The sequence below is a fragment of the Micropterus salmoides genome, unplaced genomic scaffold (assembly GCF_014851395.1).
Source record: "Micropterus salmoides isolate LMB-PRFRI ecotype aquatic unplaced genomic scaffold, ASM1485139v1 Ms_hic_scaffold_3, whole genome shotgun sequence".
In the NCBI taxonomy this organism is placed as follows: Eukaryota; Metazoa; Chordata; class Actinopteri; order Centrarchiformes; family Centrarchidae; genus Micropterus; species Micropterus salmoides.
Window position 1 is genome coordinate 20233174 of NW_024042261.1, and position 576716 is coordinate 20809889.

At 40.0% G+C, this 576716-nt stretch overlaps 19 protein-coding genes, 3 long non-coding RNA genes, 5 other non-coding genes and 1 pseudogene across 44 annotated transcripts; 17 read left to right on the forward strand and 11 right to left on the reverse strand.

Moving 5' to 3' along the window:
- Positions 1-3998: 3998 nt before the first annotated feature.
- Positions 3999-29643, reverse strand: cwf19l2 (CWF19 like cell cycle control factor 2). Its single transcript, XM_038693157.1, has 19 exons — positions 29489-29643; positions 27528-27638; positions 27169-27288; positions 25944-26060; positions 23928-24047; positions 23002-23095; positions 20489-20604; positions 17418-18009; positions 16938-17181; positions 15158-15266; positions 13393-13494; positions 10647-10775; positions 8981-9118; positions 5744-5956; positions 5426-5542; positions 5093-5248; positions 4919-4999; positions 4653-4754; positions 3999-4305 (listed from the first exon to the last, which is right to left on the reverse strand). Exons 1-19 carry the CDS (start codon positions 29579-29581, stop codon positions 4165-4167), a joined length of 2895 nt encoding a protein of 964 aa, XP_038549085.1. The 5' UTR covers positions 29582-29643; the 3' UTR covers positions 3999-4164.
- Positions 29644-32499: 2856 nt separating this feature from the next.
- Positions 32500-44134, reverse strand: alkbh8 (alkB homolog 8, tRNA methyltransferase). Of its 3 annotated transcripts, none has more exons than XM_038693159.1 (12): positions 43970-44134; positions 43071-43204; positions 42878-42978; positions 42549-42680; positions 42086-42181; positions 41319-41423; positions 40472-40542; positions 38088-38194; positions 37575-37735; positions 36123-36403; positions 33857-34006; positions 32500-33397 (listed from the first exon to the last, which is right to left on the reverse strand). In XM_038693159.1, the coding sequence occupies exons 1-12, from the start codon at positions 44105-44107 to the stop codon at positions 32648-32650; spliced, it is 2226 nt and encodes a 741-aa protein (XP_038549087.1). In that variant the 5' UTR covers positions 44108-44134; the 3' UTR covers positions 32500-32647. The 3 variants fall into 3 exon arrangements, with proteins under 3 accessions (XP_038549087.1, XP_038549086.1, XP_038549088.1); XM_038693158.1 differs by having other exon boundaries at positions 43071-43228; XM_038693160.1 differs by lacking the exon at positions 43970-44134 and adding an exon at positions 43775-43794.
- A 6953-nt stretch (positions 44135-51087) lies between these two features.
- LOC119882385 (sarcolipin) lies at positions 51088-52621 on the forward strand. 2 transcript variants are annotated; one of them, XM_038692404.1, is made up of 2 exons: positions 51088-51251; positions 51805-52621. In XM_038692404.1, the coding sequence occupies exon 2, from the start codon at positions 51921-51923 to the stop codon at positions 52014-52016; it is 96 nt and encodes a 31-aa protein (XP_038548332.1). In that variant the 5' UTR covers positions 51088-51251; positions 51805-51920; the 3' UTR covers positions 52017-52621. The 2 variants fall into 2 exon arrangements, with proteins under 2 accessions (XP_038548332.1, XP_038548331.1); XM_038692403.1 differs by having other exon boundaries at positions 51088-51247.
- Positions 52622-52817: 196 nt separating this feature from the next.
- On the reverse strand, positions 52818-59195 carry kbtbd3 (kelch repeat and BTB (POZ) domain containing 3). The gene is made up of 10 exons (XM_038692401.1): positions 59048-59195; positions 58475-58763; positions 58244-58409; positions 57334-57516; positions 56502-56675; positions 56123-56413; positions 55337-55579; positions 54938-55228; positions 54648-54797; positions 52818-53954 (listed from the first exon to the last, which is right to left on the reverse strand). The coding sequence occupies exons 2-10, from the start codon at positions 58750-58752 to the stop codon at positions 53832-53834; spliced, it is 1899 nt and encodes a 632-aa protein (XP_038548329.1). The 5' UTR covers positions 58753-58763; positions 59048-59195; the 3' UTR covers positions 52818-53831.
- A 1212-nt stretch (positions 59196-60407) lies between these two features.
- Positions 60408-90020, forward strand: fam168a (family with sequence similarity 168 member A). The gene is given in 10 exon segments (XM_038692402.1): positions 60408-60800; positions 74268-74375; positions 75036-75066; positions 75068-75128; positions 76417-76452; positions 79185-79265; positions 82434-82579; positions 83382-83568; positions 84404-84530; positions 84642-90020. Coding segments are annotated over 8 exon segments (717 nt in total). The 5' UTR covers positions 60408-60800; positions 74268-74313; the 3' UTR covers positions 84517-84530; positions 84642-90020.
- Positions 90021-94667: 4647 nt separating this feature from the next.
- On the forward strand, positions 94668-110330 carry LOC119883360 (P2Y purinoceptor 3). The gene is made up of 3 exons (XM_038693970.1): positions 94668-94939; positions 106265-106710; positions 107157-110330. Exons 1-3 carry the CDS (start codon positions 94895-94897, stop codon positions 107827-107829), a joined length of 1164 nt encoding a protein of 387 aa, XP_038549898.1. The 5' UTR covers positions 94668-94894; the 3' UTR covers positions 107830-110330.
- Positions 101247-101319, forward strand: trnaa-agc. The gene has a single exon. It is a non-coding gene; the product is annotated as a tRNA-Ala (tRNA).
- A 1329-nt stretch (positions 110331-111659) lies between the features above and the next one.
- On the forward strand, positions 111660-179382 carry LOC119882618 (rho guanine nucleotide exchange factor 17-like). Of its 2 annotated transcripts, XM_038692735.1 has the most exons (25): positions 111660-111939; positions 112077-117471; positions 158853-158930; positions 163977-164159; positions 167001-167117; positions 168176-168268; positions 168385-168561; positions 168731-168781; positions 169013-169122; positions 169309-169394; positions 169672-169790; positions 170041-170248; positions 170449-170522; positions 170702-170785; positions 170985-171088; positions 171678-171793; positions 171989-172108; positions 172222-172489; positions 172699-172785; positions 172894-172961; positions 173311-173459; positions 173563-173737; positions 174065-174160; positions 174619-174801; positions 174895-175103. In XM_038692735.1, the coding sequence occupies exons 2-25, from the start codon at positions 112180-112182 to the stop codon at positions 175101-175103; spliced, it is 8247 nt and encodes a 2748-aa protein (XP_038548663.1). In that variant the 5' UTR covers positions 111660-111939; positions 112077-112179. The 2 variants fall into 2 exon arrangements, with proteins under 2 accessions (XP_038548663.1, XP_038548664.1); XM_038692736.1 differs by lacking the exon at positions 111660-111939 and having other exon boundaries at positions 112180-117471; positions 174895-179382.
- On the forward strand, positions 165294-165366 carry trnam-cau. The gene has a single exon. It is a non-coding gene; the product is annotated as a tRNA-Met (tRNA).
- A 3210-nt stretch (positions 179383-182592) lies between the features above and the next one.
- On the forward strand, positions 182593-211391 carry relt (RELT TNF receptor). 2 transcript variants are annotated; one of them, XM_038694090.1, is made up of 11 exons: positions 182593-182812; positions 197459-197533; positions 197748-197840; positions 198386-198570; positions 198988-199040; positions 199175-199429; positions 203937-204017; positions 204910-204988; positions 207315-207698; positions 208678-208806; positions 209338-211391. In XM_038694090.1, exons 2-11 carry the CDS (start codon positions 197492-197494, stop codon positions 209339-209341), a joined length of 1305 nt encoding a protein of 434 aa, XP_038550018.1. In that variant the 5' UTR covers positions 182593-182812; positions 197459-197491; the 3' UTR covers positions 209342-211391. The 2 variants fall into 2 exon arrangements, with proteins under 2 accessions (XP_038550018.1, XP_038550019.1); XM_038694091.1 differs by lacking the exon at positions 182593-182812 and adding an exon at positions 195532-195861.
- Positions 211392-212103: 712 nt separating this feature from the next.
- Positions 212104-217629, reverse strand: LOC119883570 (P2Y purinoceptor 2-like). 3 transcript variants are annotated; one of them, XM_038694287.1, is made up of 5 exons: positions 217463-217629; positions 214130-214480; positions 213228-213396; positions 212729-213044; positions 212104-212648 (listed from the first exon to the last, which is right to left on the reverse strand). In XM_038694287.1, exons 2-5 carry the CDS (start codon positions 214461-214463, stop codon positions 212454-212456), a joined length of 1014 nt encoding a protein of 337 aa, XP_038550215.1. In that variant the 5' UTR covers positions 214464-214480; positions 217463-217629; the 3' UTR covers positions 212104-212453. The 3 variants fall into 3 exon arrangements, with proteins under 3 accessions (XP_038550215.1, XP_038550214.1, XP_038550213.1); XM_038694286.1 differs by lacking the exon at positions 217463-217629 and adding an exon at positions 215276-215669; XM_038694285.1 differs by lacking the exon at positions 217463-217629 and having other exon boundaries at positions 214130-215224.
- Positions 217630-219883: 2254 nt separating this feature from the next.
- On the reverse strand, positions 219884-230351 carry LOC119882700 (P2Y purinoceptor 2-like). 4 transcript variants are annotated; one of them, XM_038692886.1, is made up of 5 exons: positions 228682-230351; positions 222548-222898; positions 221644-221812; positions 221118-221460; positions 219884-221038 (listed from the first exon to the last, which is right to left on the reverse strand). In XM_038692886.1, the coding sequence occupies exons 1-5, from the start codon at positions 228902-228904 to the stop codon at positions 220844-220846; spliced, it is 1281 nt and encodes a 426-aa protein (XP_038548814.1). In that variant the 5' UTR covers positions 228905-230351; the 3' UTR covers positions 219884-220843. The 4 variants fall into 4 exon arrangements, with proteins under 4 accessions (XP_038548814.1, XP_038548817.1, XP_038548816.1 ...); XM_038692889.1 differs by lacking the exon at positions 228682-230351 and adding an exon at positions 224286-225404; XM_038692888.1 differs by lacking the exon at positions 228682-230351 and adding an exon at positions 223729-224256.
- On the forward strand, positions 227577-305184 carry LOC119882699 (F-BAR and double SH3 domains protein 2-like). Of its 2 annotated transcripts, none has more exons than XM_038692885.1 (21): positions 227577-227943; positions 233500-233597; positions 252984-253029; positions 267587-267666; positions 268073-268217; positions 268354-268487; positions 270695-270749; positions 270974-271102; positions 275980-276102; positions 276645-276740; positions 282858-282965; positions 283105-283209; positions 288891-288980; positions 289212-289274; positions 295143-295277; positions 295635-295718; positions 297205-297382; positions 298256-298473; positions 300114-300306; positions 300414-300502; positions 300909-305184. In XM_038692885.1, the coding sequence occupies exons 1-21, from the start codon at positions 227923-227925 to the stop codon at positions 300999-301001; spliced, it is 2283 nt and encodes a 760-aa protein (XP_038548813.1). In that variant the 5' UTR covers positions 227577-227922; the 3' UTR covers positions 301002-305184. The 2 variants fall into 2 exon arrangements, with proteins under 2 accessions (XP_038548813.1, XP_038548812.1); XM_038692884.1 differs by having other exon boundaries at positions 227579-227943; positions 282849-282965; positions 300909-304097.
- trnat-agu lies at positions 243115-243188 on the forward strand. Its single transcript has one exon. It is a non-coding gene; the product is annotated as a tRNA-Thr (tRNA).
- On the forward strand, positions 243873-243946 carry trnat-agu. The gene has a single exon. It is a non-coding gene; the product is annotated as a tRNA-Thr (tRNA).
- Positions 248980-249052, reverse strand: trnam-cau. Its single transcript has one exon. It is a non-coding gene; the product is annotated as a tRNA-Met (tRNA).
- A 194-nt stretch (positions 305185-305378) lies between the features above and the next one.
- LOC119882584 (NACHT and WD repeat domain-containing protein 2) lies at positions 305379-317062 on the forward strand. 2 transcript variants are annotated; one of them, XM_038692678.1, is made up of 10 exons: positions 305379-305647; positions 305778-305866; positions 307440-307547; positions 308453-308650; positions 309129-309267; positions 309377-309525; positions 309818-310168; positions 310473-310574; positions 310926-311706; positions 313116-317062. In XM_038692678.1, the coding sequence occupies exons 1-10, from the start codon at positions 305554-305556 to the stop codon at positions 316289-316291; spliced, it is 5187 nt and encodes a 1728-aa protein (XP_038548606.1). In that variant the 5' UTR covers positions 305379-305553; the 3' UTR covers positions 316292-317062. The 2 variants fall into 2 exon arrangements, with proteins under 2 accessions (XP_038548606.1, XP_038548605.1); XM_038692677.1 differs by having other exon boundaries at positions 309126-309267; positions 313116-317061.
- A 21-nt stretch (positions 317063-317083) lies between these two features.
- LOC119882585 (probable E3 ubiquitin-protein ligase HERC6) lies at positions 317084-328869 on the forward strand. Of its 2 annotated transcripts, none has more exons than XM_038692679.1 (23): positions 317084-317330; positions 318339-318495; positions 318598-318677; positions 319330-319557; positions 320215-320306; positions 320439-320566; positions 320782-320936; positions 321168-321223; positions 321364-321455; positions 321566-321625; positions 321779-321875; positions 322061-322241; positions 322624-322784; positions 323170-323289; positions 323430-323528; positions 323835-324014; positions 324238-324378; positions 324582-324748; positions 324947-325013; positions 325667-325737; positions 326138-326321; positions 327536-327638; positions 327833-328869. In XM_038692679.1, exons 1-23 carry the CDS (start codon positions 317111-317113, stop codon positions 328063-328065), a joined length of 3072 nt encoding a protein of 1023 aa, XP_038548607.1. In that variant the 5' UTR covers positions 317084-317110; the 3' UTR covers positions 328066-328869. The 2 variants fall into 2 exon arrangements, with proteins under 2 accessions (XP_038548607.1, XP_038548608.1); XM_038692680.1 differs by having other exon boundaries at positions 317085-317330; positions 322624-322775.
- Positions 328870-329219: 350 nt separating this feature from the next.
- On the reverse strand, positions 329220-335651 carry yif1b (Yip1 interacting factor homolog B (S. cerevisiae)). 2 transcript variants are annotated; one of them, XM_038692681.1, is made up of 8 exons: positions 335484-335651; positions 333826-333928; positions 333415-333544; positions 333132-333236; positions 332579-332715; positions 331987-332142; positions 331671-331764; positions 329220-330779 (listed from the first exon to the last, which is right to left on the reverse strand). In XM_038692681.1, exons 1-8 carry the CDS (start codon positions 335527-335529, stop codon positions 330624-330626), a joined length of 927 nt encoding a protein of 308 aa, XP_038548609.1. In that variant the 5' UTR covers positions 335530-335651; the 3' UTR covers positions 329220-330623. The 2 variants fall into 2 exon arrangements, with proteins under 2 accessions (XP_038548609.1, XP_038548610.1); XM_038692682.1 differs by having other exon boundaries at positions 335493-335650.
- Positions 335652-336967: 1316 nt separating this feature from the next.
- On the forward strand, positions 336968-363629 carry LOC119883263 (annotated as a pseudogene).
- Positions 363630-381572: 17943 nt separating this feature from the next.
- si:ch211-136a13.1 (HHIP-like protein 1) lies at positions 381573-408263 on the forward strand. Its single transcript, XM_038693865.1, has 14 exons — positions 381573-382808; positions 391960-392224; positions 395237-395516; positions 395599-395724; positions 396915-397058; positions 399932-400044; positions 400366-400506; positions 400943-401017; positions 401154-401280; positions 401594-401739; positions 402535-402616; positions 403725-403807; positions 403982-404419; positions 406305-408263. The coding sequence occupies exons 1-14, from the start codon at positions 382515-382517 to the stop codon at positions 407060-407062; spliced, it is 3072 nt and encodes a 1023-aa protein (XP_038549793.1). The 5' UTR covers positions 381573-382514; the 3' UTR covers positions 407063-408263.
- A 10702-nt stretch (positions 408264-418965) lies between these two features.
- On the forward strand, positions 418966-434285 carry LOC119882320. Its single transcript, XR_005440493.1, has 2 exons — positions 418966-420540; positions 429537-434285. It is a non-coding gene; the product is annotated as an uncharacterized LOC119882320 (long non-coding RNA).
- A 4566-nt stretch (positions 434286-438851) lies between these two features.
- bloc1s3 (biogenesis of lysosomal organelles complex-1, subunit 3) lies at positions 438852-442090 on the reverse strand. 2 transcript variants are annotated; one of them, XM_038693201.1, is made up of 4 exons: positions 441692-442090; positions 441417-441603; positions 440211-440311; positions 438852-439785 (listed from the first exon to the last, which is right to left on the reverse strand). In XM_038693201.1, the coding sequence occupies exons 1-4, from the start codon at positions 441845-441847 to the stop codon at positions 439600-439602; spliced, it is 630 nt and encodes a 209-aa protein (XP_038549129.1). In that variant the 5' UTR covers positions 441848-442090; the 3' UTR covers positions 438852-439599. The 2 variants fall into 2 exon arrangements, with proteins under 2 accessions (XP_038549129.1, XP_038549130.1); XM_038693202.1 differs by having other exon boundaries at positions 441734-442088.
- A 144-nt stretch (positions 442091-442234) lies between these two features.
- Positions 442235-446862, forward strand: trappc6bl (trafficking protein particle complex 6b-like). Of its 2 annotated transcripts, none has more exons than XM_038693205.1 (7): positions 442235-442462; positions 442807-442904; positions 443105-443172; positions 443272-443389; positions 444143-444226; positions 444403-444496; positions 444699-446862. In XM_038693205.1, exons 2-7 carry the CDS (start codon positions 442809-442811, stop codon positions 444728-444730), a joined length of 492 nt encoding a protein of 163 aa, XP_038549133.1. In that variant the 5' UTR covers positions 442235-442462; positions 442807-442808; the 3' UTR covers positions 444731-446862. The 2 variants fall into 2 exon arrangements, with proteins under 2 accessions (XP_038549133.1, XP_038549132.1); XM_038693204.1 differs by having other exon boundaries at positions 442459-442527.
- Positions 446863-458176: 11314 nt separating this feature from the next.
- On the reverse strand, positions 458177-462994 carry zgc:114130 (uncharacterized protein LOC570332 homolog). 2 transcript variants are annotated; one of them, XM_038693594.1, is made up of 2 exons: positions 462771-462994; positions 458177-461299 (listed from the first exon to the last, which is right to left on the reverse strand). In XM_038693594.1, exons 1-2 carry the CDS (start codon positions 462822-462824, stop codon positions 460043-460045), a joined length of 1311 nt encoding a protein of 436 aa, XP_038549522.1. In that variant the 5' UTR covers positions 462825-462994; the 3' UTR covers positions 458177-460042. The 2 variants fall into 2 exon arrangements, with proteins under 2 accessions (XP_038549522.1, XP_038549521.1); XM_038693593.1 differs by having other exon boundaries at positions 458177-461302; positions 462771-462989.
- Positions 462995-485935: 22941 nt separating this feature from the next.
- Positions 485936-489069, reverse strand: zgc:162730 (uncharacterized protein LOC564559 homolog). The gene is made up of 2 exons (XM_038692822.1): positions 488929-489069; positions 485936-488302 (listed from the first exon to the last, which is right to left on the reverse strand). The coding sequence occupies exons 1-2, from the start codon at positions 488959-488961 to the stop codon at positions 487079-487081; spliced, it is 1257 nt and encodes a 418-aa protein (XP_038548750.1). The 5' UTR covers positions 488962-489069; the 3' UTR covers positions 485936-487078.
- Positions 489070-491716: 2647 nt separating this feature from the next.
- LOC119882667 lies at positions 491717-494855 on the forward strand. The gene is made up of 3 exons (XR_005440533.1): positions 491717-491923; positions 493484-493704; positions 493861-494855. It is a non-coding gene; the product is annotated as an uncharacterized LOC119882667 (long non-coding RNA).
- Positions 494856-498566: 3711 nt separating this feature from the next.
- Positions 498567-517626, reverse strand: LOC119882668. The gene is made up of 2 exons (XR_005440534.1): positions 517393-517626; positions 498567-498620 (listed from the first exon to the last, which is right to left on the reverse strand). It is a non-coding gene; the product is annotated as an uncharacterized LOC119882668 (long non-coding RNA).
- Positions 517627-576716: the final 59090 nt, after the last annotated feature.

A 576716-nucleotide genomic window follows, 5' to 3' on the forward strand; every position in this document is an offset into this window, starting at 1 on the left:
ATGATCGGCCCCAGTGAGATGGTGTGAATTGAGAAGAGAAGGGGCCCAAGCACTGAGCCTTGGGGCACCCCTGTGGAGAGGCAGTGGGAGGAGGATAATTGTCCTTGCCACAAAACATTGTAGGAACGCCCCCGAGAGGTAGGATTCGAACCACAGGAGTGCTTTACTCGAGATGCCCATTGCTGAGAGAGCGGAGAGCAGGATCCTGTGGTTGATAGGTCAAGCAGGATAAGAACTGAGGATTGGGCTGCAGCTTTAGCTGACCTTAGGGCTAAGAGCTGTTTCAGTAGAGTGGGCACTCTTAAAACCAGACTGATATGGATCTAGGAGGTCATTCCCTGAGAGGAATTCTGAGACCTGTTTGAATACTGCCCGTTCAATAGTTTTGGATAAAAAAAGGTAGAAGAGACACTGGTCGATAGTTCTCAACTTGAGTTGGGTCAAGTGAGGGCTTTTTGAGCAAGGGTGTAACCCGAGCCCTTTTGAAAGTGGCCGAGAAGGTTCCTGAAGCCAGAGAAGTATTTATCACATGAGTGATTGTCAGGACCACAGTAGGAGATATGGCTTGGAGGAGATTCGTAGGAATCGGGTCCAGTGGGCATGTAGTCGGACGGCTACGGGTCAAGAGTTCTGATACTTCACTCTCTGTGAGAGGAGTAAACGAGGAGAGTGAACAACCACTGACCTGGAAGGGCAGAGGAAAAGATGTAGTAGGACTGCTACAATGGTTGAGTTTGAGTGTTTCAAAGAATTGGCTAGTTATAGCCTCCACTTTGCCTGTGAAGAAGGCGGCAAAGGTATCAGCAGACAAGTTTGAGGGTGGTGGAGGTGGAGGAGGATTTAGTAGCGCTTTAAAAGTGGAAAATAATTTCCTTTAGTCAGTGGCACTGCTTATTCTGTCATTATAGAACGCAGTTTTGGCAGCACTGATGCTTGTTGAGAAGGAGGATAGGAGTAATAGTAGCCCCTAAGGTCGGTGGGGTCTTTGGTTTTTTCGCCATTTTCTTTCAGCCGCTCTGAGATCAGTACGGAGCCCACAGATGGTATCAGTTAGCCAAGGGTGGGGCTGGTTTGGGCGAGCAGGCTTGGTGGATAGAGGACACAGGCTATCCAGGCACGAGCTTAGTGTAGAGCACAGAGATTGTGCGGCATCATTGACCTCAAGTGAGGAAAATGTGTTGAGGTTGGGTAGAGCGGAAGCTACCACTGAGGCAAAGTGAGCGGGAGACAGGTTGCAGAGGTTGTGGCGGTGTGAAACCAATGGTGTTGGAAGAATGGGCTTTTCCTGTAGGCATACCGTGAACTGAATGAAATAGTGGTCAGACACATGTAGAGGTGTGACTGTTAGGCACTCTGTGGCACAGTTTCGAACAAGAACGAGGTCAAGCACTTTGCCAGCTTTGTGGGTTGGGGGGCTGAGAACCCGTGTTAGATCAAAGGACTGAATCAGAGACAGGAAGTCTGCTGAGTTTGAATTGTCTAAGTGAATGTTCATGTCACCGAGGACAAGTAGGGGATAGTCATGCTCTGGGATTGAAGACAGCAGTGTGTCTAGCTCCTCCACAAAGTTACCCATTTGTCCTGGTGAACGGTATATGACAATCACCTTTACCAGAGCGGACACAAAGACAGCATGGGATTCGAAGGAGGCATATTGATTCGGGGGTAGCAGCTGTGTGAATGATGTGCTGTAGTAAGTTTTTGTGGTTGACCACGGCGCCTACGGTCCTCAACGTTGACCATTTCTTTGTGCTTCTTCAAAAGAGCTTGGACAGAACATCTGGAACCCCCTGCCTGCCTTGAAATTTATGCCTGAGAGATACCTTGCTGATGCAGTAACCTCACTTTGTTAGTGGAGTTCTCACCCAGTTTTTATATTCCTCCTACACAGCTGATTCTGTGTCAGATGAATTGATGCTGTTTTGAAGGCAAAGAGCAGTCACACCAAATATTAACTTGATTTAGATTTTTCTTCTGTTCGCTCACTTTGCATTTTGTTAATTGATAAATATAATCTATTAACATGTCTATTTTAAGCCTTCTTACTTTACAGCAATTTATCCATACTTGCCTAAAACTCTTAGTACTGTAAGCTGACAGTAACACAGACACAAACAACACTCAATACATTCACGTATTGCCAACTACACAAACACAGAGAGACGCTTAGATATTTTAGTTCTTCTGTGTGTGTGTGTCTGTGGCAAGTCCATGTGTGCTTTTGCTTATATCTTTCTGTCTAATCTGTGTCTCTTGCATGCCATTGACACAGAATGACTTTGTTAAAAAAGAGAACATGAGATGATTAGAAATAGCATATATTAACAGAACCCAAGGAGGAGTGAGTGAATGACTGAATGAAACACAGCTACAGCGGACAAAACTGCATGGTGTGAAGGTTTGCAAAATAACTCTAGAAAGGGCATGTGTGTGTGTGTATGTGTGAGGCAGAGACAGGGAGAGAGAAATGGCTGTATCGGTCATAAATCTGCCCTCAGCCAATCTAATTGGCCATAACCATACATCACTCCACCCCACTCTACTGCTATTAACCATGAACCTGGGCCTCTCTGTCACTTGGGAAATATAAATAGCATGCTGTACTGTCCCAAGAGTAGGTTTTAAAGGTAAAAAATCAGGTTAAAGAGTAGCAAATTGCATGTTGTGGTGTTACGCTAAAAACCACATTACAAATTCAGCTGGATTATCTTTGAACCTTTGAATACATATTTTGATTGTGGGGATTTCTTTTTTGGCAGTTACATAATTTTCAAGTGGTGAGCAGAGATGGCTGACAAATTGAATTACTGCGGGTTTACAGTGGAACTGGCCCTGATAATCCAGTCCATTGACCACCTATACCTGCAGAGACACTATGGTCGGCACTGCTCTCTGATCTTTACAATGAAACAGGTCTTACCAAGGTGATGCTAATAATACTAATGATAAACAGCGCATCCTCGACAGAGAAATTCATTTTCTCCATTCCCCTGTGTTCTTGCTGACATGGACTGCTGCCTGGATACTAAAATTTATACAAATATACACAAATATACATACATGTATAAATTAAAATCTGACTGACTACAGAATCTACCTGTGAAATCAATTCCTATGACTACCAGATAGTGTCTCCCTTATGTTTCTGATAAGAGGGAATGACTCATTAAGGAGAGCACTGTCTATTTTACTGACACTAGAGAGCCCCTAAGAGGGAGAAAATCCTGATTCTGAAGCTTTCCCCTCTAGTGACCACTGCTAGATACAAATAGTGCAATAAAGAGCCAATGAGAATCTTCATATTTAGTGATTCACACAAATTCAGCACTAACCAACTGCACCCATGCACCACATGGTGTCTGAGATGACACCTGGTAATAAGGTGGGTCTCTGAAGTGATCTAGCTAATCAAAGAGCCAATAGCTTGGCTGAAGAAAATGATGAGATCGCATGCCGGTGCAGGGTGGCTCATGTACGTTTGTGTATGCTCTCACACCTTTGGCTGTGATGACACCAAAACCTCTTAGAATTAAGTGAGTGCTGCGAAGGGCTGTGAGGCTACACGGTAAGATATGAAATATCAGGGCTGGAGAGCAGGGAAGAGCAGTACGAGCAAGAGAAGCTTGAAAAATAGGGGCTATGACACAGACACAGCTCCGATTCATCTCTTTTTCATGTCCGAGCTGCAAGAAGCTACTAAATAAATGTTCCACTACCCACCAACCTAGCTGTATATGTGGCATAAAGTGAGATAACATGTCAACTAAGTCACAACATAAATGCAATATTAAGCTCTTACATCTCAAAATATAAATAAAATCTTTTGTACCCATATGTAAATACAATGAGTCCCTAGAGTCTTTTTATGTAGTATTACTGCATGAAGGAGGAATGAGATTCTTGAGGGCTTTTAAAGAATAATATCTGTAGTAGTGATACTAATAATAATAATTATAATAATAATGTCTGGTATGTAAGGTAAAAAATAACAACAAATGGATGATTAAAGTAATTTTATTATTTATGTAAATAAAATGTTCACACATTATAACTTTTTACATCAAATTCTTAATTGGTAGGTGCCACAACATCTGCACCATATTTACCAAACGTGATTCCTGCACTGACAAACACAGCATGTTTGTACATGTGTGTCTTCACTAGCTAGCCCTGAGTCTTGGTACAGTCGTACGGTTTCCACCACTGTGCAAACTGCAGGACTTTTTTCCTTTGATCGTCAAAGTTCTCTCTGATCAACTTTCTCCAACGTCGTGGCTCCAAGTCCATCATGCCTCCAACCACTTCCTGTAAGGGACAGAGGGATCGATCATATTGAAATATTGCTGTAAAAGTAACTGGAATAAATTTTTTATGGCAGAAAAAAAACATGACTCAAATAAAGAACAACCTCAAACCCTTACAGTGTTCATGTGAAGCAGCGCAGACAGAATTACAAACATTTGGAAGTACACCATTTTTCACATGTCATTAATGGATCTTTACCAACCCAGTTGAATATTGTGACTATGCCGGTGCTGCAACAGTGGAACAACTGGTTCCTCTACAATTGGTGCCATCTACTAGCTAAAAATAAAAAATAGAGGAACACATAATGATGTACCAAATATAACAGCCCTGATGCACATACTGACCTTGCCGAAGTAATGGGGGAACTTCTGTTCATTTTCAATGACATGAGCAAACCCTCCCTGTAGTCCAAAGTCTACAGCAAAGTAGGGCAGAGCTCGAGGAACCTGGGAGGCATTAAACAAACAATTAACAAGGATAGGAGAAAATAACAATAAAAACAGAAAGGAGAGAGAGGAAAGATGAAAGAAAGAAGGGTATGAAGTAAACAAATATGGCAAGAGAGAAGGAAAAACCAAAGAAATGCTAAGAAAAACAAAAAAGTGCATACAGCTTGGCGGATGTCTTTTGAAGAGAGGTCGACAATCTTCTTATTCATGGCCCATTCCTCATCGCACTCCATGATAGCTTTCTGAGGGCACAAAGAAAATGCTGTATTACCACACTTGTGAGGACATTCACACATTTTCTTTTATGCATTAAACGCAAACCTATCCTTACGGACCTTAAAGTATATGGGTGCCATATCTCCCAGTTCTCGGGGTAGAGGGATACACTCTAGGACCATGTGTTGTCTTCTGCGTGGGTTCATGTGTGTTTCCATGAACACACAGTCCAGCTCCTGGGACTCAAACATACGCACCAAAGTACGCCGGAACAGCTGAGGACAGCAGAGCAGGCACAGTTATGATCTGAATCATTCTGGTTTGAAGTAAACAGTGAAAATAAAAACAGCATTTGGATCCAAATATATATCTACCACTGCTGGACAACCACAGTCATGGAAGTTGTCACTGTAGCCTGGATTGATAAGACTTGGGAGCACTGATTGGCTAACCTGCATTTCTGACCAGACATCCTCATCCAATCCAGTGGCAGAGCAGTGATGTTGGAGAGGACAGATGAGACAGTGGCCCTCTGTCATTGACACTCCCGCAGGCAGGCTCAGATACACCTGGACACAAGATCCCAAAGAAAGAAAGACACAAAGACACAAAGAAAGATGGAAAGAAAGAAAGAAAGAACAAATCAGAGCATGAACCAGTAAATGATTTTCATTTTTGCTTGATAAATTACTTTTAAATTGTTGATCAATCCGTCAAGCGACTAGCGATTTCCCCTCAAAGTTTGGCAGCTTACACTCATGATCCCTTACCTTGCTGCCTATTGCCACTATGAGGTGCTTCTGGAGCTCTTGGCTGCTGAAGCAGTAGTGGCATTTCTCCATGGAGGCCGCCAGCCTCCTACTGTCACCAATGGCTCTGCTCCTCATCCTCTCTTCCTCCCTCCCCTCGCCCTCCCGCTGCGCTGCACTCGAGACAAACATGTCATCCAGCGTGTAGTTGTCGCCGTCTGTCTTCCCCATCATCTGGGGAGTCAAGTGGAATAGAAGTGGCGGGGAAGGAGACGATGGGGACAAGATTGAGGAAGAGAAGTGGGGGAAGACACGGAGATACAGAGGAAGAAGAGAGAAACGCAGTGATCATTCTTGGCCACATTTTTGAACATGCTAAAGTATAAATAGTAGTAGTAAATTATTTTTACGGTGTATGTGGCCATGGAAATCCTTTAAAAACTATTGAAGAGACATCGCCTGTCCTTAGGAACTGGCCGGTACCTTCACCAATTGGTATATGCAGGTGCTGACGCAACATTACCGTCTGTGCCGTTTCCACGCCACATTCCACATTCTGCGTGTGTGTGAGATGTGCCTGAACCGGCCTGTATGCAAGTTGGTCTCTGTGTGTTAACAGTTTGAAGCAGGAGGCCAAGTATCGACTCCGGCGTTTTCTACGTCTGAGTCTTGTCGCCATGGCGACGGGGCAACAGGTTGAAATCTGTGTTCATAGCGAGAGAGCGAGAGGCAGCTGAAGTGTGTGTGCATGACTCGCTGTGTAGGAGTGAGTGTGTGAAAATTGGATCAGTTTAGTGGCAGTGTGGGAGGGAATGTGTGTGTGTGTGTGTGTGTGTGTGTGTGTGTGTGTGTGTGTGTGTAGGAGTGAGTGTCTGCAAACGACTTTACTGAAGAGTGCTGCACCACATGCTTCATTGTCCAAAAGCAGTTTTATTTTCTTAAACACACACACGCACACGCAATAATATAGTAATATAGTTAAATAGTAATAAATCAAAAATCATTGCTGTTAACCTGCTGATGTTGTTTTTCTTTGCACGTCTTCGCTAATGATAAATGGACACATTCTTGATGCAATTAAATAATAAATGACAAAATCAGCATGTAGCAGGAGAGTGGAAGGGTTTAACATATGTCTAGCAGTCTGCTCATGTTTTATTAAAAACACACTACATTTAGTCTTCAGACAATGCTGGTCTGCTAACATAAGAGACTCTGTCTCTGACCAATGGATAAAACTGGTATTTATAGAAGCCCTGCCATGGTAACTGTAGATGTATTTTTAGTGTCACTTGTTGTAGGTGCAGAACGTGTGCGTGTGTTTTTTTATACACATGCTTGTGTAATGAATATAAGAGTTAATTCAAGTGATTGTGTGAGTGTCAGTAGGATTTTTCCACACTACTTGTTGTCATATTCATAGCTACAGAGAGAGGAAGAAGCAAACAAGAAGAAAAGAGAAGAAGCAAAATGCGTCTCCACTCATGGAAAAGTGCAGTCTGAAAAACTGCTGATAGACTGACACACGCACCACAACCTGCCAGTACCCATCTGCTGCTGTATGTCTATTTCAAGCACACAGTGGAGGAGAGAGATTCACAGAGGGAGACGAGTAGATGTAAGAGTAGTAGAGGAGAGGAATGGATAGCGACACAGAAGCAAATGCACCAATCTGACAGAACAAATGCTAAACATCTATCCTTTCCCTCTTCCTGAGGGAAGAATGACAGAGTTAATCTAGCCGATCCTTCAGATAAACACTCATACAGTCAGCAGTGGAACATTGTAGGATCCCCATTCCACCTCACTATGTCTGCCTTCATTTAACTGCAGCAGGGATGGATAATCCATTTAGCAAATGTGATTGATCAGACAAAGCAACCTTCAGTATGTGTTGGTGGGACAGCATTATCTGTGCGTCTGCAGAGCATCCGTCCACACGTTGTTCATTTAAAGGTTTTCAGTTACAGCTGATCTAATCTGCTGCCGCTGATGTCTGTTGGGTAAGAATGAAAAACCTGCTGCCTGATATGTTTTCCATTGCTCTTTGCTAATAAAACAGCAGTTAAGTATACAGAAATGCATGTACAAGTAAAAATGAGTCAAGAATCAAAAATAATATCATGCACACTTTCATGTGACCTTACACATTTACAGAGCTTGTTAGAACTTGTGTTTAATTTTGGAATCAATTAAGGAAACTGATAAAAATGTCTATCCCTTGGCTGCAGTGTTGCCTATGGCAGTGGCTCTGAAACAGCGGGTTCAATCCAAAACATTCAATATGTTGCAGACAGATTACAATCACTTCAAATATTATTCTAAATAAATGGATAACCACTGTAGAGTTCTTATACTAGTACAGTTAAACTAACATGCCAAAAATCTACTTCCCTCTATTGCATTTCCCACTTCATTTAATTACTACCTAATAAAAAAATGTATGAGTTCACAGTTACGATGTGACTACAAAATAACTAAAAAACAGAGTGACTGATTGTTTTTTTTAAATGTATCCATCTTTGTTATGAGCGACTGCAACAACTGGTAAAGGTGCACACCAACTCGATCTGCTTTACTTGAGTTTGCCAACTTCAGGTACAAACTGTTCTGTCCTGCACTCATTGACTATTTTTAACCCAACTAAACTGCTGTGTCCACAGCAAATTACACATCCCTTGAGGTGTCGTCCAACTTGACTAGTCAGAGAAAGCAAAGCAATGAGAAACAAAGGGGAAAACAGCCCCCTCGGCTCTATGAAAATCCAGATGCCCTACCAGGCCCAGAGAAATGGTTCTCCAGTGTGCTCAAAGCTTTGAGGCTTAAACAATAAAACAATCTAAATTAATACAGTCCAGCCAATGGTTTCACGCTAATCCACTGATCCATATGTGGCAGTAATTCACTAAGAGACGCTCCAACAAACACAGAGAAGAAGACTCTTGCTAGTGAGCATGGCTGCAAACAATGCAGGTTTCAAACTTCAGCTGAAAAATCTATCCAAATCTAATCAATTGGTTTGCAAATGTTTCATGAGGAAGGAAATGCATTCATCATGTTTGCTCTCTACCTCAAGGATACACACACTTCATATTTGGTGAGTAACACTGAATTTAAACAAAACTCTACAAGGTATTTGAATTCCTAGTATAATTATGGAAATAATTATCAACATCCTAAATTGCCAGCCTCGTTTCCAAGTTATGTTCAGCGCTGCCCAGCAGTTGCAAGTTTGTAGTTAAACAAATGTCTTCTTACCTTGGCAGCCATGCGAGAGTAGAGGGCATTCTGATCCTGAGCAGAGCTCATCTTCTCCCTCCTCACCATCTCCTTCAGACCCACGTTGTCATCATCCTGGAAGTAGCGCACGCGCTCCCCGTCAACATGAGTCTCAATCTGAAGAGAGAGGGGAAAAAGAGAGGGAAAGAAGAAGAAGAAAATTTTATGAGAGCGTGAGCTGGAAAAGACAGACTGATAACCTGGAAAGACGAACTCTGACTGACAGAAATGGACAGCCAGAGACGGACCATGAGAGAAACAGAGGGTGAGACAGACGGTAAAGGAGACTAAGCCACTTTATGAATTTATAATAAATGTAAACAGAATGGACTGGAAAGCTTTGTTTACATCACACACGTTTCAACTCAAGAGTCGGGTGGAGTCCCTGCTCTCATTACACATTCTAACAAGAAGCAAATAGCAGGACACGCATCGCTCATTTGCTCCCCCTTTTCTCAATACCTCTCTGTCTTCTTGCTGCGACAGTGTGCAGGATCCTCTCCGTCTTTGCCCTAAGCTAGCGATTCCCAAAGTGTGGTGCGCGCACCCCTTGTTGTGAGCTGCCTCTAGGGGGTGCGCATCAGGAAAAATGTAATGGTAGTGTAGTGATGTAATAAATACAACAATAATTTTTTTTATGGAATTTTTCATGAAATAAAAACTTGAATTGAAAACTTTCCTTTGTAAATTTAATTCAAAATTAAAAAAACATTATTATTAATAGTTAGCTCACAGGAAATGGCTACTCAAACACCTCTTTCCCTCTACCTCTCTCTCCCCTCCCTCTCTCTCTCAGGCTGAGGCACCCGTGCTGTACTAACAAATCATCTTTTGTCCATGTTATCTGTTTATGAGGCCATAACAGGGTGCGATTTGGGAGAAAACAGAGGAGAGGATGATTTGAAACATTTTTTTTTTGTCATGAAAAGACCTCCACCTCCCTCCGCACAGTTCGGCACGCAGGTGAACTGTGGACTGATTGCAAAGTTTAATCATCACAGTATGAGAAAACGTTTTACTGCCACTTTTTAAAGCAATAAATATATAACGTTACATCGTAATGCAGAGTAGCAGTGAAAAGTAAGAGAAGACAGAAACATGCTGGGTTTAAGTGCAGTGAGTGGGTAAGGGTAAGAGCGACTGGTTTAAGCAGTCACCTTCTTGTGTCATTAAGTGAAACCTCGTAGCAGTGTGTTCGGGCATATTCACTGGTGTAACACGGACACTGCGCTGCTTGTGGTCATAGAAACGGATCATCATATTTTGATGTTTATTGCACCTTCAGTCATATTGGCTGCCTTCTCTTCCACACACAGCTCCGCTGCTCAACGGAAGAAAGTGTTAGAAGAAAGTGGCTATTATTTGCGACGTGTAAAGAATCAGACTGCGCTGTGGGCAGGAAATTGAGCAAATAAATAAGTAAATAAATAAATAAGCAAAAAAAAAAAACGGGTATAATGTATAAGGGTTGCCTAAAACAATTTGGGAACCGCTGCCTTAAGCGGTGGCTTTCTAGTGCAGTTCAAGATCTGTTTTTACCATGTGCAGTGCTACATTTTCTTTTCTTTTTTTTTTTTAAATCCACTTTGTACAAAACTTTCCTCCATGCTGTTATGTTCCCACTCCGCATCCCTCTCTCTCTTACCGCTTTCTTCTTCCGACGTCCTCCGTGAGGCTCCTGAGGTCCCGAGGGGGCGTTGACTGGCCAGGCCCGACCTGAATGGTCTGTTCTGAAGAGCAGGACCTCCTGGTCTTCCCTGGATCGACCTGCAACCTAATTGTTTTTTACAAATAAACACATCATTTTCACTTTTGTGTGTCTTTGTATAGCAATGCATAAGACTGACAGTACTCCTAAAAGGTTTAAATATTTGTATGTATTCATTACATCACAGAGGGCCGTAAAGCTACAAGTTTAAATCAAAATTAGAATTTGCAGTGCAACTGACATGCAACACACGAAGAAGAAGTGTGTTTTAATTAGTCTTGTAACATACAGTATTACCAATTGAACTAACCTCAGTGTTATGTTGGAGGCACATGCATCACTGATTAATAAAGGAAAGGAGGTCAAATTTAACAATAAGCATTTGGCAATGTTTTGGATTCAAGGCAGCAGATGTGTTTCAGGTAGTAGGAGGACAGAGGAAGTAGTTGAGTTTTACCTTCAGGGCTCCATCAGAATAAAAATATCTTTTATAAATTAATCTGGCTCATTCCAAATAAGTGTCATTAGGTTTGATAGGGCTGGGTTTAATCTGTACCTAGGATTTAATATTTTGTGGTAAACATCCATTCCAATTACTACTTTTTTAAAAATATACTTATATTTTCTGTGTATGATCACCGAGTTCAATAAAAGTTGAAGACCAACGTGTTGTGAAATGCTGTAGAGAGCACTTGTAAATGTTTTTCTTAGAGAACCTTTGATTAAATGTTACTGAGTTTGGGGAGTTCAAAAACTCCAGCAGTAGTATGTTCTGATAAAGCTGCTGCTTCAGAGCCAATTTAGCGCCCGAAACAGGTCCGTATTTTTCAAAGATCAAAACGTTTGCTTGTTATGAGAAGCTATACCCTTATGTAACAGCAGCCGGTGTCTGATTAGACAGCCTGTAAAAGTTCCACCTGACTGGTAGAGAAGCAAGGCCAAGAAACAAGAACAAGGTGGGAGTAGCAGAGAGCATGGGAGAGAGTCACAAGAAACTGATAGAAGAGTATTTCCACTGCTCCAGTCGACACTGTTTTCACTGAGAGGCTCCACATGCAGTGAAAACAGTAAATATGAAACAGACAGGCAACAAGAGTCAAAACACTGAATAGCAAAGACAAGCCAAAAGTCTTCCATAACAAGACAGGTTGGAAGGATCCCGAATGAGTGCAAATCAACAGCACTCCATCTCTAAGAGGGCTGAAGTACCTCTCAGCTGATAAGTGCACTAAAACCTAAGAATTATGACATTTTCTGCGAAACCTTACAGAGGATTTCACCCGAGTCTTTTCATTTGGACAGGACAGCTTTAGTGGGGCTGAATCTGGCTTAACTCGCAAATGATAATATACAGGTTATATAAATAATCATACCCTGCTTTCCACGTGTTTATAAAGTTGTCTGGAGTCTGACCATGTCGGAAATAGGCCACCATTTCTTCGTGCATATTTGTGTGTGTGTGTAGCCAGAAACGACATTAGCGATGCCAAAGAGGGGAGATAAAGCAGCGCTGAAGTGTCAGGGCACTGTCATTGCTCTCTGTTAATTGCCTGTACTACAAACGCAGACAGGATGGCACAAATAATCTCTCTGTCTCCCTCTCAGTCTCTCTCTTTCTCCTTTTCTCGCACACATAAACACAGGGGGGCACACTCCGAGTGACCCCCAACGGTAGGAGAGTGTCGTCGGCACACTGAAAGACATTTGTTTCCCATTAGGGTCTGCTGAAACGCCAAACAGGAGCCGTTTCCATACAGACAGCAAGACGTGAAAGCCAAGCAGGGAACAGGAAAGAGACTTCAAACAAACAAATTTCTTTTAAAAGCATTTAGACGTAACAGCGGAGAATTTATCTTCAGCTGAAGACGAGTGTGTGAGGCACTCTTCTTGCCTGCACAGCCAGAGACATGGATGCTGCCATAACATGCTGTGTGTGTGTCAAGTTTAGAAAAGATATAGCCTTTGAGTGTTTGGATTAGCATTTAGACTATAGGAAGAGGAGGGAAGAAGCAGCTAGCAGACAAATCTGACACAGGAAGTTTCCGTGTGTGTATGTGTGTCAGGTTCAGTGCTGTGTGTGACTCTCTGTATCCATCTATCGCTGTGTTTGCATATGTTTATATCTGGGCATGATTTAAGACTGAGTGTACATGTATCTAATTTAGGGTGGTGTGTCTGTATCTGGGAATTTGTGCAATTATACATCTGCAGTGCGTTTGTGTGTGTGTGTGTGTGTGTGTTGGGGGAAATAGCACTGTGTGGATCTCAGTACAAGGAAAAATAGCAAGTGTTTAGAAAGCAAAGAGACAGATAAAAAGAGGAGAGGAGTAGAAATGAAGTGGAAAAACAATTTCCATGGAGAAAAAAAAAGTCCCATTTTTTTTCTTCCATCTTCTTTTAAAAGACAATCATTTTTTACTTTTTGGGGCACGAAACTGTGGGTTGCTCTTCATTTTGTCCCTTTATCTATTATAGACGTGGTTCTGCACTGTACGTTCAATTGTTACCAACTGCAGCTTTAAGATAAATGTTGAATTCATGGTGATTTTTGGAGGCTGGTGCCGCATCCTCACTGTATTTCTTTATACTGGGAGGTGTTTCTAATATTTTGTCTACCCTCGTACATTAATTAGACAATGACTGTGACAATAAATCATAAGAGTTACACATAGTATTTACAAACCTGCTTTAACTGAGCTGTTTCTTGAAGCTTCTTTCGGGCAGCGTAGCTGTCTTTGGCTTTATGTGCTGCGTCCAGCTGTGATTTCAGCTTCTCAACCATGGCCTGAAACACACACATTTTTAAATAAAACTTTAATGGTAAAACTGCAGTATCAGACAGTACTTCTGTGTACAGAGTTTTGGTAACACACAATCGATTTACAAAGTGAAATATAAGAATGAAGATGGGAACCCCCTTCTTCTACCCCACATTTGTTTTTCCTGTTTCAAAACCGATATAAAGCCTATAAACGTACAGCCTGGCAGATGCATTGGAAGGCTAATATTAACAGTTGTTATGGGATTATCACAGAAATATCATATGAATGTATATGTAGGCACAGAAACAGTAGTATGTGAATGTATTATAGGCTGCATTTTAATACATAGCATTCAGATAAAAGGCTTTGAGCCTGAACACTGTAAAACAGAAACACTAAAGAAGAAAGAACCTCTTAAGCCATACTGCCATGCCAGATATCAATACCTTTATGTACAAGGCATAAAAGGCAAGTGCATGACTGTTATATGCAATCCACACACACACACACACACACACACACACACACACAAAGAGGTTTGGGAATATCGGTTTGATTGGTTTGTCGTGTAGGGAGATTGTAGATGTTAGGTTGGTAACACTTAGCATTATATGTGTGAGTGAATGTGTGCAGTGCATGTAAAAGTGTGTGTGTGTGTAACAAACAGGAATTTAACACTCTCTGTAAGAGATCCCAATAGCATGCTTAGCATCGACACGTGACAGAAGGGGAGTTAAGTGAACAGATCAATGAACGCTATAAATTCATGGATCCCCTGGTGTGCTGTTAAATCTACACAAAGAAAAGAGTCAAAGCAAATGTGTTGTGGAAAAGCAAATCAGCTGCTACTTCCCCATAAAGCTGAAGCAAATGAAATGACAGTCCACCGTCAAACAGAACAAACCTGAATCATCCCACAGTGAGTAAAAGCTCAATGAACCCTTGTAGTTATTATTTATTTTTTGTAGTTGTTAACATTGAGAAATATTTCTTTCATTCTTTGGTATATTAATTGTTGTACTTATATTTATGCATAAATAATTTATGTTTGTTTTATATGAGATAAATGTATGATTAGTCTCTTAAAATAAAAGAAAATTGTAAATAAAATATGGCAAGATTGTGTCGGACAAAATATCAGACAATATTGTTTACAGGTTATTACGTTTGAAGAGGGCCAGCCAATACTGGTCCATAAGTTACATTTAATCAAGAGTGGAATATATGTATATATATTATGGAATATTTGTAGCCTGAATGTTGCTGAACTAGCAAAGTAGTTTATAAGGTGTCTTTTAGACATAGTAAGTCCTATAAGCCCAGTCTGACCTACAAGAGTTTGTGTAACATTAAAATAAACTCTTGATGAGTGAAAACAGCCAGTGACTTGCAAGAACCGGAGAGCGACTATATGACTGATGAAAATGTGGGATCTATTTGCTGCTCTAATGGAAGTAATTCATGTTTCACTTTTATGAGAGAAAGGCTTCAGAGACAAGGACTATCTTACCCTTAGACTAATCGTATCTCAGAGAAGCTTTCAGAACACGACTAGGCTAATAAATAGTTTCTGAAAAAATTATTTTTCCTAAAACAGGTGTTGGAAAATAGCGGGTTGTATTGTAATTAGGGTTGTCATTTATTTAGCCCAACACGGTAATTTCCACATAATGATAACCTACTCACCGTGTTGCCCATGATCTCTGCCTTCACCAGTTTGGCTCCCAGTTTGTTCATCTCCTCCTCTGACAGCAGTGGACCCTCCTCTTCTTCTTCCTCACTTTCACTCTCACTCCTAGGTAAACATGAAGAGGAGGGTTTGAAGAGCAGACCAAAAAAGGCAGAAACTCAAGAAAGATTTCTTCACTTCAAGCACAGTATGTGACCAATTTATGATTTAACAAATTCACAACCTTAACAAGATACACAAACATACGTGTCCTTTTGTTCAGAGCTTCTCCATCTCTTTTCCTCCAGATTTCCCGCATAACTCACATTCTGAATAATAGGATTTAATGACTTAATTATTCCAGCTTAATAATAGTCCTAATGGGAAACTTATTTTTTATTTTTTTATTTAACCATTTAGATGTTTTCTTCCGAGCTCTGTTCTGATCTGTTATGATGTATTTGAGATCATTACAGCCTCGCCTGGGAGGATCTGAACTGCAGCCTGGGAAGCATCGTTCTAGGCTATTACACTTCTCATAGGCTCATTTCATTCTGCTGCCACACTGCAGACTCATTTCATGCTGCAGGGGGTTCTACGTGCTGATTTACCCAAACAACTTAGCCTAATGAGGCAAAACACAGAACAACTAAGAAGGCTTTACAAATCAGTGATTCTCCAACATCTGGCCTACAGTGGTGCTACATGTTGGACTGCCATGAAAGTAGGAAAACATTTACACTCATGATGCAACCATTTTGAACAGTTTCTATGCCACTTAGTGCTGTTGCAGTTTAGTGTTCCCATAAAATCAGGGAGACTATTCATGTGTGTTGCAGATTTAGCGTAGGGATATGCATAACCACATAGGTAAAAATGGACGAGGTCGACATGAAACACAGGAGAAGGATGAGAGACTTGATAAGATAAGAGAGACATTTGAAATACTGTGTGGGGGAGCTGATAACTGATGCTCTGTGATGACGGAAAAACCTTCATCCATTCACTGATGGTTGACATCAATAACACAAAACAGCACTATGAAGTTAAGAGCTTATGTGTGTCTAAATGTCTGTTACTAAACATAGTGCTTTGGACAGAAAGACAACTATTAAGGAAGACATAGTACACTACCTATGAATTACAGACTCAGAGTTCAGAGGCATAGGGAGTTTTTTTCTGGGAGTATCAAGATTAATTTTCAAAAACAGATACCAGTTTCTTCTAACAGGTCTCTTTAAACTAATCAAATACATATGCGAAGGGCCAGCCATGTTTTATGGAAGGGTTTACTGTGACAAAGTATCTGGTAATGTTATTTAACTACAGTAACGTGAGCTCCATTAGCACAAGTAGTTTTTGTTGTGTGTGTGGCCCCACTTTGAATCAAACTTGTAACCCAATAACTACACGGGCTGACCAAAGCACATGATTAAATATCCCTTATTTGTACTTTAAGGAAAATGGAAAAACAAATCTTTTTCAGAATGAGACTGTGGAGTGATTTTATCCGTCTAAGCTGCTGTCTTGTTCAAACAGATGCAACAGCAAAATACAGATATTAATGGTTCAAAAGTCACTAGCACATGTAAAGGTAGTGCTGTCATGATTGTGACTTCCTGTTTCATGTGAGTGGACAGTAACGGGAATGGGAAATGGCATTAATGGGACTCAATCATTCATAATATCCACCCAAACACACATACAACGGGCATTTTCAGCTGTGTGTGTGTGTGTGATAGTTTGCAGCAAACCATGTTTTCAAGGCAACAAAATTTTAAAAATAAGGCGTGAAACCTTGATGTCGTTGCGGCAACTTTATCACCACGCAGACCGTCTTGAGGAGCAGCTGCAGTTTTCACAGGATCCCTCGCTTTCTCCTGCTGTGGTTTTTCCAAGCTGTCAGATTCACAGGCAGGACTGCTGTTCTTCTTCCAGGCTGGAAAGTTGGTATTACGAGGACCGGAGTCTTCATCGTCAGAGCTGGGTTTCAGGAATCCCGTGGACGGACGTGGCGGAGGAGGAGGAGGACGCTGCGGGGCTGCGCAGGAAAGAAATTATAAAGTATTTTAAGGCTCCCATGACTCTTGGCATGTTAGATTATGTCAACCATTTAAAAAAATACTTTTTGTTTCCTGATTTGTGATAGAACTTGAGCAGATACTTTTTCAGAAATTAAGAGAGTAAAAAAAGCACAAGGTTAAACCCACATGAGTTAGACCAAATAAGATCCCAGAGCTCAGACGTCTATTAGAAAAGGCCTTGATATGGACCCACCTTCACCACATTCATCATCTTCTGAGGGTTTGAGGAAGCGGCCTTTTAATGACCCAAGAGAGGGAGAACGGTGACTCCAATTTTGCCCTGTTGATGATGATGATGATGATGAGGAGGAGGAGGAGGATGCAACACTGGGGCAATCTCTTTCTCTCTGTCTATCACTATCCCTCTGTCTCTCTCTGTCCCTATCTCTGCCCTTGTCTCTTCCTCTATCTCTCTCTCGGTCTCTATCATTGTTAGTGTCTCTTTCACTAACTCTGTCCCTCTCTCTATCTCCATTCCTATCCTTCTCTCTAAACCTGTCTCCGTCTCGACCTCTCTCTTCCCCTCTGCCTCGATACCCTCCCCTCTCCCTCCCCTCTCCGCTATGGTATCTTTCTCCGTCCGGGGACGATTCTCTTTCCCTTTCATTTCTTCTCCACCGATCTCTCTCTACCTTGTCTTCCTCTTTTCTCCTCCAACCCTCTCTGGCCTCGTTCTCTCCTTTCCTCCACCCGCCTCTTCCTTGTCTGTCTCCTTCTCCTCCTCTCCTCTGCCCGTACACAGCTTCCTCAGCGTCTGCAAGTCTTTGCTGAAATTCTTCCATTGACTATAAAAGGAGAAAAAACAAGACATAAGAAAGTGTTCAAGTATTTTAAAGTTTCACAGTTCAGATCCAAAGAATCCATCTGGAGATGAAAAATGTCCAACAAAGTCTGCATGGAATATAAAACATAGGATAAAAAACAAATAACTGATCAGCAGCAGTCTGTAGAGTGAAGGTAGATTTCCTGCAGGTTACTATGACTTATTAATCAAAAGGGTCTGGTCACTTGCCTCCTGAGGTCTCTAAAGAGGCTTACGATATAGTTTCAGAGGTGGTGATGTTGCAGTGGATAAGACACGTGCCTTTGGTGCAAGAGACCCGGGTTCCGCTCCCTACTGTGACACACATAGTTTTGGCTTTGTTGGCTACCTTAATAGCCTGAAAGCCAATTCACCAAACCAAATGATGTGTCTTCAAATGTAGCAAAACTAAAACTAGCAATAACAAATTAACTATTGTGAAAATAAAATGTGGAAATAACATAGACAAAAAAACTAAATGCTAACATCCCTTCAACACAAATCAATCGTCTGTATCTGTTAAGATGGGTCCTCACTATGTCACTATCTACTCAGCTATTCATGGGTAATCCTCACTACAACTGCCAGCATTAACAATATGTCGTACTGGAACTCGACGGATACATACAAAAACCAGAGGTAGAGCTACACAAATACCAAAGAAACTCCTTAAAAACTCACGTACATATACAAAGATTATATTGTATAATGTACAATGACAGTATCTAAGATGTTTCTGCTTTACTAGAAAAAACACAATCTTTGTGTACTGCTGTAGCTGGCTGAGTTCTGACAAAGTAAAAAGAAAGCGCGCGCACACATATACACAATGTTCTGACAGTGACAGTTTCTATGCTGTCAACTGGAGGCACAAATGCTAACACTGCTGAAAGTGACAACAAGTGACAGTGAGCACCGTGTGCAAAGAGACAGATTAATAATAAAACAAGGTATCTAGACACACATTCCTCCCACAGTAGAGAGCGAGTATGTGTGTGTATGAACCCGCAGTTAGGGATGCAGCGATTACCGGATTTTACTATTAACCGCACTTTAAAACGTCACAGTTAATTAATCGTAAAGGCTCCGCTACACTCAGTGTTTCTGTTGCAGGGAAAGAAACTGTTGCAACTTGCACAAAAAGTTACACGAGCGGTGCACCAGCTTAAAGTGTTGTGTTTATCAGAGATATGGAGGCTACTACTGTACACTGGCTAAACTATGGCAGAGAGACCAAACTGTGAGTGAGGCTTTATTTTCACCAAACAAACAGCAGAAGAGAGAATTTTGGGTACACCAAGACTGACCAGGGCGTCACGGAAGATGACGGATCATCTGTTCAAAAACTTGCCATTAAAAGGTTGATGCTAAAGGAGCGAATACCTACATCAAACTTGATGCTGCACCTGCGGGATCACCACCCAGCTTTGCACGCCCGATTAAAGGTAATACAGAGTTAAATAATGAGGCAAGTTTGTAGGGAATTAAATATAAAACGTGTCTCTTACAATCAATGCCGTAGCGGTGAGTCAGGCTTTCAGTGCAACATAAACAAACAAAGCAGGTGTAACCTTTCTGACCCCCCGCAAAAACAGCACTGCTGCGCTATGAGGCTCATTATTTTCAATGGCTTGTGCCAACAGAGGTTTGTTGCTGTGTCGAGCAACGCGCGCCGCATGAGGAGTGCGCGAACACCGCTGTCAAAGTAGTTGAACCCAGCTTCCACGCAGTGCAAATCGCTTCTTTTCTGAAAGGGCCTTTATGGAAGAACGTAGTTCTCTTAAGACCTTCAGTCACTGAACCTTTAATGCTACATCTTGTTGCCTCCTCTTGTCTATGTTGAGAAAATGTTGCCAGGTGTAAAAACACTAACGTAACATCAGGAACTTATACACTTCCAGGACTATCAATTAACTGCATTTCAGTTATTAATAACACGGCGTGAGAGATCATTTTCTCTAAAACTTGTATGTATGGATGAGAGTTGATAATGACAGTTCAGTTTATTCCCCTCCTTAATAACAATTTCCCTTTGGGGATAAATTAAGTTAATATTCCTCTTATATTAATAATACTTACATATTATACAAATATAATTGTTAATGTCATTAAATATTAAAAATCAACTTAAGTCATTACTAGAGATGTGAAAGTAATTAATGAATAATAATCATGATAATCCTGAAACCATTATTATTCCTCAGACTATAATCGTACCAACAAAATCTGTAATCTTTGCATCCCTACCCGCAGTGCGTGCAAAACCTTGACTTCAGTGTGTGTTTACCGTGACAGGTAAGTCAGAGTAACTAGGAACCAATGTGTTTATGTACAAATCTCCAGTTACAACAAACTGAATATTATGCAACATGCTCAGCTGTTTGGTGGCCTTTTTCACGTAACCGCATGTCGCTGCTAAACTGTGCGTGCGAATGTGTAAATGTTTGCCGATTAGTTCTCACTCCGTATCTCTCAGCCACCACATCGTTGAGGCTGCGCTGCTCCCTCTCTGCCTGCTCCTTCATCCTCTGGTAGTTCTTCCTCAGCCAGCTCAGACCTCCATCATTCACTACGGGGCCTGCAAGAATGGAGAGAAACGGGTAAGAAGACGCACTTACTACTGCCAGTTAATTAATTCTGGGCCTCCAGTGAGTCTGTCATATCTACAACATTGTCATTTACTCTAGAAATAAATAAAAAATCGAGAGCATAAACCAGGGGTTGGCAAATAAGTCAGTAGATGATGGGCCAGAACATTGTCAATTTATCATTTATAATGCATCATTTAATGTGTTTCTGTTTAGCTCAGTCAGTAGTGGACATGACGCCCCTTCGAAGGGTTGTGTGTTCAAACCCCACTTACTACTGGTTTTATTTTTCTCCCTTTTCAACAAATTGATTATGAAGAGATTGTTTAACATGTGCGTTTTAATGTGTGCCTCCTGGCATTTGGTCCCATCAACCTATGGAAGCTTATTTTCATTTCCCAGTGTGTTAAGCCACAGACTCTTAAATTTCCTTCAGAACTTTTCATAGTAAAAGCTCTCAATTAAACTTGACAAAGTACTGCTTTTCATGCATTTTTTTATTTTGTAGGCACAATCACTTAAGAGGAAGTGATTATGTCAGTAACTTTTGCTGTCATTTTTTTTTTTTTGCCGCTATCAAAGTAAACTGACCACAGGCCAGATATTATTACTGGTGGGCCAGTTTTGGCCCATGAGCCGCCTATTGCCGACCACTGGCATAAATGATGAAGCTACTTGAAATCTACTATGCTAAAGAAAACTAAAGTATACATCACACAACCAGAATGGCATGTTGCAAAAAATGTTTATTAAAAAGTGGAGGTATTAGGAAATAACATGGGTTAATTTTGCTTATTGTGAGAAGCTAAAAAAAAAAAAAAAGAAATCCGAGGAACAGAGGAAGGCAGATCCAGGAAAAAGGCTGAGAAAAGATTAAGTGAAAATGAGTCCTTAAATTCATGGGGAACAAATGCTCTTTCAAAAACAACATACAACTTCCCATAGAGATAAAATGTGACAAATGTACTGCCCATAACCTCCGGTCAAGGTCAACACTGAGTATCGGATTCAGTGTGTTTGAGAATGTGGCGATGGTTAATCATCTGTAGTCTCTGCTTTAAGGAAAAAAAAAGAACCACAAAAGTTACAGCTTAACACTGACCAGCATTGATAAAATGGCAATTTTTTAACACAAGTGCGAAACAATGTAACAATGAAGCTGAATAAAACATCCCTGGAGCTGACCCCATGTCGCCTGATCATATACCAGCAAGTGTTTCCTTGCCCTTTTTCTCCCCAAACAAATGTTCAAAATGAACACTAATACACACACACACACACACCAGTCTGTACCTCCCGCAATTATGACGCAAGATGAAGTAAACAACATTTGGCACAAAGTTTATAGGTAAAAAGTAAGCAGAAATATGTGTGTGTTTGTCGTTTGTGTGTGTGATGTTTGCGTCAGCATATTTTGCCTTGCTGTTAGAATAAAGCTTACAACAGAGGCCATGCCAACTCTACTGGGAACTGTACTTACTGTGTAGAGATAAGAGACACATGCACACACACACCTGCATTTGCTTGTCAGCCTAACACAGCTTGCTCTGTCTGTCTGTCTCTCTCTAGCGCTTTCTTTCCCTAAATCCCTGACTCAGAAGCTTTCCCTTGCTCTATCTGTCCTCTCGTTCTTCTGTCAAACCCCCACGTTGACTTTTCCACATACGCAATTGCATTAAAGTTCTCTCTGATATAAAAATTCAATGCTCCCTTCTCCTGAACTTTCAACACACCAACTAAATCCCACTCCGCTTCCCACTGGAAGCCAGTGAAGCTGTGCCTCCCAAACTTACAGAAGCTCCCACTGAGACAGCCCTGCATCTCATTTTGAGCAGGACTGAGAGACATAATCACACAAATCTTCTTTAAAGCGTACAGTTTGGTGTACAAACATGAATTTGGGGATGTAGGGTCACTGTGGACTGTCTGTAATATCAGGAACCCTCCAATGGGGCCTCAGAAACAGAGGAGTGACAGCAGAAAGATTACTCTTATATATCCATTGAACACATACAAATAGCTGACAGATACACAAGGAGAGGAGGAGAGGTACAAACAGGAAAATAGAGAGGTATGTAAAAGGAAAAAAAGATTTCAGAGGTAGGAAAGATGAGATGTTAAAGCTCAGTGATTATTGTACCAGTATTTAACATGGCAGCAGTGTGCATTGTTACAAACCCCAAGACAGATTTTACGTAGGCCTCACCTGAATAAAGTAAAAAGACATTAGCACACAAAGACATGTATGCCTTCTGCATATTCATACAGTACATGTATCTACAGTAGATAGAATAACAATCAATAATAGTAACACAAATCTTCTACCTTGATTATACAATCTATTTTAAATGGACCAACAACAGAATCAGTCTACTGATCACCGTTACCTTTTGTTGGTGCAGTGCCAGCCTTCTCCTCTGGGGGCAGACCAGTTCCTCCGTCTTTCCAGTACGGGTTTAGCTCCAGTTTGTGTAAACCAGCCTGAGGGAACCACAAGCACCTGAATCATTTCTGTATACTGACAACAGCACAACAGGGGTAAAAATGCTAAAAATACAGATCAAAACACCTTGCATGCGCGTGCTCACACACACACACACACACACACACACACACACACAGTATACTCCTGACTGAGGGGTGACAACCTCTGTTACCTTGGTAACCACAAAATGAGGAGACTGTCAATGTTTTTATATAGTGTGCAATCTATGCACACACAAACGTGATGGCTCTTTAACTCCCTCTCACACAGGCATACAGGTCATTTTGCATTAGGATTCAAATAACAGATACATTTGAAGTAGGGCTGGGCAATATGGCAAAAAAAAGAAGTTATTATTCAATATCAATAATTATCATGATAACTGTCAGATCATTGTGGTTTTAAACTTTTCTTTATGTTCATAACGTGACAAACACTTGATGCCAAAAAATGGATCACTTAACAAATCTGAGGTAAAACAATTATGTTAAAACCTTTTTTCAACAAATATGCATGGCATCTTTTTTTTAGTCCCTTTTCCTCAACAAAACAAATATCTTATTATAGTGCTGATCCGTTCGTAACTCAAACTATTTAAATCAAACATTTATTGAACCTTTATTGAACATGTGTTACATTGTTATTGAGGAAAATTATATCGTGATAATGATCATTAATGTTTCATGCCAAATGAGGACAACGTATGCATATAAGGAACCACACAGCTGTCTTCACGTCTCCTGTCCAACAGGATCAAAATCCACTGTACAGGGCAATTGGTCATTACAAACTGAAGAGAAAAGGGGGGAAAAAAAACAACAAACGCACCTGTTCAATGGCCTGAGCCTTTGCCCTCTCCTCCTCTTTCAGTCGCTCTTTCTCAGCCCTCCTCTCGGCTGTGGACGTGGTACTCATTGCCAAGAAGTCAAAGGTCATCCATTCGTCTCTCTTGGAAACAGAGATAAAGAAACAAAGAAAAGGAAAGATGTATAGATTGAGAGAAGGCCGATGATAATTAACACATAGCAACTATGCTGTCAGGGACACACGGCACACATACGCAAAAAGAAAAACAAACACTTCTTCTCAGTAATGGAGGATGCTGCAATGAGTGAGTAACTTTTTGGTTCTAAAGCAGAAGAAGCAAACAATGCACACACAGAACTTCTTTATACCTCTCGATGTTCCCTCTAAAACACGTTTGCTCTATTTGGCATCTTTATTAGGGCAAACGGTTCTGAATTTACGACACAAAAGTCCATGGTCTCGTGTCACAGATCCGAGAGACAGAACCGCGACACACCTGCTCTCCGGACTGTTGAGCTCTCATTAGACAGTGCTACTGCAGCTGCGGCGGCAGCGGTGTAGGCCTATATCGTATTGGTATTGACAGTAGGTTATTCTCGGTAATTTTCCACCGTATTTTAGTGTTTATTTACTACTTGAATCTGCTCCTCTTCTCTTCTCCCCACACTCACACACACCTAGCCTGCACCTCTGGTGTCTCACGGCAAACATGCCAGCTTGCTCCGCCTTTTTCTGTGTCTCTCTCCCTGTATGGAGAAGGGTCCAGCTGCATTGCTGTAGCTCAGGGGGAGTGGCATGAGTGAGGGGCTTGGTGTGGGCGCGGGTCTCGGTGTAGGTCAAAATTCATCAGAATAGAAGGCAGAATTTGAAGAAGAAGACGATAACAACTGTAAAGTAATGCAGCAAAAGTTCAACTTACTTATTATTGGACAATTATTTTTTTAAATAAAACTTATTTATCTCAGCTGTTTAACACTGTTAATCTAAATAATCATATAATCTTTAAAAATAAGCATTTTATTAATCTTAGTCCAAAGTTTTGTTTCAATTAAGATCCTTACCCACATTTTTTATTGTTCTGTGTTTTACATTTACTCATTTAGCTGACGCTTTTATTTAATCTTATTTTATTATATTGTGGTATTTTATTCGGTTTTAATTCATTTTATATGCAACACTTGTGGACATCCTCAATAAACAGATGCACCAATAATGCTGGTTGTTATTGTCTTTGGTTTTCTATTTGTGCCTGCTTACTACGCCAACATGCAATGGGACTGTTACTGCCAGCCTTTAATATCCAGCTTCCACTGGTGTGGAAACATGCATATCAAGTTCGGAGTTTAAGTTTTAAAATGTTTATGTAGAATTAATGGAGGTTAATATTAATATTTTTTGTCAATAGTACTATTGACATGAAAAATATATTGCACTACTTAGGCTGTATGTTTGAATCGCTTATTAAACTTTCCCAGATCACTTTAACTCTTAGCTTGTGGAAACAAATTGAGCAAGAGATTAAAATTTCAGTCTTTATGCTAATGTTATAATTCCCTGTGTATTTGTATAATCCTTGTATGACCCTGTATGCAGGATAAGCGGTTGACGATGGATGGATGGATTTGTTTAATATTGTACTGTAAATAAATCTTTAAATCACGGGCTTCTGTAAACTACAGAAGAATATAATATAATAATAATAATAATAATAATAATGCCACCTCCCCTTAAAAAAAAACAAGGGGGGAAAAACCAAGGTATGAACCGAACCGTGGCTCAAACATTGAGGTCTGAACCGAACCGTGGATTTGTTACACCCCTAATCTTTATTCATATCTATGGTGAAAAAATTTTAAAAACTTTACAGTAAAGCTGGCAATCACTGTATCTGCAGATGAGTCAGTGAATTAAAAGAAACATCTTCAATGGAAATAAAACAAAACATAAAGAGAGATGAGGGTTTTAAATGTAAATTTTTGAGTGGCACAACATTATTTCACATCGTTATTCAGTGTCTGTGGGTAAAAAAAAAGTTACCTGGATGTTCTGGGCTGGGTTGAGGTTGCTCTCTGAAGGCTTGGACTCATCAGGAACCTGCCAGGCTTTAGCAGCTTGTGTCTGAGGATGAGCCTCAACCCACTCCTCGTCTGAGTCCTGACACATAGATGGAGAGAGAGGAAGGAGAATAAAAATGATGGAGAAGGAAAACGGTGGGACAGATTATCATATCAAAACAAAAGGATGGAATATGGATAAATGAAGGACATTTTAAAGAGGTGGTATTATGCTCATTTTTAGGTTCAAAATCTTCTTTAGGGGTTGTGCCAGGTACCAGGTTTACATGGTTCAATTTTCAAAAAACACCACATTGTTGTCATATTGCACATTGCTGCGGCTCCTCTTTTCACCCTATGTGTTGAACGCTTCTTTTTAGCTATAGAGTGAATGCTCAGTTCGTAGTTAAGGACTACTAGCCAATCACAAGCAGAGAAGGGCGGGTCAGTGAGAAGCTGGTAAACATGGCTTCAGTTCAGCTGTATCCCTTTACAGCTTGGCAACATGGACTGGAGCAAGAGTTTCAGAGTGGTGAGTTATTAATCTGTAACAAAAGTATCTTTCATCCATAAAGTTTTAACTGAGCTCTGTCTCTACATCACAGTAACAACTTTTTGTCTATGGACTGTTTGGAGGGTAGCTAGTGTTTGGAAGGGAGAGGAGAGGTGTGTGCTGCAGCTCAGTGTTTTTCCACCAGTGTTTTTGAGGGCGTGTCGGACTAACCGCTTGGCGAACGTTATATGACACGCATTTGGCTTTCATTCCTGTGACATCACAGGGATGAAAGGGAAACGGCTGGACTACAAACGAGCTGTTTTCAGGCAGTTCAGAGCAGAGCTTTCTATGGGAGATGGGAGCTCCCTTTGCGGTGGACTTTTTCACTTTGCAAACCTATTAAATACACAAAAAAGAGATATAACTCAATAAAGGAGAGGGGAAAAAGGCAAAAACCATAATACCACATCTTTAAAAACTGGCACCCCTGTATAATAAGAATTTTGTTTTATATTGTATGGAATTAATTTTACAGCTCACACCGGGAATGGTAGACTACAAAACATTCACCATGTAGTATAGCAGAATTGAAGTTACTTTTGAATTCTTTCAGTTACGACCAGTATTGCAGGATCCACTGGTACTATTCAGGTGTTACCTTGAGAACTTGTTGAAAGGACACATGCAGTGGAAAAGTGACTTAATAACTTACCTCTGAGCTGTCACTACATCCATCTCCTTCTGCTGGCTTTTTCTCCTTCTTGGCCTTCTTCTTCTCCTTCTTCTTTTTGGATTTCTTCTCTTTCTTCTTCTTACTCTTCACAGTGCCCTCCTGTAGGGGTTTCAGATTCCATTAATTATTTTAGTCTTCATTGATTGCACTGTTGTTTGTTATTAAGATGCAATGTATTATTAAAGGCAGTCCTCAATCACACAGGGTATGCAGAAATAATAATTTGTCTCCAGTTTTTTTGTTCATGTGTGTCCAGTCACCTAGGGGTGTGTTTCTAAATGCACTGTATACTTTTTGATTATATGGAAAACTGTAAGTGAAGAAACATTGTTTCTCACATCCCCGAGCTCCTGCAGCCTCTGGTTGATCTCTGGGAGCATCCAAGTGTCCTCCCCTCTCTGCCTCTTCAGCGCTTTCCTCCTCTCTTCCCTCTCATGCTGCTGCTTGGCCTGAACGACACGATGAATATAAGGGTCAAAATGAAAATAAGAAAAACAGATCAAGATAAGGGTAAACCAGCATTTGCATTTTCATACATGTCTATCTAAAGCCAATCCAATAAAGTGTAGAGCTGAGTGATTATGAAGGCTGAAACAGAAACGCTGATATAAAATGATGAAAAGATCTTCATATTGATGAAAAAGGAATACAGACATTTTTCTCATTACAAAAAGGAACAGCACTGTCTTCACATTGCCATGACACTGCTGATAAGAGATATGATTTTCAAATATTTGAGCACAATGGCTGCAATTTGTGTTGAGAAGTGATAGGACCATAAGGGCTCAGATTAGGGGTGTGAGGATACCCTACACCAGGTGCCAGCAATAATATCTGGCCCGTGGCCAGATTACTTTGATAGAGTCAAAAAAACACAATGATAGTGTTTGATTCTCAAGCATTACAGCAAATGTTACTGACATAATCACTTCCTTTTAAGTGACTGTGCCAACAAAATAAAAGGAGTCCCTCAAACAGGAGTCCTGTGCACTACTGACTGAGCTAAACAGGAACACATTAATTGACAGATTATAAATGATAAATTGATTATTTTCTGGCCAGCCATATACTGACTTTAAATAAATTTGGCACGATGCCAGACTTATTTGCCAACCCCTGGCCTACACTATGCTCACAAGACATATAAAATATTGGGTTCATGAGAACAAGGCGAGAGGATCTTTTAACAGTGTTTTGAATAAATATTAAATGCTAAAATATAGTGGAGGTTGTGTGGGGGTTGTCCTCCAGAAATTTTTGAGCATTAAACACCAAATTTCCTGTATTCTGGAGAAATTTCCAGCACCAATTTATGGTGGAACTGTATTTCTTCAACGTCTTTATTATAGAAAGGGAAACACAAAATTCAGGTGGCAGGTGACAATTCAAAATATAAAAACATATAATGGAATATAATTGTTTTTACCTTAAGTTACTTTTTTTGGACAATGCACATTTGTTTCTTCTATATTTAACATCATTTGTTACTTAACATTTGTTGTTGCAAGCTGTTTTCAGACCATTTTTAACAAAAGCTTTCATGAAGTGCTGGGGACAGAATCAGCAGTTTCAAAAAAGTGGTGGGGCCATTTCCCCAGCGAACCTATGTTTGAGCAACGGTTTTAATCTGCACAGTTATATCTTTTGGATACAAAGACAGTGACACTGAGGAGTTATTATTAGTAATTATGCGTCGATTCCTCTTCAAACTCAGCATAATAAGCCAGATACACACACGCTTTGCTTTGGCCAGTTCAAGCACAGGTGAGCCGGGCAGATAATGTGTTTACAACCTTTAGTGCTCACCTACAGGAAGCAGCGTTTCGTCTGCTCTGTGTATCTGGCAAACACAGCTGCACGGCAAAAAAAACTGTGTACATTTGCGATTACAAAAACGAAGCTGTCATCGTCTGCCATGACATAAACCCCTATAAAAACAGCCACAGCTTCCCTATCTGCTCCAGCAGTGTTTGTCCAGACACAAGCATTGGCAGGTTAATGTAAAGACACACAGGTAAGTTACTGTTAGCTTTCCAAGAGAGAGAAAGGGAGGGATGAAAAGAGACGCAAATATACCAATTTACATCACGAATAAGGCCACTTCTGCAAAAAGGACACCTTTGAGCCGCAAAGCTCATCCGATCCTCACGTCAACGAGACGTTAGCTGCTAACGTTAGCCTTCTTAGCTTGTTAGCTTCATTCGGACCAAACAGGCGTGATTTAAGCCTTAACTGACACCAATGAGGCTAACCTTAGATTAATCACATGTTTTTTTATGACTAAGCGTAGAGTTTCTACCTTTTCTATCGCCTCTTGTCTTGCCTGACGTTTGCTCTCCTTTCTTTCTTCGATGCTGCTCGTACTCTCAAAACTGACTCCGTGCGCCGCCATGACACTGTCGTCAATAATGTTTTTGTTAAACGTCGTAAAGCGCTGCCGTTTACTTCAACTGTTGACTTATGGCAGAGTGTATCTAAGCAAATTATTATCTCAACTTTCCAAATATAGTAACATTGCTTTTTTGAATTTCTTTGCAAGACAAAAAGGCAGATAAACAACTGAACTCTGTTGGCAGAACATTATTTACACTGATGTATACTTCCTGTTCTTTACGTATTTAAAACGAACTTTCCCTTTAAAATCCATGAGACGTATTAATATTAAAATTACATAAAAACTACTTGATCTCGAACTGTGTTTTAATTAATCCCCTCTCGGATTTTTATAAGACTTTATTTTACTTCCTATTTTATTTTCTATAAATGTTGAGAGAGAGAAAAAAAAACAATAAATCAACGGATGCATATAAATCCCAACATCGTGGTTAAACCCTTGTGATGTGACAGCATCGGCGACAGAGTACCTACTTGTAAATACCTACCACTAATGCTTGTCAATACATATAACTATCAAGTCCATTCAATTTCACATCTACTGAACACCATAACAGCCTCCACGCACATATTAACTAGCTTAAAACTTCAAACATGTGTGAACAGGTACAAGAGAGTCACTGTCCGTTTACAACGAGGGTGGAATGTTATCTGCCCATTAATACAAATTTGCATCTTGTTATGTGTAAACCTGCTGCAAACAGGACTGTCAGTTAGGTTTTAGCTCAATGTGTGTTTGCTCAGCCTTTCTGTAAACATACAAGTTGAAATATTAGGACATAGTATATATATATATATATGGCCTCTACTTCTATGGAAACATTATACCTATGTGTGCAAGTCATTTTCATTTATATGGTCCGAATTCACACATTTTCCTCAGAGGGCATTACAGCCTTTATGGAACAAGATACCCTTTATCCTAAATTAGACCCACAAAAAACTCTTTAATGGGAAAAAAGGGAGAGACCCCAGGAAGTGCAACAGAGGATCTTAAAGGATGAACAGACATGCAATAGATGCCGTGTACACAGAGACAGAAATTGTATAGTGGTAGCAGTAATTCTAAAATTACAAGATTGTAGGACATTGCTTTCCAAAACCATTGGAAGTAATATGTTGCTGTAACATCCTCCACTCTCGTCGTTTAAGTTCATACCAAAGGTGTTGGATGGGGTTGAGGTCAGAGCTTTGTGTCTGCCAAGTTTGTTTTGTGGCCACAAAATTGAAAGCTATCCTATTGTCTGGAATATCATTGCATGCTGTAGCATTAATATTTCCCTTAGTAGGAACAGCTCCAGACCAAAAGCACACTAAAGTTAATCCACTCTTAATTCATGCTATTACATTCCTCCCTGGAAGGTTTCCCTTTTCAACAATGTACAATCACACATATCACTAACCCATCAGGGAAGGATATGTTGCTGTTATTTCAGTATAAATGTCTCTTGACTCCTGTGAGCTGAATTTTAAATGTCTTGTATCCTGTCAAATCAACAGACTTATACCTGGGGGCAGCACACCTTTAAATTTTTAATTATCACACAAAATGTCAAGCAACAGACTCAACAACTATACATGCACAATAACACTCCAATACACATTCACACACACAATATTGTGCCTGAAACATCAAAGGAACACACATACACGCCTTCACCTTAATCAATAAACCACTGTCAATAAAAGCCACCAAAGCATCTCTCACCTCAGCACCACATTATGTCTGTGTGGGTCACAGAGGAATGAGGAGCCACAGGGGTCATTTACCAGGAGCCGCTGACCAATTACCTCCACAACAAATAACCCATTAATCAATACCCCATAACATATCTTGTTAATAGGATGCAGTGTGTACACGTGTGTGACTGCAAGAAAGAGTGATGAAGTCATACTTTTTTTGTTCCCCCATTATACCAAATCTATATTGAAATAAAGTATTGATTGATCATCAGTTGATCCAATAGAACAGCAACAACACAAAAACATTTATTTTGATAAAACTGAATCCCATTTAACATCACATTAAATTGTACAGGAGAATTTTTAATTAAACTGGAAAACTTAGATCAGCGGCTGTATGGTTCAGGGAGGCAGAGCTGGCTAAACATCACGTCAGTTGCAGCACTGATTAATGGCACTCACCAGAATCGTAAGGCACATGAAGAATTATTGTTGTAGCTCCAATATTAACTGGATGTAAAAATTGAATTTGAATTCCAATAATGTTTAATCGATCTTCTCAAAGCAATATAGTGAACTCTTTCTAAAAAAAACATTTAATTTTATTAACCAGGACAGAGTCAAAGAACTTAGCACTTGAGGTGGAGTTAAAGGTACTGTGTCAAGAGGATACTTCAGGTGCTTTCAGGTGTGTTTTGTACAAATCTTGACTGCAATATCATACAGTGCATATAAAATTTGCGTGTAACTTCTAATAGCTTTTATGATGGGTGTTAAATTACCTGCTTTTCAGCCATTCTATTCCAATATGAAGGCATGTCATGTTTATGCTACATTTTCCAAATGAAACCAATCACGTGAGAAGCAAACGTACGGCTAAATATCCATAAAATGTGTTTGAACGTTAAATCTTTATCCCTTTGATGATTTTCTGTAAACTTATGGCATACTACGTCTGTCTATTCTAAAAAGGACAGTAGCCTAATGTAAAACCTATGATGAGGTACTGCACGTTAACTTTAGTGCAGCTGGACTGTTCAGGCCATGTACCAGTCAACCCTTTCTAGCACTCAGGGCATTGTCCCAATCAATACACCAATCCAAATCTACTATTTGACCTTTGTTGGCTTTTTCAACCTAAATATATCAGGTTTTTTACCGTGTAATACACCACCTTGATCAATTGTAAAGAAATGATGCAAAAGGTAAGAGCAAAAAAAAAAAAGGCAGGCATTTTGTAAAATCTTTGTTTATTTCATGCCACTTTTCTCTTCTGCATTTAAACAAATGAAGGATTATTAAAATGAGTCTGTGGTAACATTGCCTTAACTCTCTTGGTTCATTACAGAATTTATATATTACTGAAATGTGTATTTTTGAGTCAGTCCTTCTCTAATATAACACACCAGTTTCCCTGGTCATGGTAGCTGCTCTGCACTTTGACTCCTGCTACTTGACCACAGAGCTGCTCCAGCTCCCCCTGCTGGAACACATGGTAATAGCGGTGAAAAACAGGTGCTGGGCTGCTCTCAGACTCTGACTTTAGAGTAGAACTGGAGGTCTGAGCGGTGCCGCATCTTGGACCGGGTTTAGAGTCTGGGCTGTGTGTGGCATCACTGCTGTCAAGACCTGATACAGTGTTGGAGTCAAAACCTGAACTGGGGTCAGGGTTACAGTCTTGTCTTGCTGTGGAGTTACCCAAAATCTTTTTGGACTTCTCTTTCCTTTTATCCTTCTTCCCTCCCTCTCCTGATTCTTCCTCGCCTCGTCTTTTCCCCTCTTTCAGATGCCAGGGAACCAAAAGGTCCTGGGTGTTGAAGGCTGTGCGGTTGGTGTGCACACTAAGTTTGCCGTCAGTCACTTTGCTAACATCCTGTAGGTTGTCTACAGGTGTGCAGTTCTCTCTTAAATGTCTGCTGGTATGGATACTTGATTTCCCATAAGGTTGCTGGCTGTCTTCTGATGTGTTTTCAGTGGGGCTGTTGCTCTCAGGGTGCTCTTTGTTCTGGTCTCTGAGGTACTTGGACCTCTGCTTGTTGTACTCTTGTTCAAAAGCCCAAACATAGATAAGCGCTCGACCTCCGGGCTTCAAAAGTCTCACCAGCTCCCTCACTGCTGCCAGCCGACGCTCCTACAACACACAAAAAATTTATTTGACCATTTAGATCACCCATGAATTCATAAACAAACTTTTGGAATTTTGCAAAATAGTTTAAATGTCCGTAAAAAAGTTTATACATTTCCTATCTTAAGAATAACACAACAAGAATTAAGTGACGTTCAGTACCACAAACTCCATCCCAACAGGTCCAGGCCCATTTGAAAATACAAATTTGAGAGCAGGGGGATTTGTCCCAAATATGGATCTATGTCCTAGGAGCCAAAAATAGAGAAACCTTCCTGTGTTTGAAACTGAGAATGTTCTTGAGATCCTAACCAGATTCCTACAGTGTGGCTCATTAGCAATTTAGTGCTTGGTTTTCTGTGTGGGTTTATCTTTCAGATAAGGTGCTATATTGTTGTTTTTATAGAAATGAAGAGGTCACCAATGTGTGCGCCTGTTATTCTTTAGTGTGTGTACACTGCGTACCTGTGTGGAAAAGTGGTGTATGACAGCTATGGAGATGCAGGCATCACAGGAGGCTGTCCGCAGAGGAACATACAGAGCATCAGATACGAACGCCTGGAAACCCCTCTCTGCACAGATTTGGACGAGAGCACTGCTACGGTCACAACCAACCTGTAAAGAGACATAGGACACACACACACACACACAAACACACACACACACACAAAATCAGTCACAAAGAGCAACAGAGAAGTCTAAAAATGTACTTATTTTCAGTTACATTTAGGGCATTTAGCAGTTAAGTATAGATATTTCTCATTTCTTATTTTCCTTTATTAATATTTTAATATAAAGTCACACAGAAAGCAGCAGAAATATAATTATTAAGTACATATAATGAGGGAATTGTAGAGTAGGAAAGGTGGACAGAAATGTGAAAAGATGAGGAGAAAGGAGGGAGGGGACTGGATGATAGTAATGAACATTTTCAACACATTTAGTCTCAGGGAGCAATTCAATTTCAGCTTCATATGACCTCTTCCCAAAAGAGACAGGTGATAAGAGATGCTGAGAAATACTATTACAAGGAGACACACATGCGGATACAGACATGCAAACATGCAAAATGTCAAGCTTTTTCATTTCAATTAAAACCAGGGGAGGTTAACAGTGTTAATATGCAGTGGGACAGAGAGACTGAGGAGGGAAAAGAGGGGGGGGGGATGCAGAAAAGACAAAAAGAAAGTGCAGAGGGAAATGAAACAAATGTAAGAGAGAAAAGCAGCAGATTCAACTCAAGTTGCTGGGTGACCTACATGATCACTGTGTTCTCAGTAATGATTTATCACGGTTACAGTCTGAGTCAGGATAAGCAGCTTACATGCGCCTCCAAATCCCAAATATGAATATCCCAGTGTAAATACGTAAACAGAAAATTTAGGATATTGCCATGGAAACTGAGCTAATGCAAACAATGGCAACCAGGAGAAATCAGAGTGAGAGTAACACGGGCCTCAGCCCCAATCATTTTGGTTTATTCTAATTTTAAATGAGACATTTTACAATTGAGACAACTTAAACAGTTATCTGATTGCTATTTCCCTTCATGTGAACAACATGATTCTCTGTCGTACCAAAGCATTACCTACATGACTAGCCAAAGGGAGGTCTGGCTTACGCAACACTGTTACCGGGTGCTACTCCTTTTCATTTTACATAAGATGAGACTGCTGAGCACAGAGGCTGTGACCTTTCCAGTGTCTTTTTGCTGCCTGCCCTTTCAGGGCGGATTTAAGGCTTCTTGTTTTGAGGAACTTAACACTGGTTAAGAGCATTAATGCCTTCATACACAGAACATAAATGATTGTTGAGACTTTACTTGCCTTCTGTCTGAGAGTGAGATGATACAACTGAATATCAGTTTCATGTCTATAAATTAAGTACAGCACTGGAGTTGAACAAGTTTCCAAATTGAAAACAACACACCTACCAACACCTCTAAAGCGGATTTTTTTACTCATGTATCATGTTTAAATAGTTCTAGCAGGTAACTCTCCCTAAAACAATAAAATGTTTTTTTGTTTATAGATCGAGAAAAAAATGGTATTGATAGGGCTGGGCAATAAAACAATAATTATTGCGATATAATTTTCCTCAATTACAATATAACAAATGTTCAAATAACGTTCAGTAAATATTTGATTTAATTCATATGAATCATGAATGAATTAGCACTTTTAGCACAATTTTTCTACTAAAAAGTTTATTTCGTGAAGAAAAAGGACTTCTACTTTTTACTAATGCATACTTGCTGAAAAAAGATTTTTATCATAACTGTTTTGAATGATCTACATCAAATTTGTTAAGTGATCCACTGTTTGGCATCAAGTGTTTGTCACGTTAGACCATAAAGAATAGTTTAAAACCACAATTAATTCATTTGGCTTCTTCACTCAGGAGCAAATCTCAGCCTTTAAATTAGAAAGAAATAATGATTTGACATTTATTGTTATAAATATTGATAGCTAATGATATGACATTTTTTTTATTGTGATAACATTTTTGGCCATATCTTCCATATGCTAAGCTAGGCTAAAGAAGTCCAAACAACTGATGTGCCGACTGTGTGAAACAGGCCTTTCAGTTCTGACATGTTTCTGTACATAAATGATTTGGTAGGTTAAAAAGCATAAGCAATAAAAATGGAGTGGAAAGGGAAATTTCCCTACAGGGATCACTGAAGTATCACAGAATTACAGGCATTATGGTATTACATGATGACACTCACTGCAATCACCTCTGGGTTGACACCCAGATATTTCCCATTTCCACAGCCCACATCAGCCAGCACGGCGCCAGGGGGGAGCGAGGACAGGAAGTGGCAAACGCGAGGCCACGGGGAGTGGCGAGTGCTGCTGAAGTGGGAGGCAATGGCGTCGTACACCCGGTGCACGTACTCCTCCTCCAGACGGGCTGCATCGTCATGACAACGGGGTAGCGAGGGAGGAGACGGCGGAGAGTCCGAGGGTGCTGAGGGAGCTCCTTGACTGTCACAGGCAGAGGGGAAGGCTGGAGCGGGAGAGGACATAATTACTCGCAAATTGCAGATACATTTGTGAGTCCCACAGGGCCCTTTGCATGCTCATGCATTTGTTTTGATTAGAGAATTATGTCAAAAGTAAAGGAAGAAGAAATGATTTTATGTGGCAGATTTGATAAAATGGGCCCCTGGTTTGCATCTATGGAAACAAGAGATGGAAGGGTTTGAATTTTAACAGCCACTAAATATTTCGTACAGAAATTTAAACACCACTGAATTTATAGGATTGAAATATTTTACATTGTAAACCTTGTATCTGAATTTATTTGTATTATTTATTTGACGTATTATACGTTTCAAAAGCTCAGTTTTAATGTTTTAATGTTTTTCATTTTTCACAAATTCAGATCCAAAATTTCAAGTCTCATAATTTCAAAAAAACATATTTCAGGTTGATCAAATTTGATTGGTCATATTCAGATCTTAAAAACTGATTTGAAAATCAAATAGAACAGTAGTCAAATTCAAATTCAGATCCATGTTGCCATTTTTAACTTGAATTTTTGGATCTGAATTTATTTTGAAGTAGCAAATCAAGATATTTCAGATTTTTCATTTCAAAAGAGGTGAATTCTGAACAAAAGATTTTATCATAATTGTTTTGAATATTCTATTTGTTAAGTGATATACTGTTTAGCATCAAGTGTTTGTCACGTTATGACCATAAAGAAAGTAAAATATTCCAATGCTGTGAATTCAGTGGTTTTTAAATGTAAATATTTAGTATTAAGTGGCTGTTAATATTCAAAAACTGATTTCGCTTATTACTTATGTACTGCTTTCATATGTATCACTACACATTCCATCACACTATATCTACGTATGTGTGTTTGTGTGTAACGGGCAATGAAAGGAGTCGATGCAAAGCAAACCTATAGATGTACACACTCACAAAGTTAGCATATGCTCCTTCGTATATTATGCAGATTATGTCACAAACAATGCAATATGTCACAGGTTTGATCCCCAGTGGAAGCACTGCTCCTAAAATACTCTCACTCAAGCTGCTGTGATGTGCTTTTGGTAAATGTGTCCATCAGACTGTATATTATGTGTTTTACAGTTTGTGATACAAAGGATAAATTTTCCTTAAAAATGTCATTGTCTAACATCACTTGAATAGTGGTGAGAGATATTCACCACAGCGGCAGGGTTCATGTCTGATCTTGCGGAAAGTGAAAGAAGTGCGTGTGCCCCTCTTGCTCAAAGTCAGATTGCTGTGCGTCCCGTGGTCAGGCGTTGTATGAGCAGGGGATTGTGGGTCGCAGGCTGGCACAATGTCAAACTTCCGAGGAGTAATCCTGAGAGGAGATAAGAGACAATAGTGTCTGACTATCACACACAAACTGACAGTAACTAATCTGTACAGTTGTTGTACTTTTGTGAACACCAGAAGAAGTGGATGTGAACAAACCAGTCAGTAGGTTTAATCTCCGTGTGTGAAGTCTGTCTGTGGACTTTTTTTTCTGCATTTCAAAAGTCCACAGGCAGACTCCATTGTGCAAAACGCAGAGAAAGGTCAGTCAATTCTGTATTTCTGTGCTCAACTACAGTGACATACAGTCACCCCTCTGTGAATTGACCTAAAGCTCATGCCAACATAAACGGACTCCTAGTGAGGGAGACGGATCCATCTGACACAGTCCAGCTCACCCATGTGTCCAGAGGTATCGGCTCTCTGCCTTCATCACCAGGAGGCTCCTTCCAGGCAACACCACGGCAGCAAGACGACCATCAGGGTGACGGAACTCCATCACCGTCTGTAATAACACATGCACAAGCTTTGAAAATAGGACACAACTATCAATTCCTCTATTAAACATTTGTTTGTGTGTTACCTCCCAACACTCTGTTACCACAACTCATGGTATCTGCCGATAGGGAGTACCGATCCAATACCACGGCCCTCTTTCTCTCGTATTCCAAATCTGTATATACCTCCCCACATTTAACTCATTGGAATCGTATGTAAAAACTAAGTTGGTGGCCCACTTTGACTAAATTATTGTAAAAAAAAATCGTTCATACTAAATGTAATAACTTCTGTCAATTCATAAACATGTCTCTACACTGGAATCATCTCTGTTTCTGTCTGTGCTGCGTATGTATATTTTAATTATGTGTTTTTTAATCAGCCTGTGAAACCAAAGACAAATTTCCTCATTTGTGGACAATAACCATATCTATCTAATGACGTTGACAAAGAAACGGATTAAAAAAGTCCGTGTTGGTGCCAATACCAGTCCGGTGTATCGGATCGATTATAATTATTCTGTAGTTGCTACAGATATGTAACTGCTACTGATAATCAGTGTCAAACCTCAACATTCTTAGTACCGATCAAATTAAGTCCATTTCTTCAAGTATCAAAAACTGAATACTTCATTGAATTCTCAATTTTATTGTGTATTCCATTTACCCATGATGTTGCACAGCTGTTTGGGTTATGATTTTCCCTTAAAAACAGTTTTTTATCTTTTGACACTGATACTAAAACTCTTACTACCACTAAAAATCATTGATGCAGATTTACAGTACTGTGCTTGTAGTTATTGAACAGCCTCTCTGCCTCTCTGTCTCTACAGCAGCACATGTGATCTTCTAAAAAACTAACAACTATTATTTCAGCACTACAGACATCACTAATGAACTGAATATGAAAAGACACCTACCAAACATGAGACTTTTCTTTCCTTTTACTCAACAGTTTTTAGTGACGTCATCCAGAGGAAGAAAAAACAACAATAACACACACACACACACACACACACACACACACACACACACACGGTTTTCTCTCTCACCAATAACCGGCAGAAAGTATCTCCACCCCAGCGCTGGTGTTTGATCCTAATGTTTCCTTACAGCGCGTAACAGCATGAGCTCTGCTGGGAAATTACATCTACACAATTTCAAACTGCATCTCTCCAACTTCTGACAGCAGGAAAATTGGATTTTGTGAAGCTGATGCGTGTGTGTGTGTGTGTGTGAGAAAGAGAGTATGAGAAAGACAGATAAGTGCTTGTGTATAATTGTGAGAGCCATGTACATGCAACACCACCAAATAATCAAAACTTTGCCTGAAACCACAACTGAAATCTCTCTCTCTCACACACACACACACACACACACGACAGGCCGGACTGTGTGTTCCCATGTGAGGAGTATTAGCCAATCAATGAAACCAGTGGAATGTGACTAAATCGATGGTGATGCTGACAGCTATGCTTTACTACTATTCGTCAATCCTCTCTCATATTTTATGCTGTATATAATTTAAGGTATGGATAGAGGGTCACATGTTGAGTATTACCTGTTGAAGACGTAATGTTGAAACTTAATATTACCGCTCAATAAATCTTTCTTTGGGAGCGTCTAATCTGTTTACGGATGCCTTCCTTTTTGATAGTCTGCCGTCTTCCCCCCAAGCACCTGATGTAATGCGCCTACTGTATACTACTTGCAGCTCAAAGTCTCCACTGAAGAGCTATGACAAAAAAAAAAACAACAACACACATGCCGTCTGTCAGTTGTGTGTGTGACAGATGCTGCGACAGATGACAGCTGATTGCTAATAGAGCAACTGCGCTTCAGACAAGCATGGACAGACGGGTTCATCTGCAGCAGTCGCACTGCAGAGACTAAAGTAGCATCTCAGTACCAGGTCACACCATCTAGTCCCACCTGGGATAGTTAAGGACACAGCAACGGCCACTGCTTCAAGGAAAATGTTTTCTGTACCTTAAACCAGGGAGACGGTGACACCTCTAAGAGTCATTAACTATGTAAATGTGAAATTCTTCAAACAAACACTTTTTATCTTCAAATGCCCAACACCATTTTAATTGTTGATGAATGCACCTCGAGTACCACGGGTCGATACCGGCTACACAGGCTGATTGATGAATTGTGCGGTTGGGTTAATTACTAAACCACAGGTCTGCGGTGAGCATTTCTCTGGACCAGTTCGTGCTGCATTATCCGCAGAATGTCAGCTGGGGGTGTGTGAATCACAAAATGATGGAGTGACTTCTTACCTGTGCCCCCAGGCTCAGCGACATGATGGTGTCCTCAAAGGCAGAGTGAGTGTCCACGTGAGGAGGAATACCTGAAAGTATTAACAGTAGTTTCTTTTAAATATTAAAGTGTTTGATTTCAGCTTGTTTGTGGGGTTTCTGACGGACGGCTGAGCTTTTTGTGATGTGTAAAAGTCAAATAATTCCATTAAATGATACATTTGACTTTATGTCCTTGAGTTTCAAAAAAGAAGCATCTTTAATAAAAAATTCCTTTATCAACATCCTTATTTCAGTTCTCCTAAAACGTCTGTCAGTACTGTAAATCTATTAACAAACAGGAACCAAGGACTTTCATTTGCCCTCCTCAATGCATGTTGGAAAGCTTCTGCTGCCACCTTCTGGTATCAGTCAATACAACAAAATCTGTGCGCTTATACTTTGTTAGAAAATTTAGTGATTTTAGTAAACACTGCTTAGTAAATTGGTCTGTAAGCCCAATAAGTCTGCTTTTAGTTAAGATATTAAACTTGACTTCCTCTCGGCATACAGCAGCGTTGCAGCCTCTGAAATAAGTAAGCCACTCCACATTAATTAAACATCTGTATTTTTATCTTTCTGTAGTTCCCACAGCTCTCTGCAAGGCTTAAACTTAATATGGTATTGATTAGGTGTTTATTATTTACGCAAAGAACCTTTTTATCCAACAAAGATTGATTGATTGTGACTTATTCATGCGTATAAACAATTTAAACTGTACCAACACTGCATTTATTTGTTGTGTTCTAAGCTTAACTACCACATTTTTCTAAGGCTGTTTGAGATAAGGTACAGGTATGTCATTCGAGACATGACTGGAATAACTCACCCTGTCCGGACTCATACTGGTTGACAGTCAGCTGGTCTGGTATGATGTCGATGTGTTTGTTCTTCACACACCGCTCAAGAACAGGTAGACACTCCTGAGGAATACCTGGACACACACACATACATACACACACACACACACACACACACACACACACACACACGTGTTATTTTATTTTAAGTCCTTTGGTACACTATCCAATACTTGAGTTATAGGTGAATACTGAAATTGTGAGATCATAACTCGCTGCATTTTCTATGTATAAAACAAAACAAAAAAAAATACTTAAATTAATAGATAATTCTGTGCTTGATAATGGGAGTGTAGTGACTTTTGACAAATGCTACTGGTAGTATCTAAAAAGGCACTGCATATCACTGCACAGCAAAGCAAATCAGTATATTAATATTATTGTAATTGATAGGAATAAAACCTATGAAAATACTGGCAATAAAACTCTAAAAATATATGTTATAAAAATATTATGTTAATACAGTGAGGAAAATAAGTATTTGAACACCCTGCTATTTTGCAAGTTCTCCCACTTAGAAATCATGGAGGGGTCTGAAATTGTCATCGTAGGTGCATGTCCACTGTGAGAGACATAATCTAAAAAAAAAAATCCAGAAATCACAATGTATGATTTTTTAACTATTTATTTGTATGATACAGCTGCAAATAAGTATTTGAACACCTGTCTATCAGCTAGAATTCGGACTCAAATACTTATTTTCCTCACTGTATAACCAAAAACAGAGAAAGCTTACCTGCAGGTAACGGTTTGTCCTTATCCACATTGTTGTTGTCGTAGCGAAATTCAAAGCCATAATGCTTGACTCTTCTATGCTTCAGAGCTCTTGGAGCTAAAAGGCATTAAAATTAAGTTCAGGTAGCAAAGAAGGCTTAATTTCTTGTATTTCTTGTCTGAATTGTTTTATGTTTAAACAATACACACTTAAAGATGCTTATTCGTGACTGTATGTAATATGAGTGTATCGGTGCACGATTTTATATTTTCAACATAACTGAATGCCTGATTTGAAAGACACATCGCTGCCTTGTAAACAAAATATTTTAAATACTATTTTTTACCTCATCAATACTCCTCTATTCTGCCTAATCTTTCCACTGGTGTTAGGTTCAATGTGAAAGACTAAGACTCAGGTCTGGGTATGACAAGTTCAACATAGCAACTTAGCCACAACAAAACACATTATGCAAGCCCCTCACCAGTGATGTCATCATTACTGGACGACCAGTCGATGGCAGCGAGCAACAGAGTCTCTTCCTCTGGAGACACAAAATCCTCCACCAAGACCAATCCCTCTGGCAAAGGAACGGGCGCCTCCTCTTCACAGGTTACTGCATACACACATTTAAGGATCATATTACTGGCTACTGATACTACTTATCAGACATGATTTCCTGCACACAAACAAATTTAATAGCAGTCTTTAGTTATCTCTTATCCAGCTCACTGTTAAAATGCTTCAAATCACAAAGGCAGGTCTCAAGAGTAATTTATGCTTATGTCTGTGGGTGTCAATAAAGGCAAGTACCTGAGTCGACATAACTGAGGTAGAGTGTGACACTGGTCTCTTCGCATTGCAGCTTTTGGCCGTTGAGGTGATCGTGAGCTTTCCCAGCACTCTCTTCAGATCTGGAAACAAAATGACAATGACAACGGTGTGACTTTTAACACCAAAAGGCGTTAAAGGTTGAGTTATATTACTGTCCATGCAGCACCTGTACCTGTATGTGACAAAGGCGTAGGGCTTGTGAGGGTGCATGATCAGCGTCTCCAGCTCTCCCATCTCTTTCAGCGCTGCAGACAACTCCTCTCGACTAACGCCGTTCCCCAGGCCGCCGTTAGCCACCACCAAACTCTGCAGAGGAGACCAAGACATAAACTACTTGATTTTATACTGACCAGTTTAATAAAGATGACAGGCTGAAGGTCTGAACAACTGTATTAAAACAGCACCAGAATGAATAGCTTTTCCCCCTAAGATGTCTGAACACACACCTAACTAAACATATTTCCTAATAGTGACTCACTGCAGTCAAGGATACATGTAAAAATCTACATTTTTCATTAATTATTTGTTCATTTCTCATTCATTCATATATATATATATATATAAAAACTTGCTATCGTCTTATGACACCAATCCCCTGATTTCTAATGGTTTTAAAAGGGTTTTTTTAATCATTGTATTTAATGTGTCGTTCCTGGGATGCAACAGACCAAAAGAAATTCCTTGTGAAAATATAACTTAGCGCTTAAAAGCAATAAAGACTTGTGTGAGGAGACACATTCTATCACACAATATAACCAATCTAGGTCGGAAAAATTGATCCTAAACTGTAAGCTAGCAAATGACAAGTTCTCTACTACAGATATGACTCTTAATGTGACTGATAAGAAAAGACACAAGCTAATAATAAAGCAATACCTGGACTGGTACGCCAGCTACTAACGTATCTTCTTTATTAAAGTTACATTAAACTCACATGAGCTAAAAAAATCAGCTTTGAGTCGTAATTTATTGCGTCTAATAGCTGAAAAAGAAGGTCCATGTTAAAAGAAGGTCCATTTTAGCTAACTTAGCTATCTTCGCTGCCACTTCCTGTTTATAAACGGTTTCTACCTTGGTAGGCTGCGATGCTGTACTGATGCCTTCATGTTTCAGCAAAGTGTGACTGGCTTTTATCTGTTTTCGAAGCACTTTCTTGTCTTCTTTACTCCTCCTGAAGCCCTTCACGTTGTTTCTCACATTAGCTTCCATGGCTCGTCATTTTATTTTACCCGGGTGCAACACGCATTAATAACCGATGGTTCCTGAAGATTGTGCTCCAGGACAGCAGCACCCTGATACCTTTCTGATTAAAGTCACTATGTAGACGATGTATGTGATTATAGCATGCTTTAAATTATTCTGATTGCATCAGGGTGGTTTTGTTTGTTTTTTGTTGTTGTTTGTAGAAAAATTACAGTATCCCATGGGATTATGTGCATTGTGCACTTCAGTGCATATTTTCAGTGTTTCAGTTGCATCCATGAAAGATGATTCACTTCTGAAACTCAGATGTGTTGATACTGTTGCTCTGGGTGTGCTGGATGTTTAAGTAGGCACTAGCTGATAATAGGGAGTTCCTCTGCCCCCTGGCAACCATAAATTCACTAATGCAGCATTACATGCAGACACTTCTTTAGTGGTCAGTCTGTAGGATATGAAACATAGACTGAAACTATAAACTATTAACTGCTAAATTATTTTCCCAAAAAACACTATTCACACAGTTTTACTAGACAGTGCTGCATCATGCCCTGCTGTTACATGTATTGATTAAGAGGAGAAAAGTCATCAGGATTTTCACGATACAATGAAATTAAAATATAGGTAATCAAATGTACATTATTAAAAAGCCCTCACACTCCTGTCTTTGTGAAAATCTGTATACAGCCAGCCATTCATGGAATGGTTTCATGCTGTTAATGTTCCCAGCAGTTCCCAGTGTACTAAAACTAAAACGGAGGTTAAAAACTTACCTGAGTCTAGCCTTGCTAGCATTACACTACTATTCTTTCTCATTCCCAAATGAATCAGACTCATTGACCTTTCAGAGCACATATTTTAACTTGGCAAAGTAGAAAGCGCATCAGTGGACCAGTGTTTGTCAATGTAAAATGTTTAGTGTTCAACTTTAGCTTCACTCTTTTCCCCTGGATGTGTGTACCCTTCTGTAATGTGTTTGCAAACCACCACTATAAGTATATAGTGTCCCATCCCAATGAATGTGATGGGTCACTGTTCTATCAAGTGGAAATGTCACTTTAAGGTTATGAACTGAAGATTAGGAAGATATTTCCCTTGGTAGTGCTATCAAGGGCAGCTTCACTTCTCACATCAGCCAATCTCTGAAAATAAGTACAAGTCCATATTTGTTACTCAGTAGTGCGTCTCTAGTGAGATTGTAATACTTTTTGGACTTTGGACTTCCCGTGGGTAATACTGCTATTTCTTTCATGGTGTATAATATCCCAGCAGGGACATATTGTTCTGTTGTGGTATACACATATCTATAGTATCAGGCTATTGATAGAATTACTGTTGTTCTTTTTGTGTAAGTGGTCCTTCTGCCCATCTCTCACTTGGTATCCAAGCCTTACTGACGTCTAGTGTTTTGCCCTGTGGCTTTCTTTTATAAAACCTATAACCCTGATGGCAAATCCATGCTGCATGCCTTCCTAATCTCCCAACAAAAGACAGACAAAAATGCTCCAGGGATAAACTAATAGGCCCTGCTAACTTGATACTATGGGATAAAATGTAAGTATATAGGGTGACTATCCTGGGGAGAGTGTTTGCCATTCCATTTCATTCATCCATCATCTCCGATGATTAGATTCTAGCAACTGAGCATAATTTTGTGATGCCTCAGAAAGAGAAAGTATCATCACTGTGTAAAAATGTACTTCTTAAATGCATCCATTTCAACAAAACACACTACCCTACACTTCGGGACAGATGCTGATAAGATACAAGCATCATTCACATCATCATTTCACATTCAGTTACGTTGCTAAATTGTAATTGCTGTATTCTGTACATAATTTTGTTTGCCCTGGTTGCTCTCTGTCCACATCCTCCCTCAAATAAGCCAAGTAGCTCAGAGCCGTGTGCATCAGTGCGTGCTCGTGCATAAAAACACGGGTGTGTTGTGTAATGAAGCCCTCACCTGTCTTCAGCCATCTCAGTAATTACAGTGCCAGGCTGAGCTGCTGGCCAGTGGGAACCCTTCGTTGTCTTAACAGCAGGCTCAATTTAGTCGACAAAACAACAGCTGGTCAGACAGCAGACCGTGACTGCCCTCTCCGCCATGCACACAACGCTCCATCTTGTTTTTCAAAACAGTCCAATAAAAATCTTCCCTATTTTATAGGCATTGGATAATACCCAGAGACATTAGTCTGGCCCATTTGTTGGGGCATTAATCAGGGCCAGTATAGCAGCAAGGCTGCCTCCAGTGTACTTTGTGACAATCCTAGAGACAATTGTATTAAAACAGGGGCAAGATGAGTTGATTCAAAAGATTCAAAAATCAATTGTGCTTCCATTTTACTCTATTTTTTGCCTTTGTAAACCAGTGTCTAACTTTGTTTCTTCCTAAATGTTTAAAAAACATTCGGATCATATTTAGTAGTTGTCCTGGAGCTTTCAAACATATCACATCTTCCTCAGCAAATGGAGCAGTTACTTGTTACTTGTACTTTAAGGACTTCTAATTCATGTTGTCTTAAACTTAACTGAGGTTCAAAGTAAATTTTTGACCTTGCAAACAGAAGTTGAGACAACGATCTCACCACAAAGCTCACTTAATAGCTGATGAATGATCTATCTGCTAATGAGGGTTATGTGACATGACTTTGTAGTGAAATTTATTTCTCAACTGCTGTTTCCACAGTCAACAACAAACTATGTACCTCTTCCCATCCCAAGAATCATTTTACCAAACATATTTTAGACTCGGTCAGGCATTCAGGAACTTGTGAACAATGAATGTGATGGGACAAGTGTCACTGTTCTACCAAGTGGAAATGTTACTTTAAGGTTATGAACTGAAGATTAGGAAGATATTTCCCTTGGTAGTGCTCTCAAGGGCAGCTTCACCTCTCACATCAGCCAATCTCTGAAAAAGCAGTGTAAAGGTGAGAACTAGAGTGGAACCACTTGTGTACCCTGAGGCATGCCATCACCCTTTGAAATGCAGGGCCAGTAGCCACAGGCCAAACTCATGTAGCTGGCATCTTTCTATTGTAATGAGATGGAGACTGCATGACGGAGATAGACGGATAAAGAAACCAGATCCGGCTTTTTAAAATAGAGATTCTGATCTCTACCGCTCTCCAGGGACTCTGTGTAAGCAAATATCTGTCTGATCTTGGAGACAGATGAAAATGATAAAAAAAAAAAAACTGAGGTGATGAAACAGCCGGTTGAAAGTGCAGAAATGTATCGCCCAAAACTGCACACAGTGACAAAGTTGATTTATTCAGCATTTATTCAAGATACATATGCATATATTTCTGAAATCTGCAAGTGGTTTGATGGAACACATGCAAATATGCACCAATTCTGATTCTACTGTTCTTTTGTGACTTATTTCCAGAGACTGAAATATTTTTGCTGCATGATCATTTCTAGGGCAAATTTAATTAAAAAGGAAATATAACTGATAAGCAACCAAGGCATATGTACGGAGGCCCTGAGAGGCAAGTGAGAAAAAAGAAATCCATTTTCTAAGTCTTGAAAATGAATGCATTTTGACAATAAAGGAATGTATTTTAATTGGTGCTTCACCTGGAAGAAAACATGAATGTCCTATTTGACCAAGGGGTAGTGGTGCACATCAGCCTCTTGTGGCCGGAATGAGTTTTACAACTCTCACTTGCCTCTCAGGGCTTCCGTACATTTGACATGTTTTCATGGTAATTATTAAATACAGCCAAGGGTTTGTCTTGCATTATACAGATATCAACAAAAGAAGACATATGCTTTTGCATTGACGAAAGTAAATGGTCAGTCTATACATTGACTAATGGAAGCAAAAATGGATATACAACAGAGATAGAAGTAGTAGAGGTCTTTGGCAACAGATCTGATGTTCATAACATAATATTTCAACTGGCCAAATATTAACAGGGCTGAGAATTTTATTTGGTGAGCCATCTGGTGTATGTATCATCTCTGTCAGCTAAGATGAATGCCTGTCTCTCCTCCAGTCACTGCTGCTTTAGTGGAAAGATTAGACACTTTAAATGAGCAAAGCTATGGGATAAATACTTTTTTAGTGCCAGCTATTTGTAGACTAATGTGCTGGCCAAACTGCGGGACATTTTGTATTCACTGAATAAGAGCATTAGGGCAATGCTTTGCTGAAAACCTTTCATTTTCTGAATTAAATCTTGTGTTTGAGTTATATTTTTTAAATTATTTTATTAAAGCTAGACCCAGCAGCCAATTAGTTTAGCTTAGCAAAACCACAATTTGGCATTATTACATTTCTGTTTTTGTACAAATGAGATATTGATTTAATTAGTGACTTTTAAAAGTGCTGGTAGGAGGTGGATTATGTTACCTTTGGGCAGTCAGGATAGCTGTTTCCCCTGACTTCCAGTCTTCAGTTATGCTAAGTTAAGCTTATCATCTCCTGGCTCTAGTTTCATAGGGTTTGTTTAGTGTTAAGTTATTGTCCTTGTCAAGTTTTATTCACCCTTGAATGACTCCTTCATAATTATTAGATAGACCTGTTTGGTATAAATTGAATAAATCTTATGTTTAGGATCGATACCACTCTCATAACCACAAGAGAAAAAGCCTAACATGTTAATTATTGAGCAGATGCTTCAATAAATTAAATGTACAATTGTTGTCGGTTGGAAGCTTTTTGCTGGTCGCACAACGTTTACAACGACAACAATGTTCTTTGCATCTTAGACTGTGACACAATAATGGAAGTTCAGCTGTGGAAAGAATGCGTCTCTCCCTCGTTCTCCATTCTTCCTTTAGCTTTTTGGCTAATGCAGCGTTACTTGGATTAGTAACTGTAATAATATAATCTGTTACACTACTAGTTGCTGGGGAAATTAATATTATTACAGTAACGCATTACTGCCCAACAATGGTTGGTTGTAAACAAATGGTTGCAAAGCTGTCTTGGAAGAATACTGTGATGATCAGACTTGTCCACTGTTTTATTTTGCCATAACACTCACAGCTGGCAAGCTGTCATCAAACTAGCTTTCACTTGATAATAAACAGTAGTCTAGTCTACATACACACACACACACACACACACACACACACACACACACACACACACACACACACACACACAGTGTCCCAGAATGTGTGGAATGGTGTCTCTGAGGCCTTGTTGACACCCCTCTGTCTCTCCACTGATTTAAAGGGTAACCCTGCCAGCACTTTTCTATCTTAACACACACACACACACACACACACACACACACACACACAGCTGTCAGAGTGGTTCGTGGTCCACGAGAGATGCCTGCACACCTCACCCTGTTTTATTAAATCACCCCAGCACTGGAGCTCTGTTACAATGGGAATCCCTGGGTCAAATAGCTATTTGTCTGACGCTGGCAGAGCAGCAGGGTGATAAAATGGCAGCCATTTTGATCTGTTAAATCCTCTGGGAATGACCTTGGAATCCTGTGATGGAAAGGTTCAAGGGAGCTGTGATCATACACACTTTATCCTGCTGTGACCCCTCTGTGTGTTTGGGAGAAGGTGTGTGTGTATGCCAAGGGGGTTTAACATTAGTTCAGAGATAACACTGTTGTAAGCAGCTGTCAAGTGTTAGATGAGCTGAGAGGTTCGCTATGGCGAGCTGTCAGAACCTTCTCTTAGCGCCAGCATAACATAGAGGAGGAAGAATGCAAAAATACAATGGGTGTACACAACCACAGTTATAATTTAAAAAACATCTATATGTTAATGTGGAAAATATGCTTGTTTGCTTATGGTGCAGAGTTAGATAAAAGGATGGATACCACTCTCATGACTGTACAGTAAATATGAAGCTATAGCCAGCAGCTGGTTAGCTTAGCTTAGCATAAAACTGGAAGCAGGAGGAAAAGGCTAGCATGGGAAAAAAACAAGAAAAGTGTGAAAATGATGATGATGACGATAAAGTTGAGGATTTTAAGGTGGGTTACAGGACTACTTTTTGGCTGGGAGCAGTGACTACTGGGAATCTCCACTGGTTGTCTGGCAAACTAATGGTGATGACAAGACTGTAGGAAGTCACCACACCCGTCAAGAAATAGTCTGGTACATAACACCCTGTAAAACCACAGCATGTCATTTTTACACTTTGGTTTTTGTGCAGATAAAAACCCAGAGACACTAGTAGGTGGATTTTGCTATCTTTGGACAGAGGCAGGTTAGTTGCTTCCCTATTTCCAGTCTTTATGCTAGGCTAGGCTAACCATCTGCCCTACAGACATGAGAGTATCTATCCTTTCATGTAACTCTCGGCAAAAAAAGAAAACGTGCGTATTTCCCAAAACATAACTATTTCTTGAAGTATGCAGATGGAGATTGATTGGTACAGCCTGTCTACACTTCACTGAGGGGAGCAGAATCTCATTTAGCCCTGTTGCCTGTGCCTGTTGAAGCATCAGTTAAGAGAAACCACTTTATGAGTGCCAGACACTATTTCACATGACCTACATATGCTTTTATAGTTGTCATCCAGCAGCCAGGAAGAATGTTGAAAGTAAGTTAAATACAGTGGCAGAAGAGACTGAATGTGTCATGAAAGTACTCCTTTCAAAGTACCTAAATGACTATGGAAAGACATGACAGCATGATGAACTGCGGCATCAGCTGGATTTAAACACACCTCATATGTTGCATTGTTATTTATTATTTTCCCTTGTGCATAGCTCCTATCCAGATACTGAGCGATACTGTTACAGTTTCCTATATCCATCAGAAGACTGAGTAAGTATTGTGTTTGGAACAACTGTAATCCACCTAGTATCTGCAATAATGTTTTATAAATAACCCAGAGTCCCTCCTCTGTAGCATGTGCATGAGAGAGAGAGACTCTGTATGGTTATAGATGGGAAACACTCCAGTGGATGAGATTGTGGAAAATAACCGACTCTATTGGTTGTTTAGTGTGTGACATCAGTCTCTGTGTATGTGAAATATGGGCGGTCCGCTGAGGATGGCTACTTTAGGAGCAGGCCCTGCCCCTGGCAAGCGCAGAAACTGGACAACAGCATGAAGATCAGTTGCTAACAGATGCTGCAGAGAAGAGGTGCCACAGTAAAGAACTTTCTAGTAAGAAGACAAGCTATCAAAGGTCAAGACAAAGAGAGGCTGGACCACGTAGGTAACAGCTTACTGACTACATCTGATTGTGTGTTATCATTCTCAATAGTGTTGTCATTGCTGGGAGAATATGGTAGGCTTCCAATCCAATCAAAATGTTTCTAAAATTCTGCAACTGACAACCAAGAAATAAAATAAAAATTCAGTGGGTTGTAAAGGGATTGGCTCAATGTAGCTAAAATAATGTGCAAAAATGTGATGTTTTCATCTATCAACAACTACCTACAGTTCTTTCTAACCTGATCGTGTGTGTATTAGTGTATTAGGATGTATGCTTTGTGGATGTGTCCCATGTGTGTATATGAGGGGATATTGTGGCCCCTCTCCCTGTTGAGTGATGGGAACAGGGAAGAGATGTATCGAGCTGCCTGAAAAATTACTGATTTTTCTAATCTATGAGAACAGAGGCGACATACATGCACACACAATCACAGGTGCCTCTGAAGACAACCACACATGCGTTTACTATTTTTTTCCAATGCTATCTTATTTGCTTTGGTCTGATCATACCTGTATTTTTTGCAGTCTTAACTCATATCTTTCATTGCTCTCAGGTCCAGGACAGTAAGGCCACACCTCCTCTTTGTCGTCTTCTTTCCTCGGTGGCAGCACCCACAACTTCTCAGCACCCACTCTCCGATCCTCTCCTGCTCCCCGTCCCATCTCAGACATGGACCGCTCGGTTCAGGACCTCTTCCTCAACTTCACAATCGTCTTAATCACTGTGCTGCTGATGTGGCTGCTAGTGAAATCTTACCAGGACTGAACCATGGAGCAACAAGAGAGGAGATGACGCCAGCATGGTTGCTGTAGACCTTTGCTGCGGATTGATTCTTGTTCAGACACAGTGTTTACATCTTTTCATTCTTGTAGTCTGTGGTTACTGGTCTTGACCAGGGCTCTAGTATTCCAGTGAGGTCAAAAAACATGTGATTGCTACAGCCAGATAAGCAGATTGTCAATGACAAACTAGTCTTGGATCAGCATTTGTATTCTGAAATGTTTTTTGAACATGGCCTTAAATTTCTGGCAAGATCCAAAGGGGAAGCCACAGAAGGGATGGGAGGGTGAATAAAAATAAATGAACAGGGGTTTGAGGCTCTACTTTTTTTACTGTGGACACCTTTAAAGTGAGGGCTAGAAAACACTGTAATGTCACTATAAAGAGTAGCATATAGCCCGTGTCAAAGTGTCATTCACGTGACCTTTGATACTTTGAACCATGCTGTTGTGTCTATTGTTCTGTTTTCACTATGTGATGAATGTGCCAAATGCAGATGCTGTATTTACCCATAGAAGACATCAACACATATAATGAAGCATTATGTTTATATTCACTTCTTGCCATTAAATAGTCTTTCATTTGTTGAAGTATTTTTCTGTTTCATTGCACAAATGTATTATGCATTCATCATTTACACCATGAACCCTCATGAAGGCTCTTGGTTTTTAAAACTTTAAGTTACTGTATTTGTTGAAGCCGCAGAGTGTTTCTCTGTAATTGATGGGTTAAGATGCACATTTCATCAAGCGAGCAGTTACGGAAGATAATCAGGTGATCTATATATTACATGTAGCATTGCTGTATATATTGTGAGAGAAGAGACAGGGTACGTGTGGATACATGACAGTCTGAAGCAGAACAAAGGCAAGTACTTCTAGTGAAAATCCACCCAAAACACAAAATTTCCATGAATGTTAATGAAAATATTGGTTGAGTTTTATATAGTGTAATATATATGAGCAGGTCTCCATCAACTAGAAAAAGATGAAAGAAAGTAAAAATCAGGAAAATACTGTGGAAAAGCTCCAATGATGTTTATATGAGAGATCCACACATGGGACCATTTTCTAAAAATATTACAAAATGTGTGTTGTCTAATCTGTGCAATCAAATAAAGCACATTTAGCTGAAATGAAGTTCAAACAGTCCACTATTCATTTATCTTGTGAATTTTCCTTACATGACTTATGACGTGTTTTGTGTATTTTTGCCTGAACAAAATAACGATCCTTTAAGGCTGCAAAATCTACAAATGCATGAAATGGAAACTGAATTTGTCCTAAACCCTGTAAATAGAGCCTCAAAAGTGTTACATAACAGAAGTCTTTTCTATATTCAAGCTGATAAATTTACAGATACTGTTAGTTCTTCTGTGGGTGAATTCTCCTTTTTACACACACCTAAGCAGGAAAAGAGTTTCAGTTACTAAAATAGGATTTCTAAAATAGTCTTCTGCTCAATAGTGTTCCTCCATGGGAGGACCATATTTTGATTGACACAACAAAGATCCAAAGAAATCAGGTGCTTCACACAAGCAAAGGTCAGGATCAAATCTTTAAATAAAAAAATAAATAACTCATTTGGCTCTCTCGGGTGTTCTCATGTTACAATGATCTGTGAAAGATGGTGGTGTTAGTTGAAGTCATTCTCTCTTGAGGTGTTAGCTCAGTCAGCTGTCCGCCTTGCACAGGATAGACTCATAGGTACTTGCTTACATTAGTGACACATGTGACACACATGTATATCCACTCGCATTGTGTTCATGAGAGTGTGTGTGTGTGTGGGTGTCTATGTGTATCAGGCTGTGTCAGCCCATGGGTCTCTGTATCTGTTGAAGCTGATGAGCTGGCAGTGGAACTCAGTGAGCGCTCTGGGCATCGGAGCCACTTCCTCCCACTGACTCCTCCCACTGTGGTACACCTGCACAGGCCACAAGAAAACAAACAGATACCAAAACTCTAAGAGGATGGTAAACGAACACCCTCTGCTCCAAAAAACAAAGAGAATTAATGAGGTAATATATTTAACTAACTTTAAATTAACTAGTTAAGTTAGGATTGGAAGCAGGGCCACGCATCAACCACACATCTAATCACCCGGTTAACCCATTCTTTCCTGTTTGTCTTAGTTTTCTTGACTTACCCTCCCTTTCCCTTTCCTTCATCCATTTACATCCCCACATCATCACTGCCTTTGTCCATCCATGTTCACGTCTCTCCTTTCTCATGTTTCTCTCTCTTATTGAAGCCTGTGCATACATCTCCCTTTTACTGCATGTCGGCCCCTATCTCTCTCCCTCATTTCCTCACTATCTTATCAAAATTAATGCAATGGTATCTTTAAAACTGACAGGCATGCTGACAAAAATATTTGGCCTCCTTGCAGTGGTTTAATATCATGTGTCAATTTGAATTAGAAATGCTCATTCTGATGCCAATCTGGTGAGCTACCAAACACTTCTTCCAGGTCTCTTGAAAGCAAAGAGTCATTTTGCAATTAGTAAACCCGTCGACACATCAGATGGCTTCCATTTTTAGCCCCAGAAACCATGACGTTGCTTGGCCAACAAAAGTTAAATTAGGGCAGCTTTTACCAATAAAAAGGTTCTCTTACCTGAACTTCATCAGTGATCTCGTCAGGTGAGTAGTCTCCACCCAGGATGTAGATTCTGTCTCTCATACCAACTGCTCCAGCATTGAACCCAGCACACTCAAATGACCCTTCACCCTTCCAAACACAGGTCTCTGGACAAAAACTGTACACCTGGGAGAGGGAAAGGCACACTTTGAACTCTGTGTTTGACTATTTAAACAGTCCTGCTTGGACAATTACAAAAGCCTTTTGTAATGATTTAACACTGCAATCCAGTGACTGACAGCTCATTCATTCATCTTTTGGCTTACCTTATAAGTGGACAGGTCACAGAGGTGCAGTGTATTATTAATTGACACTGCTTTGACCAGTGTAGCGTGGAAGAACTGGCCAAACTCTGCCACCAGGCGGCTCCACTGGTCCTTCTGGGCATCATAGCAGTAGAAGCAGTCCAGTGAGGGGTTAAAGGAGTCTGTGATCTCCACCTCTGACCCCAGCGTATAGATAACAGTGCCACAAGCACTAGCTTCAGGATAGAAGATGGCAGTAGGCAGCGGGCTGACTGAGCACCAGGTCTGGGTCAGAGGGTTGTAATACTCCACCTAGAATACAGGATAGAAACTAACAGAATTTGTACTGTACAGAAATAATCTACACTCCCATTCCTAAATCCATAATCTAGTAATGACATATTAAGGAGACAGTGTTACCTCCAGCAGGCTGGGAGCTCCCCCTCTGGATCCCTTGGTCCGTCCTCCAATGACGTACACTCGGTCCAGGCAGGTTACAGCTGCGTGAGTGGTCCTGGGCTTCAGCATCGCTGGAGCAGGCGTGCACGTTAGGGTCACGGGGCAGAAGCACCAAACCTCGTCCGTGGCGTCATGGAATGGCTCGGCCACATGGAGACGGATTGCCCGGCAGCAGTTACCACGGCAACCGCCTGTCACAAACATCTTAGATCCAGCAGAAAGATGAGAAGATGGTAAACTTTTTAAAGCTATAACAGAGCTCATAATTTAAACACATGTAGTTATATGATTAATTCCAAAACACTGTAAATAGGTCAGGTCCCCATTTCTTTGTTCCCTAATTTTATCAGACATGTACATTTCCCAACTGTTCAGGCATCGCTCCTCTTTTTACTGCTGTTCTCTAAATCACTTATTTCTAACCTTGAGGTCGGGATGCCCCAAGGGGTATCAATATAAATCTCAGAGGTAAAAAGTTAATTAAAAGGTGTAAGAGAGAAAAAAAAAAGATTTCTGTCAGGTTTATTTTTTTGTTTTTTTCTTGTGAAATGATGAATACTTTTACATCTTGAGGCCTCTAAATGAAACAATCTGGAAAGGAAAGCTCACTCTTTGGTCGTACTGTTCACAACCCATGCCCACACCAGGGCTATAACTTGTAATAAGGGGCTCCAAGTTGACATTGCTTAATTTTAAAGGGTCACTGCTCAGAACAGTAGCAGGACTCGGTTCAACCCCAAAACATACCTTCTCAGCATAGCTGGTAAGGCAGGATCCCGGTAGGTCTGGCATCCTCGCTTTCCCCTCTCCGCACCCTGTTCCCAGATCTTTCCACTGGTCTGTTTCCAGACAGTAGCAGAAGGTATGGCGGATCTCTCCGTTCTCCTCTGTCTTGTGGATGTAGATGTAGCTCTGCGTGGTGGCCGGCCTGGCATCAGTGAGCAAGCTGCTGTACTGATCCTGTCTGCTCTGAGCCTCTGAGAGCAGGGCGAGGCAGCCCTCACTCTCGCAGAGGAGAGGCTCTGAATCAGGCAGAGTCTGAGAGAGAAGGGAGAGAAGGTAAGGATGAGACAATCACAAGACCATTCAGATTATTCTAAATTCAGCACACGCCGTGTGCTTATACCTTTAGTGCAGGTGCAGGTAGATGGTGGAGTCTGGTTAGAGATAACAGGCCCGGCAACAGCTTTTGTCTTCCTGGGAGATCATGGCGTATCCATCTAAAAAGTGACTTCACCACAGCCTCCTCACTGGGCACGTTTAGAGCATCTGACCTTAGGCATGCTTCCAACACATTCACCTATAAGAAGCAATTGAAATAATAAATGAGTCCTTTTAACAGTTCACAGGTCACTTTTTTCACTACTATTACTATTTTTACACAGCAAAAGCCTTTTGGCAGACAGGTACCAACCTAAACCAGACTTATGATTTTTAAGTGTAATATTTATAAACCTTTTGACATAAAACAGGCCCCATTTTATATGCATGACCTCGATGATTAATTTTAAAACCTTTAATTAAATAAATATAAAAGTATCTAAATCATAACCTTTTTTTATCACCATGTGGAAGATCTAGGAGAGGCTAAGACAGCTGAAACATATAGACAAATGTTGTTACAATATCTTTTTTAAAAGGCCATCTAAAAGGGATGGGGTCATTTTTCTCAACCTTCTCCATTAACATGGATAAATCATATTAATATATATAAATTACCAAGAGGTTGGACAATAACTTACAGTTTACTGGCTATGGAATATGATTTAGAGCTGTCATGTTAATTACTGAGAATGAGGCAGGCATACAGTATTCACACTCTACATATGCAATATATAGTCAAGGTATAAACAGGTTAAAGGAACATATGGATGTATTAACAAATGATCTACATCTGTTATTACAGAAACCTTCTCTGATAAAATAACTTCTTTATCTTGTCCGTTCTTGAGCAGCACCTGCATATCCAGAAAGTCCTGGGTTTCGGAAAGGTCAGAGAAGTTCTGAACCACAAACTCTTTGGCACTTTGGAGGAGGGAGGCTGAGCCGTAGGCCTCAGCAAGGGAGAAGAGGGACAGACAGTTACAAAGATCCATGTTTCCTATCAGGAAGGAGCTGCAGGCTCGGGACAGGACTGGCACCTGAGGACACAACAACGATAAGAACAATCAGGAAACCATCCATGTGAAAATGTCTAAATGCCTTTACAGAGTAAATTAAATTATGAAAAACATTTAGAGTAAAGTAAAGTAGTAGAACAACTGAAATATCTTATTAACTAAGCGTGTCTTTGTTAACTTTGTTAACTGTTATTCCTTTAAACTAGTTGTAACCCACACAGGCGTTTTTACTTACTTGATTAGACCATTTGGGTGGAACTATGCAGGGAATTACACAAGGTTACCAAGGTTCATATACCAATAAGGATAGTAAAGTTGTAAGTTGTCCGATGCTAACAGGTGCTACGAATCCTAATTATTCAAAATAAGTGAAGACACGTGTGCGGGTGTGCCATAGGTGTGTGGCAGACATGTTGACTGAAGAAAAGCACAAGTGTTACTAATAATGACTAATTAACAATGGCTCTGTTCCGTTTAAGTGTCCCAGTGAGTCATGACAGTTAGCCAGCATGCACAATACCATGACCCTGAAACCAAAGCAGATATTTTGAATTCAGCCATCATTCATATTATTATTACACCTCCTACTGTGACATTTCAAAAATGTGTATGTGTAAAACTTTTTGTGTAGTAACATCTTAACCCTAACCCAGGCGAGAAGGCGCTGGTTATGGCACAAACTTGGCCAAGACCATGTATTATGTACTGTACGTTAAGGAAAACGAAAGAACAATGATTATATTTGTACCTGCAGGAAAGAAGCAAGCTGAAACAGCACGTCCACATTGCCATCAGTGATGAGGGCTTCTCCAGAATAGGCAAAGTCCAGGAAAGAACCCACTGCCACCGGACACTGGTTACTCAGAGTTACTGAACCATCATCACGCTCGCGCATGTCCACCTCAAACATGGCCCTAAATACAAAGCAGTTGATATTAGCGAATTAATTAGATCTCTAGATAGATAGATAGATACCTACCTGAAGAAATCGCTGCATGCTGCGAGGACACAGCGATGGCAGGGAAAACTGTGTTCCTGGACCTTAATGGTGAAGTCAAACATCAAGCCTCGCTCCCTCAATGATCTGAGCATGCCCAGCAGCTGCAGTCCATGTGACTCAGACATCCGCAGCAGGGTCCTGCACTCTGTAACCCCGTTGCATTGTGGAGCACTGCCAGGTGTGGTACTGGGAGGGCTGCTGCTGCGGGAGTTGTGGGTGTTGGTGACACAGGAGGATGACTCTTGAGGTTCATCCATCTTCCCAAATTCTGACAATATTTGGAAAAACAAATTAAATGACATTTTGAGAGAATGTAGTTCAGTTTCAGCCTGCCCTCATATATTATGTGTGTGTGTGTGTGTGTGTGTGTGTGTGTGTGTGTCTGTGTGTGCAAAAAAAACAAACAATCTACTTCACTTCAGTATATCTGTAACAGACAGATCCCACTCTACCATACAATCATAATGTTAGTGGGAACAGCTTAGAGGAAAGAGCTTGGTTTGTGTATAGCACACAATTATTCATCCCAAAATAAAGATATTACACATTTACCTTAGATGATGTATCGTTGTTAAAAGTCAAACATGTAGGAACAGCCTACATGTGAAATATTCCGGTTTAGAAGTCAGAAGCAGGACGAGCAGTAGTCAGCACCTCGGTCAGCTCTCTTTCTCGTGCCAGTCTAACTTCCGGGAGCGTGAAATCACGCGAGGATTTGCGTAGGTTTTTTTGCGGTTATAGGCCTACTTGTCGCTAACATAATTTTTGCTGAATTGTTTTGCTGTTTTGTTAATAATAACGAAATATTTAGGTCATTATTGTTATTGTGTGAGTGTATGTGTTTCTTTGTTTGCTTTAGAGGGAGGCGCAGTGAGTGCTGGGAACTGTAGTTCTCTCGTATTGGTCGTCCTTTAATACAGTCTATGGTCTCGGCTAGACTCGGTGAGAGTTTGTTCGTGGCTAAGGTCTAGTAGTAGTAGTCTGCAGTTTGTGGTTTAACCATTGTCAGTTGCAGATCGATGTAAAGTATTCACATATTCTACAGCCTACAGGTTTTTGCTGGCTGGAGTTGTTTATGTTGTCATTTTTCTGCAGATACCCTCGTCGTCGTTTTAAAAATGTATTTAATTATTTGCATTCACTAATTTTACCTTCAATGGTACCTGAATACATTACTGCTGCAATTATTCCACAGGACGACTTATGAATACTCCCTAATACTTGAAACTTAAAATGAATCACTATTTTTTTTTAAATTATTGATATTAGTGATACTTCAAGTTACAGCACAAGAGACGGCTAAGAAGTAAGGGTTATTCAAACAGATTATTTAAATAAAATAAAGTATAAAAATAAATTGTATTTTACCAAAACGTTATTCATTATATACCTTACAATATATATCAAAACAAACCATGGCCGTGCTTATTTAGAAAAGTGAGGCACTATGGTGCAATGCACTTCATCACCACCGGATGGCGCTGCCTTGTTGTGACCAAAATGTGTTGTAGCTGAAGGCCATTGAATCTGAATTATTGGACGTGAACTTCCAGCTATGCTGCAGTACCGTTTCACCACCACGGTGCTGCTGAACAAATAACACACTTTCCTGCCTTGAAATGTTGATTACAAAACATGCTTTTGTAGACATGCACTACAGCAGCGTGCCTTACTCCTGGGAATTATAATAATAACAATAATAATACACGCAACGACATTCTGATATGAGAGTAATTTATCATTGGCACTAAAACATCGGACTCAATCAATAAAAACCACAAAGAACCAACATTTATGATCAACATTAACAGTGTATCAGTTAGACTTCCTTCAGCTACATCATCAGCAGACTAATAGTCGATTTGCACTAACGCTTAAAATAAAATATTCCATATTAATATCAGTCAAAATTAACAACAGAAACTAAGGCCATTCCGTCGCAAATGTACTGTTTTTCTTGTGCGGTCCGAAACATACTGATCTACATATTATTATGATGATTTGGCTGTTATTTAAGCCTGAATGTGGCTATTATTAAAGCCTGTTATGTTATCGGTTGCCCCCTCCTCTGTCCTTCCTTGCATCCCTGCATCCCTCCCTTCGTCTCTCCCTCCCGGCAGTGCATCCCCATCCCCCACACACTGTGACCGTCTCTTCGGGTGAAAGCTGTCTTCCCTGCGCCACTGGCCCGACAAAACGTTGTTGTAGCTGAGCCAGTCCGCACCGACCTGAGGCAGAGCAGACACACGGGAGAAAGCACGTACGCACATAGGAGAATCTTTTCTTGTTCGACAGAGTGACTTTGGTAAGTCTCTTCCTCTGTTTATTATGGAGGGCAGGAGTGTCCATGTGTCGACTTGCTAGTTGTTCGTTTTTCCTGTCTTTTTTTCCCTCCGTATCCCTTCAATTGTCCTCCGCGGTGGCTACAGTGGAGGAACTAGCAAGCTAAGCTAAACGGGCTACTTCACATATAGCGGAATCTAACTGATACTAGCTAGTTGTCGCATCGGCACGGGTTTTAACGGTAGTGGTTTGCGGCCAGGTGGTAAAATTAGCAGCTGGTTTTCCCGGTGCAGTCCGGTCTGACCTTGTGTGGATGTTTTTTCTTTATCATTTGCTGATCTCTGCCCAGCTAGTTCGCTAATTAGCTATTTGAGTAGCGTGTGCCGAGGGATGCAGGGATGCTACGGTTAGCTGTTGTCTTTTCAGGCTAGCGGGCAAGCTAAGCTAACGTTAGTATTATGTGACCAGCATAGATTCTCGGATGTTTGCTTCTGAATGGTTCGGTAGTGGTGCTAACGGTGGCTAATCTGGTGATAATTGGCAAGATGGCATCGCGGAGTTGTTATCTAGAAATCGTTGGATTTTCAAAATGGTGTCTTAAGCTTGTTTGAGTGTGACCATTTTTGTCCAACCATGGCTGTTTTGGCGTTACTCGCTATCGCAGGAATGCTGTGCACTGCTAGTGCATGCCATACTCAGAAGTGGTGGTAAATACAAATGCCTGCGCAATGGGGGCTGTTTCCTCCCAGGCTATAGCCACCATTATGAGCAAAAACAATTGTATTTTTGGAATGGCACTAATTTGTTTTGTACTGCATTTGCGCTGTGTTTTGAAAATTGTCACAGTGTGTCGGCTTGAAATTAGGTGTAGCGTCTATTCTGCATACGTTACATTAAATGTCTGCACATATCGACATCTATGCACTTCACTTATGCTCATAATGAACATGTGGTTCCTTTTCGAGGTTCAGTTTGAGTTAACGTTTGATTAAACAATAATTGTTCCCTCTACAGAATTGGGAAAATTTTGATGTCTGTCTTTTTAGTTTACAAAGACATTTAATAAAAGAATAGAAAAGCAGCAAATCTAATTACACATAGCAAATATTGGTCATCTTTGCTTGATAAAGAGTTTAAATGATTATCAAAACTCTTGATTCATTTTCTTTAGGTCAGCACTAGCAGAGATGCCTCAGGGTATAACTGAACTCACTGTGACAACTCAGAATACAAAAACCAAATGCAGCCTCAGGATTACACAAAATGCTTAAGGCATAATTTACTTATTCTATTATCAGTGAAATGAATCCTGTTCGCAGTCATCTTTTTTTGCGGGGGTAGTATTACCTGCTTTAGCCATTGACTATTAATCCCTATCAGTTGAGAAAGCCATATCTGTCTAAAGAGATTTCTGAGATGCTACTGTTCGTGGCCCTCAGCAGAGTAACGCAGTGTAAGTAAACTGCACAGCTCAAATATTATTTTGCCGGGATGTGACAAAGTACACTATTCCATGTAGAATTTTTGCTGTTTGTAATTATAGGCTAACCTCTAGTAGGAATCCTTCCCTTCACTGGGCTGAACAACGTGAGTCATATTGATTTTACCACAAATTATAAAGGCGTCTTCTTTAGAAGACTAGTGAGATCAAGAAGCATCTGGCTGAATTGCTTCCCCCTAGATGAAGGCATATTAAATGCAAGGACAATGGTCATCCTTGAGAAATTCAATCACAAATTACAGGACATTGGTGGCAGTAATTTAAAAAAAAAAACAAGTGACGCTGAACTGAGCTAAACATCCATCACAGTCTTCAAAGTATTTGCTAGTTCAGTTTCATCTTTAGTCAAAGTTGACCCCTGTCTGCTATGCTGAGTGGGTGGGGGGCATTTGGCATGCGTTGAGCGCAGTCTCATGTGTATGAATGGTGGGTTGTACAATGCGGCCGTAAAACTGTCAGACTAAAGAAAGCTGGAGTCACTTAATGTTACGAGAGTCAGTGGTTCTATAACAGACTGTTGTCTTTCTAGCAGTTCATTCACATGTGGTTTGAACCCCTTAATGAGTTGGTCATCAGGTCTGTGAATCAGATGCTTACAGATGGTAGCTTCCAGATTCACTATCTTGTGTGCAGCCCACAGTCCCTCAACTTGATGACCAACATTTTCTTTTTGAGACCAGCAGATATGAACAATTCTGTGGTTAGACTAGCTGGAAAGTCAGTGATGTTTAACAACGAGGTGGCCATATTTGAATACCACTGAATGTCATCACAGAAATCGTTTATCATTGCAGTTCATTACTAAAACTGGGGCTGTAACTGACGTTTTCTATTAATCTAATTATTAAGATTAATCGTGTACTTTGTAAAACGTGACCGTCCTAGGTGAAGTGCTCACATTGCTTATTTTGTCCAACTAACAGTCTAAAACATTTACAATGATATGTAAAACAGATAAGCAGCAAATCTTAACATTAAGGAAGCTGGGACTAGTGAGTATTTGGAATTTTTGCTTGATAAATTAATTATTGATGAATTATCATTAGTTTCTAATAAATTTAAATAGTCAAATTTAGAGAAACATTTCTTGCCTCAGCTATCTTTTGTTTGAATTAACATATTGCTCCATCCACTTGTATTGTGGAGTGTAAAGGGCACATTTACAGTGGTGGAAGATTCTGTACATACACTGCTATAAAGAAAGGGCGTTGTATTTTAATCAGTTCGTTCAATGATATATTCACGTTCACGTAACCTGGTCAGTGACCTTTTCTCTGCATACCAACAATAAGAAGGTGAAACAACTATAAATGCTACATACAGCTGCTCCTTTGTCTTTGATATAGTTTGAACATGTTGGAAGTCATTAATTGCAGCTTTAATGAAAAGGGCACAAATGTTCAACTAATGTAGTAATTAATTATTAATGTAGTAACTAACGTGATTAATTGGCTAACTGACTAACCATTGCATCTGTAATCTGATGACACTATGTTTGTGGATTGCAAATAATATCATTTGAGTACTCCATACTCTTTGTGGCTTAGGGAGAAGATGTCTGCGCTATAGTAGTAATTAAATTGTTTGCCAATGAATGCAAGGATATAGGTGGGCGTTTCCAACAGTTAGTTGGTGTATTGCTTTCAATTCAGGGCTCAGCTGCCTCAAATGAAAGATTGAGTAAACCCTGTTATTACTGACAGACGAGGTTTGCAAGACATGCACAGTAAGAACCAGTAAACCTGATTTTTAATTTTGGTAAATGTTCTGATATCTATCTATTTAAGGCTTGCTGAAGTAGCATTGTGTTCTTACTCTTACTATGCTGACCAGCTCGGTGTATGGTAAGATGAACCTGTTGACATGTACCCTAACAGATTCCTGACGAGCATTGTCTGGATATATCATTGCTTGGTGATTGATTGTGCACATGTGTGAATGTATGCAGAGGCAAGGAGCATAAAGGACTAGGATAAAAGGTTGAACTGATCCCTGGAGGCAGTTGTAATGCATTCAGCTATCAGTCATACTGGGTTAGGGTTATTATTTTTTTTTACAGTAGCAGTGTTCAAAATGAACATATGTAATGTTCTAGCCTAAGGGATAGTACCTGACATTCTTAAAAAGGCCAACGGGCATATTATAGTTGCTTACGTTTTTAGAGTGGTATAAAGCACTACCCCAACACAATGCAGAACGACAATGGAGGAGCTGTCATCAGCAAGGAAAAAAAGCAGACGAATCATGTAGAGCAACATGATGGCTTGCGTGACAGCTCAGTTTGGGGTCTTTCAGTAAAGTTTACATGTTACTGGCTGTGTTTGGTCCTGGTTCACTGGGAGCGCCGTTGCCCGCTCGCCTGGCTCCGGGTCGTCTTCTATTTCTGGAGTCAGTCAGCTTACAGGACCGCAAAGTTAACTCCACAACTAACTGAGCTCACTACCTGACGGCAGTTATGACCAGTTATGTGAAAAACTGAGTATAAATTCGACAGTAGGTCTGGACGATTTCACCTAAAAATCAAAATCACGATTAATTAAACATTTCAGTTTGATTACGATTATTGAACACTTATATTTTTTTTGTTTGTTTTCTTTGTGCTCATTTCACTGAGAAGGTTTGTACTGTAAATATACTCAACTATTAAAGCTGGGTTTATTTATTCACAAATTTCACAAATCCATGATCTAAATGTCAATTAATACTGTAATATTGACGTGCCCATTACAGAGACATGGTTCCCTTATTTTCGGCACATCGCTGCTGCTGAATTACGGCCGATGCTACTAAACTTTCACTCAGTTATTTAATATCAATGTGGAACAAATGATTTTGACCCGTACACTGTGTGAGCAAGGTAAATCACTCTTTGCTAGCTTCCTCTTCTCATTCGTCAAAGGACGTCTACATTACAGGTGCTGTTATAAGAGCAGCAGATTTAGGTCTTTTAACTGCAGTGCGACGTGTTTTGTGTAGCGAGTGAGTGGAGGAGCGAATGAGAGAGAGAAAGCGGCAGAAAGTGACGCTGAAAGCGAGCGAGTAATAAGTTGTCAGTCTGGCAGTAAATTTACAGTATAGGTCACAGTGTGTCCGTTAACAACTGCTGGAAACTGAGGGCGGTTAGCGCTAACTGACATCTCCCTCTGCTTCAGACTTTGGTCTGAAAGCTGAGCAGGACTCGACGGGGCAGAGTCACGTGTCTACACATGCGTTGCTTAAAGGGGATGAACATGAACACACAATATTAGCAGGATTAAATTACGTGGGTTATAGGCTCTGAATATCCGTTTCGATTACTTTTCAATTAAATGTCCAGCCTTATTCAACATGTGGAGAATTGTCTCAATTCTCTACATTGCACCTTTTTAAAGGGAAAGTATTATGATCATTTTTATTTCAGGGGTCTACTATAAAATCTTTACAAGCTTTAATGTTCATAAAACACATTATTTTTCTCATTGTCCGCGTCGTCTCGACGATCGATAACATTTGAAAAGTCAGCCGCACGTATACAATTGAGCGGAGTGCTAAACCGGAAGTGAGCCTGCTTGTCCGGCAAAAGTCACCACAGTAGACACTGTAGCGCGGTGTAATTGCAGAACGACAAAGACACAAACGCACAAGTATAAATCCATAGACCCAAACATACACTCCACGTTTGACTCCACAGTACAAAGCCCAGTTTGTTGCTAGGAGATGTAGCGGCATGAACAAAGTTCAACGATATGTGACAATAGAAGATGTGAAACATTAATCAAGTAATTCTCTTTGGTAAAAACAAAAACACCTAATAAACTATTAAAGTAATCAAAGTATAGTAAATACTGTAGCCACTCTCTCCTTGTGTTACCCTGACTGTACACATTAGTTATGCCAGATACTTAACGCAACGAGACAGCAACATGCATGGGACCCGGTCGCCTCGATGAAATGCAAAGATCAGAAATAAATACAGGGGTTGCACTGCTGCATGAGATCTGAAAATACAAATGATGTTGCATTCCTTCCACCACAGCAACCGCAGAAACACTTTATTTCTGACATTGTGGTCGCTGGCATTGCAGTCACTCACAGGCTGTACTTCGTGGGTGCTGGGTTGTGCTGAACCTCCTAAAAATGTGTTGTTTTTTTATAGATACATTCACATTCAAGTTTTGGAACTTGAACTATTGTTAATATGGACATCTAATATGATAACAGTATGTAAATGAGAGAACACCTTGACATCAGTCTACACATGTCTTGTATCAAATGTCGCTACTGCAAAAAGGTACTGTACATTTGTTTCTTGTATAGTATATGGAACCAGGACACAGTATTTTCTCACCCAAAAACCCTGCTGTGCAATCATCTGAGGACTAGCTTACAGCAGGGATGCTATTTGAATAGGTCTTCTTACAGAAGACATTTTGACATGTGACAGTAAGAAAAGAAAGCACAAAAACAATAAAATGAACGATGGCTGAATTTCTTTTAGCAGCTTCAGACCAGCAACACCTGTGTTTTTCCTACTATGACAATTTGTTGAACCACAGCAATATTCTAATAATTATGACTGATTATTTAAGCAGCATTTGTTGGACAGAGGCGCAAACAAACTGCTAAAACCAGACCTGCTGTACTGTTGGCCTATGAAGTTGGTACAGCAAACAGCTCGCTGGCGAAAGCTTGAAAAATCTGCAGCCAATGACGCAATAGAAGAGAGATTTTGTGCAAAGAGACAGTAAATATTACTGGTTACTATTTTTAACTAGAATAAGTCTTTTTTTTTTCACTGTATTTGTCAAGGCATGTCTCCATTGCAGGCATTAATGCCTGTCTGCTGTTTAAATGTCCTGGAGGTATTGATTGTTTATAATTGGTTTAACTGCTAAGTCCTTGCTCACAAAGCTGTCTTGTCTTCTTTGTATGTGTGCATGTAAATTTGTGTATGTGTTGATGTGGCAATTTGTAAGTAATCAATAAAATTGATGCACCTGTTTCAATAATTTGGAGCACCATTTGAGCTTATTGTTTGCAGCAGGTGTGCCTTGTATTTAAAACATACTCAAAGTTACTGGAACAGGCTAGGGATTAAGCAGTGTCATTTTTTATGGTTGTTACTTAAGTAATTGCACAGTGTGAGGATGCACTTTATGCCATGTACGGGCATCATGCCACAGTCAGCTTTTTTCATTTGTAATTATGCTGCTTTGAATAGCTCCGCTACTATGGAGGCGATCAGCATGAGGTAAATTCATTTGCAGCTAAACTGTGCAAGAACAAGTCTCATGTATATTGTTGAGTTTTGGATTTCTACATCTGGATGTGCGCTACTGTATGTTACTGTTAGTCTGTAAAATATCCCATTGGGAAGACTTGTAGAAGTTTTTGTAGTTGAGTTGAAGTAGTTGAGTATGAAGGTAAAATTCCAATGTGCCAGATTTCTGGCTTTTTTGAATTGATGAATTTCACTTTGGCTCATGGTGGCTAGACAAACTATTCTCTCCATTTGTCATCCATCCAACGTTTTCATCAATACAAAGCTGTATCATAGCAAATTTGACAATATTACAGAACAAATGAATTTTTGCCATATACAGTATTCCAGAGGTAGTTCTCTTGCATGTTGAACATTTTGTCTAAATCATGGTCATGACTAGGCACCAAGACTAAAATGTCCAATGTAAACAATCTCTAATTGACAGATTAGAAAATAAGTTGTTCCTTATCCTCAGTAAGACCTGTGGAGGGGAAAGCATTTTGATATCCTAAAAATGTCATCAGTCTGACAGCAGTGTCCACTCAAGGGAAAACAGTTATTCTGTTTATTTTAATGTAGCGCATCTTAAATGTGTGTTAGTAACCAAGGACCACAGCGGCAGTAGAAATCTCCATAAATGGTTAATGTTGCAGGGTATTTATTTCACGGTTTAGGCGCACATTTCATTTTTCTTTAGCCCGGCACAATATTGTCACATAATCCAGGGAAACAGGCCCATGAGGTGTGTGTGACTGATGAGATGATTCTGTCAAGGAGAAGAGAAAGAAGCCAGCACAGAGAAAGGGGAAGATGCTGTCCCAAAGTGTATAGTGCTGTCCTAGATCTAAAATAGCCCAGGGCTGTTCGGAGCTTGTTCCTGCAGGGCAGGTCTGATTGTGTGGAAGGCACCAGGGATTTCTGATTCCATCACACTTTGAATGTTGTAGTAAGATGGGTTTGGTGTTAGACTTGGATTATGGATGTCAGTTTTGATTATGATAGGAGCCGCCAGTTAGTCTGTCCCTTAGGCCTGTGTTTTGTTAGATATCATTCTGCAATTAGGATTTCTATTCTCTTTTCTTCATCAGCTTTGTACTATGAGTGGTGGGATCCTGCATGAGCACAAGATTTTTGTTTCCGGCCATGAGTACTTCTGAAACTAAGTTTTCAGGGACTTTATTTTCATTATTAATAATCTGCCAGTTCTTTTCTCGCTTGGTTTGTTGTTTGGTCAATAAAATGCCAGGAAGTAATGAAAAATGCCGATGACTATTTCCCCAAACCCAAGGTGACATTTTTTTAATAGCTTCTTTTGTCCCACTTAACACTCCAAAACCAAAAGGTGTTTGATTATCATATAGACAAAAAACATTCATGTTTGAGAAGATAGAACCATGAATTATTAGCATTTTTGCTTTAAAAATATCTGAAATGATGAATGTTCCTAGAGAATTAATTCAACAAATAGGGAACAAGCCGCCCAATGTAGATATATTAAATGTGTGACTCATTTTCTAAGTGGGTATTTTTCAATATTAGTCAGTAAGGGGAAAAAATACTGCATCACATTACACTCAGCTGTTTATTGTCTTATGGTGTTTCTGTCAGTTTCCTCCTTATATGACCCAAGTGAAAATACTGTCTTCTTAAGGATTAGAAAACAAAAAGCATTTCTATTCTCTCCTGCGCTGAAGTGTGATGACGCCCACCGGTTTTGATTTGTTGCTTAAAGAGTAGATGGCTGGTGAGGTATTATGTGGGAGGAAAGAGCTGGTGTGGGGGTTGTGGTGTATTGTACATGTTCTCCAGGAATGGTAGCTCTTTGTGTGTGAGAGAGAGAGAGAAAGACGTTTATTCTTTCACAATCCTTCCCTCCTCCTCCTTCCCCTCCCTTCATTATTACCTCTTCTGGTTCCACTAGGCTGCAGGAATTGCCCTTTATGGCGTGGAACATTTGTATTTAAAAAAAAAACAAAAAAACATACAGATTAATTATGTGGGCATAAACTTTGAATATCTGAAACAAGGCAAGACGTGACTGTCACACAAACCTATCCCGGCTCTGTTAGCATGCAGGCTAACGAGCTGTGTTTTTTGTACTTAGGCCTTGAGGCTATAGCTTTTGAGTTCAGCCCAAATGAAGTCCCGCTAATAGAGTTTAAGCTTAACAAAGTCCTAAAATGACCTCAGGTTAAGCCAGGCAGCAGGAAGGTCTCCTTAATAATGTCAGTCAGTAGTGAATGAATCCCTGGTGTGTGTGTGTGTGTGTTCCTGTGTGAGGCAGAGAGCCAGCTCCCAATACAATTTGACGTCCGTGGTTGGGGGCTTGCAGTTAGATCTGAAATTAGTAGTCAGTTGATTTATTTATTTATTCACATTTATCAAGCAAAAAAGCTGCCTCCACCTTCTGTAAAATGAGTATTTGTGCTTCGTTTGCTGTCATTTATGATATTTTTGGGTTCTGGACTGTCGGATAAAAGAAGCAATTTGAATAAGTCACTGTTGGCTAGTAAATTTTCTGCCATTTTATGTTTTAAGGAGAGAAGTGTGAAAAGACAAATAATTATATACAAAAAGCCGCGAACACACTGTCAAAGTGTATGCAAGTGCATGCGTGTAAATTATAATGTAGCTGACAAACAAAGTCATAAAGAAGTACAAATCTAGATTCAAATCAACTGATTGTGACCACTTGGCCTTCATTGTCTACTGGTCACAAACAGCACTTGTGTACATCATCATGTACCTGCGGCTCCTTCACTTTCTGATAAAAGTATGTTTCAAGAAAAGACTTCACTGACTCAGCTGACCTGATTTCCAAATAACCATTCAGAAGATAATTATTAGTTATTAATCAAATAAAAAATACTTAACCTGTCCTGATGCTAAACATTTTACAATAAGCAATTATTAATTATATTTTGGGCTCCGGTAACATATGATTGTCATTTTTCATTATTTTAGACATTTATTGACTAATTGAGTCTAGAGCTGGAATGACTTGCAGAGTAGTTGATCTACAACTATTGTGATTATTTAGTTTAATCCACGCAATGCTTTCCTCACGGGGGTTTTCTCACTGGTCAACTGCCAAGTTTTCACACACAATGCGATAATGTGAAGAAACCTAACCCGTGATTACTACAGCTGTATGAACCCAAAGTAAACATTTTACCGTGATTTAATTGCAATAAACAGGTCAACATGATGCCAAAATAACTACAACATGATTCAGATTTGTTAAACATGTTTTTAATTCATGCTTTGTCAGTTCGAACAAATGCTGATGGGCTATTGCGACATAGCGTCATGCAGCTGTCTCGTGCAAGTTTAAAATTTTCAACTCGAGTGAATGCCTTCGTGTTGCCGGCAGCGCCCTCTTCACCCCGCCCGTCAGGAAATCACGTATGTGATTGCGCCACCCAAAACCCTCGCTTCGCCTTTGGCACAGTTAGTTTTTAGGATTTGCTGCTTTTTTTGTTTTGTGAGATGGTGAATTGAGAGATCTTTTTGGTTTTGGACTGTTGTTAGGACAAAACAAGACATTTGAAGGGTTCCAAGAAGTTAGGATTGTGAAAAATTACCATTTTCATTCATAGACAAATTAATAAATCGAGAGTAGTCAGCAGATTGTTGACACTCTAGATCAATCAGAAAAAATAATGCATTAAACAGAAATGATTGAATGATTATTTGCAGCCCTACACAGAAATGGGAACTTATATCAGCTTGCACTTCATTGTGAACACACAACCCAAATCCTTGGCTCCAAGCGCCCAGCAGCAGCTTGCTGGTGTCAGTCTATAAGCAAATGTGGATATGTTTTTGACATTTTCAGGCAACCAACAGTATGGTGTCATTTTTAGTTCTTTTCTATGTGAATTATGCCCTAAGCAACCAAAATGCTTCCAAACTGTGGAGGCAATGTGTAGACTCGTCTCTGCCTCTTTTCACAGAATCATCGCTTTGTCTCTGTATGGTGAATGTCCTCTGGAGACTGGCCTTTTACAATCATGGGTAGTGGTCTGTCGAAACGAAGGTCTTCTGGCTAGAAAGGGGCTTTATTTAGGAACCGAGATCCTGAAGCGCCTCATCATCACCTCCCCCTAAAAACAAAGCGAGTTGTGGTTAGACACTCCTACTTATCACGCCTTACCCATTCACTTTCGGTCACCTTTGCCTACACACACAAAAATGGCAAATGGTCTTATGATCTAATGATAGGTCTTCACCTAAATTATGTCAATGATGGTGGGTTTTAAAAACTTTTTATAGTCATGCTTGTGGCATGAGCTTTGGGGATGGCAATCAGTCCGTCGATCCACCGCTTTGGTCCAGACTCAAACATCTTTGTAATCTTAACTATTGGATGGATTGCCATGAATGCTTTTGCAGAGATTCACGGTTCCCTGTCTTACCTTGCACGACCAGCAGGTTCACATTTGTGGTTTTAAGTGAAATGTGGTTTTAAGTGAAATGTTTTGACAGCTATTGGATGGATTGCTATGAAATTTGGTGCAGACATTCATGTTCCCGTCAACATGTATCAAAGTAACTTTGGTGATCCCTCAATAAATCTAGCATCATAATTTTTTTCAAATTTTAATTTATTCAACACTGTATATGAATAAATGCTGACATTCCCATCAGCATAATCTGTACTTTGTGTTTAGTGCCAAAGAGCAATTGTTAGCATGTTAACGAGCAAAACTCTGACTGTGACAGACATTATACCTTCTAAACAGCATGTTAGCGTTTTGGTGTGTTGGCATGCTCACATTTGCCTCCAAGTCAATTTCCGCAAGGACCGTAATGCAAAAAACAAGACTATGTTGAATTTGAAATTTAATCTATTTATAATCAAATCAAACAATATGATAAAGTGAACAAAGAAGAGCAAGAGAGGAATGAAAGGTGGGAGGCAAATGAGCTCTAGATGAAGGAATTTAAGCGTAGGAGATATAGTAATTTAATGCGGAGCATAGTGCGAGATGTTTTTAGCGATAGGTTAATCAATTCCCCAGGGACATTCCTTTGTTATGAATATGAGAAAAGATCAACAGGGGGTGGCTGTGGCTCGGAGTTAGAGCAGGTTGGCCGTTAATCGGAAGGTTGACGGTTCAAGCCCCGGCTCCTCCAGGCTGCACGTCAAAGATACTGAACCCCGAATTGCCCCGGTGGCTGTTCCACCAGTGTATGAATGTATGTGAAAAGTCAGTTTCTGTTTGAACACTTAGGCTCAGTGTATGAATGGTGCGATGTAGTGTAAAAGCACTTTGAGTGGTCGAAAAGACTAGAAAGGCGCTATACAAATACGGAGCATTTACATTTACATCACCACTCTTGATGTTCTTACACACCCACAAACGTACAGTTTTTTGTTTTGTTTTTTTTGTAAATTTTTGGGGGGGTGCATATGTGGGTTTCAAGGAATTCAACTCAAAAGCAACTGCACCCATGCATTTGTGCACCACATTCAGTTGTCAAGTGTCCTTGGGCGGTTTGACGTCAGTGTCCCTGGACGAAGCGCTGAAATGCTTCCTTGCCTAATTTGAAGTGTCACTTGGTGCCGTTTGGCATCGCCACAGTGCAGTGAATGCCCAGGAATTATGACAGTGAAGCTACAGTCATCTAAGGGATTTTGTTAACTGGCCATGAAGCACAAGCCCAGAATGGATCGGTCAGATTTAAGTTGGAAATGTGTGTTTTACAATCCATTTCACAAATGTACATATCTACAGGAAGCAGAATTTGGGGAAATGAGTTTTGACAGTCTGTACATGGTGAATGGGTGGGTGATGTGCCGTGCGCAGAGAGCTTGCCACAACATATTTTACGCAGTCTTCTACACAGCGCACGACAGAACAACACACAAAAACCAGACGGAACTGGCCCGAGCATTACATCACATACCCGGGCCCCATTGCTCTCAGAAACGGGGGTAAAAATCAACACAAGATACAGATGAACTCAAATGCTGCTCACACATACACACGCTCTCTTTCCTCTTTATTTATTCCGCACCTGTCCCGCTCTGTGTTTGTGCAATGCTCTTGTGGTTCTGGCTCATGCGCACACTGGATCATGCTTACTCATGGCTTGGTGCAAGACTCGGCCTAGCTATATTTTGTTCTCCTGGGGGTTTTTTTTTTGCTCTCAGTCACTCTCCTTCACTGGGTGTTTTGTGCTTTTTTCATTTGGCTGTCTCAATGTTTGCTTTGCTGCTTGTATTGAATGCGCCGTACAGCACATCACATATAAATAAATAAATGAATAAATATATATACACTCATACTCATGCCTCACTTTCTCTTGGACGTACACACATCATATAGGATCTACGTACACAAGAAGGAATAAAATACCTCAAGGCTTTTTTATCCACCAGTACAGCTAAGACCGCTTGTTGTCTCTACACACATATATAAACAACTGCTGGTGTAAAAGATTTTGTGCACAAAATAGAGGCAAAGACGGTCTGTTTCTCTCTCTAAATAGTTTTATCCATGCACTGTTTTGTATTTAGCACTGTTATTAATGCATTTATTGATGGCTAAAGACAGGGCAGGTACCACGACCACTCACTCAAACACCCCCCTCTCCCCCTTGCTGCTGTCACTAATCATTTGCTGTTGCACTGGTGCTTGCTTTTTGCTGTTTGTTTTTTTTTGTTTTTCTTTCTTTCATTTATTTTTGCCTTTTCCTGTGTTCGTTGTAATCATGACCTCTCGCTGTTTTAATTTCAGATTTGCATATCCACTTCCACTCCTTCCTCATTTGCATACAGCAAGAATGGCGAGCGGGCATCCCACAGACAAATTCAGTTTCATGTATCAACCAGACACGCACAAGAGGTACGGGGCACGCATGCACACACACTCACACTCACTCACACACACACACACACACACACACGTGTACACGATTTCCCATGCCCGTGTCCAGGTAAGAAGGTTTGAAATAACCGAGGAGGTCTTTTCGTCTACACTGAGACCCGTGGGGAAAGTTGCCTTATGGGAGATATCACATAAATGGCTCTGTTATTAGGCACCTTCACCCCCAGCCATTTCCAGCACCTTAACATTTTTAGCGGCCACTCCTCCATTCAGTCCTGTAGTGGAAACCAAGCTGGTAGAGCTCGCCCTGCCGTTATTGGTGCGGTAAATAAGGCAGATGTGCAGCAATTGGCTGGCTTTATTTAATGCCACACAGGAAACCAAACCATTATTTTCAGAGGATCCATGCCTCCTTGTTTTTTATCCCAGCACTCTGTGTTTTTAAATACATGCTTATGTTGAGCCTACTTGAGGGTGAGAATTTTTTTTTTCGCATGCTGGCAAAATGCTTCAGCTGGATGTCTCCTTAAGAACCTGAGTTTGGGAATAATGCGTGATAAGTGCTGTCTTGATAATCGTAACAATTTTCTTTCCAGTTCACATGGCTTATGTCTCTCTGTCTTCTCTTATCCCTCCCCCTGCCCTCTCTGCCACACTTTCTATTTCTCTCTTCCTCAGTAAGAACAGGTTAGCTTCAGCTATGAATCCAAGTCTACAGCCCCGTTCAGCCTGGCACCCCATATGGAAACCCTAAGAACATGGCGTTTACAGGTAAGGCTAACACGTTATTACCCTCTATACCTATATAAACATGATTTTAAAGATGGCTGCAAGTAATAAACACGGCTGAATCTTTAGTCAGTGGATACTTAACTGGGTTTGTAGTATCTTATTTCACTCTCTTAAAGTTTAAAAAATGTTGTTCAGGTAGGAAAATATCAAAGAGCGTTATGGTTTTAGCTTTCTTTCATGCATCCAGCTCTTCTGGCATTTGCTTACTTGCCCCATCTTAGCGCTACTCCGTTGCCACCCTGTTGTTCACAATTAGAATTTTATTTTCCCATAAAACCATTGGTAACGGATGTTAAATCCAACACAAACGTCAACTACCCTACCTTTAGAAACCAATGAGAACATCACAAACTCAGAGGAATAGACAAGTAGTGCTGCACTATCAGACTCTACAGTAACAAATGTGCTAAATGTACATTATTCTTGTGCACATTTAGCGTACAAGATACAAAATGTGTTGGTATTGTGTTTTTAAATTGATAGCACCATCATACCCAGAAATTGTGGGAGGACCTCAGACTATGTCTTGTGACCTATAAAATGTGTAAGAAATGTCCTTAGTGAGCATTTGAACAGAGCATTTAGATTTTAAGCCTAACAAACAACATATGGTGCTTCAGTATAGAAGAGTTCAGGACACCTTTTCTCGACTGGGGTGAGAACGTAAATCTCCCACTGAGGAAGCAAGCAAGTAATTGTAATTGTTAACATCGTGGAGCTTTTAATTTTACACCAGCACAGGCTTTCAGTGTGGCAGGTGAAGAACAGGTTAAGATCAAGTAGATGGAAGGAACATTGGTCAAAAAAAAGCCATCAGCAGGCACTTGAGTTCGGACAAAGAGCTAGCCAGTCTCTTCTGAGGAACAGTGTCATGTGGCAGATATAGAGGTTGTGGGTCATTTTGAACATTCGCTGTTTGCAGAAGACACCATTTGAGAAGAACAACAGCTCCCTTTTTTAACATTAAGTTGAACATTGTGAACAGACACATAATTGAGACAAAGCCAGAGAAAAGCTTGTGTGCATTTCACACATCAGCTACACATTTTGACATCCAAGTCAGCTGGTTAGATTTGTTCCGCCACACTGTATTATGCTGCAAAAGACAATTAACTTTCATCTTTTTTAACCTGATGCAGAAGCATGAAGCTGGGATAATTTGACGGCTCCATGATGTCATTTTACCAGCTACTCTGTGCTTTTGTTGATATGTTCCTCACTCTTCACACTCGGTTCCCTTCTCTCCATCTCTTTGAATATGCTGTAGGGTTTGTTTGTTTTCCAGAAGAACTGCTGGTCAAAGGTGACTACATAATCTAAACATTCATCATTCCTGCATTCACCACCAAGTTTGCACATGTATTTTAACAAGTATATTTGATGCAGTAAAATGAGAGTATGGGTGTAGCTTACAGTGATGTGCTTTCACTCTCTGTTTAGTTTACATTTGCATGTAAACTAGAAGGACTATACATGTGACAAAATCTGAGAAACGGCATGTTTTTCAGGGATTATTTCCTGGCAGGGACTTATCCTTTTCCCCTGAGTGTCAGTTAGTAAGCAGTCCATGTCGCGTGTGTCCGTTGATGTGAAAACATGCACACAGACTGATTTAAATGATGAAATGGCCCATGAAGGTTGATTTTCATGTGCAAATCTGACCGATGGTAAATGACCTCTTCTGAATATAAGAAAATGAACCCCGATTATATCTTAACTGCACTCATGGATAGCAGCGGGCACAACCAGGAATAATGTAACAGAGAGGGAGCTGTAGTAAAATATCGTTGTTGTATATTCAGTTTTAGTTTGAATTTAGACAAATTCAGTGAGTTTTAACAATGTGCTTCAGGAACAGGCTGTTTTACTTGGTTTGTTCACATATTTCAGTATATCTCAATTTTGAGTAAAATTATATTTTTCATAGTTTTCACGTAACGTCACATTCCAATGAAAACGCTCCCTTGGAGGGCAAAAAGATATGCAACCAATATGCAAGTGATACACTGTTACTTTGAGTTTGTTACTTTTTGCGTTGCCAAAATGCTGGATGATTGTTATGCTTTCGGATTTACTAATCGAGGAGACAAGCCTGGGCTGTGTTAGGTGAGGGATTTACCCAGAAGGTAAAATTAAACATTAGCGCAGTCTGAGCGGTGGCAGGGACTGGGCGTTTTTAACGGTAGAAATGCAGCAGCGGATGCTGTAACGTTATCAATCGGATATGCCCAACACTTGTAATATTTTTCTTTTTCTTGTAAGTTGAAAGGTGATCCAAATAAAATTTTTACTGATTTTGCGGCGTCTCTACGGGGAAGTCGCGGTGTGAGCCGCTATGTTGGGCTGTTGTTTTGCCCTCCAGGTCACCGCACATGTCGCGTGACTGAAAACTATGAATTGGGTTTCTTTGTAAACTGGGTCTAGGAGTAATAGACTCTCTCCACCCAGATACTCATTCTGTATCCTTTTCATGGTTCTGTAGACTCAACCAGGTGTGAATACAGTAGTTACAAGCTGGCTGGCAACATTACCCATGGTGAACTGTCACCCCAAGTTCACCTGTTAAACTCGCCAATCTTGCAACACTAATTTAAGATGTTAAATGCTACTCCGGTCAACTTGTGAGATAAATGTGAAAAAATGCTGCAGGATGTTATCATATGTGAAACAAACACAACTTGACTTCTTATATAAATAAGCTAACAATGACATTTTGTGAGGTAAGGATACGTACGAACGTTTGCTAGGTGTTATTTCATTTATGTAGTATTGACATTTTTCTTTGTCAATAAGTAAGCATTGTCAAAATGCAAATGTTTTCACTTCTAAGGAGCAGTAGTCATAATTGCCCCTCACTTTAGCTATTTAGTATCAAACCTAGACATCTTGTTAATCACTGTTTTTTAGGACTGTAACAACATCTGGTGTGCTGTTGTATAATTTAATGGCTTTGGATCAGTGCTATGATAGATTGAACAAGCCACCAGACATTTTGTTCAAAATCTTTTGAACCATGCAGTGCTGCAGCTGTTCAACTAAGATGATACTTAAGTGTTTTTTTTCCAATTGAGAAATCACTAGATGAGTTAATGTTAAAGACTCAGCTGTCTCATTCGCAAGTCACAAATATTATACTTGGGGCTGCAGCTTATTCCTGCCATGATCAAAAAACATCTAGTCTACTATACTGAATAATCTATTTGGTTTAACTATTCCAACAAACCAAGTCCAATAAGCTAAAGATATTAAATTTACAATTATATAAAACGGATAAAAACAGCAATTGCCAACTAATTCTCTGTTTGACCATTCAATTGTAATATAAATATCACCAATAACACAATGAATTTATAGAGATACAGATTATTTAACCATCACAGCCCGCAGACTCTGCTGCAGTGTAGATTGATGCGGACATTTATTAGACCTGTTCCATCTGACTGCGGCTCAACCTTCAGCAGCAGCCAAAGCTAGATATAGCAACGGCGCAAAGCTACAGAACAGTCTGTGAGATTGACTGCCAATAATAGCGAGCAGTGAGCAGCACCTCTCTCACTTACATACTGTCTCTTAACTCTCCTGCTTTTCTCTTCTCTTCCTCCCTCTTTGTCTCGCTCTGTCGAACTCGCACCTTTTTTTTTTAATCAGTGAAGGCTTTCTCTCAGGTCAAAATCTGCTTTGTTTGCAAGATGTGTAATTGGTGACGCACGAGTGTGGTGTGTGCGAGCCCCCCCCCCCCCCCCCATGCACGTGTCTGCGTGCATTGCTAATGTTTCTGAATTTATCTCCTCCCCCACCATATTGGCAGGTGTGTCTCGTCTGTATGTAAGACGCATTCAGCCGACTGAGTTATTGGTGCAGACATTTTTTTTTAATGAGCGCCATCTGTGCACATCCTGCTCCAAACCAAATACTGCCCTACGTGTGTGTGTGTGTGTGTGTGTGCGGGTGTGTGCGTGTCTTTGTTGTGTGTGGCCCTCTCTTTGATAAACTATGGTTTCTTATATTTTCTCTCTCGTCTGTGATGTCCTACAGGCTATCCAGGAGGGTATCCTGCCGCAGCTCCCACCTATACACCCAACCTTTATCAAACAGGCAGTCCTGGGTATCCACCAGGTGAGTACCAACACACACACACACACACACAGACCATTTGATGACTTTGTGTATATTTAACAAGGTAATGTCTTGCTTTTAAAATTGCTGTAGGTTTACTCAAATATCTTGGGGTATTAATTATTGGGATGTTTGTCATTTTTCAAGGAAAACAAATCTGGGATAAACACCACAAAGATGGCAGAGTGGAGAGACATTGAAGTTTTATGGGGGGGGGGGGGGGGGTGATGAGTTTCATCATTTTTAACCAAACTGCGAGGATATGTATGTTTATTCTTTAAGTAGACATGATAACCTTGCCTATTGTTTGTGTGTTTATTTGCCCAATACAAAATAAAAAAATACAGCACAATTACAACATAAGGAAAGAATTATACAGCAATAACAAATGTTGTGGTCAGAGCCAAAAATTTTTATTGTGTGGCTCCCATTGAGAAAGAAATTATTTTTCATGAGCCAATAGCTAAAGACAACAATAATATAACCATCATCAAGTTTAGTAGGGATTTACTTCAGATTCTACCTCCAGTAAGAAATTATTAATTGGGAATGTGAGGCCAGAGCTGATCACAAAGTCTGCTGAAATACTTACTAGTATATAATACAATTTTTTTGAAATAACGATGTAAAAAGTGAAGAACCTTCAACAACCAATTTATCATGAATACTTTTTAGAAATATGTCAATCTTGCTTTTGAGTAATCATTCAATTCACACAGTAATGTGTTGATGTGAAATTAAAGTTAGTGTTTATATTAAGGTTTAATGTGCTGAATAAATTACGCACTGATGGAATTTTAATTTAAGTCCAGTGATCTGTTATTGCTGCGGCACTATAGAGCTGCACTGAATGTATGTGTTTATTATGCACACACAACCTTTTTTTTTTTTTGCCACATTTTTAATAATTGTCTGAGTTAGTTCTGATTCACACTTTGTTGTGAATAAATGGCTGCCTAGAAAATTGATGTAATACCACAGTCACTCGTGCTTTAAAATGTGTTTCATCATTTCAGTTTATTTTGAGCAATCAGAAAGTCCTTTAGAGTGGTGATCCCAGCCTTAAGGGCATGGATGGTGAAGGAATGGGAAGCTAGCCAGTAACAGCTGCCGGTGGCCTTATAGCAGCAGATACGTACTCTGCTGGGGTTCAGCGTCTGGTCCCCATAGCAGATGGGAATAACAGTTGTCTCACTGCTTTCCAGATATGGTTTGTCTGTAAAGATGTAGATAGTTTAGTGTGACTTTAACTTTTCAGCCTAGAAACCCAGACTGGGTCCAGTACGATACGAGATCTTCCAGAAACATTGGAATGACCCAGTTTGGATTCACCCTTTATTCATACAATGCTGGAATTTTATTTATTTTTTTGGACTATACAGTTATTTGCTTTATTAGTTATTTTCAAATTCATTACTTTAGAGATGATTTGTAGGTGCTTCCAGACAGAGGGATCGTGTATTTAAAAAAAAAAAAAAAGTAGTAAAAACCATGAAAAGAACAATGAAGAGTGTGTGTGTGTGTGTGTGTGTGTGTGTGAGAATGTCTGAAAACTGATAAATGTCAGACATTTGCAGACATTAGGGAGGTTATCATCTAAATGAATAACATTTGTGAAGTATTAATTACTATGAATAGATAAGATAGCCTTTTCCAAACATGGGGGGCAAATACCCACTTGAATCATTTGCTATTCTCTTGAATTTGAAGTGTCTTACCCAGACAGGATGGATTTTTAGATTTCATCTGATGCTTTTGAAGCCCTTCTCCTCTCGTCCCCTCCCCCACTTTGGTTTTTATCTTTTGGAAGTCTAACAAAATAGCAGGTACGCTTTGGCAAAGCTCGCCCTGCTTTTGTTCCAACAAAAGACGTGAACCTTATTATTGAGGCCGCTGTTTGAATCAGCAGCGGCACAGATTTCTTTCTATGCATTCCTCAGTGCTTAATGTGTGGTGAAGTCTTTAGATTTTGTGTCCTAGACAAACATCAACCTGCAGACAAGCCAGCTGTGGTCTGATTACAGACGTGTCTTGGTCAATGTCATTATTTCTTAAGACCACTGAATAGACAAACTGTTTCCTATCAGCAGGGCTTTTGTGTAATTGTCACACACCATTGTTCTCTAATGTCCTGTATCCATGTTAGAGAAAAGAATGTGTGTGAGGATATGCACACACACAGACACACGCGCGCTTTTAGACACACACAGCAGCTCCAGCATCTCTTTGTTCCCTTGTCCTTGTGCAAGAGAAGCGCTTTCATAAGCTCAGCAGCAGCAACTAGCTAGTAGCATGTTTGACCTTCAGGCTCCTCCGAGTGGCAGTTCAGAGCTACTGCACCCCACAGAGCAGAGGCCACTTAACAGCAGACATGAATGCAGTGGTCTGAACCAGATGCCCTTACTTCGCCCTGTAGATCTCACACATTTCAACTCTTTGATGTAGTCTCAGTTAGAACATGCTAGAAGGGTTTTTTTCCCCCTGTGCCACTAAGGTTGGTAGGTGGCTTGACTATATATGGTCTGGGAAAAGTTGAATATGCTCCATAGGCATGGACTCCACAAATGCTCTCTTTAGCAGTAAACAACACAAATGCTACAACTATCGTGTATACCGAGTATGTGTATAAATGAGGCTTTTTAAGACTCATAAACCCCTTGGCTGTATTGTTTTGAGACCTAAGACCCATAAAAAGAAAGCACCAGACCCCCATCTGGTGGATTTTGTAGGAAATGCAAAAACTAGAACAAACATGTGGCTACAACTAATGTTTATTGTCATTATCTATTCATCTCCCAATTAATTTCTCCAGAGGTCTAAAATGCATCAGAAAATGGTGAAAATGCCTTTTTTTTTAATGCCAATAAATAGTCCGAAACAATTTCCCATAATACAAGGAACTGCAGCCAACACTCCCATTTAGCAGCCGGCATTCATTAGCAGCTAGAGACAAATGTTTTCCCCAGGAGTTGGTTGAGAGTGAAATATCTGCTTAAAATGTAATGTCAGTTTTGTGTTCACAGCTTGTTGCACTGTGGCCAAAAACATCAGTTTATGACAAGCCGGTTTAAGAAAACAAAAATGAAAAAAGTAATGGCTTGCTCTGATGTAACACATGTCTAAGTCCTCCCTCCTTTCTCCCCTCTTTTTTCTTTTGACTGTTTTTAGGATATACTTCAGCAGGCACCCCATACAAAGTTCCCCCCACTCAGTCAAATGGCGCTCCCCCTCCCTACACCCCGACCCCCACCCCATACCCAACAGCTATGTACCCCATCCGCAGTGCCTACCCTCAGCAGAACCTGTACGCACAGGTAAGATATTGATTTGACAACATTAGTGCAGACGCTCTGCACTCTGCTACTGAAAAATGTCGATCAGATTCATTGTATCACATCTGTTCGGTTGGCCGTGCCATTTAACTTAATCACTTAAGTAAATATGCTCACATTGTTTAGTTGGTTGAATACATTACGCCACAGCATATTGATACAATAGGGTGAAGCAATTTTACAAATGCGACCCCAAATGGCCCATCATCTGTGCAGCAGCACTGTGGTTTAATTAAGAATGTAGAATTCTTTGAATTTAACTGATGGGTTGTTTTGTGTTGCTTGTTTCAATGTTAATATGATTCATACAATGACTCAATTTGGCTAAGAGTCTCGAGGAGCTAGAGAAACTAAACTCCCAAACAGAATTGGGGCCTGAAAATCCATTTGAACACATTCTTGCTTCCAGAGAAAAACCCTGGAGATTGGGCAAATTAGACTGACAACCTATTAAAAAGCACCAGCTTTGTTTGAGATTCAGTTGAGCAAGACAAGTCGACAATAGAGCCATCAATTTGTTCTTTTGTAATTTGGTGCTGTGGGTCTTTTTAATGGTAAAGTGGATGTTTTTGAAAAGTGCGGAAACAGGAAGAGAAATGGTTAATGCGAGAGAGTAATGTAGTATCTGTAAAGTGTTTTCTGCCTACTTCTCTTGTTCCTGCAGTGGGAAATGAGTATAGTTAAACCTTCTTAGACATCCCATTTGAAAAAAATGTTATAATTAGCTTTTATACAGACAGACGCACTCAGCCTCACCAGCCGTTTCCTTTGTTAATCATGACAGGGAGCATACTATACCCAGCCAGTGTATGCGGCTCAGCCACATGTGATCCATCACACCACCGTGGTGCAGCCTAACAGCATCCCCTCCACAGCCCTCTACCCTGCCCCCGTCCCTGTACCTGCTCCGCGCAACAATGGCATGGCTGCCATGGGGATGGTAGCTGGGACAACCATGGCCATGAGCGCAGGTAAGAGCAGAACCACTGACTCAAAAATTTTTAATTTTTTATTTTCAGCCATGACACGTTGGCTAAAGGCAGTGACGTCTTGACTGTTCTCTCACAACTGTAATCTGTGGTTTTAGGGCATTTATTTATGCAGGAGACTGTTTTCTTGCACTTGCACAGACATGTTTTTTTAATCTTGTTTACTGTGTGTGTGTCCTTGTTTTGGCTTGCATATTTCATAGATTTGATGCGCTTGACAGGGTCAGGGCTGTATATCACAAAACATCAGGGTATAAATTAGAGTTAAGACGATTAACTGGTCAGGTGATCGACAGAAAAATCAACTGGCAACTGATCACTAATTAATAATTTTTAAGCAAAAGATCTTTGGTTCCAGGATCTCAAATATGAATATATGCTGGTTTTCTTCATCTTCCATGATGGTCTTGTGGATATGTTTGGGTTTTGGAGTGTTGGTCGGCCAAAACGTTTTAAGCTGTCATCATGGGCTCTGGTTAGTTGCAGCCGTAGTTTATATTTATTTCTTACATTCGTTCAGTTATTTAGTTGGCATCCTTCAGGGTTACAAGGGAGGTAAATAAGTGTTTTATAATAATAAGTAGTCACAGCTGCTAAGATGCTTAACAAAAACAGGGGGAAATATAGCAAAATGCTTGAATGATCTACAATAATAGCATGGAACATTTTCATTATATCAAAATGCTGACATAACATGCAAGTCATGTACAACTACAGCAACTTAAAAACAGAAGAGAAGGGACAAACCAAGCCTTCATAGCTGTTGAGCAGATGGATTCATAAATGACTCATGAATGGTGTCGTTAAATTCCTGTAGGGACCTTGCTGACAACGCCCCAGCACGCCCAGATTGGAGGACACCCAGTTACTGTGCCAACCTACAGGCCCCAAGGGACACCTGGGTACAGCTACGTACCGCCTCACTGGTAGAGCCCACCCATCATGTGAGTGTCTGCCCTCCTCTTCTCCCCCCACTCCCCACCTCTTTTCCTCGGAGGTCAGTGGCGGGCTATAGTCTCTCACCAATGTGCACTTCTGCTCATCTTTCCCACCAGATCTGGAGTCCACCATCGTATGCAACTGCTCAAATCTTACACGGGCTCCCACTGGTAACCACGGGGACTCGGCACCTGTCTGCAAGAACAAAACTAAAGTGCAACAGCCACTTTACTATTATTGTTATTATGCGACATTCTTTTACATTTTTCCAAAAGCTGCTTTTATTTTTTATTTTGTTCATTTGCCAAGCAGTCATTACCTTATTTTGTATGGTTATTTTATTTCCTCACTTTCCTTTGCTGTATCTGTCATTGGAACTCCAGAAGGACTCTTGACCAATCACGGCGTCAGTTGCTCCTGTTTCATTGTTGTGCTGGTGTGTGTGGTCCTTCCTGCTGCTGCTCAGTTGGCTGGAAAATATTGGGCACTTACTCCTCATTATCATCTCCATCGGTCACTACGAAGACTTATTGACTTATGCTGCCAACTTTTCTAATGACTAGATATCAGCACAGGGTTTTAACATAATTAGGAGATTTGCTTTTCGGGTTATTTAATTTTCTTAACACTATTTTACCACACGCAACTGAATTACTTAAACTTTTCTGTGGACTTTTCCCCCCTTTTCCCTTTTTGTTCTTTCTTCCTCGTCATCCTTTTTTTATCCGCTTTGTTTCTGTAATCTCACTCGTCTTCCAGCGCGTAGCTGTCTGTCCAGCAGTAGTAAGTCCACCATCCCTGTCGTTAACGTCTCCGTGTGAGTGCTATGTCACTATGGGCAGAGCACTTACAGACCCATTACCCATCTGCTGCGTGTTCCTCTGTGTACACGTTAGCATAGTGGATAGTACAGAACTAAGAAAACATACTTCATGCTAAATACTATGCAGGCTACTATGTTGTGACACTGTCGACATCTTAACCTTAGCATAGGTCAGTACATTTAGAAAATGTAAGGATATTTATAATAACGGCGTCAACAGCATTGGTGGCCGTGCACACTTTCTCTCTCTCACACACACACACACACACACACACACACACACACACACAGGGGCTCCTGTATGTGTTGAAAAATACATGATCACTTAGTGGCACTTACCTCCAGTTATGTTGTTACTGATCAACACACAAGCACACACACACAACATGGTTTTCTCGGTGTGTGCATGGCAGGCAGCAGAGAAGGAGTTTAAAGGGATTGTGTTGGCACTAGGAGTGGAGAGCAGGACAAGACGGGGAGAGCAGACGACAGGGAAGGAGAAAGAGATCACATATTCACGGTCGGTCATTTCATTTCAAGGTACAAGACATGCGAGTTTGTGGCTGCTCCCCTGCAGGAGAATGCACAAGCACACTGCTGATTTGCCCTATGTGTTGTACATTGACTTGTCTCTGCGATTATATCATCTCCTTCTTCTTCCTTTGTCCAGGCGAGGATTTTAAACCAAACACTCAACAGACAGAAAACCCAGGCTCTTGAGTAAACAGTTATTAATGGACCAGTCTAACAACTGTGCCGATTCATGGATAGGATTTGATACACTAGTCCATTCCACAGTGCTGAGAGTGCTGATAAGACCAAACCAGTGGCACGGATGGCTGCGCACCACATTTAGAAATGAATTGTGAACAATCAGAAGGCTGTAATGTGTACACACCTGGTCCATGCCGTTAGGGCTTTGTTATTCTCAGAATTTGAGTCAAAATTTTAACTTTTGTGGGTTTTCCCATGTGAATTGCAAGAGCAAAATGAGAAGACTGTCATCCAAAAAGTGCTGGTTCTAGTGTTCATGGCTACAACACTTTAAGATTATTAGCAAGTGTGCAGAGCTGTGATGATGCAGTGTCACTTAGTTTTAAAACTAGTCCAGTCCAGTTGGGGGTCCAGCTTGACCTCCAGGAGCCGATGGGAGGCTTTTTAGACTTTCAGTAGTTTTCATGAGAAAAGAATCATCCATTAGTTTACTGTGCTTTTTTCCGCAAGTGTTGGAGATTTACACATCGGCTTTTACTGACCTGCTTTTTAAACATTATTCTCCATTTTTAAAAATCCAGCATAAACCTTGACTTTTATGAAAATTGTCATTAAATGAGGATAATATTTGAGCCAATGACACATGGACCATATTAAGTCATTTTCTGTTGCCTTTTTATGCTTATACTTGTAAATGCAAAGGCATTCACATCCACAGTAGGATGGCCCATCTTAATCAAACACTATGAACACAGCGAGTAGTGGTGGTGGGATTTAATATTAAGGTGAGGCCTGTGGTATTTTTCAGGATTTACAAAAGAAAGACTCAAATCACTACTTCATGATCTGTAGAGTTACAGATTGGTATAACTAAAAGCATTTACTGAGCAGGTATGTAGATGAAGTGGTTTGATATTGCAATAAAATAAGAGGGAATGCCTCCAACTGTTAACACAGTAATTATTTTATCAGCGTTTTGAATTGATTTTTTTTAAAAAGAATGCTTATTGTTGTAATCTCTAAATATGGATTACAGGCTCTGTATGCAGCCTCCATTCAATAATTATTACAGTTACCGCTAAGAAGAGTAGAACATATCAAGAATTTGGGTATTGAATAACTTTGTGAGGAAATATTGCACAACATAAGACAAAAAAAATAAACTTATTGACTATAATTTAATGCTAAGTAACAGGTACCTAGGCTTTGTAGTGCAGGAGGGAGGAAGAAGCAATTTATATTGTAATTAAAAATAAAACAAATAAGGTTGAGTGTTTGAGGTATTCTTAGTCCAGATGTTTGTACACTAGTAGGTAAATTCTCAAGAAAATTACATAATGCCGCTGTCGGATGAAAAACCGCCGACCTTTTTAGAAACGATCCTTGTATTTTGGAAGATCTAAAGTGGATGTTATCGGCGGGAGGGTCATGAAATGTTCCCACTGTAAGGATCTTGTAAATTTTGATTCGAGCCAGTAAAACTGAAAAGATGCAGAAACTGGGCTTTTCTTGCGACAGCAGCAATGTTACTTGTCATTAGGATTTATTTAACCAACCACTACTTCTGTCAGTATTTCTCAATTAAATCTTGTGTTGTTTTTGTTTTGTATTTTCTTCTTTTTCCCTCTGGTGAATTGAGCATAATGGGTATGCATAATATTCAGGTGTATTTCAATATAGCATTGGATCTCTAACTTAAAAAAAAAAAAAAATGCAGTATATTTATACAGCAAGTGGTACAGTAATGTATTTCTAGCTAAGCATGGTTGCGTCAGTGTGGCAGCTACTGTTTGTGCTTTTAATAATTAGTTTTTTAAAACCTCTTCTGCATCTCTGTCCTCTACATATCTGTCACTGAAGGGGGAGGAGAAGTTAAGGCAAGGTCTAGTAAATAAACTTAGGATGGGGGGGGGGTTGTCACCGAATTCCCACATTCTTGTAATTGTCTCCTGAATTTACAGACCTTGAGGAAGCAGAGGATCAATGATAGAACTGAAATGGATAGCCTTTTTTTGGTTGACTGGAAAAAGGTTAACATCTCTTTTGGAAGCCATCTTCGCTGTCCATTTCTGTTCTGAGTGGTGCAAAGATAAGAACCCGCAGCCTCCACGCCCTTTGTTCTGTGCCATATTTCACCACCGTTTGTTCAGTAAATATTAGTTTTCTTCTAAGTAACTGGTGAATTCTGAGTACTTGTTATGTCAAGCTTCCTGTGAATCTGTGTTTCCCTATTGCTGTCCTATTTCCCCACATTGTTGTTAATGCATATCGCCCGTCTCCTATTTATCCTTCTTACTTTGTCCTCCGTGTTTGTCCTATTTTCATTTTGTGCCACAACTCTCTTCAGAGGCCATTTTGCATCCTTCTAACTATTCAAACATTTAGTTTTATTACATTCAGGAATGCAAAATGATGTCAGATCATATGTTCTGCTCTCTCATGTCCTCTTTGACCTTTAACTCTCTGCTCTCACAGTCTCATCTTTTTTGGCCTTTATGTGCTTTCAGTCTGACCTTTGCAACCATCACCACCCCGTCTAAGTAGCAGTCATATTGAACTATATGATTGTCATTACATTGGTGTCACTAATGGTGATAATCTGTTGTAAATTGTTTAGCATTTGTGAGATCTGTACTGAGCCTTTTAAGCACTAGATGTCGCCAGCAACAAAGCCTGAAAGTGGCTTCAAGGCTTTGAGCCAAAATGATAAATTAATCATTTTATTTATTGGTCATTTACATCTAAGAATCACAATTAGATGTCACATTATGAGCACAGAGATATTTTTGGTGGCCTTTTTCAAATGACCCCCCAATTTAAGCAAGACAAAAATATGGTTTCACTTTGTCTTATAGGAGTTTGATCATTTTAACTTGAACATTGATACGAGAGTTGTATTTTTCTGGGCTAAGAGCCAACGCTCTTTAAAACTCTAATTCTGTTTTTAATGTGGAGGGCTCAGTAGAGGCAGACCCACAGAGCATTTCGGATAGCTGAAGATGAACGACTCCCACAGAGCAGGGTTTTTATTTTGTTTTTTTCTTCAGGGTGGTGAAAATGCTTCCTCATAACTCCATTCCTTGCCTCATTGATTTCAATTTGCACTTAAGTGAAATGTGTGTGAGCAAAGTTGTCTTAATCATGGGTCTTTTATCATTTTATTTTGTCATTCTGTTTCTTAATGTTGAAAGGTGGTAACTTTAATGAGGATTATGCAGGGTTTTTTGTTTTGTTTTCACTACATTTTAATCTTGCGTCTTTTCACTTTGACAGTGAAAATGTGACCAGAAACATTCATAACACCTCTCTTCTCCTTCCTTTTTCCCTCTACCCCCTCTCTCTCCTTTTCTTTTTTCTTTTTGCCTTGCGGTTGCTATGTCTTAGGGTTCTTTTTTCATAGTATAAATTAAAACACTACTATCATAGTGAATAGTAGGCTCTTAAATGTCTTTGATGTTCTGCTGCAGCTTTTTAATTTCAATCTGTCAGAGATATCTTAGTTTAATTTGACACTAAATGTGATGCAAAAAGTGGAAATTCCTTGTCTTCCAAAAAAAAAGCATACTTGTTATCCCACCTTGGATCAAGTATTAGGAACAACCCCATCTTTGGAAGTTTTAGTTTGGTACCCAGTTTGCACATGCTATGGTATATCTGTTACCGTAAGGTTGTGTTTGAAACAGAAGCCCAACGTCTGTTCAGCGTTGAGAGAAGTGAATTGTATGTTAGCTATTTGGTCCAGAGTGAAGGACCAGCGTCAGGCTTGTGATATGAAGTGTAAATCTGTTTTAATTTGTTTTTTTACGTTTATTTTTTTTTGTTGTTGAGGTTTTTTTTGTTTTTTTTTAAAGATCAGTTAGTGATCTTAGTACTATAACTAAGCCAAGTTTGTAATTGTATATTTACTGTAAAATGTAGAACATTGAATAACTATTAAAATTTTCCTATAAAAGGAAGACCGTCTTGTGATATTCTCTCTGCTGCCATTATTATTTTTTTTTTTCTTGTACAGTTTATCTGATTAGTCTTAACAGTTGCTCTCTGGGATTTGTGCCATTATTCTAAGGAATAAACAAACATGTATATCTGCATGTGCAGTACAGCTCCCACATAGATTGATGTGGAAAATCTGTGGAACGTTTTCCTAAGATGAGCCTGATACGGTTTATTTAGTACAAAAGTGTTTGGACAGGCTTCTCTGAAAATGAACAGAATAGTTACCTGTAGGCTAGTAAGTCAGAGACTTGACTCAGAACTCCTGCACTATTAAAGAGGTGTGACTGTAGGTCTGCATGAGTCACAAGTCAAGAATTGTTGTAGGAGAGGGAAATCAAAAGCAAAACAACAAGGAAATTAAAATAATTTGGATGTACTATCTAACTGAGCCCATCCCTTTTTCATTGTAAACCAACTCCTAAGAGTTTTCCCCTGATGTCCTTAGTTCCATGTGATGTTGACAAAATCTCACCCTTATCCATTTGTGGTGAGATTGTGTTTGTCAACAACTGTTTTCAAGACCAAGAAAGAACTCAACTCAACTGATGCTCCATTTTCCAACTTAAAGGTAGGCCTGTGGGGGGTTTGGACAAGGGCAATGCACCTGCAAAGCCCATGAGGAAGAGGACTGCAATTTGGTGAACATGGATGTGAACAATGCATGAAAATATAAAATCAGTTCTATGTGTTATGAGGAAGAAAATACACACATAACTGCAGAAGAGAGTATTTGTGGGATTAAGTGAGTGGATGTTTGGGGGGAAAAAAATAAGAAACCAGGGGCCTTAGCCAGGATTGTAGATGTACTGAGTCCATTTTATTAATCTACTTGTTTTTTTGACCTAAAAGATGTCAAATTTAGCAGCTGACCTGCAAGAGAACAAAATAACAGGTTCAGGGCTAGCACAATATTAGCTTAATGGTCCCAAATCATTTTACCAGTGCATTGTAAATTTTGTTTTAGTGGGAAGTTTAATGACCCATCTATGTTGCAGACTTTGCTTCTCTGTCCCGTTTCAGGAACCGGTGGATGTGAGTACACGCGACATGAGTCTGCATTCAAATAGAAGAACCAGAAAGTTATTATTTCCCCTGTGGCTGAAATAGAAGGAGAGCAAACAACGCTCACTCTTTCACTTCCCTCCATATCCACTGCCAGACATCCTTCCAGGGTTTTGCAATACCAACAACTACTCATACAGACACATACACACTATTGAACAAACACTGACACATACCTCTTTGATGCACAACGCCCCGCCACACACACACACACACACACGGCCTCATATCTCAATCCCGGACAAGAATGCGTGGTGTTGATGCAGAACAGAAGGTTCAGTCACTTTTTTACTTAAGTAAAAGTATGAAAAGGTTATCAGCAAAATCTATCTCAATTCATTTGATTATATTTTGTATAAATAATCTAAATCTGTATAGAAACTTAAGTATCATAAAACAAAACACTCAAGTAAAGCACACGTGGGAGAACCGCCATAGAGGTGCATTATTGAGGAACTAATAATTTAATTTCACCATCTTGCACTGTGATTGTGCAGGCCGGATCATACAGCGACACATGGCCTCACATCAGGAGGTTGAACCCTCCTCCTGTAGGTACTTCTAAAAAGGAGAAACTCTGCGTCTGCAGCTCTGTCTCAGCATGTTTTGGTTTTTTCCCAGTCTGCTTTTGTTTGAACTGGTGTTTAGAATGAAATCACGGTTTTGTTTCAGCTTCGGTTTCTGCTTTGACATTTCTTCATCTTGCCCGGAACGCTGCAAGTGTTGAGCAGAGGGGTGTTTGTGTAGAGCCATTCATTCATTCATTGATTGTTTGGACAAAAGCCTGCCAACAGCCCACTCTGATCACAGTATACTGTTTTTATTTCACAATAGGAGAATATGAGTAGGCCTATAGCTTGTGCTGTCCCTATCATACAGCTGTTTTCTACTGCCACGTGAGTACCACATCTGCAAAGACATTTTTACAGGAACTGAAAGCCTGCCATCTTAAAATGATTGTTTTAAAATACACCAGAATGGATGAATGAACCAACCCTAACTTCAAATCCTTATTGTGGATTTTTTCCTTCATTAAATATTTTATTGACAATCTTTAGTGAGAGCTGAATAAACATTAGAATACATACTGTATGTAAGCTGTCATGTGTGTTTATATCTAACTGACATGTACAAAATACTCATTCTTTAAGCAAACATCAATCATAGATTAATCATAACATCCGTTTGCAGGCGACTCTCTCACTCATGCATTTGTAAAGTACTGTACATAGATACACAATCGCACACAGCCAATTCGACATTAGAAAGTTGTCTCAGGGATTTTAAGTTGAAGTGACGGTGGTGAACAACCTGGTTAAACCAGATGCAGGCTGGAAAAAGGGCATGTACGGGATTGTAACACTGTGAAAACAGCCAGTCACACACTCAAAAAGTGGTATCCGTGAACTTTAGGGTCATCAGAATATTTACCAAGAAAGTTGTTTTGTAGGAACCACACACGAATGTTTAGCTTTCAGGGACACTGTCACACTGCAGTCTCTAAAACCAGTGAGCAGATTAAAAAATGAAATTCTAAACAAAAATCTGTGTATTTTTGTCATCCAATCAAAACGGCATGAGAAAGACTCAGACAGAAATCGGACTGAGTTTTGTAGAAATTCTGAAATGCACCACATAAGGTTCAACAGTTTCGTTTAAGACATTTGCTAACGAGGATCAGGCCCAGATTTAGCCCTTTCAAGTCTGCGCTCCATCCCAGCTGCCCCTCCATGAGGATGTGTTTATGAAGTTCGAGCTTTTCAAGCTGTGCTATTGCATGTACACATGCAAGGAAGGTTGGTGGTCTGAAAGGGTTTTTTTTTTTAGGATCAGAGAGAGGCTCTCACAATACTCCTCAGTCATTACAAAAATTTGCTGATAAAGCATTTGGCGAGCATTCATCATGCGATATCCATATTTCAAACTCTATGACTAATACCCATCTCTGTGTGTTCACTTCACATCTTGTGAATGATTTTTGTGCCAAAGTTCACTGAAACTTTATATGGTGGTAAATTTTGCAAAACAACTATTTTTGTGCTGCTATGTCAGTGTGTGGTCGAGGCTGATAGTGGTTCTCTAGCCAAGTGTTCACTGATTCTATACAAGCAGCTAACTGACAACCAGTCATCTTGTTTGTTTCTGTTTCCCATCAGAGGCTAATCCCTGTGAACACTTCAGTTTGCTTGAATTCAAACTCATAAACACTGTCACCTATTATTTTCATCACTTACGTAATTTCATAAATTTGGATTTGGCAGCTTGAAGCGTTTTAGGATTTGTTAATATAACTCCTGAAATCTTGCTACTCAAATTCTCTTCACACACTCACTCAGTTAGCAAAAACATTGATCATCTGTGGACTTAACAGCAACAATATAAGTTTTATAGCGGTTCAGTAAAATATTTAGGGGGTGAAGTCTGATCCAATCAGTTATTAGCATTGAATGTCATAAATTACATATGGTAGGGGAGTGACTCAAGAACACTAGCAGAATAGGCAGTTATCTTAACATCTGATATTGACTCGTTTGTTAATAATAAACGATCAGACGGATTCATTCTGTATAACACGGCCTCACTTTCACCTGACTGAGAAAGTAGATGTGTAGCTACATGTGGTGGTGACTCACTGGTCACAACACTGAAGATGAAAGTTTCTATATTGTTCAACCCATCCTCGTTCCACTGGCAGCAATCAGTGCTCAGTAATGTTTACAGGAGACTAATGGGTGAATGAAGTTGTGCTGTCTAACGCTGCGGTTTCCCAAATGTGTGTCTCCGTTGTGGCTATAGCTTATCAGATGGAACCCGGATGCTGAGCAGGAAATGCTGTCAAATCAAATGCAGGTACAATAAAAGTCTCAAAGTCCCAACAAGATTAGTGTCACAAAAAAAAAAACAGTTCTATCACTCTTGGTCAGTTAGCAGCAAACCAATCATCAGGATACCATGGTAGTTGGTGTGCTCTGTAATTGGACGGATGACTATGACAGTCATACTTTTAGCTACCCAGTCTCACATTTAGCATATGAAATCATTTGCTGAGGACTCTGTTTTGGGGAACTTTGAACTGATGAGCAGTAATATACTGTAAGACTGTTCTCCAAGAGGTGCCACATACAGATATAGCCTGACGGAGCTTGATGGTTGAGTGGACTCCTGACCTCAATCTAATTTAAATCCTAAACATCGCTCTACTTATACCATGGAACTTACCAATACTATTAGAAGTATTCATTCACTTTTTGAAGTTTGTTTTTGGCCAGTTTTAAAAATGAAGAACTATGTTTGAGGTACTTCTAAAATACACCTGCCAGCCAGCCATTCATAAAAAGAAGTTCTCTTGACTATGGGGTAAGAGTTAAAAACGTTGACAGAGCAGGTTAAAAGTTACTGCTGAAAAGAGCACAGACATACAGGTAGGCCTTTATATTCTGTCCTTCCCTGCGCACTGGTGCAAGACTCATTGCGCGTGCGCTGCCGCGGAGGAGAAGCGCGCCTGTGTCCCGTGCAGCGGCAGCAGCAGCCAGTCACAACAGAACAGAGCGTGGAGAGTGTGTGCTGCCTTTACAGCACAGAGAAACAGCGCGTTTACACCACACGTGTGCTCTGTGTTTATGATATAACACAACTGCGACTTCGTGTTTCTTTACACTTGTTTTCCCTCAAGGGTTCATTTCCTCCACGCTGAACTGCTCTTTGTTGTTACAGAGAAGATAAGGAGTAAAACAAGTCTTCTGAAATGGCTAACGTTAAGTCGCCAACTTGTTGATGGTGTCACTTCATTTTTTATTATTTTTTTTGCTGTCACTCAGGGTAAGTTGTATGTTGTTTTTTTTACAGTTATATTGGCTCCTTTCTCACTAACCTTAAATGAATGCAACATATTTGAACTAAACGAATGACATCTTAATGGGGCATAGCGTGGCCGTGTGCCAGTAGGCTATGTTATCATACCAGCTAAGTTATACATAGCATTTCAGCTCCAGTGATATCTTTGATGTATTCTTGTCACAGCTTTATAGTTCCATTGTAACATCTGAGTCCTTCTTAAAGTAGGCATATTATAGGCTACAGTCAGAACATGGTTGGTACATGAATTGGTATTTAAACAAAACACTAAACGAAATGAACCAGATACACAACTTATGGTATTGAAATAACTAATTGAAACGTCCCACAAACCCATCAAGCCTGGCAAATATCTTTCTGCTATGAATGAGGAAGAGTTGGGTCCTGTGTGCAGTGTTGTTGTCCTGCTTTCATTGTAGTTTGATAAGAGCTTGCCTTGTGTGATAATATAAAATCCTGGCATCCCTTCCCTGTTTCCTCCTAAGTTTTTTTTCTGTTTTTCCCCCTAAATCAAATCCCCCCCCCCAATGATCGTGTTGAAGTTACTGTGCACAAACCAGGTGTGAATATGTGTCACAGCACCTATGAAGTTTATAGCGTGAAGTTTTGCAGAACATCACAATGGAAATAAAGCCAAAGAATTATACTGTTGTGCTGATCGTCTCAAACCACAAAATGAGATACTGTCTGGGAAATTGCCTCTTTCCCCATTTAGGTGGAGCCTACAGTTGACATCACAGATCGAAAATGTAAATTAAAGTCTTGTTTGTAGAAGTTTGTTAATAATAATACTCATCTTTTTATTTTACATTAAATTGGAAGAGAGATCATTAGAGTTAGGAGGAAGAACAGCTGGTGCATGTGATTTTTTCCTGTTCATGGACATCGTTATGAATCTTGCAACCTTGGTAAATGTAATTTCTTTTCAATACAGCATTATTGGAATTTCTTGACAACCAACATAGTGTCCATAGAGCAGCCATCTGTCAATATGTATCAGTCATCTGAGAATACCCAGTACATTGTTTCATGACACTTGGCTCACATTGATGATTGATTAATGCAACAGGAGATTAAGTTTCTACTTTACGGAGAACAAATGGACAGGAAAAAGCACGTCTGCAGATGTCTCGATTTGTTCGACCAGCAAACCTCTAAATATGCAGTTCACGGTCACATAAGATGGATAAAAATAACAAATCCTCATAGCTGAGAAGTTGGAATTGGTCATTTTTCCCCGTTATTGCTTGAAATATTACTTGATTGATAAGTTGTTCATCGTTTAGGTCCATGTGTATTTTAGTTTCCCTTTAGACATTACGTACATCTTCTCTGCTGTAAAAACCTGGCACGCTCGCTGTGGGACTCTGTGGGCATGGTTTCTGTGTTTTTAGTGAAGATTCCTTTCTGCCAGTCAATCGTCAGGCTTATGTGGGTGTTTTGTCTGCCTGACTGGAAGTAAACTCATGTAACACTGGTTTAGAGACACAGAGGGGCGATAGATGGGGAGATAGAGAAACATGGCCAAAGTTGTTCGCGGGACAAAAGTCGCACGATACTATGCCACTGGGTAAATAATTAAAATTAGTGGCTGCCATCCCAAACATGCCAGCCAAATGGCTACTTAAAATTGGTAATTTCATGCGATTGTCCTCAGATAAATGACTTCTCTGGTCTGTGTAGGATTTAGAGGGATCACTCCTAGAATTCATCTGATTTGGTAACCACAGGGACCAGAGCTAATGTTTTAAAGAAAATAACTGTTAAAATGACAATTCCCCAAGATTGTCAGAATTGCACTGGGGAATAGACAGTTCTTTTCTTTTTGTCCTGTCCTTGTATTTACAAAATCTGCTTTTACCAGAGCTTCACTCCCATTCCCTCTGCTCCATAGTGCCATGACAGCAGATACCACAGGGCACAGGCTAACAGCTCCTTACCTCTCTCTTAAGCTTTTGATAAGTGTTTTGTGTGACGAAAGGTGTGTACAAAGCTGTTACAGCAACTTGCAGCTTGTGTTTGCAAACATTAAGACACCCAATTACAATTGCCATTCAAGTGCTTAGACAACCACAAAAGTTGAAAATATTTGTGCGTCCCTAGGATATTCATTACAAGCCCATAGAATTCTAATGATGGAGAGGCGTAAAGGACAGAATACAGAGAAAGAAGAATGGCTGTTGTGTTTGTGCTCATGCTTTCTATGAACAATACAATTTCAGCTCGCTGCTTAAGCTTCTTACCAGTGCTGTTTTTCAGTCCTCTGAGCATCTCTAACTCATTCGGGCAATTCAAATCGGTCTGGTGTTGTGTTCTCTGATGGCAAAAGCTTTGTTGGCGGGATTAAGAGTAGTGAAGTCATCTCTCTATGTAGTTAGTGAGCTACATTCATGAAAAATAGCCACAAAGAATTGCGATAATTCAGATTGATGCAGCTGTATAGGTTGGAACACCCTTGCGACCTATATGGATTTAAGACGCAGGCCATGTAATTGTTATGTTCAGCTGCTGACTGAACGCTGGTAACAGAGGTTGTGGACCCAAACGCAGACACAGAGATGGAACTGGTGAGTAGGTGAGGCTTACAGTTGATATGGTGTGAGCAGCCCAAAACACAACAGGTGAATAATCCAAAAAGTCCAACTGAAAGTAAATCCAAAGTAAATCCACAAAACACAGGACGCACAAGAAACACTGGCATGGAAAACAGTGAACTGGCACAAAGTGAAGGGGCAAACCACTTAAGTACTACAGGAGGGGAGAATGTTAATACACACAGGTGAACCAACTAGACAATCAGAGAAGCCAACACAGGAAGCAAAGAGAGACAGTGACACATGAGGCAGACAAAACTACAAACTAAAACAAGAAGTAAAGCTCACACAGTCTCCCTGTTCAAGTCTATTCTCTTTCGTCCCTCCTTTCTGGTTGGCTTTCTACTGCTAACTGTCTAAAAAAGGCATACAATGTTAGCCTGATAATGATAATGAAAGATTATTCATTCATCCCAGCACTGAGTTCATGTTTGAAGATTTCTATTTGGGAGGCGGGGTTGTTTTTAAGAAGACACTGATGACACTGACACTGAGATGACATTCCTGGTCTTAATTCTGTGTACCAAGCTCTGATTCAGTTGCTTCTCTACCTGGAGGAAACAGCTGACTATTGGCCCCTAAGCCAGACCTGATTGAATTGCTGAAAAAATCTTAGATGTGGATTGCGATTCAGAATACCGTAACAAAATCCCCCTTATAATACTTGAAATCACAGCTCTTAAGTTTGCCTATTTCTTTTTTATTACTAAGTTGACCCTAGAAACACAGCAAGTCCAACTGGGGACGTCGGGTTCGTGGTCGATGTATTAACCCATAAGGTGTTTGAAATTGGCGTATTTCTTATGTTACGCTACCTGCACCTAGCAACCTCCACCACAGCCTCTGCGTCGACTGAAAAGCACTTCAGCAGGACGGATACATTATTACTGAGTGGTTAGGGCAAAACAAAACAAAATGCCCCCACCACCCTAGCCAGAAATCAGCTACCCTGAACAGACAGACTGAATGAATGGAGTGAAACAAAATGACAATTTGGTCTGATGGAACCTTGTGGCGCAGGCGTTTCTGCATTTCCGTTTTAACGCGCGTCTCTTTGTTTTACTTATTTCATCAGAGCTGCATTCACTTCCCCTGTGTGTGGCAACTGCTTGAAGAGAGTCACACAGAGAGCAGAGCTTGAACTGCTGTCTATCAGTCTTTACACGCCTGACCAAATCCTTACTCCAAATCCTTAGAGCAACGCGCATCGACACGTTTTTGTCTACAAGTTAAGGCGTATTGTCACCTGCAGCCTTTTGCCTGATTCATATCACTTTTGAAGGCACTCCCGTCCAGCTGTAGTTTTTGACTAGAACTGGTATTACATTTTGGCTTGGTTCTGCCAGAAGGGGATTATTCCACACTACATTAGCCTACTGCATAGAGCCTTCTGTTTAGTCATGCAATAATGACCATATTTGTACTGGCTTTTGCACTAGGTCTGTGAAAATTAAACAAGTTTTGCAAGGAAGAAAAGGGCGGGAGGTTGGCTCAAAATGTGTGTGCTGCATCTTTGGTATGTGGGAGATGGCCTGTGCCCTCTGGGGAGAGTTTGAAGTTGTTTACTGTATTAGGACTAATTAGAGTTGGGTGTCACGCAAGCAATTGTTTTATTCTCCTTCTGACCAAGCACTGTGCTTGTGCTGAACACCAGCCTTCCTTTATCACCCACATATCTATTTATGGTGCAGCTGATTGGTTTAAAAATGTCTGCTGTGTAATGACCATGGTGCCAGTCCTGAGGACTGATGGACTTGTGTTAACCTGCAAAATATTAGCTAGGGATAATTAGTGAAGTGGGAGGGGTGTTCAAATTAAGACAAAAGAGCTTTGACATCTGCATAAGGCACTTGTGTATGTGTGTTCTAGGCCACTGCAGCTGCATCTGTCCATGTTGGGAAAATTAAATAATATTTGTTGTTTATCTCAGTGAAGTGGATGTTTATGCTTGCGTGCTGACGTGTACAAGTGTGTTTTGTACATGCAAATCCATGTCTCTGTATTTGTCTGTATGGCAAAACGAATGCCTGTCTTTTTTGTTTCCTTCCTGGCCTCTTTGTGTGGCATTTTTCAAATTCACTGCAGGAATAGCACGAGATCGTGTGCACATGCGGTAGCCAGTGTGAATGTGTGTGTGTGCATGTCAGTGAATGAGTGTGGGGTGCAATTTAACAGAAAGTGAGGAGCATGAATCATTGATGAGCGAGGCCAGACGCAGAAGAGATCAGAGATGGGAAAGAAAGAGAGCTGAAGTGTTCCCCGCTGTCTCTCCTCAGCTCAGCATCTCCCTCCCTCATCTCCTGCCCTGTGTTTATTAAAACTACAGCTGCACAGAGTGTCTGTGTGTACAGTGTACAGTACGAGTCTTTATGCGTCCTTATCTGCCAGTCACCTGTTACCTGCTCTGTTAGATTAGACCAGGGCAACATCTCTCAAGCCAGCCGGGTGGATGCAGAGTGGCTGTCAAAGCTAATGAATCCAGATTATCATTACAGATTGTATTCTTAGTCATATTTGCATGTGTTTAAGAGAAAAGTAGCATCAACACGACTTTTTGTTTTTGTTTGTAATATCTGTTAATTGTTTATTTTTGGTTTTGGACTGTTGGCTCGACAAAACAAGCAATTTAAAGACGTCATCTTGGGGTCTTGGAATTTATGATGGGATATGGATATTATAAAATCAACAGATTTCTTTACACATCCATCACACACAGAGCAACATAAGTGTTTTACCTGAAATGTTAGTCCAACTCTCTTAAACTCCGATTTGGTCTCCACCGACTCCAGAGGGAAGTATCTGGCTCTTTAGCTGCTAAATGCTCCACCATGTTCATCCTAACTGTGTCTGTCTGCATTATTATTCACAGCCATTTGATCTAGTGAAAGACTGAGTAATCTGTCAGCCGATTAATCAAGCCGATATCTGGCATTTTGAGATAATCGTCATCGGCCGATACCTGCACTCACGAGGCTGATATATTCCAAAATGACAGCAGCTCTAATCTAAAACCATTACTACATTACAGTAGAGAATAATGCAGTTGAAAGATGTCACTTCTGACAAACGGTACCCTACTCTCCCTTAAACAACAGTCACTCTCTGAAATGTTCAGCATAACCCAATGTATTTTTCTATTGCATTGTTTATATATAAAAAAAAGATTAGTGCAGCTTTCAGGCTTTAGGTGTTTGTGTGTGTGTATGTATGTATGTATGTATGTATGTATGTGTGTTTCTATTTAGTCTCTACCCGTATCTGCATTTAAGAACATAATATCCAGGCCCTGCAAACTGCTGCAGAGGCTGACACACTCTCAGTTATCTCATAATCATTAAAACTTTATATATGGTGTTTGATTTACAACCCATTTGGGGTTATGTTCAGTAGTCTCCTATATTTGTCCTGAGTTGCCGTCACATTCTTGCAATCTTGGTTTATAAATAATCTTGCATCACCTTCGGCTCTGCCTCCTGGGAGGCCTGAGGCCAGAGTGTGTACAGCAGTGCGTCTCTCTTGTGTGTGAGTGTGTGTCTGAGAGAAGGAGATAAATAGAGTGCAGACTGAGGGAGCGTCCCTCTCAGCAACTGGTAACATTACTCCTGTAGGCAGACCTGCGGGTGTGTACTTCTAAGTAACATATAATTTGGTGTGTTTTTTTATGTTATAGCCAAGAAGGGGAATTAGCTCAAATGGTAGAGCGCTCGCTTAGCATGCGAGAGGTAGCGGGATCGATGCCCGCATTCTCCAGTAAACCTTTTGGCTGTAGACGCGTACAGTACAATGCTTTTAAGGATAAGAGGATTTCTACAGATTATCAGATGTACCAGTGAAAACAGCATGAAATAAAAGTGTCACATAACTCAATAAATGGCTATATTTGTTGCCAGGCAGCGTAGCTCATCGTAATGCAGCACTTTTGTAATAAGTGTAAATGGCTTTTTATACTACAAGAATGGAGCTTCACCTTATCCGAGGAATAGTTTAAGTTGATGGTAAAATCTCAACTTATTATTAATAGCACAACATCACATGATTCACCCCTCAACAAACTGTAACAGCTTTCAAATATCTTGTTACGGGATACTGTTTTCCCCCAGGAAGGGTTTGACGAGAAGATGTATGGACACGTTTCAGGTAACCCTGCCAAAAATACTACAGCTATGTGGGCAGAAAAAGCTGCTCTGAATCACAGAGGAAAAAGTAGATGACTCCTTCACACCCATAATGACACAGCCAAATTAATTCCTGAAAACGGTCGGTGTAATTAGTGTTCTCTGTGAGTGTCATGATTGAGTAAACATGTGGTTTAAATGACATTCAGTACACACAACTTTCCTTTTTTATTTTGAGAATCTAAAAAAAGTCTTAACCTTCGTGTCATCTTGTCTTTATAATAATGTGTCATTTTAGAAACACCACAGGTAACTGAGGTGTCTCTGTAAACACACAGGAGACTGAATCAGTGTTTTTGTGCAGTTTCTTAAAAAACTATGAGCTCATTTTACTTACAAAATAACATTACCTGCCTGAAATATGCTAACAACAAATACTGACTCTCGAGTCATTCTGGCTATTTGAATCATGTGAAATGAGAAGTTTTGATTTTAAAATTTGATTCCTTTTTTGTTTATTTGTTTGTTTTTTTAAATCTTTTGTTCCTGTGGGTTTTGTCTGTTTTATGCTCTGCATTTAATGTATTTAGTCCTATTATTATTATTATTATTATTATCATTATTTTTTATTGATATTTGTATTATTACCACTACCATTACAATTATTTTACATCTCTGTGTGGAAGTTGCACTGTGCTACTGTGTGTTCTCTTTCCTCCTGGTCTCTCTCTTTCTCTCCCGCCAACCAAATGGCGCAGTGGATAAGATGCATGCCTTTGGTGTGAGAGACAGAGGCTTGCGACCTCTAACATATACAGCAATTGTAAGTCGCTCTGGATAAAAGCGTCAGCTAAATTAATAAATGTGAATGTAAACCAGCTTTTTTCCTTACCACTGTCGCCAAGTGCTTGCTTATGGTGGGAATTGTTCGGCCTCTATTGTCAGACATAGTCTGATGCTATATAAATAAAACTGAGTTGAATTTAATTGAATTTATTTAAAGATTAATTATTTATTTCTTATACTGCAATTAAACTAAAACCAAGGCCAATTAGGAAATGGATATGGCATGGAATGAGCAAACAATAGAGGTACACACACAGCGCAGATATCACCACTTAGAGGCCTGTGAGTAGTGTTTGCTCTCTAGAGTGTTTGGAAATTGGAAACACAACCATATCAAACAGACACACACCTCCCATTTCAGCAGTCCTCTTTGCCATGCGTTATTCTGTGTACTGTTCATGCTGACTGGGCAGTCGGTCATAGGTGAAGCCACACAAAAATAATACAGTGCTGTTATTGAAAGTGACAATTTTTGTTGTTGTTTTTTCCCAATTTATATTTTCATTTTAAAACCAGTAGGGATTTACCATAAAAGTCAGTAGTCAACTACGGCTTGTTAACTGGAATCATTTTTATCTGTTTGTAATTACATTTTGCATTTAACATTTGAACCGATAAGGTATATTTGACATGTTTATGTTGAGCGCTGATTTTATCTAACCCATTTAATTTTGTGACAGCTATAGAAAGCAGTCTTAAACATCCACTCCTCAGTATGCAGTAACTTGAAATAGACAAGATGAAGGCTGCACATTTGTGTGTAACATTACCACAAAGGACAAAATACATCTGGAAGAGGTTTTACAGTTCTGTTTGCCTCTTTTTCCTTATTAATTTAGAAGGAAATTGACACTCAACAGTTCATTAATTTTTCATGAACAATATCTTTGTCCAGTTATATATGATTATCTCCACCACAGTGCCAGCCCTAATGACGTGCATGCTTGCTTGGTCTTGTAGGTGACTGCCGCTGACCTGTTTAGTTCTTTAGTAAATTAAATAACATGTTTGGTTTCATGTCACTGCTTGCTTTTTGATATTGAAACTGCATTTGCATGCCAACATTATGAATACTAATAAGCACAAAGTGACAGAATTTCACAAACAGGGTGCACTATCACTTTGGCGGTACACATAAGAAGTTACAGTTGGGATTGCAGCTTTATATCAAAGTCAGTACACGTTCATCCGTGGAGGTTAGGCATGGTTAGCCCACGTAAGGCAGGCCTGAACGCGAAAAGCTGGTCACGAAGAGGCACCTTCGGGCAAAAACAAGAACCCCACTTTCCTTACCATCATACGGTCTACTGCAGAGTGTGATTTTTGAAGTTAATCAGACCTCACTTTATAAAGTGCAGTGTTTTCAGAAAGAGTTGAGATTTGAGTGACTGTCATGATGTCACAGGGCTTTAAGATAGCCAAGACAGTCAGTCTCAAGGCCATTCTTGAGAAAAAGGCTGGCCACCAATCAGAAATGACGCTGTAAATAAGTCATCAGAAAATACAGCCAACTGCAGTGACCTTTCCAAAACCTTTGTGGTTTCTCTTCGCCGGCTCATTGGTCAAGTATAGAAGAATGTTTTACGGCTGTTGGCGCTCTGCTCCCTCTCCTTCAATTACTCTACCAGGAATTATGAAATGATGTGTCTCTGTTATTCACAATAAACAGTACATGCATCCACACAGGAGTTAACTTAAAACACTAACTTGCAAACACATTTTTAAAAACAACAAACCTGTGTGATTTTAGCAGTTACAAGAAGCTGCACATGTATGCACTTTTCAGCTAATGGGGTGTTAGTTGTGAAATGCTGTGAGTCACAGTCTGACGAGGCTGTGGAGGTAGTGGCTTAAGCCAATCATTCACTCGCCCACATGCTGCCACAAAGGAAATGGATTGATGCTGGTAGTGGGGGCAGTAATTAAGATTGTTGATTAAGCTCATCCTGTTCCAGACAGTGTGATTTGTGAGTGGGATACCAGACAGTCTGCAGAGGTTTTCATTTCAAAACTTTCAGCTGTCTAGCGAGTGAAGTGATTGAAGGATTGAATTACCATAATCTAATGGACTGGCTCTCATTTTATTGGCATTATTTTTATTAATGAGATCAGAGTTGATATTAAATGCACTGGCTACAACGATGAAATGCCCACATATTAATGCAGCAATAAAATAACTCTCTGAAGGTCTTTACAATAAGTATGTGTACTACTTTAGATAGTACTGTTTATGTACTTTCATTTCAGTAAAATAATTATTGATAATTTAAATTCTAATAAGTATACTGCTGCTGCCCTGTTTTCTCCAATCCAAGTATTTATGTGATATAAATGTAGCCTTCCTGGTTCAATACTCCATGCTCACAAAACACTTAGGCTGAACTTGTATCAAATATAATCATCTTAAGGAGCTCTTAGTACCTTGATATGCTCCACTGAGCTCCTAGAGTTCAGGGTTACTTGGGGTTCCTATAGTCTCCAAATGTAAAATTCAGCTATCAAGCTCCTCTCCTGTGGAATCAGCTTCTAGTTTGGATTCGGGAGGCAGACACCATCTCCACATTTAAGAGTAGAATTAAGACTTTTCTTTTTGAGAAAGCTAATAGTTAGGGCTGGCTCAGGGTAGCCCTGAACCATCCCTTAGTTATGCTCCTATAGGCCTAGATGGATGGGACACTTCCCATCATGCACTGAGCTCCTCTCTCCTCCTATCCCTCTCCATTGTATGCATTGTTATCCCATAAATGCATTTTACTAACTCTATATCTTCCCTCTTCTGTAGTGTCGTGCTTTCTCGTCTCTCTCCTCATTCCTTCTGTCGCTTTCTGCATTTCTGCCCCTGGAGCTGCGGAGTCTGGATCTGTAATTGCGAGCTACCTGCTGCCACTGTGTTCCTTCTATTACTATTGATTTCATTATTAACACTAATGCTCATTTTCATTTATATCTGTACGACTATCCCCATTCTGCCTATATTGTTTCACATCTCTACTTTCAGACATGCATTGGGCTACTTTCTCCTGTTCTTTGCCATTGTAGCCAAATGCTTGTTCATGGTGGGAATTGTTGGGTCTCTGTAAATAACATTAGAGGAGAGAGAACAATCTAGGCCTGCTCCGAATGAAAAGTGCAATGAATTAGAGCAACATAAATAAAATAAAATTGAATTGAATTGAATATTACTTAACTGAACCCAGTTACAGAATTGACTTATGAATAATGTCCTTGACTAAAAGTCCAGTGTTGACAGAGCTCAAGGTGACTGCTTCCCTGTGAATCAAACAAATGCTGATCTCTTGTGCCCTCTGGTGGAGAGTTTCGCTCTCTGTCAAATTCACAGCCATCAAATGAGCACTCAAGAACTCAATAAGCATTCATTTTCAGTGCATACGCAGGCATGTACAGTACATATACAACTACGTCTGTCAGTGTTATGCTAAACCTGTTTCAACTATTAGTTTGCTTATTGGTTTTAACCTGAATTTAAAAGCCTTGCCACGAGCAGGGTTGTGCTTCCATTAGATGCCCTGCATATGTTACATATGTTGTTTTACTTCTTGTCTCTTATTTTCTAGTTTCTAGGTAAGGCTGGTTTACTGCTTGTGGGTTGTTCTACATTGCGTGCACATTCGTTGCATATCCACATCATCACTCTTGTTTTTATTCCTGTTAAAAGTATTGACATTATCATCAACGTAACAGCCCCCACATGTCTTTCCCTGTCTCTCCTCCAGAATGTGAAGATGCCACATTCTGTCAACTCCTTCCCTACGGAAACTCTCATCTCGAAAACCTTCTCTTTGGACTTCTTCTCTATCAGCGAACGCCCTACAGAGCCGTACGAAGCAGACAGCTTCATCGCCAGCTTCAGTAATGTCAGCAACATCAGCGGGTTAGGCGGCCTTCGCTGCACCTACAAGGAAGACTTTAAACGTATTTTACTCCCTGCTGTGTACACCCTTGTCTTCCTGCTCGGCCTTCCTCTCAATGCTGCTGTCATACTGAAGATATGGAGGACTCGGCCCAGTCTGTCCAAAAACAACATCTATATGCTCAACTTGGCCATAGCCGACTTTCTGTATGTGATGTCACTTCCCTTGCTCATCTACAACTACGGCAGTCATGACTACTGGCCCTTCGGAGAGTTTGCCTGTAAAATGGTCAGGTTTCAATTCTACAGGTGATTCTAGTTTTTCACTTATTAACTTGTATTTGTCAACCCCTATAATTTCTCCTGTGGGCATCCATAACTTGATATGGTATGATATAAATAAAAACAAGGGAAAATGGCCTTAGTTCTGCTTACAATTACATTATAGTGTGTCATGAAGAATGAAGAATTAATTAAAGGTTTATGTTGCTTATGAATGCTAAAAAGGGGCACTCAGTAAAGTGTTACTAGCTACACACGCATTTACTGTTACTTCATTAAGTAAAAAGCATGAGTGTGTCAAGTTTGTATTTCACACACTCATGCTTGACCTGACATTGCACTGCTGGTGTTTGATACAAGGTGACACCACCAGATACAAAATGTACTAGACACAATACAATGTAGTAGGAAAGAATACAGCTTCAAAAGATTTGACTTAACAGTATTTTCTCTTTCCCATCTCCCTGTTTTAGTAATCTGCATGGCAGCATCCTCTTCCTCACCTGCATCAGTGTGCAGCGCTATCTGGGCATTTGCCATCCTCTTGCGATGTGGCCCAAGCAAGGTGGCCGCAGGTTGGCGTGGTGTGTCTGCGGAGGGGTATGGCTGGTGGTGGTCGTCCTGTGCGCGCCAACTTTTCACTTTGCTGCGACAGGAATCCAGCGAAACCGCACAGTGTGTTATGATTTAAGCACACCAAAGCGCTCAGTAGACTACTACCCCTATGGCATGGCTCTGACCTGCCTCGGCTTCTTGTTGCCTTTCATGGGTGTGATGGTGTGCTACTGCCGGATGGCCCACATCCTGTGCCGCCCGGTGTCCTACCAGGGTGTCTCCATGTCGACTGGGGAGAAACGGGACAGGGCGGTGAGGATGATCATTGTGGTGGTGGCAGTGTTCTGCATAAGCTTCCTGCCATTTCACCTTACCAAGACCATGTACCTGGTAGTGCGTACTCTGCCGGCTGTGCCCTGCGAGACAAGAAACTTGTTTGCAATCATCTATAAGAGCACCAGGCCGTTTGCCAGCATGAACAGCTTCCTGGACCCTATTCTGTTTTACTTCACCCAGCCACGCTACCGCCAGAGCACCAGAAGGTTTGTTCTCAAAGTCACCAGCCTCAGGGACAAGGGCACCAGTGTGTGAGTGAACAGTAGATCATGCACTTATAGCCTTGTTGCTACGCCAGTGGTGGATCATACGATGTTGCAAAGTGGTACATGTATTTGTTGCTGAGTTTTTTTAACAGGTTTCCTTGTGCATGTCCTAATGTAAGCTGTAGTCCTTTATGCTCCGACCTACTACCGAATGTAACAAAGAAGTGGACCTTCCTAAGGGGATTTGACAATTCAGAGGTACTGGCATATCAACAAACCTTATGAAATTAAATATGAAAGTTGTAATCTTTTAATGTAGAAAGTAAACAGAAAGAGTTGTGAAGAAAATCCATATTCTGGTGTCACTCATATAATCTTGAATTGGCAGACTACAGGTGTATTTCTGTGGGGCATTTAGGCACTTTGGACACTTCACATTGAGATTCCTGATTCTATATTGCCTTTATTTTATTAAATATTGGCTGTATATGGCTAAGGAGTACTGCACATGTACTGTACATGTAAATGCTGATTACACCGTCAGCAGACCAGGGCATTTACATCCTGCATTGTCTCTGTTATCTGTGAAATATTTACTCTCAGTGTGCGCTGAGCACTGCGTAGTAAAGGACAAGCTTTTCTCATTTTTGTTTCATACTGTGAACTGCAGTATAGTAGAAATGCTCTAAAATTATAAAATAATGAGCACAGTCTCCACAGTTTATATCCAAGATGAAATCATTTTGAGATACGTGTGGTGTATAAATAGTTACAGAAAGAAGGAAGATCCATAAATACTTAGTTCACTATGGCATAAAGCCATGTTAAATGCTGCTGGAGTGAAACATGCCACACAAACATAGGATTGCAAAAACATGGCAGTTGAAGTAGTTTGAAAATGAAAAATGTATTTGAACATTTTCATATGAAGTTTATCGCTGTTTTTTCCCTAAACGTGACACGTTGTTAACGTACATTAACGTTATTCAAGTTATAAGGCTTGTGTTTGCATGTTTTCACCACTGGATGGTGTGTGCACCCCACTGCTGTAACCCCACTGCACTGAAACATTGGCTCTGTTCTCTTTTAAAATGGAATAGTTATTAATATCATTATCCAGTAAGGATTAGATCTTAGCTACTACAACCAGAGATTATCCAATGCCAAGAAAACGTAAATATTTATCTCATACCACACTAAAATAGGCCATCAAGTCTATTTTTTCTCCTCATGTTCTTTAATTTCTTCATTTAACAAAGGAAATCCATTTAAACATTTGTGCCAACACGGTACATTTTTAAAAGCCTTATCATTTGCATTAGATGCTTAAAGGGAAGGGAGAATGTTATTTATGGACTGTAGGGCCAGGTCTAAAGTAGCATTCAACCCTGTGGTTTTCCACTTCCTGTGAGTGTGTGAACCCTTCCCATGAAATTAGGATTTATTTTCGAGGAAATCACCTCTTAAGTTATTTCTTATGAAGTTATACAAAGTTACTTTGTTAATGATTTGATAATGTGTAATGTTCATGAAATAAATGGGCATATTGATGTGTAGTAGTTTTTGGTGTAACTGCATTTTGCTGTATCTTAATGCAATTTAACTTAATTCAAATATTTACATTTTTGTACTTATTTGTCGAGTAACTTTTGCAAGTTGCACAAATTCGACCAGATTTTGCATTGTATTATACAGGTAACTGCAGCATTTAGCTGATACACCTGCTGCAAACATAAATTAATCTTAATTATAAAATGTGCCTGAGGTGGATAATGTGGGTTTAGTCCTGAATGTGTTAACTCAGTAATGTAATGTAATGTATTTTAATCCATAACATACACCACGCTCTCCCAGCCTTAAATCTCTCTCTCCTCTCTCCTCATGGCTCATGTGGCCTTCTCTTGACAATTGTGAAATTAAACTGGAATTATTAAAATTATTCAGAAAATAACTCTAAAGCGACTGTAACAGACAACCTTTAGGCAGCTTTACTACCTAAACATGGTTCGAACTTGTGACTATAGTTTGAGTTTTGCACCCATTAGGTAGTAAATTAGTGTATTTTAATGTGAACATGTAATTTTCAAGCATTTTAAATGCAAGGAACATTGTGATCACAATATGAGGTCTAAAAATGTAAGGAACTTCTTAATGTAATGTAATTTACTGTATGTTGTGCTTCAGCAAAAAGTGACTGCACTGGTATTGTTTATGTGTCTGTTTGGTCCAGTGTTTGTGATTTTTGATTTATATTTTTGTCAGCCAGTATTATTTAGAAAAAAATCTTATTTTTGCAAAATACTGTAGTACTACTAAGAGGATGAAAGGGGGATGAAAAATTAATTTTTTATGTTTTTATATAGTTTAGTTTTTTTCCTCCCTCTTGAGTTGCTTGTCAAAATGTTTTGGATGTTGTCATAATGTAAAACTAACTGAAAGCAGCCATTAAAGTCACACAGCTGCTCACGAGTGTCTTTGCTTCATTCAGAGTCTAGCGAATGTATATTTTTGCCTTCTTTTTCACTGTACAAAATAAACGTTTACTCTGCCTGTCGTCTCAGTTTGGTCAGACAAATGAAAGGCTGATGTAGATTTGGGTTGCTAACAACATTTGTAGCCAAGTGGACTTTGAGGAGATAGCAGTCATCCAACCTAAAGCAAGGGTATTAGAATTCACTGTAAAGATTTATTGTGTCATATTTTTTATCATGAACTTTTTGACATGTATATGTATGTAATATATCTAAAAGGTAAATATTGATGGAGAAGTTAACCTTTCCAACACAACATGATAGTGTCTACAGATTTCTTTGGAATTTGTTGGGCAAAATGCATATTTTAAACTTGAATCTGAGCATACAAACTGAACAAAGAGAAAGTTTAAAAACAGCCAAGAGTTGGTGAATATGTAATAGAAATACATTTCTGTACAGTGAATTGGTTAAAATTATTTAGAGGATTTAGCAAAATGCCTATCAAATCACAAAAACAATAGAATCCTGCTTCAGTAATACAGAACTGGAAAAAGATTCATTAAATGTAGCATCCAAACTAAATACTGCAGATGGGCAGATTCCATTAGGAGAGGTTTACCATCAGGGCTATCTGCATTTTTTTTTTTCCTAAACCCAACCAAGTAGTTTTGGTGCTTTTAACCTAACCAAGGCTTTCTAGCAGACAGGCTTGATGGCAAACTTCTCCTAATTGCGCCTCATTATTTAGGCTACCACCAATGACCTGACATGTTACAGGTCAGACTGTGGAGGGCGCTGCAGTCAGCATCTTCTCTCCTTTAAGGGTAACGTAATTCTTCTCTAGAACAAAAGAACCTGTTAACCAGACCGCCACATGGGAAGCACCACAGAGGAGTTATTGTGCATGAGTGAAAACATTTTTCTTTGTTTTCTTCCCCTCCCTGAATGCTGGCACATTAATTCTCCAACACCATCACAACACAGTGTGGTATAGCGCTATTGCTGAATACGCAGTTAGCAGTGCAGTGTTAAATGGAAGTGTACCCTTCTCTGACTTCCTATGTGAGCCTCTTCCTCTAAAGACAGAAATACTTTTGGCTGTATACTGTATCTTTGAGATACAGTACAATAGTGTCTTTAGTGATATCTTCATAGGGAATGTGTGTCAACGTTTTACAAAACTGCTGCAGGTCCAAAATGTTGTTCTAAGATGTGTAGTTTTAAAAAGTTTGTGTAGTCTAAAACCCCTGACAGTGCTACTGTCTTTTTCGCAAGGGAAAGGGCTATAATTACATCCAGTTTGTCCACAGTATCTGCCTTCTCCTATCAAAAAAGAAAAACGCTTTTCCTCTCAATCCCCGAGGGGGCTATGACAGCCCCTATACCCCTAGTCCCGCCCACCCCCTGCCCTATCTCAAGCATTAACATGCAAAAAACAACATAAGTCACGGAAAACCAAATCATGCCAAAATAAGGAATCTACAAACAGATTGGGAATTAACCGTGTATGATGCGTCGGGCCCGTACAGGCGTGCTAGCCTGGCGATGGGCAGATGTTTAGAGACAGTAGAGAATAACAATGGAAAAGTTGTGTTTGTGAACAGGTTGGGAAAGTTTGAGCCAAAAAAAAAAAACTGTAGCCCTTTTCCTCTTTGCACGGATGCGGTTTCGGGAATCGACAACGTGTAAGTTTTCATAACAGAGTGGCACTCACCTACTTACTCACTCAACACTTTATCACTTTATTAAGCAAGTTACTGTGCAGTTTGCCAACAATTAAGTCTTAAAAATTGTGATTATTGTTGGGTTTATGTGCCGTTAGGGTGCGTGGGAGAAATGGACCACAATGCCAAAAGGTGCTTGGATCTGTAATATCCGTGGAGTTAAAATGTGTGTGTGAAATCTAACAAAGGACGACATGAACAATGGCAGAAAGCGAGAGGAAGAATGCCGCCGTGTATCGCAGCGTCTCTTTCAAAAAGTTGGGGTCTTGGAGCGCCCACAGGAGTGAAGACCAACAACACAAATCAGAGGATTTGGAGGCAGCTGGCGTCGCCCTTCCTCCGGAGCCCAGCAAAGCAGAACAGCTCTTGGCGACGCGTAATGTCAGTGTGTCAAGAAAAGTTTCCAAAATCTCTGCCACCACCGCCGGCCTCCCAACCGCAGATCCAAAGAGAGGCTCCTCCACTCTTCTCTCCTCTATTTCTCCATCAATCCGCCAGCTCACTGAGAAGTTTAGCAGCAGCGGCTGCGCCGGGACGCACCGAGTCTCACCGGGAGACGGCGCAGCAGTGACGCGGAGGAGCAACACTTTCCCTCGGGCCAGAGGATCCAAGACAGACGGGTCTCCGTGTCGTAAATCTTTTCACGAGGACAGCGGTGGTGGATATTTCCAGGATAGTGACACTACTACTGCGGAGTCTCTCACAGACAACAAAGTGAAAAAGTTTCACTCTGGCACTGACTCTGTGTCAGGCTCGGACTCAGAAAAGAAAAGTGAGGAACGGATTTTTACGTGTTTATCAACCGACAGCAGCAGTAACTCTGGTAAGAGAGATTATTCACAGATCAATGCATGTCCCTCTGATCATAGAAAGACTTTGACTACAGATGAGGAAGAGGATGTTACTAGTAGAGGGCTTCCTCCACCCTGTAAATCTCACAAAAGTTACCTCTCTACACACCACAGTGACTTCATTCCCCTGCACTCTGACAAGTGGCCCAGTGTCACAAAAATTAGACAATTTTTTGATGAGCCACAAAGCAAAGGTACTCAGCAGCACAAGACTGACACTTGTGAGAATTTAAAAGCAGCCATCAGAGGCCATCTACACGAGCTTGGCCCCAGTGACAGTGCCCTTCTCTCAGATAGAAGTGACAAACTCTCATCTTGCAGCTCCAATAATGAAGCCAGTGGCTTGTCTTTGCATGGCAAATGCATAGTTGGAACACAAAGCACAGAAAGCAGTACTGCTAAAGAGACTTTTTGTCACGGTATGGACTTTTATTCCAAAGCTGACCACCAGCGGTACTCAAATGATCAGGAGGCAGACATAGAGACACATCGTTCTAATAACAACAACGCTTCTGGCAGAAATACTTTTCAAAGCAGCAGCAGCAGTCACACTTGCACTGGGGGTAGTCACTACCATAGGATTAACCTATCTCCATACAGATCTCATAGTCCCAACACTGAGGCAAAGGCAGCCCATAAGACCCCCAGGACAACAGGGTTGACATCTGACCCCAACCCTGACCTTCAACCCCCTGCGACTTCGTCTTGGAGTCGACCGGGGAGCTTAGACACCTCCTCCTGCTCCTCCTCTCTTCAGCAGCCGACAGTGAGGGAGAGAAGGGATAGACAGGGGGTCGGGCTGCCCAGGGATAGTTTACATTCCTCACATAGCTCCTCTAGAGCACCAGCCCACACCTCCTCCTCCCCCTCCTCTGCTCCAGCTCCAGATAAAGCCATTACCTCCTACTCCTCTACTGAAGCTCCCTCCACTGAGCTAAGAGCCCCAACAAGAGTTGCCTCTCCTCTCAGCTCCCGCTGGAGGTTTAGCTCTGGAGACGAAGAGGAGGAGCACACCAGGAGAAGAAGAGGAGGTGGTTGGAGTGTTCCTTCAGGCCCTGCTCCTTCCATCTCCTACAGAGCAGGAGAAAGGGGTGCCACAGAGCGAGGAGGCAGCTATTTATCCCGCACTAAAAATGGCTGCTGGGGTGCTAAGGGCATTGGCAGGTCTTCAGGCAGTGAGGAGGACAGCCCTGGTTCTTTAGGCCCCCATAGTCGAGAGGCAGTCCGCCGCCGCTCACTGAGAAAAAAGAAGAAGGTCTTTGGAGCTGCTCTAGCAGCAGGCCGTGATGATTATAATGATCATGATGGCGAATCAGAAGACAGCGACAGTGACACGGGCATGACAATGGAGCACGTAGAGAGGCACCACCCACAAAACACAGGAGGAGACTTTGTGAGAACAGCAGCCCGGAGCCACTTGGCAAAAGAACCCAGTATTCATAGTAACAGAGCCAGGGTGCAGCAATGGGAGCGCATCTTCTCACCTGTGACGTCCACGACACTTCCTGGTGTATCACGAGTGTCAAAGGTCAATATCCCCCCATTTGTTTCCAGTCCTGGTGGTTCACGTTGCAACAGCCGATACTCTAGCACTGAGACACTGAAGGAGGAGGACCAGGCTAGCTGCACCAACCGTACAGCAAATGTGTTTTTTAACTCGGGTGGAGCAGGAGGCAGCACTAGCAAAAGTGCGTCCTCGTCCATGCTGAGTAAAACGTACCATGGGAATTTTACTATGTATCGATCCCCAAGCTTTGGCCATGGGGATAACTTCTCCCGTACCCCAGTGCGGGTGCGCACCAAGGTTGTGCCTCAAGTCCCCCCCTTACCTAGCATACTTGCCAGAGAAGGTGGGGTATCTGCAGGGCTTAGGGTTGGTGAGACCATGGCATTAAGGAGGACAACAGGTGGGGATGGGGTAGATGACAATGGTAAAAACAGAATATCCATGTCTAACCCTGATATTGCCTCAGAAACTATGTCACTATTAAGCTTTCTGAAATCTGACCTGTCAGAGCTCAAAGTGCGGAAAACAAGTGGAGACAAAATCGGGGACTTGGAGGGGTCCTCAGTGTACAGGATGGGATCACGGACTCATGGCGGGACCCTTCTACCCTGTGGTCGTCGGCCATCACTGAAAGACCTGACAGCCACTCTGCGACGTGCAAAATCCTTCACTTATTCAGACAAACCCACAACAGCCGTGAGGTGTTGCTTGACAGGTGGAACCACGAAGAGGAGCTCCTCTGAGCAGCAGCTTGACTTGGATGGAGAAAGGGATAGAGGAAGGGTGTCGTTGTCAGATAGGGAGGTAGAAAGTGATGGGGGTGATTTTAGGGTTGGGAGACGACAAAGGATGAGGGAATATGGATTTGATGATGATGCTGATGAGGAAGTGATGCCTCCATTGCAGGAGAGGTATGTGCAGGAAGCCAGGCAGGTCATTCGAGATATCTGCCAGATGAGTACTAGGGAAGATGATGATGATGTAGAAGTAAGGAGGACTGACAATGATTTGGAGGATGAATGTTTCAAGGTCACGAAAACAAAGGAGGAGAAAGCAGGAGTGAGTGTTAAGGATGAGACAAGGATAGATCAAGAGGCTGAGTGTAAGAACACAAAAGACAGGGATAAACATGAGCTGGAGAGAGAGAACAGGGAGAGCGAGAGGGATGGACAAAGTATGCAGTTGGAGAAGCTAAACAGCAGGGGCACAGCGTACAGGGAGAAGGCAAAGAGACAGAGAAGAGAGACAGAGAGAGCCTTACTGAAGGGCGACTCGGAGGAAAGCATGTTCTACGACCGCTCTGTGGATGAACTTTCAGGCCATGAGTCTAGTTTAACAGATGAAGGGATTGTAACAGAGCCAGAGACAGGCCCCAGTGACCCCTCTGAGAGGTCCTTCCTTGGGTCAGCAGGGGTTAATTTAGGGTCAAGAATCGCTAGGGATGTGCTAGGGCAGCCTGTCACCGTATGGAAGCAATCTGCTCTCCATGAGGCACAAGGGTTTAAGCAGGAGAGAGAAGAGATGACGGAGAACAGCATGAATTGTTCAAATCATCTGAATGAAGTCAGCGTGCCTCCCTCCTTGACTCTTCCTGCCCGTATGGCTGAGAGTGACAGTATCATCATGGAGCTGAGCAACACCGCTGGTATCAACAGTGTCAATGCTACCAGTGAGGAGATCAACACCAACAGCGCTGTGTCGCAGAGGTCAGCAGGCACTGCAGGAGGAGGACTTGAAGCTCCTGCGACCCCAAGTGCTATCCGTCGAAGGCGCAAGTTCTCTCCGTCTGGTAATAACAACACAGGCTCTGATTCCAGTAATGCCAGTAATGCAGAGTCAACAATAGCAGCTGTTGGAAATGGGGAGTCCACAGTCTACCGCTCTCTCAGTGACCCCATGCCGCAGCGGCGCTGTTCTGTCACAGAAGAAGGGAATAACAATTTTTCCTCTGTAGACAGCAACCTGTTAGGATCCCTGTCTGTCAAAGGAGGGGGAGGTGCTCCAGACGCCTCTGTGGTGGCAACCTTGTCAGAATACAAGGGCAGTGTGGCCAGTGACTTGTCAGTTTACAGTGATGGTGGTCTTCGAGATGATGCCGTTCGTGACTACAGCGGGGTGATCAGGAGTATCGTAGCTGAGCCAGGTGCAATGGACAGACTAATGACTGATGACCATGGCAATGGCAAAGCTCCCAAGAAGAAGTCATTCAGTGACCCCAGTCGTCGTAGCGATGCCCCTTTACTTTCTCAGAATGACCCTCAATTCAGAGGTCAGATCGGCAATCCTCAGCCAATCAGCGAGCTGGATCAACCTAGCCAGATCCCACCTTCCAGCAGTGAGCCAATCCTGAGCGAGCAGCGAGAGGAACTGTGGAAGCCGGAAGTTGAGCCTAAACATGCATTGGTGAAACAGCATGAAGCAAACGGCAGTAAAAAGGTTCGTTCCCAGTCAGAATGCACCCCCCACTCTGATAACCACAATGATGAAGATGAAGATGTAATAGACCAAGGTGGAGAAGAGCAAGAGGTGCAGAAGTTTAACTTTGACCTCAAGCTAGCTGGGGTTCTGTCACCTAGAATGGTTCGTCGCCCCCCTAGAAAGCGTCCAAACAGGTTGGCTCAGTTTTTCTCTCATGAGGACCCATTTGAGCCCCCAGAGCTGGGTTCAGAGGAGCAGGGGGATCACAGGGACCAAACTGACCTCACCTCTCCTCTTCCTCCTCCCCTGCTGCAATCCAAATCCAAAACCAGGCCCAAGCATGTCCGCCATGCCAGCGAACCTGCCACCTTTATCCCCATCTCCCCACCTCCACACCTCCAGCCGCTGAAGGAAGCTGACTGCCTAGCCGTCCGACCAACTGCAGAGCCTTCAACCTTAAGTAAGCCTACTGGAGATGAGGCCCCATCTCTGGAGGATGTGACCCAGAAATATATTCTAGAATTGAGCACCGCTGAGAGGGACAGTGAAGGCCCAGGGCCTCTTCCTGCGGCCAGGGATGGAGCTGAAGGTTCAGTGTCTGCATCAGAGGGGCCCAGCGAGACCACCACCAGTGGAATTACAGAAGCTGGACCACAGAAGAAAAGCACAGAGGACACTGCGTCCACGGCTGTCCCACAGAGGATCAAGCCCAGAGTGGTGAGTACACATTTCTGTTCTGTCTTTTTATCATTTTCACATGCGCGAGTGAGCAAGTGCAAGGCTGGCATACACAAAGCTCTCTTGTTGCATGGTGTCTTTGAGTGTATTCTGTGTCAAATGGTTATTTGCCTCACTAAACTTTTACTTGTCACTGTCTGAAATAGGGTGAAATTGGATTTTTAATGTATTAAAGGTTTTGAGGTAATACCAGTTAGCTTAAAACAACCCATAATGTTGTCTTATACAGTTGACTTGTTCTTATGGTTTCATAGCTACACCCAAAGCTGCATGTGTGTGCCTGTGCTTTTATGAAGTGCTGTGAATCAGGACTCATGTGGTTCATTTCAGAGTGCATTTGGAGCAGTGCTACAATACAGAAGCCATTAAAGGCTGTGCAGTTTTAAACAAACATCAGAGGATGTTATAAGTTTGATTAAACAAATCTCAGACAAAGGGCATTAAGGAGTGCACCAAGCCCTGCTGAGTGTGCATGTCTGTTTTCATTTATTTGTTTCATCCAATATCGATTGTCTCTGTACCAGAATTATAGAGTCATAGTGAGAGAAAATAATAAACACTTCACCCAAACAAAGATTGGGTGTGTGATGTCTGGGATGCTGCATTTACTCAACAGTGTCTAAACACTGGGAGACTTCTGGCTCGTTATATCATAGCAATACAAATGTTAACTGATAGGCTTGTCACAAAAAATCAATATCATGATAAATGTACATAATCAATTGATAAATGTTTTTTTATGCAACCACTGGGTATAATGACCATTATATGACAAAGTTAACAGGATATAAGAAACTTAATTGAGCATATTACAATATATCTAAACATATGTAAAGAAAAAAAAAAGAGAATGCATATAAATGTGCACTCTTTGTAACGTTCAAAGGCAGCCACTCATGGGGTCTGTCTGTGTGTGTTTCTATGTATACTCAATGTTCCTTTCTGTGGACTATGTCATTCATTCCCACAAAGCTACCCTTACTCATAACAACCCCCTGAGTGCACACACACACACACACACACACACACACACACACACACACCCTCCAGACCTCCAGTTATTGTCACGGGTGAAACTCTGAATAGGTGTGGTGAAAGTAAAAGCAATAGAGGGATTATCATCCCGTCTAAGCTCAGGACAGAAGGCTGCAGACACATCATCCAGGACTTTGCTTTCATTGTACCATGACAGCTTTTCTTTATTGCAGTGAATATTTTGCAGCCCTGGACTCATTCTGCTTTGGTATGGAAGTCAAATGTTACTTTGTGATTTGTCACTGTGTGTTTCAGAAATCTGGACAATGTTGTTTTTATTTGCTAAAAAAACAAATTACTTGTTGATTCGCCTGTCCTACCTGGCATTCACTCACAAAACTGCTTTACTGCCCATTGATATTATCTACTGCCCCGATCTTCATTAGTTGTTGATTGATTGTTTTACTCCCTTGCCCATTGTCCTTGCTTGTTGTTTTAGCGACATTAGCAGTAGCTGGCGAGTGACCTCAACAGGCAGGAAATGGGTCTAGGGAAATGGGAAGTTGTTGTGGTTACTCAAGTGTTTGATGATGTCCAGCACTACCGGCTGGCGTGTGTATGCGTGCACTCTGTTGTGCTGAGTGTGTGTTCACATTTGTGATTGGCCTGCATATGTGTATTATTATTATTATCCTCCTCCTTCTTTCTGTGTGTGTGCACAGGGATATATCAGTGGTTTGTTCAAACATTTGGAGCCCAGAGTTTGCCAACACACTGAGTTTAGAGCACTGCCACTGGGCAAGTGTGATTTGGATTGAACGTAGAAACAACTGTGCCAAGCTAAAATGGAGCACAGACAAGTTCTGAGAAAGTAAGGAAGGGAGCAAAAAGAAGGTGAGAGAGTGAGAGGAAAAGCTTTTTCCTTTTCTGGCTTATTTCACCCAGAGCACAGTGACATCAAAATCTTTCATCTTTATCTGTTTTTGATTTACTTTTTTTGCCACAATTCCTTTGTGCCCTTCCTCCTTCCCTTCTCCTTCACCAGTCATCCAGATGCTGGGTCAGTCAAAGTCTATGGTCTATATAAATATGTTACATCTTAAGCTCAGACTCTCGCCCATCTCCATTTGACTTTTTTATACTAATTCTCCAGCATTCCTCCTCATGTTATCTTAGTCTTCTCGGTGCTGTCTCTCGCTCTATGTCTCTGGAACATTGCAGTGAAGTGAGGTCATAAAGTTTGTCCTGGTGTGAGGCAGGCTGCCGAGCTGAATGTCAGGTAGAGGGAGAAAGGGAGTTGGAAGAAACACTTGGCTGGCTAAGAGAAAAAAATTACAGGATCAAAATAGAACAAAGAGAGAGCTCAAGAATGAAACAGTGATTGAGGGGAGGGGTGGTGAGGGAATGAGACGTAATGGGAGAAGATGGTTTATTTATTTTTTTCAAACCTTTTTCAAAGTTTATGTTGTGTTGCCCCATGTTTGGGGCCTCAAACTGTGACAGATTTGGGGTGAAATGCACCTGTTATCATTCATTTAGACATGAAAACTCTGATGTGAGACAGTTTTATGTAAGAATCATATGAGCCCCTCTCAGGTACAGGACAGCTCTTTCTTCACAGCAGCTGAACAGACGGGTTCAAACCCAAACAAATAGTACTGTAATGTATCATTGGTTAAAAAGTCAAATTTGATACACACATTGATGGATTGTGATTCCTCTTGAGTAAGTGTGTGTGTGTTTCCCTTACTGTAGTTTTCACTTTTGCAGGCAGCAGAAGTGTGGCCCATCTTTCCTTCTCGTGTTGTTGCATAACAGTCTTCAACTTCCCAAAAGAGCTGAAGACTCCCAAGTTTAAATATGGTATAATTTTAAGTTTTGGTACTAGTACACAAACAATACTTTTTTGGCATTTTACAACGAAGATCTCTAAAACCCTTTTGCTCTTTGATTTAACAAGATAAGCCCAATGTTTTTTCTTAATACAAGCAGCTGGACAAGAACTACCTACATAAATAAAACTAAAATTAGCCATGTTCCTTATTTAAGTCAGGATATACATATAAGATTAAAATAAGTAAACAAGACGACGAATCTTGTCAATCATCCAGTGCTAATTTTTGGTGCTTCCTGCATATCCTTGAAATTAACAAAGGGCAGCTGTCTATGTACACACACACTCAACTAATTTCCCAAAAGTCCTCTTTCCATCCTGTGAGGCCAGGGGAAGTTTAATGCTAGCGAGAGTGCTAATGGGAGGAAGAGAGAGGGAAATACAAAGCCTGAGAGAAAGAAAGGAGACAGAAACATTGGTCTATGCTCCGCTCTGTATGGATTAGGTCTAAAAGCACAGTGTTTATAGCTCCAGATTTATGACTAACTTTGTTTTATCAGGCCACCCGCGTGGAATCAAATACTTTCCCTCTGCTTGGTCTTTTTTCTTTCACTCCCCTGTTGTAATCCTCGCTCTTCCCCAGATAGAGTTGTGCTGGAGAGGAACAGTAAAGGTAGAGATGCGTAGACACTGAAGCAGTGAACCTCATAGGTTTCATTTGAAATAATTATTTGGAGGCTAAAACATTCTAATTGCTTTTTTGAATATGGATGTTCTTTGCAGTTAAACAAACAGAACCATGTCAGAATAAACTTGTTTTGTCTAATTGTTTTGTGTACCAGCTAACCTTTTTTTTGTGATCAATGGAGAGGGAGGAGCTTATCCAACAGGCAACTTGCTCCTTTTGAAAGCAGACTTTAAAGTTAAAGGAAACACACACACATACAGGATGTAACGTGGGTGCTAGGGGTTCTTTTTTAACATGCAAAGGTCAACACAGGTTTAGTGAGGGATGCTGAGTGAGGTAAAGGTGATGGAGAGATGAAAGGATGAGGATGTGGTTTGTTCTGGTTGAAGGTCTCTGTGACTCAGCAGATGAGAGGGATGAGGTGGGATGAATCAGAAGATCAAAAGGCCACACTGCAGATATCTGTGGTTTCTCTGACACATAGGCAGCCTCTGATGATAGACATTTTGATGTTACGGAGGCCAGTGGAGGGAGAAGATTGAACCTAAAAACTTATATTATGGATCACTACTGTACTGGGAGCATGGCTTAATTCTGTTTAGAAATTGTGATGGCATTCATGTTGAACTTACTATAACAAGGGTTTGACTTGAAAAGCAACAAAAAAGGAACTACATGACTAAAGTGGTTCATTAATGTTTGCTATGGTTTCTGTTCCTATGCGGTTAAGGTCCCAGGGGAGCAGGAAACATCCCCTAACTCCAGCCATATTGTCCTCTACTCACACACACACACACACACACACACACACACACACACACACACACACACACAGATGATGATGTTTTGCCTGTCTCTCTCTATCTCTCACACACACAGCCTGGTGTATTGCTTTTGGGACGGGCACAACAAAAATGTTTTGTGTTCCTCTGAGTAAGGGATTTAATGATAGACCTATTTGGTTTGACAGGGGTGGGGGGGCTGTCAAACCTAACATCCTGCAGGTTCCTCCACTGGTTGCCTGGCAGCTGCTCCTGGTCTACAAATAGTCTGGCACATAACCCCCCCTCTAAAACGTCAAAATGTTGTCTTTACACAAATAGCTCAGAAACTACTTTTTAATTCTTGAGCTTTAGAGTTGTTGGTAGACAGATTTTGTTACCTTTTGTACAGAGCCTGTTTAGTTTTGCCGTTTCCAGTCTTTGTGCTAAGCTAACTGATGCAGACATAAATGAGAGTGGTATCGACCTTTTCTTAATTTTACTCTGGGCAAGAAAGCAAATAAGCGTATTTCCCCAAATGTTAACTTATTTTCAGTCCTATTTACTCCTTTATAAACAGTTTTGAACAAGTCTACACTTTGATTTGAAGAAAAATTAAATGCTCACCCCATTTAGCTTGTACTAGCAATGCTAATAAAGGTAATTTAGGTTAAAATCATTGGCCTAGAAAGTTTCAGTATAATCAAGGTTTTTATTTTATTTTTTTAAACGCATGTAACCTCAACTGACATTTGTGTCACTGCAAAGAAATAACAACATGTGGCTCCATCTGGTTTCTCACAGCGGGGGAAAAAAGCTATGTGGGAAAACTGTTCTGGATGTCCTTGCCCTTGGTTGATGACAGTTGCAATATGCTTTGAAAATGTTTACCTTTTCCTTTTAAGGAGAGCTTCTGGGTATTTCCTTTTTAAATTCGCTGTTGCTCACCAGTGGAAAGTCATTTCAGATTGTTCAAACCTTTGAACAGTGGCTTTTTGATTCTTCTTCTATCTTCTTTTACACTTTTGGTGTCCTCATTTCTTGTCTCAGTTGCTCCCCTCCTGACTGTCGCTTTCTAACTCTCTCCTAACTCCTGGGTCTGTGGGGATCCACCCAGTGTAATTACAGAGCAGTTTGCTTATGTAAGGAAAGCCTCCTCTGAAACAGCACTTTCTAGCAGAGCTGCTATTTCAGCTTTTTTTGTGCACAGGCAGATTTCTACATACTAAACTGTGTGTTTGTGTGGATATATGTTTCTAAGTGATGTAACTAATGGATAATGAATACTGGTTTGAAAATGGGATCTGTTAATGATGTTGTGTGTGTGCCTATAGATACACAGTATGGTAAATATTTGGCAGGTCGTTCATGTTCATGAGTCAAACATACATCTGCAGTCCACGTGGCCACAAAGATATCTGATGTGAGGATCCCAGTTTTCAGTTTGTTGATGATTCAACTAATGCAGTGTCTGCAGTGTTGGTTGCCATTTCAGCTCATGCTAATTCATTTCTTCAAAAAAGAACTGTAAACACTCCTCATTATACTTTACATGCCACAAAAAATTTTATTCCACATACCTAGTCAAGGGCTAATAACTCGTTGTTTTCTATTGTCTATTTTTCACAGTATAGCATATTTAATGTGATTTCAAATACTAACAAAATGTTTGAATTTTAACAATTTGCTGATTAATTGTTCAATCGGTTTATTTCAGGGGGTCCCCAGCAATTTCACTATTCAATTTCACGAATTTATTTGAACTAAAGCTCCATCCATAAGTAACACAGTTACATACTGTGACTATTTTGCAAATGGGTTTTATACACTTTCTGTAATAAAAAATCTAAAAGCAAAAATCCCATCAGATGAATCTTATCAAATGGGGGTCTGTGGTCTAATTTGTGTCATTTAGTGGTCCTTGATTTGAAAATGTTTGAGAACCACTGTTTTAAATAATAGCAAACGTTTGGGTTTTGGACTAGTCAGAAAACACTGTAATTTGAAGATGTTCCCTTTTGCAGTGTTTTGAGATTGAATAGATTGAACAGGGAATCACATAACCTAAAAATAAATATTGGTTTTGATTATAAAATAATCAATGGTGGCAGCCTTCATTTGGTTGTTGCTGAAATGACTGCAGTCCGAGCCACAGTAGAAAGTTCTAGCTAGCCTCTGGTCTTTTCCTCTAGGGTTCCTCTAGTGTTTTTCTTATAAAGGGTTTATTTTTCTTTGTGAAAAGTTGAAACATGTTCAGCTAAATGATTATTCGCTAATGTACTTGATAGTAAAATGTTAGTGCTCCAGATTGTTAGCTAAATGTAACAGTCATTGTTTTATTAGCAGCTAAAGCTCCCATGAGTTTTGATGGTGTGCTAATGACCGTGGCTAATGGGATATATGCTGCTAACAAAACAATCAAAAACAAGTTAAATAGTTACTGCTGTATTTTAGCTTGCAGGTTGCTGCTCATACAGTCCCCAGACAGTGACAGCATTCTACTGGGTTGACAAAAATAAGCAGCAGGCAGAAGCATTAGTTTGTAGCCTGTTAACTAGCTTATGAATATGTGTTAATGAGCGTCACTGTGTCCTCTGGGATGAGTTCACAATCCTAGTCAAGCTTTGGAAATAAGTTAAAAACATATCCTTATGGATTGTTTGCGTCTATGAGGTCTCCCATTATAGGACTCACAGTCTCAGATAATTCCCAAAACTGATACCGCTTGACGTGAGTAACTGATGCGGCCTTGTGCTGTGTGCTATATTGTGAATGAAGGAGTGATTTTGGAGTCAGCTTGTTTTACGAAGTGAGAGCTGAATAGGCTACTTGTGACTCATTCTTTGCAATGGGAATTCTGTCCAGTATGACCCAACAACAATTCAGTATTATTATGTGATTATACTCTGCAGTGCATATTGTCCATCAGTCAGGGCATACATTAAAATCTGCATATAGTATTTTAAATAGCAAAACCCTGTATTAGATATCCAAGGGTATTGGATTTTTGAGAACCAAAGAAGAATAGTTTATCAAATAGTAGGCTACTAGTCAAATGCCGCAACACTGTCATAGACGCACCCCAAAAAGCAGAGAAAGTGGACAGTATTGTTACATTATTATTATGCAAGTATGTTTTTTTTTCTATGCGCATTTCTCTCCGTGACTGATCGTCATGGACGTGTTGCCTGCGTCTACCCCAGTTATTCACACAATGGTACAACTGTGTCAACCCTGCAGCGTGTAGCATAGCATAGTTTACAGCGTGGTTGGACGCACACACACACACAGGGTTTAGGCCTTGGTTTAACTGTGGGTTGACTGGGCCGTTCAAATCTATTCTGTCACTTGTCTTTTGTCACCCAGAGAAACATGACCGTAGAAACACTCTGCGTCTTCCTTCCTTCTCTGTTTCTGTCCTTGTCTTCCTCTCACCCTCTCCTTTTTCTGTCTTATGGCATCAGTCCGTCGGTTTGGATCATGCTCTAGCTGCCAGTTGAGAAACTCTCGGCAAAATGGGAATGGGAGAAGCTGGAAGTGTCGGAGTGTTGTTCCAGAGTGGCTGCTGGGATCTCGGATTAAGGCACAGGGAGAGGAGGAGGATGATTGGAAAAGAGAGACCAGAGCAGCTGATGCCAAAGCAGCCGCACAGGCAGGTGGTGATGCTCCTCTGTGTGTTTGGATGGGATGCGGTTTAACATTATTGGATCCAAAGTCTTCAGTTGAGTCTTGTTTTCTTGATATTTTTCCTTATTCATTTAAGTAGTGTGATTCCACAAATGTTGGGCTGTCTTTTTGTCCCAACAAGTGATATTGCTAACTAAGTAAAAACATCTTTCATTGTTTCAAGTTGTTCCGACTTGAGGGGGCATTCAAGTGAATTTTTTTCAGTCGGGAACTTACTTGTCTAGTGACACCAACCTGGATTTCATCATCATACACCCCCTTGATGTCATTACATCATCCACAGCAAGTGGATGACGTCACTTTTGAGCACGGTTAGTTTATGTACCCCTTATTGGGTAAGATTGAGTTTTGCTGAGGGAATTTAGTCTCATGAGGTTCCAATTTTTCAGACCATTCACAAGATAAGCAGAGGGCAAAATTAAATATGCTGCAAGTCAATGGTACAATACATTTGTCAAAAGCACTATCCATATAGTCAATATACATGTAGTTAGTTTAATATTTCTATTGGGTTGACCCCTGTACAGTATGTCTTTCAACTGAGATGAGTGGACAAAACACCTTTTAGTGCTTGTAATTCTTGAGTAATGAATAAATAAATATAAGTCATATTCTTACTTTGCAACATGGACTAATGTATTAAAAAGACACAAGCTATGACCATCTCAGAAAGTGGTGCATTGCATATTTCCAGCAGCAGTAAATTTGGTGACTTTGGTATAAAAGAGTTGCATAGTCAGTATTAGCAGTGGTAGCCACCATGCCTGAACAAAATAAGAGTAGTACTTTATAGGTAGCAATGTGCTACTAGGAAACTCAATTGTTGTGTTCATGCAGGCAAAATAGATGTTTTGAGATCAAAGTAATGTGACGCATGCTTTGATCACTGCACAGACTAGTCAGAATATTTGTACAGCTTTTTTTCACTACATCTCTTGGCCCTTTTGACTGCATATTTCCAGTTTATTTCTTTGTGTATGCTGTCTTTCATTGGTGTTCTTCTTACCCGTCCTCACCCCAGAGACTAATTGGCCTGCGTTTTGAATACTTGCAGTTAACCATACAAGTAAGAGAAAATTAAGGCAGTGATTGTACTCTTTTTATTTTTCTTCCAGTCATCCCCCTCAGTTTCTGAGATGCCCCGTCTGGGGACCGTGTTGGGGAGTGTCTTAAACAAAGCAGCAATGTCCACCGGAGTCATTATTATTAACTTTTATAGGTCTTGTGTGCATTAGACAAAGAAAATCAAAATCAAAAGATGTTTGACATTAGACAAGTACAGGTTTGTCTAATCTACTGTAATGAGGATTATTTGAAGAATAAACTTTTATGTTCTCCTTTTTAAATAAATCTGAGAATTTAATAATTGAGCAAAAGCTTGCTTTTGTGAAACATGTATCATAGTAATTTGGCGACGCTATAGTATAAGCTATATCAACGCTATAGTTTAAGCTTTTCTAGTGATATTGATCTGTGTTTTTGAATTCCAAAATGTCCAAACAAGTGACCCATTTCCCTTCCCAGCAACCCTCACAGGTGAGCGTTGAGTGGCTTGATCTCTCTGGCCGCTGCCAACCTTTTGTACTTAAGTAAAACATTTTGTCCCAAGATGAGTTTTGACAAAACTGTGAGTCAGACTGAAAATATGTTGACCTTAACTCAACCGAGAAAACTTGGACGTGTGTGTGTCAGTGTGAATGAGAGAAAGACTGAGTAGACAGAGTCATGGGGCTAGTGAGTGTGTGTGCGTGTGTGCGTGTGTGTGTGTGTGTGTGTGTGTGTGTGCGTGCGTGCGTGCGTGCGCATCTGTGTTTCAATAACTTAACTGTCAAAGAGAGATGAGGCGCTTTCTAGCTCCCTCCATGTGTCCCTGTCTCTCGCTCTCTCACTCTTACCTTCACTTTCCTGTCATCACTCCTTGTGTCTGTGCTGTGCTTTGCTAATAAATATGGATCTAAGAATCTGAGGCTAATGGCACGTTTTTAACAAATGTCCAGTGGTTTCCAACCTTTTTTGGCTTTTGACCCTTTAAAGCAAAACACAGTCTGCGATGATTCCTCCTTAGATTATTTCATTTGAAATATGTTTAACAAATAAAAAGCAAAGATTACACAAAAGTCCGAAAGGGAAAAAAAACATTTATGTATGAGGAAAAATGTTTTGGTGTTTAATCATTGTGTGTGGATTTCAGTGACTGTGAGAATATTTGTTTAAAGTGATAAGAAGCCATTAAATGTAACTTGAGTCACAATGTCACACATATCAGTTCACTGTGTTTCTCTGCTATTGTCGTGTATTGTTTGCATGACGTTATAACAACAGAATAGAGAATAAACTCTGGTAATAATTAGGTTAAGGGTCTTGGAAACAAGGTTGATTAAAGGAGTGTATTTTGAGACCAGGGGGTCGGTCCTCCAAAGGGGTCACAAGATAAATGTAATGGGTCGTGTGATGATGGACAAGATCGGAAATAAAAGAATGAATTGACTTTTTTGTCCACGTTGGTTTTAGTACAAATTAAACAAACAAGCTGTTAACATGTCAAATAGTTTTAAAGGTGCTGGCAGGCGGATTTTGTTACGTTTGGACAGAGCCAGGCTAGCCTTTTCCACTTACTTCCAGTCTTTATGCTAAGCTAAGCTTGCCGGCTGCTGGCTGTAGGCCCATATTTAATAGACCGACATTAGAGTGGTATTGATCTTTCCAAAATTGCTCAAAATAAAATAAAATTGCTACACTAATTCTTTTCTGACTTTTCTCCAATTTTGCTTGCAGTCTTACCTCTTCTTGCCCCCAGAAACTCACTTTGGTTAGAAATGCTCAGAACTCCTTGACATTATGCAACCTGTGACGAGTGTTCGTGAGCAGATGTGGCATCAGGGATCCGCTGCTATAAGAAGTGGTCACCTTTGCTGATTACAAGAGTATTTAAAAAAAAAAAAAACTTTTAATACCCTATCTGGCATTAGATGCAGATGTTTAACACTCACTGTTGGCAGTGATGGATTTGTAGATAGATCTCCAATGTGTGTCAGGACTTAATTTTGGCATGAATGCTGCTGTTAATTTGAAATACTTGAACCAAGACCAGCACTATTAAAACATTTCCTGGGATACCAGCTGCAGTCACTGCTTTTGTAATGGATCTTTGTCAGAGTATAAATGTCCAACAAGCCTTTTTTTTCAGGTATTTGTCTTGCCAACTTTTGCTAGCACCCCCAACCCCCTGAATTATGAAGTTTTGTTTGTGTGTGTGTGTGTGTGTGTGTGTGTGTGTGACCTGCTGTCCCTTCGTTGTCTGTCCCGCGTTCAACCAACTGTGTGGAGATTTGACCAAATCACAGCAGCAATCATTGTGCCACTGATGATGGTTAATGATAATTATGACTGCCATTTATCTGCCGATTTGAGGGGTGTGTGTGCATGTGGGTGTGGGTATGTGTGTCCCTAAAGGTTTGTTTGAAGGGCTCACACAAAGCTCCCATGCCACAGTGACAGCCAGGGGGTTGTGGGTAATCGGGTCTGTCTGTCCTGAAACAATGTCGTCCTTCTTCACTCCTCAATAGGCTTCTTATTTTCAACCAGGCCTCGACTTTTTCCCCCTTCAAACATTTAATTCACCGCTTGGCATTTCAATTGTGTGGTTCTGAAATGTTATTGTGAAAGGAGGAGAGACATTATTTAAGGTTCACACAGTGTGCTACAGAGATGCCATTCGCATTAAACATCACTGGAGCGCATATTTTCCTGAAAATTGTCAGGCCCAGACTAAACTCTTGGTAACTGATCTTCAGTGTTATAAAAACAGCAGGATTTATTTTTCTTTGCCATTTAGGGACCTATAACACATACCTGTGGTAAAACGCGGGGTCCAAACCCAAATGTTCAAAATCCACGGGCGAAATGGGAACAAATACCAGTGGGTCTGACACCTTTTACACACTCATAACGTCCATTGTCATTTTTTTGCGCTGTTTTCATGTCATCCCGATCCTTTGTATCATCTTGTTATCTAATGGACGTTCATCCCTTCTGTGCAGCTAAAACTCTCACTGAGAAGTTACAAGGTTGTGAATGAGGGCTGAGCAGACAAAACACTTGTGATAAGAGTTACCTAAAAATAGCTCACAATCTGACCATGAAGTTTTAAACCATTTGTCGAAGGCCATCAGGTGATTTAAAAAAAAAAAATTGTCTCGAAGCAAATCATTATTTTACATTTCTGTTCTTTATTTTCTGAGGATATAATCACTTGAGTGACATATCTTTAAAGATAGATGCAAAATCTCAACAATGTGTCTTGTGGAGCTGCGTATCTATCTATCTGCATATTTTGGTAAGCTGTCTTACAACAACCTGTAAAAGCTGTGTTAGTTACATCCACTGTGTTTTTCTGGCAACATTTCTATGGCTGTTTCTGTCTCCTTGGGGGGAACATGGCCTCCTCATTCTTAAACTGGCCTGCAAAGCTCTGATTGGCTCAGTTGTCTTTCCAACACAGCTCCTTCCCAAGTGAATGCAGCTGGGTATGTCATCTGTTATAGTTCAAAACCTCAGACACCTGACATCTCCAGACACTGATCAGTAATATTGCAGTTAAGGCATATGTCTAATAATTTAAATAAAAGGCACACTACAATTCAAGTTAATGTGAAAGAAAAGGCTCTTGCAGCATAACTGTGTTTCAGCCATTTTCAGCCTGTGATCTATGTCTAATAAAGCAAAATTGCCATGAACGATAATAAATGGCTTCAGCTCTGCACTCCTTCATACAGACTTGAAAAACCTATACTTTATATTCAAAAAACATGCAGTATTGGCTTTTAATTTGAAAAATGTGTGCAGAGTTGAAAACAACATGGATCCAGCCTTTTAAGGAGTGTTATCCTTCTCGCAGGAACCATAATTGTCTTCATTGAGAGGGCAGGGCAGGAAGTGGGTTTGGGGGAGGCATTTTTTTACCATCTTACACACTGCATCTGTGTTTGTTAGAGCAAAAAGACAGAAAAGAAAGTGCACGTCTTCTAAAGACCAGAGAACATTTTTAAGCAACTAACACTGTTTTAGGATGGTTAGTGATGGGGCTGTGGAATTTTTTATTTTTTATTTTTTTTGCTCAATGAAGATGCTGGTCGCCCTTATGTGTATTCTTTGTCGTCCGTGTCAACCGTGTGTGGGACAGGAATGTGTGTGTATGTTGCCGTAAAAATGTGGTGACATCAGATGGGCTGGCGTTCCTGTTTGAGAAAAGTAAAGGAGGAGGAAGAAAGAAACATGTCGGCACAATAAAACAAACCCAAGTTTATACCTCTTCCCCACCTTTCTGTTCACCCCATCAGTCAGTCTGCATGCCTACGTTTATCCACCCAACGTTTCTCACTGAGATCATTGTTTCTACGTCTGTCTCTCTTGCTTTCTCTCTGACCCCGTCTCCATCTTTCTCTTTTGGTCTCCCTCACCTCTCTTGCTCTATTTTTATCCCCTCTCCCACTGAGCCCACATCTGGATCTTATTGACAGAGTGAACAGCCCTTAAGCCATAAAAGACTCTCTGGACTGTGTGTGTGTACTTATGTGCTTGTGTGTGCCTGGCAAAGCATGGCATACCTAAACACAATATGCCTCTTGATTAAAAGAAGATTTCACCAAATCACACAAGCATTCACACATAGTGTACCATCCGCAGCCACAGCAACGCACGGATATGTTGAGAAAGAACGTGCTTAGGATCAATGTCTGAGGTTTGTTTTTTTCTTATGCTGCTAATTCTTTGGAATTTAATAAAAAACAAAATGTCACTAATGCACCAATTTTCACACACAAACTAAATTTAGATTTTCCGCAAGTAATAAAATGCCCCCTTAATGGGTTAAGATTATAATCAGACCTGTTAATGGACACCTGCTGTAAAGCATAGTGACAGCACATTGTTTGATTAATTAGCAATTATTACAGGATAAGTGGTTATTAAGGTATGATATGATAATAGTTCTTACAGTGATGTAATAACCTAAATGCGTTTCCCCCCATACTTTGCAGTTATTAGATTATTGGTATGTAATTATCAATGTAATTATACATTATACAGTTTCAATAATGTATGTGTGACAGAAGCCAGCGAGTCTGTGCAGTGAGTTAATCTCACTCCCCGACACCTTAAGAGATGCACCAACGTTAGTGCCTGTGGGTTTTAGCCTTCTTGTAAGCGTGTCCGAGGTCGCCAGTTCGAGTCAGGACCGCGCAGTATGTTCTCGGGAGCAGCCGGTTACATGCGTAGCAACTGTTAATTAGAGAAACTATGTGATTTGTGTCACATCATCTGAAAGTTTTCAGTCCTTTTTTTTAAGAGGGAGTTTTTGACAAGCAGTTATTACACTGTGTGTCACATTATATTTAAGAGCAGGTTTTATTCCTAAAAGTGATATTCTTTAGATTCTTAATTATATTAAATGTATATCATTCAAAATTTCAATTATTTATTGGTTACTTTTGAATTATGTCCTTGTATATCCTAGGACAGTTCAAAAGCCCATAATTATGCAGTTCTCCTTTTAGAATCACAGAGTTAAAAGGAGTTGTGTGCTGAACGCCTGCAGTTTGTTGTCTTGCCGGCTTGAAAACCTCCTCAACCTTTTCCCCAAACTCATAAGCCTGACCTTTTTAGTCACTCTAAACTAAGTATTTATGTAAGATCATAAATAAAAGCTGTACCTGAAAGGGTTTTATGTAATATTATGACCAGTTTTAGAGTCCCGTTGTAAAGTGGAGATACAACACAGAGGCTGCCCACCCATTGCCATTCTTTTGCCTATATTCTGCAAACATCTGGTGTCATGTACCTTATGAACACTAGAGAGAGTTACATTTCACACTATAAAAAATCCAAATAAACACATAAATATATATATATTGTCTCATCCAGAAAGAGAAATATTGACTTGCCAAAGTCAAGGTTTTGCCTCTCCTCAAAACACATTGCATTTGTTATCTCATAGTCTGAAGCCACTCGATTTGTATTCATTAGACTGTTACTCTTGCTTGTTATTACTACTCTTGTCATGTAGAGACTCACACTACACCATAAATATGACAACCACCTAATGCGCTGAGCAAAAACTCTCTTCGCTACAGTCTGAAGTGAGCAGCCTTCAGGGGCAGACACCAGACCTTTTGACCTCCTGTTCCTCAACCTCTGTCTCACCTCTGTGGCAGCTAAACGCTACAATCATTAACCCAGCAGAGAGTCAACAGCTAGTTACATGACAGCATATTATCCTCCTAATGACAGGCTACAGTCCTGTTTTTAAAAAAAAAAGAAAAGAAAGATAGTTTAGTAAGGGGGAGAATCCTGGCCGGCAGGCGGGCTGAGTGACTTTTTGAGTCTTTCACAGTGTACTGGTGAGCTAGGAAGTAATGCAAGTTGACAGTCTGGTACCTTAAAATCCGCCTCTCTATCTCTTTCTCATCTCTTCATTCGCGCAAGTGTCAGTGGTGGTTCATGAGATAATTTTAACTATATGTCTTTGCATTTAGGGCCACAACTCAAAGATACGGGCCTCGGCTTGTGTTTGGGTTGGGGTTGTGTGTGTGTGCTCTATTAATAGGGAGAGGAATAGCACAGGCCCTGGGAATGTTGTCCTCTCCGGAAAAACATTACTCCCCCTGCCCCATCACTCCTCTGTCCCTCTCTCTTTCTCTCCTTCTCCCATAATGGGGAGGGAAAGAAAAATGACAAGATAAGGGGAAGAGGGAGGGAGATGGCAAGAAGATGTGGAGAGGAGGGAGGGGGTTGATATTTTCCAAGCGGAAAACAGAATTATTGTCGTCTCTTGCTGCCGCCATTTTTCTCTTGTACCTTCTTTTTGATTCCTTCTGTGTGTTGTCACAGGTCACACATTTCACTATTGGTTCATGTCTGCATTCATATGTGTATATTTACATGTACAGTATGTGCGGATGGATGCCTTGTGTGTGTGTTTGTGTCTGCTCTGTGTTTGTGTGTGTGTTCATGCAGACATGCTACCTGGATTCCTGCATTCCAGTCATTTGGGCTCAAGCCAGTGCATTCAGGGAAGCAGTACAGTGCAACATGGAGGGAGGGGAAGATTAAATGAAAAAGGAAAAAGTATAGGAGAAGAAAGAATGTTATTTCTGTGCCCTCTAAGGAGCCATAGCCATAAACTCGCTGATTGTGACATAATTTCTTGTTCTTTTACTTCTTATTCTGTTCCCCTCTCCCTTCCTCCTCCCCGCACCTTTCCACTGCCTCTCAAAGATTAAAATCAGTTGTCACCCAAGGGACTGAGAATAAAAACCATTTTAAAAAATGTAGGACTTCGGTTGAAAAATGAACTTCAGTATCTATCACATTAATCAACTCCTGGCAATTTACATTAATGGTAACTTAAAGTACTTTTTATGAAGTGCCATAGACATTTTAAAGCGCCATAGAGTGGTTGATGGGGAGAGAATTTTTTAGAAAGTGGTAAAACTGTGCAGTGTAGAAAGGGTTAGGAAAGGAAGCTTTAGTTTCAGTTTAAGTCAGAGTACATTCGCTGATCTAATCGCTCCCTCTGAGAGCAACCCTGGGACTGAGCCCATATCGCACATACACACACACACACACACACACACACACACACACACACACACACACACGCAACACTGCCATATAAGGAGAGAGCGAGAGTGAATCAGGCAGGGTTGAAACAGGGGGTCTCTTTTCTTCTCTCCCTTTTTCTTCCATTTTCTCTGGCTATTCTGAAGTTCCTTGGAAGCTCGCTCTCTTTCTTTATTCATGTTATCATCTTCCGTTTTAGTTTGCCCTCTTATCCTCCTTGTGCCCCCCCAAAAAGTCTTTGGAAAGCTCTCTCTGTTCCATTTAAACTTTTTCTTGCCTCCCCGGCTTTACTCATAAGTACACATTAACTAAATGTCCCACTGCTCACTAACCCCCGTTCAAATAGACCATTGACATTAGCTTAGTCCAAACACATGGTTCACAGGAGTCAAAGGCCATTAGGAAATAAGTCAGTTTTAATCTGGAGTATAAGCAAACAAAGGAGCGCTTCCACTACCACTGATAAAAGTTATTTCCTGCTGTGGATGTTTGTTCGTGCTTCATTGTTGTTGACTGTTTTCTGCAGACACATTGTGTTTCAAAATATTTTTTAGAGACTAAGCAACCTGCAAGCGACCCCATGTGCATTTGACATTTCATTATATGTTTTCAGTGGTTTGCCTTGAGCCACCAGTTGTAAACCACTTTGTGTGCGATTTAGCAGATGATATTAGTGTTTGGCAATATGAGGTTCTTGCGGGAAACTGACAATACTTGAGTTGAATAGTTGAATCAGTTTCGTGTTTTACTGTAAACTACGTTCAAAAGGCCTGTTTTTTGTCAGCTTTATTGATCCTCTTTGTTGACATGTTGGTATAACCTTGGTCTAGTAAAGTATAAAGGACAAAATTTATGATCATTATTCATTTCCTTAAATCAAATAAATTCATGGAGTTAGAAAGTTCAGTGTGACACTGCTAGTGAATATTTTGACAAATCATGGTTAATGTGTACAGTTAAGATGACAGAGAGCACCCCCTGTGGCTTCTGTGTTTTGTGGGTCTGTGTGTGTGTGTGTGTGTGTGTGTGTGTGTGTGTGTGTGTGCAGATGTAGTGGAATGTGACCGTTTCATGTGAGCAGTTATAAACGAATCCATTTCCCTGGGAGTATCCGGTATCGTGTGTGTGTCTGTAGTGTAGATAAAGAAAATGTTTCCCTTTTTTAGTTGTGTCCCGCTGGGAGCTTATGGGAGGGTGGTCCTCAATCAGGTCCTCTTCTATTCACACGGATGACGAGCACGAAGGAGCTCTTATGTTTGACATCGCTCTTTCTGCACATTAGCTTTATGTAATCTTTTGGGCTTGCTAGCATGCAGGGTTCGTCATTGTTGCGATGAGGAAAACTAGCGAGAAGAGAAGGGATTATTTTGACATTGATACCTCTTGGCTGTATCTGGTCAACTTGTGTTGAACTAAAATCAGCTCATTAACTAACTAACCATAGTATTTGGTCAGGTAGCCGTTACTCTCTTGCCGAGTGGCTTATGCATGTGAACTCCAGACTAGCAATGGGTCTTTTCCACAGAAGACACTTTGACATGTCACAGTTGGAAAATATAATTAAATATAAAGTTATTGGTGGCTGAATCCAATTTAGCTGCTTCAGTTTTGGGGTCCTTTTATTGTTCATGGTTGCTTACTATCACACTGTCATAGCTTACTGGGACACTTGTTGCCTGCTGCTATACTGTTCATGGTAGCATTAAGTAACAAGTAGTGCTATGTTAATATAAAATGCAGTCCAATGTTAGCCTTCTGGCTAGTTACAGTAACTAAAGCTTAAGCTGTGCCTAAGTACAGCCTCATAGAGCCGCTTGCGTGGCTGTAAACTCTTAGTCTTGTTTATATACAAAACTGAGCAGACTCTTTATAAGCTCTTTCTTTGGAGAAGAAACTTTGACTAGGGATAAGACAGTTACATGTATCATAATAACATAAATCTGGAAATGTAGCAACCTTATTAGGCACCTTTCCTGCAGCATGACCTACATACCCTACGAAAAACCTTTTTTCAGGTATCTATTTCTGGCCTGCTTGTCATGTGTAACAGTGGCCAGTTATCCAGTTGGACCTCCATGATGGTGCCAGATGATGTTGCTAGGAGATTCGTGACGCAGCTGCAAAGCCTCGGTAGTGTGACACTGCAGGGTAAATGTTAGTGTGTGTGTGTAGGCGCTAATCATGAGGAGCTCTGCGGTGCTTGTTTTTTTTTTTTCTTTCTCATTCACGCTTTCTCTTTCATTCAGATGTTTCTGTGGCAACCAGTGTTACATAGCAACTGACCAGCCAATGACAAGAGATTTGTCTCTCTGCTTTCCCCCTGTTCCATCTCTCTGTCTCCAAACTGAACTGAGTTTCAAAAGAGTTGCTCTGCAGACCTCTAATTAGACTGTCAGGTGTCACTGATCCTTAAGGCCCTTTTATAGAGGGAAAAGTTGACAACCTCAGAAACCTCTAGAATCACACAGCTAAGTAGAAAAGGTCTGACATGGTCAAACGTCTGTAGCAGCAATAGAAAGGTGAAAGCCTGTCCTGGTTCACGTGGGCAGTGACTGCTACTCCTCTCTGCTGCTACTGCAAAGTTACCACCACCTGCAGTCTGTAAAGGCCTTTACATTTGCAGTCACTAAAATAAAACAGACTAAAATTCATCACTGAGCATTTCCTCTTCTGGTGCTTATGAAAGGATTGAGTTCCTGAACTGAATCTGTGTGAGCTGCTTCAATCACTGCACTCCGTGCCTCTGCTGTACCACACCGCCTCCAGGTGTGTTAGTGTGTGTGAGACCGTGTGAGTGTGAAGCAGAGATTTGCTGCGTGAAGCCCCTTCCAGACAAAGAATAAGACCCACTGCCATGAAGAGGGCGAGACAGAGGGAGTTGAAGAAGCGGGTGAGAATATGGAGGAGTTTCCCAGTTGTCTTCAGTCAGTGTGAAAGCATGCAAACATACTGTCTATCCTGTCCACGTGCTGCATCCAAAAGAAAAAACATGATCACATTTGATTGTGATCAAATATATTTCTCATCTTTACATTAAAGGCTTTTGTAATATTTAGGAGGATCTATTGACAGAAATGCAATATAATACACATAACTATGTTTTCAGTGGTGTTGAAGATCTTTGATAACGAACTATGTTTTTATTCCCTTTGAATGAGCCATTTCTATCTACATACAATGCGGGTCCAGCGTTTTTATTTTATTCTTTAGCAATGTTAAAAATACGAGAGATTTACAGGAAAATATTTAAACGGGAGGACACCGGAACGGATATGGGAAAATCCCGGGAAAAATGGGAGGGTTGACAGTATGAACTGGTCAGAAAAGTTATGAAGAGTAACTGCACTCAGGTTGATTATCCTGCCTTGCCCTGCCAACATACAATGGCACTTAAGTACAAGCCTACATAGGGCGGCTGTGGCTCAGGAGGTAGAGCGTGTTGCCGGCGGTTCAATCCCTGGCTCCTCCAGGCTGCATGTCGAAGTGTCCTTGGGCAACAAACTGAACCCCAGTGCACACTTTGTTGTGGTCGAAAAGACTAGAAAGGCGTTTTCATTACTGTGAATCTGCTCAAAGCTGCTCTATATTCTATGACACCGTTTTCTTGGAAAGGTTTAGCTCCATTCAACCCTTTTTGAAAATGGCGGCACATGCTTTGATTGCTCAAAGCTGTAGTAAGACGCTTCATTTATTGTAGCTTTACCAAGCCAACCAACCTACAATATACACACACACATACACACATGGCTGTGAGGGGTCAGGAATGTTGAGAAAAGAAGGTTAAAGAGGGGAAATGGAGAGGGGGAGGAAAAGGGACTTGAAAGTAACTACTATACATCTATTTCTGTTCGGGTGGGAACATGTCCAAGAGCCAACGTTAGCACTGTGGACAAATTGGGAAATTCAGCTGACAGCCTCTTCAAGTTCCCTATATTACTGGAACATCTCCTTTTTAAGAAAGAAATGATTTAGTGAGGGAGGCAGCGGGAAAGAAATGGGAGGACTTATAGAAATTATCAGAGAGAGGTGGAAAAAAGATGGCAGAGGGTGGCAGAAAGGACAAACTGGGTGGGAGAGACAGAGACACAGAGAAGGTATTTCCGGAGTGGTGTTGGGGTTAAGGCTAGTCTCTGTGGCTGATGGCTATCTCTGGATCCCAGTGCATTGTGGGATATGTTGCTGGACAGGAAATGGATGGGATGTCAGCTCACAGGCTGTGGTACGACTGGAAATTGAGGGCGCAGATGTAGAGTGCATTGAAGGCTCCTCCTGGTGTGTCCTTGCAATGCTGTTTGGTTGGACTCTGGATGCTGATAAAGTCCCTGCGAAGATGAAAAGTGCACTAAACTTACAAAGGACTGATGTACTATAATATGTAGTTTAATGGCGCGCAAAAAGTATGTGGATATTTGATTTATAACAGGCCTTAAAAAATTTAATTTGACTTAAAAAAATTATTAATTAAATTGAAAGCAGAAATAAAGTGATGGAAATCATAAGTTGGATATCTTTCTAGGCCTTTCTTCATCCTGATCTACACTTTGCATTGTGAGAAAAATTGTTGTTCCATTCTGGCACTGATTTCCTAAAAAGATGAGATGATGTATAATAAATGGGCACTCACTTGATTCAAGTTGCGTTGTTACAGATATTTTACAAACGACTGTGAGGGACATTTAATGCAGCTTCATGTGACATTGATTGTTTTAGCCACTACTCTTCAAATCGTGTGAAAAGGAAGATTTTCAATACCTTGAAAATGTTATTTCTTGATTTATGTTTTTCATACAATATTTGCCTGATTGCATCTCAGATTCTTGGGAGTTTCAGTTTTGTTTGTTGCTTCATCGATATGTTTGATCATCTCAGGTGTCTTCAAGTGTGGGTATCCATGTGCCTCAGTGCGGAGGAATATTCCTCTTCTTGGGTGCCTCGAGTGTGTGTGTGTGTGTGTGTGTGTGTGTGTGTGTGTGTTTGTTTGTTTGTTTGTTTGTCCACGTGTCTTTCAGCCCAAGCGGCAATCATGTCCTTGCTTCAGCCTCACCTATCAGGGACAAAGACTCTTTTCACAGTATCACTTTCTCTCTCTCTCTCTCTCTCTCTCTCTCTCTCTCTCTCTCTCGCGCACACACGCGTGCACACACACGCACACACCATCCCATAAGGGCGTATTTGGAGCAAGCGGATCTGGTTACCTGTGTGTCCTTTTTTTGACAGTCACAGCTCTCTGTTGGATGGACATAAGTCATTGAGTTATCTTATATAATCTTATATAGAAGGATATAGAAGGATTCATCGTTTGTAGATAAAATATACATATTTTCTGAATTTGTGTAGTATACCAGAGTTCATTTGATGTTACATGGCCTCTGAATGAATCCCTCAATGCCTTGTCTAGAAATGTTTCCTATGGTTTTGTAATGATTTTTCAGTATGACTATTGCCCCCTAGTGGATACTGTTGTTTTTTGTGTATGTGCGTGAGTGTATAAATGATTTTTTCAGTTACTTTGAAGCACATGTAGTAAAACTTGCTTTAAAACACAACATTAAGTGATGTTTACCTTTAAATCCCAGGCATGGGAAGTGCAACAGAGGGATGAATCTATAAAATAGAGTTACTATGAAGTCACAGAGCTTTGTCCTGACATCCTGTGTTGTAGGTAGCGGTGAGAATCATCTCTTTCCTGGAATCATCTGTCATTATCCTATTATCCAGCACTGACATGTGGAGCTAACAGACACACACACACACACACACACACACACACACACACACACACACACACACACACACACACACACCTGAATGACATAGGATGTTTCTGCATAAATCATTTTTCATTCTGTCCTACTTCATTTATTCTGTGTGTGTGTGTGTGTGTGTGTATATATATGCACCTGTAACTGTATGAGGGTTGTTGTGATAAACACCAGATGGATAACTAGACAAGTGTATATATACACGAGCGTGCGCACACACACACACACACACACACACACACACACACACACACACACACACACACACAGATGGTACAAGCTGTATGCATGCACAGGTGTGTGATGAGAAATCTGTTTGGTCAGTCATGCGTCCACTTCTCCTAAGGTTACGCTTGCTTTCTCTCTCATACACACACACACACACACCTGTGGACCAGTGGGTGTGCTGACAGGTGTCATCAGTCAGCCCACATGTTTATCTATAGACTCACTGCAGACTGGCTCAGTTTTTGTGGGGTCAGTATCAACTCAGAGGCAGTGATACAGATGTTACATCAGCTGTCATTTAGCAGCAACACTTAGTAACACTCAGTGACACAGACAGGCAGGGCGGCTGAGCAAGGATTTAACCACACACACATTTCTTTGCAGGGTGGGGAGGAAATACGAGGTTGAACCACGGCTGCAGATGCAGCCCACTCATGATCAGATGCACATGTGTATCTGGTGGTGTGTCTATGGTGCTCTGGTGTGTTTATTTATAACAGCTGTTAACTGTGTCGATATGTGAATATAGAACCATTAGATTTGATTTTACTTGTTTTATTCTTTTGGTGATTGGAAATAGTAATCAGGGCACAGATTTTATATTTCTGGTTGATATGCAGAAAGTGAAGTTGTGAAATTGAGTCTGGTTCATGATCATTGTGTTCGATTCACTCCCTGTTTCATCATAATTTATTCTTCTGCCAGCCTGATATGAAAATAACAAAGAATACACTAATAATTCCTAGATAAGAAGGCGGGGATCTTTAGCTGGGCATGTAGTGAGTCTCTCTCTCTCTGTCTGTGTATACTGTATATGTGTGTGTGTGTGTGTGTGTGTGTGTGTGTGTGTGTGTGTGTATGTGTGCAGACCACGTGGAAATCTGGGTCAGCCAGCTATGAGCTGGTAACTCATTCAGGGAGAACACTCCATCCCCAGGCTGCCTACTTGTGCAACATACACACACACACACGCTGACACACACGTTATGGCTTTTTTTTTTTCACTACCTAGCAACTGCATTAGTCCAAAACTAAACAGGAAATGCTGAGGATGTGAGCTATTTTGAGTTGCTGTGGATGCTGATGTTATTGGTCAGGTCATGATTGCGACCTGTGTGCTCTCATGTAGCTTCGCAGAGAAGTCTTGTTGTGTTTATGTTATTTCATATAGTCAAAAAATTAATTCACTGATCCTGCCAACATAGCTTATTCCTCTCTGCCATAGAGCTCCATTGTTGTCCAAAACCTATTAAAAATGCATCAGTGTTGCACTGGGGACATGTTCCTTTATCACAATGAACACAGGCACTGTAATTAATTTTGAGTTAATTGTACATTACAAATGTGTATTCACCTACAACTGAAAATACACATTTTACATCTGTTTGAGCAACGTTTGCCAAAAATTAAAGATTCGTGACTCATTGTTATATATGCAAGCCCTCAGTAGGAACACACAGGCTTGAGGTTGCGTGCCACAGGCATGGTAGGTACATTACATTACATTTACTCATTTGGCGCTTTTATCCAAAGTGACTTACATTTAAGGAACAACATACAAGCATCAACAAAGCATCAATACAGAAAGAGATCTACAAGTGACAATACATACTAGTAAGAGCAGCAATAAATGCTAGTAAGAGCTAATAGCACGTATGGCATCAAGGTAAGTCAGAAAGTACTGAGGGAATAATGTGATTTGTTGACAATAGAGAAAATAGCAAATAATGCAAGTCTTATGCTTTAATGCAGACTTGGTGGCCTTGACACTTGTAGGAGTATAAGGGGTTATATAGTTTACTGGACTTCATAATAGCCACCTCACAACATTAATAAATCAGACTGAATTCTTACCACTTAAATGGGGGGATGTATAGAAATGAAACAGAAGAATTGGAGGTAATAGCATGTGTGGGTAGTAGCATGTGTTGGTTGAGTAAAAGAATGAAAATAGTAACATGGAGATGCAGATATAAAGGAAGAAGTAAACATCTCAATGTTTATTTTGACTTTAAAGCATCAAACCTCGGAGAAATGTTATTAGTTTGACATACTGTTGAGTTAGTATTCCCTAACAAACAGAAACCTTCACGTTAAAAAGGAAATAGCTGTATGAGAGAGTGTCATCTCTGATTTCTGTCACCAGACCTTCAAAAACATCTATTGTTTATATGGCAACGGGGATTAAAGGGCAATTTCCTGCCACGAGCTTGACCTTTTTAAATGTCCTTTTGTGACCTTTTTCTGTTGTCACCATCTGATCTCTGCTGGAGAAAGAGCCTAAAGTCTGTTTGGGTTTATTGCTGGCTGAGAAAGAAGACAAAAGCCACGTCATGCCATGCTTAACTTCCACGTATTAACACATTTCATCAAATGACTAAACTGACTGCGGTGAGTTTATCCTATTACATCATATCAATGTTTGTCATTGTTTGGCTTATATTTGCCTACCCTATTTAACCATATACCTGAAGAATCAGCATTATAAATTATAAAAACAGTATACATAATTATACAATACTGCACATACATTTTTACATAGTATTAACAAGATATACATACTAACTGAATAATCATTAACAATTTTTTTTGAAAGATCTTTTGAAGTTAAACAGAGAAGTACATACATTTCAAACCATCTTTTAGTGAATTCCATAATTTCACACCCATAACTGAAACACATCTAGATTTTACATTAGTTCTTTCTTTTCCACATTCAAACATAAACAGGCCTCTTAGGTTATATCTATATCTATAACTTAAATAATTTCTGAATACCAGATGGAAGACTTTTGTTAAATGCTCTGTACATTATTTCCAATATTTTTATATATACAATATCTGTGAATTTTAAGGTATTACTTTGAATAAAGAGTTTGTTGGTTGGTTCGCGATATCCTACTTTATTAATAAGTCTAATAGCTCTTTTTTGTAACTTAATTAACACATCTATGTTTGTTTTATTTGCATTTAGAACAGTATGACAGATAAGGCATAACTAAGGAGGAATATATAATACTCAAAGCTTTTTTATTTATTAGATCTTTTATTTTATACAATATTCCGACTGATTTTGCTACCTTGCTTCTAATATATTCATATGTGGTTTCCAACTAAATTTATTATCTAGGATCACACCAAAGAATTTGGTTTCATAGACTCTTTCAATTTCAACTCCATTTAACTGTAACTTTGCATTACTGTGAGTCCTATTACCAGAAAATATCATAAATTTAGTTTTATTTTCATTTAAAGATAACTTATTATAGTCAAACCACTTCTTTGACACAGTTAATTCTTTTTCTACCGATTGCAATAATTCATCCATATTTTTTCCAGAGCAGAAAATATTTGTGTCATCGGCAAACATTATAAATTTCAACATTGTGGATACTATAAAGATGTCGTTTAAATAGAGAATAAATAATTTTAGTCCCAAAACTGAACCTTGAGGAAGACCGCATATTAATGTTTCTAATTGTGACTGTGTATTGTTAATTTGTACATACTGAAATCTATTACTTAAATAACTCTTTAACCACTGATGTGTGACCCCTCGCAAACCATATTTTTCACATTTTTTCAGCAATAAAGCATGGTCAATAGTGTCAAATGCTTTACGCAAATCAATAAACACACCCGCTGTGTTGTACATATTGGTGCTCACTTAGTACATCGTATTTATTAAGAAAGGAGTCCAACCTGTTTATAAACAATTTTTCAAGTATTTTTGAAAACTGGGGTAACAGTGATATAGGTCTATAGTTAGATAGTGTTTGCTTATCTCCACTTTTATAAACTGGAAACACCTTTGCTATTTTCATTTCATCAGGAAAAGTTCCAGTTAAGAAGGATCTATTACAAATGTAGGTGAAGGGTTTAATAATAAAGTGGATGACTTCTTTGATAAGGGCCATATCAATATTATTGCAGTCAGTAGACTTTTTAAACTTTCTTACTACTTCTAAAACATCACTGTCACATACTCCTCCAAGAAACATTGTATTAATAATATTAAATGTAGGGCTGATATATTCCTTATTAAACTTTGGTAGCTCATTAGCCAAATTTGGACCAATATTAACAAAATACTGCTTAAAGGCATCAACAATAGCCTCTTTATTTTCTATTGTTGTGTTATTATGTTTGATACACAATGGGAAGTCTCTGTCTGTATGATTTTTCATTACGTTATTGATAATCCTCCAAGTACCCTCTATATCATGTCTGTATTTTTGCAATAGCTGGTAATAGTAATCCTTTCTTTGCTTTCTTAGTACTGATGTTAGTCTATTTTTACATTTTTTATACTGTTCCTCTTTTTCCTTGGTTGGACACTTAATAAAATCCATATATAGCTTGTTCTTCTTTTTACATGACTTTTCTAAACTCTTTGTCATCCAAGGTGATAACCTATTTTTTTGTTTCTGTTTACATTTTTTCAAAGGACAATGATTATCATAAATCCGTGTAAATATTTCCAAGAATGCATTATATGAATCATTAATATCTTTTAACATAAACATTTTGCGAGTTATAATTTAATAATTCTATTTTCATAGCTTCCATAGCTCCAGATAATTTTAATCTAACTAAATTTAACTGACGAAGGTTAAAATCAAGGGCAACTGGACTTGGTTGAAGATCTTCAACCAAGTCCAGTTGCCCTTGATTTTAACCTTCGTTCGATAACTATGACCTGGATGACTGAGAATCTTCATAGACAACTAAATTTAAATTTTGTTTTCCCATTCTTAAATGTAACTCATTCAACATATCCAACACAGTAAACACGGGTAAATGATCAGTAATATCTGTTACTAAAAGTCCACTTTTTGTTTTCACATTAGATTTGTTTATGAAAATATTATCTATCAATGAGGCACTATCTTTAGCTATTCAAGTTGGTTTTAATATTAATGGATAGAAACCTAAACTAAACATAGTATTAACAAATTCTGATGTTTTAGTATGCTCATTAGATTTTAATAAATCAATGTTGAAATCAAAGTCCACAAACAAAGGTAAACTTTTCATTATGCTTCTCGAGCATCTCTGATATTGTCTTACTAAACTTATCTATACAGGAAGCTGGGGTCCAATAAACACAACTAATTAACATATTTTTAGATCTATTGCCCTTAATTTCAGCAGATAAACATTCCATCAAATTATCAATAGAAAATGTCATGTTAACAATAACTTTACATTTCAAACCAGACCTTACAAACAATGCAACACCACCTCCCCTTTTATTGTACCTATTCTGGGCAAACATTTGATATCCATCTAAACCATCCAACAGATCTTTTTCTTCACTGATCCAAGTTTCAGAAATCGCTACCACACTAAATTTCTCCTTGAAGGTTTGCAAGTAACTTTTAATTTAAAAAAAATTACTTTGCATGATCCTGCTGTTGAAGTGAATCAGTGAAAAAAAACTCATCCCCACATTGAAACTTTCATCAGAGTAATACTCACAGTCCTGTTGAAAATTATGGCAGAAATGGGTCTCTATCTATATAATTTTCTACGTCATAAAGTTTGTGATCTTCAAAATCAAAACACTGTCACTCATGTCTGTACAATCTGTCGCCCATCTTCATCTTCAGCATTTTTTTGGATACAAAATTGGAATACATTGTCTTTCCCCTGTACCCCATATGCATCAGTTTGTTCATTTTCAGCTATATTTATCCAGCTCAGAGACATTATTGATGGTTAGAACTTTAGCCTGCTCCGGTGGGCCATTAAGTTTTATCATTATTTTACAGTTCCTAGTCCGTGTAGCCTGTATTGTTTTCTCCTTCTTCAGAATCCTTGCTTGATGAGCAATCTCTGCATTCTTCTTGGTTAGATGTGCGTTCACAAACATATCTGTGCCCTTTAGTTTTTTTGCAACTTTTAACAGCTCAATTTTATGTTTTCTACTCACAAATCGGATGATGATATTTGGTCTCTTATTCTGTTTTTTGTAAGCTTGCATTCTTTTTTTGTGGGATTGTGTGACAAGCAGCTATAGTTTTGCTGTCCAGTGAAATGTCTTTACTGCTAAAACTCAATAACTTGCTGCTCAAGTGAGAGTAGTTCACCTGGTGGTGCGTCCTCCCCTTCATTGTCTCCTGCTGTTATCCGTGCATAAGTGCGATGAGTAGTCTCAAGTCCAGATATCACCACATCATCCATTCTTGTGTACTGTTCCAGGTCCTCCACTCTTTTTTCCAGCGCTTCTATCTTCTCATCCTTTTCTTTAATGATCGCTTTCAGTTGTTGTATATCTCCAATTAGATGCATTAGGCTTGTTGCTTTAGCACTTTACTAAGCTCTTCTGACATGACATTCAGTGACAGCTTAACTTCTTCCATGTCTTTTGCCAAACTTGAAGCCATTTTTGCTGATTGTTAGTTGCTGAGACTTCAGGTAATTCAGTAGGCCTTTTGCTGGTTACCCAAGCACATGTTGTAAAAAAAAGTGCTTAGAAGGTCAAAAACCCGCAGAAATAATAATGCAAGTTCAAGCATTACTTGAACATCAATGGGCAGATCACGTCAAACTATAAAAGTGTGTAAAAGTACTCTATTGAGCTGGTTGACACTGTATCATTTGAGACTAGTTTTTTATATTAATGTTGCACGGTGCACTGTATTTCTAAACCTACTGTTCTCTCAGTTAACTTGCAAGCAGTTCAGGTCAAACCCACACGGTGTGCCATCTTCTATTTATACAACTTATGCATTAAAACTGCATTTTAGCATTATGCAATCACTAAAAATATCTGTCAGTGCATGCCATCCAGCTGATGTGCACACACTCACATGCAAACAATCCCTTTTACCCTTTTGTCAAAATTGCAGTTTTGGAGTCTTGGCCATATAACTTGATTTTTGTGTTTCTGTGAGTGTCTTCATGTATGTTACAATAGGGTGTCTGCTAGCTGGCTGTGTGCTAATGTGGGTGCACGTACTTTATGAATTGTTAAAGGGCTGTACTAGACCCTTGACGTTATGTGGTAATGCAGTTGGCAAGGAACATTTCTGGAAAACTGCCCCAAATAATGTTTGTAAGGACGATAGAAAATTATCCTGATTGTAACTGCACTACCATATATTGATAATATCACTTTGATCAAAAATGTATGAAGGCATGAAAACTGAAAGTTCTTACATGAAGCCAGGACTGAATTAATGGCCAATAAAAACTGGGCCTGAGGAGGAAAAGACAAAATTATCAGTATTTAAACTTATATAAATGTAATATAAATTCAGCATAATCTGAATATTGCTGTTCTCAATATTAAACTATTTTTCAACTCAACCTTTCCTGCAGTTTTTCACTATAAAAGTCTTCCAGTGAAGAGGAGATACTGCACTGTTGTTTACAGCAAAACTGGCAACAACAATGGAAAAAAGGCTTTTCTAAATTATGATTTAATTACATACATATAAAGCAGGGGAAATAAGAAGTACTGATATGTCTCAAATTACAGCCTATCTCAAATAAAGGTTCTGGCCACTGCTGTTTCAGAATCTTCTCTATTTTTGTATCACTGTAATTGAATACCTTGTTTTTAATTTAATGGGCATTGTATTCTCATAGTTTATAGACTGAGCAAATGCACATCGGGTATTCAATTGATTTAGTATTGCGCTTCCATAAAGTTGAGGAACTCACAAGAGACTTATTTAAAAAACAATGAATGCTTAATATCGAAGCAGCAGAGGCTGAGATATCCCAAGTATACAAGGTAGATTTATTTAACAGTTCGTTAGATTTTTTTTTTCATTATGCCACGTTTATAAAATTGCTGGATCCTACAATTCCCACAATGCAACTCAACAGCGTCTTTCATTAGACTTCCCATACCTTCTAAATTCTTTCAAACCCCACCCCTCCAGTTTGTAATGCAGGATGCCAAGATAACGCTGATGATTTTCTTTTAAACTAAATTTTGTAAAGCTCCCTCCAGAGTAATGTTTCACAGCATACAACTTTTTTTCAGCGACTGAGTAGGACACCTCACCTCAAGTAAACTGAATCTCATGGATAATTAAATGTGGAGTTCCTTTTCAGTTGATAGAGGAGAAGTTTCAGCCATAAAATGGAAACCAGTAGCTGTCTGGAAAATGGGAAATACATTCATAAAGTTGCAACATGCTTGTAAAAATCATCTTCAGTATACATGATTGTAGCTAATGGGTGGGAACATGTAAAAAGCAGGTACGATCCTTTAAAATTACACCCTTGCTCACTGTTGTCATGGTTATGTGTGGGCTGCTGCCAGTCTGTACGCCCTGAATAGAAATAAAGCCGGCAGAAAGGACATTTTCATTCAAATCTGTATTTGTGAATGGAGCATTTAACTGCGATCGGAACTGAAGGCAGTCTTGTCATCAAATCCCTGGTGCTGTGTGTGACATTCAAAAGATGTTATCATGGCAGACGGGTCATTTAAAAGATAGTTAGGGGAAATGGATGGGTGGACAGCTCTGTCTTCCTTCCCTCTTTTCATCCCTGAATCGATCATTAACGGGTGGATTGGTTGAGTCTGGCTGAGTTGAGCGCTGTGAGCGTCTGCTCTGCCTGCTGTGCCTCATTATACACACCCAAGGGGGGGGGGGGGTCTATGACACACTCACACACACCCACACACAGACGCACACACTTTATCTCTCCCATGGTCCACACACACCGCGACATGCGCTCCGATCTTCCATGCAGTAAAAACGGATCAGACACTCATGCATACATGCTGAAGTGTGCTCTTTGCTTCTCTCACATACGGTGTGTATGCGCGCACTGACTGACACACACACACACACGCAGTGACAAGCAGCCAAGCCTACCTGCCACAGAACAGACGCACACTTTGACATGAAACGAAGACACAAGACTTAATTTTTAAACCATTTCTTGCCACAAGAGGAGAGGACGGAAAGGAACAGCATGTTTATCTTATGTTGTGAATAAGAGCAAAGGTGGTGATTCCTTTCGACCCTCAGGTGTTTCTTCTCCTTTTTTTTCATGGACATGAAGACCAGGTTTTTGTGAGGAAACAAATAGATAAAACCTAGCCGGTGTTTTCTGGTTGTTTCGTGAGTGTGTCTATGCCCTAAGCTGAGCGTGCGCTTGGGCACACGGACCGTTCCGTATGCTGCAGATGGTTCGAACCCTAGCCCAGTTCAGCATCGCTCTGGAGGAGATGAATGAGAATGGAGAGAATACGGGAGATGAGGGAGGCGGAGGAGAGAGAGATGGAGGAGGTGAAGAAGTGGTGGACAGGGATGCTGTGGATCAGTTCAGAAACAACAACAAGAATGGGAACTCCAGCGGGAATTTGAATGGGAATGGACCTTGTGCTGGAAGCCCCAACGGAGAGGTAGACTAGTGTTTTATTTTCTTTGCAGTTAAGTTGTGTGTGTTTTGTGTATGTGTGTTGTGTGTGTGGTCCGTGTCTTGCACCTTCGCTGCCTATCTAGGACACTGTCACCTGCCTGTCCAAGTCAATATAGATTTCTCTTCATCCAGCGTCCTCTTAAATCTACCTTTTCCTCTCTTGCGCTCTTTTTCCCACTTTGAATTCTCTTTTATTTCTTCTTTTCTTTCTTCCTTGGATAATGTCTCCTCCTTCAGATCCTTCTCTGTGTCTCCCTCTCTCTATGCCTGTCTATAATAGAATTAGAGCTGAGTGAATCACACGATTAGCTCCAACTCTCACAAACACTCTTCTGTAGTCTTCTGTAGTGTCCATCTGCACTCGTTCATGAATCAGCACTGACTGCCCAGTGTTTTGATGATCTTTTCATACAGTATCTTTGGTAGTGTGATCTAATTTATTTCAATGTGTTTCTAGGGGAATTTCCTTTTTCTGTGTTAGTCGTAGTATACCTCTTGCTGCAGAATCAACGGACGCACTTTCGGGTTACGTCCACACACGTGTAAACACACAAACTCGCACATATTGCAGACACAACACAGCCGCTGTAGTTCTGCTAATCTTAACACCCAGCCTGTTAATCCACACCAAGCACTGAAGCATGTTTGTATGTGGGAGGTAAATCTATGTAAGAGCGGAGTTAAATCTTCTCTCCTGCTCAAGTCATAGAATTTTTTTTAAAGCCAACACGTTCTTAGGTCTCAACAATAGGACGCTTTTGACGCTGAATCAGTTTTCTCAAAATCTTTAAATAATTGTAGGACCTCAGCTGACCACTGTTTTAATTATTGATTTATTTCTGGTTCAAATTCAATTAATCTTTTGGTCCATAAAATATCACAAGAAAAGCTATTACCGGTAAATGTTGACATACTCAATTGTCTTGTTTTTCTTCAACTTCCTAAAAGAGTATCAAATTCCAACAAATATTTACATTAGACAACCCAAAATACACTAGACGGCCACTTTAATAGGTACAACTGTTCAATTGCTTGTTAACACAAATATCTAATCAGCCAATCACATGGCAGCAACTCAATGCATTTAGGCATGTAGAGTGTTCAAGACAACTGGCTGAAGTTCAAACCGAGCATCAGAATGGGGAAGAAAGGGGATTTAAGTGACTTTGAACGTGGCATGGTTGTTGGTGACAGACGGGCTGGTCTGAGTATTTCAGAAACTGCTGATCTACTGTAATTTTTACACACAGCCATCTCTAGGGTTTACAGAGAAAAACAGAAAATATCCAGTGAGTGGCAGTTGTGTGGATGAAAACACCTTGTTGATGTCAGAGATCAGAGGAGAATGGGCAGACTGGTTCAAGATGAAAGAACTCAAATAACCATCCGTTACAACCAAGGTATGCAGAATACCATCTCTGAACGCACAACACGTTGAACCTTGACGAAGATAATCTACAGCAGAAGAAAACCACACCGGGTGCCACTCCTGTCAGCTAATAACAGGAAACTGAGGCTACAATTCGCACAGGCTCATCAAATTTGGACAATAAAAGAAGGAAAAACGTTGCCTGGTCTGATGAGTCTCGATTTCAGCTGCTACATTCAGATGGTAGAGTCAGAATGTGGCATACACAACATAAAAGCATGGCTTCATCCTGCCTTGTATATAATGCAGTATAAGTAGAAAACATTCTTTTGCTTTAACCATTTGTGGCAATGATTGAAAATATTGAAGCAGAGGGGGACTAATTATACCTTAATATTGATTACTTTATTAACTGATTGTGTGGCTGTGAGGTGAAAGCAATGAGAGAAAGGAAAGAGTATGATGAGTTTGAAGAGGAAAGGAATGGATGATGGACGAGTTGGGAGGTAGATCAATAGTGTATGGGTGTGTTTGTGTGCGTGCGTGTCTGAAAGAGGGAGAAAACTATTGATCACTATAGAGTAGGTCAGAACAGTCTGTGGCCTGCAAACGACAATTAGGGAGTACATAGAGAGACACACACACGCTGTTGCTTACATCTGCATGCCAGGATTACATAAGCTCGAAGAGAGGCAGAAGCTTGAAGAAGATGTGAAGGATGAGAGTCTTTTATTTTTACTGTACTGCCACCTCAAAACACGAACAAGATGGAAATCAATCTCTGTGTTTTACAGATGTGTATGCATGAATAGAGGACGAGGTAGGAGATGAGGATGCTTTCTCTTTGGGCTAAGAGGCTGCCTGTTGCTGCTTTCGCCAGGCTGTTGCCAGGGGATACAGTCGTCAGGGAGGGGAGGAGGAGGGGTGAAGGCGGTAGCAGCGGTGGCGTGGAAAGGTGTGACGACAGCAATGAGAGGGAAGTGATGTGTTTCTGTCGCTTTAGCTCAGACCTCAAATGGTATGGATTTTGGAGACCTTAAGCCTGTGTTTGTGTGTTGGAGATGGCTGTATGTTGTGCTGCACAGTCTCCTGGTGGTTACTGGTTCCTAGCCAAGAAAATGTCCAGCACATAACCTCCATAAAAGGGTGACTTTTATTTGGATCAAACAAAAGAGATATAACTTTCTGAGTAGTTGTTGGACAGAGAGAGGCTCGTCGTTTCCCCCTATTTCCAGAATTTGTTCTAAGCTAAGCTAACCGGCTCCTACATAGAATACAGAGAATGGTATTGATCCTTTCATCTAGAGGAGAAGAGTGTAAAAAGTTAACCAAGATGTCGAACAATTCAATTATTGACTTAAAGAAGCTGTTAATATCAGTTAAGTTGGTCTTCCTGGAAGTCTGTACAACAATGCCAAAAGCCGTTGGTAAGTACATAACATTATTTTGATCATTGAAAAAGAACATTGTTTTTCAATTGCATCTGGTTCCAGATTTGCATCAAAACACACGTGGTAATAAATAAACATTTGCTCGATTTCTTTATTTCCATTCAAGTACAGTAATTGTAGGAAATGGGAGTCTAATCAGTGAGACATTGAAAACACCTGCATAGGTGTGCAAGGCCATTTTGAGCAAATGAAGAGTCGGGCAAACAAAAATAAACAGCACGAAACATAAACTTGTTGGCAGTATATCACTATTTGTGGGAAGCTGTATGCTTCTGAGCACAAAGTGAGCTATAGCTGTGTCCCAGTGTTTTTATTGGTGTCCCTAAGGTCACAGAGAGAAAGAAAGTGACCTTGCAAAATATTTAACGGCACAAAATTGAACGCAGCTGCGATACTTAGAGAATAACTGGGCACTTCAGTCCTTCGCTGGCAAAATACCACTCTGAATTGTCTATACAAAAGATGTACTTGGTGAAAAATGGAAGCTTTTTTTCTATCCAATAATAAAGACAGAAAAATCTACAATTGAACACCTTTGTATGGCATTCAGTGGGGGAAAAAAAGACACTGATTTCTTTTGCTTTTGGCGCTGTAGGGTTAGGGTCTGTAGAGCTGTTGAGTGTTGTGGAGACAACAGTAGTAGCGGTGACAGTGTACAGAACAACATAAACTCACAACAGTGCTATCAAAGACAGACGTACACCACACAGTTGATAAATATCATGACCTTTGTTACATGAAACTAAAATACTGTACTGTAAAATACTAAGTCAAACAGAATGCCTCTGGTGTATGTTGTCTTAACTGCTGTAATGTTTGGCTGCAGTTGTGAGGAATATTTTTACGTTATGGACCCCCTGTGACCACAATATTATTAAGACACCAGAGCTCGCAGAGGGACACATGAGAACATGCTGTACTACTTACACACACACACACACACACACACACAGACATTTCCTTCCTCTTATATCCCCTCCAGTGCGAGTAAGTGACAGGCTGAATCCTGAGAGCCATCCAGCCTGCCACATATGCCACAGGCACTGTTTTGGGCTGATTAAGTTACACATTCTTGCTCTTCAGGCCACATCACTCCTGAGATCTGGGTTGTTAAAAGGATCAAAGTTATCCGATTACAAATAATTTGAAGCAGTTATGTCAAGATCTCTGCTCTGAAAGATAGAAGACTCCTTTCAGTTTAGGTGATACTACTTTAAGTCACTAGCTAAAACTTAATAATTCTTAATTACTCGTTATTGGTGCTCAAATACAAATTTATACAAGCACAAGTCCTACTGTACCAAAACAGGCTGCATCTCCCAAAACAGTCACATAATCTGTAGGGCAGTGTGACATGCTAGATTAAAATTTCTGAATTATGTCAGCAGGTTGTCATAAAGCTTTAAGTGTGGTTTTAGCCGTTTCTCTAACACAGTGCTGTACATTTTTTAAACCTCTGTTTTATCTGTTGTCCGTTTTAAACCAAACAGACACATCCTCCCATCTTTCCTGCTTTTTACCACTCCCTGCAAATGGGAACATTTGTCAACGATTGTTTAAAATTAAAGCAGAGTGGGACTGTATCAGGACTGGACCAGCTGCAGCATCTCTCGGATACATTCGGACCGCCATCTGAACACTTCAAATACATCACATCAAAATACATTAAGACAACAACAGCATGTACCTCTGTCGAACTTCGTCAGTGGTCGAAATCAGTGATTGAAGTATTTGTCTTTTGCTTCCCTGACATAGAGCCTAAGCTATGATTACAGTGAGTGTGGGGAGGATAACTGACCCATGTCCGGTCCCTCTAACCTGGTACGACTTGTTTTCTGCTGCTTGACCCCCACTGATGTGGAGAATGAGTGGATGCAGACACCCTTTCAGTCCTGAAGCATCATTGTGTTTGTCTGTCAATACAGAAGCCCTCTCCCTGGCAAGGCTAACCTTATATTATTACAGTGTTCATTGCCCCTGTACTTTTTGTGTCAGGGCCGGGGCTCTTGAAAAATTGCTCCACCGAGTATTCATGTTGTCAGTTGTGACAAACAACCAGGCTATATGAGTTTTGTGCCTGATGTGGCTAAAGCCAAAATTATACTGTCTGTGTCCACGGGGCTTGTTAAGTCTGAGACAGACATGCAATAAATGTTGTGTGTACAGAATAGACCAAAATAGTAAAGCTACAACATGGAAAATTATTTCTTACATTAATCAATTTTCATGGCTAACTGGAGCACAGAAGTGGACTGTGGCTGTTATTATCATTAATAGTTATTAGTTACACCTGTGCTTGTTAAACTTTTGTTACACCAACCCACCTATCAAGATTTTTAAAGATAATTCCAGTTTATTACTACCTGGCTCTACATTTTGTAGTTTCGTCCATCAGTTTTGTCAGCCATAACAGCATTGTACTACCACGGTGATTGATGAGATCTGAGAACACGGTGACATCGCTAAAATAAAGTCTGACCGACCGATGATCATACAAGTTGTTAACAAAACCCAAGGTAGTCAAACTTATTTGGAAGAAACAGATGAAGGTAAACAGTGATATTAGTACTGACACTGTCGGTTGTAAGCATCCACCACAGTTTACAGACCAGCTACAGTACTTTCAGCAGTTGTTTGCACACACAAATCCTGTTCATTGAACGATTAATACTGACATTTCTGATTGCGCTCACTTTTACATCTGAAATTTTACCTCCAAATAAAGTGGTATTGATAATCTGGCAACCGGCCTTACAAACCTGACTGATCATCTGACAGCTAATTTCTTGCCTCGTCATGCAAATACCAAAATAAGATATAAATTGAACCAAACAGCAGTAGTAGTAATAATAATATTATATTATATATTTTATTTATAGCGCACTTATAATGGTCCTCAAATACACAATTCATCATTTAAAATACATAGGTTAAAATTACGACGTTTTAAGAAAAGGAAAATAAATAGTATTATTAGATGTTACTCCCCACTCTCAGCCTCTTGAGCTGGACAGGGGAAAACAATGAAACAGTGACTCATGCTGTGTCATCGTAGTACCACAGTTACTGTGTGCCACTGTTGGACTTGCTGGTCTGAGGCTCGACTGGACTTGAGAGCATCTGAGCTGCAGCTCTACTTTTGAGACCAGCCTTTCCTGCGACCGTTCAGCCTATCAGCTATGGAAACCCTGCTAGCAAAATGAAAATAGCATTCCTAGCATTATTTCACCATGTTCGTGTGTGTGTGCGTATGTGTGTGTAACCCAATAAAGATGAACAGCAAACAACAGAGCAACATTCCTGCCCTGAAGAAAGTTCATGTGTTATTCCCTGTCTTCTTGTTGTTGTCAGGTCATATGGCCAGCGTCATTACTGATTACTGACAGTCACTCCTACGCTGCGTGTGCTTGTTTACCTTTGTTGTAGTGAAAGCAGTCGTTTTCAGACGTTTGTTTGTTTTTGTCAGGTTGACTAATTAATTTGATCATTATTAATGAGGTTTAATTTGTATGAGACATTAATGCAGAGGCAGCTGTGTGTGTGTGTGTGTGTGTGTGTGTGTGTGTGTGTGTGTGTGTGCACAGCACAGTGTTGATACGGACAGCATCTGTCACTGCAGTTGTAGGTACCATGGTATCTTGCTTTTCAATATACTGCGCACTACATAAATAATGCAACGATTAGTCAGTTAATTGATTTAAGTTTTAAGTGAGAAAAATTAGGATTAGTCATTTTAAAGCACTCATCAAATATTAATGCCAAACTTTCAGTAGGAAGAGTTGCTGCTTATCTATTATATTAATTTATTAATAATAAAATAAGTTTCTCTCTATTTTACAAAAAAAAGGCTATTTAAAGATGTAGATGTCCAAATGTAATTGGCCTTTTCTGTTGTTTTCTGACATAGTATAAATATGTAATTGATCAAAAAAAGATAAGTGGACATACAAAAACAGAAAAACACAGTGACAGCTTTTACAAGCCAGAAGAGTCAACGAAGTCCATTGAAGACCTTTCATTAAAGTTAATTTTAAAGTTCAAATAGAATCCAAATTATCTAAAATATTAAAATTCCTCTCAGCTATCTTGCTGCTCACATATTTAATTTTGGAGCAATACAGTCGGAGTTAGACACCACAACGATGAAGCCAGTCTAATCATAATCTCGTATGTTAAATATAAATTGAGAAAGATCAGCAGCTGATTATGAATTCCTATTGATACAAATCTTGTTAAATAGCACTTGAGAAACTGATATTCAGATCCAGTGTCGTGCTCCTGCTTGCTCTATAAGGAGAGTGAATCAAGGCGTATTTTGAATAGATGAGTGTCCCTATTTGGGGGGTAATTGGGGAGTACAAATGGATGATTACGGTGGTATTGTGTGTTTCCCTCTTTAGCATTGTTTAGCTCTGTATTTATTCCCTCCGCTCCGCTGTGTTTATATCTCAGGGCAGAGACTTGGACTGAATCCCTCAATCTGTGAAGAAGCAACACTGTTGATCCGACTGTCAACCTAACATTCGCTATAAACGCCGCCCAAAGAATAATGCTTCTCTGTTGTTTTAGATAGCAAGTTTTCCACTCACAATAACTTTTATGCACTAACTGTCTCACACACACACACTTCTCCATCCACACACCACCTTTGGTACCCCACAGCGCCCTGGGATCCCTTCAGAAGCCAAACACTAAACATGGCCTTTCTGGGAAGTCATTGTTACGGTTATTTATAGGGCACAGTGGTGCTGGCAGAGGGGAGCAGGGGAAAAGGGGAAAACAATCCTCCTCTGTGTGTTTTTGTGCTCTGTGTGTGTGTGTGTGTGTGTGTGTGTGTGTGTGTGTGTGTTGGGGGAGGGGGGGTTGTGGTTATATACACACAATAGGGTTTTGCCTGTGGCTGATATTTATAAGTCATGTTTGGTACGAGAATATTTTGGGAGTCTCCCCTGAGACCCCTGAGATAATAAATCTGACTTGTTCCATGATCCTTATACTCCCCTTGTTTTTCTCCCACCTCCCTCTTTCTGTCACACACACACACACACACACACACACACACACACACACACACACACACACACACACACACAATCGCATGGAAATCTCATTTTAACCAGAGAAAAGAGTGATGTATTTCAACTGTTGTCACTAAAAGTTTGAGGTAAGGCTTGTTTTTTAGCTGGTAGTTGTCCCATTCTGTTTAAAAAAAGAATAAGTTGGTCATTGATTTTGATTCATCTCACAGTATACAAGAGTAAAATAAAACACTGTCTTTGTTTGTTGCATAAGTAAAAAAACAACAACAAACAAAACACACCCTTCTATGTATTTTTTTTTTCTTCCCATCATCATCTTCTCTCTTCACTTTGATTCAGTTTGTTTCCTTCTGAGCTTTATTGCGTTGGGTTTGTGTCCGCTGTGTGTCGGAGCAGCTCATCCACTTGCATCCTTAAATCATGAGTCATTGTTAGAGTGAACTGCTGAGTCACACTTTGCTTCTTTGGACATCCTGGCCTCACTGACCTCTAATCCGGTCTGTGTGTGTGTGTTAGCTATGAATGTGCAGCGGTTGTGACATTTTTTGCAGCCTTGTCTGTGTTTGCCTCCTGTATAATAATATTTAGAATAGAGCACAATGACTTTCAAGATTTTATATTTCAATCAAACAGTTCCAGGAACTTAGCCATAGGAAACAAAAAGTCAGGAACTTCTGAGTGCAGAGAAATTAGTCCAATAATGAATTTGGAAAACTAAGATTTGGTTTGAGAAGTAAGTCTTTCATACAACTAGACAGCCGTGATCATGATGCTTTTTTTTGTTTCAGTGTTGTGTATCTGGTGTTGGAAGGGAGATGTGCAGAGGTATAAATGGGAGATTTAAAAGGACTGCCTTCTGTTACTTCAGTATGTATCAGCAATAAACAAAATTACCATATAAAGTTCACTTCAACTTCATACTCATTTGTGTTTCTGTGTCTTGTTTGTTTGAGTCTGCCTCAAGGTTTTTGGTGCATCTATCCACTATTTAAGTTATTTTCTAATACCACAGTTGTAAGACAACAACAGAGTCACACACTATTAAGGGAATTACAGCTGCAGCTATTTAATTATTAAAACAAGGCCATCCCCTTTAAGCATGACACAAACGTGGAGTGTCACCGGTAGTGACGTGATTCTGATATATTTTCTTATTTATTAATATTTTAATAAGTTTTCATTCATTTATGCTGGACATATATTACATACAAAATGTAGGAGTTTTGTGAAGTTTTACACTGCTTGCAGATGTCTTATTTCTGTTCTTGAGTCAAAATGGTTCCATCCAACTTCCTTTACGCTAGACTGTGAGTTCGTATTAAGACTCATTAACATGCTAATTACATTTGAGATACATACTCTTTCTGCCTAGCCCTAGAGCATTACATGTCATTAGGAAATATGTCTTTTGTAGCCCAAAACAAAATGTGCATGTCAGTGTTTGTGTGTGTGTGTGCATAACCAACTGTAATATGTTATACAATATGTGAGTGTGTGAGAAAAAATCTAAATGCAGTGATGATTGACCTTCTTGTTCTTCTTCTGTCTTCACAGGACATGAGGAAACATGTGATGATGACCCTCTTGGACACAGAGCAGTCATATGTGGAGGCACTTCGCAGTCTCATTCAGGTAACACGCGCAGACACACAAATATACATACTCATACAGGTAAGCACATACACCCACGCAGTATCACAGATATTCTCACATCTGGTCAAATTAGTTCACGGATGTTCACGGACAGACACACACAAACAGTCTTATTGAGTGTGTTGCCATCTCACACACACACACACACACACACACACACACAAAGAAACAAACTCCTTTGTGGATTCACAGATTGCTGAGGACATGAATAACAAATGTAGGTAACAAAGGCATTATGTAATCCACTTATTGTCAGTCATCCTGTCAGCTAATCTGCTAACCCTATCAAGTCTAACTGTCATCAGCATTATCTGCCCCCCCCCCCCCCCCCCCACACACACACATACACACACACAGACGCTCTCGCTCTCTCTCCTGTATCTTACCTATCTCTGTCCCAGCAGCTAACCTTTACCCCAAATCTTAGCCGCATCCTCCTCTCTCTATCACACACCCACACATACACACACACCTCTCCTTCCCTACCTGTGATCACCTGGTTGGGTAACCTGTCACCATTCGCCGTGTGTGGGCGAACAGTGTGTGCGTGCATTTTTATGAAATGTGTGAGTGTGTGATTGTCCACATGCACGCTGACTTTTCTGTGTTTCTCCTTATGCGTGTGTGTCTGCGTGTGTGGCCACAAAGTGAATAATCCTGGGCTGTGTTCCCATGGCGACACAGTGAAAGTAAGTGTTACCACAGTGACTGCAGTGAAAGTGCAGATCCCCGAAGGAGGGTGTCAGATGTGGTTCATCTGAGACAGTTACAGCAGCGCCGTCCAAAGTTGAAATCTAATTCTTTGCAGTCTCTTTTTTGGGACTTTTTTTGGGAAGGTTTCTGTGACTAGAGAGATTCAGTTTCTGTTCCACAGCAGGGGTACGTCCAGATACCTGGTCTGACATAAAGAATTAATATGAGCTGTGTTTTTTCCAGATAGTTTTTTAACCGAAAAAATGAAATATTTGGAGTTTGTGGGGAACAAAAAATAACTAAAAAAAGAAATATTGGATTTAAATGAATGTGTGACATTGAATCAATCAATCAGTTTATTAATTGTCCCAAGTGGGCGATTTGTGCTGCAGCAGGCATATTAGCACACAACAAAATATCAAAGACAAGATGACATAGACATACAATATAATACAGAAACACAGTGAACCTATGCACCAGGTTCATAAGTGACCCTAAGTCACCATAAGTGACCCTAAGTCACCATAAGTGACCAATGTTGCTACCCAGGGCCTATCCGTAATATAAAAACACATTGACCCTAGAACTGAAAACATAATATTGTGTGATATACATCACCATTACCCAACGTATCTGTCTTATATGTATACTATATGTAGGCCTACTACAATATATTACACTACTAATATTTTGCACCACAATAAATATCTCACTCTACCGATATGATATTTTGCACAACTTTTACCCTAGATAAAATGTATTCACTGCAAATAAGATACCACAGATAGGATGTAATACATCTCAGTACATTCTAAAACCAATATACACATAATTGCCCCAATCTCTTGTTGACATGATCATCGTCTACCACCCCCCTAACATCAATAAGATGGTTACCTCCTTCTGCTATTGGCATTTGAGGCTTGAATGGAGACAAGGATGAAGGAGTTATTTTTTACCAGCCCAATTTAATTAAAAGTAGCCCAGTCTGGCAACACACAAATAATTGTTTATACTCTAGTACCCAAGTCTAGGAAAGGTGACATAATTTCCAACCAATTAGGTGAAGTGAAATAATATGTCATCTGATAGCAGCTGTACCGTAGTGGTACCAGTGGTAGTGTTGTAGTCAAGACCACCCAAACCTAGACCAAGTCATTAGCAAGACTCCAGAGTGTATCGAGACCTAGACAAGACCAAGACTTTGAGGGGTTAAGACCAAGTCAAGACCAAGACCAAGGGAGGGCAAGACCAGTAAAGACTAAGACCAGTGCCCCACACTACATGGCACATGATAAAATGTGGAACACGATCATAGGCACTTCTCAAATTGATCTGAAAGATCCACATTGCACAGGCAATTTATTATATTATTATATTCTCACAGTTGTGGTCTTGGCTGGTTGTGAAATAAAATCCCGAGTCCTCTGTGTTTGAGAACGAGACAAGGACGAGTACCTTGTACCATGTTCTTGGTGTAAGCCTATACGTGTATGCATATATGTATATTAATAACTGTGTATATTGTTTTAATTTATATGTTATCATATTTTAATATACACTTAATTATATCCTGTATGTGTAGCATTAAGGAACTACAGATTTCATTTCGTTATGCAGCCTTGTCCTGACAAATAAACAACCTTGTAACGTTACCTTATATCTTGAAATGCGGTCCATACTGAGATGAGACCGAGACCTTTAAAAAGTGGTCTCCAGACCGAGATCAGTCTTGTGGGTATATCAATAAATTGCCTTGCATTGTCCGATTTATTAGCGTACATCCTAACTTTGATTGGATGTAAAACCTTACTGCTTCAAATGCAACCAATAACGTGAGTCATTGCTAATTAAACGTATTTGTTCCTGTGAACCGCTGTCACCCGCCCCTCTTCACACGCGCTCCATGAAAGTGACAGGAGAAGCTGTGGCTGTCTGGGAGCACGTGGGTATGTGAGCAAAATCTTCGTAATAACATTTGTCTACCTAAGTTAAACCATAAAGAATTAATTCGTAAAACAATGCCCAGTAGAAAACACACAGCTATCTGTAAATTTTATTAAACGTTACGGAGGCGGTTGGACCACGTTAAACTTTTATTGCTACTTTCTTTAAGCATAAAGAAAGGTAACTTTAGCTATGTGTAAGTGACGTTAGCAAAGCTAGCAAGCTTACCTATGTATGTCATACTGAATTTTTCGCGGCACTCTTGGATAGTTTGAGTTGCTTGTCAGTTATTTGTCACCTAGCAAGAGACTGAGGGGACAGGGCATGTAATGAGAACTTGTTCCTACGTTAACGTTACATCCAGAGTCGTTTTGTTACGTTACATCTTAGCTTGTGATAAACAATGACGAGACAGGTCACATAAAGCTATATAGTTAATGTTTAAGTTACATCAACCCTAGGTAATGTCAGTTGCGTGTAGCTCCCGTCATTAAAGCTTATTTATAACGTTACGTCGTGGTAACGTTAGCGATCCCTCATTTAGGTGACAGAGCTGGCCTAGAGATCTGGCAGCAGAGAGTGGAGAACAACTAAAGTTAATATGCCTCCATTTCTGTAAAGAATTTACATATTAATATGGCCATACAGAGCAACTTATTTAATTGATTATGTTGCTCTGTATGTCCATAAACACATGGCATGTTATTTTAAGAAAGCTAATTTTGAGTTTGAATGCACATTTGCAGATCAAATATGGACAGAAGACAAGAGTCAAACAGAAAAGCTAATGCTTGCACACACAAATTGTATTGTGTTAGGTGGATGGTAAAACTTGGAACAATGTTGAATTAAGATGGTTAAGTTGATTTCAGCTCCTAGTGTTTGTATGTGGGTGTTTTTATGGGAATGTGGATCTTCCAGATCAATTTAAGAAGCGCCTATGATCATGTTCCACATTTTATTGTATGTCATGTAGCATGTCTCCATACACTGGTCTTGGTCTTGACTTGGCCTCTGTCTGGGTGGGCTTGATAACAAAACTTCCACAAGATTATCGGACGTTGTAAGTCAATGTACTGCCCACCACACTACTTCAGAAAAGACTACATCACTGATGATATCCTAATCCTGGATGTTTAAAATGTAGTGACTTAAGTGATTCTTGAGGGTATATCATAACTCTTTCCATTTCATATTCTAGATAATTTATCCAATTAATAGCAACCAAGTCCCAAATAGCCGCCTACCCCGTTTACTGTCCTGGTGTGGGAACACATTTTGACAAATAAACGCAGGTCTCCATTAAACGTCTGGTCTAGTTTTTATATAAGTTCTTTGGATGTATAAAACCTCTTAAACCCCGCGTAGTCGCCTGCTTTAGCTGCTTCTAAGCTGCTTAGTTCTTTAATACAAATATTAATGTTTAAACGTATGATCAATATGTCAGCATGGACATGCTACACATCATTAGATCGGTTAGATTCTCCACAATTCAATCATTCATTTAAATTAACAGAAACAACAAGCCCAAAGTGTAATTCTTATAGATATACTTCAGTTTTGTGCGAGAGGAATTAAAGGCCTGTGCCTTATGGACACCTGTTCCAAATTTAGGCAGGGTCAATTCAGTGATTTTAGCAAATAAACACTCAAGCTATTAATCAAAGTTTTACAGTAGTATCCCTTTTTTCAAAGTTGGTCTTCTACCAATCATCTACTCGATGGATTTGGCCACGTTAAAAAATTAAATGCAAATTAAATGAGCTCCCTTAAGCCAACTGTGCAAATGGTAAAAGTCACTGCATAAGAATCCAAATGAAACAGTCCTGCAAATCAGATGTCTGGCAGGCAGCTCAGATAATAAAATACAGAGAGCAGAGCAATCTGCATTGTAGTTAGGGTGAAAGGAAACCATATTTAGTGTGTGCAACAAAAAAAGACTTGTGAATTTCATTTGTAATCCAGATAAATTGTCTATTAACATTTTAGGAATGAAGCGCAGGTTGGCGTCAGATGTGAAGCGTAGCACAGAGTTATAACACTGACACCCAAAGAGAAGCTTTATGAACCCAAAAAAATGAAATGAAATAGTATTGTCTTAAAACCTTAATGTAATTCCACCCAAATGTCTCCTTTAGTAGCTTCAGAGTTCGAAAGCACATTCATTTTCTATATTCATTCTATTTCAGTCAGTCCCTTAAATGACTGTTATAATAATTTACTCTTAGTTCTCAAAAGCATCAATTCTAGAAATGTGTCAAGCTAATTTCCTCCCGTCATCCAAACACAGTTCCACCACTGCGGGGCGACATTTGCAGGTAACCTCATGCACGTTCAAAATGATTTGAAATGGTCATTAATTAACGGGATGTCTTGTCCCCTCAGGACTACATGCGTCCTCTCAAACAGCCAGACAGCGGCTCCATAGTGGACCCACTTCTTGTGGACGAGATGTTTTACCAGATCCCAGAGATCCTGGAGCACCACGAGCACTTCCTGGACCAAGTCTCCGGCTGCGTCAGCCAATGGCACGACAGGCAGACCATTGGACACATCCTCATCCAATCAGTGAGTAAAGATGACACATCTGTCCTCTCCTGCTATCTTTAATGATACACAGATAAGTTCACATGTGTCATTCTTTTTACATTTTACAAATAGACCAATTTTGTTGAAGTTTGAGGTGGAGATCAACTATTTTAAGGACAATGTGATGTCCAGAATTTTAAAACTCATATTTCAAGTATTTTCAGGCGACCCTTTTTAATCGCAAAGCTCTTTTGTGTTGCAAATGTTTTTTTTTTCAAGTGCATACAAGTTTCCCTATACTTATTTTAAAGTTTAATTCCAAAGCATACAAATAGTATAGTAACTTGTGCAGAAATGACATTTAAAATGTATTTAACTGTAGGCCAGAGCTTGAATGAATAAACAATAAACAACACTTTAAAAGCATTATTGACGGCAGGGAGGACTGAAGAGAAGCTGCTTTATTAAGAGATGGTCTATAGTTGGCAACACTAGTTTAATATTTTGTTTTCCACTTGAACTCTTGACGACCCATTTAAAAATTTCCCATGAACTAAAGGGTAAAAGCAGTGCTCTAAAACATTCGTGTTAGGGGAAATATCAAGTTTCAACCCTTCTTCTTGTCCAGGCTGACTGTTTGAGCAAACTGAAATTCTTCATAGACAGACCAGAATGCAGTGTGGCCACAGGCTTTGTTTTTTGCGTGGGGGGAAAACCCCTTACTCTCTTGCTATGTTAATGCTATTGTTATCACTCTCAGCACCTCACAGCTTGAATGAAACAGTTTCACACACACTTACTGGGGACACAAGGACAATGTGGGAAATGCAGAAAACCACTAACTGAATTGCAAGATGATGAAGCAGAGCCTGCACCCAAAACATTTTTCTTTCATTCCTTCTGAGATAGATTCACAGATTCATTATATATAAACTGTTTAATTTTATACTGTGGTTTGCTATGTGTGGGATTTCCTGAAAAGAGAAAGTTAGAATATAGAAACAGAAGAATATTATTGGAAAATAGCTGCAAGTACAAACGTGAGTTTTCTTCTGTCTAGTTGCAGATCCTCCACACTGTTCTGACTGAGCGTCCCTCCCCCACTGCTTGATGCTCCCCTTCCTTTTCTCCCCGCCGCAGCTCTTAAAGCTGCAGCAGCTACAGTGCTTTCAGGCCTCGTTGGCGCAGTAGGCAGCGCGTCAGTCTCATAATCTGAAGGTCGTGAGTTCGAGCCTCACACGGGGCACGGTGTTTTGTTCAGGGGTTTGCTGTTGAAAGAACATTTAGCAGGTTTGGTTTGTCATGGCTGTATGGGTTGTGTGAAATGTGTACCTGCATTGATCACAGCTTTGTCTCACAAGCAGCAGTAAATCTGTAAATCTGTGTAGAGGACAAATGGTTTCGAGACTGACCGTTTCCCTCCCTCCTAAACAGATATATGTGTAATAACTTATTTTTGATCTTGTTAATACATTTAGATTGTTTAAATAATCTAGATTTTACAACTTCCTAATATATTTATAAAATACAACATAGTAGACTTAGGATACTGGACTGGACTCATGTCCATTGTGGTATTTTCACAGTCCAGTTCATAAGGGAGAAAGGCATTGAAGGTTCAAAGTTCATTTTATTCGTCCATAAAATCCTGGAAATTACAGTGCTCCAATCCTCACCAAACAACACTGATTACAGGACCAAGGAAATAGCTTTGAATTTAAAGGGGGTGTTGATAGGTGTAAAAGAATTATTCAAATAATATGATATAAAAGTCTATTCAAAAGTTTCATGTTTCAAGAATTGAAAACTACAACATTTAACTACAGACACTTTTTAAAAAAAGCAGAACCTGGACACCCAACAATATTGTATCATAAAAGACAACATTTACTTGACATTATTAAGAGTGCAAACATCAGTGGGTTAAAGAGTAAAACATTAAACAATGCATTAAGTTGCATTATTTTTTAGATTGCTTTTTAGCAACCACCTTATAATCTCTAATTTGAAGGTAAGAAGGTTAAAGTTAGTTTCTGCTGTGACTAAGTCCTCAGATTCTCCACAGATGTTATTTCTCTGTCCTCACACTGTTCCCCAAAGACTGAGTAGAGGGAGAATGGACAGAGAGGAGAGGACACTTGGAGATGGATGAGAAAAGAGAAATGCAGGAACAGAAGAGGGCCAGGTTATTTCATGAAATGGTAGAAAGCTGGTTACTCTTAAGTTAAATAAGGCCCCACATTGTGCCGGATGTCTGTTAACACTCTGTATGTTTGTGCTCCTATTTTTTGCTTATTTTTTGAGCTCTGAGTCTTTCTCTGTACTCTGCCGTATTATTTGTGAAAAGAAAGCAGGTCAAGGTGAATCATCATTGTGTGTGTGTGTGTGTGTGTGTTTATGTTTGAAGAAGTGAAAGAACACAAAATACTCTATTCTTTTCTAATGCCGACCAAAACATTGAAAACCACTTACGCCAAGGTTTCTTCTGTAATCTCTCTGATTACAGCTCTCTCGCTATTATTATGATTTAATTACACAGTAACAAATACAACATGTGCTAAATGTTAACTGTTGAGCACATGTTATTAAGTTAAAGTGAACCAAAACAACAATGCAGAGAGGTAGTTTTCTCTTTATTTGTAGCGGTTGTTTTTCCTGATTATTTACCCAAATGCAACAATCTAACTGTGGAATATCCATCCTGGAATTGGTGACTTGATGCTTGATGCTTGTGACATCTTCTTATATTGAATGTCTATCTGGCCTGTTTTAATTTTTTTAAACAAAAAAAAAGTGCACCATCAGATTCAATTTAAATAAGCTACTGCCATATAAAAGAGTAAACTTGTAAATTTAATGTCCTCTTCTCCTTCTGTCCAGTTCTCCAAAGAGACTCTAGCTAATATGTATTCAGCGTACATTGACAACTTTCTCAACGCCAAAGATGCTGTGAGGATTGCCAAGGAGGCCAAGCCGTCTTTTCACAAGTTTCTGGAGGTGAGGTCACAGGATGTTTTGTCCGAGTCTGCTCTTGTGTGTTTGTTTGGAAAACTGGGAACCAGTCTAGACATTTGTACTAATGAATGAAGTAATGAACGTCAGGAGTTTGACCACTGTGTGCCAACGCTTTGGCTGGGAAATGCTGACTGCTGTGCTTTGTTGGCTCTACTTGTCAATGTTAGTGTTGTGTACACGTTAATGTGTGTGCTTCTTTTCTTGTTCTTCCTGTTTATCCATGCTGTTGTTACAGTGAGTTTTGGACACTTGCTTGATTGTTCTTGCTCTACCCTTACAGGACTTCAGGATCAGTGTTCTGAATAAATAAATTGAGAAGCGCGTGTTTAGTTCTGAATGTTTCTTCTACTTGTCAGTGAATTCAGACAAAACGTTGGGAAAACCTGACAAGAGCTGACTAACAATCTTAAATCTTACTCTTTTCCTTCCAATGCTCTCGTTTCTAAATCAGGTGGTATCAGATTTTATGTGAGGAACATCTTTTCCTCCTCTGCTCAAGAGATCTAAAAATTTCAGATACTACTGAAATTGTTTCTCTATTTCAGTACATTTTCATCTTTTTGGGTTACTCCTCTCTTAGGAACTGGAAAAAAGTATTGTCCATGAGATGTACTACCAACCCTTACTTTAAACCAACTGAAGGAGATAATTTGACAGGGATATTTTAGCGATCCGTCCAGTCAAACCACTGTTGTACATTTTGATACTGTGGTGTGCCACCAGAAATAAATGTATGGGAAACACAGCACACGAAGGCTGCGCAGACCAGAACTCGGATACAAAAATTGTCATCAGCTACCACAAAAACCTATCATGTCCATGTCTTGATCTCATTCAACTATAGAGCACTTCATGCCAGACAGCGTTTTTCCAGTGGAACCACTTCGCCATCTTGTGGTGGAGACATGAAGTGTAACACTGCCCTGACTGTAGAGTCGAACATCTTGTTACTTTGGGCTTTCTTGAGTCTCACCTATTTTCTTACCCTCTCTTATACCCATGTTCTTTCCCTGTCCTCCTTCCTTCCTTCACTCCAACAGCAAAACATGCGTGAGAACAAGGAGAAACAGGCTCTAGGTGATCTGATGATTAAACCAGTCCAGAGGATTCCTCGCTACGAGTTGCTGGTTAAGGTGAATTATCTCAAAACATAACTGCCCACTTTCCGCCTCATTTCTGTGTTTAGCGACAAGAAGCTCAAGTAAAGGGAGATGAATATATTGTTTATTGTTTATGTTGTTTATTCTAGGACCTGCTCAAGCACACGCCGGAGGATCACCCAGACCACTCATACTTACTGGACGCCCAGAGGGACATCAAGCGATTGGCCGAGAAGATCAATAAGGGCCGTCGCTCTGCTGAGGAGGCAGAGAGGGAGGCCAGGGTCATCCAGGAGATTGAGGCGCACATAGAGGGAGTTGAACATGTGAGATATTTATTATCTACAGTATATTTTAAAAAGATAAACTGTTTACGACTTGGTGTTTACTTGTCTAGTAGTACTGCAGTACAAATTAGAGTTCTCTTTTCCAATGATTATGATTTTTCATCATTATTCATCATATCATCTTTTTCTGTGTGTGTGTTTGTATTAGATACTGAACCCACAAAGGAAGTTCCTCAGACAGGAAATGGTCATGGAGGCGGTAAGAAATATTTTTTCACCTGTCTGTATTCCTTATGTCTTATAAATTAAGTCAAAGTAACAAACAATTAAAGCAAACAGTATCATCAATTAGGCAGTTACACTTTGACTAACCTAAATCACAACATTTTAATTTTACTTGTATTGTATTGAATCCTCTGTTGTTACATAAATGACCCATGACCCAACTGAAGACTTGCTGAGCTCTTCCCTGTCACCTTTCTCTCTGCAGAAGACAGTGGGGGGGAAGAAAGACCGTTCTCTCTTCCTCTTCAGTGATCTGATCATCTGCACCACCCTCAAGAGGAAGTCTGGCTCATTAAGGCGCAGCTCCATGAGCCTGTACGCGATATACACACACGCACAAACAAAAACACTGACAGAGGTGGAAAGACATACACACACTATCATAATACAGTTTCCAAACCACACTGCCCCCTGGTGTTGACCAACAGATATACAGAAAACGTTTGACAAAATTGTGTCTCACTCTTTCTGGTGGTTTCTCTGCTGCTGTCTCACTCTCAGATACTCTGCTGCGAGTGTGATCGATACATCCAGTAAATACAAGTTCCTATGGAAGCTGCCCCTGGAGGACGTGGAGGTGGTGAAAAGTATGGCTTATCTTTTCTTCATATGACTCTACTTCTTTGGACACACGCAAATGTTTCACTGATAATTACTGATATGAGTAGCGTTTGTTTTCTTATTTTTCTACTCAATTATATTTCAAAATTATTATCAAAATCACTGGTGGAGACACAGGAATGACATGGTACATTTAGGCAGGGTCATTGTTTGATTCATCAATATTAAAATTAAATATGTAAGTTTTTGAGATATGTTTATCAGATTATGATGGTGTTCTTTCATTGAAAATCTCTGCATCAGGCTCCACTCAGGCAACAAACAAGGAGAGCATCCAGAAGATGATTAGTCGATTAGACGAGGATCTCAGCACTCTGGGTCAGATCAGCAAACTGTCAGAAACCCTCAGCTTCCCACACCAGGTACTGTGGACCAACACATGAGCACACACGCAGACAAACAGTAACTAAATGTTTGTATCAAATGTCTGCAGTTTGTATCAATTCTTTTTTTGTTATAACCCTTCCTCCTTCCCTCAGTATCATTGATTTAAACACAATGAGAAAATGTTACTTCATTTCTTATGAGCTTTTGATCTTTCTTATTGTCTTCTGTTTTATTACGTGGAAAAACATCTAATGGCCTTTTTCTTGTCGTTTCCATTTCTCTCAGTCCCTCGACGAGGTAATAAAAGATCTGATGTCATCAGTGCACAGGGAGCTGTCAGAGAAGCAGTCCCTGGCCTTCAGTATGACCTTCCTGCCCACAAAGCTGGAGTTCACCACGGCCTCCGCTGAGAGCAGCTTTGTCTTCGAGTTTACCTCTCCTGACATTCGCTCCAACTTTGAACAGGCATTTGAAGAAGCCAAGAAGAAGTTAGGTCAGTGAAAATGCGTTATAGTGAGACAAGACATTATTTACTACACTGTAGCACAGTTGAATCTTTTAGCCCGGCTCTATTGAGCAACATTAAATTAATTTTCTGGTAATTATTATTTTATTGCTAATGATTCTTAGTAGGATTAGGCCTAGAGCTGCTTTATATAAGTGGTTTAATATGCAATGTGTCATTGTGTTTAGCAATGAATAAGGACCAGTGGGACCCAGAGTTTCTTAAGGCCATTCCTATTATGAAGACACGTAGTGGAATGCAGGTGAGAGCTGCAGTACGACTGTATAATCTGTGTGTGTATGTATGTGTGTATCTATACATATATATATATATATATGTGTATGTAAAAGCCATGATTTATGTAATAATATACCTGTAGACAAGCGGTCTTTCCAGATGTACAGACGTCATCTCCACTCATGTACTGTCGTTTGTCTCCAGTTTTCATGCGCCTCTCCCAGCCATAGCTGTCCTGACAGTGGCTGTGAGGTGTGGGTGTGTAACAGCGATGGATACGTGGGGCAGGTGAGAAGACACTCCATATGTATCCGTAATTTACCAACCAGTAAAATCAGTGCTTTTGGTGATGATAAACATTCACTTAATACAGAGTTGATAACACTTGTAAGGCTGATTATTCCACATGCTTTTTAGTGGAGAAGAAAAACATCATTTGAATTTTACAAATAGTTCGACTGATGCGATGATACTTATCCGCCCCCAGGTGTGTCTGTTGAACATCAAAGATGAGCCTACAGTGGAAGCCTGTATCGCTGTCTGCTCAGCAAGGATCATATGTATTGCTGCGGTACCTGGACTCAAGGGAAGGTCAGTACGCATGCACGCACGCACACACACACACACACACTCTTGCAAAGGATACAGCAATAAGTTATAACTCATTCTCTCCTCCCATGTGGTACACACTGTTTTACAGTAATTTAGAAATCAATCATTGTCACATCTAGATTTATAAAATGTAAACGGACCTGGAACAGCACCTGCAAAAGATTGATGATTGTGTTAATAGTGTCAAAGGTTTTCAAACTTCTAGATATCATTGCACAGCATTCATTATAGACTATACAGTACAAGTGGTTTCCTCTGCAAATATGAGTTTCATCTTCATCATCTTTTTTATGGCAGACATTTTGATTTGTCAAAGAAGGAAAAGCACAGGTGAATCTATGACTCGGATCCATCACCTGATCCAGTAAGCCACTTTCATCTGAGGTCATTAAAATCACCTCTAATAACACAGGAAAAACTACGATGTCATCTGATGAGCATGTGGAGCTCAGACATACTGTACATACATTAAAAACTCACTTGAGTCGCACCTGACTGGTTTACTAACTCTTATTTTCTGACATCATCTGTATTCTGTACCAGTAACCAATCACTCCTCACCTCTTAGGGAGCGTGGATCAGAGTCCACCCTTGCCCCTATCTCCGGAGCACCCGGTCACGCCCAGCAGCAGCTCCATATATCTATCTCTCATTCATCTCTGGAGCTAACGGAGCAGCCTACAGGTTGGTCCATAAAGGTTTTACAGCATGACAAACAGCTAAACAGGGTTGTAAACTGTAAGCAGCTAGACAAGTAAGGTTTAGAATAATCCTGTCCTATACTGAAATTGAATGAATTCCACTGACTTGTATTCTACCTGTATGTACTGCAGTTTTCTGTTATAAAAGTATGTAGACTGATCAACTGATTGTTTCCAGGACCGGGGGCGGAGCTTGTTCCTTTTGACAGTGATGACACGGATGACGAGGATTCACCCAGCCCTTCCTCCACTCTACAGAGTCAGGCCAGTCATTCCACCATATCATCCAGCTATGGCAGTGAGTAAAAACAGACACTCCTTCACGTCAGTCTTAAAAACACTTCTACACTTCATACAGTTAATTTAAATGAATTTAAACACTCTATACTTTCTCTCATTTCTCCCTCAAAGATGACGAGGGCCCAGGCTCAAAGGACATGGCTACAGAGACAACCAGCAGTGAGGAGGAGCAGGAGTTCCCGGTGGCAAGCTCCTACGGGGCTCCAGGGATCTTAGGGGTTAGCGGAGGAGGTCGGGCCCACACAGAGAGCTCCATGGATGGCCGCGCCATGCGCCGCTCCTCCCGGGGCTCGTTCACTAGGGCGAGCCTGGAGGACCTGCTCAGTATCGACCCGGAGGCCTACCAGAGCTCGGTGTGGCTAGGCACAGAGGATGGATGGTGTGTGATGCGCAGACACTCCCCATAAACCTTTGGTCCATTAAACTTACATATGAATGAAAAGTGGAGATATTAACCTTCAAAGAGTTGAATGGATCATTTTCATTTATACATAACAACAAATGAACCTTTTATTTTCTGTTTTCACATAGATATAGCTTCCTTGCTTGCTATTTTAATTTAATAATAATGCTTCCCGTTTCTGTTAGCATCCACGTGTACCAGTCCTCAGACAACATCCGTAACCGTAAAAACAGCATGAAGATGCAGCACTCAGCCTCCATCCTTTGTATACTGTGAGTTGCCTTCTTGGCCACTACTCGGGCCATTTGATGCAGTGGGCTTCTAATATGTTCTGTCAGGTTTGTCTCCTGGGTGATGTTTCCTGTTTCTGCTTCCTACAGGTATTTGGACAACAAAGTGTTTGTGTCCTTGGCCAATGGAGAAGTGATTGTCTATCAGAGAGAAGCAGGTAAGCTGGGAGTGCAGCTCATTTTATTTGGTTTTAATGGTAGCTGAAGCATACAGTGCTTTATTTTTGTTCAAATAGCTGCTACTGTACAGCCATGCTAGTCTGCATCTGCTGGGAGCGCTGACATTATCATTGCCTGTTTCAGATACAATCCCATCATTTAAAGTTTTAAAGTGAATTTTAAGTCTCCCACCCTTGTCCAATACAAAGACTAATCAGGTAGTGTTTATTGTGCAGATATGGTAAAGTTAAATATATATGTTTTATTTTAAAATCACTTTAGTAACAAAATGATTTAAATTCCTCTTTCCTTTTCTGTGTATAATCCTGCCTTAATCTCAATCTGCAGGTAGTTTCTGGGACCCTCAGTCCTCTCAGACATTAGTTCTGGGCACGGCCAGTAGCCCTATCACCAAAATGGTTCCTGTAGGAGGAAAGCTTTGGTGTGGCTCACAGAACAGAGTCCTTATTATCAACACAACCACACTGGTACAAGAGGTAGGCTGAAGGATGGACGGATGCAGTGTGAAGGTGAATAGATGACGAGGCAGACAGACCAATCAGTGTGTGTGTGTGTAACACGTATTCCCTTTCATCTCAGCACTGGTTCCAGGTGGGTACAGACAGCAGTCGGTGCGTGACTTGCATGGTGGCGTACGGTCAGGGTGTGTGGTTGGCGTTGCAGGGCAGCGCACAGGTCAAATTGTACCACGCTCAGACCTTGGAGAGCCTGATAGAGGTGGATGTGGCGCCGGCTGTGCATAAAATGCTTGCAGGTAAACACACAAAGGAAATATGAGCACACAGATTGTAGAGTGCAATGTGTGATTATTTTATTCTGGACATATGCCAGGTGCTTTTTACTTAATTGCTCTCTCTTTAATTCCCATTTTTAACTAATTTAATATGTATAGTTATAATTATACTCTGTTCTCTCTATACTCCCTAAATTGCTTTCTAAATTCTCTCATTCTCATTCTCCCCTCTTTCTACTGTCCTTCCACCACTTATTGTTTTCTCTCACCTTTACTCCTCCCTTCATCCTTACCACTGTCCCTCCCCGCACCTCCAACCCATTCTCTCTTTTCTTTCTCTCCTCTCAGGCGCAGATGCGATCATCAGACAGCATAAGGCCGCCTGTCTGAGGATCACAGCATTGTTGGCCTGTAAGGATCTGCTGTGGATTGGGACCAGTGCAGGTAAAGACAACCTTTTTAGTCTAAGAAATCTGTAATACATTAACCTGAAACTGAATTTCCATTTTATTTTTACATAATAATAAAAGATGTGGGCAAATATTTGAAGGTCTGGAAACAAGCTATAAGTAAATCTGCATGCAAACAGTACTACAAAAGCTATAATATGTAAATCTCTATTCAATGTACTTACTTATTTAGAGGGACTCTAAACATTAATCACAGCTCATTTGTGGTTTCTGACAAGTTTCTATCACTGTTACTGGACTTTTTCTATGCAGGAAGCATAACGTTTGGTAAAATTGATTAAAAAACAAAAGATAAAGCCTTTTATATATTGTCTTGTTAGTGGCAAAAATGTACTTTGCCTGTGATGTCAGTATCTGGCGATTAAGAGGGGTTTTTTTTTTGGAATTTGACATAAAAAGAAAAGGACATTTTCAAATAGTGTCCTTCTGCAGGTGTAGTCCTTACTTTGGTGATCCCAGCGGTGAGCTCAGGGACTGGGGCTGGGACACTGAAACCTCCGCTGGCGCCGATGGGCTCGGCTCACGGACACACGGGCCACGTTCGGTTCCTGACATCAATTGAACTGCCAGAAGGTTTTGACATGAACTTCCCTCCCACTACAACTGACTCCACAGGTAATTTATTTCATGTGCAGTCTTGCCAAACTACCATCTATCTTCACTTGTGTCATCCCTTGAACTTTCATGCCTCCCTCCTGTTTTTTTTAGGCAACCAGTCCCAGAGCAGCAGCACAGCTGACGGGAACCTGCAAAGGCGTGACTCTGCGCGTCGCAGAGCCTCTGCCCACATCCCTATAAAAACTAACCATCTAGTGATTTCTGGCGGTGATGGCTATGAGGACTTCAGACTGACCAATAGCAGTGAAACAGTCGGACGGGATGACAGTACCAACCATCTTTTGCTTTGGAGGGTCTGAGACAACCGGTTCTAATGACCCGCTCCAACTTCCCTCTAGCTGAGAACAGCGCACAAGCTCTTGTCCTTTTCCCTTTCAGACTCCTCACATTTTTGTGGTGTTGTTTTGGTCCTCTGCTCAGTCCACTGGTATCTATGTGCATATTATGCCTGTCAACGCTCTCTTGGACTTAATGAATATGATCACTTCAAACCCAGTTTTCTTGTGTTAATGTTTCTGGTGGTGTGGTTGTTCCTCACTGAGTGGTCTGTGCGTGTGTATTTCAGGTTTTTATTTTTAATTTTTGGCATTTACGAGTATTGTCTAGAAAAATGTCTTTTAACTCAAGTCTTTACTGAAGGAGACAGGAGATGGAGAAGGGAAATAGGACACTTTCACACGTGGATGGATGTTTAGACAAGTGAAGAAAAGGACAGAAGAGGAAATGTCATTGCACAGGAAGTTGAAAGAGGACATGTAAGTGAACTGAGACACAAGTGAAGCATGTAATTTCTCAGTTTCTTTTTTGGACTTGGACATAAACCTTTTACTCCGTCATCACTTATACTTAGCCTGAACTGCAGACACAATGTCCCCCTGACAACCAGAGGGAAATGTCATGTACAAATATATGAATATCTATGAGTGGAAGCTAAGTAAAACAAACCATCAGAGGCTGTCGTTTGAAGGATATTCCGAATTTGCTAGCTAGAGTTCAAGCTTAGCTTAGAGAGGTTTAGTTGATGTCAGTGAGCTTTTAAAGGAGTCCTTCAACCTGATTGGCCAGGTCTGGGAAAAAAATGAGAGCTCTGAGATCAGATATTTCTGCTAGGGTGTGATAATACTATCTTCTCCACAATCATTGCTTATAGATGTGCGACTGCTAAAATCAGCTTTTCTCCTGTAAAGGGAAAGTGAATAAGAGCATCATTTAAGTGCAATATGTGGCAAGGGTATCTAACAAGACTATAAACACATGCACACAATCACACACATTAATGCTTACTGAACCTCAAGACATTTGTAAAAAAAAAAAAAAAACATAAATGTGTGTTTTCCCACAGATAATCACATTGTAATTGGTTTTCTTATACAATTTTTTTTTGCTGCCAGTTTAAGATGACATGAACGTAGATGATGCCCACTACTGGAGTTGAGTAGGGAAAAAAGTGCATTGGCGACATTCCTCCATCACAATGCCAAAGCCTTGTGTGTGTTAAAGTTTTGACAAGGAGGGATGTGACAAGATTTCTTTTGCCATGAATGATAAAAAGTTTGTGGAGCGCAAATCAGGAGCTGTTGTTGCAGATTTCTATAGATAACTCTTTAAAGATGACGCTAGGCTGTGTTAGCAGTTAACGATAGTTATGTACAGTATTTATGGTTTTGATTTTTAGCGCCTTGTTTTTACAGCACTTAATTTATAGAAGATGTAGCTTTCACTTTTTCTTTACCGGCTTCATTACCGGAATAGATAAATGGGCATAATAGGGCTTGGGTAGAGAGGTATACAGTAGCAGTGTAACCACACCATCCGCTCATGGTTCGGCACGCTACACAATGCAGGGTTCTTGTTTTGAAGTTTAATGGCTCTATAAAGGCAGAGAAACCGATACAGAAAGGACTGGCTCTGTAAATCAATCCAGATGTCCATCCCAAAATTCAGGTTGTATCTGAACACAGCTCAATCCTTATCTTGAAACAACACAAGAACACAGTCACTCTTTTGCCTTTTTGGGTGCCAAATGCTAAGATTTGCTTAATATTTCAATTATTTTTCAGCTCCGCAGTGTGTAATGTGGCAGGAAATACAGCGCTAAGATGTATTATTAACACCCCTAATGCGCAAACCCACACAAACACTGATTTCAGTATTGATTGTTGGAGATGAAGGTGATGTGTTTGTGAGACAAGAGAGTGCACGAGATGTAGAGTAGGTCAGAAGGACAAATGTTGAGCACCTGCACGTGCCTTGAGAAGGCTAAAAGTTAAGCCATTAGACATACACACAGTGAAAAGTCAGCTCTCCCTCGTCCCACAGCAGATGTCTGGGGATGTGAAGGGTGACTCTGACTTGTCCTTTCACACACACACACACACACACACACACACACACATATGTTAGCCTCATGCTTTGGGGTTAAGCAGTGATTGTTTTTGATCCCTCTAAGCCTACAAAACCTCATTGCACTTTGCCAGCCATCTGGGAACTTCAGCTCAGATGTCCCACTTCCCAAACGCTTTCACATTAGGTCTACTCTCCCTCTGTGAGAGCAGCTAACCGTTAAGAGGATTGGCTGGTTGTTGTGATAGCTGCTAACTAGCTTGTGAGCTCTTTGCCTCAAGGCCTGTGAGTGTATGTGTGTGCATCATCCACAAGTGCTCTGTTATTCAGTTGAAAAGTATAAAAAGGAGCTTGTTTGTGATTTTTCTGCTCACAATTGAGGTAAAATTCCAACTAGCTGGTGGTAGCCTGTGAAGAACATAGCAAAGGAAATTTCAAGAATTTTGGCAAACAATACAGGACTAGTTTGACATTTTGGGAAACACGCTTGTTCTGTTTCTTACAGTGTTTTGTGAGAAGATTGACACCACTCTCATGTCTGAACGGTAAATATTAAACCACAGCCGGTTAGCTTAGCGTAGCGTAGCATAAAGACTGGATATGGGGGAAACGGATAGGCTGCCTGCCTATGTCCAAAGTTACAAAACTAAATCTGCCTAAATGCTCTAAAGCTCGCTAATTAACACGTCATATCTTGTTTATTATGCAAGTGTAAAAATGCTCAGGAATCACTGTCATTTGCTAAGTTATAGCACATAGCCCCCACAAAAACGTTTTATACACTTTATTTTTTGTACTCACTGAAAGTGAGCTATTTCAGTCTTTGTGCTAAACTAAGGTAACCTACTGCTGGCCTTATATATAACGAACAGACACAAGGGAGTGGTATTAATATAACTCTGAGCAAAAAAGTGAGTTGTTCAATTATTCCTTTAATGTCCTCTAATGTTAAGGTATAAATATTTGTTTTAATGTTCTGAATGATTCACAACAAAATTAATATTTGTGTTCTCAGTGCCAAGAGCTACCAAGTTACCCATAAAGATTATTGCTGTATATCTATACTGGCTGTACACCAATAGGGAGTTAATATATTTCTGTGAACCGTGAGAAACTGGGGGTGTTTAGAGGAACATCTTGCGTATACCACGCCGGTACTCTGCTGGTACCGGCTCTTTTGAAGCAGTGTTTCTAAAATGTGAGTTGGGCTGGAAAAAAGTGTCACAGCCCCTCAGTTAACTTTTAGTGTGTTTTTAAGCTCTGAGGTCTCTGTGTGAAACATTATTACTAAATGCCCTGGACTGAAAACTCTTAGGCAACAATTTCTTTATTTTGATGATTTTCTGAAAACCACTAGTGTCATTTCAAATCAGCCGATTCAGAAAGTCTTTAAAATCTGAAAAAGATTTGCTTTAAAAATGTACGTTTCCTCACCAGTCACATAAGTATTGACTGAATATGACTGAATATTCACATTTTCAGCAGTTGCATTTTAGGTTTTGAACCCAGTGTACTAACGTAGGCGCTCTTCACTTTACAGACATACAAAGCATGCACACAGACGCAAACACATCTTAAATATGAAGTAAAGCTCAATGCTAATTTTACCAGGGTTGAGAGAACGAAGCATTGAGAGAATGAAGCAAAGTTGTGTGCCAGTTAAAGAAACGAAAAGATTTACACTTAACACAATTACACTCACCATCACATCAAACCCATCCTTTCATCACTGTAACTTGTAAGTAACCTTCTCGTGCCCGTATGTGAGAGAAGTCTTTATTGTTGTAAATATTGGTATATATTGCCTTTTTTCTGTAAATAGTGCCCCCGCGGTCCTCAATTGTTGATATGAATCTAATGGCATATTTTTATATATTTGTGTAAGGTTTGTTTTTGTTTGTATTTTCCCCCTTCCTTCTCTGGCATGCGCTGTCAGTAATGTTTAAATTATAACTGTCATAGATCTTTCTAAAAGAAGACAAGATGGCCTCTGTTGTTACAGACTGAAAGATAGAGTTTTGGCATTGATGTTTTCACCGGTAGCCATGTTAGCTCCAAAACGTATGTTTGCCTTGTTACGAATGTCTACAGGAAGGAAAACACCTGACTTTTGTTTACTCTGGTTGACATTTTGCAGTTGTTATTGTTACAGTCTATCAGAGTTTCTTCCTGTATGTAGCTGTTCTTGTTTTGTCACTGTGGGCTCCTCTTTGTAATTAAATCAGTTCACTGGTGCCCGTTTGTGCCTGTTCTTTCTTCGCCTGGTGAGGTGTGGGTCTCCTAAAACTAAAGTATGTTTACATGCACATTATTGTCCCCGATTTTGAGTCTTATTCTGGTCTTAATCATATTTTCAATCAACATAGCCTGAACACATGATCAGGAATCTGAATGGGGGGTTTACATGTCCCGGTATCCAGTCAGCAAATTTCGGTCTTTCAAACCAAGGGCCTTCCAGAGGTGCTCACCCCCTCTGCAATGAGCCATCAGCTCCGTGCCCGTGCATGTACTTCGCTTGCTTTTACCTTGAGCTCAGTCGATTAATCAATTAGTCGCTGAACAGAGAATTAATCAGCGACAATTTAAAAAAAGAATTGTTTAATTATAATATTTTTAAAGCAAAAATCTTTTTTTTTCTCCAGCTACTGAAATGTTAAGTTTGCTGCATTATTTCAAATTATTGCTGATAACTGACAACTTTTAGGTTTTGGACTGTTTGTCGGGAAAAAAACAAGCAAATTGAAGACCACCTTGTGATCTGGGAAATTTATGATGGCTGTTGTTCACTAACACATTTCCAATATCAATTAATCAATATTGGAAATAATTCTTTGTTGCAGCCCTACATTTGCCAACACTTTATATAAATGGGTGTTACCCCTGGTAGCAAAAACTCAACTTCATTTAGTCACAGTCATTTACACAATCCTTAACATCAAGTGGAAAAAAACATTACCAAAAATGGTACAGCAAAAGTCAGCCAAGGCCGCTGTTGAAGACCAGAATTTTCACTAATTGTTTTACAGGTCATCTAATAAAGACCATTTTTCTTTCTTCCACTTGACCAGTGGTTCTCAAACTTTTTCTGTCCTTAAGCAAACTTGGATTTCATTTTTACCAATTGTTGACAATACAGCTGGCTGACTTAAGCAAGATTCAGCATAGCATAGGGTGGTGATGGCGCAGTGGATAAGACACTTAACTTTGGTGTGAGAGACCCGGCTTCAAATCCCCACTGTGACACACCCAGCCAATGTGTCCCTGAGCAAGACACTTAACCCCTAGTTGCTCCAGAGGCGTGCGACCTCTGATATGTATAGCAATTGTAAGTCGCTTTGGATAAAAGCGTCAGCTAAAATTAATAAATGTAAATAGCAAAATAGCCTTGCTAGCATCAGAGCACTTTTGTTTGTTTATGTCACCACATGGATCATATTCATGCAACTTTAGGTACACTCTTAATGTCTTATTTCTTGAAACATCCAAAAATGTACAGTTTGAATCAACTTGTTGCCTGTTCATCTCTGACCCCGATGACACCTCCCTCTCTCCCTAACAGTAACAATAAATAAATAGATAAATAAACAATAATAAATTTGACTCATGTATGATGATGCCCTCCTCGTCTCCTACAGACAGCGGCATTGACAATTACACAAAGTCACCACTGTGGTTTTTTACCAGCATGCTTCGGAGTCACTCCGCCATTCTTTTTACTTTAAACCACTGACCCACAATGAAGTGTATTGTGATATGATAGCCCTGCAGTATATAGAGGAAAACGGCATGAATGCCCGTCATTCAGGACACACATGCAAATACAAATGTTGGCTCCTTCCCTCCCCTCATGAACACACACACACAAGATGCAGCCCACTTACATCCACACACAGTATTCAAGTGATGCGTTGAACAGTGATGATCTGTGTGGTGAATGAAGGAGGCAGTGCAGACAGCAGCACAGAGATTCATCTGTGACTGACATGAATGACTGACTGACTCACTGGTTCATCCCAGCAGAGGAACGTGGGCCAGTGGAAATCTCCTTCATTCACTGATATCAGATTTACAATATTATGTGTGTGTATTTGGAAAAGCTATGTCATTTATATTTAGTCTGGCATAGTACTGTTCGCTCATATTAACTGCAGTAAAGGAACTGAAGTACTCAATTTAACTACTTTAATCTAACTTTTAATTGAGCTACATTTATTTAGAGAACATCACAAAGACAACTTTTTAAAACAACATTAAAAATAAATGTAATTTGTATTTCATTTCTTGTAACCTTGATAAAATATTTTTCTCATATTGCGTTCTTTGCAACCAAACACCTGAGGGCTTGACCCTGGCCTGGAGTGACTATATTCAGAAGCAGGAGAGACTCCACAGATTATTTTAGATTTAAAGACACAGGGGGCTTAGACCCAAACCTTGTATGGGAGCATGAGGACATATTGTACAGCTAAAGTTCAACAATTGAATGCACATTAGAGACAAAATATGTAGGTCAGTAGACAAAATAACTCTCCACAGGATTGAAATTGATTTAGAAAATCTAAGTGGGGAGTCCCATGCAGACATAGTATCAGTATACAACAATAGACCTTAAACACAAAAGACAGTTTGACATGTCACTGGTTCGCTGTTGTTACTGGGGCACTTGAACAGAACAGAGCCACAGTTAATGTTATTAGTACCACCTGTACTTTTCCTACTTTGACATGGTAGAAGGTGCAATTATTTGTGCCATTAAATGGCAGGTGTTTAAGAACAGGACATTGACATTCTATCTAACATCTATTTTAATAATTTTATGAACTAAAAACAGGTCAAATCAGTTTTACTGTACAGAGGATGGATCTTTGTTACCTACATGGTCAATATATTTTTTTGAAAATTGTGGAAGTGACTGAGGTAAGTTCAGTTTAACATTTGTGTTTTTGGGACAGATAGGTGATTGGCTGTCAGCTCATTCAGGACAAGGGAACCGATGACTGCATAACTGGCTCTGCCCTGTATCTCTTGAATGAAAGACTAAAAAAAGAGGCATCAGGGCATAATAGCATTTTTTTGGGGGGGGGGGTGTTGTGGTATAAATACTGCTGAATGAGATAAAAATGACCAGCAATGAAAGTAGCAGGAAGATAAAGTGAGTTGTATTAGATCATTTCAAAATCTGTGGTTATATTTAAATATTTAGTATTTATTAATGTGATTTTTTTGTAGTTCAGAATGTCTTCTTTTATGTATATTTTTTACTCATCTATTTTAAGTTATTTATTTAATCTGAACACTGTGGGTCTCCTTATAGCCTACAGGGGCCATAAAAGGAGACCTACAGCCATGCATTACGAGCTTCACCCGCCAGGTGGTGAGCCGCAGTCCCTGCTGGTGACACCGACCGACAGAGTGGGATTACACACACATACAGACAGAGACAGACGGGAGTTTCAGTTTGCATCTGTGACGCACTGTGAGCTGTAACGTCTTTTTTTCACTCACAGAGTAAGAGTAGCCACAGAGAAGGGGAACCTCGTTTGCCGGCTTTTTTGTTTTTCATCCATTCTGCAACGTCTTTTTGACACCAAACAACAACAGTCCACTACAGGCGATGATGTTCGTTTCTGAACGCTGATTTCAACTCTATTTATTCACCAAACCGGTAAGTGCAACAACTTTTTTTTTTAACGTTTTAGTAACGGCCTCTCGCATGGGGCTTTTCTCGCCACAAAGCCTGTCCCACCATAATGACCACTTTTACGCACAGCGGTAATTCGTTCGTGACTTTTTCCCGGCCCTATGGGGAATCATATGTGGAAACCTATGTGCTTCTGGACGAAATTAAGTCTGTTAAGTCTGCTGTTTTTTCAGCGGGCTTTTATGGCCCAAGACAGCAACGCTTTATAACTTAACAAATGGAATAGCCTACATTTTATTGCGTTGTGACTGTTTATTTTATTTTTATACTGCTATAGCTTTCCAAGTGGAAAGTTAAGTTTTTGCCATTATGATCGTATAATGACAAAGGTTTAGAATGACATTTATAGAGTATAAAAGCCCCTGGTTTTGGCAATTTAATGTATTATTCTGGCCGTTCTGCTATAGACAACCGAATACCTGTTATTCGGTTAATTCAATAGGCTTATAATAATAATAACTATGGGAACCACAGTGTGTCGTGCTGTCTAATGAGTGAGCGTATGCTTGACGCACTGTCAGGGGTGGGCTACGTGATGACCTCACTGGTAGTATGATCCTCCTCCTGTCTTTTTAATGATGTGAAACGAACAAGTACTGGTTCTGCTTTATAACCATATTGTGTATATTTTATGATGCGGATGAGACACCTCAAGGCCAGCTGATCACAACTGTGGCCAAGCATGCTGCATAGAGACCAACAGAAAGAAGAAACTGTAAAAATGGCCAAGTAGCCTGTTAGTAACAGTATTAAGATTAACACATGGCTCTTACACATTTTTCTCTGTTTGCTCATTTGAAGTTGTCTTATCACCATAATGTATTGCACCACACTGCTGTGGTTTTGACAGGATAAACTGCTGTGTAAGGAGCCCACCACACTGTGCAAAGAGGGCAAAGAGTAGGGCAAAGAGGGTGCCCTACTTACACACACTTACACAAGAGCCAAGATCACTGTCATTTTTGGCTGAGGGCTTCTATTGTCCGAGACCAAATTCCTGCATTCTTGTATCAATAAGGCTTTCTCTCACACACAGCCTGTGCACACATGCTCACACAATTCCACCAGAAGAGGGCCATGTACCGCTTCACTGGCTTGGGCCTAATATTATTGCGATGCAGGCATTTTAAGGAAGGATTTTATAGGATTTACAAAGTTTATTCATTAGTACCGTCTTGTCACGGCACAGGTGAACAGAGAATTTGATTTACGGTGCTCGCAAAGCATTTAAAATATTTGATGTCACCGATTTTACGAGAAGACAAGCTTCCTGTTTCCTGTACTTTCACCCCTTCTTGTTGGGAATAGAACATGTGTCTGTATATGTGCAGTGGGATTGGTGGCAGTGAGAGGTGTTAAAATCTATCTATCGCAGGGCTTCTGTTTGTTCGGCCAGTGTAGGGTGGGTTTGATCCAAAAGTGTTTCCAAGTTCTCACACACACACACACACACACACACACATACTTAAAAACTGCAAGTGAACCCTTCTGCTTTGACTTGTCTGCAGAGCTGCTCATGGCAGCCAATTGCTGGACCAGGTTTCAGCCAGAAAATATGTTTTTGAAGATTATAGTTTATTTTCTTCAAACAACACTAAAACAGCACTGTGCTATCATTATAGTCACTAAAGTATATTGGTCTTACTTGAAAATAACTACTTAGGTCAGTTTGCATGATTCCACAGATTTGTGAGAGGACAACATCATGGTAGCAGCCTCTTCAAGAATTCAATTATAGATCATATTTTGACTATTGAATGCTTTAGAGTTTTGTCTGTATGTGTGAGAGAGAGAGTGAGACAGTCAAGAGATTGAGGGATTTAACATGTTTTTAACCTGCTAAAAATACTATTGAACACATCTGTGGGCCTCTCTCAACACATGCTTTCCTCCTTTAATATTAACAATAATAATCGCAGCATATAATAGTAATGGAACAAGATATATACAATATATAAATATGTATATGTGTGTGTGTGTGTGTGTGTATAGAGTTTGTCTTTTTGGGATGAGATTCACATTTTGTTCGTTGTATTTTGTGCTGAACTGATGTTACAGTTAACTGCTTGAACTGTGAGGTGGTGTGTGTAGCCATAAATTTATCCTCCCCAAACCCCCATTTTACACTCTACACCACCCAACATTCACTGTACACTGAATGCATTCATCATTTTGGGAAGAAGCAGAGATGAGAAAGGAAGAAGAAGAAGAAATGAAAGAGATGAGAAAAAGAGAGGAAGATGGGTACAGACAGAAAGCGAGAGGAAGATGACAGGGAGAACAAAGTGTGTATGTTGCAGCTGGGAGCTAATAACAAAGGTACAAGTAGGGATTATCATTGTAACTTAACAAACAGATGCAACTCTATTTGAGCATATGTGGAAGTCAAGGACACAGCTAGGCATTAATTAGGCCATCAATCCTGTCATCTGTCTGTCCATCCGTTCAACCAGAGTGGTTGGGACTGCCTCCAGACGGCCTTCCGTCCCCATGCCACAGCGGCCTGCTTGGCCTCTTCAATGTCAGCCAGGGAACTCCATGCCAAAGACATTCCTACTACGCCAACCGCAGATCCCGATCCAAGCTGGCTCAACGCTTCGCACACGCAGACTGGCGGAGGAGCAGATAATTACAGTTGGACACGAAAACCTGGAAAGATGTTGGCACAAGCATGCAAACACGCTCACCTACTGACACCCACATGTACTTCATACTAGGTTTGCAGCAATGTAAGATTTTCACAGTACTAAAACCGGCTCAGAAAATATCAGGGTTTCACGGTATCACCGTATACGGTATTACACAGTTATTATAATTTCACGTCATGACAAAACGGTTGCATTTTTCTTTTTAGTACTGTACTGCAAATGGTATGATAACCGCCAGTTTTCATGCAGCAACCCTGCTACATACACACTCAAGCACAATTACAAGTTATTTTTTAATAGGAAATCAGGATTTGATGGACAGCAGTATCCAAAATATACACCATGCATTCTCCTTCTGGGGAGCAGGTTTTTCTTCAGCTGCTGCACACTCATGATTTTACAGGAAACAGAGCAAACTAGCAGTTATGCTGCAGTGGGTTTCAGTCGGTTGAGTTCATTCTTTTGAAAGTCATGAAGTGGGAAAGAGTCACTTCCTGGATGTTTCAGCTGTTTTGCCCCGGAAGTTAACAAAGGGCAAGCATGTCATGGGGTCTAATTTATTGTTAGCTATTTTTCTGTGAATTGTGTTGAGAAAAAAAATGCCTTGAAAATAAAAACTACACCTATGTGATAAATTACTCCTTGCCTGGGACCAAATTAGACTTCAAAAACTATAGATTAAATACTAAGGATAATCATACACATTAGTGGAAAGTAACTAATGCACATTTACTCAAGTACTATACTCTTGTACTTTACTTGATGTAAAGCTGTAACTAACAGTTATTTTCATTATTAATAAATCTGTTAATTGTCAATTTAGTCTAATAAATGACAAGAAATGCCATTCACAATTACTTAAAGCCCACAGTGGTGATGGGACAGACAGTTCAAAACCTACAGATACTTAATTTACTGTTTGAAAAGCACCAAAACCAGAGAATGAACATTTTTGCTTAAAAAATTACTGAAACTATGACTCCATTATCAAACTAGTAGTCAATTGGTTGTTGCAGCCTTACTTCACTACATTTCAGAGGGATTTTCTTTTACTTTTGTACTTGACATCTATAATTAATAACATATTTGTAGATTAAGATTTTAAATATAAACATATATGTTAATAAAATACTTACGATACTGTAATTACATAAGTGGTTTGTAGTTTTACTGAATTTCTGAAAGAATTTACTTCTAATGGAGTATTTTTATAGAGTGGTATTTCTACTTTTACCTAAGAAAACGATGGGAGTCTCATCACTGCTCCTACATTATACTGACATACTGTATTTGTACTGGGGCGGCACGGTGGTCTGGTGGATAGCACTGTGGCCTCACAGCAAGAAGGTCGTGGGTTCAAACGGTTGCCCAGCCTTTCTGTGTGGAGTTTTGCATGTTCTCCTGTGTCTGCACTGGCTTCCTCCCACCTGCGGCCTAGGTTGATTGATAAATTGTGAGTGTGACCGGTTGTTTGTCTATGTGTAGCATACATCCGCTAATGCGATGGATTGGCGACCTGTCCAGGGTGTACCCCGCCTTTTGCCCGATGTCAGCTGGGATTGGCTCCAGCCCCCCGCGACCCTGTATGCAGGATAAGCAGTTGGATGGATATATTTGCACCTTGATTGGCCAGTCACATTTCAGGAGACTTGGTTCAGTCGTGATCTCACCCTGCTTGGCCCAAGTTCATAACCTTTGCCCCTCCGTCTCCTCCATCTGCCCTGTCACTCCCTACTGTGTGCTGTTTAATGACACACTCTTAAAAATAGCCAAAAGAGGGTGCAGACATTTGCAACTCGCCAGTAACCGATCGCTGGCTTTTAGTTGCCAGAGCAAATCACACACCAGCATGTCAGAGTCAATCTCTTTGTGACGAGGCACAAGTGAGTGACTGTGTGTGTTGTGTGTGTGTGTCATATTTTGGAGAGGATCAACACAATCCCTCATGTGAGGAGTGCTACAGACATGCCCCGTTTGAAAACAAAACCGCTGAGTAATGACGATGTAACAAGCCAACGAGCCAAGGAAATTGAACCTCTCGTCTGTAGCCGCACTTTTATAGAGTTATTGAATATAACTCAAAACATAGCATATTTAGACCCATAACTATATGTGAGCGTGTGCGTGTCTGTGGTTGGGTTTGCATGTTGGGGGCAAACTTTTTTCACCCTCCTCCATGGAAAGTTATAAGGAACAGCATCCACATATGTACTATCAGCCCAATGAGTACACATATGGAGTTGTTTACCATGTTTAACATTCCCAGAGCTCTGCTGAAGATTCCCAGCTTACACTCACTCTGGCATTCACATCTCCAAAGAGGGAATGTCTCTATTTGGACTCACTGACCCAGCAGGCCATTAAAGTGATAGTTTGACATTTGCTAAATACACTTGTTTTCTTTCTTGCAGAGATGGATTAGTATATTGATACCACTCTCGTATCTGTCTGTTCAATAGGAATGTAGATCTAGGAGGCGGTTAGCTTAGTTTAGCACAAAGACTGGAAACAGCTAGCCTGGCTCTGTCAGAAAGTCACAAACTTAGTTAAAGTTATATAATTTGTTTAGTCTTTATAAAAAGCTAAGTGTAAAAATTACAATTTGCAGTTTATGTGGGACTTTTTGCTATTTCTCTGCCGAGTGCTGTGGCTTTCTGGAGTTTCTGCTAGTTGCATGGCAATCCCACAGTGATTACAGTTAGGGTGATCTTTTTATGGCTTAAACGGACAAGATGTAACATGGTAATTAGTGAGCGTTAGAGGTGCTGGTGAGTGGATTTTTGTCACTTTTGTACAGATGTAGACCACCTGTTTCTTCCTGCTTTGGGTCTTTATGCTAGCCTAAGCTAACCCGTGGCTTTCTGCTCAACTAAATTTTGGCAAGAAAGCGACTAAGCTTATTTCATAAAGATACAGTTCTTCAATGTGTTCACCTCTCTGCAAAGCTGAAATAGACAACTCTTCTCTTTATCACTTCAGCAGGAGACAATAAGCCTTGTTCCCACCTGCAAACAGGACATCTACAATTAGCCTCACATCAAACAGCTCTTTTCAGTACTCACCATTTCATTAAAAAATGGAGAGTTGTACAAATCTGTAAGACAGGCGACGAAAATCTCTTTTGTCTACCTGAGCTCAGCTACTTAGGTTCTAGCTAGAAGAGTAGATTTTTCCACTGACTCAAACAGTAATTAACTAAATCCTCTGTATTTGTTCGACAAATAGAGATGACATGTTGGGAGTGTTGTTTTTACACAGCATACACATGTTTGTGTGTGTGAAAAAGGGAAATTGTTCTATTACAGTGTGTGTGTGTGTGTGTGTGTGTGTGTTTGACTTGTAAAAAGCTGGCATGTGTGTATCTGTTGTGAATTATAAGTAAGGTGTTGGAACATAAGAAGTTAATTTACGTCTACCGTTAATAATGCTGGTGATGTAAGGGAAAATACCAGACTCTGAAAAAACACTTGGTCTCACACATTTTCGTAACTCAGATTGCCCCAGGTTCTGCTTTCGTTGTTTGAAAACTCTTTTGGACAACAAGCAAATAGATTATTTTAATTAATATTTAATTAATTTATAGCCAGAATTGGTTTGTGGGAGGCATTTTGTCAAGGTTAGGGTTAGTTAGCAAAGTGTCCTTTGTCTCCGCATTAAGAATGCTTTTTATTAGAACTAGTGCAATGTTGGCTTGCTTTTAATGAGGCAGATATTAAAATCTGGATGAATGAAAAGCAAAATGGTCTTAAACACTTTCAAAGTTTCAAGGTAACTTAAAAATTTGCAAAACAGGACTAAATGACCTCTAAAAAAGCACCATTGATGGTCAGTGAAAGTCAGGCAAACAAAGTCATGCTTTTATATTGCTCACTTATGAAATCTGACCTCAGAGGAGGATAGAAGGATGGACATAGTGGTTGGGAAGCAATTTTCTTATTGAGGATTGAGCCTAAAGAATATGTGAGTTTATGTCTCACTATAAGGTGTGGCATCTGTTTCTACTAAACAAAAGGAAAGGCAACGATTATGTTGTATCACCAGAGTTTCCTTTGCATGCATAAGATTTCATGGTGGCTGCAGGACATTAGGACTGCGTATACTGTCAGCCTGCTGTATTGTGGGATCTCCTGTTGCTGCAGTGGTATTACTCTGGCGGTATCACACCATAAACAAGTGAACACCTTTCTGGTCTGTTCTTCCTCTTACCTTCTCTCTCTCTCTCTCTCACTCTCTCTCTCTCTCACTCTCTAACTCCCTCACTCTCTCACTCTCTCACTCTCTCTCTCACTCTCCACTCTCTCTGGTCAGTTCAACCTCTCTCGTTCCAACTTAGTGATGTCTGACACAAGAGAGGTGCGTTGAGTTTCTGCTGGTGTACAGTTCCACTGGAAAAACATGACGACTGACACCACGTTAACCCAAGGACACAGAGAGGAGGAATGACGGACACAAAGAGGCAATGGGAGAAACACATCCACAGACGTGTGCGGAGACACCTGCCCAGTTATCAGACACGCTTCCCATAATGAGACATTGTCTGAGCACTAACGTAGAAAGTGTTGGCGTAAATCAGCCTTTCCTTTGCAGATAATGGGCACCTCCATTAAGCCAAACAGAGGGTATGGTTGTCCCGAGCACGTCGTTGTGATACACATGCACATTATCTCTTGGTCCACGAAATGTCTGATGGATAATAGAGTGTAATTACCTTAAACCGTTTTTTTTTTTTGCCGGCTCAGTTCTTTCTTATTGCAATTCACTCCATGGGCCATAAGATAATTCTCATGTGCATCACAATGAGGTGTTCCCCAAGGCTGGACACGCTACGCAATTTGACCTAGAGCTTAATAGGTAGCCATTATCGGCATTGGGAACCTTTGTCAGGCCTTTCTACCTCATGATAAAGAGGGAAATCCGCATTTCATCAGCCACTTTTGAAGCACCTAAGGAGCATTCATTGTCGTTCATACTACCAGAATGCATCAACATAAGCATTACTCTGTTTTAACCTGGATCAAGGCTAAAGCAGGGATACATCTCAGCCTTATGGACCAAAAAAAAGGATAATGTCACTGCCCCATGAAGATGATGTTTATCCAAAATGTCTTTGCCGTGACAATGCATTTCTGAGATGATCTAATGGATTTTCAAAGGATTTTATGAGCCTAACGGAGGATTTCTCAAACTGTAGAGGAGCAAGTTATCCTTCAACTGATCTGTCCTTCTCTGACGATGCGTCACTACACCTACACAGAAATAAACTCGGTAGAAAAAAGTCATGATTCTGTGGACTGTCACCATTATTCATACCAGTAATATAATCCCAGGACAAAGCAAGTCTATGGACTTTACTTTTTGAACAACAAGGAAGCCAAAAAAAAGTATAAACCTGACCTGGTCTGTAGTCAGGCTTAACCTGGTCAAAATCGTTCTAAAGTTCTAAAAAATTTTACTATAGCTTTGGTAAAAACCTGAAAGATAGTTCAGAACGCTCAACATGACATACTCCACTCAGTACAACAGTGTATGTGAATGCTATAACCTCTCAGCAAACCTCTCTGAACCACATTGCTTCCTCAAATGCATTTTGGGTAAGGTTAAGACCATGTGCTTTGATGAGTTTGTACTTCACAGGAGACCCTTTGCAATATGGCAACTTACTGAAGCTGTCCATGTCCTAATGCATAAGGCATTTGTTGCTGCTTCACTGTTAAATTTGCGTATACTGCTGCAGCTAAACATAGAATTTTAGTAAGCCCCAGCATCCACCTATAGCCTCAGATATCCGGTTTCCCCGGGGAAAAGTCTATCTATTACTTCCCAATCTCTGCTGTGTTTAACTCAGTGTACCTTATAGATACTGAAAAGGTCAGAAACCTATCCACCAGATATAAACTATGTACATATTCTCTATTCACATAATATGTCAGGGTTGGCTGACTGAGCGTCCCTGTTGTTTAGAAGAGTCTTTGAATGGAGACGTTCTAAATCAGTTGTTAACAGCTGGTCTGACCACAGGGTCCACATTTCTTTGTAGTCATTGACTCACAGTCCATACATAGGCTAACGCAAGTGTGGAACTGCACCAAAGAACGAGTAATTGCCGAAAAACCCAATGACATTAAAAGGATTGCAACTGCATTGAGAACTAATACATGATAATATACCAAAACACTGTTATTTTACAGCATGGCATGCTATAAAGACTAATAATAACATGGCAATAAAACAGTTGACTTGCTGAAAACAGAAGAAAAGCTATTTTAAGCCAGGCTCTCTTATAAAAAATTTACTTGTGATACATACATTTAGTCATGTTGTTTTGTGTATGCTACTAGCATACATCCGCTAATCACTCTGTCAGCACTGAGGCAGTACTTCAAAATTTAATTTGTCTCAGGCCTTGTATTGCATCTTATCCCGAATTTTCTCTCCCACATTTCCTCTTGCTGTCTACTGTGAAATGTTGTATAAATGACAAAATACCATAATATTATTTTTCTTTAAACTAACTTGATCCCTTTTTCCTGGAAGAGGCTTATTTGAGGTGCCACAGGACTGCAAAGCAGGGCATTAACACTCTTCAACTTTCCGTGCATTTTTAAAATCCAATTTATCTGCCTTGATTGACTAAGCCGATGTGTTTGAATGTTTACTTGGCCAGGTAGTCTACCTAAAAATGTTATGAAACCATCTTGCTTTGCCGTGACAGAAATCAGTTAAGAGGTCTCCATTACAGGAGTTAATGCCAGAATCCTGTTTCAAGTCATAGCCAATCAATAACACTGATGACTCAGCAGATGGCTCATTGTTCGCTATGATCAGAAGTTAATAATGGCAGATCTCTAAGCGTGACTGAAACAGATTTTTATGCCTGGAGACTTGACACTGCTGTGGCACTAAGGATAAGATCACTGTAGAGTCTCATGTCTCAACAGAATCCTGCGTACTTCAAAAACACGGCTCATTGTTTGGAAGGCAATAACGTGTGAGCTCGACCCCGCTTTACCCATGATCTCTCCTGCTGCTCAGCCACCTCAAACTGAAAGGCAAGGAGTTCCACTCATTCTTGTGTTTCCTCTTTTGTGGTTCCTTCCTTCCTTCACAGCTTCATCCAGTTGGATTTCTCTGCTCAGCTGCTGCATGACATCAAGGAGCCAGAAATATGCTCTCAAACACATTAACTGCGACATCGGTCCTCGCCCCACAAACCGCCACAGAAAAGAATAATGTTTTTGTCATGACTTCGCCATTACTTCTTTATTATTACTATTTTTAGGTCCCCTGGACAAAACAGAAAATGTGACTGGTCATCTGATGTTGTCGCGACTTGTCATGTGAATGTGTCAAACAACAGCACTGAGGGTTTTGGGTAATTACTGTTTTACTGTTTGGGAAAAGTCATCACGCTCTTCTCTCTTTCCTTTGAGGTGTTTTTAAGTTTTTATTCTGTTTTGCTGTTTTCGTCTAGTCACATAAAATGACGAATGCATGGTGGGCGTTGGTGTCTTTTGGCTTCTTTGTTGTTGTACGCTGGGATATTCTGAGAGGTGTTAATATGTTGTTATATCCTGCTCTTCCTCTGCTCCTCTCCTCCTCTTCTCTCCCTCTGTTTCTGTTTTTTTCTTTGTCTCTCTCATTCCTTCTCTCTACTCCTCCTACCCACGCATCCATCTGACTGCAGCCACCAAACCCAAGCACATGGCTGACACAGGCGTGGAGCCAGCCGGGTTATGGAAAAAGGAAAGGAATAAAATGCAATTACAGGATTGACAGCTCAGTAGCTGAGGACACAAGTCTAATGAGGGTAGAAAGAGCATGTGGAAGAAAAGTATGAGATTGGGGTTTAGTTTTGTGATTTTGCCATAAGGCTAGAGAAAGGCCTTTCTAAAAGTCAACTTCAACACCAATGTTGAAGCAAGAAAGGGCGATGATGAAGTAAAAGTAAGAGATGCTGTTGTATAGCTATAAGCTGTGGAGGGAATGGAGGGATTAAAGGCAGATAAATAAGGAGGCAAATATTTCTTAAAGCAATAAACCAGTAAAGTATATTGTGGTATTTACGAATCTTGCTTTTAGCGTCTGTTTCCAGTTTTAGATGAGCTCTAGTCTAAGATAAGTTAACCAGCTGCTGGTAAAAGTGTATTTCCCAGAGTGTGGAGCTACTCCTTGAAAATATGATGGAGACTTCTGCACTGCTGAAGGTCCGAGTAGCACCTCGTCATGGACAGACTAAAGTAAAAGAAGGATGGGTGTTTTAAGGTGGACAAGGCCATCCATGGACACGGGTGGTCACGTGCCTGTAGGTCCAGTGGAAGTTCCATGTGTGGCGGTCACTTTTGTAGTGGGTTTGTGGGGAAAACCTCAGACAAAATGGATTTAAATACAAATGCATCACATGCAGACAGTGCTGGCTTGGATGGGCTCGCTGTGAATGGTTGACTCCAGAGGGCTGTGGTCAGGGAGCTGGCACGTTTTGAACATCCTTTTTGGACATGCTTTTACATGCATTTTATTTCAAGCACATTCTTGACCTGTGGATAGCCAGCAGGTGAAATAGTTGACAAACTCTGCTGTTCCACATTTACAGAATAGACTTAAGACTTCGAGAAAGTTAGAGACATATTCCTAAGAAAGACTTAGGAACAATTTAATGGCACATAATGGAAAAACAACTTTCAGCAGATGCTTTTTGTGCCCCTTCCTCGAATGCACAAGCCTTTTCAAACAGGTTAAATGTAAAGACAGTATGAACTGACCTGGATAATGGTTTTGCATGAAGACATTTCTTGTCCTTCAAATCTCTCCTTCGGGGTCTTGTTTTAACACACACTACCCAACATTTGTAAAATATTGTGCTGCTGTATGCTGATGATTTCGAATTATATGCTTTCATCACGCGATAAATCAGTTTCACCTCGCTCTGCTGGAGTTGAAGTACAGTCAGTTCAGTGGGCTCACGTCTAGAGGTCAAGAGAGGTTCTCTGTGGAAAACCAACATTCCTCAACCCCTCTATCCCAGTCCAATTTGTTACTTGACACTTTCCAAAAAAGAGGTACTTAATTGCAGGTCCCATTTTTGTTTTGCTCTCTCTATCATTGTCGTTTTATTGATCATTTTTTCCCCTTTTTTCAGCTGTGTGTGCTTGTGCCTTGTGTGTGTGTGTGTGTGGGTGCATGTTTGCATATAGATGTACGCATGTGTGACTTGTAATTAGCCTCTTGCTCTGGTCTGTATGGCATTTTAACAAATGCTTCTATATATATCATGCTATCAGGCTGAAGTTTTAGCAATACCACTCCCTGCTACTTTCTCCTCTTTCCATCCCTCCCTCCCGCTTTCTCGCTTCTCTTCCTCTACAGCTCTATCGGTCCTTCAGCCCTGTGTTGTTTTTTCAAACTAGTGGTTTTTCCATCCTCGCTTTATCTTTCTCTTCCTCCCTGAAATTATGCTTCAGCAGCCTATCATTGGCATGAGGGCCTCTCTGTACCAAAATCATAAACTCGTTACATTTTTTATTTTCTTGTTTACATAAGGCACAGCTTGGTGTTGGCTGAATGTTATGGCATTCCGTGTGTGTGTGTGTGTGTGTACATATGTGTGTATGTGTCAAGTATAAATGAATGCGCAGATAATGTGCACAAGACTATGTGAAGGCATACCATCCCCACACACTTTCTGCACATAGACATTATATGCGGTATAGGTATATATGCTGTCTGTGTGTGTGTGTGTGTGTGTGTGCTGACCACACATAGAAAGAGAATGAATAGGTTTGAATGGAGAAGTGTTCATTTGGTTGCTAACTAATGTTTAAAACATTATGTTTTGCTGTGTGGTCAAAGGTTAAGAGTTGCATTAAAGTGGCCTCACCCCCCTCTCTCTCTCACACACACACACACACACACACACACACACACACACCCTGTTTTAGCTGTGATAGAAGGGGCATGTCCTAAAGACGTCAGGGGTGTGCCTGTGGTCAGAGTGACAGTATAAGACACAGGCAGGTACAATGAATTCTCCATTCAGCTACACAGACTTGACTTGACTTGAGTTTTGTGTCATTTCTCTGACTTCTCGAGTTGTATTTTAGTTTTAACTCCGTCACAGTTAAATCTTTAGAAAATTTTGATTTTTACAATCTTAATTTTTTAATTAGTGAAGTCCAGACCAGTTGTAATTTTTGAGTTTTTGTCCAAGAAGCACCAAATTCGACTTCATCAAGTTTTCGTGTCGTTTTAGACTGCTGCAAGAAAGTTAGAGCATATTTGAGTTTGGTCCTGACTCAGCATTTGTAGCAGCATACGCAGCATCCTCGCTGAGTTGCCACAGCAACTGTGTCAGTCAGCTGTAAGTCTGGCGTAAGTATTCTGCTCTCACTTTCTCCTCTCTCTACCATTATCTGGCACTTGTCTTACATTCTGTTTTTCTTTAGCTACTGTAGCCATAATGTTTTCCTCCATCTTTTCCCCTCATCTCTCTTCTTTCTGCTCCTCTGCTTTCTACTTTTGGACTGAATACTCCATTACATTCCCTCAGTTCCTCATCTCTTCATCTGTTCTTCTTGTCATCTTTCTTCTGTCGTTCAGTTCTTTCTCTCTATTTTGTTTAAATGTCATGTTTTTGCTTCAGTCAGTGGCTGTTTTACAAGCCTCTTTGGGGGAAGAAAAAAACATTCTTTATATTGCGCTGTCAATCTGCTGCATCAGTCATTACACAGCTATCTCATACTATCCTTTTCACAATGACTGATAGTGTTGTGACATAGTGTTGTGTGAATTTTTGAAAGTAAAATCTCAACCTGCTGAATGCTGACAGACTGAGGTTTCCCCCTGAAAGAAATTGTCTTGTGTGAATTCACAGTCCTGTAATTGTGGCCACAAATGGGAACTCAGTGCTACAAACTTTCTTCTTTTATTTTGTCACTTGCTTAATTAACAGGGTGTTGTAGGGCATACGGTAGATGTAATGATTGCAGCAAACAATATTTGCGTCACCAAATTGCTATAGCTGTTTGGCAAATTAATTTTTTTAAATATGATTCCGGATAGTCAGTATCAGGAATGCATTTGTTCTGCAACTGTCACACTCTAGACCTGGTATCACATGTTCAATGGAGCGATTCAAGCAAATCTGGAGGGATAGAGATAAAAAAAGGCCAGATTTTCATTTAAAATTTCAGAAAAGTTAGTATGAATATGCCTCATTCACTGATACGTAAGCATATTTGCTGCCACTGGACTTGAACCTTATTTCTCTGCTTGTCGGGTGTACACCCCACTGACTGCTCTGCTGCTGTTTTAATGTCACATCAGTGCAGAAAGATTGTCCTGGTAGAGCTTCTCCTTTCATTTATTTCTGATGTCCTAAAAAAAACCCACAAAACATCCTCATTTTTTGATTACATGAAACTATGAAAAGACTTTTCTAACTAACCTAAATGTCAAGAAATGCTCATTGCCCAAAGACGGCTAATGTCAAGTCAGCATGTGTTGGCAAAAATGAATATGTAGCAAAATGAATAAGTGCTTTAAATGTCACAAGAAAAGCCCTGGTTCATTCACTCCGGTCCATAAAAAGAACCTGATTCATGTTAAATGTTATTTACGGCATTTACAACTGCTCCTTACCTCCCTGTCACTTGGGTCACTGCGCTCTGGATAAGCCGCAAAAATGACAAGTGTTTTTTGCCATGTGACTGTGTGTGGCTTTTATGTGAGCATGTGCATGTACTGTGTGTGTGTGTGTGTGTGTGTGTGTATGACAGAATGAAAAGATTTGGCTTGTGGTGTTATCAATTGAGATGTCATGTTGTTATATATCATGCTTATTTGACTTTGATGACACTTAACAGGTCAATAAATTGTGTTTGCAAAAAGGGCACAGTTGTGTTGACTGAGGGGACACGGTGGATTTTTATGTGAACCTGAACATGTTTTCAACTCCTGTCTCCTTTAGATCATATGTACATAGAAGAAATCTCTGAAGAAGATGAGGAACCACCTTTACAGCTCAGCTCTTGTCCTTCTAACGGTAAATATGTGCAATTGTGTGTTTGTTTTCATGCGTGTTTATGCTAAAAAAAAGGATGTGTGAACTTTTGTTGTTCTTTTCATCTGTCATATAGTTTGGCTCCTTATAGACCGGGTGGTATGTACGTTATGATTTAGTAAGTGTGTGCACTTTTACTGCAAACCTCCACTGACTCATGAGCTTGTCTGTGTCTGTGTGTGTTTGTGCCTTCCAGGTGTTCAGCTGTGGCGGGACTGCAGCAGTGCAGTGTCGGTGGGGGGAAGGGTGTGTGTGTCTGCAATGCCCCGCTGGCCTGGAGCCTTCCAAGGTGAGACTATAAAATTAAATAAAATGATTAATAACAACTTAACCGGCTCTGAGGGACAGTTTATTTTCTCGTCGCACATTGAATGCAACTCCTCTCTAACCTTATAATTTATGTTTAGGGTCATTATAGTCAACATAAATCAAGTTATTTGCTTCCATAAATCATTGTTTAATCAAGGCAAACATGTATGATGGTTCCTTTTATAACCAAAGGGGGATTTTTTTGCCAAGGTGTGTCATGTTTCTCTTTTGTAGCAGTTTGCATTTACATAGTGGTTACAGATCACATGCTGTTACTGACACAACAGAAACTACCATTCATTACATAGACATTTGTATTTACCTTTGTTGAACAGTCTATGGCGCTTTAAGTCCAGTTAACACAGACAGGACTTATAATTAAAAGCTACCTATCAGTCCGTTACAAGTTATGACAAGTTTTAGACTGCTACCCTTTGGCAGCATCAGAGTGATGCTTCATTTTGTGCTTTTGCAGCCTCTTTTTTGCATCTTTTCTCATTTTAGAAGTGTTTTCTGTATTGCCAGGCTTGTGGGCAGATCCAAAATCCAACAGAGGAAGTGCAATGCCAATCATGCCCAGCTGGCAGCTTTTCAGGCGCATTCGACTCTGAACTTTGCCGTCCACACGCCTCCTGCAAGATCCTAGGCCGCAAGGTTGCAATCCCTGGAATTGCGACCTCTGATGCCGTCTGTGGGGACTGTCTGCCAGGGTAAGGGCTGCTGGTCTGTTTCTCAGTTTGTATGTTTGTCTGTCGTCAGTTTACCTGTCTGCCTGTTCATTCATCCACAGTTCAGTGAAACAGTAGGCTTGACATTTAATGTGCTTTGCTCTAACATGTACCTCGTAAACTTTTATTTGTTCTAAATTATGTCCTGTCATTTTGTCTGTGTCGAGAAAACAAGAAAACACCCACACACATGCATACACACACAAACACACACACACACACACGCACACACATACAGTACGTCATTCACCACAATGGGCAGGAAACATCAAGCAAAATATGCCACAGGCTAAAACTGTTGATTCATTCTTTCATTGTAAAATAGTCTCCTACTTTTTTTCCCTCTCCGTCCATCTCTCTAATTATTCTCTTTTCTCTTCTTTCTTTTTCCATTTGCAGGTTTCACTCTACTACCACAGGGGAAGGTTCCACCCAAAGTCCCTGTGTGAGAAGTAAGCATGATCCTGCAGTGCATGTCTAAACATGTGTTTAACTTCACATGCTGCTCGTCCATCATCCAATTATGGAGATTCAGCCAACGTCCTGCTCTTTTTTCTCTGTTTTGTCTTCTTCTACTTTCTCTCAGCGTCTTTGCATGTCAGAACGGTCCGTACAGTGGGTAAAGGTCCAACCAGCGGTGCAGGAGGGCTGGTCAATGGCACGGTGGTACGCAGCGCTGAGGAGAAGACAGCAGAGTATGCCGTGTTCGCTTTGGTGCCCATCTTCTGCGTCATGGGCCTGCTGGGTATCCTCATCTGCAACATCCTAAAGAAGAAGGGATACCGCTGCTCTGCTGACAAGGAGGGTGGGGATGAAGAAACTGCCACACCACAGAAAGAAGGTGAGGGTGATGAAATGACAGAAATTGTGAAAAAAGACAGAATTTTAAAGGAGAAGAAAAGTTGGAAAAACATTGAAAGTGGCAGGGTGAGTGACCACTGAAACTATTTATGTTCAGGTTGTTGTCGTGTTCGCCCATAAAGATGCCAAATAAACACATGCGTACAAGATGTGGTGAAGTGTTGTCAGGAGTCAGGGCAAAGCTAAGCCAAGCCCAAAGGGCGGCCACAGTCTATGTATCTGTGTGATGTTACTGCACGCAAGCCTACATAGGAGTCTTTTTTAAAATCTCTTTGAACTTTGACCTTGCAGGGGTCCTGCATGCTGTATTTTCCTAAGCTATCGCGCTGTTATTCTAAGCTATCGCGCTGTTATTCTTGTAAGTTTCCTGTCTCAAAAGGGAGAAAAAAAGCTTTCCCAGTGACTTGCACTACTGACGTTAGAGAGAAACTGTTCTGGGTAAACACAGAATGAAGTATAGAGAGAGGGATTGGGGTGGTATTAACTAAAATCATCAATCAATCAATGGAAAACTTAAGAGAATTTAGAGAGACAAAGACAGAGAGACAAAGACATAGAGGGATAAAGCAATAAAACAAGTGTTGAGTTATCACACCTGATCTCTGTGTTATGTCTCAGAGTAACATGAGTGCTCTTGATTCCTGTCCTTTTCATGGTATATAGTCCTATTGTCCTGTATGACTCTTCATATACCTGGAGTACTTTAGTCTTTGACCCAAATGGAATTAATTTTTTTCTCTTTGAGTCTGTGAGGCAGATTCATATACGGTTGCACAAACTCAACATTTGGGTTCAGAGAGTGTTTTTGTTAATTTAGTAAACATTGATTGCAAACTTGCTGTTGTGTTCCCTTGGTTGCCTAAGTGCAAAAAGTGGACATAGATTAAAGTAATCGTTTTGGCTATTGGGAAATACGCTTATTTGCGTCCTTGCAAAGAGTTAGATGAGAAGATTAATGCCATTTTCATATCGGTTCATTACATATGCAGCTCCTGCCAGCAAGCAGTTAGCTTAGCTTAGCACAAAGATTAGACACAGGGGGAAACAGGTGGCATCAAGTACACTAATTAAATTGTAGTTTTAAACAAACAAGATGTAGCATTTTAACTAGTCAGCTTTAGGGGTGCGGCTAGCTGGACTTTGTAACTGTTGCACAGAGCCAAGCTAGCTCTGTTTCCCCTGTTTACAGTCTTTATGCTAAGCTAAGTTAACCACCTGCTGGCTGTAACCTCATATTTAACTAACAGATATGAAAGTGGCATCAATTTCCTCATCTTACTCTTGGCAAGATAGCAAAAAGGCGTATTTCTCTCAACTGTATTGACTTGGAGGCTGCATAAAGAGCTCAAATAACTGGTCTGAATTGTAATTTTTATTTATTTCCTATTTTGTACTATTTTGCTATTCTTTTTTGTGCCTGTTTATCTGTGCAGTCACTGTCATTTAGTGTGTAAGCATAAACAGATTAAACTCTAAGCTGGCACTCACCTGATGGTATGAGGCTCAAAGGAAAGCTGAGTGACGTAGCCACGTAGACATAGTGTCAAGCATCAGGAGCGTCAGAGCACAGCTGCTGCCTCATCTGTCAGCACGTCACACGTCAAGAAACCGTTTACATTTGCACAACACCTGCTGCTTTGGATAACTTACTGCATCTGTCAATAGGATTAAAATGTTGAATTGAGTAGCGACGATATTCACAGACGCAAAAATCAAATGATGATGACTGTATTTCAGTCACTAATAGTAAAATAACTTCATAAGTCAAAAAGCACATAATTACTCAGACCACATTACATGTTAAAATTACAAAATGGTCAACTGCACGCAATGTGGTTGGGTTGCAAAGGAATTTAACAATATAAATTTAAGTACTGCAAGAAACAGTTACACCGGTAAATTACACCATTGTTTGCATTGTGCAGCAAACAACCCCTAAAACATGCCCTGAGCTCCCTATGATATTTGATATATGATTGGTTGGCTGAATGTGCTTCTTCGTTACGCTGCCTACTCATACAGTTACACATGTTCAAACTTTAAGGTTTCTTGATACAATGAACTGTTTGAGGAGTAAAAGACCCAAGAGATTTCACGCTAAGTATTATTGGTGCATTTGTTTTATTAGCAGAAAATCTAGCCTAAAAATGAAATGGATTGCAAAAGGTCAAAAAACTTCTTAAACATTACATATCTGCGTAAATGTTTGAAACAAAGCCCGTGTGAAGATGCGATATCAGGCATTCATGAGGACAGACAAGGGCATAGCAACAGTCTTTCTGTCAGTGATCTCAGTCTTTTGTATTAGCGTTGCCTTGGTCTCTTACTCTTTCCGACGACTTTGTTGTGAAACTTAAGACACACCCAAAGGTCAACTCCTTGTACCCCTTCCATTCATCCAATTTCCCAGCTCCCTAACACCCCCTCCCCTTCTCGTCTGAACATGACACTTAACCCATCCATCTCTCCTTTCCCAGCTAGATCAATAATTCAATCCGGTCCTCACTCTCTCCTCTCCTTCTCTGTCTCCTCTCCTTGTTCCTCCCCGGGTTGTTCCTCTTCTTTTCCTCCTTTCTTCAATCTCTTTTTTTGGTCCTGCTTTGTCAGTTTCAAGGGTGTGCCAAATTTATCATTTTAAAAAACTGGAATCAGTTATTTACATCAGTGAATTATGAATTATGCAGATGACAGTGACGTATTTGTGAGCTTCCAATTTACTTTTCATCACTTTTGATAAGCTGAAGGCACAAATTCAACCTTCATGTAAAGATAACAGAAAGATAATATGAATATGTTGACCTTTTCCAAATCAAATGTAGTGTTGTCTGTTGGAAGCACCTTGTGCACCTCATTGCCTCCTTCACTCTTTGCTCCCCTCACTCTCTCCTCCTGTACAGCTTTGAAGACAGATGATGCAGTGGTGCAGTGATAAGCTATAAGTCTGCATGTGTGAGTGAGACAGATACAAGAGGACAAGAGAGGGGAGCATAACCCAAATGAAGTTAGTAAAGACTGAAGAAATTGGGTAATATAAAAAAGTAAAGTGGTAAATTAAGAATGAAAAATTATCAGGGGGCAATTGGGGGATCTTTGGATGCTGCAGGGGAAAACTTTATCTCTCCTCCTTTTCCCCTCTCTTGTTGTTACGTAACTATCCTTGGTGCAGTGAGTTGTCTGTCTCTCTGTTCTCAGTATTCCTGACTGTTTAGAGGTAAACTTCTTACTCCAGCACTTTTCTCATCATCTCCATTCACTTGGAACACCCACGGGGTCGAATTAGAGCAAGGCCAAGCTTGGCTTGGCGAGGCTAAAATCAGAGTCTGCAGAGGTAACTCTGACTATGCAGAGCTGCAGACAGAGAAACGTTTGACTTATCGCAGAGCGCAGTGACAGGAAAGCTGAAGGAGAGAAACAGAAAGGACACATGTGGGGTCGATAACGCAAGAAATGTCGTGAGCTGGAGTCGAATCTGCAACTTTGTGTTGACGCAGCTTGAAGCTGTGCCTGCTCAGCCGCATGGGCAGACTGAAAGGTGGAGTTTAGTTTTTAGTGTCAGCCATGTTAGCTCCACAGAGCTGCTGCTTTTGAACTTGGAGGTCATCATCAGCTGAGCTTTTGAAATTCTGAAGCTCAAACATCAAACTGAAACTCATTGGAGCACAAGGTGACTGACTGGTGCCTTAATGTGAACACTGAAACATTGAACACACAGGCTGAATTTGTTGAGGGAATAAATAGAAGTGAATGAGTGTCACACTGTGAAATGGATGCCGTTATCCTCGCATAGCAATAGCCACTGTGGAGCTATTGTTATGGCCCGAGAACAGCCTGATGCTGCTTATGAAAACAGTCAAAAACAGAGTTAAGAAAACAGACACACAAGAGCACAAATGTATCTATACAGTCACACTTTGCTCTGTAACACACATATACACACAGTCACCTGGTATTGTGGGGCTGGTACATCAGATCTCACACACACACACACACACACACATAGAGCCCTGTGTGCTTCAACAGTGCTGAAAGGAGCGTGATCGCTGAGTGAGCTATTCTGGAGCCCCCCCACCCCGCCCTCATTGCTCTCCTCTCAGCTGCCTCACTGTGCTGTGCTATTATAGGATGGTTGGGGGGTTGCCATGGAGGCATATCTATTCTTTGCTGTTCAGTCATCCGCATCCATCCTTATCAGTCCCATCGTGCGGCGGGGCACAATGTCCCAACAGTGACATGCGCTGTGTGAATTGCATCCACTCTGTCTCTGCAGCTTTGAGTGAAGTTGTTGTAATAGATATATAAAGCAAATCCATGTGTTGATAGTGTGGACGCTATATCTATATATGATAAAGTTTATCATGGAGAAACATTTCCATATATTTGATCTAGGATTGAGAAACTAATATATATATATATATATATATGTACATACAGTATTAGAAAATATATTTCTGTCGGTCATTTTCTCTGTCTTTTTTTGTCTGCTTTAGGTAACAGTTGTCCCTACATATCTGACGACCTGAATGAAGACACCATCAGTGTTCTGGTTCGCCTCATCACTGAGAAGAAAGGTAGGCGTTGAGCAGAAGGGATGTCACTTACTTGCTAGTGGTCAGAGCCCTTTCATCTCTTGTGGCTGTAGAGGGGAACAGAGTGTCATCAAAGTACGTCACAGACACACACTCACAGCAAAGAGTGAAAAGACACACAGGTTGTCTTGAAGTCTTCCCTTTAGAATAAAAAGTTACTACTTTACAAGCATACTGGATACGTTAATGTATGTGTATATATATAGGATTATCCTATCCTATATATAGGATTACAGACGGCTCAAGCTCACACTCACACCTAAGTCGCCAATTAACCTAGATGCATGTCTTTGGATGGTGGGAGGAAGCCGGAGTACCCGGAGAGAACCCACGCAGACACGGGGAGAACATGCAAACTCCACACAGAAAGGCCAGGGCTATGTATACATATATATGTATATACATATACATATATATATATATGTATGTCATATATATCATATACATGTGTATATATAGGTGTGTATATATAGGTGTGTGTGTGTGTGTGTGTGTGTGTGTGTGTGTGTATATATATATATATATATATATGTATATATGTGTATATGTATATATATATATATATATATGTATATATATATAGGTGTGTATATATATGACAGTGTGGAACCTATCCAGCCGTCTGTAATCCTATAATGATCTCACTTCATCTGGAACTTTTCCTAGGGAAGCTGGCTTTTCCAAACAATCAACAATAAGCACAAAGATCATGCTATTAATATACTTATAATGTAGTCTAAAACTACAAGTTTGATTATTCAGTATTGAATGGAACAAAACAAAATCATTGACTCTCACTGTGGTCAAAATCGCTGATCGAGTCTCATCCGAATGTTTGTGTGTATACCTGTGTGTGTGTGTGTTTGTGTATCAGAAAATGCTGCTGCACTGGAAGAACTTCTGTTGGAGTACGAGAGCAAACAGATGGCCATCAGCAAAGGCTCATCAATCAAGTATGAATCCACACACACACACACACACACACACACACACACAAATTATCATATATTGTACTTTTGCTCAGTTACGCTGCTCAATACCAAGCTAAACAAGGAGGCAAGGAAATTTTGGAAAAGAGTAAGGCAGCAAAACATTTAGAGGGAGTCTCCTGTCAAGATGCTCTAATAAAAACAAATCTATGTTCTTGTGTGTGTGTGTGTGCGTGTGTGTGTGTGCGTGTGTGTGCGTGTGTGTGTGTGCGTGTGTGTGCGTGTGCGTGTCTGTGTGTGCGTGTGTGTGTGTGTGTGTGCGTGTGAAGCAGGCTATTCAGGCAGAGAGAGGGAGAGAAAACCTTCCCAAAAGTTACAGAAAGTTGCTCTTCAGAGATTTCTCTTGTCAGATAGTCGGAGCTTCATCAGAATCACATGCAAAGCTTTATTTTATATTGAAATGATACATCGTTCATGTTTTTCTTCATGAGAAAACCTGGAGATTTAAAGATAATGGAACAATAATTTCCAATGTATCTGATTGTCCACAATGATGTATTTTAAATCCTGCTGTCACTGAAATTAGAAATTATATATTGTTTTATATTTAAAAAAAACACAACATGAAGTAGCAATCAGTCATTGTGTGTTGACAATTCACAAATAAAGGGAAGTAACAACTTAGTTTACAATTTATTGATATATATATAAATTTCAAAATAATGTAGTATTAAAAAAAGACTTAAATTTTGTTTTGTCTCCTATCTCAAGAATCATATATATATATATATATATATATATATAGATAGATAGATAGATAGATAGATAGATACACATAGTAGCACAAAAACATTAAAATCAGTGTCACTTGAATATGATTTATATCAACCGTATGCAAAAAATATGGAAAATAAGATGCTGGTGCTGTATTTTATAATAGGTTTTTATTTTTTGTTTGGGTTAGAAATGTTCAATGTAAGCTGTGTTTTATAGGATTATAATTCCATGTTTCAATGATATATTGCCACCTGCTATTTCTTCTTTTTGTAAACTGTTCAAATCTCGTGCACACATCAGACCATGTTGGCTACATTTCCTCAGTGGATCTCTGGAGTGGTCTGACACTTGGCAGTGACTCATTCCTGCATGTCTGAAGTGAATGTCTCACACAATTGTAACCGCTGTCTCTTGAGTCATACGGCTTAAACACACTGTCTGTCACTAAGCTCATTGGTTGTGACATAGCTTGAAGTCACATGACTTTGGCACGGCCAAGTGTAGTTGTGCTTGGAACTTTGTTGTTGTAAGCTGTGGCCATTAAAATTGCTCAAGTAGTCTGAAGTGAATCTAACAAGTCCAGCAACTTGGGACTTCATACCATAGTCGAAACCACTGTATTTCGGCACTCAGCTCTCTATGCTATGCTTATCAGCACTGGCAGGAGCAGACATCATCTTTAAACTCCAAATGGCCTCTCTATTCTTTTGTAGCTGAACCGACCGAACTTCTCCCACACGATCACTTAAGTTTCTTTTTATCTCACAATATGATATGATGGTAATTGGATCCCAATGCACTCTGGTATCTACAATGGTGAGATGTGTCAGGGGCCTCTGGCATTGTGCCGCTGCTCAGTGGGCTGCTGTAACATGTGAGCTTTAGATTCGAGAACATTCTGACACACACACACACAAATTTCAGATCCTGTATGTGTGTGTGTGTGTGTGGTGAGAGGTTCCGGGGTTACTACAGATCACCCACTAGCCAGTATGACACCGGGACACACAGCTGCATTCATCTCTTTTGCTTTGCACAAAAGAACAATGGAAAGACAAAAACTAAAGAGCCCTGGTTGAACGTGTACAGTGTACAGAGTGTAACAATAAGAGATTTCAATTTCTTTTCCACACATATGTTCACACTGAACAAAGGCAGAGGTAAAGGCAATGTTTAGAGCTTTATGGCATTATGCTGTGTTATGTAGCAACCCAGACAAACTTTTAAACCATCTATAAGAAAGCAATGAGGAGCATAAGAGAGAGTATTGCAGTCTGCACTGACAAAACTGGCATTTTAGTGACAAAAATGTGATATATTTGGCTCTATATATACCAATATAAGGGAAAGGGTGTGTGTTCAGAAACCATGAGCAGATGATTGATATATTATATATATTGATTTACTGTACACTGAGAGGACAAAAATGTTGTCAGTTCAAGGTTTAAATTAAATAATTTATTTTGTTTTATTGATGTGGCAACCATATGTTCAGTTGAATTTGTAGGGAAACTAAATTTAATACATAAATGCCTCAAGTTTTAAAGATGTAACTCCTCGCTCTTCCTCCCAGGTTCCCCATGCTGTCTCCCCTGTCCCCATTACGCTCCCTCCCTCGGCTGTGCCCCCATCAGTCCCACCTCCACACCATCTCTGGCCTTTCCGGCCTGGCCCCCAAGCACGGCTACCGCTGCACCCGCTGCGCCCAGAGAAAATGGCCGGCTGTCCTCATACCTCCCCTAGAGTCCCTCAAAGATCCCCTGAAGCCCCCCCAAACACTCATCCTACCCTCACTGGACACATCCACCGACCAGCAGAAGAGGCCCCTGCTGGGGGGAGTGTTTTTCGACCCCCACCATACACAAGCTGCTGTGCCAAATAATGTACAGGAAAGAGTGGAAGGGAGTGAAGTGAAGGAGAAGAAGGAGGGAGAGCTGACAGTTTTGTCTGTGGGGAGGTGAGACACGTCCGCATTGTTTTATACCCAACACACAGCTAACATGATACATGAGGACATGCAATACAAATTACTTTTTCACAGTTTAATTTAAGAATAAGTGAAATCACTGGTGTCAAACTCTTCAAGTAGCAGTAAAGAATAGCTCAGTTAAAATATTCCAGTGGTGGAATGAAACTAGGAACGTTTACTTGACCATTCCTTAAGTGTAGTTTTGATGTACTTCTACTTTACTTTACTTTAGTATTTCCATCTTCTGCAACTTTGTACTCCTTCTCCACCACTTTTTAGAGGGAAATATTGTACTTTTTTACTCAACTACTACATTATTGAGAGATCTTACTTACTTTGTAGATTAGGATTGAACATACAAACCATATGATCATTTTATAAAATATGATGAATTGTTGTAGATTAAAGAAAAGAACCCAGCAACATAACAATGTCCTCGACCAAATTCAGTCAGTTATATCAATCCAGGATCAGTCATAATAATCCAATGTTATAATATACAATAATTTAACTCTGACAGAGGCCATACTGCTACAAAAGGAGTAGTTTACCTTTTATATTCTATGTACTTCTTGTCTGTTAGTTACTTAATCTACTTACTTCACTTAAGGATCTAAATACACTTCCACTGCTGACACATTCACAGCTCTTTTACCACAGTTCAGTTAAGTTACAGAAAGGTTGAAGGTAAAAAGTTCAAATTCAAGTTCTTTATTGTCTATGTATGTGCAGTGGCTACACGGTGAAATTCTTAGCTAGTTTCACCTCCAGATGTAGCAGTATAAAAAACACAATGTAATCACACACACATACACAAGTTCAGCTCTACAGTAGAATAACTTGGTTTTAAAAAGTAGCAGAAAAGATGATTAAACACAGTAGACACACTGTTGTAGTGCCAGTCAAAATACCATGATTGCCATGTTATCTGAGTAAATGTAATCACATCTCTTTGCTCGTTTGACAGATTTCAAGTTGCTCAGATCCCCGAGCAGAAGCCCGTCTCAGTGGAAACCAAGACATCATCCAAGGAGCAAAGGAACTCCCTGTTTGGAGGGAAATCTTTCTGCTCCTCTACATCATCTGGCGTCAGGAGGTACAACCAGCAACACGCAGTCACACACTTTCCTCCTCTTGCTCTCTTCTCGCATCCACTCCATCATAACTACTTGTGTAATCACCTCACTCCTTCCCCATTTCTTTCTTCCACACTGCACATTTGTTGACCAGTTAATGTGCCATGAAGTGTTTCAAGGTCATTAGCATGTCAGCTAGAACATTCTTCTGGCGAATTATGTAGTCTGTTTCAATGGGAAAGGCAATTATAGTATGATCAGTTTATCAGAGAAATGTCTCTAAAATGATTTGGGAAATGAGCATCCTCTCTTTCCAATTGTCTACTCAGACACATCTGCCAACACTCTCTGAATCAGCATCATTACAATAAGCATGTGGCCCTGCCTACTGTCAAAACAATCTGTTGGATTAACCATGTCCTGCACTAAGTAGGCAATCATTTATGCTTCAAAATCAGGCCAAATGAGGAACAATGAGATAAATGTGCTTTGAAAAGCACATTCACGTCCTCATCCTGCTGCCTCCTTGACAGTTTGACCCTCTCTTTCAGGTGAAGAGACAGAGAGACGGTGTACGATAATGCTACCTCGCTGAAGATGACCTCATCATTCGCTGACCACTTGACAGCTGGCACGGAGGGGGTTTCTGAACGACCGACACCGAGAAACCACGAGAACCACCTCCTGCTGGAAGAAGCTGTTTCTATTCACGCGATACGAGGAATAAAACTCTATTTATTATTAGATAAAAAACATATTGTGCTTCACAGATGTATCAGATGTACTATCATAGAAGTTCAAATCACAGCTGCTTCACAGCCCCAATCCAAAAAGAACAATGTTTTGTTGGATACACACAAGGGGCAGAGTGGAAAGAATAGCATTGTGAGAAAAAATTCTCAACACCTGACACTAGAAGGAAGAATGAGAGGAGGAAAACAGAGAAGAGAAGTTTGTATCATAAAAAAAATGCACTCTTAGACCCTGTATTTGTGCTTCCATGTAAAAACAAAACAGAAAAACACGGTTGAAACACACACATACAGTTCATGTAAACAGACACATCTACACTATTGGTGAATAGTGAAGAGGATAAACCACTGTGGAATATATTACTGACATAAAGATAAAACTCAAATAGCAATGACACTGAGACAAACTCAAGTATGTACATTTAAAAAAGAGGAAAATGTCAAGCCAAGTGGTCTCCAATCAAGTGCCATATGATCTAAGGTTTTCATTACCAACAGATTGAGCAAATCTGGCTTGACTGAAATAAAAAACCTGTATGATTTTTGGGTCATGTGAGACTTGATTAAAGACTACAACAGCACTACAGTAAATATTATAAGGAAACACATGTTACAAAAATCCAATAACTCTAAGTTTAGCAATCTAGCTGCTCTTTGCAGGTGACTGGAGGCTTTAGACCTTGAAGATGTTGAATGTAGTCTTAACAGAAGGAGCTCATTGCACCCATGGAGTTCACTTGAACCTTGAGAGTTTATGAAACATTCATTCAGCAATAGACACCTATCTGCAGTCTGCTTTAATACATTTTTAACTTTTAAGATCCTTAGACTTGGTCCAAGTAAGTGATCAGGGGCCAAATGTCTTCCTAAGAGCTGGTCCCAATAAAGTATCAATTTTCTTTCTTTTTTTTTCGACACTGCACCCCAAACGCAGTTAGAGGCTACAATTATCATTTAGATCCTGGGGTGAAAAAGTAGATAGGTAGAGATCACATTTGTAGAATAGAACATGTAAATGAATGTACATATGTAAATATGGGCGGGTATAGAGAAACACACCAGACCTGGCTTTTATAATTTTAGCATGCAGTGTGTATGAGGTGAAAGACAACTGCACCAATGAGTGACATTTGTAGTCCATCAATCAAAAAATGGTCAACTCTGTCACACCATCGTGCATATAAGCTGAATTGCTGGTTAAAATCAACACGATATATATGTATGATTTCTTTCACTATTAGATTGCAACATTTCGGTGTTTTCCTTTTTTTTTGCAGAGCAAACTGTTACGGTTTTCCATTCTTTATTCATCACAAACTTTTTAAACCTAAAGTCCTACACACACATGCACACGTGCGCACATACAGTATCTGCATAACTGCGAGAGACCACTCTCGCATAAATACACACACAGGCATTTTTTGTTGGTTTGTTTAATTAAATAAACCAACCAGTGGCTGCAGAGGATTAGAGGTTGACGTGCCCCAAAGTCATGCAGCTCAGCTGGCTTTGGTTTACATCCTCATGGGTTTTTAAAGAGTGTATTATAATCATAAAGGTTTTTTAGCTACTCATTTTCATATTTTCTAAATGCGTTGTTACGAGGAATATGACAACATGTCTGGAGGACTGGATATCTATTGGTTGCGGCAGTCACATGTTTGCATTTGATCTGTTTTTATTACTATTCTCACTATTAGATTTATTATTACATGTTTTCAAGCTGAAGTGTTGCTGGGAGGAAGGAAGGATAAAAAAAAACATCTCATCGAGTTTGTTAGATTGCATTTATAAGATTACATTTTTCTGTCTGATGTTTTTACTCTTGAAATAAAGAAGAGGTGTATTTTAAATGCTGCCTTATTTGCTGTTCTTCCTTGGTAATGTGGCTGTTTAGTGTGTGTGTGTGTGTGTGAGAGAGAGAGAGAGAGAGACATTCTGATCAGCTGTAGAAAGTCAACTATTGAATTGAGACTCCTGAAGAGTCATTACCAGTAGCCTGTCTTATTTGTTAGGCAGTACAACCACCTAGTGGCAGTCTAGTGTTAGTTAGAAATAAGTACCACTCATTACATGTGTAGCCAATACCAATGAAATTACCAACTGGCTCAACTACACTGCAATTAAGGTTACTCCACAAATTACAGTTCATACTTTCCAAACTCATAACCAACAGGCTGACAACTTCTCTGGTTTTAAATACCCTGCTCAGAGGCTGTTTGGTGCTAATAATCAGAGACTTACTAAGTAAGAATAAATTAAAAAACTAGGATGAACTATAGTCCTGCTTTCCTGTTAAAAGATATTGCAGAGTGATAATGAGACTCATTCTAAAGCCATTAACCAAGAATTATATCTATTTGATACAAATTATGGCATTTAGATTAAACAAATGTCATAAGGTACAAATAAAAAAAAATATCACCATAACTGTTCACAACTGATCTGTCATATTTTGTGACACAAAGTGACACACACACACACACACACACACACACACACACATGCCCTACTCCACTGCCATCTTTGTCTTAAACGTTAATCAGAGAAAGCAGAGCTGAGGTGTGTTTGTTTTTATTTATTTATTTTTTTTCACATCTGGTCAAATCTGATCACATAACTTCTACTGGTTAATGATAGAAATCTGAATGCAGTGTGATCAACTGAACTTTGCAAAACAAAGTCCTTACATTATACATACATTATGTAAAGACTTGGCAATCGAGTAGGATTGCCAAAATGTTGATCTGGTTTTAATTTCACATTTGATTCTTCATTAGGAGATTTCAACCGTGAGAAGTCTGAACTGGCTGACATTTAAGATTGAAAAGTGCACAGGTATGGGGTCTCACATCTACCAGAGGAGGAATAAAGTACAGTTCTTGTCCCCTAAACCTTTAGCATTTTTTATTGGATCAGAGTTGAGTTGTCAAACGTTGGCTCACACTTGTTGGTTTCGATGAAGGCAATGTGCTCTTCTTGGTGAGGTTACTGCGGGCGTCACGCCCAGCCAGGAAGTAAAGGATGGGGTCCAGACAGCTGTTAGCGCTGGCCAAAGGTCGGGTCACCTTGTAGGCTACACTGGAGGCCTCCAGCAAATTACAGCTGATCTGATGAACATGTAGAAATGTGATACACTGAGCTTTTAAAGTCATTATTAAGAAAAGGAAAAAAAAGCATTCGTCCTCACCTGGGCTGGATTTGCCTGCCTTAGGTATCTAAAAACATAGTAAAGACTCCTGGTGAGGTGGAAAGGGAGGAAGCAGAGCATGAACGCTGCCAACACAATGATGATCATCTTCACTGATTTCTGCTTTGAACGGTGGGCTCCTCCTTCAGACCCCCAGCCAGGCTCTAGAAGCTTCCTCACTATGAGGCCATTGCACACCATCACCACCAGGAAGGGCAGGACAAACATGAGAACTGACACTATTGAACTGTACACCAAGAAGTCATCAAAAAGCTCTGGGCTGGTGGTGTCGTAGCAGACCAGCGTGCCCTGATTCCTGGGAAAGGAAAGACCTGATTAGAACAGTTTAGTATTATTACATGGTACTGCAGCCTTGTTGGTGTTCCACAAAAATCAATAGTCCACACTTAAACCCATTCAGTACAATGAAGAGGGACACTAGTGAAGTAAGAGGTGGAGGAAGGGGAAAAGAGAGAAGGACAACACAAATTTAAATCACTTAGTTCTTGAGAAGTAGAGAATAGGTCCTTGGCAGAATAAAACGGTGGCCCACACTGCCACAGATACCAGCCTGGCCCGACGAGCGCTGACCCAGGAGAGGGAGTGGACTGGATAGCAGATGCCAATGAAGCGATGCAGACTGATACAGCACAGGAACAGAATGGAACCTGCGGGAGTGATTGATATTCAAAATGCTCTTTTTCACACTGTAGTGAGTCTTACTTAATCTATGATATCAGTATGTATTTTTTAGCATATTGTCTTCATGATGTGGTATGTATTGCATTTGTCTCAAGTCAGATCATACTGTATTACATCACATTGTATTGTATTATATATATCAAATTGTCTATCTGTTGGATTTTAATTGTTTTTAAGTTGTAGGTCTGGAACTGATGTAATTAAATTTTTGATGACACTAAGTCAGTTAAAATATTTCTCTTTTTATATCTTCTTGTATGATATCCTGCCACAGGAGTATGTCATTTTTGTATTTTAATGTATCATATCACATTGTATTGTTTTGTACTGTATTGTACAGTATCATAGTGTATCGTATCGTAGCTTATAGTGTGTCGTGTCATGATCTTACCATAGCACATTCTATGGTAGCTTAGTGTAAGGTACCATAGCCCTGTGTAGCATATTGCACCATATCTTATATACAAGGACACAGTATATTACATAATAATAATCTAACATATCATACTATTTGATATCATATTATTACAGTATGTATTATATCATTTTGTATTATATTGTATATTGGATAGCTTGTATCAAATATTGTACAATATATTATGTTGTATCATACTGTATTGTCATGTGTTATACCATATTGCCATACTGTACCATATCATATATCAAACTATATTGATCTGAACCACGCCAGAACTGTACCATATAAGTTGGCATAAAACAGGAAGCGTATGAGCTTGCAGATCGGTTCACTGAAGGGCCAGTCGTTCTCGTCTGCGTAGTAATAGATGAGGAAGGGCAGAGTGAAGATGTAGAGTGTGTCGCACATGGTCAGATTGAACATGTAGATAGTGGAGGGCTTCCAGCGCTTAGTGCGGAACACAATCACATACAGCGCTGTGGCGTTCAGCGCCAGGCCAATTACAAAGACGAAGGCATAGCTGACAGGAAGGAGAATATATTTAAATTCTTCTTTAAGTTTACAGTAGAAGGCACTGACATTGGCTAGGTTGGTACTGTTGTCAAAGGTGGCCATCTTGATTGTGAGAACACCTGAGTACAAGATAAGTACAAAGGAATAGATTAGTAACATGCTGCATTTGAACCTAAAAGCATTTTACTAACTTACCAAGTGAAACTGTGAAGTTATCACACACACAGAAATAGAGCAGATTACATTTTACGATGCCCCAAGTCATTCATTTTCAGCAAGCATAAAGCAAGCATAATCGAGCAGCCCATTGTGATTTGGCAATCAAATTTACACAGTTTGTAGCTTGAGTCATCCCATTTTAGCGTCATTGTGCGTTTCACAAAAAGTAAATCCTTTTGAGGCTGATTTTCTTTAATCACCTTGCTGATTGGGTGGCTGAGTACAGAAGAGAAGATTATGAGCGATAGAGAGAAGATGATACTTTAATGGTGGCGTTCAGATTAAACCTGGTGGAATAAATGGGTTCTGTGGCTGCAATATAAGTTACGGTACAACTGTACAGTATGTGTATGTAATAAAATGTACTGTTCACCTGGCCCAATAGGTGAGACCTTGACACCTTATCTCAGTAGATTACTGAAATACCTATCGGTCTAACCTCATTGCCTCTCCATTCTCCTCTTTCCAAAAGAAAAAAAAAAACTAATGGTTTTAACACATCTCAGCTGCAGAGGATCCAGACAAAGATTCACACAGACTTGCATGGCAACAGCGTTTTATAAAACTTTTAGTGCAGCTGTGTTCTCAAGCAGAAAAACAGCACTCATTCTGGCACTTTGCATGTCAAGGTTTTCCAAAACCTTGTGTCTGTGAGAGGGAGAGACAGAGGAATAACTTTGTAACTCAAACCATACCTTGTTTTGAAACCTTTCTTTCTGCTGTGCTCACTGGAATGCATGCTACATTGTCGTCTCACTTAGCGTCAGTCCATTTTTCTCTTCCTCTACAAATCTGTCTGTTTATCTGACAAACTCAATGTCAAACCAAACTCTTGTGACGCCATGTGGAGCCTCAAAAACTCACATACAACGAAAACAGTAGATGCCAGACTTTTGTCAGTTACAGTGATGAGTTTTTCTGATATTATTTTCTCTTTATACGGCATCCAAGCAGCGAAGCTGTTTGTGCCCTATTGTTTTTGTTCTCATTCTTCTTCTTCTGTCTTTCTTCTTTTTCTCTGCTAAAAGTGTTTGGGCAGCAAAAACTGCTGGACGAAAACTCACCAAAATTGTCAGGTGGGTTGCAAATTTCACCCACTACTCAGGCAAAAAAAAGAAATGGCACTCACAGACCTCATGGTGGCCCTATAATCAACTTTACAGTTTTGCAATTATCTCGAAAACAGCTTTGTTTAGAGTCAAACTTCTATCATTATTTTAATCTCTGGATTCATCTGCATTTTGCCGCAATAGTCTTCTGCTCTAAAAACTTCAAATTATACAACTTTTTATCACTTTTCTCTAAAACCTATTTTTGCGGACTCGCTGATCAAATATTATCAAAAGAATTTTGATATGTCAATCTTTTTTTTTTTTCATAAATTTGTACTTTTGTGTCTTTATGTACAATTTCACATAAATGCCCATAAATCAAAATTGGCTTAAGCTATTGTAACCAAACTTGACGCCTCTGTTCAGATGCTCGGTTGCTTCGTTGCAATATTATGATATTCTTCCACTAGGGGGCACTACACTTGCAAATGATTTATACCTCTAATTAGCTGCATGGATTCATACAAAATTCGGTTTCTACGATATAGGGTCTACTCAGTTGATGTATAAAATTTGGTAATGATTGCTCAAAGCGGGCGTGGCTTATTACAAGAAATGTAAATTTTTAGACATTTCTCATTCCAAACTTCAAAAAATCTAAGAAAATCAGGCATATATCCCAGAGCGCTGAATTTATTTCAGCACATCCACTGACATCACTAACATTTTCTCACTGCAACCTATGGTAAATTCAGAAGTCAGTCACTCTATATTTTTCTGAATATGCTAATTAAATTAACATCTATAGCTCCACAAGTCTTTCTTCAAACGCTACCAAAATCAACATAGACATTCTCTAGATGACCCATATCAAGTTTTTAGATCGGTCAAAGGGTGAGTTTGCAGGGATATTCAATATCTTGCCATAACTCACAGTATGCACAACATTTTCTTTTTTACTCAGTTTTGGATAGATGCCGTCAAAATAATTGACAACACACCGAAAACCAGCAGAATAATATGTGATTTTTTTCAGAATTTTCTTACCAGCATCTTGACTGTTGTAAACGTTTCAAGTTTAAACTGACAAAAATATCCGGTTCTGGCACATGTGATGTTACTGCCTCAACTTGTGAAAAGGTGTGTGGAAACAATCGCTCACCAGTAGCTCAGTCTTAAGTCACCTGGAGATCTGAAGGTTCAAATCCCCAGGTGGCTGAGTCAGACTTGCTGACAATGGAGGTGTTCAGTTCATAGTGAGTCTAAGTTCTCCGTTTTATTTGGAACCTATGACACTTTCTTCTTATTTTACTCTGCCAAAAGTGTTTGCTACTTAAACTTTAAAACCTTGAAACACAAAATGTTGCAGGTGGGTTGAACATTTCACCCATTAGTCAGGTAGGCTACATATAATGCTGCAAAAATCAAGTTTGCGTTATCGCAAATATCTCAAAGACTAAATTATTTCATTACTTTAATCTCTTAACTTGCTTGGATCCCGATCATTGCCGCTTGCGGCTTTATTAAAAAAAAAAAGTTGTTTTCTCTTTATCAAAATCAATGCCTCTTGCTCCATCTGTATCCTTTCCTCTCTTATTTTTTTCTCTTCAAAACAGCTGCAAGTTGAATTTTACAGATAACAGACCCGAGAACGAGCGACCCCTCTTGAAGTCCCCCAAATTCTTCTGACCTGCTGTGTGCATGCTAGATCAGCTCACTATTCAGCAATAAAATAATGTGCGCTTATTAAATTGGATGTAACAATAATCCACATTGTATCCCAAGAAATATACTAAAAAGCCCCCCTTCAAAACACATGAAATTACTCACACTGTATGAACGCTATCGCCTTTCAGAGACTGTCCTGCATTGAGACATCCTGTGTAATGTCTGCTCATTCTCAGGTGGGACTCTGAGTGTGTTGTTAATGGCTGAATGCCTACCTAAGATACCTGAGTGGGAGACAAACCTGTGAAAGAAGGTGTGTGCCGCTCTGACAAGCTGTAGCCTGTACACGGTGGAGAGCCTGAGGCTCAGATATTATGTTAAATGGACGATGTCTAAGACAAGACTTTCCCCACCTTAGACTGTAAGAATATTCAGTTTGTTAATTCAGAAAGACATTATTTAAATGTTTTTAAAGTAGAAATAATCCTATTGTAATCCCATGATCATAACTATGATAAGTATAGGAGTAGATAATTATCAATTACTTTTTCTTGTTCTTTGTTACCTAGCTTTTTATAGGGAATGGGAAGTAGGACAAAGTCTTTGCACAGTAAGCTATAATATTTAACACCAATTCAAAGACAAACATCCTTTTGAAGACAGGTAAATCAAACACACAGCTATTAGCATAAAGATTTTGTAAGCAAGGAATATTAGAAATCTCCTGGCATGCAATCAAAAATATATGGTCTTGTGTATCCTTACTAAAATACAGTGGGTCTGACAGCCATACAGACAAACAACAAGAATTTTAAAACTCAGGTGTACAAAGAATATATTGTTTGTGACTTTTTACATTTTACATTTACAGAACTTGTAAATGAATGTAAATGGATGGGTATAGAGAAACACACTGTACCTGGCTTTCATAATTTTAGCTGTTGTCTGTGTGTGTGTGTGTGTGAGAGAGAGAGAGAGAGAGAGAGATGTTCTGATCAACTGTAGAAAGTCAACTATTGAATTAAGACTCATAAAGACTCATCACCAGTAGCCTGTCTAGTTGGGCAGTACAACCCCATATACTGGCAGTCTAGTGCAATACCAATGAAATTACCCAGTGGCTCAGTGGTACACTACAACTAAGGTTACTCTTTCCATAAATTACAGTTCATACTTTCCAAACTCTGGCAACTACCAGCTATTTGCCCCTATTTACAGAAAAAAAAACTAAAATAATAACCAAAATGAATCAGAAACAACTCCTCAACCATTATGCCTAGATGCATAATTCTGGTCTCCTTTGATGGGTGAGAAGAATATGAATCAACTGTAAATGATTTTATTTTGCTATTAAAGAGTAAATGGAGATGCAATCAAGGAAAACATGATATTTTCATCCTCGCCTGGTATAAAATCTGTATTATAATAGCAATATCACCATCAAAACCATCATCCAACTCATAGTAATACAACAGAATATTTTCTAATACACCTGGAATACAACTGTAACTGTAAATTTGATGAAAATAAACTAATAGCCTATACATCAGTTATTGCACAATTTTTCAAAAATATACCAGGCGAATGTCCATGTTTTGGCCATATTTACTTCTGTCATGCAGGGCGCTGCATAGGATCAGCCTTCTCCAATAGCACAGGTAGCCAATACTTATCTGATGATTCCTAAAGTATCTATGAACAATGTTGGAGCTGTAATAAGTTTATTCACATTAAGTCATTAATTTATAGTAAATTAAGATGATTTGAATTCATATTATTCTTTCTGTTGAAATTTTGAGATCATGAAATTTAGACTGTTGATTTTTGATTTTGGAAACTTTTGAAACAACTGTTAACGAATGTTGGTAAAAATGATTACCTTGACTCCTCCTCACTAGGTCATTTCACAGTTATAATGACAGCTTGGGAAGTTCCTTTGTTTGAGTGAGAGAGGAGGACTGAAACCGATAAATAAACCGGTAAATAATTTTGTAGCAGCTGCTGCCACCGCTGAGTGTACATAGCAGAAACTCTGAATATCCAAAATGGTGCCTGGAATTATTTTTGTCAACAACTGAGCTATTAACAACAAAAACAGCAAAAGTAAGTCAGCGGTTGTAACTGTATATATATATATTGGTGCGTTTGTTGTTATTGTTATCTGGCTATGATAATGAAATGAGTTACACAGCTGATCATAGCTGGAGCTGAGCATTCTTTAGAGTGGTCGGACTGCGGTGTAGGATGAGAAGAGAGATATCTAGAAGGCAACAACTGGAGGCATGGACAGTGTTCACAGAGCGATTTAAGTTGTGACATAAGCTCTTTTAGATGCTTGGCTTTTGATGTGTATGTGGTATGGATAATAAATGGTTTGTTTGAGATTCTAGATGAGCCTTCTAGCTTCACGGAGGTGTGTATCATGGATAGGGTGACAAAATACTAGGATCACACATGGATTTCTCATTTGCATTTTGCACAAAAATCAATCTACTGGGTAAGTCAGGAACAACGCCAAATATCTTACAACAAATGTCATAAGGTACATGAAACAAATTTTAAAAATGTATCACCACAACTGTCTCAAAATCTATACATATTTATTACGATGTCAAGTTCCTTCATATTTTGTGATACAAAGTGACACACACACACACACACACACACACCCTACTCCACTGCCATCTTTGTCTTAAATGTTAATCAGAGAAAGCAGAGCTGAGGAAAACCCACTTGTGCCAATTAAAACTTCAGGTGCAGCTGTTGTCCAGTAGAATCATTTACAAAAACCACAGTTGTGGAGCACCATGTAGTTTAGTTATATCGATACGTTATAGCTTTTCAAATATAACAAAAAAATATGAACTCAAGAACTCCTTTAAAGGCATTCACTACGTGATTTCGATATTTATTTTACATCTGGTCAAATCTGATCATTTCTATTAGTTAATGATAGAAGAAGAAGAAGATACTTTTATTGTCACGTACACATTGCGAACTTCATTCTCTGCCCTTTAACCCATCCCTCAATGGAGCAGTGGGCAGCCGCTGTGCAGCGCCCGGGGACCAACTCCAGGTTTTTATCAGTGCCTGGTCAATTGCACTGACTGAAGAACTAACATGTTTTGATGGTGGGGGAAATCGGAGCACACCCACGCAGAGAGAACATGCAAACTCCACACAGAAAGGTCAGGACGACCAGGGTTGGAACCCACGACCTTCTTGCTATGAGGCCACAGTGCTATCCACTGGATCACTGTGCCGCCCAAAATCTGAATGCAGTGTGATCAACTGAACTTTGCAAAACAAAGTCCTTACATTATACATATATTATACAAAGACTTGGTAATCGTGTAGGATTTTCAAAATGTTGATCTGGTTTTAATTTCAAATTTGATTCTTCATTAGGAGATTTCAACCGTGAGAAGTCTGAACTGGCTGACATTTAAGATTGAAAAGTGCACAGGTATGGGGTCTCACATCTACCAGAGGAGGAATAAAGTACAGTTCTTGTCCCCTAAACCTTTAGCATTTTTTATTGGATCAGAGTTGAGTTGTCAAACGTTGGCTCACACTTGTTGGTTTCGATGAAGGCAATGTGCTCTTCTTGGTGAGGTTACTGCGGGCGTCACGCCCAGCCAGGAAGTAAAGGATGGGGTCCAGACAGCTGTTAGCGCTGGCCAAAGGTCGGGTCACCTTGTAGGCTACACTGGAGGCCTCCAGCAAATTACAGCTGATCTGATGAACATGTAGAAATGTGATACACTGAGCTTTTAAAGTCATTATTAAGAAAAGAAAAAAAAGCATTCATCCTCACCTGGGCTGGATTTGCCTGCCTTAGGTATCTAAAAACATAGTAAAGACTCCTGGTGAGGTGGAAAGGGAGGAAGCAGAGCATGAACGCTGCCAACACAATGATGATCATCTTCACTGATTTCTGCTTTGAACGGTGGGCGCTCGGGCCCCCACTCTCGCCCTCGGCTCCTCCTTCAGACCCCCAGCCAGGCTCTAGAAGCTTCCTCACTATGAGGCCATTGCACACCATCACCACCAGGAAGGGCAGGACAAACATGAGAACTGACACTATTGAACTGTACACCAAGAAGTCATCAAAAAGCTCTGGGCTGGTGGTGTCGTAGCAGACCAGCGTGCCCTGATTCCTGGGAAAGGAAAGACCTGATTAGAACAGTTTAGTATTATTACATGGTACTGCAGCCTTGTTGGTGTTCCACAAAAATCAATAGTCCACACTTAAACCCATTCAGTACAATGAAGAGGGACACTAGTGAAGTAAGAGGTGGAGGAAGGGGAAAAGAGAGAAGGACAACACAAATTTAAATCACTTAGTTCTTGAGAAGTAGAGAATAGGTCCTTGGCAGAATAAAACGGTGGCCCACACTGCCACAGATACCAGCCTGGCCCGACGAGCGCTGACCCAGGAGAGGGAGTGGACTGGATAGCAGATGCCAATGAAGCGATGCAGACTGATACAGCACAGGAACAGAATGGAACCTGCGGGAGTGATTGATATTCAAAATGCTCTTTTTCACACTGTAGTGAGTCTTACTTAATCTATGATATCAGTATGTATTTTTTTAGCATATTGTCTTCATGATGTGGTATGTATTGCATTTGTCTCAAGTCAGATCATACTGTATTACATCACATTGTATTGTATTATATATATCAAATTGTCTATCTGTTGGATTTTAATTGTTTTTAAGTTGTAGGTCTGGAACTGATGTAATTAAATTTTTGATGACACTAAGTCAGTTAAAATATTTCTCTTTTTTATATCTTCTTGTATGATATCCTGCCACAGGAGTATGTCATTTTTGTATTTTAATGTATCATATCACATTGTATTGTTTTGTACTGTATTGTACAGTATCATAGTGTATCGTATCATAGCTTATAGTGTGTCGTGTCATGATCTTACCATAGCACATTCTATGGTAGCTTAGTGTAAGGTACCATAGCCCTGTTTAGCATATTGCACCATATCTTATATACAAGGACACAGTATATTACATAATAATAATCTAACATATCATACTATTTGATATCATATTATTACAGTATGTATTATATCATTTTGTATTATATTGTATATTGGATAGCTTGTATCAAATATTGTACAATATATTATGTTGTATCATACTGTATTGTCATGTGTTATACCATATTGCCATACTGTACCATATCATATATCAAACTATATTGATCTGAACCACGCCAGAACTGTACCATATAAGTTGGCATAAAACAGGAAGCGTATGAGCTTGCAGATCGGTTCACTGAAGGGCCAGTCGTTCTCGTCTGCGTAGTAATAGATGAGGAAGGGCAGAGTGAAGATGTAGAGTGTGTCGCACATGGTCAGATTGAACATGTAGATAGTGGAGGGCTTCCAGCGCTTAGTGCGGAACACAATCACATACAGCGCTGTGGCGTTCAGCGCCAGGCCAATTACAAAGACGAAGGCATAGCTGACAGGAAGGAGAATATATTTAAATTCTTCTTTAAGTTTACAGTAGAAGGCACTGACATTGGCTAGGTTGGTACTGTTGTCAAAGGTGGCCATCTTGATTGTGAGAACACCTGAGTACAAGATAAGTACAAAGGAATAGATTAGTAACATGCTGCATTTGAACCTAAAAGCATTTTACTAACTTACCAAGTGAAACTGTGAAGTTATCACACACACAGAAATAGAGCAGATTACATTTTACGATGCCCCAAGTCATTCATTTTCAGCAAGCATAAAGGAAGCATAATCGAGCAGCCCATTGTGATTTGGCAATCAAATTTACACAGTTTGTAGCTTGAGTCATCCCATTTTAGCGTCATTGTGCGTTTCACAAAAAGTAAATCCTTTTGAGGCTGATTTTCTTTAATCACCTTGCTGATTGGGTGGCTGAGTACAGAAGAGAAAAATTATGAGCGATAGAGAGAAGATGATACTTTAATGGTGGCGTTCAAATTAAACCTGGCGGAATAAATGAGTGTGGGATTATCTGTGCACATATGGAAAGTTGTGGGTTCTATGGCTGCAATATAAGTTACGGTACAACTGTACAGTATGTGTATGTAATAAAATGTACTGTTCACCTGGCCCAATAGGTGAGACCTTGACACCTTGTCTCAGTAGATTACTGAAATACCTATCGGTCTAACCTCATTGCCTCTCCATTCTCCTCTTTCCAAAAGAAAAAAAAACTAATGGTTTTAACACATCTCAGCTGCAGAGGATCCAGACAAAGATTCACACAGACTTGCATGGCAACAGCGTTTTACAAAACTTTTAGTGCAGCTGTGTTCTCAAGCAGAAAAACAGCACTCATTCTGGCACTTTGCATGTCAAGGTTTTCCAAAACCTTGTGTCTGCGAGAGGGAGAGACAGAGGAATAACTTTGTAACTCAAACCATACCTTGTTTTGAAACCTTTCTTTCTGCTGTGCTCACTGGAATGCATGCTACATTGAAAAAAAAATTACTTGTCCCGGTACACCAAAGTGTTAAATGTCAGTCCATTTTTCTCTTCCTCTACAAATTTGTCTGTTTATCTAACAAACTCAAGGTCAAACCAAACTCCTGTGACGTCATTTGGAGCCTCAAAAACTCTCATGCAAAGACGACAGTAGATGCCAGACAGCGCCTTCAGCGCCCTCCTTTGTCTTCTCTCTCTCTGATATTATTTTCTCTTTATAAAAATCAATGCCTCTTGCTCCATCTGTATCCTTTCCTCTCTTATTTTGTTTCTCTTCAAAACAGCTGCAAGTTGAATTTTACAGATAACAGACCCGAGAACGAGCGACCCCTCTTGTAGTCCCCCAAATTCTTCTGACCTGCTGTGTGCATGCTAGATCAGCTCACTATTCAGCAATAAAATAATGTGCGCTTATTAAATTGGATGTAACAATAATCCACATTGTATCCCAAGAAATATACTAAAAAGCCCCCCTTCAAAACACATGAAATTACTCACACTGTATGAACGCTATCGCCTTTCAGAGACTGTCCTGCATTGAGACATCCTGTGTAATGTCTGCTCATTCTCAGGTGGGACTCTGAGTGTGTTGTTAATGGCTGAATGCCTACCTAAGATACCTGAGTGGGAGACAAACCTGTGAAAGAAGGTGTGTGCCGCTCTGACAAGCTGTAGCCTGTACACGGTGGAGAGCCTGAGGCTCAGATATTATGTTAGTCAAATGGACAATGACTATGACAAGACTTTCCCCACCTTAGACTGTATTTATATAAGAATATTCAGTTTGTTAATTCAGGAAGACATTATTTAAATGTTTTTCAAGTAGAAAAAAATCCTATTGTAATCCCATGTAGGCCTAATCATAATTTAAGTTAACATAAGTATAGGACTACATAATGATCAGCAATTACTCTTTCTTGTTCTTTGTAACCTAGCTTTTTATAGGGAATGGGAAGTAGAACAAAGTCTTCGCACAGTAAGCTATAATATTTAACACCAATTCAAAGAGGACGTGTAATTCTTAATCCAAACACACAGCGTAAAGATTTTGTAAGCAAGGAATATTAAAAATCTCCTGCCAGGCAATCAAAAATATATGGTCCTGTGTATCCTTCCTTAAATACAGTGGATCTGACAGTGTGACTTTTCATATTTCAGGCAAATATGTGAATTGCATCCAAATTCCTTTTTGTACTCCTTTTATTTGACTGTTTTTACAGTAAAATGTCTTACCTTAGTGTGACCAAAGAAAAATAGAAGTCAAATTATAAGAGGACCCATAAACCTTCTGTACCACTGGTGTCTATGTGTTAATACATGGGTTTGGTTCTCCTGAATGCGAGCATGTGCATGTGCATGAGTGAGAGCTGAGAAAGTGCACTTAATGTCTTACCTGTTCCAGAAACTCTGTGTATTAATGATTACATCGCCCTTAACCTTAACCTTGGCCATGGCACGTATAGGGGGCATGAAGTAAAATTGGCAACTTTTCCTTCCAGCTATTTTGTCTTTTCTTCTGTTTGGCTAAAATGAACCCTTCCAGGGAGCCATATATTTTTTCCTGTTTTCTTTTTTATAAGATATTGAAGTGTCCTTGGGCAAGATACTGAACCCCGATTTGCCCCTGGCGGCTGTTCCGCCAGTGTATGAATGTGTATGAATGTTAGTTTCCGTTTGAGCACTTAGGCTCAGTGTAAGAATGTGTATGACTGGTGAATGCAGATGTCGTGTAAAAGCGCTTTGAGTGGTCGAAAAGACTAGAAAGGCGCTATACAGAGCATTTACATTTTTTTGGTTTTCCCCAATGCAACATTTAGTTCTCCCCTACACAACTTACTTTGTTTCATCCCACAACCTATAATTCAATACCTGGTCAATTTTAAATGATATGCAACCACACCTAACACATAAACATACATACGCAGGCTACACAGATTCAGTATTTTACATGTACGAGGAATTTGATTTGGTGACAAGGTGCTACACGTAGACAAACATACAGTTGACAGAAATAAATGTAAAAAATATACACTGAACAAAATTATAAATGCAACACTTTTGTTTTTGCACTCACTTTTGAACTCAAAGATCTAAGACTTTCTCTAGGTACACAAAAGGCCTATTTCTTTCAAATATTGTTCACAAATCTGCCAAATCTGTGTTAGTGAGCACTTCTCCTTTGCTGAGAGAATCCATACACCTCACAGGTGTGGCATATCAAGATGCTGATCAGACAGCATCGGTATTGTACAGGTGTGCCTTAGGCTGGCCACAATAAAAGGCCTCTCGAAAATGTGCAGTTCCATCACAGTTTTGAGGGAGCATGCAATTGGCATGCTGACTGCAGGAATGTCCACCAGAGCTGTTGCCCGTGAATTGAACGTTCATTTCTCTACCATAAGCTCTCCAAAGAATTTGTCAGTACATCCAACCAGCCTCACAACTGCACACCATGTGTAACACACCAGCCCAGGACCTCCACATCCAGCATCTTAACCTCCAAGATCATCTGAGACCAGCCACCCAGACAGCTGCTGCAACAATCGGTTTGCATAACCATACCGTCTCAGGGAAGCTCATGCTACATGCTCGGCATCCTCATCGGGGTCTCGACCCCCACAGCCATTGAGTAGGAGTGGACCAACATTCCACAGGCCACAATCAACAACCTGATCAACTCTAAGCGAAGGAGATGTGTTGAACTGTGTGAGGCAAATGGTGGTCACACCAGATACTGACCCCCCCAATACAGTGAAACTCCACATTTTCGAGTGGCCTTTTATTATGGCCAGCCTAAGGCACACCTGTGCAATACCCATGCTGTTTGATCAGCATCTTGATATGCCACACCAGTGAGGTGGATGGATTCTCTCAGCAAAGGAGAAGTGCTCACTAACACAGATTCTGACCGATTTGTGAACAATATTTGAGAGAAATAGGCCTTTTGTGTACACAGAGAAAGTCTTCTTTTAAATCTTTGAGTTCAGCTATTGATGAATGGGGGCAAAAACAAAAGTGTTGTGTTTATAATTTTGTTCAGTGTATAAATATGGAATAAACATATGCAAGTTATAAATGAATAATAGAATTATGCGTAGAAAAAAAAATTTAATATTTAAATGTGCATTACTCCAGGTTTGTGTTGCACAGTGGGAGAGGATTTATCTTTATATAATTATATTAAGAAAATATTTTTTTAAAGTATTATTATTAGTCTATTTAATAATAGCACAACATAGACAACTATAAATAAAATTTTGAAATGCATTATTATTGTATTATAATGTTTACTGTGATGTGTCTGATGCTTAATACACCAGTTGGATTGAGATGCTCAAAATAATACTATTTATTATTAAGAATCCACGCGTCTTAAATGTAGTCTTTTCTTTTCTTCCCTCTATCTCTTTAAAAAATACTACTAGTTTTGTCCTACTACGTGATCGATTTTTCTTCGATCGACTGCGGTTTCTTGTTGCTATGCAGGTCTGCGGGACGCAGCCTCCTGTCAGTGTCAGGCTTTTCTCCTTGAGCAGGCTCGGGAAAAAAACCCTGTTGCTCACTGAATAAATAGTCCCATTTTGAAGTTATTATATTTTTTGTCCCTTTATTTGGTTTGAAAAACCTTTACAAATGCGCTAATCGAGGTTACTGTCAACGCCGGGAGAGAAAAGGACATCTTTCTGCTCTCAAGTGTTTTTCATCCCAGCCCGGCAGCTATTCGGTTCTTCGCCACTTTGGGGAGCTGTTGAGCTTAGCTGCTGAAGGGATTCCCCGTTATTATCTATACCCCCATCCCTGCCCTCGGCTTTTTTCTCCCCGCCTGTCTGCTCTGCTGCTTCACAACACAGTACAGTACAGTACACACTAGTCCTCTAGTAGTGGCAGCAACCAACACAAGTGTGTAGAGTCTCTCCTCGGAGCTTCAGTTTCTGTTCTGTATAAACCAGCCATTTATCATCAATCATGGCCGCCGGAGTACAAATTTAACTCCCGTCTTTCCTCCCTGTCGTCTGGAGGGGAGGATTTTTGTTTGGGGAAACTAAAAAATATTAGTCCCACACTGATTTTGGATTTCCTCTTGGAATTACAATACATCTCACAAGGGAAATACCATTCATGTCAATACTCCAAAATGCAGCCGCCGCCGAGGAAGGTGAGTGATCTCCAGAGTCCGTTATGTTTGTAGCCGGACTGTGTACAGACAATGACAGACAGATAACAGCGAAGTAACATGAGATGCGGATGTTGTGTTAAACTAACCACACAAAAAAGCCTCCTGGTGTTCGAGGCTCAAGAAAATTAAAGGGTAGAGAAAAGACCAGTGCTAGCCAGCGTTAGCAGCGTTTGCTAGCTAGGTTAGTCACTAACCTACTGACATTAATACGCATCTGTCCAGGCGTTATAGCGCGAGCCGTCAAACGTCAACTAACGTTAGCTAGAAAACGCTAGGTGGGCTAACGTGAGACGATTTCTACAAAGCACCACACCATGTTAGTAAGGGAATATAATAAAGCGTTTGTCCTCTTAATACCTCCTGGAGAAGAAATAACTTTAAATGAAGACAAAATGTACAGTAGGTAATAACTTATGGCACTGGCGTTTTGGCTAGTAACGTTACAGTAATTTAGTTCCAATTTAACGTCAGTTTAACGTTACCGGTGTTATTTAGCTAACTTAACTGAACAGTTCACAACAACAAAAATATGTCGTTTCTCCACGTTGTGATGCTTCTCCTCTCAAGGGAAGACTTTCAGTCCGTCCAGGGTCACGTAATTTCATCAAAGGCAGAGCTGACAAAAGCCACGCACACGCACACACACACACACACACACACACACACACACACACACACACGCTGAGGAGACATGGTGGTAGAGAGAGCCATACTAACCTATTGATTCTGTATGGGCTGAGAAAACACCACAGTCCCCTATGGCTTGGTACCCAGTGTTTGAGAGAGTGTGTGTATGCCAGGGTGTTGAAGTTGCTTGCCCATTGCCTTCTATGAGTGTGTGTGTGTGTGTTGTCCTGAAATAGATGCATGGGAGCCAATTACCCTGCTGTGAACCTCTGCACAGTTTTCTCTTAATTACCACATATTCCCCCGGTGCCATTTATACTCTGGGTTTAGACTGGCCCTGAACATGTCACATCATGTCTGTTAAACACACACACACACACACACACACACACACTTGAACAGGTCCTGTCGTCAGTGAGGCTGTGGACATCGCTATGGTTGTCTTGTTCCACAGTGTGTGATCAAGTGCACCATTACGGTCATATCCATTTTGTAAGATCCCGTTTGTCAACTGTCAGTGTCTTTCCCATTCAATTTGCTGTGAAAACACTTCCAACAATAAAACAGAGTTTGCAAAATAATGATGTGTTACCCCCTGCCAATGTTGCTGGCAGTACTCTCGGCCCAGAGTGTATCAGTATTTGTCTGTTGGATGCTAATAATTTCTCTCCCCGTGCGGTACAATACAGCCCCTTAAGTGTTTTGTCTGTGTCTCGGCACATCTGCTAGCAGACTGAGCTCGTTTGACTCTCATATATTAGTTTAATGTGGCTTAAATTAAAGATGGCTGCTAATGAGGCTGAAGAAAGGCAGTACATTTGCTACACAAACTTGCTATCTATCTATCTATCTATCTATCTATCTATCTATCTATCTATCTGTCTGTCTGTCTGTCTGTCTGTCTGTCTGTCTGTCTGTCTGTCTGTTTCTGTTTCTGTTTCTGTGAAGACTACCAGAGAAGCTTTGGCTCTATCGTAAGCCATATTTTGAGGGAGCTGTTTTACATTTAAAGGTATCTGTATTAGGATATGTGTTGAATTACTGTCAGCAAAGTCATACCATACCAAATTTACTTATTTCCAGAAAGTCTATAAATTACCAATGGCATCTCAGTGGAAGCCCAATCAATGAATCAGCCAACTGTTTTTAACTGGTCATACTGTAATTAAACAGGACAAACATAATTAGAAGCGAGCCATCACGAGAAAGGAAATACATCCGCTGTTGCACGTTTATTGTTCTTGTGGCAAATCTGATTATTTATCTTGATATAGGCTTTAAGTCATGTCTGTTTTGTTACCTTCTCCTACCTACAGGTGGGGATACATCAGAAGCACAGTTAAATATGTGTGTTGATGTTTGGGTTACATAACAGGAACTACTTTCTCAGCGGTATAGATGTACCTGCTGCATCGGCTACTACCACTAACAGCAGCTGAGCTCTTTTCCTTTAACGTGACCTTTAACATACTGGGTCTCTCTTTCACCTCGCCTCATAATTAACATCCCTCTCATCCCATCTTTTTCACTGTTGCTTTCACCTTCTCCGTCTCGCTGACCATCTCTCCTGCCCAGTCTCGTCATCTTCTTTTCCATACGTTCTCTCTTACTCTCACTCACTCACCCTTCATATTCCTCCCCACTCTTCCTCTGACTTTCCCTCCCCCATCTCTCTGTCACCCTTCGCCCTTCCCCTTTTCACCCTCTCTGGTTTCTGATGAGTGATAGAAGGTGAAATCAAGTGAAGTCATTTTACCCTGATAATGTAATGAACCACTCCCTCCTTATCTTCAAAGACACAGCACATGAAAGAAAGGAGCTCTGCAGTGTATGTTGCTGTGTGTGTGTGTGTGTGTGTGTGTGGTGTGTGTGTGTGTGTGTGTGTGTGTGTTGTGCTGTTGATTGTTTTGTCTAGAACAGTCATGAATTTGCCCACTGTTACTCTGGTGAATAGCTGATGGAATTCACCCAACAATACACAATGACCATCACAGTGACTCTGTTGACAGGAGTGTGTGTGTGTGTGTGTGTGTGTGTGTGTGTGATTGTTTGTGTGCATATTAAGGGTGAGCTCCCTAGCTTTGTTAGCTTTTTGCACAAGACTATGTGTGAATGAGTGCAGGTTATAGCCCCTGGTCTGACCACCCAAATTAATTTGTGCAAGAGTTGATGAAGTTAGCAGCACATGGCGTCTATATGTTTCTAAATGCTTTCAGGGGCTGTTAAAATAGTGTTTTCTGTCACCTTTAACTGCAAAAAATGCCTCTTTCAGCCCCTCCAAAATTCGGACAAAAGTTGAACACCGATTGTTATGTTGATGGATTATTGATTTGAGTGTGTGTAGCCTAGATCTGTGTGAGCACACTCAAGGTAGATGTCAGGTAATTGTAAGATAGATCGATTGATGGGGGTTAAATTATTTGTGTGTGTGTGTACGGCTTTGATACTGATGTACTATACCGACATCCATCCATCTATCGTCAATCGCTTATCCTGCATACAGGGTCACGGGGGGGGCTGGAGCCAATCCCAGCTGACATCGGGGTACACCCTGGACAGGTTGCCAGTCCATCGCAGGGCCACACATAGACAAACAACCACTCACGCATAACAATTTAGGGTCACCAATTAACCTAGTCCGCATGTCTCTGGACAGCGGGAGGAAGCCGGAGTACCCGGAGATGACCCACACGGACACGGGGAGAACATGAACACAACAACTCCACACAGAAAGGCCGGGGCAAACGGGGTTTGAACCCACGACCCTCTTGCTGTGAGGCGACAGTGCTAACCACTGCCACTGCTAACCACCAAATATAAATGACGTGTCCGTTTACTTTTAATGTACACATGTAATATGTTGTATTATTTCTCTCAATATAATCCACTTATTCTTATTTCCATACTTTATAGACACCTTATTGTGAAAACCGGATGTTGTCACATGTGTATCCTCGCACTAAATTCATCAAGTCCGACCCAATTTGATAAATAATGTTGTATGTGGTTCTCGTATCGTGTAACATGAAGACTTCACAACCTCTCTTCAGGTAGGACTCTCATAATGCAACACTTGTCTTTGTAAAGAGAGAAAATTACAGGACAAAGTCGCTAACCTGCCTGTCAGCTCGCACTGGTCCGTTTCAGTGGATTTACCATAAAGGCTTGAATACATGTGCACTCCAAATTTTATTCCAAGTTTATTTTCAAATCAGTACTCAGATATTGGTAACATTGTCAGTAGAGCCAGGGGGTAGCATTACCTCAATATGTGGAGCTTGGCTCAGAAACCAGAAGAACGCTGGTTCAAATCCCATCAACGATGCCCCTGAGCAAGGCCCTGAATGTTTAACTGCTCTCCAGGTGCTGCACAATTGCTGCCCACTGCTCTTAATTATGATGGGTTAAATGCAAAAAACTGAGAAATTTCCCCTCATGGATCAATAAAGTGAAGGAAAAAGAAACAATTACACAGATATAAGGACTTACTGCTTTTCTGTGTTGCATGTTATTTTAAATTGAATATATTTGACCTTTGAACTGTTTGTTGAGAGTTTGGCATTTCACAGATTGACGGTTAAGTGACCCTTCTCTGAGCCACGCCCCGAACACGCAGCTGGCCAATCACAGTGCAGTATAGGTCTCACTCTAACTGAGGTCTGACACTTTCATGGCTATGCTCCATTGACTCTGGTGCAAAATGAGTAATTTTCTAGCTAATAGACTGGCAGCTGAAAGTCCTACAGGTCCGTAAGAAACTAAGGGGGCGTGGCTTAATAAAGGGTAAATTGAAAAAATAATGTGTAAGTGTTAGTTACAGTCTTGTTGGACAGTGTTACTGTGTTTCTCACACTGGTGTGAGGTTGGGTGATTTCATGCAACATTTATTCTAACTAGGGTTGGGTGATATAGCCACTGAGGAAAAGAATCCTTATTAATTATGAATGTGTAACGTTATATAACTTTCATGCAGGTAGAGGCATTCTTATGTGACCAGGAAAAGACAATATTTTAACTCTATTATGATAGCAGAAGTCTCTGACTTTATCAATATGGCAGGGTAAATGATTTGTTGTATAGAGCTGGGATTTTCTGTATGTGAATATGAGTAGGGTTGGGCGATGTCTACAAAATTTCCATCGGACGTTGTCTGCAATGAGACATCGGGATAGAAGATGTCATCGGGTGCGCGGGCGGGGCAGCAGTCGTCTTATGTGCACATGTCTTCTCGCACAAACTTCACTCGGTAAAAAAAAATTGGTAGACTATTAACTTACGTTATAAGTCGCGGTCGCAGTGGATATTTTACGCACGGACCAGGTAAAGCAGCATTGAACACACGGTGCAGATGTTGGTTTTAGTTGTTTGATAGGCTGCGTCATTAATAAGCCGACGTGCAGCTCACCTGCTGCCGTGATAATATGGGAAGAATACATATGATAACAGATCGCGGGTGGAAATATACGGAAAAAAGACGATTTCTCAGTCTTTTAGACGACTTTATAAAACATACTGCTGATGGAGAAAATGGAGCAGACGGTGGGAGAGAGACAGAGAGAGGCGGGGCAAGCTGGGGTGTTTACCTGAGGTGTAGGTGTGTGTGAGTGTGGGGAGAAGAGAATTCAGAGGCAGGTGCAAACCATACTTAAAAACAATAATAAGAATGTTTGTGGTCATTAAAAGCTGCTTTCACAGAGTGGTATAATGTGAAAATTTGAGATTTATTTTGCTGGAGGGGCGGGGGGTTTACAATCACGATGCCGGTTCAACGTCGTGGTGTCTGTCAGCCATCGCCGATGGACGATGGCATCGTCTATGGGCCCAACCCTAAATATGAGCCAGGAAATGAGCATCACACTTGCACTGCAGACGGATGACTAAATGACAGATTCTTTTTGTTTCCTCCAGGTCAAAGTGACACAGGAGCTGAAAAACACACACACAGAGCAGATGACAAGGCTGCACTTTAAACACCAGACCGAATGTGACCTGCTGGAAGACATGAGGTATGGACACGTCTCTAACACACATGCGTGTGCGTTAACACGGTCCCGTTATTGTCCACCCGCAAAAAGAACTGAGGGATATCAGCCGCCAGATGGTTTTAAATCCTGTCATCGTTGCTGACTGCAATGTGCAGGGCATGCGCACGTTGATACAGCTGGAGGGGGAAACAACTGATGAGTGAGGGAGGAGTGGCATGTTAAAGAAAAAGAGAAGGAGGAGTATTGTCATATTGTAGTCTTTTGAGAAGGACAAAGGGTTGGGAACATGATGAAGGAATTTCCTGCTGTCCTCTTCCTGCTCTCCGACTCTGTTTCTTTCTTCCTCTCTTTCTTCTTTTCAAAATTTCATTTTGTATCTTTCTCTGTCATCTTCCCCATCCCTCATGTTGTTTCTGTCTCTTTTACTCTGATAATCTTTTTGTCTATCTCAATATCTCTCTTTAAAATTTTGGCTCAGCTCTGTTTACTGGTGACGTGTGTGAGTCTGGCAGTTTTCCCATTTGAATTTGGCGATGGGAGGATGGTTCCTTCACACGCACCATTTTCTGTGTTGACTAAGCATTGATTATTTATGACAGCAAACTCTCTAATCCTATTTGCTTCTCTGACTACATCCCTGTCTTTCTCCCTTTTTCTCATTTTCACGCTTTCACCATTGCTTCTCACTGAGACTTCTCCCCCTTTTTTAGTCTTGGGGGCAGTTCCAGCTGTTTGAGAACAGATTGCCTTGTTGCTGCCGGGTTTTGGAGAGTGAACAAGGCCCTGGTCTCACTTGTGGGAGAGAGGGAGAGCCAGTTTAGCATGTGCAACCACAGCGTGTTAGCTCTTTCAGTTAGTGAGGGATGGCGCTACATGCCACTGGGTAAAGATCTTCAAATTGGCTTTGTCATCCTCATGATTGAAAGACGCTTCCTGCTGTGTTTTCTCTGTACATTCCTGTAGTCTTTAATGTTTTGTAATTATTTCTGATGACACATTCTCATGGTGGTAAAACCAAGAGCAGCAGGGTGGTGCAGTGATTAGGGAGACAGCCTTTTGATTGGGAAACCTGGACTCAAGCCCCTGCAGCAAGGAGCACCTGCTTTTTGTTGATGTGTCCTTGAGCAAGACACTGAGGCCCCACTAGTTTAGTCAAAATGTGCTTTTTTTATTTAGTGTTTTCCACAGGATTTGGAGGGACTGTGGTGGGTGGGTCCGAAGTCCAAGAGGGTCCGGTAAAGTAAATTACATGTGTCCATTTACTTTTAATGTACACATGGTATATGTTTTATACTTTCTGTGAATATAATCCAATTAATCTTATTTCCATACTTTATAGACTTCTTATTTTGAAAACTGGACGTTGTCACATGTGTATCCTAGTGCTAAATTCATCAAGTCCGAACCAATTTGATAATGTTGTATGTGGTTCTCGTATAACGTAACATGAAGACTTCACAGCCTCTCTTCAGGTACGACTCTCATAAAGCAACACTTGTCTTTGTAAAGAGAGAAAATGACAGGATAAAGTTGCTAACCTGCCTGTCAGCTCACACTGGTACGTTTCAGTGGATTTACCATAAATGCTTGAATAAGTGTGCACTCCAAATGTAGGTGCGGCTAGCTATTGCCTTCTCAGAAAAGAGTGACAGAAACACTCAAAGCCGGTCAGACCATTTGTTGCCTTTTCTAAGAAGTCATCCACAGATGGAGTGGATGTGCTAGGAGACAATTCAGCAGAACAGTGTCTACAAATACTGATTTTTGCGTCTTTCTCAGACACTTTAAAATGCCTCCACACTGCCGACATGTGAACCTAATTGTTCAGTAAAATTTATTTGGTCTTTTGACGTGTTAGGCAGAACACAAAAGTGCTTTTTTTGCTATTTTCGGCCGATTCATTTCGGTGGCCGAACATTCTGTGCATCCCTAAAGATAGCCGTTCAATACACACTGACTATGACCGCTGTTACTGCTGTCAGAACCAGCTGTTTTTTATTTCAACAGCGCAGTACCTGAGTTGCTAAAAGGTGGCAGCTGGCCAAACCATCAACTGTTATCACCAATACAACTGAGATGGCTGATCTGATGGCATACATGAGAAGTATACAGGAAGAATATTCGCATTGTGTTAATTTTTTTAATTCTGTGAGTCTTTGTCCATGCCCACCAAAGCTTTATAGAGATCTAGGAAGCTCATTGTAGATCAGTCAGTACATTTGAAGAAACTAAAGTGTGTCTATTTCTTGAGAAGCAGGAGTAATGGCTGCCTAGAAAACTGCTAGTGGGCTAGATAGACCTTTAGACTGTGGTAGAATTTCTGTCGCCAAATTTCTGTCACAACTTGATTTGACAGAGTAAGAGGGCGGAAATGATACGTCTATTAATCAATCGAGTTGATGGACGGCAAAATAATTGTCAAAATTTTGCTAAACATTCCCTGGTTCCTGCTTGTGCAATGTGAGGATTTGCTGCTTTTCTCTCTTTGACATCACTGCATATCAGATATCTTTGGGTTTTGGACTGTTGGTCAGACAAGATGTCACACTGGAATCAACATTTTAACAGTTTTTCCTATTTCAAGAAGTCCTATAGAATAAAGAATTAATGAGTGATTTAATAGTAAAAAAGAGTCACCACATTTCTTAATATTGAAATAAATTGTTAGCTGCAGCAATACATAGATAACTAACCCAATACTTTATTGAGACGTCAAGCTCTAGCTCTTGTAACAGATGCATCCCTAACTGGCTTGACTGTTATGTTAAAAATGCAGTCGGGATTTCCACAGGAAAAAGCAATTATTGAACTGTCCCCAACTAGGGTCTGAATACAGAGTAAATAATGTCAATGCTGCCTGCAAACAGTGAATAGATTATAGTAGGAAGCTAGCCAGTTGGCTAACACTGGGACATATACAGTAATGCTCATTATTGTAAATTGTCCCTGTAATTACATACTTTTGATTGATCTGGACTGAAACTACGACTGTAATTGTTTATGTAGACTATGTAAATCACTTGGCTAGACCTTTGCTTTGGTGCTAATGTCATGTCAACTTAATGTCCAGAAATCATCTTCAAAATAGCTGGACTGTGTGGCCATTTAATGAAACACATACAGGGTTGACAGACATTTTCCTACGTAAAGCCTATAGTAGATTTTAACTCTTAAATCCCAAAATCTGCTTTGAGGTTATTTACCCTAATTAATTAATCCACAGGCTGGCTTTAATCAACGCACACACTCAAACACATAAACACAAGTTGCTAGCTGTAGTGCATTCAGCCTATGTGTTTAACGATCATTAAAGGTAAAAAGGGGAAACATAAAGAAACTAAGAATGAAAGAAATAAGAAAGAAAGAAAGACGGCCCGACAGAAAGAAGGAAGGAGAAAGGGCAGTTTTTAATCCTCTGGGTTTTAGCTGGACTAGTTTTAGGAGAGAGGATAAGAGAAAGATAGAGAGAAGAGAAAACGATGACGAGTTGGTGGACTCAGGGAGTCAACTTGGTGTCCTCAATCCAACTAAATCCCCCATACCCTTATTTCTGCCTCAACAGCTACACACGAGCACACATCACCCAGTGCAAACCACAAAAAATAGGCAAGTCTAGGGTGACCAGATGAGAATATGTGAAATTCGGGACAGGGGAGATTGGAGCGGGAGTGGCCTCCAGTACATTACATTCACTGTCAACAGACAGTAAAACACACAAAAGTCAAAACTAAATGCTAAAATGTATAATTTTTGTCATACTTTTGTCGTTAGAAAAACACAATGACTGTGTTGTATGTAACGGTGTGTAAATCATGATCACTTATATACAATTTATTTTATTAGTCATTTCATCAGGGCGCTGTCAGATTAGCTAGCCTAATCAGGAAGACTTGCTTGCCAATCACAAGCGCCATGTGTATCCTGTTACGGTCCTACTCAGCAATCAGAGCGGGCACAGGGTGTGTACATTTTACAACAATAAACGAAACTAGAGGAAAACATGTGGAATAATGTCGTCAGCCGAACCGACACAGGCGCTGTGCCACGGTTTTGTACATCCTCTGCCCGGCGCTAACTCACAGTGTTTAGCCTGCCCTACATTGTTGATGTGTTTTTAATTTGTCCTTTCTTATGCTTTTACTACAATAACAGATCTCTTGTTCTGCTCTCTGCATGGCTACATATAACCGACATGGAACATTTCAGAATAAGAGCATTTTGCCTCTCTGATTTCACTGACTTGTTCAGATTTTGCAAAATCAAAAGTCGCAATTAGTTTTTTTCCCAAAATTGTTCAGCCCTAGTTTAGTGTAATATTCGGGACAAACAGGACAGGATGTCCTGAATTTTTTGGGATGTTTGTTGACCCTATCCTAGTCTCATACATACTTGTATTCACCTTTTTAGACATTTGGTCACATTGACCTGTAGTTTCATATAGCCACTTGCCCTCCCTTTTGCTGAATAAGGACATACCTTCAACTTAATAACGGGAGCTGTAGCAGATTTTCAATACAGCAGGTTTATCTGTAGATTTGGATCAGTGAATGAAACCAAACTGCATCATCATGACACTATACAGAGTGCCACGATGATGGCCTTTTTGCAAAGGGCATGTTTTGCCCTGCAGCGCTGTGTTCAAAATCTGTTCTCATGATAAGCAAGAAATGGTGTGGCTCACAACATATTACCCGTCTGTGAAGACGGCATTTGTTTTTTTACAAGAGAACTTGTAACTTATCCCGTTGTCGCTGTTGTCAAATGCATAATTTTCCGTAGTCCAGATTCTTTATGAAGAATCTGCAAAGAGCATCATCAATTGTGGAGATGACAGCAATGACAAACCAAAGGACAAAACAAAGGATGAAAGTGCCAGCTTTTGTGGCTGATGCCGGCTAGACAGGACTGGACTGGACTAGAACTGGAGCCCTGATGTGGTTTAGTAATTCACCCCCCTCTTTCTTTTGTGTGGCACATTTGCATACTGGGATAAATTTCAGTTTCACTCAAGTTTATTGACCAAAACCAAGGAATTATCTGCATGTCATTAAAACCTAATGGGTCTCCACGCTGAGTAGCTCCCCAGTTTGAACCCAAAATTATATCAGAGTCCTCATTAATGGTTTTCGCTGCAACCTCTATAATATAGGAAGAGGAGGGGAAGAATAGGAAATCAATTTGGGGGAAAAAGACTCAAATTAATGCCCTGCTGATTCAGACCCTCCTAATATAATTAGGTGTCTTCTGTACTTGGTTAAATGACAGCACACAGACAACCTGCAGAAGGACCCCAGGTAATACTAAACCCAGGGGGTACGGCTGAAATGACAGAGATGATGAGGCAAAGATGATTCTTCAACCATGGCCTACTGAACATTTATTTATTTATTTTAAGAGGAAAATATATTTAAATGTCTTTCACACCAGAGCAGATAGCTGAGTCACAGTTGCCCTACTATCCCTTTAGGAAGTTCTGGCTATGACTTACATAACTGTGTGATTAAAACAATAGCAGTGATTTGCCGTTAAAACATGTTTATGTTTAAATAATAAAGGGGTCTGGTATGTACAAGGCAGTCAGATAATAGGATAGATATTAACCAGCCATAAACCAATCTAAAATACCATAATAATACAAACATCCTTACAATTTAATGCAATGTAATACAGTACTGCAATGAATCCTAACTTTCTGAAGTTGATGTTATTCAGTGTTTATCAAGACTGTGTCAGACAGTTGATTCAACTGTGTGGCCATTTTGGAGCCTGCAGTTTTATGGTGTTGTTGTACTGGAACTGCATTGTACTGCATAGTGTTGTAGTCAAGACTGCCCAAACCGAGACCAAGTCAAGACCAAGACCGGAGTTTATCGAGACCGAGACAAGACCAAGAGGCTGAGAGCAGTCGAGACCAAGACCAAGGGCGGTCGAGACGGAAACAAAACCAAGACCATCAAAAAGTGACTGGACTCGAGTACCACAACACTAGGTCGCAAGGAGTTTCTGATATTTTGTCCATGGGAAAAGTAACCAGACGAAGTTCTTAGCAACCGAAAATAATCGGTGTTTCTCATTGCCTACATGGTATGGTTTTTCATAAAGGTGCCGCAGAATTTGAGCAATGAGTCATCTATATAATTAACATGTGATATTTGGTTATATATTACACAGTATTTCTGTTTCTGTTTTTCAGTTGTTACCATGTGCCTCTACAGCATTTTCAGGATTTGTATAATAGAAAACATTAAGCTTAATTGACTTTAGTCCGTGTCAGAGCAACAGATACAATTTCCTCTGATTAAATTACAATGGCAGCGCACTAAGCAGTCAGTTGGTGCTTTTTTTCTGTGACAGATTCAAGTGTTCAACTTCAGATTATCCTGAACTGTGATGGCTGGACATCCACTAAATTTCACTGAAAATTGTTTAAGGTTTTTAATTGTTTATCGCTTTGACACCTCATGTTTCAGAAACCACAGCTGATCAGAACAGTAGTTTGCTATGATGTTAGGGCCACCCTCCTTCGGTTCGACCGGGGGGGGAACAGTGTCTGGTCTTGTACAGTGTCTGGTATATCTTGGTCAACTTTTTCAAATCTCCTAGGAGTCCCATCTTTCTATTTCCCAGTAAGCAAACAAAAAAATCCTCAGTTTGAGGTTCAATTCAAAAGTTGGCCAACGAAAATAAAACCAAGTGACGCTTCTCGTGTTTAATAGACAAGCTTAGTAATTCTCCGACAACACCAGAGTTCCCCACCCTCCGATGCTGGTAAGCAGCGCACTGGCTGTAACTCGGGACAGACTGGGCCTCTTTTGGACTTGTGAGTTTGGTTTGAAATGCCGTTTCACAGATATTTCCTGAGCTGACTGGTGGCTGTGTGTGTGTGACGCTGGCGCCGATTGCCATAATATGCTTACCTTACTACACTCGTCTTTGTAGTGACACTGTGTGACACTAAAGTCTCTGTCGTGTCAGCTTCTGTCAAGCGTAAGGCCATTGTACAACAACAAGTCAAGGTACAGCGTAAGGTGCGAAGTTGATGGTTCGTCTACAGACTGGTTTACTCTTGAGTGTCATGTGACCAGAGTGCAATCGCAGCCTTTGCGATTGGAAAATCTCATTTTATCACAACGTGATAATATTGCAAATGCAATTATCCCTATTTTATATTTGCTAATGCTATCACACAACCTCTTAAAGAATTAACTAGGCTAAATAGTAGTGGGAAATTACAAATTACTTCAATCTTCTCATTTTGTTGCTTGTAACTTGTCCATTTTATTGTATTTTGAAATTAAATAAAATAGTGAATGTCCAAATGCCTGCTTGGTCTCGGAGAGAAAGAACTGCAGAGAATATGCTCTATTATGTCTTGTGGCGATCACACAGTGTGAAAACATGACCACCCTCCACCGCCTCTGTCTCTCTGTGACTCATGTTGCTTATCCTGTTGTCACTGATCTCAGGCTGTGTCCTGTAAACCATTGATCTCAGCTGTTTTCCAACGTTTGATCGTTCCCGCTCTCTGCTCTCTTTTTACACACACACACACATACAGTACACGGGCTTAAGTTGTGTCTCAACTGGGATAGTTCCGTTAAGACACTAACATGCAGTACACTGTGTACAGTATGTACTTACATGCGTAGTGGGAACATTTCGATAGGGCTGTGTTATCTCAAATTGAACATGGATGTGGTGCACTTACCGGAAATGACAATTGCGACATTTGACCGCTTCTTCTTTTTAATGGCAAATTGAAAGCGGGCGGATCATTATCGCCATCATTTGACCGTGATTGTCACCCGCCAAAATACAGTATCTGCAGCCTTGTGTGCCCACTTAAATTCAATTTTAGTAGAAATTAATAAAAATGAACATACTTTTCACCACTACAGCTTTCCCGGCCGCCATTTTCACAAGTGTGAACATACTTTGGTGGTCCCTCCCCTTCCGCTACGTGCCCAAGATGGCGACCTTTGAGGGTGAGAAGTGTCCAGCGTCCCACACTCAACTTTTTGACCTTTACGAGTGTACCATCCGGGTACTGTTGATAATTAACAAGAAAATTTAATAAAAAAATAGGTGAATAAAAGATGGCATTACAGAACAAACATGAAACAAAAACACTGCAGTGGACTGGAAAGTTGTTCCTCTTTTCAGATTTACAGCTTACAGTCCTGATTCTCACAAAATGAATTGTTAATATCCTCCAGGTATGCGGGCGGGTCTTTTCCTCCAAATGGCTCAGGACCATAGCCATTGGTGGTTTGGTTACTTCTTCGTCACCCAATTAGGAAGGGTGTACCTTACTGCTCTATGTTACAAAAGAGCGCCAATTCCCAGACGTGAAACCCCCTTCAATCTACAGGAATAAACAGTCTTTTGCTCTAAACTAATCATGGAGAACAACAGGGCTTGTCTACAAAATGGTTGACACCCTATTTTAAGTGTCAATGAAACAGTCAAAAAACTGTCCTTCTGGCACTAAACAAAGAGGTGTCAGTTTTCTTTACATTACAAAGAGGATACAAACAATGGTTTAATCAACATTCTAATGCAATCGTTTGGCCTAAAACCCAGCAGGTTTACATTTGAAGGAAAACACTGAAACACTGGAATACATTAAGTTTGTTGTAACTTTTTAAAACTCAACAGTACTCATAAGTGCACTGCTTTTTGCCATACCTGAAGTAAACACACATCCACACAAAATAGCAGGTGTAAGTATGGAAGGGCGCAAATTGAGACACAACATTAGTGTACACTCTCAAGAACTTAACTATTTCCTGTCAGACACTCACTCATCTGGGCATTTTCTTTCTTTCTTAGAGGAGACACGATTGGAGGAGAGAGACACAGACAAGCATCTTAGGAGAAGTACACTATATCCTTAGCACAGTAACAGTAAACACAATTGTTTATGATGATATGATCCAACAGCATGCGGGTGATATTATAAAACTAAATAAATAAAATAACCATTCAAGACTTAACCTGAATGGGCTGTTCTGTTTGTTTTCATTCTGCCTTGTGAAACACACAGTGCCGTACAGACACGCATAGTGTGTGTGTGTGAGATGTTTGTAGCTGGTAATTGGGTATCCATATTTACATATGACGTCTCTGCTGCAGTGTAACCATGGTGGTGGAAGAAGCCTAGACATGTCCAACGATCCCACTGAGGATGTGTGTGTGTGTGTGTGTGTCTGTATCTACTGGTGTTGACTTGTATGTCCCACAGTAGTACTATAAATATACCGCAGTAAAAAGATACCAAAGCAGAAAAGGCTTATTTTGTGGCATGTATTCCTAATTTTAAATACTTGACTCTCATGTATTGGTTCCCTAGACTCATGTCACTGCTCATATCAGCTACTGAAATTGAATCGTTTGTAATATTGTGACCGAGTTACATCACACTTTAAGGTATTTTGCATGTCCCATCATACAGATGAATTTCTAAAGATTTCTTCACTTAAAAGCTGTAAGGCACTCTGTCGTAATTTTTTCTCTTGCCGCAGGTTGTATAGCAGCAGGCGCTGTGGCTTAGTTGGTTAAAGCGCCTGTCTAGTAAACAGGAGATCCTGGGTTCGAATCCCAGCAGTGCCTTTTCTGTGGTCGTCACTCACCAGGGCTGAAAACAAGCATCATCTGGCCATTCACATGCACTGGGCATGTGTGTGGCGGTGTAAATAGAAAGCACATTGTGTTCTCCGGAATTGCACAAGATTCGGCTGAAGAAAACAGTCTTACTATAAGTGAGCGAAGTACTTTACCAGAGATTTTTGTCTTTGCATGGACTGACAATGTGGTGGAACTGTTACTGAAAGTAACATGGGAGTACAAAACGACTATGGCGTTGGAAAACAGGAGACCCTGAGTTTGAATCCCAGCAGTGCCTTTTCTGTGGTCAGCACGAGGTCTTGTATCAAAACTAGAAAACAACACATGGAAGTGGCACAACTTAAAAAAGAAACATAACAAATGTACATCCTTCTGTACATGTGAAAAAAGTTTTACACCCTTTAAAGTCACCAGATCTCAACCCAGTTTCCCACCTATGGATCACCTGGGTCTGTGTTGTTATAGATATTGGTGGTCAATTGCAATCATTGCTAAGGTATCTTCAGTCTGATTATTACCATTTAAACATGAGAAAAAAGCATTTTATTAAGGTTTATTTAAGGTTTAACATTTCCTACAGAATCTAAACACTTGTGATAATAAATGTTTTTTGACAATAAATAGCTAGAATAAAATCTATGTTTTAAATATTGTGTATGAGGCTCGTATGGCGCTGTGGCTTAGTTGGTTAAAGCGCCTGTCTAGTAAACAGGAGATCCTGGGTTCAAATCCCAGCAGTGCCTTTTCTGTGGTCGTCACTCACCAGGACTGAAAACAAGCATGAACTGGGCGCGTGTGTGTCGGTGTAAATAGGAAGCAGATTGTCTTCTCTGCAGTTGCACAAGATTCAGCTAAAGAGGACACTATTACTATAAGTGAGCGAAGTACTTTACAGAGATTTGTTTTTTTTGCAAGGACTGACAATGTGGTGGAACTGTTACTGAAAGTAGCACGGGAGTGCAAAGCGACTGTGGCGGTGGAAAACAGACTGGGAGTCGTAGCAAAGCAAATATGGCGACATGCACAGTAAAAGTGTAAAATCTTTTACTAAAAATACAAAAACAAACACATTCTCAGTAGCACTGTATTTTCGCTTTGCGTGACTGATGAGAACCAATCAAGAATCTCAATTCAAAGTCCTCCGTTTTCGCCCGTCCGCACTAATATGCTAGTTTTTAAATGAAAACGGGGTCAGCAGCATTTTCAAACTTCTCCATTTTAGGTGTGCGGATTCACCATTTTATTCTGAACGGCAGGTGTAAGCATAGCAAAACTGCTGCGTTTTAAAACGAAAGTGTAGTAGTGTGGATGTAGGCTTGGTTGGTTAAAGCACCTGTCTAGTAAACAGGAGATACTGAATTTTGAATCCCAGCAGTGCTTGTTTTACAGTCAGCACAATTCTACTAATATAATTGTGACACCACAGCTTTTATCTGTTGAGGATTAGGTACAGAGAGAGAGACATGCTTTGTGTGTCCTTTATATGTCTGTAAAGATGTTTGCCTAAATATCTTTCTGGCTGTCTTTGTGCATTTGATTGAACAATAGCTCTTTAAAGCCAATTTCAGTGCGGTTTTAAAAAGTAGGGGTCGTTTGGGATCCCACAGGGATCACTAAGGGAATGGTTAAGCGTAAGCAAATAAAACCACTTGGCCAAGGTTAGGCAACTTAACACACTTAGTTAAATGCCTCTGCCGCTGTCACATGGAACCAAGGGGATTTTTCACTGCATTGCAGCTAGGGCATGTCACACTGATTCAGGTAGTGGTTGGAGTCTTATAAACCTTCAAAGGGGAATTACTTCTCCTACAATAATTTACTCAGTCACGCATGTCCATACTTTTCTGTACACGATAAGGGAAGTCATAACATTTGCTACGACATTATCCTTTGGTCAGTGGCAGGCAGTTGAGTTTTGACACAGTGTTCAGTTCATAGTGCTCTACAGCAGGCCTGTATCTTAATTGGTTAAAGTGCCTGTTTAGGAAACAGGAGATCCTGAGTTCAAATTGTGACAACCTGGATTTCATCACCAGATTTCACCACCTGTGTACATCCCCGGAAACACACATTTTCACAATCTACTCGCTGATTGGTATCTTTGGTTTTCTATTTGAGCAACTGAATATATCTGGCCTAAAAAAAAAAACAGTGTGAAAGAAAACCCCTAGTGGAATGTTTTGTTCGATTATACTTTTTTTTGTTGACTTTGGATACTGTGTGATACTGTGGTTTTTTGTGGACAATCTTAATATATTTTGGTTTTGCGCTAAGATTTTGTGTTTGTGTTGTTGTTATTGGGTTGGGTATGGTCATTCAACAGTAGGATGTACATTTTGATAAGTGTGCATCCTTTGTAAGGTTATCTTTAAATATCTTTAAAAATTTAAAAAAACCACAAACGAAAGAAATCACGACTGGCACTGACCAGTAGTAAATGACAGACGAATGAGAGAGAGTGGGCTGGCACCCCCAACCAAATAATCAAAAAGAACCCAGAAAGTCAGACTGTCATAGAATCCCGGCAGTGCCTTTTTCTCCGCAATGTCTCTATAAGAATAATTTTAATTGTGGCAAAACACATGCATCATTGTACTGTACTAAGTACTAACTCTAGACAACAAATGCAGCCCTTGCAGAACTTCTATGAACATAGCATTATCTGCTAAGAGGTGAGTATATGGCCAGTGTAACAAAAGGACTTTTTAAAGCTTTTTGCTAGAGATGACCTTGACAAAGAATACTGACTGGAGGAAGACTAATGTTAATTAAAATGAGTGAATGGAAACAGGTCTGTTTTGAATTGGTGAAAATATCAGTAACATGTCCACTGATGACAAAATGATCTGAATGCAACTTGATTGCTAAAATGACCAAACATAATCCCCTCCTTTATCAAACTCTTGTGTTTAGAAAACTGCATTTATTCATAGGCTTTCAGTGTCCTCTTTATATTGTCTCACAATACACACATTACTAACGACTCTATGTTTCTGTTGTAGTCCAGGTTAATGGTGCCATGATGGTTTTAACTTGAATGCCACACCCTTAGATAAACCAACCTTACCCTGCCTTGAGATTCGCTCTCAATTTCAAATTACATTTGAAAAAAAAATGTTCGATGATATCCTGTCATGTGTTTGTATTTTTAAATGCATTAATGGGCATACAAAAGACATGATAATGAGTCAACAGTCCAACCAAGAATCATAATCTTGAGATGTTTGGGAAGGATGTGAGCATGATGTTAGCTTGTGCTGTGTGTTAGGTGGTTAAAGTCTTTGTCTAGTAAACATGAGAGCTAGTGTTCAAATCCTCATAGTCTCTTTTCTGCAATGATTTTGGTGTCAGATATCTCCAATATTGCAATAAGTACAGAATCGTTAGTGTGATTCCTATCACAAGCTGCTAATTGCAAGCACTACTTCTGCGATTTTGCTATGCGAAACAGTTACATTTATTTATTATTTTTTAATTTATCAAGCAAAAATCCCAAATAATTGCCAGTACCAACTTCTTAAATGTAGGGTTTTGTGTTCTACATGTAAAATGTCTTTGTATATTTATTCATTTTTTACTTTTTCTGACCTTTCATTAACTAAATGATAAATTTATTACTAAAAAATGGACAGATTTAGCTATAAAAAAAATATTGTTAGTTGTAACCCTGCTTGTGTTTAAATATATGTATATCACTAATGCTCACCTAAACATTGCTCTTTAAGGGACTCCTGTGGGGCGCTGTGTTCCTGTGTTCTTGTGTTAAGGAATATCTGTGTTGATTTAGGTTGCAAGGTATCTTCAAATTCAGAACATTACCAATTTAAACCCGAGAGAAATTAAAGGGTTTTTAATCTGAAGATTTAACATTTCCTAAGGAAAACTCTTGCTTCTTGTAAAAGCTTTTTAAGAAGAAATAAATTGAATAAATTTCATATTTTAAATATGTTGAAGTCACATTGTGTGACACTGTGGCTTAGTTGGTTAAAGTGCCTGTATAGTAAACAGGAGATCATGGATTTGAATCCCAGCAGTTCCTTTTCAGCTGGCAGTAAAACTGCTCTTCCCAAAAGTCATCCTGAATTAACTGTAGAGGTACCTTTAGAAACTAAATACTTGTCAGTTGCAGTCTACTTTAGTATTGGTCTCTCTGCAGGACATGATTTGTAACCACAAAGCATGACCTTTATTTATCCTTTGGATGAGAATACACTTACAGGACAACTCAGGAACACAGACTGCTTAAAGCTACGTCTTGAGAGATCTATTTTTAGAACAACAAATTATAAGTTCTAGTGTTTGCTAAAGGGTTGTTATCATTTATTCAGACAGCTAGGCCTGGATGGCCAGTAAACCCTTTTCTTTTTTATCTCACTGATCGGGTACAGATGTGGGGTAGCTGAGCTGCTCATTAGCTCTTGTGGTTATGTATATCATTTTTGTTTGGTTTAAAAAAAAAAGGACATTGGAGACTCCCGAAGGCTGATTATGGCTGAAACATGATCTATTCTATGTTGAGAGAAGGTGCAGTAGATTACTTGATAAAATATTTGTATATGTGCATCAACTAATACCTACAGTTCTTCTGTGGATTTAGGCAGCCTCAGCTGCTTTTCTCTTTTTATGTAATCCCAGACAGACTTGATAGTGTTCAGATCAGGGTTCTGTGGGGGCCACACCATCACTTCCAGGACTCCTTGTTCTTCTTTAAACTGAAGATACTTCTTAATGACTGCTGCAGAATAAATTTGGGGCCAATCAGGTGCCTCCCTGATGGTATTGCTTGATACAAAATTATCTCCCTCTACTTCTCAGCATTGAGGAGACCATTAATTTGGACCAAATCCCCAACTCTATTTTCAGAAATGCAGCCCCAAACATGCAAGGAACCTCCACCATGCTTCACTGTCGCCTGCAGACACTCATTCATACTGTTCTCCAGAAACCTGCCTCTATGCTCCTCAGCATTGCCCGTTTCTTTGTGCTTCTTCAAAAGTGCTAGGACAGCATATCTGCAAACCCCTGTCTGCCTTGAAATGTCTACCTAGGAGAGACCTTGCTGATGCAGTATAATTCCCTTGTGTCTTGTTGTGCTCAGTCTTGCTATGGTGTATGACATTTGACAGTGAACTGTCTTGAGAAACCTCCCCTTGTTAGCTGAGTTTGGCTGTTCCTCACCTAGTTGTATTCCTCCTACACCGCTGTTAATGATTGTGTTTCAACCTACATATTGAATTAGTGATCATTAGCACCTGTTTGGTGTAATTGTTTAATCCCACACCTCTCCTGACTATGTGTAAGTGTACCTAGAAGAATATATGCTGTTTTGAAGGCAAAGGTTAGTCACACCAATTACTTATTTGATGTAGATTTTTTTCTGTTCACTCACTTTGTATTTTGTTAATTGAGAAATTGAATCTGTTAACATGTCTATTTTTGAAAGCATTCTTACATGACAGCATTTTTTCCACACCTACCTAAAACCTTTGCACAGCACTGTATGTGTCACGTTGCAAAGTAGGGTGATTATGTTCAGCTCATTTTGAAGTGAGAGATCACATTATTGTTGTGATTATACAGAACTATTCATATCTAAAATAAGTCTCTGTCATGTGAACGCAACTGTTACGAGTTTAATCAGTGAATCTTTTTTCCAGTTTAATCCATTTAGGCGTTTGGAAACAATAAGCACTTCAGGCAGGCACATACCATTTAACCTCATAGACCTAACTTAAGCGATTTTGTTCTTTTGAATCTTGCTGAATTTCAAAATAACTGCCCCGTGTGAGGCTCGAACTCACGACCTTCAGATTATGAGACTGACGCGCTGCCTACTGCGCCAACGAGGCCTGTGGAGCTGAGTGAGCATGTTTGGCTTACAGTGGACTCAGTACTGAAGGGTGGGGGTGGAAGTCTGTGTGATCAAGGGAGGGCGCATGTAGTATTTCAACTGACATGCACGGGGGTGGAGTTAAACACTAAACACGTGCTCCAGCTGCTTGAAGTAGATCATTGACAGTTGGAATTATTGCAGTTTTGTATGCGCTCCTCTGTGCAGGATTTAAAAGGCTGCTTCAGTCATTAAGAATTTCTCATGTCTCTTTTTAGCTGTTAAACCCAAGAAATCTAATGCAGCCTCTGTTTAGAAAGCAGACAGAAACACAGCAGGTTTAACACAAAACGATGCCTTGGGAAACGTTTGACAAGAAGCACTGCCCTATTTGTTTGCGCTGTAATTAGCATAGAGAGATTTGGCAGTAATTATGCTGTCTACACTTACAGTAAGTGTCTTCCTCCACTGTTTTCCACTGCTTGACTGTAGCTGTTAAGTTCCCTCGCACACTCAGCTGTATGGAGTTTATTTTAAATAGCATTGGTTTGGTGAGTTGAAGTTCCAATGAAAAAAAACTTACACATAGGATAGATCATTGGGCTGCATACATCCTATGCTGTTTAAAAAGATGGTTTTGGCTTGGGCTTGAAAAGATGGCTTGAAGTTGCAAAAAGCCCAGGGCCATTGTGTTTTCTAAACAGCCAGAGGATGTGGCGTTAGATTCTTCAAGCCATGTTAATTTAATATCCAGCTAAACAAACTGTTCAGTGCTTTCATGCTGTGGTAGATATTTTTTTTGTGGGTGTTCTTGATGCCTGGAGTCAGAAAACAGTTTGCTCGTGCATTAATATTTGAATTGGTACACTATGATTCAATTGTTGCTATTTCTTGTAACGGATCAACAGCAGCTATTCAAAAGAGACATTCCTAGTTATGATAATACACCACCCACTCTAGATCCATCTTGCATCTGTCAATACCAATCATACAAGTCTGTGTAATCTATGTATTGTTTCCCACATAATACAGATCTCAGGTCTGAAGAAGAAGTCAATCTTGAAATAAACCCTGATCCAAACCTTCTTAACATGTCGTAATCAAGTGATTGAAATAGGAGCTCCCAAGTGAGGCAGTGAGTCTTAATAACAACATGTAACAGCACAAATAGAGAATTCTAATGAACCATCCTTTTATAAGCCCAATTCCACACTGTACCAACATTTGCATGTGAAAAAGAATCCTGTCCGCAATAGTTTATCGTTTATCATCTCCATCCAGACTGAAAAGCCAGAACATAGGACATAAAACAATATCAGTATGGCTCAATCATTTCTTCTTCCCGTCAGTTGGCGCACAACAAAACCTGATTTCTAGAAAGGCTAAAGCTCTGTCCGGTAACCTCCTGCTTTCCATGATCACTTGTATTGTGTTTGAATATAGCGGAACACACCTGTTGTTCCTATTGATACCTGTTTCTGTTTGCAAACAACATATCAAGTTTTAAAAAGTGATTTTAACATGACTTATGAATGCAACCCATTAATCAAAATGCACAGCAAATCCTGCGCCACCGTGATGTTAATGAAATCACAATTTTATGCTGCTAAATCATCTGACAACAATAAAATGTAACTTTTTTCTCCATTTTTTCTTAATTTCTTAAGGATTGAATGCAATGGTTTTATGAAAACTTTTTTTCATGTTTGCCAAGCTAAAGATAGTCTTTTCTAAGCGTATTGCAGGGTGCTGTGGCTAAAGCCTAGTTTACACTACACGGTTTTTAGCCTGATTTGCCGCTCGGCGAGCTCAGCAACCGTCAGGCTGTGATCAGGGGTAAATCTGTGATCGATCGGTGGTCGCCAGTCATTATGTGTGAAATACTCAACGACATGTCAAAACGGCTCCCCGACACATTTCTCACACATCGCCGACGCCTGCCATATATCTAGCATGCCAAATATCTGGAAGAGTCGGCTGCAAAACACTTTTTACTCACTTCCAGCTTTCTCTGTTGCACAGATAATCCCAGCTACCTGCGTGTGCTAATCCTTTCTTTCACTCATATCCTTTGTCTTTTTAATTGGTATCTTTATAATAACAAACAACAGCTGTTTCGTGTGTAGGTACGCGTAACAGTTTGTTATTATAAAGATACCAGTCGGCGAGCTCGGTGACCATCAGGCTGTGATCAGTGGTAACACACGTGAAATGTGAAGAGGGAAATTACGCGTTTTCTTGACAAAACGTGGTGGAGACCAGCGTCGGGTGACAGAGTCATTGTCAGCTCATGTAGTGTGTGACCCCCTGTCACCGATCCGTCACGTAGTGTGAACGCCACAACGACTTAAAGACTCCTGTCACAAGACGGCAAGTTGTGTAGTGTGAACGGCACGGCCATCAGTCGACGCTGAAAGTCGTGTAGTCTGCACAAGGCTTTCGTCGGGTGAAGTGTCCTTGGTCTGAATCCCAGCAGTACCTTTTCTCCATGAGTGTGGTATCAGATATCAATAAGTAATCCCCGTAATTGGAATTAGTATAGGATCATTTGTGTGATTCCAGTCATTAGCGACCAATTGCAATCACTTTGGAGGTATCTTTAGTCTACGATATTGCCATGCTAAACTAAAGCAAAATGATTGATATCATTTATCAAGAAAATATGCCAAATTTGCTGGTTCCAACTTCTTTTAAGTGAGGATTTGCTACTTTACATGTTCAATACCATTATAAACCGAATGTCTTTGGGTTTTGGAATGTATTGTTCCAACAAATAAGCAATTCGAAGACATCCACTTGGAGACAATTATGACAATTATGTTTGCTTTTTCTGACCTTTCATTGAATAAATTATTAATTTATCAAAAAAACAAAAACTTGACTGATATATCAATGAAGAAAATCATTGTTGCTGTAGCCCTACTGTTAATACATATTTTAATGAAAATCCACTTTCTACTTTCTACACTTCTATTCCCTGGCATTAATTCACTGCCGTCTGAAAGGTTGCTTTAGGATGCTTTGGCTTAGTGGGTTAAACTGCCTGTTTAGTAAACAGGAGATGCTGGGTCTGTCTCAGCAATGCGTTGTTCTTGTAGGAAGGTACAATAATGTCCATGTGGTTATAGATGTAAGCCATCAGTTGTGATTATTGCTGTCTATATCTGTATCATCTAAATATTTCCATTTAAATGTAAGAGAAATTAAATAATTATTCTTGTCCTTAAGGTCTTGAAGGTTTACAATTTCTTAAATAATTTAAACTTTTCAAATTTGACAAGTTGGCACACTTGTAATCTCATTAAGAGGAGACACAAAACAAACAGCCTGTCACACAAAAAAGCACATACAAACTTACAAACAGAAACAATTACAGATATCTTTAAAAAGACTGAAGATCACATCTAATCACATGAGACATTCATGTTTTAAAATCCTTTATAATTCATATAAGTCCTACCTGTGGCACATCAAGATTTTGCTAAAACTGGGATCTGGTCGATCATTTTAATTTCAAAATAGATGTTATATACAGAGTCATTTACTTCTTGCTACTAGTGCATCATATAGTACACACTGATGATTGCGATATTTAAATATAAGTTGTGTAATTTACGTCAAAATACATGCTGCTATTTTCATTCAGCAAACACATGCGATAAATTTATCTGTCTGTGTAATCGGTTACCTAATGTTATGTTTTTCATTCTGCACATTCCTGGGCCGTGATAAGAGCTTCCACTGTCTCTGCTGCCAGGATGTTGTGTGAAGCTGAGAGGGCAGGGGACAGAAAAGAAACTGTAATTTCTCTTTTGCATAATGTTGAGGTCACTGAGTCCACTCCTGAGATATCTGACGAGACCGAATATAGTTTTTACACTTCTGTCTGTAATATGTATTAGTCTCTACTTCAGACACTTGAACAAATCTGTCTCTTTCTCTCTCTGTAGGAGCTACAGTCTGAAGAAGGGACAGCTGGAGAGGGACTATGCACAGGTAAGACTGTCTGGACTATTGCTAAACATGTGCTTAGCCACATGTTTACAGAACTGATTGTACTGATCTCCTTGAAAAACTATACAGACCCCCTAACCTTTGTGCGCACAATGCAGCTCCACTTTTTAATTTTAAGATAACTGCTGTGCATTTGCACAGCAGTTATTTTGAAGTAAGACATTTTGAAATAATGTACAAGAAGAAATACATGTTAATGTGTTGGTCTAGGTTGAGTTTGGTCACCTCTTTGTGGCCTGTATTTTTAGGTACAAAGATTCTCATAAGCCGAACAGTTACTGTAAGAGAGCTATCATGTTGTAGATCATATTTTCGTATCCTGTTTTCAGGAGCACTCGGGGAAGTCCCTGGAGGGACATAGATCCTATATCTACATTTCTATCACACATTGGTACATCGGTCTTAGAACTTTCCTAAAGCTTGACACAAAGATTTAGAAGTAGTGCATTTTGTGAGCGCTTAATATTTTAGGTAAAACTTGGCTGTTCGGCAGATTATTCACAGACAATAACATGACATTTTGGGCTCTTACTCCATTGTCCTTAATTTTGGGATTTCTGATGGATTTGTGGTGAGTCAGTTCAATGCATTGCGCTCATGAAACTCTATCATAAGGTTGCCAACTTTAGTGCTTTTTGACAGCGTGCTGACATGATGCTGTGGCTTCGTTGGTCAACGTGCCTGTCTAGTAAACAGGAGATCCTGGGTTTGAATCCCAGCAGTGCTTTTTTGACGGTCAGCACAAGGCTTGTATCTGAATTAATGTTTTATTTTAGTTTACATTATAATGTACAAAGAATGACAGTTTGTGTGAATATGCAATTTACAAATTCTTTTACATGCTTACACCAATCCATTCACACAAAATAACTTGCAATATTAAAGGTTCAGTGTGTAAATTTTAGTGACATCTAATGGTGAGGATTGCGAATTGCACCCCCTTCCCTATCCAAGCGAGTAGCATAGCTACGGTGAAATCTACACAGTTGATTTCTCACCTCAAAACTTATCAGAAGTGGATTTAGTGGTGAAATTACATACGAAAAATTAAATATAAAACTTTCTGTTGTTGGCCTCTGTCTGGCGCGCGCAGTGATGATGCAGTGAATACTGACGATTCTCTCTGACCAATCAGCAGTCTGCTGTGTTTTCACGTCACATTTTAGTATTGCCTCAGCTCGCTTGGAACCTCGACGGAGGTGATACAAAAAAAATACCTGGAAGCAGGTACAGGTACAACTTTTCCATAATGGAAAACCAAACAAAGGCGAGTCGAGCCAAGTCGAGCTGGTACTGTGCAGTGGAAAAGGGGCTTATGAGATAGCAGAGAGTTGCCAGTCAAGAAATCAGGTTTCTTTAGATAGATATATTAAGAAATTATATTTACTTAATTATTCAGTAAAACCATATTTAAAAAAATAAATAAATTATAAAGCCACAGCATCAAGAAATTAAGTGCTACATCTCATACTCCTGTAATACAGTATTTTTAAGGCTCCTCTCACTTTGCTTAATTAGATAAGCCTGCAAATCTTACCAAAATCTTTTTCATCTTTTAAAATACAACAGAAATACAAAGTAGTACTGACAATTTCAGCTTGTGGTAAAACGGTGCAACGTTGCTAATGGGCATTTAGCATGTGAATATATAAATCACACATTTGTGTGCACAGTGGGGAAGCAATATCCAAAAAAAAGTATCAGAAAGTATTCATTATTGGTCACTTGATAGGCACACGGTCTTGTTATATATCACCATCAGCAGTAAAAACAAATCCTTGTTTTCCACCAGGGCAGTAAAATGTGAAGTTTAGCTGCTGATCTGAGCTTCCCCGCTGTTACCGTTTTATTTCCAATAATATTCATCATCTGTTTGTCTGAGGAAGGTAAGGGCACCTTTCTGTCCATGTAACAAAGCCATGACAGAGCTCTGGAGAATAACTACATGGAATTACAATCCAACAACATATTTTTTCTACCAGCGCAGTAAAAGTTTTAGCTGATCTTAGATGCTGGAAGCTTCCATATTATTGCCAATTATTGATCAGCTGATTGTGTCACGAAGGTAACAAAACCGAAACAGAGCGCTGGAGAGAGAGATTAACTACATAAAACTAATCCAATAACAGATTTTTTCTTCCAGCGCAGTAAAGGTTTAGCTGTCTGATTTGAGCTTCCAGCTGTAAGTTACCGTTTTATTGCCAATTAATGATCAGGTGATTGTCTCACGAACGTAACATATTTAGCCTACATATTTTATAAGCCAAAGCCAGCGCTGGAGAATAAACCAATGCAACTAACCTTGATTTTTCTATCAGGGCAGTAAAAGTTTAGCTGGCTGATGCTTCCATGCTCTAAGCTAACGTTACGGTTTTATTGGCAATTAACGTTACTGATCAGGCGATTGTTTCCCAAACGCAACCGGCAAAGCCAACCCACAGGCTGGAGAATAAGAAGGCGACATGAAATTAATGTAACTACATATTTCACACCACTGACAGGGGAAACATCTCATGTCTCTCGGTGATTATGGCCAGCTTCAAGCTAAAGCTATCAAACAACAGCTTTCATTTGCATCGGTAAAGTCTGACAAAGTTAATTACCTGTCCAGCAGGAAACAGACAACTTCAGCACCGCTTTGAAAACACATTATAGCCTTCCATCTGGGAAAATCCACAACATCCGAGATTTGTGCTGTCAGCTGTTTGTATCTGTATCCTCTGGCTTCATGGTATAAAGATCTACAGGCTGGCGGCTCTTGTGCTAAATAACGTGTGTGCTTGTTAATTTGTCCAAATGTGACTTTTCTTCTTACTTCTAATAAACCAGAAGACTACTCAGAGACTGTATATTATTATTATTATTCCCTCTTCTTCTTCTATGTATGTATTTAATGTAGTGACGGGCGTCTACGCTGCCGGAATTATACAAGCAGAAGAACGCCGTGATGATGAAATGCGCTTTGCAAAATACAGCGACCTCCATAGAAGGGGGTGCCCGCGGTTATGTAGATAAAAACTGATCATTCTATGGTAATAAAAACATAATGGCTCATTATGTAAGGTCTTTACACACCACTGAAAACATAGTTATGGATCTTATATTGCATTTCTATCAATAGATCCTCAGAAATATTACACACTGAACCTTTAACAGCTGAAAAAGAAATAGGCTGAAGCCTAAAGCCACATTTCCACCAAAAGTACCCGGGACTTTTTAGTCCCCAGATCTCTTTTCAAGGAACTAAAAGGTTCCTTCAGTCCATTGTTGTGTGCGTTTCCACCCCAGTCTAAAGACCTGCGAAGATTAGGCAAATTAACCAGCTGACGTATGCTCTGTACAAAGCGATGGACAGGCATCATTATTTAGTAACCACTATTCAATTCAAATCAGCTTTATTGGCATGAATGTATAAAAACAATATTGCCAAAACTACACATAAATTACATAGTAACTACCATCCATGAGCAAAATTTGTAAATGAACATCAGATTTGATTGGAATATAATGAAAAACCATAGCCTATGCTTGACCATTAAAGCAGCTTTTTTGTGTGGGAGTATAATGAAGAGATGCACATTAAAGTTTATTACAAATTTAACAACAAACTGGAATAAAGACATAAAGTTCTTAAAAGCACTCCAGCACAGAGAAAGAAACACAAAAAAATAAAATTGCAACAGTTTGGAAGGTTATTACAACATTTCCAGCCGACAAGAGCTGCAGATCTCACGTCTGTGTCCGCCTGAGCATCGGAGGAACGTGATTTTGCTCTGTGCAGAAACCTCCTGACTGATGAAAACAACAACTCCGGACCCAGTAGTTAGCGTAACTCCATAAGCTGTTTGCTGTAAATACACTGTTGCATGCTGAGCAATACATTTAATGCCGACCTACAATCTCAGGCCCACATCAGCGAGACTTGTGTGCTATCTGACGGTTGATTGTGATTTATTGGTTTGCAAACATTATTGGTTTCCGGGGTATAGTTCCTTTGGTCAAAACGTGACTTTAGGCTTATGTTTGCCTGTCCTGTACACTAGAATGCAAAATACCAGCAGTCAGTAAACTTGAAAGAGGAGTTTCACTGGTGGATGAGGTACAATGTGACGTACTGCCATCTCCCTGAATAACTACTGAGACCTGCTACCCCTTCTTGATATGCTGCTGTGCGAATGTAAATAATTTGATGGTCGAGGTTAAAATTGTGTACCAAAAAGGGAGAAATCATTTACGTGTTAGGATGACATTTTGTGGATTGTAGGGCCAAAACATCTTGTAAGTCCATCAATAATTGTATGAGAGTTATCATGTTCTGAATAATATTTTGTATTATGTTTTCATGAGCACTAAAAAGCAATACATCGGTGATGATTCAATTCAATATATTGCTTTTATGAAACTTTATTTCACATTTGCCAATCAAAGTATTGCTTCTGGAACAGCTGTTGGAATTGCTGCTGTGGCTGAGTTGGTTAAAGTGCTTTTCCTGTAAACAGGCAATCCTGAGTTCAAATCTCAGCAGTGCCTTTTCAACAGCACTATTGTACTTGAGGACATTGCGGAGGAGGAAAAGGGAAATGTGCAGCATCAAACAAATATCAGTATGTCAGTCTGAGAACTCTCCTAAAGCCTGACCACAAGGCTCAGAAGTTCTGTGTTAAGTGCACAATGTTTGCAGTTAAAGTTGGCCTTTCAGCGCATTTGTTACAGATTAAACTTAGGGCGTACTCACACTAGGCCCGATTGCCTTGTAACGTGCCCCAGCACGATTGTTCCCCCTTCCCCACTGTCCCGCTGGCCTGCACTCACATTGTGCCTAACAATCCGAGCCGGAGCACGTTTATGTCATCATTCAGTCAGTGTTTCCCATACATTGATTTTGCCACAATATTAATGCCGACCACCACATATTGATGTGTGATTTTTCATAGTCAGAGGATGTGAGAAGCACATCAGAGGAGATTAAAAAACACAATACAATGTTGAAACGAAAGTCTTGCGCATCAGTGAAGTGCCACTTTGCCTTTTAGAGCTCACTAGGTCTCAAGCCAAGAATTGGCAAAGCTGAACTGATAGTTTGCAAACTCCTTGAAATGTCCTCATGCAATTAGAGCACTTTCTATGCAGCAGCATGCTCTAATACCTCTTTAAGATGTGATCCTTTTTCCTTTTTTCAGCAATATTGTGTCTTTGTAAATGGCGGGATAAATTGATTTTAGTTACTTAAACTCAGCTCTATCAGATGGATACATTTTTCCTAGGTAACTTTGATTTCCATCCAGTCAATGTATAACACATTCAATTGTTTTAGTTGTAATGAAGCCTTGAATCGTATCTTGTAACTGTGAAAACTTTACAGTAGGTGGTTATATACACTCACCTAAAGGATTATTAGGAACACCATACTATTACTGTGTTTGACCCCCTTTCGCCTTCAGAACTGCCTTAATTCTACGTGGCATTGATTCAACAAGGTGCTGAAAGCATTCTTTAGAAATGTTGGCCCATATTGATAGGATAGCATCTTGCAGTTGATGGAGATTTGTGGGATGCACATCCAGAAGCTCCCATTCCACCACATCCCAAAGATGCTCTATTGGGTTGAGATCTGGTGACTGTGGGGGCCATTTTAGTACAGTGAACTCACTGTCATGTTCAAGAAACCAATTTGAAATGATTCGAGCTTTGTGACATGGTGCACTATCCTGCTGGAAGTAGCCATCAGAGGATGGGTACATGGTGGCCATAAAGGGATGGACATGGTCAGAAACAATGCTCAGGTAGGCCGTGGCATTTAAACGATGCCCAATTGGCACTAAGGGGCCTAAAGTGTGCCAAGAAAACATCCCCCACCCCATTACACCACCACCACCAGCCTGTGGTAACAAGGCATGATGGATCCATGTTCTCATTCTGTTTACGCCAAATTCTGACTCTACCATCTGAATGTCTCAACAGAAATCGAGACTCATCAGACCAGGCAACATTTTTCCAGTCTTCAACTGTCCAATTTTGGTGAGCTCTTGCAAATTGTAGCCTCTTTTTCCTATTTGTAGTGGAGATGAGTGGTACCCGGTGGGGTCTTCTGCTGTTGTAGCCCATCCGCCTCAAGGTTGTGCGTGTTGTGGCTTCACAAATGCTTTGCTGCATACCTCGGTTGTAACGAGTGGTTATTTCAGTCAAAGTTGCTCTTCTATCAGCTTGAATCAGTCGGCCCATTCTCCTCTGACCTCTAGCATCAACAAGGCATTTTCGCCCACAGTACTGCCGCATACTGGATGTTTTTGACCAGGACCACACCCCTAAATGCATTGAAGCAACTGGTTGATTAGATAATTGCATTAATGAGAAATTTAACAGGTGTTCCTAATAATCCTTTAGGTGAGTGTAAGAGGCTTAAATAATTCTTGTTGGTTTACTACTGTAGCTGCATGCACTGTCTCCCTCAGTCATATACTTGATTACTTTACCTGGTTAGAATGATTTTGTTTTGATTCATTCTTCAAATGAATAAAAACTCACATATGTGCTGCAGGTCACATTTGGTTTTACTTCCCATATTCCTGTTTGGTTATTCACAGATGTTTCAATGTTTCTTTCTCCCCTTTTCTCTTTTTCTTTTGGGCATTCATTCTTCCTGCTTTCAGATTTATGAAATGCTGCATAGCAAAGCAGTACTGATAACTTAGCAATGGACTGTGTAGCTGTTTCACAGCGTATACTGCTTCTTATCTTTGCTACTTGCAACCCTAAATGATCTGTGTAGTCTGAGAAGACTAGGGGTTCTCTCTTCCTCATATTCTTACTGAAGGGTTTAATGCCAGGTGGACCTAAGTTACAGAGTTTAAGCTCAAAACGTTGCAGCACTCATTCAAGGGAGATTACAATTCGCATTTTGTAGAATTTTCTTTCAGTTTATAAACAAAATGATTGATCAATCAAGAAGAAAATAGGCATATTGATTGTTTAATTGCTTTGGGTTTTGATCCCTTGAAACAGAAAATTCTATCGAGCTAAAGAGCCATATGATCAGCTACTGTATATCATCAGTATTCACACTCATGGGAAGACATTTGCAAGTGTTTATATTTCTGAACACGGTCGGCAAGAACAACTGCTTCTTCTCCACCCATTAGACAACCACTTTGTAGAGCGCTGCAGATTTGTCGGGACACAACCAAAATACATCTCCCAGTAGAAGGCTGCGTCAGCATACTCCTCTTACTCAGCATTAGTTGAGTGATGTAGATGTAGAAACCAAGCAGTGCCTGCCGCCAACAATGTGAGAGACAGTTTTCTATTGTATTTTGATGCTGCATTCACACAGACACTCGGAGAAATGTTCTCAGCGGCAAAATCCTCCTGCAGCCTAATGAAAAACATTCTAATATATAACATTACCCATCCACCTCTTAACTACATATCAACATTCACATATTCAGCTGTCCACATAACTAACCCTTACTTTGTAGCCCTAATATCCTCATCATACATATGAGATGGAGAGAGTGAAGAAGGCGGGACGATAAAAGTGCTGGCTTGTGTGTGTGTGTGTGTGTGTGTCTATATTTGCATGCGGTTTGAGTGATTAAGTGTGAGTTTCCTGTGGTCAACCCCTCTGGTTTCAGACGCTCATTATCTCCCCTTCTCCCGCACTCTGCCTTGCTTTCTCTCTGTCTCTCTCTGTTCTCCCCCAGCACCGCCTTGTTCACCTTAGAAATAGAGGTTGCCTAGCAACAACCCCCCTACCCAGTAGGACAATGGATTTGCCCTCCCAATTGTACGTGTGTGTGTGTGTGTGTGTGCACGTATGTGTGTGTGTATTAATGTGTGGGAATGTCTGAGTTATAAATGCATGATGAATGGGAAATAGATTTTGTTACAATGTCTGATAAGCAAACTCTTTCTTTGCTCCCTTAAAGGTTCAGTGTGTGTGACGGTCTACTGACGGAAATGTAATATAATATACATAACAATGTTTTCAGAGGTGTTTAAAGACCTTACATTATGAGCTGTTATATTTTTATTACCTTAGAATGAGCCATTACTATCTACATACACAACGGGTCCTCTTACATGGAAATCGCCATGTTCTAGGGTAGCCCAAATAAACAAACTGCTCTACAAAGTGCATTTTGTCACTACGTTGAATAAGTACGAAAAACAAGCAGAAGTAGTACTGGTAGTTGTAGTAGTGGTAGTAGTCCCACAGAATGACGTGGGGTGGGGGGCGGCGATAGAGTGAGACAACGAGAAAGAGAGGGACGGGTGAGCAACAGGATGTGCTGCGCAAATGCGCTACGGCGCTCTGCAATCAAATACGATTTTAAATAGGCCTAGTAAAAAAATCAATATATCAATATATGGGTGTCAGCGTTAATTAATGAACGTATGGGAAACACTGTAGTCGTCTGGTTTACTAGAAGTAAGAATAAAAGTCAAATTAGGACAAATACAGGACCACACGTGTTATTTAGCACAACAGAGCGTGTTGGTCACCGTACATTCTCCTCCACGCTTGGAAAGCGAGTGGTGAGCGGTGACTGATGGTGCATTCATGTGGTGTAATTGGAATAATGGAACATTTTTTTCTTTCTTAAAACTTCATTGCAAAAAGAGTAACAGAGTCTACACGCGACAAAAAGAAGTATACAGGACAGTATACAAATATAAAAAAAGACAAAAATAATAAAAACTTTGCCAGGGGTAGTCTATTATATAAAGATATTAAAATAGGACTATATGTTTACAGTTTTCACTGCCTTTTTGCTGGTGGATTTAAAAATTCCATTGATATAATGTACAACTTCATGGAGAAAAAGTACAAACTTTTTTACTGCAGAATTTACACTTGCCATTAGAATTAATACATTTATTATAAAGTACTTATTTTGTCCGAGGATCAAGTGAATGCACAGGGAGCCATTTCTGGCAAATCGCAACCCTCACCACTAGATGCCACTAAAACTTACACTCTGAACCTTTAAGTCATATCATAATAACATTTTATTATTGCACGTCTGCCCCTGCCTCTTGTCTCTCTTTCCGCTAGACAGGTCAACCACTGACGGTTACTCATCAGCCCCCTCATGGCGATACAGACAGAAATCCAGCCAATCAGCTAGTCCAACAGAGAGACGGACATAGAGAAAAGGGGAAGAAGGGGTGAGATGGAGGGAGGGGCGCAAGCTGTAAGGGACTGACAGAGAGGCAGGGCAAGAAATAGACACGAGCACTGAACCAAATAGTGAAAGAGCTGGCGAGGAAGAGCAGAGGGGCTGGTGCGTAGCGAGGACAACAGTGTGATAAAGAAAGTGAAGATGATGTCGTTTAACCTTTTGTCCTTTCACTGTCAGTCCTCTGTTAGGACTTACCAGCAGTCAATCAAAAGCTCCATGTTTTCTATATGTGTGTGTTTGAATGTGTTAGTATGTGAGTATTAGCTGTTTGTCCTGTGGTCCCCTCCCACAAGCAACATTACTGGAATAGTTTTAGGCTGGGGTCACACTTCACTGTACTGCCCAAAAAGGCCAGCCTGCTGTGGCTACTGTTGTGTGTCAGTGTTCTTCTGTGCGCTAGTGCACGGTTACATGCAAGTCAGCCTTAATAGTATGGGTGTTTTTCACGGTCTGTAAGTTCTTTAAACAAATTGTGAATTCTTAGGTTAAGTTTATACATCAGAGCTGAAATAGTCCACCCACAGTGGATAATCTGCACATGTAAAACACACTCAAAACAGAATTCTTTTTCATTCTAATTACATTTTCTCCTCTCCATATTTTATTCATTTTCCTTCTTTACCTCCTCCTCCCTCTGTATTACTGTCACCCTTTCTTCTTCCCATACATGGGCACATACATTACATAACAATGGCTGATGCACACATCCATTATAGCCAATTTATTAATTATGCATTTGTCTAATGTATTCAATATGGCACCAATGTTTGATCTACATTGATGTTGACAAGGTTAATAGAAGGGAAAAGAAGTCTGAAAGAAGTGAGGAGAGATAGATGAGGAAAGTGACATTTTCTCTTTTATCTCTCTCTCATACACATACATCATGCGCAATACCTTTTTACAACATATCAGCGCTGTCTGTTGCAATCTTTTTGTTTTAAGCAAAAGCACCATAGTTCTGTATTCTTGTCATGTCCCCTTCCATACACCCTCCTCTTACTTATCCCCTGACTTTACCGTAGCTTACTCTGCAGTTGTCGATGTCTAAGACGGCCTAACCCAACGCATACATCGATGATACAGAGAGCTTCGGGACGGAGAAGTGCAGACAGGAAGAGACAGGGAAGGAAATCAAGTATATTGATTTAGGAGGAAGTTGAGAAAGTGAGGGGGTTGAAAAGGTAGACACACAAAAGACAGGGAGAAATGAGAGAGAGAGACAGCAGAGAGAAAATGAGCGAGAGTGACTGAGCAAGAGACAGGAGAATAAGGAGAGTAAACACAAGGCTGAGGTATCAAGGTGACTGTCTGCAGAGTTGTTTGACAGGATGTGCAGCCGAGAGAGCAGTGAAAAATGGGTGGGTATGAACGGAGCGTGGAAACTGCATCACTAATACATTTTTTATTTACACTTAATAAAGCACATCTCAATTAAGTTGGCTAAAGTAGAAATAAGTTGCTGTTGTTTGTACAGTTGAGAGCTGCCTGGACAAATTTGGGGTGTGGAAAGTGAAAGAACAAGAGAAGAGTAACCTTGTCATCCTGACTTAGCTGTAATTTAGGAAATGCCAGAATGCAGCTGTGAACACACAAATTAACTCAGAAAGATTGATGAAAATAATTACAGGCCCGTTAACTTACCAACTGACATGCTTAAAGTAATATAATAAGCCTCTCTTCCTCTTCCTTTTGCTTTTTTTGTCAATCAACCCCTTTCTCTCACACAAACACACACTGGTCTCCCCAGGATATCCTGCTGCCTGGGTACCCTGTTTGCCACTCTGATCACAAAAACAGGATGCATGTGTCTTGTTTCCCTATATGTGTGTGTGTGTGTGTGTGTATTAAAAGGAGCAGTTCCACCTTACTCAGACCATGAAGGAAGGGCAGAGGGGTTGTCATAGCAACGCGCTGTTCAGGTGGCTGACAGGTGGCTGACAGGTAGTGACGGCATAGAAAGGAGGATGGAGGGATAAGATGTCCTGTATAAAAGCAATAGAGAGCTGGAGGGAGGATGAAAAATGTAGAGGAGAGGGGAAAACTGGGGGATGGGGGGGGGGGTGGTTATAGAAGAAGATGCAATAGAAGAAGGGAGGGGGAGCTAGAGAGAGGAAGTGAGGGAAAATCATCATGAGGGAGCATCAGAAATCCTCCCAAGTCAGCCAGCAGCACCGCAGTGAAGCCGCCACTAATCACTCAGTGTGCATCTCACCATTCAGTCAGTGCCAAGTTTAGCTGTCATTGCTCTTGCTCCGATAACAGGTCTGTCAACATAGACTCATCTAAGAGGCTTTAAGAGGCATTAAAAAAAGATTTGGAGCCGGGAAATGGAGGGGGTCGTTGTGTTGTCTGACGGGGTCACTGTGACGTAATATGGAGACGGCATCACTCCCACTACATTATGTTAAATAAAGGATAGATTAAAATCTGCAACACCCACGTGCCTATAATGTACATTGAAGTACCGGTTATTGGTCGCTGTAATTGTTTCTCCTCCCCATACATGCTGTGAAGATTTAAGAGATGAGGGTCCAAATCTACAGTTCCAAAACAGTAGAAGACTGTAAAAGGGGGCCTTGATTGATTATAGATACAAGTTCAAAACATGTATGTCCTAGACAGTTGTGGATTTATGGAGATTATGCTTCACCACACGCGCCAGAGAAAGAACATAGACTCGGAGCATTAAAAAGTGCAGGGCCAAGTATTCTCACAGAGTCAGTGTGGATTGTTATATTTGAGACAACTGAAATGAGGCTTTTCCGTGAGACGGATGAGTAACGGACATCAGAAAGTCCCTTAGGAATTGACATTTCCTCTGTCCCCTGTCAGTATGAACAGGAGGAATTTCAACGTGCATAATTGGCATGTGAGCATTGTTTTAAGATAAGACTGAAAGCACGTTGTGAACTTATATCTTCAATAAATGGCAAAAGTTAGGGATCAAGGACATGATGTCCTCTAGGGGACACTAATAAGGGGTAATCCCGGATGTCCAACTAGAAACAATTCAAGATATCTGGTGTTGTAAAATGTGTCACTACTGGTTCTCAGGTTTTTCTTTACTTTTATGAAAGTGTAGGTTCACTAGGTTCACTTGTTCAGCAGCAGGTTTTATGTTTTGGGGATTTGAGTGATCATCAGACAACGTGAACACTTTCGCGAGAGTTAAATTGATGGGGAGCTTTGTGGTTGTCGAAGTCAAGCTGTCAAATCAGTTGTCCTGCCAGCTCACAGTCAGTGGCTGTCTCAGCTGCCAGTCACTGTCCTCACATACTCCCCCCCACCCCCCACACACACACATGCACACACACACGCGCACACACACACACACACACACACACACACACACAAATAATCCCTGTTCATACAGCAGGAAGGCAATTAAATCACAGGCACTTCTATTGCAATTTTGATGTTGTGTGTCTCTCCAGCTCTCCTTCAAACACGCACACACTCTGTTTCTCTATACTTTTTCTAACAAACACACATATACACAGAGTCTCGCAGTCTTTCAACAAAACCATCCACACCCACTCCACCCTTCCCTGGAGAGTGAGAAAAAGAGAGAGAGACAATTAGTAATTGGGTAACTGGCACTCACACCTCTCATTGTAGCTTACGTCAGTGAGGCTGGCATTGGCTAACCATTTCCTGAGGTAACAAGTTAGCTAGAATTTGGTTACCTCTTTTTCATGTAAGCTACGTTTTAAACTTTGCCCCTTTCTTCACTTCATGGCAGCTCTGACACAGTATGACGCAACATAGTACTTGCCAAGTTAAACTACTGCAAAATATTTACCCCGCTGGCCGCCAATTTACTCAGGAACACTGACAGGAACACTGCAGAGGTAATGGGGAGTTGTTCTTAGATTATGCGCTGACTCTTTTCTTGAAAAAGCGTGGTTCTTCGCTTCCTGTAGAGGATTTACCAGGTGGGTGCCAAGGGTCACTGGGCCACTGTCTCCCCCAGGACACAAGCTTGTGTGTCAAGAACTGGTAGATGTTTTTTGATGGCCTCATTCGCCATCTGTGAAAGGTAAAAAGGGCATAGATGAGAGAGAGAGAGGAGTGGAAATGTGAAAATAAAGATGACCAAACAGCTTGATAGGAGAGAGGATGGAGATATGTGGAAATGAATGTTGACGGCCAGGTTGGGGGGGGTGAGGGGAACGACAGTGTTGCATTTGAAAATATGCCTGCGCAAATCATAATGTTAGAGAGGGATCGTGAAGGGTGGAGAGAGTAGCTGACCGGGAGACTGAGGCGAAGATTTGTAAGCAGAACTGAGAGGCCAGATTTACACGCAGATTCATACGGAAGAGTGATGAACTAGATAAAGGAGAGAACGCGGCTTTGAGGAACAGAGTATCATTGTCTCCCTAAGCTCTATTTGTCCTGATGGGGTTGTTGTAGTTGTTCTGTTTTATTAATGAGGATTTGCTCTCCCACCCATCCCACACATCCACAGGCGCGCAGGCGCGCAGGCACGCAGGCGCACAGCGGCAGAGTGTCTGCGAGTTGTCGCTACTGACACAGTGACCCAGTCCAGACGATGTAGGTTACCCGTTCTAGCAGCCCTTGGGTCTCTGCTCATACTCACAGGAGCTGACTGGGGATTCACTGTTGCTGACAGGGAGCCATTTTATAGTGGTATTGTTTCGGTTGTGAACTTGAAACTGAAATATGATGACTGTTCAAAAGAAAACGCCGACAGAGCTTGAATGAATTCCAAATCAGCCATATTAGAGCTGTTCACACTAAAATATGTAAAGGATATAAAGTAAAAGCTACTAAATGATTGTCAGCAACTTCATGTGTGCCAATAACGGTTCTTATGTCGTATGAAGTGCTGCTGCAGTTTCTTAAAATCTCTGTACACATTCATGTAATTTAAAATACTTTGTAGTTTATAACAGCTAGCCCATGTGTTAAAATCATATGTATATTAGACACTTAGAACATACTGCTGGTCAACAGTTCAGATTCTGTTCTAAATCAGTGCACAATGTACATTAAACTGCAAAACCTATGCTTCTTGCTAACAATCCGATTATTGGTTAGAATTACAGGAGGGATTGAACAGATATACTAACACAGGCTCCTTTTTTCCATCCAGTTAGGGGTCATGGTATAAGGGCAATAATGAACTCCAAAGTTTACTAACAAAGAAAACATTTGACTCAACAGAGTGTCATGCTTGTTCTTTTCTCCACCTTGTCCCTTATTTTCTTACATAATATTAGCAGTCTCTCATTTGGACACACTACAAACAAATCAGAAAACAGAAGCTATTTCGCCTACTCACTCTTTGATTCAGTTCCTCATCTTTACACTTACACTTGTGCTTTCAGGCTCTGCAGAAGTTAGCGAGCCAGTACCTAAAGAGGGACTGGCCTGGAATCAACCCTGATGACCAGAGAACAGACTACAGGTAGGAGTGTGTGTGTGTGTGTGTGTGTGTGTGCATATGACATGCAACCACACTTCCCACAAAGCTCAGCTAAAAACAAATGTTGGTCTTGCAGCTATTCTAAACTGCTTGTACCTACAGTGATTTGTGCCACTCAGATGAAAGACACTGAAGGCACTGAAATATAAAACTTATTCAGCTTTTTGTGGAAACCATAAATTAAGGTGTTTGTTCTACTACAAAATTTCTACACAAACCTTTTCCCCCTACAGGTGCACGCACATATGGTTTCTCAGGTCCACAGTGGGAACCATACAGTGGTTTGGGGAATTAAAAAATGTATGCTTTTCTAACAAATTGCCCTTGGGAATGAAAGTTATAGAACAGCAACCATCCAGCATATATGTGCTTTTTGCTCTCCAATTAGGAATGTGTATGCAGTGTGGAGGTCCTACTTAGAAGGCACAGTGCAGGTGAGCCAGTCCAGACTCAACGTGTGCGACAACTACAAAAGTCAAGTATCCGAGCCCGCTAAGACTGTTAGACTCTACAAGGAGCAGCAGCTCAAAAAGGTGAGTGAATGTGTGGACCGTAAGGAGTTAGTCATGGTTTTCTTCATCCCTCTCTACAACGTCCCTCCACGCACTCACGTTGATTCAACGTAACTCATGTCATGCTCTCACAAATTGCCTGTTTTCCCTTTTGCAGACCATAGATCAGTTGAGTGGCATTCAAGCAGAGCTGCAGGAGTCGGTGAAAGAGTTGGCCAAAGCCAAGAAAAAATACTATGACTGTGAGCAGGTTGCCCACGCCGTACGGGAGAAGGCGGACATAGAGGCCAAGTGAGTTCACCGCGGGCGGGACTGTGCACGTCTGTGTGTGTTGGTAGGGATGTATGTAAAAATGCTGTGAACAGATGGTCTCCATTGTCAGAAAGAATACCATCAAGAGAACAACGTTGTATTTATGTGTGTGTGTGAGAGAGAGAAACATCATCATTAAGGCTGGAAGAAGCAACCAATTACATATGTATAGATGTGTTTATGAGGTGGAGTCAGACTAAGAAAATACAGATGAAAAGGGCCCTGAAGAGCATAAGTACAGAATCTTAGTTTGGCAACACTTTTCTTGGTGTGAATCCGAGCAATAAACTAGACCTGAATCATGTCTTTACACATTTTTTTCTTTTAAAGGACAGATAAAAACTCTATTTGATCTGATCTGAAAATGTTTTCTGCAGCTTTCTACATAGGTTGAAATATATTGTCATTTACTTTTCGGTGAGTTTAATCGCCTGCTCGCTTAATAGTCCACTGAGTAGTAAAGAACTTGAGTTTCTACTATAAGATTTAAACATGCTGAAGCAGTACCACAATTAGTACCAAGGTTTGATCAAGTGCTGATGAGTGTTGTCCCCCCCCAGCCCTAGGTAGCAAATATCTATGGTGACATTTTCACTTCATTGAATTCTCGGCTGCGGTTAGGGCCCACATCGATTGGCCATTCAACTCTTTTCTGTTCTCTATCACTCACTTGAAAGACACAGCCACAGAAATTACTGTATTGCTGCTGTGCCGCTATGTGAGTGTGTGTGTGTGTTTAAGTAGAGAAAAATGTAGAGACATTAGTCATTGTAGGCCACAAGGAACGCACATCAAGAAATTGGTGTTGCGTAGACACAACACACACTTTATACTTTAACACCAGAAAGCAGGACAACATTGATAGAAACATGCCACATATACTCAAACTCGACACACTCGTGATGCATTTTGCTTCTGTATGTGTGACAGTTAATGGACTACATACGTCCTGTTTTTATGCACATAAGCACAGTAACACAAAAAGAGCAGACCACCCATACACACAGGCTCAATCCATCATTTTATCAGGCAGGTCTTTCGGATGTCACCATCGATATAAATCACGATGGCTGGATCAGGCTGAGATTTATTGCTGTGACGCTCCAGCCTGTTCAGGGTCAAAATAAGATGCCTACTCTGAATCAGGTTAGAGATCAGAGTTATGATTTTGTAGAAACTGCTGGATCTTTTTCTCCTTTCGACCATACCTTGTTGTTTATATGTGTTTAATTATCTCTCTGCAAGGTGTGAGTGAGGTGAGTGTGTGTGTGTGTGTGTGTGTGTGTGTGTGTGTGTATCTGTCTAAACCTATGTTATTGACTCAGCCTGTCGTAAATCTTAGACTTTGGTCTTTTCAGCATTATTCACCATTTTACAGTGTGCGTTATGATATAGCGAAAGGGATTTCTGGCAATCTGCTAAGTTAAAAACAAGGCTTACCTAGCTTTGTCGTGGCTCAAAAACTGTTTTCCATAAAAAAAGTAAAAAAATTTGGTCTCATCTTGAACCGCAGCATCTGCAGCTTAATTCTATACCTGATATGTTACCATCCATTAAAGTTAGACACAACACGAGATGAATATATCCTAGTTTTTGTTATTTTTTCCACTATCTTGAATAAAACCCTTCTTTGTTTGGGAGGGGAGAGGGAGGATTTTTTATATGGTGTCTTCTAAATAAATAAGAAAATCTTATAAATAAATAACAATGTTTAAATTCAGAAGTTTGAACTTATTGTTCTATTTATTGTTTCATTAGGTTTATACAGTTAGGTGAAGCCAGGAGGCTCAGTTACAATACCATTACACAATTCTCTGCATGAGAGTATATTATACAAAGATTAATTAAAAATGTTGCATACATCTATATAAGACATCTTGTACTGTACAAAAAGCTTTCTCCCCCTCATTCTACTACTCTCAAGCTGGACACACAGCCTGCCCTGCACTCTTTCTCCATCCACAAGCCCCCAGACACACCTAGCAGAGCTCTGCACTCTCCTCAGTGCACTGTTCTAGTTAAATGTAATGTGAATGTCAGTAGTCAAAAATTTGAAACTTTTTATTAGATTTTTTTTGTGAGCAAGCATAGATCATTTTATATTAATTTTGTTGATTACAAAATATAGATATTGATGCATTATTCATCAAGACTAACTTCTCTGCTTGCTCTGTTTTGTTTTTCAGGTCTAAACTGGGTCTTTTTCAGTCAAGAATTAGTTTACAGAAAGCAAGTGTAAAGGTAAGAGGGCGCAATCACAACAAGACACAACCTGGTCACTCCCTCTTTAAGGCGTGGCTTTCAAGCGAAGTCTTTTAAGCCACAAGACAAAAACAAAGGTGGTTGTGTTGCTCTAATGAGCCCAGAACCTAAAAAGAGACTTGTGTACTCCACTTAAAGCATAAAGCTCCAGTCTGTAACTATAATGCAGTATTGCAATGTTGTCTGTCTCTCTTTCATTTCAGTTGAAAGCCAAGAGAAATGACTGTAACTCCAAGGCGACACAGGCCAGGAATGACTACTTGCTAACACTAGCTGCTGCCAACGCTCACCATGACCGGTACTACCATACAGATCTACTGCACTGCATACAGGTATTTACATGAGGATGAATATAAAGAATTGAAAGATGTGTGTTGTGAGAGAGTATCCCCATACTTCCCGTGAATGTGGAATTTGTATGAAGTAGAATCCAGGCAGCTGAAATTGTAATTCGTAATGCTCTAACAGCATTTTCTTTTGCTACAAGTACTGACTTGAGATGCTTCACACACAGAGGAATGAGGACGCATTTCCTCGTTAGAAAATTCAAAAGTGGGGAGCTACTTTGAAGCCCAATTTGGGATAAAAATGTTTTCCTTTTATGAGTGCACAAAGTCAGAGTCACTTTCAGCATCACTGAAGTAGTTGGAGGGGAAATACCGTACATGAAAAAGTGATGATTTCACAGTTTTGCGTCTTCAAAGAGAGTCATAAAGTTGTCTGGATTTATGATTTGAAAGGGGCTTATGTGAAGAAAAAAACCTGCCAAATGAGCCACCCTGAGGTCTACGCTTACCAAATGATTGGTAGGCATGAAATTTTCACATTTTTCACAATGTTGAATGAACTGTGCCAAGGCAAGAGGAATTATCAGAAAGCTTTGACGTAGTTTTTCATTTTAAACTTACTTTTGTTGATAGAATACGAAAGATCTTCAAAGTACGTATGCAAATAAGTTTGCTGCATCTTTTTCTGTGTGCCCACATCACATCTGGCCCCTTCATATGACATGCAGCTGTGCATGGGTTTGTTTGTGGTTAATATGAATGCGGGATGTCGGTCTCATGATTTTATTAATGTGCTCAGTTTTGAGTCATAAACCCCGTCACTGTAAGTAATCACGTTAAAGCAAGTTCTGCAGCTTAAAGCATTCAGTTGTGACACAGAAGCCAATTTGCTGTCACCCCTCACACTTCTTTCATCAGCAGTAGCTGTTTGTGTGTGTAGAAACGTCCATCCATCTGGTGCCACATGACCTCTTTGACACAAGCACAGAATCAAATCACAGGAAGGAATTAGACTAAAATATCAACACGTCGCTGTGGAACGAAATCCAGGTCTGTCCATTCTGATTTTGACTTTAATTGAACACAGATAATCCACCAGTACTGTAACGATGATACTTGGAGTACCACCTCAATCTGCTTAATGATGTTTTTACTAGTGTGCTTGCAAACACACACGCAGGCGTGACAGGCAGACACACACACACACACACACACACACACACACACACAGGGAGACATACACATTAGAATAGCGGGTGAGTTTGCACCTGTAATGTTGCTGATGTCTAAACCACTTAGTTTCATATATTCAGAATATATGAATTAAAACTGAAAGTAAAGCACATTAATGTTTCAGCCTGCTTCTCTCTGTCTCTTTTTGCTTTCAGTTTGTTTCTTTGCCTTTTCCCCCTTTGTGTAAATTACCTCTCTGACTTCAGATGCTCTTCCCTGTCTCCATGTTTCTGTTTCTCCTTCTCCCTCACGCTCACATACTCTGCCTCAGGCGTGTATGAGCATCTATACTATGAGGCCATTCTGAATAATAGATCCTTGGTGCCTTGCGACAGAAGGACAGGACTGCAGGGAAATATGCACATACACAAATACATGAACGCAAACACACATAGAGAATGAGGGACATCGCTAGAGGGAAGCAATCTGCTTGTCCTCTCTCTCCTCTGCGGTTTTATTTGTGGTGTTTACAGGTCTACACCTGAAAGTCACTGATAACAAGGGAGCCAAAAATCTGCATCACAAGAAAGTACCGGTTCTTTTCACAGTTTGAGGGGTTTTTTTGCTGCACAGACAGTCCAGAAAGCAGCATTAATGGCAGACATAACAATGGCAGCCTACAGTATATGCATAACCAAACAGCACAATACAACCCATAAAACATTTTAGTAATTGTAGCAGCGCTGTAAAACAACAGAACTATGATCTTTTGGGCTTCTCCATTCATCGTAATTTTATGGCATTTTACATAGTTCTTATATTTCTCCTATAAAATCCATTGTGCTCTTAGTGCATTGCATTGCTGTGAACATAAATCATTGGTTATGGCCATGGAAGGGCATTCTGGGAAAGGGAGAATACTTCTAAATGCCATTACTCAGATGTTTTAAGGATAGCTATCTAAATGGCAGTGAAAGTTCATCAGCTCTCCTTCGCTAGATCAAGACATTTCTGTCTTTAATGTTAAACCACAGAGAAGAAGATAATGAACGGAATGTGAAAAGATACAATACAATATAAGACTTTTCTAGAGGTGGATGGGAGGAGGATTGTGACTGAAAGCTCTGAACTTCACTTCATAAATACTGACTGCACTGGCTGGGGCAGCAGGAATAACATCTACAGTGTTATACATACACATGTTACACTGAGAGCTACTGTCCTTGTCAATGCGACAGTTGTAGTGAAAGGGCAGTGGAAGAACAGACTGCTCCACATCTCCCTCTGCTGGTGGCAGACGATGCTCTCATAACTGTCCACCTTTTAAGTCCTCTGCTAGACACACACGCACACACACACACACACTCACACACATATACCTCTGCTGCCCTGTCTGGCCCACTGTTCTGTACTTATTGTTCAGACCGATGCAGTCATTCAACCCAAACACATGCACACTGACCAATGATATGGGAACGGGGCTTTTTCTGGAAGCTGACTCACTCCATTTTAACACTACCGTAAATGGATGAAAGAAGGAGGGGAGGAAGGGAAGAAGGCGGAGGAGGAAATGAGTAGAATGATGAAGGAACATTTAGAGAGAAGTCAACCAACAACCCACCCTTAGTGACATAATTTCCTTGTCATATCCCATTGTTTTTGTGTGTGTATTTATGTGCATATTTAAAAAAAAATCATGACACAACTCTGTTTATGTGTCTGTTTCTGTCAGTGTAGGTGTTAAGGGGAGGTTGTAGACTTGGCCTAAAACATCTCCTGGCCAGCACCGAGTGAGTGCAGGTTTCTGAAAGTGTGAGCTTTTATAAAGTACTTTGGCTAGAGGAGAGTATGAGTGTCTGAGTATTTGAGAGAGTGTGTGTGTGTGTGTGTGTGTCTGCGGTCTCTGTGTTTTGTTGAATTGGAATCTGAACCCCTTCACCTTCCCCTGCAGCTGTTAGAGTGCTATCCAAAGAACACTTCTCACACGGACTCATACACACGCATGTCTCCCATACACTCATTTTCCTGTCTGTCTCTCGCTCTTTTATACCTTTTTCAAATGCCCACTGTCCCTCTCTTACCTTCTCTTCTCCTCCTCTCCATTAGCTTCTCCCTCTCTGTCTGATCTGTCTGTTTGGCAGCGTGGCCCACAGCTTGGCAGCACTACCTCAGCTCCCCATAGAAAGGCTGTTCATTTGGTCTGCGTACTTCATTAAAATGTATTTATATCGGTGCAACACAACCTGTAATGATAAGGGCTGTCAAATGAAAACATCTGCTTGATATCTGTCCTTCTTTTGACTTCCTGCCACCCTGCTCTTGCCTCTCATTGTTTGTTTTAATCTTTTTTACTAATCTATTTCTTTCTCTTTCTTTCTAGGTTTAGTTTATTTCAATATTAGATATTTCATATCTGTGTTCTGCAGCATAAGGCAATATAACATAAACCACATTAAACTAGATTTTTTTTGCAGTGATACCTGGCCAGAGGTGTGTGTGTGTGTGTGTGTGTGTGTGTGTGTGTTTTAAGTTTTAACACTTGGACTGGAACATAAACTGTATGGACCAATACAAATGATAACAGGGCAAGTTGTCCCACACTAACAAGTGCTACACAACTAATGGGAGAGTGAGGGAGCTCAATCAATCACAGTTTGTACACGCCCAAACAGTCCAGAGAGGAGTTCTAAACGGACAGTGAAAACACCTGTAGGGGTGAACTATGGGTCTTTTAATCACACTTTTATCATATTGTGACCTGAGGTCAGATTCAAGTCTGCCTTGTCTACTATCTGACACTTACAGTTTAATTGTATTTTGATTGTCGATATTGTGTGAGATTGGCAATTTTCCAAGTGAAACATGAATACTACAACAGTACTGCTTGTTTTCACTGGAACTCAAATGCATTACCACGTAATATGGTCTTTGTGTATATTAAGACTATGTAAACATTAGGGGTGTGCCACGAGATCTCATGATATTATAATGTGATGATAATTCTCATCAAGGCGAAAAGCTGTCTCACAATATCAGCATGACATAGTGTGCATGTGAAATTAGCTTAGAAGACGCCCCCGCCACTTTTTAATCGTTTGTGTAGCAGCATTTTGAGCACCCGGTGGAAACAGTAAACGGCGTTGACAGATACAAGAACAATTTGTGAGCAACATTTCAAAATGCACCTGCATTGTTTTGCATTTTGTGACTTTCAGCGGAATAAAATCGTCTTGTCTCATGAACAAAGTGTATCGTCACCCCCCTAGTAAACATACATTTGAATAAGGCTCACCAATGCTTTTAGGAGAAACAGCGTTGAAACTTTTCTCGTGTTAAAAACGCGCCTACAACAAAGTTAAACAAACTAGTGCAAATCGATAACGTGCGCATGCCTGAAGGGGAAGTGTTCCCCACAGGCTGTAAAAACAACAGGGACAGGAAGGGCTCAAGCATTGTTGTGGTCAGTCTCCAAGTCACAAACTAGTTGTGGTATAACGATTGCTGGAAGTGTGAAGGCGAAACTCTAGTGGAGCATCACATCCGAATGAATGTGGAAGAAAAACTATTGTTAAAGCTTTTGTAGTGACTGGCTTTATTCACCTCACTCTTTGACCCGCTTTCCCTCCCTTGTCTCTTTCTTGGTTTCTCCTCCTGATTCCTGTGTGCTCTGGACTTGATGATGGAATTACACTGAATTAATCCATTCTTCACTGAAACCCTGGGTGTTTCTCTCTATCTCTGTCCTCTAGGCCCTGGATGGCAGGATCTACGAGCATGTGAAAGACTACCTAGTAGCACTGTGTCGCACCGAGCTAGAGGCCTCCCAAGCCACACACAACACCTTCCAGTTCCTGTTGGATAAATCAACCAGGGTGAGTCAAATGTGGTGAGAGACAAAGACCTTCTGTAGTCATTTAGAAGATAGTATTTGTAAAAAATAGTCTTTTTTGGTTTAAAAATGGGAACTGTGGGGAACATCCATCAATCTTTTTGACGTCCTAGCACGATCAAGGTGCTTATTTTGCAAAAACTTTGTATTTCTTGGGACACCTTGACATTTGGAGTTCATTATTAGTCAAAATTTTTTCATACATTACATGGTAGTGGAATTGTGCCTAGCATTGGAGTTTGGAAGCATTATTCAAATACAACATTTTAATAAAAACATTTTCACACTGTGAAATGCAGAAATGCTAACAAGGCATTTCTAAGGACTATGTATGAATATGAATTACTCACCCACTGCAGGCTTTAAATGTGGCTGTAAAACATTTGTAGTTTGCTCCTTCGCAGGGAATGGAGGCTGCAGTCAGGGTGGATCAACTGACGTTAGCAGTGGATTCCAATATTGACAAGTTTTCACCGCGGGAAACTTGCGTGCCCTGGATTAACTATCCTTCTGTCTTTCTCGCAGATAATACAAGAGTTCAACCAGCAGTTGTTCATGCAGGAGAACCCTGTGTTTCACAAAGCACACGACTTCCAGTTCCAGCCCAGCGAATGTGACACGGTGAGAGAGACACACATTTGCACACACTTCCACTGTATTCATGTCCATATACATGCAGCTGTTGTTTTATTGTTTGTATATGAACCTGTTCACACAGCAGGACAGTCACTGTATCTCTCCCCTCCTGTCTTTTTCAAACAAGACACACACACACACACACAAACACACACACAGCTAGTAATCAGCCTCTTGTGTTGCTAAATACCTCCACTGTTGAATTTTACATCTGCAGCTGAAGTCCTTAGTTCATCTCAATCAGTTGAATCACTGAAACAGAATTCATGCACTTTTATTCTTTTTTTATTTGAAAATCCCATTAATACATCTGGGGCTGAGAGGCTTGCCAAGCTGGAAATCAGAGAGCCAACGCTCTGATCATTATTATTCTCTAGAGAGAGCTTTGGCTCTTTTGTTTCCAGCCTTTGGAGATTTCTTTATGTTAACAATTCAGGATGGAGTTGTCCAGTTAACTAGTGTCTGGTGACAGCATGATAGCAGCATGGATCTATTCTGTGTTCTAATATTAATCATTTCAGTGCCAAAATGTTATGTGTCCACTGGGAACTTTTCTTTGTAGTCCCATTCATCATTTATATTAAGTGGAACTTTCTTCTTCTTTTTTTTTTGCAAATCAAGTTGCTGAATGTTAAAAATATTTCAAATTGGCGTAAATTGATCAGGGCCTGTGTGATCGTAATGCAGCAGTGGGAATCATGCTGTCTCACCCCTCTCGAGGACTTGTTAAGTATTACTGGCTAAAAAAGAAATGTCTCCCAGTGGACATTGGTCCTGATTCCTCTATAGCAATCTGTATCTCTTGTGTCTGAGTCATTTTGTGTGCTCTTGTTTCTCAGCCTCTTTCTTTCTATCACTCTCTCTTTCTCACTGTGTTCTGCCAAATGTCCCTCTCTTTCCCTCTTTTTTTAAACTGGTGCTCTAACATTTCTCTTAACAACAAAGTGTTATTCCTTCTCTGTCTTCCTAATCCTGTTCAACCTTTGCTAACACTTTTCCCTAAACTTTTTTCCCATTAACCCCCTCCCCTCCTTGTATTTGTGTGTCTGTGTGCTTGCACTGCTGCTCTTGGGTGTGTGGATGGGACGCACGGGTGCTTGCCTGTGTGTATGTGTGTGTGCCAGACTCTGAGCTCGGTGCAGCAGTTGGTGGACATTGAGCCGTCGCCCGTCAGTGCCATGAGAATGACCCTGGCACAGGTAGTCTTAACTGTTGTTAGCATTCCCATCTTCATTCCTGACACAAACCATGAATCATCTACTTCATTAATTTATCTATATGTCCGTGTGACATTGACTTGAACTGTATTAAACATTTACAGCTCATTCATTGCTTAACAAAGCCTTGGTAAATTTTTTAATACTGCAGTTCTCTCTTAACACCTGGTACTTTGATTGACATATTGCATGATACTGTTAATATATGAATCACTATGTATGCAGACGACAGAACAACTTAACTCTCTAACTTGGAATTTCACTTTTGCTTATGCTCTACAAAAGTGACTGCTATTTGTGTGGAAGCCAAACTGCTCTACATCTAGTATGCTTCATGATCATTCTGCTGTATGCTCAGAATCACATTGTAAAATTATGACTCTGACTCATTAAAGGGCTACTGTATCTGCCTGCAGTCGTGACACCATGGTTATTTTACATAACCATTTCCTTTCGAAAGGGGCCCTACATCCTGATTGACGGGAGATAGTCATAATACATTAGGTCAACTAGAATAACCTTCACACCCCATCTATCCTTCCTGGCATGCAGCGTGGGCCCATCCCTCTTACTAAACAGAAAGTGGAGTGGTCATAATAACATGTCTAGCTAGCTTCAACACAAAGACTTTCTACACAGGAGCTTGTGCATGTAAAATAGAAGAAGGGTTCACATTAGACAACTTTTTTCATCTTGGCAAATGGTGGTCAGGTCCAAAACCACAGAAATAATGTGTGCATGTTTTCCTCTTTTACTTAATTAGTGTAAAAGTTATTGCAAAGGAACTTTAGTTATCAGAGTCCCCAAGTCCGTTTGTCATAGTAAAGACCATAGTAATAGACCACACAGGGGTGGCTACAGTTACAGCTATGACATTATGTTGTTGTTGATGTAAAAAAATAAGAATAAACCTGACAAATAGATGTGATGCTCTGAAAGCCGTTCCATTATTGGAAATATAAGCTAGTAAAACTTCAAAGTCTTTCAGAGGAATTAGTGTTTCAAGCTAGTACCGGCAACCAGTCTTCCCAAGTCCTGAGTTGTTAATGAGGAACTTTTAAAGCCAACCCATCCTGTGATCTGATGTCAAGTAAGCGATTGCTATAGATGTCTTTCCGAGCGACGTCACCAGTAAGATGCACTCGCACACATATGGGGTAAAAAAATAGTTTAGCAGTTATCACTGCTAATAGCTGCCGTTTCTCTCCGCCGCTTCTCTTTCTGGAGTCTGTGTCATCATGTGTTCGCCAGAGCTGACAGACACCTAGCAAAGGTGGCATGTGGTAACAGGCGTTTTGGAAAAATGCAAGGATGAGTGTCACATATTACACATACGATTACATACGATGTGACCTCTAAAGTGTGATTTTACTGATTTCCAGGAAGTTACTTAAGTTATATATACTGAAACTGGCCATAAATAGGGTTGACATTGTAGCAGTTACCTTCCTGCTCTCCCTGCTGCGCGCACATCCTCGATTGCTCGTAAATAGGAACCTGTCTATTAGGGGGTAATAAATCTAATATTACTATAAGAGCTCTTATCCTGTGTTGTCTAGTTGCTCCATGATAATGAAACAAGAGAGCCACATATATGGATTACTAAATACCACTGTTATGTTCACAGAACTGTAATGCTGTGATACTGTCATGTGTTGGTGAGCAATGCAATCCCAGCACCAGATGACTCAGTAGATGCTGTAACCCTGTTGCATCATCTTTTGAGATATCGCTATGCCTGTCATCACCCTCCTGTAGATAAATGAGTTAAATGTTTGGTGTGCACCTTTGTAGTGTGTTATGTGTTCAAAATATGGCCATTGCAGGTGCTTTGTTTTGTTTTTATTTTTGTTGTTTGTACGTGTATATTTTCTCCTGCCTTCTGCCTTTTCTCACCCATACCAAACCACCACACCAAAATCAAGCTATATGTTTAATGTGAGGTGTTAGTATTGTGTATGTTTATATATTATAAAGAAAGGAAGGAAGGAAGAAAGTTTATTATTATGTGTCTGCATCTGCAAGGAGCACCCTATGAAACAGAAAATGTTTAATATGTTAAATAATACTAAAACTAAGACTAAATTTGATTAAGTATGCTGGTTTACAAGCAGCTCTTTGCCTGTACAACTATTTTCTCTAGCTGTTTATTAGGAAAACAACATATGTTTCTTTTTGCTATTAATGGGTATAGTAAGTGTAATCATAGCAAAGCATTTGCCACAGTCAGAGGGCACTGCTCTGTTTTGCTGCAGGATGTGCAGACACCCTGGAGACTCCCACTGCTTTAAAAAAAAACCATTAAAGCAGCTTACATAGAAATACTGCTACCTTACATTAAGTGTGATACAGCTGATGTTCAACGTGATGTATTAGATTAGTCAAGACAGCGGTATGTCTCTGCAAGCTGGGACTTGTGTGAAATGATGCAGATCTGCATTAGAACAGATAGTAGTAGCTTGTTATTGTGGCAAACTTGTTTTTATTTATTCATTACAGTAATATGATAGAAAAGACCTACAACAAGTGCTTAGACTGTGGCACAGAGTGACATAGACCAAGAGTCCTCAGCTGGCATCGAACTACATATATTGCGATTACGTGATACACGTCTTCAATGAATGAAAATACACTTTTAAAACACACACTTTCCTACCAGCATATTCCGTTTTTCCCATTTGCGCAGACAGCTACACTTTGACACCTCTTCATCCCTGTGGTTTCATAATAACACAGTTGTTCTATCCAGTACTCTAAATGACTGTTATTATGACAGTAGAGGTTGTTATTGAAGTACAGTATGATCACACCAGACATTTTTAGTTCACTGTGCTGTACTTTACATTTCCCTTAGCTGGCAGACTTACTAATTTACAGTAGCTGCCGAGTGTTTATAATTGTGCTCTGATAAATGAATACTTAGTATTGGCACATTTAGAATGCAATCTGATTAATATAGGACTTTTTTAGTGGCTACCAGCATGCTTTAGGAGTAAACATAAAGCTGATGTAGAGAATGAGTATTTGAAACAAACAGCATCACAGAAGGTCAGTGAAAGGTCACATGTAAGGAGAAGATTCAAAGTATTTTACATGGCAGTATTCACATTTTCCCTGCAACCACCTGAAGGCCACCTGAAAGAAACTCTTATTTACTCAGATTATTCTTTTAACATTATACCAATAACTTTAGCAGACTATCAAGTCACAAATCTCTCCACGGCACGTCAGCCACTGTTCAAATGTAGTTTTCTGCCTCCCTGCCTTACTGTAACATCCTGCCATACTTCCTAGCCGGAATGTAATTAAGCTGTAAATCTCCCATGTAATGCTCTTCGTTTCGCACCTATACTTACCCAGATTTATGCCCTCTTGTTACTGAAGCAGCACATAATTAACCGATATGATGTGCATGGAAACTTGCAATTAAAATAGCTTGTACTTTTATTATCAGATTATGGGAGCCCCAGCCTCTCAGGTCTTTGAACACACATCACTTACACTGAGAATATGAATATCCTCAGTTAGTTTTCTAGTGGAAGTGGCCATTTTTTTCTGCCTATAGTCAGAATAGACCTTACGTTGTTGCAATATTTCAAAACATTTTGGCCACTGATACACACAAAATTTGTATAAACGTTAGGCACACTTATTTCTGCAAAACAGAGCTTCTGCATTCATTTAAACAGTGAATCAAATGGGACAACACATTTACAGGGTTACACAAAGAACTTTTTTGTTTCCCTAACACTGTATGGATGATATTTATGGTAGACAGCAATGAAAAGATCAAATCGGAGTCACTTTTGTGAACAAGAAAAAATACATCATAAAATTGAGTATTTGAGAAATTAGATTTTAAAACAAAGGCATAAAGCAGCAAATGTACAGAATACTTTTGTTTAAGGATATATATATATGTGTGTGCCATATAAATATTGTAAATTAGAAGGAGAGAAAGGACATCAGGTTTTTTTTCACGTAGAACAGCTAACCATATCATTTTGATTAGTGTCATGGAAATGAGACTGAATTAAAGAGCCACTTTTGGATAATCAACACATCAACAGATCTTTCTTGTTCCTTTAAAACCCTCAAAAAAATAAACTAGACTAAAGAATTTAGAATTTATTTAGAATTGGATCATTAAAATCTCAGTTAATCAGCACTATGCGTGTATGGTTTGATCAGAATTGTGCATTTATGAGGGATCCCATTACTGATTGAAAAAATACGTTTCCGGGGCATTTGAGAAATTATTTTAAATAAAATGTATGCTGCTTCTGTCGTTGGTAAGTGGATTAGTGAAAAGGTGTGTAAACTTGGAACTTAAAGACACATGTAATACATTAGTCTCTGAAGAGACCATATGGTTATCATTGATGTTGAATTTTTTATTGGAAAGCAATGCAGATTCTTCGACACGCCCACGTATGTGCTTTTGTATGTAAAAAAAAAAAAAAAGACACATATAAAAAGGCCTGTTGCCATGCAGCTCCAGCTCTCAGTACTTCAGTACACACAAAAACACACACTCATGCTCTTTCACATGTGGTTTTAATAGCAGTTATTTCATTCCAAGAGGATAACAATAGAGCTTTGCAACACACGCTGTATTCATAATGTGAGAAGGAAACAATCTCTCTTTCACACTTTCTTTAGATTCATTAACAGCTTCAGCATATCACACACCTTGTGCCGTTACCCGCTGACAGTGTACTTATGTGTGCGCTTGTGTATGTATGTGTTTGCCTGCCATGCTGGTGTGTGCGTGTGTGTGTGTGTGTGGGGCTGGGTACATGTGTGTGTCTACCCATGCCTGTCTGGGTTATGTGTGTGTGTGTGTGTGTGTGTGTGTGTGTGTGTGTTATCTTAGAGTCGTCAGCTGGAATCAGAGACGGGGACGACAGAGGAGCACAGCCTCAACAAGGAAGCCAGAAAATGGGCGACCAGAGTGGCCAGAGAACACAAGAATATCATACATTACAAGAGAGTAAGGGGGATACACTGACACACTCAGATTTGTCACATGTACCCATTTTAGAATATACCAAATATGTGAATATGAATGAAGTTTATTTTGAAACGCACTATTTCTAATCAAGTGATGTCGTTGTATGTGTTGCTTTCAGTGTCTGGAGGAGTGTGAGGGCCACGGCTTGCCCCCCACAGAACAGGGCAGACTAGATCTGGAGATGAAGATAGAAGACACCAAAGAAAACATACGCAAAGCTGAGGTATGTCGACATTTGTTTTTGATTACAAAGCTATTTAACCCATTGCACTGCTCTGCCTCAAGTGTCTGCATTTAAACTCAGCCCTTGTCGGTTTTCCTCATGGGTTTCTTCTGTGTTTCTGGGCCATTTTCCTTTCACAGTCCAGAGACATGCAAAATCAGGTGAACTGGAAACTCTAAATTGTGTGTAAATATGGTTGTCTGTCTGTGCGTTAGCTCTGTGATGAGACTGGCGTCCTGTTCTACTGTAGGTGAGGCTCCAGCCTCTAATACCATGCACAGGATACGGTGGGAATGTAGAACGAATGGATAGATGTGTCCACGCTTTTGAAATGAAAAAGATGAATGACTCTTCTCCAACAAACCTTCAGTACAAGGGGGAAAGGAGTGAATTTGACTTTTTCAGTTGTGAACAGTAACAAAGTATATTTAACAAGTACAAATTAGAGGTATTTGAGTCTTTTCTTTCCATGCTACTTTCTACTTCTACTCCAATACATCTCAGGGTAATATTATACTTTATTAGATTTAGATACTTTACAACATGTATCTGACAGCTTTAGTTGCTACTTACATTTCATATTAAGATTTTTACACACAAAACATATGAATAGTAAAAAAAAATATATGTTTTGTTATAAATAAACTTCCCAAAAGTTTGTACAAGTACAGCTAGTACGTTCGTTGATCCACAGAAATTTAATTGGCAACTATTTTGATAATCATTTAAGACATTTCTTGTAAAAACACTTCATGGTCCCACCTTCACAAATTTGAAGATTTTCTGCTCTTCCTTTTGATTACTTTAATTTATTTTTAATCATTTTGAGGTTTGGACTGACAAAATAAGCATTGTGAAGGTGTCACTTTGGGTTCTGGGCAAATGTGATGGCATTTCTCACCATTCTGAAAATTTTTATAGCCGATTAACTGAAAAAAATTGTCAACAGATGAATCCATAATGAAAAAAAGTCTTTAATTGCATTGTCATACATAATTGTTCAACCTCAATGAACTACAACAGTAAAATTCTGCTTGACCATAATAGTAACAGTCACAGCGGACATTTTTCTTTCTGCTCTGAGTACTTTTACTTTTAATACTATAAGTATATTCCTGATTATACTTACATACTAAAACATTATACTAAGATATTTACTTAAGAAACATTTTAATGCAGTAATTTTACTTGTAACAGAGTATTTTTATAGTGTGGAATTAGTACTTTTACTTAGGTATGGTAAGGTAAGGTACTTTATTGTCACATAGTGAAATTTGAACTGTAAAAAGAGTAGGATGTGAATACTTCGTCCACTGCAAAAGTTTTTATCTCTAAAATAGTGGGAGTAGACTCACTTCCTGTTGTAACATCAATGCAACATTACCCTAGCAAACAAGCCCTCTGTACCAGTAACAACATAAGCCCTGTCCCATATTTCCTTTACCCTGTATTTGGGCTACGTGACTGGGAGTCGGCAGTCAGTCTGCTCACTTGCACAGCTCATGTAGCAGGGAGCAATTAACAAAGATGGCCCAGGATCGATCAGTACACCTTTCACATCGCAGTAAATGTCAAATCATTCAAGTTATTCGACTATTCTTATCCACAAAGCCCAATAATCCCCAGCTGTACATGATTTTGCTGCATTCTGTTCAGTTGTAGAGGTTTAAACACACTTGTTTGTGTCTGTCTCAACCACAGGTATGATGGCTGTAAAGCTCTAAAACTGATTGATAATATTTTAACTATTAGCTCTAATACTACGATTTCCATTTTTTTCTTAGATCACTTGCTATTTTAGCTCTTATTTTGACTCCTCTGCCTCTCCCTCCTCATCTGCCTCTTTCTCTTTCTCATCTTGTGTTCAAGCTCCCTCTCTTTTTCTGTCTGCACTTCTCAGTCTTTCCACTTACAGAGGTATATATCATTAATGTATTGATTCTCGCAGATTCAACCTGTCAGCCACTGAATGAGATCACTGCATCATCCGTCTGTTCCTCAATTTCATTGTCTTTCTTCACTTTAGCTGAGCTCATTCTCTCCCTTGCACTGTATCTATTTGCCTTCATTCCTTTTCTTATCAGGCTTTTCATATATCTGGCACCCTCTGCTGTCAGGTTTGGTCAAATAACATTTCACCTCTATTACCCTGTGTGTGTGTTCCTATATATATATATATATATATATATGTGTGTGTATATGTATAATCCTCTAAGGTATTTTTGTAAATAATTGGTTAAGCATATTTTATTTAATTGTACTGCTTTTGTAGATAGGCTGTTATTTCAGTCTACCTTACACTGCAAGAGTATTTTAGCAACATTATCAGTATCTCTTCATCTCACTCTGTACAAAATAATTAGAGAGTCTTTTCAAGTGCAAACATGCAGCCTCCCTACTTTTTTCCTACTCCCCTGTCTCTCTCGCTCACACTGTCTGTCTGCCATTCTTTGGTCTTCAGGGCCAGCATTACCTTGAGTGAGATGATGAATATTTTATGAGCTCATTTGGTAAAAATGGCTTCATCACAGAGCTCCCATCACAGGAGTATAAAGGGAGTGAAAGCTGTACAAAAGACATCATCCAGGTTTGAGTACAGCATTATCTGGATAGTGATTGCATCATTCTTTCCTTTTACATGAAGTCACACCTTCATCCCATCAAGCTTGTTGCAGTGGCCTTTTTCAACACCTTCGTAGCAAGAAATGAAGCTAGGCCTATATTTAGGATTTTTGTATTTAAAGATATTTTTAAGGCATCTGTACTCAGTGGAGGAATGCCTGGTGTTAGGTTTTGCTGGGTAATTATCCTGGTTTTACGGTGGTATCATCTTTGGATATCATCATCAGCTGAAAACTCATTGGAGTTTGAGAAGCAGCATGTTTGAAACGCGAGCTAAAGAAGGCTGCTACCAGCGAGTAAGAAGGATTGATAGCTGACCTCGCTACTTGTCCCCACTTAGTGATTTTTACTGATTTGTCTAATTTGCGTTGACGGCCAACTGTGTTTCAAAATCAATGTTTAGAGTCGATGCTGTCTGTGATACAAATGTGATAATTTACTGCATGTCAAGCTGCAGGGGATATTGCGAAAAAGATACAATTTTTTGGGTTTATTCGAGATAGGTTTAATAAACATGATGGATTGAGACTAATGTCGGCAGGTTTCCTCACTTATCCTGCAATTTTCACACTGGATATTTTTGGGGAGACACGATGCAGGGAGCATAAATACCAATGCTTTGAATCATGTACAACTTTCAAGAGCTGGCAGACCTGTTTATTAACTGTGCAAACTGTTTATTCAGGGTTTATGGTGATTTTAAGAATATGTTACAAATCCAGGGAGGCTGCTGCCATCATGCACATAACTAGACACAATGGTAGATCATTGTCAGATTGAGTAGTGTTCATTTCTTTATGGAGGAATTTAATTTCTTGTGATATGGTCACATGACTTTATAAATTAAATAGCACAAAACTAAATGTCACACTAAATGTGTTGCTTTCTTGTCACAGATGAAGGAAAAAGGAATTCTATTCTGCAGGATTCAGTGGTACACACCTGTTCTTCTCACCTCTGAATGGAGTCAGTTAACACTGATAGAAAGAGTAGAGTCATGTATTCTTTACTCTCCACTAATGCTGATTTTATGGCCTCTGCCTGAGTGCTCGATAAAAGACTCTGGATACTGAAACTCTTTCTCTGAAATTACTCCAATAGTTATTACAGTAACAGAATTTACCTGCATGATTAAGTGATCTGTGCTATGATGTGTCGGTGCAAACTTTCATAACATAAAATTAAATGGATTATATATACTGTATTGTATCAAATTTTTATATAAAAACAGTGTGCCTCAGGCTAGCCCTGTGTACTGGAGCTGTTGTAATTAATAGAGCAACATGCTTCAGAGATGAAGATAAATCAAGAGGAAAAATAGACACACATGACATTTTCTTGAGGAAAAAATATAAATAAAATCTGTGAGCTGTTTTATTCTCACTCTCAGTATATCTCCAATATTTGAAATACAACATGGCATCTGCACTGCATTTCTACAGATATATATATATAGAGAGAGAGATATTATCGCATACAGACATTTCCTACAAAGTATATTCTTTGACAAACCAGTGCATTAAAGCTTTCTACCTAGTGGCAGACGCAAAAAGTGATTGTGCTATCTTTTATATCAAGTTTCTTGCGTGTTTGTGTTTATCGTTCCTCTCTCACAGCATACTTTCAAATGAAGCAGACGTTCCATCAGAAATTCCCCACAGTGATATCAGATAATTATTGGCCTCTTCTCTGCCGTTTTCGTCTTTCTAAGTTGTTCTTAGAGGATGAGAGAGTGAGAACAGTTGAGGCTCCATACTAATGATCTGTTGAAGGCTGTTCTCACGCTGGCTCCACCAGACAATCTAGCCTCATTAACATGAAAATCAAAATCCTTCAGACAGAAGATAGAGACAAGACTGTACGCCCAGACACTTTCCAGCAAGCAAACAAAACTAAAAGGGATTGGAAAATTGTGGGAAATACGTGACATATTTTTCTTCTTCTTAGCCGGATAATGTTGTATAAACATCAGGAAACAAACTTTTACTGTACATATTGGTCGTAATTGTCCAATTTGATCCCACTGTGCCTCTTTATGTTTGACATTGTAAAACCTTGCATACTCTGTCTGACTGCATGTCTCTGTCGGAGGGAGTTATCAGCTATCAATTGGCTCCGTCAGCATTGGTGAGAAAGGAAAGAAGAGGGTAATGAAAGAGGAAATTGATGAAAATGGTGAGAGACAGCAGGAGGAAAAAAAAGAGAAAGGATCCGAGATGAAAGAGAGTTGAGGAGGAGCGACATATTGAATCTAAATCTCAGTGGTTTCCCTACTGGTGATTATAGCATCATCTTATTGTCTCATTAGAAAAGAACACAGCACATGTCCAGTGTTCACAGCTCGTTAAAAGAAAGTACAGAAAGTTGTGATGATTTGCCACTTAGGAGGCTACATTGTGCAGATCCATTTCACATCCTCACTCTGTTACTGTACTGTGCTGCAGGTGAACTAATACAGCTGAAAGGTAAAAAAAAGTATACTTTTATAAAGAAAGTATATATTTTCCAGTGAAGTTTGATTTTAAGATGGCTATGAGGTTCAATTTAACTAGTTTAAAAATATTACTGTATGCATGAGAGGTGTATCATAACTGGAGACATTTGGTTATTGTAATGTTTGCTCTCTGCATCAGTTCAAAAACCAATTGTGTATGAGAAATGGCTCCCATTTGGGTGCTTACTGTATATAGTGATGTTTGGTAATATCTAATTATATTGTTATGGACTATTTGTTTTCTTTCAGCAACATGGCTAAGAAATATTTACTCATCTGTCCAGTATAAGGGGCTAGTTTTCTGTTACTGGGAAAGAGGTTACCACTACAGACTACATATAAAGCAAGATGTCTGACACTTTAGCAACATTGAGACCAAACTGAGATTTTTAAAATCCTTATTTTCATAGTTTACTCAGCAGGGTAACTGCAGAGATATGGGCTCACAGTGGGACACAAGTAAAAAAAAGTGATGCTCTTTTTAAGACTGATGTATTATATATACAGTATATAATAGATATATGAGATTTTCTTAATATTTTTAACCCTGTCTCTCTCTCCAAAGACAATAAAGTTAAAAGCTGAGGCTCGGTTGGACCTTCTGCGGCAAGTGGGGGTTGCTGTTGATACCTGGCTGAAGAGCGCCATGAACCAGGTGTGTTTTGTCTGTGAGTGTTGGCAAAAGTGTTTACCTTTACCGTACATACGTGTGTTTGTAAGCCTGAAGTTAAATGTTTGAGTGCATTCATACATGCAACTGTGTGTGTATTTAAGTCCTTTTGTGCATTAGCTCCAGTTTGTGCAGTGCCGTGTGGGTGTGTGAGTGAGTGTGCGTGTTTGCAATATGTGTATAAACCCCCCTCCGCTCTCTCTGTGCATGCTGTAGGTGATGGAGGAGCTGGAGAATGAACGTTGGGCCAGCTACACTTCCCACGATCCCTCACTGTCGGTGAGACACCTCCCCTCACTGTGTGCATTGCTGCTTTCTTGCCAAGCCAGCAGAACTCTCTCTATTTTCACCAAAACAGAAAGCTTATTAATGAAAGTTGAAAACATTGGAGGAATTAATCAACAGAAAAACTATACACATAACATAAACTCTAATGTAATGTGACTACCACTATGCTAAAACATAAATATGTATATTACATGCATGAATTATTTTTGTCAGCAATTTTTAAGTTACAGCAGTTTTTGACTTGGCTTGAAAGTACAAATCTCAAACTTACAAATGAGAAGTAGAAGAGTGTCTTCTCACCACACACCATAAGTCGTAGCTGATTTGTGTTGCATGCGTGGTCGCCCCTTTTTACCGATTTCAAATGAGAATCACCAGACCACTGAATAGTGTCACTGTCAATATCTACTAGTGGTTCATCTGTCTTCCCAACAGTTTGTCCTCTTGCGCTACACAAACGCTACACTCAATTCTGCACGCTCAAAATTGTACTTTTAAACTAAAACACTGACTCATAATCATAGACTTTTCATTCTTTATGATTTCATTATGAGTTAAAGCCACCCAGCTAGAACAGTTCTCCTGACAAATCACTTCCTGAATGATGTAAATTGCAAGATAATTGACATCAGCCCTGCTGCCTAATCATCTGTCACGCCAGTTATAGCCTCTTAAAACGCCCCACTTCCCCATTGGAATACTGATGTAGTGCTCACACAATTCACAGTTTTTATTTCACTTTTATTTTATTATATTTTATTTCATTCTTACTTTAATGGCTAGACTACAGAGCACAGATCTGAAGCCTGAAGGGACCTATTCTATCACCTAATATTGTTTAGGATTGTGTTTACATACTGTATGCATGTCAGGGGGAGGAGGTGGCCTCCGGACAGTTCCTTTACCCCCTTCCCTCATTACTAGTAGTAGATTGTTATGTACCACATTTCTTGGTGAGAGTTAGATGGGAAGATTGATACCACTGTCGTGTCTGTATGCTAAATATGTAGCTAGGACTAGTAGCTGGTTAGTACATTAGCACAAAGACAATGGAGAAAACCTAGCTCTGTCTGTACAAAGATAAAAAATGCAGTTTTTGTTACCTTTGGACAGAGCAAGGCTAGCCTTTTCCCTGTTTCCAGTCTTTATGATAAGCTAAGCTAACCAGCTGCTGGTTGTAGCTTCATGTTTACCATGACATATAGACATGAGAGTGGCGATTTCCACGTTTCCCAAACCATTCTTTTAAATTAATTTAATAACGACAACTTTTCCCAGATGCGGGGGTTATTTGGGAAAAATATAACTGCTTTTACAGTAAATGTAATAGATACATAGTCAATATACTCAAAATATGTTACAAAAACTAACCTATCCAAAAGCAGTAACGTGACCTCCGTGTCTGCCCTCAGTCACTTCTCTTCTCTCAGCATTCTCCAACAAGGAAAAGCAACACCCCTGTTATGTCTTGTTTGTCCTTGCCAAGCGCTATCTTTTTTTTTCTTGACTGTAATCCTCAATGAACGCAGAGTTTCTTTTTTATTTGAAGCATCAGAAACTTTTCTCAGACACTTTTTAGGTTTTTCCACCATACTCCTAGTTGCTGCACCCTACTCCATCTCTGTGGTTGCTCTAGAGCAGTGGCTCCCAACTTTTTTTCCTTGGCGCCCCCCCTACTAGAAAGAAAAGCTGAGTCCCCCCAACAGCTGACAGATGATGTAATTACTTACTAATAGCGAACAAATTGAGTCAAATGACACCTCCATGGCTCTTGGTTGGCCTTCACCAACAGTCTCCTGGTGTTTTGTTTCTTGGTATTGTTTCATACCAAGAAAAGGGGTTTATAAGGTGTAATATTTACAAAATATAGGCCTACAGCTTGCACTAACTTAAGTGTTTTCAACATATACTCTACTTGGGTGGGCCGGACAGGTATAGTTACACCTGCCAAAGTATATTTGGCAACCCACTTGGTGAGGGAGAGGTTATCTGGTATTATGTCAACGGACACGCAGGAAATGTTACATTACGGAGCGACAGTGAATGCACCACTGCAGATGTCACTCACTTCACTTTCAATCCAGATGCGGCGCACTAGAAAACTGAATCACGTGTGAGTTTATTAAACACGGCGACTTTAGGAAATGGACTGCTGATGGAGAAAATCAGCATAAACAGGGAGAGAGAGACAAAAAAGAGGTGGAGCAAGCCGGCCTGTTTTCCGTGAGAGACCAGAGGTGCAGGCTAGGTGTGTGTGAGTGTGGGGAGAAGAGCAGAGGAGCAGATTCAAGTAAATGAACACTAATCTAAGGTGGACAGTTACCTACAATAATCTACTGTTAATACAAATAACCTACAATAGGCTATACAGCACTAGCACTACCGAGCTCACCCTCCACTGGCCGGTCATAATGAGAGCTAAACAGTCCAATGAGTGGGTGTGTCGCGGTTCTGTCTCTCGGATCCGCGACACCAGATCGTGGACTTTTGTGTCTCAATTTTGGTCACTGTTTCAAAACCATTACAGCCCTACTACTAGTAGTAGTCTGCCTACTATTTTCAATAAGGAAAAAATGTGTACAGACTTTTGTATAAGTTATTTAGTGTGTTATTGCGATTTTTTAAAAATGTGCAAACATTTTTGTTGAGAGAGACACGGAGTCTGAGAAAGGGAGAGAAAGTCTGGGGCATTACCGAGAGAGCAATCTAGGAAGAGATATTGGAGAAGGAAGGAGGAGGGATGAGTTTTGCAGCAAAAGGGGGGTGTTAGAGAGATAGTAATGACAGCAGGAGAGAGAGAGTCAGCTGAGAAAAAGAAGAGGTGGTGTGATGTGGAGGAGGGGTGAGGGGAAGAGGTGAGGAGGGAGTGGCGTCAGAGTGATAATGTCGAAGTAAAATTGGATGCAAAGGTGAGAGTCTGAGGAATATAGAAAAAAAGTGCTAAGAATATAGAAGAATGTACTCTAAGGCCATAGTTAAGTTGAATTGCCAAAATGGTGACCAACACAAAGAACTGCATTTAGATTTCATCCAAGCCAAACCATTTAAACTTCTGACACATTTCCATTTCCAAATACTTAATTACCTGCAAGAAGTTGGTAATGTCATTTCAACTCTCTCGTGCCTTATTAATCAGTCCGAGGCAGGAGTTACTAAAAACATCTCCCTCTGGCGTGTGTGTCATTAAAAAAAACACACCATGGGGCCTATTGAGTATTCAGGCATTTCATAGCAGTTCAGCAGCCTTTGATTTCAGTCTGGTGAACTGGAGCATTAAGAGACCGACAGCGGCAAAGAAAGAGGGATTATAATAACAAGGTGCAACAAAAGAAATGGAGAGAAATGAAGAAGGAGAGGGAAAAAGTAGGATGGATTACTAAAATCAGTTTGCTAAGTAGGTAGAGATTGAGAAGTGGCCAGTGGTCAGAGAGAGAAGAAAGGAAGGAAAGGTTTGTGAATAATAATCTGTAGAGGAGAGCACAGAAAAGACATTGAGAGCGGGGAACAGCCACTTCCCTCTTCCGTTTCTTCATTCCACTCAACTTTATTGCTACGTCCCTCATGCAGCCACTGCCTTCATTACAATATCACTTTCACGGTTATTACCTCCAGGACCAATAAAATCGGCCATTGGTCTTCATCTGAGTTGTGCAGCTGGTACACACACTGAGATGTATTTTGGGTGATATTTTATTGGGTTTATTACTGAAACACATGCTGGTCATTTTACTTTAGGGATGAAATGGAATTGGCCCCGAGGAAGCAGTGTACTTTTAAATCAATGCAGTAAAGTGAGTAAGCGTGATGCAACATATCAAACATGCAGCCAACAACAATGTGGCCTTGGCACCAAAGCTCAAAATATGGAACTGGACAAGTTGTTGTCCATCACACTGACCATATCTCTCCGCCCAGTTACATATTCCATGGCAGTCTCCTAAATCACTCTCTGTTTACAATGTAAGTACTAGTAAGTAAGTCACTGCACAGATAGAACTGGAAAAAGAATGTGTTTCATCGAGGGGAATTAATTAGCTAAGCCTTGTGCCTATATCAGCTACTAACAGGCCACAACAGTTAACCTCCTTATTTGAGTGTACAGAGTGTGTGTCTTGCACATTATTTATTACCCTAAAAAATCCCACAATAGAACAAACACAGTGCTGTGCACAGTTTGTATACTACTTTCTATTAACACACCCATAAAGTAGATGCGAAACAAACCGGTGTGACACCTCAGTCAAGTGAGTGATGATGCAAAGTTAAGATTAGAAATTGTTTAATTGTTGCACAGAGAGTAATTTCTGACATCCCAGATGTAGGAGGTGGAAATGTTATTTTTTCACTCAAAGAATCATGCATGTAACTTTATGGAATTTCTTGTCTGCAGGATTTTAAACTCAAGGACTAATGCAGCTACCAGCTCAACATCATTTTTAGTCATACTAGCAGCATGGCTCTAGGAATGGCAATGTCTGTGTATTCCAGTGATGTTCTTTGGTCCAGACTGACTGACGCAAGACTTTGTTAGACATTCATGCTCCCAATAGGTTGAATCCCTGACTTTTCCTATAGCCCCATCATCAGGACACAATTTAAATGTGTCCGATACTTTGGTTTATGACCAAATACCTGCAAAACCATTCCCAGCATCCCAGCATCCCAGCCGCTGTACATTGTGTTTAGTGCTAATTAGCAAATGTTAACACGCTAAACTACGATGGTAAACACTATACATGCTAAAACATCAGCATGTTAGCATTGTCATTGGTAGCATTTAACTTAAGATAAAGAAGAAACAATGAAGCACACAGTTTATGTATTTCAGTTGTAAGGGTCTTTAGTAACCATTCCTAGTGGAGAGCTTTGATAAGAGCGTATCAATTTTTATTATTGAACACCTTAGGACCACACCTGAAGGTTATTATTCTTCTAGAGAATAGATCCTTATATCCAGGAGACCAACGTGTGACATCAAGCCATATACAAAACACACAACTGTTTGTTCTGCACTGGTGTAGAGTTTACTGTGTCAACAGAAATCTGATGACTACACACAATGACTTAGGAATGGATAAACACACGCACACACACACACTATTGTTATGGCCAGCTCAGCTTGCAGTGTGTGATGGACCTTTCTACCAGCTAGATCACATGACCTTCATAAAAGCCAGTAAAATTCCCATGGAAGAAAAGAGGGAGGGGCTGGATCATATGAAACATTAGTCCCTCTACACCTGTCTCTAAAAGCTGTAGGGCCCACAGCGAGCAGGACAGGGACACTCAGGCAGGAAGCAAAGGTAAGCATTGCTGTAATTTAAATTGTGAAACTAGCAGAGAGAGAGAGGGAGAGAGAGGGAAAGAGAGGGAGAGAGAGGGAAAGAGAGGGAGAGAGGCCTGAGCAAAATGCACAGGAGGTTCTGGAAGAGAAGTTGGGATAATAACATAGCAAAAGTGTAAAAGGCAGAGGTGGTGACTAACAAGGTTAATAGGAGAGGGCAGAAAGAAAGGGAGTTGTTGATAGCAAACAACAACAAGTCACCTAGCAGGAAAACACATTGGAACATCAGGAGCCAGAAATTTGTACAAAAATTAGATTTTTATAATTGTTGTATTGTAAACTGCATCTAACTAGCCAACTTCACAGGCACAGGTCTTTTTGAGTGTTTCAGCTATATGTTCAATATGTCACTCACTTTATATAAAAACATTTTTTTGGTATTTTAACTGTTTGCTTATTTGATCAATATTACAAGAGTATTCTTTTTACTCTGGAGGATTAGAGGTGAAAAGAGCTTTTCGTATTTGTCCTTGTAGTTATCAGAGGTTTTATCTGGCTGTGTTTGTGTGTTAAAGGGCACAGTGGACTTGGAGCGTGAGGAGGGAGAGGAGTGTGAAGAGAATATGGAGGTTTTTGACGACAGCAGTTCCAGTCCTTCAGGAACCCTCCGAAACTACCCGCTAACCTGCAAAGTCCTTTACTCGTACAAGGTATCAACCAACACACACACACACACACACACACACACACACACACACACACACACAGGGTTTCCTTCTGCTGTTACATGGTCCCCCACACCTGCACATATCAAATGTCTGTGGCTGCCTGCTCAACCACAGCACACAGTTTCACACACAATCACAGGTGTCAATGTATGCATGTGTTGTACTTATAGGAAGTGTGAAATGCTGACTGAATCTTACATTAACAACCATGACATTTTTTAGCATTGGAAAATCCTCCAACTCCTTTTCTTATTCCCTCCCTTTTCTTTTAAACCATTTTTTCTATCTCATTCTTATTCCCTCTCTATCTTTAACACTGTTGGTGTGTCTCTTCCGCAGGCCTCTCAGCCGGATGAGTTAACTATTGATGAACAGGAGATGTTGGAGGTCATTGAGGATGGGGACATGGAAGACTGGGTCAAGGTGCAAAAATACACACATATGTGGCAGTCACACGGATGTGCATTACATTTACGGATACAACATTATCTCATGGGCTCTGTGCGTGGGCGCCTGGTTTTGTTTTAAAACAGGGGAATGAATTTGGAAAGATGCATAATTTTTACAGTTATTTCATTTTAAACAAATTTCCTCCACCTAACCTGACTTATGGTAAGAATAGGGGATAATTTCCAAAAACTTTAATAATCATAATTTTGTACAGACCCTACTCAATCTGAAGTTAGATGAAGAATAATTTGTGAGACATTATGAGATTATGTGTTCCTTACTTTGTTAAATGTAACTGCATGGCTCAAGCTCTAATAACTGTGAAACACTATTCTAGCTTAGTCTGATGTTGTGTGGGGTGAGGGAGAGCGCTGTACAGCAAATTAGCCGGTATGTAGTCTAGTGGTGAAATAAAAGGTGTGTAAACTATAAATGTCCACTGGCTAAACTGTCCAATGATAGCTAATGAAAAACTCATAAAAAGGTGAGTAAACGCTGTATTGCATTTAAAGAGGTCAGAGGTGAAGAGGTACTTTTTGGCATTTTTCCCTCTCCTTTATTGAGTTATATACCTTTTTTGTGCATGTAATAGGTTTACAAAGTGAAAAAGCCCAAAGTCCAGTCCAAAGGGAGCTCCCATCTCCCACAGAAAACACTGCTCTGAACTGCCTGAAAACAGCTCGTTTGTAGTCCAGCCGTTTGCCTTTCATCCCTGTGACGACACATCAAAATGCGCAACATAATGCTCGCCAAGCGGCTAGTCCGACACGCCCTCAAAAACACCGGTGGGAAAACACTGAGGTGCAGCACACAGTGACAAGAGGTCCGCCTGCTGCCTGTCCTCTCCCTTCCAAACATTAACTACCCTCCAGGCAGTCAATGGACATACAGTAGTTACTGTGTTGTAGAAACAGAGCTCAGTTACAACTTTATGTATGAAAGATACATTTGTTACAGATTAATAACTCACCACTCTGAAACTCTTGTTCCAGTCCATGTTAACCTTAACTAGGAATTGCGCATGTGCAACTCCCAACAAAGATCATCATCATGTGGAGGCAAGATGTATCACTCCAGGGTTAAAACGAAGCGTTCAACGCACAGGGTGAAAAGAGGAGCTGCAGCAATGTGCAGTATGACAAAAATATGGTGTTTTTTAAAAAAATGAAACCATGTAGACCTGTTCCGGTACAACCCCTAAATAAGATATTGAGCCTGAAAATGAGCTTAATATAATATCTTTAAAAGAGGTGGATAAACAAAATTTTGAAAATAATTTATTTTCAAAAAGTGGGGTAGCAAAACTTGAATTGAATAATCAGGATGGCTTCGTGTTTTTGGTCCTGTGCATGTGCTCCATTTATTTTTGGTTTTTTTTTTATGGTTTCCTGGTGTTAAACTTTTTCCCATCATGTACGTTTTCGTTTTGCACTTCATTGTTTGTGTGTGTGTTTTCCAGGCTCGCAATAAGACAGGTAAAGTGGGCTATGTGCCAGAGAAATACCTGCAGTTCCCGACCTCCAACAGTCTGCTGAGCATGCTCCAGTCTCTGGCTACACTCGATGCTCGATCGCACACCTCGTCCAATTCCACCGAGCCAGAGCTGCACTCCAACTGCATCAATGGAGATGCAAACAGTAAGTAGGCCGTAAACCAAGCAAGTGGTAAATTAGTCTTTGAAATAATGAAATTGCATGCCAGGAGTTTGAGTAAAACAAGCTAGTTCCCGCTGTACTAGTGCAAATGAGGTTTTTTTTCTTCCCATAATGAGGTTATTATGTGCCACTGATTAAAGCATTTTTCTTTTTACTGCTCCACTGGATTTGCTCAGAATCCCATTGTAAGCAACACTCATTTTGCAAAGCAGGGTGTTAGTAGAATAAGCAAATGTGTCTACTTTGCTGGGTAAAACAAGGTAACAGAAACAAGAGCGAGGCAGTTGTATAAAAGTGGTCAAAGAGAGAACAAAACACCAGTTGGTGAAACTGCAGACCAGACTATTGGTTGTATCCACATCCAGACTTTGGTTGTCAAAGGTCTACTAGCAGTCAGCATACATGGTTCATCAGTTAAAACAGTGAAATCCATAACAATTTATATCAAGATGCATAAAAAATATGGAGACTCTTACTCTGATTTGGCAAATCCTGACCAGGCTTGTTCGACTGTGTCTCATGTTCATGGTACGTGATTAGTCAAACTTATTCTCACTGCACGCCAAAACAAGAAGTTTTCTTTCTCCAACCCTCTTTTTAATGCTATTTGTCTGTACTAGTCTGAATACTTGGAGCAGGCACATGGGGAATTTCTGTTGTTTTACATATTATATATCATATATATATAGCATCTTGCCTCCTCTCTGTATCTCCCTCTCTCCAGCGGTATGTACCATTGTCTTTATGACAATGAGGGTCAGGCAGACAAGGAACTACATTTCCCCAAGAATAATTATTCCTTCTGTGTTTCTCTTATTGCTTCCTCTGTCTCTTTGTCTTCCTTTCTCTCTGCAGTGATGTATGTCCGCGCGCTTTATGATTACGAGGGCCAGGCAGACGAGGAACTTTCCTTTTCCGAGGGAGCGGTGATCCGCCTGTTGAGCCGCGACACTCAGACAGACGACGGCTTCTGGGAGGGGGAGCTCAACGGACGGGTGGGCGTCTTCCCCTCCGTCTTAGTAGAAGATTTCACTGAGAATGGGACCAGCGGAGGAGTGTTGGGCGACATACAGGTATGTTTAATGCAAGGAGACGCGGGGATGGGTCTCACATATAACACAGATATTAAGTTAAGTGACACAAGCAATCTTTCATACATATATCTCTGTGGGAAAACAAAGAAAATAGAGCTTAAAATGGAGACATACTCCCACTTAAATACCACAGGCATCACTCTTGAGGAGCTGGAAGTGTGGTCTTATCAGGCTTTTCTCGGCATGGCAGAAATACCAAGGAAAAAGCATAGTCTACTGTGGCCCCCACCACCTTCCTGGCTGTTGCCCAGCAGATCTATCAGCCGGGCAGAGTTCACAACAGTGGATCAGAACTGCCATGTTCCTGCAGCACTGTGATAAAAACTGCAATCACAGAAAGAGGTCTTATCTGTGGCACAGAGAGCTGCCCTATTAGAGGTTCAGCAACAGGAAGGATACAGCCTCTCCCTTCCTAAAAGCCTGTAGACATAACACACCGCAACAACTCTTAAAGTATTTTAAGTCATATGTGGAGACGATTGGTAAACAATCTGAATCCTCTGGGTTGCTGCAACTGAATCAGTCGAGTTGTATGTCGTGGCACTTCAAACTAGTAAACCAACAATATTTCTGTACGGTATTCCTTACAGTATTTCTAGTGTTCCAGTTCCAGCAGTCCTAAGGCTGGTCTAATCAATGTTTTTACATTAACAGTGGTAGAAATGACTGTAATGTGAAAGAGGTTCAGGTGACAAACCCACAGAGAATTATTACCCAGCTTTGCAGTTCCCCTCAGCCCTATGGAGCTTTTTAGCATCTTCACATTTGTTGTTTTGGTTTGACATCCTTCAAATTAACTGTTTGTTTAACTTGCTTATAGTGATATTTTCGGCTGCAGCGGGCAGCTGTATTCAGTGGGGAAAAAAAGAAGAGAAAACAGCAAACAGACACAGTTAGCGATTAGCGGGTGAACATAGTGGAGCACCTAGCAGCTAAAGAGACAAAAATATTTCCCTCAGCAGTGAATATTAGACAGGTGGACAGAAACACGACAAATGAATGCTAACGTTGCTCTGTATCTGCTGGATGCTAACACATTACTCATTGCTAACACCTTACTCATTAATAATAAATAATTTTTGTTTGTAGCTTGTGCGCTGCCCAAAAGTGGCCAGTATTTTTTTAAATTAATGTAGGTTTAAGGATCTGTAGATTATCCATTTCTCAGATACTTGTGAGATTTTTTTTTAAGTCAATTATTAATTGCTTATGTTTCTTTCTTTTACATACATATGCATACAGATATTTAATATTGGTGTTTTTTCTTTTTCTTTCTTTTTGTTCTTACTTTATTTTTTAACCAGTTTTAATGAAACATGTCACTGATGAAAGGGTCAGATGTACAGTAGCTAAACTTAGCACCGCCATCAGGCCACGGTTCAATGGACATTTTGGCCTGAAACTCGTTTCTTTTCTCCAAACTTTTCACATTTTAACAACCAGCTTCTTTTTGTCTTGGGTTCCTTTGGTCAAGATGAGTCAAATTATAGTCTGGCCAGTTTCAGACAATTAGTTTGTCACTAGATCTTTTTCAAAAACACAATTTTACATAGGCGATCTGATGTTCACTGTGATGACAGATCAGTGACGTATTTCTCTATTTCTGTCCCTTACTCTAGATTTCTCCGTCTCTGAAGCTGCCATCCTCTCTGCCACCTCTTCCTCTGTATGACCAACCTCCCATCAGCCCTTTCACCAGCCCCGAGACCTCCACCCCGCCTCCTCTCCCACGCTCACCCTCCACCGCACTCAATGGGGAGCACAAGCCTCCACCGCCACCCTCGTCTCACAAGGGACCGCTCTCCACCCACAGTAAGACATGCACACACACAGAAAAAAGTTTGTGTCTAATTGAATGAGTCGAGAAGAGGTCACTGTGAGTTTTTCTGTGTTAGAAATCTCCCTCTCTTTCTCTGCAGATCACAGCTCTGGCAGGAGTCCAGTGTCTCCAGGATTTCCTCAGCCACTGAGATTCACCCCTGAAGGAGGCCCGGGCAAACTACGACCTGTTAGTAAAAATGATTCAATAAGTGTGTTTTTGTATGAAATATGTTAATGTTTTTTTTAAAGAAAATAATTGTCAGTTGCAGTCCGATATAACAAACGGTTGTTGTACATGGTTCTCTCTATGATCCTTTTTTTCTTAAATGTAAATGTTAGTGTTGATTAAAGTGTTTTGCCTGTGAATCCTTATTATTATTTAAAAATACTGTGCTTGTTTTAAAAAGGCTCTAAAAGTAGATAATAAATATTCCTTACTTTTTGGAGATAAAAGGTTTGTGTCCCACAGCAGAGATGAACATGTTGCTGTTTATCAAAAGAGGAAAAGTAGGGCATCACTGTTATTTCCGTAACAATACTTTTCCTCACTTTCCCTTTTTTCTTAAATTTACATGTATTATGTTTTCTTGTAGGTGCGAGCTGCTCCTCCTCCACCCAAACAGCACCCTCGCCGACAGCAGGAGAAGAGCGACAAGACAGAGGAGGTGGAGATCACACTGGTGTGACAGACAGACAAGCTGGCAGGCGGTGACAGAGACATAAAAAATATAAACAGATGACAAACATACGTATCCTACAGGCTGGGGAACTGAACTGAACTGCTCTGAACTGAAGTCAGCTTCAATAAAGTGATGTGAAGTAAAACAAACTGAACCACGTCCAACGCCCCCAGCCTCTCCACATCTTCTCTCCTACTCAAGTTGAAGAGGAGAGCAGAGAGAGGGGATAAAGGCAGAGTATCCAATTAAATAACTTCCATATTAGCTTCCTAATGAAGTGCAGCAGTAGCCCCTCCCACACACACACACATCCCTCTCTGCCCTCCCCTGTCCTTCCATTCTTGCCTTAAAACTTCACCTCATCGGGCAGCAAACCCGAGCACACTGAAGAGGAGGAAGAATGTTTAGAGAGGGGAAGTGCGAGGGAAAGTTAATGATGGGTTTTGCAAGTGTTCTTTTATCTTGTTAAGCTTACTTTATGATATTTTAAGGCAGTTTATCTCTGCACAGGAATATCATTCTGCTACATTTAAGAAATTTCACTTTTTCCACTCACTTATTAACAAATAATGAGAGAAGTTATGGAGCCCTTAAACTGACAAAATGTAGTAAAGGGTTACAAGACAAGTCAAAAATATAAAATAGATTGTAAATAGAAATGTAGAGCTTTATACTTAAACATTTAATAATTTATCTCTGTTTCCACCACATTTCCAATTTTCCTTAAGCATACAATTGCTTATTTTTGGGAACTGTAGAGGGCTGTGTGGCTAGCTAGCGTAACTAAAAACACTGAGCACCACCCTTTCAGTTAGCTAACTAGCTGTAGCTAACTATTGCATCGCTGTATAAACTCTACCAACAGTAATTAAATCATTTTAGTCTGGACGCTATCGCTAACAACGTTGGCTAGCTAGAACTTCTGATTTTGGTCTATTTGACATTTTGAGCAAAGGGACATTCAACAACACACACATCTACAAAATGTTGAGGGTGAGATAATAAAGTCCATAATGTTACAATATTGTTATGAAGATAGAAGCATGTCTCTAAAGAACTTCTGTGAACTTCCACGTAGCGTAGCAAGTAGTATGCTTGCAAAAATGCTTTAGCTACCGTTACAAGAGTTTTATATATTAATGCTCCAGCAGTATGCAGTACAGTATGTTGATAATCAACATTAGGTGCAGTAGCTCGTGTAGCTTAATGTTAAAAGTTAGCTTCAGCTTGGTAGCTAACAAAAAAGGCTTGTCCTCAGTGTTTCTAGCCACCAGTGTTTTCAGGTAAGCTAACTAGCCACACAGTCATGTGGTAAAGAAAATTTTGGGAAAATAGGGACTAGATAAATGATTTACCAAATATAATAAAATAAGTGAAAGATAAATAGAAAAGTAAAATTTGAAAGTTTTTATGTATTTTATCAGTTATAATTTTGACTTATCGGATACCTTTTACTATAGTTTGAGTGTCAGGGAACAAAAAAAGTAAGCTTGATGTGAGTGAATTAGTATAAAACGTGCCGAACATGTCATGACTTGGATTGCAGTTGGGAGTTTCAAGTAAATGGACAGAGAAACTGGGTGGTGCATGGATGCAGTGTCCCCCCTTGCCAGCCCTTCCCTCGACATATATAGTCCTCATCATCATACGTATTCAATGTGTATTAGTACAGTACATTACTGTTGTCATAGGAATGTTATGCACAGCGTTTCATATAGACTAACTCAGCTGAATGGAGTACCATGTCTGATATGTAGTGGAAGTTTTATCCTCATCTTATACTGAAAGGGCATTGTAAATACAATATGAAGGAGAGATGAAAGAAGAATGGGAAGGAGAGGGTGAAAGAACAAGATAGAAAAGGGAGGCTGGATCCTCCCTTCTGCTCTTTTCTCCGCCTCTCTTCCCATCCTTCCTTTCTTTCTCTCCCTCTTTTCTCTAATGTCTGTTCTGTCCATTGGCAATTGAATCAGTGGCTATTGTATACACACATACAGTACAGTTACATTATATTACATTCATGTTGCTATATCTTCTCATTCTGTGACCCTCTGTGTGCTTATATCACTGATTGGTTCTGGTGGAGGCCGGTGGTGCTTTCAAAAGGCACTGAAATGGTTGGTATTCACTATGTGGTGACAAAGAAAAGTTGTATTTGACATGATATAAACTTATTTGGGGTCAGCAGTTTTTATTAATCACAGAATGAACTGTATAGCTTTTATCCCTACTGATCATATCTCCTCTCACATTAATTTTGTTCACCTATGGCATATATCCTTGTTTAGTTGACATGTACTACATTCGCAGGTATTATTTATCTCTTGTTATGCCATCACATCACTATATGAGCAAGTTTTTTTTAATACAGCAGAGAAAACATTTCCCATTTGGTATCATCCTTACGTTTTTCCTTGTGTTTTACATTTCAACTTTGATTAACGGAGGTAGAGATGTATAAAACGCAAACATCATGCTAAATGGACAGAACTAGCAAATGACATTCAAATTGAGCTAAGTACAATTGTTTTTGTTTTTTAAAATCTTTTCCCCTTAAATACCCTTCAAGCCTTTAAAACTCCTTGCCTAAAGGGCAGCGTAGCACTTTTATTTATTTGTACCGTCCCTGGAAAGTAGCAGTACCTTAACATTGCATCAGAATGGATAGATATTACTCTGATAAATCGCTGCAGTTTAATACAGATATCAGAGTTATTCTTTTCATTCTGATTCTGTGGTGGATCCTTTTTATTTCAGTGTGACTGATGATTTTTTTTTAAGTCTCCACTCTTTCAAAGAGATTGGGAGATACTTGTGGACAATGTAATTTGGTGTTAACTTATAAAAAGAAAGACGCAAAAACATGATTACTGAAAGGGATGTTTGGAGTGAAGACTTGGAGAGAATGAGGTTTTTAGATCTTGAGATGGGCCTGGCTGTTTTTGTGTGTGATTGTTTAAAGGAGAGAGGACGAATTTTGATCAGAGCTGTGTTTGAAGATGTAAAGATGTGTCCCAGTTCCTTCCTACGTATTTGTTTTAACCAGGGTTTTGGCAGAGCATTCACGCTTAAAACATTTCAGAATAAAAGTCAAAGGTGTTACTACTGGTGATGCTAAATTAGCTTCATTATTGAGTGTGGTGTTAATGGACAATATTGTCCCCAAATCTAACACATGAAAAGAGGGAGCTCCTCATAAGTGGAGACAATTAAAACGTATTGTACCCTGTTGTGAGACAGCTCCACAAATACGGCAGAAAGCAAAAAACTCAAGTATTAAATATGTTTTGCTTTGTCTTTGTTATGGATATTATCTGTTGTGCTCCAAAGTTGCAGTGTCATACCGCATTTCCTGTTGGTATAGAACTGTAAAGTATCTTAATTTATTGTATACTAACAGTAAAAGTATGAAGATTATTAATATGTAGTATGAAGTTGGGGCACAGCTTAAAGCTTCTTGTAAGCAGAGAAAGAAAGCCCTCTAAAGTCCTGATCTGGGCTCAAATTGATTGGGTTCCTCGTTGCCGGGTGGAGGTGAATTATGGTCAAATTGGAAAATGATGCAAGAAAGGAAGGAAATACTTCAACAAATTATCATTTTTTTCTGCATCAGCTTTTCGAAACAACATTTTGTGTAGCATCCACACCTGAGAAAGTTAAGCACGCTGGAATAAATTACAGTTTCAGATCCAAACCTCTGCTCCTCTGCTGTCGTAGGAAAGTTGTAACAGCAGCTTATTTATTTATAATGGTTATTAAACTTGTTTTGAAGTTTATAGTTTACAGCGTTCCACAGAACTTCCCACCATAAATGCTTAATCTCTAGTCTATCAAATATAAAATGTGTGACTTTTTGTTGCCAGTTGCCACTTTGAATATGGTTATTTCCCCTTTTTAACAGTCCCTTTGGTCCATTACAGTGTTTAATTATTGGATATGGACCTGTTTTTGGTTTTTATGTATTATATAATTCTTTTATTTTTCATTCTTCGATTTGGAGCAGCTGCACAGCTGCTGCTATTTACAAAGTGGTGGAAGAACTGGCCTTCTCTCTCTTCACGGACTGTTGCCATAGTGACAAAAACGAGAACAGGTGCAAAAGTCTTTCTGCATATTATTATCGGCTGTACAAAAAACAAAGTTTGTATTTATTGTGTACAAATGTTAATTAATAAAAAAATATTGAAAAGTTGTTTCTCTTTGTTTTTTATTTTTTACTCATTTTGTGTTTCTGTTGACGTGTGCATGTAATCTAATATAACGTGTTTATGTACCTGTCCTACACATCTGAGAATTTGTCTAACTGACTGTATGTGTTTTTAAGGGCATGTGGGCGGGTGTGTGTTGTGTAGCCGCCCCAGTCACTAGAAGTGGGTGTGATCATGATAACTCTCCATAAACACCCAAGGCCAGAATTTCCTGAGTGGAGCAGGAGGGAAAAGAGAGGCAACAGCGCAGAGGAGAAGCAGCACCGGTGAACTTTTTTTTGGCTCACTGAATATGCCAAACATTTTTCCCCTTGATTTTCCTTATTATAACAATAGCTATTGAATTTGGCATGCACCCCAGAGTAAAGGAAATGGACTTGTCTCCTTTAAAATCCACCTGCAGCTCATCCTGTGTGAAACTCTATCTGTGCTCTAACCCAGAGGGTATGTAGATGTTTCATGCTGAAATTTAAAAACGCAAATGCAGTTTGTAACTTTATGCGTTCTTTGGTCATGTGTTTTGAGTTATCTTGTAAATAGAGGTGTATCTTGTTTGTGTTCATGCTCTGTATAGATAGCGTGGTGGAGCGCAGAGCTCTGAGAGAAAGTGTGTTCCCCAAACTTAGAGAGCACTGTAGACACACATGGGGCCTGGATGTTAGGGTGAGTACACGCTTAATTTTTATAAATCCTGCTCACTGCATAAAAAACAGGTCAGTGATCATGGTATGTGTGTGTTGTTACTGCTTTATTCTACTTAAAGTTTTCATCCTTTCTGTAATTTTTACAGCATGAACATAAACTGTCTGAGGCAGGATGCAGCCACTGTTGATGCTACATTAAAACATGAACTTTAATGTTCAAACAACTTGCACTATTAATTTATTTTACACATTAGAGAGAGCTTACATATTTTGTCTGTGACAAAAGTGTGTAGGAGCCAAAATAGCAGTTTTTGTTTATATTTAAAGAACAATAGTTATTATTTCTAGACTTACTGTATTTTTGGTTATAGTTCTGATTCACTGATTTTAATGGACAGCTTGTCCACTGACTGACTAATCAGCCACAACATAGTAGCTGTGGGTGTGGTATAATTAATAAAGAGAAGTTGGAAACAGGAGTGAGGGTCCTAGCTTTAGTGGAGACCACCGTGTCTCATCTTATTTCATATCATTTAAGAATCCATTAGTCCTGTTTATTTACCCTCATTTACACCACACACGTAGCCTACATTAGCCTAGACACCTTGACACTTTGGGCCCAATTTGGACATTTTCACTTAGGGGTGTACTCACTTTTGTTGCCATGTGTTATTTTGAGGGGACAGCAAATTTTAAATGTTATACAAGCTCTACTCTCACTACTTTACATTGTGGCAAAGTGTCATTTATTCAGTGTTGTCACATGAAAATATATAATCTAATATTTAATGTGAGTGGTGTACTCACTTTCGTGAGATACTGTATATAACATAAAGTTGCTTCTGTTTACAGTGACATGTCTGGTCGTGCCTTTGTTTTTCTAACATCTCCTGAAATATGCATCTTTTTGTCATAGGACTAAAATGTCAGTGAATTTGTTATATATACATAATGACAACTGCTGATGCTATCAGAGGTGAAAGTCATGAATTAAAGTTAATGTTGTGTCTGACCAACAATTAAAAAAACACAAAGCCCAAAGTCCATTTACAGTATGCGATCAAACTATTCTGAAAAGCCAGCAAAAACCATCTGTCACTCGATTAGATGAATAATTGACTCATTGTTTCGGCACTAATACAGACTGATTCAAGGAGACCTTGTTCATTCATGAAAGAGCATCAACAAGACTCACTGCCAACAGCGGAACACAAAAGCAATGTTATTTGGTAGCTCCCAGGTGCGTGTGTGTGTCCTTTGTTCTGTCACACTATCCCCCTCGGGCCATTCCTGTTAAAGTGCGTCCAATCCTACTCAAATTAAATTTGATGGGGGGAAAAAAAGGAGGATGAGCAGCTGTGACGTGACTCTGTGCATAGTGCGGTAGTTTGCGTGGCAGTTCAACCAGTGCACTGTGCCATCTTTTTTCAGCAGCATGTGTAATTAGAAAGATGGAAGAATATCATATGTCACTGAGCCACTACCAGGTCAGTTGTTATTACACCTCAGTGTCTGCTTTTCTAAGCTGATTTTATCATCTCTCCTCTAGATTGTTTTAATCATTATGTGTGTGTGTGTGTGTCTGTCTGTAGGCGATAGACCCATTTGAGTCCAGTGATCCCAGTCGTTGGCCAGATGAAAACACCAGACAGCAGCTGATTAAAGATTGCAGAGAGAGCTCTGCAGGACCTTTTTTACTGGTAAATAAATCACCAGGGTTCATTAACACGAGTGTATTACACGAGTGTACAGTAGTACAGCATGCCTCAGGCTCTACAGGAGCTTTAGAGGGTTCAAACATATTCAATTAAATTATTGAGTAATACAGACTGAGCAGCAGTAGCAGCCCCGAAGCAGCAACACTGGGTAGTTTACTCTATCTGCTGCTGTTCTATCAATCCCTGTTGAATTTTGAGGTTTCTAGTATTGTAAATGCAGCTTTTCGGGCTTCTTGAAGTGTCTGGGGGTTGGACACATTATCATGCACTGGGAAGTCACAGGTCCAATCACCCTACCAGCAACTTAGCTATCTGAGCCTGTGTCATCAACCAACACACACACTGCGTTTTTTCTGGCATTTCAAAAAATCCGACCAGCTCTGGGCACATGGCTGCCACTCAGATACTTCTGTGTCAGATCACTCATTTAGCTACTACATAAGAGGGAAAAAAAAGACAATTTCAACATTCAATTCATTTCTGTGTGTACAGTAAGCACAGTGTGCTGACAAAATAGCAGACCTACCAATGTAGTACCATGTTTCCTATTAGCATAACATTTTTTCACAACACCTTTCTGCCTCAACACAAATAAATAGTTGTAAGAATCACAGAATTTACTGCAGGGCTGTTTGAATTTTCTACACAGTATCACAAAGATGTTTCTGGTAGTTCTAATCAATCACAAAGTTTTTCCAAATAATCAAGTAAAGTAAAGGTCACACATCTCATTCTCATCCAGCTGCTGCACATAATGCAAAAAAAGAAACAGATGTTGCTTTATACATTTGTTAAACCATAAACACAAATATAAATGTGTACTAATCAGGACCAAGCAATGCATCCCATGCTGCCATTCCTTCTGTGTCCACATGGCGGTGCTGCAGGCCCTGGTAGGACATCAGTATGGCACAGCCTGTCTACCTGCCCAGGTGGAGGTGTCAGAGTACCAGCTGCTGCTGCAGGAGAGCCAGCAGGCGGGCGTCAGCACCCAGGAGCTGGAGAGAGTGTATCAGAGGGACGAGAACACCACCCCTCCCTCCTACTGCCTGAGACCTCCACACAGACGCACCTGCCATCCCCAGGTGATCACACTGAACCTCTGAAATACATGATGGATCTATGGACTTGTTTACTCACAGTATTTACAGATTAAATTTTAATTAAGATTCTCTTGTTAAGCAAAGAGGAGTAGGTTTGTCCAAGTACAGCCGCTAATTAAATCTGAGTAGATGATTAGAGCTTGTATTGAGCAAAAAGTACTGATGGATTAGTGTTTGTGAATAAAGGGATAATAACATTTCCTACACAAATAAAGTTATCGCACTCTTTTTTCATTATAAAACAATATTAAGCATGTAGAAATAATGTTAATACTTCCACACCCAAAAACTATAATAATATAATAATCCCATGTGTCCTCACACGTTCAAAGTCTTTATATCAGATAATCATGTATTTAAATGTATGTGATTTTTTAGCTATAATCTGCCTCTTTTAGCTACCACAGCTATTAGACTGTGGTGCTGTTCTAAAAAGTATCAGACTGTTTTTGTTCAGCAGGCAGAGGCTAAGGAGAAAGAGGAGATCAAGAGGAATGCTAAAGAAGAAGAGCTGAGGAAGGTGTTTCAGACCGCTGTGAGTCTGTGTGTCCATAACGGTGTCATGACCCCACAGAGAGCCCATAGCTACTCCAGATCAGGTGAGATAGATGTTTGTGTGTGTGTGTTTGGGGGGGGGGGGGGGGGGGGGGGGGGGGGGTTGCTCAGTGTTGAGGTATAGTTTAATGTGTGTTTGCTGCTTCTCTCCAGCCCTCGACGCAGACCTGCGATTTGCTCTGGACAAATGTCCTGATTATGACATCAACAGGCGCTGCCTGGTTTATGTGCACAAAGTCATAAATGCTAAAGGAGAAAGAGAGAAGAGAAAGCCGAACTCACAACTTCAGCCACAGCCAGAGGTAAGAGTCATCCATCACTTTCTCATGAGCACCGAATTAGTTGTTACTATAACCACAGACTGAATATCATAATACGCCACTTATCCTCATCCATGAGGCTCATATAATACAGACTCACTGATAAAAGTACACCTTTCATGCCGAGAGCAGGACAAGTTTGTGGATTAATATTTTTTTTAGTATAATAGAAATAGCTAAATATTAAATACATTATTCATTTAATTCCAATGCAGATTGTACCTACACAAAGTAAGTAAAAAGCTCTGTTATTTTCTACATCCTGTATTTTCAGGCTGCTACCTTTGACCTAAGAACAACACCCACTGATGGACAATTATTCTCAAAGCTTTGTGACAACTTCCTCCCTGGTCTCATCACTTCCTCCCAGCTTCTAGTCTACACCACCTCCACAGAGTGTGACCATCGCCATGGTTACACGGCAGCCAGGAGGCGGGGCTATGCCGAATCTCTGTGTCAGCAGGTGTACTCTGACCTTGTGGGGTTGATTGACAGCGTGAGCATCTCAGAAAGCTACAAGGACTCTCAGCTCGGGGATGCATTGGCCAGAGAGCAGGCCGAGCAGGAGGAGCTGTGTGACATCCTGTCCCAATTTTACGATGTCATTCGGCCAGAAGAGGAAGAGGTCAGGATGAAGGTGTTTTTCTGGATGGTTTTATAAATACAAAAAAGCAGCATTAAAATTTCATTTTTAACTTATTACTGTGTAGATATAGTCACTTCTGGCAGTATGAAAGATTAATAACTGAGGAAGATCAAAAAGAAAGTTTGTTGTGTCGCAGGTCTTTTTTTTTTTACCAATTCAAAGTCATGTCATGGATATTTTCTGATATATTTACCCCATACTGTGACACTCTGGTGAAACTTGATGCCAGTAATTTCAGCTGCAACATTGCATCACTACTAGTTTTACTTTTCCTTTGTTGTAGGTCAGAGCTTATGTGGAGAAGTGTGAACAACAGTGCCCACTAGTGGTGACAGGAGGACCATGCACAGGGAAAGCAGTTCTTCTGGCACACTGTGCTCAGCAAGTGAGTGGACTGAAGTGAAATGTGAAACCCATTTCAACACGCCCTATTCTCCCTTTTCAGGACATCCAAACAAGTCGAACAGCTAGAAATAAGTATTCACAATTAAGTAAGACAGACACTCAGAAAAAAAAGAAAAGGAAAACCTGTTTGTGAATGAAATTGATCTTTTTCTGTGGTCATTTCTTTTCAGCAAAACATCTCATAATTCAGTAGTCCAGTAGTAAATGGTCCAAACAAACCCATAGGCAAAGCAGTGCCTACAACAATTCTTTTTTTGTAAGACAGTGCTACAGGAGTCACTTCTACATGGTCTTGATAACATGTTAACAAGTGTTCTGTCTCTCTCCACAGATAAAGTCTTGGCTACCGGAATGTGATCCTGTGGTAATCACTTATTTTTGCAACCTATCAATCAACCCTTGCCCAAAGCACCTGTTGTCGAGCCTGTGTCATCAAATTGGCCGTAGATATGACGCCAAATCTTCCTCTGAGCAGAATCCCAGCGACGTGGACGATCCTAACCTCAGAGACAACAATGCCAACTGTAGCTCGACATCTAATCTGGATCCTCACCATGCAGCCAGCATAGAGCATGTTTCTGCCTATAACCAGGACCTTAGTGCCATACCATGCCCAGATTCCAGAGGACCTAACTCTGGTATCATAATATCTAATATCCGTTTGTCTGAGCTTAAAGAACATCTCTCATCCCTCCTCTCCCTCGCACCATCTACCAAACAGCCTCTAGTTCTAATCCTCGACGGCCTGGATCACATGGAAAACAACTTTGGAGCTCAAATCATTGAGAGCCTCCCCTCCCCACTTCCTCCCAGCGTCAAACTCATCCTTGCAGTCTCCTCCAACCGAACAGGAGTCCTGCAAGCCATCAAACCCCAAAGAAGTCCACCTCATTGTGGGTCAGAGGGCAGTGAGAAGGAGTCAGGATATGTGTGTGTGCCGCTGGGAATGGCGAGCAGAAAACAGTGTGCAAAGATGTTGGCGTCGCTGCTGAGCAGTTCGGGAAGGAGGGTGACATCGGGACAACAAGTGCTGGTGAACCAGGCGCTGACTTCTTGTTGTCTGACTCTCTACGCTCGACTCCTGCACCTACACACCTCGCTCTGGCACTCTGGTACGACCAATACAGTAAACAGACACATTCTTAAAGCAAAAGGCTGGTCATGTTCTATATATTTTGCATTCTATATAAAGACCAACGGTGTATTAGACCAACCTCCCTACCCTGTATGTGGTGCTCAGACCCTTGCCCAGTCTGAAAGAGTAAATATTTAAAAATGGGTCACAAATGTAGAGTTTCATTTATAAAAAGGCTAAATCTTTTTCTAAAACAGGTGAAGACTAGTTTTAAGCATGTGTTACTCAAACAGGAGTAAGTAGTGCATTTGCTAGTGCAGAGTTTCCCTACGTGGGTACCATGGCACTCTTGGGTGCCTTGATGATGGGCCAGCATTTTCATACTACATTCTTAAATTGTTTTTAATTTAAAAACTATTACAAGAATTAAGAAGGAGTCGAGTTAAATATCTAAATAACCATATTAAAAACCATGTTAAATATGCAGTTATGCTGCAGCACAAGACTTTTTTTCATTGTAATACAACTCGATTTCTGCCGCTGACATTTTCCAGCCATCAGATATAACAACTGTCAGTTTTGTTTTGGTCTTTTTCTGGGATTTGACAGTTCAACATACTAGCGATAGTCCGATACCTGCACTCAAAAGGCCAATATCATGAATGACAGCTGATCTAATCTAAAAATATTACTGGCTAGCACTGTAGAGAATAATGCAGTTGAATGACGTCACTTCTGACAAACTGTATCCCACTCTCCCTTAAACACCTGAATCACGTTCTGAAATCTACAGCATAACCCAATGTATTTATCAATTTCATTAATTCATAAAAATTCCATCCAAAACACCATGTTCCTGGCTAAGATAACCATGTGCAGTAAATTAGATTGTACTCATGGAATAATGGAATTATACATGACGTCAGTTTCCACTCTTCTAGGAAGGCTTTCTACAAGATTTTTTGCCCGTTCATCCAGAAGAGCATTTGTGAGGTCAGACAGTGATGTGGGACACGAGTGCCTGGCTCACCATCTCTGTTATAGTTTATCCCTAAGATGTTGGATAGGATTGAGGTCAGGGCTCTAAGCGCTCCAGTGAAGTTCTTCCAGACCAAACTGGGAAAACCATTTCTTTATGGAGTTGTACGAGGGCATTGTCATATAGAAAGAGGAAAAGACCAAACACAAACTGTTTGTTAAAGAATTGTTGTCTAGAATTGTACGTTGTAGCGTCAAGATTTCCCTCATGAAAGATTACACGATGAAAAAACAGCCCCTGCCAAAAGTATTGGGACAGGGGGGCCAGGGGTACTTTTGTCTATATAGTGTATCTCGATTGTCGGCTGCCCTGCATCGGCCATTAAAAATGCCATATTGTTCGACCTCTACAAATCATATTACACAACATGTCTCTCCTTCTGTGCCTGTTTCTTCTTTCATCATCAGATTCTGATGTGACCGAGTCGTGTCTCCCTGACGGCGTCCATGCCTCCATTTCGGCGCTGCTGGATCACCTGGAGCAGAAACATGGCTCCTCTATCGTGGCTCGAGCCGTCTCCTATCTCACCCTCTCCAGGACTGGGCTCACTGAGGCCGAGCTCGCTGATCTGCTGTCCAGTGATGACAAGGTGCTGTCTGAGTATGGTCAGCAGGATGAGAGGTCTTCCTTCAATACGAGGGTCCCGCAAGTCGACGTAGAGAGACTTCTATTGGATTTGAAGTGGTTTCTCATTAGGAGGACAGTTGCAGGGTCACGTGTTTTGTTCTGGGTGAGCAGGCATTTCAAGCTAGTAGTGGCTAAGAGGTATTTAGGCACTCTTGAGGTGAGGAAGGAGATTCATTCGGTGATGGCTGACTATTTCAGCGGCCGATGGGCTAAAGCACTTCTTGTAAACCAGACGTCTGGACCAAACAAAGACACAACCCACATGGAAATATACATAGACAGAAAGCCTTCCAGCCAGCCGTTTGTCACTTCTTCTTCCAAAGAGGTTGGCCGAGTGAATTTGAGGAAGGTCTTAGAATTGCCGCATCACTTGCATGAAAGTGACAAATGGGAGGAGCTGGAGCATGGGCTGTTAATGTCTTTAGGGTTTCACCAGGCTATGGTTCAAGCAGGACTCCTGGGAGATCTGATAGCCATGCTGGAGAGCGAGGAAGGGTCATGCCACTTCCAGTTTTCAAGGGAAAGAGCACTCCTAGCAAGCATATTGAAGTCTTGTGCTTGCTTACTGCAGAGCTCCCCCCAGCAGCTGCCAACAGTGATGGAGACGAGCCTCCTCCCTTATCTGGAGGTCTTTCCTGCACTCCAAGATTATGTCAAAGAGATAAGATGGGAGAGGGCAAAAAAAAAAGTTAGAGGATTAGGAGTAGCGCTTTGCCCTGCACCCTCCTCTGTTCCCTCCATTCAGAATTTAAAGTGTGACACCATGGCCAAGGACGTTTGTGTTACAGAAGCAGCTGGGACAGAAGGTGGGATTGTAGCAGAGGTCATGGATGACGGGACCGCTTGGTTCTGGAAAGGTTCCGGGTGTGATGTAGCCAAACTCTCGCTGAGCTGTGGGCAGAAGGAGCTGAAGTTTACAGGTGTGAAGAGTAGTGGTCAATTCATGCTGCTTTCCACACAATGCAACAAGCTCTTCTTGTGGGATGTGGCGGGCCCAGAAATGTTTGTACAGGTTAAGGATCCTTTGAAAACAGAGTCTGAACCAGAGTCAAGCCAACGAACCCCAAGCAAAATTGGGGGGTTTGTTGCTTGTCAGAAGAAGTTATTTATGTGGTGGAAAGATGAGAGTTTTGTGAGTGTGTTGGATGTCTCCAGTGAGATCTTGACTCATTTCACGTGTCAGAGCTGTGTGACCTGTTTGGTTTGCTCCTCTGACGGGTTATACATGTACTGTGGGCAGGAGAAAGGCACAGTGTCCCTGTTTGACACCAACACCAACAATCTCCTTGTCACCTGTTCAAACTCAAACCACAGCTCGGTTACATCAATGATCCTGTGTGAAGATAAGTGGGAAATGGCCTGTGTTGACAGGACGGGGAATGTCACCCTATGGGATGTGGCAGTCAAAACACAACCACCCAGACTAGTCAGAGAAAGTCTTACCGTGGGTAACTCTCATAGCATCCTCAATACAGATTACTCAGATGAAATCGAAACTTTATTGGTGTGTCAATCTCAACAGGTTACCCTGTGGGATACATGTGACTGGGAGCTCTGGGACCAGTTTTTGGCACCACAGGGGAGGGCCTTCACTCAAGCTGTGCTCTCCCAGGATGGCCACCTTTTCCTGGCTTTGTTAGACACATGTCCCCTGGGTTTGGTGTGGAGGGTCAGCACAGGGGAGTGCGTTCTCTCCTTGGAAACAAACACGCAGCCTCATACACTCCTCAAAATGGCCTCCGGTGTCGTTTGCGTCGCTCGTGACGGCTGCCTCACAGCGTGGGACTCGGAGACGATAGGTGCCGCAGGTACAGCTCCGAAAATGGGATGTGGAGTGAAAGAGGTGGTGGTTGAACAAACAGGGGAGTGGTTCTACACCACTGATGGGTCAGAGGAGGTGTGGAAATGGAGATTAGCAACAGGACTTCCACATGCTAGCTTCCTACATGATGGTCCTGTGGAGAAACTGCGCCTTTCTCCAGATAACGTCCACCTTGTGACACTCTCAGCCGGGGACATCTACGTTTGGCAGACAGAAACAGGTCAGAACATCCTCCGTATGAGTGGCAGCACAGCGACAGACATCCTGATCACGCCTAATAGTAACTGTGGTGTGAGTATTTCTGAGAGTCGGTTGTCCCGGGTTTGGAAGCTGGCACACGGGAGCATTGTGTGCAGCATTCACCTGTACTTATCTGACGCCCAGGTGTCGCCTGAAAGCACCTTCCTTATTGGCCGTCGCCATGGAGACCTGCTAGCTGCCAGTCTGTGGTCGGGCTCGATCAGCAAACGTTTCTCCTGTGTGGCAAGCTCGGAGCACGTCGTTGCTTTCCACACACTTTCAGAGCACCCAAACTTTGTGGTGGTGATGGCCGCCTCGGGGGCAGTGTACACCTGGAAAGTAGCAGAGGAGACGGTGTGCAGACACTTTCAGCTGCCTCATACGTTTCACTGTCAGCCGCAAGACTTCCATATGTCCTCTGATGGGAGCTATGCCCTGCTGTCCACTGACAACGAAGCCATCAACCTCTTAGACCTATCTCAGGTCAGGCTGTGCTCATTCAAGGCCGAGGGTCCTGTCTTTAAAGCTTGTTTGGATCAAAGTGGATGCTATGCTGCCTACGTATACCGCCCCAACGCCCTGCAGAAAAGCTGTGTCTGTTGCCTGCACACGAGGCCCGTCCTCACAGCCGTGCGACTCGCAGACGGGGAAAGAATAGGAAGCGTGTGTCTGTCTAAGAATCCGTTGACTCTGGTCGCGTGGAAGCAGCAGTGTGTGTTTGTGGGCTTTGAGGATGGGTCTGTAGGTGTCTACTCTATTTTAGATGTCATGATCAACTGGGAGCAGTCTGTCCGGCAGAGAGAAAATATTCAAGGTCCGTTGAAGCAGTGCCTCTTTGACAGAGCACCATTCATCTGGTTACCTCTAGCAACACCCAATATCACATGGACTTAAGATTATTAGACACTTTTGCATTGTGTTTTTAAAATCCATAAATGTGATAGCACACAAAGTGAAGAATGTGTTGTATACGTTTATGTATGCATGTGTCTGTAAAGTGTTGAGATTGTTTCTAAGCAGACAACATCTAAAAACTGCAGCACCTTTTTTCCCACCATGATGATGATGAGTTTCATTTCTGAGAAAACAAAAACAATCAGTCACAAATCAGTTCATGCCACATCTAATGTATGTTCTGTTAACATACAGATCATCATGACACATGTATTTGAAATAAAATAATTTGGTACAATATATATTGACATCTCTGTTTCTGTATTGAAACGCTGTGACTCTTTGACATGCTTATATCACATTTTGTATTTGGAGGAATTAGCCTACTGTCCTCTTGCCAGTAATGTCAGTCACACCTATTATTATTAAAAATAGACTAAGTTGTAATTACGACATTGAAAGGTAAGTAACATTTCGTTCGTAGAGCCTAAATAAACGAAAGTGACTTTTAAAGATAGGAGATCTAATCTTTTGCTCTCATGTTACCTTCCCTATTTCGCGGCAAGCTCGTAAATTAGAGAACTTCTGTCGAACAACCTAATGTACTGCTTGCTTCTGGTCTAAAGTAAATAAACTCTGCCCAGTAACAAACGTAATCTACATAACATACGACACACTATGCCACACTCGCAAAATTAGTTGTTCAAGTGCATATTTCAGACCGGAATTGTGATACGTACGACAGCACGTGAAGGCAGCATCACTCCAGATAAAGTACCACGGAAGCTGTAAACGCATCAGTCCTGTCCAGGTGGAGACATGGCGCAGCTGTACTGTTGGGGAGACAGCTCCAGTGGACAGTTCGGTCCACAGACAGCCCTCAGTCCGGTGTCCTGGACTGTCCCCGGGGTTATAACCGACATCTCCTGCGGGGAACAGCACACTTTATTCCTCACCAAGGATGGAGGCGTTTTATCATGTGGACACAACTCACAGGGACAACTCGGACGAAGGAAATGTAAAGATGGAAGGACACCAGGTAGGTAATCATGGTGATATTTGTCAGAATAGTCGACATAACATGAAAATATCCATTTAATATTCTTAGTAGGATTATTAATGCCCAATAAAATATATTTTTATAAAAATTCGTTAGGCCTAGTTAGATATAATATTTAAAACATACACAAGACATACTGTCTATGTAACGGTTTATTTCTTGTCCTGGTGACTGTTTAAATCAACTGCGGCATTCTCTGATTTCCTTTGGTCCTTTTTTTTGTCTGTCAAGACAATTTCTTCGAAGGAAGAACTTTATCATACTTACTTTAGCTGACAACCTAATGAGTTTATTGCATCCGTGGAATGCTATAAAGCATCACCGCAAACATCACGCAGGGTATTCACTGAGCTTCGTTTTAGTTTCGTTTCCTTCATGTCATCCCAGGCAACGAAAGTTAACTAAACTGCACTTCACTTCACTGCACTGCATGCGTTGAGTTCACGTGCAGGTGGGAAAGTTGGACATTCCCACAAGATTACTCAACAAAATATTGGCCTACACTATTAGCAACACATAATTAAAGGAAAAACACTCATTATGCAGAATGGCTCCTTTCAGTGTTGTATGATTATAGTTTTTAGAATAAATCATTGGATTATTACTTTCAATGTATTAATGTGTAAAAAACATTTTGTTGTAGCAGGTTGAGGTGGATCTCTTTAACTACAATGTGGTGTTTAATCTACAACAGTTCACACATCACATTAAGCTGATCTTATGTTGAAATCTGAATGTAAAAAAATAACAAAAACCAAAGTACTGCTGTGGTAGGTTTGCCTCTGTCTGTCAGATAGGCTTCAATCAACACATAAATAGTTTTCATTCTTCATACAGTGGCTTGGAACACATTAATGACAGTTTAGGATAATTAGTATAGTATTGTATTGAAATTATTGTGTTTAGATATGTATTCTTGCAATTTAAACCCCAGGTGATGTCTACTGCATCTGTTTATGTTTGTGATTCTCTGTCATCCTGTATAAGGTCGTGTGGAGGGACTAGGTAATGTGGTGTCCATGGCTTGTGGTCAGGACCACTGTCTGGCTTTGTGTGCATCAGGACACGTGTTCTCCTGGGGCGCAGAAAATAATGGACAGCTAGGCATGTTACCGCATCTGCTGTGTAACCATCAGAGACCAAGGCAAGATCTCTGTCTGTGGAAAATGTACACATGCATACTTGTCACTGAAAGGCAGCCTTTTCTCATTTCTTAAAAACCTACTCTTGTCTCATCAACATGCAGTCGTGTGCCTATACCACAAATGCCAGTAGCAGTGATTCAAGTTGCTTGTGGAAACTCCCACTCCTTGGCACTAACTAAAGGTATGTCATTGAACACACTGATGACATCTTTCTGTGTTTATATTGATCACCGCCAGCTCTGGTTTCACAGCTTGCAGTATTTACTTATCTGTAACGTAGTACTGATTTGGGTTTGATTTCATATGTCACCATATCAATGAGACAAATCCATGTTTTTCCAATTCCCGGCAGACATGACGAAGAGCAAAGTGGATGTTCTTTAACATAGTAGGAGCTTCATGAAAACACAGCTGTAACATTCCAGCAAAAAACAGATCTGACAAGAAGTAAATTAAAATTAAAAAACTCAGAACAATCCATTTATATTCCACCACTTTGGCATTTGTAATAATGCTTGTGTTTAGGTGTTTATGTAGATGTGTAGACACACTCTTGTGAGTACTAACTCCAGAACAATAAATTGTACAAACTCAGCAACTGCACCACAAGCTCCCCTGTGGAGTGGATGGGTAGTAGTGATGCTCATAAATATAATAATAAAAAGTATAAGGTTGAATGGGAAACATTTACTGATCATTTAAATTGATAAGATACATCTGAAGGGAAAACAGTAAGTTTTTCTGTGATCTTCTGAAAAGGTGTGCAAACTCTTTATTTACCATAATTTGAGTGGGTTTATATTTATTTTTCTCCTCTATTTACCACTTTCCAGGAGGCGATGTCTTCTCATGGGGTTTGAACAGTCATGGTCAGCTGGGCCTGGGGAAGGAGGTGTCACTGCAGCATACACCTGTCTTGGTGACAGCTCTGACCGGCGTAGCAGTGACCCAGATTGCGGCCGGGGCGACCCACACTCTGTTCCTCACACTTCCAGGCCTGGTGTACTGCTGTGGGGCTAATAAATCTGGCCAGCTGGGACTCAACAGGGTGGATGAGAGGGGTACGAATAAGTGACTTTAACTGAGTGACAAAATCACTTGTACACGTTTAGCAAGCAGCAGAGTGTCCATAAAGGTGGGGCTCATTGGTCGTTGTCAGACCAGCTCTACACATCATTTATCTTGTAGTAGTTGTTTTCTTTGTGTTTTTGCGGTTTGTCATTTAAAACTTGTGTTGACTAATTAAAATAATTAAGTCAAACTAAACTCACACTATTCCCATCTATACAGTTATATTTCAGTAACAGCTATGTTTAGGTGCTATGTTAAAATGACCTCCTTGCTACTTTTATATGAAAAGATAACGCTATTTTGAATGAAAATGTAAAATAATGTCAAATAGCATCAGTCTAAACAAATGTAAGTGATAACTCAAACTGTTTTAATTTTGGTTCACAAATTGAGCAAAGACATGCTATTTATTAGTAAACAGATTCGCAACTTGGAAAACTGGTTAAAAATCTTTTTCATCATGCTTTAAATTAAATATTTTTTCATCTAGATGGTTGAGGATTCTGGAAATGTCTGTAAACTGTGTTGTTCAGGTGATTATCATCACCTTGTCCTCGGGATGATATATTTTATTTCATTTACCGGAGCTCATTATATGTATCATGATTCTTTTCAACTTTTTGCCCATTTCTTATGATCTTTAACAGGCAGGTTCAACATCTGTGTGGTGCCTGCCCTCAGACCTCTGGGTGTCTCCTTCATAAGTTGTGGCGAGGCACACACTGCTGTGTTAACAAAGGTACAAACATCCCTAATCTCCTCAGCCTGGTTCTAATTGATTTGCAGAATGTGATGAAATCATGACATTGTAAAGATTACTACAGTCAAAGAGGTTGCTTCTTATAATATTATGTGATGCTGGGATTTCTAGGATGGCAAGGTTTTCACTTTTGGGGAGGGACGCCACGGTCAGCTCGGTCATAACTCCTCTGCCGATGAAGTGAAACCCAGACTGGTCGATGGTCTGGATGGACCTGCCTCACAGATTTCCTGTGGCAGGTAAAAACCACAGTAGGAGGGTTCTTATGTGAACACTGAAACTTCCTTAATTTAAGAAAGGCTTATATAATTTTGGTATTTTAGGGTAAAATCATGTTTAAGATATCTAACTTGAGATGCCTAACTGAAGTACTTGAGATGTATCTTTACTTTATAAAATACTTTTACATCATATTAAGTTTCTCATTACATGATAATTGTTTCTTGTCTCCCAGACGTCACACTCTGGTTTTGGGCTCCTCTGGCCAGCTGTGGGCTTTTGGCAATGGGGTCAAAGGTCAAATTGGGACTGGACGACCAGAGGACAGTCTGGCTCCCACTCTGGTGCAACTTCCATGGACCACTGATAGTGAAGCATCCATACCCAAAGGTGTGTATGTATGGGCTGTGTGTTCAGTGGATTTTAAGAAGAATGATGTTGACCTGATCTTTCCTTAAATTTTCCTCCTAGAAACAGTCACAACCATTGGCAGTAAAAAGAATATTCAAGTAAATTAATTTGAAAGGGAACTTGTGTTCTGTTATGTAGGCGGTTTTGTAAGACAGATTTAAAGGACATTTGTAAATGGTTTTTGATTGTTTTTTTTATTTGTTTAAGCAGACTTGAAAATATCGGCTGGGTGGAATTCAAACTTCACTTACACTTCACCTACACAGGTAATGTGTAGATTTTTTTGTTTCTTTACCTGGATTGAATGTCCACTTGAATCAAAAAAATGTTTTTTTTACATTTAAATAATAATTTTGTCATGTCCATTGGCTGACTTTAATGGTAAATATCTAATGTCTCTTTTTAGAGCTCGGACCGAGGACAGATAACTGGACGACTTGAGGAGGAAAAACTACAAAAATGGCTGTCAATGACATACGGCAACGCAGAGGCAAAGAGGTCCTTTTTTCCATAATTGGATTACGGTTATAAATATGTCACTGCATGTATGAAATCTTGCAGTAACTACAGTGTTTGTAAGGCTCCCCATTTCTTTCTTTATTCAACAGAGAAATATATTTGATGTTTTTCACAAGTTCAAGTCTTGTTGCAAGTTTCACGAAGGCCAAGTGAGTCATTTTTCTATTGGCTGCTGCTCTCTATGATGTTTAGTAGCATGTTGATGTTAAGATTATGAGAGTAATCTCTAGAATTAAAAGATGATCTGAATGTCAATCACCCATATTGGCTACTTTTTTTTAATGCTGTGCTATTGGTATCAGTGGGCCTCTTACAGAAGCAGGTGCTTTAACTGTGGACCTTGAGGCAGCTGGCCGAGCTTTCGACAAGCTGCTTGCAATACCATGGATCAAACAATCAGTTAAGGACATAAATTAATTTATTTTCCTGCATCAGTGAGATCATGTGTTCTGTTGCTTACGCATACATTGACTGAAGGAGAGAACTAGTCCTCATGTAATGTGTAGTTGACATCTCTATTGAGCATGGACATGCATGGTGGGTAAACATTGCCATGTTATCTCATACATCTCTTTCCCATGAAGGTAAACCTTACTGTCCTGATTGACTTGCTTGACGCTTCAAGAAGTTCCCTAAAATCACCGGAGGTCTTTCTGATTCTGCTGATGTGTCCTCTTCTCCAAGAGGACTCTAATGTCATGAACATTGTGTTGCCATTGGCTGTCCTTATCGCAGATCTGAATGAGAAGAATCGGGCAACACTAAGTAAACAACCACCTAAAACATTTTTTTTTAAATGTTTCACTTTAATTAAAAGTTTTCACTTTCCCTCGATGTGCAAAATAGTTTTCACATAGCAACCAAAATAGATAGATAGATTCAACTTATTAATTATGCAGACTACACAGAGCTAATGAAATGCCGTTAGCATCTTAGCAGAAGTGCAGAAATGTAGTTATTAATAAGGTTAAGTGCAGTGATGCTACATCTTACAATGTGTACAGTGTTCAAATTCAGTGGACACATTTTAAAATGTACACTAATAAACTACACTGTCAACAATAGATAGAACTGTTCTGCTCTTTAGTAAACATGTGATGTATTCATATGATAAATGTGAAACCATATGTGTTTTTTTGTTCTACAGAAGGCTGGTGGTCTTCCCTGACACCCTCCGTACTAACCAGGCATATCTTGGTGTTCAAAAACGCACTGGCCTTCATGCTAAAGAATGGCCTCCTAAAAACTCACAACCCGGGAGTGAAATACCTGCTGGAAGTCCTCAAGCTGCTCTACAAAGTCAGTGATGTGTGTTGTTATTTCAGCCATCTGTGGGTTTAGTGCAGATTATACTTTTCAATTCAAGATCAAAGATGAAAGGAGATCATTTATCCTGGAACTAAGCTCATGAAGACAGAATTGGACGCCTGATCTATAGTGAATCTGATTTCAGCCCATAGGCAGCTTAAATTTGCAGTTTGTGCCATAAAAGGCAGTTGTGTGGGCATTTTTTGTGTGATCAGAATTACCTAAACGTATTCTCACATCTGATCTAACTGATCTTTTATTTATTTTTTTTAAGCGATTAATTGTTTAGCCTAAAAAATGGGACAAATACTGACTAAGGCTGAAATGATATTTTAAAACTGTCCATTGTTGGTCCTTTATTGTAATGTATGTATTTTTTTCACAGGCAAACAAAGCTGGAAAGTCCTACAAAGTCCCGCTGAGCACCTTTTACGTAGAAGAAATCAGCCATAATGTGGAGCCAGCCGTGGATGTCACACTTTGGTGGGAATTTTCTAAAGTGGAGGTATAAACATTACAGAATACACAGTGTTGTAGTGTTTCAGAGGAGCAATCCAGTCTTCTGTCTTGATTAGTTTTAATTTGATGTTGAACTTCTTATTGCTGAAATTATTTATTGGCAAATCATCGACTATTTTCTTAAAGGATGACGTCAACACCCCCGCTATTTTCTGCCGCTACCCATTCCTGTTCACTCTGGTTTGCAAGGTGGCAGTCTTTAACATCTTTGCAGTGATTATGAAGGTACAGTATGCTTCCAAATAGATCATTTGTTAAAATTTCACTAAATGTTTACATTAATTAATTGTTTCTTAAAGCTGTGGTAGGCAACTTTAGAGAAAGTAGCAAGAGATATCTGGATGTCTATCTAAAGCACCTCCTCCCTTCAGTCTTTCCTCCAAAGCCACTCCCCCAAAACAATATATAAATAAACTGCCCACCCTACATTTAATTTAAGCATTAATTTATCTCATGAACTCAATGATTATGTTAAAATGGCTTTCCATCTGTAAGTAGATTTCTTTTTAAAGAAGAGTTTTGTAATTACAGAGAGCACAACATCTCATTCATGAATGGGCTTTGGCGTTGCCTGATGAATCCCTGGTAGGTGCTGCAGACTCTGCCCCGGCTCCAGTCTTCCAGCTAACTCTGAGACGAACTCACCTTGTCGAGGACACCTTCAGGCAGCTTGCCGCAGCTGACCACTGCGCCTTCAAAAGGGAGCTTTTGGTAAACACATCATCGAAATGTCCAAGTTTTACCAGCTTTAGTGTTTTGAAGCAAAATTTGTCTTTATACTACGTAATTTCAGAATAATTTAAATTTAATTAATAATTAAATTAAAAGGTTGCTCCAGCACATGGGTATTTATATGGCTATTGATGGCTATTCCCTTAGTATTCAGGAACACTTCAGTGGGGTTTTTAAAAATGTATTATTCTATCCTTTCTAGGTGCAATTTGTGGACGACAGAAAAGTGATGAATGTCAACAAAAGGGACCTCTTCCTGCATGTGTTCGATGAGCTGATAGCTCCCAAGTCTGAAATGTTCATTTACAACGAGAGTCAGACACTAGCCTGGTTCCCTCCAAAGGTAAGACCAGTTAATTAAAGAGAAAACTACTGTAAGAACTGTAATCCTGCGTTTACGGGATCTCTGATGCCCAGGATGTAAAGGTTTTTCATCTTAAAGCAACGCATAATGTACATTTGACTTAATCACCCTGTCAGCACTTTTACAAAACAGTTATTTAATTGTACTAAATCCTAATGATGTGTCTGTCATCATCCAAACAGCCAAAAGTTGAGGAGAAGACTTACTTCCTGTTTGGCATTCTGTGTGGCCTGGCTCTCTACAACCACAACATTGTCCACCTGCCCTGCCCATTGGTTCTCTTCAAGAAGCTGCTTAGCATCAGACCCTCACTGGATGACATGAGGGAGTTTGAACCTGTAGTCGGAGAGTAAGATTTAGAACACAGAGCTGCTTTGCAGTTTCTTGTTTTGTGCAATTTTTGTTGCTCTTTTTTTCAATCTACAGCTATTGTTCTGTCACCTTGATTAACAACAGTTATATAGTCTGTTTGGTAGTTTTGATACACTTTTGCTGTAGTTGACTGGCAGATATATTATAACTGATGTTGTATAAACTGTATTTTCAGGTCTTTGCGGTTATTGATAGAGGACTACACTTCAGAAGTAGTTGAAAACCTGGAGACTACATTCACTGTAGGTTTACTATACTCTACAATACTGCATAAGAAAATAACTGCTAGTGTCATCTCCTCCAGGCGTAAGCCTTGGAGGGGGTCATGCTTTTGGTCATGTGTGTGCATGCATATCTGTCCTCTTGTGGTTGCAGTGATACACAATTTTTGAAAAATAAATAAAAAAAATGTTTTATTTTATTGCCATCGTAAAGCTTAGACTTTTGTCTTTTTGGCAATATTTGACATTATACGATATGCATTAGGTTACGACATAGCAAAACTAAACTTTGTTTCGGCTCAAAAACTGACATGACATCCATAGAGAGGTTACAGTGGTCATAGTGGTCACATCTTGGACAGGAGCATCTGCAGATTAATTCCATACCTGATGTTATAAATTTTTAAGGAAAATGAGTATAATCTATACAAAATATAAATATACAAAATTTTGCATACATCTATATAATAAAACGCACACTATTCTATACAAAATAACTTTTTTCCCTTCATTCCACTACTCTGATGCGTACCTGCTGGACACATAGCCTGCCCTGCACTCCCTTTTTCCCACCCACATGCCGCCAAACACTATTCTGGTTTTAGTACTGTGACTCTGTTGCCTACATGTGTGGCTGCAATATTTGATCTAACTGTAAATATGATTCATTACAGGTGAGCTGGGGTGGTGAGACAGTTGAACTTGATCCAACAGAACCTGGAAAACTTGTAACGTGGTCAAACAGGTGTGTTTATACAGGATTCCTGTATGTTACAATCTGCACTCACAACAGCACAGATTTAGAGTCTGTATTACATTTCTGTCAGCCTGTGTCTCTGATATCGTCCTGACTTTCACAGAGTGTACTCTCGACACATAATTAGCCACTCTTACTTGGGCTGAAAATGCTGCTTTTGCTTCCATCTGGTTATATGATTTGTGAACTGCAAAATCCCTCCTGTGACATTACTGATTGAGTCAGTCAAACATGCAGCATGAGTTCACACTGTCAGCAGTGCAACAATACTTTCTGCCATTCAAGATTTAGTGTGGAGCTACTCTCGGGTTATATAAAGAACATTCATGTAAAAAGAGACGCTGGAAAATGTCAGCACTCGGTTAAAGCCACTTTTTTTCATTAATAGGAAAGATTTCATAGCTGCCTTTGTCAACTATGTCTTCAACAAATCGGTGGAGGGAGTGTTTGGTGCATTCAAGAGAGGGTTCTTCAAGGTGTGTGACATCGACGTGGTGGAGTTCTTCCAGCCAGAGGAGTTGCAAGCAGTGATGGTGGGCCAAGAAAACTACGACTGGGATGTGTTCAAGCAGGTCTGTTGAAAACCTGGAGAAGTTTTGACTCTTGAATCGTGAAGAGAGTCAGAAACGTAGATTCTGAAATGTGTCTTTACACACTTATTTCAAATTCAGATATTCTGAATATTTTAACTTGTGTCCAACAAGATCATTTTAAACAAGTATGCAGTATGAAAATACGGCAAACAAGATTGAATGAACAGTTTTTTTCCACATATTAGTTTTATGTTGTGAGTTCAAGAAACAAAGTTTTGAAAATAGTTGCTACAATTTTGTGTGTTCACGTTCTTGTGGGGAAGTCATCCAAGACTTGTAAATCAGCTGCTAAACAGCAACTAATTTCCTGCAAGAAACAACCAATTTTACACATTCGATTTTCTGACAGCATGAATTCAGTGCTTTTTGGTAGTTTTGGAGTTTGCCACTATCACCTGAACACACCAAAAAGAAAAGATTTGAAGACAATTGCTGCATGCAAAAATGCATCATCACACTATTGAACTTGGACCAAAGAATACAAAAGGACGACTTAATGTTTGCTGATGGATTACCTTTTTAAAGCAATGCTGTAACATAACGCAGGAAATCAAATGGAAAACTTGTGATTTGCTTTCAAAATGATTGTGCTGTAAATTATATGAAGTCAGTGGTGGAAGAAATATTCAGATTCTTTACTGAAGTAAAGAACAACAGTCTAAAAAATACTCTATTACAATTGAAAGTCTTGTTTTTCAAAGTCAAAGTAAAGCAAGAAAAGTAAATTTACTCACGAGTAATATATATATTAAGATATGACATTATTAGATTAATATTGAACAACACATATGTTGCCTTTTACTGTAGCTGGTCAAATTAGATAGTTTAGTCCAGTGGTTTCCAACCTAGGGGTCAGGTCCCCTCAAAAAGGTCACAAGATAAGTCTCAGTGATTGTGAGATAATTAATAGGGTAAAAGAGAAGGGCAAAAGTTCTGCTATACAAATATATTCATTAAAAAAAAAATCTCTAATCTTTGGTTTTATTTGAGTCTGAAATCATTATTTAAATGAAACCATTTGAGGAGGTAAGAGGATAAATCTGAAATGTGACAAGGGGTTCCAGCTAAAGTTTTTTCTTTGAGGGCACAAGCCAAAAAGAAAAAAACATGTAACAGCACCAGCACGGCCCTTTTAATTTAGAACACTTTTTAGATTTCTACTTACTTTACTTATTTTTTATTTTCCCAAACAGAACACAGTTTATGAAGGAGACTACCATGCTGAGCATCCAAACATCGTTACCTTCTGGGAGGTGTTTGAGAAACTGACCGCAGAGGAAAAGAAAAAATTCCTTTGTAAGTGTTATACATGATTGAGCTTAATATCACTTATGAAGTTTTACTTTACAGCAGAGTGGTAAGTTTCAGACTTAAGGAAGAGCTAAGAGAATGAAATGTAAAAGTTTGCCTTGGTAATCTACAAAGTTTTCTTTAATTTAAGTTGAATTTCAGATCCTTTAGCATTATCTCTTCCTTGTTTTTGTCGCCAGTGTTCCTGACCGGCTGCGACCGTGTTCCCTTCCTGGGTATGGAGAGCATCAAGATGAGAGTCGCTGTCCTGCCCGATTCCACTGACCTCCACTTGCCAGAATCGCTGACCTGTCATTGCCTGTTATTACTGCCCATCTACCAGAGATACCCAGTCGAGAGGACGATGCACACCAGGCTTCATCAGGCTATCAATCACAACAGAGGCTTCTGGAAAGAAGACCATGCAGGCTGAAGTCACAACGAGTGCTTATTTAAAAACACTCCATTGTTTCCAGTTAGTTTTGTTAGTATAATCTACCAAATGTAATGCATTCTTCTAAATGTAGACACTGCTAAATAATTGTCATAAAGTAAGTTCTAACTTGATCCATTGACGTAGATCAGCAGCCCATGTGCTGTCATTTAGTAGTTTGAGAAAGTGGGCAGTAATACATGCAGGTTTTTTTCACTTATTAATGTTGATGCCACTTGCACATGTTAAATATTGAAGTCTTGTTTGATCATGTTTTTCAACAGCGTAGTTTACAGTTATTTAACTATTAGAGTTAGAACCAGTGTTTTCACGTATTTATTCACCGTTGTCAAGTCACAAACTAAAACATGGACAAGAAGGAACGATTGAAAGGAAGTAAATGCGTCCCGAAATGCTTACGCTCATCACGTACAGGATCAGGATGCATACAGTAAATAGAATCACTGGTGTTAAGTATCCAGGTCATGTGACAGAGGGGTGAATGTTGGGCCAAAATTTCTAAATCATTTTTCGCTTCATTATAATTAAAGTCCGCAGTTGTGGCCATTGCTTTCTGTCACCGCTACTGTACTGAGATGATAACCTCACTTTTTTGATACTTTATATCTTGACATTGTTAGCATTAAGTACTTTTTCTGTTTCTTACACAAGCTTAAACCTTATAGCAAATATTTTATGTTGGTGCCATAAAAAACCATAAAAGACTGTGTGAAATTAAGGGAAATGCCTTTTTCCATTGCTGTTTGTACCTTAAGTAAATAAATACTAGCTTTGAGTTTATTATCATGTTGAAAATGTTTTAATGATTGGCTGTAAACCACACACAATATTCTGTAAGGACCTGGTTTATTTCATTCTCTAGTGGGCAGAGACAGCTAAATTTGCATAGTCTTAAAAAAAAGAAATTAAAACCATTCTTGATTTTGTAGTTAACAGCAGGCTTAATATCCAGCTAAAAACTAAAAAGTGCAAACATGTATCTTATAAACTTAAGGCCTGTATTTGTATAAATGGTTGATTATGAGTTATTTCCTGTCACGCACATTTATCTGCAATAATAATGTGATTAGAACAAATTCATATATGAAGAAAGGCAATTCAGAGAGAAATTTGAACACAAAACAACTCGCATCTCAGCAGCTCCATCAGTCAAGCTTTATTTTTCATGTCATCACATCATTTCAATGGCTTGATTTGATCTGTTCTTTGCTTTCAGCCTACTTCAACCATCAGGGCTGGGGTCCATTTATTTATCATGAAAACAAAAAAAGTGTGTTTAAATTGCCTGCTCATTCATAATGAGATGCTGCAACTTCAGGATTATTATTTAAATGAGCACTTTGTCAAAACCTTAGGAAGTTCTTATTGGCACCTAAAGTTAAACAAGATAAGCATTTTAGCATTCATCAATAATACGTTTCATCTGAGGATAATGCAAATACCCTGAATTTTGTTTCCTGAATTAATTCAAGTGGATGTGAATTATACCCTGGTTTGAGTTAGCATCGGCTACATAAAAAGAAGCAGCTTGTTTCATAGGGACATTAGATGATTTACAAGCACTAGAAAGCATTTCGGACATTAAAATATTTGAAGTATCTCAAGGACACACACACAGAACAGACCAGCTCACCTCTTTCCTTTCTTTATTCCATCTGACTTTCAATATGAAAAGCAGTAAATAATTTACTCGGTTTTAAAACAGATATCAAAGTCAACTCGACGTTTCATGGTGAGGTCTACACCTTAACGTGGCTTACACGGTTTCTATTCAAGAGTTGTCAGGCAGCAAAGCTCATACGTGTATCAAAGCACATACAAAAGGATTTAAACAGATCACATGGGGGTGGCACTAAACCCACACGTACACACCAGTTAGATAACCCTTGTTTCCAGATCCAGTGATGACAGAACAGGTATTTTTCTCAGCCATGAAACAAACATTAGGACCAGGGGAAAAGTAATCCTACTCAACCTTCGAAGCAGAGCCACTTGATACCTTTTATACCTGAATTTGAGTGTTTTTCCTTTTCATTAAATGGACGGTTTGTGTGCTTTCTTTCTGCTGGCTGAGAAAAAAAACACTTAATGAGATATCAGACAAAAGCAATACTTCCACAAACATACTTAAATATTCCTAAAAAGCATAATTAACAAATAATTACACGGTAGAAAAACAACTTAAAGCCACCTTACTCTCGCTAGAAATCTTTGAAGACAGAACATAAAAAAAGACAAATAAAGGCAATACTAATGACGTGGGGCTGTGCTGTGAGAGAAAAGGCAGTGATGCCTCACATCGTCTCTTTACTGTCTTGTAGCGTATGTTGTATTTGCCCCATGCATACATGAGTCTTGTGAATGTGTAGTTCTGTCTTCATGTCTGGAAAGTGGTGGGATATTATCCGGACAGCTGTGGCCGTTGTGTGTTTCATCCAAGTCCAGCTTCTGTGATATGCGTGTGTTTGTTTTCTTGAGTGTTTTTACGGGGGGGTGGGGGGGTTCGTCTTCTACGCAATGAGTGTGCGTTCCAGGTTTTATCTGATGAGATGGTAGGTGAGCCAGTACATGAAGATGGGCTGTGCTGCTGCTATAGACATGGTGAGGTACATCCTCAGCTGGTTTCTGGCTCCTCTCACCAGCCTCCCCTCCGCCGCTGCCTCAGATAACAGCTTCAGACGCAGAGTGCGGATCTGAGGAGGGACCCGTCAAAGAAATTTTCCCATCAACCATTAAACAAACATCCACACTTGTCAGCTGAGCCATCCGCTGACCATGTGACTTGTGGTGAGTTCATTATTTATTTATAGATTTTACATGTTTTGAGTTGATGAACATTTGTGAAATTTCATCATTTCCACCATGGGACCCTTTCTATTACACAAATTTAATATAGTGGTCTGAAGACAAAAAATAAAGCAATGAAATGAGAGGAGAGCAGAGGAATAGGCACTCAGTGGTCACTTTATTAGGTACACCTACTAGACACACCATTATTATCTATACAAATAAAGATATTATTATTATTGAATTTACACATTTCTGACACGGTCACCAAAAACTTAACTTAAAGCTGTTGTATTGGATTTCATTAGAGTGTACAGATGTACCTTATTATTATCCAGACATATGCTTCCAGGGTATGATTAGAGTAAAACAGTAAACAGAAGAAAAACTTGGGATTCAGATGTCTGCATGAAATTTTTTAGATGTGTACGCAGACAGGTGGCAAAAAGCTGACGTAGGTATTGGAGAGAGTTTTGTTAAGGGAAGGAAAGGGTGAGAAGGAGTGAAAATGTACAGGATGCCAAGAAAGAAATAATATTTCCAGCATCTTACATGCATTGCCAGGGGACCTAATGTTATACGTTACTGGAGTATGCATATATTAAGTGTCTGGCAGGTCTCCTAGTAGTGAGGTAGAGGGGGGTTTCTGTGGACACTGTAGGAATCAGGTACCCACAGATGAAATAACTAACTTGCTGTACCCATGTGATTTTTAACTCTGGTTAACAAAGCATCCACAATTATTTGTAAACTGGAGATCAATCATTAAAAACTAGTAAGTAAATGTTGCTACTCACCATAAAGACAAAGATGGCAACACAGCACCACAGTAGAGAGAGAAAGTACGCTAGCCTCCCAAACAACAGGCCTGCTACTACCCCTATGATCATCCTAAAAAAACATAAAGAGAAAGACACAGTTACAGGTTAGGTATAACATTCAAACTAAGAAAATGAAAACAAAAGTTACAAAATGTTTTGTCCTTAGCATCATACAAGGAAAAATTAGCCACTGGAAAAGAATAACAACTGAGCAAAATAAAGACAAACCAGCGGCGTGTGTGTGAAATGAGTGAGTTAGTGATGAAAATGTAAACACAGATGCTGTACATACCCAACGTATTTGTAGCCAGAAAAGGCCAGCAGGTCTATGGTTGTGAGGTCTGTGTTTACGGTCACAAGGTAGAGCGACAGCAGGACCGCCAGGACTTCCATGATCAGCCACACCAACGCTGAGCTGGCCTGAACTCCCAGCAGCTCCGGAGAAAACCTAAAGGGTACACAAAATAATTCAGATAGATTTTCATACTGTAGACTCTAATAGCAATGTGTCAGTCATCAATGTGAAGTGGTACATCATTATTTATTCTCAAGATGAAAGTTTTTTTGTGTGTATGTATAGGGTGATATTCATGTCTGTACCATTTGGCAATCCACTAAATATGTTAATAATGTTGATACTTTGCAAAAACACTTTGACTGAATCATTGCAACACTGTAATTAATCCATGCAGATTTTTTTTTTCTTTGTAATATGTTGCTGTCCTGCTGACATAAGCTCAAAAACACAAGAAGGATGTTTTAATTGCTTTGTGGTTTTAAGCTCCTAAAAACGGTTGTTGCTCTGCTTACATAAACACGCAAAAGATCATAAAGCTTTAGTTCAGCATGTCTTTTCCAAACCTGTATCAATTTGTTATGTGTACCTGTTCTGTGTGCCGAGCGCCAGTCCAGCCACCAGGACGTATGTGATGAAGCCCATGGCAGGAATGTAGAGATCGGGAGCGTTCACATCAAAGCGTGGAGCCACAGGAGTGTCGTGCTGGTAGTTCACCTCCCAGTTCTGCAACACACACACACACACGATCACACACTTGGAATTTACTAAATCTTAACTGACTAAACTTTGATACTGAAAGCATGCAGCATTTCACAGGGAAAGTCCTGAATATTTTATCCGTGCCTCTCAACACAAAAATAGATTTGTGGTTGACTTCTGCTGAGACCACACATCTCAAACATCTTCTGAAAAATCCTGTTTATGTAATATCCAAAACACAGGCAGAGGGGTATATCTGTAGGCTAAGAAGAAATATAATGCAACCGCTTGAGGCAGAAGTTGAAGCAGGTCTTTTATCTCAGCCTGGAGCATTTTAGGGAAAACCTCAGTCGCCAGCAGAGACAATTCAACATATCTTCACATGCACAGGGTTACCTTCTCCTATGCAAAGCGGCAGGCATAATAACAAGCAGACTTACCTTGTGCATGTAAGGGAAAATCAGAAGGCCCAGCTTCTTCCCCACGTACACTGTATCCACGGCAAAGTAGTATTTCAGCTTAGAAATTGGAATGAACCTGTCCAGCTGAAACAAACGAGCACACAGTCATACACACATGAATGATTCGATGGTTTCATTTTTCAATACGGGAAATCATTTAACATGGCCTTTCTGTTCAGCCCGTCCATTTTATGGGGAGCCATTTTGCATCCGTCCTGGTAAGCAGAAGCATTCAAAAGAAATATCAACGAGTGACTCTTACATTCTTGTCCACCATTTCCCTTCCCTGGGACGCCAGTGAGCTGCCATATGCCATGGCTAGGTTAGACATGGGGTCTGACAGGATGGACTGGCCGGGAAATCCTGCTGCTTGAGGACCGGCCTGCGGGTTCCTGCCAAGCATGACACAAGAAAATGTATCAGCTGAGAGAACATGATGGATGAATTGGCTTAATAAAATACAAGCATATAGTAAAATCTGTTGGGAGGAGATGACGCAAAGTAAATTACAGTTATGTTCTTTCTCTTCCCCAAAGAGTCAAAGTCACTGATTGATTGTATGATACAAACTACAATAAGAAGACTTATATATTCACAATGTGTCCATCATAAAAATGGTAAAAATGTTCTACATCTGCAGGAGCAATAGCGGCCTGGCTGGCAGGCCTCCCACCTGTACTCTGTCTGTGATCCAGGCGCAGCTCCACTCATATCCTCAAACAGCTGGCTACCTTCTGAACCATCCACAGAGCTATTTCTGAGGCGCATATTAGGCTCTGGATGAAAAGAGACAACGGTTAAAGAAAGATAAGTGATATGTGTAACTAATTTAGGGGATCCAAAAATTGGGCAAAATTAGTAAAGCAAGCAAATGCAAGGCAGCCACTAGTCACAGGAAATCTGAGAAACCAGCATGCTTCAGTTTGCAAGAAAAAACTTGACCAGACTTTCCCTTGCCAAGCTCGTATTGTTTTAAAATTACACTTGCCTTTTTTCTGTATTTAGGTACCCAAGTCTTTACTGAGCTCCGCAGACATTAACCACTTTGAAATATGAATGTCTGGAGATGTGATGTGTAGCCCGCATCACTAGGTGACAGTGAACATCAACACACTGGTGGTCATCTATAGCAGAAAGTTCATTTTCCACTTCTGAAGGGGCTATTAAGTAAACATGTACTGCTACATATTGCGTCAAATATCCTCAAAATGCACATCAATTTAAACAAAGCTAAACAAATGACAAAGCTAAACAAATGACAAATCCGTGCGCACACAACCCCAGTGTGAAAGCTCTGTGCAGGAGAGAAAAAGCTCTTAAACTCCAGTCCCTGAAACAGTAATAACATTATCACACACTTATCACAACAGCAGAGATAACATCATCCTAAACATCCTGACAGCACAGTACAGCATCCACACAAACAGAAACCCCTTTACTTACAACCTGACACACTGTCTGTCAACATTAACGTTGTGGTTTCCATCTTGTACAACATAATGTGCCTTGGCTATGGTGCTCACCCAGTAGGTCTGATTGTGGAAAACATTTATTTTAAGTGATAAATAAGATTATTCAGGTTTGTTTGCATCCTCTGAAGAGTATGCTGTGGGGATGCTTGTTTACATTTTGGTGATGCACAAATGTCTGTTCAGAAATATGTGTTTCAGGGACTTGAAGTAACGTTAAATTTGGCAACCCTTAAACTCATCAGACTTCCCTTCCAGTGGATCTAAGTCAAAATAACACGTCTGGGGAACCAAAATACGCCTCTTGCATAAACCAAGCCTCAAAGTCAAACCCAGACTGAAGCTTGTAAACAGTAATGTTAGCTTTAACGTTAGCTAGCATGCGTCAACGTGGAAGAACACAAAGACGTAACTTAACCTATCTTAATATAGCACCACAGTTCGGCTTAAATAGTCTGTGCTGTCATTGCAAATAAACCTCCACGCAGAGGGGACCCACACCGTTAGCTAGTCTGGTCAACGGTAACACTTGGGTAACGTTAATCAGCTAGCAGTTAGCATCGTGTTTACTTAGCTGGCGTTCATAAGTTTGTGAACAAGCTATCGGCTGCTAATTCCGATTTACATTGGCTAACGCTAGAAGTTGGTGGCTACATTTAACGTGTTCATGTCTGTGTTTTCACAAGTTGATTAACGTTAAGTTAGTTGTAAGCCTCAACCGGCTGAAAACAGAGGAGTTCAGCGGCAGCAACATCCCCATTTCAGTTCAGTAATAGGTCGGACTCCCGAAAGCTAGCAAATACAGAACGTGCTCATTCAGCCGGCAATATTAAATACTGATTTGATTGATAACATCACGTACGTAACTTACGCTGTCTGAACCCACTCTGAGTTGCAGTATAATCCATTCGGGCTACCTTGGTGGAGACAGTTAGTAGGCGTCAGTTTCAACTGTACTAAGATGCAGTTGCTACTAGTTAGCAAGCTACACAGGGAAGTTGGAGTCGTTCATAACATTTACACGGAAGTAAACGCTTTCTTCTTCTTCTTCTTCTTCTTTGTTGGTTTTAGTGACGGGTTACAACCAACGTGAATACCGCCACCTACTGTAGCGAACTGAATGCCTACGTAAAATTGTTCTTTATCTCCAACAAACCTTATAATACTCCACTTTCTATTCATTTACGTGGTGACCAGACGCCCCTAAAAGTTCGAGACAGTCCCAAATTACGAGCAATTGTCCCGACCCCTGTACTGTTTGTCCCAAAAATTAAAATAAACATGAGTGTTGATTATGATAAATAAAAATTAAATACTGATAGTTGTGTGGTTCTCATGCTACAGCAGGGCTGCAGGGTATCATGGACAACAACGTTTTGATGATGAGAAAGGGACCTTGTAACATAAGACTTAACAGCAAGGGACAATAGACTATAGGATGTAGTGTGATGGCCTCACTATTACAGACGACTTACTGTAGTCCCTACATGTAACCTGAATTTAAAATATTTTAAGATCAGTATCTTTTGAAATCCTTACAGTTCCTAGCATTGTTTTCATGTCAATAAATCTCTTCTGGGTGGTGCAAAAGTTTTTCCACAGCTAGGCCTGCTTACAAATTCCACTAACATGTATGTCCTGTCTATACTGTTGGCATGTACTGTCTGTTTCTCTCGAATGTGACTGAACTTGAGTGGTGACTTTAAACAAAGTTGATGGAAAGCTGTCATATACAGAACAAAGAGCCAAAGTTAATATGTGCTACAGTGTGTAGGAGAACAGTTCTCATAAGCTTGCCAGAAAGAGCACTGTTTAATTTAGACATTTGTGTGAAATCCCAATCTGTTAAAATTATGGCCCACTGCATTCAGAGATGGGACAGAGGTAATCAGCATTTTCATGGCTATTTATGATCCATTTTTTATTTGTGTTATGGGATTGCGTGGTGTGTGGACAGAGAGGACCCAAATGCAGCACTCTGAGGGAAGGAGGTTTATTGAGGGAAAAAGGGAGAGAGGGACTAGAGTGGAGGGAGAGGAGGACGTCGGGGAAGCACAGGCACGGGGAACCAAGGAGACAGGGGGCCAGGGAGCCGGGGAACACAGGGGCCGAGGAAGCGAGGAGAGGCAGGGGAACCGGGAGGACGCCATGAGGGAAGTCCGAGGAGGAGTGGGCCAGTGGATGAGCCCAGCCGAACGGAGGACGAGGGTGAGTGTACCTGGGAGGGAAACAGACAGCGACAAGGCACAGGGTAAGTGTGAAAAAAACAACAAACATGAAAGCCTGAACGTGGGGGTGGCACCGGGTATGGAGCAACGACGATCAAGCAAGGATGGTGTGGAGAACCGGGGTTGAAATACAGGCAGTCATGAGGTGATTATTGGCAGGTGTGGCAGGCTGACGAGGTGGCTGATGGGATGCAGGTGCAGGTAGTTGGCTGGGCTCAGGAGCAGAGGGAGAGAGAGCACACAGGGGAGAAAACACAGGGAGGCAGGCAGAGAACAGAAAACCTGATAAAAAGGAGAAAAAAACAGGACACTCACTGTCAGCTGGGCTGCCACCACAACAATTTGTCCTTTAACCTGCTGGAAACGCCCACCTTCTTCCAGGAAAAGCACCTAAAAGAACATACCTAAAATGAATCAGGAATAACAGAGTCGCGGGAGGGCCTTGAGCCAATCCCATCTTACATTGGGCGAAAGGCAGGGTCCACCCTGTACAGGTCACCAGTCCATCGCAGGGCCATTATAATGCAACAGAATATCTTTAATACACATGGAATGCAACTGTAACTGTAAATTTGAATGAAAATAAACTAAAATACAACAGTTATCATACAATTTAAAAGAAATATATACCAGGTGAATGTCCATATTTTGGCCATATTTACTGTTTAAATGTTGACTTTTATTGGAAGTTATCTTTAAAAGACTATTTATGTCCACACAACCACGTTCCAAATAACATAAAGTAGAGCTTCTTGTAGAGCTTCTCGACTCCGAAAATGTTTGAGCCCACTTTCAATTTGCCATCAAATTTTGTAAAACTGCCAGTATTCGAAATCTACACAGTTTATTTCTAACATCAAAACCTCTAAGAAGGGTATTTAAAGTTCTGTTGTGGGACTCTAAAGAAAAAATGTTTGTCTTCTGGGAAAAACCATAGTTGGAAGTTCAACTTCCGTCATGTCTGTGGGCTGCAGCTCGAAATACTTGACTGAAAAAGTCAGTAAGTCAGCAGTTGTAATTGTATATGTATATTGGTGTATTTGTTGTTACTTTTATCCAGCTAATGAGTCTGTAATTTTTGTGATTTGAGTGATGTGAGCTATACAGCTGAGATTAGCTTCGGTTTGAGAGGTTGGACATGAGGATATATTGTGATTAGAGATAATTGGATGCTTATAACTGCAGCCATGTACAGTACTCACAGAGCAATTTATATTGTGATAGAAGCTCATTTAGATGCTTGGTGTTTGATGTGTGTTTGGTGTAGATAAACATTGTTGGTTTGAGCTTCTAGCTGAGCCTCCTAGCTTCACAGAGGTGTGTAGCATGGATAGGGTCATGCAATACTAGTTTCAAACATGAATTTCTCAATCTACATTTTGCCACGTGCTTCCCCGATACCGGGGGCGTCAGGGCTCAAATGCTTGACCTGGGATAAATTAATCTAGTGAATTGCATAAAAGTAACTATAACCCAAACATCCTGCCTTGTTCCTTGTATTCATATGTAATTATGTACAGTACAGCAATAGGCTACTTTACAAAACATGGTGGGCAAAACCTTTTCTCTTCCATGTACATTTGCTCATTTGGCAGTCACATTTATCTCCCCTAAAAACATTAAATGAAAGTTTTTATGTCCCCATAATCCCCAGACCTGCTGCATGCAGTGAGTAGGAATCGATCCCAGGTCTCCCACACCAAAGACAAGAGCGTTAACCACTACATACTCACCTTATGCATACATACAAGCTTAACCTCGCGCATACATACATCTTCACCTTGCTCATATATGCATACTCACTTTGCGCATACTGTATATACATACTCCCCTTGCGCATACATTCATACATACTCAACTTGTGCATATATACATACTCATTTTGCATGTATACAGTATACTACGCACATACTTACCCTCGCGCATACATGCATACTTACGAATGGTAAAATGCTAAAACGCCAAATGAAATTACCATTTTTCTATGATTACCATTTGCTGTTGTGTTTGTACTTGAGAGTATTTAAGGGGAGAGATACTGCATGTTGGGAGAGAACCATGTCTGTCTCAAACCTCAACCTCAAAATGTTTTGCACTGGTTTGCTACAGTTACCTGGTTGAACGCCACGGTTCCTCGAAAAGCTGTGCAATGTTGCGCAATGGGCTTTGAGATATATTTTCTCTCGTGTGGTGGGCGTGTCAGAGATGTTACCCAATCATCAACGACGTGTCAATAAACACTGCCATATTAAATATGTAGTGTGCTATGCACTTCTTTACACAACATGGTGTTTCAGACACCACCGTTTTCGTTTAAATAAATGTTTTGCTACATTTTGTCAATGTCAAATATGTTAGTAACCTTGTTCCTTTCTTCTTTTTATAATAATAATAACAACTAATAACTAATACACAAAGTATTCAAAATTATGCAGTGAGTTAAAGGAAACGTCTCAAACATCATGAAGTCCACATATGTTAAACTTGGATATTCATATGAACTGTGATTGAGGCCCATAGCAGATGCTTTCAGTGTTGAAGTAAGGTACCTTTCTTTGAAAAGACAACAGCAACATTCCACTAATGTTAGTCAGCAGTGACAGTAATTGTGTCTGTGTTGATGGGAACTTGATAAACATAGTTGTATTTTGAACACCTGTGCTTTGGGTTAAATTAAAATAAAAAGATGCTAAATTGCTTACAATATAATTGCTTACATGCTGATGTTTGGCTGGTTATTTTTGTTGTTGTAACTTGTAATTGCTAAACTGAATGGTGATCAGATGGTAGTCAAACGTGTGTCAACCTTTGTCAACTATATGAGACTAGATTGGATTTCCCGTTAAATATAGTCATGTTTCAGGAATTTGTCTCGAACCCAGATGCAGACACGCAGACAGCTTGGGAAGTTTTCAACAATTTATTAAGCAACAAGGTAGCCAAGGCAGGATTCGGGGCTAATGGAAACTACTCAGGTGTGGGCAGGCGTAATACGAAATTCAAAGGGGATCTCCAAAGCTGAGTACAGGGAAACAGACAGACCCAAACAAAAACACACCAAGCACCGCTCATACACTCAAACGGAAAAATGATTAAAAAAAACACACAACACAAAGGCTGTCACCTCTCTGCTTGTGGGTGGGTGAGACTATGTGTGTACAGAGAGGTGGTCTGAGATTACATGGTGTCTGTGTCTACTTGCATGCAAAAGTTTTCCCTTACAAATTCTGTGACATTCAGAGTGACATCTATGTTCTACTCATTTGCTGTTGCTATGAACTGTCTGTTTCTCTAGAATGTGACTGAACTTGAGTGGTGACTTTAAACATAGTTGACAGAAAGCTGTCATACACAGAAACACAGTTAATATAAGCTACAGTGTGCATCTCCAAGAAGCACCAGTTCTCATAAGCCTGTTGGAGAAGACAGAACTGTTTTCATGATTTAGGCATTTGTGTGAATCTGTTAAGATTATGGCTCACAGTATTCAGAGACAAAGTGAAATGGCAACTGCATGGGACAGAGGCAATCTGTATTTTCATGGCTATTTTAGTCTTTTGTTTATTCAGCTACTTGTATTTTTAACATATGAGTGTTCCCTTTTTTATTTTATCCTTTAATGCCTGACATGGGATAGATTAATCTAGTGAACCGCAGAAAAGTAACTACAACCCAAACATTCTGCCCTGTTCATTTTATTAATATGAAATTATATAAAGTACAGCATTACTTTACAAAACGTGATACAGTTAATGAGCAGCATTTAAATTACATTTTTATCAATATTAAATTCCTTTTTCTTCTCTCACCACTTTTTGCGCTGTGATGTCCTAATCTGGATAATACTGTTATTACTTTTAATTTATTGATTTTACTGTATTTGTGTAATTTTCAAAACTTACCTGTATGTGAAACTCAATTATCTATGATCTTGATCATGATCTTGTGTACCTAAGTTTATGAAGTTTGTAGTGTGTTTATTATTGAAAGAGATTTGATCAGAGAAATGAGTTGACGATTTTATAGACATTTTCCAATATCTTCAGGCTACATGTTGCTACATTGATTTCTGATTGTCCCTTTTAAATTTCATTCTTGCCCATTGTAGAGTTTATTTGTTCTGAATAGAGAAAGACATTTAAACAAAATGCTGCAAGAAACACATGCAAATTAAGAAACCCATTTGCCAATTTAACAATACATAGCCTAGCTAACATGTATCTTGACACCACGCTATGTTTGTTGTTTTGTTTTCTCTGTAGGTTTTTATTTTGATAATTAGAGTGGAAAAAAGGCTGCACGCTCGGTTCTCATGTCAGAAAGGTTTCCACAAAGGTCATGTGACATGGTCCAGCTAAATGTGTCAGGGCTGTTTATTGGCACAAACGTCATACAAAAATACAACATTTGGAGATTATACAGCCACACACATTTTGTATTCAAATTTTACTATGAATATTTTTTCTTATGGAATTGATTCTAAATGAATAGCTTGTATGCCTAACATATGTGTGGGATAAATAAGAAGATATCTCTGGTTCCGCTCCATTGATTTTGGTCTTTTTTGTGTCTATCATGAGTCTGACCATGTTATAGTTCAATGTTACAAGCTCTTAATATACATACATCTGTGGTATTGATCTCATCATCTAACACTCAAATGAATGGATTTCCCAAAAAATATTGGCTATCTCATGAAGAAAAATAGGCCTATATGAAAGTTGCATTGTTATCATTAAAAACAATACTAATTAATAACCTTTAATAACATTGTTAATATCTCAGATTTGAACTGTCACTACATTCTATGGTAAAAGTGATACACTGTTTAATATTAAAAGCCTATTGAATGACTCACTTCAGTAGCCAACAACTAAAACCATTTCCTGTGTTGTTTTGTAGATTTTGATTCATATGAAGGACAGGAAGTGGGAAGAGTGCATCTGGAAATACAATTCTTAATCGAAAGGCTTTTGAGTCAGTCTGCTCTCCACTCTCTGTGACGTCAACATGTGAAAAGGCCAAAGGAAAGGTGGATAGATGGAAGGTCGCGGTCATTGACACACCAGGAATTTATGATACAAAGTACAAAGAAGAACAAGTGATCCTAAAGCTGAAAGAATGCATCTCTCTCTCCTCTCCTGGGCCCCATGTGTTCCTGATTGTGATCCAGTTGTGCAGATTCACAGAGGAAGAAAAGAAAACTGTTGAACTCCTGCAGCAGGTGTTTGGTAAAGAAGCTGCAAATTACTCATTGGTTCTCTTCACTCATGGTGACCAGCTTGGAGACAGAAGAATTGAAGATTTTTATAGTCAGAGTCAACACCTTAGCCATTTGATTGCAAAATGTAATGGGCGATGTCATGTCTTCAATAACAATGTTCCCAATAACAGTCAGGTACCTCAGCTGCTTGCAAAGATAGAAAGTATGGTCTGTTATAATGGAAGAACATTTTACACAAATGAAATGTTCCAGAAAGCTGAGAGAGCAATCCAAGAACAAGCAGAGAGGAATATGAAGGCCAGTGCTGAGCAACAACGCAGAGAAGAAGAAAAACTGAGGGCTACACTTAAAGGAGAACTGCTGGAGGAAGAGCTAAAGCTTCTTCAGAAATCATATAAAAGACAATCAAGAGAAATGGCAGAGAAGAAAAATCCATTTGTTAATCCTGGAATAATCCTAGCAGCCGCTGAAGTGGGTGCTGCAATTGGGGTTTCTGCCAGTGCTGCAGGAGGTCTGCTTTGCATAGGCATGGGAGCAGTGGTGGGTGGAGTTGCCGGGGCTGCAGTGGGATTCTTGGTACCAGCAGCAGCAAAAGTTCTGAAAAGAAAATGCTCTGTACAGTAAAACACATAACTACTGCATGTGTGTCTCAGCTCTTTATATACTGTATGTATTGTACACTGGAAGCTGCTGTAAACATATCACAACAATGTTGAAGTACGTGTTTGGATGAAGCCACCACTGAGTCCTTGATTCTGCTCAACATTAATATCAAATGCCAGCAGACATATTTTGATTAATTTTAGTTAAGTGTAACTTAAAGCTACACTGCAATATAATAAAAATGTGTAACATGAGATTTTGGCTGCTAAAGATGTAGGTGTTTCCCTCAGGAGTTAGTGGAGACCAAACCAGAGCTAAAAGGAGAGTAAATGTTGGACGTAACATTTACCAGATGGACAGAAACACAACTCCAAATGAATGCTAATATCTCGGCATGTCTGGAAGTGTTAATAGACAAGAATTAATGAATATTTAACTGATCAAACTGTTTTTGTTTATAGTGTGTGTACGTGTGTACTGTCCACTGTAATCTGTGTCTGTTTTGAGCTCTTTGTTAATGCTTGTTTTGCGTAAAGTAGGTATATTGAGAGCAAGGTTTTGCCGAAGTCAAATTCCTCTTATGTGTATATATACCAGGCCATTGGAACTCTAAATGAATGCTAATGTCTGTCCGTGTCGACTGGATGGGTAAATAGGCAACCAATTAATGCATGTTTGACTCTTTTTCAGCAATACATTCCAGTTGCTGAATAATTTCCCTGGTATTAAGTTGTTTTATGAAGAGGTTTTGCTGCAAACAGCAAACCACATTTCTGCACAGTGAAAGCAGACAAAGAGCACCTTTTGAAAGTTAGTCATCTGTTCATAATTTTGTGTGTGTGCATATGTGAAGCCTTTTGGGGGGCAGTTAACAGTCACATCTTTTTAAAAGTGTGTTTGTGGCCACAAAGTGTTTTATCTGTCTGTGTCAAACAGCTGTTTTAGGCAGATGGGAGGTGGATGTGTAAAGAATTGTACACAATTAGCAGACACAGAAACACTGCAGGCAAACTAATCTTGGACAGACGGTAGTCCTATATAGCACATAAAACATACTAAGTGACAAACTGTGGTGGGGTAATAAACACCTGAAAAAACTGTCAATTGCCTGTCTCTCTATCTGACCAATTTTTGTCGTCTTTGTTTCTTTTGTTTGAAACAACTTTATGTCTCACTCTCTCTGCTGACAGCTGGACTCACTGGCCCTTAGGAAAAATGACCATCTCTCCTCAAATGGCCTGTACTGTGCACGAAAGAGCCACACATTGCTGCTAAAGCAGCCCGGCCTTACAAGCACATGCCTACATACTTACATGTACATAGGGCACATAAATGTAGTAATTTTCTCGCTCATCTATTAACACACCCAGAAGCCAGAACACGGACTATTTTAGGGGGGGTTTCTCATGCAGTAGTAATTGTTCCAAAGGCCACAGAGTACAATAGAGGTCTACAGTTAACAGCTTGGTGTGCTGTGACATTGGAGACACATAAGCGGCTTGGGGTGAAACTGTCTTTAGAAATTAAATTCAACCGCTCACACAAGCTCATTTTAAGCATAGACAAGCAAAAAATGTCGCGTGCATGTGTGTCTGGCTGTATCTGAGCACCACTGCATTTTACGTGTGCCTTAACGTGGTGCATTTGTGAGATTCTTTTTTGAATCTTCCGAGGCCGTTTGAACAAACAGGAAAATGCACTTAATATACTGCACAGGATATTGGACAGTGAAGTGATATAGTTACTGTGTTTTTTGTAGATTTTTAAACTGAATTCAAGTGCCTTTCCTTCCACTTCTTTTTATGCACATTTATAATGAGCACCTAAAAAACCTGCATGGAAACACAACAGCAAAAACCTTTTTAGGCTGGGTTAGAAAAGCTGGTGTATCAATAAAAGCAAAATGTGACAAAGCTGCAATAGAAACAGAAATACTGAGGTGCCCCTAACCCGCCACATACACATTCAAACAAGCTGTTAAGTTGTGTTAGATTGTGTTAAAACAAGTTCAAAATCCATTAAATATAGTCAAACCCATTGAAATGTACAGTATCAAAACACTAAATTGCCAAATAGTCAGAAGCTATATCTTTCTCTGTACCACACCACTTGCCAATTTTTAATAAGTTGTAGCTACTGGCTTCATTAAAGGTTAATATCCATCTACCACTGCTTATAAATCATTAATTATAACCACTTTTGAGTTGTTGAAACATGCCAGAACATGTGAAGTCTCTTTTGGCAGGTGTTCATTAATAACAGTTCAGGAGGCTGGGTTAGAAATCCAAACTGTTCATAGTTGTTCCGAACAGCCACACTTGAGAGGAGAGTGAAAATCCTGCTGTCACAGAGAGAGGCAAGATGTGATAATCATTTAAATATGGGATAATGGTGCATATTTTATGACAGTCTCTCCTGGATGGCCTTGTTGCACTCAATAGTTCACAAGAAAAGTGACAGAAATAGTTCTATAAAGAATAAGAAAGAGGGCTGCTTACTTTCTCATCTCCACATAGCTGACCAATCATTGCGGGGACTGGGTGGGAATGTCAGATTGTTGATTTCGGAGAGTAATAGAAATTGTTGGATGTAGCCGCCTCAGTTAAAATGTAGAAAGATTTGGGCGGTGGGATGTTTCATGAAGCTGTTCATCCGTCCTGACCATCTGTCAAGCAGTTCTGATATATATATATATGCAGCCAGCTTAACAATCAGTAAGTACTAGCAACTGTAAATATTAATAAGTAATCAATAATGGGTGGTTACAATATATTAAGTCTGCAGATGAAAATGTGTTAATATGTTGTTGATAAATTGTCCAGATGACCTGCAGCCTTTTTCTCCCTGATAAATTAAAAAGTTTGCTAAAAGTCAAAGCAACATACAGGAGATAAACATTGGCAAGGGTTCCACACACTGACAACCCAAAAGATATTGTTATGAACATATTGTATAAGACATTATGAAATGGTTTATTAATGACCACAACAAACCCATTAGCCTATTTATAACTTATGACCACTTTATAAACCTGAGATGGACCCAAGAGAGAGAGAAAGATGGAGAAACAAACATATAGGCTACAAGATCATTTTAATGTAATTTTTTCAGATGGAGATGAATAATTCAATGATCCACTTTTGGGATTATGACGTTCATAATAGAAAGTAGTAGCAGGAAGATGTAGCTACTGTGTAGCAGTGTCAAAAAAGCTTACATGCAAAAACATTAGTAATTCTGCAAGGTTTCCCTGGCATGCTTCAAGCACAAGTTTACCCCTGCCCCACCCCCAAACATACACATCCATACAGAGACGGATAGCGAGATGTGCTGAGTGAATCAACTCCATGAAGCATAAAAAACATTCATTGTGTCATTATGTAGCACATTCACTGCGCTCGTCTTGCGAAGCACAGCAGTGCAGTTTTCAGTCCATCCTCGTGCTCTTCTCCTTTGCATTTATTTGCTATCACCGTTCTTACTTTCCCAACAAAACGTGTTTTCTTTACACACTCAGGCTGGCAACCATTGATCCAGGGATAATGGAGTTATCACTGATGGCAGCACAGGTAAGGAAGCAGAATACATGTATCCATTTGAGTTATTACTTTAAAGACTTTTAGGCAATGAAATCTGTTTGGGTTTTTTTGAGGGCAGTTACTGTCACATAATTTAGTCATATAAAATAGTTTAATTGCAAGTTAGCCACCTAACCAAGCTCAGCAAAGGAAAGTAGAGCTAATAAGTTTGCTGAGCTCTTTTATATTACTTGTATGCTTTTATTTTCTTGAATGTTTACTGCTTTGGCTTTGTTTAAAAGTTTTGTTTTTGTGACAGTAACAGTATGAGATGTTTTTGTTGCCTACTGACAGAAGTATTTATAACTCACAGCCGTATTTCACAATAATCAGGCAGTCAGTCTTGTCAGTTAAAGCATTATGTACTGGAAGAACAGGAGTAGCCACCGTTCAGATGCTACAAGGTTTATTATTTTTTTTCAGCTAGAGAATGCAAATAAAATTACTTGGGAATGAAACTGAGCTGCACACCCTGAGTCGCACGGAAAACTAGAAAAGTTTTTTGGACATTTGCAAAGTACAAATTTGCATGGCAGATATCCAGATTTAGACAGTGTACACAGACGGCGATGACTCAGAGGCAGACAGCAAAGTAGTTTCTCAATAAGAAGACATGCAAGCAAGGGTTTACTCTTTATGTAAAGAAGTGAGTCACTATGAGGCTGCATTCTTCCTGTAAATATGTTTATGTGAAATATGTGAAATATGTACTTGCGTACGTGCAATGAGGCTGAGGTAGTTTTGGTTATAGTTTTCTTTTTCAATGAACTTAATAACATTGTTTTAAAGTTTAACAAATATATCAAAGGTACTATTTGCCTGTCTTCAAATGAAGACTGCTTCCTATATTCTGTTGCTATATACAGTATAATTCTATTAAGTTCCAGGGCCACAACTCATATGAAATTCATCACCAAAATTATGAAAACTCATCTTCAAGAAACTGTAATTGTGCTCAATCTGTAAAGAAAGATTAGATTAAGTGATCCTCATCTGTGCTTTGACAAGCTTGCTGGGTTTGTTTCCTCCTGTCACTGCAGCAGTCTCGTGCATTCTCTCACTCTGTATCGTGGTAAAACATTCTTGTCCCATATTCTTCTCTCTCTCTGTCTCCTCTGACCTATGATGTTGAGCATTAACTAGCCTCTTTATGTTACAGTCAAGGTCTCTTAGTGAGGTGTGCAGCCTATGGATATGTTTTGAAAGTAATTACCATACTACTTTTACCGCATTAAATCACAGCTACTTCATTGCTCGAGTCGCAGGAGGATGTTTTTCCTTTCTTATCAGAAATGAAAATATAGGTGATGGGGAGGGGAGTTGTTCATTACAGCTGTGTCTTTAGATTAGCAAACTTTTTATTGAGATTATTTAATTATTTAATGAAACACATAAAATGGTCATTCATGCATTTGTGTTGTACGGGACCAAATATTATAATATTATAATAGTTCATGAAGTTCATTTTCAAGCTCATGTCAAATTCTGGTAACATCTTATTTTAATAGCACATTTACCTTGAGAATTGTTACTGACAAAAAGATAACATTACCTACTGTGATCGTGATGCCTAATTGAAAAGAAAATATTTATAGCGAGTGTGTTTGTATTGTGGTCCAACTGCATTGAGGAGGACAGAGAAGGGCTTCAGTTGAAGCTGAACACTAGATTTTTAAGACTGAGCTTGTACTGAGCTACCACTTCTGCATAATTCTGAAAATTTCATTATGTGACAGTGTTAGATGGCGTGATGTGACTTTTTCTGATGACATCTACCACAGCAATTCAGATTTAACTCTTCGAAAACTGTGCTGTCAGTCGGATAGGAAGTGAGGTGCCTTTTTAAGTGTGAAATCATACCATCTGATGGTTGCATTAAAGAAAAGAAAAGAAATCCCCCTCGCTTTTCCATTGTTGTAGACTCTAATAGATTGAGCCTTCACATATCAAAAAGCAACCTAAAAGATGGATTTTAGCATGACACATGCAGCAGTCTTGTTGAGCAGATTAGGTACAAATTCCCTGCAGTGTACTCTCTCCAGCTGTGCAGATTTGATGGAAAATCTCCTATGATAACCATCTGCTCAAACGTACTAAATCAACTAAGTCTCTGTGTAAAGACACACTTAAGTAATGGCAAAATATGCAGCAGTTTCACAAAGCTTTTCCACACAACCAGTTAGAATTTCAACTTGTAGAGTTAAACTCTCTGTCGAAATATTTCAAGAAGGCAGATTAAGGGTCTCGTTTTCTGGTTTCTGTATTGAGTGGTATTCCCCTTTAATTCCCTGAACGCTGTCACTGAGCCTGCACCAGACGTGAACCCTGTCCAGCTGAAGGAGTTTGATGGAAAGCCTCATCTGATAGCCATCTGTTCTCAGATAGTTAATCAGCCGTGCTCAATGTGTGGTCCTTAATCACCCCACGCTAACTGTCTCTGAACGCTCAGTCAACACTCTTGCTGAAGAAAACCATGCACCTCCAAAACTTTGTTTCCTGGAAAAATTAGGGCTATTGTTTTATTTGTTTTTTTTGGGGGGGGGGGAACCGAAATGCAGCACGACCTTGATAATTAAGTTGTGTTTTCACGCAGTAGCTGTGCAAAGTCAGCAGATCTCAAAGTCCACTAAATTTAAAAGCCTCTTTCTTACACCTAAATCTTGGAGTGCTTTATGAACACATTTCATATTTTTGTATCCCACATCTTAAAGGTGGTTCAACTGATGATAATTTTTGTGGCGGTGTTGCAATCACTGATGGAGCGACCTTGGGCAAGACACTGAGCTCAAAGAGTGACTAGTAGCTGACCTTGTGTGGATGACTTGGTTTTCTTTCTCTCTTTCTTTCCCAAAACTCCTTTCTTTCTGGGAGTGAAAGTTTTAATTAAGTCATGTCTATCAAAGTGTATGTGATGGAGAGTTAGGGCAGATTACCATCTGCTAAAGAGTTTATCAGGTACTTCAGGGGGGCATCTCTTTGACACAGACAGCAGAACTGATCTATCACGAGAGTCTCCTCCCTACAGTTAATCCAAAAAGTGTGTTTGTATTAGAAACTTGGAATAGGTTTTCTTATTATACATTTACATTTATCTTACGCTTTTATCCAAAGTGACTTACAATTGGTATACATGTCAGAGGTTGCACGTCTCTGGAGCAACTAGGAGTTAAGTGTCTTGCTCAGGGACACAATGATAGATGGGTCACAGTGGGGAATTGAACCCGGGTCTCTCACACCAAAGGCAGAACTGTAGGCAGAACTTAGAATTTGAACTTTTCCATCAGTGTTGTGAATATGCACTTTCAGCATAGAGAGTTAAGATAATCCAGTGATAAGCAAATGTTTTGACTGCTGAACACATTAAGCATACAGGCAGATGACTCACTCATGGCACGCATCATATAAGCTCTGTAAAGCTTTATTCATTCAGGATGGATGACATGACAGATTAGAAACATACCTACAGATCAGACATGTATATGGATGAAGTCAACTGCCTTTTCATTACATAAATGAGTCACACACTTCACTTCAGGGATTAGTCTGTTCCTACGATGAGGTAGTTTAGAGGAACATTTTATTATAGTCGAATACATTCATATCTGGTTCATTTCATTAATGACAGGGCATACTTGTATTGGCATTACATTAACAGGTATCACCAGTTTGTTCAGAAAGAAATTGAAAAAAAATATATTTAAAAGCCATTTTCTCAACTAGCATCAATCCAAAGGTCAGTCAAAAACTTAGAAATTAGATTTTCCTTTTTCCTTCCTTTTCATATATTTCTCTTGCCACCAGCCTGTGCAACCTATGACATCATTACATAAAGGTGTATTGTGTGAGTAGAAGATTATTTGTATAGTATATTTAATCACGGTGCTTAAGCTTTAAATTTGAAATGAAGATGATTTTTTTCTGGGATACCTTGGCAGTGTAGTATTATCTTGGTTGTCAGTTGTTTCTCTTTCCTTTTTTGTTAGAGGATTAGGAAAATCTCTCTCTCACACCACGTTTATGACTTGTATTGCATTACAGTGTGGCTTGACATAACCCCAAGAAACATCCCTGATAAACCAGCCTATACTCCTAAAATATTACAGAATACAGCATGTGAGAAAAAGGAAACCTTTTCGGTAACCTACAGTATTTAGCAAATATACAACATAAAAATATGTGTAATGTGTGCGTGTGCTTGTGTAATGTATGTCATCCTGTGCCCATGTGAGTGACCTGTAAAAACATGTGAATCTTGTAGCATAAGCCTACATGAACACACTACTTTGCCAAAGCTAAAGCAATACTGGTTATTTCACACGAGAGATAGTCCTAAGTTTGTGTTCGATCTGTGCTCTTCTTTTGTTTGAAGCTGTCGGCGCTGTGTTGGAAAAAGGTGATGTCAGCTACTGTATTTCATTTTTGATTAATCAAATGTGCATCTAAGTATTGAATAGTAAGTTATTATCTGGTCTTGGTTACACAAGTCTTCAGTTTATCGAATATACCAGGATATCAATATGTGACTGACATGACTCACTATTTTCTGATTTATAAAGAAGGAGCATGCTTCTCCATCTACTGCTCTAATCGTGACAGAAGTGGTGTGACTTGCTTTTTTACATGATAAAAATAAGTTTCATGAAATGCACTTAGTACTTAGTAGACTTCACATCTCAGCGCATGCAACAGTAACATGGCGTCTGTTCAGTAAAGCACAGAGTTAATGAAATGGAGCTTCACTAACCATTGAATTTCATAATATATTAATATGTTGCTTGCATACATAATACATTAATACATTGTTGAAAGGTTTATTCAGCAATTAAAGACACCGAAAGCAGTCTCATCGGAGGCACTACAGCAGATTTGATGTTGCTTGGTTTCAAGAGCATACATGCAATCAGTGCCTTAGGTTTAACACAAACCCCTATGAAAGTTAGGTTGAGGGTAAGGGGCTACGGGGTGCTTTCAGATTAACATAGTTAGCCAGCTAGCTAACGCTAATGCAAACGCTAATGCTAACGCTAATGCTAACGCTAACGCTAACACTACGACTCTGTTCGAAACAGAAGATGCCTTACTGCCCTGTTTGACACCTTCTGAGTAGAGCTGTACATAACGATTATTTTTCAAGTCTATTACGACAAATTTTGTGTATTCTAAAGAAAAAAAGTTGCCTATTACTCTTTAACATAACCTACCAATTTATCCAAAATAAATCAAAAACATGTCTAAGCAATAAATCAATATTTTATTCAATTACAGTGGGGCCAAAAAGTATTTAGTCAGCCATTGATTGTGCAAGTTCTCCTACATAGAAAGATGAGAGAGGTCTGTAATTTTCATCATAGGTACACTTCAACTATGAGAGACAAAATGAGAAAAAAGCCAGGAAATCACATTGTAGGATTTTTAAAGAATTTATTTGTAAATTATGGTGGAAAATAAGTATTTGGTTACTTCTTCTTTAAGAAGCTCTTCTGTCCTCCACTCGTTATCTGTATAAAAGACACCTGTCCACAGCCTCAAACAGTCAGACTCCAAACTCAACCACGGCCAAGACCAAAGAGCTGTCGAAGGACACCAGGAAGAAAATTGTAGACCTGCACCAGGCTGGGAAGAGTGAATCTACAATAGGCAAGCAGGTTGGTGTGAATAAATCAACTGTGGGAGCAATTGTAAGAAAATGGAAGACATACAAGACCACTGATGAGCTCCCTCGATCTGGGGCTCCACGCAAGATCTCATCCCCAACATGAAGGCGATGAAGAAATACATTTTAACGGACTACGTGTCCTTGTGCTGATAATGTGCCGTGCTTGTGTGGAGTAAACACGATTTGCGGTGCTGCCGTTGGTGCTCTGGGAAACTTTCACTTCACGTGTTCATGCTGCTTCACTACACGTATTTACCTAATCGATTACGGCGACAAATTGTCCCAACCCTACTTCTGAGACAGCATTTTTACTCGTTTCCAACACAGCCTTCGAAGCTAATGCTAATGCTACAGATTTAACGTACCTTAATGCTACTTAACTTTATTAAAAAATCAAATCAATCTTGTTTCACACAGGGACCAAATGCTGGTTGTCATTTCTTCAGGTTTCCTGTGGGAGTCACTTTCATTCACACATATTCATCACTGGCACGAGACAGGAAAAAAATGAGCACCGTCATTGTCACATTACCACTTGATTAAGGTTTGGGAACCAACAGCTGTCTCCTGTGTTAACAATGTTTTGTTGACCCAACCCCACCTCCTGCCTATGCAGACTTTGTCGCTCTATAACGTCACATGACTTCCTCCTCTTCCATCCATCGCCAACCGCTTATCCTGTTTACAGGTTCACGAGGGGCTGGATCCAATCCCAGCTGACATCGGGCGAAAGGCGGGGTACACCCTGAACAGGTCGCCAATCTATCGCAGGGCCACACATAGACAGACAACCAGTAACGCTCACATTCACACCTTAGGGTCACAATAGTACAATTTAGGGTCACCAATCAACCCATCTGCATGTCTTTGGACGGTGGGAGGAAGCCAGAGCAGACACGCACAGACACTGGGAGAACATGCAAACTCTGCACAGAAAGGCCCGGAACAACGGAGGTTCGGACACACGACCTTCTTGCTGCGAGGTGACAGCGCTAACCACTGCACCACCGTGCCGCCCACTTCCTCCTCTACTCCCGTCATAATTCCTATGGCCAATGGAAGCCTTTGTCACTTGAAGATAAATGCACGCTGTTCCGGGGCACTTGCTGGAACGACTGATTGTTGAATTAAATATGAAATTATATAATTCCTAAAACAACCATATGAGCATCCGTAAACGCCTGTAAATATCTGTGTATGTACATTTGCAGCTTTCAGCATGTACGTGTGTGTGTGTCTGAAGCATGAATGGTCTTATGAAAGAAGCTGGATAAGGTCACTTAATGATGTCAGTGAAAGCTGTTCTTTGCTCTTCTGTCAGGCTCAGAAGCCTCCAGCAAAACTAAGCAAAGATTCAATCAGCCATGAGAACAAGCCCCCCTGCTTTCTCTCTCTCTCTCCCTCTAACGCTATGTCTCGCCCTCTCTCTCTGTCTCTTTAGAGTACTCTTTTCTTCGCTCACTATAACCTACAGACCTGACACCTTCTCTCGCTCAACCTCAACTTCTTGTTCACTCTCTTCTCTCTTACTCCATCTCTTGTCTTGCTTTGTCTCAGTTATTCTTGCTCCCTCCATTCTTGTCATGAATTCAATCAGCTGAAGGACCCCCCCGGGCCATATTTCTTTTCATCACACAGCTCAATAACTTGGAAATTATGGAAATTATTTTCAGCCACTTCTATTTTTTGTTTTAGTTTGCTTGGTGTCCATTATTTCAGGACAAACTCTTCATCTCACGAGAGTAATTTTCAGTACATGATTAAAACCCCAGCTCATGAGCAGTGCACCATGTCCTCAGTGCTTCAAATCACTCAGGTTTGAGTGATATTAAAAAAAAGAGGCAAATTTTGAATGTTAACTGCATTTTTTATGTCACATTGGCAGTGTTTAAGATAAGCAGTAGACAGATTTGCAGTTTTGAGTTAAATGTCTATACAACTGTTTGATACCGTCATTCATGTCCGCCTGGGGATGAACTTCAATCACTTTGGCGATCCGTAATGGCCCTTTCAGATAGGAAGCGATCTGCGCTGCGCTGGCCACGGAGTTCAGCGCAAAAGTTCAACTATTTTGAACTTTGATGGAGGTGAGGTCACTGAGCAGTGTGCTGTGCTGCACTTGCGCTTTGCTTGACACAGCAACAAACTGCAGTGGCGCAAGCCATTGAAAATAATGGGTTTCACGGCGTGGTCGTCACAGTCTGTCTCAAAGGCCTATTAAATGTTAAGTTTTTTTAAGGATTGTGAATTGCAAGTAATTGCTTACTCACTACTACTACTACTACTTTTATTGGCAAAAATACTGATCAGCTGATTGTTTCACAAAAGTAAGTGGCACATTAGTCTGTCCAAGTAGCAAAGCCAAAACACAGCGCTAGAGAACAACGTTACATGAAATTAATCCAACAACATATTTTACACCACTGACAAAGGAAACATGTTGCTTCTCTCCGTGATTATGGCCATCTTCAAGCTAAGCTTTCAAAGAACAGTTTTCAGTTGCATTGCTATAGTTGGACTGACTTAATTACCTGTCCAGCACAAAACAGGCAAGTTCAGCCCCGCTTTGAAAACCGAACTCCATTTAAGGGGGACCCGTGGTTATGTCGATAGAAATGGCTCATTCTGAGGTAATAAAAACATAACAGTTCATTATGTACGGCCTTTATACACCACTGAAAACATTGTTATGTATATTCTATTGCATTTCTGTCAATAAATCCTAAATATCACACACTGAACCTTTAACCTCATCAGGTCAACATTTTAATATATCCAGTACTCTGGCTTATGACCAAATACCTGCAAAACTAATGACATTCCCTCAGTTGTACTTTGTTTAGTGCTAATTAGCAAATGTTCTCATGCAAACATGCCAAAATCAGATGTTAAATATGGTATGCAAAACATCACCATAGCATTGTCAGTGTGAGCATGTTAGCATGCTGATATCAGTGTTGGGCAAGCTACTTGAAAATTGTAGTGAGCTAAGCTACTAGCTACTCTACATTAAATGAAGCTTCACTACACAGAGGCTACTCCCCAGTGAAATGTAGCAAGCTAAGCTACAGCAACGTGGAAAAAGTAGCTCAGTTACATCCTAACCAAGGATCGGTACGTGATGTCACCGTCAAACGGAAGCGCTTCTGCCGGCTACACATACAGGTCAGTGTATGGCGGTGGTGTCACTCACTGATCCTTCAGAAAGGCTTGGGAAAATGTAGTGTGTGTGGAAGCTACCGTGCTACTCGGTCAATCAAAGAGCTTCGTTACTGAAAAGCTATTTGATTCAGAAAATAGCGCCGCTACCACCAAGCTACTGAGAAATGTAGTTAAACTAGTAAGTAGCGCCGCTACTGCCCAACATTGGCTGATTTTAGCACTTAGCAGTACAGTCTTACACCACTGCTAGCATGGCTGTAGACTTTTAGTCTTGCAAACGTATTGAGAAGATATTAAATAAGTAACGAATTATTTATTATAAAACTACTTGGCTGGGTGAGGGCACATGTATACTTGCATAAACACACATGTCAGACCAGACACACACAATACACAAAAACACTGTGTAAACTGTATGACAGAATCCCTTTTTTGGTCAAACTTTACACAGGTAGGGTACACGGTAGAGATCAGACTGGTTCAAACAGTATCCCCCCCTCGGTTTTAACTCTTTCCATCCTTTGTTTCTCTTCATCTCTTCAATAGTTTCTTTCACATCTCTTTCTGTGTTTCTCCTTCTATGACAGATGTTTCAGAAAGAAGAGGAACAGCTGGCTGCAGTGGGGCAGTTTATTCACCCTTAATTTCTTTCTCTTCTGGCCTCCCCCCTCTTTTCTTTCATCCTTGAATTTCTGTTAAAGTGGTCACAGATGGAGACCCAAATTTTCAGCCCTGGAAATATATATTTTGGGAACTTAAAATTCAAATATACCATGCAAATATAATATTATATATTTGGGACAGTGTGTACAAGGTTGAAATATCGCCCAGGAGCAACCTTCAGGTCACAGGCTACACTAATACCTTGTGAAACAAATATATTGTGATGCAAATGCCTCATAAATGATTTACTTTACATTTACTTATAAATGATGAGTGAATTCTGACACCTTTTGCTCAACCCCCCACCATCCTTGGCTAATTATGGGAGAGTAATTTTTTCTTCACCCAAAGTCCCCAGATTCTGCTCAAATTCCCTCAATTTTACATAACCCCAGCTTCCAGAGTGTCGTGTGTGTTTGCACTGATTGATGAATGCGTGTTCCTACTGCATGTGTGCGGATTGATTTGTGCCTTGTGAGTGCATGTGTGTTAGCTTGTGAGCACCAAAGGCAGTTTCTGAATGTCGTAGAAGAACATTATGTAACTTTATAAACCGTCACTTTCCTGGACACACACACACACACACACACACAGACACACACACAGACAAAATGCATTCCCTAGCCCCTTACCCTAACCGTAACCTAATTCTGACCACTTAAACCAAGTCTTGACCTTGGAAAGGCCCTTTAAACTTGTGGGGTGCAGCATTTTGGTCCCCACAAAGCTGTCGGCCCCCACAAGGACAGTGGAATCCCAGTTTGTGGACACCACAAATATACTCATGCAGTCACTCACGCACACAGATATCCTTCTAAGCCCGCAAAGGACACTCACTCACTCACATATGGGTACATATGGGTACAGGAAGTAGACTCCAGTATGTCCCCTTTTTTACAGAAAAGTTATGTTGTGCACTTGATACATCATGCAGCAAAGATCATTTTCAGAGATTTGGATTGAAGCTGTACATGTTTAATTTCTCTAATCCCCAGAGCCCTGCAGCTTTGCACGCCATATCATGGGTTGAGGGATGGAAGGATGTATAGGGAATGTATGGTGGGAGAGAGGGGAAAAATAGATGATGAAGGTTAGCAGAGACGAGGAAAGAACATGCATAGTGCAAGTGTGACACAATGATTTTACAGGTGTTGACGAGAAGATAGAGATGGGAGAGTCTACAGCGAGGACATATAAGTTTGTAGAGACAGAGTGATGCAGACAATAACAGGGGAAGAGAGGACATTGTTGAACAGACGAGGGTAAAAGTTTTGATATTATGTCATGGAGAAAGGACAAGTGGGTGGTGGAGTCATCGTTTGATTTAAAACAGAGTGACAAAAAGGAGGAATGACATGATGAGGGCAAGACAACATGTCATAGAGTCACTGCTGTTTATTCAAGCTTATCCTCTAACCCTATCTCTCTCTTCCTCTCTGTTCATTCTCTCTCTTCCTCTCTGTACTCCGACTGTATATTTATGTCTTTTGGGAGCAGACACTTTTGAATTTAGTCATTTAGATTGTTGGATAGAGAATAAAGGAAGAAGAAGCTAAAAGAGGATAAAAGACTAGTTTATAGAGAGGTGACAGGTGATTTATTTATTTATTTGTTTTTAGATGGGAACACCTGAAACTCAGCAGGTATATACTGTGAAAAATCGAACCAGTCAAGTATTCAGTCCTAAAATTTTATTCTCTCAAAATGCCCAAGATCATTTGATTTGATTATTTGTTTTTTGTTCTTTTTTAATAAATATGAAAGTTGAATGACACAAATTATAAGTTAAGACAGATGTTTCCTAACCTGTGCAGATGCATTCACTCATAGAGATGCATGCTATTAGTATTTGTATGAGCACTGACAAACACACACACACACACACACACACACACACACACACACACATACACAATCTGCACACATATCGTCCCAACATACACACAGATGTGCAGGTGCATGCCATATGTACATGTATGCATGCGTGCCAGAAAGACTCTTACTTGCTCTTACCTGCGTGTTCACACAGTCCCAGATGTAGACGCAGAACAGCTGATCATCCTGGTGACTCAGCAGGAGTCGACCGCTGCGTGCTCACAATGCTGTTGGTTCAAATATGATTTAGGAGTTCTCTAACGTCATCCAGTCACTATGTCGTTCTTACTGTTTGTATTGTTTCTGGTAAAGGAGAAGCCTTTCAGTTTTTGCTTTACTCATCATAGTCTGGATAAAGTAGCTTGAGAAAGCTGTTGTTTGAAGTAAACTGCACAATAGATCATGGATAGATTGGTTGAGACAGACTTTAACTTCAAACCGACAATGGCTGTAATTGATCTTTTTGTAATATATAGGTCAGAGGTCCCACGCCTCTGGAGCAACTAGGGGTTAAGTATCTTGTTCAAACACATTGGTGTTTATCTCACACCAAAGGCATGTGTCTTATCCACTGCTCCATCACCACACCATTATAAGTTCAGTTTGGAAAAGACATGCTTACTATTTCACCTAAAGAACCCAACAAAATCAGTTTCTAAAGAAGTCTGAGCTGTGGCTGTCATGGCAGTGTTTGATGCTTCATTTTATATCTGCATTCCAACGCCTATTTTTTGACAATTTTTAACAGGTTTGTTTACATCATCTGAACATTTCCTCATTGGTCATTATGTATCAGACCAGATTTTAAGGGGCTATCTCTATGTCACAATGAAAATTCTGCTAGTGAGTTAGTAAACATCCAGCTCAGCTGTTTCGTAGATGAAAGCGTCTCCTGGAAAACTGTCCTCTCACTCTCTCTCTCTCTCTTTCTCACACTCACACACACAAAACACACACACACACACACGTGCCCATGGTGTGTCCTGTCTCTCCCTTTCTTTGTCTCACACACACTCCCACGCACACAGCATGTCTAAATCTGTCTCATACACATGCTGTCACACTGTGCGCTCTCACTTTCACTGGAAGGGATCTCCCATGCTCCCTCTCTCTCTCTCTCTCTCTCCCACATGGAGTGCACTCTCTATCTCTCTCATGAAGCGCTGCTCCTCTGTCCCTTTTGGATGCACTCAGTCTAAGTCAGACTGTAGGACAGGACAGACAGGAACACCAGACCTGCTCTCTTTCTTCATATACAATTGGCAGTAGGTACAACTCTCTTTCTTCGTTTCTTTATATATTATATATATTTTTCTGTTTGTGTTTTATATTCTAACAAGAAAAAAAGTAGCAGTGACTAAATAATGATAAAAAAACTAAACAACAATGTCAACAAGTTTTTATAGCTGTATTTATTGGGAGTGTTTTAAGTAACTACAGCTTTGATAGTGGAACGACTTCTTTTGTAAACTTTGAATTACTTGAATGCTGTTAGTGTTCAGTTTTGTGAACATGACATGAGACTTTTCTGCTCCACATGAGAGAAACATATCTAACATTTAAATTCCTATTCCAGCTGCTGTGCACAGATTAAATTCAGTCAAAACTACCTACAGTAGATGAACTTTCCTGCCATCTACAGGGGATTTACAGTATGTTAGGGTGTGCATAAGGTGCAGTCGCTTGAGAACATCTCTAGTTTCACGCATGCTGATATTTTCGTCCTTCCTTTTTCTTTTGTAATCACTTGTACAATTTATGTTTCGGCAAATTTGTTTATGCTGCTTCTTGGCTTGTTTTGATTTTATGAATTGTGTCTTGATTTCCCTTTTTTGCCATGCATGTCAGTGTATAAGGTTTAGATTTCTTTAAATAGTATATTGTTGGTGACTACTGCAATGGGTAAAAATGTATTTATTTTTTTGGTGTGTTTGTGTGTCTTTGGTGGATCCGCCGCCGCTAACCTTTCGTTTACATATTGAGGTGTGCAACTTAAATGATCAAACCAAGAGATAAAGAATGTCCTGTTTGTTTGCATACATTCCTGTTACGGGACAGATATTAGCCTTTGCAGATGTTTGTCCCTTTCAGGTTGCTACAGTGGCCATTAGGTCCATGCTGCCACTTGCTTAAATTATTTGTTTGACATTTCAATATTTTAATAATATGTATGGCTTTATTGCATTGAGCAAACATTCTCCTGCAGTTTGCTTCAAGATCAAGGATTCAGGATGAACAATGAGGCAAAGATGCAAAGAGAAAAATAATATCTGATGGGTAAATACTGTAACACCTCACAGTCTAAACTGTTGAGAGTATGTCCAAGATGTCTACAAGATCACCATATTGAAACTGTCTGTTCTGACCAGCAAATTTAGATTGGCATGATGTTTTTTGTTCGCTCAATTTACCCATTCTTATCACAAACCTCATATTCAGAGGAAGTCCACTTTGAGTCAGCTTTTAAACAATCAATCATCTGCTCAAACACCACTAAATCAAATGGAAAGGTGAGGTTAGACAATAACCCACTTAAATTACAAGTTAAAATGCTTTCAGTAGACTGCTCAGAGTAGCAGCATACAGTAGGTATTTAGCTTTTCAACTTTAGCCCGTGCGGAGTTTGTCTCCGAGGCGTGTGGCATAATAACACTTGCACATGCTCGTGCTCCCTGCTGTTTTTCTTGATGACCTTTCTGTGCTGTTTTACCCACGCAACGAGACACAGCTTCTGGGCAGAGTTTTTTTTAATGAGTACGTGAACAAGTTCAGTGCAGACAATGTTCAGGTTGTGAACACAGACATGAGAACACCAAAACTGACTTCTGTCCCTTTTCCTTCACTCATGAAAAATCCTGGGGGGCAGTTTAAATTAAATATACATATTAAGTGGCTGATGTGAGCACTCTTAAAGTTTTCTCATAAATTATGCTGCCATATTTTAATGTTTGCAACATTTTAGACTTTTTTTTTCATCCCTTCTGAGAAATTATAGTTCTCTGTGTTATGGGATGAGATACACTTGTGCATGAATAATGATACGCAAAGGAAAATCATCATCCTGTACATCAGTGAGATTCTTTGAATATGTGAGGTCTGACATCCATACCTATTGGTCGAGACATATAATGAACATATAATGAGATTATATCTGCATTCCTGAAAAAGTTCAACTTCTGTATCAATAATAAATGTATTCACCAGACTTTTGATCTCATCAGTACCTTTTGATCCCAGTCCCATAAAGTTGTCATGGTGATTACGTTGTTTGGGAGTTCCTGTCAGTTTGAAGAGCACCTTTATGTCCATTTTGTTGCATACGTATAATATATAGAGAGCAGTGGCCTACACCTCCACACAGACAAGTGGTGTCGACAGCCTCATGTCGTGCTCCCATTGATTCCCTGTTGACCCCTCATTCAGAATGGGTGACTAAACTTTAACAAAGCTGATGGCTAGCTAATTTATTCAGATTCTTATCTTAAGTCTGTTGGGAAGTATTTAAGGTTGAATACCTCCATTCCTCGGTGTTGATATTAGAATCTAATGACAACAATAAGCTCTAAGTGAGCTTTAGTACTGTATGTGCTATAATGGGTTTCCCTTGGAACATTCAGTGATAACAACATTGAGACTGTTCTCTTCTTTTACTCCCCTCAGCATGAAGTTTCCTCAGTGAGAATTTGCCCCCAAGTCACATCTGCAGTTTGGGTGTGGAGAGATAGGGTGGATGAGGACACACAAGAAGAATGAGAAGCACCTGGGGTCAAACTGAACCTGATGCTTGTAGCACCCCAGAGCCAAACTAGAAGAATAAAACAAATCTATTTACACTCACAGGGGTTTGACCTCAGCTGCAGTCACACTGACACAGAGAGTCAGTAACATTTTTCAGCTGCTCAATGGAAGTTCATATTCTTTAATACATTTTGCACCCTCACTCTTAGTCAGGTGCAATGCCAAGTGTTTCTCACTGGCTGTAGGACCTATTCTTTACTATAAATCTATGTTATCAATGTAAGTAAATATTGATATGTTAAATTTTTTTCACCTGAGATTTTAAATACCCGCATTTTGATATGTCCCCTAAAACACTGGGAGTGAATGAACAGTTCACAGCAAGGTATGTATATTATCCTGAGTAATGAGATACGATCTAAACTATCTGCATGCTGAACCAGAAATGAATATAGAATATCAGCCTCCGGATTAAACAGACACTTACACAATGCTGTACAGTTTGGTTTATTTGTGTCCTGTTTCCCCATATCAAGCATTTTACTTATCAAACAATCTTTCTGCACATCAGGTTATAACATGATTTTTCCAAGCATTGACAGTTATGGTTATGAAGTGACGTTGTTGCCACAATAGTGCTTTTATATGCTAAAACACCCACAAGTTTAAAGGTTAAACTCACTTGAACCTTTCAGCTGTCAGAGTGAAAGCTGAAATTATTAATGGCCAGTGAGCTGTCCGTTTGCATCACAGACTGTTGGTCCGTGGTTTGCATGTAAGACTATGAGAAAGCCTGTGTGCTTGTGTTATTGTCTTTTTTGCCGTGTGTGGTGAGCTTGTGTGAAAAGTTACGTTACACACACCTGAGTTTACCAACTGCACGTCTGTGTGCCTGTAACACAGGTGTCACACCTCCAGAACACAGAGCTGGCAGCAACACAAGTAACTAAAACTAGAGGTAGTGTGTGTGTGTAAGTGTGTGTGTGAATGTATTTGTTTCTTCTGACATGTACATGTTATATGTTAATTACCAGAGGTAGCTCCATATTGATGGAGTCTTCTTCCTGTCTGTGTGACTGGGTGCTGTGGAATTCCCCGAGGGATAAACACATCCAGCTGAGACAAAAATTAGGATTCATTATGTCGCCTTGCTTGTTTTTTGCCTTTCTCTTTCATCCTCTCTGTCCGTCTCTGATCTTTTTTTAGTACATGTGAAGCATGTGTCAGACTTTGTTAATCCTTCTGAGCATTAATCCCTTTGAGATGCTGATTCCTTCTCACTATACAGTACAGCTGTCCTGGGATCAGGCACAGCTGCGGGGCTAACCCCCTGAACAGAACATGTTATTGTTCAGCCATGCCATCCGTATCACTGTAAGATTCACTTAAGGCTGAACGCATCTGATTTTTAGCTTTTAGAGACTAAGAATACCTTAAGAATGAAAATGCCACTGTATTTAGCAAGGGGGAGGAAATCAGATGTTTGAAAGGTAGTTTTAAAAGCTGGTTTAGAAGAATATTTTTTATCATATTGTTACTTATGTTGTGAATAAGTGTAAATCAAGACACAAAATGAAGATAAACAGAGAACATGCAATAACAAAATGACAAAAAATAGTTGTCATACCATACTATTCATAGTTAAGATGTCTTTGTATAGTAGTACCATATCCTGTTGTTTGTTAACATATTGGTGTATAAATAACAATAGCATTTTCCATCTTTCTCTCAGTAGTAACACAACTGGTGGTCTGTGCTGAGTTTGACCTGGCTGATTATATTCCTGGTTCCTATTTTGCCAGATAATTCTTTTTTTCTCTCGTTATTGTTGATGTCTGAAGAAAATTAAATCCTAATCATCAGACTGGAGTTGTGACTTCACCCCACCTGCTCTTTTATGAAAAGCGCTGTGAGATAACTGTTGTTGTGATATGGCGCTATATAAATAAAATTGAATTGAATTGAATTGAATTCAATGAATGGCTTTGAACTTTCCATAGAATTTGTACGACAAAAATGAATTTAATCTGAATTCCCCATCTCTCTCCCTCTCTCCTGACAGCATTTCTCGGCTGTGAGTGGGGCCTTCATGGATTCCCCGTACAATGGCAACACGTCCTTGCAGACGTCCACCTCCAACCTCAATGCCGGCTATTCCAGACAATCAGAAGCAGAGGATGATGGAAAAGTTTCCAGTGACACCATTTGGCTTTGGATCGCTGTGCTAGCAACCATTGGCAACATAGTGGTGGTGGCTGTGGTCTGTGCCTGTGCCTTCTGACAAGATGGAAGCAAAACTACTGCTGCTGTTGGATAGTGGGAAATCTTATATATGTATAATCTGAAAATACATTTTTCTTCAGAAACTATGTAACATAGCCTTACTTTCAGAATGATGACCATTGAGTTTTGAAGCGTAAGCTTTAGTTTGAGTTTTGAAAAGGAATTTACATGAGATTCAAATAGGGAACAAAATCCATTTATTTAAAGTGGGCAAGTCCAACAATTTTAAAAGAAAAGCCATAAAATTAATGTTGAACATCAGTGTTTGTGTACAAAACAAAGAGTCACAATAAGGGCCTTCAAGAATGGCTTCTGAAGCAGATCTCACTTCAAATACTGGAGAACCTCATACCGACTAAACAAGACCACACACAGACAGAAACCATGCATGTATGTATACATTGTTGCACATTTTATCCGACTAACCAGCAAGAACGCCACCCAGCACACATTTGGATAAACCAAATCAACCAAAGCAAGTCTATAGATAATAACTTATAAAACAAACAGTGTTCCTAATGTTAAATTTAACATTACCCAGAAAAGTTGCTGTACCAATTTGAGTTACAGTAGATACCTCATTCATTCACTTAATCCACACTAATTTTCTCTGATAGTCAGTAACCTTTCAATCATAAGCCTTACACAAACACAATAGCCTGAAACTATAAGGAGCCACCACGGCTTATCATTAACATTAACTCCAATATTACATTGAAAGTGTTCAGCCATTTTTTTTCCTGTGCTGGCATCTGACCTGGATTAAACAATAAATAACAATGGTAAAAAAATGACAATTACTATTTTATTCAGACATGATCCTCTTATGTGTGCTGCAAGACTGGTGAAACTCTATTCAGATTAACTTTTGCCCTTTATGGTTTGGGACTCTAAATGGGTCACAGGGATGTTTATTTCTGCCTTCACGTGCACACAGTATTAACATTTTTTAATGAGCGTTGGTCCCTGAGCAAAATACAAAATTTATTCATCTTGGATTCCAGGCTGAAAAAAGCTGTGGCCTTAATGCAATAGTACTATGCTCGCCAATGCTTAGTTGGTTATGCAAACCAAGCTGGTGTTATATAAATACCCATTCACTTCTGGTTACACCACAGGCTCAGAGGTCAGTGTCAGAACTACAAGGATTAGATCATAGTTTGATCCCTTAGTGGGATCAGAAGCCAGAAAGAGATCCACTGCTGAAGCTGTACATGATTTAGAGCTGGAGAGACCAGAGGCAACATCCTGATGATGCTCAATCAAAGCACTGAACTCCAACCTTTATTTTCTTTACTAATATTTCCTATTCTATTGTTTTTATTCTTAAATTTTCAGCACCCACTATATTTTCTTGACTAATTCTGAATACTGTGGCCAATAAGAGGAGCTGACCCTTGCTAAGCCCCGCCCCCTCGTTTACTGTTGACATGCCTGTCAAGCTTTCCATTCTTCCATTCTCTGCAGTTTTACAATGATGACAAGGTTTTAGTCATTTTGTGCTTCTTATTTCTAGCAGGCGATGGTCGATTTTGCTGGCTGAAATAAAAAGTGGCGCTGGCAGGTTTTATCAGCTGTGGCTAGTGCAGTTAGAGTATAAATGGATTTAATATGAAATACCTCTTGGCCTTGGAAGTACCACTTGGTGTAGGTTAGTAACCAAGTGTGGTTTTGGAAAGGCTACACCCTCAACTCTCTATATAAGTAGTATCTCTCTTACTATAGCCCAATGTGTACTGCTTTTGCATGTGGAGAATACAAAGTTTGACAGGCCTTCTGTGCCCAGTTATATTTGTGAAACTATGATTGGACAAGGAGAGGGTTTCAGTGAATGTTCAGTTACCTCAATCTCATGGCATGACTTAAGCTTCTATTTTATTCCGATTAGTTGATACTTCTTCCACAAACATCCACACTCAGAGCTAATTTAAAAACTCCGGTTCATCTGACATGTCTTGCTTTTGAAGAAACTGCACCCTTAGAAAGCTCAGAGGGAACAAGCTCAATTTAGAAAAGGAGCTCAGCTGTGATTGAGCAATGATTTGTTGAAATTTAACAAGCAAGGAAGGTCGCGTAGGGGCATTTCTTTCTGTCAGGGTAACTTTCCCCCCATTATAAGGATAAATACTTCAAAAGGGTAGCGCCATTCACTTACAGCTCCTTTCAAATCACAGAGACTGTTAGTGAGAAGATGAAATCTCATAAAGCTGGAAAGAAGAAAAGTCAGAGAGTGGACATGGAGATGCAGAATAAGACAGATGAGTGCAGATCAGGTCAGAGGAGGTCAAAAAGTAATGAGGAGAAACTTAACAAAAATTGGAATGTAGCAGAAGAATTAAACCACAACCTTGACCATCAGGTTGATGCGAGTTTGTCTGTCCGCAGTTTGGTGCTTGGCAAGTAAGCATACAGTGGGTTTTAAGCTGAAAACAGCTGCCTGCTGTGACCAAAAATTATTCTGATGAAATCCTTGAGACTGAGCCAAAACAGTAAAGTAACCTTAACCAAGGTATTTCTGTGTCTAAACTGAACCAAGCCTTAACCAACGAAAACACTTTGATTTTTGATCACTTTGATCAGGTGTGTTATTCTGGAGGGCAGTTAAAAAACTGTATTTTGTTTCTTAATTTGGAACACTTGGAGATGGATTTGTCCTGCATTGTTATGGGAGGATTTTCTCAATAGTGTATGTGAAGTATGGGACATCATCAGGCAAATATCAAGTACGATACGTAAAAACTGAGACTCTTTAAAATGCTAACAGTCAGTAGTGGTAGTTCTACATGTACTAATGCTATCCTTCTTGCCACTATGCTGCCTCAGATGACTTATCAACATACTTTCCCTTATAATGTGGTTTTAACCCAGTCTAGTCAGAATGATCATGCAGCATGCTTCTACTGCCTGTGTATGTGTTTATACATGTGCATGTGTTTGTGCATGCATCTCTCTATCTCTCAATTGAGATCCAGCCTGTGTGAACTGCCTAATCGTGCTGTCAGGCCTCTGCAGAATAATGAGCTGTAATGCGCCTCTCGAGCTTCCCATCCGGTCTTTCATTTTTCCCTCCCTTGCTTGATATCCCACAGGGATATCACCCCCGGCGGCTATTATAGCGGTCAGAGTGTCTCGTATATCAGTGGTTGACTTTATTAGAAGATGATTTTACAGACAGAATAGACCTAACTTCACCCATCAGAGACAACAATAGAGTCTGAAGGGGCGGATAGAGAAAGAAATGAATGTAACATTAGTGGCAATGAGTGACACATGAAGTGAAAAAGGAAGAGAGGAACGATAATCAGGCAGGAAATGCTCATTTTCATTAGTGCATTTACACAAGACAAGGAAGGAGATCATGTACAAGTGGAAGTGAGGAAATGAGTGGAAGAGGGGAGAAAAAAGAGGTGGTGAAAGGAGGATGATTATTTGACAGGAAGAATTGCATTAATAGTAGGCATCTGAGGAGGAACTTCAAATAGAGGAAACAAAAAGAAAGCACATATGAGTATATGACAAGAGAAAAGCAGTAACAAACTCAAAGTGTACAGGTGTTAAGGAAAGAAAAGACTGAGCACAGTTATTTCATGTTTTTTGCTTTATATGGCTGATTTTTCAGTCAGGAAGAAAAAGAAATATCACCCCCACCCCCCTTTGCTGCACACATTTAAGCACAGAGAAAAGCTTAAAACTACCATTTTAAACCAAAAGTTTAAACATTTTATTTAGCTATATTTCTAAACACTTTGTTTCATTTACTGCAGTGACAATTCTTACATTTTGGGATTGAAACTCAAATAGTTTTTCATTTATTAGAATTCCTCAACACTTCATAACCACTACCAGCAATCGTGCAGTACATAATTGCAATAATTACGCTCCAGACAGAGTGTGTTTGTGGTCTTTGTTTGGTCAGTCGAGGCTCAGGGGCCTGCTGTTCACCCCCACCTACAGTATACCTCATTCACCTCCTTCACTGTCCAATCAGCATTTAGTTTCTGGGGAAGCATGGACCTACAGTATTAACCAATTAAATACCGTCAGTGTGTTTCTGCCCAGTGACCCTAAGCTTTTGGATGTGACAAAGAAGAAAGCATGTATACACGAGCATCTGTTATTATGGACAAGGTGATCCACAGAACCCTCCGACCAGGCAGTTGGATATAATTCCCCCATCCTACTGCTGACAAGACCTGCCAGCACAGTCACATGGAAGGGAAGGATAACATCACTGTTCTGCTTTCCAGCTCCAGACGCTTGTTACTGATGCAGTAAGCCCAATGACTCAACCACCTAGGTGAGAAATATTCAAATCTATGCAGCATATTTAGAAATGTAATAGAAGAACATCTACTATGTGTTTTTCATGTTTACATATCTTTTTTTTGCATTTCTTTTTCCTCTAAAAAGAGCTTGTTAGCAACATTAGTGTAACATCAGTCATTGGAAGCGACAAGCGAGTCTGCAGCAAACATTAGTCACCAAGGACCTTTCTGCTTAAAATCAGAGTTTCAAGTCATCCAAAAGATCATCATTCCCCAGGGAAAATATTTTGTTCTTGCATCAAAAGTATGAAGCTGAGGCACTTTTCAAAAACAGTAGTTTAGTAAAGAAATACATTAACAGTAGAATGTAATTTGCATAATGAGTGGTATGAATTCAGATATTACAGAATTAATCTTTTAAAAAGTAAGAAGGTCTTTAAAGTGAAAAAAAAAACCCTGCAATTCTAGAAGTGATTATTTTGTTTCTTGTGAAAGGTAAGGTACCTTACTTTAAGAGCTCAAATGCAGTACTTTAAAAGAGCAGCAAAGTAAAAAACAAAAATTCCTCCATGCTGCATGTGAACCCAAGATGGCAGTATAACAAGCTACATGATTCAGTGGAGTAAATTGAGCAGCAAGGACTCTGCTCCACTCAGATTCATCCTGGATCAGTTTTTTGGGTTAACAGTAGTCAAGTTATTCTACCGTAAGCCCAGTTTACCTTTGCCTTATTTGATGGATACAATTTACACTATTTCTGTCACACCGTTATCTCCTTATCAGGAGTAGAATAAAGCATATCTAATTACTATTTTTTATTTAAAAGTCCAATTTGTGTTGCATAACATTCCCTGTCTATTCCTCTTTTGTGTCACGTTGTACCCTCTGTTCTCTTCCTTCCATCTCTTCCCCTCATACATCCTTCCTTTCATGCATGTGAATCACCAGACCGTGAAGTCCACATTGTAAAACCCCTCCTCTGTACACACATACACACAAACCAGACCTCTGACACATCCAATCTGTCATCTCTTTTTCCTACATTTATCTTGTGTCTTTCTCTTTTCTCATTTTTCTCAGTCATCACTTACTAACACTGTAATAGTGTAGTTTAAACCTTAAACAGAGAAAGACAGAGACCATAAAAATATACATTTTTCACAAGAACAACACCCTCTCACTCCCAAATTTTCACATATGGACACTTGCAGTCACTTTTTAACGCACTAGTTACCCCATTTAGAGTCATTTCTGGACAGTCAAGTTAACAACAACAACCATGCTAGGCCCAGTCAAGTTAGCAATAACACGCAACATCCGGTTAGACATCTTAAAGTAAAACACAAGTTAACCAGTGTGAAAGTCTGGCGTTTGTTTGTACCTGTATCTGTACCATTATTCATTCAGTCTATAGCAACATTACCTTTACTGTCTGTACCTCTGTGTGTATATTGTGTAGGCTGCCTCCCTCCCCTCTCTCTCTCCTTCCATCCCCCTCCCTGTTTCTCTCTGTTGCCCCCCCCCCAACCGGTCGAGGCAGATGGCCGCCCACCCCGAGCCTTTGTTCTGCTCGAGGTTTCTGTCTCTTAAAAGGAAGTTTTTCCTTGCCTCTGTCGCCTAGTGCTTGCTCTTGGTGGGAACTGTTGGGTTTCTGTAAATATCATCACAGAGTGAATTGAAAAGTTTGACCTACCCTGACCACATGTCATAACTTGGGAGTTAGACCGGGTTGACAAGACAGAAGAATAATAACACTTATGTCCCTTAAGGTTTAAACTTTTAAACATTTGCCATAGAAAGAACTGTACTGACTCTTTTTGCTGCCTCTGTAGGGATCCCCACCACTGATCTTCACAGAAGAAGGACAGCAAGCAGCAGCTTGGAGAGGTGACAAGCCGAACGGTCTGTCTTGTGTATGGAGAGACAGGCGCGTCAGGAGAGCACATCATCACACAGAATGGATTTGCATGAAGAGAATGTGTAAAGGATCTTTGCCAGATGAGAACCCAGATAAATAAGGAAAAGTAACAAGAGCCTATGACGGACAAATGTCTCATAAAGGTTATATTTGGGAGCAAGCCCACACCACACTCTCATTCAACAACCCTAATGATAAGGAACAGGATGAAGATTTCTTCCTTTCCCAAATATCTAATGCCAGTGTGGTGAGTTATTAGGATATCCACATGAACATTTCACTGGAGAAGACAATACTAGTTGGATTGAATGGCTGTAATTGAATTTTTTCTTCTGAGGACAGTATGGGACTGGCAGAAAGACACTGTTGTACAGATAAGACATTTAAACTGTGATGCAACATTAAATGCAAACTTTCTGAGAAAACAAAATTGTACAACCATAAAAATTAACTCTTGTTCCAAATGTCATGACTTGCTATGGACTGGATGATGTATTTGCACTTCTGTTAGGTTGAGCTGTGGTTACTCAGAGGTTTCACTGTGAAGGCTAAAGCCAAATGGATCGCTATGCAAACATGAAACAGAACGAGTATAACTGTAAACATCTGCAGCACTGTATGGTTAGCAGGAGGAGAACAGCAGGAATACAGCTCATTGTTAAATGTGAACATGCTACCATCATAGCATTATAGCTTCTCAGCATTACAGCATTGTGTGTACCTCACTTTACATGCATGGCTTCTTGCAGATTTCTTTTTCTCTTAACTGACCTCCTTGATGGAGTAAACTGTTTGCCTCTTCACAAATAAATGTCAGTGATTTGCACTTAAGTAAAACAAATTACATTCTTAGATTTATTAGTTAATATATAATTATGTACAAGCTGTTTGTTTTAGATTTAATTCTAGATTTCTATAATCTGTTTTTTTTCTCTATATCTTAGTTTTAAGTTTTCTTTGAGGAATTCCTCTCTTTGAACATTTTCGATCATGCAATGACTCGTATTTTGTCATCTTCAAAGGGCGTTTTGTAAAGGAACACCTTTCTACTGTATGACATTAAAGTCTTCTGTAATATAACGTCATTAAAATAATAAGAATGTGAGATGTTTGTCTGTCCAAACAGGTTTGTTTAGGAATGCATGTGACACTCACGTTACGGCAGATTCATGTTATTATCTTCGTTACACCTGTCAGTTTAGTTTTATTTGTACTACTTACGACAACCCAATTTTTTTCTGAAAACTACAAATTAATATAAAAAAGGATGATGCATTCAAAGTGGTGGGTCTTATACCAGTTGATGTGAAATGACCGGACTTCATCCTCGTGCTGACTAAATGTTAATTAATGGAAATGTGGCTTCATCTTGATTCAGCTTCTTCTGACATAACAGTCGTCACAGGCTTTCCTGTTTCAACTAATGTGACTGCAGCTCCATTATTCCGACGCCAGAAGCGTAATAACAACGGCATTATTCTCCTACAAAATCAGACATAAAAAAATACACTCACAGCTCACCTCTGTGTGTGTATTCTGTAGTTTGTTAAAGCAAAATTTCTGCCCTTAACACTGACGATTGTGCTGCAACACCATCCATCCATCCCATCCACCTTCATCTGCTTATCCGGGGTTGGGTCACGGGGGCAGCAGCTCCAGTAGGGGACCTACTGGAGCTGCTCTACTCTGAGCTCCTCGCGGATGGCCAAGCTCCTCACCCTATCTCTAAGGGAGACACCAGCTACTTGCCTGAGGAAACTCATTTCGGCCGCTTGAACGATCTCGTTCTTTCGGTCATGACCCAGCCTTCATGACCATAGGTGAGAGTAGGAACGAAAATTGACCGGTAGATCGAGAGCTTTGCCTTACGGCTCAGCTCTCTTTTCGTCACAACGGTGTGGTAAAGCAAGTGCAATACTGCCCCCGCTGTTCACGGACCGATGATGCCATCAGGACCACATCATCCGGAAAAAGCAGTGATGAGATCCCAAGCCCACTGAACCACAACCCCTCCTCACCACGACTACGCCTCGATATCCTGTCCATGAATATCACAACCAGGACTGGTGACAAAGCGCAGCCCTGGCGAAGGCCAACTCTCACCTGGAAAGAGTTTGACTTACTGCCGAGTACTCGGACACAGCTCTCGCTTTGGATGTACAGGGATTGGATAGCCCTGAGATGGGCCTCCCTCACCCCACACTCCTGCAGCACCTCCCACAGGATCTCCGGGGGGACCGGGTCATATGCCTTCTCCAGATCTACAAAGCACATGAAGACTGGATGGGCATACTCCCAGGCCCACTCCAATATCCTTGTGAGAGTAAAGAGCTGGTCCGTTGTTCCAAGACCAAGACGAAAACTGCATTGTTCCTCTTTGATCCGAGATTCAACTATAGGCCGAATCCTCCGTTCCAGCACCTTGGAGTAGACTTTACCCGGGAGGCTGAGAAGTGTGATACCGCTGTAATTGGCACACACTCTCTGGCCCCCCTTTTTGAACAGGGGAACCACCACCCCAGTCTGCCACTCCTTCGGCACTGTACCCGACTTCCACACAATGTTAAAGAGACGTGTCATCCAATTCAGCCCCTCCACACCAAAGCTTTTAGCATTTCTGGCCAGATCTCATAAATCCCTGGGGCTTTGCCACTGTGGAGTTGTCTGAAAGAGCCTTCAATTGAGTGGAACTGGAACAAACATCAAAAACCTAGGCTACAAGGCCACATAGACATTATAGTCCTTTCATTTTCTGTCCAAGAAATGCAGGACAGAAAATCAAAGGACTATTAAGAGACACTAAACACATTGGCCACATGGTTTTGTTTGTGTTTCCTTTAGTTTGGCTGGATTGCCTTTACATGACTGTGCCTATGGGAACAAATACTTGACTCTGGACCAGATGTCTTAGAAGCCAGTAGGCTACATCTTTTTTTAATTCTTCTTTTGAGTGTGCCATGCTCTTGTGACTTTATTTTATCAGTGTTTTATTGAATATGCCTTTACTTACTGTATTGTGGCTTACAAAACAGGGTGGCTGACCTGGTCAAGGTCTCCAACAAGGTGATCAAGGTTCAGCAACCCCAACTTCAAGACATTTGTAATAAACTTCCCTGATTGCTCACTTTATAAGTTCAACCCGTTCTCACTCCCAAGTCGTCACATATTGACGCATGGTCAAGAGCCATAGTGTTTGTGACGCACTGGGGATCCCTTTACCTTCATAGTTCAATGTGGGGAAGCCCTCTAGCGTCGGTTTTTGATGTAAAGGTAGGTATATAACAGAAAACACTGAGTAAGGAGGTGGATGGAGGGCCAAAAGCCCAAAAAGCCCGCAAGCAATTACACGGTTAAAAGACGTCTCTGACATCTAGGCTAAAACAGGACTGAATTTGGGCTGTCAGTGAAAGTTTTGTAGACGTCTAAACATAGTCGTCATCAATCAGACCACCATTGAAGAGCTACATACAGACGTGTATTAGATGGTGAAAATGGGTCTAGGCTAAAACAAGGCTGAATTTGGGCTGTCAGTGAAAAGTTAATAGACGTCTAACCATATCCTAAGAATAGACCAAATACACAGCTTTTGAATGGCTACATATCTACCTCTAATAGACAACAGAATAGTGGCTAAAGGATTGTTTTTACTTAAATATAACAGGTTCTCATCTGTCATCTGTAATCTGTACAAACAAATTAAATATAAATATTTTATTAAGAAAAAAGATAACAACATAGACAACTTAAGATAATACAACATGATGAAAATATAAAGGAAATATTGATAAAATATTATTATAATAAATAATAAATTCAGTAATAAAAACATAAATAATGACAAAATAAATGGGTTGGCTACATCCCAAACTAGACCTTCATCTAAGCTGCTACTTGATGCAGCAAGAGCAACAGATGGGTCTCTCGGTTGGCGCCAGTCTCTCAGGTAAATGGGATCCATAACTGTTGAATATGTAAGAATATGAATATAAGTAAACATTATAAGTGAGTACATTCACTGTTTTGTTTGACATGACTACTATCAACAAATGATTTTAAATGGAAACATACAGTATATTTCTAATTATCATTCTCGAAGATTAAAAAAAATCTTCCTCATACTGCACATTGCTGCATTACTGCTCTTTTCACCCTGTGTGTTGTACGCTCCGCTCTTGAGCTACAGAGTGATGCATCTTACTTGTACAAAATCTTTGCTGGGAGTTGCACATGCGCAGTTCCCGGGTAAGGACAACTAGCCAATCAGAAGCAGAGAAGGGCGGGTCGTAAGAAACAAGGTAGTATGATCCAAATCAAAGCCGCTTCAGACTGAGACCGTAACCTAGCAGATGGTATAAGTTACTCAAGTGCACAACCACACAACATCATTGTTCTTACCATCAGGACTAAACGTTGAACTGTTGCCGGTGTTCTGACGATCTATGCTGCCTTGCCGAAAAATGCTACCATAGCGCAAATCGATAGACTCTGCTTGGCCCTGCTCCGTTTTCCATTGCAGATAGTACCCAGAGATAGTATGTACGCCACACACAACTGCCGCAACGTAATGTGTAATGCGACACACACACCAGCGATCCACACAGCTTTCTCTTTTTTAAATTAAAACGTTTCAACATTACTCAGAATGTAAAGACAGATAAGCGGTATGAAAACCTTCCAGCTGTGTTTTCCTCTGCCGTTGTTGCTGCAGCAGTCTGTGTGACGGCGGGAGCAGAGGGCTCTGTGAGCGGGCGGCTGGCCGGCCTCACACGCTCCTCCCGCGGGTTGGTGCAGGGATCCCCCGCAGCCACTTGCGGAGCTCCTCAACTCCGAAAATATTCAAGCATTTTTGTTCCGCCATCACATCTCGTAAAACTGTCAATATTCGAAATCTACACAGCTGATTTTTCACCTCAAAACTTCTCAGAAGTGGATTTAGTGATGAAATTCCATACGGAAACTGTAAAATATAAAACTTTCTGTTGCTGGCCTCTGTTTGGCGCAGGCAATGATGATACAGTGAATAGTGAATATTCTCTGACCAATCAGCAGTCTGTTGTGTTTTCACTTTACAGTTTAGTATCCCTCAGCTCGCTTGGAACCTCGATGGAGGTGAGGTGATATGAAAAAAAAAGTACCTGAACATTTCTACAATGGAAAACCAAACAAAGGTGAGTTGAGCCAAAGGGCCTCCGCTCAGACTAGCTTGGTTTGAGGGCGTGCCTGACCCCGCTAGCCGCTTGGCAAGCTTTATGACGCGTTTTCATTGTGACGTCACAAGTAAAGGAAGTGAAGGGCTGGACTACAAACGAGCTGTTTCCAAGCGGTTCAGAGCAGAGCTTTCTGTGGGAGATGGGAACTCCCTTTGGGCTGGACTTTGGGCTTTTTCACTTTGCAAACCTGTTACATGCACAAAAAAAGAGATATAACTCCTACCACCTCTTTAAACGCCCTTATTTATTACTGATCTATGTTTTAGCCATCATGTTGCAATAGAACAACCAAATAGACAATTGGGAAAGCTGCTTTTATTCTTTTGAGAGAGCTATGTGCTGTGAATGTAAGTGTTCTGTTCTGAATTTTTATTGTTGTGCTTTGCTGAATGTATGCCGGATAATCTGCAATAAATATTTAGAGTCAAAAGTCAAAAACCCATATTTTCATATAATGATCTACTGAGTAAAATATTTGTGTGGCTTTCATAACAAATTATAATAGGTAAGATTGCACATGTTTCATGTTCACCCCCTCTGAATTCAGATAATATAATGTATGAGTTTTTAAGGGCACGAGGAAACCTGTGGGTATCATGGAGTTACAGTAACGTTAAAGAGGTGGTATTATGCTCATTTTCAGGTTCAAAATCTTATTTAGGGGTTGTACCAGAACAGGTTTACATGGTTTAATTTTCAAAAAAACATTTTTCTCTACTTCAGTGACTTCCACCAGGGAAATTGACGAGAAACCGACATCAGGGCCTGTCGGTCCCTTGCAACTGCCTCCGGAGTCCTCCGAGACAACAAATCCTCGGACAGCTTCCCTGACCACCGGTGTCCGCAGGCGACCCTCTCGTTCACCGTAGCGGCGCTCAGCCGGGGGCTTGTGAGTATCCCCACACCTGCCTGGCGCCTCACACCTTGAGCAACTCCAGAGAAGAATAGGGTCCAACCCCTATCAAGGAGTACTTTTCAGAACGAGACTGTGCGTGGAGGTTAGCCCCACCGGATCTAGCTGATAGTGCTCCATCTCCCGCACAAGTTCCGGCTCCTTCCTCCACAGAGAGGTGACGTTCCATGTCCCCAGAGCCAGCCTCTGCTGCCTGGGTCTGGTTCATTGAGGCCCCTGACCTTCACCGCCACCCATGTGGCAGCGCACCCGACCCCTGTGGATCTTCCTATGGATAGTGGGTCAAAAGGATGGAGATGCCACATTGCTTTTTCGGGCCCGGGATCAGTGGCAAACCCGGCCACCAGGCGCTCGCCGGCGAGCCCTCCCTCTGGGCCTGGCTCCAGACGGGGGCCCCGGGCTTTCTCCAACTGGAAATAGGAAACACAAGCAAACACAAGCAAACACAGTAATGCTGCAAGTCAAAAAGAACATCTTTGTGAATGTGTCTGGATGCGCATGTTGGAAAAGGAGCTGATGAAGTTAGTACACTCTAATTCCACTGTGATTGAAAATAGTGGCTCCATGTAAAGTGTTTGCCTTTTATTTTATCTCTAAAAACAAAATCAAATATATGATTTCAGGTGAGTGGTGTTCAAACTAACATAAAATGTACATGTTACATTGAATAATACCAAAACTGATGATGTGATCTTCACATGTGGATCATAACATTTTCATTTTATTTTAATGGACTGTTGCATCTAAAGTGCTTCTTGATATCAGTTTATTGGAGCTCCAAAACCATTATGATATGGACTGGTGGGATTCCGAATACTCTGATAGATGAATCATAACATAGAGTACTTCAGAGACAGAAGCTATGGTGGATAAGAGGTCTTTCATCCTCTTCTCTCCACTGTCATTCATTATTTCTCTCACTTTCTCCATTTTTTTCTCTGCTCATTTCTTTGTCAGAATGGCAAAGACTAATGACAATAAACAGTTCTGGGTACACCTAATGTGTCAGAAACCAGGATCACAGAATAGACTGACATCAAACAACAAAACAGGCCGAGGTAAATAAACTGACATAGGGCAGAAAGGCAGAATCATGACATAATATTCCTTTGTGTGTTATTTCTTCTCGATTTTCTTTTTGGCATGTGAGCTTCACAAGGCATTGTATAAGCGAGTAATACTTGTGTGTGTGTGTGTTCATGTTTTAGATGTTAGCACTTCCGGCTATCCCAAACACTCCATCTGTATTCCTGCCAGGCATGGCAGTCTTTGGGGAAATGAGAGATCCTCAAACACAAACAGATGAATGAATTCATGCGCACACACACACACACACACACACACACGTAGACAGAACTGTCCTACACACACACACACACACACACACACACACACACACACACGTAGACAGAACTGTCCTACACATACACACACACACACACACGTAGACAAAACTGTCCTACACACACACACACACATAGGATCTCCCATATTATTTAACACTGATTGATACTTTTTGTCCTAACATTGAAAGGTCTCATGAAGGTAACAGCGCCTCTACAAGTCAAACCTTTCGTTTGGTTCTATTTTCAAAGTATTTTATTATGTTTTCCTGTTTTGGTATTTAATTTTATTATTGACCATGGATAAGACTTTGTTTGTTTACTGAAAATGTTCAGTAACATGGATAAATATGGAAGGTTGTTGAGTGGTTACCGTAACTGACTTGGGAGAGGGAAAGAGAACACCAACAAATGTTACATAATGTCTACAAACAATAGATATCCCTTCACTGATGGCCTTGAGGAGAGGATCACACGTCGTACAGAATCTAAGGCAATCACTGAACACTGACATCTCTTGCCAATAAAATAAATCTTCGGCCGTATAAATTCAAAGTTGCAAAGGCACAGATCTTGAAGAAAAAACAGGGCACTTATTCTGCTGGAAGGAAAATTCAAAACTAGTGACAAAAAAAAAGTGATGAATGGCCTATTTGGCAGTATATTTAGTCTAGCATGTGGCCCAGGCCAGGAAAGGGAAGGAGAAAGTGATAAATTAATGATAAACACAGACAATGAAGGATGAAGCAACAGTTTCAAGAACCAGACTGTTGCGGTAAAATGATCTGACATGTATTACTGCTTAGTCCTGAGATCAGGGATGCAGACAAACAGACTCAACTGTGAAATAAACAAGATGTTACTCAGAAGCCATTTACCAGAATTAAGATGTAGATTATAATTTACAATACTACTTTGAAGCCAAAAGAAAAGCAGTTAGAGAAATAAGTTCTATGATGAATATGTACAATCACAGTTATTACATTTGCATCAAATATATTTATAATCTGCATTTGTAACCATTTTTTTTTTAGGACAAAAGGCCTGTTACATGAGATCTTTGCCCCTTCAGATGTCTTTCTTTCAGTTGTTCACTGACACACACACACACACACACACACACACACACACACACACACACACACACACACACACACACACACACACACACACCATACAGTGTTTTTGCTGAATAGCTGTACCAGTCAGGCACAAATTTGTCTATATATGGTGTGAGAAGGGCAGAGAGAAATAATGATTGTAATGTATGATGTAAACTTGGCTCTCTCAGTCTCAGTTTTTCTTGGCAAACTGGTACTTTAGTTTTACCTTAGCAGGTCACTGTGACCTTAACAGTTAAATCTGCTGAGAGGCAAGTGAAGTCAGTGCACTAGCAAACACTGGGCGTTGAGCTGGTCAGATTTGTACATAAATCTGACCTCATGACATTTTTACACTCACAATGTATTACTAGCTTGTACTGCCAAATTCAACAGCACATAGTGGCAAAGGACTTGTGTTGCAAATGTCTGACCATTCAAGTCTTCTGAGGAATTACATTCATATCTGATAATTCTGCAGCATACAATTTATGGCTGAAGCCAACGTGCAGTTTAAGTGCAGAAATTAGTGCATGTCCTTTAAGTAGCAGGATGAAAAACATGGGTGTTCAAAGAACTTTCATGCAGGAGACCGAAGTTTGCAATCTTTGTATCCCTTCTCAGAACAATTCATGTTTGCAAGGATCTTTCTCTAACCTCAACCATTATGTAGTTACTATGCACAGACATTATAGGGATGAATAATTAAAAAATGTTGCAGTTGAAAAAAATGGAAGAAGTTGAACGTACAGTAACAGGTAATTGGTTTCACAACATCGTTAGATATTAACTATAGGGGTGGTCTTGTCATTCACTGGGGTAAAATGTATGAAAAAATATGCTCTGAAATATTATTATGCCTCCCTCACATATACACACACATATCGTACATGCATAAATACAAACACACAAAAACATAATTAAAGAATTTCTTTCATCCTGAAAGAAAATTGTGTACGCATGAGTGCATGTATATAACCAACTGTCCTTGAGGTGAATTCATTTCCAGAGAATGACCACAAGATTTGCAGCAGCAACTGCTCACTTACAGTGTGTGTGTGTCAGAAAGTAAAACAAAGATACAGACACACAGCCTGAGAGTCAGGGTGCTTGGTTGCCTTGATAGCACAGTGTGTGTGTGGGGGGGTGTTTGTGTGAGTGTGTCTCTTCCAGTAAAGAATGACTCACTGACTCTTTTCCAAAAATTAGCACATTTTATAAGCTGAGCATAAACACTGTCTGCAGAAAATATTTTATAGCTGCTACGTGGAACAAGACTGATCATGTCTTAGCAGATCTGATCTCCTCATGGCTTCACAGACTTTTGTTTTCTGTTGCAAACAGACATGTAAAGCTCTGACAAGACGTAAGATTTTAGAAAATGAAAGACAGACAACAAAACAACAAATACTCATCTGACTAGTTCAAAAGTTATATCAGTATACAGATATCCCAAACCAGAGAGATAATGTCCTGAGATACCACATGTGATTTTTCTTTGTTGTTACATACTTGCGTACTGGGGTGTTCATGAAAAGAGAGAAAGGTACTTTATTGTCACATAAACATATATGTAGCAAAATTCATTCTCTGCATTTAACCCATCCCTCAAGGCCGCAGTGGGCAGCTGCTATGCAGCTAAATACGCAAAGGGAATCCATTATAAAGAGAAAACTATAACTGACCTGGTGTTTTTGGTGTATGTGTATCCCAACCTAAAAAGGATGCCTCTCCATTGAGGAATGTAATGAAAGCTTTAACAAATAAAGCTTTAGCTGACTAATATACAGAACTATTTGTTCAATGTAGAGAGACATATGCAATTTTTATGAAAAATATGCAATTTATCAACAATTTCTTAAGTGAATCTATCAATCATGAAGTTGCATAACATGATAAAGTGCCCATTCATCTATATGATGTAGGGGCGTCTGGCTGTAGATTATGTTTCTATATGAGAGTGCAGCGTGCCTGACAGACAGTCACCCAGATGGGAGTCATCTGAACTGAAAGGTAGCTGGGCAATAATGAGACACAGATGGTTGCGGTATGTTTTTGCGCACACACACACACACACACACACACACACACACTACACAAACTACATGCACATACCCACGCTGCTCATCCTTTGGTCTACAGTATCCTCAACTGTGACATTTCATCAGCATTTTGAAAACAAAAAGGTTATTGTCCAGTTAAATCGGTTCTGTTTTTAATAAGTTATGAATACAATTTGCATTCACATACTGTATAGTTTCAAAAAAGCAGAATCTGCAGTCAATACAAAACACAGTTTACCTCAATAATCAAATCCAATGAACTGGAGAACCAAATGGCCTATATTGATGCTGTATCTCTTAAAATATTTGCTATGCTTTTAAAAAAAAACTTAAGTTATTTAGGGGGCAATGAAAATAAGCTGAAACAGAAAATTGACATACTAACATCTTTCAACTAGATGGGGCAGACTGTTGTGCCAGTTCTCTACCAAGCAGACCAGGAGCAAAATGAAGACACATTTTTGTGTAGTGTTTCCGGCCACTAGTCAAATGTAAGTTCAATATTCACTCAGGTTTGGCTCTGTTGTGGTCTCAACCAACTCCTAGGGGAAGTATTATAAATCTTTAGAAGCTAAATGTTCCATTAAGTTCACCAGCTAGTCTGCCAGTCTCACATTGGGTTTTTAGAGCTTTTTCTTTGCTGAAAACAGCCGCCTGCTGTGTCCAAAAGAGACACCGTGAGAGAAGTGAAAAGGGACCAAGACAGTAAAGTTGCTGGCCAAACTATTAAAATGAGCTTGTAAGACGCTGAAATGCTCTGTAGAGGTGAAGGGAACTGATGAGTCAGGTGATAAGTCATCAGTACGAGCGCCAACTTTTACAAGCAGTCATGTGATCCAGTGTTAAATATAGCCGCTCTAATAGGTAATAAGAAAACTTAGATACAAATGTTGGCGGTTCTGCAATTCAGCATAAGACTTGAATTTGGAATTGTGCCTGGAGAATCCATTGGTCTCTACTTCCAGCACACGTCTTCGTCTTCATTCTTCTGACGACACACACACACACACACACACACACCAGTGTGAGTGAGTCTGTCTGGAAGTGGTAGAGACAGAGAGGAGGTCTGGGAATGCTGAAGAGGGGGAGACCCTGGAGGGAGGAGAGGTGGAAAGTTGCGAGTTCAGGGCAATGTGGACCACATGCTAAGGAAAGGAATGCATGTGTCTTTGCAGGAGAGTGAAAGAGCAAATGAAAGAAGAGAGCAGGAGAGAGGAGGAGGAAAGAAGCGAGGAGGGAGGGATCTAAGCTAAGGCTGCAGCGTGGCTGTGTCTGAATGAAAGAACCCCTCTCTCCCACACTCTCCTTCTGTCTGTATGTACGGCTTCTGTCCGCTGCAGCAAGTGAACACATGTCCAGAGCAAACGCGGCGAGAATCTCCAAGTGACATCAAGCTGGAAGTAAATATTTTGCAAAAACTTTGATGGAAGGTGCGACTATAAATTATCAAACGCTTTCTGAATTTCATCCCTCTTTCTAAGAAGCTGGATTACTTCTTAGCAGTGCTTTTTTTGAGGCTCCAAGAAGAAGTGTTATGTGTAAGCGTTCTCTCTTTCAAGAACTTGCGTTTTGATCCACACATTTTTGTAGCTACTCCAACCTCCGCACACCACCGGGACATCTCCTAACCATCAAAAGAATCCACTGGATCTGGATCAGGCTGACCTTATCTTACCTTATTTACACACAATCTCCAGGGCAGCTTGCCATGTATGCACGATGAGTCTCCGGCCAACTTGCAGGCAGGTGTGATGTTGGGTTCAGTGTGTTTGACACTCACATTCACCCTGCAGCACACAAACACACACTCTGTTGCCTGAAACTGCAGAGTCCAGGACATTAAATGAGGACATCCAATTCACCAAACTTTTTCAGAAAAGCTAACTTTGAGTCTCACACCTGTGCTTGACAAAGGCTGGTGGAGATGTAACATGTGCATTGTCTTTAAACGAAGGCTTCCCTCTTCTCACACATTATAGCAAAGTATCACAAACAAGCTGCTTTGGTTTACTGCAGCATTGAGTCCAGAAGAGCCAAACTATCCAGAACTGAAAGAAATCATCTTCGCACCATGACGCTACAGACCTGTAATTTGCACCATGCCTTCCTCCCTCACCTCCTTCTCCCCGTACTGCTGTTGCTCCTCCATGCCTGGCAGGGGTGGGGTCACCCCCAGTGTTTGGACTACAAGCCCCCGTTTGAGCCCCGGCAGCCACTGGTCTTCTGTAAGGAGTATTCCAAGTTCGGATGCTGTGATCTGGAAAAAGATGAGGAGATATCAGTCAAGTTTTACACAATCATGGAAAACTTTGACCATTCAGGTTACATGTCCTGCGGCAGGTACATACGCAGCATCCTCTGCCAGGTAAGAGAAACAATTAATGATTCTAATAATTATGTTAAATATGTTATTAATTGCATTTGATTATGTGTCTATGTCTGATTTTATAAAGATAAGTGGCAACCTGAAACTGCTGCACTGAAAACATACACCTGTCACCCGCTAAAGTAAAGAAACATGAAGCATACAGTCATTGTCACTGTGGATTCCACATGAACATTTTCCACTATTTGTTGTAATGACCATTTTGTGAACCTAAATATGTCTCGCAAGGTGTAAATTTGGCTGATTGCGGATGTTTGCAGTCCTGACTCCGTAACCTGGTTTTGGACTCCAGTGTAGTACACCAAGATGTTTTTAAAGATGAGCACAGTGTGTATATTTTGAGCAGTTTATTCAAATGTGTACCTTTGGTTTGTTTTGTCAGGTAATAATAATGACATTTATATTTCAGCATACACTAAACAACCACACAAAAAGCCAGAGTGTGAATATACCAGTTTCTGTCTCGCTGCAAAGGAAAGTGTGGTGTGGTTTGTCAACGAGAATCTAATCTCAACAAAGTACAGTAACCAACAAAACATGTGGCTTAATGGCTACATGGAGTTGTTGACATTTGTTAGATATCAGTTACTCATGCTTGGAGAGCTAAGCTGCAGTCTTAACTACAGTGCAAGTGTTTGGTTCCCAAACTTTTTCAGCTCAAGACCCAAAAGAGAAATCTGGTGTCTCCCTGGGACCCAAATTTACAAAAAAATGGATCTACAAAGCACACTGCGGATAAAGGGCAAAACAAACCATGTATGTAAAATATGTTTATTTTCTTATTAAAGTAAACAAAAACAACAATGGTTTATTCTTATTTCTGTGTCTCACCCCTTTCTCTACTCTCATTTTCTTATCCACTCCTATCATCACCAACATGTCTTCTGACATGATCTGATTTTAATGAGAAGTATGTGGCTGATTGAAGTTTTTAACCAGCTGATCTTTACTCTGGGCTCAGTTTTTGAAACAGCCATTCAGAGGTCATGCTGTGCGTTTAGTCTGTTTCTGAATTGGTTTTTCCAGTATACTACAGTCGGGAAAGCCAGATTCACAAAAGTATGTTGTGCCAAACTGAAACAACACATCTTGAAGGATTCTTCTTTCCAAATAAAAAAAAAGTTTGGACTTTCCCAGAAACAGCAAATGTTTAGTTTGGAGATACCTGTCCAATTTATTCATTTTATTTCACTTCCCCACATATTAAACATTGAAGCATCTATAAACTCGTACTTTTACTTTAGTTTAGACAACATAGGATCGACTGTGAGATCACAGACATAAAAATTATATATGAATGTGGACAGATGATCAGGTTAGGGAGAAGAGAGAGAGAGAGAAAACCTCACACAGCATCTGAGCTCATTCACATATTTACATATCGTAACATTGTTAAGAATTTTACTCTGGCGACCCAATAAAAATGGGCCTGCGATTGTCCATTTTGGGTCCTGACCCTAAGTTTGGGAAACATGTGGTTAGACAAAACAAGACAAATAGTGGAGTGCAATAAAGGAAACATTCCACTTCTCCTTTGGAATAAAGAACACAAAATGCTCAATCTGAGCATTACAACTAAATCCAGAGAAAAACCTTAGAGCCAAACTTTGAAAGTGAATGCTTGACTTAGTGGCACATATGCAATAATAAAATGTCTCAGCACACCAAATTATTGCCTTGAAATGGTCAAACTATGGTTTTGCATACACTTTCTCATGTAATCCACAAAGAGTAAACCATGCTTCATCTCTTCCAGATTCCATATGAGACACAGGCATAGGCGTGAGTTAGCTGAGCACTGACCTTGAAGCAGAATGACTGCATGAGAAAAGATTGCAACACAATTTATCAGCACATTTACGGTACTTTTTCCTTTTTGGTAATCCCATAAAATACATTTTAAAGGTTTAACTACATTGTCAAAAGATTTGGAAGACTGTTTTGGACATTAGCTATCGAGAGTAGTAGCACTCTCTGTCCTACCCTAAGTTGTGGATGGTAGAATTGAATTAGCCTGAATCCTATAGAAATCTCAATTAAAGCATTGTGATTGAAAAACACAAAAATATTAGAAATAAAAAGTGAGCAGTTACAAAAATCATATTCTTACATATATGATGGTTGCAGTCCTTTTAAAAGCAATGACTCACTGCATTAGCCTGACAAAAATAAGTTAAATGTTACTGAGATAGTTAATAATGCTCATAAATACTGCAATTTCCTTAGAACGGGATTGCACTCTTTGTTAAGGTTTGGAAAAGTTCTTTCATTTAAAGTATTTCTATTTCAGTATTACTACGTTTAGGTTTCTTTTATAAGGTTGCTAATCTCAGACAGATCCCAGAACCAAACTCCCACCTCTCCTTCACTGGCAGAATGAGCCTTGAAGTACCACATACTAATTGCATAATTACGTGCTCACTTTGCAGCTCAGACTACGTGCAGATCGTGAGCGCAAAATGTATGATAATGCAGCACAAATTTGGCCTGGCCCATTTAAGATACAATCTTCATTCTGGGCAAGCCAAAACAAATGGGCTCTGGGCTGTCCCATGAATAACACTTTTTTCCCCTTTGCCAAAACAAAGGGGAAAAAAATAAATGGCAAATCTTCCTGGCAGTTTAATACATCATATACTATGTTAAGAAAGTGACAAATCATCTGACTCGTAAAATATAGGTTTCTATCATTGTGGTAATTATAGCCTATGGTTCTTACTGCGCAGGCTGAAAGAAGGCCGTGTCTTGAGTTTAATAACAGCGCTGCTGTGCACGTATGACTTGCAATCTAGTTAGAGTAAGATGTAGCCGGAGTTCAGAATAATGTAAATATGGAAAGCTTAGAGTGGGGTTTGAAGTGAAACCGTTATTATGCAGGCATACAATTTATTCATTTCTTAAATGAGCACAATTACCTTAAAAGCTATCTTAAACGTAAACAAAAGTATTTTGGTTTCAAGCATTTCAACAGTTAGTCAAATACAGTGGACTACAGCACTGAGCTGTGTGGCTATTCATTCTTTGAGTTATAAATTTTCATGTTTTCATAAACACTTTGTTTGCATTTAAAAAAAATCTTCTTTGGAGCTATTAAAGAAGCTCCCAGGTCTAGGGTTTGAGGTAAAAGACTCTCTGAAGGTGGTCAAGTTACGCTACTGCCAGGGTACTTATCCTGGGTAAACCCACCACACTGAGGTCCTCTGTTCCAGTCGCACTGCAGGAGCCTCCTGGCGCTGATATCAATGAGACAGTGAAGCGCGAGAGAGAGACCGACTGACAGACAGACAGACAGATGGAGAGAGAGACAGACAGAAGGGAAAATGATTAAGTGTGTGCGTGTGTGTGTGTCAGGGAGACAGAAGGGGAGATTGTCATCATCCCCAAGCTTAACTAACCAAACAAACAGCCATTTCCTCCTCTGGCCAGGGGTACAGGATATATCAAGTTCCTGCAAGAGAGTGTGAGAGTGAGGAGGAGGAAAACCAATGAAAACAGATAAAGATATAATGAAGCAGAAAAACAATCAATAAACTCCATAAAGACAGTCAGACAGATTTAGACTTCCTTTGAAAAGATAATTTTTTAGTGCAGCTGTATTAGAATAATGTTATTGCTCAGCCTTTCTCTGCTTTTTTCATAGGAGTATATTCAAAAATTAAAATAAAATCCAACAAAACCCAGACTTCAAAACCATTTAGTATGCACTTAACAGAACAGCAGAGAAACTGAATTAATTGTTTCCCCTGTTGCATTTTTAATAAGCACTTTTAAGTACCCCAGCAGGGTTTCTGCATGGTTTAGACTGCTCTCTCAGTTTAAAAAAATCAACCACTGTTCTTTGCTCTGACAACAGAAGAAATGTGCAGATGTTCAAATTTCCTAACAGCACATGAGTGCACCATACCACAACAAATCTCTGGATGTGGATTCAAACACTGGACAAAAAAAATTGGCCAAACATGCCGCAAGAAAAATCATTTTGCCAACATGTGTAGATCACAGGGTCGGCCGGACTAACATGGAAAGAAAATGTGTGCAATTGTGAGCAAAGTGGGAGTGAAAATGACATCGGCACAGTCAAAGTGGTACGTGACTGTGCTTCATCAGGATGATGGCGTCTGCAGAGACAGAATCTGAGGAAGAAAAATTGGACTGAAAGCTTGAGAATAAGTAAAAACGTTTTTTTAAATTTAATTTTTAAACTGGACACAGGCGCAGACTGTAATGTCAGTTAAAAAATTTAATGCACTCGATGTGAAGCAGGCTCAGGGCGAGAAAAAGTAAACTCATTGCTTTCTTTGGCCATAAGAATCACTGCACTGGGCAAGAGAGCACTAATATGTGAGGCACCAAAAACACAACATTCACTTTGAAATCACACAACAAGATGTTCCAGCTACAGTATATTACAAACGTTAGTACACCCCTCCCATTTATGTAAATATTTGATTATATCTTTTCATGTGACAGCACTGAAGAAATGAGACTTTGCCATAGTATAAAGTAGTGAGCACTTGTATAACAGTGTAAATTTGCTGTCCCCTCAAAATAACACAGCCAATATTGTCTAAACCACTGTCAACAAAAGTGAGTACATCCCTAAGTGAAAATGTGGTAGGTGGCTAAGCTCAGTAAAGAGAATGCATGGTGGAAAGTAGAAGCACATTCTGAAAGACTACGATGACGTCTTCTATGACCTAGGTTGCTTACCTGGTCAGCGCCATATACAGATTGACCTTACTTTCACACTCGTTGTGCATGCTCCTAGGAGGATTCCAGTAGCACTCAGGGAAAGAGTAGTTGAGGAACTACAGTGCACCTTTAACGCTCCCAGATTTGGGATTTCATTTATGCCAGAGGGAAATTACTTTGCAGCACAATCACGTAGGCATCATACCATCAGTTTTCATCATACGGTACAGAGAAAACCAACAGACATCCTGATACACATACTGATACATTTACTGATACATATTCCCCACACCTTGCTACAGATTCTGAGGACTGTCGCGCAGATTTAAATATCATTTATGCTTGTTTGGGGGAGACTCAAACGGAACAAAAACAGTGGACTGAGACCAGATAAGGATAAAGTGAGAGCAGTGACGCAGATCCCACTGCCACAGAACAAACAAGAACTGCTGAGGTTCATTGTGATGATCTGGTATCTCAGCAAGTTCATACCTAACTTGTCAGACATCAGTGCTCCATTAAGGAAGCTGCATGAGAGTGATACAGAGTGGCACTGGGAGGAAACACACAAAAAAGGACACCTTAAACAGACGGTCATGCTCCAGAAAGCTTCAACTCTGAAGATGTCAACAAACCAATCGCACGGTCAGTAGAAGCTCAGAATGCATTGGAGCAGTCTTAATGCAGAACAGACAACCTGTACCTTATGGGTCAAGGGCACTCACTCACTTTCAGTGCAGGTATGCACAAATTGAAAAGGAGGTACTTACTATTGACTACAGAAATGAGACATTCCATTAGTATGTTTGTGGAAAAGACATTCATGTTGAATGGGACACAGCTGGAGAGCGTCTTTAAATAACCTTTACACCAGTCTTCTATGAGGCAGCAGAGGATGCTCTTTTGAAGATACAGCCCCAGATAAAGTCCCCTATTGGCCAGGCAAGGAACTCCATATTGCGGACGCATTTGAGCAGGAAGGATACTTGCTGGAGAAAGAAATAGAGGTGGACATTACACCTCAGTTAAGAAAAGCAACAGCCGAGGACCCTGAAATCTACTGAAAGACATTACATTAAGGGGACAAAAGAAATTGGACATTACTGGGACAAAATCAGACACACTTCTGGCAAAGAAACCTGAATCCTCCTGCGTAGAGGACGTGTCAGTAAAATATTAATCATAGCAGAGTATTTTATTTACTTTAAAACATGTCTAGAGGGGAACTTTAACAAAATCTCTGAGTCACACTTAAGAATTGTTAAGTGCAAAGAAAGAGCCAGAGATTGTATTCTGTATTGGCCACACATGTCTTCACACAAGTTGAGAGACACCACCAGTAGCAGTGCCACAGCTGCAATGAAAGCATGTTTGCAGGACATGGCATTCCTGATTCCTCATTCCTTTGTGATATGTACTATGAGCTCTTACTAGTATTTATTGCTGCTCTTACTAGTATGTATTGTCAGTTGTAGATCTGTATTTGATGCTCTGTTGATGCTTGTATGTTGTTCCTCAAATGTAAGTTACTTTGGATAAAAGCGTCTGCCAAATGAGTAAATGTAAATGTAAATGTTGCCATCTCAGATAATGATCCTCGGTATGCTAGTGTTGTTCAAAGACTTTGCAGAAAGCTGGGAATTCAGGCACACCACACACAGTCCCGGTCACACACAGTTGAATGGTCAAACAGTACAGATTCTTCAAAATCTACTTTAAAAAGTGTAATAATGGCAGCCCTACAATTCACAGTTGGAGTATCGCAACACACCACTGGATGGTGTAGGATTATCACCAGCACAGTTGCTGGCAACAAAAGGAAAACTGCCATCCTCAACTTCACTGCTTGCTCCAGAGGGAACTGTCCAAGTATGCAGACAAGTGAGAGCAAAGCAGGAAAAGCAAAAACTCTACTTCGACAGGTGTGCCTGACCTGCAAGTGGGAGAAAGTGCCAGGGTGCGAACAGGAGAGCAATGGCAGCCTGCCATGGTCCTGCACTAACATGAGCAACTGCGACCTTTTCTGGTTCACACATCAGACTGTACAGAGTGACCAGGAGAAATGGAAAGTATCCGCAGAAAACAGATTAGAAAACCTTTCAATTTACAAATGAAACAGACATTTACCTGAACATATCAATCAGGGATGAAAGATTGTTACACAAGAGGCAAACACAGCACACAGTTGTAGCAGACCAATCAGAGACACTTTATGACCAATCTGAAACACTCTCTTATCAAACCAGATAAAGTAGACAAGACCTATTAGAGAGAGAGAGTAGGTTATATATATCCATATGACATTGAAATTGTCCTTCTTCTGTTTAATTTGTCACAGTTCAAGAGGCTTTGAGTTACAGGATCATCTAAGTGGAAGCTATCTGCAATTTGCAGTTTGCCACATTTACAGTGTGTACAATGCTTTGCTAAATCTTATGTTTTGAAAATAAGAAATCTGAAAATGTCAGTCTATTCTAAACAGTACAGCGTAAACACCAAATTATAGTAGTTTGAAGTGGCTGCATTGTTAGGGAACAGCTGTTAGTAGTTGCATGCGTTTATCCTACCCTGTGATGGTAGGAGCCAAAATAAGACCGTCTCAAAACAATGGTTTTTCAATTTCAGTGCGTCAAACAGGAGACGTAAAGAGACTGTAGACCAGTGATGGCTAGACAATGAATAACTAAACACTCTGTGCTCTTTATTTTATCTACATATATTCCATTTTTAGACACCTATGTGAAATGGATGCAAGACTCTTGCTTTAAATACAGTGTCTATAGTAAAGAAGAAAAATCTAACTGTAGGAAGTGCATAAATGCAAATCAAGTTTCCATCTGCTCCACATGCCAGAAACTGCTTTGATTAACAGAACCTGTAGCTCACACTGAACACAGCTTTAGTTTTGCCCTGTAAAGATGTTTCACTGGAAAGCTCTGATTACTGTCCAGCAATGTACTTGCATATGTCATTTAACAAATATTCTCTGTTACAATCAGCTTCTCTGTCTCTTTTTTGGTCAATAAGGATTTATTTGTTTATTGATTATTCATTTTGGTTACGGTTGCAACAGCTGCAGAACTTGGGTGAGGACAAAATCAAACAAATCCACAAATGTAAGTGCTTAAACAATGGGTTTTTACAGTGCCACACCAAAAACGTATTCAATTAATTATTTCACGTATCCCCAAGAAAATAGCTGAAACTACACAAGGTTTCAAGGGTCTTGTTGTTCCTGCAGGCTTTCTTCTCAATATAGTGTCATTGGGATGATATGGGAAGATCAAAACTCAACATTTTTGAGGAATATTATCTGTTATACAGTATAATATCATGTGAAAATGATGTATATGCTATTGTATTCAGTATGGGGCCATCATGAGTAAGTCTGTACACAGGCATATTTAGAAAATTGGAAATTCATAAAAAAATTTGTATGGAGATGTAATTGCATGTAAACACGATGATGTAACTCACATTTTTGACATTTTGTCAACTGAAAGCATCAAATTTACAAGAAACACAACTTTTGTTCACAGTTACATTACATTATTTTTAAAGTGCTTTTGAGACTAAATCCAATACTTACAAAGTTATTTTGAACAATAGCACTAATCTCCATTCGTACTACTGAGGGTCAGCATAAGACTGACACAATACAACAGAAACTTTACATTCTTTGGAATATGAGAGCAACAAGACAACAGCCCATTTGGTTTCAAGGCCTATGACTGCTATGTGGACAACTGAAAATAGTAAGTTCTTGTGTGCTAAAATTATTTAAACTTTTTTGCCAGTTATTTTTGTTGTTGCCTAAATGCACACACACACATTCTTTGGAAAAGTGTACTCATGTCACAAATTATCCTCTACAAGAGAAATGCATGTCACGCTATATTCTGCAGTAGATTAAAGTCTCATTTTTACCATCATTATTGCTGCCACTGTGCTTTGGGCTCTGCTTCCTGGTGATGATCGGTTAGGCTGATCTGGCACTGAGTGACATAGTACCAGTTAACCACATGATGGTTTGGGTGTTTGTGCCTCGCTGTGCCTGCAGCTCACCATTCTGGGTGTGGACAGTGTGGTTGTGACTTAATAACTGACTGGACCTTCCTAGGATCCATTTATATCAGACAGCACCCAGACAGCCTGAATATAACCCAGTTCTGACCAGTGAGGCGGTGAGGATCTGTGGTGGAATATGCACACAAATCCTACACTTACGTGATCCATACATGTGCTCAACTTTACCTCTGAGATAAACACATCGGCTTAAAAGAGTATAGGCACTGATGAAAACCTATAGCCTACAGATGAAACTGGAAATATCCATCTACACACAGTACCACAGACTGAATAAAATGGCTTCTTGTAACTTTAATCATTAGAGAATCTTCTCATTTTTAGTGAAAGTAAATCCTCTTTCTCTTTGCAGGAGTGTTCTCCATACGCCGCCCACCTGTATGATGCTGAAGATGCTAACACACCCATGCGGATGCTGCCAGGACTGTGCGGCGATTACTGCTACAACTACTGGCACCAGTGTCGGTACACGCTCAGTCTCCTCTTGGAAGACTTGGGGAGCCCGCAGCAGTTTGCAAATCTGACTGCAACGATAGAAGACGATCGCAGAAGGTTCTGTGACTTCCTGGAGCTGAAGGACAAACAATACTGCTATCCTAACGTATTGACAAATGCAGGTATGACATATACATGTGGGCCAGGTGTTTATGTTTGGTAACAGGCACACACGCACAGCAATGAACACTCAAATAAGTTTATCTCTGTGAGATTGAGTTGAGGAAAAACTTTGAAGATCAACTTATTTGATTGCTCCTACTCACATAAACAACTGACAAGAACAAACAGGTTGCGATAGACTGAGAAAACAGGTCATAAACTAAATTCCCTTTGGCAAGAACCTAGACTTGCGCTACAAAGAAGGGCTAATTATGATTTATGAGCAGACATTGCCACTCCTTGCTAGTCTGCATTTAATGTTGTCTATGTGGTAGAAGCATGATTTTAAGGACATAAGCAGAATTTGCCCTCATGGTTGCAGCAAAGAGATTATGTCAAAGAACTAAAGCAGAGTTAGCAAATATCCTGGACATTTGATTGTGACTGCCTGGATTGATACATAAAGCACATGACAATATTTATAGTGAAATAATAGCAGTTAAGTGATAGAGCGAGCCAATAAAATGAAAAAGTCCCGGGTGGAGAGAGGCATTATCATGATAAAAGTTTATTCTTTTTGTCCAGACTCTGGTAGTATTATATTGTATTTGCTGAGGATTCTAACCTCAAGAAACGAAGGTTACGATATGGTAACCCCAGTTCTATAAGCACAGGCGGTGCCCTCTACTGGACTCTATGGGTCCTCCTCCATCACTGAAATTTTATCGTGCACGTAGCCGACCAATAGGACGTCGCTACCGATATGAGCGTGACGTATAGCAGTGTCCCTACTGCCTCAGCATCCGACTGCCTCTTCAGCAGACAGCGTCAGAGCGGCAGGGCTCATCGGTAGAGGGCTCTGCCTGTGCTAGACCTGTCTTACCTTTCCCTGTAACTAGGGTTACTATATCGTAACCTTCGTTCTATCTCACACAGGCTCACACCACCCTCTACTGGACTCTATGGGTACAGTGGGTGGAGCCCAATGACTGTCCGCCCTAGCCGCGACTAGCCAAAGTCCACCACGCCAACCCGGTCGGCCACAGGCTGGCCAAAGCCCCGACCACCACATCACCTAGTGACATAATGGTGGCACACCCCTGAGAAGGTCGCTGGACTGATAGGGGCTTGGCCTGACCCTTAACACCTGGACTGCCCTGACTTCTCACTGGAACGTCAGGCACTGCCAGTGTATGTTCCCCCTCTACACCCAGTAGTCACCAGATCCTCACTTTTCAGATCCTAGGTCACACTTGCGAGCAAGATCCCAACATATCCAAGAGATAGAAACGCACAAACGGGCACAGTAAGGGACAAGATGCCATTGTGCAGATCTCTTTGACACACACCCCGCTGAAAAAGGATCGTAGACACTTCCACACTTCCAAGTGGAATGTGCATGCACCACTAAGGGTGGGTCTGTTCCCGCCAACGTACAGGCTTGGGAGATTCACTCACAAAGTCAGCTGGCGAGGCTCTTCTTGGACAGGGTTTTACTGACTGCACTATCACTGAAACAGACGAACAGCTGACCAGTGCAGCGAATGGGGGCTGTGTGCTCTACATAGGACGTTAGCATGGCACACATGGACACAACAGATACACTCTCACCCCCCTGCACCCTGGACCTGAACATGCTCCTTATGTTCTTAAGAACAAAGGAGGTGTGTTGTCTCAATATGGCTGCACTGTGGACACCAAGAACCAGCATATATCTGGGCTGAACCGACAGGCACACAGCTCACTTACCTTCTTAGCAGAGGTGAGAGCAAGGCACAGGGCTGTTGAAGAGATGGCATTTTCAATGAGGACTGCTCCAGGTGCTCATAAGGTGCAGATTTTAGAGCCATCAACACAAGCAGCAAGTCCTACTGAAGCGCCGAGGTAGGTAGACAGCTTTGCCTTCTGCAACAGGCACTACGAGCCGCTCATGGAGGAAACAAAACCAAACGAAGGAGCGAGCGATCTCTTTTGTCCCGCTATACCGAGAGAGACCTGACTTTGGCTGTCTCTCTCAGGCTATAGCGGACTAGCCTAGCTGCGCTGTGACCGCTTGGCGAAAGAGATGTCGGCAGGGCGTGCTGGGAATGCAGAGTTACAGTACACTGCTGCATTGCCCAGTTTCCACGGTAAGAACAGCTTGTTTCTGGGCTGTCACGTTGTGGAAGCAGATCATTATGGCCGCGTGGACTCGGCGGTCAGGCTAGCGAAGTGGACGCCTAGGCCTCACCCACTCTCTCACTCGGTTCTGACCGGGAGAGCGGCGTGGGCCGCGGGGTGAGCCATTAGCTTAGCGTCGGTGAGCGCAGTGGCGCATTCGATACGGCTAGCTCAATGGGATGGGGTTGTTGGATGGGAATTAGCACTTTTAAGAATGTAATGTGTTTCTAATAAACAGTTTAACATTCACAAGCATCACCACAGTGTACACAAGCAGCACATGTTAAAACAGTGGCTTCCTGAACACAAGGCCAAAGGGCGAACCCTTAGCCTTACCCCAGGACTCAAAAAATGGTTTCCACATTCTCAAAAGCCTTACCGTAGTGTACACAAGCAGCACATGTAAAACAATGGCGTCTTCCTACTCATCCGGGCAGGACATGTGTCACCTCGCCCAGGTGCAAAGATAATTTTATAGAAGTGGCGACTCCATCCGTGGAGGTGGTGAATTCAGTGAGCAGTTCGCCATTTGCTGAAGAAAAAAGGATGCTGAGGCAGTTGGGACACTGCTTGTTATACGTCACGCACGTATCGGTAGCAATGTCCTATTGGTCGGCTTCGTGCACGATAAAACTTCAGTGGGCAAGTGCATGCATGTGATTGGAGGAGGTAGGACCCATAGAGTCCAATTGAGGGCGGAGCCTGTGTGAGATCCTGGAGAAAGGAAGCTGTCCTAATAAAGTCTCAGCCACACTTAGATTTGAATGCAACTTGCCCCTCAAACCTCCTTTTCCTTTTTGTGTGATCCACTAATTGTATGCTTTTACTCCTGGTTTCCTTTCTCATCTCTTTTATCCTCTTTTCTGCCCTAGAGCTAAATGCTAACCTTGGCTTTGTGCGTGAGGATCCCAAAGGATGTCTGGAGCTGTGCTTGCAGGAGGTTGCCAATGGGCTCCGAAACCCTGTGGCCATGATCCACGCAGATGATGGCACTCATCGATTCTTTGTGGCGGAGCAGCTGGGTTATGTGTGGGTGTATCTAGCCAATGGCTCCAGGATTGACCGTCCTTTCCTGAACCTTACCCGTGCAGTTCTCACATCGCCGTGGGCAGGAGATGAGAGGGGATTCCTCTGCATAGCCCTACACCCAAGGTTCATACTTTCATAATAACAGTATCAGTTATCTTATGCAGAGGCATTAATAATAATTCTTCTGTTTCATTTCTGTGCATAGGTGGACCACGGTCAGAAAAGCCTATGTGTACTACTCTGTGTCTGTCAAGAAGGAGGAGAGGATACGTATCAGCGAGTTCACATTGTCAACACATGATGACAACCAACTAGACCATTCCTCTGAGAGGTGAGGACAGGAGTCAGAGAAACAAAAGTAGAAACAAAGAGACAGAGATTTATTTAATATGTTTTTGATTGCCAGGATGCGTGTAGTTGGAAAGGTTGGTGGACCCAAATGCAGGACACTAGAGCAGAGCAGTACTGTTCAGAGGATTTATTGAAGCAACAAAAAGCGAGTGTGGCTGAGTACAAAGTAAACCAAAAACAAACAGAGTCCAAATTAAACAAGGTAGTCCAACAGAAATCCAAAAGGGTGATAATCGAGACAGAAGGGAAACAGGATAACATGACGAGCAAGGCAGGCTAAACACAACAACACACTGCAACATGCCACAGCGCATATACACGCTACAATGACCAGACACAGACTGAGGAAACAAGCAAGTATATATACACATGGATTAACGAGCTGGGATGGGGATCCACAGGTGAAAGACATGAGGGACTAATCAAGGCAGAGAGACGGCAGGGGAAAACAGAGTGACAGGCATGTAGAGGGATAACTGGGGGGGAACAGACATAACCTTGACATGCAGACAGAGAGGCAACTGGGGAAACAAACATAACATAGGCAATGGACACTAAACACAGAATGATCATAAAACAACAAACAACTGTCAGGCAGAGATTACAATAACACTAGACTGGTAGACTGAAACCGAGCATGAAACAAACACCAGATAATAATACGACAAGAACTAGGCCGGCACAGATCCAAACATGAACAGAACTGAACATAAGGCACAGGCAACTGACACGAGAAACATACAACAGACCTACAAACCTAATCATACCGACAGACTACAGACGGAACAGGGAGAACAGACTGAACTAATAACCGAACACAGAGCAGACATGGGGCAAAAATAACCACCAACACAGAAATACACAGACCAGGAGTAACACTAAGACATGAAACCAAAACCCAGACACAGAGAAACTAAAATCAAAACCCAGACATGGCCAAAATAATATAACAGAACACCTCAGGACAGGATCGTGACATTGATAGTGATAGACTTAGTTGCAATGGAATATTTCTAAGTTCTAATACTTGCATGTCAGTAAAGGAGTTTGCATGTTTTGTATCTTGTCTCATGTGTGAGTGTGTGTGTGTGTGTGTGTGTGTTTGTGGCACGTCTGTACTTGCACGAATATTTAATCGGTATATTCATCCCCTTGTGTGTCTTGATTCAGAACCATCCTTGAGGTGGTGGAGCCGGCATCCAATCACAATGGAGGACAGCTTCTATTTGGCCATGACGAGTACCTGTACATCTTCATCGGTGATGGTGGTCGAGCTGGGGACCCATTTGGAAAGTTTGGCAACTCACAGAACAAGTAAGTATAAGTTTACTGTTGAAGAAATATCGTGAGCAAGCTTCAGGTGTGATGAAGAAGTTTCGGAGACTGATGAAGACTTAACATAGCATGGTTTATTGAGCCTGGCTGAGGAGATACAGTGCCAGCACACAACATGTGAACACATCAAATTCCAACATCAAGTCTGAAGGATAACATCTTTTGGTCCCTTTTATTTTTTTGTTTTACTCATAGTTCCTGTATGTTTCCCTATTAGGTCATCTTTAGCTGGCCTTAAACTAGAACAACACATCTATCAGATGTTTAGACTGCAATGTTGGAATCTATTACTATCCAGGAGTTGAACTCTAATCTGTGGAGTACATGTGAACATTCTTGTAAGACTCAACCTTGCCAGATTCCCAAAGAACACCGTTATCTGCTAGCCTGACGCCTGAGCTACTGACTCTATCTTATCAGTCTAACTGTTGTGTCCCTGGAGCTGCAATGTCAGTGAATACTTGTAGGATCAGCTAATGACTCCAAGCTAGACCTGTCTTACCTTTGCCTGTCACATCAATTAAGCCCCCTAAGAATATTTTTTAACATTAATAAATTTGAGGGGGAATGATTATGTTGACTTCAGTATTTTCTAACACCTCACATCAAGTAGCACACTGTTAAATGTTTTCATGCCACAACAGCCAACCTGAAAAAGGAAAAATTTGAGTCCTAATTGTTTGAAAAATCACTGTCAGCCTTATATGTAATTTATAATAATATAGAAGATAAACACATACTTTTGATTGCACTTGGAAGTTGTTCAAATTTTAAATGATAGCAGTGCTGACGTTGAGATCTTGAGTTAAATGCCAAAAGTCTAGTCAGAACCAGCCAGTTCTGCCAAAAATGAGTTCCCATTAATTAAATTCCAGTTAAATTAAGTGTAATGAAAAGGATCAAAATTATAGAGGAGATAAAGTCTACACTGGGCAGACTCTCAAGTTACTTAGTGAAAAATATAAATGATTGTCTTTTGAAGACTGGTTATTTTCCACTTATGAAAATTCATATAAACTGAGGATCTTCCTTGGCTGGGAACCTGCTCATACAAATTAACAAGTTTCCTTAACACGTGTCAGACCCTGTAGAGAATTTATTCACTGTACGTATTCTTGGGTTCATTGAAAATATCTGTTATGTCCAGTATACTTAGAAATAAGGAGTATTGAACACTTTTGGAAAGCACTGTAACTGTATTAACAGGGCTGAATGTAAACACGCCACCAAATATTACTGCAGCAGCAGTGTGAATGAACTGTCCAATGATTAGGAGTGACAGGACTTCCATTAACAGAATATTTATGTAATGGTGGGGGAATGTCAGGCTGAATATAGAGTATCACTTCATATCATATGTTCATTCATAAGGCAACATGCATAGATGTGTTGCCAGCGGAGATGACCTGTAGTTCCCTTTTTAGCAATGGAAAATAAAAAGAATAAACAACATGACTATTGGGTGGGAGATGTAAGTTTGAAAGTCAAGAGCAGAGCTTTTATTAAAGGGACTGCAGGCCATTATGTGCCTTTTACCATGTTGGTAAGCATTACTCACCTCTCAAACCACATGACCTTTATGTTATAATTAATTTGATTTGTTCAATAGCTAGCTGTATCTTAAGGCAATGTGTGTCAGTGTGTATGTTAACATGAGACCACAATTTTTGAGTGCTGCACGTGTTTATGTACTACATGTACTACAACATTTCATTCTTCATTCTCATGTGATGAACCCAGAGTGGCTTAGATGCTAATTACAGCCAAAGGACAAAAGGTGGGAAGTTCAAGTATTAGATTATTATTATAAGAATGTAATACACAATATTTTCACTGTGAAAAGTTAAGCTGACAAATACTTGAACATCGGTTATAGACCAAAGTAAAATGCTACTATGGTACAAAATTTAAACAATTAAAATAATATTGTAGCTTTATGAAAGTAGCCTTTTTATATTTAAGTTCATAGAGAGGTTAAGGCTAAACTTTAACATTAAAAGTTTGTCTCAAAAACAGACCAAAATAAGTGCAGAGCTGTGGCTGGGGAAACCCTCTGATAAAAATACATTTTTAAGTATCAGCAGTAGGTTAACAAAATACTGTAGTTTGAGCAACATTTAGCAAGACTTATCTGAGATGCTGACACCTATTCTCCGCACAATGAGAGTTTTTCTCTTTTGACGTTTCTAGAGGGGTTTTGTTGACATGCTGTATTAGCTGTTCTGGGAATGAGGGAGGATACACCCTGCCAAGTCTAATATTGACACTACACATTGCGGGCAGCCACACACTGGTATGTGGAGGCGAGAGAGAGAGACAAGAAGAGAGAGAGAGTGAGTGTAAGGTGGGACTGGAAAAGTGGAAAAGGTGTATAAGGAGAGAGCGACCAGGGCAGACAGAGGAGAAAGGTGCAAAATGAATGAGAGGGTAGGAGCGGTGTATTTAAGATTGGAATAAAAGATGGAGAGAGGGATAGTAAGGAAAGAGGAAAAGGACAAACTAAGAGATGAAGGTGAAGGTAGGAACAGTAACCAAAGACAGGATGCTGGATTTAGAGGAAGACATGGTTATGAGAAAGGATGATTTGCAGAAAATTTTAAAATATATCAGAGATTTGCAGAGTTATGGGAAGTAACAAAGATGGAAAAGAGAAAAAAAGGAAAATAAAAAACAGGGAAGTTCAATGCAGAGGACGATAACGTTTTTTTGCGGTAAATATATTAAGAGGATGATAGCAGTGTGAGGGGACTATGGAGTTAAAGAAAGGTGAAACATAAGTTATTGAAAAAAATATCTTTTATTTATCTGGCTTAAAAGAGCACTCACTCTCATCTACTCTCTTTTTTGTGTAGGTCGACACTCCTCGGCAAAGTGCTGCGTATTGATGTCAACAACAATGATGATGGCACCCCGTACAGTATTCCCTCAGACAACCCGTTTTTGGCAGAGAAGGAAGCACTGCCCGGTAAATCCCGAGACTTTTAAGATGGATTGAAGATTTAAGCTGAACTGTAAATATTAATCTAGACTTTATTCTAGCTTTTGTCTAAAGAGCTCACATAATGTGTGACTGTAGTGGGACTGCCTCTTCTTACTGAGGAAAACACGGCCCAGCAAATGAAAGTGAATGTCTCACTAAACAAAACAAAAACACATCTTGATGCTATGAAGGATTCAAATCACAGTTCATAACAGGACTATATGCCTTTGGTTTCTGTATACAGCCTTACAAGGGATGCACGCTATTTGTGTCAACGTGTAAATGTCTTTCATCCTTTCTTTGCAGAGGTTTATGCCTATGGAGTTCGCAACATGTGGCGTTGCTCCATTGACCGTGGTGACCCCGCTACAGGCCGAGGCAGAGGCAGGATGCTTTGTGGTGATGTAGGCCAGAACAAATATGAAGAGGTGGACCTCATTGTTAAAGGTATGATGATTTTAGTTTGACTTCACATTGGAGAGAGATTTTTTTCTTTTTACCATGAATTGTACATTTATTATCGCAAAAAATTGTTCACTCTAACTTGGATGGCTGTGATTGTGTACTCATCCCCATGTCACATACAGTAAAACTGTTCTCTTAAAGACCACACAGGCAGTGAGTCAGACAGTCAAAGTCTTCTCCCTAACCATTAAGGTGAATGGAATCTGGTTTTGTAGCAATCCAAAAAGGGCATGAAATAAACATCTAATTACAGCTGGTGGAGCATAAGCTACATTTCTTTTTCAAGCTAAACAATAGTTCTCTTTGTTTGTTTTTTACACTATATTTACTGCATTGTGAATCACTTCAATTTAGAAAGGATGGTACAATGGCTCTTTCCCTGAGAAGTTGCACTAACTTTGACAATACATGTATAAAGGTGGCAACTATGGATGGAGGGCCAAAGAGGGCTTCAGCTGCTACGATCGGAAACTCTGTCAAAACTCCTCGCTAGGTGAGGCCACTTTCTTGCTTTGATTCACTTTGGAGTCCATAAACTATAACACACAGAGGTTCTGCATACTGGCTATAATATTGTTATTTCATTGTAGTGAAAAACAGTGTAAACTGACATGTTGTTCTATGTCTAGATGACATCTTGCCCATCTTTGCCTACCCCCACAAACTGGGCAAATCGGTGACAGGAGGATACATCTACAGAGGTTGCCAGATGCCCAACCTCAACGGACTCTACATTTTTGGGGATTTTATGAGTGGGTATGTGTTCCTGCTTTATTCTCCTGCTTTATTCTCAAATCTAAAGTTTAGACATTTTCTTTAGACAAATTCCCATCAATGGAGAGAGCCAGGGTAGAGACCCAATTTGTGCAACATTTTCACAATATGCTGCCTAGTTAAAAAATACATGGCTCTGTCTATGTCTTCTGATTGTGAATTTCTAGCCAAACCTTCTCTTAAATTTTTTCGTGAAGCCATATTTTTATATTTGCATGTAAAATGTGCATGTATTATAATATTTATAGAGATAGATGTGTATATTTGTGCTTGTGTGCCGTTTGTTTCTGTTTAGGCGTCTGATGTCTCTGAAGGAGAATTTCACCACAGGTGAATGGCAGTACAATGAGATCTGCATGGGGAGAGACCAGACCTGCAGATTCCCCAAACTCATCAACAGTTACTATAAATACATAATCTCTTTTGCTGAGGATGAAGCAGGTAATAACTGTGTGTGTGTGTGTGTGTGTGTGTGTGTTTACTTCTCATGTATTGCCACCAAGCATCACATCGCTTATTTAGATGTGGTAGAAAGGAAGAGAGAACCTAGCAACATGCAAAGAAACAGTCATTGTAACCTACATTTATTTTGCATAATTAAAAGTAAAAATGTCATTGAAGTTTGAGACAGTTCATTCTTGTTTAAATTAGGATTATGTAAAGTTATGATTAAAGGGTTTGTTTCCTTAAGGGTAATTTGTTTACTTGTGGAATTCTTGATGATATTAAATTACTACTAAACTGCCCCCATTTCTAATGTGTCAAGAGGACCCAGTAGAGGGTTAAATCTGGTTTAAATTAAAGATACTTCTGATTTACTAAGGAGAGCGTTGCACACATGCTGCTGGTCTTAAATCATTTCTTCCCTCTCTCTGAAAGTGCCTCAGAGGAGATTTAAGTTGAAAAGTTTAAGCAAATCTAATTTATTTTCTGTGCACACACTGTGTTTTGTAACTTATTATGTATCTCCTCTTTCTTCCCTCCCCATTTCCTGTTTTGCTATTTTTCTCCCTCTCTCCTCCGCTGCCTTGATCTTTCTGTCACCCATACTCATTTCAAATATATCCCTCCCTGCCTCCCTCCCTTCCTTCCTTTCCCCCTGCTGTTCACCATCCCTCTCTTTCTTTCTTGCCAAAATCCTTCTCTCCGTTTTGTCTACGAGTCTTTCTCTTTGTCTTTTGCTCTCCACCTATCTCTGTCTGCCTCACTCTCCCTTTCCTCTGTCCATCTGTCTAGGTGAACTGTATTTCTTAGCCACAGGAGCCCCGAGTGCCACAGCCAGAGCAGGAGTCATCTACAAGATAGTGGACCCTTCCAGGTAGCTAACCATTACAGCACATCACTTCAACAACAAATACTTTCATCACACCTACAGGGGGGGTGTGGTGCAGAAGTTTAGGTCTTGCTGATCAAATCAGACTGTTTCTAAAAAAAAACATTAGATCAAGCTGCTATGATGGTCACAAGTAATGGGAGCACTGGCCCCTGTGGGCTGTGCAAATGTAGCCTGACTAAAGTAAATATTACATACCTAATACTCAAGTAGAAATAAGATTACATGTCTTGTCGTGTCATGAAAATGCTTGAACCAGTTTGATTACATTCCATGATGATAATAATTAAGTTTTCTCTGAGATTTCTTAATTAGGCAGTCCCTCCAGGATTCCACGGGCCTTTTTTTTCTTTTTCTTTTCTAAAAAATTCTGCTCCAAGTTGGGATGTTTTGGGGCAAACTGCAAACATAGATGTGATTTTTATAACTTTAGAATCACAGCTGAATCATGAAACAGTCCCTTCACCCTCATCCTAACCCTAACCATGCAGGTTACGTTGACTCTCTTAGTGCTTGCAATTGACCGGGATGCAACAGCCTGTGTTATCGTGATTTGTCTCGTCTGACTTCCTCTGTGCATTTCTGCCACTCATTTGTCAGTCATTTCCTTTTATGTTTGACCACAATACTGCACATTTTGCAAAACACTTTACCCCTGCTTTGGTAAAGAAGATCTGGATGCTGTTTTTCACCATCCTTTTTTGTTTTATGACGGCAAATGTGAAATATTTTCTTAAGTTAAAGTTACAGCCTGACAGATATGTGATTCTTGAGGCCAAAAACAATATATAGATATTTTAGACCTTATCAGATATACTATATATGGGCCAATAAAACAGGCATCTTTGATAATGCTTCCTTAAGCTTGGTTATTAAAGACCTGTGACCAAGATCTTTCTTGTTGCTTACGGGCCGCATTTTATGCAGATACGTATGTCTTGATAAGCTAATATGAGCTGACATATTGACCAATTTACCATTCTAGCTGTTTTAGTAGAATATCTAATCTCAGAATACACCAAAATCCCTTAACATCACTTAGTATGTAATCAGTTGCATGTGTGTGATGATTTTTTCCCTAATGACCACACAGGCGAGCGCCGCCAGGAAAATGCAGCATCAAGCCTTCACATGTTAAGATAAAGGGAAAACTGATTCACTTCCATCCCAGAGAAGGTAGGGGAAAACTTACTAGTTATCTTTCGGTCCACTTCTGGTTTCACAGTGTGTTTTCCCATATTTACACACACTGTAGTCAAATACTGTAATATGGACTTATGTATCGAAGTCTGGAGAAGTTTTTTTTGATGCTGTAGAAATGTTTTTATTTCTCACTTTTCCTGTTTGCAGAGTTTGTAATCAACAAGAAACCAACCACCACACCTGTACCCACGACAACCACAAGAAAAACTACAACAACAACAAAAACACCACCAAGAAGAAAATCACCTATAGTAATAATAAAACCTCCAATGCCAACAAGAAAAACTACAAGAAAAGTACCACTACCACCACCAACAACGGCAACAACAAGAAAAACAACATTACAGACAACAAGAAAAACAACGAGAAAAACACCACCACTACCATCAGCAACAACAACAACTAGAAAAACAACATTACAGACAAGAAAAACCATGAGAAAAACACCACCACCACCAACAACAACACCAACTATAAAAGCAACAACATTAAAAACAACTTCAGAAACAACATTAAAACCAACAACCGTACCAACAACTGTCCAGACGGCCATGGCAACAACTCCCGCTACAACCACACCCACTGGTAGGCCTACTGGTGTACCTGTTAACCAAGCCACCTCTACTGATTACCCAACCACTAGGTCCACTATTCACACAGCTACTAAGTCAACTGTTAGGACTAACTTTACAACCAGCAGTAGACCAGTTCACACCTTGGTGCGGGGAGAAGCCACCTGTGTCAAACCAGGTGGCTTCTTCTTCTGCGCTCTATTTTTGCTTTACATTTTAACATGTTAATAGTTCAATTAACTTTTTCCAAACTCTCCATGCTTATTTACAAAAGAAAGATTCTGTACAATTTTCTTTCCTGTGATAATTAATATAACTCACCTCTTTGATGAAATCACTTTTAAATCAGAAAACCGGATGATGATTATATAAAAATAAAACCATACAAAAAATAAATTAATTTAAGTATAAGTTATAAGTTGGTTTACTATCAATATAGATTTGGGCTTTTTCAAAACGTAATGTAAAATATTGCGCATATATATATATATATTACATAGAAATTGACATCTTATATACATAAATATATTTAAAGCTATATAATAGTTTAACTGCATAGGTGAAATGACCAAAACTCTTTCACTGCAGCTTGTATGCTCTGCTATGTTAGACATGACATAAGCTACCTAGCTCTCAGTTATTTTAGATTTAGTTTTTCATGCATGGTTAATATAGATATGGTTAAACAGAAAAGAATCATTAACAGGTGTTAAAAAGTGAAGAGATAAACAAATTACAGTAAAACAGCAAATAGGCTTTGATTCAATTTTGTTATTTTACTTATGCTTCTTATCACTCTGCATACATCTCTGCACAAAGAGAAACCACATAAATCTGTAAAATTACTGGAAATGACACCATTTAATGCTACTAAAATTACAATAGTGTTCCAATATCTTAACTTTTGCTCGTGTTCTGCTTACTGACCAAAAGCAAATTAAGGACAAGTTTGCCTGTATGGATGTAGAGGGTGAGGATGAGCCTTTTGCACAAGCTTGTGTCAATCTCAGGTACAGTGGAATTAGCATTAGCTTTCCTTCCCAACTGTAATTCCTGCTAGCATGTTATCCTTTGGCTGGTACAAAAGACTACAGCAGGATCAGCGTTGCTTATTTATGTGTTGGGTATTTGCACTACTTTAATTTAAATCAGGTACTTTGGCATTATTTATTTATTTTGAATAAATGGTTCTGCATCAGCTTCCGTTTGGACATTCATCTTTGTGTGTCTGTGTTAATGTCTTCCCTTGCCTATCTTCAAGGACAACATTGCTATACATGGGATTGTGAAATCTAAGCTTTGCAAAACTTTCTCGAATTACAAATTTGGTGTATTAGTTAAAGATATGTTCAACATTTTGGGAAATACAATTTGCGAGATGAGAATATTCTCATATCTGTCTGTTGAATGAGCGAGCATCCAGTTAACCTAGCTTAGCATACAGAATGGAAACAGAGGGAAACAGCTATCCTGGCTTTGTCCAAAGGTAACACAATTTGGCTACCAGCACAATATCTCAAATTTTATCTAATTTGTTTACTTTGTACAAAACCCAAAATCTAGAAACAAATTTTTACGTGCCAATCTATTTCTTTGCAATGATTTCTTGGATGCTTTTATATCTCTGTTAGAGAGCTGGTAGTTTTTGTTACCTTTGGAAGTTTACCCTCTTTTTTCCAGACTGTAGATTGAGCTAAACTAAGCTAACCAGCTGCCGGAAGTAATTTCATCTTCACCGTACAGATATGAGAGTAGTATCAATCGGTTTATCTAAATCTCAGCAAATTCCAAAATATCGAACATATTTTAAACTAACCTATTACTGCAAAAAATACTCTTTAACACATTGATAACCGACAAATATTTAAATAAAGAGAGTGATTCTCTCTCTCCCTCAGGTTATCACACAACCATCATGACTTCAGCCGTCTCTAGGATTGCTCAAACCCCAATCATCACCACACCTCCAACCAGCAGACATGGGAGACCCCTTCAGTACCAGCCTCGTCTCACCCCCCAACCTTTAACCTCACCACAACCTCCTGCTCCTCCATCCACAACATCCCTGAAACAACCCCAGACAGCTCTGACCTCTGCACGTTACCCCAAGCGTCCTGGAGCCTTGACCACACCACGGCCGCCATATTGGAGCCAGAATCCCACGGTATCAGCATACAAGCCCCAGAGACCACCTATGAACACAACGCTGCCTAAATCACAGCATGAGAGGCTGTGGCTCGGAGAGAAGCTGGAAAGCACTAGGGAGGGTAACCAGGTGTATAAGAGGCCTCGAGCAAGAGGTCGAGGTTACAAGAGAGGAAGAAGGCTGCGGGTCGGCACAGTGCGACTGGTAAGCGCTGATGGTTTATCAGATCGAGGTAGAGTGGAGATCTTTATCCGTGGTGAGTGGGGGACAGTGTGCGATGACCTCTTTACCACCAAGGCAGGTACTGTAGTGTGTCGACAGCTCGGCTTCAAGATGGCACTGGCAGTGATGAAGAGGGCTGCGCTGGGGGAGGCGGACAGCAGCGTCAGGATCCTGTTGGATGACGTGGAGTGTGAGGGCGGGGAGAGGTCACTGCTGGAGTGTAAGAGAGCCAGGGTTGGGAAACACAACTGCTCACATGGAGAAGATGTAGGGGTTATCTGCGGTTAGCACAGAGGGGTGAAAGTGAAAGAAAAGTATAGGATGGAAGGGAGGAGACAGTGGAGTGATGTACGTGTTTTCACATGTATTGGAAAGGTTTAAAAGGTTAATACAGACTGCACACTTTTAAGCATTTATGTTGGTGATGTCAGTTTGCTAAAATTTCCACGAATAGTATTTTAGTAATTTTAATTTTTAAAGTAAAGTAATTTTAAAGTAATTTAAAAAAATAGAAATTTTTCATGTTTTCAATTTTACATAATGTTTCCCATACACCGCTAAATGCAAAAAAAAATGTCCACAAACATCACCTTAAAATTTCTGTTGAGCAAACCAGAGGAGCATAGAGGATGAGAGTTTGTCCAAAACTCACTCAGTCCACTGTTTTAAAATATAACCAAGCACATTACACCATCATTATTCCAAATTCAGTTACAGTATTTACCCATTAATATCCAAGGGAAGCTCATGAGCTTCTCCAACACTCATTAATAACCATTGTGTAAGGAAGGGCCTGGACAGATCAGCATTTATTATCATTTATTATCATCATTTCAGTGAAACTGCTTGCGGAAGCTTTTTTCTTTTTTCTTTTTTTTTAGCTGCTTAGAAGTAAACTTTGGCAAATGTGCATTGTTGATCATCAAATTAAATATCACCCTACTCTGCTTAGAGTGTAAAGTGTTCAACAAAAGAGACAAAGCATGATTTGTCATGACGCAGCAGTAGATGGTACAAATGATGATAATACCAGATTGTTTGATGTTTGTCCTGTTACTTCTTCAAGTATTAACAACTTTCTTTCATGAATGCAAATGATTTTGATTTACTCAGAAATGGTTGACTGGAGTGAGTCTTGGAGAAACTTTACTCAAATTCTTGTTGTGTGTTGGTGTTTACATGCTTACTAGACATCCATGAGGCAAAATGACAGCAAATCCTAATAAGATAGTCATCTGTTTATTCTACGAAGATATTTGTATTTTTGTATTGTATAATTTCAGGTCTATTTTCCAAAACTTCTTTTTTAAAAATTGCATTTTGATACCTTTCTGAATGTAGTTTTATGATAAACAAAAATCTAGAGTTTTAACAAGGAAATGCTGGACGTTCTGTATAATGAATGTAATAAAATGTTTTCAGTTTTATATGAAAGAGACTTGAGGGCACAGAGTGCCTGTGAGACAAATAAAGTTTTACTGCAAAATGACTACTTGTTATTCTCTGCCAGTGTATTTCAATGTGCTGTAGAACAAAGGTTCACATTGATTTACATTGATTTTCCTCCAGCAGCGACCACAGACACACACACACTTTCACTGTGAAACTCAAGCTGTTCTTGCAATTATGTGGCTCAGCAAGTGAGATGGTGTCCTTGGTTCCTACAGATTTCCAAAATCATCTACTGTGTTGACAACAAATTTTTAGGAAACCCTGTGGAGACTTTTTAACATCCCAATTTTTTCTCATCTTGTAACTGTGATCAAACAGAAAAGTACAATGAAACAAGAACATTGTTGATCAGCACTGCCGCCAGTCTTCTGTCACCATGAGTTAGCCAGACACTCTGCAACACACACACAAACATTGTGTGAATAGATGGAAAGAAGAAAACGTTTAGTGTTTCTCTGGGTTGACACACTTTCTTGGAGAAGATACCATGTAGGCATTTAAGGTCAGCTGGTTAAAGGTACAATGTCTAAGATATGGCCAGAATTTTAGTTGTAAACAATCAAAAAAGAACTAACATGATCAACAAAATGTGAAAAAGTAATGGTTGACATTATGTCAAAGATGTCTAAACATACATTGTGCTGCAGATATAGCTACTGAAGATAGCCCCGGCTAGCCACGGCCTGTCCTGTCTAGTAATAGTCTACCACTTGTGATTGAGAAATCATAGTCAGATAGCTTCGCTAATATTAGATGTGAAATATTCTCGCTTTACACACTGCCACTGCCAATCTGACGCCAGACATCCCTCTTGCATCTTGTCTTTGTCCCAGAAGTCAGAGTTCTAGTTGGAGCCACTGTAAATCACCTTGGTACTGTAGTCCCTGTCCTCAAAGTGGCCTCCGTCAGTCTCAGAAGCTGTGTTTTGTCCTGGTTAACTGGGAGGCTGCTGAGCCAGGCTCTGGATCTGGTGCTCATTCCGGACTCAGTCAGCTAATAGGACCACTAGAGTTAGCTGCACAGCTAACTAACCATGATCCAGGCTTATGCCTGGCAGAGATAACACAAATTAATGGCCTGGGGAAGGAGCTTTAGATGCAAAGTGAATTATTCATACATGCTCTAACACCTGAGCAGTTTGGTAAATCACACCAGACTCAAACTCATTGAAATATATTGATTAGGCTACATATAGTATGCACCCACACCCATCTGCAAGAGAGCACTTCATTACAGAACATCCTGCTGTCCCAAACATCAACACTAGGGAGAGCCATAACCCCGTGCAGTTTATTAAAGCTGCATATGCAGTCTAGTGTTCTGCTCTGCTGTTGACCCAGATTTATAGGGAAAAACGTATGCGTGCATCGGTCTATATACATTTGGACATGCACATGTACAACATGTTTTTGCTGGTCTGATAAATAAGCTTTAAATTGCATGTGTGTATGCAGGATCCTCTCATTACAGCTTTGACTTTAGCTTGAATTGAATTTCTGTCAGGATTACAATATTGACTATTAATTAAAGAGTCAAACTGTAATATTTAAGACAAGAATGCAGAGAGCGAGCAGGAGCAGTAAATGAAAGTACACATCGTACGGTGACAATAATCTTTGCCTACAGAAAATCTAACTGTGACATTAATTATATCTAATTGGATCTATGTCTGATTAAGACGATGAATATCCCAGAGGAGTGAAAAGGAATGAATAGGGTGTACTATTTATCTACAGTGAAACACTTCTGCTACTAGAATAAATACGATATTTGGAATATCAATGTTGGAAAAAGAAGAAAGAAAGAAAGTGAAATTATAATTCACAACTCTACTTGACGGGACACAAATGGAGTAAATCATCGTAAAATAATGATAAAGTAATAAGGGACTACCTAGTAACAGCTCAATATTATGTATCACTTTATGTGGGGTTCACATAAACAGTAACTAAGTAAATAGTAATGAATGAGTTAATAGGTTCGTGCCATTCACCGGCTGATTCAGATATAATCAAGAACAACTTATGAAGAAAGTTGTCAGTATGATTGATTTACAGATATTCATGAACTAATCATTAGCAAAGGATTAATTAATATAGCCCCAGTCTGTTCTCTAGTAATTCATCCTTATCTGCTGTGTAGTCCCCCATTAAGAATTATTAGAGAAGTATTTATTAATGATTCATCAATAATGAAGTTGTTCCTGATTCGTTCTTTACTTGTTACCTAATTAACTAATTAATCACTACTTAGCTAATTTTATTAGGGTTACTCATTAACTAACTGTTGAAGAATTATTGTGAGCCAGCTGTCAGGTGTGAAGAAGTTTCAGAGACTGATGAAGACTTAACATAGCATGGTTTATTGAGCCCGGCTGAGGAGATACAATGCCAGCATGAAACGTGAACACTTCAAATGCCAACACCAAATCTGAAGGAGAACATCTTGTGGTCCCTTTTATGTTTCTGTCTTCTCCCTAGTGCCTGTATGTTTCTCTATTAGGTCACCTTTCACCTAGAACAACTATCTATCTGATGTTTTGACTCCAATGCTTTGTCATATTAGAATCTATCACTATCCATGAGTTGTACTCTGATCTGTGGAGTGAGTGAGTTCTTGTAAACATTCTTGTAAGACTCAACCTTGTAAGATTCCCAGAGAACACTGATATCTGCTCGCCTGACGCCTGAGCTACTGTCTCTAATTAATCAGGCTATTGTTGTCTTCCTGATAAGGACAAGTACATGTGAGAAATACATAAAGCTATAATGTCAAACACTTATGGGATCAGTTAAATTACTCTAAGCAAGACCTGTCTTACCTTTCCCTTTTACATCAATTAAGACACCTAAGAAATATTTGCAAAACTAATGGCTCATTCATTTGGTTAGTTCCTCCTTTGTTCCTCGTTTGTTCCCTGGTAAACTACTCAAAATGTTGTGTCCCTTATTGTAAAGTGTTAGCTAACATTGTATGTCTGTTATGTATCCTTTTTATTGGCTTGATATGTTATGTAAATTGAAATCACAAACATACAAATTGGTTGTTGTTTAGGATTATTTTGTGAACTTTGTTTGTGATTACATAATAGAAGCTGTTCAATTTTTACATGTTGTTAATCTATATTGTTTTAGCTGTATCTATAAGTTCATTACATCCCAAATGATGCTAAAACTGAATGAAAGTAAGAGGGAGAAGAGAGGGAGAGGACTGAACCAGAAAACTTGAATTAAGTAGCCTGGGGTTTTACAATGGTTTTGCAAAGATGCACACACAAAATGCAAGCATGCACACGGTATGCATGCATGAGTACGGACACACATGCACGCACAGATCCTCCCCCCGGTGTCTTGTCTTTGCTTCCTAATTTAGCTCTCCCTCTCTCATTCTGTCTCTTATTTCTGTCTTAATCACTCTCTCCTTCTTTCTTCTCCTTGTGTTACTCTGTTCTGCTGTTTAAAGTCATACTTTTTTTTAATAAAAGCAGGTTTGGCTTTGTGAAATGAGGAAGAGCAAAGAGTTAAGGAAAATTTGGCAGACAGATGAAGGAAAAGAGAGCAGCTAAGGTCTGATCAGGGTAATGACGCAGCAAATCTTGGAATGAGCAAAAAAAGTATGTTCCCGCTGCTCTCCTGCGTCTGTGTCTGTCAGCTGCCAGATATGCATGTGTCAGAATTTTCCTCATGATCTGTCTGTCTCTGTCTGTCTTTCCAAATAAAACATACAATGTTCATCACATCAAATGGACTAGAGTCTAGAGTTGCCACATCTTTAAAGTATTTAGTAGGATTAACCACTGCGTCAATTCAGCTCTTCTCCTGCAGTTTATCTAATATGTACAGTGCAAACATTTGTGCGTGAGGTTTCTAATCACTGCCTGACATGTGGGAACATTTATGCCAATAAACATGGCTAACATCATAAAACTAGGAACAAACAATCCCTGTGGCATAACTTCATAATGTCATGTAGATATTAAACGCATTACCTACTTTAAAACATCTCTACTTATTTACCTTTTAAAATGTTTTTTTCATCATTACATCACTCCTTTCTATAATCTCATTTCAAAGTAAGTACCATATTGCAAAACTAACACCAGACAAGAACACCAATATTACATCCCCAATTATGTTCAGTATGTTGCATTTTTTAAATTCTCTCTCTTAGTAAATGAATACGGTTATGGCAAATAAAATTGTGGTCAAGGTTAAGGAACTAAAAATCTTAGACAAGATTGTAGTTAAAGAGTAACTTAATCAGTCTAAAAAGCAGTCTTTCACTACCTTCTCTGGTTGATGGTCTCAAGTCTGTTTCACCTCTAACCACACCCAGCACCATGGATGGGTTAATTGCCAGATGTAGCACACTGGCACCCCTCGCAACCTCCACACCCTTTCTGCACATTACTCTCTACACTGTCACTGAAAGCACTGAATGTAAATTGTGTGGAATCGTCCAATATGAAAGTACTTCCATACATTTAAAGTGGCTATAAATACTGTTTTGGTTCACTCTCAGTACTCTCATAGTGTTGTATTTGGCTGCAGCAGGCAACTGTTTTCAAAAAAATAGCTCTAAAAACCCACTATACACTATCTGCTCAGCACCAAACAACGCACCAGCCTGTCCTCACTGTCCGCGACCACTAGTGGCCATATGACAGTAGAAAAGGAGGAAGTCAGGTTGTGTAGAATAAAGAGCAACAAAGTCAGCATAAGGAGGTGGATGGGGATAATGGAAGGATCAAACTCAGGACTTTAACACAAGAAACTCAGGACTTTAACACAAGAAACCAGAGTTTGAGACTAAGTCAGTGTTTACTTTAATATGTTTTAAGTTAAAGAGCGTTACATACTTATGTCACGTGATTTAGGTGACTTACTTTACATATTTATTTTAATCCAAACCACAATGTTTTCCTAAATCTAATCAAGTATAGTTTTGTTCCCTAAACCTAACCAAACTGCAACCCTTTCACAATGTTAACCATTTGTTTAATGTCATGTGACTTAAGATCTGGTAAGCTTGTCGATGGACTGTTAGTTTCCAACAGTCATATATGTTGTTTAGGGAAAAGGGTCATGTATGTCATTTTGGGAGGCACTGAAAGTCAACTTATTTTAAGGACACAGTTAGCGACTAGTTGGTGAACATAGTAAATCATTTTAGCAGCTAAAGAGTCACCATAAGGAGTTGGTAGAGACCAAAACAGCTAAAGAGAGTGACGTTTATCAGGTGGACAGAAACAGGACTCTAAATGAATGATTGTGTTTTGCAATAACTGCTGCGTGTGTCATCAGGCTGTTTGTCAATAAGTTAGACATAACTTAATAGATGGTGATATGTCAATGTTGTGTTCACAACTTGTTTTTGCTGCGCCCAAGTGGCCAAAAAAATCTGTTATGGCACATTTAACGTGTTGAAGAACAGTTAGTCTTTTAAGAGAATATATTGGCCAGAAATTGAAATGCTTTTCTGCCATTGATTGGCTGAATTAATGTTCACTCTAATGTTTTCAGGCCAGATCTTTGATACAAATGAAACCTCTTAGAAAGACAAACACAATATCCTGGGTGGTCAGTCAGGGATATAATGGATAATGACTATGTGGGATTTGGAAAAAAATAATGGAATCAGCTGTCAAGCAGAATTTATTTTATGATTATTTTCATTGTCTAGTAATCTGTCAATTATTTTCTCGATTAATCAATTAGTTGTCTATAAAAAAATCAAAAATGACATCCTCAAATGTCTTGTTTTGTCCACAACCAATAGATATTCAGTTTACTGTCATAGAGGAGTAAAGAATCCAGAAAATATTTACATTTAAGAGCTGGAAGCGAAAAAAAAAATTCTTTAAGAAAACCAATTAATTGATTAACAACATAACATAGTTGACAATTAATTTAATAGTTGAGAACTAATCAATTATTCGATTAATCATTGCAGCTCTAGTACAGACAGAACATGTATTCCTCTGTCACATTCGGAGGAGCCTTTCAAGTAAAAAGTGCAGTCATGTTGACTTGATGTGACATATTTGGCACGGAAATGCATTCAGCATTCAGACCCTAAATGGATGATGTTGCAACAGAGACTAGAGAGACAGATGTTTCACTGTAAGGGACGTGAGATGGAGACTGAGTGGGCATTGCCATGACAGTTTATTTATCTGTTAAGACTAATCTTCTTGACAGTCAGCTTCATACAGAATCAACAGTGGACCGTCAAAAGGTGTTACTAGTGCTACAGTGCGACTGCCTCTCTCCCTCTTGTCTCCTCACTGGGTGTTTTTGTGTAAAAAAACACAATACACAAAACAAGCAACAATTCCATAGGCAAAGCTAAAGAAGCACTTATCAAACCATTGAGAATGTTTAACTGATTGGAGACAGCATTGCTGAGATATGGCTCACTGCCAACTTTGTCATAGTAAAATGGTCAGCAACGCACGGTGTAAATGTTCTTGACAGAACTGTACAAATGTTAAAACTGTTCACTCAAAATGTAAGAAAGTCATAAGCCTATTCAGCTGTTTTTCAATGTGACTCATGAGCCACTCGTCAGCCACTATAAATAACACATACGTTCTCAATTGAAAGTTCATGTTTTGCACTGAAAATGCTTACCTATGACTTTAAATCAGTGGTTATTAGTCATGAGAATTAGTCCTGCATTGTATGTGGGCAAACACTTGGGACTATCAATATCCTGTTGAAGAATTAATCATATTTATAGATGCACCAAACATCCGATACTGGCAGTTATTTGGATGAATCATGACTAGACTACAATATATTTGCTGAACTTACCACAGTGGGCTCTGAAAAACAAGCTTGTTCATACAGAAATTGATTTAAGATTTACAGAATTGATGGTGTCATGAGAGGGATTATTTTATTGACCCCAAAATGTGGAACCATGGGTCTCTGACTGGTCTCTATTTAACGCCAGTTTTTGGTCAAATGGCCTGCCAGGCTGTAGTATGAAAAGAAAGACAAATAAAAAATGAAGAAACAAAGACTAAAAAATCAAAAGGGTCTCATCACCCCATGTGCTTGGCCTCCTAAATAACAAGATCAGATTTGTCTGCATGCTCCTCTGTAAATCTGTGTAGCTTAATTAGTTCAATTCAATTCAGTTTTATTTATAAAGCGCCAATTCATAACAAAAGTCATCTCATTGCATTTTTCATTTAGCAGCTAGCTAAACAGGCTAATAGTGAGCCAAATGGTCAAATAAAATCCTATATACAATTTAAAAATACAGGGTTTTTTTATGACATCACATTTAAATGTACCCAGAAGCAATAAATCAGAGACAACTAGAGTGGGCTGTTTGGAAATTGCGACCTATTCAAGACTAAGCCTTGTCCTGTGACCTGGATGAGTCTTCATTGCAATTAAAGGAAAACATTGCAGAAATTTAATTTCTACAAAACAATAAGCAGCATAACTAATGATGATGTTTAATTAGTTCACCCAAAAAAATGTCTCCTCCCACTCACTCTCACTTTCACACACACAGACACAGTTCGTGCACTGCCTTCCCATCTGGCTGGCCGCACAGATGGTGGCACTGGGTGATGCTAGAGGCTAAAAGGACAGCTCTAAGAAGCTACACACACACACACACACACACACACACACACACACACACACACACACAAAGGACGATGTGACTGTATTAAAGCCATCATGATGCCACCAATTGGTTTTGAACTACCGTTTTAAAGCCTTGAGTTTGGTTGTCGCCATCTTGTTGTTTTTTAACCAAAAGTGACCATATTTGGATGAGAGGGTGGAGAATGGGGAGCGATATGCATTGATATGCCTGACAGGTTGCCGTGATAGTGACTGATCACGTGATAGCCACTCCCTAAAGCATACCCTGCTTTATTGTCTATTTTACTCTAAATGGGACCATCATTTACAAAATGAACATCATGCTGTGTTGAAGAAGACATGAAACTAACAATTGAGATCATAAACTCATGAGGGAAGTGTTTACTGAGGTAACAATTCAACTGAGAAGTCATTTTGTTAGGGTAATTTTGTCATATACTTCCATACAATCTGACTTCTTTTTGCAACCAGTGCAGTCCAGGTTTAGGACACTTCCACACTGGCCTCACTTTTCAGATCCAGAGGTTCCCGCTTGGTCACATGTATGCACAAATGTTTAATATGTATCAACAGAGACATCCGGACATATATATGCACACAGATACAAAATTCGCATTTTGAGACACACACTCTTTCTGTTCTTCTTTCTCTGGTTACACAAACTTAATGGGGTTGATGTTTCATTTACTTGGTCAACCTATCGGTCGCTGTTAGTTGAACTTAATTTCATATGAGAACGTTTTTTACCCAGCGTGTGCACTGTGTGTGTTTGCATATGTTTGTGCATGGCTGCAGTCACATGAACATGCACAACATATTTTCTCTGTCCAATCTTTCATCAATTTGCACTTGTGGTCTGAAAAAAACCCCGTCATTATTGATGCCTTTAGTGTATTGTGTTTTAGTGTGAGTGGCTGCACTGTGAATGTTGCTCAGGTATGCATACATAACAAAAGCCCCGTTGTATGCTCATTTTTCAGCAGGATGTGTTTTTGTTTTTGTCAGCCAGATGGAGAGAAAGACAGATGGAGAGTGTCTGTGTGTGTGTGTGTGTGTGTGTGTGTGTTTTTTCCACATGTGCATGCATATGAGAAAATATGAATGTGTGCATTATTTATGTGGTAGGGTTATGAATGGTGTTCACATGTCCTGAGAGCTTTCCATTCCCAGAGCCTGTCCACTGTTCTCGAAGCTTCTCTTAGTGAGGAAAGGGCGAAAAAAGCAAGGCAAGGACAGCGAGAGAGCAAGAGAGAGAGAGAGGGGAGGTGGAGAGGTAGTGATGGAATATTGGGGGAGACAGAAGGTTGGGTGGGGTGAGGTTGGTGGTGGTAGGGGAAATAAAAGGAGGAATGGAGATGGAGGAAGAGAGTGGGAGGCAGAGGCAGAGAAGGACAAATGTAGAGAGAACGGGAGCAAACGGGTGGAGAGGGAGGGAGGGAAATGAGGGAAACACTGTGGGAGAGACAGAGAGAGGAGGAGGAGGAGGGATGCTGCATTTTAGTGATAGCACAGACTGAGGCTGCAGGAGCAGACAGAGGGATGGAGAGAATCGATGAGAGAGGTAGAAATTAGCAGAGAGAGGAGGAGCAGTGCACGACAGGATTCCCTTACAGGTAAAATATCAAACAGCTATAAGCTCATTATAAAATATTCATGCGATATATTATAATATCATAAATAATATTGTAATATATTATATAACAGTTTTGATTAATTAGAGACTGAGAGAGGCCTTTGCTTCCATGACAGCTGCATCAAAGATGTCCTGGATGTCACAGAAGAGCAGTCAAGCTGTCACAACATTCATCCATCCATAAATCCATGCAGATGTCCATCTTTCTCTACCTCTATCCACTCATCCCTCCATACATCCATTCTTGCATTCCTGTCCCTCAGATGGCAAGCTCCTCCTCTTGCTTCACCCCTTCTCCATCTTACCATCTTACAATCATCTCTCCATTCCACCCACACACGCTTTCCTCCACAACCTCCTACCCACCTCTTCACCCTCCTCCACCTCCCTGCCTCATCTCTCTCCCCCTCCATATCTCCTCTGCTGTCACTTCCACAGATCCTGAGGCATCTCTCTCTTTTTTTTTCAATTCAATTCAACTCCACACATCCTTCTTCTCCAGTTCTTCTCTGTCCCTCTCAGAGTGTCTCTCTGCTGTACTTGTGTGATTTCAGGAAACATTTACCACTGCTTTAGCTTTCATTTTGATTTTTGTTTCCCAGGCTCTGACAAACATCTCTGTGAACATGCAGTATCAGGGGATAGAGAGAGGAAAAGAAGGACCAGCCTTCCATCACTGACCACAGCGAGTGAAAAGACACGGCTCCTGTCAGAAGAGGAGAGGAGAAACCACCTGTAATCAAGCTAAGAGACTATTAGCAGCTGCAAGAACACAGAGCGAAACAGGGATGCTTTTAAAGGCAGACTCCTGTCTCTAGTGAGAGAAAGTGTATCTCTCTCTTTCTCTTTTCTCTCTCTGCTTGACTGTCTATCCACAGGCTGTCTCTCCATCTGTGTCAGCAGGATGCTGAGGCGTCATTTTGGTGTAGAGGAAGGCTGAATGGATCCTAATGTGTTAGAGAGAGAGGAGACCAAAAAACAAAGAAAAATTTGCTTCTGGAAGGAAAAGGGAGGAGAGAACAGTATGACTCAGAGCACAGCAGCTAGAATACTGTGTATTCTGTATTCAAGAGGAGAGGTAGAGGGAGAAAGAGGAACAATGAGAGAGTTGTAGGGAAAAATAGAGGACCTGAACAGAATTGAGCAGTCATTAGACAGAGAAAGGACAGGATGAGGACAGAAGAAGCCACACTGGCAGGCGGTGAGTGAGATATAGGCCAAGTGAATCAGCTTGCTAGAGGGAGAGGAACGCGTGAAGAGGTTGAAGGTTGAATGAAGGTTTGCTGCCGGGTGGACAGTGGACAGAAAACAGTGAAAGACAGAAGGACAGCCTTAATGAAAAAGTACTTCAGCATCTACATGGGAGAAAGTCCTGAGTGACTGTGTCTTGCCACAGGGTTTGGGCATGACTGAGGTTTGCATATGGGAGAATAAGCTTCATGAAGGTTGACCACAGAAGAGACAGGGAAAATAGAAGAGACAGGGAAAATAGAAACTGGTAGAGAGGCAGAACCCCCCCCCCCAAAAAAAGGGAACATAGAGGTAAGGAAAAAATCAGGCTACATCAGAGCTAAACTCAACATCCAAGCGGATAGCAAGAGCTAAAGAGGACAGTAAGAGAACCGAACAGACAACTCTGCAGACCAGAGAACATGTCATCCAACGCACAACGACAGGGACATGGAAACTTTAACTGTGACAGCAACACAGCAAGAGGTTCTTGTTAAATATTGATGCTGACAGGCCACTCTGGAAAGAGCTGGCTCCTTGCACCACAGAAGGGGGAAACAGAAGGAAGAAGAAGAAGAAACACAGCAGATTTTTTTATTCTAAGGGAAATTACACAGAAATAGACAACCTGTTAAGTGCGTCAGATGACAGCCAAGGGGTGTTACACTGAAATGTTGCAGATTGAGACAAGAGATACAAATTAGCAGAGAATCCTGGAGGTTTTTTCTTTTTTTTTGGCCAGCTTGTGCAATTTCTCGGGGACAGTGGAATAACTACAGAGAGAAGAACGGGATCTTCATCATGTGTGGGAACATCAAGGAAGAAGAAACTTAACATTTGAGAGATCACTGAAACCACAAGACTGGAACAATTTCTTCTTTTCTACGAGAACAAGAACCAGCCCTGGCTGATGAATACACGTTTCTATTTTGGACTGGCATGCTGTACCTGCTTTGACAACCACTCTGGGGGCACATCACTGCCAGATGAGAAAAGCTAAACACTTCTGAAGCATTCAGACATGTCGCCTATATTTATTTTGTCCTGAACTAATTGGAAATGTTCCAGCTAGCTCTGAAAATGTCCTCCTCACAGAGATTTGGCCACTGGGGATTTGCTGTTATGGCTTGAGGAAATATAAGTGTGGAAATGTTTTGATGTGCAGGATCCTTTGAGTGGAAGCAGGATGTATACTTCAATTTCGTCTCCATGACTTAACAAGCCATCATGGGTGATTCTCCAACTTGATGTCATCAAGAAATTAAGATAGAGACTTCCTTCAGTTTGACCTGAATCACAGATTCCTCAAAACATCACGACAATAACGCAGGTTGACAAAACGTCGTCTCCATTCAGCTGCGGATAGACCAGCTGCATGTTTATGTGTGTGTGTGGCTGTGTGGGGGAGTAAGGACTGTCGAGGAGCTCGGCTGTGTTTGTATGTACAGTATGCTTGTGTGGGTGTGGGTGTAGAGGTGTGTGTGTGGGTGCGCCAAGCTTTGAACCCAGCTGAGTGTCTGAGTGTATTTTCAAAGCATCGCCCAGAGCAGTGTGTGTTTGTGTTTGTGTGTGTGTGTGTGTGTGTGTGTGTGTGTGTGTGTGTGTGTGTGTGTGTCTGAGTGTGTGTTGCCTGGATTCTCCCCACCAGTGACAGAGCTGGACCTGAACAGCAGTAGTGAGAGCGGGAACAGGGAGGGCGAGGAAGAGGAGGGGAGGGAGGAGAAAGAAACCAGCAATACGGAGGAGAAGAACAAACTGACAACATGCTCGGATAAAGAGGGGAAGGAAAGGAGCTTTAGGCTGCGCCCCTGGTGCAATGTGTGGTGAGTACACGTTTCTACATGTATGGTACACTTTCATAGCCAGTGTCTGTGCATGTACACTGCACAGTATATCCACCAGTGAGCATCATATTACCTCAGGAGGTTGGCCCAGGGCAAAGGTGAAAGGTCAATTAGAGGACTCAGAGTTCAGGAGTATTAAGATCACATTGCTGAATGCAGGTCATGTGATCCACATGATATGTTGGTCCACTGATTCACACAATTTAATGAAGGTCACATGACACCGTGCCCAGTGGGTCACATGTCATCCAGGCACCTGAATGTATACCTCATACCCCAAGGCACATTTAACCTTAGAGGCTGCCTAAAGTACATGTTTCAACAAAATATACACTAATTTGTTATACTAATGTGTGTCACAGCCCTGAATGCAGCAATCAACAATCTGATAAAAAAAACAACAACAAAGTATTTATCTCTGTTTCCATATTCAACTTTCTTTGTAGTCATGTACCAACATCAACGGGTGGTTGCTAATTCACATGATATGCATAATATCAGCTACATCAGAAGATTTAATGACCAGAGAAACACAGCTTTACTGATAATGTAACCGTGGCGTATAGCTTGTTAACATAATTAAATGTGTTAACTTTCTCCAAAAACACCAAAAACTACAAAAGAGGTTGTGGTTGCATGAAATGTGAAGTCCGAAGCTGAAATCAGAGATGATATACGAGCATTATTGCCTCTGGATGGCAGGGTGGAAGGCTTTCACTTGATGGGAATTTGCTGTCAGGCAAATTTTTCTTGTGGTTGTATGAGAAATGTATTTAACATTATAGCAGCTTCATACACTTTCTTGTTGTTTTGCAAGAGAGCTGAGGACCTCTCAAAGCATCATAGACGGATCTAGTTTATTCAGCAAAAAAGAAGAGTGCATTTCTAGAATCTGTGAGCCAAGCAAACAGAACCAAACACACAGACTATGGTCTTTCTCCCACACTTTCTCCTTCACACTCACACACTTTCTCTCCTATCTTTCTGTCATGAATGCGGCACATTATATGGAGTCATTCTGTCTTCCAGTACGCACACTCATTCTCTCTTTCCGTCTCCAGTTCCTCCTCACACACAGGCACACATACACTACACACTATAAAAAACACACATGCATGAAGGAAGCACAGCTGTGGTTGAGGAGATGTGACAGTCGCTTCATGGCCGCTGGCCTCGTATTCCAGTAGCGCTGGCCAGCCGAGCTCGTAACGAGGCTGTGGAACGTTCTAGTGTCATACGGATCTGGTTCCCACACCATCCCTCTGTGCATCAGCTCAGTGTGTGTGTGTGTGTGTGTGCGTGTGACAGACAGAGAGAAAGAGGTACAGAAATAAGAGACTTTGCAAAAGTAAAGCGTGTATGTTCTTACATGTAAGCGTTACAACATGACAGTAAACCTCAGCTTTTTTGCTAACCGTGTGAAGAGATATCTTTTAGCAACAAATAACTGGTCTTTTCAGCTTAGTCGTGGCCCACACAAGCCCTCTTTATGTGCTTATGTGTGTGTGTGTGTGTGTGTGTGTGTGTGTGTGTGTGTGTCATTGATCTCTGCAAAGACTGAACAGTGTTTGTATTGTAGCAAACACCAAAGCTGTAAGAATATTGATTGAGACTTTCTGTGGAGTCGATAACACTATCAATCAATGACTCCAATCAATTCCTGCTATTCATTCTTTCTCTGATCACTACTGGATGTACAGCTGATAGTACAATTTAAACTCAATTTGTTTAAATTGCATTTGACATTATTGGTATTTTGTCTTGCCTGCCAATAATCAAATACATGGCTGGAGTTTAAAAGATCATATTTCCTCATTATGAAACCAGGTTACACAGCTTAACAAGCTTTACCGTCACGTTATCTAGCTTTCACTCTACAGCGGATCAACATTTTTGGTTATGTTGATGTGTGAAGAGTCAGTGGCAGCCAGTGATTATTTGCATGACTAAGTAATCATACAGATAATAAGGACAGACAGACAGACATGTGGGATAGATTACCTTTACTTGTTAGTATTAAGAAGAATTTTAGACAGTGAGCTGACAGGAAATGAGGGGAGAGAGCATTGGAATGACAAAGGCCTCCAGCTGAACCTGGAATATTGCGATTACATGGTCAGCATCTTAAACCCTTAGGCCCCCAGGGCACCCTAAAACAGATTAAGTTTATCACGTTACTGAAAGGACATGTTGGGAAGAGGATGAGCGGTAAAACACTCATTCCAACGTTCTATTTTTGCTGGCTCGGTGATGGCTAACAGCTGCCAGCCATGTGGCACAGGTGATGCGCTGGTGGCTGTGGGAAACACAATGAAATTCATTGCTATGGAATTTGCTGTTATGAAATCTACCAAGACTTCTGCGCTTGACTACGATTGCTGGGTAGACAACACACAGAGCTGATGCAATGTGACTCAACCTTTTCACATCCAGATGTAACAACACAATTTAAACTGAATATCTAATGTTAAATCATTCCACAGCAATGCAAAGTTAACAGTCATACATCTATGGATTAAATGTCACCTTGAGGCCTTTTGCTTGGTAAGTGGGCATATACAGTATACAGAGAATTTTGTGATGTTAGAGTAAAACTAATGTTCCCTGAATCCAATGTGAATGTATGGCCTGCTAACATGATACAGAAGACAAAACTCTTCATGCATTGTCACTTGCTCATTAACAGCATTGCAGTCAGTGCCAGTCAGTTCAAGTGAAAACTTTGAGGACATTCACTATTGGATGTACTCTACCCACACTGCAGCAGTGGGTAAACTAGGTTCACACTTGTGTATATGTAGTATTTCTATTGTATATTCACTCCTGTTCAAAAATAATCAGAATCAGAATCAGAATCCGCTTCATTTCCAGGTATGTGTACACATACGAGGATTGTACATTGCTCACGATGTGCTTACTCGTACAAAAATACCATAACACAATAATAAAATAATAATCACACACAAACTACAGTATAGACAACACTAACATACACACTATGAACAAAACAATATAGACATATTGACAAATAGTGCAGTGATCTGAGTGCAAAGGATGCAAGAGTAAATTATTATTCTCATTATGTACATGTTGAAGGTGGATTTGATATACAGGTACACATACATGTACACATGTACACAGTGTGATGGAACATAGTGCAAAGGATGCTGGAAAAAATATATAGTATACAGTATACACAATATGACATAGGATGCACAGCACTGACATAAAGAATGGTGAATATAAAATAATAAGTGGAAACCAGTGAACAGGTGACTGATTAGAGACAGACTCTGAGTGAGTGCATGTAGATGTAGAGAAAAACGTGCCATGGAAGCACATGTGAGAGAAATGTTTAAATGGTATACTTATCTATTACAAAATGAATGAAGTAGGAAATTAGAGTACACATGAAATGAAATGTGTGTGTGTAACGCGGTAGGTATGTGTAATTACAGAATGTGGAGACAGTCTGGTCTACCTCTTGCTAAGATCAGAGCGAGACTATTGGAGCATCTTGCAAGGAAAGGTTGCCGCTATTTAACGTACGTATGCACGTACGCACGGACGCACACACGCACACACACACATATACACATACACACAAATCTTTCTCCATCTTTTCCCCTATCCTGTATTGCCAGCAATCTCGTTCCATTTTCAAAATCCTACCTTCTTCTAGCTCTTATTTATCTCTTAGGTTTATGTTCATTACTGTATCTCTTACTACAGTATTTGTAACGGGACAATGCGTTTTATAAGTTGACGATTTGCTAACACACGCCTCTAACAATGTCTGTATTTGGCTGCCTATTTCTCGGTCTGTCTGTGTTTCTGTCTTCTACGCTGTGTTTAACTGTCTGTCTCTTTGCTTGTCCTCTATCTGCCTTTTTATATATTTGAGCTCATTAATGTTCCATGTGATCTCTCCCTGAAGGCACATAGAGGTTAAAAGCAGCAGTAATTAAGTAATGTAAAATACCATGTGATGGCCACAGGCAAAAATATTTTTATCAGTCCTCCACAAATCTGCATTCCTGCTATTTAACCAATCCCAACATGACCATTAAAAGAGTGTAATTTTGTCCAGTCTTTGCAATACTGTTGGAAAACAAATCATTCTCTTAATGAAACTGCAATTATTGTGTCTGATAAAATAAAACTTCACCCTCAACAGACTTTCTTCCTCCCTGGGGACCTTATGAGAAAACTATATATGGAAAAATTCATTCATGCTTTTTAATTTCTTGCTAAATCGACTAGTGCAGTGGACTTCTGACAGGTTGTCCTGAAAAGACCATCAGGCACCTGCAACCCATTGAAAATTTAGCCGCAAGAGTTCTGACCAAATCCAAAAGGACAGCCCACATTGCCCCAGTTCTAAAACCTCCACACCGGTTGCCAGTAAGCCACAGAATTGATTTTAAAGTTGTATTACTTATTTATAAATCTGTACATGGAGCTGGCCATATACATGACTGATATGCTTGATCAATATAACCCTCTTAGATCACAGGGGAGTGGACTTCTAGTGGTGCCTAGGGCCAAATCAAAACAAGTAGAAAGTCATTATGCAGTAGAGCGCTGGAACAAACTGCCTGGCGGTTTTAGAAATGCACCATACCTTGCAGTTTTTAAATCCAGACTGAAAACCTTATTGGTCTCACACGCTTTTACCCTCAATGTTTTAAAATCCAAGACCTCAATATCATTGTATATTGTTATTATTTTAAATATATATCTATAAATGTAAGGGCGGGTGGTACAGTGGTTAGCACTATTGCCTTACAGCAAGAAGGTCGTGGGTTCAAACCTTTCTGTGTGGAGTCTGCGTGGGTTCTCTCCAGGTGCTCCAGCTTCCTTCCACCGTCCAAAGACATGCGGCCAAGGTTGATTGGTGACCCTAAATTGTCCTTAGGTGTGAGTGTGACTGGTTGTTTGTCTATGTGTGGCCCTGCGATGGACTGGTGACCTGTCCAGGCCTTTCGCCTGATGTCAGCTGGGATTGGCTCCAGCCCCCCGCGACCCTGTACACAGGATAAGCGGTTGACGATGGATATATAAACGTATAGCATTGCCAACCTAAAATTAAAAATTTTGTTTACAAAGCTTGTTGAGAGCATTACACAGAATCATGGGAAGCACTACCTGTGTAATGCAGGATATAATAGTCCTTAAAGAACATTAAACCTCCTGGTTATGTCTGCACAGATTAGTGGTCACAAACGTCACTGTTCACATCCAACCAACACCCAAATGAAATGTTCTAAAGCAAAATCTTTAAAGATGTTATTTTACTTAATTAGTGTCTTTCTCCACTTAAGCAATCTGCTGTAATTTAAAGTATGTATCTATCAGGCTGGTATATCTATTATAGATATTTCCGTGAGATTACCTTGGTATTGAATCACGATGTAACCTCTCAGACTCAGACTCCCACAGCAATGCACACTGCACTGCAGATGGACCATCCGTAGGGAATTTATATCACACCCTACATAAATTAATTTGACAGTGAAATAGGCAGAGCAGCTATCTGCACCAATTATAATAAATATTATGCATGAGTTTCATGGGGCAGACTGCCTTGCATTTCTCATTCAGTGGGGAAGTCTTTGGGGAATTCCTCAGTGCTACTCTTCCCTTGCACTGCACAGCGCTAATTGTTTGGTTGAAAATAAGTATAGAATAATATTTGGCATGTGCAGCTTTTGCAACGAGCTGCCTCCAATTTTCACCGTTATACTTTATTTACACGTTTTCCTAAAATAATGTCTTCTTTGCGTGAAAAAAAGATGAACACATTAGGGAGGTCATAATTAGGAGCACAGATTTCTAAATAAAAACTTTTTTAACTAATCCCTCAGATTGAAATGCCACTAACTGCTTCTACCAGCGACAACAGCCGAGATATGGGAAACACATCACAATGACAGATAAAAACTATATTCTAATGTTTTACGTTAGATATTTAACAGATAAGGTTAAAAAATTACATCAATTATCACAAGGCACACATCATCAATCACATCTGATTGAGACGTGCACGTCTAGTGCCGACTCTCTCCCCCTCTATACACATTCACACATCCACACATAGACGTGTACTGTAACAAACATATTTAAAAGTAAATCCTGTAAATGCTTGGAGGAAGTCACAGAATTCGACACACATGCAGGAACTGAACAATAAGAAAAAACAAACGGTGCATGAACTCTGGTGTTGGCTCAAACAAGTAGAATACGGTAGTAGAAGAGATAAGAAAGAGACACAGCAGTTGAACTTGAGTAAAGGAAAGTAGATAAAACTTGGGGTACATTATCAAAGTTCAGGTGAGGCTACAACCCACTTAGGAGTGGAAATTATCTGACCGTTGTTTGCACACTTTGTTTCATGCAAAGTTTTACAGTTATGGTACTCTAATGCAACAACAACAAAATGTCGAATCACTATAAAATAAAAAAAACATTTGCAAATGTAAGAAAATACAAAATATCATTGTTTTGCGGTGCTACAAGCATCAAACACATTAATGGTACATTTGGTTCAGCGGCCCAAACTTGTAGTAAAAGACAACACATTTCAAAAAGACACGGCACACTGCTTAAAAAGCCAACAGTCTGACATCTGATACAACCTTATAAAAGTGTTTCTATGTAACATACAGTACTACATACAGTATGTGACGTAGCTCAACCTGATTTTATGGACTGTTTTGCAGCTTTTGCATCACACTAAAGGCAAGGGTTTCAGTTTCATGTGATGGTTTAGCTGGATAAAGTGGGAGACACTCTAAAAAGCGGCCAGCTCTTTTCTCACATGCACAGTTTTATTTACAGTGTGTAGGTAAAATGCTGTATTAAATCATGCTGATTTAATATTATGGGAAAAACCTTCTAACAAGATTACCTGTTATAGTCAACACTTGGACAGGTAATCTGTGTTAGTGTAATAGCAAATGACCTCTAATTTTTAATCTCCTTTATCCATTATACTTTCCTTTACTCTTTGCTACTCTTTGTTTTTTTTTCTTTTTTTGGGATCCTCTGTGTGCTTTATGGCCCTGAGTTTTGAGCATCGGTTTTGACATGTCCCATGCATTCCCCCTAATTGGGTTGGAAATAATCACGTTACACTGTTGAATGCCTAAGCTGCATCAAAAGAGTGCTATGTCCCTGTCCTTACTCTATATACGCATGCACGCACGCACGCACGCATGCACGCACGCATGCACGCACGCACCCCTAGGCTGCAAGAACAGCTGCTGGATGTTGAAATGTATACCCAGTAGGGCTGTCCCCAACTAAGGATTTACATAGTCCAATCAGAATTGCGAGGGCATGGGGGGTAACACACGGAAACTCTGCTTTAATCTTGACAAGTTGTAGAGCTATTTACCCTATATATTTCCTACTTATTTTTGACCCTTTTCTCTCTGCTGGCCTGCTATTCACCGGCCTTGTGTAGAGTTTTGCGTGCATGCCATGTGGCCGACAGCTGCATGCACTTCGCGGTTCCTCGTGGGTCTATTTTCGTGCTGTTTTAAAATTATGTAATATTCTTTGTGTGGTTCATCAACGGTGATAAATGATCCGAACGTCCCGCGAGGTGCGGAGACGTTCCCTGTCTACAGCAAGTTCCTCTTCATACTCACACACACATACACGCTACGCCTACACGTGCGCACTGATGCCCCTTACCTTGAGGGTTAGGGTTACAATTCTGGATTTATTCTGGAGGCAAGAGAAGAGAAACTTTGGAGAATGCATCTTTTTGTGTTCACATCTTTAGTATGTGGACAACAAAGAGTTATCTAGAGTCTTTGATATCAGTAAGTTGTGATGATTGAGAGGTTGAGATTGTCCATAACAATGCTTTATAAAACTGTATTTTGAATTAACTATGTTTCTCTGTGCTTTTGTTGAACTGATGAGAATTATTGACAAAATGAGCGGATCTAATTGTGGACATTTTAGTGTAGTGAAAATCTCCTCACATCCTGTAAAGCCCAGGACCTATTGTCACACACACACACACACATACACACTTTCTGTGTCCTCGTCTCCCCTTCTCTCTGTGCTCCCATACAGTCTCAGAGGACTGCAGATAATTCCCTCATCAGCACCCAACCTCATTCATTTTTAACAGACACCATTGATCCCACATCTGCACTAATGGTTAATGACAAAGCAGAGGGTAAACAAAATGACAGAAAGAAGAGGGAGACTAAGGACTATAAAGAATTTTAACACACACAGCTTTAATTTTGTGAAATACTGTGCCAATTACTTTTAATTGGATTGATGTTCACATGATAAAAAAAAGCATTTATCAGAGTTAGTTGAGAAGGAATAAGGGGAAGTTAAAGAGGAGAATTACAAAGTATTACACAAGAGCATGGTGCAAGAAATCTTAGAGTAGGAGAAAAGGTGACTGAAGAAGGAAGGTGAACGTGAAGAAGGTCTGCACACAACACATCAGCAATTCCTTCATAACACTGCAGGGTGTCATTGTGTAGGATGCTGTCTTATGTCAAAGTGAGAAAAGACGAGGCAAGGAAGAGGAAGAAGTAGTGAAAAGAGTTGAGAGGAGGAAAAGAGCGAAAAAAAAAAGATATATGCAAAGAAGGGAGGAAATGTGGATAGAAAGTTGAAGAATGAGGAAAATGGAAGACAAAACAGAAGAAGAAATATTCTAAAATATTAATCTAAAAAGTCAAAATTTAATTTCTTTCTCCACTGACTTTTAACTTGTATAGTTCTGTGATTAATATGTAATGCCCAAATACATGCAGGAAAACGTTTGTAACTAAAAAGATGTGTCTGGGTAGAGAGGGACAATTTTCATCTACTTTTCATCTACGTCAGAAATGATTAACTTGTTTCTCTCTGCTTCCATGTGCCTCTCTCCTCTCTTTAATTCCCCCCTCCCGTCTCCCACTTTGCCTCTGACCTATCACTGTCTCCATATCCAGGCATCGCGCCCTGTGGGGGTGGGGTTCTGTGATGGTAACCATGGTCCCCGGCAGCCGCTATGTCTGCAGCGCTCACGCGAGAGAGGAAGACTCCACGAATGACCGCGAGGAGCGAATTCTAGCCGTGCTGGGCATCATTGGGACCATCCTCAATCTTTTAGTGGTCATATTTGTCTACATCTACACGTCTGTCACCTAAGCTTGTCTGCAGGACTTGAACGAGGGACATTGGCGCAGATCCACAACTTTTTTCCACACTGCCACCTCCCTCTTTAAGTATTCATGTACTGATTGATTATTCAGCTCTCTGTGAACTAAAAACTGCCGCCAATCACAGAGAAGGAGCAACAGTTGGACGTCCCCTTTAAATCGCATCCTCCCATTCTTCAAGACAATTTTGCATAATAGCTTGCCAACTGCTGACAGTTTGTTAGGTGATATGTTCACATTGATCCATGACTGGGGCATAGCATTCCTGTGAGCTGAGCTCTTAAGTGTCTTTGATCTGATGGTGGTCATATTAGACTGTGCTGCATCTCCCACCTTGTCACATGCCATATAAAAGTGTGTGGTTTCTGTGTTTCAACAATCCAGCACCTTTGTGACATTTAAGATACTATCACTGCCAGTTAAATTTTACTAAATGGTGTGACAAAAGAGGCACACTAGTGGCACTCCGCTAAAACTATTAAAAGGGACCACAATTGCCAAGTGACTTGTCAACAAAGGATCCGTTAGGCTACTCCTGAGCACCTTTCAATCTCCTTGAATCAAACACTGATACCGATGTGCAGACGCTCACCTGCACGCATTGCTAAATATCCGTTTCTGTAGTTAGTAGCATCACTGAAAAAGTTTTACATGGACCTAACGTGTCCATACCTGAGCACACCAGAGGAGAGATTCCTGGCTGTGCTAGGAGTCATCGGCATCGTGCTTAACCTCCTGCTGCTCGTCTTCGTCTATATATACACTTCCACCTGATATATGTGCCTAAACATAGTATCAGTTATGAGATAACTTGCCGCACCTAACAGCACCTGTACCTATAACTGCCAGGTGTGTCAGTGATCAACCACACATGTGTATATATTGTACCCAAGCCCTGGTTCATAGCTGATCTGGGGATTATATGATATTCTAAGGTGGTTTCTGTGCCTAATAATGGAGTGACACTCTAATAATAGTAGGAACATGTTGATTAGAAGGTGACGACAGGATTCAGAGGCAGTTATATGTGTTCACAGAGTCATTTATAACAGAAATTTACCTTTTTTATATAAACCTGTGTCATACAGTTAGTGTTTTCGTTTATACAGCGGTCTTTCACATATGTGCATGTTGAGATGTTTACTTATTGGTATAATCTTTATTACGCTTTGATCAAATCACCTAATGTAAAGACTACCATTTTTACAGTAATTCTGTTAGTTCTACATGCTTATTGACGTTAAAAACACTCAGATATGGAAGGATTTAATTGTGCTGAAGTTTCAGTCTGTGCAGCAGCTCCCCACACTGTCAAATATCCCTCTGTGGAAGGTCAGTGCCACAGAATAATGGTCTATTTTCTGGTGTCATGTTTCTGTGATTGGATCTGTAAGCCAGGCACGGAGTGGCATCAGAGAGGGCCAAGCGTGGAACTGAGACAATGTCACACAAATCAAGACAGAGTTCTGTCACAGCGCAACACAAAAAAATGCAACAGTGGCAAAAGAATCAGGTTGAACTACTGTGGATTGTTTGAAAAAAGAGGACACAAAACCTCTGTGCGAGCCCTCACCATCTGTCTCGAAACTCACGAAGGCACGACAAACTCCCTGGGATTTGGTTACAACATTTCCACTGGAGCTGCATGTCACTATGGATTTGATTTTAGGTTTAAGTGCTGTGCCTCTAATGGAGGAGCAAACCTAAATGCAGTTGACAAGCGAGCAGCGAGGGCTGGCCTGAATCTACACTTCATCCTCGTCATTCTCTTCTCCACCAACAAGCTAACGCCGGAGAAGACATAGTACTGAGAGGATCCACTTGAGTTTCTGCTGTCATTCCACATAGCACAATACTACAATACTACAGCGCAGATGACCACAGACACTCTGACGGCTCACTTAACCTACCGCAATTTTACATGTTAGCTTGTGAGATTAAGTATCGAGATTTTGCGTATAAGATTTCTTGTTGCATTGTGTATGTATGCTCTTAGTTTTAGTATTGAGTGTTTTGTTTGGACAGGTTTCCAAGCTAATCCAAAAGTCACTATCACAACACTGGAAAATGTTTGGGATGAAATCAACAAATATCTGTAGTGCTGGTGGCCAAGGTCTATTTTTATAAAGTGTAGAAGGTTCAGATTAAGTATTTCCACGGCCATGTTTACAGAACGTTGAATGAACATGTGGCCGCAGTTTTCCCTACAGGAATAATTAGCTTTTACTAAGAATTATTCGCTGCTTTGTTGAGTTCAACAGCAAAGCGGACGAAACAGGTACATATTTCAGTTGCCTGTAATGCATAAGTGCCATGCCTTAGGACTCTTTCTCACTCGCATAAACGCTGAGATATATCTAACACAATGAGATAAACACACTTAATCTAACTTATTTGGAAGAAAAAATTCAGCCAAATTGTTGGCATTAATACCCACACTGCCTGTTGTAAATATCCATTGATATCCATGAGTTCAGAGTAATTCAGCTATGGAAATGAAACCCAGATTCTAATAAGGCATTATTATTATTATATGCTAAAACTAAGCCTTAAGACGTTAAACAGCCCTTTGGAGAAGTGAGAACCAGCCAAAATATCCCCAGAATATTCTCAATACCTAAAATTCAATTTGGTCCTCACAAAGATAGACATACCAGTCCACACACTAGCTACTTGCATCTCCTTTCATGAGTTTAATTTTACACTATCTTTCAGCACACATCAGGAGATTCAACCGTCATCGTCCTGAGATCGATGCGACTCGCACATTTACTTCCTGTCACATCTCATACAGTGGAGTTTGTTGAGCTAAATCCATTTTCAGTGTGCACCAAAGCACAGTAAGAGCCACCTTTGGTTTTGCCAGACATCTGCTGTCAGACTTTGACAGACGAAGCCACAGCTGTGCAGAAACATGTTTGGATCTATTTTGAAATACCTGAAAGTACTGGAGATATTATTGGTTCACTCTGTGCTGCCTCTAAACGGTCACTTGATGTTGGCAGACAGACAAAATGAACAAGCATACTGTGTTTAGCTCAGGTTTTCTTAGATACTAAAGGTTTAAAGGTACCACTTTTACCAATAGCAGTTTTCAAAGGCCAGCAGTAAAACAAATATTTTCTAAACTGAAACAACTTAAAGTCATTTATTTTGTACAAATATTAAACCTTTTAAACTTGACAATTTTCATGCCAGAATATTAAGTATATATTAAAAAACTGTCTAACACTGTTAGCTGGTATATTAAGCCTAGCTCCATGGCTACAGCACCTAATACATGTTACTGTGTATTCTGCATGCAGTTCAAGTTTTTGTAGGAGACCAGCTTTAACATGACAGATTCCCTGCCAAGCAGGCCAGTGAGAGGAGAGAGCCTAGAGGGCGAGTCCTGGCCATCTGCTGTCCCAACAGACAAGTAGCCATCTCCTCAATGTACACACACACACAGCATGTACTTTTTTAACTATTCAACTCAAACGAGTTTTAAATTCTTTAAGATTAATTTGATGCCTTTTATGTGCACACACATAGACACGCGTTATGTTATGGAAATAGCCTTTGATGCCGGAGGAAAAACAGGTGCATCAGAGTATACCTGGGACTCCTAGCCACTGCCCCAGGCATGGATTGTTAACACAAAGCACTGAAAACAAGAAAACAATGCTCAAAGACAGGCAAATGTTCATTCTTAGTCTGAGCCAGCCAGCGACTGTGTTATGTTCGGCCAAAGTAAAGACGGATTCTCATGTTTTTTCATGAAGCTTGAGCTGAATTGATTTTTAGCCTGAGAGGGCACATTGAACACAGATTCTCTGAGACTAGAGAAGAGAAAATAATGTGGACAAGAGATGGTTTAATGTTATTTCAGAGCAGCAAAGCTGAAAAATATTGAGTTATCTCAGATTCTGGCAAAATTATTAACTAATTAAAATTATAATTCTGAGAAAGAAAGGAAAAAGCACTGCTCTGCATGGGAAGGCTTAATTGTTACTGCCCAGCTTTGTCCACATTTAGCTACATTTGCAGGATTTGGTGCATTAGCTGTAGCACAACCTGAATAAAAAAGTTGAGAAAAGGTCCTGGCATGCATGAAAATGTTTGCTTGTTTCACATTTCACTTTACTTTTAACTGCAAATGATTCCCTGAGCAGACAGGACCAATTGCCAGATGTAAGAAAGCCCCAGAAATTATCAACATTTTGTGTGACTGGGCTGACTTTTTCTGACTAACATTCCAGGACATTATCTGCCACAGTACTAATCAAGCAAAGCAGGAGATCCAGAATGACTACCCCATCGATAATGCTTCTGTCAACAAGTGTTAAAGTTATTTTTTCAAAGAAAAGAAACTTCATCCTCTAGAATTGTGCAAAAACATTATGTCAATTTCTGATGAAAATGATCAAGAACAGTCCTTGTTACAGTTCTTGAGAGTTACCATTGAACAAATGCAGTGAGATCTGGTGTACTTTCATGTAAAATTTATGTGTATAAAAGGTATAGTTATAGCAATGCCAATAAAAATGAAAAACACCACTTTCATAGAGTTTTATATTTTTTTTATTAAATGGTAAAATCTTACACCTATACAATCAGTTTTGGCAAAAACTTATGAGATACAGCCCACATGAAGCGTAAATGAGGCGCCATATGTTTTGTGTATGGATGGTAGTTCTCGGGAAAGACTGCAACACTTTTCAAATGCAGGATAGAAGTCAACCAAGTATGACATTTACATCTCTCAGGCCTGTTTTGAGTCATATTTCCACTCAGATCTGTTGTAGTTAGTTGTGATTCTGACCTCCCCGGGATGTGTTCTGGATAACAGGATTGAAATCCCAACAGAATCTGACTTGGAAAATCATCTGAGGCTTCTCCTGTTTTAATTTGAATTTTAAGTTAAAGTTGCGTTCACATGTCAAAATAAGTGTAAATATAAAACTGATTTTAAGGCATGTGTCCACCAGCTGGTGTGTCTTGCATATTGTTTTGTTAAATTACCAACTAATAAGTTTGCGTCATAATTTAGATGCACATACAATACGTTATCTGCTCGTTATTGTCTACACTTACATTTTTGTCATGAATTACATGTAACGTGTAGATTTATACATCACATTCCCAGTTTCCACTTTGTCATACTTTGTAACACTGGGGATTTTATCCTGCTGCCCAGATGACTCTTGACTTCATAAATCATATCAGGCCTGAAAGTCTCAAAGTAAGTATTTTCAGCTGAGCAGCCACCCTAAGCTTCAGTTTTCTTATTTAGGGAAGATTTTGGAAATGAGTTGGAATAACTAAATTAAGGCTAAAATCGAGTTCAGTTGTGTTTTCACACTTTCACTTTTTATCAGCCAGACTCAACTTGAGTGCTTGGTGCTGCTGCTCCCTTTAGCTCCTCTGAGGGGTTTTCCTCTTGTTTATGCTTCTGGCTTGTCAGCAAGATGCGCACTAATTCCGTGTTGTCTTGAACGCACTAGCAGTATGAAAACAAGGTTATCACCCACAGAACAGAGCAGGCTTCTCTTAAAGTAGTGTAGTTGCTTAGGCAGACCTGTGCTGTTGTGTGCAGCCTTGTTCAGCGAGCCAGATAAACTAACAGTGTGTCCTCAGGCGCCCTATGAGACAGCCACTGACCTGGCTAATATGGGTGGCTGCCCTGTGCGCCTACAACCACACACACACAAACAAACAGACTCATACACAAACAAACAGACTCATACACACAACCCTATAGTCTCCAGCATGCATCTGACTACAGCTCAAATGTCTAATCTAGTATGATTTATTAATCTAGTATCTTTCCTCCCTCCCTCGTCTCCCTTATTCTCTGTGCTCTCTGTACACAAACATTTATGATCTCTCCTCAGCGTCTTGGTCCATTGTTTGCTGCGTTCCTATTTTAGTCGTTAGTTTGCCAGCTCGAGCATTAACTCCATCCCTGGCTCCGAGCCTCAAACCACTGTCACTGGAACAAGGAAAGATGTTTTATGTAAACAGTAATATAATGTCCTACTTGCCTGTTGAGTGTGACAATTCTCTCAGAAGTTCACCCAGCCTTGAAGGAAAATACCCACTGAGTCACATAGTTTTTGTTCATGTTTATCGCTCCTAAGCTTCTTCAGATGCACCTAGGTCTCTGTTTAATGCACAAGCTACAGTGTGTCTGGAAAGAACAGAGAAGACATGAATGTTGAATGCTATTCAAATATTTATATGTACAACGAGTATGCATATACATTTTCAACGGTAATGTGGCTATACGCACATATGACAAACTGTAGAATGATGAATCTTGTGAATGACTTATCACTCATGCAGCTCTCAAAGCCTGGAGCTCAGTTAGCACAGCTGGGACTGATGGCTGTGCGCACACACGCGCGCGCACACACACACAAACTGGACAAAGAGATAATAGATATCTGAGGATCCAAGACATGCTTCTTTACCTGAAAAGCCGGTTCCTGAAATGAAGGTCGAATGTCTCTGCAGTTTCATTAAACTCATCTATACTTTTCTCATCTCTATTAGCTAGGTGCACCTAATAAACTGGAAAATGTGTGTATATTTCTTATTTGGGGTCTTAGCTAGAGTTTGACCCTCAGAGATTTGTCATTATTTGTTAACACAATGAGAGGGTGTGAATGTAACTTGTGTACTTACAAATATTGTCAAAGAGAGGGAATAGATACTTTAACACTCTTTTTAAAATTTAGGGTAGCAATTAACAATTGGAAACCAGTTGTGTTATGAACAAATATATTTTTCCTAAACCTAAAGCTACGTTTTCAGGCTAATGAAGCCTCTGTAGCATAACATGACAAATGGCTTGAAGGAACTTCCCTACAACCCTAATAAACACCTCACCCCTGCCCATCAGCTTTGCCTGTAATGATGCCTCAATGGAGTTAATTAAGGTTCTCCAATGGCAAACACACTGCCCTCCTGTCTGCTTTCAGTATGATGGGTCTCTTTTAGCTTCATACCTTTAAGCTGAACAATGAACAGTGAAACTAATTCCCTAAAGGTAACTGGAGTAGTTTGACATGTCAGTGGCTGGTAGTTTTAAGTACAATCAAATTGCTCTACGGGGAGATTCTTTATGTCGATAAGGTGCTTTCAAGCTGTCTCCACACAGGCGCACACCTTCAGATACAAAGCGGGAAATACTCTCCATCACACCTAAAGACATCAGAATAAGCAGAATGCACATACACGGAGAGACACACAAATGAAAGGGCACTAGTGACGTCACAAAGCATTTGATGCCACTTCACCCACCAAACACACACAAACAAACACATACACACACAGTGGCAGCTACCAGCCTACTATACGGCCTGACACAGAAAGAGTGGCTTGGCAGCTGAGCAGCTTCTTGGCCTTGTGTGACAGTCTGTGCCATTAGACGCACGGTGAAACAAAACCGCATTCCTTTATTCTCTCATTTCTTACAGACCTGTGGGTCTCTGGAGCACTGGTAGAAGAGGATAAAGAAGACTTTGACTGCAAGTGATACCAGTGGTGCACAGTCTTGCCCGTCATCATCCCTGTGAATATTTGGAGATATTTGTTTTGGGACTGGATGGGATTAAGGTTGAAGTAGTTTTTTACTGCGCTCCGAGAGAGTTTGAGAGAGGAGAGAAATGGAGCCCACCACACCAACGGAACAGAAGAATGACAGAGGAAAGAGAAACAGCAGAGAGGTAAATTTCAGACAAAGAATGTGTTCAGCTAACCAGAGGGAACATCACTATTTTTTACTTTCTACCAAAATACATGTTGTTTGGTACTTTTCACCACTATATTGTCATAGACAGAGAGAAAGGAATATAATACAAATCACGTGTTTATAAATAAATGACAAATAACTTATTCTTAGTGTTCTTAGTATTCTTAGTATTATTAATGGTAGAAAGTAACTAAATACATTTACTCAAGTAGTGAACCTAAATACAAATTACTCAAGTAGTGAACCTAACTACAAATTATTATGCATTATTATAGAGTTTTATAAAATAAAACTTAACTGATCCCTGGGGGTTAAAATTCACAAGTTAGTATATGGTGGAATCAAAATTAGACCAACCTTCACCAGCTGTGACAGCTGTAAGCGATGGGCACATTAATGCATCAATAATTAAACTCCAATAATATATATTATTCTGAAAGGGGCCATTTTGCATAATGACTACTTTTATTTTTGGTACGTTAAGTATATTTTGTGACCACAAGTATATTTTGATACAAATTCCTTTCTCTCTTATACTTAAGTATAATTTTGAATGCAGGACTTGTAACACTTGTAAAAGAGTATTTCTACAATTATGTAGGAAAAAGAAGGTGTGCAGATGTGGACTGAACTGCAAATGAATTGCAGTTACTGAAATTAATTGAACAGACTATAATAGGTTCAGCAGGGAAAACACCAGAAGAGAACAAGGTTTTGTATGGTGTTTTGTGAGAGTCTGAATCGATGGCGCCATCAGCTGGCTGAAACATATCAACACTAAATGTAAATCTAATCATTCCTGCTTAGAGTGCATGTGAACTGCGCACACTGGCCACACACCATCCTTGCCTTTCTGTCTCTTTCAGGTGCCCAATCCGGTCAGCGTGCTTCCTGAATCGGCCAGGTGGAAGGTGGACCCAGACCACATGCTGTGCATTGTGGGTATTGTGGGCACAATTCTCAACCTGTTGGTAGTGCTGTTAGTTTATATCTACACACCTATCTGACATGCCCCCCCCCCCCACACACACACACACACACAGTATGGATGAAACTGTTGACTGGTAGATAGGATGGACAGATGTATAAATGGGACATCATGAATGAATGAATGGATGGAAGAGACAGGATTTTGAATGTTTTAGTAATATTATGTAACAAAATTAACAGGACAGGTCAATCGTATCAGTGTTGTTATTCTGATATTATTAAGCGTTAAGAATAAGTTACTGGTATTCAGTCTTATATGACCAACTGTTGTAGTCATGTTTGTAACTGTGATTAGGTTACCTCAAAGCTAATACTTTTCCATGAGGCTGTATGTTTTGTAGATTTTTTTTGTGAATTAACAAACTTTGAGCCTTATGTGTTTTTCCAAATTTTGACTGCAATGTTTAATTCACAGATCGTCCGTTTAACAGAATTACAGTCTGTTTACAGTGCAATTTAATTTATTGGAAGTTGTGAAATCTACACCCTCACAGACCATTTTCTGCCTGTATGATTTCTTTTTTTATTCATGTTTTGAAAATAAATTGATATTTATAACTAAAACATTTCAAGCGAGAAAATTCTTCCTAACTGTTTCAATTATCTGCACCTTTATTTTCATATAATGCCATGTCAGTGAACCATCAGGGGGAGCAGCTACGGGCTCTTGCTTCTTTTACGATTTTAAAAAAAAATATAGCATGAAATACATGTACAAGTCTGCCTCTTTGAAATATCACAGAGGACCAGAAAACAGCTAAAGTATACGCCTTACAAAAGTCAGCTTAAAAGATTATGTTGAGTTATATAGGTTTACAAGTAACTGCAGGGAAAAAGTTGGATATTTTCAATACATTACTGACAAAACAAAACATGAGATGTCAGAACGTATATTTTTGTAACTCCCGGCAAATAAATACATATATAATGTGACTGTTAAATATACTGTACATATTTGTTCATATGCATAGTCACTGTTTGTAAACACTGACGTAAACACAAAATGTTATTTTTTTTCCAGCTTGAATCCTACTATCTGACATTTAAAGAAAATATACCAGTGAAGATGTTAAAACATCACTAGATTCGAATAATAACTACAACATACACAGTATATTGATTTGTTTATGTTGTAGGAGCAGTACAATTGTTTGGATTATTGATGTTAATATCAGGCAGTATTTGACAGCTGGTGATGATGTCGATCTTCTCGGACACAGCCTTCAGGTCGTCCAGGATTAGTCTGATGCTGTGGGAGACATTGATGATGGCGCTCTGCGAAGTATTCAGCTGAGCTGTTGCACTGTGCACCTTTTGCACAAAAACAACCAGAGTCAAAAAACTGCAGCCACCAAACTACTGAAATGAAAGATGCTTATCATAGGAACACTCAGAAACCTGATGAGTTAGAAGTGACAAAAGGTATGCCACTTAACATGTACCTCTTCCTGTGATTTCTATCCATTCTAACTGCCTCTGACATTATATAATACGCTTACTATGGCTAGAAGTTTGCATTACAGTATTTGTTTTCTGTACTATGCAGCATTATTCTGATTAATTTTCTTGTATAGAGCAATATGTTTGGTGCTCAAATATTTGTATTCAGTTCAGCAACACTGGAGAATAAGTGCAGAGGCTGCTGAAGTAATGGTGTAGCATAAAATACATTTTGGGAGATCTCTGTATTCCTAATTTAACTATTGTTATTATAAGAGTCAACCACATCTGCATACCTCTTTACTGGCACTGCCGTAAACCTGCCGTACTGTCTGTCCCACGTCAGAATACAGCCGGCTGTTCGATTCCTGCAGCTTCTGTTGTAAAAGGGTGTCACCTGCAAACAGAATTACACAAACAGAAATAGCTCCACGTCATTGTTTTACTTATCAGTTTGATCAAAGCCATCCATGACTAAATATTGTGGAAATAGGGCTGGGCGATATAGCCAAAATTGTTATCACAGTAAAATAAAAAAAAATCTTACCATTCGATATCAATAATTACTTTGATAAATGTCAAATCATTATTTCTTTCAAGTTTAAAGTTTGGCTTCAGTTTACTGACATAGAGGAGTAAAGTACCCAGAAAACATTCACAGTTGAGAAGCTGGAATCAAAGAACCACGAAGAATTAATCAATTATTGAAATAATTGGAGATCAATTTAATAGTTAACTAATTGTGGCATCTCTTGTTTAAAAGCTGATTTTTGCTCATGGGTAAAAGTTGAAGAAACTTGATGCCAGACAGTGGATCACTTAAAAAAATCTGAGGTGAAACATTCTAAACTATTATGATGAAACCTTTTTTCAACAAGTATGAATGAGCTAAATTAAGCAAAATCTTTTTTCAGTCCCTTTTCCTCAACAAAATAAATATCTTAATGAAAAATTAGGTGGTAATTTGTTCGTTATTCAAATTAATTAAAACAAACATGTATTTAACATTTGTTTTATTGTTATTGAGGAAACTTATAATATTATAATTATCATCATTGTTTTATTGCCAGGCCCTATGGTGAAATGTAATGAAAAAATGCTGACATGCCTAAGAATAAACTACAATTGATGATTTGTCATTGCATCTACAACTACCACTCCATAGTATATAATCTTAAGTAGGGCTACCTATATTTTTTGACGACTTGCTATATTAGTACAGTTATAGTAAGTACAGTTTGACTATGGAGGCTAACTTTTAATCTTTGTGACGAGATACTCAAAGGACCACTTTGCAGCTTTGGCAGAGCTTTCAACCACATCTCAAATCCATCTGTTTCCATTTGTACATGCATTTATTCATACAGGCAAATGATACACTCGCTGATAAAGATCATGAGATGCAACTGAAAGCCAGTAAAGTACAGTTGAGAGTATTCTGTCACACAATAAGTATTATCAGTGAAATATTTATTATTCCAATTTTAAACAGCATTCCTCACCAGACGGTCTGTGTATGGGGCTTGGCCTGTCTTCCACTATCGACTGTATATCAGGATGGTCTCTAACTACGATCAGAGGAGGCAGGTCTCTCCTGAGTATCTGGGAGCTCTCCGTGCTCAGTGCAGGGGCTCGGTCCTCCTGCTCCTCCTCATCCTCACTATCTGTTTCAGACGCCTCCCCAGGAACCTAAAAGCAACCACGATCACAGACAAAGCAGATTTTAGATTCATGACAGGAGGTCTGGAGTCACTGAATGTTGCTTGTGAACACACACTTTTCTCTCTCTCTCACTCAAACACACAGCCTTTAAGACAACCTTGGCTCCGACTGTGGCGGTTTGTGGAGCAGGCAGGGAGGTGATGTAGACCTCATCGTCAGAGTCGGTCTCAGAGGCCTCGCCCTGCACTACTATCGGGTACCTGCTGGACATGGCTGCTCACACGGACACAACGGAACTTCGTCAGCAAACGTTACATTAAAACAAAATATAGACTGGTGTTATGGCTTAACTTAATAACTACAAGTGAAACAGAGAACAAAGATCTGCTCTCGGTACAAGTTAACTCAACTTGAATCTATAATGTAAAGTTAACTAAAAGCTCAACGTTAAAATATACAGTCCAAAGAATCCCAAACTGTCAAACCTCCTCTCTGTCAATCCAAAAACACTGATCACATGAGCGATAGGGAAGTGGCTTGTTTATCAACACCCAATCCGATCTGAGCTATAATGTCACATGATAAGTGACGTTTCATGCCGCGATTGGAAGACATGCCAGTTTACGTAATCATGAGCTCATCTCATTTGTTTGTAATTCCTACCGGCCTACACCGACATTACTCCATGGTGCGGGGTTTACCATCACAATAGGTTAAATTACTGGATGTTTGATTTCCTTGCATGCCCTTAGTGGTCGTAGAGCATGTAATACGCCAACCCCGGGTGCTTTCCCGCGTCATTTCAGGGATTAACTCCCGCTATTTCCGCCTACGTGAACACCACGAGTACCCTGGCATTAATATCGAGTGCAACCCCGGAAAGCAGGTTTGTGTTTACCCCTTGTTCTATACAGTTTATGGTTTACTGTGTAGCCTACGGTTATTTCACAGGTACAGTAAATTAAACTGTTCAGTCTGTTTAATGTTTTAAGGTTAACTGCAAGCTATGTAATAAATACATGCATTGCTTTGTCCTCATTCTCTCTCATTTGCGAGAAATCCCGTTATCATGCTAGCAAACAACACTAACGTTAGCTATCAAGCTAACTGTACATTTAGCGTTCATATTGTTGTTACTTGCGATTTGAAGCACGGCTAACTAGGTCGAGTGAAACTGTTTTACTTTAGCGTTATATTGGCCTGTATGTTTGACTTGTGTGTGTTTGTCAGGAATGGCAGACGAATCTCTGTTTGACTTCCTCCATATGGAGATCGTGTCACATATTTACAAGGAGCAGCAGTCCAGTAAAGGAGAGATGGACAACAAGGTGTGTTCAAGAAAGGCACGAATCAATCAACTGACACACGATGTACAGAAGAACATTAGCCATTAGCCACTGTCACCATCCACTGTTAATCATAATGGCCCTACACTAGCACAGTATTACAACATTCACTGTAACGTACAGCATACATGTACAAAGCTACTTCTTGTCCAAACAGCTAATAAACTACTTCTTCTCTCCAGGACAGAGCTGCCTGTGTTTCTGTCCTTGAAAGCATGGGCTTCAGGGTGGGACAAGGACTCATCGAGAGGTAGACGAGCACTCACGTATGCGCAACAGTAAATGGCAAGCTGTGTGACATGCGTCCTCACTTATGTTAAGTGCCTGTGTCAATGTTTGCTCTGTCTAGGTTGGCCAGGGATTCTCCCAGCTTCAAGGATGAACTGGATGTGATGAAGTTCATCTGTAAAGACTTCTGGACAAAGGTGTTCAGGAGGCAGATCGACAACCTCAGAACAAACCATCAGGTAAAACAAACGCGTCAAGTAACAATATGTGGTCTACACCGAAAGATCGAAGGCACGCCACGCTTTCGGTTGCGTGTGATTTCTGGTTTCGCAAGCTGAGTTTCAGATCAGTGGTCTTTCCACCAACAGGAATTTGGATCTCTTTTATGAAAATGGGACTGTAATAGATTCCTGTTTATCATGACAGATCATTATGGCAAGGATGAGCTTGGAGTATCTTTTCATTCATTTTATTCAAAGCGACTTACAATTGCTAAGTATGTCACAGGTCACACGCCTCCGGAGCAACTAGGGGTTAAGTATCTTGCTCAGGGACACATTGGTGGATGTATCACAGTGGGGAATTGAACCCGGGTCTTATCCGCTGCGACATCACCAACCTTAAAAAAATCTTAAATGTTAATCTTCAATAAAACTTTTTACGGTCATAGATTCATTAAATCCCTGCTAAGTTATAGGACACCTTGTTGGTAAATTAAGAAATCAAAGCTGGAGCCGGTAACAATTGAACAAGCAATGCAAAACCTTCTGCGTCTCTTTCTCCAGTGCTCGTGTCCCTCTGCTAAGCCCCATCCAATGGGGCGCCAATTATCTGTCTCACGTACTACTGTCAGGATATAGTAACAGTTTTTGCAAAAAGTGTTTTGTTTTTTTTAAGAATTCCCCACTGCAAGTATATTAAAGCATATTCAGTGTTGGTTGAAATGTGTTATTATTGGTTATTACTACACATGCATTTATTCTCTGCCATAGGGCACCTATGTTCTGCAGGACAACAAGTTTTCTCTGCTGACTCAGCTCTCCTGTGGAAAACAGTACCTGGATCAGGCTCCTAAGGTTAGTATACACTTCCTCTCTCTCTCACTCACACACACACACACACACACACACAAAGAGACGTTCCTACTGCTGTCCCCTGGGAATCAACTTTAAGTAGGCCCTTTTTGTTATACAGCCAAAGAATATCAGTCTCATTGTGGCTAAGGCTCGTGTGTGTGTGTGTTTTTTCTCAGTACCTCGCTTTTTCGTGTGGCGTGGTGAGAGGAGCGCTGTCTAACCTAGGTCTGGACAGCGTGGTGACAGCTGAGGTCTCTGTTATGCCATCCTGTAAGTACCCTCAGAATACCAATCAGAGATTTTCTTTATTGTGAGGTGCTCATTGGCTTGTAGCCAAACTGTTGTTACTTATGTGAGCTGTCAGAGTGGTTGTGTGGTCAGGCCAGGACATGTTGGTCAGATCCATAAGGTTACATGAGTACTGTAATGGTCCAAAGAAATAGTTTACCTCTCCTTCATTTTGTCCTGCCAGGTAAGTTCCAGGTGGTTATCCAGAAGTTGTGACCTGCTCATCTCCACTGCCCTGGTACTGATAACAGGGCCCTGTGGGTTTCTGTTGATCCTAAAGAGAGGATAGAAGTTCCTGTGAGCAGTCCAACCGCAAAGGGAATCAAACGCCATCCTGATTTCCACAACTGGGATAAACATGACTAGTGACTAGCCACGTTCTGCTCACTGCCAGGTACCCCTCACAGAGCAACATGGGTTAGCCAGGGCTGACCTTTTACCTGTGGTACTCTATATAGAACAATACATGTTTTGTTCCTTTTGCATCTTGGTTTTGATAGAGGTTATTTCCCATCTGAGTGAAATTATGTATAATGTTCTCAACTTTAGGTTTCACTAAATAAGTGGAGCCTGGCCCCGCCTGAGCCCACTTGGCTGAGCTTTGAAAATAAATAGCGAGTGTCAGTGGCTGTGAATACAAAAATGTGAATGTATAGTAAATCACAAGGTTGTTCTTTGTAATGTGTTGCAATGTCGAGTGCCCAAATAAAAAGAACTGAGTGCATACTATTAAATAATTGAAAATGAAACAACCAGCAGAATCTAGGATAAGATATCATTTTGGATGATATTTTAGGACTGCCAACTGCCATTCCATCTCTTCTAGCATCCCTCCAAATAACAGATAGTGAGCCTTTCAAAATCATTACACCTGGTACGTCAACAGCTCCTGGTGCTTTGCTCTGCCTTGAAGCAGATTGCCTTTAGGAGCTGGGAGTTTCATGACGTCATTTAAATTTCAGTTCATTTTAAGGAAAATGCAAATCTAGAATACAGAAGTTTTCGTTTAATTACGTTATATTATTAGGCGTGATAACAGTTTCAGGGCCTCGTTTTTCTACAAAATTGAAGGCTGAATAGCATCTACGGTACTTATCACTCTGTTCCTCTGAAGTGATATTATTGACATCACATTTCAGAACTGACCTTTGGACAGCATTGATATGTAAATGTTTAGTAGTGGGATTTTCCTAGCATACAGTAAGTTGCAAATGTGACTGAATCACTTTGTAAAGTTTTCAAATCATTTCACATGGATTTATGGGTTACATTTGTTAATGGCACCTTGCTTTGTATAAAAGTGTCCTCAAACATGAGTCTTAAATCAGCTGTGAGGCCATAAGAATGTGCAGTTTGTTTTATTATATCTTCTGTAAACATTTTCTCTAAATGGAACCATAATGTTGTGAGAGGAGCACCTCAAGGCCCGTTCAACAAGAAACGCATATCATCACATTGATACAGTGATAAAGAAATGAATCTGTCTGGTAGATGCTGTTACCTCTTTTTGCCACTAGAGGGACACATAAAGCTGTCTCTATTTTCATGTTACCAATTTACTGATTTATCATGTAGGCAAGTTATGTCCAGAGTCTCCTACTATTTTCTACCTTGTTCTCTCAAATCTCTAGTTTATCTTTTTGATATACACCCAGTGTTTGTCTGGATCATCAGTTTCTTCTAGTAATTCTTCAAATGCTTTGTTGTTATTACAATTCATATGTGATAAAACAAGATGTGTACATACCCCTTTCACAAAAATAATCAACTCTATTTTCATTTTATTGACGTCAAAAAAAGAATTAAGGTCATGTCGTAACATGACAAATTATGCCAAGAATGGTGGTGTAATCTTAACTTTTTGCCCTTTTATTACTCCTCTGCGTTTCACATTTCACTGTGCAACAGCAGGCCCCTTCCCCATAACCTCTGCTTAAGTTATTAATATTTCTTTCATGTTGTTTATCCATATCATGAGGCTAGTATTAAGAGCTTCTACTGTATGTGAGTGTGCTGTACTTGTCAGATATTCAGTATCAAAGTTTTCTGTCCCAGCAGGCCAATCTGTAACTTCAGTTTTGAAGAAAACCATGGTTAATCTGAGAACAAGTTTACCAAATTTCAGTAAAATCCAGATTAGTCAGATTAGGTACAATAATTTACACTTTAGATATTAACCCTCTGGATTTTCCTTATAGTTGACATTACTTCAAAAGTTCATGGATTATGGTGCTCTCTCTGCTTTTTATTTTTGTCTCTGCTCTAATAAAGTACACCCGACGGTGTTCCAGTATTCCACTGCCATCAATGTAATAGTTTCACACAATAAAGGTCATTCCATGTATCCACATGTGTTCCCAATTGTCATAACTTCCAATATTTGATACAACATAAAAGTTTTATTTTACTGTACAAGGAGAAACCCTAGCCCAGGTACTTCATTGGATATCTGAAATAATAGCTACTGTCATGAATGACAACATCAGAGTGGAATTTGCATGTAACAGGGCAGTCAATATTGTGGGGCAAAAATCATGCTCTGGCCAAATGATGTGGACAATAAAGTTTAGAAAATTGTACAGTACATCTAGACAAAAGAGCTGCAGCTAATATACAGGCAGGTATCCTGTATGTTTTTCTGAAGTAATGGCAAGGATATGTATTTGAAAGTTTCATTTAGTAATTTGATTTTAAAGTTTTTCCACTCCTGCAAAAATGTTTTGGTTAATAAAGTATGCACCGACATGTTATTTCTCTCTTCTACAGACAGTGTCACCACATCTGTTTAGAGGCTCCTTCTTTTCCACTAAGCTTGAAACAACAACCACCCAACTCTGAGCAATGTTTGTTCATAAACCTGTTGTGAATTAGTGAGAGGAGAGAAAGAGCATGATTTGGGCTGCATCTTAAAGAAGCACTCCACCAATTTTACCCATGACAAATTCCTGCATTACAAACTGCCAGTATGGAGTTAGGGAGGGACAAAGGGTCCAATAGGAGAGTTGCTGTTGATTGCATAGAGAGAAGTTTAGGGACTTGACCCATGCTAGGGACTAAAAGTCCAGACACCCTGGCCTCTGCGACATTGTTTTTGATAATTTTTTTAAATCTGTAAATTGCAAGTCTGCCAACTTCACGGATGGGCAATACTACATTGCTGGAGTACCCTTTTGATATATGATTAACTTATTTGGTCTAAAAATGTGGGTTAGCACTCAAACTGAGTTATGTCCTTAAGTCAGTATGGAGGCCCTCAACACAAGAGTACTTGAATGAGCTTAAGAGTTAAAGATAAGTTGAATAACCGGCCTGGTTATAAGCAGACTGCCACTCAGTCCCAGCTGATCTGCATATTGCATCGTAGGTGACAGCCAGATAGTTTGGTTTTTGGAACTTCTATACAACTGTAGGAACAAAACAGTCAGGGAAACTGAGTGAGGTGTCTGCATAAATGTGCAGCACCTGACTAGAGCCCACTCTTTTGCCCATTTGTTGCAACCCGTTAAACACTTCTGGAAAGAAGGGGGGGGACTCCCTAAGGAGGCATTAGAGAGATAGCCTGGGAGGAGACAGAATTGTAGAAAGTCGGTGGAGGAGGGTGAATTTGAGAGAGTGGGCAAGAAGAAATGAGATGAAGAGAATTAAGAGCCTCTACAGGAGGCTGGAGGAAAATGAAAGGCAGAAAAGAGAAGTTTATTAGAGGTGGGAAGAGTAGAAGAGGGCACAGTGTAGGAAAAGAGGAATATGGATACCTTTACGTAAATGTCTCAGAAACTGTATGAAGTGAGGGAAACTGAAGACTCAAGTGAAATTGAGGGATGATTGTGAGAGTTCAGCAACAGCTGTTTTGTGCTGCTGTACACGGCTCCGCTCCAGTCCCTCCTACTCCACCATGCATCACAATATCACCCAACACATTCACAAAGAGGAGCGGTGAATGGAGGGAGGGAGGGCAGAGCAGAAGAAGGAGGGGCAAGAAGCAAGAAAGGAGGTGTTGGGGGTTTGCAAGTAAAACCTGCATTCATCCTCTCGATTTGATGACTTGCTTAAATTCAGCAACAGTTTTTCACATAGACTGGTTGAAGTCTTTTGTAGTGTGAGAACATGACAGAGACTATCGATCTGGGTTAGGATTCCTGGAAGCACCTCACCTCATTTCAATTCACTTTAGTTCAGTCGGCAGACACAAACTGAAATCACCAAATCGAGTATAAAATAATTGTTGAACCCTGAAAATTTGGTAATAATAAGCTGATAAAATGATAAAATGAAATACTGAATTGGGGTCCAAAACAGTGTATATCAAGTAGTAAACTGATCAATCTGAACAACTGTATACATCCACATGTCCTAAAACAGGTATTAGTACTGCATAAGAATCAGAATTTTGATGCTAACAGAAGGATGCTATCACTGAAGTGCACTGTAGCCAAATAGCAATTTATTCCTAAATAATTTGTAGTATAGTATATAAGACGGATATTTAAGTAAAGAATTAAGTCTCACTGCCTCAAAAGGCTGGCCTTATTTTCCTCAGAGCATCCTAACAAATCTACAGATGACCATGTTAGTACATTTAATAACCTGTATGATCTCACAGGAAGCCGCCCACTTTCATTCTCTCAAATTATCCCATCACTTCTTTATATCACTACTTCTTTTTCGCAGGTTCTTTTCTGAACCCACAATTACTTTTCCCCCCTTCCTGCCTACTCATTCAACTTCCTCCACCCATGCATAGTAAGAGTGCGATGCTCTGCCTCACAAACAAACTTTGTCTCTTTGGGCCATATGTTGACCCGTGGTGGACCTGAATACAGCCATCTGCCTGCCTTTCCTATGTCCCACAGGGCAAGAGTGTGGGAGAATGTCTATCAGACACAATACAGCGCGCACACATGCACACAGAAACCATACGAGCGCACACATGCCTTTAACCCCTTCGCGGCCACTAATCACTCCCAGACAGCCAACCCATCTCATGTTAACAGTGACAAGATAATAGCTCTTGTGTGTGTGTGTGCATGAAAGAAAGATTTCCGGAGGGTCAATCATGAGCATGTATCTTTAGCCCCCTTGTTTTTTTGTGGTACATTGTGAACGGTGGAAAAAAATACTTACTTACCTACCAATTACTTTTTTTAAATGATAGTGATGAAATCCCATATTCGCTCGATGCAAACATTCTTCACTAACTTCATGTAATCAAGGTAATTAAGACCACAGTTTTTGTTTTAAATTATTTTCTTGACGCCTTCAATGACGCCTATATTTCCCTGACATCTGGAGACACAGTTGCACAAAATAAATATAGTTTGATTTAATAAGGGCCAATGAAGTTTGAAGTGTGGTTTAACTTGCTAATTGCCTCTACAAACTCAACTCTGTTGCTCGCCACAGTTACAATATATTAAACTACTACTCAGCTGCTACCAAGAGCACAGATCTAATTACAACTTACAGGGGGATCACAAACATAGAATTTTCTCAATGTAACATTAGCTAGCAAACTAGCAATCTAGCTACCTCTCAATATGGATCTGGCTGGGGATAAGTTATTTCGCTTGGGTATGTAAACACAGTCTGGTTACGTTTTTAAGGCAACTCGGAACTCGTAAATTTCCGACTTCCAACTAGAAAAAGCACAATTGAACGCCACTTAAAGTTGAATTTCCTACTTATGAAGTGAGTAAAAATATGTTCCCCCGACTTCATGTGTAGCAGCTGAATGAAGTCACACAACAATGGCAGCTCCCCTGGAAGCACACATTGTCTATGGTAAACCATAAACTAAAAAGTAACAAAGTATATTTGCATGTATTTGAATTACAATAACACAACCTGTTCTGCATGTACATTGATGTAGAAATATGTTGCTAGGTAGCTGGTTACACTAAAGAATCTCTGAGTCATCTTCTCTGCACAAAAGTTGCAGCAAAATGTAAAAAAACGCCAAAACATTTGAAATCATTAGAAAGTACAGCCTACAACATTTACTGACTTTTGAGGATTACCAGCTGATGTAGACGGGTCCACAGTTAACAGTAGTCTATTTATGTTTTGTTGTATTTACTTGTTTTCATTAAAACGGCACCTTTTAATTAATCTAATTTTTTATACAGTCCATGATTAACACCAAGGGCACTGCTGAGGGTGCAACTGTGTACAATTGACAAAGAACACTTTGAGGTTCAGAAGTCTGATATTTTAACTTGGATATTTTAACTTGGAAATTTTCCGACCAGTCTGGAACACAGCATAAGTGAGCAGGATACATGGGGGGACATAAATTAAACCTTCAAAAAGTGTTTACTTGTGAATTATTTCAAAAGTGGAGTCGGCTTATATAAAATATATATTGCCAATTACATAATTTAAAAAGAAATTGTTCATGGGGGGGGGGGGTCAACTTTTGTTTGTTTTTCAGAAGTTGGAGGGCTGCTATGTAGAGTGTAGGAAGTGGAGAGATGAGGGGTGAGGGGATGTAATTGAAGGAAAGGGGAGGAAGGATGGAATCAGTGGCAGTGAGGGTGAAGGGAAATGGGTGGGGGCCCAGGATCGGTCACCCCAAACAAAAGACTTCTTATCTGCTGTCCTGCAGCAGACTGATTGTGGCAGAAATGACTCAACAAACATAAAATTTGTATGAAGTCATGAAACATCCCCACGACCCTGTACGCAGGATAAGCGGTTGACGATGGATGGATGGATCGTCATGAAACATTCCCATCTTCTTCTATGGTGTCCTTTTTTAGAATGTGAGACCAAGCTGTAGGCTACTTTAACTTCAAGACCTCAATTTAGCCCTCAAAGGCGTTTTCAAAAGACACCCTCTGCATTGTATTAATAATTTATAGGCTACACTTCACTCCTTTTATTCGTGCCACCAGGTTTTACTCATTCATGGATCAATCAGCAACACTGATCTGTAAGGACATACTTTCAACTGAAGCCAGGCGCGGAAGACATTTTCGCTTAGGGGTGCTGCATGGTAGAAATGCGCATATGACACGACTGTGTGTGGGGCACGCACTTAGCCTACACACTTTCCTTCAACACAGCATTCATGCCAATAAAGCTAATTTGAATAGAATTGAATTGAGTGGTTACAAGCATTGTCGTATGAGGTCAGGAGGTCCGGACCTCCGTAATTAGGCATATGTAGGCCTATGTATAAATAAAATCATTTGAATAAAAACCATTGATAACACGATCACCTCAAATGAAGGCCATGCAGGCGCAGCTGGTTACATCCCCTCATTTCAACTTGAAAAACTGTTCCACAAAAACTGTGTCTATGCAATAGGCTAACTAGCAACGCTGTTTGCGGGCCTACATTTTTTTTAACAATTTTGGGCTGGGTAGTGCATCTCCCCATTAGCCTGAGGCAACCAATCAGACAGAAAGCGCTTTGCAGGTTTGAAAACGCGAGGCTCACAGCAATGACTTTTTTTGGTTGAATTTAGAGAAAAAGAGCAGTGCGCTGCGTTTTTTTATGTTGCTAGACAACCACCGAATCAGCTGTCCTGTACGTCTAATCAAAGATTGTAGCGCCAGCCCTCTGAAATATTGATATTGATCACAACTCACAGGTCTGTGTCTTTTGTTGCTAAAAACATCTGCTTTAAAAAAAATAGACAAATGGAGGGTTGCTTGCTCTGGCATCGAGAGGTGTACAAACACACAGGAGACAGGAAAACGGAGATACGTGTGAGAGTAACATGGGGTAGGACGCCCCCCCCCCTCCCCCAGTAATTTCTCAACCTTTCTTCTGGCTGCCCCTAGTCTCACTGAACTAAAAATGTTCTCTGTTTCATCACAACTTTTTAAGTTGTTTATACATTGTCGTTGAAATACATTTTAGGCAAGCTAATAACATAAGGCAAGGCAAGTTCATTTCTACAACATAGGTCTATAATCCCCTTGCTTTTAACCAGGTAGGCTACTTGTAGTTTATTTTATCTGTAATTTGGACAAATTAAAGTGATTTCACACCATCTTACCCCACTAGGTGGGGAAAATGCTTTTCTCCTAAAATTTACATTTGATTAAATTCAAATAAGTTTCCCAACTGTAGGTGTTTATTATAAACACATATAAAACATTATTTTATGAGTCAGCAAATAGAGATTGAGCTTAGGGGGGCGTCTTACCCCACTCTACCCAACCCTGGTGAAGTTAGTTTTAAGTTGGATATTCGACAGACATTCACCCAGGATCCTGTGACGGCTTCTTACACAGTTGCTCACCTCCGATAGCTCGCTTTTAACCACAGGGGGTCAGCTTAGGGACCATCAATAAATTACAATTGTTAAAATAGTGTTATGGGAAAATCATTTATTTCAATAGCTTCCATGTCATGTGATTCAAAGACATCAAAGCAATGCCCGAATTGTAGTACTACATTAGGCAAATCAGACACACCTTGTTATATTAGATTTGAGTACTTGTTTTTATTTTATATTAATATTTATTAATATTTTATGGAAGAAAATGCCCCTTTTTTTTCAATAGCTTCCATTTCATGTGACCTACCTACTCCAAACCAATGCCAAATTGTAGTACTACACTAGGCAAATCAGACACACCTCTTCATGTTAGATTTGAGTACTTGTTTTATTTTAACACTATTTTAACACTATTTTAACAATTGTAATTTATTGATGGTCCCTAAGCTGACCCCCTGTGGTTAAAAGCGAGCTATCGGAGGTGAGCTGGTGGTGCGTTCCAGTTGACATGGGAAGTCGTAATTTCCGAGTTCAAAGGTCAAAATTTCAAAGGGAATGCCCCCTTAAGTCGGAAGAACCCGCTGACTGTATACAGTATATGCTGCGTTCCATTTACCTCGGAAGTCGCAGGTCGGAGCTGGGAATGACGTCACACCCGAGTTGACGGCGTTCCAGTTAACAAGTCGGAAAACCTCGCTCGGCCAGCTGTTAGTTTACAACTAGCCAGGTTAGCTACTGATATGCCAGTTGATTTTAAAAAACGCATTGTACGGTATTTACTCATACTAAACACTGTAGCAACACGTCCACAGACAGCAGCTGGACAGCACTTTGTGTATGAACATTTATATGAGTCACAGGTATACAGAAGTGCTAATAAACAGTATAAACTACAGCTTTCACTAACTGTTGATACCCTGACAGTAGTGTTGTGTCGTTCAAAGAATGTTACGTTCATAAGACCTTATCGTGTGTATGACTCGGGAGGAACGGGTTGTCTCAGTGAGTGATTCATTCATTTTCACTCTTACGTTCACTCGTCACACGTCAGCTGCATGGGCTCCGTCAGCACAGGAAACAGTATTGATTAGTTCACGACTCTCAACCATGCTCTCAACTGTCTGTTTGAGTCGTTCATATGTCACGTGACAGCTCGGCTACAGAGCTGTGGTGAGCAGGCAGCACAGGAAGCAGAATTGATTAGTTCAGGACTCTCAACTGTGGGTCTGTAGGTCTGAGTCGTTCATTTGTCACATGACAGATACTGTGGAGCAGGAATGAGCGACTCGTTCACCGTTCACATGGGTCCTCCTCAGTCTTTCGTTAATTTGGCTGTGGCTCAGGAGGTAGAGCGGGTTGGCCGTTAATCGGAAGGCTGGCGGTTCAATCCCTGGCTCCCCCTAGTTGCGTGTCGAAGTGTCCTTGGGCAAGATACTGAACCCCGAACTGCCCCTGGCGGCTTAGCACTTAGGCTCAGTGTATGACTGGTGAATGCAGATGTAGTGTAAAAGCGCTTTGAGTGGTCGAAAAGACTAGAAAGGCGCTATACAAGTACGGAGCATTTATATTTGCATTCAGGCAGGCAGGTCGGCTGTCAGGTAACAGTCACTGGACTGACATTATATAGCTATTTTGTTAATTATGTGACATTTTATAAAGCATAACATTATTACAGCGCAGTGATGTTGTTTTAACACAGCTGCACCTTAACTCTAGTCCTGTTAGTGTTTACAGCTAACAGCTGATGAGAGTTGTTCTGGGTCCACTTCAGAGCCTTGGCAGGGTTCTACCGGGAGCCGAATTACCTCAGAGGTTGTCTCCTCTCCAAAACAAACAGACCCGGTCATTAAAACATTAAAACACAGCCACGTAGCAATGTTAGCGTTAGCTCTGTAAACAGCTAACAGCTGATGCGGTCCGCCAGACAACACAACGTAACTTTTACTTTTTATTTACCAACAGAGCCGTGCTGTTGTTTCACAGCTCATGACTGGTGAACAACTTGGCCGTGTTTGAGAGCGATGTGCTCATGTGTGTTTCTCAGAATTCGGACCTGATGTGGCCCATTCTGCGTCCAGAACTGCCAAATTGCTGCGTTTACATGTGTTTATTTCTTTGTTCCTCTCTCTGTGCTGGAGTTCTTGGTGGCTTGATCCAGATTATTATTAAATTGGTTGAATTTTATTGAGTGTGTTTATTCATATAGTGTATCAAGCTTATTACTTCAATATATTTACTGCAAATCTGATATTAATATTTTACTCATTAGGCTACTGTATGAATGAGCACATCAGAGATAATGATAGTAATTATATACATAAGCCTTTATATGGCTGGTCTGGTTGTATACTCGGGAAAGATTGTGCCAATGGAAGGATTTAGCCGGAGTAATGGTGATTACATATTGAACATATTTCTGTGGTTTTTACATGGTTTGAATTTGGTTGTGGGCCCAGGGGGGTTTATATAATGATGATATACAGTAATCAAGAGGTGAATTTTTGCATTATACTTTGTCAAATAAAGCAAGTCAGGCAGCCTTCTGTGTTTGAGAACGGCGCTGTTTTTTAATCGCCCACTAGAGGGCTGCAGCGCCACAATAACCAGCCTGGTTCAAATGAACGAAATGACTCAAAAAAAGATTAGTTCATTTTAATGAACGACATTTGAATGAACGAGTCTGTCAAAAGATTCGAACTTGCCATCACTACCCGACAGCCATCTTGGATCACGAAGTTGGGGTAGTGCTGTAGTTTACACTGTTTATTAGCACTTCTGTGTACTTGTGACTCATATAAACGTTCGTACACAAAGTGCTGCACAATGTTTTTTTAATCAACCGGCGTATCAATAGCTAACCTGGCTAGTAGTAAAACAATCAGCTGGTTGAGCGAGGTTTTCCGACTTGTCACTGGAACGCCGTCAACTCGGGTGTGACGTCATTCCCAGCTCCAACCTCCGACTTCCGAAGTAAATGGAACGCAGCATAACCGCGTTTATACTGCCGACACTGGGTGAACTGAGTAAGAAGCCGTCACCGGATCCTGGGTGAATGTCTGTCGAATATCCAACTTAAAACTAACTTCACCGCCGTCTCTAACCATGAGACCCTCAGAAAAGGAGACACCGCTGGTAGTACAGCTGGTCCAGCATAGCTTCGTCTTAATGATGGTTGGTTTAAGGGTAAAACGCTGTGCGCATTTACGCACGGGAAACAGCAGCTTAACTTCATATTTAAATCTCCCGACACGCAAATAGGATCAGTCAGAATCTAACGTTAATTAATGTTCTGTGTTCTTCTACACATCCAAAAGGTCTCACACAAAGTCCAGGTTCATACAGAGAAACTGTCTGGAGTAAAGCGGCCGTCCTCCTCATCAATCCTCAGCTCTATCAGTATGTCTATTGTTTGTTTTTACAAGCTAAAATTTGAATTCCGTTTCCTCTGTCTGTCCTGTCAAGTTTATAGACTATCAACAGTTTTTAGTTTTGCTGCATATATGTCCCACGGCATTTGCTATGATATTACTGTGCCCTTGGAAACGTTTTAAATGACTGACAGCAACCTCTCTAATCATGAAAGTAAACCGTTAAAGATCTGAGGAAAGAATTAGGCTAGTTGGGTTGAGCATTATACCAATAACTTCTATAATCGTGACAAAACAGTGCAAACAGCTGCTGACGTCAAATTATTAGGCTGTAATATAAACCAGTGCATCCTCTGAATTCAGCACTAACCTGCTGTATTTTATGTTCTCGTTCAGTAACAGTAGTGCCCATTGTGTAGTCTGCAGATGTAATTTGCACAGTGTTCCTCCCAGTCAATAGGGGGTGCTGTTACACCCTCCGCACCCCCCTTCCCGCGCGCTTGGCTTGACTGAGGCGGCACCATAGGCTAAGGTCCTTTCCGAAACTAGAACCCTCGCCACCACTTCCACTCTGACACAGAGTGAACTCTGGTCGGAGTCAGGCCAAACAGAGCTTCCTAACCGACTGTAGGGTTCAAATACAGCAACAACTTTCAGACGAACTACCCTCTCTCCCCAGCATACATAGGATCTGCTAAAATAGGCGTATCAGATAAACAACAGTGGTATTAAGATTCAGGATTGATGTTGAGGAAAAGTGTGTTTTTTGCAGTAACGAAACTGAAAGCATTTGTCATTCATTTTGTTTGTGTTCGTGTTGAACATGACTTTACATATTTACAAAAAAATATTTTATGAAAAGATTGATATTCATTGTAAAGGAAAGCATATAGGCCTATATTTGAACCTCTTTAACTTAGCCTATGTGAAAAATGTTACATTCACAAATACAACATTTCAATATAAATCGTATGGGATATGTTGTTAACCTGTGAACGGTGACTTGACAATGTTAGGGTAGTTTCAAAATAAAAAATCCTACATGTTAACCGGCAAAGTTACACGGAACGCAAATTGAAAGAAAGCTCCCCCATCGTGCAGCAAAGGGTGTTACACACCTTCAACAAGCCAGCATCGGTGCTGACTCAGCATTTGAGGGTTTAACAACCCACTACCACTCCGCCCTCATTGTTTTCGGATTGGCACTCAATGTGGCTGACCCTCTGCATGAACGCGCAAACGGAGTGGAAGTATGTAGGGAGAGGGAGTAGCAAGCAGTTTCAAAGGCCCCAACCGTATGATTCATTTCCTGCTCCCTAGCACAATTTCACTTAGAAACATGAAGGACATGTTGTGTTTCAGTCTTGTATGGCGGAACTTGTGATAAATTAATTGCATGATATACTCTAATAAACATTTTAATAAGTCACACTAAATGAGTTCTGAAAGCTTTGTATAGTTTTTCCCCCCACAGCATAAAGCATCATCTTTAATTATTTCTTTGCTGTTAAGCTGTACAGTGAAAACCATGTCCCGGTAGTGAGTTTTCAGAACTTCAAATGTTCCTAAATAGAGACAATTCTATATGTCTTAGCCTAATAAAATCTTACAAACACGCTACAAAAATAATAAACAATAAACTATAACAATGAGTTTCATTATTAGTTTCATCATCACTATCTTGTATCCTGTCTGAGATACTGAGTTAAGTGAATTCATAGTCATCTTTTGACATTGTGTGTAGATAAAGTTAACCTCAATCGTAAAGGGCCAATGGGAGGGGGGGGGGGGGGTGATCTACAATGAAAATCATAAATGACAGTTCACTGGTTTCCTGCTTCCTTCCTTCCTGCTACTTGCATCTGAAATGTCACAAATGTGTGAAGATTGTTGCAAATTTGCTACAACCAATATGATACATACTAGGCAGAAACTACAAGGAAACATACATGTGTCTGATAACCTCTTCTTCATTGTGCCTCAATACAATGTTTCTGGGAAGATGTGTAAGATTAATAAGTAAAACCCCTGAGAGTGTGTTTAAAGCAAAACAAATTAAACAATAGTCAGTTTAAAAAAAACAACAAAAACTTTATTTCCCCGTACAAAAAAAAGCAATATATTAAACTTGATACAAGCATTAACAACTCAAAGTCCTCTATAAATACGTTAAAATAAATTAAAGAAATTAATTTACTAAAGAGTCTCACCTTTAACACTAAACAGGCTTCAAACATGTTGATGAAAAGGCAATTTTAAATAGACCAGTAACAGCACAGTGTCTGTTCTTCTAACCAACTACATCATAAACACACAAAACAGCCAAGTAAAATTTCTATAACACTAAGCATACATACCCTAACCCTACAGAACGCTGGGTCTAGCTCAGTAAGGCAACGGACCTGGCTGCACAGTTCACGAGTGACCAGGCGCTACACATCCATGAGAGTACAAAGCCGTAACAGGAAGAATTAACACTGAATAAGGAGGAGAGATGAAATACGGTGGGTGTCAAGAGTAACAACAACAAAACAAACATGACTATTCATCAAAAATGTAACACTGGTGCTGCCTGTGGACAAGGGAGGAATTAAATCCCACTCCTGGGAATGTTTTGAGAATGTAAAATACAGATGAACACCATAACGACTTGTCACATGACTTGATTAAACTTTACTTCTGCCTTGCAACTTGAGCCATGTTCAGATCGTATCAGTTTACACAAAATAAGATGCACAATAATGTGATGGCGTTTTTGTTTTTTGGTCAATCGTTGATTTTAAATATTGATGGATTTTATCCTCTCCCTGCGGTTTGTGCCAACACACATATCAGAAGCCCATAGAAATGTCCCATGTCCAGTTTTTCCAGTTGGCAAGTCACATAGTTAAAAGATACGTCATGAACACGAGATTTGGGAAAGTATGATCGAGCCCACTTGGCTCTTTTGTTAAGTTCAAACTGAGTCCCCCTTCGTCCTCCTTAACGTTGGTCATTTGGCATTTTACTGGTGGCAGTTTGTCAATAATGCACTAGACAGAAGAACAACACTTATAGTAATCTCACACTAGCTTACATGACAAAAAAACAACAACACAAAAACAAAAAAAAGACTCCCATCCTCACATCTCTCCAAATCTTGTTTCAACACTTTAACATGGCCTGCTGAATAACACTACAGGCACTTCAGTTGTTTAAAAACATTAACATTCAAGCTCGAGGCCAGTGATCTAAATATGACCTTAGACTGTACAGTTATGAGGGAGAAAAAACAAAACGAAATTCACCAGCTTATAAAACACAATCCTGTGTACAATTGAATGGAAAAACTATTCCTAAACATAGGTCACATTGTGTGTTTGTGCCACCATAATCAAAATGTTTGAGCTGCTAACAGGCGTCTTTGGCTTTGTCACATTCTAAACATAAACTGTCATATAAACAGTGTGGTTGGACTCAGCAACAGGTAGCACTGAGGCCGATCACACCGGGATTACAATATCTTTGTCGCAATTTGCCATCTCTGCATACTATTTTGATAAAGCATCAAACGTTTCCAACACTATTAAACTTCTGTTTTGATATGCACGTTTTGGTGGCAACACGCATTTTAGTTTCAACATCACTGTGGCTACCCTTACTCATATAACAGCAACATTTTAACCACATGAATCTAATCTCTCAAAAGCTCTCTGTGTCAGTCACTAAGTCTGTGTTTCCTCTGAAGCATCACAGGCACACAGAAGGTCTGAGGTGTCAGTCCAGCGGCTGTGCGTGTGTGTACAGGTTAAGTGTGCATTTATAGGGGTCAGGTGTGTGGGCACTATGTACTGCATGCATGCATATATATATATATGTCTACATAGAGTATCCAGAGTCTGCATGTCTGTGTCTGAATGTATGCAAATGTTTGTGTTCCAGCACATTGAAGCCTAAAGGCAGAACCCGGTAGCATCCTCAGGAACAGAGAGCTGACTGAAAACTGCCAGACGTCTGCCGTTGGTGTCGTTAACGCCACTGATGGACTCCGAGCCACTGAGAGAGCTAGCAGAGCTGCTTCCATCCTGGTCCTGGTCCGACAGAGAGGTGAAGGACAGGGATCGGGCACCAAGTGGCCCTGAAAAGACCCCAGTAGAACTGGGACTCTGCCTCAGGGAAGGGGAGGCAGTCGGAGAGCGCCCACATGGAGAACAGCCAGAGTCGGGGGAAGGCAGGAATGGAGACTGGGGATCTGCCGCAGTGGCCTGCCCCATGGGGGGCAGGTACTGGTTGCTACTGGCAGGGGAGGCCTCGAAGGCAGAATCCATCTCTAGAAAGGCATGAGAAAGGAGGTCAGTAACATCGGCGCAGGAAGGTGGAGAGGCAGACGGAGCACGTGTAAAGGAGGCACTATAAGGAAGAGGGTGAGCAGTAAGGGCTGGCTGAAGTGCTTGCTGGGGAGCAGAGGGAAACCCAGCAAAGCTGAAGCTCTGTCTGACAAGAGCAGGCCTGTGCGAGCGGGAGGAGCAAGGTGGCTGTTGGGGAATGCTTGAGGAGGAAGATGAGCAGGAACGAGAGAAGGAGTGATTCCTTTCTTCCTCATTGTTGTGGACAAAGTGGCAGCGGGTCCCGTACGGGCAGAAGCCGACTGTGTGAAACGTGCGACACGGCTCAGTTTTGTATTTTGGATGTCTGCTAAGATCCCGCAGCTCATCTGGCCCATGGGCAAACTGGCACTTCCCGCCATACTTGCACAGGCCGCTCTCAGTGAAAGATCGACACAGTTCAGTCTTATACCGCGATGAGGAAGAGGGGGTGGAAATAGACGAGGTGGATGAGGAAGAGCTAGTGTTCAGTGCAGTGGGGTTGATGTCACTTTGGGAATGCTTTAGGTCAGTCCCAGGCCAGCCTAGACTTGCTGCCGTGGTGCTGCTCGTCTCTACCATGCTGATGGAGCGCTGGCCAAGAAAGCCCGACTTTCCCCATTGGTTAGAATTGGCAAGCTGGGAGGGCAGAGGGCTTTCTGACTGCTGCCCCCATTCTGTGGAGGTCAGAAATAGGCCGTCTGAAGGATCAGCGGGGAGGCGGGAGAGAGACGAGAGGGAAAACGATGTGTTGCTGCGTGGCTGACCGATATAACCCGGTGTTCTCATCGCCACACTGAGGGATGGTATCGGCCTGCTCTGCTCCCTCAAGTCGAGATTCAATAACTGCTGTAAAAAAGGACAGAACACCACATTAGCCGAGAAATTCAAGTGATAAACTTTTTTTTTTATATCCCTGTGACATGTTTCTTTGCCCATCTATGATTTTATATATATATATATATATATATATATATATATATATATATATATATATATATATATATATATATATATATATATATATACACACACACACACACACACACACACACACAATTAAAGAACAGTTGTGCTATTGATAACATTTACAAGGACGCAACTGTTTCCACACTCAACACTACAGAAGTTACATGCAAATGCAAAATGGTTTGTTTTGTTTTTTAACCCAGCCAGCCATAACAGGCAGGATTTCCTTGGTAATCTATATAGGCTGTCGATCCATTGATAACAATGCGTTAAGTTATGCAATATTCAAGGCAGAGTGATATGCTTTAAAACGTGTTTCAGTATATTAAAGCTTTACTGTACTGTATTTGTGGAGGGGACATTAATACTATGACATTCTTACCTAAACTGGGTGCGGGCACAACAATATGCTAAATTAAACATAATAATTACATTGCTGCCATTTAAAAGCATGCTATTTGAGCTGTGGGACACAGTAGCAGCAGCTATATTTCTCACTGTTCTCATGAAAAGTGTCAAAATCCAGCAACAAACTTTCCTACATGTTTTAAATCCACACTAACATGAACAGAAAGTTTGAACCCGGCATCCTACACATACGTGCACATTTAATTGTGAAAGTAAGCAAGGACAAGCTCAGTGTGTTGCTACGCAGCACATGGAGTCACGTTAACGTTACAGTAAAACCCTCGTAATAATAAAAAGAAATATTAAAGTTATACAACATGCTTTACGTACTAGCATCAAGCAAATTACTCGTCAACGCAGACTGACATTAAGTTGTATTTGTTTAAAGCATAAAGAGTAAGCTATGGTTGTTTTCGGGATGTTTTGATACAACTGGTTGGCGTTGTCTTACGGTTATTTAGCAATGGAGACTAACATTAACTACTTGTAACCTGTTGTACCAGTGTTGGTAAAATAAAAACCTCGCTAAAACACCTTAACTAACTTAACTTAGACTAACAGAATTACCGAGTTAAGTTAGCTAAGTTATGTTAGTTAGTAACGTTAGACAGTTAATGGGCCCATGTTGCCATGAATCATAACAACAACCTCAACAGCACAAACGTTACTAAGTTACCGTACTTTGTGAGAAGTTAGCTTCAGGCCCTGGCTAACTTTCAGATCAATAAAACAGACAGGAATTCGATAAAGCTACTAAGTTAATAGCGATGAACTGTTAAAACAAGACAAAAGCACTATCCGCAAAACAGGACTTCAAAATATACAGAAAGCAAACGGCGTAAAGTTAGCAGTGATGCTAGGTAGCTAACCCCTCCTCTGACCTAACTTTGTCAACTGTTGCTCCACTCTCCGCTCAACTTTCTTTGCGCGTTTCGTTTACCTTGCACATCATCTCTTCCAGGTCAGAAAACTGGCTGAGCATGTAAGATGGCATTTTGGTGAGTTATCAAAAGCTTCGTCCGATTCCGTCTGCCCCCGCAGTGATAGCCGTGGGCAACGCTGGCATGAGTTGGTCAGAAGTTTCTAGTTGAGGATGTGGTGCTAAACAAGCCCAAGACCCAGACCACGTGTGGATTTAAAACCTAACACTGCTGTTAGCCACTCCCACGCCTCTGTGAGTCAGCCTAAACGTGTTTACATCAGACCCAGCTTTCCCAGCTTCATGAAAAGCATCTGACAATTTTGAATGCCCTAAACATAAAGACGTCCATCGTAGGAATCGTGTTTTGGTTCTTTCTTTTTAGAGTGTAGCTCTACAGTTAGCTCAAGTGACATCTAACGTTAAGGTGTATTTTTAGTTTTTGTTAGATAGCCTATATAACACCCCACCTGTATGTGAGATATTAGGTGAAAAGTGTGTCTTCTGCAGACAACACTTACACCATTGTTTTGAAAAACTGTTCTCAGTTGCTCCATGGAAAGCAAATAAATTAATGCAAGTTAACAGGCTAATTACTTTAGCTCGCACTGACCAACAAAGGTAACGGTGTACAGGAAAATAATATTAAGTAGCTTTTTTAGTTTGCTGAAAAATAATAACCATAAAACCAAAAATAGTCAGTTTTTCTGGACACACCATGTCACACTGTTGTCTCAGCTGTAATGTTAAAACCTCTGAGAGGGGCAGGCCTTGTCACTGATAAAACCTAAAGTCTGATATTGATGTTAGCTAAAATAATACCATACTTGCAATCAGAATAATTAAACCTAATGCAATTTGAACATAATCTTGGTACCTGATGTCATAAAACACCTTCTTGGGTTAAAGCTGGAGCATAAGTATGGTTATTTTTATTTTAAGCCAGATGGCTGTGTAAAGGCATGTGGTTTTTATCAGAGGGGATGGAGGAGGTGCCACTTTTAGTAGCTAACACCAACTGAAGAAGGGTTATAAAACAAAGGGAGCCACAAGAAATAGACAGTTAGGCAGACAAACACCCGCTAGAAAAGGCAACCACAAGGACAAAAAAGGAACACAGGCAGAAAACAGGAGGACTGAACCCATGGGTAGCAAAGAGCATGGAGACAGCCTAGCCCTATGGGACAGACAAGGAGGAGTGAAGTCTTTGATTTCAAAGGTAAGGGTAGATGTGTGAAAAATTCCACTGCTGAGCCAAGCCATGAGGATGTCTGACAATCCGGCTCACACACACACATACAGAGGTTTGTTCCTCTATGTTTGCAAGGACTGAAACTGTCAAAGATTAGATTTGAGTTCCCTAAACTCAAACCTTAGACTAATCACAACCCAACCTATAACCTTAAACCTTAGCCCAGAGAAGTTGTCTAGGTGGGCACTGACAATAAAGGCCTCATTCTTCTGCCATCACTGGCAAGACATGTGGTCCTCACAAAGATATAATTTCAAGAGCACACACACACACGAGCACACACACACACACACACACACAGGTCTGCCAGGAGTGAAGATGTCACACCTCTGGGACTGCAGCTACAGGGAAAGAAACAGCTTTATTCAGCACAGTTCATTGCTTCTAGTGGCTGGATATAGGGGTTTGATTCCCACTGGAGCAGGAGATGATAAACACGTATGATTAGAATAAAAACACCATGTAGCTTGAGTTAAAGATGTCAATGTGCACTCTTTGAAAATCAGAATTAATTAGATTTTTGTAGCTTTGAAGAGCAATTGCAGATGTAATCCTTGCACCTCCTTGAGTTAGTTTGATGGGCAAAATATTTAAATGAGCTCCCAACCTACTGACAAGCATTTGAGTTAATTAAGGATGTTAGCTTGGGGTTTTCCCTCTCTCTCTTATTGCTCCTGTTCATCAAATGTAACTGTAAGAAAAGAAATAACAAAACATAAATAAACATAAATAAATAGTACAGTATTGTTTTGAAATGCTGAGCCCCCCCCCCCCCTCTCCAAAAACAAGCCTGAAAGTTCTGGAATCCAGCTCATCGGTCTGAGCCACTTTGGAAAGATGAGTTTCAGCCGAGAACAAAGCCTGTTGAAAAGCTTTGTTTTGGTTCAGCCAAGTGGTCCCCATTAAGTGAGTGTGTTTGTGTGTGTAGACATGTTTGTGTGTGCTTGACAGAGGATCTCAACTCCCCCCATCCCCCCTCCCCCAGGTCTATCATGATGTAATGGTATAGGTCCACTCCATACAGCCTGAAGGTTGTCTCAGCCAGCCTTGTTTTGAGTTGTGTCACGTGTATATGAAGCTGAATTGGTGTCCTTCCTTGCATATCTTTTGTGAAAGGGGACTAAAAAGGTTAGGGTTCAGCGGTCTAGGACTTGTGACATCCCAGGTTTGAATCTTGCTTCAGAGTTTCATTGCACGTTGTCCCGTATTTCTGCCCTCGCCAATCTCTGCTGTTGCTATCAACACTGCCACAAAGATATCTTCCCTTAAGAAAACAGGCATGCATTTGTTGTGTCTGCCTCTGAAACCGGCCCCTCAATTTCCCAGTGTAAAAGTTTAGATGTAGTATCGTCCACATTACATCAGACTGTGTCGAGATCCAATTAAGATGGACTGCCGTTCTCCCAAATGCATCTTGAGTGACCTTTTGTTATCAGATTGCACTTCCTCACATCTTTAGGAAACTAGCCACATCTGATCAGTAAATAAACAGTTTTTTTATGCACACTAAAAAGTTGGCCCTGGGCTTTTTCAGCGTAGTCAGGGATACATTTGCATTTCCGATCATATGATTTAATGCCAAGTGTGGCCTAATAACATTGCAACTGACCTTTGGGTGCTAACTCAGACGTTAGACGCTGCCCTAATTAGTTCATTGTCTTAAGAGGTTGGCTCTGAGTGTTTGTTTTTTACCCTGCGATGAAGGCCACCACTGTGAACCACAAGCCATTTGCAAGATGTCAACAGCAACAGGGCCTTGAGTTAAGCAGGCCCTTCCGTTAATTTGGTTAAGTAAACAAGTTTTATTTATAAACAAGTGATTTGGTCCGTGAGTAGAGTTTACTGATATAAACAAATCCTTTTTTGGGTGAGTTGGGGATTACTGAGAGTGGAGGGGGTGGTGGGGGTCTGGAGGGAAGGGGGAGGGGAGAAAGGAGGAGAGGGATTTGAAAGAGAGTTCTTGCTTCTTGTTGAGTCCAGCTGGGCTGGAGGGCTTTTGGAGTACAATGAGCTCAATGAGCTGCAGAACCAACTAACAAACTAATGGCCCGCCCTCTGTGACTCTACCCCTCGCGCACACACACACACACACACACACACACACGTTGGAAGTAACGGAGGGTAGTGAATAGGTTGGGTTTGCTTGTTAGGAGGAAAGAGATGGGGGTGAGGAGAGGGATGAAGGGGCAGGATTGGGGGTCTATTTAGAAGAAACGGGAAATGAGTGAGGGGAAAGCATTAAAGGAGTAGAGGGAGGAATCATTCGTTAAGTTTGGATCTGCAACAGGTTTCATCTTCAGGTTTTGGATTAATCAAGCAGATGTAATCAGATGTGTGACGGTGACGCATTCCCTTGCTTTGTCACATAATCTTGCTGCAGTGAAATAACGAGTCAAGTCGTTAGGAAAGCATTTGCTGTTTGAACATGTGTTTGATATTAGAAGAGATTCATGGAGGTGACGCTGCACTGTGGGGTCGCCTATGACCCCACACTGTGAGCTTCTTTGGGGATATAAGAAAAGAATAGGCAGGTGGGCTGACTGGAGACTGGAGAGCTATCTAATCCAAAATCACAACATTCTCGACAGTGTGTGTGTGTAAATGCAGACAATTTAGAGAGTGAAACAATTTTATTGTATCACCATTTGTGGTTTGTGTGTGTGTGTGCGTGTGTTATATAGAGCGACACACATACTTGCACACTCAGCCTATTGAAAGTCTCATGATAAGTGAAGTCATTCCTCTACAGCCCCACACAGGCTTCTTCAGATAAGAGGCTACTATTACTAGTGACATATTAAAGAGAGAGAGGAGGGGTCTGATGAACATCTGCTCCTCTTTTCCTCCCCTTTCTTCAACACCCCCCCCCCACACACACACACGCACACACACCCAATATACCCCCCTGCCCCATTGTGAGTGTGTGTGTGTGTATTTGTGCTTGCTGAGAGCCTTTGGGATTCACAGAGAAAGTTTGGGATTTAGTAAGAGTTTCCCTGACGGTGAAAGATTTATAGTTGTTATATTTAGTGTGTACAGCATCTACTTTGTGATATTGTGCTCCGAAAATGGGTATGAACTGTTTGACATTGATAGGAACAAATAGAGTAGCTTTCTGAAATCCACTTTTATTTTAAATTGAAAAAAATAAATACACAGAAAAGACAACATAGACTTTTAGGTAAAACTGGCAACAGAAGTAAGGCACATTATATCCGGCCATTAACATAAAGGCATGGCAACTTCCCCGTGAATAGACATGATAACCAGTGTGACTGCACTGGAATGTTCATTTATGCATAAATACATAACAACTATGAGTGGCTCTTGTTACTGTTTATGTGCACACCTACACGCCCACACATCCAGAAACGGCGCACAGTAGGGATCTACGCACGGGGCAAAGGTCATAACCTAACCTTTGACCCCCCCCCCCTTCCTCCTCTCCTGGACACTGGAATTCACTCCTGTGGATTCAATTAGAAAGCTAGAGAGAAGGAGGACGTAGAAGGTTTAAAAACAAGATAACAGTGACAAATGCCTGCAGAAGCTCTGTAGCATGGAAAAGGAGACAATTAATGATTCAGGGTGGAGAGAGTGCGAGAGAGTGATGGGGGAGAGGGAAGACATCAGTTCTTTTAACTCATCTGTTTTCGGGGAAAGTGGCAAAAGAGGAGTGTTTGTGTGTGCACCAGACATCTGGGGTCCTGCAACAGACATGCTAACTGCAGTTTTTCATGGTTTAGGCAAGGCCCCTTTGTTCCAGCTGAAGGTTCTCTTAATGCTGTACATACAAAACTATAATATATTAATATTATATTTCATTAATATTCATATCTTGCATTGCACTGTAGCTGCACTCTTCTCAGTGTCTATTTCATTTTACTCTTTTAAACTCTATTTATGTCTTTTAAAAATGACCATGTGTTTCTTTTCATATCTTTTTAATGCCCTTTGTGTCTTAGTAGAGCACTTTGTGTTGCATTATTGTTGAAAGGTTCTCACCTTGCCCTACCTTGATATCCAACTTTCTGGCAACAGTTTGGGAAAAGGCTTTTTTCCTATTCAACATGACTATGTCCTCGGGCACAAAGCGGGTGCATGATGAAATCGTTTTCTGAGATTGTTGTGGAGGAATTTTACTAGCCTACAGAGTCCTGACCTGACACATTCTATATATTTGGGATGAATTGGAACACTGACTGCAAGCCAGACCGTATTGCCCAACATTAGAGCTTTCCCAGATGGTGAAAGCTGTTGTAGCATATAATGAACATGGTTTGCTCAACAAATATGGGTTTTAAAATGTTCATTATGTTCACATGCTTTGTTTGGGTGGCCACACTGTAGTGTAACTTAATACTAGTAAACTACTAATTAATACTCTTTTATATTTACAACCTTGGTAAAAATCAGTTGTGGGTCCAGTGACATGACATACATTGTTACAGAATGCAGTTTCTTTAAAAGTGTGTGTTGAGCTCACACTGTTTGCGGGGCAGCAGGGGAAGTGAATATTTACATCCTGTGTGATTACACTGGTATTTGCTGGTATTGCTGTATTCTACTGCCCTCTGCTGAATTAAATCAGCATTGATTACTGATTGTGCTTTCCTCCACTCTACACTTTGAGCTCAGATCTCAAAAACAGATTATAAGGGTTTGGACGCAAATGTATCACAGGACTGCTTTTGATTACAATCATAAAATGGCTACTGGGTTGTGATTTATTTTTGCTAAGAAAGAGTGATGAAAGACATTCTTCTGTATGTCTGACCCACCAGGCAGGGGAGCTGTTGTACTATTTTCATGTTACTTTTGGTGGATTTCAGTGAGTGAGTAGTTTCATTTGGCTAATTCAGTTTCTGTATAAAGACATGACAAACAACATCTGTTAACTTAGGCTGTATATGTAGATTATACTTTTTTTCATGTCTGTGCACACTCCTATACACAAACAAGTGCCTTTTTTGAGAGAGAAACTTGTAATGAATAGTTATTTGTGTGTATGTGTGCATCTAGGAGTCTTCTTCTCCACTTCCTTGTCTGTCCTCTGTAACATAACATTATAGGAGTTGGGATGTGTGCCTGTGTATGTGCATCCCTGTGTGTTCCAGTACATAGGTTTCTGTGTACATAGGTTTTTTTGAGAGGAAGAGGCCAAGGCAGGGAGTGAATGCTGCCGTGTTAGGTAGGGGAACTTACACAACCCTTGTCTCTGGACACGAGCCACACATCAGTGTGTGTTTTAAGCAACCGTTCCAGGAGATTCTCCTGAACCCCAAAAAACAAACAAACAGTCAAATTGTTGTTCCAATAACACAGACATAGTTTATAACTTTGTCAGCCATTATGTGTGACCAGAAGGAACAGCTAGGGAAAACTTAGTCTTGGGGGGATAGGAGAGGGCAGAGAGGTGAGAGAAAAGCAAGAAAACTAGGGAGACAAAAAGTGAAGGGCTTAATTGTTTTGAGTATCTTTCAAGAAAGCCTAACAAACAATAGAAGTGAATTTGTGTGTGTGTGTGTGTGTGCGCGTGTGTGAGTGAGTGAGAGAGAGCGAGAGAGAGAGAGAGAGTGAGTGAGAGTGTTGAGGGAGAGGGAAATAAATGTGAAAGACAAATTAAATGTAATTTGAACAGTTTGTTCTGGTGTTCTCAAAAGAGAATTTACTTAATTTAATAATTGGAACCAATTAATACAAATCTAATAAGTAAAATCTCAGAGAGGGTTTTTTTGTAATTATCTCAGGCTTAAAGTGGAACAAAATCACTAGCAGGAAATGACTGCGTCCAGAGTGATGTCAGGTGTTTGGATGCAGAAGTGCAGCCAAATGTAGAAGGAGCGTCATAAGGAGCTGCGTTGTCATATTTATTTATACTGAATCTATTTAAAGGGGAACACAGACAAAAATGCCATTCATCTGCTACTTTGCAGTGTCAGACATTTTGTGTGTGTAAAATTCCCCCAAATATGTTGCTGTTGGTTTATTGGTTTTGTGTCAGGGCTGCTTTAAGACGACAAACTTATGACGTCATCCAATTTGTAGTTTTGGTAGTGACTGAGGAATGTTGAATGTTAGCGATACAAAGTTCAAAGTATCTTTACTGTAGCCTGCTGCTCGTTTGGCAACCGGCAGCAGGTTTCTCGTGTCAGAGAGCGTTTGTTTCATATGTCGTCTCCCCAGAAGTGTGTTAGATTCTGTGGGTTCTAAAGTCCTGAATGTTGTTTATGAGTCGATTCAGAGATGGAGATTTTATATTACTTGCTTTTGGTGATGTTCAAGAACTTAGCGCCTGGAGTTGCCAACAATCCAAAAACATTCTAGCACATGTGCGAGTTTCTCTGCCATTGAATCCCAGACCCTGGATCCTACACAATCCTCATGGGTCACATGACTAAATATCTAATTATCCTGATTAATGTTAGCTCTAACATAAATCAGGTAATATTTAGTTATTGTGAGGGACCAAGCTGTCAGGCATGAGGAGTCAGAAAGTAAGTTTCAACAAAGTATAGTAAGCAAAGAAAAGAACACAACTCAAAAATGGAGTACTCTGCCACCCCCATGATATGGGAAAACGTGGCGCAGTCCAATTATCCATTCCCTTACTTAAACAGCTTAGAGTCAGTTAGAAGACATTTTGTCTGTCAGCCAGCTGGAGACTGCCAGCAGTAGCTCCCCAGGAACTGGTAACTCAAAAATTTAAGTATTAATTTCACCGAATATAACTTAAAGATAATGAACCTGAAATTAGCTAAATTGACAAAGTTAACTAAATGTGTGCACTCAAATAAAAAACAAAGTCAAATAACTAATAAAACTGTTTTTAAAACTAATGTGTGTCCACTTATTTATTTTGTATAATATGTAATGTGCTCAAAACAAAAGAGTTACCATCGTGAGTGATTTCCATGTGTGGCTGCTAGCGCGGCCATCACAGGTATCATGTGAGGAATTGTAAATCCTATCAGGAAAAGAGGGAAGAAAGCTGTGGTGCGTTCAATGTTTATGGAAGCAACCGCACAACAATTGCAATAATCATAGCTAAATGTTATTATTTATATCCTAATGTGTAAGTAAATGCATTGGCAGAGTTTCAATGTGTATGTGTTCATTGCTGCAGTGTAACATATGCTATGCTTCAGAACTGTTGATGAAGAAGAAGTGTTAATGGTGTGAAGCTTATGGTTGTCATGAGGTGGAAGGTGAATTAGCTTGTATGGATGTTTTCAGTGGGCTTATGTATGCATAGTTTACACAAGTACTTTTCAGTGTTTGAACCCATTCCTGTCTAGAAGTGGGTCAGCAGGTTCTGCAATTAGTTTTCTGTTGTAGTTTTTTTCTTAACATTACAACCTCTCTCCATATCTCCTTTGAGAGGTTTGTGTGAATACACTGTAGCATTCTTTCTAACTTCATTTTACACTGGGAGAACTTTGTTTGTACATTCTCTGTGACAAGATGCCCTTCATACATAATGGTAATGGAGTGTGTGTTTCTATGTATGTATGAAAAACCCTCTAAAAACAAAACAATTTATCCGTTGACCCAAGTGGAATTGGAGTAATGCTACAATAGCAGTTGATGTGAGGATGTGAGCATCAGTGTGTGCGTGTGTCTCCAATGCAACTGAATGTGAGCCAAAGGATGATTCCCACTCTGTATATTCTTGCTCTGTGCTCATACGACTGTATCCAGGCAACAGCTCAAAATATTGATCAGTGTGTTTGATCAGAGGGATATTGATGGATCTGGAGCCTCATATCAAATGATGTCTTCCACTTTCTTTTGTTTATTCAGGAAACTTATAATGAATAGTTATTTGTGTGTATGTGTGCATCTAGGAGTCATCTTCTCCACTTCCTTGTCTGTCCTCTGTAACATAACATTATAGGAGTTGGGATGTGTGCCTGTGTATGTGCATCCCTGTGTGTTCCAGTACATAGATTTCTGTGTGTATGTGACAGGAAGTGTCTACTGTCTGTAAATCATTGAACACATATTTTTGTCTTTCAATTATGTTGTAATTTTCTTAACAGCTTCAGAATCATTTTGATGGTATACTGACTTGTAGGGTGAATGGTCTCTCTGAAGAAGACTGCTGGAGGAAGTGAGGTAGAGAAAAAGAGGTGACCAAGCAAGAGCTAATATTTGACTCATGCAACATTATGTTGCTACTGGTGTTGAGCTGGGTGGCAACATAATCAGGCTCAGAAGCCTCTATCAGTATAACATTAGCTAATGGCAGAGGCGAAGAGACTGAAGAGGACTTTGATGGAGGAAGTGAGGAAGAGAAAAATAGTGACTGAGCGAGACCAGGTGGCAAGCTTGTCAACAAAGCTATACAGCAACTGACGCAAGAGCGGTTTACTGTAATGTTACCGATGTCTGATTGCGTTACTGAATAAGTTTGCTAACATCAACTCAAGATGGCTAGAGATAAGTGACCGACCAACAGTACATAACTATCCTACCATAATATAACAGCTGGCGCAGCCCGTCCTCACCCAGAAAATGACAACATAGGTCAATAGCTGAAGTGCTTAAAACGACCGAATTTTATAAGACTCCTTGCGACTGTGTGACTGTGAAGCGCATGTGAAAAAACACCAGGTGTAAGATATAAATAACCAGAAAATTCCGCTTTTCGAGGTGGTGGGTAGAGTGGATGGTTAGATAATTGTTAGCAATAATGCTGGTGGTGTTTTGCGTCTTGTAGCATTTTATGTAGCCTTAGCTAGCTAGTGTTTCCGTTAGCAAACATTACCATTAGCTCTAGCGAATTATGTTACTTGACAGCCCACCAAAGCCCCTTACCCTAACCATCACAGGGGTGTGTGCCTAAACCATGATTGTATGCATGTCGACCGGTTAACCCTACCTGCTAGCACAGCAGTTAGAACCTCTGCCTTGGCATTGTGTTGCAATGGGGAACAGAAAATGCTAATGTTGTTTGGAGAAAACGCTCATTTAAGTTGTTTTGGAAGTCATTAAAAACACTCTGGCTGGTGGAGAGCGGTGGTGTCGTGCCTGAGCCAGAGGAACAGGCAACATAACCAGGCTGAGAGCCTCCAGACTACAGACATAACATTAGCTAATGGCAGAGGTGAAGAGACCAAAGAGGACATTGATGGCCTAAGCTAAAAAGAGAAGAAGGGAGGGACCCAGCAAAAGGCTACCAGACTTTGGCGAGAGCTTTGTGAAATAAAAGCCTGCGGCACATTTTCTGAGCAGGCATACTTTCTGTTGGACAAGCAAGTAATATTAACTGGTTTGCTCTGTTTGCAAAGGTATCAACTTGCTAGTTTTAAGTAATGTAATCACAACAATGCACAAATGCACATGTACAGCTGTCCTTTTTTTAAATTTTTGTCTTCCTTTATTACACAATGGTAGGGGTGCCAAACCACACAAAAAAAACCACACGTATTGCGTTATATTTTAGAGGGATATACCCTTATCTGCCAATACTTTCCAGAATTTACATTATACTGTCATTGTAATCTTAAAGGTCATAGAAAACTGAAATGCAGCCATCAATTTGGAGTTTGCCTGCAGCCGTTTCTGTGTGCTTTCATGCTAGCTTCCAAAAAGTAATTTAATGTGCATTATTGTCCCTAAGAGTCCCTTTTTACATTTTAATACAAAAATGCCAAGAACTTGTCAAAGAAACATCTAACATTTTGTAGACTTGTAGAAATACGTACAATTATTTAATTTATTTTTAAACAAATAACCACACACATTCACATTCAGTTTTTGTTGTTTGGGAGCATCTCTAGGTGATTATCTGCCTCCTGAGGAGAGTTCTAGCAAGAGTAATGTAAACATTATGTCATAGTGAATTGAACATGTGTGAGTGTAAATATGCAGTTAAAGCATACCCAGAGACTAGGCTGTACATCTGGGAACAACAATCATAAAAATCCCCAATCAGTTCTATTGTTAGGAGCTCATTAGCACTTTGTCGGGGCTGCTGGCCAAACACTGCCCAGCGTCATCAGAATCTCTGCTTCCTCTTTTCTACTGCCGTCAGTAACTCTAAACCACCTCACACACAAGTCACTTCCCAAAAGTTAAGCCTGCCTCTATGTATGCATGCACAGATGTATCCAAGAGTTTGTAACTTCCCAACATTCACTGTTTGTTTTGTCACATGTGGTTGGCTGCTTTACCAGCATGTTTTGTTTGTGTAATGGTAATTTCTTGATTTCTTAACCACCTCTTCCTTATGAGTGCTACTTATTGAGTTATCCCAGTGGGAGACAGGGCGCGGATGGGAGGGGGATACATTCAGTCTGACGCTGTAATTGCACTGTTTGCTGCATAATGACATAATGACCATTTGTACAATCTAGTGCATCCAGCACAAAACTCCTGAAATAAAACTGCGAATGTGAAGGAAGTTTGGTGTTGATTGAACTCAGGTTTCACTTATGTGGCGCGTAGTCTCAATACTGTCAGAACACTTTTCATTATAGGTTAAATATATAACCCTATTATGATAATGTCCTTAAAGTCCTTGGGATCAGTAAGATAATCTCAGCTTGAGATGTACTTTCCATCTTTTTAAGAGCTTTCAGTCACATCTCATGTTCTTCATCAGCAAATCAGTTGTATTGAATGGGAAGATCCCTACATCCCCTCCATATCTGACCAGTGACGGTCCACACAGTAGGTCACTATGACACCTGAGCTAGTTCCATTTGTCTATGAAGACCATGAGATGTAGTTGAAATCTTAGGAAAAGCTGGTAAAAAGACCTCCAGTTGAGATTATTTTGTCACAAATATCGTGTTGTCACATATACAGCAAGTACATATTTTGTATTGATAGGCATATAGGTGTTCATGGTATTGTTCTCATTTATGCCTTGTTTTGCTCCTCTCCTCTTCTTTTTTCTCCACTCCTTTCCTCTCCGTTTCTGTGATGCTTATTTTCATAAGAAGGAATTCTGTTGGTCTCTGCACTGCTAGTGTCACTGTGGTATGTATTCCTGGGAGGCAAGCCGAAGCTAAACACACATATGCCATATCCATTCCTTTCCTTTCAATAACCAAACTCACCATACACACACACACACACACAGTTCACAAACCACTTCATTTTTTGCCACCTGTATAAACATAGCAGTCTGTATATGTGCATATGTGTGTGAGCGCTTCCTCACAGAGAGGCCTATTGTTCTCCAGGCTAAGATGTGTGTGCTGTGTCATGAATTGGCTCGACAGCCACAAGCCCACTGCTGATTTTAGCTTAAAACTAAAAAACTGGACCCAAAATAAGGTCCACTGACACGAAGCACCTGAGCTATAAAACTGCTCCCTCAGCACTGAGGCTTTGGTGTTCTAAGGATCAGGGCGTAAATCACAATGTCTTGAAAGCTGTGAAATATTGCACACAGTGAAAAAATGACAATATTGTCTGAGAAGAGAATGTTAACATGAATATCTAAATGGAGAAGGAGAATAAGGAAAGGCAACAAATCCTTTTTTTTATGTTCTCTGAAGATGTGCTGTATATCGTCTGTGTACATCACTAATGTTTGCATAAATTAGGCCTGTTATTTCATTGATATCAATAATGATCTAATAGATAAATAAAAAAAAATCGAAATACAATTATATGGTCAGAAATAGACAGGAAGGATTTACTTTTTGAGGAGTTGTACTATTTTTTCAACTTAGCCAGAGTCAGTTGAACTCACAGATGCTTTTTTTTTCTCTCTTTCTGCATTTGGAAAGTTTGAAATTGTGAGATGAGCTGAATTTATAACCGACCTTCACATTGATACCCACTGACCAAGCCAAGCTATCCTGTTCAGCAAAACTTAAAATATGCAATATATGATTCTTTGGCCACATGAGGCTGGCCATCAATTCATACCCGACCCTATTTGGGATGTCTACTTAATCCCACCTCCTCCACATATAGCACATGCTCTTCTAGTCACATCCAGTTACAAATCCCTACAGCTAACACATTGCTAGGTCGCACCACCTTTCAGTTTGCCAAGCCCAATGAATTAGAATCAACTACAAAAACAAAAAAAAGAAACTGTTTTTACTCTACTCACCACTCTTATCACCAACTCGTTTATAAACACCTGTAACTGCTTCAATGCTATACAAGGTGTTGCCCTGCTGCTGTCTTGATCATTTCATTTAACTGTTTTGCCCTGGTTGTGTTGTCTACTCTCTGTAGACTAGTATCTGTGTTTTATTATTGTTTTCCTTTGGTTTATTGGTGTCTCTGTGCTTCATTTTAAGTTATGTTGTTGGTACTGTCTTGTTGCCCTGCATCTTCTGTCTGTTGTTTATGTTATTTTCTTTTAATCCCAGTACCCCTTCCCTATAGGAGGCCTTTGTCTCCTGCCAGGCTGTCCTTAATTGACTTGCCTGATAAAATAAAAAATAAAATGAGCAGTGAGAGTGAACAAAATACTAAAAAAAAGTAAAGTAATGTAAACAATGAGACGCTAAAGTGTTCCGTAGAGCTGGGGCAAACTGCAGAACTGGTTATAATTCTCTGTGAGTTTGTCACTTTGAGCGACCCCTTTCACATTACACATGGTGTTTTGAACCATTGTTGATCAAAAATATAGATGAGAGCAGCTTGAAACTGAATTCTAAGGCACACACAATGTCCTACTTTGACTCTGAGCTATTCCTAAAAATGCTTTGAAATGTTACCTGAGAATCATGAGTTATTAAGACAGAAAGAAGAGATAAATAGGGTGTAACTATTACCTAAATTGGTTTCAAACCAAAAAAGACACTGCTTTACAAATTCTATAATAATTATAAGTGTTAGTAGCCTATTCTATTAATGGTCCGCACTCTACACTGGATGTGCCTATCAGCTGATGTAAATGTATTTATCCTTTAACACAGAAAGTTGTTTTTATTCTTGTGTGCAGGTCACACATCTGTTGTTAATAAACACACTGACGCAGTGCTAATTTATTTTCATACCATATTAAGAAAAGGACATAAAAACAGGAAGCGTGAAGTCTAAAAGGAGAAGCACGTACTGAGTGTGAGCATGAACAGGAAGCGTGCATTGAACATGTATGGGCCAGACCGTTGTGAAAGATATACTTTAATAAGACAAACAGATGTGAAACTGACAAAAGGGACTTTCTTCTTCTGCTCAACCCCCCGGTGCAACTGATCAGACCATGGCTACAGTTTATACAAGCCTTACAATTCTGGCAATGAGACAGAAAACTAACTAAATCTAAATTTGATCTTTTAGACTTACTAACATATGTGTCGTAATATGCGCCTCAAAATGGTTCTCAAACTGAGGGTTGATTCCCACTCCTGGGATGGGGGGTGAGGCATTACAGGGGCAAAATGGGCTGGTGGGGGTGGGGGCTGGCAGATGGAGTAGATCTAAAGTTGAATGACTCTTAATCATGAGGGAACAATAAGCAAGCAAGAGTGCTTTCACTTCAGTTAGTGTATCAAGATTCAGATTAGCAAAATGTATTCAGACAATAAAGTGATAGACAAACAACAAGATAGACTGGTTTTTGACAGGAAAGAAATAAAAAGAAGAACAAGTGACGCTTATAAAGCAAACATGTCAGTTAAAGTCAAAGAAAATGAAGTTATCTTGCTCTGAGGTTCACTGTCAGTAAAGCAGGGAAGGCTTTTGTGTTCAAAATATATAGCAGCTGTCTAACTTCCATTTTTTATTAAAGTTTCTTTCCTTTGAAAGGAAACATGCTGCTCATGTTCTTGATAATCTCAATCTCAATAATAAAACATGGTCTAAATAGATAGTATTATAATAGTTTGGCTTGTTGTCTTACTGTTTTCCTCGAATATTATTAATGGTTTATAATAATAAATTGGTTTGGCTGGGGCATGATTTGTTTCTCCTTTCAAAATCTCTAACAAACCCTGGGGGGGATGTTATAGCATCTAAAGAAACACTTGTATCAGTTGACTGTTGGATTTATTTGTGTAAATACAGGATATTGGTGCAACTTTCATGTCTTGATAAATCAGTTCTGTCAAACTATGGTGTAATTCTTTCCAGAAGGCTGCCATCCAAGTTATAAATCTTGTTTTTCATATCGGCACCACAGCCCGTACGTGCTGTTTCTGCTTTTCAGATCAGTTTGTGCATACTCATCTAGATTCACTTCTTGTTCTGTAAAATAGGAAGGCCACTGCAATCAAATTATAATATTTGTAATAGCTATTCTTGTTTTGGTACACTGTCATTCTTGACTACATTATGTGGATTTCATGTTTGTTTTCATGTTGGCAGTAATGTCTTCTCACTTTTATACGCAATGTTTTGTTAACCTCAGTAATAATGTTTTCAGATTCTGTATATGACAAACAAAACTCTTCACATAACTTTACCCAAATGGACAGCGCAGAGATTAGTTTTTTTGTTTAATTAAACAGATCATCTTCCCCAAAAATACGGTTGTATAGGTTTTCTGTGCAAGCACCTTATTACGACCAATCTTTACGCTTATTATTAGGCGGCGACTTCTAGTGGCCGTAGTTATTATGACCAGCGCAATTGAGGAGAGTGATAGTCCATATAGGTAGTACGCCGGGGTGAATGGATGGATGGATGGGTGGATCAGTGATTCACAGAACTTTCACCCAGGAGACTGCAGTTCATGTCCTGTCAGCACTAATTTACTTTAACTTATGTCCCTTAGTTAGGTTACGTCATGTATCTTTATTTATTTAAACCCAATCCATGGCCGAGTAGTTTTGGTGCCTAAACATAGCGGTCATATATGTTGTTTTTGGAACAATTATGTTTGTATTACCTTAGAATGAGCATTTCTATATACAAACACGGCGGGTCCCCTTACATGAAAGTCGCCATGCTGAGCCACCATGTTTCTACAGTAGCCCAAATGGACAAACTGCTCTACAGAGCGCATATCATCACTATGCTTAATACGTACGAAGAAAGAAGAAGAAGAAGAAGTAGTAGTAGTAGCCATCAGGTTTGTTAGAAGTAAGAAGAGAAGTGAAATTTTGACAAATAGAGGAGCACATGTATTATTTAGCAGAGCGTGTCAACCACTGTTGCTTCTCCTACGCGCTTGCAGAGCAAGGGGTGAGCGGTGAGTGAGTCGTTGGTTGCAATTCGCAACCCTTACCTCTAGATGCCACTAAAACTTACACACTGAACCTTTAAAATAAAAACAATATTTTAGTACTAAAATATGATAAGCTCCCCTGAGGCCTTTCTGGGAGTATAGCGGGGGTTTTGAAGACACATTTGAAAGTTAATGAATGGTGTTCCTGTGAATTGGACTTTGTCATGAATTTCTCCAGGTCTACTGCCACCGCCAAATCACACCAGCCAGTGAAAGTAAAAGTGGAGAGAGGAAGAATGAAAGAAAAAGAGAAGTGGTCAGGAGGGCTTACGAGGGGTGGGGGTGGGAAGTCAGGGAATTTTTCTGCCTTCTCCCTCGCAGAGTTTAACTCCTCTTCCCCTACCTCTCTTCCTCCTCCTACTCCCCCTGTTCCCTGCGTTTGCGTCATACCACTTCGGCTGGCGCAGGACTGAAGTCGGAGAAAAAGAGGGCAGGAGGAGGAGGGGTGAACTGAGCTCTGTAGCCCAGGAATGTGGCTGAGAGAGAGAACATGGCTATAAAAGGATAGCACTTCCACTGCGTTGCTGTGATGTCACTACTCAAATATTTCCTCCTTCCTTCCCTTCCAAGTCTGACTTACTGACACTGCTATTTCTCTTTAATTTCTCCGGGTCTCTCCTCCTCCCCTTCTAGCTAAATAAGTAGGTAACTATTTAAGTATGCAGCGAGAGTGATGTTTGTTTTGGTGCATGGACGGATAAACAGAATGACCTATATGTTCAGCATGTCATGGGCCATGTATCATGTCTACACTGTTTAACATATCAGCCTCTCATAAACTATATACACTACGTTCTGCTTTGTCATTAAAAATAATTTAAACATTAAAGTTTCATCTGGCCCTTTTCAGTCTACTAGCTGTGCACATAAAAGTAGATACGCAAAAAGTTGATAAGAAACTTAGCCATGTCTAATTCACTTAACCTAAAATTCAGTTAACCAGACATCTAAAGTAATCACTTACTTTTGTATTGTTACCGATTTGGTGGTCTGTATAAATAAAACACAATAAAATAAACCGATTCTGTTTAATAGCTTCCATGTATATTGTTTAAAAATACTTGCGTGACACAGATATTTGGGGGAAAACGAATTATCAGTGATTTACGCAGAAACTCTTGGCTGCAATCAGCGTCTGGTATTCAACATGAGTGCAGCTGTAGATAAACAATCATAAACAGGTAAAGGTTAGCAAAGCTTAAGCAGTGCTTGTGGATAAAGCGTGTATCATCTTTCCGAATTAGAGTTGATTTATTAGAAAATAAAGGAAAACACATATTTGAAAGTGACTTTCCCAAATCTTTACTTTCCTCAGTTATTCAGATGTAACTTTTATCCACAACAACACACACCAATGCTGTGTCCCATTTCTTCTTCGCGCCTTGCCCCTCCCCCTTCTGATTGCACGTGAACGAGAATCATGGTGGCGACTCAAGAAAACATCACTCTGTGGATGTTAGTCATCAGCGCCACGCTAAGCATTATGGGAAACCCATAACATCTTGAACAGTAGAGGGCAATAATGCAACATTAAAGTGTGACGTGAACTGCTGTTAAACAACACAAGTAGAAAAATTAAATGTATGACCAGCTCAGACATTGCCGCTTGTCTTTAGAGATTGTTTTAGTCCTGTCATATGTCTGTTGGTTTTCTGATCATGGCTGTAGAGGTAGTTTACCACTCTTGTTCTTGGCCACTCCAAACAGGGGGACAAAGTAAACTTTTTTAAAAAGTATTTTTAAGTACATTAACCTCTCAGGTTTTGATCTTTTCCAAGAAAAAAAAGGTAGATCTTTCCAATGACCTAGTTAGTAAAGGAGAAGTTACATAACGTAGGCTACTCCGTCATTCTACGACTGGTTGACGAAGGTTTAGGGTTGAAAGATTACTCAACCATAATGCTTAATCTGCAGGTTGTGACAGAAGGAGAGGGAGGGAGGGAGTGGGGAGGTTTTTAGGAGCTGTAAGACAATCTAGGCTGAAACCTGACTGCACTTGAGTATACATACAGAAACATGCACACACACACAAACACCTAAGCACCATTTGCATGTAGGAATGTGAGTATTGTTTTTGAACAATCTATCCTATCTTGGTCGCCGACTGCCTCAGGTTAAAAACTTACAACAGAACTGGCCAGACCAGCAGCAAAGCTGAATACAGGCTGCCGACAGAAACTCCCCATTTTAACCTGGTGATGAGAACAATTCCACACTCTTCACCACCCTAAACAACTTACCCTGATGATTTGCTGAAGTCTCACCTATTATTATGTTCTTTTTTCTTGCAATTTTAATCCCTCTTGTCTGTCCCTCATGATTCAGTTTTTATCTCTCTAATGCTCAGTTCACAATCAATTCAAGTCAATTAAAGTTTAAAAAGATTAACTACTACTCGTCCTCTACCTACCCTTAACTTTGCTCTAATTTCTCCCTCTAGAAAACACTCTGTTTCGGTGTTATGGTCCATGTTGTTTGCAATTATGCCATGCATAAATGCCTGTTTTGTCCCATTGAAACTATTGCTTGTGTTTCTTTGAACAAGATTATCTGTCAGTCTCTTTCTCACCTTTACATAATGTGTAATTGCTTTTATAAATCTCCACCCACGTTTGAACTTTTTATCTCTTTAAGTGTGTGTGTGGGTGTGTTTGTGTGTGTTGTGTGCACAGTGCTCAAGATCAGGTGACTTGGCCAAAGAGAGTTTTGACAGCAGCAGCTTTGTGGTTGATCATTAACAGTTCCACTCACAGAAGTTGGTGGTAATGTTAGGCCTGTGTTAAGCATAATAATAAATACATAGATGCTTTCCAGAAAATTAAGAGCTTAAACTGCAATGCCAAGAGTTAAATGTACTTGTGTGAGCTACATCAAAGACTTGTTTTAACTTTTTTTTGTTTCATTCAGTGTTTCAGAGTGTTTCCACTGAGGTCTGACACCTTTGTCAAACTAACTTGTTTGACAACTAACTTGTTTAAATGTAGTTCTATAGTATTTTGTCAGGCAAAAGCTGTGCAGTTTGGTTTTAACCAGTCTGGTCTTATAGAGCAGGCAACCCTGATCCCTTCTTTTTGTCTTTGCTGTTTACTCTTTGCGGTCATTGTCCATTGCCATAGCAACACATCCTGCCATTGGTCCAAAGGGGAACAATGGTTAAAAACGCAAAGTACAGCAGCACATGGGAAGGCTACTCAGACACAGCTTAACCTATATGTTTAGCATTTTTCAATTAGACCTTAGTTTTAAGTTTAGCAGATATTTTTTGATCAAGGTGTTTACAAGTACACTATGGAAATTGCAAAAGAATTTCTGATAACAGGACATGCGTAACGTTATATCTTTATATCTTAATTTTTGGCCAGCATGTACTGGCAAACAATATGCGGAAGAAGTTAAAGTAGGTGAATGCACAACTAAGGGTGCAGTTTGGTACCTTGGTTTGGGCTTATGAGAAAAAAACAATGGATTGTTTTCTTTAAGGACTTGTTTATTTTGTGTTCACACTGAGTTATTACGAACAAACTAAGTATAAAAAAATAAAATAACAACTTTTGTGACTGTTTTCCTGCACTATGCCTGGTTATTTTTAATTATTTTTGGTAGTCAGAAACACAGCAAAGCAAATAGAAAAACAACTGAGCATTACAAATGAATGTCATCTGTCATAAACAATGTTGGACAGGTGGAGACAGAAGCCAGAAATGAGGTGTCTTATAATAAGCTTAATAGGATAGGGACCTGGTGAACTTTTTTTTTCATCCACTTACATTTGGCATGCACAATATATGTATGCTAATGTATATGTGTATGTGCGTGTATCACTGGAAAGACCATACACTAAACTAAACCAGGAGGAAGAATTTAACTGACTGAAGTTACAAGGTAATAAACTCTGAAAAGTTTTATTCACTTTGTATTGCGGAACTGCCCAAGGTAAGACACCAGCTGCCAGCACAACACACCTTTGTTTAAACAAATTTTCACTACCTTATTATTATATATTACCTATATTACGGGGAATCCCCACACTCGCATCTTGACAATAGCAAATGATGCTGGATAATTTGAATATGCAGATGAGTGGACGGCACACCCATTGTGTAAATTTGTGTCATGTAGATAGAAGTTTCACATATCCACTACACAGTCCTGTGTTTGGGCCTCAATGTGACCTCACCATGAATGAACCACTCCAGAGTTTGTGTGGAAGTGGATGGAGACCAATGATAGTTTTGAAACCAGACCCAAAAGATCCAGACCAGCAAAAACAAGCGTTCATCTGAAGTGAAGACACAGCTGAAAGCCAGTTCTCCACAATCTGTTATTGTTCTAGAATAAGAGAGAGGACTGTATGTTACTAGGAAGCAGCGGGAGTGTAGCATTGTAAATAAAGACTTTCCAAAATGTGCTTAAAAAATCTGCCCACTCATGTTCCTTGGAAATCTGATCCTCTGAGTCATATTTATCTCAGCCTGCACTATCCAGACCTGGCAACGTTACTTTAAATGTCTGTTGTAAAACATCACCTGCTGAAAAATTCAATCAAGATAATCCAATTCACAAAAGTGTACACAGCAGAATCATGGTCACGCACAGCAACAACTAGTCATTGTTTTACAATGTTGAAAGTTCAGAGTAAAACTCGTATAAAATATCCCAAATTCCCAAATGTGTTTGTCACACAGTGTGAGCAATTACTGCAGAGAAATATATTTTTTTTCTTTTTCCAGATTGCAGCCTTGCTACTCAGAATCCTTTGCTTTCACAGTATGAGGGGTGGTGGCCATGCGGCAGTGAGTTGCTCAACACAAAATTGCACTGGGAGTTTAAAGGGGAAATTGCAACAGGGTATTTTCATGAACTTCTGCTTAACTTGTAAATGTGTCTTACACAATCCCATGTCCAAAAGGGTTTCTATAATTTAGGCTCTGAACAAATTTAAGATTTAAGAAGCAGAGTGAAGAGAGAGCATTAATGTGTAACTCCATAACCTTCTCTACATGTTGTAGTCCCAAAAAAGAAACAACCTCTATATGAGAACGGTCAGCTGATTAAATTGATTTATACACAAAATATGTCAGATATGACTGAGGTAAAACATGTTTAAAATGTACAACGTGTAAGAATTGTGACTATTCTCCCCTTGTCGAATGAAAGAATAGGGGGCAGCATATCACAAATCAGGTCATAACTGCTGCTAACTGCTGTTAGCCAATAAACTTGGTTAGCCGCGCAGATAACTTAGAAGTGCTTTTAGCTGACTGAGTCTGGACTCGGCACTAGACCCAAAGCTGTGTGAAACCAACCAAAATAAAGCCTCTTAGGCAGACAGAGGTCACTCAGATGACAGGGAAAACATTACCGAGGTGAGTTACAGTCACTCTGACTCTGACTCCGGGGATGACAAAGACATGGCAGATTCAGGTGGGGACATAAGAGGCATCAAGCGATAGATTATAGTTAGTTAATTAATTAATTAATTTTTTTAAGTAAAATTCTGGCCATATCTTACACATTGCACCTTTGAGTATTCTCTAAATGTGTGATTCTTTGTTGATATAGTTAATTCTGGTATGCAAGGGTGCTGTTCAACAGGGATGTGGACCAGTAAAGGCAGAATTCTTCCCTCCTTCTAGCAGAGTTTCAGGTGTTTATCAGGTCCAGGACTTTCGGTATTGCTGACATTTAAACCCAAACTTGTGCTACATTGAATGATTCTGCCATGAAATTCTGTAGTTTTGGTCTTTGGTCATTGGTCTCCTCCCTGACGGCAGATCATCTTGCCAAATTACTAAGTTTGATCGGAAAGATCAAGAAATCTCTGGAATTCCCACAGTGTTTTAAATGTCTCAATCATATATCTTGCTTGTGAACTTCCAACACTAGTACCTGCTCTTGTCTTGTTGTCGTAGTTTTGGACCTGATATTCAATGTGTATTATACTTAAACATATATATTTGGTTCCCAATCCTGTGCAACACCTATTTTTGTATATGTAACTCTATTTGTAGAGATCCATAGGTATTTTGTTATACTTGGAGTATCATTGCAAAGGGCAAGACAACAGCTTTGTGATAATGTGCCACCCTTCGTGAGGTGATCTAAATGCTGTCACCTATACTGTATACACAACAAAGACACTGTATGCCACAAAACACAGTAGGACAGAAAAACAGGAGAGGCTCAGAGTTTCACATACAATAGCTATTATTTCTCTCTTTCTATGTATAAAGCCTGTATTAGAACAGAGTAGGTAAATAAAATCAATTCTTGTACAGATATAAAATTGCAGAAATGTTATGAACTCTCATGAATAAAACTAGGCCTTAGAGACATACTATAAAAATAAAGCTGACATACAGAATGGTGTCCTGATTTATGGCAAAATCTGTTTAGCTAAAGTAATTAATCTTCAGCCAGTACTTAAAAACTGAATCATTGAGAGATTTCTTAAAACCAGTTACTGTTTATAACATAGGGCCAATATTGTTGACTGTATCAACACATCATTTAAATTGTTAGTGTTAATAACATCCCACACTGAAGGCAAAGTATACCTCTAACTGTACCCTTAATGTTGCCCTGAGATTTTCCTCAAATCTCTAAAGAGCACGGTGGTTGAGTAAGTTACTAAACTGTACATGTGAAGATGCAAGTTATAATTAATGTATCTTCTATAATTTATGTGGTCAGTAATGGGGCCTTTATCTTTTACTCATAAGGCATCTTGTGTGAGTAAGGAGAGCAAGCATCTTATTCTCACTGAAGAACACGAGTCAGAAAGAATCAGTATACATTCATTTCTTTAATCAGAACTTTATTTTGTCCTTTTCGGGCAATTAAAAATATAAGATTCTCTTTTTTACTGCTTTTTCTCACATTGGTATTTCACAGACCATGAAATATGTGTCCATAAATAAAGTACAAAATACATTTTTTTTCTGCAGACACAAATAAATATCATAATAAATATATTAGTTTAAGTTAAACAACACAAAGGCAACCAATAACCGAAAGAAATACTGCGGTGTTAAAGTCCCTGAACCAGGTTTTCAAACAAACGAGGGACAATGGAAGGTGGGTGCAATTTACAAACTAGCAAAGAATTTTTTACAGAACTAAATCTTAAGTGTGTCAGGATACAGATATTCAGATCTTAACTCACTTGACATACATTTTTCTATCAGCACACTTTGATCTTTCAGCATTCTGCAACTCACACATACCCTGCACCCCAGGTCTCAGAAAAATGACAAGGTTACACACATACAACTAGACACACACGCATGTATACTACAGACAAACATATACACACACACACACACACACACACACACACAGAGCAGAGTGAAGTATGAAGCTTTGGTTTGAATGCTACTGGGAGACTTGACAATTTCTCCCATTTGAATTAGCTGTAAAGTGCATATCACAGATCAAATGGCATCAGTGACACATGTCAGGTCTCACTGATTAAGGCTACTGAATCAAACATACTGTTTGTGGCACCGATAGTAAATAGCCTATGAGGCAGGGACAATCTTTAAGGCACAGTAATTAATGATTATCACTATAGAAAAGCCATTTTGATCACTACGGATTTACGGTAAGTACAAACCAGACTATTTACTGGAACTGTCAAGAACTGCGTTAATTTTTACAGAAGACCACATACAAAAGGTCTTATAGGCTACACAGTATTTTTAAATATAAAAATAGAGTCTGATAACATTTGGGTACTAAAATCATCTTGGTATGTCTAGTTTATCCAAGACAAGTTGCATTTTACAAACATAAATTAAGAACTTTAAGTGTTATTGTGTCATCAACAGCTGACTTGTCCTGATAAGTTCTGGTTCTGAAGAAAGTCCAGATAAACAGACACCGTTTACAAGGTTTCAATTCTCTTCTGTTCTTTCCCTTTGGATCCGTTTAGTCAGACAGGGAGAGACGTTCAAACACAGTGAGCCTCTTGGTTGCTGAGCCGTCGAATGTTGGAGACTCACTGCCACTGGAACCTCCGCTGCTGCTGCTGTAGCTGTCCTCCAGGGAGTCTTCAGAGGAGAAACGGTGGAGTCCAGCAGGCCTCACAAATCCTCCGTGGCCACCAGGGCTAGGAAACAGCTTGCTGCTGTCCTGGTGGTGCTCGTCCTCCATGCTGGTGAAGACTCTGCTGTTGTTGCTATTAAAGTTATTATTTCCATGGCCACACACACATTGTGAGGCCTTTGGCTCCAGGTTGACAGGAATGTTGTGGATGTCTCCAGTGCTGGCACGGGTCTGATGGTTGCCAAACTGGAATGCTGCTCCCTCCCTTGGCAGGGAGTCACCAAACACTGGGGAGAGGAGATCAGGAGGAGGTGGAGAAACAGACGGAGCACGGCTAAACCCCAGGTTAGGATCATTGAAGGATGAAGGGAATGATGGAGGAGGTGAGCTGCGTGCCAGGAATCCGGCGAAGCTGACACTCTGGCGGAGCTGGTGGCGACCAGGAGTTGGTTGCTGCTGATTTTGGAACGTGGCAGATGTTAACGGAGCTCCGCTGATTTTGTCCTCGTGGATGAAGTGGCAGCGTGAGCCATAAGGGCAGTACCCAAAGTTGTAGAAGGTTCTGCAGGGCTCTGTCTTGTACTTGGGGTGGCGGTACAGTCCTCGCAGCTCTGCCTCGCCATGGGCAAACTGGCACTTACTGCCATACTTGCAGCTGCCAGTTTCCTGGAAGCCACGGCACAGCTCAGTCTTGTAACGGTTAGGGGACACCATTGGTTGAACCTGGGGTGGGAGGGCAGATGAGGGAGGAAAGCCCGGCGGTGGAGCCACAGTAGTAGCAGGGCCTGAGGGGAAAGCCTCCAGGTTCTTCAGCTGTCTCAAGGAGAACAGGTCGCTGCTGGCTTCTGTCAGGCTCATGGAGCGGTCGGGCCTGAAAGGGAGCTGTTTCGGTTTGGAAACCGGGCCCTGGCTCCAGATGTTGGACAGCCATAATTGACTGCCGTTGTCACTGTTAACATGCTCTGTGCTCAAGCTGTGGCTCGAGGAGGCAGGAGGGGAGGGGGGAGAGAAGAAGGAGGCTGACCGGTTCAGACGATTCTGCCCTGGGACTTTGAGTGGAGGCTGTGCCAAGAGCAAGGCATCATCCAGGGCCAGGTTCAGAAAGTTCTGTTACAGATGGTTGACACAGTTAATATACAGACATTGATATTACTAATTTCAAAGCAATGTACTCTTTGATGTATTGAATATTCATCATCATTTATAATCTTTTTAATCCTACTTTCTGCAAAAAATCTATTTAAAGTTAGAGTATTGTAGTTAACAGCTTCATATTAAATATCTTTCATTTCTTAAAGACATAAATGGGAATGATTGCATACACAAAAAATGTCAAAACAAAGTAATTAAGAAGGCCTTAATAAAAAGGGAGGGAATATCTACACAACTCGAAGTTACATAACCTTTACATGAAATCACAAAATACAAATTACATGTAGATAATTGACTGTTTTCTATTTCTCAGGAATATTCTGATAGATTGGAATTCAAGAAACAAACAACCCAGAGCTGACTGTCCCCCTTTCCTCATTATGTCTTTAAATGGAAAAAATCTTCTGTGACTAAACTCAGTTCAAAAGGAATTCACTGTCAAATCAGAGCAATAAAAACAGCAGCAACAAATAAATAAGCAAACGCTTTAGGAAAGGAGTTTGCAGAGGTAACGTACTCCCAACATGTGAAGCACTTTTTTTCTCCAAAACAAAGTGAACAATTTGTAAATTCTGACTCACCTTTGTGAAGATGTCGTCATGCATTTCGGACATGCTGTACCCTTTTGACCAAAAGAAGAAGATTCAGCTGTGATCCACGGTTGACTGTTTGATACCTGTGTCTAGACTTCTGTCAAGTTAACTGTGTTCTGTTGCTTCTTTTTATAGCTGCCTTAGAAACTCCTCCTTGTGTTGGGAGGAGTTTCCACATGCTATGTTCCCGGTTGACCCTCCCTCCTCCTCAGGTTTCATAGTGAGCTCAGAGTAGGGCGGGTTGTAAAACAACAACAAGAAAAAAAGAAAGAAAGAAAACTGTGTATTTTTAGCTAGCTGTGTGAAATGTTTCAGTTTCGTAGGCATGTGAAAGCAAAGTGTCTTATTTACATAGCTCTAATGCATGCTTTCCATCTAGGCTCACTTGTTTTTTCTGTGTTTATTCTTATTCTTTCCATGTTCATTCCTATGAATGATGAGAGGTTTTCTGCAGTGAGTGATAAATCATTCCAGCTCTGTGAAATTTTTCAGGATTTGAAACACCCAGATGTGAAGTGGCAAAGGAGGCTGTTTGCTTAAACCCGCACACTGATACTTTTCATCCCACATCAACAAGTAAAGCAAAGCTTTTCTGTAACAGACGCCTAAACATGTACACAGTAACAGCATGTAAGCATATGTTTACAGCATATACATTCCTATGACTAATGGTAGGTTTTCAGGAAGTTTTTTTTCACCCACAGAGAGCAGATGTATGCATTTACCAGAATACATACAGGCACATTTCCCTTATTCCCGTCGCTTTCTGTTGTGATTACAGTAGAGCTCCAATATCCCACCAAAGCACTGAAACAGTCCAACAGTTACCATAACACATGCAATACAAGTATTGATTAGTAGAAGGCAGAAACCTTTGGGCTAAAAACAAGATAGAAGTGAGTAAAAATAAACACCAAGGTCAAGTACTCTAAACAGATTTAACCTGAACACTGAACTCTCATCTCCTATATAATGTATTTGTATACATACTTTATTTTGTGTTCAATAATTTGTGTTTCATCCTTTGTGCTCCTACTTTTGGCGCTCTTGCGATCATAATATCATTTCACTTTTTACATTCCTGCATTAACCATGCCCAGCACATTTTTTGAAAATGTTTTTATGGAAGATTCACACCCGTGTCCCACTTTTAACTTTATGGCCCACAACGGAAATAAGGCTTCACAAACAAAACTGAGGATGTTATTGGCAGAAGATTATGGTTAGTGGCTGATGTTTGTTTTTAAACCGCTGGTTTCTATGGTGAGCGTTGTAGCAGTTTTTTTTTTTTGTTGTTGTTTTCGTTCTTATAGGAATTCAAAGGAGCATGGCAGATGCCCCCAACCCCCACCCCAAGAATGTATTACAGTAACATAGTGGGTGTCTTTGTGTGTGTGTGTGTTATGTGATCATGTGTTACTTTGTAGGGTGTATACATGATCACTAAGAGTTTCCTTTTCCTGGACTCACACATTACAAGGGCTGTTTTCACACAGTGTCATCTGACTTTTTAAGTCTATAAATGTGTATATGCAATGTATAAATTTCACACAGTCTTTTCTTGCAGCCTATAAATACAGTACACTTACAGCACATTAAATCAGTTCCACAGCTCATGAGAGCTTTATTTTCTGAGCAGTGCTGTGTCACTGACTGTTTATTTGACCAAACCTGCGTTGCAGTGTGTATTGATGATTAATGAATTAAACCGCAAGATTTGCGAATACAGACTGATAAAAGATTTTATTGTGATTTAACAGTGAGATGTGTGGGGAAAATTGGGGCAAGAGTGAAGCATCATCTGGTGTAGCGTGCAGCTCCCATGTTGTTTCTACAAAACTGTTGTGCTGATATCAGCTAATCTGGAGACTACATTATTTTCTGCACCTCTTCTGCGGCATGTGTCACCCACTCACATGAGTCATATTAAATCCTGGCAATGACAGCGAATATGTTCTAATAAACGTTTTACAAGTATAGAGAAGTCAATGCAATATTGATTACTAAGTGGTAACATGTGACAATAATAAACAGAAGAAGGGTGCAATGGATTTTCTTGTTGTTGCTGTTGTTAGTGCCATGACACCAAACGGATATGGCTACCACTTTTTACATGACGGTAGTTCAAAAAGCATTCAAATACGTCAGTAAACATAACAATACCACAATGGGCAAAACCTTCACTTAGTAAAAATCAATATTAGCTCAGACTGTGAAATTACTGATCCGTCAAGAAGTATCTCAATGTTATGGGTTACCCAGGTGGCAACATATACTCAATGCCTGAGGTCATCTTATGTTTTGAATAACAAGTTGGTTTTTTTTGTATTTTGACATGTAAAATTTATTTCCAGACAATACATAGAAATATAAAGCCTGCGTAAATATTGTAATCGTTCTAAGTAACTTCCCATTTTTGTGTCAAGGAATATTAAACCATAATTTCACTACAACTTATCCCCAGAATATGTTCTCATTCTCACTGTACTTTCTTAAGTGTATCCCCCACTCTTTGTACATGTTTTGGATACATTTAAATACCCAATTATTTTCTAAATTAATGGTTTCAAGTGTCTGATCAAAGAGGCCATAGTTAATTTTAATTTCACTTTAAATAATGTCACAGCTGTTTGTTCATGTTTACTAAAAATTACTGTGATATAATGTTGCATTCATTCTTTCATGCCATGCTTATTATTGAGTGTGAGGATTTTCTTATAAATGCAAGAAGCTTCCAGTGAGAATGAAACGCTCCGTCATGTGCAGGCATCACAACTCCCAGACAGACTGACAGGCCGACTAAAGCCAAACAGGCATCTCATGTTCAGCTATGAATAACTACAGCTAGATATAAATAACACACCCAACTATAAACCTGCCAGCATTACATACTTGTGGGAAATTATGAGGCTGTGGACTCTTCCCGTCTTTCTTAATTCAAACTTTTTTCTTACCAGTAAATTGCCAGTAAATCGGCTGAGAGGTAAGGAGAGCGAATGGTTGCTGTGTCATGTGTGTTTGTAGTATGTGTTTTTGTGATTGGGTTTGTATCATGGTTACCTCGCTCTTCTTGTTTCTGTTCAGCTCTTGTCACAGTTGCATCGAAAGTCACTCCAGTAGGGAGAGGCTCTCACCCTCACACACACACACATGCTCACACAAATGCAAGCTTATGGGAGCATTCCTGCCGACGGTGGCTTCGGGGTTATTGGGTTGTTGTTGTTGTTTTGTTTGTTTGTTTTTTGTCCTTGGCGACTAAGTGAGTGAGTGCTCCATGCCAAGTTTTCCAGCAGGGTTTTTCTCCAATGACATTAAGTAATACGCTTTCTAACATGTAAGGGCATGATCTCACAACGGTGCGTCAGTGATGTTTTTAAAAGAGAGCATAAGCATGACTGTGAGAAAATCTGTAATATGAGGAATAGAGGCATTAGGTGGAGACTTTATGAGATCTAACAGAACCTGAACAATAGTTGACGAGCTCAGGTGTTTCAAATCTTAAACATACTGTATGTTTCTCAGAATGAAAACCTATATTAAATTTTGAGTATTTTGTCATGTAACTGTTTAGGGAAGGCATAGCATAGGGAGACCATTCCTCAGCTGGAAAACCCTGGCTTTAAAGCCCTTGATAGCAACCACTCATGATGCTTTATTTCACGTTTCCTCTCATTACATGAAACTTAATGTGAAAATCTTGCTATTCTATAGCATAAAACCACATTGACTCATTTGTTTTGATGTGATGTCTTCCAACAGAATGACATGGATTTTTTTCTTTTATGTCTGTGACCTAACAAAAACTTAATGAACATTAAACATAAACAGAAGAAGAAGCTACTACATGTCACACAGAATATACCCACATCCCTGTAGTATGCTTGCATAGCATCTGTGCAACTGTGTACTGTGACTGCGTAATCTCACTAAGGCTATATAGATTGATCATTAACTAAAATAGACCCGTGTTTACTCTTATCAACCATGTAGCGTTACATGTAAACGCACGTTTACATGTAACTCAATCAGGGAACCAGATCAGTGGTTGACAACGTATTGAAAGTCAGTACAATTTCTCATCAGTTATTTTGAGACACCCTTGGACTCTTAAATATTGAGTTTTTAACTTTTAAAGTAAAATTGCCTCATCAGTGGATGAAATTAATTAAGAGTAACACACATTACATTAATTTAAACTACATTATATACTGTTGGGTAGTTTAATCGATAACAATGTGTCATAACCTGAGTAAAAAGGACAATATTTCTCTTTGTGTTGTATTACAGTAACTTAAAATGGAAACATGTACTACATTCCACCGGTTTAGAATTTATAATACACAATATTATAGCTTATTAAAGGCAGGTTCAACTGTGATGTGATGCTACTGTCCAGAACAACTGAATTATTTCTCATCCCACAGCTGAACTACAGTTTGAATATACGACTTTATTAATAATGCTGAAAAGAAATTACGTTCGCTGGTGTATTTTCATCAGGGTTGATGAGGGTTGATGAAAATACAGGGTTTCCTTTCTGAAGAGACCACAAGGGCTACTCCACGCCAATAGGAGGGGAATGAGGGGAACCTTTGAGGAGTCTGACTCACAGTGGATGGCTGAAAACTGCCAAGTCATGATGACAGCCAGGTGTGGTCAACATACAAAGAAGATGACCCGAGGCTGCTACGGTTTCCGTTATGTTGAAACAAAACTGATGCTGCTGCTGATGATGACAGAGATGAAAAGTAGCCTATATTAAAGGTAATGTGTTTAACTCTTTTTTAAACCATACATTTTTCATTGATTGTTGTTATCTTTCATGATTTTATTTTTGAAATGTGTGATCGTTTTAGTTTCTTCCATCTTCTTCAGAACAACATTATGCCCTTAAACCCTGCACTATTTTCTTTTTTTCAGTTCCCTTTTCCCTCTGTCCCAGGTCCAGTTCTTCCTGAAGCCCCTGACAGATCCAGTTTGACGGACCTGTGCCTCTAATAAGTGATACTCTGCAAATATTTAACCATGTCCTCCATGACATTGCTATGGTGACATGCCAAACATTGCACACATAAGCGGGCACCGGTTCAACAGTTACTTAGCAACAGCCTTGGGGCAGGTTTGTAGAGCTAACATGGCTGCCCGCCACAGAAATGTGATGAGACCAAGCTGCTCATGTCTCTGAATTTACCAGGTGATTCATCAGGATAGAGAAAGAGATAGAGGGATAGGAGGGAGGAGGGAAAGTAAGTCAGTGAGTCAGTGATTTAATTTGGTTGTCAGCCCATGTTGACTTTATGGACGGGGAAAGTACCTGTCTATCCAAATATACATATAATATATACATATATATATATATATATGTTTAGGCAGGTACACAGTGTCTCCACTTTATCTTGCATATGTCATGTAACAGATAATGATGTTTCTGTGCACTTTGGAAATCATGCACTGCACCACAATGCACTGTGAACGTGCATACACATATGTTACTATGAGGGTCATTTGACTTGACACTATTCAAAGGTTCAATAACCCTGAGAGGACAGGATTTGTGGCTAAAGTCACTGTGCAAACAGCGTTGCTTTCAGGCAGTTGAGGTGTTGCTGCAAATGCTGTATGGCATGTGAAAGTGAATCTTGTTTCACCGAGCAATGTTACTTGGATCACTATGGAGCACTATGCACAATGTTTCTCTTGACTTCTGCAACTTTATTTGTGTTATTGTTATGTTTAGCTGAGAGAAATGTATCAAGAGAAAAATAAGCCAGAGGTAGCACAGAGGTTCATTTTCCTGTATGCTATGGCATGGTGCTGAAGACTTGAGAGAAACCTACACATGTTGTAACAGTAAGTCAGTCAGTCTATATGCTGAGTAAATTATCAGCACCATTACCAGGAAGCTGGCAGGTCGAAACAGATGATTGGTCAGAATTTCTTGTGTATGTGTCACCCTATAGGAGCAGGGGAACACGAAACAGTCATTTTGCAATCAAAGTGTGGTGTTTTCCTTTCTCAAGCAATGTACTGACCTTTACTTCCACAAATCAAGCAGTGAACTGACCCTGTTTAATAATGTTTCTTTGCTCCTGTTGTGTACATTTATGTCGTTTCTTTTCTGTTATGTTTTTTTTTTTTAATTTTTTGTTTCAAAAGGTTGATTCTTGTTATGTTAAGAATCAATAATGGTGATGTTACTCTGAAAGTAGGGAGTTGTGTGAAGAAATTGGAGTTAAGAGACCAGCTATGGCATGATTAATAGAGTAAATTGTATTTCTTTTCTCCTGTATTCCAGTCCATAATCTTTTTTCATGATTTCACAGAGAAAAGCAAGTTTGTGTATATTGGGCCCTCTTTTAAGTAACATATGATTACTGTGGGCAGTGGGCTCATTTCCTGCTTCACTTCACTCTAGCTGATGTTTAGAGTAATAATATAATATTGGTTATCTTTTTAGAGTTAAAATAGGGTTTCAAAACCAATGTCCATTAAATCAATTTATGTAACTAGTTCCAGAGCTTTGTACAAAAGCAGACCAATGGCGTGGAGCATTAGAGGAAAAACAGGAATAGAGAATTAAAAAGGAGGAGAAATGAAGACAAATGACAGAAGATCAAATCTACTGGCCTATCATCAAATCATGTATATGAATAAAACATTAAAGAACTGGGAGAATGGACTTTACTACATTGACTGTGAAGTGAAAGGGATGAACCCTGCATAAACGTGTAGCCTGTGGCATACATCAACGTGACACAGGACTGGTCGGGCTTGTTTGCTGCTGTGTTTCTTCCCAAGGCGAGATCAGGCATGATGCAGCTAAACACTCAAAAACTACACACACACACACACGCGCGCACACACGCGCGCGCACACACACACACACACACACACACACACACACACACACACACACACAGCTTCCCTCTTCAGGAAGGCAGGAAAGGTGATTTTTTGCAGTTGTTGAGTCATTAATAGGCCTATGCAGATATACCTCTGACGAAAAGCCAATTTGAGCTTAAAATGCTGCACTTTTCTAATGTAATAAAATACTAAGTATAAACAGTGTATTTGGCAGGCACTACAAATGTACAAATCTAATGTGAGACTATATATCTATATATATAGATAAATATATATGTATCTGCAAAGCTCATCAGTGTTGAGGAACTATTTATCCCGCTTCCTCTATCAGTGCAGAAGTGTGGTGTTGGAGGAATTTCTGCTGTGGGCCAAACTCTGTCAAAAGACAGATGTTCCATTAAAAATTGTAATAATTCAATTATTATTTTTTTTTGCTACAATCTAGCTGTGACAGCTGAAACTATTAATGCTAATACTACAGTTAATGCTTGTGTTTTCCAGCATGGAACTTACAAGTTATTTATCAGGGTTTTTGCCTCAGGGGAGTGAGAATGGTAGTTTCTTGCAATGGAGTGAAATCTGTAATGTGTATTTGTATGTGTATGTCTGTGTGTGTGTGTGTGTGTGTGTGTGTGTGTGTGTGTGTGTGTGTGTTCCTATTCCGAAAGGGGTGTTTTCTCCACAGAGTTATACATTTCTCATCCACATCCCAAACAAATTCGTCAGTGTGAAGTTTTCCCCCCTCAGGAACAAACAGGCTCTTAACAGATGAAGAAGAAGAAGAAAAAAAAAATCTCACATCAGCTTTATGCCACAATCTTTCACACTGACCATGAAGGACTGTGACACAAAACAAATCTCATTCTGTTGTGGAATTGATTTGATCTTCTGATCTGATGATGCATGCATTAAAACTTTTCAATAAGTCATATAACTGCAGCAGGGAAAAAAACAGCCCTAATTCAGCTTTAGATGTCTGGTCATACGGATGCAGCAGATGTTTGGCTATAAGTCCTTGAGTTCCTTGCTTGAGAAGTCGGAGAAAGCGCAAAACGGAAAGTGAGAGAGAAAAGAAAACTGAGAAAAGGCTGATGTGATTCAAATTCTTTTGCGAAAGAAAATGATCTGGGTTGTGTTGCAAGATGGAGCTTCTTCAGGAGTTTAGCAACAACTGTCACACTATGAGTCATAATAACATTTAAATTCGTATGTGTCTGTCTCTGCACAATATGTACTACTTTGTGTACTAGTACTGGTGTTCTAAGTGATGTAATGAGCGTTGAAAGTCTATTCCTGACTTTGTAAAGGAGTTACTTCCAAATCCATTAAAAGTACAACAGAGTTAATCTAGCTGTTCCCTTTCCTCTAAGTCCAAACTGAGATAGTATAATAATAATAGAAATTAAGAGCCATCACTGAGTCTGACTTTTTCTGGGTAAGTACTTTTCAAATACTGAGCTATCCTTTAAAAACCTCAGCATGCTGGGACAGAAAATGCTTTATCAGCAAGTCGGTGACCTATCCCTTTGTGTGTGTGTGTGTGTGTGTGTGTGGTTCTCTCTTCAAGTCCAAGGTCACCACTGTGTGTTGTCAGAAAATATCTGCGTCCATTGCTACTTTATGACTCACTGTAAGGTGGTGTTTTCCCACTGTGCTGGCCCTGTGGCAGATCTACAGTGATTCCACCACAAATAAAACAGGCTGGCTCAGTGGCCGCTGCCCAGGTTTAATCCTGTGTCCACTGAGCACCACGTTAAGCTGCAAGAACTCAGCAGATGTTGTGGAGTTTTATTTTTAGGACTATTTAATCATGGTGTTCTTTTGCCAAAGCTGGAAGGACATGGCCAGATTTCAGTGCTGACAACACCCAGAAAATGAATCTCATCCGCCAGGGGGGAAAAAAAGAACAAACAAAATTGTAGAGAAAGTGGGAAAACTATTTGACACAGAGTTTCCAGTCAGGGTATAATATACGGTTTAATAACAAGGATTTGTGTTACAGTCTAATAAAAAGCCTTTGACTAAGGCCATTGTGACATAGTCAGCCAAATTGACTTCTAGGGGGCTATAAGGAACAAAAGTGAGTTCTATTGATTACGACTGAATGGAAAATTTGTTGTTGGAAAGAAATCAGGTTCTTACAGTTCCAGGAAATCAGTGACCTCCAGTCTACTGGGGGAGTTTTTAAAACCCCCATTTCATCTGCCTTATCATAAACCCTTCAGTATTGAGCAATACTGATGTTACAGAACAAACAGAGTAGAATAGACAGAACCGTACATGTCATTTTTTAACTTTTACTTTACTTTTTAACTCACTCTGTTTACTTTTTGTTTGCCCTCCAGCATGTGTGTCACCTCTGATTGACACTCTTAATAGTTTCTCTGAAGTTCTACAATTTCTCGAAACTCCAATCGTTTCCCCCTCCTTCCATTTCCCGTCCCATTTTTCCAGAGCACCAGCGCTCTTCCTTCTCACCCGGAAATGGGGCCAGGTTGAAGAAAGGCAGGAGAATGAGGGGGCAGGGATAAACGGGAAGCCACAGTCGGAAAATGAAACAAATGAAACAAAATGTTCTGAACTGACGCTGAAGCAACTGCCAGGAAATGAGCTGGGGCCACGGCATGAAAATGCCCCTAAAGTTTATAAACTGCCCTGAACATAAGCTAGGTGAAAAACATTTTAAATTATACATCAACAGTGTCATTATTGTCACATTAAAGAGGGAGCTTTTTAAGTTTTAGAAACAGATTTTCTTTTTAAATGTTCTCATGAATGCTCAAATGTAATACTCACCTTCAGCTTAAAACTCTGATCTGTGAAAGAACAGTGAAGGAGACAAAGAGAGGTTAAAAAAAAATACGCTGAATTTTGGTGGGCTATTCTAAAGAACATCAGTTTATAAATGCAAAATAGTAATCTTTGAGTTTATCCAGATTCTTGCAATAGTTCAACACATAATTTTGACCCATCTCCAATATATTAATAATACGACATCTCATAGAATGCTAGAAATATACAAATATGTAAAAACAAAATCCAAAAGATGAGTTTACTCAAATTCTCGAAGAGAGAATAAATGGTTTAATGAAAGTAAGACAAGAATTTTGCTGAATTTAATTTAAAAGGTGCAATTAAAACTGTGATTAAAGTTGGACTGCTCTGGTTTAATGTTCCTTTATGTGCGTAGAAGACGCACTTGATACAAAGCATGATGGCCACTGATACAACAAATTATCCAGTTTGTGCTCTGGGGGTGAAATCAGCACAATAATTAATGCAACCTACTGTATGTAACTCAAGCAAAAGTAGACTTCTATTAAAATATTTCAAAGTGACCTTTGGATTCTTTGTCATGTTGTTTTATTAGCAGTAGTATGAATATTTGGAGTTTAACGATCATCACTTTCTACGTCATTGCACGGTCTGCTTCTTTGAGGTTATGCCACTATCTTCTCTTATCCCTCAGTCCTGCATGCCAGACTCGGCTGATAACACCCCCATGTCTCTAACCCTTATTCTCTCATATTGGCCCCACCTTTCTATCTGCATGCTATGAAAGTATTCTGCCCTATGCTTTCTCTGTAACTGTTTTTCACCCCTGACTGTTTCTTTAAAAGGAAAAGTATGTTCCTGGCTGCAACGCAGGAACAACGCACACACAGAAAGAGGGAGAGATGGGGACGAAGGAAGAGGGGAGTTTCACAGATGTGTCTTGGCTTGTAGTAATACGCAAAAACTGACACAGTGCCTGAATTTCTATCCATTCAAAACATTTTTTTGTCTTTTTATTTCCTGTGTCGATTGAGCTCAATTTTGCTGTCTTGACAGTCACAAGTTAGCAATTCAGACCCTGTTGTTGTTCAGTACAGCTATTGTGGATTAGTTATACTTTCATGTATGTATTGTTGTAGAAAATATATGACAGACTGCCTGTATTTCATGTAACAGTTCAACCAGGAGCAACAAGCAAGATATAAACTTAATTAGTTTAAGTTTAAGAGAGGGTAATCTGTCTGGCATCAACCATGACACTGACTCAGACATTTTACAATTTATGACAGGTGAAAGTCCAGGTGAGATTATGACTGTGACCTCAGCCAGTAGAGGACACTAGTGGTGATAGTGAGTGGGAAGAATGTTGTGAATATACATTATATGATGGTAAAAATATAGAGCATTCATCGGGTATTTGGCAGCTACGTTATGATCGTTTTGGCAGTGGCTTTGGTAAAAATGTGAAGCAAAATGGCTAAATATTGAACATGAAATTATGGATTGGTTACACTTAACAAAGTTTGAGTGTATTTTTTCTTGAGCAGGTTCAATAGAATGGCATAACAATGTTTAGGGTGGCACACTGTGATGTACATGTACACTTTTTTAGTATTATGACAAAATCAAATGTGAATAGAAAGTCTAAATAAATCAGCCACTAACACAGGGCAACCTGAGAGGGAGAACAGAGAGACTGAAACTCTGTCCAGTCCCTCAGCTCTCTTCCGCTCTCTCACATACACTTTGTATTTCCCACTACACCACTATTGACACACACAGGCACAAGTATACACACACACATCCACACAAATACATAGGACCTCAGTTGTATATCACACACAACCTCTCCCTCACACACACCCACACTCACACACTACTCACTACTCACAGTTGAAAGACTCTTGTAAAGTGTGTGAAACAGTATGAGGGTGGGAAGCTAGTGTGTGTATGTGTGTGTGTGTGTGTGTGTGTGTGTGTACGTCTGTTTCAATGGTAAAAACACAAGATCATGTTCATATGTCAGATTCCAAATCCTCTTTGCAAATCAGAATGGAGGAAACCACACATTGGGGGACGTTACTGTGCACCAACAGCTGTCCTCAAAGAAATGTCTACATTTCTAAGAACTCATATTTAAGTGATGTCTTGTAGTATTCATGTGGCTTTACAGGCCTTAAATGTGGCTTACTAACACTGGCAATTGTTGCAGACTAGCTGAACAATAATTCACCCATTGTTGTTCTTTATGGCCCATTATATTGTCCATGCTGGTGTGATTCAGCCGGTTCTTTGCTAATAATACCAGACAGTGTCAACGCTGAGCTAATGCTACAGTGTGTTTTATAACATCAGTATGAGACAGTGTTATTGTAAATAGACTTATCAAACTCTGGTTATTGCATTAAGTGCAAAAGCTGTCATGTGAATCAACATTTATAATGATTAAAATGCAAACAGACTTGCTCCATATCCTTGTAATTTAATTCGACAATGTATTCAAACAGTAGTCAGTTGGCATGTTCTTGAAAACATGATGAACAGGTTTGACAGGTCACAGCTTTCAGGTGACGGTGTAACTTTTCTGTTATTTGATGTTTGCCTTTACGCCTCTAAGTCAGAATCCTGCCCAGATGTTACAATACCGTAGTGCAGCTGAACTTTGGTTGGTTGAGTAGAGCCGTTCATGACAGGGCTGGGGTGTGGTCGGATGAAGGTTGTCTCTTCTCCTATCTCTGCATGTTTGTAGAGAACCTGGTGCCTGATTCTGGGTCAAGGCTTGTACGTAGCAGAGCAGCCCCAGCACTGCGATCTACTGAAAGTCATCCCTTGATGGGGCGGCTGTGGCTTAGAGGTAGAGCGCAGTGCCCACTGATCAGAAGATTGGCAGTTTGATCCCCAGCCCGCATTGTGAAGTGTCCTTGGGCAAGATACTGAACAGTAAATGTGCCATCGATGTGTGAGTGTGTTAATGATGAGTTGGCACCTTGCATGGAAGCCTCTGCCGTCAGTGTACAAATGTTTGTGAATGTGTATCAATGGGACCTGTCAACATTTAAAAACAAGGGAAATTTTAACCTTTTTGGAAGGTGGGCTTCTCTATCCCTCTTACGTTAATCCATCCTTGAATCCTCACACCGATGTTCTTATTCTTCGACTGCTCTTCTTCTTCTTCGACTGGTAGGTGCCGTTTGAGTGAATGACTTCCAGTCAGTAGATGCTGCAGCTAATGTTCCACATACTGTATGTAGCAAATGTAGCAAACATACAACATGCCCAGCAGGTTTTTTAGGGGGTGCTAAAAAGGTTAAAAATAGGGAGATTTCCACAACGGGAGGACAGCAGGAGACAATGGTAAAATATGGGAGAATTCCGGGAAAAAAAGGAGGGATGACAGGTATGCGTGAATGTGACATGTATTGTAAAAACCTTTGAGTGGTCAGAAGTACAGATCTTTTACCATTATCATTCGATATATGTTCGATTTCTGACTTCTAGTTGGCTTCTAATGTGCATAAGTACATACAGTCAATCAGATTGTTTTTTCTTAAGAGCTCTGCTTTTTATGACAAGTGCTGAATTATCCATCTGGTCTCATGGTTTTGTTATGGAGCTCTAAGAGCTGTGCAAGCAAACTGCATTTGTCGAGAAAGGGGAGCAAAATGTGGCCAACAGCCCAATCTGACAAACTTTTCTTTTTATTAACGATCCCTGGACTAAATCCAGGTCTTTATTCCTCTTCTATGGGCTGTCTTCAATCTTTCATCAAGGCGTTAAAAGTGCCAACACCATCCTTGTGACGTTAACTGGGTCAAAATGACTTCACCACCCTCACACATGCTGTAATTTACGAAAATCTGCTACTCACTCACACACACACGCCTCATAAAAGGAAAAAAATAATTTTTACAGTGAGAGTGCTGCTGATCACTGATGTGTTTCAGGGAGGTAACCCAGGAGAGTTGAGGCATGAACTACCCAGAGAATGCAAAAAACCAAAGATAATGTCTGTGTTTTATGGGTGGTAGAGAAAACAGTGTGGGTCCTAGCTCTACCTGACATTAAAACCACATGCTACACTACATTGAGATACCACAAATGTGTTACTGTGCATCTGTCTTTGCATGTACGTGTTTTTGTGTTTGTGAAACCTGGAGACAAGATCTAGGGTGTGGCCTGACATTGCTTAAGTTTGAGAAAGGCGAGGTCTCATGACATCAGCAGGTGAAACCTGTTTTCAGTTTGTGGCAGGAAATGATGCAGGCAGCGTGTGTGTGGGTACAGCGAGGAAACAATCCTTTTATCCCCAGTGCTGGTGTGTGTTAGAACATTGAAGCAAACACTCATCACATGCCGTGTTTGAAGGTATACACAGCCAGAAAAAAAAAACAAAAAAACGTGGCTCTTGATTCAGAATGAACTTTAGGTCTTGATAATGTGTCACTTCCTCTTTACAGACTGCAACAGGGTGGTATGAGTGTTTTGACTGTCAGTTAAATTAGTGGTTGGGCAGACCTTATTATATAATGGACTCAGTGACTTGTTTATGTGACAGACATACACACAGGTCTATGCTGTGTGAGTGAGTGAGAGATTAGACTAAAGGAGGCAGAGAGATGAAGACAGAACCCCCCTCTGACACACACACACACACACACACACACACACACACACACACACACACACACACACACACACACACACACACACACACACACACACACACACGTTTGGTGAGGCAGTGAGGAATGTGTGCTATGTGGGTTTGAGCAGAGCTGACGGCACAGCATGAGGACGGCAGCTGGGACCCTTCATGCTGGTGCTTGACAAGCTTGAAGGAATGTGCTATTTATCAGAACTGTCAATGTAAGGTCAATGTTGAACTTATCTGATTTTGAAGAGCCAGAAACCGTCAAAGAACAAGATATTGCTGAGGGTGAAAAAGCCATTTGTCAACTTATATTCAAGATTAGATTAGTATGACATTCCTACAACGGGAATAGTGGAGGAAGTTGTATTCAGATACTTTACTTAAGTAAAAGCACCAATACATCAATGTAAACAAAGTTAAAGTCCTGCATTCAAGATCCTACTGTAATAAGTACATAATTGTATTATATTGTCATCATACTCAGGTATCAAAATAAGTAAGTACTGGTTCTGCAGTAAAGTGTCCCATGTGATTGATATATTATTATATATGACATTACTTTTTAATAAAATAAATAAATAAAATAATTTGTTCTTGTGAAGTTGGAGGTTAGGCCTATTTATTCCCATGTTCTGAACAATGAAACTTGTGTGATGTTACAATCTGTTGAAATAAATTAACAGAATGATCAGTCTCCTAGCTGTTTTTTCCGACACTTTCAGAATCATTACTACTTGTCGTTCGGAGGCATATTGCTTCGTGCCCCTTGTAAAATTTTTATTTTATAGGCTCATTATTATGGTTTTGTATTCCTCTGTAATGTAGCACAATGTTATCAATGTTATTTTTTTCTCGGCCCTGGAACTGGGCCCTAAAAACCTAAAATTACATATATTTAAATTATTAAATTAACATCATAAACGTGCTGACGACTGCTAGTCAACTAGAGAAATCTTTAGTCGGGGGCACCCACTTTGTATACAGTTGGGTAGTTTAGTCCAGGGGTTCCCATCCTCTGGGTTTATTTTTTATGAGCTGACCACATGTTTTTCAATGTAAAATCTTTACCTGTAATCACTTAGCCCTTGTGTCATGAAATCTTTTTCATTTCCCTTGATGTCTGATTGTTCAAGCTCCCCTGTCACAAAGACTGGCACCCTGGTATCAGCAGCAGAATCCAACAATAAGAGACAGACACTATTGCAACAATAGTTGGGCATAAAAATAACTTTGTTTGCTTTATTGTCACTGCCAGTTCTTGTCCTTGAGAGATTGTTTCAGTGTTTGTTTTCACTCTGTTCTCCCTTTTCAGCTGGAAACCCTAGGACATTCAACAGTCAACAGTAGTGTTTTGGTCCATCAGGCTGTATTGACAAGCAGATCAGTATATCTTGTTATTTTCTTTACTGCAGCTGACATTGTTTCCACTCACTAAAAAGGACAATCTGTTTGGCAATTTAATAAAAATACATGGGAGTAGATTAGAAAGATTTTCATTCTCAAATGGAAATGTTTGAGAATCCTCTATGATCACACTAATCTGTGACGTGAAAAAATTATTTTTTTGACCACAAAGTCGTTCCCGAAACGTCAGTGACAGGAATTAAGGCTTCGTCATGATGTCATAAGCACACAAATGCTAGAACTGCATGATTCACAGGAATAAGTGGGTGAGTATGTGAGTACGTACAGTGTGTGACTAAAACACACACTAACTGTGTTGAAAACATGCAGGATTGTGCCCATATTGTAAAGGCTTATTAAAGGCTTCGAGTGACCCATCACTTTCCTGTGAGCTTAAACGACCATGCCTGAGCCACTTTGAATGATCTGTTGACAAATTGCTGCTGATCTGTCTTGTGTCTGATATTGAATGACAATGAACATTACCATAACTTATCCTACCTAAATGGTTAAAAATATGCTAGAAATGATTTTGGTGTCTTTTCCATTGGAAGAAACATTGGTCCGATAGCAGTGAGTTTTCAGAAATAGAGCGGAAGCATTATATACGTAATGAACAGGGCCTTTTATTCTCATTACATTTAACATGATAGTCATACTACCTTCCCTGCTTCGGCCCTCATTTCCTCTTAGTGTATTGGAAACATTCAGAATCAGCTCAGAGTTTGGATGAATTTTCACTTACATTCAGGTCTGTTGACCTATTAGTATTTGAAAGTTACTGTTTTGCATTGTATATTTGAATATTACTGATGTGTGATGTAATAGCCATATTTAGAAACTTTTAACTTAAGGAACTTAGGAATGCAGAAGCAACATTCTCACCTGCTCTACATTTCAAGATAAGATTATGCAAAAGCTGTTTAAGTGCTAACTGTGATGAAGGAAGGAGGGGAAAAAGGAATGATATAGGTTACAAGAGAAAATGTGTGTGAGCATCAACCATCTAGTAATATTACTACTGTAGTACCCTTCACTAAAATAAACTAAACTAAACTCTACTGAATTGTACTGTTGTATACTAAACTAAACTATACTGCACTGTACTGCACTGTACTGTGCTATACTAATCTACCTCACCAAACTAAACTGTACTGTACTTTTATAGTATACTATAATAGTATAATAATATATACTAATGTAAATGTCAAGGTCCTAGGTTGAAAAAAATATACCCACTGGTGATTTACATATACTATACACATAAAACACATATATGCATATACAGGTGAAACTCGAAAAATTAGCATATCGTGCAAAAGTTCATTTATTTCAGTAATTCAACTTAAAAGGTGAAACTAATATATTATATAGACTCATTACATGCAAAGTGAGATATTTCAAGCCTTTATTTGATATAATTTTGATGAGTATTGGGTACAGCTTATGAAAACCCCAAATTCAAAATCTCAGAAAATTTGAATATTGTGAAAATGTTCAGTATTGTAGGCTCAAAATGTCACACTAATCAGCTAATTAATCCAAAACACCTGCAAAGGGTTCCTGAGCCTTTAATTGGTCTCTCAGTCTGGTTCAGTGGAATTCACAATCATGGGGAAAACTGCTGACCTGACAGTTGTGCAGAAAACCAGCATTGACACCCTCCACAAGGAGGGAAAGCCTCAAAAGGTAATTGCAAAAGATATATAATATAAAGTTAAGTGGAAGGGAAAAGTGTGGGAGAAAAAGGTGCACAAGCAGCAGAGATGACCGTAGCCTGGAGAGGATTGTCAGGAAAAGGCCATTCAAATGTGTCGGGGAGCTTCACAAGGAGTGGACTGAGGCTGGAGTTACTGCATCAAGAGCCACTACACACAGACAGATCCTGGACATGGGCTTCAAATGTCGTATTCCTCTTGTCAAGACGCTCCTGAACAACAAACAACATCAGAAGTGTCTTACCTGGGCTAAAGAAAAAAAGAACTGATCTGTTTCTCAGTGGTCCAAAGTCCTCCTTTCTGATGAGAGCAAATTTTGCATCTCATTTGGAAACCAAGGTCCCAGAGTCTGGAGGAAGAATGGAGAGGCACAAAATCCAAGATGCTTGAAGTCCAGTGGGAAGTTTCCACAGTCTGTGTTGGTTTGGGGAGCCATGTCATCTGCTGGTGTTGGTCCACTGTGCTTGATTAAGTCCAGAGCCAGCGCAGCCGTCTACCAGGACATTTTAGAGCACTTTATGCTTCCTTCAGCAGACGAGCTTTATGGAGATGCTGACTTCATTTTCCAGCAGGACTTGGGACCTGCCCACACTGCCAAAAGTACCAAAACCTGGTTCAGTGACCATGTGATTACTGTGCTTGATTGGCCAGCAAACTCGCCTGACCAGAACCCCATAGAGAATCTATGGGGCATTGCCAAGAGTAAGATGAAAGACATGAGACCGAACAATGCAGAAGAGCTGAAGGCCTCTATTGAAGCATCCTGGTCTTCCATAACACCTCAGCAGTGCCACAGGCTGATACCATCCATGCCACGCCGCATTGAGGCAGTAATTCATGCAAAAGGGGCCCAAACCAAGTACTGAGTACATATACATGATTATACTTTTCAGAGGGCTGACATTTCTGTATTTAAAATGCTTTTTTTTTTTATTGATTTCATGTAATATTCTAATTTTCTGAGATTTTGAATTTGGGGTTTTCATAAGCTGTATGCAATAATCATCGAAATTATATCAAATAAAGGCTTGAAATATCTCACTTTGCATGTAATGAGTCTATATAATATATTAGTTTCACCTTTTAAGTTGAATTACTGAAATAAATGAACTTTTGCACGATATGCAAATTTCTCGAGTTTCACCTGTACTGTAAGAGCAGGTTCACAAAAAAAGAACAAGCAATGCCTAAGTTTGTTTATTATATTTATTAATTTAGCTGACGTTTTTATCCAAAGCAACTTACAATTCAGGTCACACGCCTCTGGAGCAACTAGGGGTTAAGTGTCTTGCTCAGGGACACAATGGTGGATGGGTCACAGTGGGGATCGAACCCTGGTCTCTCACACCAAAGGCAGGCGTCTTATCCATTGTGCCATCCCCACCCATGTTCAATAGCTACTTTTATAGCAAATATGTTCATAGCAATCAAATTATAAAACTTAATGCATGTTACTGTCTGTCTATAAACCGGAAATGTGTGTGGCCTGCTAAATGGGTGATGACTTGTAACTTTTGTACATGCTGGATAGAAGCTTTTTTGGGCCTCTGAGACAATGTTCAGTGATTATGACATAATGAGCTGAGATTTCCTGCTCAGCGTGTTTTTGTTTTATCAGAACAACAACATGCCATCTTAGAATAGACGTACTATATAGTTAGCTACTTTACTTCAGTTTGAAATCAGTACAAGAAACCAGGAAATTACAGAGAAGTTTCCAGCCATGATAATACACTTTGTTTCCCACCACTGTTAATTTCCCCCCGTTGTTGTGATGCTACAGAGAGCCGGCGTGCATATTCTGCAGTGTCAAACCACAGTGACACAAGCTCACATGATGAGTGTAGGTATAATCAAAGAACTAACTACAGTGACTCATGACCACAATCTCTTGATTTGAATGTGCATCACATGAGACTGTATAGCTTGCCACGTATTGTACCAGTTACTGTATATGTGTTTCATGAAATAATAGTATGTCATTACCGCTTATAGTGTCATATTTCTGCATTTACCGTTCCTCCTGCGCCATGGTTTTAGAAAGTCTTTGCTAAGGGACAAATCATGAGACAAAAACCACAGTTTAGGTAAACACCACTTTAAAACAATGAAACATAGAGTAACAATGGGTATAGGTGTTTGCCCTCTTCCCAACCTCTGAACTATGAGAATCCAAAGTCAACATTTGAAAGTCTTGTGGCTGCTAAGTGTCGATTTATTTGCACAGTACTACAGCCAGTAGAAGTATGGCTGAATATGTAACTCAAGGCAATGTGTCCTTAATGTGATACTATGAAATATGAAATTTTTAGAAACAGAAACATTTCTTTTTCTTTTACATATAAAAATTAAATTAATAATAATAAAAAAAGAAACTCTTAGTTCAATACACTCAGAGGTTTTGCTATCATCCTACATCCTAGTCTGGTATGACTTGTAACTTATGATGTTAGCAGACTTTAGATATTACTGTTTTACGGACAGTAGTGAGTCAGTTTTCTGACTTTATGTTCTATGTTTGCTACTGTCTCACGGTTTTCCATTTACCATTATGCTATAAATGTCACTTGTGGCCAGAATGATTGCTGTTAGCAAAATAACAGAATAAATTACAGAAAAAGCCTTGGAGATTTAAAACTCTCTCTATGCAGCTTGCGCCCCAGACCGTATTGCTATGTGCATCCTACATTAGAGCTTGACCTCACAAAGGAAAAATCTTGGACCTAGGTCAAAGTAATACTGAACTCCATGTGTACTGAATGCATGGGAGAGAAAAGCTAATATTATAATATTAGTAATATTATAATACTAATATTTTTAGTGTAAGAGAAAATGGACAAGATTCCTCCTCTTTTATCCTTTTCAAAATACAATGAAACACAATTAATAAATACAAATATTTATAATCTCTCAACTTTACTGCACTTATTCTCTTGTATGTATGTAACCCTCCACCTACCAGATTCGAGTGAAAGCCAGTCACCTCAAACTTGTTTTTGTAAGCATGTTTAGAAACCATTTAAAAGGCATTTTCAAGGCTGTCCAGGCTGAAATGTAGCAAAGCAGCAGCAAGAACTCAGGGGGTTCAAAATCTATCCAATCCCTCTTTAAATATACTGTATGCTGCAGGCTCTTAAAATTAAACTGATGTTAGAGAACATCATCAACATCTTATCGATTAGAAATAAACCTACTGAGCTAAGATATTTTCATTTGAACTAGATTTACCCCCGAGAGTTGCTCTGCACGTCATACACGTGTCAGTGCAGCAGAGCTGACTGTCACCTGACAGGGCAAGCTTGGGCTTTCGTGCATACACACCTTAATAGGGGCGTTAACAGTGAGGTCATCTGGTAGAAGAGCAGAGAGAAGAAGCACACACTGACTTGGCTCAAAATGAATACACCTTAATGTGTCACAAGAGGAAATAAAGAAGTCGGTATGTTGTTTGTGTACATGCATGTATCGTGAATCACTGCTCTAAATGTCCTACACTGATGAGATCACCGACTCAGTACCACATGACTTAACAGAGATGGAAAAGCTGACAGGGCATCTTTTCTTCCTTGGATTACTGGCACTACAATGTACAGTAATGTCAATTCATGATGAATTAACGTGTGATCTTGTATAAACGCCCAACTCTTGCACAGCAATCTAACCATCTATGTGATATGATTACTGTGGCCAGTGAAGTTATCTGATACTTTGTTAGTATTTGGTCATGTATTTTTGTGTTCTGTTCAGTTTGAAGATCCATCATTGACCACCCAGTTTGTTCACTTTTTTCTAAGATAAAAGATCTCTTCAGAACGTAACAGTCAGTGAACTCACCGCTGTACACACTGTCATGAATTCAGTGCTGATTTGGACTGTCTTCAGTTCAGTAGTAGATTCAGTCTGTTGCTAGTCCAAGCTGGCAGTACAAAGCCCAGCCGATATAAACAGTGTTTTTTTCTAAAGCTTGACTACAATAGTTCCCACTTAACCACATGTTTATTATTGTCATCAACCTTCACTAAGTGCTTATTTTAACCCAAATCAGGATCCTCTCCTTAACCTAACCAGGTCGTTTTTGTGCCTATGTCTAACCAAACCTTAACTATATAACTATATATAATAAAACTGATTTTATTTTTCAACAGTGATCTGTAGTTCCTTTATATGGCACATACAAATGATGTTGGCCTGTCGTTTGGGGCATCAGAAACCTCCTCTACGTGTAGATCTAGATGCCATGGACAAATACCCTGTTTTGTTGTTTAATTTGGACAACTTGTGGGGTGAACACCTCTAATACTTTCAGGGTTAGTGTTGTTTCTCATCTAATTGCATTGTGCGCTCTCTAAAAAATCTTCAGACATATTTATAAATTTATAGTGATAATCTGTATTGTAATGCAAATGCAACGATGCAAGCTCTAATACTGTTTCTGTATGAACCTCGATTAACTCCAGTCATACCAATAGTATGCTGTCATTCTACATATTTAATTTAATTTCTGTGAGCACCAGAACAGTATGCCATCAGTAGTAGAAAGCATTAGCTAATGAAACAAAACTGCTGTGTATTAAATGTCCTTAACTGCGTCAAAGGATCAGCCACGTGCCTCTCAGCCTTTGGCCTGTCAGAGACGTGTTAAGGAAACTACTGCTTATGGAAATTTTGTCGAGTACAAGCTTCCTCATGTCATTTATGCTTATATATATAAATAGCTCAGTTCATCAAAAGTGTGTGAGTGTGAATGCGTGTTTATGTACTGTTTCTGCAAAGCCCTGTCTTATAATCACATTGCAGAACTATTTTATTGGAAGCATTGTTAAAGGTTGACTTCCTCTTGGTTCTGTTCATTTTTAGCTGCTGGTCAGGGTCACGCTGTGTGTAGGTGTGTGTTAGTGTTATGTGTACACACACATCACACACACACACACACATCAGATAGGCCTAATTGGGAGAAAGGACAATAACAATACTGTAGACAACAGTTTCTTCGGCATGTAATATGTTCTAATATGATTTTCACATGTTGTTTTTGGTTGTAAGTTTATGTATGTTGATCTAACAATGATAAAACAGGATGTGTGCATACTCTTCGCACAAACTGATCTTGGAGACAGGATTTTTATCCTGGCCAGTCAGACCCAAAGTAACCATTGACAATGGCAGGAATTTACAAGAAATATTTAACAGCAGTAACAAAGGATAGCATTTACCAGATCTGAAATCAAAGTCAATTTGTCAGCTTTTTTTCATATAGTGTAGTGTTTTGCATTTCACATTTGTTTTACACCTTTATGCATTTAAATGATGTTCTTGTGAAACTACTATCCAAGCAAATTATGTCCCAGGGGATAAATACAGTACTGCCAAGTTCCTTTAACAGGCTGACACATTGAAGTTAATGATTTGTTGAAAGTCTGGCCAAAAACTGATTCACATACTGTAGAACCGGAAACTGCTGCTGCACTTAACAAGCACGTAGCACTTCTGGCTACATCCTAGTGAGTGATAACCAAAGGTCCCAACTCCAGAGTGTGATAAGTGACATCAGCTTTTTTTCAGAGAAAAAGGGACAGCTCCCAAAATGGAGGGTCTTTTTAGTTAATGAATGGATTTGCTGGTTAACAACAGTATGGTGGGGAAAGTGTATATGTGTGCACATATTGTCTGTTTTCAAAGTTTTTTACGGCAACAACTTTCCACTATTCTTTCCCGTAAAGGTCAGGCCTTTAAGTGGATGCTGTTATTTTAAGCGTTAGTATAATTTAATAAAAATTTAGATGGTGGAGCTTGGCCCTGGGTATACAAAGACAAATCAGGACTTTTAGCATATTTTCTCTTTGGGACCAAGACGCTGCCGACACAGTCATACTTTCTTTTTAAGTCTGGGTGCCTGTGTGGCCATGTGGTTACACGTGGTTCTGTGTTTCACTATGTCAGCTGATATCATATATGTTGGTCTGTTTGTCTGAGTTCATGTAAGTCCATGTATGATTTTTTTTAATCTTTCTGTCACTTGACCAAACAATTGTGTATATGTGTTTTATGCTCCTGGCTGATAGTGTATATGTGTATGTCTATCTCAGATGGTGTTATGTGCATACTGTATACTGTCTGTTCTTGTGCAGTAAATTTTGGCTGACGTCAAAGTGTCTCTACTGACTAAGTGTGTATGTGTGTGTGCATCATGAGTGGGTGAAGTTCACAACTTTATTGTTTCATTCCATCCATATCAAAGTGCTTTATGATCCCAAAAGCCAGACAGAGGGCTCACAATGCCTGAATCATTTCATAATTTATGACAATTAGTCTGGAGAGTCATTTTAACCCACATACATTCTTATAGGCTATTGTGTTAACAGAAATCTAGCTAAAATTTAAAATCGTTTAGTTTATAGCATTGGTTTTGATTAATCCCACTGTATGTTGCAGTGAATAGGGACAGTTGTATGAGAATGAATAGTTAATTATATTCTGGAAGCAGTGATGGCTGTTGATTATTTACCAGGATGAGGTCAATGCTTACACACAGATGCAATGTTGTCTCTCTGACTTAGTGTATGGCAAATAGCCAAAGTGCAACTCAGCTAGTCACTCCTTTGTTTTCCCAGTTCATTTTGGGGCACAATTTAATACAAATTTTTATTCTGCAAAACTCGTCAATGAAACATATGTAGGTGTGTTAAGGAGTAGGTTGTTAGTGTTGCACAGCAAGTAAGGCCCCCTGTAAGAAATACAATCTACGACAGTTTCTGTAATTTCATACTGTAGCCACGTATTAATTGTTAGATTTATATTGAAACACAAGCGTAGTATCTGCTCATTTTAAATATATTGAAGTAACTTAAAGTGTAATGTTACTGACTCTGAGTGAAGCTGATAAAAGGCACTGTACACATGTCACAACGAATGTGAGTAGCCACAGAATAGTCTATATCATGGCAACACAAAAATTTTAATGAGATTTTAGACAAGAACCCAGATCTGTACTGTGCAAAAACACAGCAAAGACATTTTAAAAGAAAAAAATATTTGTATATATAACGCCTAAAGGCTTGCACCAATGAATGAGTTTCAATTTGACAATGTTTAAGCAGGAGGACCATCTCGTTAGTTGGCCATGTAGATCGTCAGTGAATTTTCATGGTTTTTCAAGACTTTGTAGATTCCTGTGAGCGTTTCTTATGTGTGGCATGAGTTTTCATGTTGATGTCGCAGACAGTCATATTTGTAAAGAATTTCAACAGAGTGCAGACAGTGTGACTCAGTTGTTTCACTATGTATAGTCTCATATTCAAAGCCAAACGGTGACTGCCCATTTCATGACACGTGTAATTACTGGTTCAAGAAGTGCCTGTACAGTAAATCCTTTCGTGTGTGTGATACTTGTGATGTATTCTGTCCTTAACTGTTAAAAGACATGTTTTAGTTTCCGATTTTTTTTTTTTACCTGCAGCAAACACACCTCAGAAACATCTGTTTTTTTATTTGTTCAGTGGAGCTTCTTCCTCGTGCTGTAAACGCCAATCTGCTGTTTAAAGAGGAATGTTATATTGAGAATATTAAATATTATTTATTACTTAGGATGATGTCTCTGTATAGTGACGCAGATGTATTTTTGGCTTTTAACAAGTCTGTAGGTTTTAAGAGGAGACTCCTACACTACTGATTCACGTAGAGACACATATAAATGCATTCACTTCCATTCAGAATATAATTGTTTCAGTTACACGTATAGGAGTAATATCGTATAACTGTCATTGTTCGCTTAGTGTGGGCTCATTTACTCAGGGTAAACCCCCAAACGACCCTCTTTGAATCCATCAGTTAGACATTATAAACACATTCATCCATCTACTTAGAAAGCCTGTGGTTTAACAGGAGCAGCCACGTGTGACTCTAGAGTTGTGTCAGGGAGTTGCAGGTGGTTTTCCACAGTTTACATACACCAAACCAGAAAAAAAAAGACAGACCCTGACCCTGCGGAAGAAGTGGGCCCTTCCTTTCCATCGGCCATTTCCACTCTAACTGTGCATGTAAACTGTACACCAAGAAAAAGCTTAAAGCGTGATCTAACTGACTCTGAAAATGTGTGATAGAGGTTGTCGTGGGAGGAGCATTGCTAAAAGTGAAAAGGCGTTGGACCACAAGATGCAGCATCAAAACATTTGCAAAAAAAAACCATGACACAATACCTCTCCTGCCCATGGTGAACAAGTGAGGGTGATTGTGGCGGGTTTGTTACCTGGAAAGTTATTAAGGTTTGTACATTGTGATGAACCCTGTTTGCATCAACAACAATAGTCTCAGGGTGTGATGCAAACAACATGAGCTGATGGACCACTCAGGCATGGTTACAACTATAGATCAGCGATGGGGAAATAATGGATTGGGGGCTGCTGGCTCCATTCATACCTGTAAACTGACACCTTATTTCTAGAGCAAACGTTACAGGAAAAGATCAACATTTTGAGAGATATGCTTATCTGCTTTCTTGCCCAGAGTAACATGAGAAGACTCTCATGTCTGTATGCTAAATACAAACCTACCACTAGCAGCTGGCTAACTCAGCTTAGCACAAGAGTGGAAATAAGGGAAACAACAAAACAAAACCAAACAGCCAAGTGCTGTTTCACAGAAGTAATACTGCCAGACTACATGCCCGAACCAGCTGCCCAGCAACCAGTGGAGTCTCCAGGAAGTTAACAAAATAGTTGTTCTAAGTTTTCATCTTCACACCTTGGCTTTTGTACAGAGTTGTAAAGCTCAGTGAAAACACGTCTGAACCTGGACCAACATGAAAACTAACAGTTTACATTTTCTTGTAGTATGGGATAGGCAAAAGTCAAAACCAGGCAGGCAGAGAAGAGCACGCAATCTTACCCAGAAAGGGGTTAGGCTGGGTAGCATAAGTACAGAGGGAAGGCAGTGGGTCATGCAGGCAGAATAAAGCCAGGCAGTTTATATATATATATATACATTTTGTTCTTATTTGTTTTAATCTTTTATTGGATGTGTCATGAGTGTGTATGTAGTCTAAGTCTATGTCTTTAGCTGTTATATGTATTTTATGTATATTTATTGTCTGTAAGGGCAGCTACTACTATGCACTACGCACTTTGAATCCATGACAAATTTCCCCCAGGGGACAATAAAGTGTATTCTATTCTATTCTATTCTATTCTATTCTACAACAAAATGCTGGAGCACAACAGGTGATCTGGCAGGGAATGAATAGAAATAAGCTGGTAAATATACTAGAAGGCTTACGGAGATTGTGGGAACAAACGTGCAGGTAGGTGGGGAGGTCAGGTGATGGGGAAAGGCGGGAAAAGGAGTTACGGTGGGGCAGGAGGGAGTGGCAGGATTTGAAATGTCAGGAAGCGTGTGTCAGGGAAGCAAAGCAGACAGGAGAATGTGAGACTGGGAGTTGGCCGGCATTGTGACAGGATTAAAAAAACAAGATACAATGTGTTAATTACTACACGTTCACACTGCAGGTTTAGTGCCTAATTCCCATTTATTACCCAGATATTTTGTAAATGAGGCCCATATCAGACTCCAGTGTGAAATGGCCACGGCTTGAAAGAGACCCCCATGTGCAAAAGAACAAGACATCATTTGGAAAGTGGCCCAAAATCCGATCTGAGTGACATATGAGCATAAAAAAATCAGATTTGGGTTACTTTGGCTTGCAGTCTAATTGCAGTCTTAATAAGATTTAGAGGAGTTGGTTTTCTTTTAACTTTCGGACAGAGCCTATCTAGCTGTGTCACTGTTTCCAGTCTTTGTACTAAGTTAGCCGGCTGCTGGCTGTACCTTCATATATAGTGTACAGACAAGAAAGCAAAAAAGCATATTTTCCAAAATGTTCCTTTAATATTGAGGCAGACAGACTGTCCATCCATGGCCAAAATGTATCCCCAAAGAAATGAAGCATCCTTTAATAGTGCAAGTATTATCCAGGAATGATTCAAGGAACACTCAGTTGAAATTAATTATAAGTCATTAACTTCACTGTTTTGATGTGAGTCTCTCAAATGCCCTAGAAAACATTGCACACCCATTAACTGTATGAAGCACAAATGTCTGCCTGGTCAGCTTTAACTCCTGGACTTCAGACATCTCTAGTAGAGTCATTGCAACAAGATGCAGCAGCTGCTATCAGGGCCAAAAGTGAAGCAATGAGGTGCCAAACAGGAGTAACTGTTGTTTTTGCTCATCAGTACAGAGAGAAAGAGAGGAGAGGGCGTGTGGGTCGAAGTGTGATTATGTACAGTACATTATGTACCGAGAAGTCTTTTGATTTAATTTGAATAGCATTCTTTCCCCCCACTGGAACCTTCCTCTGCTACGTACCAAGGGGCCTCACTTCCTTTTCTGAAAGCCTTTCCATTTCCTCTCTGTCTGAGGCGGAGCTCTGCTTCAAAAGCAAAACTACTCAGAACATTTTTCTTGCAATGAAAACAGATTTGTGCTTGTGTTTTGGAGCCAGCATACAGGCAGATTTATTGTACCAGATTTTCAGATTCCCTGCTATCAACTGACTAAGCCCATAACCTGTTGTGGGCATCTTTTATAGTGTCACTTATTGTGAGTGTCTGAAAACAAACAGTACACTATGAGGAATTGTTTTTGCTTGTGTTCAGTGAAGACAACTTCTTCAGCCAGACTTCTTTCTGCCCCAGCAACACGTGAACAAAATATTTTAAAACATGTCAGTGTGCCTAAAAGCTGCCAACAGAAGTGGTTCTTGACCTTTTTATTTCAGGCACCGCCTTGTTATTAATAGACTGAAAATGTCACAGGGACTGTAAACTCTCAAGAAACATACACAGCAAGCTGTCAGACATCACACAGAATAAATAAATTAAAATAAAATCATGGTGGTGTGCAAAGTCATGTGAACTAAAGCAGATATACAGAACAAAAAACAGTCTCACTATACGTTGTGAACATAACATTAGTGGAGGAGTGGATCTCTAAAGCAGAAGTACAGAAACTTCTAACATTTTTTGCCATACAAAAATGTTTGCTTACCTGTCTGCTGCTTATCTGTCCGTCTGCTTTTCACCAAGTCGATAACCCTTTTGAAAGAACTCAGTGAATTTTTTAATCATGTATTTCTGCTTTGATTTACTATTCATATATCACCTCTCCAGGACATATTTATGTCAATTCTGGTTGTTGTTCAAAATAATAGGAAATCCTGTATACTGTTAAACAGTACAAACAGTCTGCATTCTTCAGTCGCAATCACTGATATTGCTCCTTCAGACAGCCACACAGTTCCTGACATACCTTAGTTTGTTTTAGCACAGTTGTGCTGTTGCAGCACAAATGATGGGCATTATGAGCTTTTACACATATGAATAGCTTTCATATTTTGGAAATATGTGCATTCTTTACATTTTGTATCTTCCTTCCTTTCTATTAGGTTAATGTCTGTTTTACTAATGTGGTGCTGCCACCTGCTGCTCAAAGTGAGTAGAACAGAGTCAGAGGCAGTTTTAAAATCCTGCTGGATTGTACTGTCTGTAAAGTGAGTCTCACTGGATTGCTCATGTAGGTCACACTACACACACCACACTAACAGAAATTTCAGAATTTTTTCTTTTCTAAATGATGCCTATTGTCTCTATTGAGACCCTAGCTTCCAAACTTGATAACGTTGAAAGAAGCTCAAATCAAAATGCAGAAATGAACAGTACTGGACTAACAAACAATCTGCACACGGTATGGAAATTCAATCAGTTACTGTATACTAGTGGGAGTTGACAGTTTTCAGGGCACTTTGGATTATAGTATGTTTGAGTTGCAGATGAAGGTCAATCTGTCTGATCCAGAACTGTAAAGAAAAACAGATCAGACCATGAACTGCATGTTCCCTGCTTTTGATTTAAAAATGTAAATAAAATACTTTCTGACCATTAGCCTGTTTTGTTGGGTTTATTTTTATATTAGCCTATGTGTCATGGACATGGTGATCCCACTGGCTTCTAAGATGCATCCTGAGTTTAAATGGAGATCTAACAGTCAGGTTTTAACACACAGTCATTAATGTGGCCAAGATTTGGCTTTTCACACCTTACATTCACACTTAGAGTACCGAAGGGGACATGGACAAAAAAACCCTAAAACAGATCGTTTCTCATGCGCACCAGATGGTATCTCACGAGCACTAGATTGTGAGCACTAGATAGCATCTTGTGTGCATTGTTATTTTTTCCTATGTCCCTTAGGGACTCTGTACAGACTTAAAGTAAATAGCCAGTAAATACAAATACATTGTAGTGACATCTTGAGGGCATCTGAGCCAATGATAGAAAAAACAAGCTTCCCACCACATTTATTGCACTCCTTACGTTAGACAACTTGAGTTTTGTTTCTAATACATGTTAATGAACTGACGTTCTGACTCATATATGTCATTATGTCCTGCTTTCTCTACTTGAGGCAGTAAGTCAGTGGACAAAGGTATCATTATTACTCAGGGCCATTTGGGGAAATCAAGCCCTCTTATTTCCTCTGTGACTGAGCCTTGTTCTGCAGCAGAGAGTCGGTACACACACACACACACACACACAAAATTAAGGACTTAGAGACATATTAGACAGTAAGCTAATGCTCTTTAAAGTTCGCCAATATCCAGGAATACACACACTGTGAAACCACAACAGGTTACTGTAAACTGATGGTAGTGTTCAGGTCAGTGGAACCAAATCTCTCTCTCTCTCTCTCTCTCTCTCACACACACACACACACACACACACACAGTCAATGAGCAGCCAGGGAACAACCACTGGGACAATAATGGTTCATTTCTTGCCCAAGCTAGCTGGCAGAACCAGTGCCATTCAAGCAAAGAGGCACAATTTACTGTATGATATTTTTTAAATCAGATTTGCTGTATGTCATAAGCTCATTCACTCCCATATAATTTCAAACATCATTAGGCAACAAACCCACTTCTAATTCAATTGGCAAATGTAATCTATCACTGTAAACCAACAGCTGCCAGTTGTGATTTACAAAGCTGCATCACAACAGTTTCATATAAAAAAGCTTGGAAATGCTAACTAATATGCTCACAATGACAAAGCTAACATACTGATGTTTAGCAGGGATATTTATAACTATGTTCAGTGTCTTAATTAAATGTGTTAGCATTATCACAAAGCATGTCATTTAGGTATTTGGTCATTAGCCAAAGTGTAGTAGTGAATTTATACTGAGACCTGATAGTGGCACTAGAGGAAAAGTCAGAGATGATCAGCAAAGTTCTGGCAATTCATCCCAAGGGGGACATGAATGTCTGAACCAAATGTCATGGCAATCCATCTAATAATTTTATTCCAGTTTGGACCAGTGGTGGACCAACCAACCAAATGACAGACTGACATTGCCCTCACTAGAGCCATGCTGCTAATGCGGCTACAAATATTCTTGGCCTTTACCAGGCAATGTAGACAAGAAGCCTACTCTAAGACTGTAGGAAGGGGTTTCCATAGGGTCAATGAACTTCCCGGTCAGACTCCTCCTTGGACAAAAACACATTTGGCTCATTTATGAATAAATACTGTACTACCAAATACTGTCATGACTCAATACAAATATCACAACACTCTGGAATAGTCCCTTTAGCCAGCAGGGCCAAAGACAGCCACACTAGGTAACAGGAGTCAAGCTTATCAACACCCAGCAAATAATCTATTTCACCTTAGTATCAAACTTTAGACGAGAAGAGATTCTGACTCCTCTTTATTATTTTCTCATTTAGATAAGAAGCAATTTAGATGTGAAGCTATTTAGAAACAAAACGTGGAAGAGTAAATGACTGCCTAAACAAACATGACTGGACTGAGAGCAGCCTGAGAGTCCAGGTTTGGATTTGCAATTAGCTCCCCCACATAAAGGTTTTAAAAGGCAAATGTGTTTCCCCACATCGGGGAGCTGAATCATTGCTACAACGCACACGTCTGTGTTCTGACCTTCTTAGTGAAACTGGAATTGCTCAGGCAGCTTCGCAGGTGTTTATATGCATGTGTCTCTGTGGGTGTGCACTTTTCAATCTTATATTCTACCCACTCGCTTGGCCTTCCTAGTGTCTCTCCAAGACTTTGAATGCTGGTGATATGTGTTTAAACGCTGAGGGGCATAGAAAGGTGCCTCAACTCCACAATTTTAAGAGTACCACCCCTTCCTGAACAAACACACAAACACACTCATGCAGATCTGAGAACGCATGAATCAGACGGGAGAGATGCACTTACATAACCTCCTCACCACACATTCACATTTGAACCATTACACAATTTCACAAGTGTCCTCCGTAAACATCCAGGAGCCTGCTGGAAAAATCCCAGAGCCGTTTATATCAGACGGCCAGGCAGCAGAGGGCGAGTGCGCACATGTAGGTGGAAAAATGAGAAGGAATGACTGGTGTCAAAGGTTGTGAACTGGTTTGACCACACACACATACAAGCACATGACTACATGACATGTGTATCAGTCTGATGAATGACCAAGAGCACCAGAAAGTCTCAGTTGTGGGTGGATTCTAAAATTTACCATGCGCTATTAAACATTTACCAGTCATAATGACTTTCTGTACAATAAAATACAGACCAACTTAATAATATTACTATAAAAGAGAGCAACAAATGTATTAAACATGACGAAAAAATAATCTTTATAGTCTTGTTTTAGGCTAAACCACTAGTAGCCTGAAGCCCATGTTTTATTATTTAGAAAGCAGGGGCCAGGAGAAGCTTTGGCAGCATAAAATCTCCCAGAGCTTTGAATCTTTTCTTCGGTAACTCATAAATCATGTAATGATTCCATTGAGGTCTGACTGTGCTCTGAAAGTCCCAGCCTAGACTGTGATGCAACACAAAGGCATAAACATCATCAACAAGATCCATTTTATCGCAACCCAAATTGAACATTTGGGTGGAAAGAAGATACTGGAAAATAATCACAACTCTCATCAAATGAAGTGATCAAAGCGAGACTATGCTCACATTTTCTTGCCTCTCTGATCTGAACTCCTCAACATACTCTTGATAATATGAACACGTTTCCTTTGTGATCACTTCGTTGAGGCACATTTATTGCTTTGTTTAGCAGACTCTTTGTTCCAGACACATACTCAATAAGTGACTTCATTTAACAAAAGAGATCCCAGGAGAATTTTGACTTATGTAGCAGCCCCCCCGCCCCCAATCATAAATAAATACATTTTCAGGAGAAGCCAGACACATTGCTAGTTCAGCTGAAACTATGGAATGAAGGGCAGGAGCTTGGAGTAGTTCAGCTGGTCAAACAGACACACTTGTACCTAATTAACCTCAGCATTTGTTGTTTGTTGTCAGCATGTGTACGTCACAGTATACACTGACAGGAGGTGTACTGTAAAACACCAGAAACATACAGTTACACTGACAATGGAGAGTGAAGAAGCTAACAGAAAATGCAGTATCAACTTACAGCACCTTCAGTTTACATGGCACCAAAAGTGGTGTCAAGGTTGAACAAGTGTTTTGGAAAGTGACACTTTCAAGCATTGAAGTTTGCTGCTTGCTGCTACTCTGGCAATAATTTGGAGGTACAAAATAAGAATTATTGTAATCAGATGAAGACTGGGTAGAGTTGAGGTTAGACAAGAAAGCAGGTATCACCACTGTTGAGTTTGACCAATTAGACAAAGCACATGTTTTCTCGTGTGGCAGGAAGAGGTGAGATTAGACATTTATATGTCAACCTGTTGGGGAATGTTTGTTATCTATTTTCAGAGGGAAGTAGGGATTTTCCAGTTGACTTTGATCCACTTACAGTAGAAGTTTTAAAGCCAACTCCTTGAGGTCATTACAGTAAAAGCATCTAATAGCACCTCTGAACCTAAAACCCACAACATGGGAAAGAAAATAGGCATTTTATTTTTTGTGTTGCTAGGGCAAGTCCTTGCCAATCATTTGCAATTTGCATGGAAGTCAGTCTGTGCAGCTGGTGCTTCAGGAAACTGTCTAAAGCTTTGTTTACCACCATCCACCCTCAACCTCAAGACTTTGTACCAGCATCAGCCTCACATCTCTATCCTCTCTCCTTACTGAAATGATGCCAGTTTCAACCCCTTGAAACCCTTCCTTCAGGGCTTTTACTCATCTGTGCTGGTGTGTGGAAGGCCCATGGGACAATGGGCCATAAATGTACTTCCCCTGCTCATTGAAAAAATGCAACTAGTGGCTCACAACACACCAGCATCAGCACAAACGACACCATCTACCACAAATGTTCTTTAAAGCTATATGCAAATTATGAATCTGTAACTAATCTGTAAGTGGCCTATATATTGTTATGTTGCTTTAATGTTTTCTAGTTCTGGGCAACGTTTAAATCGCAATTAATCTTGTGATTAATTGCATTGTTACGCGCAAAATTGAATAATGAATTTTAAAGTAGTGTATTGTGCACTTTTAATTTAAATGTACTGACATATACACAAAAGTGCAATAATATGAGGTTTGCAAGCACTTTAAACAAATAGTTGATTTTTACCAGCAGTAGTCCCTTTACACAGTAGCAATAAAATATTTCTTGTAAATAAACATTAATGTAATCAAATCAAATATTAAACCAAAGCTATTTGCCACTGCATTACCTTTTATCTAGCTTGTTAAAACAAGTTACCATCATAGTCCAGTTTTCTTGTTTTTTTTCTGAACAGGTATCAGCAGGTAGGCTATCTTTTATCAGGGAGCAGCAGAAACACTATGTTCAGTAGGGTTGGGACGATGTTGACATTGACATGGGGTAACTATTGACCCAGGGAAACATACATTGAACATTTGACCGAGGAATGTATCAAGTCATATCAAGAGGATTTTGAGCTGGGGAACATAGGAGCCTGGACCATAGAACCCTGTGAATATAGATATGCTCCTCTCTAGGCATTAATTCTTGTTCTCAGGTTCCATAACGAGACCAAACAAAGAAATCAAACTGTAAAATGACACCGGTTCATCAGCACTGTTTATCATGTTGTATCTTCAGAGTAAACACTGCAGCAACCCCTTTTAACGAACTGAAAGTTGAAACCTCTGTTCAATAAATAAAATGATATTAGATCTGAGAAATGGGCCACACCCCTAATTTAGCATTACTTTAAGACTTCATACAATTGAACTAATGAGTTATATAAAAATTCATCCCCCCTTACAGTTGTCATGAAATTAGCTATAAAGACCAAAACCATGTTTTTAGTACCAGGCTGTGGGGATTGCCAGCCTCAATGGGCCATTCAAAGTGCAGTTTGGGGCATTTTTCAGCCCCAGAGGTTGCCACTTGGTCAAAAGCACGTTGAATGTGGTTTCAGTATTCTGGGTTATAAGTGAAAGTAGCTTTAATGATGCATATGCTCAAAGGAATGCCACTAACATGGAAATATAAACTACAGAGCATGCTGGTATCATGTAAGGCAGTTTACTACATTGTTTTTTACTTCAGATGCTCGGCCGAAATCTGTGCTCCACATGTCATTATCCACTGGACTTACGTGTATGTGTGTGTGTGTGTGTGTGTGTGTGTGTATGTGTGTGTGTGGGCGTGTGGGTATTTGTATGCCAAGGGAGCTGGTCCATTTTCCACAGTTATCTTCAGTTTTATCAGCCAGAATCTCAATATATGTTTATCTCATCCAAGCTCAGAGATTTGCGCTTGTGTTGTGTGTTTGTAATTCTGTTCCCACATATGAGTAAATCTGACTGCATACACTTCATCTCTATGTGTGCACAAATGTGTGTCCATGTGTGTAGGTAGGCATCAACTCACACCTGAGAGGTCTGTGTCAGTGTTTGTTTGTGTGCCTTCTATCCTTAAGAGTGTTTGGGTCTATGTGTTTGTTCGAGCAGCCTCATGTTGGTGACGGTGCGTGTGTGGGCTAATGTGTCCATGGGTGTATCTCCATGGAAAAAGCAGGGTATCTCTATTTTAGGTTCTCACGTTGACAACAGTAGGTTACTGTATGCTACCAGCACAGTTGAACTGGTTTATGTATGCGCCTGGTTGAGGATGTGTGTGGGTGTGAAAGATTGTGTGCATTTTAGGGAAGAGACAGTGATAAAGATTGTGTGTGTGTGTCCTGAACTGAAACTAACAGCAAATAAAGTCAAACGAATACAATAGAATAATAAAAATGCACATTAGATCAAATATCAGATGCTAATGCAGTGAAATAAAAAGTGTTGAGAATAGCACTCTGCGGTGTAAAATGCTCACTTGTTCTATCAATCTACCCAACAATCTACAGACAAAAAGGCAATCATTGCTGCGGATTGTCCCAGCAGAGTACTTCATTCCTCATCTGTGAGATCAAGATTCGTATTACTGCAGGACTTTGGTGATATGTGGAAGGGATTTCAGAGGCTTGTATATAGTGTTAGTTCTGTGTTGTTCCAAGGCTGTGCAGTATAATGAAATCTTTAAACCCTAAAACTACTGATGGTGCGACACAATATTAAATGTTAAATCTGGTAATATTCTCTTTTTTTTCCCGTATTGACAACAAATCTCATGAAAGGAGCAAAAACAGACAATGCCTGATATAGCTTACTCTTCCTTGCTATGGAGCGGCTCCAATGTTGTCTAAAAACACTGACAAGTTCCTTTATTACAAAAAGCATGGGCAGCAGGGGCGTAACGGTACGTGTAATTGCTCTTAACTGTTCAGTACAGGACGTACTGAAGGCGACTTCCTTGGTTCTGTGACCCAAACAATTCCCGACAATATAGTCTATTTATGACTACTACTAATTTCCAAACATTTCTAGAGTGCTTGTTTTACGTGGAAAGTTTTTTGTTTTCCCTTCTGTACCGAAAAATGTACTGAGCCTGCTGTGAATTTTGTGTACCGTGACGCCCCTAATGGGCACTGTAGTTTATTTTGAGCCAATCCCATTTACACCATCTTGCTGCTGTAAATACTTACTAGCACAACAAATCCGCAGCCAAAAATAGTCCCCAAAACATTTACTATGTAGTCAGTTTGAATAACCTTTGCCAGAAACTACAGTGCCCAGTTGTTTTAGGAAAATATTTAGCCTTTTTTAAAATTGGTTCATGACCTGTTCTTAAATGACATACATTATTTTCTGTAGAAATTAATGTGCTTGGGGCTAAGTGACACAAACTCGGTAGGGGAGTGGGAAACAGATTTTCTTTTTTGGTTGTTTTGTACCATTTATTACAGAAACGGCATCACTCTGTGAAATGGTTTGATCCCACTAACTTCATAATGGTAACTTCATAATGGTGACCATTTAATTTCTCTGAAATTATCCAACCCCATGTTCATGGAATAAAATTATCATTTCAGAGCCAACAGTGTTTCTTCCTCTAGTACAATGTGGCAACTGCATGGTTCACCCCTATTCAATGCTAATGAAAGAGGTCAGTTTAACAGCTGAGCCAGCACACTTGCAAATGAAGCACTGTATAGGCTGAATTAACTAATTATTTGTACTGTGTTTTTTGACCAATAACTGCAAATGACTATCCACCATTACCACTACAGTACAGTATTGTACAGACAACATTTAACCATAGACCCAGAAACCCAAATGAAGAACCTATACTGTTCTGTGGTTTTGCCTTCAGATAACATCTATTTCTTGTCATATTAAATTCAGAAGGTTTGAGAATTGGATTCTGTTGTAAAAGTAGCCAACCTTCATGAAGTCATTCCTGAGTATGGCAGATAACAGCTGATTCTGTGTGTATGTTTTTCTTCCCCTCACTTACAAGTTACAAAACCACCAACTTAAGCTTAAACAAACGGAATAAGATTATTAATTTAAATAATGGAATTAAGCAATTATATATGGATCAAACCACATCCCTCCTCTAACTGCCTTGAAGTTTTGTGTAATTCTTAAAAGTCATGCTATTACATCTACCCCCGGATCCTGCAGGTTTTTCATCTACGACATCAATCTAGATGTATCCTCTGCAGCAGGGCTCCAAGTATTAGTATCTCCTGTCTCCTTGTAGCCTGCCTCCTGAAATACTTCCTTGAGCCCCCACAAGTCATCCCAAACACTGCAGCCTGTCTTGTCTTAAACCTCATCAAATTCCTTTATGCTAGTTCTATCCTCCACTACCTCCTCTGGCACCCTGTGGCTGCTCATAAAATCCCTGGTGTTGGCACTCATGGCTGTGAGGGGATCTGCAGCTCCATACCTCCAGGCCACGGTGACACACACAAGTCTGTGCTCTGCATTCTGTCACGACTGAGTGCTTGGCTCCAATTTCCCTGCACCAGGTTGGTCATCACCCCACCCGCTCCCAAATCCTATGGTGGAAAAATCTCCCTGCTTGAGTCAGATTAACAGAGTCACTCCATATATTCTATCATCCTCCACCGAACATGCGCTCCACTGGTTTCTCGAGCAGTAGTCCTTCTATGAAAAAAGTAGTGAAGTGAAACTTGGGCTAATGCCTGCAATAATTGCTCACCATAAATTAATAGTTCACCCAACAAAGCATCAGCTTTAACCTTCACATACCTGACAGTAAGACACCTGGGCCTGCTGTTCACACAATGAGATCTGTCTTATAACTCATACAAAGCCAGACTACTGCAAGGGCAGCCTGTGGAGTGGGCGTATGGGGACACAACATCTTGTATTTGTATTTATTTAAGATAATAACTGTAATCACTGTCACCAGAGCCATTCCATCAAAGCATTAAAATTTCACAAAAATCGTTACATTTTCAGGACCAGAGTTCAGTGAGAGACGCCAGTCAAATCACTTCTCAGTGATTACAGCTGCAAGAGTTTTCATTCAAAAAGGAACAGGCAAGCCAGATACAGATACAAACACAGCCTTTGAGGAACAGTTTGTCAAAACCAGACACCTTTCACACAGAAATTTCTCTCCATAAATGATCCTGGAGCTTCTTTTCATGTCGTTTCCACACGTATTATCTCCCTGTCAGCAAGATGTTGGACAACACCCTCTACCCAAACTGGAGGTGGTGCGTCACAAAATGTACAGTTGCTTCCAGGATGAATTGGCCAGCACTCAACATACACAAACATTCCCAATCAACGTCATTGTGACATGTCTGGGGAAGATAACAAAATAGAATGACTGAACTAAAATGATTGAGAGCTTTGCCTGGAAAATTCATCACGTTGTTACGCGATTACGTTCTTTTTCAGACAAAAGACTAATGCAGCTGGTAAATAACAGTTGAATTGTAAACCCCTGTATTTATAAGTGAAGTTTTGCCTGTATGCATTGCAAGCATCTAATATTCATAGACAATATCACTGCACTTTGCATAAGTCTACTTTCAGGTATGATCTGATGGCAGGAACAACAGCTATCCAGCAAGACGGGGCTTCACTGCTCTTAACCTTCCTGCCTTGCTTCCTTTAGGCTTATTACGGCTAGTAGCTGGAATTTCTCATTTGACTTAATTAGTCACATTACCAAGTTAAAGCCAGACAATGTGAGCGGTGTTGTAAAAAAACATCAACTGGCAAACGACAATCACATGCACAAGTTCCTACAAAATGGGATTTTAAAGGTATCCATTACATTCGCAAATTTCGCATCATGTAAGTATATATGAAACCTGTCTGTATTAACTTAAGGTTATTAAAACAATATGGCACTGTAGTTTTTCCTAAATTTGATCCAGGGATTTAATTATACCGTCGTTGACCTGTGGAAAACCTATTCCATCACATTGAGAAATTTCACACTGAGCAGCTAAGATGTGTAAATGGTTGTCAAAATGACTTTAAAGTAAATAGCTGCAAATGGCAGAGTACATACTCCGAGGTAAAATATGTAAAAATGATTATCTTTTATACTTTATCACTATTTATTTTTTAACTGGAGATAACTAGAGCGAGACCTGCTTATTATGGGGGTTAGTTAGTGTCTGAGATGTAAATAAGTCATTAAAGTTGTTGAACACGCATTAGTCAAGTGTTATTATTATTATTATATTATTGTTATTATAAGTGTTATTATTATTATTTCCATTGCAGTGTTTTCTCTTTGTATATGAATTTCACTGACCACAGCATAGAAAACACCTTACAAAATCATTTTGATGTGATCATGAATGAATCCTTACTGTTATTGCTGATGGAGAGGAGATGAAGAAGAGTAGAAGAGAGTAGGAGTAGGCTTGCCTGTTCCATTGATCAAAGACAGTGTTGCTGTGGTTCCTTTTTTAAACACTAGATGACAGTAATACATTTCAGAGAAGGAAAATAGGGACAGAGAGGAAGCTAGCAGGAAAGAAAGGAAGGAGAGGATAGAAAAGGGGGGAGAAAGGGAGAAAAGGAGGAGAAAAAGTGACAGAGAGGCAAAAGGAAAGGGTACACAGAAGGGGGAAAAAAGGAATGGGAGGGAGATATAAGAAATGTAAGGACTGAGGAAGGCAGAGGACTGGTGAAACTGAAAATAAAAGGGCACATAAAAAAGATGGATGCAAAGACAAGGAGGCTGAGAGGCTGATAAAGTGTGTTAAAAGCAAGAAATTGGAGGAAGGAAAGTACGTCAGAGACACAAATAGGGGTGGGTAAGATACATCTATCTGTGTGGGCTGTAAAGGAAAGGGGATGAAGAGCCTGAAAAAAGAAGAAACTTGAATAAACAAGGAGATAGATTTGGAGATAGATGGATGTGGACAGGGACAAGAGCAGATCTGTATTGTGAGGGCAGAGATGGAAGAGAAATCAGATTCAAAAGTGTTGCGCTAATATTTTAAATCAGATTCTGGGTGTCCTGCTGTCATCAAAGAAACAAATTAACTTCAATTCTCCACTGTCAGTTTTATCTGATCTCTTCCTCGATTGCTCTCCCACTCTCTTTCTCTCCCTCATTTGTCTCCCCTCTGTCATCCCCTCCTACGACAAGGTTTTTTAGGAATTCGCACTCTTTGAAAAGTTTGCTTATATATATATAAGTTACATTTACAGGATTTAACAGGGAAAAAAACAAGCAAAGGCTTTTGCAGCATGTTGTAAAGCATAAAGCATCCACAGGACATTACCAGCCTATAATCCCACACTGTCACATCCACCAAAACTCTGAAGTGGCAACAACTTAGGCTGACGCTTGGACATTTGGACAGTGGTGGCACAGTATGACGGTGGGTTGTGTCCAGTTGAGCCTGGAAGCTATAAAATCAAATTTGTAATGTTTGAGCCTTCTACTGGCAACATGCACTCTATTAAACTTTATTAAGGGGAAGGGAGCTGCTAAAAAAATCTGACAAACATTTACCACTTATAACATTTTATAGAGGAAGACATCTTTATGCACTGTGTCTATTAAAGTAATATTGTCATTCTGGGAAATTGCTTAATCGCTTTCTAGCTGTTGAGAAGATGAGAAGTTGAATAGCACACTCCACTCCACTCAATATGAAGTTAAAACCAGCAGCAGGTTAGCTTAACTTAGTATAAAGACTGGAGACAAGGGAAAACAGCCTGGCTCTATCCTAAAGTAACAAAATCCACCTACCAGCACCTAAAGCCCACTAAGTAACATGTATCATGTTTGTTTAATTTCTAAAAAAAAAGCACATACGTGTCAATTTGAGGTTCTACACACGGTTGCCTGGAATCTTGCCATCACCAAGAAGTTGAGACCAGGAGATACTCCAGGAAGTCACTGCTCCCAGCAAGAAATTGTTCGGTACACAGTCCCCCATGAAACCACAAATTGTTGTCTTTACACATTTTTTTGACAAATTATACAAATGAGATATACTGTAGCGTGTCAACTGGTGAGCTTTAGAGGTGGTTTTATGTGAATTTTGTTATGTTTAGACAGAGCCAGGCTAGATATTTAAACACTTTCCCAGAAATCGAATAAGCTCATTTTCAAAATGTTAATCTTTCTCCTGAACTATCCTGCAGCTATACGACCTTTCCATTTTAGCTTCTTCCCCTGCACATAAAACAATTACTTGGGTCACCTGTGAATTTTTTTAACAACCATAAGGAAAATCGAAAATATTTTAGCTTCATTCTTCATTTGCATTAGTTTTGAATGACATTGTTTGTTTTAAATGCCCTTAAAAACCCTGTTGCTCCATGTACATAAACAGACCTACATTCATAAAATGGCAGCCAATCTGATTTCAGCAACATTTCTCTTTCATTTTTGCTGGTATCAATCCGGTTTGTCATAAATGTAAAAGATTAGAAGCTTTACTGTGCGGCTCAGACAAAAAAGCAACACTTTCCCTTGCGATTAGCTTCAGATCTTGTTCACTACAACTCACTACATGGAGGGTTCAAATACTGTGGGGGGTCTCCTGTTCATGCCACATGAGACTTGAATCAAAGCTCAAGGTGAAACAGTCTGTTAAACGACAGAATGAAAACGCTCTACTGAAAATCACTACTGGAATTGGAACAAATTGTCAGTTGTGGTGTGGAACTCAGACAGTGACTGGGCTGCTCATTGTGCTGACATTCAAGCATTCATCCAGATATTATCACAAATCTGAAATACATAATAGGGGAACGTGTGCCCCAAAATGCAGCAATTTAGTTTTAAAGAGCTTTAAGAGCTTACAATTTTCAGATGGAGACAATAGGTAGAAACATCATAAATGCTTCAGAGGCATTGTCCATCTGTCTGTGTGTTGGGAAGAAGAGGCAAGGGGTTTACATTATCAGGGTTACAAAGGTGGGATTACCCATCATCTCTGTTTTATTGAATGATGTCCATATGCTTCTGCAGACAGCTTTGAATGAAATTCCAGCATGATGAAGTCAACTGGCTTCACATTTGCTGTCAGCGCTCATCAGACCTGTGTTGAGTTAATACTACACTTCTGCACTGTTAAACCTCCAGCATCACAACAGGTCATTTTAAACCCCGCTGATCATTCATCTCAACAGCAAAAAGGCTGATAGGTCGATCAACCCTGCTGACAGTCATCTGACAGTCTGGCTCTCGCCAAAGAGTGTGAGAAAATGCGTGTGAGTGGTGCATGTGTTTATGTGGGAAGCCCTTGTTGACCCCTTTCTTAGATGAATCTAACGAGCACACGCGGCTATATATTAGGCACACACATATACATTATTAAGATATAATTCAAGTATATTGTATCATCACCCATCAGTAATCTAGTCTTCAGGGGTTGTTTTATGGCTAATTGTATTGGTACTTTCATTTCTGACATTTTGACTAGAGAACTGAACTTCACTTCAGATATCAATTGTTTTACTATGCCTGATCTAACACTCCTATTCCCAACACATCCTCATACCTAAACAAGAGAATTAGTCGTTTGCCAATGACTCCCAAAACGACATGACCGTTGGAGAGTACCAGCGACAGGCATACTGGACCTTCGTCGTCATGTGGTTAACGTTGTGAAATTTGGTTATGTTAAGGAAAAGATTGTGGTTTGGGTTAAGTAAGTTACATAATTGAAAGATTTAGTGTGTAAGTTTTAGTGGCATCTAGTGGTGAGGGTTGTGAATTGCAACCAACTGTCCAGTCTACCACTGCCCCTAACCTTTCAAAGAGCGTAGGACAGCTACAGTGGCTGACACAACGCAAAAGGGGTTGCCTTCTGAGACAGCAGAGAGTAGCCAGTCAAGAATTGAGATTTCTTCAAGTAGATATATTAAGAAATTATATTTACTTAATTATTTAGTTAAACCATATGTTATTGTGACTTGGCGACAGATAACATGGAAAATGTAAGCAAAGAGTGTGTAACATTGTCAATATTTCTGCACCACAGTTAATTATAAACCACATAATAGATAAAGTTTACAAAAACAAGAGAAGAGAAACATGTTTATTCTCTCTGTGATTATGGACCCTTGCCAGAACTGCACGCCAGCAATAATATCTGGTCAGATTATGGTGTTTTGAAAGCGGCAAAAAATATAAATAAATAAATACTTTGATAGCCGTGCTGAAATAGATCTCATTCATGACAGCAACAGTTACTCACACAATCACTTCCTCTTTAGTGGTTTTACCTGCAAAATAAAAGCGCGAAAACATTTTTGCTGCAATGCTTTATTTAATTTACTTTTACTTTGAGCCTGCTTGACACACCTCTGAAAGTGCTGTCAGAAAACGTGATTCCCCTAAATGTCCTCTGTCTGGAGATATGGAAATGAAAAGGCTTCCGTAGGTTGATGAATGAGGATCAAACACCGAAACACACTGCAGCACATGCTGTAATGTAAGAAACTGTTGTTGCAGAATCAATTTGACAAAGAGAGAAAAAGGTGGGAATGAACTCTTCTAGGCAAGAGACCTGCACTTTACTGACTGAGCTAACCAAACACTATGAAAATGGCTCCAAATATTATGCTTTATATTTTCACCCACCATCTAATGATTGAAAAAATTGTTCCGATGCAAAACTTATTTGCCGACCCCTGCTGTATATTATTACTTCTTCTTCAAACATACGTATTTAGCGTAGTGATGAGTGTCTACACTGCCTGAATTCTACCAGAAGAAGAACAAGAAAAAGTAGTGACGACTGTTTGTCCGTTTTCAGCTACTGCAGAAACCTGACGACGCAACATGGCGACATCCATGGAAGGGGGGACCCCCAGTTATGTAGATAGAAATGTCTCATTCTAGTAATGAAAACATAACGGTTTATAATGTAATGGTCTTTATACACAACTGAAAACATAGTTAAGGATCTTACATTGCATTTCTGTCAATAGATCCTCAGAAATATTACACACTGGATGTTTATGTACTGAAATTAAATTAGATCAATTTTGACGACTTCTGGTTACACAAGTAACACATACAGTGGTCTCAGTGGTCTATAGAGCCCGTCCGGGACTGTTCTGGATGAGACGGGCGCACTGCTCTTTATCAGAGGTAGAAAACCGAAACTATAAACACTTGTGATCAGGCATATATCTCACCACAAATCCCCACAAATATTCACTTCAGCACTTCTGATAAAGTGCTGTTCACCGCCGCTTCAGAGGGAAGCATCCTGGAGCAGAGAGACAGTCCCAAATGAAGCAAAGGTGTGTAAGGCAACGTTCAGACTGCAGGCCTTAATGCTCAATTTAATTTTTTTCCTGAGTTTTTTGTTTGACAGTTCACATTATTGTTTAAATGTGGCTCATATCAGACAGTGTGAATTGGCCATAGACAGTAAATTACTGGAAAAAGCCAGGTTTGAATGGAGAGCAGTGAAGCCACTTTTGGACCAATAAAATACTACAACAGGGCTACTTCTTGTTGGCACCAGTGTCTACTGCGCATGAACGCGCAGCATAATCGTGGTTTAATGATGTAGAGCAATTCTGGTTCAACAAATAATTCTGGTAGCTGCATAGCTGCACAAACAAAAAGTTTCTTGGCTCAGTGTGTTTGTCTGACTTGGATCGTCACTGTTTAATCAGCCCACCTACGAGGCTCACCTGCCAAACACCAACGTAGCATCACTGATGGCCGAACAGCTGTTTTTCACTGAGAGTTTATAATCTCAGCAATACGGTTACAACTCTCATGTGCGACGGGATGTCACAGGCCTACATGGAGCCTTGCATGCAGGCTTTGGTCGGCTTCACTGTTTCAAATGTGGCTTACCCCCTTGGAATTGGCGTGGCCTGAAAGTGACCCGCATGTGCAGAAGAATAACACGATGTCATATGCAGCACACCGTCTTACAGAAGTAAAGAGAGCAACAGAGGTTAGCTCCGGTTAGCTCCTACTTGCTAACCCTCCCAGTTTTCATGGGAGACTCACGTTTTTCATTGTCCTCACACAAGTCACATTTCTACTGAATTAGGACAAGTGTTCACAACTTTCTGTCTTTTTCATTTCGGTTTCTGGCGCTGTACAACACATCTGCCCCAAAACTCACTACCTCTCTCTCCCTCTTTCTCCCCACTGTGTCCGCATGGACAAGTAGCATGCGTGTAACTGAAAAGAGAGCTCGCAGTCTGGTGGATTTTCAGGTGTAAGAAAGGGAATCTATGAGCAGATGATAGCAAAGTAGAGGAGGAGAGCCACATGTTTAGTAATGGCTTTTTGAGGTGCTTTTCGTTCGTAGAGGCTCCGTCTACAGCAGAACCGTGACAACAGCTGCTCTAGAGTGACCTCAAAGTTGCATCAGTTCCGACCTGAGTCTGGACACTCAGGTCGGAACTGATGCGGTCTGTATTGAATTTGGACCACATATGAAAGTGGCCCAGATCAGAATTGTAAAAGATGACATTCCATGTGACTTGGCCTGTTCACACTGTTATAAAAAGATAAGATCTGAGTCACATATGAGCAGCTTATCAGCAATGTCATGTTATTCTCTCCCCAATTTGTGGCGGACTGTTAACTATTTGTTTAGCAAATACATCGACTAGACACTGACTTACAACATTTACATTTAAATGTTTTGATCTAAATTATCTAAAGGGACAATTCATTAGTCGCTGACAAGCCCTGAAGCTGTAACCAATGCTCTCTCTCTCTTTCTCTCTCTCTCATGCTCACTCTAAATGCAGCCATGCTAAGTTATGGTGGTGGGGTCATGGCACTTGAACGTCAAACAAAATGGAGCAATATTGCGAGTAGCCAACTTTCTTTGTAGACCTGCGAGACAGCCTGCATCATGAAGATTATTGCATATTAATACTTGTTGTTGAGCTACATTCGGGGCTATAGTCAAAACATTCGGGGCTGAAGCCCCATAAAATGACCTGGCAATGCCGACGGAAATGACTGAAACCAGTTTTCATCACAACTTCTGATAATGTATTCCTCCTAATCCCTCCCTCTTACATACAGCTGCTGTAAGTTACAAAAAGTCATTTGAGGGCAGGGAGCTGCGTGTGTGTGCATTAATAGTCTGTCTGCATATGGCTCACTGTGTAGGTGTTCATTTATCTTTTTTCTTGTCATGGACAGTAGCGTATAAAGTTGGTGTGTAAAAACTTTAGTTACATAGCTCTGTGTGCGTGTGTGTGTGACTGACTCGAATGATACTTCTAGATGTTCTATATGTAAGTGGTGTTAAAAAAAATAGAAATGAGAAATACTCAGATCGCTTTCTTTCAAAACTGTAACTGGAATTCGCTCAGTAGATGAATTCTAAAAAAAAACAACAAGAAAGGTTAACATATTGAGTTACAGTTTTTCCCACAACAGAAGTGATTTATCCAACTCTCTGACTTTCAACCTTTCTGACAGTTTCCATTTATTTCCATTTCAATCATTCTGATGCACTGGCAGAGCCATTACGCCTATCAAGTCATCTAGTAATAGCTTTCACACACACACACACACACACACACACACCAACTTCTATTTTAGATGCATTTCTGGCTGAAATGAAGATGTATGCTGTTACACAGGAGTTGGACTAAACCCACAATTTTCAGCTGCAACATCCTGAATTTTCTTTTAGAGATATTAATGGTTGATCAGTTGTACAATAACCACAACAAATTGTTCAGTTAAATTAAAGAATAATAGCTTATCGATAAGATTTCTTGAGTTGACCCAGGTGCTTGTTACCTTCAGCTCTTCTCATCTAGTGAACTGTGGCTGCAGGTTTTCCTATTTCTTCCATGCAAACCTTCTCCCTTGCAAAACAAAGTTTTGATCAACAAGAAATTTGACAGACAATACAATTCACCCCTGACCAGCAAGATGTGCTTATATTCTTACGTAAAAAAAACTGAAAATGCTGTCAGATGGGAGCAGCCAATTTTATCTTCCTACTTGTATTTGCTAATGTGTAAGGATGGGGCTAATGTGTTTCATGGCTGCTGGCCCTCTTCTGTGGAGCCACGGAGGGAAGATAGCCTCAGCCCTTCAGGTTCAGCGTTCAGTTGAGTTTTTTAGCCCTGTTTTAATAGTGCAAGCAGAACGACAAGAGTCTTGGGTGCACGGACTGTGAGGGCATCTCAGTGAGCACCTGCCACTTTTGTTCAAGCAGATGCAGCAGCACAAAAGTGCAAAGCGCAAAAGGGCTGGGTGAAGTACAATATGGATCCGAGGATGTAGTGACTAATAAGTACACTCTCAGCCCCTCGAATCACTGGACTCATCACTCTGACACAGCTGTGCCAATCACAGTGATGACAAGAGTTCAACAAATGACATGCCTCTCCAGGGATGTTGTCTGGATGGTGCAGAGTGACGCGCAGTGTTGATTTTTCCACAGTTAATTAGAACAATGGCGATAGAACTCTCTAATAAAACAGTTTATCGAAGCACTTTATAAGATCACATCAATCCAAGGCTACTCCAGTCATCTTTCTACTGTTTCACGTTATAAACAGTTACATCATATCTTAAAATGTGACACAGCAGTGTTTGCTTTGTAATGCATTTTAAGTATAAAACATGAACCGTTTTCATGTTGTCGTTTACACATAATTTAATGATATGTAATGGCAAACACAGTGGATGTGTGTAATCACTGCGCTCTGCCATTCTGCCTTCAGGTGGCTGCAGGGATTTATTGAACTGGAGGAGAAGCTTAGATACTACAAGAATCACTTATATTCACACATTATACCTGCTTATCATCAGCAACATTGTCATTGTGAGCATGTTACTGTAGAATGCTGATATTAGCATTTAGCTCAAAGCACTGCTGTACATTTTCTTGTCTAGTAGTGTTACTTTTTACCAAGTAGATATTTAAGTAGCACTTTTATTCCTGCTAATAATCTGTAAATTACTATTACTCCTATACTCCTTGGGTAATACATATTAGTACCCTTTCTGCAGCAACATGGCCACAACATTTGAATTCTTGAATTCTTTACTTTTATGGCATTTCCCTTTAAAATGATAAGATTTCCAAGATTTCTTTGAAAGTAGAAATGGAAAAAGCTCAAACAAGTAATCAACACATCTCCTAGTGTTTGCATTCTTGCTTTTCTGTATTTCATTGGTGGTAGGCTTGTACCTCACCCTATCTGTGGGTGGTTGGCACTATAAGAAGCAAAAACAATAAAGGTAAAAAATAGCTATCCACACAAATGTGCTGTACATGAGTAATCTGCTTTGACGACTGTCCTGGTGTGGGTTTTTCATAGACACAAAATGAATGGATCTGTGCAGCAGGACAAAAGCCAAACAGGGACAGAGGAACGGAGAAAACCAAAGAAAAGCCCTGTTTAGAAGAGAAATGGCTTGTTTTGGGAGAAAATCCAAGAGTAGATAAAGTGGAGGGGGGAGGGAGGCATTCTGAGGGAGAAATGGTTAGGGTCAAGTTAATGAAAGCACAGGGAAAAGACAAAAAAGAATAAGTAAAAAGAATAACAAAGAAAGAAAGTATGTGTGTGTGGGGGAGCATCTCCAGCAACATGTCCATTTGTTTATGCAATACAGGTCCCCTAACATAGTCAACTGTACATAATGTGTTCTGTGTGCATGTGTTTGTATATAAAGTTTAGGGTGTGTGTGTGTGTGTGTGTGTGATGTTTGGTCTTTTGTCTCTCCTCATTGGCACTGAATGTTCCCTCTCCACTTCAAGGACGGAGACAGAAGGAGTGCAAGACAGAAGACATCCGAGAATGAAAGACAAAGAATGCCGACAGTCTTAAGAACCCCTCCACTGTATTCACTCTCGCTTTCTACCTTAGACTGGCATTTCTTGCCTTTCACTCTCAGGTTCTCCGCCTTGACTTCCAAATGTAGGAAAAGAAAATACTATGAGGAGCGTGAAGCAATTTAACATTTCACAGTGCGTTTCTCCTCATCTTTCTCCCCTCCTCCTCTTCGTTATGCCCACTCTAATACAGGTATTTCTTCCACTTTCTCATCCTTCCCACTCCAGCTTCTTTTGCTATTTTCCTTTTCACTCTCACTCTCTCTGTCCTTGATTTTATTCTTTACCCTCCCTTCTAGTGTCATACTTGTCTTTACTTCCTCTGTATATCTCTTTCAGCTCTTTGTTTTTCCTCCTTTCATTCTTCTCCATCCTCTCTGTCTTTGCCCTCCTGACAATTCCCTGCAGTCCGTCAGTCACTCATCTTCCCTACGGTTTATCCCCCTCCTTTTCCTCTGTCATACCCCGTCCACCGCCCTGCCACCTTCTCTCTTTCATTTGCTGGTTCTTGTCTCCCTCTTTGCCCTGCTCTGTGCTCTGTCTGCCAGCTCCCTTCAGGCAGTTCATTCTCCCCCTGACCTTGGGCATGCTAAACAGTCCGCTGACTGCTCCCTCTTGTCTCTCTCTGAGGCCTCCCCCTTTCAGCATGCTATCGCTTCTCTTCTTCCTTCATTTCCTTGACTGTGTCACTTAGGTAATTTCTTTGGAATTACATACAACACTAGCAACTTCTAATTCTTTATACGTCTACCTACAGTAGATGTTCAACTGGACACTGACACCGTATCTACAGCGATTTCTCTTTATTGTCTCTTCCTCCTCCCTCTTACCTCTCATGTTCTGCATCTTGCCTGCTCTCCGGTAATACATGCATTACTGATCACGCCAGTCTTTAAATTATCCTTATCCACATTTCCACACTACAAAGCAAATTTACAGAACAGGCCCCGCAACCACATGTCCCTTTTAATTATTTATGTCTACATCAATAAATCCAAAGACACATACAATTACTGTATATTGCATCAACTCTATAATTTATGACCCAGTGTTGAAAGGTTTTCACCTGTCAACCCGATTATCCAGAAAAAAGCATCTTCTGCTGGACCACATGCCTGACTGCCATGCAAGAACAAAGACACGCTGCAAAGACACAACACTTCCTGCTGCCTGCCTGATGAGCTGTTTGTAATGCCCCCCTGCTGCCAAAGACAATGTGTGTCTGCTTCAGTGATTGTGAAGGGTACAACCACACCCATACAAATTATTACAAAAACAAACAAAAAAAAAGCAATCAAATGGAAGTAACAAATGGCACTGGTCTTACCAACAAGTGAAGTTTGATCAAATGTAAGAACGTTCAAGCTACCGTAAAACTAAGTCTTTTGAAGTCTAAACATAGTCTTGATTACTATCTCACTGATGGACATTTTCAGAAATCAGTTTTATTTTGGAGCAGGAATTTTCTGAATTTTTAATCACATGGACATCAAATTATGTTATGAATGGAGCCACAGAGGGCTGGTGTGTTTGGTAATATGTGAACTGTTGGCATCCGCCTGAATAAATATGCCTATTTGCATGTCTGCAAGTGTGTGAAATTGTCTCAACTGCTGTGAGCAGGACAACAGGAATAGGATCCAAACACAGACTGGCAGGCTAGATCAATTCAATGATGTATTTGCATATATCAAGGTGCAACAGGCTTACAGGACAGTGAGGAAGGCAAGGGTCAAAACTCAGAAGGCAGCAGCCCAACACAGGAAAACAAGCCCAAATGGAGCAGGCCAGAATCCAAAATCCATTAATCAGGCAAAAAGGTCTAACGGGCAGGTTAGGCAGGCAGGAACAGGTTCAGGGTTGCAGGAAACAGGTAACAGAATACAGGTTCTGGCTTCAAGGCAAACATATGAGGTTCAGAACCACTTTGACTATCTGGCACAGAGTGAGTGGGAATGGTCCAGTGACGTATCTGTAGGGCTGATTAGGGGAAAGTGGTGAGTGAGGTGTCCTCCTTGTTGGTTGTTTGCTTCATTATGCTGGCCTATTGCCAAATTTAAATACTTTTTAGATCAACAAGGGAAGAGCCTTTCAACCAACCTGCCCAGCTAGCTGTTTTTTGGATCTCTATCTACTCTACATGAATTGTAACAGCTAGTAGCAACGTTTCAGCATATGAAACTGAACACAACAAGATACAGAACATGCACGGTTAACGCTTACAGGCCTGTTCGAAGGCTCAGAAGGGTCTGCCTCTGTTGTCTCTAGGCCCCTCTTTTGCACTTTCATATGAGGCTGATCTTCTTCAATTCAAATTGGACCCACATTTCAAATTGTCCCAATGACTTCAGAACCGATGTTGCCGTTGATCTAGTACAGTGGTAGCTGTGGCTCAACACGTGCTTCACATGTTGTAGCTTGGCAGGCTAAAGAAGAAAAAAGTTGGTCAGATGAGTTCTGCCTGAACACCAAAAGCTTCAGATGAAAATCTTATGCACAGAGAGGTGCTCATGCTTGGGTCTCCCAGCATGACAAAAAGATAATTTCCATCTTAACATAGTTTTCCTTAACTTAATAGAAATTGTAACCCTGAGGTGGTGGGACTGCTTCATAGAAAACTTTTTTAATCTCAGCATGTAACCACTATTTCTACAGTAGGATCCATTACCATAGGATACACATTCACCTCATTGATGAGATTAGGGTTGTTATGATTAATAAATCATTACATTTCATGGTGAAGATTGTTCACATTTATTGTTACTGTCAAATGTTGTTTGTGGAATAATGAGGAGGAATACATTTTTTCCCATTAGAAAACAAAGTTTGCTTTATGTCAAAGCCATACTACAGGGAATATCAATCACTTTAAGAGCTCACAAGTAATTGCATCCATATACTTTTATGTAGCATGTCTAAACTAGCTATGAATTTAATAAATTTATGAGAATTAATACCCAATTATGAATTTTAATATTGAGAAAATATTAATCATAAAAATCTCTCGTTTCGCGGGGCACCACCGGAGTTGTTATTAACCTAGAGTCTCCGGACCTCTAGGTAGCTTTTAATAATTATACAATTATTCACCAGTGATCAGTTAGTTAATAATCACTCAATTATCTTAAATCAATCAGTCAATCTCATATCTAAAGGGTAAATTCTCTAGGCAATACACATAATTCCTTGGTTACAGTGAATTTATTAACTAACTAAGGTGATATAAAAAGGTGGTTAAATACATCAGAGGAATAAACAATGTCTAAACAATGAGAATGGAGGTTTGATTGTGGGAAGCATTTGACTCATACGGCAGAGGAGAACTAATGAAAGTAAGCTTAGTAAGAGTTTAGGAGTTAAAAAGACAATATTAACACTATGGGACATCCCTGACCACAGAATGCTTTGTTTGGTCTTACTGCTTGTCGGCGGCCTGCTTTGGCCTGTTGCACGGGTCCCACGCTAGCTGCCCGATCCTGGCTTTTTGCTAGGGGATTCTCCAAGGTTCTCCATGTCTGATTGAAGAAAAACCCTCAAGGTTTGGCCGTCTTCCGTCTGGCAATTCGGCTGTTTTCCAGGTGTCCTCAGTTGCCGCTGGCGAGAACACATGGCTGGGTCTGACCTCGGTGAAGTTGGCTCGACGAAAAAGCTTAAAAGGGAACTTGGTCGTTCCTGAATTAGACCAGTGTAACTTAACGGACTGATAACTTTTAACAAAACAAAAGAAAGAAAATAAAATAAGTAAAGTTGCTGGAACTGAGGGACAAATCGATGTTGCGGCACTTCGCGTGTGTAACTGAAACAAACAAAAAAAAAAGCAATCAAATGGAAGTAACAAATGGCACTGGTCTTACCAACAAGTGAAGTTTGATCAAATGTAAGAACGTTCAAGCTACCGTAAAACTAAGTCTTTTGAAGTCTAAACATAGTCTTGATTACTATCTCACTGATGGACATTTTCAGAAATCAGTTTTATTTTGGAGCAGGAATTTTCTGAATTTTTAATCACATGGACATCAAATTATGTTATGAATGGAGCCACAGAGGGCTGGTGTGTTTGGTAATATGTGAACTGTTGGCATCCGCCTGAATAAATATGCCTATTTGCATGTCTGCAAGTGTGTGAAATTGTCTCAACTGCTGTGAGCAGGACAACAGGAATAGGATCCAAACACAGACTGGCAGGCTAGATCAATTCAATGATGTATTTGCATATATCAAGGTGCAACAGGCTTACAGGACAGTGAGGAAGGCAAGGGTCAAAACTCAGAAGGCAGCAGCCCAACACAGGAAAACAAGCCCAAATGGAGCAGGCCAGAATCCAAAATCCATTAATCAGGCAAAAAGGTCTAACGGGCAGGTTAGGCAGGCAGGAACAGGTTCAGGGTTGCAGGAAACAGGTAACAGAATACAGGTTCTGGCTTCAAGGCAAACATATGAGGTTCAGAACCACTTTGACTATCTGGCACAGAGTGAGTGGGAATGGTCCAGTGACGTATCTGTAGGGCTGATTAGGGGAAAGTGGTGAGTGAGGTGTCCTCCTTGTTGGTTGTTTGCTTCATTATGCTGGCCTATTGCCAAATTTAAATACTTTTTAGATCAACAAGGGAAGAGCCTTTCAACCAACCTGCCCAGCTAGCTGTTTTTTGGATCTCTATCTACTCTACATGAATTGTAACAGCTAGTAGCAACGTTTCAGCATATGAAACTGAACACAACAAGATACAGAACATGCACGGTTAACGCTTACAGGCCTGTTCGAAGGCTCAGAAGGGTCTGCCTCTGTTGTCTCTAGGCCCCTCTTTTGCACTTTCATATGAGGCTGATCTTCTTCAATTCAAATTGGACCCACATTTCAAATTGTCCCAATGACTTCAGAACCGATGTTGCCGTTGATCTAGTACAGTGGTAGCTGTGGCTCAACACGTGCTTCACATGTTGTAGCTTGGCAGGCTAAAGAAGAAAAAAGTTGGTCAGATGAGTTCTGCCTGAACACCAAAAGCTTCAGATGAAAATCTTATGCACAGAGAGGTGCTCATGCTTGGGTCTCCCAGCATGACAAAAAGATAATTTCCATCTTAACATAGTTTTCCTTAACTTAATAGAAATTGTAACCCTGAGGTGGTGGGACTGCTTCATAGAAAACTTTTTTAATCTCAGCATGTAACCACTATTTCTACAGTAGGATCCATTACCATAGGATACACATTCACCTCATTGATGAGATTAGGGTTGTTATGATTAATAAATCATTACATTTCATGGTGAAGATTGTTCACATTTATTGTTACTGTCAAATGTTGTTTGTGGAATAATGAGGAGGAATACATTTTTTCCCATTAGAAAACAAAGTTTGCTTTATGTCAAAGCCATACTACAGGGAATATCAATCACTTTAAGAGCTCACAAGTAATTGCATCCATATACTTTTATGTAGCATGTCTAAACTAGCTATGAATTTAATAAATTTATGAGAATTAATACCCAATTATGAATTTTAATATTGAGAAAATATTAATCATAAAAATCTCTCGTTTCGCGGGGCACCACCGGAGTTGTTATTAACCTAGAGTCTCCGGACCTCTAGGTAGCTTTTAATAATTATACAATTATTCACCAGTGATCAGTTAGTTAATAATCACTCAATTATCTTAAATCAATCAGTCAATCTCATATCTAAAGGGTAAATTCTCTAGGCAATACACATAATTCCTTGGTTACAGTGAATTTATTAACTAACTAAGGTGATATAAAAAGGTGGTTAAATACATCAGAGGAATAAACAATGTCTAAACAATGAGAATGGAGGTTTGATTGTGGGAAGCATTTGACTCATACGGCAGAGGAGAACTAATGAAAGTAAGCTTAGTAAGAGTTTAGGAGTTAAAAAGACAATATTAACACTATGGGACATCCCTGACCACAGAATGCTTTGTTTGGTCTTACTGCTTGTCGGCGGCCTGCTTTGGCCTGTTGCACGGGTCCCACGCTAGCTGCCCGATCCTGGCTTTTTGCTAGGGGATTCTCCAAGGTTCTCCATGTCTGATTGAAGAAAAACCCTCAAGGTTTGGCCGTCTTCCGTCTGGCAATTCGGCTGTTTTCCAGGTGTCCTCAGTTGCCGCTGGCGAGAACACATGGCTGGGTCTGACCTCGGTGAAGTTGGCTCGACGAAAAAGCTTAAAAGGGAACTTGGTCGTTCCTGAATTAGACCAGTGTAACTTAACGGACTGATAACTTTTAACAAAACAAAAGAAAGAAAATAAAATAAGTAAAGTTGCTGGAACTGAGGGACAAATCGATGTTGCGGCACTTCGCGTGTGTAGCTTCAAGCGAAACAAATCTTTGTTGCACTGGCCGATTCTTAGGGCGCTGCCGGGAGGGGCACGCCGGGTGCGTGCCGAAGCCTCCAGAGAGCAGAGCAAAGGGGAAGAGAAGTGAGTGAACGACGTCGTGTGTCGCTCTTTTGTTGTCTGGGGCGTGGTTCCCCAGAGGGCAGTCCTTCGTTCCCACAGGGTGGGCCGTTCCTTGTTTCCCGAGGGACTGTCTTTCTAAACTTTTAATATGTCTATAAAATAAAAAGAAAATCTATTTGCTCGTATTATTATCAAATATTTTCCCGCAATCAAACCTCACTGGTCAAACAGTTGTACTGTTCTAAGTTTAAGCATTTGGTAACAGGAAAACAACTGTCAAATTATTGGTCATGATAAATAATGAGTGATATTTATACATTAACGGCATTTCCGACGATGGTATATAATACTTATTTTGTCCACTTGGGGGAGCTCAGGTTACATGAGGAAAGCTTAGATTAATCCAAAAACAATCTTTCCTTAGGAACTGGGAAATTTAGTTATTTGGCCTTAAATTCAAGCTGGCAACTAATAGCGTATAGTATGACATTTATCATCATTTCTAAAGGAATTGTGTGAGAAAGTATTGTGAACAAGCATTAGTTACACATAAAATGAAGGAGTGTCCTTAATCTTGCTGAAAATTAAAACACTGCAAAAGTAACTTATTTAGATTCTTTTCAGCAATAATTTGAACAACAGATAGCAACAACATGGTAACATAACTACTCAAATAGAGGCAAACATAATCAAGTAACTAAAAGATTATTTAATTAAACAGGTAATGCTTTGAGTCTTTGGAGACTGCAGTCTTTGTTTACATAAAGTTCAGGGCTGTCCTTGGTGTCCTGGATTTTGTCACACCTGGGTGTGAAGGGGTATCCCTTTGATGAGGTAATGAAACACAGAGCAAGGTCAGTTGCCACAGTTACATGTGTGGGGGTGGCAGTGTAGGGTTTCCTGCCCCCTTTTAAGGAGAGTTCTGATAGGCTGTTCAGGGAAATTTTGGTTAATGTCCCTTTTGTCAGTTTAACAGTCAGGCACCGCGTTATCAGGCTGCGGAATCAAAGGTGCCAGTTTTACGATCAGGCTGCTCAGGAATAGCACTTAGGGAAAGCGACCTATCCACCCCCCTTTCTTTTGGGGTCTCTTCGGCCGTCTGTAGAGGATTGATAATCAAACCCCCTGCTTCTCTCTGGGAGACAAAAGAGGAGTTGAGTCTCTAAATTATTTAATATAAAATGCACAAATCCACACTGTTGTTCACTACACTTTTAAATCTGAAATGGCAGCTTGCAGGTCTTGCTGGTTATCATTTCAAGAGAAGCCTGTGACCCAGTATTAATAGCTTTAAACAACTGTTTTTCAAAGAAACCACAGGAACAGGACTCTATTATCTGATGTTATTAAAATGTGCAACCAGGGTCCCCTCTATTACAAATAAATGAGAAATGTAGTACAAGACTGAAAATTTGACAAATGAGACATTTCTAAATTACTTCTCAGTTGAGAAGTACAGTGCATCGTTCTGGTTTAACAGGTTTGTGACATGGCATTCTTCATTGTTATTTCCGGCTATAGGAGATATTATATATTATGACAAATTGTTGGCCCCCCAGCCAGATGAATTAAATTTTTAGGTATCAGAATTCTGTGGTATTTACAGTTTGCTATTTAGCTTCATTGGGCTTTTCCCTGGGCACTCTGTGGCTGCTGCCAGGTTATACAGTAAATTGTGTCGGTTTCAAATCTTCGCAATAGTCCCTGTGGCAAACTGAAGAGTGAAATAAGACTGCAGTCTTTCTGAAATCTATCTCAGCTTCCCTAAAAACACTTTGTGATGGAACCATAATTTGGCCATAAACCAGCAACAGCTTTCAAATACTATTAAAGGCAATTCTACTTTTCTCATTTTGTTGTGACACTTCAAACAGTCTAAACAGTCATCTTCTGCACAGCATCAAAAATTCACAAACGCAATCCCCACCGAATCTAGCCAAATGTTAATGCAACTTAATGCAGAAACACATACTCAAGGCATGTTGTGTGTTGTATCAACAAGCCCAGATAGTGTATTATCAGCTAATTTTAGCAGATCATTGCCCTTAGCACATATTGTTTAGTTATTTAAATACTCTTTTTTAAAGCTTATATAGACCTAAACATTAACAATTAACTGAAATATCAAATACATATTCATTTTACTCAACTCCAAACCCATCGTCATACTTTCTTTCAGAGAATGACCCAAGAAGTGGTCGTCTGAATCTAAAGAACAAGAAAGAATCCCAGTAAATTATTAACATTGGCATTGTTTGTGGTTATGTTTGGTTGTTGGGTTAGATCCATCACAGTGCACATCAACGTTATGGGAAAACCCCTAGTCATTCATATTTATAATACTTCAAATAGACTGAGACCCATAAAATCTGCCAAATCTGGCAAAAGCTCCTGCTCCATAAATAATACAGCCACTGCCATGTTAATTCATCTTTCTCTCCAGGTCCTTTTGTGCAGAATATAAAGTACAGTAAAAAGTACAATATGAAAAAAAACTTTTTCAGAAAAGTTCTTAAAGTGTATGGCTTTAACACATACAAACTTAAGACAGCCACTTATATCTGTTCTTCTTGTTATTGTATCAGCTTGCAAAAACTGACTTACTTGATTATCCATCATTATTAACTCTGTTGTTTGTAATCAAACTGAGAGCACGATTTGTTTTGACAACTCTTTCCTGGTGGTTTGTTTAAGTTCATGTCAAAGAAAAAATTATTCTTCAAAATTACTACTAATATACTTGTGACTTTTAAGTCGTGAATAATATTTATTCACTGACAGCAATATTTGATGCATAGCATCTTTAGACCAGAGCTAAACAAATCTTTGCACTGTCTTTGCAAGAGGTGAATGTTGTGGCTTCTGATTTAGCCATTTTAGTGATATTATATGTACAGCACCATTCACAGCGCATGTTTAATACACCTAGGTAGAACTAGGTCAGCTCCAGAGGCACTGTCCTTTAGTTCTCCCATCTTGCTACTGAAGTGATTATGAAAACAAATTCCATAAAGTGACTCAATTAAGTATTTCATTATTTTTTATTCAGTGTGTCATACCACACATTATTGTGTCCTTGTGATATGTAATACTGCAGTTACACACTACTGTAATTATAAGTGAGCCCAGGGCATCTTCCATTCTCTGTGGAGAAAACAGGACCATGGACAGCTCCTGTCATCAACACAGTTAAGGACACATACAGTAGGTTGCAGTGATTTCACACCCCTGATGCTACATTTGACTATTTTTTTGTGTCTTTCCCCATAGATGCTCTTTCTCTCTATTCTATGCTGCTTGGCTTACCGAACAGCTGGAAGAAACCCCAGTCTACAGCCCAAACAAACGCCTCTGTGTTTCTTTTGTTTGATTCTTCTTTGTCTCTAGTAAACACTTACGCGACAACGCCCTATCCTGCACTGACATGCACCCTATCCAGAACCTACTAGCCGCAAAAAAATGCTGACATTAATGGTATTGCCTGTTGTAGTTACGTCCACTGCAACATGCATCATGATGATAGAATGATTGTTCACACAAGGTCATTCTATTACTGCGGCAGACAACCAAAGGGTGAAATTACTGCATCCTAATTCGAGGGGCTTCATCCCTTGGAGTCCACATTAAAATAATGAATGCTTCAGAAAGGCTTGGCAAGACTCCAAATGAGTGGCAGAAAAATATAGCCTTTTGTCTGAATTTGGAGAATGAAACAAGTGTACCATCTACGTATCTAACAAATCTGCGTGCATGTCAATTAATTAATGGTGTAGTCAGCCAATACTTATTTCTTGTTGGGAAATATTATTGATCATGACATGCAGTGTTCACCAGGTATTTACTTTCAAGTGGTCATCAGTCACCAGTAACTGAATCACTTGGACTGGATCAATGAAAAAGCCACTGTGTGGTAAATAATGGAAGGCACTCATAAGTCCACTGTTGGAGTTGGATCATGGGACATTACATTAACTTACATGGCATTATTGACATTGACGTGGTACATCGTTTGCCAGTTGTCTTCCATGAGTGGGAAGGAAAATTTCACTTTATTTAGTGTAAACTACAAGATTTGTGTAATTTATCAAGTTGTGCACTGATGTGACCAGCTATGTTTGTAGTTTAAAGGCAACAACCTGCTGATAAAACAAAAACACATCTTTACATTTAGTTTTCTCTGTGATGTAAGATGAACTTATTTGGGGACCAGGCATTTGTTCAGCCTGGCCTATAGATTCCAGAAAGAAAGGGCTGTGTCCTTGGAGAATGCATTCCCTGAATTCTGATGGTGCTTAATGAGCTACCGTTTTAAATGTACACCAAGGAAACTGTATCATTGTATCATGTATTTGTTTGATCCAAGGCCTGTTACTGGTTCCTTAGTCCGGATTTCAAGGTTAAGACCACTGGAAACATACTACATACTGTCTATGTGTGTAAATCTTACTGATGTGTACAGCTTTTGAATGTGGCTGTCCTTTGGAGAGCCGTGCAGCATCTAACAGTACAGCTGGAATTTGACAGACACTCATCCGCAAAACGTTCTTATTTAAACAGACATGTGGGCAAGAGGAGGCGTCGTGCATTTCAAGGTCCTCCCTGGAGGGACAAACTCACAACCTCTGGATTAATAACACAAACAGAAACACATGCAGCTTGGCACACATGAGCGTGTGCAGGGGGAGGAACATACGAAAGTCCATACACTCAAACTCCCAAACACACATTGGCATATAATCCAGATAACACATGCAGCTGATACAGAACATATGGAACATGGACCACAGAACTCAAGGGAAACCATAGCAACTACTGATTAAAGAATCTGTGTGCTTAATTGAGCATCTGTTTTCGCACAATTCACTGCCCTAGTCAAATATTGAATATGATAAGCCAGCACAAATATGGTGACTAGCCAGCCCCAAAATATAGTAATGCAGTAAAACCAATTTAGTTTTTTTTCTGTGTTTTTACTGGCCTGCTGCCTACGGGCAAGGACATATCTTCAAACTGACCTCCAAACCAATCGGCTGTGGTGGTTCTGCTGCAGTGTTAAATTTACAATCAGATGGGGAGTCCAGTTTTGTTCACTGAATCTCAGACAGAAAATGTAGATATATAAATTATTTTTGACATAGAGCTAGAATGATATAAATTATCTTTAATGCAGCAGTAAATACAAAACTAAGCACAGATGCCAGGGCAAATGAATTCTGAGTGATTTAACCAGTGTGCCAGACATCCAGCTATGGTAGAAGGAGTTCCCAACCACAGATACAGCATAACTAGAAATGCCTTTTTCTTACAAATGAATGCATGTGTAAGCTTAAACCACAGGTCCAACAGCTTATTTTGTTATCTAATAGTAATGTAACTTTAGTCTAATCTAACCAAGGAGTAATGCATTGCAGGGCTTCTTCCTGGCAGTGGCTGCAGGTGCTAATATAGCTGCCTGTTTCTGCACAAGCTGCTGGAAGAATCACATCATCCTCTACCTGGCAATTGTTGAGAGTGCTGCCCTTAAGGCACAAAGGTGCTGTCCAGTCTTATCCTCTTTTAAACTCGTGCTGTGTTGCCATCCTGGATCACCACCTCTCATGCTGGCATCATCTTACTCTTATATTCCCCTTTTATCTTTTTCTGATTGTCTCATTGATCGTTGATGATTGTGGTTCTTCGCATAGTCGAACATATGAACATAAAGCCCACGAGAATGTTACTGTGATGCATGGGAACAGGAACGAGGTAAAAACGAGGCAATAAAATGAATGCCATAAAGGTCACTAAGAGACACAAATCATGCCAACAAATCAAATCTACATGGTACATTTTAAGGAATAACTGATAAGGTAATACTGACTTTGCCAGCTTTCAGGGAGTTTGTTCTGAAGCCAAGAGCCCTGATGGCCATTGCCTATAGATATGAGGATTGGAACAGCTGGTAGAAACCTGGCCAAGGACTGCAGGCTATACTTTGGAACATATAATAGGGTGGTGCTAAATCTTGGTGTCAAATCCATTAATTTCTTTAAAATCATCAGTAAAATCTTAAAACTAATTTAGACTTTTATTTCTACAGCATCTAGGCTGTACAGGAATGCACTATGACGAGGTTACTGGTCAATCTATAGACATTAGTGTCTGTATCAGTAGTGTAATTACTGGCCATCTGGCATACCGGGACAAATCCCAGTGGGTCACCGCATTTGTGGGCCTGTAGGCTGTCAAAAAATCCATAATGTTTTTCCCAGTTGTCCGGCTCTGTCTGACTGTTTCGGGGTGGTGAACTTTTTTGGCTTCATAAAGCACTGAGCAACTTTCACAGGAATAAACGGGGCTGTATCCAGTTTTAATAACACATCCACAGTGGTCCGGGACTGGGCTCCCTGGTAAATCACAACCAAGTTAGTCAAACTCGTGCTTACGGCTCTGCTGTATTCTACTCCACACAATTGTTGCGGCTGTAAAATGGTGGATAAATTGTTTTGATCAATTCGGTCCGATAACATTTGGAAAGACTAGAAGAGCTGCACAATAGAATTATTTTATCCCCATTCAAGTCAGCATAGGGCTAAACCTGTAGTCTCTTTTGTGCACGCACTTTGATTAGCCAGCCAAAAAGGCCTGACTTAACAACAAATAAAACAAACAAAAAAACTAAACAAACTAAAGCTGTTTGTTTCATTTTCTTTAAATACATTTTGTCCTGATGATAAACATTTGCTTATCTTATTGTTTTTTTGAAAATTTGTAAAATAACTACACGCTTTAGGACATCATTGTATGCATTTTACCACATCTTTTAACATCTCATTCAGTAATTATGATTTAGTGCTGTTTTATTTTCTATAAAAGATAAAATAAGTAACCAGAACTAACCAACTAACTCACTTTAGGAGTGTCATTAGTGTCATTTGCCTTAAAACATTACCAAAAATATGACAAATAAATGCAGATTTTTTGTGTAGGTTAGGTATATATGTTTTTCCTCCCTAGAGGGACAAACTCACAATTACATATATAATTACATTACCCACCACCATCAACAACTGTTACTGACTGTCATATGTTCTTCACATATGTAATCAACCCTCGCCGTCCCGACTTGAGTACAAAATGTATGTAACTATCAGCATGTTATTTGTCAGACACATATTCATATTTATACAAAACGGCAAGTTTGTTGTTACATGTCACTTTTCTTCTTCTGGGTGGCATACAGGAAGTGTCCTGCAAGACCATAAGAGCCGATGTCGGTCTATAGTATATTACAATTTTAAGTGCTGAAAAAGAAAACATTTTAGAAGCAGGGAAATGATTCAGTGGGGAGACGGGACATGCGTTAGTTCTGAGATGAGTTTTCAACCCGCAACAAAAGATGGGGGTACCGCTGTACTGACTACAGTCAGAGTTTGTGGAAAATTTGTTCTTGGCAAGGTAGAAGGACACTGCCGAATTCTTTTAGTCCATGATATACTTAAACATAATATATGGAAAAACAAAGACAAAGGCACAGTTTAACATCCAACACAAGCTGTATATGCAGCAGTATTTCACTCCCCACAGCAAAATCTGAAAGATGCTTTGAAAAGACTTGAAAAGTATCTTTCAGGCAGGAAAAGAAACAAAAAATTGGATGATGAATAAATACATTTTGAATATACACTGTAAAGTCTAACATCTTTTTAGCGGAAACACTACATGGAAAGTTGTTTGGTTCGGGTTAGGTGTTCACTAGGCTATAATTTTGTGTGTGTGTGTGTGGGTGTGTGTGTGTGTGTGTGTGTGTGTGTGGAGGGCGGGTGTGATGGCCACACATAGGTATTTTGTTATTTTTTTTAATTAGGTGAAGGAGTTTAATTTATTATAATATTGGTAGCACTAGAAACACATATGCACTTGTGGAAGGCAACTTGCTGGCCTGATTCTGTCTCTCACTTCTTTCACAGATCTCACAGAGGCCATGTATTACATTTAAATACATGTTGACAGAGCAACCACAGAGTGACATGCTAACATACACACTGGGGACTATAGACTATGCAAGCAGACAGTGACTGAACCATCAAGTTTTGAGGTTTGGGAAAAAGGATAACGGTGGTGAATTCAAATTAATCCTGACATAATGAAGAATGGAAAGTTCAGATGCACTGGAAGTCCCGCTCCACATCACACAGACCTTCAGAGACTACTCTTCAATCCTTCACCACCACTACCACCACGAGTGCCAATGCTACCATATCATCATAACTCTGCATTATGCATTGTGGGTAATGTAAGCGCTAGGTCTTGACAAGGAAGAAGAATGTGTGCAATGACAAAGAAGATATCTCTGGTTCTGCTGCATCAATTCAGATACATTTTAAAAATTGCCTGTTGTGAGTATGACAGTGATATACAAGTTCAATGCTAAATGCTAAATAAAAAAACATCACTTGTCACTTCATATTCAATTCTTTCATCAGTGGAATCTCTCAGAAAAGGTGTCTCGAAACATAAGCAAACTGTAATTAATCTTGGATCTCCCCAAACTGAAAAAAACAGGACCTAGACCAGGACCAGTAAAAGCTGGATTGAATATATAGTATATTCTATAACAAATTATTATTTAAGTGATGAATATGAAGGTCACATTTGCTAACACAATGACATCATAACTGCTTTTTTGTTTTTTTTATAGCTCTTGTAAAACCCTTATTAAAGAAACCTAACCTAGGCAGAAAGGCACTGATCAGCTGATAGGCTGATGTCCAACCTTCCATTCATTAGTAAGATAAAGAAAATAATATCCTGGATGAATTTCAATTAGGCTTTAGAGCTTACCACAGCACTGAAACTGCTCTTACTAAAATAATAAACAACGTCAGACTAAACTGATGAAAATAAGGTCTCAGTTTTTGTCCTTTTAGACCTAAGTGCAGCGTTTGATACGGTTTACAATGACATCTTAATCAGTGGTCTTGAAAAGTTGGTTGGCCCTAAAACAAAAAGACAAATGCTGTTTGGTAATCTGGGGAAGTTGACTACTTGGATTAAATCTGAGGTTACAAGTCTTGGTGTTACCTTAGATTCAGATCTAAGTCCCATTAACATGGTGACAAAAACATAACTTTTCCACCTTACAAACATAGATGAAGTATGACTATTAATACTTTTAAAAAATGGTGAAAAACAGATTCATGCGTTTATTTCAAACCGGCTAGACCAACGTAACACACTTTTCACCGATTCATTTAAAACTGACAGAGCACATTAATCCAGTTTTAGCTGCTCTGCGCTGGATTCCTGTAACATTTTGAATTGATTTTCATTTTCAGTGTTATACAAAGCCGTTAATGGGCTAGGACCAAGCATTGTATGAAACTCAATTTTCATGTGATTATTATCTAGTGGGTTTTATTTCTTATTTTTTCCATCTTATTTTCCATTGATAATGGCATTCTATCCCTGTTTTATTATTCATTCTTTATTTTTATGTGAAACAACTGGTGCATGTTATTTCTTAGTTGTAAAGCACTTTGAGCTGGATTTGTTGCATGCAAGCTGCTATACAAATAGAGTTTATTATTACTTGGAGGATATCTGCGCATATATATGTTGGTCTAGACTTTTTATGAATATACTATACAGACATTAATATATACACTTTCAGTAAAACATCCAAACACTGTTTGACCACAAATTAAGTATGTCAGTGCCAAAATGATTATTTGGAGGAAGCTACTGTTTTAAAATAGGGAGAAACATAATTTGGCAAAACTATGAGATATAAAGAAAAAAAAACTAAAGTACAAATTTTCTAATCACTTGTAACAACATCATATCCAAAGCAGCAAGATGACACTTGAAAATTATATCACTGCAATGGAAAAAGTAATTTTTTAACAAATAATATTACAAAATATGAATTGGAATATGCAAATAATAAGGAACAATTTACAGAAACAACAGAAATAACTGTGAGGTTGTGTAAACTGCTGGGAAGTTCAACATGACAAAGAGACAAAAACTGGAACGATCTTTGATGATCAATATGCTGCACAAAAAAATGTATGGCAAAAAACTGCGTTTCTTTTCCAGCAGGAAAACTAAAGGTGTTGCATAAACTTTACTATCCCAACAATAAGACACAGTGGGTATAATTTTCATAGAAACTACAGCATATCTCTTCAGAGAAAGAAAACATAATTAAATAGCTATATGTACCTGAATCAACAGCGTCTTCAAGGAGTGGTGGGCAATGCCATTTTTTTGACTTGGGAGATCAAGGAAGGCTTTTAATGTATTTTAAAGACGATGATAATCACCATGGCATTATCATGGCAATGTACCAGCTTAAAAAAGAACTAGCAGCAGGAGGCTGTCGATGCTGGGGTTAAGCCCAAAGTTAGCTCAGTAACTCATTAATTCTGCTTCAGGAGACTCCTAATGACTGTAGATTTATTTTGTAAAAATAAGTAAAAGAAAACAAATTGATAAGGACAATATTCTGCTACTTAGTATACTAAGTAGCAGAATATTGTCAGTTATTGAAAGGTATTTGATCATAAACCACAGTATTGGATAAATTAAAAGTTTGACTTGATTGTGATGCTAGATGAAAAGTTGGTGGTTTGCCAAGTTCATTAGATTTAAGGGACCTTAAGGGACCTTGAACATCTAGCACATCTCACAGCAATCCATCCAATAGTTATCAACATACAGTGGTTCTCTGTTTACCAGGGGTTTTCATAGTTTGAGGCGGGCCTCCCTGGGGGGGGGCTCCAAACAGTTTCAGGGGAGGCTCAGTGAAACAATATCACATTAATTATTGCATTAGTTATTACCACTAGAGATCACAGCCACAAACAACATAAATATGGGTCATAAAAACGTGCTTCAACAAACAACCTACATGGTGGTTTTTCTGCTGAGTGATCTGAGTGGTATGTGTCATCCTCAAGCTCGGGTCCTCTTCCAGACGCCTGGGAGTTTGAGGGTTCTGCGCAGTATCTTAGCTGTTCCTGGGACTGCACTCTTCTGGACAGAGACCTCTGATGTTTTACCTGGAATCTGCTGTAGCCACTCTCCCAGTTTGGGGGTCACAGTCCCCAGTGCTCCGATTACAACTGGCACCACTGTTGCTTTTACTCTACACATCTTTTCTAGCTCCTCTTTCAGCCCTTGGTATTTCTCAAGCTTCTCGTATTCCTTCTTCTTGATGTTGCTGTCGCTTGGGATTGCCACATCTATCACTACTGCCTTCTTCTGCTGTTTGTCGATCAACACGATGTCTGGTTGGTTAGCCATCACCAGTTTGTCAGTCTGGATCTTGAAGTCCCACAGAATCTTAGCTCAGTCATTCTCAACTACCTTAGGAGGTGTCTTCCATTTTGACCTTGGGACTTCCAGCCCATACTCATGACACACACCATTCATCCACCATTTAAAGGAAATGGGAGATGACACTGATTTGTTTCATCTTAATCCCAAACACACCTAAATACAACCACCTTGCACCTTACCTTGTACCCAGATTGGTGGAGATGGACACACCCTAAATGCACTTGTGCCATGCACTTTAAATTGTGAAGTATAGATCATTTGGATAGGGCCCTACATTCTAATTTAGATGCAATTAAATAAATATAATCAACAAAAAGAAGCCTATATTTCTGTTTAGAATTAAGACTTTAGGGATTCACCAGGGACAGCAGTTCTGTATTCCTGATCACTAATGATGACAACATGAGTGCTCCACTGGACAGTTAATTAGATATTTCTGCTGTAGGATTTATCATCTTGAACACGTATTTTACACTCAGCTTTGAGGATAACAGGTTTTTCCCCAAACAAAACCGTTACACTTTTATTTGACGTAGCTGACAACATGTTTTACCTCAGTATGTCATCTTCTACTTTCTTGCTCTGTATATTTCTGTCTCTAAATGTGTCTTTGCAGTCTGACTGGTAACACACACACCTGAAAGTGAATGCTGCAGAAACACGCATACCCTCCACAATCCTTCCAAGGTTTGTAATAAACAGTCTGATTGCATATATTTCCTTGTTTGGATGTTTGTTGCCTGCTGTTCTTCTGCTTGTCTGCAAAGTGGCTGGTGTTTAGTGGAGAATACTGAATACGTCAGGCAGATCAGCAAACTCATCCTTCATTGCTAATGTTTTAAGGTGTCACTGCAGATGTTCAGGAGAGCACATGATATTAATGTCTTGTCTCTCCCCCTCATTTCCTCTGATGAATATCATCAAAGACTATAGGCAAAATGGAGGGACGAAAAGAAGGGCTTAACGATTAATCGTTTTCGAATTGAAACTGCAATTTCAAAGAATGCAATTAGCTAATCGTGAAGACGGCAATTAAAATGCAGGTTAATTTTAAACAGTCTTGCAGTTACAAATTCATTGTAATTGTAATTCATTGTAATTTGTAATTCATTGTGTCGCATTCATGCGAGGTGAACAGACACAGGCGGTGGTTATGCTGCGATTTTATCTGGCGTCAATTGACACTGGAGTATTTCAGCAGCAGAGCGTTTAGCCTGCCCTACGTTGTTGACCTGTTTCAGAATAAGAGCGTTTTGTCTGCCTGATTTTGCTGACTTGTTCAGTTGTCCTTGCTTTTTGTGCTTCTACAATGGTTAAGTAGGCTACATAGTTATATTGGGGTTTTTTTTGTCTGTTTTAACTGGGTCTATTGTTGATATACTATCGGGAGTGTGCAGAGGGTGTTTTATTTTGAAAATCGACTGGATTCTCTCTGCCGTTCTGTGTCTGACTTCCTGCCCGGTTCATCTGCTCTGTGCTGCTTGACGCGGGTTCCGTCAAAAATAGACTGGCAGTTAATACTGAACTTTAGCTAAACTTTAAAAAAAGAAAACAGCAAATCAAATTGCAATATCTGGCAGAAAAATTGCAATTGGATTTTTTCCCCCAAATCGTTCAGCCCTAATGGGAAGAGAGGAGAGCACAGGGCAGATGTTGTGGTGGCAGCCCGGCTGACGGTGAGTGTCCTGTTTTTTTTTCTCCTTTTTATCAGTTTTCTGCTTTTTTCCTTGGTTTTCTGTTCCCTGCCTGCCTCCCTGTGTTTTCTCCCCTGTGTGCTCCCTCTCCCTCTGCTCCTGAGCCCAGCCAACTACCTGCACCTGCATCCCATCAGCCACCTCGTCAGCCTGCCACACCTGCCAATAATCACCTCATGACTGCCTGTATTTCAACCCCGGTTCTCCACACCATCCTTGCTTGATCGTCGTTGCTCCATACCCGGTGCCACTTCCGTGTTCAGGCTTCCATGTTTCTTGTTTTTTCACACTTACCCTGTGCCTTGTCGCTGTCTTCCCTAACCTTGTCTCTCTGTCTGTTTCCCTCCCAGGTACACTCACCCTCGTCCTCCGTTCGGCTGGGCTCATCCACTGGCCCACTCCTCCTCGGACTTCCCTCACGGCGTCCTCCCTGTTCCCCCGCCTCTCCTCGCTTCCTCGGCCCCTGTGTCCCCCGGCTCCCTGGCCCCCTGTCTCCTTGGTTCCCCGTGCCTGTGCTTCCCCGACGTCCTCCTCTCCCTCCACTCCAGTCCCTCTCTCCCTTTTTCCCTCAATAAACCTCCTTCCCTCAGAGTGCTGCATTTGGGTCTTCTCTGTCCACACACCACACCCCGTAACAGGCAGAGGATATAACAGGGAAACAGAGTCGTTGTTGGTGCAATATGATTATTTTTTTAAATACTATTTTTAAAAGGGGTGATTTTATCATTTTTTTCACGTTTTTTCACTCATAGCTTTATCATGGTATTTCACTCAGTGTCACTGTGGTGGTTTGACTGGCTTTGATTCTTATTATTTTCCAACTCCTGATAATCATTATTTAAACTCTTTCCCCACACTGTCAGTCTGCTAAGCAGACAAATAGACAAAAGAAGACAGCCATATAGGCCTTAACGAAACAGACTGTTACACAACTGATGCACTGTTTTGAGGCCCATCTATAGCTTCACTCATTGAAAGACACGTTTATATACTTTCACCAAACCGTAGCTCTCTTGCACACACACGCACACATTGTATTCTCATGCATTCTTCTGGGACTTCTTCATGTACTGCTATTGAATGAGCAGCCTGCGTAATTATTTTTGTGTACATGCAACAAGCTGGAGAAGAAATCAATTTTGATAAATAAGTGGAGTAGTGAGATCAATTTATGACATTAGCCTGCAGGGCCACCGTCAGTAATTGCTGTACCTGGGAGAAATCCCCCTGAGCTTTCCTTCCGCTAGATAAACCCTTACCACATACCAATCCATATCTCCACATTAACACTGGAATGTCATAATGATTTAATATATGCAGCGCAAAATTTATCAATTAGTGAATTGATTAGTGACTGTCCCTACCACCTAGTCACAGCACTGTCAGTCTCCTTGTGCAACATTCTTTCCTTTACTGCTAAAACATAAACTAACAGCAGCACTCTTTTCCCTTGTGAGCCAATGCAAATTTTTATAACCGCATCCCCCAAAGTGTTTTGCTCTTGATGAATCTCCAAATGCTGGACTTTTCTTGTGGCAAAGTGTGAATGAGATGAAATAAAATTTGCAGCTGCACCCACGGCTTTCCTATAGCTGTTTCTCTAATGCTTGGCTGTGACATCTTTTGCACGACAATTTTGTTTATCATATAAACTGTCTAGAGTTCCTCACTGCAAATTGACTGTTTGAAGGCCCAGAAATGCAGCAGAAGAAGTGTGTGCATTAACAACTGGGCTCTTGGTTGTCAGCAAATGTTGTCTTGGGTACTAATGCTTGGTCTTTATATAGTATATATTACATATTCATGGTGTGTTAGCAATGTTAGCATGTGAAATTGGTCTACATATTTGATAAAAATGTCTTCCCTCTCAGCATAAACATGAGTAAGACTGTTTGTTTCTAGCGTTAGAAAAAGGAAAGCAACATTGGTAAATACCTGCAGGTGTTTTGAAGACAACATCATAAATAATAATAAATCTGCATTAATTAAACTTTTTATAGTAACAACGGAAATAAATGACTGCATGTGATATGTAAAGGGTCTGTCATAGAAAATTATTACCCAACTCTGCAGTTCCACTAAGGAGCGTTTTAGCATCTTTCAGCTCATTGTTTTTGTTTGGTTCATCATCCCCTGTTTTCAGCAAGTAGATGTTTTCTGCAAAAAAGGTCTGATAAATATTTCCCTCGGGCTGGTGGAGACAAGAACAGAGCTATTATGAGAGTGAAATATTGCACTTATATTTATCAGATGGCCATGAATATGGTTTAAAGAAATTATCATTTTGCTCTTTTTCTGCTAAATATATCATGGGAATTGTTTTACTAATATGTTCATCGTATCCACTGAGGTCATAATCTACGTAGTGGTACTATCTTAATGTTGCGGTAACAGCATGTTCCTCTTCCCCCAATTGACCAAAAATATCAAATAAAGCAGGTTTAACATTTGCATTTCACCAGTCAATGTGACAAAAATGTCCACTTTGGGTGAACTAGTCCTAAAATAATATGTCTCATTGGCGTAAACCTAATTGAAGGACTACTGCAATGTAACTTCTCGTACATTTAACTGTTAACACACAAAAGTATAATTGTAAAATGTTGTCCGTGTTGCCCTTCTCCATTTCCTGTTAGTTTCTTGCCCTTTCGGTGAAATTGGATCTTAATTTGGCTTACAGTTATGTTCGGCCTGTCCTCTAGAAAGTGTGCCGCCCTGCCAACACATTCCCAACACACAGTCTCTCTAGTCTCTGTCTCTCTCGCACTCATCAATGTGCCTCTTCGCGTTCTCTCTCTGTATCTGCTCCCCTCTCTTCCCCTGTCACCCAACCACCCCTCTGGCGGCAGCTCAGCGTTTTGTTCAGCAGTAGTGTGCTTCTGGCCTTTCTTGTGTCAAAGTGTTGCCAGCTGTCTCCTCTCTCTCCAGGCCCTTGGCTATCTATTCCCGATGTCCACCCCTGGTGTCCATCTTGCTCTTGTTGTGTTTCTCTCTGTCTTCTGATCTTTTCTGTCATCCTCGCTCTTCTTTTTTCCTGCTCTCTCTTCTGCCATCATCTCCCGTCCTCCACTGAACTTGGCTTTTTCAATTCTCTCATCTTCTCTTCTGACAGCCTGTCCCCTTCCTTTTCTTTTGTTTTCTCCGCCTCACAGGACCGTAGTAATATTAAGGGACTTCAGACTATAAAATATATGGTGTGCACACAGAGGAGTGAGTGTAAGTTGATGAGTATTTGAAATTATTTATTAGTTTTATTTGTAGTAAACAATTCTGGAAATGAAACTTGACAGATAAAAAGATCACAGCCATCACAGTGAAAGTGACATTTAATAAGACATAAAGAGAAACATCAATCAATTTTATTGCTGCTATATCACAGTGACATTTACAAGCACTTTTTGCTCAAAAGAAAAGGACCATTACCAGGGACTGATAAAGTCAAGTCTCCTTATTATCTCAGCCTGCCTTGTCTACACTGTCGCTACAACACCTTCGCAGCTGACGTGACACGTACAGTAACATTTTGTGTCAAACTTGTAGCTTAGTAACCACACATTTATCTCTGTCTTATAGATGGCAGATTGTGAAAATCTGTTGTCAGGCTGTGAAAATCTGTTGTCAGGTTGTGAAAATTGGTTGTCAAGCTGTGTAGGTTGTTTAGGCAGTGAGGAAATGTATGTGAAATAAATTCAGAAACATCAGAAATGTGGATACACAACGTCACCCTAATCAATGGAGTGATCTGATAGCTGCCGTGAAAAGGTTTGTGCACCGTAACCATGAAAACATGTTAAACACAACTGGCCCACGTGGGCATTTAACTAAACTTTCAGACATGATTCCCCCGGTAAATCCATTTGTTGGACATTTCCAAGAATGCACATCATTTCATTGATCACTGTGAAACTAATTGATCAATAACAAAAATAATTAACATACAAAGAAATCAACAACAACAAATGACAACTGGTTGTTATATAGAACTTTAAATCTCTTAAAACTTTGCTGTCAGTCTTTTTACAGCATTACGGTCATGACACTTGTATCCTCCACCTGTCAATAATCCCCTCCTTTTTTCCTTCACAGTCTTTTAGTGGTGAAAGTCTGAGTCAATTTAGCGGAAATCAACGATTCAGTGAGCTGACACGAACCCTACACTCTAAAATAACTGTAATTTGAGGTGACAACCTTCACTGATTCAGGATGCCTGCCTTTCTGTGGCGCTGACCGACTGTTTTGGCCAGTGGGACTGATTGTATCGTCTGCACTCCACTGCACCCCACTGTAATGTTAAGACTCCATTTTAGCTGTAAGGCCTGCTGTACTGTACAAAGGAAGCCTTTGTCACTTAAAATCACATTATTGATCCCTTAGGGCAGAAATTAAACTGTTCCAGCAGTGCAGAGTCTTGTGTCAGTTCACAGTTAGTGTACAGACTCATACAGTTGGGCCAGGGTCAATGTCAAACCAAAAATGAGAGAGTGAGAGATTTAGTAGGAATGTTATTGTTAGAACAGTTTGAAAATACTGACTTTATAACAACAATGGAATTGGTGATTCATACTTATTCCTTACTTACAGTACTACTTACTGTATTCATACTTTTTTTTTTGTATAAATGCTTACAATAATGGATAACAAATGTTCTTTATACTAAATTATATTACATATAGCTATTAGGAAACAATTCTGTTCACTCACTCATTTTGCCAATGCAGGTAAAGTTTTAGTCACAGACAGGTTTTACAACTTACAGTATCACTAAACTAGGCTAGACATTTAAAGAGGCTATATGTAGTTTTTTTAATGTAATGAATCACTTTTTTATTGCCTGTGTGTGAAGGGGTTGTAACCTCACATAAAAACAATCCACTCTGACAGCCAGTATTCCTAATCTTATGACATATTCTAAGACTCCAGGTCGGATTTTCCGTGCTTTTATGTGCTGGAGCCATCAGGCCAAACGAGAATCAGATCAACTTTGGGTGCAAACACAGTCAACATCGGAAAGGCTTGATTCACGGAAAGACCTCCGCTGTGTTTTGAAACAGACAAAACCAACACAGAGTTGGCTTTCATCCTATTGAACATTACTGCAAAGCATGTGGTACATATTGTGAGTTTGTGCTTTAGTTGGCTCAAGTTAGATAGATAGTAACTTTAACTTCGCTTAATGGCGACCAGTTGCTAAAGTTATCCTGTGCAAAACACTAGAGTTGTATGATTTTCCATTTTACTTCTCTAGCTAACGTGATAAATATTACTATCCTGTGTACCACTAGTATTACGTCAAAGTGTTGATTATAGGCTGCAAGAAATTATTATGTAACTGTAAAGCAAATGTGGAGTGATTTGTTTATACTAGCCTATAGCGATGCAAGGCAGGGCTAGCCAGTTTGCTTTGTAAAGTTTAGATTTATTGTCATTTTCCCGATACTCAGGCACACAGCTTCTTCGCTGGTCTCCGTAACTGTAACTTACGTGACCAACATAATATACAATAATGGAACATAACAGCGCAGGATAACACCGCAATGGAAGACCCATTCACTACAGTAACGTTACTTACTGCAGTCTAACTGTTATAAAGTGTGGCAACAATCTTGTCAAACCTGTTTTGTTATCATCCAATATATTTACTGTAGCTGTTCTCACATTGCTGAGCTTCCGGTGAAAGATACACAAATAGTTATATAAAAGCAGCAGGGCAAGCTAACACTGATGTATCATGTCGGCTCCATCTAACGTTATCATTCAACCAGCGTGGATTAGTTCAACGTCAACCTAATAAAAATATTACTTTAACGTTGCAGTGGGAGTTTACCTGGGTGTCCAGCACTTTGTGTGAAGCTGTATCCTGGTGTTTCAGTCTCTGTGTGTCAGATTGTGCTTGCTCATGAGTTCAAGCACACATGCTGGTACACACCTGGTTGCAATCTACTAGTGGCCGCTGAAAACTACATATAGACCACCTTTTTTTCCCAAACAGACAACTGGACAGCACAGAGTCGGCTACACCAGGAGCTTAAAATGTCATCTTGTTGTGTTGTTGGTTGCCAGAATCGATGGAGTACAGGCAATTTAAAATTTTACCGCATATCTACTGCCACTGCCAGACAAAAAAAACAACAACAGCTGTGGTTCAACGAAATAAAACGAGCGGACTGGACACAAAAACGATCAAAAATGCTTGCATATGCAGCGCACACTTCATATCAGATAAGGTTATATGAACTATTGTCTTTTGTTGGTATGGATTATGGTTTGGTTAAGTATCTACCATACGCGTAGGAGCCATTACACATTTCAAAATCGATGTTGAGTCCCCCTCACTTTTTTCAGGCGATTTCGGAGTTTGCTCATAGCCGGTGCGGTTTGAATGACTAGTCAATCAATCACACACTCTGTATCAGACATGATTAAACGGTTGAAACGCGGACAAAAAACATGTAGCCTAACGTTAGGCCTCTAGAAAAAGTCCGACACCACACAAAGGTGGTGCTGAAAACTCAAGGGAGAAAAAAAAGAGTTCACTCAAGGCTGGTGCAGCGGGTTGCTATTACAGACTTTTCTTTTGTGCTGCTGTTACTTAGACTGAAGACAGTAGTGAGGAGGCCTGCAGCAGGGTGGGTAGTTAGACTTGTTACAAGTAACGCAAAGTTGCAAAATGAATAAATAAACTAAACAAAGTCATTGACACATTTTCATGATCCTTTTTTAAAACTGTACTTTTACTCTTTACTCTAGAATTTTCTTTAGGCCAGTAATCTACTTTTAATTGCGCTACATTTTCATTGATACCTTCATAATTTAACCAGTCTGTAGGCCTAATATGCATCAGGCTACATTAACCGAAATGAGCTGTCATCAGGCTGTGTGCGCGCAGTTACGCAGAAGAGCCCTGCTGTCAGGTGCTTGTCACAATCACAGAGCTGGGCAGATGCAAACATTTAGAAAATCAGGCAAGTGTCTTTTCATTTTAAGGCTTTATAGTTCTACTAATACGACTGAAATCCAGTGATCGCACACCATGGCACTGCTGGCCGTGTTGGAAAGAAGCCTGCATCGCTCTTTAACAAGCCGGTAAAAAATACTTTCACCTTCCATTAACGGCACATTTAAATTGTATTCACTCTCTGCAGAGCAAAGGTAGACTTCACACTGTAACATCTAAGCCAGATGATCACCAGAATGATTCTGATACATTAACAGTATCCTGTTGTTGAAAAGAGCATCGCTTTATTTTGACTGTTTTGTTCACATTGGTTACAGTTTGTTTTATACCTACCAGCTGTTTATTCAGGAAGCAATCATTTTTGAGATGCACCGAGAGAGAAAATATGGTGCATAAAACAGTCCTGTTGGGCTTTACCATGACGCTCAGGTTCCTCTGTATGCAGGTTTACCTGCTTCAACAACGAGCTGCTGGTGCTGCCACAATCATTCTTGGCGTTGTAAAGATTATTTAGTTGCTTTAGGAATAATCAGATTATTTTGGCTGCCTGTACTACTGCAAAGCAAGTGGTTTGGTTGGCTACATGTTCATAATAAAATATACAGGCAACAACAGTGGCTAGGAAGCAAGTGATCTTATGAATAAGTTCATGGAAATTTAAAAAGGAAAATAATTGGAATAAACAGAAATAGTTAAATTAATCAACACGCACAGCAAATTGCATTCCCTAGAAATAACCATGTTTCTCAGCTGTTTCTAACCTGGTGAACAGCAGATTAAATATATTATTAAATATATATTACTTTTACTAGAGTAGGTTTGTAATTTTTTTTCTTTTACTTGATTGAATTTTTATGGGAGTAATTGTACTTTTTCTTCAGTAAAGATTTTGAGTAGCTAACCGACGCTGGCCAGCGGCACCAGTACTAGTGCTGACATGGTGAACATGAGACAGACAGCAGAGATGAGGTCAATAGCAGCACTTTAGGAGAGTTAGAGAGGAGTTTCTAGTTTTGAAATTGTATTTTAAAGGCTCATTTAGTTATGTACAGTACTTGCATAAAGGTCTCTAAAGACCCAGAGGCCCCGACAAATGCTTTGTCTGGAGGGTGGGCTGACCAGGGACAAACTCCTGGGCCATTTGTTTGCCTCTGTCCTTGACCTTAAAACCCTGTCCTGAGGTGTGCATGTGTCTCTGCTACGTGTCCATAAACTATTTAAAAGTAGTCAAAATTGTTACATAGAGATGAGCATCCTGCAGTATTTTAAGAGGAAGAGGTCAGAGGTCACAGGAGTAGCAGTAGAAATAACTAAGGAGGATGAGCTTGTAAGTTGTATGGATATCTACTAGACATACTGTATATTCTAATATTCACATAGTAAAAGATTTTGCTCACAGGTGTAACATCAGGATAACTGAATACAATTGTACTGTGGCTAGCTACATTAACTAGCAGCTGTTCCATGGTTTTTACTGTATGTAGTCGGTTTTGTTCAAGTTATATTAAACTGCACCCGAGTTTTCATAATCACTCTCTGTCTGTTCTCCATCTTCTGTCACTGCAAATACCATCTTTGAGCCACACTAATAAGTACATTCTGTTTTCAAAAGTCATTAGAAATGAGCATTTAAGTGCTATATTAAAAGAAAATCGGGGGGGGGGGTATGCACCCGAACCCCCCTAGCCCTTCTGCGTCCCCCCCAGGTTCAAAGTCGCTCCTACACCCCTGGTATCTACAGATTTCTTATAATGCTACATGCCCACTTAAATAGAAATGGGGTAATTAGGTATAGTTATTTCTCTCGTAATGCTGACTTTTTTAGGTCATTATTTAGCAAACTTTATTAGTAGTACAACTAGCAGTTAGCTAACGTTAGGTAACAAACATACTCTGTTGGTGTCCTCTCCCTTTCAACAGTTGGAGTAGTTGTGATTGTAGAAAGGCTGGATAGATAGGAGAGGATACAGTGAGAAGGCCCATGTCATGTGTCAGGAGTGTGTTCAAGTAGTTGCATTTGCTATCGTTTACCACTGTTAAGTAGCCAACCAAAAGGGTAATGTTAGCTAGCTAACTAACTACATAGTAAGGTAGGCTGACATTAGCTTTAATTACTTCTTATTAATTTGTAGGAGAGGCTTCTATGGATGAATACAGCCCTGACTTTGTCCCCTCTGTATTTCTTTTATAAATGGCAGAATGACAGGCCTGTGGAAAAGCTGGAGAGGTAGATGAAATTGAGTTTTCTAAATGTGGCTAAGAGTGTTACCATAGGCTGTAATTCGTGTGCAGTCACTAAAACCTGTATGTTTTGTCTCTGTCTTGTTCTGCTCGACAGTGGAGCAAGAGGCACCTTGCCATGGTAAGAACATTCAAATTATGTTTTATGCACTGTACAATGTTTTTTGTCATATGTACAATTATCAAACTGCTTTGTCATTTGTCTTTGACATGTCTTTCACAAATGTCTTCCAGCTGTTGCTGATGATCCAATGACATCAGAGAAACCAGTGGAAGAAGCATCAACAGTCTCAGTGGGAATTATGACCAACTGAATATGTCAACTTAAGACTTTTACCAGCTTAAAGAGGAGAATGAAAGACTGAAATAGGAGCTTCAGAAATAATGCTTCTCATTCTCCACGATCAAAAACAATGCTGCACACTTTTTCTCACTGGGCTAACTTCAGTCATCTTCAATTGGTTAAAAATAAAAGACAGTGTGCAGAAGTGAAGTGAAAGTCTCACGCTGGAAGATCATTTATTAGTTGTCCAACATTTCAAGAGATGCAGGTGTATAATTGACTGAACAGAGATATTCACAGACCTACTAACTTGACTGCCAGAGCTCAAACCTGGTCCAACTACAAGCATCACAACACTGTTAAGTACCTGGTGGGATTAACATCTGCTGGGGCAGTTTCATTTCTGTCCGCAGGCTGGGGTGGGAGAGTGTCAGATAAGCAGTTAATACTTGAATCAGGATTTTTGCATTTGTTAGAGCCAAAAGATGAAATATTAGCAGACAGGGGATTTTTGATCAGGGATGAACTTGCTTCTTATAGTGCCACAAAGGAAAGAGTCATTTATCTGCTTGTGAAGTAGATTCAGCCAGACAACTCTCTCATGTGAGAATACATTTAGAGAGAGTTATAAGCAAATGGAAGAGTTTCAAAATTTTGCATTCTGTTATTCCAGTTTCCCAAGTTAGCCTTTTGGATGACATGGTGATTATGTGTGGTTCTCTTACCAACTTGTGTAAATCTGTGGTGCCCAGAAAAGAGAGAGTATGTTGTGTATGAAATGTCATGTCAATGTGTTGTGTGTGTCTGTGTGTACGACAACAAACTGACAATTTATATGCTTTTCTCTCTACTCACTTTGAAAATTGAATTGATTTTTTCCTAAACTATTGATTAATTGTCAATCATGCTGAAATAGAAGCATATATACATCTGCATGGATAACTGTAAAGACAGACACAGGGGTATTCATCTACAGCAACTGCAGTGCCAGTTCTGTAGCCTCCTCTTAACTTGTACACAACTATAATATAGTGTTTGCACATCGTACACACAATCATTTTACCAAACTCTGGCTTTTCACATGTGTTGCAAAGTACTGGTGGTTGAAGGGCAGGATCTTGGCTGCAGGTTAGAAGTTCTGGCAGAATGAAAGATACAAAACATTGCTTCGCTTAAGGTAAATCCTCAGAGCTCTTCATCGCTTGGGATGCGATTTACAACCAGCTCCAGAGTTGTCAAAATCACAGTACTGGACATTGCAGGCAAACATGGAGTTGAACCTGGTGGTAGTACTGGTGTGTCTTCTTTAGTTGGAATGTTTGATCAAGGCAGAAATCCTCAGTGACTGTGACACCCTGTAGGCCGTTCCTGTATTTATATGGGCATTTGATTTCAAAGACCCCTTCCCCACGGCAGGAACACACAACTATCCCATCTGGAGATGTGCCGAGGTGCGGTTCATCAGGTCGTGTCAGTCACCAGTCTGTCAAGCTCCTGAAGTTTGCGGATGACACCACCCTCATTGGGCTCATCTGTAGTGGGGATGAGTCCGCCTACAGGTGGGAGATTGACCATCTGGTGACCTGGTGCAGCCAGAACAGTCTGGAGCTCAACGCTCTGAAGACCTTAGAGATGGTCGTGGACTTCAGAAAGAGCAGAGCCTGTACTTCCTGTGGCAGCTGAAGAAGTTCAGCCTGCCAAAGACAATGATGATGCACTTCTACACCGCCATCATTGAGTCCATCCTCATCTCCTCCATCACCATCTGGTACGCTGCTGCCACTGCCAGGGACAAGGGCAGGCTGCAGCGTATCAGAAGGTGATTGGCTGCAATATTCAATTACTTCAAGACCTGTACGCCTCCAGGACTCTGAGGCAAGCAGGAAAGATTACAGCTGACTCCTCCCATCCCGGCACAAACTGTTTCAGACTCTCCCCTCTGGCAAGAGGCTGCGGTCCATCAGGACCAAAACCTCTCGCCACAAAAACAGCTTCTTCCCGTCTGCAGCTAGCCTCATTAACAAGGCTCGGGTCCCCCACCGACACTTCCTCCTTTCAAATAATACAAATGTCTCTTAAATATTATTTAATTTCATATCATGCACAAACCTGGCACATTGCACATATTTGTTGTTAATTGTTAATCGTTGTTGTTTTATTTTTATTTTTTATACTGGCAATTTATATATTTATGTATACGATATTCTCTTCCATTGCAATACGTCTGCACAACACAAACCAGAGTTTGACATATTTTAGTGTGTAAAATAACTAAAGTTGTCAGACAAATGTAGTGGAGTAAAAAGTACAATATTTGCCTCTGACATGCAGTGGAGTAAAAGTATAAAGTAACATAAAATAAAAAGTACAAGTACCTTCAATTTGTACTTGAGTAAATGTATTTAGTTACATTCCACAACTGCTAGTCAGACAAGGTGTCCTGTTAAAGGTTTTGCATAATGCTGCTCTGCCTCACAGTTTTTAATGTGTGTATTTATGCATATTATATGATTGTCTTGTAATATATTGTATTGCTTTCTTGGTTGTCTCATATCTGGTAATTTTGTTGTATCTAAAATGTGTTGAGATTCAACTAAATACTAAGTTTGACTGGACATTCAACCTTCGCCTAGCAGAATAGTTCTGACCTGGTCAGGTAGTAATTACACCTTAATTCTTAACTCTATCTTAAGAGCTTTGTTTCTCTTGACAAAGCAACAAAGCCTCATCTATTCTGGTAGATGCCTCTAGCACTGCTACTGAACTGAACCAGTGAGTGACCTTACATATTCAGATAAAATCGGATTTTTTCCAGTCCTTGTTAAAAAAACAAGCTAAAAAATATTGTTAGCTACTGTTGGTGAAGTTTTCAGTGGAATCTTTCTGCTTCCACCAACACAAATACGTCACAATGTTTACCAACTGAAAAGGGGTCTATAGACCTTTAAATGGGTCAAACTGTAAAGATACTGTAGCGTTTGTTCCAATATTATATCATCACTGTGAGATATCAGCATTCCAGGATTTATTTTGTTATTTTGTGATGATGGCTGCATAGTGTAAATATAGCCTGAATTACTCTTTTTTTCCCCAATCAAGAATGTTTTATATTGATAGATCTATCATCACAACTTCTCCTCCTATGTATTAATGAAGTTCCTTGCAGAAAAAATTTGATATACATCTCCAATTCTACAGCAAACTTTCGACAACACTGGAAAGTTCACTGGAAGTTTATTTCAAAAGTAATTTGCACTTTCAGTTTCAGCAATTAATGCCAGAAACTGAATTATTAAGGTCTCTCATCGCCTTTCCACTTCCTATCCCCTCCTTTCCTCTGCCTCTTGTTCTTGCCAACTATTATTCTCTGTTGACCAACCTAACTAACAAACCACTACAGTCTTCAAACACATACTAATCACACTCACAGAGAAAAGTGGCTCACCCAAATTCAGTGTTTGAATGGTGGGGGTATAGTATCAAAAGCTCTGCATTTATGTATCTACGTACTATATGCATATAATTTGTAGTGTGTGGATATTGTTGCTGTTTGTTTTTGGGTGTCAGTGTCTGACATCTCCTGCTGTGATTTGGCCCGCTGCTTAATGAAGAGTTGGGCCTAAAAACAAACTAACAACCATAACACCAAAGTTTCTGCCAATCATAACATCTCTCACTTTTCTCCCTCATGATTTCTGCCTTTGCTCTTTCCCCACTCTGCCAAAATAATAATCTGAATGATTACGCATGAGCTATGTGATAACAATTTTGAGGAGTAGAGAATAACAATAGAGGCTCCAGCCCACCCGACCCTGCACAGATAAGAGGTTAAGGATAATGGAGGGATGAATGAATGGAGAATAACAACAAAAACAAAATGTTAACAGAACTCTTTAATGAAAACTTCTATTTATTGTTTGAGTTCTCTTTTAAAATTATACTGGCAGATAAATCCTGGATCGGCCAAAGTAACTGGGACAAAGTTAATGAATGTAAATTAAGAGTTAGACCTTTTTTCCATCCTCTCTTCAACCCCATTATTTCTCTGACTTGTACTGTAGCACACCCTTCTCCTTTTTTTGGGTCCTATTCTGTTGTTCATCCAATTAACTCGTCTTTCAGCCCTTTGTTTATTCTGTTCATCTCGCTCTCTTTTTCATCCTTTTTCTCTCTCATTATTGTCCACTCCTGTTTTCTCTCTCTTCTCGCCCCCTGTAGCTAAATGCCAGTATGCATTTGTATGGCCTAATTTGTGTGTGTGTCTGTGTACTCGAGTGTGTACGTGTGTGGTTTGCATACTCACATGCAGGGTTTGACCTTGTGCAACCAACTGTATCAGAGCTTCTCCTTATTTTCCCACAGGTGTATATGAGCATGTGTGTGTGTGTGTGTGTGTCCATGCTAACATGCAGCATTTGTCCTAGTGCATTCAAGCATATCACTAGTCATATTTTTCAACGGGTATGTTTGTGCGCGTGTGTGCTTGTCTGTATTTATTTGTGCACGTGCTTGTGCATTTGTGTGTGTGTGTGTGTGTGTGTGTGTGTTCTTAAGCCAACAGGGCACCTGCAGGTGCAGTCTTCAATTTAGCAGGTTTAGGAGAAGAGCAGGTCACCAGTCAGACGTTGTTTAGTCAACACACACCACGCTCATAGAGATACAGACACACTCCTGGATGCAAACAGTAACTGAAGAACAATTACATCCACCTGTATGAAAATAAGAGATAGTAACCAACCGTGCCATTTGATTCAACAGCTTCACTCTTTACCAGGATGAGACTTTATTTATTTCACTTGTGGCATGGTATGGTGGGTTTGGAGTGGTGATGGAGCCGTGGATACGACACATGCCTTTGGTGTGAGAGACCCAGGTTCAATTTCCCACTGTGACCCATCCACCAGTGTGTCCCTGAGCAAGACACTTAACCCCTAGTTGTTCCAGAGGCAACCTGTGACATGTATAGCAATTGTAAGTCGCTTTGGAAAAAAGCGTAAGCTAAATGAATGTATCAATGTAAATGTATTTCCTCCTCGCATACACTGCGGTAAAAGTGGCACACAGTGTAAAGCATTGTAATCTGCCATTCAAGTCATGGCCACGACAGGCTGGCCTCCATCAAAACTCAACAACTTTTCTCCCGAGGATAAAAGTTACAGTGCAGCTCAACCAATCCACTGATTTCATCCTGACTTGTTGCCAGGTGTACTTTCCATTGGGGTTGCATCTGAAATTAAGGTATTCTTAAGACAATAGCATTACATTCATGTAGGTAGCCCTGCAGCCTCTGTGATTTAGGGAGTAGGTCTTCATTAAGGGGTCAATTTCTGAGATGTAGCCCATTACGTGTCTAATAAATACAGAGCCAGGAGGGTAATTTACAAGAACAAAATTCGAAAATTCATCGCCAAATCCGAGTGTGAAGTATAATTTGATATTCCACAAATACATGGCAAGCAGCGTCTGTAGTGTGATGTTGCAGCTTTGCAAAGTGAAGTGATGTAGTTCCTTGACAAAAAGGAACTGACTTTTTCAGAGTTTCCCTCATAAATTAATAACCAGCCTAATAATGTCAGAGAATATTCATGTTTTTTAATAGAAGATTTGTGTTTTTTTGTGATTTTTTAAACCTACAATGGTTCTAATATGCAGTTGTACCTTTACATCTCAATCATATTACAAATCAAAAAAAGAGTCCATAAGACAAAATAGTGAATTACAGCAAAAACATTGTACAGTTACTTCCAAATGCACTCAATGTGCTGCCAACAGGCCTCCCTAGCTCATTAGTCTTCTGGGGAAAATACTGAGAATTGTATATTAAGATCAAACTGTTGCCTAACTCAAGTTAAGTTGACACCAAATGAACCAACTAACATCTTAATCAACGTTGTAGTACCGTTTAACACCAATGTAGGCAGTCACAGCTTGTCAACCCTAACTTTCCTTGATAACCTTGAGTTGAGTTAAATCTGAGTAGGTTAAATCCCCTTTGTAGTACAGGCCTTAGGACTAAAAGGGTGGCACAGCCAGATCATCACAGTTGTTTACCACATAGGGCCACCTCAGTTTCTACAATCCTACAGTATTTCCCTTTAGGGATCAGTTGGAAAGGTAAAATAGCAGCTGTTGCTTATAGCTGTGCAATCCATGTGTTTGTGTTTTGAAGTGCTATTAAATTGGATGGGAGATAAATATGAACCTGTCTGCTAGGCCATTCATGTGAATAAGAATTTATGTTACCCTTCTGGTCAAGTAAAGATAAATGCAAAAGCTAGGTGAAATATGCTTGTGATTGAATTTGTATGTGTGTCTGTGTGTGCCTTTAGTGTACCAGAAGCTGATGTAATCTGAGGAAGCTGTGGGTGTGTGTGTAGGCATCCAGTAGTGCTGAAAAGCAACACAAAAAGTGTGTTTACACTGTTTATGTTTGGAGCAGTTTAGTCAAGCTCTTGAGCGTTTTCTTTTGTAGTTAGAAAACCCATAGGAACATTGTACACCCACTGCAGAGGCCACATGAAATTGTGAGTCTCAGTCCTTGATAAAGTGAACTCTGCTTGATTTATGAGAAGTATCTGGAATCTACTTGAGGGCTGCAATTTCAATTTGTGTTCCTTTTTACCTTGGTATAAACACTACAGAATGTTGACTCTCCTCTCTTATCGCTATTATATTTTACAGTACCTCAAAACCTGGCATCAAAGGTTGCCAACCCCTGGGTACCCTTGTAAAACCAAAAAACTCAAATATAAAAATGCAATAGAGGACCAAAAGAGATGGTGTCACCAGCTGTCATAACATTATATCCAACAATATGTAATACATGTCAAACATTAATCATGGGTATTTCAAAGATATAATTTCATTTTGATCATGCTCGGAAGGAGCTGCTCCATAAACCTCAAACAGAACTTGTCAAAACATTTCCACTCACTCTCTATTTTTTGATGCACCCTTGTGTTCATTTCCAATGTTTTATTGCAGGGAAGAACAGTCTGAGAGAGGATGAGAGAGTGGCGAAGAGCAAAAAACAAAGAAATGGATGGAAAATAAAGGAGAGGAAAAACTCAAGTGTAGCTGCTCTCTTCCCTGTGCTGTATTGTTTTCCCCAGAAAATCCTGAGAGAGGGCATACATCTTGCTTTTAGATTAATGAATCTGCATCCAAATCTCCCAGGGAAAGCTCTATAAAAAACATTTCGACAATTATTTCTCTCCTCCCTTCAATCTTTTTCAGCGAAGCACACTCACACACAGTTATTGACCAGCTTCACCTTGTCTTTCGCTCCTGCTCTCTTTTTTCCATTCTTGCTCGCTCAAGTGGAAAACCAGCATACCCCAAGAGGTGTACAGCTGAAAAGCCTTGCAGGAATTTTAAAAGGACACTTTTAAAGACGGTGGTGTGCTGCTTCTGCCAGAGGAGCATCCTAAATGTATTTTGTCACAAGGTTTCAGGTCAACTACTTTAATCTATCACTATGTTTGAATGCACACATGAAACCAGTTTACTGGGAGAATTAAGGTTAACACAGGATATCGGAGAATGTGTAGGACATGCTCTTCAATAACCTGGTTACTATAATGCCAGTATTTTTCACTGACCTGGTTACAGAATTACATTCACCTTTATTGTATTGGGGGGACAGCAGAGCTCTTAGCAGCATTGTAAACACTACTGTGGGTGCGGGAAAATATATTTTTTGGGATTGGGTGAACTGATCCTTCGAAGTGCATTTAAACACACTGTTTTTTTCTCACTTGGGAAGAAAAAAGTCTTGGATCAATAACATATTTCAATGCAGAAGAGGGACGTAAAGCTCTATATGGGACAGACTAGAGGATAAATTGATTCATCTAATTCCATCTCATTCCCTCTCTGTGTTTTCCCTCACATATCTCTTCCTCTATCTCTTTCTTTATATTTTGGCTTTCCCTTCACTCTGTTCTCTCAAAAACTCAGAGACTAACAGCTTACAGCCCTTGGGGTGTGGAGCACTGAATTTGAGACTGAGATGTTGAAGGAGACAATCTAAGAAAGCTAAAATGTATTTGGTTCTGTGAAACTACTGAGAGATTGCCGTTCATTGAATGTAAAAAGCACAGATTATTGATGTCCTCCCCCCCAAGTGATTGATACACATAAAACAATAAAGGGTAATATCTCCTCCCTTGATTCAGCTGTATCAGTGTACATCATAAAATATATTATTTGGTGTATTTGTATCTGACATCGTTGTCATCTTCCTGCCTGCTCCAAAACCAGTTGTTACAGCATTTATGTTACATTTATTTATGACCTGGTGAATTGAGATGTCAGTATTGTATCATCAACACCTGTAACTTGGAACAAAATCTCCCCTTCCTCCTGTCTTTGACATTATTGGCTCTCTGCTGTTGCTCTTTATTATTGAATAATCCATCTGAACACTCTAGTCTGCGATCACTAACTTCATTTGTTTTTGGTGGAATCATTTGTATTGTGTGCACTGCCTCTAGAGTAGCACACTTCAGCGCACTGGCAGGAGGTATTATCATATTATTGTTATGTTATAGCAATATAATGTATAATATTCTGTTGAGTTTTGCTACATTAACAGTTTCAGTTTCTTGACCTACCTAGAGTAATATCTGTCTTCACATTCCTGCAGAAGTCTTCTTTGCTCTCACATCAATAAAACGCAGGGTAAAGAAAGGATATATAATTAGTATTTTAGTGCATAGTGCATTTTCAACTTTACAGCCCTCTAACAATACCTCTGATCTTAATACATGGTACTGTTTAATTGAACGCCTGCAGGGACTTTGGGGTATTTTCACATGAGGGTAATCCATTCAGCATTGGTATTTGACTTTTGTCTTTTGAGGTTCTTTTAAGCTATTGTCTTCACACTTGAGCTGAGTTTGGATAAGCTTAGAATGTAAGTGTTCATACACCTACACTTGCCAGGTTGAATATGTGCTCTTTTTTGGGTTGATTTAGTGCAGCCTATGTGTCTCAGCCCTCAGCTGTGTATGTAAGTGGAAATAGACATCAAACTGTCAAAAAACTCATTTTAGGGAATGTTGCCCATGCAGCAAGTTAAGGACAGTTGGTGACTGTCTCTGGAAATGGGAGTGTCAACATAGAAAACATCACACTGGATGCAGTGGGCTGTAAGGGAAAAAGCCATACATGATAACTGACAATTTCCCCTTTATCACAGTTCCCTCAAATGACACAGACACATTTTCCTATTTTACATGCAGCACATACATTTATTAGTTGCCCTTGTGATGGGCATACAGCACATATATATAGCATATAATTCACCTAAAACAAAACTGGAACATTTTATGAAGATAGGATTGCAGGGATCCTGTATTAGACTATATTACTATAGACTTAGCTAGGTCTACCAAATAAACCGCCACCTAAGTGTATATAAATATATGTATCACATGGGCAAGAACAAAAAACACAAATACAAAATTACACGTTGAAAGGACACAGTGATCAGTTGCTCAGTTTTGAAGGTTTCATGAAATCTTTTAAGAAAACCTTAAAAATAAAAACAAAAAACAAAAAACAACAACTTTGGACTGAGCTGAGAGTACAACAGCTTCCAAGTCCATTTGCTGAATATCATCCAATAATTACTTGAAAGGTTAGCGATAGAGTAAGCATCATGGGTCATTAAGGGATCACACTGGCGAGTGAATGAATAAACAGGAACACTGTTAGAGTAGCATGGCTTGTGATTCAAAATGTTGGAAGAAGTCTGGCACTTCCATTAGCACAGCATCCAGATTCTGGTTATTTTGGGTAACACTGGTTAGACCCCTACAGAGTTCTGCTACACTAACTAGCT

Coding starts and splice junctions, on each gene's coding strand:
- cwf19l2 (XM_038693157.1), bottom strand. CDS start 29,581: ATGGCGGCGCACGGAGTCAGTTTTGAGAGTACGAGCAGCATCGAAGAA. Junction 10,776..13,392: donor AAACAGCTCAGTTAAAGCAG/GTTTGTAAATAC, acceptor AAAAACAATTAG/GTTGCAGGTCGATCCAGGGA. Junction 5,543..5,743: donor TAGTGGCAATAGGCAGCAAG/GTAAGGGATCAT, acceptor TCTTGTGTCCAG/GTGTATCTGAGCCTGCCTGC.
- alkbh8 (XM_038693158.1), bottom strand. CDS start 44,107: ATGGAAGCTAATGTGAGAAACAACGTGAAGGGCTTCAGGAGGAGTAAA. Junction 42,681..42,877: donor CCTCAGTTATGTCGACTCAG/GTACTTGCCTTT, acceptor GTGTGTATGCAG/TAACCTGTGAAGAGGAGGCG. Junction 42,182..42,548: donor CAGTAATGATGACATCACTG/GTGAGGGGCTTG, acceptor AATGCCTTTTAG/CTCCAAGAGCTCTGAAGCAT.
- LOC119882385 (XM_038692404.1), top strand. CDS start 51,921: ATGGACCGCTCGGTTCAGGACCTCTTCCTCAACTTCACAATCGTCTTA.
- kbtbd3 (XM_038692401.1), bottom strand. CDS start 58,752: ATGGATGAACCTCAAGAGTCATCCTCCTGTGTCACCAACACCCACAAC. Junction 57,517..58,243: donor AGCTTGCTTCTTTCCTGCAG/GTACAAATATAA, acceptor TTGTGTCCTCAG/GTGCCAGTCCTGTCCCGAGC. Junction 56,676..57,333: donor AGGACTTTCTGGATATGCAG/GTGCTGCTCAAG, acceptor TGCTTCTTATAG/GTGAATGTGTTGGAAGCATG.
- LOC119883360 (XM_038693970.1), top strand. CDS start 94,895: ATGGTGTCACTTCATTTTTTATTATTTTTTTTGCTGTCACTCAGG. Junction 94,940..106,264: donor TTTTTTTGCTGTCACTCAGG/GTAAGTTGTATG, acceptor TCTCTCCTCCAG/AATGTGAAGATGCCACATTC. Junction 106,711..107,156: donor GTCAGGTTTCAATTCTACAG/GTGATTCTAGTT, acceptor TCCCTGTTTTAG/TAATCTGCATGGCAGCATCC.
- LOC119882618 (XM_038692735.1), top strand. CDS start 112,180: ATGGCAGAAAGCGAGAGGAAGAATGCCGCCGTGTATCGCAGCGTCTCT. Junction 172,786..172,893: donor GCCTCCATCCTTTGTATACT/GTGAGTTGCCTT, acceptor TGCTTCCTACAG/GTATTTGGACAACAAAGTGT. Junction 174,802..174,894: donor CACTACAACTGACTCCACAG/GTAATTTATTTC, acceptor TGTTTTTTTTAG/GCAACCAGTCCCAGAGCAGC.
- relt (XM_038694090.1), top strand. CDS start 197,492: ATGAGGAACCACCTTTACAGCTCAGCTCTTGTCCTTCTAACG. Junction 197,534..197,747: donor CAGCTCTTGTCCTTCTAACG/GTAAATATGTGC, acceptor TGTGCCTTCCAG/GTGTTCAGCTGTGGCGGGAC. Junction 197,841..198,385: donor CTGGCCTGGAGCCTTCCAAG/GTGAGACTATAA, acceptor CTGTATTGCCAG/GCTTGTGGGCAGATCCAAAA.
- LOC119883570 (XM_038694285.1), bottom strand. CDS start 214,520: ATGTTACTAATCTATTCCTTTGTACTTATCTTGTACTCAGGTGTTCTC. Junction 213,045..213,227: donor CTCTACTTCTCAAGAACTAA/GTGATTTAAATT, acceptor TTCCTTTCCCAG/GAATCAGGGCACGCTGGTCT. Junction 212,649..212,728: donor GGCAGGCAAATCCAGCCCAG/GTGAGGACGAAT, acceptor CATGTTCATCAG/ATCAGCTGTAATTTGCTGGA.
- LOC119882699 (XM_038692884.1), top strand. CDS start 227,923: ATGCAGCCGCCGCCGAGGAAG. Junction 233,598..252,983: donor GACCTGCTGGAAGACATGAG/GTATGGACACGT, acceptor CTCTCTCTGTAG/GAGCTACAGTCTGAAGAAGG. Junction 288,981..289,211: donor TGAAGAGCGCCATGAACCAG/GTGTGTTTTGTC, acceptor TGCATGCTGTAG/GTGATGGAGGAGCTGGAGAA.
- LOC119882700 (XM_038692886.1), bottom strand. CDS start 228,904: ATGGCACCGGGGGAATATGTGGTAATTAAGAGAAAACTGTGCAGAGGT. Junction 221,461..221,643: donor CTCTACTTCTCAAGAACTAA/GTGATTTAAATT, acceptor TTCCTTTCCCAG/GAATCAGGGCACGCTGGTCT. Junction 221,039..221,117: donor GGCAGGCAAATCCAGCCCAG/GTGAGGATGAAT, acceptor CATGTTCATCAG/ATCAGCTGTAATTTGCTGGA.
- LOC119882584 (XM_038692677.1), top strand. CDS start 305,554: ATGCACCCCAGAGTAAAGGAAATGGACTTGTCTCCTTTAAAATCCACC. Junction 310,169..310,472: donor TTCGGCCAGAAGAGGAAGAG/GTCAGGATGAAG, acceptor CCTTTGTTGTAG/GTCAGAGCTTATGTGGAGAA. Junction 310,575..310,925: donor TGGCACACTGTGCTCAGCAA/GTGAGTGGACTG, acceptor CTCTCTCCACAG/ATAAAGTCTTGGCTACCGGA.
- LOC119882585 (XM_038692679.1), top strand. CDS start 317,111: ATGGCGCAGCTGTACTGTTGGGGAGACAGCTCCAGTGGACAGTTCGGT. Junction 322,242..322,623: donor GAAGAATCGGGCAACACTAA/GTAAACAACCAC, acceptor TTTGTTCTACAG/AAGGCTGGTGGTCTTCCCTG. Junction 324,749..324,946: donor TTTGAACCTGTAGTCGGAGA/GTAAGATTTAGA, acceptor CTGTATTTTCAG/GTCTTTGCGGTTATTGATAG.
- yif1b (XM_038692681.1), bottom strand. CDS start 335,529: ATGGATTATACTGCAACTCAGAGTGGGTTCAGACAGCGTAAGTTAC. Junction 333,545..333,825: donor GGATCACAGACAGAGTACAG/GTGGGAGGCCTG, acceptor CATGCTTGGCAG/GAACCCGCAGGCCGGTCCTC. Junction 330,780..331,670: donor TTGCCATCTTTGTCTTTATG/GTGAGTAGCAAC, acceptor GTCCCTCCTCAG/ATCCGCACTCTGCGTCTGAA.
- si:ch211-136a13.1 (XM_038693865.1), top strand. CDS start 382,515: ATGACGCTACAGACCTGTAATTTGCACCATGCCTTCCTCCCTCACCTC. Junction 397,059..399,931: donor TTTGGCAACTCACAGAACAA/GTAAGTATAAGT, acceptor TTTTTTGTGTAG/GTCGACACTCCTCGGCAAAG. Junction 401,018..401,153: donor CTGTCAAAACTCCTCGCTAG/GTGAGGCCACTT, acceptor TTCTATGTCTAG/ATGACATCTTGCCCATCTTT.
- bloc1s3 (XM_038693201.1), bottom strand. CDS start 441,847: ATGTCCAGCAGGTACCCGATAGTAGTGCAGGGCGAGGCCTCTGAGACC. Junction 441,604..441,691: donor TGAGTGAGAGAGAGAGAAAA/GTGTGTGTTCAC, acceptor GGTTGCTTTTAG/GTTCCTGGGGAGGCGTCTGA. Junction 440,312..441,416: donor CCCCATACACAGACCGTCTG/GTGAGGAATGCT, acceptor TTCTGTTTGCAG/GTGACACCCTTTTACAACAG.
- trappc6bl (XM_038693204.1), top strand. CDS start 442,494: ATGGTTTACTGTGTAGCCTACGGTTATTTCACAG. Junction 442,528..442,806: donor AGCCTACGGTTATTTCACAG/GTACAGTAAATT, acceptor TGTGTTTGTCAG/GAATGGCAGACGAATCTCTG. Junction 442,905..443,104: donor AAGGAGAGATGGACAACAAG/GTGTGTTCAAGA, acceptor TCTTCTCTCCAG/GACAGAGCTGCCTGTGTTTC.
- zgc:114130 (XM_038693593.1), bottom strand. CDS start 462,824: ATGCCATCTTACATGCTCAGCCAGTTTTCTGACCTGGAAGAGATGATG. Junction 461,303..462,770: donor TGGAAGAGATGATGTGCAAG/GTAAACGAAACG, acceptor CCTTTTTTACAG/CAGTTATTGAATCTCGACTT.
- zgc:162730 (XM_038692822.1), bottom strand. CDS start 488,961: ATGTCCGAAATGCATGACGACATCTTCACAAAG. Junction 488,303..488,928: donor ATGACGACATCTTCACAAAG/GTGAGTCAGAAT, acceptor CATCTGTAACAG/AACTTTCTGAACCTGGCCCT.